At 37.4% G+C, this 576,716-nt stretch overlaps 27 protein-coding genes and 4 long non-coding RNA genes across 86 annotated transcripts in view; 18 read left to right on the forward strand and 13 right to left on the reverse strand.

Moving 5' to 3' along the window:
- Window positions 1-1,662: 1,662 nt before the first annotated feature.
- Window positions 1,663-8,195, reverse strand: LOC144189209 (adenylate kinase 7-like). Its single transcript, XM_077710742.1, has 18 exons — window positions 7,795-8,195; window positions 7,579-7,716; window positions 7,045-7,159; window positions 6,876-6,970; window positions 6,705-6,818; window positions 6,536-6,619; window positions 6,372-6,460; window positions 6,216-6,306; window positions 6,040-6,117; window positions 5,560-5,709; window positions 5,334-5,462; window positions 5,052-5,148; window positions 4,798-4,926; window positions 4,640-4,702; window positions 4,373-4,570; window positions 3,277-3,494; window positions 3,011-3,169; window positions 1,663-2,931 (listed from the first exon to the last, which is right to left on the reverse strand). The coding sequence occupies exons 1-18, from the start codon at window positions 7,867-7,869 to the stop codon at window positions 2,896-2,898; spliced, it is 2,058 nt and encodes a 685-aa protein (XP_077566868.1). The 5' UTR covers window positions 7,870-8,195; the 3' UTR covers window positions 1,663-2,895.
- A 3,175-nt stretch (window positions 8,196-11,370) lies between these two features.
- Window positions 11,371-14,176, forward strand: actc1a (actin alpha cardiac muscle 1a). Its single transcript, XM_077710745.1, has 8 exons — window positions 11,371-11,512; window positions 12,138-12,291; window positions 12,402-12,530; window positions 12,611-12,806; window positions 12,901-13,062; window positions 13,268-13,459; window positions 13,630-13,811; window positions 13,909-14,176. The coding sequence occupies exons 2-8, from the start codon at window positions 12,163-12,165 to the stop codon at window positions 14,050-14,052; spliced, it is 1,134 nt and encodes a 377-aa protein (XP_077566871.1). The 5' UTR covers window positions 11,371-11,512; window positions 12,138-12,162; the 3' UTR covers window positions 14,053-14,176.
- Window positions 14,177-14,736: 560 nt separating this feature from the next.
- On the forward strand, window positions 14,737-16,612 carry LOC144189225 (inactive Rho GTPase-activating protein 11B-like). 2 transcript variants are annotated; one of them, XM_077710744.1, is made up of 7 exons: window positions 14,737-14,990; window positions 15,063-15,159; window positions 15,267-15,523; window positions 15,727-15,878; window positions 15,953-16,042; window positions 16,142-16,286; window positions 16,356-16,612. In XM_077710744.1, exons 1-6 carry the CDS (start codon window positions 14,803-14,805, stop codon window positions 16,264-16,266), a joined length of 909 nt encoding a protein of 302 aa, XP_077566870.1. In that variant the 5' UTR covers window positions 14,737-14,802; the 3' UTR covers window positions 16,267-16,286; window positions 16,356-16,612. The 2 variants fall into 2 exon arrangements, with proteins under 2 accessions (XP_077566870.1, XP_077566869.1); XM_077710743.1 differs by having other exon boundaries at window positions 14,738-14,990; window positions 16,125-16,286.
- Window positions 16,613-17,561: 949 nt separating this feature from the next.
- Window positions 17,562-19,298, forward strand: scg5 (secretogranin V). Its single transcript, XM_077710746.1, has 5 exons — window positions 17,562-17,788; window positions 17,982-18,131; window positions 18,247-18,359; window positions 18,507-18,560; window positions 18,734-19,298. The coding sequence occupies exons 1-5, from the start codon at window positions 17,566-17,568 to the stop codon at window positions 18,851-18,853; spliced, it is 660 nt and encodes a 219-aa protein (XP_077566872.1). The 5' UTR covers window positions 17,562-17,565; the 3' UTR covers window positions 18,854-19,298.
- A 111-nt stretch (window positions 19,299-19,409) lies between these two features.
- Window positions 19,410-21,035, forward strand: grem1a (gremlin 1a, DAN family BMP antagonist). Its single transcript, XM_077710658.1, has 2 exons — window positions 19,410-19,473; window positions 19,556-21,035. The coding sequence occupies exon 2, from the start codon at window positions 19,561-19,563 to the stop codon at window positions 20,092-20,094; it is 534 nt and encodes a 177-aa protein (XP_077566784.1). The 5' UTR covers window positions 19,410-19,473; window positions 19,556-19,560; the 3' UTR covers window positions 20,095-21,035.
- fmn1 (formin 1) lies at window positions 20,586-29,555 on the reverse strand. The gene is made up of 17 exons (XM_077710659.1): window positions 27,765-29,555; window positions 27,290-27,395; window positions 26,485-26,574; window positions 25,772-26,435; window positions 25,393-25,531; window positions 25,234-25,321; window positions 25,061-25,122; window positions 24,894-24,985; window positions 24,685-24,814; window positions 24,361-24,507; window positions 24,191-24,250; window positions 23,970-24,090; window positions 21,674-21,766; window positions 21,319-21,370; window positions 21,099-21,248; window positions 20,931-21,012; window positions 20,586-20,852 (listed from the first exon to the last, which is right to left on the reverse strand). Exons 1-17 carry the CDS (start codon window positions 29,040-29,042, stop codon window positions 20,781-20,783), a joined length of 3,426 nt encoding a protein of 1,141 aa, XP_077566785.1. The 5' UTR covers window positions 29,043-29,555; the 3' UTR covers window positions 20,586-20,780.
- A 6,234-nt stretch (window positions 29,556-35,789) lies between these two features.
- On the forward strand, window positions 35,790-93,568 carry ryr3 (ryanodine receptor 3). Of its 4 annotated transcripts, none has more exons than XM_077710653.1 (106): window positions 35,790-35,942; window positions 40,705-40,824; window positions 43,069-43,173; window positions 47,551-47,625; window positions 47,878-47,956; window positions 48,182-48,294; window positions 49,768-49,867; window positions 50,217-50,310; window positions 51,235-51,309; window positions 52,077-52,233; window positions 53,160-53,324; window positions 54,281-54,402; window positions 54,518-54,698; window positions 55,812-55,947; window positions 57,351-57,446; window positions 57,551-57,669; window positions 57,977-58,110; window positions 58,673-58,914; window positions 59,402-59,594; window positions 59,763-59,979; window positions 60,221-60,325; window positions 60,428-60,531; window positions 60,964-61,047; window positions 61,164-61,323; window positions 61,431-61,575; window positions 61,991-62,196; window positions 62,537-62,711; window positions 63,015-63,223; window positions 63,376-63,539; window positions 63,693-63,741; window positions 64,058-64,218; window positions 64,399-64,561; window positions 64,801-64,887; window positions 65,078-65,304; window positions 65,707-65,919; window positions 65,992-66,583; window positions 66,720-66,920; window positions 67,429-67,531; window positions 67,706-67,840; window positions 68,266-68,539; window positions 68,624-68,738; window positions 68,832-68,964; window positions 69,324-69,427; window positions 70,002-70,137; window positions 70,356-70,539; window positions 71,067-71,169; window positions 71,253-71,373; window positions 71,779-71,948; window positions 72,199-72,419; window positions 72,815-72,905; window positions 72,983-73,123; window positions 73,423-73,586; window positions 73,795-73,873; window positions 73,946-74,035; window positions 74,098-74,241; window positions 74,393-74,455; window positions 74,576-74,651; window positions 74,736-74,859; window positions 74,969-75,084; window positions 75,159-75,226; window positions 75,512-75,633; window positions 75,759-75,808; window positions 75,973-76,033; window positions 76,120-76,358; window positions 76,471-76,552; window positions 76,996-77,126; window positions 77,235-77,353; window positions 77,429-77,627; window positions 77,722-77,816; window positions 77,928-78,073; window positions 78,204-78,291; window positions 78,380-78,472; window positions 78,656-78,823; window positions 78,913-78,972; window positions 79,042-79,176; window positions 79,539-79,651; window positions 81,019-81,397; window positions 82,492-82,604; window positions 82,665-82,716; window positions 82,802-82,864; window positions 83,071-83,170; window positions 83,248-83,327; window positions 83,422-83,498; window positions 83,596-83,669; window positions 83,996-84,010; window positions 84,472-84,552; window positions 84,640-84,728; window positions 84,825-84,953; window positions 85,043-85,147; window positions 85,479-85,560; window positions 85,648-86,930; window positions 86,995-87,047; window positions 87,122-87,290; window positions 87,523-87,609; window positions 87,777-87,968; window positions 88,254-88,384; window positions 88,532-88,574; window positions 88,775-88,902; window positions 89,177-89,237; window positions 89,386-89,532; window positions 89,729-89,863; window positions 90,167-90,323; window positions 90,431-90,495; window positions 91,100-91,200; window positions 91,285-91,336; window positions 92,657-93,568. In XM_077710653.1, exons 1-106 carry the CDS (start codon window positions 35,793-35,795, stop codon window positions 92,750-92,752), a joined length of 14,913 nt encoding a protein of 4,970 aa, XP_077566779.1. In that variant the 5' UTR covers window positions 35,790-35,792; the 3' UTR covers window positions 92,753-93,568. The 4 variants fall into 4 exon arrangements, with proteins under 4 accessions (XP_077566779.1, XP_077566782.1, XP_077566783.1 ...); XM_077710656.1 differs by having other exon boundaries at window positions 81,019-81,115; XM_077710657.1 differs by lacking the exons at window positions 81,019-81,397; window positions 83,996-84,010 and adding an exon at window positions 79,893-79,992.
- Window positions 93,569-93,812: 244 nt separating this feature from the next.
- LOC144208606 (uncharacterized) lies at window positions 93,813-97,054 on the forward strand. The gene is made up of 7 exons (XM_077734544.1): window positions 93,813-93,816; window positions 93,965-94,120; window positions 94,308-94,393; window positions 95,825-95,879; window positions 96,474-96,579; window positions 96,656-96,810; window positions 96,887-97,054. The coding sequence occupies exons 1-5, from the start codon at window positions 93,813-93,815 to the stop codon at window positions 96,512-96,514; spliced, it is 342 nt and encodes a 113-aa protein (XP_077590670.1). The 3' UTR covers window positions 96,515-96,579; window positions 96,656-96,810; window positions 96,887-97,054.
- Window positions 97,055-97,953: 899 nt separating this feature from the next.
- Window positions 97,954-99,964, reverse strand: LOC144188714 (uncharacterized). The gene is made up of 2 exons (XR_013324946.1): window positions 99,610-99,964; window positions 97,954-98,040 (listed from the first exon to the last, which is right to left on the reverse strand). It is a non-coding gene; the product is annotated as an uncharacterized LOC144188714 (long non-coding RNA).
- Window positions 99,965-100,341: 377 nt separating this feature from the next.
- aven (apoptosis, caspase activation inhibitor) lies at window positions 100,342-116,824 on the reverse strand. Of its 2 annotated transcripts, XM_077710421.1 has the most exons (7): window positions 116,571-116,824; window positions 114,425-114,593; window positions 102,351-102,421; window positions 101,938-102,033; window positions 101,205-101,502; window positions 100,685-100,839; window positions 100,342-100,538 (listed from the first exon to the last, which is right to left on the reverse strand). In XM_077710421.1, the coding sequence occupies exons 1-6, from the start codon at window positions 116,754-116,756 to the stop codon at window positions 100,715-100,717; spliced, it is 945 nt and encodes a 314-aa protein (XP_077566547.1). In that variant the 5' UTR covers window positions 116,757-116,824; the 3' UTR covers window positions 100,342-100,538; window positions 100,685-100,714. The 2 variants fall into 2 exon arrangements, with proteins under 2 accessions (XP_077566547.1, XP_077566546.1); XM_077710420.1 differs by having other exon boundaries at window positions 100,342-100,839.
- On the forward strand, window positions 108,814-120,089 carry chrm5b (cholinergic receptor, muscarinic 5b). 2 transcript variants are annotated; one of them, XM_077710419.1, is made up of 2 exons: window positions 108,814-108,971; window positions 117,290-120,089. In XM_077710419.1, exon 2 carries the CDS (start codon window positions 117,305-117,307, stop codon window positions 118,853-118,855), a length of 1,551 nt encoding a protein of 516 aa, XP_077566545.1. In that variant the 5' UTR covers window positions 108,814-108,971; window positions 117,290-117,304; the 3' UTR covers window positions 118,856-120,089. The 2 variants fall into 2 exon arrangements, with proteins under 2 accessions (XP_077566545.1, XP_077566544.1); XM_077710418.1 differs by lacking the exon at window positions 108,814-108,971 and adding an exon at window positions 109,374-109,544.
- Window positions 119,296-122,803, reverse strand: emc7b (ER membrane protein complex subunit 7b). The gene is made up of 5 exons (XM_077710422.1): window positions 122,465-122,803; window positions 121,796-121,915; window positions 121,581-121,719; window positions 121,351-121,431; window positions 119,296-120,978 (listed from the first exon to the last, which is right to left on the reverse strand). Exons 1-5 carry the CDS (start codon window positions 122,695-122,697, stop codon window positions 120,829-120,831), a joined length of 723 nt encoding a protein of 240 aa, XP_077566548.1. The 5' UTR covers window positions 122,698-122,803; the 3' UTR covers window positions 119,296-120,828.
- Window positions 122,804-123,009: 206 nt separating this feature from the next.
- On the reverse strand, window positions 123,010-159,315 carry katnbl1 (katanin p80 subunit B-like 1). 3 transcript variants are annotated; one of them, XM_077709972.1, is made up of 11 exons: window positions 159,122-159,315; window positions 156,417-156,481; window positions 126,317-126,436; window positions 126,136-126,173; window positions 125,717-125,996; window positions 125,523-125,638; window positions 125,380-125,430; window positions 124,953-125,042; window positions 124,684-124,785; window positions 124,245-124,338; window positions 123,010-123,574 (listed from the first exon to the last, which is right to left on the reverse strand). In XM_077709972.1, exons 3-11 carry the CDS (start codon window positions 126,323-126,325, stop codon window positions 123,542-123,544), a joined length of 813 nt encoding a protein of 270 aa, XP_077566098.1. In that variant the 5' UTR covers window positions 126,326-126,436; window positions 156,417-156,481; window positions 159,122-159,315; the 3' UTR covers window positions 123,010-123,541. The 3 variants fall into 3 exon arrangements, with proteins under 3 accessions (XP_077566098.1, XP_077566089.1, XP_077566108.1); XM_077709963.1 differs by lacking the exons at window positions 156,417-156,481; window positions 159,122-159,315 and adding an exon at window positions 126,928-127,084; XM_077709982.1 differs by lacking the exons at window positions 156,417-156,481; window positions 159,122-159,315 and adding an exon at window positions 126,652-126,838.
- A 616-nt stretch (window positions 159,316-159,931) lies between these two features.
- Window positions 159,932-168,879, forward strand: thbs1b (thrombospondin 1b). The gene is made up of 23 exons (XM_077744908.1): window positions 159,932-160,090; window positions 160,175-160,256; window positions 160,352-160,911; window positions 161,366-161,441; window positions 161,629-161,706; window positions 161,818-161,927; window positions 162,040-162,165; window positions 162,806-162,902; window positions 163,908-164,081; window positions 164,200-164,376; window positions 164,466-164,639; window positions 164,712-164,839; window positions 164,927-165,079; window positions 165,148-165,366; window positions 165,442-165,549; window positions 165,895-166,054; window positions 166,134-166,252; window positions 166,806-167,040; window positions 167,106-167,333; window positions 167,419-167,690; window positions 167,797-167,894; window positions 167,975-168,114; window positions 168,208-168,879. Exons 2-23 carry the CDS (start codon window positions 160,193-160,195, stop codon window positions 168,213-168,215), a joined length of 3,504 nt encoding a protein of 1,167 aa, XP_077601034.1. The 5' UTR covers window positions 159,932-160,090; window positions 160,175-160,192; the 3' UTR covers window positions 168,216-168,879.
- On the reverse strand, window positions 161,270-171,776 carry LOC144215778 (uncharacterized). Its single transcript, XR_013330501.1, has 5 exons — window positions 171,705-171,776; window positions 167,956-168,022; window positions 167,782-167,886; window positions 164,668-164,772; window positions 161,270-162,033 (listed from the first exon to the last, which is right to left on the reverse strand). It is a non-coding gene; the product is annotated as an uncharacterized LOC144215778 (long non-coding RNA).
- Window positions 171,777-190,450: 18,674 nt separating this feature from the next.
- gpr176 (G protein-coupled receptor 176) lies at window positions 190,451-194,906 on the reverse strand. Its single transcript, XM_077710229.1, has 3 exons — window positions 194,443-194,906; window positions 192,906-193,158; window positions 190,451-192,282 (listed from the first exon to the last, which is right to left on the reverse strand). The coding sequence occupies exons 1-3, from the start codon at window positions 194,759-194,761 to the stop codon at window positions 191,067-191,069; spliced, it is 1,788 nt and encodes a 595-aa protein (XP_077566355.1). The 5' UTR covers window positions 194,762-194,906; the 3' UTR covers window positions 190,451-191,066.
- Window positions 194,907-195,208: 302 nt separating this feature from the next.
- acot20 (acyl-CoA thioesterase 20) lies at window positions 195,209-198,588 on the reverse strand. 2 transcript variants are annotated; one of them, XM_077709462.1, is made up of 4 exons: window positions 198,504-198,588; window positions 197,665-198,192; window positions 197,057-197,259; window positions 195,209-196,580 (listed from the first exon to the last, which is right to left on the reverse strand). In XM_077709462.1, the coding sequence occupies exons 2-4, from the start codon at window positions 198,113-198,115 to the stop codon at window positions 195,993-195,995; spliced, it is 1,242 nt and encodes a 413-aa protein (XP_077565588.1). In that variant the 5' UTR covers window positions 198,116-198,192; window positions 198,504-198,588; the 3' UTR covers window positions 195,209-195,992. The 2 variants fall into 2 exon arrangements, with proteins under 2 accessions (XP_077565588.1, XP_077565597.1); XM_077709471.1 differs by having other exon boundaries at window positions 198,391-198,529.
- Window positions 198,589-199,333: 745 nt separating this feature from the next.
- susd6 (sushi domain containing 6) lies at window positions 199,334-222,170 on the forward strand. The gene is made up of 7 exons (XM_077709487.1): window positions 199,334-199,585; window positions 204,350-204,520; window positions 216,534-216,728; window positions 217,485-217,679; window positions 217,758-217,896; window positions 218,691-219,142; window positions 220,080-222,170. The coding sequence occupies exons 2-7, from the start codon at window positions 204,391-204,393 to the stop codon at window positions 220,103-220,105; spliced, it is 1,137 nt and encodes a 378-aa protein (XP_077565613.1). The 5' UTR covers window positions 199,334-199,585; window positions 204,350-204,390; the 3' UTR covers window positions 220,106-222,170.
- A 483-nt stretch (window positions 222,171-222,653) lies between these two features.
- srsf5b (serine and arginine rich splicing factor 5b) lies at window positions 222,654-226,839 on the forward strand. 3 transcript variants are annotated; one of them, XM_077709138.1, is made up of 8 exons: window positions 222,654-222,732; window positions 222,980-223,125; window positions 223,406-223,476; window positions 223,598-223,723; window positions 223,801-223,873; window positions 224,929-225,002; window positions 225,094-225,201; window positions 225,323-226,839. In XM_077709138.1, the coding sequence occupies exons 1-8, from the start codon at window positions 222,654-222,656 to the stop codon at window positions 225,828-225,830; spliced, it is 1,185 nt and encodes a 394-aa protein (XP_077565264.1). In that variant the 3' UTR covers window positions 225,831-226,839. The 3 variants fall into 3 exon arrangements, with proteins under 3 accessions (XP_077565264.1, XP_077565273.1, XP_077565281.1); XM_077709147.1 differs by having other exon boundaries at window positions 223,804-223,873; XM_077709155.1 differs by having other exon boundaries at window positions 222,723-222,799.
- slc10a1 (solute carrier family 10 member 1) lies at window positions 226,582-231,352 on the reverse strand. Its single transcript, XM_077709164.1, has 8 exons — window positions 231,315-231,352; window positions 229,964-230,184; window positions 229,795-229,881; window positions 229,295-229,407; window positions 228,624-228,828; window positions 228,218-228,396; window positions 227,855-228,054; window positions 226,582-227,168 (listed from the first exon to the last, which is right to left on the reverse strand). The coding sequence occupies exons 2-8, from the start codon at window positions 230,156-230,158 to the stop codon at window positions 227,107-227,109; spliced, it is 1,041 nt and encodes a 346-aa protein (XP_077565290.1). The 5' UTR covers window positions 230,159-230,184; window positions 231,315-231,352; the 3' UTR covers window positions 226,582-227,106.
- On the forward strand, window positions 227,781-233,719 carry LOC144180982 (uncharacterized). The gene is made up of 3 exons (XR_013324582.1): window positions 227,781-228,064; window positions 228,229-228,412; window positions 233,281-233,719. It is a non-coding gene; the product is annotated as an uncharacterized LOC144180982 (long non-coding RNA).
- Window positions 233,720-234,381: 662 nt separating this feature from the next.
- On the forward strand, window positions 234,382-240,572 carry max (myc associated factor X). 12 transcript variants are annotated; one of them, XM_077740698.1, is made up of 6 exons: window positions 234,383-234,524; window positions 234,599-234,671; window positions 234,956-234,982; window positions 237,297-237,437; window positions 238,535-238,673; window positions 238,852-240,572. In XM_077740698.1, the coding sequence occupies exons 2-6, from the start codon at window positions 234,636-234,638 to the stop codon at window positions 239,037-239,039; spliced, it is 531 nt and encodes a 176-aa protein (XP_077596824.1). In that variant the 5' UTR covers window positions 234,383-234,524; window positions 234,599-234,635; the 3' UTR covers window positions 239,040-240,572. The 12 variants fall into 12 exon arrangements, with proteins under 12 accessions (XP_077596859.1, XP_077596824.1, XP_077596868.1 ...); XM_077740707.1 differs by having other exon boundaries at window positions 234,458-234,520; XM_077740733.1 differs by lacking the exon at window positions 234,956-234,982 and having other exon boundaries at window positions 234,382-234,524.
- Window positions 240,573-240,625: 53 nt separating this feature from the next.
- Window positions 240,626-245,455, reverse strand: fntb (farnesyltransferase, CAAX box, subunit beta). Its single transcript, XM_077740662.1, has 12 exons — window positions 245,255-245,455; window positions 245,062-245,126; window positions 243,602-243,674; window positions 243,338-243,429; window positions 242,748-242,894; window positions 242,592-242,675; window positions 242,235-242,321; window positions 242,048-242,177; window positions 241,830-241,962; window positions 241,658-241,769; window positions 241,463-241,577; window positions 240,626-240,857 (listed from the first exon to the last, which is right to left on the reverse strand). The coding sequence occupies exons 1-12, from the start codon at window positions 245,351-245,353 to the stop codon at window positions 240,744-240,746; spliced, it is 1,251 nt and encodes a 416-aa protein (XP_077596788.1). The 5' UTR covers window positions 245,354-245,455; the 3' UTR covers window positions 240,626-240,743.
- A 380-nt stretch (window positions 245,456-245,835) lies between these two features.
- rab15 (RAB15, member RAS oncogene family) lies at window positions 245,836-251,805 on the forward strand. The gene is made up of 7 exons (XM_077740675.1): window positions 245,836-246,175; window positions 248,078-248,138; window positions 248,414-248,474; window positions 248,865-248,942; window positions 249,092-249,181; window positions 249,534-249,599; window positions 249,778-251,805. The coding sequence occupies exons 1-7, from the start codon at window positions 246,052-246,054 to the stop codon at window positions 249,937-249,939; spliced, it is 642 nt and encodes a 213-aa protein (XP_077596801.1). The 5' UTR covers window positions 245,836-246,051; the 3' UTR covers window positions 249,940-251,805.
- A 7,018-nt stretch (window positions 251,806-258,823) lies between these two features.
- sipa1l1 (signal-induced proliferation-associated 1 like 1) lies at window positions 258,824-296,076 on the forward strand. The gene is made up of 23 exons (XM_077744676.1): window positions 258,824-259,055; window positions 272,135-273,635; window positions 273,728-273,950; window positions 274,360-274,490; window positions 275,553-275,741; window positions 275,997-276,171; window positions 277,343-277,446; window positions 277,568-277,725; window positions 280,132-280,711; window positions 284,024-284,122; window positions 284,760-284,935; window positions 285,062-285,349; window positions 285,736-285,885; window positions 286,073-286,200; window positions 288,493-288,590; window positions 288,675-289,156; window positions 289,233-289,400; window positions 290,079-290,247; window positions 290,544-290,778; window positions 290,891-291,061; window positions 291,571-291,682; window positions 291,763-291,841; window positions 292,767-296,076. The coding sequence occupies exons 2-23, from the start codon at window positions 272,253-272,255 to the stop codon at window positions 292,908-292,910; spliced, it is 5,442 nt and encodes a 1,813-aa protein (XP_077600802.1). The 5' UTR covers window positions 258,824-259,055; window positions 272,135-272,252; the 3' UTR covers window positions 292,911-296,076.
- Window positions 296,077-299,861: 3,785 nt separating this feature from the next.
- Window positions 299,862-338,838, forward strand: rgs6 (regulator of G protein signaling 6). 2 transcript variants are annotated; one of them, XM_077710825.1, is made up of 18 exons: window positions 299,862-300,328; window positions 303,468-303,799; window positions 325,940-326,036; window positions 327,541-327,591; window positions 328,170-328,276; window positions 329,892-329,943; window positions 330,956-331,020; window positions 332,241-332,317; window positions 332,692-332,773; window positions 332,943-333,017; window positions 334,005-334,106; window positions 334,217-334,278; window positions 334,898-335,008; window positions 336,228-336,353; window positions 336,633-336,819; window positions 337,388-337,477; window positions 337,595-337,648; window positions 338,100-338,838. In XM_077710825.1, the coding sequence occupies exons 2-18, from the start codon at window positions 303,581-303,583 to the stop codon at window positions 338,148-338,150; spliced, it is 1,608 nt and encodes a 535-aa protein (XP_077566951.1). In that variant the 5' UTR covers window positions 299,862-300,328; window positions 303,468-303,580; the 3' UTR covers window positions 338,151-338,838. The 2 variants fall into 2 exon arrangements, with proteins under 2 accessions (XP_077566951.1, XP_077566952.1); XM_077710826.1 differs by lacking the exons at window positions 299,862-300,328; window positions 303,468-303,799 and adding an exon at window positions 322,866-323,031.
- Window positions 338,839-339,272: 434 nt separating this feature from the next.
- LOC144192238 (uncharacterized) lies at window positions 339,273-341,160 on the forward strand. Its single transcript, XR_013325081.1, has 2 exons — window positions 339,273-339,612; window positions 341,074-341,160. It is a non-coding gene; the product is annotated as an uncharacterized LOC144192238 (long non-coding RNA).
- A 1,011-nt stretch (window positions 341,161-342,171) lies between these two features.
- lama2 (laminin, alpha 2) lies at window positions 342,172-441,401 on the reverse strand. 4 transcript variants are annotated; one of them, XM_077709192.1, is made up of 80 exons: window positions 441,194-441,401; window positions 440,831-440,998; window positions 422,352-422,522; window positions 422,092-422,204; window positions 418,697-418,748; window positions 418,082-418,272; window positions 414,898-415,077; window positions 414,608-414,697; window positions 412,723-412,840; window positions 411,478-411,656; window positions 411,291-411,390; window positions 410,856-410,913; window positions 410,123-410,225; window positions 408,947-409,087; window positions 407,404-407,568; window positions 400,601-400,702; window positions 398,568-398,779; window positions 398,091-398,202; window positions 397,765-397,878; window positions 395,868-395,995; window positions 394,112-394,198; window positions 391,316-391,527; window positions 388,153-388,259; window positions 387,033-387,305; window positions 386,202-386,382; window positions 384,562-384,698; window positions 383,701-383,832; window positions 383,483-383,587; window positions 383,249-383,392; window positions 382,798-382,974; window positions 382,521-382,706; window positions 382,312-382,430; window positions 382,104-382,221; window positions 380,709-380,861; window positions 378,714-378,838; window positions 378,478-378,564; window positions 378,164-378,219; window positions 375,907-376,049; window positions 375,629-375,727; window positions 374,477-374,588; window positions 372,613-372,775; window positions 370,923-371,001; window positions 370,719-370,850; window positions 369,857-369,973; window positions 369,600-369,763; window positions 369,378-369,516; window positions 368,693-368,795; window positions 368,231-368,347; window positions 367,666-367,848; window positions 366,447-366,601; window positions 366,222-366,365; window positions 364,244-364,377; window positions 362,812-362,971; window positions 362,611-362,735; window positions 361,976-362,138; window positions 361,716-361,860; window positions 361,478-361,616; window positions 360,860-360,871; window positions 360,139-360,259; window positions 359,412-359,567; window positions 358,631-358,681; window positions 355,455-355,606; window positions 355,028-355,204; window positions 354,146-354,317; window positions 352,737-352,817; window positions 350,248-350,360; window positions 349,983-350,076; window positions 349,794-349,889; window positions 349,600-349,680; window positions 349,425-349,502; window positions 348,070-348,148; window positions 347,736-347,867; window positions 347,463-347,593; window positions 347,162-347,381; window positions 345,111-347,021; window positions 344,838-344,923; window positions 343,109-343,379; window positions 342,638-342,743; window positions 342,416-342,561; window positions 342,172-342,339 (listed from the first exon to the last, which is right to left on the reverse strand). In XM_077709192.1, the coding sequence occupies exons 2-75, from the start codon at window positions 440,895-440,897 to the stop codon at window positions 346,867-346,869; spliced, it is 9,612 nt and encodes a 3,203-aa protein (XP_077565318.1). In that variant the 5' UTR covers window positions 440,898-440,998; window positions 441,194-441,401; the 3' UTR covers window positions 342,172-342,339; window positions 342,416-342,561; window positions 342,638-342,743; window positions 343,109-343,379; window positions 344,838-344,923; window positions 345,111-346,866. The 4 variants fall into 4 exon arrangements, with proteins under 4 accessions (XP_077565318.1, XP_077565326.1, XP_077565308.1 ...); XM_077709200.1 differs by lacking the exon at window positions 387,033-387,305 and having other exon boundaries at window positions 378,026-378,219; XM_077709182.1 differs by lacking the exon at window positions 441,194-441,401 and having other exon boundaries at window positions 378,026-378,219; window positions 440,831-441,009.
- Window positions 441,402-464,409: 23,008 nt separating this feature from the next.
- Window positions 464,410-531,302, forward strand: ptprk (protein tyrosine phosphatase receptor type K). 19 transcript variants are annotated; one of them, XM_077737446.1, is made up of 42 exons: window positions 464,410-464,722; window positions 469,651-469,674; window positions 489,927-490,049; window positions 492,802-492,962; window positions 493,149-493,200; window positions 493,468-493,526; window positions 495,877-495,958; window positions 497,251-497,366; window positions 497,905-498,079; window positions 504,339-504,451; window positions 504,532-504,712; window positions 510,141-510,323; window positions 510,413-510,532; window positions 510,865-510,974; window positions 511,073-511,274; window positions 511,376-511,481; window positions 511,691-511,763; window positions 511,884-512,006; window positions 512,117-512,191; window positions 512,463-512,499; window positions 515,522-515,657; window positions 516,904-516,933; window positions 519,488-519,648; window positions 519,822-519,857; window positions 521,424-521,435; window positions 521,564-521,751; window positions 521,974-522,073; window positions 522,299-522,444; window positions 523,244-523,261; window positions 523,875-523,911; window positions 524,075-524,172; window positions 524,384-524,500; window positions 524,640-524,794; window positions 524,903-525,038; window positions 525,905-526,054; window positions 526,353-526,526; window positions 527,538-527,555; window positions 528,229-528,360; window positions 528,447-528,572; window positions 528,685-528,848; window positions 529,303-529,438; window positions 529,646-531,302. In XM_077737446.1, exons 1-42 carry the CDS (start codon window positions 464,650-464,652, stop codon window positions 529,697-529,699), a joined length of 4,512 nt encoding a protein of 1,503 aa, XP_077593572.1. In that variant the 5' UTR covers window positions 464,410-464,649; the 3' UTR covers window positions 529,700-531,302. The 19 variants fall into 19 exon arrangements, with proteins under 19 accessions (XP_077593572.1, XP_077593583.1, XP_077593623.1 ...); XM_077737457.1 differs by having other exon boundaries at window positions 524,903-525,026; XM_077737497.1 differs by having other exon boundaries at window positions 522,299-522,375.
- Window positions 531,303-531,705: 403 nt separating this feature from the next.
- dlgap2b (discs, large (Drosophila) homolog-associated protein 2b) overlaps window positions 531,706-576,716 on the reverse strand; it is a 52,775-nt gene continuing 7,764 nt past the window's right edge. For 2 of the 7 annotated variants that reach the window (XM_077712008.1, XM_077712012.1), the window contains 12 exons: window positions 563,077-564,227; window positions 561,990-562,204; window positions 560,789-560,945; window positions 558,901-559,120; window positions 551,731-551,775; window positions 548,530-548,586; window positions 544,901-545,259; window positions 543,770-543,855; window positions 543,252-543,658; window positions 542,850-542,941; window positions 538,227-538,379; window positions 531,706-537,715 (listed from right to left, as the gene is read on the reverse strand). In XM_077712008.1, coding sequence (XP_077568134.1) covers window positions 537,500-537,715; window positions 538,227-538,379; window positions 542,850-542,941; window positions 543,252-543,658; window positions 543,770-543,855; window positions 544,901-545,259; window positions 548,530-548,586; window positions 551,731-551,775; window positions 558,901-559,120; window positions 560,789-560,945; window positions 561,990-562,204; window positions 563,077-564,227 — 3,158 coding nt within the window. In that variant the 3' untranslated portion in view covers window positions 531,706-537,499. Of the gene's footprint in view, window positions 537,716-538,226; window positions 538,380-542,849; window positions 542,942-543,251; window positions 543,659-543,769; window positions 543,856-544,900; window positions 545,260-548,529; window positions 548,587-551,730; window positions 551,776-551,954; window positions 556,271-558,900; window positions 559,194-560,788; window positions 560,946-561,989; window positions 562,205-563,076; window positions 564,228-576,716 lie in introns of those variants that run through there. The other 5 variants (XM_077712010.1, XM_077712009.1, XM_077712011.1 and 2 more) reach the window with 5 other exon arrangements.
- The window catches only part of LOC144193252 (uncharacterized), a 42,343-nt gene continuing 4,549 nt past the window's right edge, over window positions 538,923-576,716 (forward strand). The window contains exons 1-7 of one of the 6 annotated variants that reach the window (XM_077712027.1): window positions 538,923-539,218; window positions 539,485-539,772; window positions 539,865-540,104; window positions 542,660-542,756; window positions 544,059-544,170; window positions 561,557-561,700; window positions 570,285-570,415. In XM_077712027.1, coding sequence (XP_077568153.1) covers window positions 539,026-539,218; window positions 539,485-539,772; window positions 539,865-540,104; window positions 542,660-542,756; window positions 544,059-544,167 — 927 coding nt within the window. In that variant the 5' untranslated portion in view covers window positions 538,923-539,025 and the 3' untranslated portion in view covers window positions 544,168-544,170; window positions 561,557-561,700; window positions 570,285-570,415. Of the gene's footprint in view, window positions 539,219-539,484; window positions 539,773-539,864; window positions 541,159-542,659; window positions 542,757-544,058; window positions 544,171-561,556; window positions 561,701-569,422; window positions 569,871-570,284; window positions 570,416-576,716 lie in introns of those variants that run through there. The other 5 variants (XM_077712028.1, XM_077712025.1, XM_077712029.1 and 2 more) reach the window with 5 other exon arrangements.

The raw sequence follows: 576,716 nt of genomic DNA on the forward strand, positions 1-576,716 counted from the left end.
TATTATGGGATGTTTTTAAAGTCGCTTCCTGAAACATGCAACCTCTAACAAACAACGTATTAGATTTAAACATGACTAAAACAATTAACCAAGTGACGTAATGTCTTGGGGGAATTAAAAATGATTTAATGGCTGTTCTGTTCTGTTTACAACTCCTCCAAAAATAATTCATTCCAAACTTATGTTACGAGCTATAACTTTTACCCCCCTTCCTTTTAAACAATATCTTGGCCTATGTATAGTCTAGTGCATCCAATTCTGCTTTTTCAGTCCAAACATTCCTTTTAAGGATTTGCCGGAATGCACTCTTTAATCTGCTGAAGTCAACAAAAGCTGGGTCCCATTGAACATTTGGAAATGATTCAGCTATTTGTATCTGTAACTCATTGAAGTGTCTGCTTTCATCTGGATGGATCTATTTCAGTATGCTTTGGGAGGATTCATGTAAATGTTTGCCAACCCCTTTGCACACTAGAGACTTGATAATAAAATTGTTAGTTTTGCGGTTCCGTTTAATGTTTTCAAAACCTCAGTGTTAACATATTCATCTTTATTAGCACCCTGATTTTCTGGTGAAGTCATTGAGGATCAAAAATAGCTCAAAGCGTTACATAGGCTCAATATTTATAATCGGAAGTGTCCATTTCTATTAATTATATGATAAAAATATCAGAAGAAAAGCAAAATATTGAAAATAGTTTATTGTTATCATCTCTTTTGTCATCTTATTAATAGCACAAGAAACATAGCGAAACATGACGAGTAAAATTAAGTTTTTCCGGCAAAATCGCTTTGCTTACTTTCTAATGAGATGATCATGATACAAGAATGCTAATGTGATGTATGAGAAAAATAGAAATACACACATTTGACTCAAAACATCTTGATTTTTTTCTCAATTTAAGGGTTACAGCACTCTTAGATTAGAAATATGTGTGCTTTTGCCGGTCAAATAACTTAAAAATACAAAAAAAAAAAAACGGTAATGCCATTACTGTCAATTGCTGTTATTCTAGTGTATATGTGTGGTATTTCTGAAATATCAAGCCTTGCATCCCACCATTATTATGTTGGCATTTTAGGCTCATTGCTATGAGGGAATTTTGTCACCCTTTAGGGCTGTATGTGCTCTTATATGGGGTGTGTAGGTGTGTGGTCTTCATTTAGGATTTTTCAACCACCAGCAGATGTTGAGATGACCACCGTGATGGTTGTTATTTTTATCGTGTGTCTGTGTGTGCATGTGTGTGCGTGTGTGTATGTGTGTTTGTATGAGTGAATGACCAGACCACTACAAAGAAGTACATAGGTAGTGTGGTTATTATTATTGGAAGTCTTACAAAACAAACCAACACATTAAAGACCACCACTAACTGTCTACAGAACCCATGGCACCACTGTCAATTATATTTCTTCCCAAGTTTGACCAAAATATAAATAAAGAGCCATTTTTCTTTCAAGGAGAGGAAGTTGGATCACTTTCTGTTTAAAAAAAAGGAATATTACAATGGTGTTTTGCTCAATAATGGTTAGGAAAACAGTAAATTTGGAACAGTAGGTTGCTATTTGATGAAATGTGGCAGTTAAGGAGCAAAAAATAACCAAATGGGGTCAAATTGTACTGTATGAAGCATTATGGATGTCAAAGTGCCATCTGATTGGATCATTTGATGCAAAATGAACTCTACAGAACGTAAGTGACATGATGGAACCCATGTTCTTTCCCCGCAATACTTAAACACTTTGCAGGACTCAAGCATCTGTAATGATGACTCAGATTTTCCAAACAGGATTGAAGGCCAGCAAAGCTTTGGCAGCCAACTAAATATTTGTCACTTCCAATCTAGAATATAAACGTATTCCTCTGGATGACAGAACAAAAAAAAAAGCCAGAGTTGAACAATATCCTGTCCATTAAGCCATAAAGTAGTAAAAGTTACAGAGGCCAAGAAAAGTATTAGTGAGGGTTGTTTGCTCAGAGGGTGAAATTTTGGGAAGCGTAGGCGTTTGGGGGAACATGGTGTCCTCTACCAAAAAATGAAATTATGTGTGAAAGGACTGTTTTCATTCTTTTGGAGAGGAAGTCTCATAATTAACATTAATCATTCAATTTTTTTGCAGAAGTGGGCCAATGCATGATCAAACAAAGCACATGTTCTTGGCATATTGTCCTTATTAAATTTAATTGTATTGCTTCAACTTGTTTTTGACTTTTAATTTTTCTTAAACCTCACAGGCCCGTCTTGGTGAATGTCTCATTTTATTTTGAAAAGGACTTCTACAGTGCACTTGTCATGGTGATGTTTCTGAATGGGATCACGACTCCATCTAGAGGTAATAGAAAGATTCTAACAGCAGTATCCACACTAAAACCAGTTCATGTTGGTTTTAAAATAAGTTCAATATGCCATCAAAGAAATTGTTATTGATCTATAGAATGCTTGAGAACATTATATGTATTATTTGACTTTCTTTAAGATGACAATTCTGTAAAACTCATCTTTGACATACTCATAAACACTTTTTCAGCATATATCATTTAAATAAAAAAAACATAACACTATTTCTATGCACATATATATTCATACAAGTCTTATTATGGACCACAATTCAAATTATGTTACCTTATATACAGTCTTTTAATAACTCTAAATGAATGAATGTTATTGGAAGATTTATACACTATAACACAATAACACATTTAGTATCTCATTGGTCCAGGCACTTCACTAAAGTAACAAATATAATATAATTTTTGAGTGTAAGGTGTAATTTGATGTTAAATGCACATTATTTTCCCTCTTTACATCAAATCATTACATCAATTATGCCTTGTATGTTATGTGTGTAGTACCACAATTATGAATATTGAAACAAACTTGGAAGATGGGATGTTCAATCAACCTTGTCCATCCGAAGAAGATACTCTGCCTGCCAAAAGTAAAAGTAAGAGTGTAAAATGTGTTTACAGACAGCTGATTGTCAGTAAAAGTCAAGGATGGGGTCATACCAAAAAGCTGACTGGGTCATTAGGTTTGATCTTTGAGCATTCTTGTAAGGCTTCAGTAAGTGCGGGCATGACATACTTCATTAAATAGTTTCTCAGTGGGAGAGCTTTAGCTTCCAGAAGCTCGTGTTCCTGCCTTTTCACCTCTGCCAAATTATTTTGCTGATAAAAAAAAGAAGAAAAAACACCAAATTACCCCTAAACAAGTTCATGTATAACACAAAATTATGAATGGAATGGAATGATGGGTGAATTATGGATAAATATACCCAAGCTTCATACTGTGCTGCCATCTCAGCAAGTGAGGCCTCTTTCCTACGTTTCTCTTCTGCCGCTTCTTCAGCCAGTTTTTGCTTCCTCTCCATTTCTCTCCTTCTGTCCTCCTCCTCTTGCTCCTCAGGACTGAGGCCATAGTTCTTAGGGCCACCAACCACCTCGATGATGTTGCTCACAATCTGTGTTAGTTCGGGGTCATCATCTTTGACCTCTGGGAATATGAATAAGAAACACCCATCAAAAAAAGATGCACACATTTCTATGGTGCCAAAGAGGAAACTCGCTTTATTCAAATGGAAATGTGCACTAGAAAAATACATTTTAAAGCCAAAGTGTGTGTGTTACGGCTGTCAGATTCGACACACTACGTAGGAGGGGGTGTGGTTTATTTTCCTCTACAGGTAGATGGAGCTGTGGCTCCACCCCTGTGACAAAGCCCTGCCCAGGCCAACACACCTGTGAGTACTTCCCCATCATCCCTGTGAGTACATTACTCCTTGTTATATTTAGTATTTATGTTGGCAAAGTGAAAGAATTTGGGTTGCATAGGGGGACTTGAGATAAGTTTAGACACCCTGGGGTATACATATAGTTTGTGCATTTAGACATGTAGTTATTCCCCTGTCTAGACTTTGATTACATCAGTTCTGACATGTTTGCAGTGGTAGTTGCGACTCCCTGGTATATCTTACCCCAGGGGGAGTCGTAACAAGAGTCCCCCTATGCATATAACAGTGTGCATTATGTTTATCAGTAAATTGTGAGTGCAGGTGATTAAATTTACTGAATTGATGGAACAGATTAAATTTGAAAATATTTCCCTATTCAGTCACTAGAGGGCTTCATACATACTGCATCAAGGTCAGGAAAGGTCAAACAATGCACAATCATTCTAGGCTATGTAACTAATCACGTTATTTAATTTGATTGAATATTTGGCCGTGTCGTACTCACTTTTATAACAAGTTATGATAGCTAAACTAAAGGTAAGATAGTAAGATAAACCTTACCAATACTTTCCCACTCATTATTTAGCTTGCACACTGTTAAAAAGTACTAAATTTCCCTGTGGAAAAACAAGAATTTTACCAAGATATGCTGGGTATATTTCCAGTTCATCAAAGTAGTCGAGTGAAGTTTCAGCAGCCCTGCTTAGTTGACGGAATCTGACCAGTCGAGGAACAAACTCATCCTGGGTTAAACCTCTTTTCTGGGCCTCAATTTGAGGTAGATCTTGTACTTTCTTAGTCAGGAACTCATCGGATGCATCCAGGGCAAAGACATATTCTGTAAGAATAAAATTAGTTGTATTATATGGTAGTAAATAAAATAAGATTGATAAGGCAAAAGGCTGACCAGGAGTAATCTTGTTGTAAGAAGGGGTCCCATCAGGCCAGTCAAGGTTGTCTGCATCGTCGGCTACAACAAATATTCATTGTAATATTTCAATCTATACAGTGGATACTAAAACGTTATTTCATTAGGGATCAATTGAATAAAAGGAAGAAATTTACCACTAAACATCTGGCGGGCTTGCTCAAATGTCTTTGGGAAACCATAAAAAACAAATCCTTGGTTTCGACAAGGTTTTGAATTCAGCTTTTCTGTCAATAGTTCTAAAAGAAGATCGTCCTCCAGTCGATCTAATTGCAAAAAAAATAATAATAATAATAATAATAACTGATGAGATGGTGAGGTACATTCAAAAATGGTTGAGGCACAGAAGGTAATATGATGTTTTGCCATTATTTCATATTGTGCATAAAACCTGCATTTCCTTCCATGCTTTCTTGAATAGTTTGCAGTTGATTCTGTGCAGTTTCCTGCTCGTTTACTTCAATGTCACTTCTAGTCATGGTATCTTTCTGTGAAGTATAAAAAGTAAGCAAAATAAAGTATTCTCTTGATTTTCATGGTTAATCCATTCCATGCTCACCCATATTATAATAGAATATTTCTAATGTACTTATAATTTGATAAAATGCATCTCTGAATTGCAGCAGATGTTAAAGTCCAAGCTGGTTGGTTAATGTTATAGAAAGCGACTGACCAGCTGAGCCATCTTTTCTTTTATAACTTCTCGGATATTGATGTGATGTATTCGGTAATGCTCGCAAAGCTGCTCTGCCACTTTGCTTTTACCCACTGCAGGTGGACCGGTGAGACAGATTCTTATTGGCTAAGAGAAAGGAGAGAAAAAAGGGCAGTTTGGGTTTAATTATGTTCAATTATACCAGTAGCAATTTTTGAAGCAACATACTCTATTACAGACGTACAAGTAGTTTTCTTGTTTGTCTGTATTCTTCCACGAGGCTCTCTATATTCTCAATCATGCCATTTTCTGCTGACCAGGTAAAATTAAAGGAGTCTTTCACGACAAAAGCATCCAGGCGAAGGTCAATGCTGAGATATTCCAACTCCTCAAGCTGTAATTTGGCATGTTTTGGAGTCAATACAATAACAAAACAACAACAAATATACATAAACCTATTCAACAGCAATCCAATTACCTTATTACTTAAGATATTAACCCATAGTTAATTATTTTTTAGGATGATTTTGTTGTTGGTAGTGATTTGTATTGTTAGAAAAGTCCACAATTTGAATTTGAGAGATACAATTGACTTGTTGACAAATTGTATACACTATACAACACTATATTTTCCTATGGAACTCACTGTTAGTGATGTATAATTCAATGGGTACATGTACCCAAACTACTGATGAACCTTACAAATAAATAACTCATATCATACCTTAAAAGCCTTCAGTCCAATAGCTTCATTCGCTGGTAATTGGCATACTTTTCCTGGCCCAAGCACATGACTTATGGCCTAAAATGTAAAGACGAGCATCATTGTTCCTGTTTAATATGACAAGTGTAGGATGAGCAAATGTTTTCAAAGATAAAAAGGCAGAAAACATTGTTTACCTTGACTATATCCTCCAGTTTGCTTTTGGATTCATCAATGGCAAGAATATATTTAGACTTGGGTTTGACTTCAATCAAATTTTGAATCACTCTGTGAAAAAAAATACTTTCAGTTAAGGGAACACAAACAGTATTAATATAAAATCTATGACTTACTTAGCCAAGTCAAGCACGTGGATGGTGGGGATGAAATTTGTGCCTTCTCCAAAAATGGGAACTTTTGAACACTCAGATAGCCAAGATACCTAATAATTTATAGAAATAGATGAAAATCAAACAATAACCGGACTGAATGTATATTAAATTGAGGTAAGACCTACCTTGAAAAAATAGTGAAAAAGATTCTCGCCCTTTCCATACTGTATGCCCGCAGCCAAAACATAACCTTTTAGTTTATTCTTTTTCTGAGAAACATATGACAGAACATCTACCATTATATTGCGTTATTTTATATAACCAAGGAACAGTTTTAGAGAAAAAACTCTTTACCCCAGTTCCAAGTTTAAGCACTTGCTTTTCCATGTTGTTATGATTTTTAAAGCTAGGATGAGGGCGTCTTTTTCGGAATTCCTCTTCCGTTATCAATGTTTCAGCCTCCTCCTGCTACAGAGGATCTTTAGTTTTGTCATGAGCACATTAAGGATCATTTCTCATGCTTACCGATTCTGGAGGTTTGGTCATTGCCCATGTCATCACTGTCGAGACTAAAATGAACGTTTTCTTTGACTTGAAGTTTTCCATTTCACCATGAAGGGCTATCAATGAGAGTGAAGAATACAGTTAAATTTGGATGATAATGTAATAATAAATACAAGAATCATATATTGACCTGTAATTGCCCAAGTTGCCTCATCAATTTCATCTGCTTTTGCATTTTCTGAGATATTGTACACCACTATGTCGCATTCCAGCAGGCGTGGAAGCAGCTCCTCTCTGTTTAATGACTGGAAAAGTCATTTTAATTATTAAAAAATATATAGTTATTCACATTGTTACATTAACATGTGTATACATATTTGAAACAGCTCTTTGTGTGATGTAGTTAAGTTCTATCTAACTGCAAAATAGCCACAATAATAAAGGATAATGTCAATCATACAAAAACCAATATTCCTACACATTGCAATGGCAGATTTATTATTACAGAGTGAGCATGAAATTAGATGATGTTGAATACTTGTATAGTCTGTGGAAACATTTTCAGTAATAGGGAAAAGGATGCAAATCTTAAGGAACAATGTAAAATTCTGCACAAATTAGTTAGATAAAAGTGGCATAATCATCATCAACAACAATAGGAAAAATTGTGTCTATCTATTGTACATCATTTATCTATTTTTTCCATATATTCTGTTTAACTTACCGTATACTGTTCATGCAAAAAGCTAATTTTGTCACTGGAGGCTGAGGACACCGTGCCAACCAACTGGAAAGCAGGTTCTTCTGATAGCATTTCTCCTTCATCCTCCTCTTCAACCCTTTCCCCACAAGTTGACAAATACTACCCATGTAGGTTAGAAAACTGCATTAATTCAATATAAGCATCCTATCAATCGTAAATTCTATGTTTATACTTTACCTCAGCTATGTGTTTGGAGGAATATTTGTCGACGTCGTTCACAAAAATACGCCTGGTACGCTTTCTGTCTCCCATTTTTAATAAACGACGAGGTTGGTAATGTGAATGAGGCTTTAGATTGCTATAAAAAATGCTAGGAATAGCATTTGGTAGAGGTGCCTAGATCTGGTTCGGAGTGTTTACAATGATCGCCTAGGCAACGGGAGAGCGGGTCATCACTAGGCAACGACAAACAAAGTTAAATTCTTCCACAGGCCTGGTGTCACACCTTAGACTGAAGTTAAATTTGAGAATATTGGGGAAACATTACATGCATATCTCATGATTATTGCTTTGATTTTATTTTTAGTCCAATTATGTCAGTGTTTCACTTGAAAGGTAAAACTCTATTGGCAATTAATATTGTTTTATATCAAGGTGTGTATGTATTGCCGGAAGTATTATTCAATATAAATTTTGTAATTCAAAGCCTAGATATTATAAAGTAACCTGATTAGAATAAATCATGATGTTAAGCTTATTTTAGATTCCTGCCCTTTTAATAAGAGTGCCTCATATAGTTTGTGTGAATGATGATGTCATGATGATGACTGAATTATTTTGACCCATAACACTGAAACATCATATACTTATAATAAAAACTAATGGATACACACTTATGAGCGACTCATGAGTTTAAAATAAACCTGATGAATCTGCATCTTATTGTTTATATAAAAAAAAACCTGCTGCTAAAATGAACTGCCAAAAAGAAGATAGAAATTGAAGAAAATAATGTGTTCATCTCAGTTTATCATGCTAATCCCAGATAGTGCACAAATGTGTGATTTATATGGTTTGTAAGTAGTCGGGATAATATCACAGCACTCACAAAATGCATTGAATTGAGCTGTTTTTATTCCATATTAAGACTGTGTAATGTATGTGAACTCTGTCTTATATCTACTGTACTTATGTTGTTTCTCTTTCTCGTTACAGCCTTATTTACTGTATATGCTATATGTGAACTCTGTCTTATATCTACTGTACTTATGTTGTTTCTCTTTCTCGTTACCGCCTTATTTATTTAGGTTTAACACCTCCCCTACTGTGATATTCATTAATACACACACCTGTGGGTGTCCTCTTAGTGCAGGACAATGGAGCAATGACATGGAAACTTCCAAAGCAGCTCATATATTTATAGAGCTGACATTATCTGACAAACTGCCGGCAAGCACTGTGCACAATGGCTGCACAGACATCAGCACTCAATAAAACACACTAACTGTTCAGAGATATACTGAGTAAAGAGCACTGCTTAAGTTATGCTTGGTTTGTGCTTACCATGTATAGTGAGACTCCACATGCACTCAATATTTTTTGGTGAGAAATTAATTAGGATTTTTTTTTTCTAGTTTTCAAAGACAGCTTGTAACTAAAGCAGCTGTTTACGAGCAGGTCTGCTTCACAGTACAGTGTTGCATGTTAACGCCGTAGACGATAATGCAGAATACCATCACTCACTGTCAACAGCTGCTGCTGAAATAGACCCCTCTGTCATTACAGCGTGTGTATGTCATTTATCATGACTTGTTGAATGCACACATCACCATTGGTTGACATGATGCACATAAAACTACTAGCTGAGTGTTTTTCCTTTTCATAGAGGTTTGAATACAGGGAATTATGATTGATTAGGATGGATTGAAATAATGTTTACTATCCTAACTACTACTAAGTCATGTAATGTAAACTGCTGTCAAGTAGGGGATAGTCCTGGCTGTTATAACAAAACAGTTGTTTCCAGCAGCTGCTGAAGTGCGTGTGTGTGTGTGCAGGCCGGGTGGAGATTTGTGTTGGGGGTCAGCTGTCGAGACAGACAAACGGTTTGCTTCCTACATTTCCATTTAAGGATGAAACGTGCCTCGAAAGCACTGCCCGTTTCAGCCCCATTTGCTTGATCCAGATAAAGACAGAGTGATAAAGAGAGACAAAAGTACTCGATTTAAATGAACTGGGTTAATTAGATTCCTTTCAAAAAAACATATCAGTGGGAACTGACCCAATTTTACTTTTTTAACAGATTAAAAATGAATAAAACAAGTGTGTATTGACCATCTATTCAGACCAGCAATCAAATGCCCTTTCTTTGGTTTTTACAGTAGAAAGTACACTAAACTTGTGTATATAGAGTACATACTGACATATGGAAAATAAGGCATGTCTTCTTATGAGCTTTGTATCCAATTTCTGAAAATATTTATTTTATTGTCATTACTGTAATGTATTATGTTTGTTCTTGGTCTCTGATTCATTTCTTGGTATCACAATGTTAAAGCATCAATGTACACAGCCATCTTTCACCGTCTGAATATTTTGGCAACTGCATCTGTAGGATAAAAAAAAAGTAGATATAGGATGACACTGAGTTTAGATTGGATAACATATAATCTGTGTGGAGGGGCCAAATCCAAGTCCTCTTAGTTTCACTAGGCAATCCTATAGCTTTTGTGGTGATGTCATTTCCATGAACAATGGACTGTTGCCATGTATTGTACTACATATTCCAATAATTTCTTCTTCTTTGGTGTATTTTAATCAAAACTTACAAACTGTCCATCAAAATCTCCAAGGAGATTTCAGTGAATTCCTTTTTTTTGAGTTTTTCTCTGACATACAGCACAAATTTTCCTAAAATCAATTGGGATCGGATGATTAAAACACATAAAATTCTCAGAATAGAAGAAAACAAGTAGGTTTATAGTGTCACTGCTGAAAGTATATTACGCACGTCTGCAAATGGATCAGTTGATGGTGCAAAAGGAATTTACATTCATATTACCCTCGCGGGCCAGCTATAGCCCGGTATGGCGACGGAACTTTACAAATATGGAGCCAGGGGGGTTTGGTGATCTCCCGACAGCCTGTCGCGGGGTATGCAGTCACCGGCACCTGTTACGCTCTATTTCCCTAAAAGGAGACACGCGAGCCAATCGGAGTGGAGTAGGGAGGCCTGCTGCACAGGACGACATCCCAGCAAATTTGTCAACTGTTGGAGGTCTAAGCTATCACCCAACCCCCTCCTTCTCCTCATCTCAGCTGTTTGAGTAGTGTTTGCCTCTTCCCTAGTCCTGAAATTTTACATACCATGACACAAGCGAATTCCCTTAGACAGCCTTTTTGACAATTATTCAGATTGGAGCTTATGTTATCATCACTACCTTCCTTCAACTACATCCATAGCAGCCTGAGACATAAATCCAATAATGCCGTTTTTATCAACATGCATTGGCATGCCTTCAATTGAAAAGGTTAAAAAAAAGAAACAAAATGATACCTAAAAAAGAGCCTAATAATACTGCCACACATGAAAGTGTTCCATTAATTGCAAAAGGTTGAAATACCATGTTAACCATGATGGGAAATTTGATAAATATCCCATTTTGTGATCGCACAACATTATTAAATTAATTTGTAACAATTGTTCTTCACTGAAAATGTAACTGGTTTTGGTATTGTGCCAATGTAAGGAAGCATCTCCCCATTTTGGTGGCGTCCTCAACATAAGATCCACTTAACTCCCTCATCTTTCAGAGCAGCACATATTTGGACTTCTATGAACTCCCAAGCCCGCCCACATGCCCCCTGATCCAAACTTGCCGGCACATATTTAAGGAAGCCTTTGCGTCCTCGTCCTTCGTCCCAGTGGAAACTCCAGTCTTGCATCGAACTCTCGGTGAGTCTGATTTTGTTTGCTGTATCTTTTTCTGAAGGGCTCTTTCAATACATAGAATTACACAGCATAGGTTTATCTTGGTAAAGCTTCACGTACAGGTCTTATGCTTTGAAAATGTTTGTTTTTTTCTCGGAGATGCTTTATAATCAACTTTAATTTAAAAAAAAAACTGAGATTGATAGTAATTCCTGAGATTGAGTGTTGATATTATTGAATTTGATAGTTTAACTTTGTATTTCCTATTGACAAACTTTACAGTTATCAAGCATTTTATTAATAGAAGTATGTTAAACCCAAAGGGCTAAATGGACAAGTGTGTTGGTTGACAGCAGCTGAGGAAATATCAAGGCTTTCTCTGCCACTTGTCAAAGGAACACACCACCTCAGCTGTTAAGTGGCTGTGGTTTAATGATGAGATACAGAGGGAAGCTTGTGGGGAACGACAAGGGTCCCATGGCTAAAAATAGATCAGCGAGCTTAGGATAAAAAGCCATGCCCCATTTTGGCAATACACAGAGAGAAGATGAATACAATTAAGGGTGTCAATATAATAATGCAGTGTTTGGCATCATGCTTTATAAAACAGTTCAATTAAAAGACTATTTTCCTCCCTTCTTTTTCACAGAAGGCCAACCAAAAAACAGACCAACATGTGTGACGACGATGAGACCACCGCCCTTGTGTGCGACAATGGCTCTGGCCTGGTCAAGGCTGGGTTTGCCGGTGATGATGCCCCCCGTGCTGTCTTCCCGTCCATTGTTGGACGCCCCCGTCACCAGGTTAGCAAACATATATTAATGTAAAATCAGTAATCATTCATACTGTATATTCGCAAAGTGCAATGTTAGTTATTAGAGATGTCCTAAGATTTGATTTTTTTCCTCCTCAGGGTGTGATGGTTGGTATGGGTCAGAAGGACAGCTATGTGGGTGATGAGGCTCAGAGCAAGAGGGGTATCCTCACTCTGAAGTACCCCATTGAGCATGGCATCATCACTAACTGGGATGACATGGAGAAGGTAAACAAAATTGTTGCTCTGCCTGATACTTGTCGCCACCATTCCAACTTAGTTGTGCTGACAAACTCTAAATTTGTCAGATCTGGCACCACACCTTCTACAACGAGCTCCGTGTAGCCCCAGAGGAGCACCCCACCCTGCTGACTGAAGCCCCCCTCAACCCTAAGGCCAACAGGGAGAAGATGACCCAGATCATGTTTGAGACCTTCAACGTCCCCGCCATGTATGTGGCCATCCAAGCCGTCTTGTCCTTGTACGCATCTGGTCGTACCACTGGTGAGTTTTCCTTATTTATTTTGAATTTATTGTGTTCATTTGATTCTTTAAATGTTGTTGATGATCTCACAAATGGTGTCTTTTGTATGAACAGGTATTGTGCTGGACTCTGGTGATGGTGTGACCCACAATGTGCCCATCTATGAGGGTTACGCTCTTCCCCACGCCATTATGCGTCTGGATCTGGCTGGTCGTGACTTGACCGACTACCTGATGAAGATTCTCACTGAGCGTGGCTACTCTTTTGTCACAACCGGTAAGGCAATTTCTGAGAAATAAATCATTGAATTATGAATTCATTTGGAATCTCTAATGTTGAACACAATTAGATCTTGAATGGCCATTAAAATGATGGCAAAACATAATTAAAACAGATAATCTATGGAAGATAAACCAAGTCATTTTTATAAATTCCAGTACTCTAATGTAAGACTAATTCTCTAATATCTTTCCCACCTTAGCTGAACGTGAAATTGTGCGTGACATCAAGGAGAAGCTTTGCTACGTCGCCCTGGACTTTGAGAATGAGATGGCCACCGCTGCCTCCTCCTCCTCTCTGGAGAAAAGCTACGAGTTGCCCGACGGTCAGGTCATCACTATCGGCAACGAGCGTTTCCGTTGCCCCGAGACCCTTTTCCAGCCTTCCTTCATCGGTAAGACTTAACAATTTGACAAATGCTTACCACTATCAGTTATTGCTTCCATGTTGACAAACAAACTGTTCTCAGAAAATAATACATTGTGTATGAAAATCTTCTTTTAAAAGTGAACATAATCCATCAACTACAGTAAACTAAATCTTTTATAATTTGCTCTTGCATAGGTATGGAGTCTGCTGGTATCCATGAAACTGCCTACAACAGCATCATGAAGTGCGATATTGATATCCGTAAGGATCTGTACGCCAACAATGTCCTGTCTGGTGGTACCACCATGTACCCTGGTATTGCTGACCGTATGCAGAAGGAAATCACAGCCCTGGCCCCCAGCACCATGAAGATTAAGGTAAACCACATTAACCAGCAAACACGAACAATATAATGATGACTTGGCTTATGTTTATCTCACTAAACCCTTTTTTTTTTTTTTTTTTTTACTTTAGATCATTGCACCCCCTGAGAGGAAATACTCCGTCTGGATCGGTGGCTCCATCCTGGCCTCTCTGTCCACCTTCCAGCAGATGTGGATCAGCAAGCAGGAGTACGATGAAGCAGGCCCTTCCATCGTTCACAGGAAGTGCTTCTAAATTTTCCAACCAGTGCCAAAACATACCATCAAACTGCAACTTTCCTTCCCCAATCTATATTTCTATTGTGCCTCATGCTGTATATACATGTAACGTTGTAATAAAAATAGCTGCTTTATCAATACTATGCAGTGATGAATGCTATACTTTACAATATACACCCACTCAAACTACAATGCTGTCCAGAATATTCACAAACACAATATTTTTACATTTTCTGTGTATATTTTTTTATTTTTTTACAGCTTGCAATCTCTAACAAGAGGCTAAAATATGTTGTCCATTAATTGATCAATACATTGCATGGTTCAATTCCATCTAGAATTTAAACAGTCCAATTTATTCTTTGTTCACATTTAAGATTAATTAAAACAAATGCACTTCATGTTGCATTCAATAGACTTGGTAAACAAGAAACTTTCCACTCTAAGGAATGATAGCAAATCTAATTGACAATCTCATTTAAAACCAAAAACAAATGGCGACCCCAATAAAGACTACCAAGAGTCAAATTATTTAAATAGTTTATTTCAAAATAAAATCAATATTATTTCACACAAGTTTTAATGGGTTTTCCAAGCAAATGTCTGATGTCCCAGCAAGATAAATGCAACAGTACATCTTTGACAGCTGCAGGTTATATAATAAATGATCATAATTAGACTAATTGCTTCATTAGTGTTTTTAAGCCAACAGTGTGTGAGCAGGAAGAGGAGTTTGGAACCATTTTTTTTTAAACACAGCCTCAGAATGATTTCAAACATGACGGTTACTGACAGTGAGCTGATCTGCTGTCACCTTCGAGTCCTCCATGGAATACATGTGAAAAGCATTGAGAGTAAAACTGAGAGAGCCTTTGTCCGGGGTACTAAGGTTTTTGGTGTTCCTTTGGAGAATTTATCAAGGACTTTCATTCCTGAATTTGGCCTGGTTCCTACGTAGGTTTAAAAAATGGATTGTATTAATTTAGAACAAAAGGTAAGTTATGCATCAAATATTTTGTCCTGCAGGGTTCTGGTGGACACTTGTTCGTTTCTTCTGGAGCGTGCTGGGACGGTTGGCCTGTTCCGCAAACCAGGTTCTTTACCTCGCATCAAGGCCCTCAGAGTATGTGTCATCTCACTTAAAAAAAATTTATATACATTATAGTACTGATTCAGTCATTTAAGCGAACTGAATTAGTCTTTATTGAACAATATATGTTGTTATTTCAGGCCAAGCTGAATCGGGGTGAGGCCAGTCTAGCCACAGCCTTTGCCTATGACGTGGCAACCCTCATCAAGCAGTTCTGCAGGGAGTTGCCAGAGCCTCTAATTCCTACTGAGCTCCATGCTGCTATACTGAAGGCCCAAACATTGGACACCCTGGAGGACAAAACCTCAGCCCTACAACTTCTGTCTTGTCTCCTACCTGCCAGAAATGCATCCTGTCTTCATTATTTGTTTGATTTCCTCTGCAAAGTCACTCAGAGGTTTGAAGAAACTTAATACTGCCATGTTGAAGATGTTCAAATAATCCAAAAGGCCTCAGCCCTTCTAGAATTTAAAGGAAACCCTATAATTGTGCTTTAAGGCTGCTTCTTTTGTGGTCAACAATACTGTTGTTTTTGACTGTTATTGAATAATTACTGCCAGCTCTTGCAGATAAGCGTGTGTGTTTATATACTACTTTCAGATGTGAAGAAAACTTGATGACCAGCTCCAATCTGGCGACAGTCTTTGCTCCATGTCTCCTACCTCCTCCAAACAAGGCAGAGCTGTCTGAAGGGCGCTTTGAGCTACGAATTCATGTCCTTCGCACTTTCATTGAAAAGCCACACTTGTTTGGTAACATAACCTCACCAAGGAACAATCTATTTTCAAACCGGTCAAATGTATAAAGTATTTTTTTGTTTTTGCAGGCGTGATTCCAAAGGCCATTATGGATAGCATGGACTTCCTAGTAAACTGCAATCTAGTGAAGGAAACTCAAAAGAGACACTGTTTAAAAGGTTGGTGTTAAGACTGATTGCTCACTATGATAATCACCACACACATACTTCACTTGCTCCATTTTGATTTGAATTTATATAGCTTTTTGGTCTGTGAAGAATGTACCTCGGTCAAAGGTCAAGCTGCCAGTCCATCGGCGAAGCCTGGAGTCCAATGTGCAAGAAAGACTAACACTCAGGAGAAGTGTGGGCCTGAATTCTTTCCCGAATATTCTCTTTTATAGGGCTTGTGTACCTGATGAAGGTATAGTTGAGGAAAAATTATGTCCATGATTTGTACAGAATTAAATTTTGAACTTTTTTTCTATTATAGACAAAATTTCAACACATGGAAAAGGACAGGATGTACCCTCAATGGTGATCCCTGGTTTCAGCAAACTGCAAATATCTTCCTGGAGTCGACGCATTTCTTTATAATCCATGTCTGTGGATCAGTGGCATTTTTTTTAAAGAAATTATTGTTTTTAATTGTATTTAACTTATTGGCAGACTTATTTATATTGTAGACAACTACTGTGTAGGACATGTAATGACCATCATGCAAAATAAAAGGGTTTTCCCACATTTTAATGTTGGACAATTTGTAAAATAATGCAGAAAAATATAAATAGTCATTTAAATATCAAGTAGCAGGCATCAAATACATTTTTTGCATTATAGAACATACTCTTCTCAAAATACTTAAATCATTTATATAGACCTACTAGTAAGACTAAAATATACAATGCCTGTGTTAAAGTACACACATTAGAACATTTAAATCTTCTATTGTGAGGCAAATAAGACCAGTGAATTTGCCATGGCTGAAATACGACACTTTTCTCTTCTGTCGTCATCACATCAGTGGTGTAGTCAAACACAGCTGGCTGCTGGTCTCCTAGCAACAGAGGCTGGGCAATTTGCTATGCATCATTGAGTGCCTACCGGAACACATGTCAAGCCCTTTTCAAAATTATAAAAACGTTCACAATGCCATGTTTGACTGATAGTGTCCCTAATATTACCTGCATTTTTCCACGGTTAATACAGATAAGGGATTAATGCCCTGTACTTAGTGTGTAAAACAACAATTCGTGGCTCTATGCTGCACAGTCAGTGTGTTGGTTTTATTTTGAAAGCAAGTAGTCTAATAACACAATACAGTTGTACCTTGACTTGCATCTTTTTCCACTCACCAGGTCTTTTATCACGTCGAGGTAAGAACAAAGACTAATTTCATCTATTTGAATTATTGCTGCTTGTAATTTGCAACATTTTCATTCAATCAACCACTATGTTAGATGAATAGAAAGGCAGATTGTGGCGTTCTCTTATACAGAGATGATGCTGGTTATTTATGGGCCTACTGGCTTGTTTACACGCAGATGGATTTGTTTGCGTTTAAAATTGTGAAGCTATACTATAAAGTCAAATAGCACTCCCCCTTACATGACATTTGTATTGAAAATTTAAACAAAAACGTATTTTTACCATGCCTTTGGCATCATCTTGTAGTCATGGTATATTTTGCTTTCCTGCAGGTGATGGAGATGATGTTGGGGATGCGGACGATGATACTTGGGCTCCTCTTGTGTGTCCAAGTAGGATGTACTCTGTCCCGCAGTACCCCCGGGGGCGACCAAGTGTCCGAGGCCGACATCCAGCGTCTCTTGCACGGCGTCATGGAGCAGCTGGGTATCGCTCGGCCTAGAGTGGAGTATCCCGCTCACCAGGCCACAAATATCGTTGGGCCTCAAAGTATCCAGGGTAATTATTTTTTTATGCTTGAGTATAACCAGTTGAGTCTTCAGTTTATTAATGTGACTAAAAAAGTAACGACATTTAACTCATTTGAGATTTTTTTTTTTTTAATATACCTGGTGCAAATGTTGGGAAACTGTATATTATTGGAGAGTAGTATTGCATATTATTAACCACACTGTGTTTTTTCAACCACTAGGTGGTGCCCATGAAGGGCTTCAGCATCTTGGTCCCTATGGAAACATTCCCAACATTGTGGCAGAGTTGGCAGGTGATAACCTTCCTAAAGATTTCAGTGATGATCACAGCTATCCAGATCCTCCAAACCCTTGTCCTCTAGGAAAGACTGGTAAGATTGCCTTTATTTTTTTACAGACTTGGGTAGTTATACTAACATAATTCTTTAGGTGAGAGCAAAGGACACTTGATGATGATATATTTTGTCTTACTCATCACATATATAGCAGAAAATGGTTGTTTGGAAAATGCTCCTGACACTGCCGACTTCAGCCGGGAGTTCCAAAAGCACAGACATCTTTATGGTTCTGGGAATGAGTACCCTGCTCTAATGAAATGGGTTAGTACCACTTTATTTACTCCATAATATTGCCTCAAAAACTTGCTTTTAATCATAATGTACTATATATGAACACACATTGGATGATATTGATGGATATTTTGTTTTTGTTAGAAGAATTCATTCATTTTTACAATCTCCTTTTAGAACAAGGAGCGTTTGTACCAAAAGCTGAAGGGAGGACCAAAGAGAAGAAAAAGGGTAAATTTATATTTCGGCTTATGGCTTTTTGTTATTTTTTTACTATTACATGAACTCTGTTGGACTCTTTGTAACATCTAACACAAATTGAATTTTGTTATGATTTATATGTATTTATATAATATTTTTTTTGTATTTTCTTTATTCATTTTAAATGTTTTTTTCTTCTGTAGAGTGTCAACCCCTACCTAATGGGCCAGAAGCTGGAAAATGTTGTCGCAAAGAAATCAGTCCCCGATTTCTATGAGGAAGAGGCATCAACTATCTCTGCAACCACTAAAGCAACAAACTAAACTGTTAAAAAATAGAACATTAATAATGCTTTCCCCCCTGTTTTATTGTATTTGGGTCTGTGGGACTCATTTTTACTGAAACAGGTCACATGACCCAAATACCCATGTTAATCCTGTTAAATTCAACACATTTTTTGTTTCCATGATTGATAAAAGGAGGATAATTGATTATTATTCTTAAAATGTTCCTTTAAAGGTAAGTGAAAGGTAATTCATTTTAATTGTTAGTGGATAAAAAGATTAAAATAGTGTCTGATATTTGATTCCTCCACTCTGTCTTTAAATGATATGTCATACATCACTAATCATCTTTTGTGGAAGACATTGAGCCTATTTATAGCATGTAATATAAATAAAATATTTGCTTCTGTTACATTATGAAATAAGTCCAGCAATCAATTGTTTAGTTTAACAAAAAATAAATAAAACATCTGCATTCACAAAAGTGGGAGTTGTTTTATTTTTTCCACATGGGATGGTGGAAGGGGCAGATTTGATCATTCTTGAGGGCGTGCTTATAAACAGTGCAAGAGAGATGAAAAACATTCAAAAAGCACCCGACCTCACATTGCTCACAACATCCACAGTACAACGACGCATATTCTCAAGATAAGCAACAGGTAATTTACCATTAAATGACTACAATGTATGCATTTGACCTTGTGTGTAATAGCAATGCATCTTTTTCTGTTTACCTTTCAGCATCCATGATGAGAAGCCCATCATTATTGACCTTCTCCACTGTTCTGTTTCTGCTCAGAACATCAAGAAGTTCACACACCTTGCAAAATGCTTTCCCACAACCCAACAAATCCAACCACGATGAACCGCAGCGGTGCCAGCCACCTCCAATCAGTGGATTCATTACCCGCGGAATGATGGCGGGACCTACAACTGAGGAAGTTCTGGAGTCCAGTCAGGAGGCATTGCACGTCACGGAGCGTCGATACCTGCGGTTGGATTGGTGTAAAACCCAACCACTCAAGCAGACTATCCACGAAGAAGGATGCCTGAGTCGAACCATCATCAATCACTTCTGCTACGGCCAGTGTAACTCTTTCCATATCCCGCGGCACATTTACCAGGATGGAAACGTATTCCAGTCCTGTTCGGCTTGTAAACCTAAAACTTTCAGCACAGTCATTTACACATTGTTCTGTCCTAGACAGACACCCCGTACTAGGAAAAAACGGGTTCAGCGCGTAAAGCAGTGCAGGTGCACTACAATAAGAATGGATTAGAGATGATGTAATTGCTAGGAAAGAACAACTATATTTTATTATCAATTTTAAGTAGATGGACTCAATCTGATGGGGTCTAACTGTGGAACAAACTCAAATTTTGACATTAAGAATCTAATTGGATGATTTTTACATTACTGGCAAAGTGAGAAAACATTTGGATGAATTTAAATTGTTTGTTTATGTAATTAAATATACAAAAAGGGTTTTAGATAACTACAATTTAAATACAATGTATATATGCATACTGTTTATATGTATATATTTATTATGACCAAATCTTGTAGTATAGTTTATATTAGCATAAGCACAATTGGGAGTAACATTAAGTAAAATGCCAGATAGTTATGTGTATCCTTTAAACTTAATTTCCTATTATTTAGAGTTGATGTCACACAAAAATATTTTGAATACAATAACCTGGGAAGTACTTCATTTTCAGATGTTTACAATTTTGACACACTTGGAAATAAAATATCACACAATTGTAACCAGTTATTTATTTATTTATTCATACATAAATATTTGCAAAGACTAATAGTTCTTGTAATAACAAAAACAAAGAAAAGAACTGGTTCAAGACCACCCATGACCCTGAATTAGAATAAGTAGTAGAAAAATGACAGATGAAGAATACATTGGTATTTTTTTTCTATCTAAACTTTCAGTTGAAGACCTTAGAGTTGTCAGTCTTCAAAGATGTGTTTATTTCCAATAATTTGAGTCTTGTTAGCTTCTTTCTGGCGCAGACGTTCTTTCTATTTGCAAAAATAAAAGAAATAAACACTTTCAGTGAAAAGAACCCATTCATATTGTATGTTATGTACCCCACTTACGAGACTATTAGAATTTATCTTTCTGGTCTCCACTTTCTTCTCGGCTGTGATCCTCTTTACTGACAGCTGGGCCTCTTTTAACCTATAAAAATAATAAAATGTCAAGATTCCCAGAGAAATATTGCGTGCACATCAAGTCTTTTCCAACTATAAAACGAGGTAGCATACTTTTCTTTAGTAAAGTTCCGATTCTCCCTCTTCCACCTGGTGTTAAAGTCTGCACAAAACTCAAACCACAGCATGAAGAAATGACTTGACGTCACCTCCTTCTCTCCGGCTTTTGGCTTCAATCCAAAGTATACACACAAGTCTTGGAAACTGAGAAAACAAAGATGAATAAATGTGACAATCTGATTTATTTTTAAAGGGAAAAGATTGTTTGTCAAACCTTTTTTGTGCTGTTATGAATTGAGAGGATGCTCCAATATGTTCTTTGCGCGCTATAGAGATAAACACATGATCAAGATCATTATTATCACAACAGAAAAGCATTTTAAAACATTTTCAGTTTAATTAGCAGTGGGCAAAACTAAATGTTTGTGATGTTAAAAGAACATAATAAGAGAACAGTATTTAAATACGAGTTATGTTATTAGAAAACACAGTTTAACAAGCTGTTTGTGGTCAGAGTGAAGTAAATAAAAGACTAAAACTATGAAAAAACTACTACTTATAGTCGGGAAAATATGAGAATCACTATTAACACCTTTGCCCACAAGTGCCTATAAAAACTGACAATTTACCAGTGATTAGAAACGCCTCCATTCGGTCTTTAAAAGGCTGTAGATGTTCCTCAGGTGAATTCAAGCAGACTTTCTGCACATTTTTTTCACATCCTATGATAACCAGAAAAGACATCACATGAGACGAAGGGACTGGAACTATAATTTTGCACAAGACTATGTGACCACATTGTCATAATTGATGTTATTTAGCTTTTTTTGGGGTTGAATTATTGGTTTAAGCATCAGAAATTTCAACACATGAAGAGGAAATGATGTGTACCTGGTCATAGCCAGCTTATCACCAAAACTACCGTTTTAAATTTGGCTTTTGATTCACATTGAGATGGCGACTGCTAACTCTAGTTTTTCTGTCCCTGCGTCCAATCAGTGGATCAGAGGAGCCAGTCTGCATGAGCCAGTCATAATAGAGGCTGCAACCCTGCACCCTGACGCTTGATCGACATCATCCAGATAAGATTACAAAAGAATACTGTTTTCAATCTAAATTTGTGTAAACTGTTGAAGCCAGTATCTTGGTCTTACATTATATGGTGAGGCTTTTGTTCCTTTTTCTGCCTTTTGTGTCTTAAGAGTTTGTTTACTTTCCACTGAGGGTTGAAATCCCTTGAGTAAAAAAAGACTTCAGTGGTCAAAATTATGTTTTGTTTGATGCTTGATGAGGTATTTGTTGCCTCATAACACTTAAACCTTTTACTGAACCAAGATGTATGGGTACATTTGAAATAATACTAATTTTATAATTAGTACTAATTTAGTGGTGAAGATTGACTGTCTTGCATTATTGACAGAGGTGAATGGACACATTGCATCTTGGGAAATTCCATGTTGTTTTGATTTTCAATATAAATGGCTGACATAGGTAGGTGAAGACAAATTCTATGCACTGTTTGCGTACTAATTGGGCAAAACAGTCTGCAAGATCTGATAAACATGGACACAGGAGATGATGTGTGTTGTGTGAGAGGGTTTTCTTCTAGCAATGTATATGATTGTGGTTGTTTGCAATTAATTGTACTGACAGTTGTTTCCCATATGTATCTTCCTGTTTTGTCATAGAATCTTTTCAATTATTTTTGGCTTAAAATGACAAGTAAGGGAAAATCTGACTCAAATGAATCCCTCTGGAGACTGTTTGTGTCAAATTGACCTAGTTATGTTCAAAATGTGCTCGTATCTGCAAATTCTTGACAAACAATTTATCCTGGACACTATATTTATGAGTGTTTATTATTTTTATGCCTCTGAAGTAGAATTGCTGGCGAATAAATGTTTTCATTGTTTACAAATCAAACTTGGTCAATTTTAGGAATTACAAACAATATCACAGATTGTGTGATTTGTTGTTTGCTTTTGAATACACATTTTATAATGAGTTATGTATTGTATTCAAAGTGCTACTTTAGTTAGGATGCCAAAACTGTTGCTAAAGAAAGAAACTAGGTTTATTGGATAGTAGGCTTCTATGTAGTTCTTAGGTTTTGATTTAATATCCTAATTTTGTCAATTTTGCTTGTTTTTTCATATTCTTGTGCAGGTTTTCTGTGATAGACTGCCAATCTTATTAGTTATAGTTACTAATTATTTTAGTCAACATCCCATTTCTTGCAAATTCAGCTTTAAATGATTAGTAATAGGAATTAAGCTGTTTTTTGAGTCAAATTCTCTGTGTTTACATCCCACTTCATGTTATGAAGTGAAAGTCTAATGTTGATTTGGAAAACTCAACAAGGATAACAGAAACAACTCTGTCTTAAATCCTTATAGAGCAAGTTTGAAACAAACTTAGAGAGTGAAGAGCAACAACAAAAGCAGTTCAAAGAGGAAATACAATGAGAGGTCACGATGGATGATCTAGATGTGACGTTTTTGGTTGATGGAGTGATACCACCAAGCTGTGTTGAGAGCTAAATAAAGCAATCTGTGGGGTACATCTCTGGGCCACACTGGAGCCCTGCCTGATACAGCCATGATGGTTACAGGCCTGTGTGAAGGCCCCGTGCAGAGATTGTCCAGATAAGCGGTCTAGAAAGTACATAAGTGGGAAACTACAGTCTACCTCTGCTGGCGACAGGACAGACCCTCAAAGGACGGGAAATCTGATGGCTCTAAGGATTAGAAGCTGGATCTAAAAGGCGCCAAGCCAGTATCAGTAGCAAAAGACTCCTACTTGTTGCATGGTTTTGGGATTTTGGAGAGGATTTTGGAGAGGTTTTCAAAATGAATGTATACCAAAATGACCAGCAATTGCTGTTTATACTTTAGGAAATATCAAATATCATGTGACATTAAATACCGGTGAGATCTTTTCCAAGCTTTTGGAGTTCTGCATTGAGGTCTTCAAAATTAAGTTGTGCTGCCAAGAAGACATCCTGAGGTTCAGGCAGGGGGAAAGTACTCTTATCTGTTCCGGCATTCTGACATATAAATAAATATGAGATTTAAAGTCAGGACAATAACACTTGGGCATGTGTTTATGAAAAAAAACATTGCTTTGAGGGCGATCATTTCTCGTACCTTGTCAACATTGTGAAGGTAATATGATACCATGTAGTCCACCAGGCTAATGCGATTGTCCTAAGGATAAAAATGGAGTCAGTCCTGGTTTTTGGTGGTTTCTTCACATCACTAACAGCTTATATGTTCAATTTGCACATGAATTAACTTGAACTACACAGGTTCATTACCCTGCTCTTGACATCTTTGAGCTTTGGAAGAATCTCGAGATTGAAACCATCAGCTTGGCCTCTGACCCGGTTGCCTCCATTCATGTGATTGCCCAAAGCCAAGATCAGTCCTAACACATCCTTCACACCATTTTGTTCCAACAGAGCCTTAACAACAACAAAAAAAAGAAAAAACACATGAGAACATTTTCTATGAAAACTGATGTTTGCTATGGTAAAATGTGATCAAATGGACGCAATAGTTTCACATGGATTCGCATACCATTCACACTATTATTCTCAATACTATGGGTATTCCTTGTATTTCACCATGTTTATTCCTACCTCACACACAGACGACATAATGTGAAGTTTGTGTTGAATGGACGCCATCCCATCATTGAATGCTGCCTTGAAAATGATGCAGCAAGCTCGCTCTGCAAATTCTGATATCTGTGAGAGCTCATACAGGAACCTGGATCACATAAAAATCCCAAATTGAAAACAATGACCGTAACAGTTGCCTTTAGGAATTATGGCTTGTTTATACTGACTGTTCAGGTTTGTCCAGGAGTTTTAATTCTTCTTCTTCTTTGGATTTTTCGTGATGTGTCTTGATCTTCTCCAGTTCTTCTGGCTGACCTCTCTGGGATATTGAGGTGTACATTTTAATGTAATTTTAATATATAAACGCTCATATGTAATTCTGTGGAATACATACATTTTCATACAGAGCCTCAATAGTTTCAAGGTCCACCACTGAGTTATCCACAGTCAGAATAGCTGGAGGAATTAAAACTAACAAAGATGAGCACTTCTGGGGTGTTATAGTTCAAAAACTCTGACTTAGATCCATATTTAAATGGATTTCAGATCAAAATAACACAAGCTGACCTTGTCGGATGTCCTTTATCTCCAGGTGGAGGCTTGACATAAGGATGCCCACAGCCTGAGAGCGCTTACTGTCCAACAGCTTAATGATCTAACATGCAAAATACATATGAATATGATTCATAATTAATATAAGAACATTCTAAATATTTTGGCTGTTACCTTTTTAGTTTTAGTTTTCTTATAATTCTCCACCAGTGGTTTTCTTTTGAGTCGAGTGGTGTTTTTGGCAAATAGATCCTCAAATTCGACTGTATTCATGATATTTGGTTCTTTCAAAATATTCCACACTGTGTTGTTTCTGAAAAAAGAGAAAAACAATATTTTTCTATATCATAAAGTTGTGTTTGTGTGTTTTTGGTTACTAGCTTTTCTTATTTAAGATTACACATGAAGTTGACGAAATGAATATGGAACCCAATGGGCTATTTTTTTTACTTTTTAGTATATTTAGGATTTCCTTTGTCTAGTTCCAATGGAATGGGTCACATTCTTTTTTTTTATTATACATTGCTGTTATGATAGACATTTTTCAACCTACTTGTTGTCTTCAATCTGAATTCTTGTCCAGTACAGAGGCTTCATGGGACAGGAAGGCTCCACCACAGGTTTTCTAGGATCTGCTAATAAAGTTGATGTTAAATGTGACGTAAATGGCGGAGGTGGAGGCGGTGGGGGACTGACGGCTGACATAAATGGAGCCGGTGGAGGGGGCGGAGGGGTTTTAAATGTTTGTTTGTCGGTCATTATTTGTGATGGACAGGGCAGAGGTGGAGGTGGTGGTGGGGCTTTGATTTGTTGTTTGTGGCTCAGTATTGGTGATGATGATGGAGGAGGAGGAGGGGCATTGACAGTATTGGTCGTGGTTTGGACCCCCTCAGATTGATACGTTGGGCCTTCCTCTCGACGACCTGCCAGGTTGATACTGATGGAAGCCAAGTCTAGTTTTTTAGGAGTAACTTTCTGTTGCAGAGTGGGGCTACAGTCTTTCCTGTGCCTGTCATCATCATTCTTGATGAAGGTCTCTCTGTCAGTCTGGATGCAGACGTTGCGGAATGCTTTGTGTGGAAATTTGTCATCCTGTGTGGACACTGCTGCGTCTCGGAGCTCGCCGCGTTTAAGATTGCCAAGTTTGGAGAGCTTAGACTGCAGTTCAGCCAGAGTGAGCTTTAGTTGTGACACAGTGGTTTCATTTTCTTCTAAAAATAAAAGGGAAAGATTTCAGACAATTTTAGAAAATTATAGGAATTCACCCAGATAACATTTCAATCTCAACACTGACCTGTAACTTCTCTACTTCTTCTTTGCATTCTCGTTTCAGCTGCAGAAGTGCAGCCTGATGCTCTAAATTAGAAAATTGATTTGAGATTGACACAAAATGGGTTTACTTGAAAAAAAAACCTATACAATTACAACAAGATGAGACCTTGGTGAATGACCTAAGGCTCTCTTTGTTCTAATAATTTTTACAGTATTTACACAGCAGTTGTACTGAGAATTTTAGACCACTTGGAGGCACTAGAACAAGGCATAAAACCCAACCTGGATGAGTAGAGGTATAAATAATAAATGTTATTTATATGGCATATATAGGAGTGTTTTAATAATCAAACAACTATTGTTATTAGGATATCCTGACTTCCATGTGTTCCAAGTTTATTTGCTGTGGACTAATGCTTGGTTGAGTGTGTTTACAATAAGGGAAGTGCTATATATGATTCCTAGTATTATCTATGATGGCAAACAGTGTGAGTGTGCTTTGGGATTGGAATTATATGAGGTTGTTTTACAATAAAATTTGTGGTCAAGCATTCAATGAGGTAGAATAAAGGAGAGAATTAATACTGTTAGTATTAATGGAAAATCAAACACTATCAAGTAAAAATGACTGTTTCTGACTGAGCTAAAATGGAATTAAATAATATTTTATTATATGTAGTCCAGTACAAAATGCATTTCATATAGAAAATGAAATATTATGAATTGAATGAATGGTTGATAAGTGTATAGATTCTAAAAATACTGGATTTTAACTAATAATAATTTGACTGCCAGATACCTGCTTCAGTGTACTTCAGCCCAACTTTTTCTTCTTTTTGTGGAGGCCAGACTGCTTGCAGACGTCCAGGAGTCCATTCTTCTTCTACTGGACTGGATGTCTCAGACTTAATGGCCCAGCACAAAAAATAAAGAACAAGATGTTTAACACCATAATAGATCAAACAAACATAGATTATAGCCACTGCCTTTTCCCCCTCATTGTCTCTTTGGTCTGAAGGACGAGTATAAACAACATACATTTAAAAATAAAACATTGTTTTTAATTAATAAAGACTCTCATTCATTATGAATATGAATAACACACTCTATACATGTGTCAGTATTCATTTAATTATTACATTGGTACAAATTGGTATATTTTGCTTTATTTTGTGGTAGTTTTTGCTAGTGTACTACACTCTTGTGTAATATCAACAAGGGTCATTGTATATAGATAATATAACAAATATTTGTAATAAGGATGTTTTTGATACTTTGCTGTCTGCAGTCTTGTTGGAATTTCTCTCAAAGAAAGCCCTCAGTGAATCTTTTTCTGTCCATGTCTTCTTCCTGGTTGCTTCTGGGTCCACATTCTCAGCTGGTTCCCTTTTTAAAGGCTTAGGTGTAAAAAAGGCTTTGAATGCATGAAAGGCTGCTTCTGCACTGGAAACAGGCGCTTTTGTGGACTGAAGTGACTCTGAGGTGTCCTCCTCAGATTTAAGGTGTTTTGTTTGTAGTTCTTGACATATTTCAGTCTTTTCAGTTTCTGTCACTTCTTTTGGAAGAAGTTCCAACCTATCTTCCCCATCCTCATTTCTTTTATTCGGGTTCAGTAACAGGGATATCTGATCCAGGAAGCTTCCCTGGGTTGTTGTCTTCATTTCTTCCGTAATTGGTTGAATTTGAGCCACTGTGTCATGCCCTGGTCGGACTGTGGTCTTTTTGAGCACCTGCAGACCAGTAAAGATGGTGGGTAGCTGCTTGTCCATTGGGGATACAGAGGATAAAGTCCTTCCGGAGATAGTGGATCCGGATGAAGGAACATTGTTTGCAGATGATGTGACAGCATGTCGACCGTCTGGGGATGGATTGTTTACCTCCATATTTTCCTCAAAATTAGTTTTTTCAGTCCGAGTCACAGTAATCAAGACCCGTTTAGTTTGGGGGACTTTTTTGATTGTTAAATCGTCACATTCCAAATAATCATAGGTGTTGTATTCCTCATTAGATTCCTTGGTTTCTGCATCTAAATGGTTTATCCTGCTGTCCTGGTTAAATCCTGCTTTAAAATCTTGCATCTGTGGATTGCAGTCACAGTCTGGATTTGTGCATTTTGTTTTTCGCAAACAATGTGCATGAGTCGTTGTCTTAGTCTGATTTTTATCCTCTAAGATTTTGTCCAGGCCAGATTGATTTATTTCAAACTGTTGTCCAACCGTAGAGAAGATATTTTCAGTCCTTGCAGCAGTTACTTGTTCAAAGTTTATTGTATCATCACCTTCCTCTGCAGTGCACGATGGAACTATTTTCTCCTCTGTTGAGTTATTTCCCGTCTCATTCTCCAGATCGTCGTTCAACGTTTCCTCTCTTCCGGCAAAAAGTACAACGCACGATAAAGAATTATTACTATCCGCCCGTGGAGTTGCTTTAAAAGTCATATCCGTCATTTGCTTCAGATTTTTTCTCAGATCAGCGTTCTGCTGTCTCACGAAGACATTGTGTTCATCTGGAATGGCCCTGAAAAATGTCAGGATGGGTGACTGCAGTTCCATTTTTAATAATTAATTAATAACATAGTCCAGAAGAGCAAGTCAACACAAAAAAAGCCAAAATTTGTCCTTCCTTCCAGAGGCTTGCAACTAAAATGTTGTCATCTGAAAAAAGCCATTTTCATACTCAATTCTTAATGAAAGGCAGCCAATTTCTTGAAATCCATTCAATGAACGCCCATGTTGAAGCAATGCATTCATTGTCTTAATCCTAAAGTAACAAATGTTCTTCACAAAACATTGCCAATAACAGCAAGACAAACCAATTCACTCTATTTCCTTTGTCCTTAAATGTGACCGGTTGATAGTCTTCCATGTGGTTCCCATTGGTTTGCTGTACTCCATCAACAACTCCAGTTGAGTCCTGTCATCAAAGCAGGCCTGCCTCACCTGCCAATGGCCATCTTCATGGAAAATGGCAACCTGGTACACTTGTCAAACCCAAAGTAGAATTAGCTACGTGGAATCAGGTGGAGGGAGACCACACCTAAAGCTCCAGGAGCCGAAACAGGACTGCCCTGGATCACTTGTTTGAACAATTGCTTCGGCTGAATGGCCAGGAGGTTTCACTGCTCCCACGCATGCGTTGTGCTGCGAGAATAAGATAATCTAGACCTTTCAGGGGCGCAAAACTCCTCCACTTTATGCAATGTTGAGGTTAATCTTCTTACACAGAATCCGATACATGTCGGTGGTCCTCAAACATTTTGACATTATCATCACCAGTCTTACATATAAAAATATTTCCTTATATCACAAAAAGGAGTATACTTAAATGGATTTAAGCCATCACACAACATGTCTTCCTCACAGCCTGTCATTGTCACTTTTCAGGTCCCACCCTTGTTTGCATACATTTGACGTTATAGCCAGCAGGTGAGCGGCAGATGCCATTATCAATGTTTTTCTTGCATAGACTTGTAATCATCTCTGATTGTGATCTCTATGACAGGAGCTCAGAGATATATCCTCATTGTTATAATATAATTTTATATTATAATATTGTAATATTTGTTTTATGTTAGGGCAAGTCAAGTTGAACACTGTAGCTTCCTGGATTGGTATTTTCATATTTGAGGCATGAATGCAGATAATCTCATAACAGCAGCAACAAACTATTGAAAATGCGTTTGGAAAATGAAGGAATTATTTCATAATGAATTTGTATTCTCATTTAATTGGTATTACAATACTTGCGCTTACTATGTTTTCCTGCTCAAGCTGTAAAAAGTACCTCAAGGTAGTAAAAATATTACTTTTTCCAAAATGTAATGAAAATCATCTTCTTACATACGCTGGTATACAAAAGTCCAGTTAAAAATAATCTCTTAACCCTAAAAAAAAACAATATAATTCCTAGTTTGTCTTAAATGCAATGTGGCTGCATTATACTTCCCTGTTATATAACCCCATGAAACACAAACATTCTTTGTTCCCATTTAAGGCTGTTTTCTGCATGTAAAGGGATTTAAGGCAATGGCATAATAAGAGAACAGCAGTAATGAGTGTTGGTTACTGTTAAGGCGATTCACTTTTAACAAGGAATTTCATTTAAAAGCTTTTGCGTGATGCAGTAATATTATTTAAATGCATTATTTATAAGGCATAGGTTCAGCACTGTATCATTAATACAACCAATGAAATCATAGTCATTAAAAATTGGTTTCAGCAGATTACAGAAACATTTTTTTCCATTTCACCTTGCCTGAAATCTTATGTTGCTTGAATGTTCTTTTAAATGCGTGTGACCTTCTGATCATTCACTCTGAACCAGATCACATGATAATTTCCCCTACTGAGTGAAGGATGATTTGTAATTACCATTGACAGGTCAAGCTCATTATACTACTCACCCTAAGCTCTGGGAACATGGGGGTGGGCGTCCTGCTGAAATCATCTTCAGGTGCGGTGATGCGCAGGAAGTCAATGAGCTTGGGTCGAGAGGGGTGAGAGAACCACCTGCAGAATGTCAGGGACTCCTCAATTTCCTGATGCCAGGCTTCCTCCTGTTTCTGCAACGCTTCAGATAGAGAAGACAAAATGAATCATATTGACAGAATTTCTTTGGGTTGTCTCTGTGTGAGATTAAAATGTAATTTTCTGTGATGAACAGAGTAATTAAAACATAGGTCCACGTTTTTTTCATGGGTGTGTAATTTAAAAAAGTAACTCAAAGCAGTATACAGTTATTTTGACCACAGAATTGTTATGGGTTTTCTAGTATAGTTAATATAAATGTTCAGTTATAAGGTATGTGTAGTCGGTGCATCTCAATGTGAACTACTTTGCTCAAGACAGTAAGACTGGAAACCTGTTAATATGTAGTATAATATATAAAATAGGTTTGAGGTAGGTTTAAAATACTGTGCCTTAAGTGATACTGTATTGCCCCCATGAGGCCATGACAGTAGCCCTTTAAAAATCATGAATTCACTGTCAGAAATTGCAAAGCTTTGCATCTTTGACAACACACGACTGATAAAGAGGATTACAAATTATATCAGATGGCACAAGTCAGACTTATTGATGTTAGATAAAACATTAGAGTATGTTTCATTTACATTTGTGGACCCCGACAACATACTAAGTTTCATTTTTATCATCTTGTAGCATCTGAAAATAATCTTAAAGCTCATGCAGTTTGGGAAGGAACATCCAAAAGCCATTATTAAGCTGTCAGTATCATACAATACTTTCTGCTTTTTAAATAGCATCCTAAAATAAATCATTTATTGCCAATATGGAACCGGATGCTATTCATTTTAGGGACGTCTTCAAATATTCATTTTGCAGGTAAGATAATTGTAAGTGACAGTGGCCTGACCTTGTTTTCTATACCACAAATGAGAGAGTCTATGTAAAAACAAAACAACCCTTTAAAAAAGTGTTTTTGACAAGGCCTGATCACACACAAGGATTTTTTTCCAACCTTTTTGGGTCAGGACCCCTTCGAGATCCCCTGAGTCACACAAAATATGTGTTGTTACCTGAGTTATCTTGATCTTCTTCATATTCACTGAAGCATCTGTGCATCTGTGTATCCTCTCGCCATCTGTGATTGGTCCAATCCAATATCTCCTTTTCAGTCCAGCTGTTGTTTTCTGAGTTTCCCCACATGTCTTGGTCACAGATGTCCTCTTTGAGATGATTACATCTAGATGCTAATAATGGAGATGTGATGGGAGATGTTGAAGGTCTATTGGGGATTCCTGCACTTCTTGATAAAAAACTTGAGATGGGCTGGTTACACAGTGTTGAAATTTGCTTATTATTTGATGGAATTCCTATAGACTCCCTTAATGATTCCGAAAAACTATCCTTTTGTTCGCTTTCCATCCTCAAGGCTCGTTGGAGACTCTTGCTAAGCTCCTCGCTCAAAAGACGGAACTCATCAATCACACGACACTTGTTGTATTCACAGTCTTTATCTTGGAAGTGATCATCTATATGTTCAGGTTTTAAATCGTATTTTGGGTCATTTCCTTTCAGCCAATCCGAACTTGTACGACTCACCCGACTGATGATGCCTTCTACTTCTTCAATCTTTCTCATTACATTTGCTGCAGTGGTTGACTGAGAGTATTTTCCAACTGGCTCGTTTTTTTGGGAACTGAGCTTTGAGTTTAATATACTTCTTTGAATGTCTTCACTATTTGGTTCCAAATCAAAAAGGGAACAAATGTTGTCATATTCAGAATAGTCTGAATCTGACGTGGACTCAGCAATATCTTCCTCACCGCATGAGAAAGAACACTTTCTGTCAGCATATAAATATTCCTGAGCAGAAAGCTTTGTCTTTCTTGAATTCTTTAAGTCCATTTGACCAGAATCATTTTCACAATCGAAAAATGTCATTTCTTGCCCCAAAGTGGAATCCATGTAAATGAAATGCCTCTCTTCTCCATGCACGTCCTCCTTTGTCGGATCGCTTATCATCCAAAGTGTAGGTTTCCTCTTCAAATTTGCAGTCTGTTCTTGAGACTTTAGAGTTTCCTTAGGATCACACAAAGAAACACCTGCTCTTTTCCTTGGAATCCCATCAGATTTTGCTAAACTATTTGCATTTGTCTTGATCTTTATGCCTTGTTGGTTCCCCATGTTGGAAAAGTCAAAAAACAGCTTACAGCCACACTAATTCCAAAGAGTCAGTGAGCCTGAATTTTTCTGCATAACTGAGTTTGGCTGTTTCTATTGTGAGTTCAAGGTGGTTGTATTGAAGTTCATTCGAAGGGGAAGCTGGACCCCTGCTGAGTGATGGGCGGACATTTCTAATCTTGCTGAAGGGAATGATAGTTCCTTGAATTCATATTTGTTGAGTTTATTTTAATAGTACTCCAGTATGACACCTATCACACACAAAAAGACACTATGAATATCTCTCACTTATTTTCAAGATGCATTTAGACATTTTCAAGGATTTGGGTGAGGAGTACATCCACAAAATGAAGGACTATGATATTAAGACATCTTTAAAGAAGTTCCCCCAGTTACAAGCTATTTAGGCTACAATATAATTTTGCCCCTAAAGAGTACAATAAAATGCTTCAGTCAAACCTTAAAAAATAAGTATTCTAAACACATAAATACATGTATAGGCATACCTGTATTTTAGACTGCGACCTGGTTCCCTTCTGAGTTACGATTAACTGTCCATTGACAAGATTTGTTTCTTTTCTGACTCACTGCTGCCAGGTGGCATTTGGACGGTTCCCATTGGTTCGGCATATGGAAATGGCTACTCCTAATCCTTTACAGATTGTCAGGTACTGAGGGACCCATAAACAAACAGACGGCATGGTGAGTAAAGATGAGCACAAATCTATCTAATCTGCTCAATTTAAACTCTGTCTGAAAAGTTACAAACCAAGCAAGTATTTCTAAAATTTCTTAAAAAGACCTATCCCTGGAATAATAAATATATGCAAATGTTTATATTTGAGCTAGCCTTCTAGTAACCCATTAAAATGATCATTTCCACTATTTAGGTCATCAGTCTGCTGAGTGCGTGCACCAGCCTAATTTGACCCACTGCCCAATCTGTCTCTGATGGATTAGACAAGTTAAAAGAAAATCAACAGCTGTTACTGTCACTGGAATCACCAAGGATAACATGAGCAGGTAATCTGGTCATTTCAAGGACTTATATAATAATTCAAAAAAAATGACAACATTTCTAATAGGTATTTTACAGTCCCAGCTTTCCAAATAAAAAAAAATTACTATTATTGGAGCTACCTGTCAGACCATAGAGGTCCAAACAAATAATATACAGGGAAAAAGAATTTAATAGTCAAGCATGTTGTTCCACTGAATGTTTATGATCTCATAAAGCATTGATTAGGAAAACATCACATGACCAAAGAATAAAGTTGAATGGTTATTAAATCATTTGCTACCATTGTTTCAAATTGACGTCCAATCCATTTTAGCAGGTCGGGCTAGGGGTGGAACATTTATCACATTAACAGTGAATCAGTTAACCTTTAACAAGTGCAAGAATGGAGAATGCATTCTTTATCTCCATTAGCATGTCATACAGCCGTTCAATTTTCAGCAAGTACTCCATCTATCTGCAACTTGAAATGGAGCACTCTCAGTTCTGCACTGCATCTCAATCATGATCTTCTTTTCTGTGTAATTCGGTGTGCCATTTTGTGAGTGAAGGGGTGTCAATGATTTTCCATCTGAATTCTACCAAAATATAACAATCTTCTGTAATAAGATAGGCAGCACGGTGCTACATATTTGTAAAAATAATTTACAACAATTATTCCAGCAGAAAGATAATTTTCAGGGATGCTTTTAATAAAGGGTATTTCACACTGCACTTGTTTTGGGAGGCAGATAAGATGTGTTCTTATTCAAGCTTCCTTTATTTGTTGTTGGTTGCTAAGCAACTAAGAAGGAAGAAGCAGCCGACATCATTGAATAAAAATTAGATCGTTCTTTTGATAAGACGATTTATAATCCAACAATATTACTACAAAAACATTATATTATATCGTCAAGATATTGGAGATGTATACATCCCAACTACATTTGATTTGAAATTTTAATTGGTGGCTTGAGTGCGGAATGTATCGGCCACACAATCTGGGGTAAAGGGTTCAAATCCAGGTCGGTGCACACGTGTGTTGAGTTTGCATCTTCTCATACGTGTTTTTTTTCCCCAGGTATCCCGGTTTGCTCCCACATTCCAAGAACGTGCATAGTAGGCTGATTGGACGATCTAAATTGCCCAAATGTGAGTGTAAATGGTTGTTTATCCCCTCAAATCCTGCGATTGGCTGGCCACCAATACCAGGGAGTCCTCCGCCATATGTAAACTGGGATAGGCTCCAGCACCCCCCATGACCCTTGTGAGTATTAAGCGCTTGAGAAAATGAATGAATTAAATTCTAACACCAATGTTTCAATAGTATATGGGAGTGATAATTGAAATGTCCTATGTCATGCATACCATACATAGAACTTTTTATTCCACTACTGTGACAATGCAAGATAATCAGGGTAAAAAAATGGGGCTATGCAAGGCTCTAGCTAATCAACAGGCATATGCATATTTGTTTGTAATTAGTTTAAGTGCAGATATTGACAATACACAATAGAATGATAGCATTTATGGTTATTGATGAGTCTTTCTTTGCCCAGCTGCTGGTCCGCACTGCTGATGCTGCTTCGGAGGAGGATGAGGAGGAGGAGGGCGGGATCTTCGCGGGAGGGAGAGTGGGTTTACCGGAAGGTCTTCCCTATATGGCTTTGGACCAGCTCCATGCTAATAACGTCTTGAGGAGCGCAGCGTCGCCTTTCTCGCCGGCAGTCGGTGGTGGCTTCCACTGTAGCTCCTTCATAGCCATGATCGAGGGTGGAGAAGGAGAGGATGAGATCCAGTTCCTACGAACTGTAAGTATGAACAATTCTTCGATCTTTGTAGAAAATAGAAAAGCATCCATCTCATCCTCAGGCGAAATCGCTCATTTCTGTGGGAATAGTTCTTGCTTTTGCTGCGGTGGTTTGCTGTAGTGCACAAGAATTGAATGTTTTTGGAAGTTTTATGGGTAGATTTAACGTCGATTTTTCCGATTGTTTGGATTCCACGTGAGGCATGCCGATGAGGTTTTGGTGTGCAGGTGCAAACAAGCGCAAGTTAATTTCCCCATCTTTGGACGGTTGAATTACATAAAATAACGTCTAACATCTAATTTAAACCATATTTACTTCATCGTTATTCATATATGTATATATAGACAAAGTGCTAACACTATCTTTGACTCATGGTGTGTATTGTTCATTGGCTCCTGAGTTGAAACAAGTTGCGCACATTTTGCGCACGCAAGTGGAGACTATTTTGGATGTTTGACGCAGATTGCTCACGGTGGATTGGCATCTTCACGAGTTATGTTTGTAAATGATATGTTGGGATTCTCCCCTCAAGAATTGCCACATGCAGTCTTGAGATTGTTTCTTTTCTTTTTTATGTTTTTGCATGAACAACAAGATGCTTCTGAAGTGCATTCTGTTGAACGATTTTCTGTTAAGAATATTGTCATAACAGAAACAAATCGACATATTAAGGGGAAACGTTTGAAAATACACTGCAATAAGAGACAAAACCAAAATAAATAGAAAACAAAACCAAAATAAATACAGTGCATCTCATGCATTTTAAGTTTATGTCATTTTCGGTGGTATTGTTTTGTTGAATTGGGCTATTTACCTACAAATTAGAATTTACATGCATTTATACTTTTATTTATTATATATGTGCATATACAGCACGCTAAATGTAAAGGATCTTAATAATTATAGCAAAAATGTTGCAGACAAGCAACATAGCTGAACTTCAAGGTATAAACATACACATTCAACTGTTATAATTTAACACATTGGTTTCTTCAAAAAGTGCAGAATTTAGTAAAAAGTTAAATCAATTTCCCTCATGCCCGGTTGTGATGGTGGCCCAGAAGACGTTTTCTTAGCATTTTGTTGTTTTTATGAGTTTCTGGCTAAGCATTTGGCAATTCTGGCACTTTGTCCCTTTTCTGTGTAAGAACCTTAATAATTGTGTTCTTATCCGCCATCATCTCATACAGGGAGAAAGCCACAGGTCTCTTAATATTAGTTGTCACCAAATGCGACCTCTGATGCCAGAAGCGGATAAAAGTTGGCAGTAACACTAATCTATCCTGCTGTATAAATCTTTCTCCATGTGCAATATGTACATACTGTACCTTCCTAGTACTGCCATAATTAATGACAGCTACAAGACATGTACAAGTGTGTGAATGTGTTCTCACTCCATAAAACCTATAAGTGAATATACATGTGTATGTGTGATAACGCTGAAGTTTTGCTTGCTAACTCGGTGCCAGGAGAACGACTCTTAACAGCTCCTAACAGTTGCGACGCCAGTGATGTGCTGACCCCTGTCAATCAGCTTCTACTGTCACATTGGCATCCGAGTCATCTGATGACAACAGCAATTTGAGAGGAATAGGCAAAGGGGGAGGATGTCGGGCAGATTCCTCCCCTTCAGTCTTGTTATCAAACCTCAGAGGTAAGAGAAACATGCAATCGCTGAGACACGTCAAAATATGTTAATGAAATGCAGTCAAGTCACATTTACTGATGATATCTGCAGCTGCAAATGGGTGTCAGACTATCTTGTACATGGGCTTATGAATTGGGACATCTATCATGCCCTGCATTAAGTGAAAAGGAATAAAATGGAGTTGTTTCTTGTAGCTTGTAGGTCCCACTGAGCTGAGTAATGAAAGTGTTTAATGGGCTTGTTAAGGATCTAAGGTTCTTCTGCATCAAACTCATTATTGAATGCCTTTAGGACCATGCTTTGTGCACCGGGGAACAGTAAATGACCTTCGCAACTTGTCAGGCAAAGTTGTAATCATGGGTTAGTTTTGCTGTCTCATCCTTCTATTTAAAATACCCACAATGTTTTCTATAGGGTTTAGGTTGAGGGAGTTTGCAGGTCAGTCAGTGTATAACTTAAACAACTCGATTATAATACAAGGGTTTCTTCATCCATTCAAATTTCCTACCTGTTACTGACAAAAATATGGAACATTTTCATGGTTGATATAGAATAATGTTATGTATTCTTAAATAGGATGCAATTCTTTAGATCACAGATGTATACGTTCTTACCTATTACGTTATCCCTGGGTTATTATAACAGTACAGTGAACTGGATCAAATGTGGATTTACAAGTTTGAATTTGATTTGAAACTCACTGAAATGGAAAGAGTCCACAGACTGTTCTCCTCTGTCATTTGTACTAAAGCGGGGCAATTCCGATGTCGTGCCTCTCATTTACACATGCTTGTGGGCGGTGTGAATTTCAGTTTTCGGGTGTGTTTTGGGGGAGCTCAATAGCTGAATCATAAGCCTCTTTTTCACAAACCCTGCAGTATTACTGCAACGGTGATCTTGCCCTTAGGCTCATCATTAATTAAAGTTTCCCTATGTCTGTAATAAATGTATGAGAGCAGTGCCAACTCATACCTATGTCCTATTTAGAGAGAAATTCTACTGTGTTACTCTCATTCCACCTTGTGTATTTCTTGCTTAACTTTCACCCTTTATAGTTTTGTGTCTGGTACTGAGAAATTGGTGCAATGTTCCCAGTGGGAAAATGTGGCGATGGATTTATTGATTAAAAAGCTTTTGACCTTAGCTGAAGATTGGGCTCTTTGGTAGGTATTGCTTTTAAACAAATGCCTGTTATTTTAGTGTCGGTGGTGTGTTGTGGAAGTGTTTTGTGTTGCTCTAAACTGGTTCTACAATCCCCACTGCTCAAATGCATCTGCAGCATGCCTAGCAGCGTATCATAGCTGATGATTTTTTAATTTTATTACTTTGGGGTGTGGAATTCGATAAATATAATCTGGTGGCAAACACAGTGGTACTATAATGCCGCAAAATCATCACTGCAGTAACTTACTTTCATATGGAAATGTATCAAAAATGATTATTCAGACTTGAAATACTGTTGCAACAACAGCTAAAAATGTGTTTTAATGTCCTAAAAAGATACCAGATTTTTTGACACACTTGTTTCTATATGCTGTGTTTGCGTCTGTCTGGATCAGCTGTGATTATGTCAGGATTTTGATTTTTGCATGATGGAGCAAAACATAATTCCACAGTAAAGTAGAAGATTAATAATCTCATTGATTGCATTTGATGTATTTATTATTCAATGGTACTGGAGCTGTCCTTACCAACCTGTATTTATCTTTTATTTACTTATATTACTTCTTTTAGTTTTAACTGCACCCGAGCATATTTATAGCTGTCTTAAAACTGAAATTTCAATTCATTAATCTCAAAAATTAAAAAACAAATATGTTGAGGACTTTAAGAACTAGTAAATATACATTAATCACTGAATGATTTAGACTGTAGCACGTTAATTGTGGAGACTGATTTATTTCTAAAGTTGTTTTGCATACAAATCAACTGCAGAAATCATGGCTTAGAAGATTAGGAGAATATCATTGCCAAATTACTGCATGTGTTTACTTTAAATGCCCATTAAAGTAATCACATTTTACATCTTTAACTGATCCATCTGATTGATGTACATATCTACACATTGGATGTATTAATTTCCTTTTTTTGTGTCAGATTCATTTACAGACAACAGAGAGCTTTCACTTCCATTCAAACACTGCTCTGACTTTCACACTCACTGCTTCTGTGATATAGCTACTATCAAGCAATATGCATGCAAACGAAGGCTGGGGAATTCCAATTAAATTCCAATTTGCTACTAGGAGAGCATATAAATGTATGCTATATCTGTTAAACACAGTGGTATTGAATAATACTTGGGGGTAAACCTGCTTATTTCCATTTTTTTATTAAATCTAGAGCTGTGATACGTGTGGATCACTATTGATTTTGTCCTGTGGTAGCAATGATGCTGTTTTTTGAGTGTATTCATTAAATGAGATTAGCAGGCGGAGATGCTGAGTTTGTGTATTTGCAGGAATATTTGCATAAATATATTTGACATATTTTAACACTAACTTTTAAGTGGACTTTGTTTACATGGTGTATGGAATTTGAATCACTATCAAGATGGATTAAATGTGCAACTCCACCATATTTTTGTATGTTTGTGCTGTACATTTTTTTTAAATCTTACATCGGCAGCAGCGTTGGATCAGTCGGTGGAGTTACAGTGGCAGTTTTACGCTACATTGGAGGTTCTCGGGTTTCGGGTTGGCCCTTGGATCCATCAGTGTCGCACATGCCCACACACAAACACACACCTGTTGCTGTCGGTTAACATGCATGGTGATTGACTGGTTGATTAGGAAGACTAGAGTTACGCACAAGTGTAAAATGTGTGGAACCACTAGTTGTGACATTAAAGAAGGCACCGATCAAAGTGTTGAAATGAATTGAGTGTTGCTGCAGAGGTCGAGCTGGCTGATGAGGAGAGGTCAAGTTCTTGCTTTGCACTTGGCAGCTTGATAGAGCTGCTACCTGACTCTTTGCTTAGCTCCAGGACCCTAAACATAGTCCTGATTCTGTTTTTTAGTGATCTAGCAGATGGCCACCTAGGTTCTGCAAAGATCAATTTGCTTTAAATTCACCATTTTCCTTTATTTTTAACTCTCTTTTGTCTTCCTGCAGGATGATGAGGTGGTTCTCCAGAGTGTGGCCACCATTCAAAAGGAGCATCGCAAGTTCTGCCTGGCCGCTGAAGGACTTGGAAACCGCTTATGTTATCTGGAACCAACCTCTGAAGCCAAGGTGAGGAATGAAATTTGGCAGTTTGAGAATTTTGTTGCCCGGTTCCATTTCGATTCTATCATGCTCAATATTTACATTCCCTAAAAGGCACAAGGAGCAAAGTATTTCATACTGTATCATCCAAGACTGTCATTGAAACCAATGCTATATCTTTTTGTGGAATGTGTACAGTATTTTCTCATGACTGTCATTGAAACCAATGCTATATCTTTTTGTGGAATGTGTACAGTATTTTCTGCACAGCCCTGCAAAAAATAAGCCAAAAACCAACACATGGCAATCTATATATACTAGTTCAAAAATCAAGATACTGGTTTTACATTTCTTTGCTTCTGCAATCCTTCCAAAAGATTGAAATATTTCTGTCACCAAGGAGCTTTATGGCATACTCACAGCTAATTAGTTAAGCAGAGCTCCCTCTTGGGAGGTTTCAAGTTAAAAGACATGGCACACATTAGTGGGTCGGGTTCAGATCTCAGATACAGCCCCTTTGGCTTGGCTCAGACACAAATGACAGTGCTTCATGGTTCATGTACTTGCTCGATTACTTGTCAGGGCAGCCACCCAAGACACATTTTGTTAAAAAAAGATACATGGTCAAGATATTTGTCTTAATTTGGTACATGCATTTTAATTGACAATAAGAAAACAACGGATAAAAACCTAAGAAGCAGTTAGCTATTTACTGTTTCAAAGGAATCACTCAACCAAAATTCTATTTTCTGGAACACCGGGTTGGCTGTAAGGCAAGTTTGCTGCCAGTCCAAGTCCTTAAATTCATTTTGAGAACGCGAGGCCATGCTTCAGTTCACCTACCTGGAGCTGTCGTTGAATAAAAGGGCAACACCTGCAGAGCTCCAGGCCATCTGTCAGCAACAACCCTTCCACTCACCTTGATACACGGGGACAATTCGATTCTCATGTGTCATACATGGATGAATGGTAAGACTTTTGATAAAAACTGGGTCGTCTGCAGTTACCAAATGAAAAATGGCCTCAATGACAGTTGCTGGTAAAATGCAGGCAATACCAGTTCACTTTCTTTAGGTTTTATTTGTATTTATGTTCCTGAGTAACATTTTATGATGTATAAGTGCATGCAGTGCACTTGGACTAGTACACAATAATGTGGCAAGTATCCATAGATATTATTTAAGTTGTGTATTTGAATAAAACACCTTACCTATATCGAAGTTCCACCTCACTGAACATGAACAAAAAGGCTCTTTAGAAGGTCGTGCTGAGCATCTCCTGCTCATAGACTCTACACACTGTCTATCAGACTGTGGACAAAATATGATAATTAGAATATTGAATGTGAATAACTCTGCAGCAGGTTATGAGTTATTTCCGTTACAAAGTCCTTGAACACTACAGTTGGAGCTGTGTCATGTCACTTTGTCAAAGCCTAGTTTTAACAGTAAGAAAGTGGAAGTATGATGATATATTAAACAATTTTTTGTACAAAGAAGAATACAGTAGACATAGGGAATCGATATTTCTGACATAATTGTAACATACTGAACACTACTTTGACTTGCTATCACTTTCATCACAAGTTGTAAGCACGATAGCACTCTGAATAATTGTGTGACAGTGTAATTAATGTATGTTGTTGCTTCCTATTTTTCATGTCTTGACAAGCACAAGATACGATACAGTGTCGTTGAGAAGCTTTTTACTAGAGTAAAATGATTTTTTTCCCTCAAAATACAGCTAGATATGGCAGAATTGATAACAACTGCAAGAAAAATACACAGTCAAAATTACCTTGTGGAAACATATTGCATCGAGATGATTAATTACGTATAGCAAATCTTGTTTATTGGTGTATTTAACAGAGCAATTCATAATACTCAACACCTTGTTGGCAATACACCAGCATGCCCATCAATTTATTTATGAAGTCCATTTCTTGCTTCACAGTTCTATTAATTACACCTTGGCCCTTGGTCTTATATCAATTCATTTAATAAATGATTTGGCCTCTGGTGCACATTTGTGTTCATTCATTTCATTTTGTCATGATAGATGACAAGTGATATTGGAAGAAATGGATTTATTTCAGGAAAAATTACAATTGAGGTTTCTTTTGCCTCATGGAATGAAGAGCTTAGTTTTTTTGTTTTTGCTCATAGAATCTTGTCTGCAGCATGTGGTGCCAGCTAATGTTCTTTTCTCTTTGTCTCCTCGACATCACCATGTCCCTCCCACTCTCCTTTCCCCGCATCTATCTATCTGCAGTATGTTCCTCCGGACCTCTGTATTTGTAACTTTGTACTGGAGCAGTCGTTGTCAGTGCGAGCCCTGCAGGAGATGCTGGCTAACACTGGACAGAGCAACGATGGGGTGAGTAGTACCTCAAGCATAAACACATTTTGACACATTTCATAACTTAGGATGACAGACCATAGTTTGGGTCATAGGGCAGTTAAAAACACACATTCCCCCCAGAAATTATTGGTGCTATAAGTAAATGTGAATAGTGGTTTATGAAATGCAGAAAAGTTTGAGAGGGTATCTGATGTAGGCCAATTGTGAATCTGGGATAAATTTCTGCTTGTTAGTAAAGCTTCATGTTTTTCAAGTAGGCAAACTTTTCTAAATGATTTAGTAAAACCATATTCTGATATATTTACAGCCCCACTTGGAAGATTTTCTTACAAAGTAAATAGTGATGAGAAAATATTTCTGTAGAATCATTTCAGGGCTGACTTGTTTTAATTGCAGATTACATCATAGTTATTTATTCATTGCTAAAGGTATAAAAATATCTATATCTTGTATTTAAAGTTAGTGTTTTCTTCCCGTATAGTACAATAAGAGAACAGATGGCTTATTTTTGCAATGGGGACAGCAGCAGTTATATTTAAAATAAAAGAAACCTCAGCAGCTTTAATCTCCGGAAAGTGCAAAATAAGTATTTTGTCTTCCTGATAGCAATTTGGTGGATGCAAGTGCAACACTGTTTAAGCAATGTGATTATAATGCAGGAAAACACACACCATGGGCTATTTCATTACTGCTTTTGCACCATCTGAAGAGCTCAGGAGAGGCTGCAGCTACAGCATGAGATGGCTATATTTCGTTTTTATTTCAAACAAATGCCAACGACATCTCTGCAAGGCTTTTGAGGGCCATATGAGAGAATGCATCATGAATGAAGCAGTTTTATTTTCTTTGAAAAGTGAATAATGGGAATCAACTCAATTATAACTCAATGTTGTCTGACATTTAATATTTGATGTTTTTACAACATATACAGACCAAGTGTATTCTTCCCTAGGTGGTGATCTAACAACAAGGAATGATATTTCAACCAAGACTAGTGAATATCATAAAACTTGGTAAAATATGTATTATTGATATCCAAAGAAAAAGCATATATTTGTAAATATTTTTGGTTTAATTATAAAGGTAATTTAGTCATTTTGCACCAATGATTTAAGAAATCAGAGCATGGTTATTACTCTTTTGAGGCTCAAGAGGATTTAAATCATAATTAGGTAAAGAATGTCTAAACGAGTTATTAATCTATTCTGGATAAATTATTGCAGCACACATTTCAAGGTATGCTGTCACTTCATTTTCTGGTCAGTGCACCAAAGACAAATCTGAAGTCAGTGATAATGAAAGGCTATTTTGGTTCAGAGGGGGAGTGGAAATTATAAGTGATTGCACCCCAGCACGGATAATCACAGCTTTGTATTTATACAAAGCAGAGTTGGCTGTTTTTTTTTTTCTTCTTGTCGGCTCCTGTCCAACTCTCTTGGCATGTTTATTAAGCAATCTATTGAGAAGGCCAGATAATTGGGAGCGAGATGGACTTCTATTAACGGTAAAGTCGTTACCTTGGTGATATTCTCTGGTTCATAAACCTGACACGTTCTCATTTCCAGTCTAGTCCAGTCAGCTCTGGCAACAACTTGTAGTGTGTATATTGGTAATATAAATGTGAATGCACATTTTACATTGAGGAATATCATCTGTTCTTTGGGGATAAAATCACCATACATGAACAATTTTTATTATTAGATTTCACGCAAGAGGCATTTTAAGGATACCAAGTTCCTGATAATAATCCTGAATTACGATAAACATTGCCAGAAAGCTACATAATTATATACCAACAATTAGTACAGTGGGCTTTTAGTGGTAGTAGTGAAGCATAATATATATGAAGTTGCTTATATTTTGACAAAACATTTATAAAAGTTCTCCTAGCAATTAAGTATTGTGATGCAAAATATGGAAATTCCATGACAACACTTTTTTAAAGATATTACTAGTGTTTATCTGACAATGACATGATCACATGATCAGTGACCATTTTTGCACAGGTGCCAAATTATCGTATTAACCTGCCCAGGTAGATCAAACACACTTGTCTTTAAGTAAGTATATAGAAATGCTGAAGTTAAACCTTGCATGTTGATTTGCCTTTGCACGATTGTTCCGAAATACACTCAAATTTGCTGTCCCAGGTGAATCTGGCTTCAACCGTATGTACGACACCCCTCATTATCTATTTTTGTCGACATGTATTGTTATTGGCCTCAGTAGCTGGATATCTGCTGACTGTTGCCAACTCTTCTTTTGGCAAGAGTACACTTAGTTGGCCGTGATACAAACTCTGGTAATGAGACTAATAAATCCCATCTCATACTCCTCTCCATAATTATGCTCCATTTGTCTTTATTGTTCAGGTTTGATTTGGATATTACCTAGACACCGTGTTTTGTTAGTATGTTATTAGAGTGGCAACCATGACAAATGGCTACGTCCATAAGCTTGTTTTTCCATCTGTGTACATGAGGGATATGCTGACAAACCGGTTAAAGGATGTGAACTGTTTTTTTATAAACACTGCAGTTTTGGCATGTGTGACATTTAGTTTATAACCATATGACAGGCACCTGTTTCAGCAAGCAGCATTACGGAATTGTTTTGGCTTATTTACCAAAAACTAAAGCACATTTGGTTTGTGCGTGGGCTCTGCTTGGGTTGTAAATTAGGCAACAGCGTAGCTTTCAGTTTTGAGTTACACACAGTCAGTCCAAGTACTATTAATTACTTTGTCATGGATGTCTTAGAACTGTGACTTACAGCACGGAGCAAATTTTCATTGTAGCTGCTGTAGACATCCCAAGTTTTGCTTAGGTCTTGGGGGGCCACATTTAGTACAAGAACTGTGTAATTAATTAATTAGAAGGTACTGAAGGCATCATACAAGTACTTTTCTATTCCCTACAATTCCAACTAAGCTTTTTGTTTAGCCATTTTTGCTCAATCATTCTCAATTAATTGTTACTATATTATCATGGTAAAATGTTGGTATGTAATTGTGGTGCTTTTTTTGTTGTTGAAAATGATGGATTGTACATTTGCATGAAGACACCATGCGTGAGAAACGTTCACACATATTTTAACAAAAGTTGAAACTCCTGTATCACACTTGACATTTAACCCTCTGGGAATTTATTTAGAAACAATTATTCTTTGAATATGCAACTGACTCCTCCACTCATCTTGTAAAGCACATGCAGAGTGCATCTAAATATCAAACTGTTTAGGATACAGTACACCAAATGGGTCACCTAAGTAAAGGTCACCATTCTTGGCAAGGATGTGTCAGTACAACAAGCTTGAAATACAGGGTATCTTGCTGTGCACAACAGCTTCTTTCACTCCAAGCTGTTACTGTATAACCTTCTAGTTTTTCTTCGATTCAACTCTCCTCTATGTGTTTGTCCATTTAAAAAAAAAAAATGTTGCAGTCTGATTGGGTCATTTTAGGATGCCAGACAACGCAGGGGTACTGCAAACAAAGGTCATAAATCATATTCAGTGCATGCTTTCGATAAGACAAAATTTTAAAAGTTGTTTAAAGGCTCTTTTTTTAATATTTCAAAGTCAGCCATGAAGGACAGTATTTATTGGAAAACTTCAAACAGTGAATATATTCAGGCTCACGTAGAGATAAGAAGACTGAAAATTAGTTAAAAAGTAGATGGTCCTATAATATATTCTCTTTCTTCCTCCTTGTGCCACTAGAGGTTGATTAAAAAGGTAAGCAGAAATGAAATTAATTAACCTCAATGTGCGGTGTCATATTGGGTTATATCATATAATTATTATTGTTATTTTTTTCATTCATTTTCTGAACTGCTTATCCTCACAAGGGAGGTGCTGGGGCCTATCCCAGCTGAATTGAGGTGGCCAGAGGTGGGGGACACCCTATAAGCCATACCTAGGGGCAATTTAGAGTGTCCAATCAGCCTACCATGCATGTTTTTGGAATGTGGGAGGAAACTGGAGTACCCGGAGAAAACCCACAAAGCCCTGACAGAACATGCAAACTCCACACAGGAGGACTGACCTGGATTTGAACCCAGGACCCCAGAACTGTGAGGCCGACGAGCTAACTACTCATCCGCCATGTTATTATTTTGCCAATGTAAATTTTGACTGTGAATTTTTTTACTTGAATAGTTTAGGATTTATTTGTTTTGTATGCGCTGGTTATTTATTTATTTTTTAGTTGTATATTTATGTTCTCAGTTTGCCTAACCTGCTTGCACTCAAAAAAAATAATTTGCTTCTCATACAGCTCTTCTTCAGCTTGAACCAGAAATTCACCAAGATTACCACCAAGATTGGGTGAAATTATTGGTTGAAAAAATAAGAGTTGGGATGTAATTCTGTATTTCTTTTCTTCCCCGGCAGGCTGGTCAGGGGGGAGGACATCGGACCCTCCTTTATGGTCATGCCATCCTCCTGCGCCACTCTTTCAGTGGCATGGTGAGTACTAATGGAAACTAATAGGCATATGGAACTTTTTTTTATGGGAACATTTCAATGAATTATTTAATTTTAATATTTCTATTGTGGTATTTTGCAATTGTCTACAAATTCTTTGTCAAGGAATTTTTTTTGTAATATACTATATTGTTTTTTTATAATATTGTATATAGTTTTTTTTGTAATATGACACGATGTATACTACATTCTCTCAAATACTGCATTTCATATTTCTCTTTAATTTTGTACTAGTACCTGACCTGTTTGAAGACTTCAAGATCATTGACTGACAAGTTGTCATTCGATGTCGGACTACAAGAAGATTCAATAGGTGCTATTATTTTATTCAGATCTTAGTCAGTTATTTTTTAGCTTAACAGCAGTATTGAGACAATATATCAACAGAATGGTTCTTCACATGATGGTTATATTTAATGCTCCCTAGAATAGAAAGTTACCCTAATGATATGTTGGCCAGCAGGGTGTCTCATTTATCAGCTGTCGTACATTCCAGCATCTCGTAGTTGCTAATATGGAAGATTGTTTGCATTAACAGGAGAAGCATGTTGGTGGACCATCCACCCTGCGTCCAAGCAGAGGTCAGAAGGAGAGAAGGTCCGGATCGGAGATGACCTTATTCTCGTCAGCGTGTCAACCGAACGATACTTGGTCAGTTGAATCTCCACAATCCTCTTCTTACCTCTTCTATCCATCCATATTCTGCACAGTGCTCATTCTTATTAGGACCACATAAACTGAAAAGTATCCCATTTGGTTACCTCACAATTTCGAGCAACATATTGACTAATATCGACTATATCGTGCATTTATATGCATTGCTCAGTATTGTGAAACGTGCAAAATCACCCTCCATCATTGTTTTAACTCTGACTGCATAAGTTGCTGTGCTGTTATTTTTCTAGTCTAAATATTCACTCTTACTACTTGCAATAGAATTGAACTAAATATTGATTTTCCCCTGCATGTCTAGAGGTTCTACTGCAGTTGTCTGCTTTGCTTCTCTGTCACTGTCCAACTTCACAAGCAAGGATGACAACAACTGTATAAGGGTGCTTAAAGCCTGTTTATCTGTAATAGAAATCTAATTTCATTTTAATGTTGTTGTCTTTTCTGCACGACTCTATATCCATTTACTCCATGGGTGAGAAAAATGGAATGAAAGGAAGACTTTTAAGAAAAAATGTTTAGAAGCTTAACAGAAGGAAAGCAAAATGGTGAGGTGGCAATGTGGCAAGCATCCAAAATTCAGCAGCGATGTATTGCTATAGCCATTTAGACAGGCAAATGTGATTTTAATGCAAGGCTGGCAAATGTCCAAGTTGCACATTGCCCCATGGGAAATCTCCACAAAAATTGGCTCAAGTTTTCTCTTCAAGGAATGGGCACTCTTGGAATTCACGCAACAGTAATTAGAGAGCCATTAGAGTTGTTGATGATGTGCTGCTGTTGCAGGTTATAAGGTTTCGTTATCTTAATAAAAATGTATATCTTTATGTCTTACATTTGAAGTGTATTCACTTGATGTTGGCTAAATAAGAAAACCTATTGAAGAACTTTGTTCCAAATAGGGGAAAAAAACATTTCTGTGAGATTTTAAATAAGATTTTAACCTTATATATACATATATGTATATATGTATGCTCTTGTGTATTCACATTTGTATTCCGTTTTAACATCAAATTCACATCAAAACCCAATTTTTTTAAATTCCAAGTTCAACCTTGCTCTTGGGGGACGATGTTGTAAAACAGAAGTCATTGTTCAGCATGTTCACGTTTTGTCAAGCATCCACAAACTTGTAAATCCTGCTCGTGGGGAGGCTGGAGTAAGTCCAAGCTCGTCTGCGGGATGGAGTTATTGTTAAGAATTATCTTAGCATTGCTACTCCAGGAAGTGCTGATGATGCACTGGTGCTTTTTATCCACCATCCAGCCATCCAAAGTTGTTTGACAGCACTTGTTGACAGATGAAGAGGTTGCCGTAATATTTTATTTGAATCCCAGCGCTGGGAATTCCACCTTTCTCTCTAGGCTAATTATTGCTTCCCTAATGCCAGTGTTATTATTTTACATTTATTTTGGACCTTTCTGTCTAAATTGCTATGGCTTTTTCTTATTTCAGCACCTCTCCATCTCCAATAGCAACATCCAGGTGGATGCATCCTTCATGCAAACCTTGTGGAATGTCCAGCCAACCTGCTCATCAAGCAACATGGCTGTAGGTTAGTGGACTGCATTTTCAACTACATACATTTTAAATTAGTATGTCCACTGGATTGACCATCTTGTGGAAATAGTGGCTTTTACTTATTTTTTTTTTTTAACTATTACACATCAGAAAAATGTCATTCTGGGTGAGTTTCAATTTAGGAAACATGCTTCTCTGTAGTGGGATGATATGATAACGGTTTTGTCTTTCCCTTTAATAGAAAACTTGCTTTTGATTTAATAAATTGTGTTCAGTTATTTGAGAGAAAATTGGATACTAAAGGATTATGAAATATTGTTAAAAGAATGTAAACTAACAGCCTTTTCAGTATCAGTCAATTCACATTCCACTTGTTCAATTAGGGTATTTGGTCGGTGGTCATGTGATGCGTCTCTGTCGTGGCCATGATGAGAGCTTGACCATCCCTGGAGCAGAAAGGAGTGAAGAGGAACAGAGGTATTGGGTCCATTTTTGTTAAGTCCCAAGATGTTTAAACACAAATGGATTTTTAACGCTGTTTTATAGCAGACTAATGAGAAACCTCTGACTAACCCAACTTGCTAAGTGGGCAATCGAAGAAGATGAATGGGGTCTTCTCTCTATGCAATGCGCTAGAGCTTTGCGACTGTCACTAGCAATGAAAATTACCAGAGGGTTAAACATAATGAATAATGTGGGTGATGCTTTTTTTTTAACTCGCATTCAAAAGCACAACTTATCTAAATCTTTCGCCAACAACACAGTCTTAAGAGTTTATCTTCAACTTAGAACTGCGGTCATGTCAGTCTGTATCCTCTTTCTTTTATCACACATGAATAACTTTCACATATATTGTCTTGTTTCGATACGTGCTTTGCCTGTAAAGCTCCCCACAGACCGATGGGGAAACTTGTTTTTCCTCTCTCTTGAGTGTTGCTTCATTCTTTTTTACTGCTCTGCACTTAGGTTGCACCGAGTTTTCTGTCACGCAGAGTGACGTTATCAATAGTCTGATCTGAGCTGTTCAAGGTTCAGATTGAGAACCATGGATATGAAACTACCACTTTGGTGGTTTTCAATCTGTCTCACAAAAATTGGGAGGACTTTAGGGTTCTGTTGTTGCTTTCTGCAAATTTATTTCAATCATGCATTTTTGTGTCGATCAAAGCATTGAAAAACAACACAGAAATAACAATACATATTCAGAATAGCCGTAAAGAGAACATAGAAATGTACATGGTATATTCAAATGCACACACAATATGGCTCTCGTCAAATTGCATTCAAAATATGTGGGATTTTCAGCACTGTATATAATGCTAGAGGTTAAAAAATGTCATGTTTTCTGATTAGATTGCACTGGATATGTTGTAATATTTGCAAAACATTGCATATTCTCAGGTTAGTCAACTACGAAGCAGGGAAGGGTGCATCAAAAGCCCGCTCTTTATGGAGACTGGAACCTCTGCGGATCAGGTGGGTTGAAGTTCTTAATGCAGGTCTGTTCTTTTCTCAGCTTGCAGTCAGTGTCACCAAAATGTATGCATGTACATTCAAATGAATGGGGCAATCAGGAGCCTCAATATATCCACATTCTAGCTTTTATTTCCCCCCACGTCTTCGTGCTATAGCAACTTGCTTCTTCTTACACGATCATGCATCCTTTTGATGGTATGTAAAAACTTATGCTCACTACACATAACGCCTTAGAAGCTCTAAAGAGTAGGAGTCAGCTTTCTTATTGTAAGCTTTGCTGCTAACTATCGTTTTTGGGGGGATGGTCAAGGTTTGGCTGCATCGTGTGGTGGGCCTAAAATAGTGCAAAGCCAGGAAGAATACCCAAAAATATTGAAAGTGTTGATATTTCAATTGGTTGTTGTCATGAATGACTATGCCTCCTTTTCCTCTGAGCTGTCAATACCAATTACTTCGCCTCCAGAAGACCTGATTGACATCTCTTTCAATCATCTCTGTTTTCATCCCATCTTAAAATGCCCACCCACGCAATTTTCCTTTAATCACACTGTGTGATACAACTCTGATAGGGTTGTCAGTCTGTGTTTTGTTGACATGCACCTTTTTTTCCATTTTTTTTCTGAAAAAACAAAGGATTTCAAGTGCCCAGCACTGCCTTGAGCTTTAGTGAAGTCATTAGCATGCTGCACGGCCACTGGGTGTAGTAAGATGTGGTTTTAGTGTTCATTTCGGAAAACATAAAAGCTAATGATGTGTGCTGTGTTCAGCTGGAGTGGAAGCCACATTCGCTGGGGTCAGGCCTTTCGACTACGCCACCTCTCCACTGGCCATTACCTAGCACTCACTGAGGACCGAGGACTGGTCCTGCGGGACCGGGAGATGTCAGACACCATGTCTACCTCGTTTTGCTTCAGGTCCTCCAAGGTCAAGTATCGGTCACACTTGCAAAATTTAGATGTGATGTCACTAAACCTCAAGAGTAGAAATGTTTAAGTGTTTCCTAAATCTCCTTGTCATCATTGCACCTACAGAGGTAGAACTGCTTATCACTCTAAGGTACTGCTTTTTAAAATTTTGACCTTTAAAAAAGGAGCATACCGGACACTCCACATTTTTAGTGGTTGGAAATATGCCGTTAAAACAACCTGAAGAAGCATTGCAAAATATTTTGAAGACTACTGAAAAAGCACTACCATAATGTCTTAAAATTTTGTTTACAATGCAAAAACCTGAATGGGATTACCCTCATTTTCCGATGATACATTTGCAACTAGTATTTTGAGATTATTTAGTTGATACATATACAAAATTATGGACCGATCTAACACTACCAGTGTACTAAATATCTTCTAGATATTTTATTAAAGTCCGTTCAGAAGAGCCTTTAATCTTATGAGTTCATGGATTACCCTACTTTTGTACATTTTACAATGGCTGAGCAGACAATACTTAAACTCATTTACTGATAATTGGCTGAGTTATTGCATTTTCCCTTTAGTCGGTCAACTCAAGATAAAGACACTTTCAAGTTTAAACAAAAATCAAGTGCTAGAAAGAATTGCTCTATATGCAAATAGGGTAATAGCATTTAATAGATGTTGATCTTTTTATTCCCAGACATTACTTCAGTCACCTAATTAGGCATTTTTATTTAACAACACTGTCCTCTCCTTGCTCCAAAGTCCAACTTTTAAAAACAAAAGTAAACCCTTCAGTGATATGAAGACATATTAATTTCTCATCATCACATATGCCAGGGGATCTTAGTAGATATATGCAAAAATGACAGTATCGTAGTCTGTTTAGAATTCTTCTTAATTTGTCATGATTTCTATTCCATATCAAAACAGGAAAAGAGCGACTCTGCTCCAAAACGAGACATTGATGGCATGGGTGTGGCAGAGATCAAATATGGCGATTCTGTCTGCTTCGTCATGCATGTGGCAACTGGTCTATGGTTGTCCTACCAAGCGCCAGATGCCAAATCATCTCGCCTTGGCCCCGTGAAAAGAAGGGTAAAATAATATCTTTGGCTTTACACTCCAAACTGAATTCTGACTTGACCCCCATTCTTCCCCACCAGACTTGTACCAGGTGTGAGACAGGATCTTAGTTAAAATGTTCAAAAAGGCTCCAAAGTATTTGAGAGTTTGTATGACTTGCATTGGGAATTCAAGGGGATTCCTGGGCACGCACCCAGTAACATCAAACCATGTTCTTTTGCCTGGCAGTCCCTAACGGCTTGACCCCACACCACGGAACATGGCATGGTCTGGCATGCTAGTTTAGGGTAACTACGATCAATTTACACCAACCTGACCCCTCTCCTTAATTTGAGTATTTGGTTACAGTGAGTCAAATATGAGCCCCGCTCATTAAAGTAGACATCCAGAAAATGCATACCCCCATGAAGGCCTTACAACTGTAAATGTCATCGTACTCTAATTATATGAGTGTATATACTATGGTATGTAAAAAGTAGGTATGGATTAGATTTGCCAATTTGTGAAAACATATGTATAATATGGCACTGATATACACTGCACAGAATTGGATTTTCTAAACAGGGTTCCAAGTACCAAGTTTACAAGCATCCCAAAAGCACAAACAATTGCCAGCTTTAGCGGTTTTACACAATAGTAGAAACATTGTTTCAGATGCACTTTTATTGAGAAAAGAAAACAGTAAATGGTAAGCCAATGTTTTTATCGCAAACGTATCAGTTTATTGTGCATTATTGTAGTACTTATTTTGTCCTAACATATTCATGATGATTGATGATTAATACAAACATTGAAAGTGAATGCAGTATCACTGCATTGAATAAAAGTGAAGACAATTCTGGTACATATTTTAGCAGGAAGCATGGTGTAGATTTATATGATTTATTTTGGCAGAGTCACATGCAATTAAATATCTTGACTTTTGAGTTTGATACTTTTTGGTCTCAATGCTTTATTTCTCAACTTAGGCTTGCTTGCATTCTGAGGGCCACATGGATGACGGCCTGACACTCCAGCGCTGCCAACATGAGGAGTCTCAAGCTGCCCGCAACATCCGCAACACAACTCTCCTCTTCACCAACTTCATCAAGTAATGACAAACAAGTAGGCTTTCTGGGAGTTTGAGCACCAACAGTAGACCCCTCGGTGCTCAAATGCACTAAAAAACACAGCAAAGTGGGATAATTTTGTCTGTATTTCTAAAGGACTTTAGACAGCACCGCCACGGGTGCGTCCATGGAGGTGGCCGGCTATGTAAAAGAGGTGCTACAGACATTGAATGACCTGATCGAATACTTTAAGCAACCTGACTCTGAGCTGGAGCATGAAAAGAAGCAATGTCTCTTGCGCTCTCTCATCAAACGCCAAGACCTCTTCAAAGATGAGGTAAGCTTTGGTGCTTAGCTCTATTATGCAATGCACCATTTATCATTAGTGCATTACTTTCTCTGGGTCGATATACAGTAGTTCACAGGTGTATTGAAATGAGGTTTATTATGACATTTACTGGTCAGTCAGCACCATGGACAGAGGTCATTTGAACAGATGTGGGCTCTGTCCATGGTGCTGACCAACCAGTAAAACAAGGGAGGCAATAATTTGGTCTATTTCCTTTGTAATGCTGATTAATGAATGTTGTTTAATGTCGGCTTTTCTCCAATGAACATAGTTTCAAACAACAATAAATTAACAAACCAATGGTGATAAACACAAGGCCTTCATGTTGTAGTAGCACCTCTGGTCAGTTTGTTGTGCTGTTTATTGAAGAATCTGCTTGAGTTTGAGTTAGATTTATTGGATAACTGGACTTTACAGATTAATGAACATATACATGTAAATATGTAAGATTATAGCCACAGGTTAATTCCCTTTTGTGAAATTAATTGCCTACCCCTGATTTAATATTAAACTTCTTTTTAAAGTATTTTGTTAGACCACAATATTTTGAAAGCGAGCAAATCCGTCGATGAAACGTCCAATCCCGATATTGGTACGATGATACATCACATCATTTGCGCTAAAGGTGAAAAATTAAATGGAAGAAAAGTTACGCTAGCAAAAGAAGTGCTGACTCAACTCATTCAGAACTTAATTATAAGTAATGGAAAAAAATGATGAAAACAGCAGTGAAAAAATTATCAGAAAAATAAATCAGTAAAAGTACATACTCATCAAAAGCCACTTAAGAAACTCAACAAAGTTTGTGCATTGTACAATTTAATATGTTAGATCACAGTGAATGTGTACTGTATGCTGATTAGGTTATGAGTGTTTTTTTATTCTAGGATTACAGTCTGCCCAAAGTGATTAGAAGTCACATAAATTTAATCACAACACAATGCTCCATAATGCTATAACCACATTTATTTATTTTTTGGCCGCAGTACAAAATCAGTGATCGGATTCCAAAATATGACACTAATTGGAGTGAAGTAAAATGTTATTCTCATTAAATCTAATACTGATTAATCATAGTGGTGCCTTTCCTTTTGTATCCAGGGCATGCTCACCCTCTTGTCAAAATGCATCGACCGCATGAACCTGGACAACAGCGCTGCCCACTTTGGGGAGATAGCAGGGGACGAGACAGGGGCAGCATGGAAGGACATCCTCAATCTCCTCTATGAGCTCCTGGGTAAGCGGACCCGAGTGATGGATCTCTGGGCATCATCAGCTGTCGACCCTGGCTAGACATGCATTATTCATCTTCCGGCGTGTTTCTCCTCCATCCTTTTGCTTTTAACTTTTCACACGCTTGCTGAGTGTTCTACTCTCTCCTTACTTCACCTCTTTGTCCTCACTCCCTGGACAGAATGTCTGCATTTGGGTCACTTTCCTCAGCAGACTGTTGCAAACAAACAAAAAGAAATTATAGCCACTGATAAAATACCAGCCATCACTGGTGCTGACATTTGCTTCCTCTCATGGGTTCTGTAATGAGTCATGAATGCTAACTGTGTAACCCTGAGAAGTTGCTCTCTTTGGAGAACTGTGTCTTAGTTAATTTGTTTTCTGTCATCAACAGATTCCTATACTTAGCTCTCCTTGACTGCCCTTGCATTCATCACCACAACCTCACGGTCTTATACTTGGACAAAAATAAACTATTATAATTCAGCAAACAGGCACACATTGAAGGGTATTTATTCCCACCCACTCGAAAAAAAAATCATTGTTAATGCAAATAGATAAATAGCTAAAACCTTATTTTAATATGATCTAAAATATCTGTAGTTATAGCTCCAGTATCTTTTTATTGCGAAAAAAAAGAGATGATGCCCATCCAAATTTGGTGCCATTTAATTATTTTTTTGAACACAATGTAGTAGTATTTGTTTTTCCCACTTCTTATAAAGTACCCCAAAACCATACTGATAGCATGGTTTAGTGGAATGCTGTTTACATTGCAAATTGATTTTTTAGATTGTTGTGTTGAGATTGCTGATTATACCTAATATGATAGAAAGTCATTTTAGTGTGGTAACGCATTGGTGGGATTTAGCTAGACAGTCCAGTTGTTCTTAATAACACTTTCAATCAGACATTATACCCTTGCACTGCTTCACAGCAATTCGATGTTTTCTTATTCCTCCCAAAGTGCTGTTAAACTATTTAGCAGACATTATCACTCAACCACCCTTGAATTGTAGTGAGGAGAAATTAGGTTTGTGAGAGGTCAGAGAGTTTCAATGTACTCTCTAAGGCAGATTTTTTTTTCTGTTCACTAGTAATTGGTCGCTGAAAGTCATTTGCCCCATTCTATAGCCGTTCTCATGTTAGGGTTTGAAGATTTTCTTTTTGATGCTACTGTTATTGACTTTCATTTAGATCAAAGCTTTAGAATGCACTGAGGTTTCTTTCTGAAGTCTGTTCCAAATTTAGTACATAAACATTGTCCTGTATTTCAAATACATCTGAGTTTGCAGTTCCATAAAATCACAGTGATGCATTATAGTCAAAGTATATAATTAGTTTGTTTGTCTTTTCGTTCAAATAGTATTCATTCATTCCTAATTCGATTAATTTTGTGTTCCTCAGCTGCACTCATTCGGGGTAACAGAAACAACTGCACCCAGTTTTCTCGGAATTTGGACTGGTTGGTCAGCAAACTGGAAAGACTTGAATCATCATCGGGTAACAAATTCTTTTCTATTGCCACTTTTTAGATTAATTTCTGACATAGGAACTGCTTGCATGTGGGCACACCTCTTTTTATGATGACATTTTGTACGTTTTAGGTATCCTAGAAGTTCTCCATTGTGTCTTGATTGAAAGTCCAGAGGCTCTCAACACAATCCAGAGAGGACACATCAAATCCATCATCTCTTTGCTGTACAAACATGGACGCAACCACAAGGTGTCAAATGACAGATTCTTATTATGCCCCCACATTTAATGAGAATACAAACTCATCCCTGCAAAATTCGACCGCAAATCCCACAACTAAGACTTTAATTCCTTATCCTTTCACTCGATGCCTTGTGCAATAACAAAGGAGCCAGTAAAAAACAATTTAGCCTCCAAGACAATTTATTTGTTACCGTATTGAACAATTCACATCCAATAGTTCAAGGACGGCTAGATCAGGATTAACTGCAATCTGTATTTTATATATGGACTCTCCATCTAAAATGCTGCAATAATTTTATTTTTTATTTTTTTAGATTCTGGATGTTTTATGTTCACTCTGTGTATGTAATGGTGTGGCTGTGAGAGCCAATCAAAATCTTATTTGTGACAACCTGCTTCCCAAAAGAGACCTGCTTCTTCAGACTGCCTTAGTAAACGATGTTCAGAGGTATGTGAAGAAATCTCTTCCATTTTTTTTACTTAAATCTGAGTTCCTGAACTTCTCCAAAATGCTTGGATCATGTTATATTCATATTAATGAACGTCTTTTGAACCCTTTAAAGCCCAAACCTCTAAATAATTGACGGTAAATTCAAATGGTTTAAACTCTTCAGCCTTAAAAAGTCCCTTGGAACAAGAGGACTATAGCATTTCAAATATAATTTGTCAGAAAGGTTGTCAGATTTTATCAGGGACAAAAAAAATATCAAAAAACTATTATCAAATCTAAATAAAATGGCCATATAGGGCTAAGATAAAATACCATCACTTTTCATTTCACATGCTCCACTCAAGTTTTTACATTAACAATATTATACAAATACAATACAAATTATAGTATCTTAATGTTTTAAAGAATAATAAGGCCAGACCTTCCTTTTTAATCCCAAACAAAAAACTATGTATGCATTGTAATGTCCCAATGCTGTTTTTTTACTTACAATGTATCTGATTTGTTTCACAATATGTTTTGCAAATGATGCCAGAATATGTCTTTTTTCTCCTTCTAGCATGAGGCCTAACATTTTCTTGGGTATGGCGGAAGGCTCTGCCCAACACAAGAAGTGGTATTTTGAGCTGGTGATCGATCAAGTGGACCACTTTGTAACAGGCGAATCCACCCACCTGAGGGTAGGATGGGCTAACACAAAAGGCTACGCCCCGTATCCTGGTGGAGGCGAGGGATGGGGAGGAAATGGCGTTGGCGATGATCTCTACTCATACAGTTTTGACGGTCTTCACCTCTGGTCAGGTGGGACTCTTTACGACCACTGGTTAATTGTACATATGGCAGATGCATGGAATTGTGGTTTGAAGTGAATTTCCCCAGAAAATGCAGTTGGAGAGTATATAGTATTCAGATGTTTCTGGGAGAAATATGAATATTTTGTAAAACCTACCATTATACTATTGCTGTAAAAGGGCCAGTCTACCTAACCTCTACAATACAACACATATGACCAACATAGTGGAAAAAACATTCAAATGAGCAAGCATCTAGTGCATTTCATTGCATTGCTTATTGAGCTTTCAATTGGTCAAAAAAAGCAATTCTTTTTAGTTGTCAAAGTTGCATCACTATTTTGTATCAAACCCCACAAAAGACACTTGAGAGCCCACCCCATCATCATATTTCTATTTCTTCCTCCCTGTTGCATTTGTTCCCAATCAGCATTCACAATGACCTTTCTGCTTCAACAACCACTTCTGTCTGTATGTGTCTATTTCCTGCCATTCAGGTCGCGTCCCACGAGCAGTAGCGTCTATTAACCAGCACTTGCTGATCTCTGATGACGTAGTGAGCTGTTGTCTCGACTTGGGCTCCCCCAGCATGTCGTTCAGGATCAACGGACAGCCCGTGCAAGGCATGTTTGAAGACTTCAACACGGACGGATTCTTCTTTCCCGTCATCAGCTTCTCTGCTGGTGTCAAGTATGTTTTGCTGGAATGATTTCAAAAGGCAAAGTTGATGTTAGCCTAAAGCCTTCTGATTCATTAGAGCCTCATGTCGTATACCACATGTGTTGAATGTTGTTTGCTAAAGTTGAGTTGAACCGTAAAACTGTGGCTTTCCTATTTTCTTGTCACTTCCCTTATCAGGGTTCGTTTCTTGCTGGGTGGTCGCCATGGAGATTTTAAATTCTTGCCCCCTGCTGGATACTCTCCATGCTATGAGGCATTGCTGCCAAAAGAGAAGATGTTTGTGGAGCCAGTGAAGGAATATAAGAGGGATCACGATGGGGTCCGGCACCTGTTGGGAACAACCCACTTTCTCTCTCAGGCCTCCTTCATTCCTACACCAGTTGACACGAGCCAGGTGGGAGACTCCAAGACCTTAATTTTCAGTTTAAATAATGTAAAATAATGTTTAATGTCTGTCCGGCCTCACTTGAAGATTATGACTAACATGGCAGTCTAATTTGCTAAGAGGTTGTGTGTTGGACGGAGGGAGAACAAGCTTGTGCTTGTTACTAAAAATCCAAAAGTTATGCATTAATAGAAATCTAGGAAAAATATAAGGAAATTATTTATTCTGACTGTTGTCTGTACCTGTTCAGATTAGTCTTCCACCACACATGGACAGCATTCGGGACAGGCTGGCAGAAAACATTCATGAACTGTGGGGGATGAACAAGATCGAGTTAGGATGGAGCTTTGGAAAGGTATACACTGAATACACAAGTATTTCTCTATTTCCTTTACTTAATGCAACTGAAAAATACATATTTGATGGCTAATACTCAATATTCATCTTTTTCTTTTAGGTTCGGGATGACAACAAGAGGCAGCATCCATGCCTAGTAGATTTCAGCAAATTGCCTGAAACAGAAAGGAACTACAACCTGCAAATGTCCAGTGAAACACTGAAGTAAGACTCCTTTCTATAAATACTATAAAGGCCACTCCTAAAATTAGGGTGTGAGAACATTTTGGTGAGAATAAAAATATCTCTGGTAAGGACCTATCTGCTGACTCAAATCCAAAATTGATATTGAAGTCAGTCCCAAGTGGATCTAAGCCAAGTACTGGCTCCTCTCCTCATTAAATCTTTACTTTAGTTCAATAATGTGACCTCGCCTTGACGTGGTCTCATAAATATTGGCTGGTACCGCCTACAGGTCGATCATACTATCCAAAACAATTTGCATCGTATCGTTTTATATGGAGATGGAGTGAATTGTGGCTAATACATTAAATAATATTGACAAATGCATTATTACTATGACTGTTGGTTTAATGGTATTCATTTTTTTATTCAATTTACTTTACTATGTTAGACTTAATGTCTTCTTGTCTTCAGGACCCTCATGGCTCTTGGCTGTCATGTTGCTCAGGTCAATATTCATGCAGAGGATGATCTGAAGAAAATCAAACTTCCCAAAGAGTAAGTTATTTTTAACTTTTCTGTGCTCAAAATTTTGATTATGAGGTAAAATGTTAAATGGATGGCCTAAAGTTTGAACTATACAATCATGTTTTTCAAATGTGTTTTGCTTCTAGCTATATGATGTCCAATGGATATAAACCTGCTCCTCTAGACCTTTCTGATGTGAAAATGACTGCAGGTCAGGAGGTTCTTGTTGATAAGCTTGCAGAAAATGCACATAATGTTTGGGCTAAAGACAGAATCAAGCAAGGCTGGACGTATGGAATCCAGCAGGTAGCAATCTGTTTTCTCCCCAATTATGTCTTCTTGTTATTGAGTAGATAATGACACAAGCTTTTCACTCTTCTACTGGACGAATAACCAATAATTGTTTGTTGCAGGACTTAAAGATAAGACGCAATCCTCGCCTGGTGCCATATGCTTTTCTTGATGAACGCACTAAGAAGTCTAACAGAGATAGTTTGAGGGAGGCCATCAGGACAATGGTTGGCTATGGATATGAAATCGACCCTTCAGACCAGGAGGGTGAGATACTTTAGCCTTAATGATAATTGCAATCAATTTTTGGCCTAGTGAAACAATACCCACATATACAAATGTACATACTTGTCTCTTTTTGGTGTTAGGAGACTGTCTTGGTAACATTCTAATATATCAATGCAAAAAAACCATTAACAATGGCAGAAAATAAAATTAAAAGTAAAATACTGATACAGAAAGATGTTTTATAACATGTTACATTATTCAATAGAGTATTTAATGAGCTTTGACATCCTAGAAAGTCAGCACATTCAGCCCTAGAGCAAATTGGTATTGATTTTTTTTTGCATCAATATTTGTGGGCATTATTTTTGTACTGATTATGGTAATACATTTTAAATCTTGACTGTTTTATGCGTATTCACAAAGCTAATGAAGTCCTTTAAATGTCTCTCTCCAGCTGTCCATGTAGCGGATAATCAGAGCATCGAGACTCTGCGTTTTTTCCGTGTGGAGCAAACGTATGCGGTAAAAACGGGAAAGTGGTACTTTGAGTTTGATGCCCTGACTGGAGGTGATATGATGGTTGGCTGGGCAAGACCTGGATGTAGACCTGAGGTGGAGTTGGGAACAGATGACCAGGCCTTCGTCTTTGATGGCTTTAGGGTACTAAACACATTATTATTTAATGTTTTTTTTTGGTCTATATGTCACACCTGAGTAAAAGTCACACTAACCAAAGAATAAACAAAGAAGAGGAAAAACAAAGAGCTGAAACAGGCTAAATAGGCATCTGTTATGTAACATTTTAGATAACTTATAGACTAAAACAAACAATGTCACTGGTTCTTGGTGGTCAGAGAGAAAAAAAAATACTATATAAGTTGCACTTGAGTATTATTCACAGGCCCAGCCAACCTATGAATAAAAGTGAGACCTATAGTCCGGAAAATACGGTACCCATTGTACACACACAATGACAGTAAACTTTGTTTCTTTTATCAAGGGTCGACGGTTACATGCGGGTAGCCGCTACTTTGGGCATCCCTGGAAAAAAGGAGACGTGGTGGGATGCATGATCAACATGGAGGACAAATCGATGATTTTTACTCTGAATGGCGAGCTCCTGATTACTAACAAAGGCTCAGAGCTTTGCTTCACCGACTTTGAGACAGAAGATGGTAAGGGCTCAACATTTGAACCAACTTTAGCCTGTGTGAATACATCATTTATCCATTGTGGATTCTTACTATAAAAAAAAGGTTAACCAAAGATTAGGTAAAAGTAGGTCAGTCAGCATTGTTTTTCAAGGAAGACTCCTCTCAGTTATTTGATTAATTCCTTTCTTGGTCATTAGATAATACATTTGAAAATGTGCAATAATAAGTAATGTAAGTATGATGGATGATAATCTAGATTTTCAATGGTTTCAAATGTATGCTTCTTTTAAGATTAGCTGATAAATGTATATTCTCTCTCCTTAGGTTTCATCCCAGTGTGTAGCGTAGGCATGTCTCAGGTTGGAGTCATGAATCTTGGGAAGGATGCCAACACCTTCAAGTACTACACTATGTGTGGTCTCCAGGAAGGTTTTGAGCCTTTTGCGGTCAATATGAATCGAGAGATCACTATGTGGTTTAGCAAACGCCTTCCTACTTTTGTCAATGTACCCAAGGATCACAGAGATATTGAGGTAAATGTATTGCCATTGTTATTTAACGAAAATAAAAAAGATAAAGGTTCTTGTTAGGTTACATATTTCAGAATACAGTAGCTACTGGGTATATGTTGGCAAAAAAGTATGTATTTGCTCAAATTGTGGTTCCTCATTTGGTCTGTCTTCAGGTGACTAGGATTGACGCGACAGTGGACAGTCCCCCCTGCCTAAAGGTCACCCACAAGACATGTGGCACACAGAACAGCAACAATGATATGATTTATTGCCGATTGAGCATGCCTGTGGAGTTCTTCTCTGCCGATACGCTCATTGAGGAATCATATAAACTCGGGTGAGATGTCTTTGCTAGATTTGAAGTGCAAAATTCCCCTTTTGAACTGAATCACTTATATTTCCCCTGGTAATATCAGATTGATAAATGTGATCACTCTGTTTTCATTTGCACTCATTTGCTCTTCTGGTTTAAATAATTTGTTCTCTGCAGTCATCCTCAAAAAGAAGATGGCGCTATGAACTACGAAAGCATCACAACGGTAAATCGAATACACTAATAAGTTGAAATTGAATTTTAAAATAATTGCTTATAGGTGATCAATATACTGTTATGGTAATATACTTTAGATATGTAAATACTTGTGTAAAATACTGGGAAACATGGGTGATTGGGAAAGAAAACCCTGATTCAGATTAAACTATAAAGAATTTTGCAATAGCACAATTTTAAGAGAACATTGCTTAGTCTTTAGTCAGATGTTCAATTGCCAATACTTTACAAATTCTGCATGGGTGTAAAAACTATGGGAAACAAATATAATTTATTTTTCTCTGTGGTATGTGTGTGTGTGACAGTATTACCACTCAGTGCGAGTGTTTGCTGGGCAAGATCCTGCGCTTGTGTGGGTGGGCTGGGTCACGCCAGACTATCATTACTATTCCAAGAACTTCAGCCTGAATAAGACAAGAACAGTTACGGTCACTCTTGGAGATGAGAGAGGCCGGGTCCATGAGAGGCAAGTAACCAGGTTAACATATATTGTGTCAAGGAATCATGACAACGAATTGGAGGGGAAAAATACAAATAAAGGGAAAGAAGATAGAAAAGGAGATCTATTCTTGTCTGTGTACATTCTAGAATAGCTACACCATGCAAGCGTGTGAAATTTCTAATCTATTCTTGCTATTGCCATCAGTGTCCAGAGAAGTAATTGCTACATGGTGTGTGGCGCGGAGGCAGTCGGACCGACATCATCCAATCGCTCCAATACTGATGTGGAGATTGGCTGTCTGACTGACCTAGCGACTGGCCTTATCACCTTCACTGCCAATGGCGAGGAGCTGTCTACCATTTATCAGGTAATTAATAGTCCACCACAGAAAAGTAAATAACTATATTTTTGGTAGTATATGGTATGTTGTGTCTTTATACATTTTGTCCATTCACTGCTCTGCATTGGATATAATATGTGTGTGCAGTGAGAAAGATCTATTGCCTATGTTGAATATACAAAGTATTTTAGTGGAGGCAATGTAAACCTATTGTAGTGAGCAAAAAAGTAAACTACTTTCTCTATGAATGCTTCTATAATTTCCAGGTGGAGCCCAATACCAAACTGTTCCCTGCTGTATTTGTACGGCCCACCAGCGTGAACCTCTTTCAGTTTGAATTTGTCAAGATTAAGGTTTGTAATTCATTGACACTTACTAAAAATAAGTAAATGTATATATGTTAAACCGTACTTATAGTATGGTCAGTAGAACGTACGCAATCAAAGCATTTATTGTAGGATTTATTTTTAATGATAGCTCACTGAGTCTTATGAAATGGGATCGACCAGAAGAAAAAAAATAGACTTCTCTATTTTATTCCAGGACGCCATGCCCATCTCCTCTGCTATATTTAAGAGTGAACACAGGAACCCTGTGCCTCAGTGCCCGCCACGACTAGATGTGCAGACTATTGTGGCAGTGATGTGGAGCCGCATGCCAAACACTTTCCTCAGTGTGGAGACCGCTCGAGTCAGCGAAAGGCACGGCTGGGTGGTCCAGTGCTTGGAACCGCTGCAGATGATGGCTGTGCATATACCTGAGGAAAATAGGTGAATACTAGTATTCATATCCTGTTATTGTACTTATAGTGTGGTGTTCACAAGTGAATCATGAAGTAGTACACAAACAGGTGACTGGTTTTATTGGTCAGTCAGCACCATGGACAGAGGTTACATCTCACAGGTGTGACTGCTGTCCATGGTGCTGACTGTCCAGTAAAACAATGCTTTATGATTAAACCTTTTTTTAAACCACAATTAAACTAAATTTGTCCAACTTTTATGATTAGTCCCTGGCATAAGGGACACGGATTGGCGTGTAAACTCTCAAGCACACTTTATTGTGGCAATACCCACTGGTTTATTATTATGGCAAGACAGTGACAGGTTTTCTGTTATGGTTCTGAGGCAACAGTTGTAGGAATGCTGCTTTATGCGCTTATCTTTTCCTAGGTGTTTGGACATCCTGGAATTATCAGAACATGAAGACTTGAAGAAGTTCCATTATCACACTCTCAAGTTATACTGTGCTCTCTGCGCCCTCGGTAACACTCGTGTAGCGCACGCGCTCTGCAGCCACTTGGACCAGTCGCAGCTCCTCTACACCATTGACAACCAGTATTTCTCTGGCATGCTCAGAGAAGGCTTCTACAATGTGCTCATAAGGTTTGTTAGCTCATGAGCCTATTGTGTCATCTCATCAGACAACAGCACTGATTCTTAAACTCTCGCTTCCAGCATCCATCTTGAGACGTCAAAGGAGGCTCGTCTTATGATGAACAACGAGTTTATCATTCCAGTGACAGATGAGACACGCTCAATCAAACTGTTCCCCGACGAGTCTAAAAAGCACTCGCTACCTGGCGTAAGCCTGAGTACAAGCCTGAAGCCACGGGTCAACTTCTCCCCCGCCTGTATTATCAGCACCAAGCGGCAGCAGTATCTCCACAGCCCACAGATCCCGCTAGGCATCCTAAAAGAGAAGGCCATTAGCATGCTCACTGAAGCAGTGCAGGGTGGCGGCATCCATATAAGAGATCCAGTGGGTGGGAGTGTGGAGTACCAGTTTGTCCCTATCCTCAAGCTGATTGGAACCCTGTTAATAATGGGTGTCTTAAATAGCGAGGAGGTGAGATTGATTCTCCTCCTCATTGATCCCGATGTCTTCGGGGAGGGGGAGCATGCCAAGGGGGACCAAGTGTCAGTTTCACGGGAGGATAGCAAGAATGAACTGAAGGTAATGGAGTCGGGAGAAGAGGAGGCAAAGGAGAGCAAGGCGGCAGTCCGGGGGCTTCTGGAGAAATCTTTGCCCGAGTCTGTCAAACGACAGGTGAGGAAATTCTTCACATAAATGTGCATGCATTGTCAAAATTAAGTTCTACACAATTAAATAGTAAAATATCTTGTTTTGGGTAGTGCTTAGTGCCATAGTAGTTTCTAAATGTTTTCCTTTTTTTTTTTTGCAGATGTGCGAGCTACTGCATTACTTTTGTGACTGCGAGCTAAAGCACCGCATTGAGTCCATTGTCTCCTTCTCTGACAACTTTGTTTCCAAGCTGCAGTACAATCAGAAGTTCCGCTACAATGAGCTCATGCTGGCGCTTAACATGTCTGCCGCCGTCACAGCCAAAAAGACGAAGGAGTTCCGCTCACCTCCTCAAGAGCAGGTAACATGACGTAAGAGTTTTTGAAGTGAACGGTGAGGTATGTTGAATTTTTCTGATGTAAGAAAATCTTGTATATGTCAGACTATATTAAATTTGATGAAATGACTGAGAATATTAAGCATTAGATGCATAGTGTAAACATGAAGCCAAGACATCATTTCTATTCCCAGAGAATGTCAGACTAAATTAAATTTGTTTGGTTGACTTAGATCAAATGATGGTGGAATTGTAAACAATAAATGCATAGTGTAAATAGGAAGTACAATTTTTTAATGAAAAATAATTTTATATATAAAAATATTATTATTCAAATGATTTATTTAAGATTAAGTTGAACATTGTTTTTAATGGATTAAATCAACTAAGCAGGTATGATGATGATGATCTAAATAAAAAAAGATACTATACTAACAGTAATATCAGCCACTTTGCATTTAAATTGTATTTTCTTTCAGTTATGATATTTTTTGACATTTTTTCTCTCTCTTTTTTTTCTTCTTGCCTTTAGATCAACATCCTGTTGAACTTCACCACAGGCGACGATTGCCCCTGCCCTGAGGACCTCCAAGAAGAACTCAATGGCTTCCATGAAGAACTGCAGCTGCACTGTGGTGAGTCCCGTGCTTCGACTTGTAACACCATATGTGATGTTACCAAACTGACTGATGAATAGGAAACATGCTTGCTTTAAAACCTAATGCTCTTTTAAAATCAAATACTCCACATTCTTTTCCCGATTCTGTTAAAATTAAGCCGAAATCACTGAAATCGCCTTCTACTTGCAGGAATTCCAGTGGAGGAGGATGAGGAAGAGCAGGATACATCAATTAAAGGCCGTCTCCTGGCCTTGCTATACAAGATCAAGGGTCCGCCTCAGAAGACCGAGGAAGAACCGGAAGAGAAAGAACAAGCTCCCCCGAGTGAGTCATTCTTGTGTTTTAATCTAAGTACTCTATTTAAGTAACCAATGTTTCTAGCAAATTTTAAAAAGATGTAGCTAGGCACTTCCATAATGCATTCCTCTGCTAAAAAATTACTATACCTATGTGCTGGGTTCTGAATAAAAGATGACTAATGGACATCTTGTGGATGACTGATATTAATTTTAATGCAGACTCGAGCATCTGCTGTGAATGATTGAAAGAGTCAAAAATAGAAAGGATAAAAAGATGACTCAGTGACTACTTTTACATGTTTTAAATTGGATTGTGATCATTGAGGTATTAATCATGATGTTCTGCTAGTAAGTGACTAATGTGACATCACCCAATTAGCATTATTTATGATTCACTCCTGATTGGCTTTTGGGTTCCATAAGAAGTTCTGTTCTTTTTCTTTTCCTCAGCCAATCTAAAGGAGCTTATTTCCCAGACTATTACTACCTGGGCTCAGGAGACCCACATGCAGGATCCCGAGCTGGTTCGGGTGATGTTTAGTCTGCTTAGGAGGCAGTACGATGGCATTGGGGAACTGCTGCGGGCCATGAAGAAGTCTTACACCATCAGTGCCGCATCTGTGCAGGATGCAATTAACCTGCTGGCCTCACTTGGTCAGATCCGGTCTCTGCTTTCAGTGCGCATGGGAATGGAGGAGGAAAAACTAATGATTGATGGACTTGGGTAGGATGTGTTTTCCTGACTTGATTGGCAGAGTGATGTGCGTAGGCATCTTGGTCTGACCTTCTAAAATCATTTTGTCTTTAGGGACATTATGAACAATAAGGTTTTCTACCAGCATCCAAACCTCATGCGAGTGTTGGGTATGCATGAGACCGTAATGCAAGTTATGGTCAACGTTTTGGGAGGAGACAAGTCACAGGTTGGTTACAGGAGCATTTGAAAATATACTTTTTTTGCCTCCCAGTTTGATCTCATCGCTCTAAAATTGTTAATTCTTCTTCTTCGTTTACAGGAAATTGCCTTCCCCAAAATGGTTGCAAGTTGTTGTCGCTTTTTGTGCTATTTCTGCCGCATTAGCCGTCAGAACCAGAAAGCCATGTTTGACCATCTAAGCTACTTGCTGGAGAATAGCAGCGTCGGTTTGGGTATGTAATGATGGAAGGATATTAAGTAAGTTAGAATTTTAGTTGGTCATTTGCTGGGTAAAAAAATGTAAAGAAACAGCACATATTTGTTTTATAATATCATATACCCTACTCCTTAGTGAATGGCCATTCGATAATAATAACAATTCATTTTAAAAGCTATTATCTTGAAGGATTGCCACTGATAAAAAGCATATAACATGCTGTGACTTTATTAAGGGTAACTAATGGGTCAGAGTAATGCTGGTATCTTTTGCTTCTTATCATTTAAAACTACAGTAACGGCAATGCTCTCAAGTTTTCCTCAATACATTAAACAGAGTGCTTATTTAGATTGTAAACTTTTCTTTTGCTTATAGCTTCTGAAGCAATGCGGGGCTCCACTCCACTGGATGTTGCTGCCTCATCAGTGATGGACAACAATGGCCTCGCTCTTGCCCTGGAGGAACCCGATCTTGAAAAGGTTAGCTTTTTGCTAAGATTAAAAACCAAGTAAATTAGAGCAGTGTTAAAAATGAGAACCGTCCACAAACACAGATCACATAAAGTTCTCTCAATTTTAATAGAAAGGGGATAGAAATACCATGTATATATTTCCTTACAACCTATACATTAACTATTTAATTAGGAGAAAAAAACATTTTATACAGTGCTCCTAAAAAGGCTTTAAAATGTCTCATAGAACAAAGTTTTGAAAATATATTGACTCTGACACAAGAAAATGCACACTGTTCTAATGTTCAGCCTTCTCCTGTCAGATTAGAATGAGCCATAGGAGGCGCCTTATGCATTACCATGTGATATAAATTCATAGTAAGCAAAAAGGGGCCCTGTGTTACCCGTGACTTCTCAAAGAAAAATTTAAAATGACTTTGTACTGTGAGACAATGCTTTGTCAGCAAATCCATCAACATATCTGTCAGTGACAGAGTACACTATTAAAGTATTGTAAAGTGAATCTGTGTGTTTGTGTGTGTGTGTGTGTGTGTGTGTGTGTGTGTGTGTGTGTGTGTGTGTGTGTGTGTGTGTGTGTGTAGGTTGTGACATACCTCGCTGGATGTGGTCTTCAGAGTTGTGCCATGCTGGTTGCCAAGGGTTACCCTGATCTGGGATGGAACCCTATTGAAGGAGAGCGTTACCTGTCCTTCTTGAGGTTTGCTGTCTTTTGCAATGGTGAGTGTATGACAAGTATTATTTAAGAAGGACATATTTGTTAACTTTCATAGAAAAGCTATGTACCATATATAGTATTTCAATTGTGGTGTGTCTCAACAATTATTAACACTTTGGACAATATTTAATTGTCATAATTGTGTGAAGATTAACAGATATTTGTACGCACGTTCACATTTTTTATTCACCTTTGATACTATTGTGGATTTTTGTGACAGGTGAGAGTGTAGAGGAAAACGCCAACGTGGTGGTGAAGCTGCTGATCCGACGTCCAGAGTGTTTTGGCCCTGCTTTGCGGGGTGAGGGAGGACAGGGATTGCTGGTAGCTATGAAAGAGGCCATCAAGATATCTGAGGATCCCGCCCTGGACCTGCCCAAACCCTTAGCTGCTATCTCGTCTGGGTGAGAATTCTCTTTCTAAATCAGCTATTATGCATCTGATTATGAGATGATGTTGCTTCTATAGTGACATAATGTATTGTCCATTAACATACATTTACTGATTAGTCAATAGTTGATTTTTGAGGATGACTAATAACATTTTATTCATGGACCACAACTACATAAGGTTAGCTCCTCTCTCCTATTTCATTCACAAGATCATTCATTTAAATTTTCTTTGACTTTTATTCTAGTCCGTTTTCACTCTTGGAGAATATGCAGCCATTGCAAATCTTTTCCCCTCTTTAAAATTGTATGATATTAAAACAACACTTTTTCCCCCCAGAATCCGTGAAGTTATGAAATTAGGATTACTGAAATGAAAATTTAAAAAAAAGATGTTAATAAACTCATGGAGGACTTCATTAGTTAGACAAAATTGAAATACCACACTCTATCATTTGTGACAGAATATAATTAAGGTACTGTAACTTGAGGATTTTTATTAGCCATGGAGAGTTAAGCTTCTGCATGTTTCTGTATTTCAGGTCTGGTGAGAAGGAAGAGGAAATAATCCACATGGGTAACGCCATCATGTCCTTCTACTCCGCCCTCATTGACCTACTGGGTCGTTGTGCACCCGAGATGCATGTGAGCCTAGAAATTTCCCACTTTAACTTATGAGATTCATGTGTGAAAATGACAATACCATATTGCTTATGTGTCTCTTACAGCTAATTAATGCGGGTAAAGGTGAAGCACTGCGTATTCGCGCCATTCTACGTTCCCTGGTTCCCACCACAGACTTGGTTGGTGTCATCAGCATACCTCTTACCAAGCCTACAGTCAATAAAGGTGATTTCATTGATTGCTTGAAGTCAGAACTGTGTATACAGATTGCAGTGGGTTGTGTTGTGGTTGTCCCTTGCCATTAAGGTTTTTGTTTGTTTGTTTTTGAACATTCTATAACACTACATTTTTATTGAACTTGGGCAACGGTGGTTAGCACATCTGCCTCACAGTTCCTTTTATTTAACGTTTACTTGAAGTAACTTTTTGTATTACGGTGCCTGCATCACTATGAGAAGTTAATATTGAGTTTACTGTCATTCTTTGTTTTCTCAAGTTTCTTTTAATGTTATTGTTCCAAAATCGTATTTTTTATATTGATAATTTGTAGTGTTTAGGTGTCTATATTTCATGTATGTTGTGTTTTCAGTTTATTTCAAGCAGTCTTGTAAGCATGTGTTAAACTTCCAGATGGCAAAGTGACTGAACCCGATATGTCAGCCTGTTTTTGTCCGGATCACAAGGCCCCCATGGTGCTCTTCCTAGACAGAGTGTACGGCATCGAGGACCAGAGCTTCCTCCTACAGCTGTTGGAGGTCGGCTTTCTACCTGACCTCAAGATGGCTGCCTCATTAGACACGGTAAACAACCACCCAAAAATATCTGTCGTAGTACTTGTGACAGCTGGTGTGCTCATATTGGGGCAACCAAAAATTGTCATTTAAATGAATGACAACACAATGAACAGAAGGTATATCTCACCTTCAAAGAAAATGTTTTGGTTATTACATTTATTTCATTAGATAAAGTTGAGTTGTAGTTTTGGGATGTTATCTGGTGACAGAAGTAGTTTATGTAGTTGATGATTATCCATTGTTGTCTGTTCTACAGGAGGTGCTGAGTACCACAGAGACAGCACTGGCTATGAACAGGTACATCAGTTCTGCTCTGCTGCCTTTACTGACCCGCTGCGCCACCTTATTTGCCAGCACGGAGCACTACACGCAGCTGATTGACAGCACGCTTCAAACCATCTATCGCCTCTCCAAAGGACGCTCGCTCACCAAAGCACAGCGAGATGTTATTCAGGAATGCTTGCTGACTATCTGCAAGTAGGTTTGCCAAACGTCTGTTATAACGTGTTGTTTAACCAATTTTACACATTTTCCAGACTAGAAATCACAGGTTTTTTTTATACTGAGGGTGCGATAGAAGTGGGAAATTATTCACACATTATTATATGATTTTACCTTATTTTTTTCAAAAGCCCTCTATAATAAAATGTATTGAACTGCGTTGCATCATCTTAAAATATTTGCAATTACTAAACAGGGTAATGACATTTTTTACCATTGACAACAAGGCTAAAAATAATAATAACTTAATTATTGTATCTATTTTGGAATGTAATTCTTTTAACTCTGTTGCCTACCATTACACAGTACATTTTCTGCGGCTTTTTGGTGGCATATTTATCTATGCCCATTTTAACTTGATTTATGCACAGGCATCTGCGTCCCTCCATGATGCAACAGCTGCTCAGACGTCTGGTGTTTGACGTTCCCTTGCTCACGGAATACTGCTACATACCTCTGCGTGTAAGATACTGCACCCATTATGGTTCAATGATAGGCCTGCTAGAAAAGTGATATTCATTTCTTTACTTAATCTATAGCTCCTGACCAACCACTATGAACAGAACTGGAAGTATTATTGCCTTCCATCTGGGTTAAACAGCTTTGGTACAGCTTCAGAGGAGGAGCTTCTCCTCACCAAGAAACTCTTCTGGGGAATTTTTGATTCCATCTCTCAAAAGGTACAACTACATGATTGCTAAACATGATTTTTCAGATTTGTACTCAAAACACTTATCTCGGTTGCTTCTATTTGGAGATTCCCCTCAAATTTATATCTTGGATAAATCAGAGCAAGTGATGTGAAAGCGCAATTAAGTGACAGTGAGCAGTGGTGCGAAAACATGTGAATCTTTAATAAGTCTGTGAATTGCCAAACATTTCCACTTCTTGCCCTTTATCACTGTCAGAACTTAATCTATCCATCCAGCTGCTATATATAAAAATCCTGTAGAAATATGGATATTTTTTCTTTTTGTAGAAATATGATGCTGACCTTTTCAAAATGGCTAATTCCTGCCTTTGTGCCATTGCTGGAGCCTTACCACCAGACTTTGTGGATGTCAGTTTAGGAGCTAAACTTGAGAACCAAGCATCCATTGATCCACAAGGGAACTTTGACCCTAAACCCATAAATACTGCCAAGTAAGTGCCTAATTGTCAATCAATGCTTTAGGGTTGCAAAGGTAAAAAATGATCCCTACTATCAAATTAATTCAAACCTATATGTGGTAAACACCAGAAAATGGTATTTGGTATCCATTCAGAATTTGCTTGGATGACAAATGTATATTATGCTGTAAATTAGTGAATTAAATGCCCATTACATTAAAATTTCTTCATGTCTTTGCAGCATTTCCCTACCTGAAAAACTTGAGTACATTGCTAACAAATACGCAGAGCATTCCCATGACAAATGGTCATCAGAGAAGGTTTGTCACACCCAAAACATGTTCACATTTAAGGGATTCTTTATCGGGTTGTACAACATGCTGTTCCTTTAGGTGTCAGCGGGGTGGAAACATGGAGACAGTATGGATGAACACTCCAAAAAGCATCCACTTTTAAAGGCTTACAAATCTCTAAGCGAGAAGGTAAGTGTTAAAAAAAATCCTAATAATTCATTTTAATGAATGCATCCTCTTCTTCGTTTTAGGAGAAAGAAACATACCGTTGGCCGGCGAGGGAGTCGTTGAAGAGCATGGTGGCAATGGACTGGAACATTGAGAGGACCAAGGAGGGAGAGGCTATATTCCAACAACTGGAGAATGAGAAACAACATAAAATCTCAGAGTCACTGGTAGGGTTGTGCTAATAAAATACTGTAAGGTATATTTTTTGACAGACTGTTGCTTTCTTATTGAGCAAGAGACAGTATCTTCTCATCATAAGGGGATAACTCATATGATTGAACGCGTTACACATGTTTGTTGTCCATTTTTGTGATGAAGGCGGACAATTTTAATCCTGCGCCATTGGACCTGCACAATTTCACATTGTCCAGAGAGCTGCAGGTGAGTTTTGGTTCTTGAAGTCTAGAACAATGCGTATATGCACTGGAAATGTAGTCACAAAATGACATGTACAGTATTGGAAAGTCTGGTTTGTCAAAGTGACTTATTTCTGACCTATAGGGCATGGTTGAGGTCATTGCAGAGAATTATCACAACATCTGGGCTAAGAAGAAGAAAAGTGAACTCCTGAGCAAAGGTTTCAGTAATAAGATTTTTCATTCTTATGTGACCGTATATTAAGAAATAGATGTCATTATTCTGATTTTGTTATTCTCCCCAGGAGGAGGGAGCCACCCTCTGTTGGTACCTTATGATACTCTGACTGCGAAAGAGAAGTATAGAGATAGAGAAAAGGCCCAAGAGCTCTTCAAGTTTCTACAGATCAGCGGGTATTCAATAACAAGGTACCTCTCAATTACAAATCCTACTTTGGTTGAGATAATTGTTTAGCCTGAAACCCCATTGTCTGGGTAACTGGATTAAGAAAAGTGTTGTTATTGGCTCATATCACAGAGCTCTGAAAGACATGGAGGAGGATTCTTTATCCATGGAGAAGCGTTTTGCCTACAAGTTTCTCAAGAGGTTGCTGGAATGTGTCGACTCAGCCCAGGAGTTTATTGCTCACCTTGGCAAGTTTATACCATCTTAATGCCACTTATAAGTTGTGATCTGAATTAAAAAAGGAATCTCACTGTCTTTCCAGAGGCAATGGCCACGAGTGGGAAAACTGACAAATCCCCTCATGACCAAGAAATCAAGTTCTTTGCAAAGGTTTGGATTTTGTGAAATTTTACAAATGAACGAAAACAGGAAAGTTCCCAGACAAATATACTTGTTGTATCCCCTCATAGTCATTCATATAAAACAGTCCAACATGGTCTTTTAGTACTATATTTACATGCTACATTCAAATGATTTACTGAAGATATTGACATCTAAAATGAAGACTTAACATGACCTGCAATCAAACATTCATCACAACTAGAAAGATAATAAATAAATGTGCACTTTTGATATATGGTTTTCAGTGCTTTACAGTACCATGTACTTTGTCAGGTGTTGCTCCCGCTGACGGATCAGACTTTTAAAAACCACTGCCTTTACTTCCTATCTACACCCAGCAAGAATCTCAGCAGTTGTGGGTATGCCTCCAACAAAGAGAAAGAAATGGTCACCAGGTACAGTGTTACATTTTTCCCATTTCTTCTCAAATTATTGTGCATGAAAATGTCGAATTTTCTTTCTTCATACTATGCATGTGTTCAGTTCAGCTCAGTTTTGCTTATCCTGTTTTTTTTCCCAGCCTTTTCTGTAAGCTGGCAGCTCTTGTCAGACATAGAATTTCACTCTTTGGTAAGGCTGTCCTCTTTCACCTTCTTTTTCTTGCCTCTTTTAGTTATAGTCGTCCAGAATAGGATTTTTGGATAATAGAAAAAGTAACCGTAATGGTGGAACTAGAAAATGCCTCACAAGCAAAAAAGATCCCATTGCAAATTGTTTTTTTTTCCCCTTGATAGGAAGTGACTCTTCAATGATGGTCAGCTGCCTTCATATTCTCACTCACTCACTGGATACCAGGCAATTATTATCCATAAATCCCTATTGTAACTTTAGACAGGTCCATTCAAAAGTGTTTAATAACTCTACCCACCTTTTCCTCTCAGAACAGTGATGAAGTCAGGAACCGAGCTGGTAAAAGCTGGGTTTCGAGCCTTCTTTGAGAATGCAGCGGAAGACTTGGAGAAGCTTCTGGAGATGCTCAAACTTGGGAAGTTCATGCAGTCGCGTGCCCAGATGAAGAGTGTCAGTCAGAGTATTTATTACGTGACTGTGGCACTTTTGCCCATCCTCACTGCTTTATTTGATCACATCAAAACTCACAAGTTTGGAGTCAACCTGCTTTGTAAGTTTCACTTTTAATCTCCAATATTTAAGTAACTTATATTTTGTCTCCATCTTGTGATATTACGCTCTTTTTATGTAAAAAACACAATGTAGATGTATTTGTGTTACAGTGGATGACGTTCAGCTATCCTGCTACCGGATATTGACGTGTTATTATTCTCTGGGAACAGGAAAGAACATCTTTGTGGAAAGGTAGATAGAACTCATGAGCAATATGGTTGTGACTTTGAATTTGGATATAGTATTTATTTATTTTTGCATTTGCAATACTGTATATGGGTCCAGAATGGTTTATGTGCTGTAACCTTCTTTTCAAATATGGTCAGGGATATTTTTTGTAAATCTGATTAAATGCATCACGTTAACCATAAAATCTATTGAAATAGAAAAATAACAAGAATAACCATGTTTTGGGGACAAAATAATATGGTTGTATAAGATTATTGATCAAGTTTACACGAATCAATAGTCGCTATTTAGATTAATATGAATATTTTTAAATCAAGTTCCACCATTAGTTTATTTTGGGTTATTTGTAGTAGTGATGACTGCATCTAACTTCTGTCCTTATAAAGGGACTGCATCATTGTTTAACATTTCGGATGTACAAACACTATGTTGATGCTGGCTTGCAGGCATTTGCCAGCGATTGGTGAGAGCCTGGCCACTTTAGTGGGTGCCATGCCTGTAGCATTCCTGGAACCTCATCTAAACACCCACAACCCACTGTCTGTTTTCAACACCAAGACGCCACGCGAGCGGGCCAGTTAGTCTCTTCTCCTTTTATACTGTGTTATTTTCCTATATACATATATTGATTAAACAATGCATCACAGAAACATCATACTTTTAAATGATAGTCTTATTTCTGCAGTCCTAAGTATGCCGGATACAGTGGAGGAAATGTGTCCAGAGATGCCTCGTCTTGATAAGCTGCTTAAGGATGTCAACGATGTCTCGGAGACCGGCGCACGCTACAATGAGATGCCTCAGGTGATATTTGAATCTTGGGCTGTTAAAATTGGCAGTTTGGTAACTCTATCATGCATTCCTGAATATCCCCTACAGGTGATTGAGGTGATTCTACCTATGCTGTGCAACTACTTGTCTTACTGGTGGGAAAAAGGTCCAGAAAATCCTCCCCTGAGCGGTGAGTGCTGCACCATGGTGACATCTGAGCACCTCAGCATCATTCTTGGGAACATTCTGAAGATCCTCAACAACAACTTGGGCATTGACGATGCTCCGTGGATGAAACGGATTGCAGGTGAGATATTTCAGACACAAAATGGAAGGTATAAACTCTTTGAAAATATGATGAAATGGTCAGAATCTATAAAAATGCTTTGTCCTTTGTCTAGTCTACTCTCAGCCTATTATCAGTAAAGCAGGAGCTGGTCTGCTGAGAACACACTTTTTACCAACACTGAATAAACTGAAGAAGAAGACAGTGAAGGTAGAAGCAAATTCAAGTAATGGCAATATTGGTTTTTGTTTTACTTTTGCTTCAGTGCTGCCATTTTTTTTTCATTAAGTGGGGAGTGTAGAGGTAAATCATGTGTTGTAGGTTGTTTCTGAAGAGGAGTTGTTGAAAGCGGACGGCAAAAGTGACAACCAGGAGGCGGAGCTTCTCATCTTGGATGAGTTTGCTGTGCTCTGCCGAGATCTCTACGCATTCTACCCGATGCTCATTCGCTATGTAGACATCAACAGGTACAGTTAAAGATGATTTTATTCAACTCTTACAGGTTGAGTACATCTTTCTCTTGATGTTTTACCTTGCATTATTGAGTCATTGTATCAGTGACATAATAGATGTAATTCCTCTTTTGGTCTGAACCAGGTCCAGATGGCTGAAAGAACCTGACTCAGACTCCACTGAGCTTTTCAGAATGGTGGCGGATATCTTCATTCTCTGGTGCAAATCACATGTAAGTTATGTGTTTAGTAAATTTGCATACATCTAGTACAAGTAAATCCTAACAAATGTGCTTTATATTCTTTCTTTTCCACCCTTAGAATTTCAAGCGTGAAGAGCAAAACTTTGTCGTGCAGAATGAGATCAATAATTTGGGTTTCCTTACTGGAGAAGGCAAGACAAAAATGTCTAAGGTAAAATTAAGTTCTGAAAAGTTAAGCAAATGGGTAACTTGGATTAGTCATGGATTTGATCTGGTTTTAATGGGGCAAAAGTAACTGGCTTTTAAATCTTAAATGATCAGACAGAAGCTTCCCTGGGAAAGAATAAAGAGCATACTAATGAATGACCTAACGAGATGCTTTTAATCACTCTAGTCTGGCGGTGATCAAGAGAGGAAACACAAACGTCGGCGAGGAGAGTACTACTCGATCCATACCTCTTTGATTGTGGCTGCTCTGAAGAAAATGCTGCCCATCGGCCTCAACATGTGCACACCAGGGGACCAGGAGCTCATTTCTTTAGCTAAAGTCCGCTACAGTCTGGTGCGACTTGTCTCTTAACATTTAATTCTTGCCCACTTTTGAACTTGTAGAGTTTTTAAATACTAAGCTTTATTTTGTTCTGGTCTCAGAAAGATACTGATGATGAAGTGAAGGACCACTTGCGTCACAACCTTCATCTGCAGGATAAGGTTGGCTCTATGATAGCTCATCATTAAATGGTCCACTTTCACAATCTCTCAATAACTATTTTCTCGTAGTCTGATGATCCAGCAGTCCAGTGGCAGTTGAACCTGTACAAAGACATCATGATGAAGAGTGCCCAGCCAGTAAACCCTGAGGACACAGTGGACCGGGTTCAGAGTATATCAGCAGCAGTTTTCCACCTGGAACAGGTTAAAAAAAATACAACTTGATATAAAGTTCTATATAATAGAATAAAATCAATACAGGGGCATTTTTTTTCTAGTAAAGATCCCTGGCACTGTCAACAGTATTTATTTATGTTTGGTCACAACAGTAGGTTAAAAAAATATTTGGTCAATTATATAAGTTGCCTTATTTATAGTGCAATGCATTTTTTTACATGCCAAGCACAATTAATCAGCAGTTAAATTTATAGTCCATCTTTGCTGTCAAAATTGGGCTTTGCCTTATTTATGAAGATGCACCTGAGTGTAAAAGTGTTAACTATGGTTTTAACACAAAAACAAGTACTTTTCAAGTACTAATGGGTGAATGTTTTTTTCCTGTTTAGGTGGAGCAGCCTTTAAGAAATAAGAAGTGCGTGTGGCATAAGCTGCTGTCCAAACAGCGTAAACGGGCTGTGGTGGCTTGCTTTCGAATGGCACCCCTTTACAATCTCCCTAGGTAAGAATACACCTTTTTTAACATAACAAAGAAATGTCAATCAATATCTATATTGACATTATGAAACAGATTTAAGTGGAGATGTTGTTTCTTCGCAGGCTAACTTAAAAATAAACATCAATCCCCAACTAGTGGTGGCGGATTGGAATTTGTGTGGCCACGTAAACCTTCATCTCCTCCCTAATGACATTATCTCCTCTGTGTTGTTTTCTTGCATAATACTACCTCATCCTTCCCTTAGATACAAAAATAATAATTACTTCCTGAATGGCTATCGGGAGGTTTGGCTGGAAAGGGCTTTCAAAGCCTACAGCTTTGACCGCTTGTTCTCGCTGCTGACGGTAAAGTGAAACTACGGGGCGAATGTTTCATCTTTCAATCCCCCCCTCGTCCTTTGCATCAACCCCCCCAGGCTGTTGACAGATGAACGCCAAGCAGCCATTTTTTTAGCACTGTTGATTCTGATTGGTCAACTTGAATGAATTAGAAAGTCCAAATTTGCAAATGCATCTTTAATTTCCTTGAACAAACCTAAGTTAAAGTAGAAATAGTAAAATGGAGGGGAACAGGATTAAGAGACATCTGTTAACATACGTTTTTCTGATAACTCTAGCCTAAAAAACTACATAACAGGCTGTCGGTGGTTATAGAGGACGGAAATCCATATATATTTATATCGCATTTGAGTGTTAAATACGTTTTTTATTATTTTTTTACTCCCCCTCTGTACATTTGTACAATCATGTTAAAACGATGTACTCAATGGTCACAAAATTATGCACACTTCCATCATCTAATGAGTTCCATTGCAAGTGTTGTATATGCAATTCTGCCTTTACAAACATAACCAAAATCTTAAGTCACTAATTCAATCTACTGACCTGGACGGGGTCAATCTTGTAGTGCAGATAGTATCAAAGTCTTTTCCTGCTCTTACCCCTCTTGTGCAATTAAATCGATTGCCACAATCTGAGCAGGCAGAGAATGTGATCGACTATAGAGCTTCTTCCTAATCTGTTATCTTTGTAAAGGTAGAATCATTCTTGTATTGGATCACATTAGTGACAGTGTTCCTAATGTTGTGTCTGATAAAGCTTTTCTCCATGAATTTTCTTTTTCAATCCAATATATAATTAGATGAGCTAGGCTCCAAAAGCCCCCCCAATTTCATCTTGATGTATTAAAGACACACGTGACCAGTCAGAAAAGCCAGTGGGTCCCACACCCCCCTGCCTGAGATGCACTATTTTGGAATTGCTCCCTGACATCACTCCTTCCTATCGCCTCCAAAACCACACCAGAACCCAACCCTAATGCCGCTTTACCTCCCTCCCCACCCATTCCTTCCATTCCTCCCCCCTCCCCAGGCATCGTGCTATCAACCTCTTCATCCCGGCCTATCAGAGAATATGGATAGAGGCAGAGGAGTACTCCTTTGAGGAAAAGCTAGTGCAGGATTTGGCAGTAAGTACTGGGCGGCCCGTGTCCCGTGTACCCCACATTGGCATCCTTCTGGCAGTCCTGCCCGCCGATTGCCTCTTTAGCTCTGTGCCAGTTGAGTCTTGGGAACGCACTTGGGTGGGGACCTCGCCCAAGGCATCCAGGGCACCCCGTTCTAGGTGCGCAAAACCCTTCAAACAGAGATCTGTTCGAGGGCAAAGACTGCATGATCGACTCAGGAGGCACGAGGCCAGCTCTGGCCCTCACAGCTCTAGAAAACCAGGCTATACCGGTCCGATAGCAGGGGTAAGGAGGGCCGCTCGTTAGACACCGTCGCTCCATTGTTGTAAGATCTGGATCCAACACATCAGTGGTTCTTTGGCTGTTCTGTGTAAGTCTGTGAAGGTGGTGATATCGTAGGTTCTGTGGCCGTGACGTCAGTGGCATGCTCGCACCGCCATTTAAAGATCATATTTCAAATGAAGCTCAGGGAAAATTGATGTAAAGGTAGTTGATAAAGACATAGTCAGCACTATGAAGGATTGCCTTCATTTGTTATTATGGTTTTGGAATTATTATTTTTAGAAATGCCAAAACCCATTTAGTTTTGATGTACAGTTCAATCTGGATACTCCACAACCCCATAATTTGTCAGAAAGTCATTCATGTCTTATTCTATAGGTCGCATCTGTCAAAATCCTGTATGTTTGCTGAACTATGCTCATAATTATTCGTTCCACCTGATCTCACAAAGTTGAAAAATGGCTAATTCATTAAATTCAATAGCAAGCACAGGCCTGAGTAGAATTTATGCAATCGATAAAATCACTACTACAATGATACAAAGACTGCAAGTATAAATGACAGATAGGGAGATCTATATGCATTTTATTTGTTTTTCCCCAAAGTTAATAATAACCACCACCTTACAGACTTAGAAAAAAAAACAAGAAAAAACATTTGGAAAAACAATTAAAGCAGAAATATTGCTGTAAAACTGTTGTTATAAAGTGAAAGCTAGGGATGGAGTTGTCATAAGGAAATTATACTGTTCAGGTGTCTTAACTTGAAGTTTTTTTTGGTATAAGCTGCTTTTCTACTTTGTTAATTATTTTAAATATTGGCGATTTATGACAGATTCATTTTTCATGTTCAAAATCACTTGATGGCTGTTCGCTGTAACATGCATGTGATTGTGAACCCTTCTTTACTCACCCTGAACTACCCACAATTCATCTAGACTTGACAATTTGCATTTGCATGAGTCATTCCCGTATTCAATTGTCCATTATTGAACACATCATTTAATCAAAGAGGTAATGGGGTAAAAAAAAAAAAAGATTAGTGTTGAGTGTAAATTATGTTAGAGCTAATCTTTCCACACTTGTTGGACTATGCAGAAAACTCCAATGAAAATAGTGGAGGAAGATGAAGAAGAGGTGGCTGAAGTCCAGCCGGACCCCCTACATCAACTCATTCTTCATTTTAGCCACAACGCTCTGACAGAAAGAAGGTGTGGCAGTAAAGTCTATGTTGGAATTTTGTTTTATTACCTGTACTTTTGTTTTTGCAGTCACTTAGAAGAAGATCCTTTGTATATCGCATATGCTGACATGATGGCAAAGGTCATTGTTTTTTCTTTGTTTTTCTATTTTTATTTAAAGTAAATGTAGATGAATAGACTTTGAATGTACACCTTTGTATTCTAAGAGCTGTGCAGAGGATGAAGAAGAAGAAGAAGAGGATGAAGAAGAAAAAGAGAAGACGTTTGAGGTCTGCATGCACAACTTAAACCACAGTCTAGTGGCAATTTAGTGTGTTGGGGAAAATGTAGGAATTATTCCATTTCACTTCATTATAAAAGCAAAGAAACAATATGTCTGTATACATTTAACACAATGTAGTATATATGGGAATTTTACTCATCTGAAATGTCCACCATTTATTACATTTTGCCAGTTATGTCTATGTGCCATCAGGAAAAAGAGATGGAAAAACAGAAGATCTTATATCAGCAGGCTAGGCTGCACGCTCGTGGTGCGGCTGAAATGGTGTTGCAGATGATTAGTGCCAGCAAAGGTAAAGAATGCTAAGCATTTGTAAAAAAAAAGACGTTTTTTCGCCAGTTTCCAAATCAGAATTTTAAATATCACCAGGGCATCTTGGCCCCATGGTGACTTGCACTCTGAAACTCGGCATTTCCATCTTAAATGGAGGCAATGTTCAAGTGCAGCAGGTGAGTTTGCATATGACTATATTCCCAGATGAATTTTATGAGTGGCATCCTATCCTATCCTTTTACTGGATTCCCTTTTGGCCTTTCCTTTTAGAAAATGCTGGATTATTTGAAAGAGAAAAGAGATGCAGGTTTTTTCAAAAGCCTCTCAGGACTGATGCAGTCATGCAGGTAGTATAGCTGTGTATTATGATTAATTCAGTGGAAAAGGTTAGACGGTATAAATTACTCTCTTGTGGTCATTATATAACTTGCGGATTTCTGATAGTGTTCTGGACTTGAATGCGTTTGAGAGGCAGAATAAGGCAGAAGGTCTCGGCATGGTCACGGAAGAAGGCTCAAGTGAGTCCCAATGGATTAGATTTTTAAGTTTTTCCAGTTTTTTAAATGTTTTTCTTTTGCATGAGTTGATGATCCATATAAGAGATACTCTTAAGTTTAATGCAATTGGTCTGAAACATTGAAATTAGGTTTAAAAAGACAAATATGCTCACTTATTCATTGACAGGTTATCCAGATTTACTAGTCTTAATTGCATGGCTATGTTTCTAATGTGTGTTCTTCATACTTTGTTTTAATTCACTGTCCTCCCCTTTACATATGTCTTCATGTATTGTCTCTTTCCTCTCATTCCAAAAAAAAAAAAAAAAAAAACACATCGATGGCAGTCCACACAGAGCGGGGTAAATAACTAATTAAACACATCTTTCATAAATTAATGTCCCATCATGCTTTGCCATTTCTGTTACTAACCTAATGCATGCTTATACTTTATTTCTGTCACCATTACTGTCAGGTTGTCATTTGCTATGATGAGTTTAATTGCATTTAACTAAGGATGATTTAAGTGTAAATAGTGTGAATATTGCTTTTTGACTTGGAGCGATTTCACTATCCATTTTAAGGAATGTATCTTTCTTTATTTATTGTTTTTTTTAATGCAATTTACATTACAGCATAGCTTCTTGGCTGGCTTTTTTGATTTGAATATGTTTTGTTTAAGTGTTACAGTGTGCCACTTTTTATTCATGTAAACAGATCGCTATGTATGCATTGCTTATCAGGAAAATATATATTAAATGATGTTCAGTTGTTTTTAACTACAGTATTTGCCATAAATCAACACTATGTGTTCTTTCAAAAGGTTCCAAAGTGTTACTGAATGACGAGTTTACAAAAGATCTCTTCCGATTTTTGCAACTTCTGTGTGAGGGTCACAATGGAGGTGAGTCGAATGTATCACAGTTTTGAACCTTTGCTCTTTATGTATTTATTTTTTAACGAATATATAATACATATTGCTTCTCATTAGAGTTCCAGAATTTCCTGAGAACACAAACTGGAAACACAACCACGGTCAACATTATTATCAGTACTGTTGACTACTTGCTCCGCCTTCAGGTAAGTTTAGAACACAAATGCAAAAATATCCAACATTGTAGCAAGTATTGCATTAGTTCATTTTCCTTCTAGCTGTAATATACTCTACCGTTTTAGGAATCAATCAGTGACTTTTACTGGTATTATTCTGGCAAAGACATCATTGATGAAACTGGCAAAGTTAACTTCTCCAAAGCCTTATCTGTGGCAAAGCAGATATTTAACTCGCTTACTGAATATATCCAGGTACTAAATTATGCATTCATGTAATATGCAATAAGTACACAATGCTTCTATGAATGAATTGTAGGTGACTTGTCATGTGTCTCTTGTAGGGTCCATGTATTGGGAACCAGCAGAGTCTTGCTCACAGCCGATTGTGGGATGCAGTTGTTGGTTTTTTGCATGTTTTTGCTAACATGCAGATGAAACTCTCCCAGGTACTCAACAGTAATTGGTTTGAACGTATTTTACGATATGTAGCTTCATAATATACTTTCTTGGCAACATTCTTCTGTTGTTGAAAAGTGTGTCAAAAAAACAGTCCAAATAATGACATCTTTCTTCTAACATCATCACCATGTTGGTCAATATAGAATAATAAAATAATGTATTTGGTTGAAATCCGGCTTTCCCTATATATATGCATATTTTATTATTCTTTGTGACACGAGCAATGACCAGAAACGTTATGTTTATTATTGTTGGATCTTGTAGCGTCATGTGCTTTTACTAAACTACTACTAAAACGGTTTTTGTATTTCCTTGTAGGATGCCAGTCAGATTGAACTGCTAAAAGAGCTGATGGATTTGCAGAAGGACATGATTGTCATGCTGCTATCTCTCCTAGAAGGTATTTGACTTATTATTATTATTATTTTATACTCAATTGTTCATTGGCATGTGCAGTCAATAAAAATGTACAATGTCATGGTCTCAGGCAATGTTGTCAACGGCATGATCGGAAAGCAGATGGTCGACACACTTGTGGAATCTTCTAACAACGTCGAGATGATCCTGAAATTCTTCGATATGTTCCTCAAGTTAAAGGACTTGACAACATCGGACAATTTCAAGGACTACGACTCCGAATGCAAGGGCATCATCTCAAAGAAAGACTTCCAGAAATCTATGGAAAGCCAAAAACAGTACAGCCAATCAGAGATCGAGTTCCTACTCTCTTGTGCCGAAACCGACGAGAACGACATGTTCAACTACAAGGAGTTCGTGGAGCGATTCCACGAGCCGGCCAAAGACATCGGCTTCAACGTAGCCGTGCTCCTGACGAACTTGTCCGAACACATGCCGCACGATAGCAGGCTGGCCAGCTTCTTGGATCTGGCCGAGAGCGTGCTGAGCTACTTCGAGCCGTACCTGGGACGCATCGAAATCAACGGCAGCGCCAAACGTATCGAGCGAGTCTATTTTGAGATCAGCGAGTCCAGTCGGGAACAGTGGGAGAAGCCGCAAGTCAAAGAGTCCAAACGCCAATTCATCTTTGACGTGGTCAACGAGGGAGGCGAGAGTGAGAAGATGGAGATGTTTGTCAATTTCTGCGAGGACACTATTTTTGAGATGCAGTTGGCTTCACAAATATCTGAACCGGATATTGTGGAACAGCTGGAGAAGGAGGAAGAAGAGGAGGTATTCAACATCCTTGATGAACTGGCTGAAGAAGAAGAGGGATCGTCGGAGTCGACCTCTGCTTTTTCTTCTGCGTGCCGCTCGACGAAGAAGAAGTTTCGCCACGTACGTCAAATCGTTTCTGTTAAAAACGTCCGTAGGAATCTCAGGAAACTTAAGAAACTCAGCATAAAGGAGATGATCACCTCCTCCTTTTTCTTTTTCTGGATGCTCTTCACCGGTTTCTTTAGAGGAATTCGTAACCTCATTTTTGGACTCTTCCACATCATCTGGTCTTCCATGTTTGGTGGAGGCTTGGTGGAAGGTGCAAAGAATATGAAAGTCACAGATATCCTAGGAAATATGCCTGATCCCACTCAGTTTGGCATACACCGAGATTCCATTGAAGGTGAGAAGTTAGAGACCACAGAGGCTTCAGGAGGATGCAACGTAACCATGGTTACGCCGCCAAATGTCGCTGAGGTTGACTCCATGTTGGAAATGCTAAACATGCCCAAAAGAGAAGGTGGAAAACTTGTGGAGCACGGATTAGGGGACGTCTCGGAACACAATGGTGATATCTTCACCTCAGAGCATAAGGTTTGTTGACATGAATTGAAGTATTTAGTCATTTTGGTGTAATGTTGATCAATATGTGATGCAGAAAGCTGCTGCCAAGGCTGACCAATCCCCTGAAAGTGAACCTGAGAAAGCAGAGTGAGTCTTTTAAATGTGAGACAAAGGGTGATGTACAAAATAGTGTTTGAACATGGCAGATTTTATGTGTATAGCACAGAGAACCAGGAGAAAGAGGACCAACCAAGGAAAGAAGAAGAAGAAGCAAAGGAAACAGCCACAGGGGAAAAGCCCAAAGCAAAATCAAGTCGACCCAAAGAAGCTTCTCCTGCCTTCATGAGCAATGTCTTTTCTACATTTGATGTCTATTTGACCAAAATGCTGGTGAGACTTTCAAAAATAATCCTCTCCTTTGATCATGACTCAAATTTTATAGTTTTTCATAGCCCTTTAAACCACTTGATCTTAAAAGTAGAATTAGTAGTTGTTCTTCTTTGTAAAATTAGAAAGTAAAGCAGTTAGAGTGTGTTAGTGTGTTTGAGTGAGTGTAAGACTACATACTGTTACATGCAAATGTTTTATATGTTCATGTTTCTATTTAACCATCTTTATACAGAATCATCTGGCTCGCAACTTCTACAATCTGCGTTTCCTGGCTTTGTTTGTTTGTTTCGCCATCAACTTTATTCTGCTATTCTACAAGGTAAACCCTTAAACAATGTTACTCAAGACACATATAACCCAATACAATTGTGATGGCATCGTACTGTCAGATTTTATACCATGATTATTATATTGACAATTGATACTGACAATGATTGGAGTATAATCAATAGACAAGCTTAATGCAAACCATATTTTAAAATGTAGGTCACTGCTGAGGACGATGGGGAGGAAGATGGTGAAAATAACTGGGAAGGTGATGACCAGGACACGCTCTTTGACATGGATGAATTTGTTCTTGAAGAGAGTTCTGGCTATATGTTGCCAACCCTGCGCTTCCTGGCCATATTCCATACCGTTATCTCACTGGTGTGTTTGGTGGGATACTACTGTCTGAAGGTGGGTGACTTCAAAATGGCTGAATTGGTTCAAGCACAACAAAAAGGCAGAATTCAAAGATGTCTTGCAACTAGTTTTAATTTTGGACGGAAATTATTCATAGATCTAAGTATTTCTCACATTTATTTATTTATATTTGTATGTATAAAAGTATATAACGCTGTTAGTTCAACATACAATTCCCGCATTTATGGTTGCAGCTATACAGAATTTGGACATTTGAAGTTTTAGTAAATGAAAACCTCAATTGTTTGTTTTTAGTAACCTGCATTGTTTAAACTTAAGGTTCCTTTGGTGGTGTTCAAGCGAGAGAAGGAGATAGCCAGGAAGCTGGAGTTTGACGGCCTTTACATCACCGAGCAACCGGCCGATGAAGATATCAAAGGCCAGTGGGATCGACTTGTCATCAACACTCCGTGAGTCAAAGCTTGTCTCTTCATGACTGCTTTTTACTTTAGTGTTGGTCTAATTTAAGGCTTGGCATCTATATAACCCTTTAACTGCTTAAAGCACATTTTGCAAACATTGAAAACATAACAAATGTATTTCATTTTCTATAATAGATCTTTCCCCAATAACTACTGGGACAAGTTCATCAAGCGCAAGGTGAGTGTAAACAAAGTCACTCTACCATTCATATAATTCTCACTTTCATCAATCCATATCATGGAGTGCTAGTTACCATGGCAATAAAGATGTTAGCAAGTTGTGGCTGTTCAACAGAAGTAGTTTTGACCCACACATGGACATGGCTTGTGTGTTTATGACACAATTGAGTGAACTGCTACATCTCCCTCTGTTTATAGGTGATAAACAAATACGGGGACTTGTATGGTGCCGAACGCATCGCCGAGCTCTTGGGCCTGGATAAGAGTGCACTGGACTTTGACCCCACGGTGGAGACAGTAGAGAAAGAAGCTTCTTTGGTCTCCTGGTAATAAGACCGATGCACTCTCAAAACATGATATTTTAAGTAATGACGACCTGAGTACAATTTTATGAAACTCAAGACTCTTCACTATGCAACTAGTAGTACTATATTGATTTTTTTGCATGGGGGATTTCTGTATAGTGGGATACACTCGGGTCAGAAAAATGCATTTATAGCTTCCTATATTTTAGAACTAGACTACATTATTTTTAAAAATATAGTGGGTAAATATCAAATAATTATTGGCTATCTAATGACTTTGTTATCCCGTGGACAGGCTCAGCTCCATTGACACTAAATACCACATTTGGAAATTGGGAGTGGTTTTGACTGACAATGTGAGTGGACGGTAAAACAAAAGCCTTTCTTTGTAAGATAGCTGTGCATTTATGTATTGAAGAAAAGTTTCAGTAACATAAAGAGATTAATTTCAATATATTATGTTTATAAAATATACTTTATACTAAAAAGACCTTTCTTTCACAGTCCTTCCTGTATCTCATCTGGTACACCATCATGTCCATTTTTGGACACTTCAACAATTTCTTCTTTGCTGCCCACTTGTTGGACATTGCCATGGGCTTCAAAACCCTCCGTACCATTCTATCCTCAGTCACACACAATGGCAAGCAGGTACGAATTATCACCAGCAGAGGGAACCAAAGCACAAGTTTAGCTGTTGAATATTGTTTTTTTTTATTACTAATCAGTTGTATTTATTTATTTTTGGTGCTATTAACCTCTAGTTTCAGCTTAATTTTTTTTCTTTTAATTTACCTTGACATAATAAATATTGAGAAACACAATTTTAATCCTTCTTTTTTCTTAGTTGGTGCTGACAGTGGGCCTCCTTGCAGTGGTTGTATATCTCTACACTGTGGTGGCCTTCAACTTTTTCCGAAGGTTCTACAATAAGAGCGAAGACGAAGATGAACCTGACATGAAGTGTGACGACATGATGACAGTATGCCGGAACACTCTTTTCAACCAAATTGCATTTGAATAATAATCAAAACGAATAAAAGAGGTAGCCTTGTGAAATTAAGCAACCTTGACCAAGGCCATATTTTAGGGGGGGAAAATGATAAATTTTCTTATGAATAGGAACGGCGTACTATTGAATGAATCCAATTATATTGGAGTAATGTTTCAGCCTTCAACTAAAGCTTCAAATTGAACAACGTGAAATAGTGCCAACAAAATTAGTTTCTGGCTGCCTTTGAATACTATTTAACAGACTGGATTTCTTGTCTATTCCTGTCTATAGTGCTATTTGTTCCACATGTATGTGGGTGTAAGAGCTGGAGGTGGGATAGGAGATGAGTTGGAGGACCCAGCTGGAGATCCATATGAGCTGTACCGCATTCTTTTTGACATCACCTTCTTCTTCTTTGTTATTGTCATCCTACTGGCCATCATTCAGGGTATACGAGAATTTCTTGCTCCTTGATGATCTGGTTTTAAGAATTAAACCTTTACTTAATTGGAGTGTGCAACTGGCTCACAGACTGACTTTTCTATCCTGCTGTAGGCTTGATCATTGATGCCTTTGGTGAGCTGAGAGACCAGCAGGAGCAAGTAAAGGAGGACATGGAGGTAGAAAATTCTTTATCTGGAGCAATGTCCAATGTAGCCAAAAAAAGCCAATCAGAATATTACAGTCAATGTCAAGCAATGTGAAAATGCCCCCCCAAAACAATGTAAGAGAAAATTACACTTTATACTGGAGACCTTCAAAATGTTGACCACGCATTGATGCAGTAATGATGAGTAATTTAAAATCACACCAGAGTGGGTAGAAGTTATACATTTTATTTCATCAAGACAAAAACAAGATGCAAAATAGTCATCTGAACATAACAAGGCCAAACAACACAACATAACAAGTTTAGCAAACTGTTTATCTCAGTCTAAATTGGCACTATTACATTATTTCAGAAGAAACACTTTTGGGCGACTATGCCAACTGACACACGGATATATCTAGAACAGTCCTCGTGTTTCTCGTTGTGAAATGTATATTCTACACATCCCACCAGTGTATAAGTATTAGGCCCAGCCATATGATGAAAAAAAACTTTCATTTTATAATCTGATGAGGAAAAAATGGTCATTGGTTTATGATAAGAACTTATAAAAGTTATAAATATACATCAATCTAAGGCAATTCCTTTTTGTCATTTTCCTTACTCTCTCCTAGACCAAATGTTTTATTTGTGGCATCGGAAACGACTACTTTGATCGGACCCCTCACGGCTTTGAAACTCATACCTTACAGGAACACAACCTTGCAAATTACCTGTGAGTGCCGCGAAGATAGCTTTAAAAAAAAGAAAAGAAAAGGGTCTGATCATCAACATTGTTAATTACACTTCCTCTTGGCAGGTTCTTCCTGATGTACCTAATTAACAAGGACGAGACGGAACACACAGGGCAGGTAAGTGATGAAAAACGACAATGAATATTTCATTTCAAATGAATGCAGACAAGACTAGAGGTCCTGCGGTATTCGAAATAAATGGCACACGACAAAAGAAAAAGATGAAGAAAGACATGGACGGATACATCCGATCCTTTTGTTGGTACTTTTCACTTATTTCAGCCCACTTGATGGGTTGCATAAGTGAAGCTTTGCAACAGCAGGAAACAAAGCGTGGGTTCACTTTTGACTTTTCTGCCATTACCTCGTTGACTGCCTCCTTGAAAGATGCACTATTTTGTCATTATATAGAAAATAGTATAGTTGCTGCAATAAAAAAACATGCAAAATGAGCAATATTTACGCTATTAGTCTTTCACATCAGAGCAGAATGTGATGCAGTTATGCTTTTGTGATTTGAATTAAGATATCATATTTTATTTGTCATTTTGAATCTCTCGTCTAATCTAATAGAATTTTAACGGGATGCTTTCAGTAACGACATGAGAGAGTATCGTTTTACTGAAATTGAAACCATTCTTGAATATTGAAGTGATGCTTTGCAATGTTCTTATTAGTCAAAGCAATAAAATGTGCAGCTAAAAACCTATAAAGGCAAATCATTTAATGGCAAAGGTCTAACTGTGGCTCATAAACATTTAAGGAGCAAAGTGTGAGATGCCTTTTAAGTTTATACAACCCATAAGTAGTAATTATGCCTTAACTGTTCCAATACTCCAAGAAAATTGAAAATGTTTCCTGTGTGCAATCTTTGAATCATGAGTATTACATCACACATGATTGCTTTACACTCGTAATTTACAGGCAACAATAAGTCTGTGTGGAATTAATCAGTCCAAAGGATACATACCTAAATTAAACCTGAAAAAAATTTAATTGTGGTCCATCCATAACAAGACTAGAAGTTTAAAGGCTGCTTTAATGTGATTCTTTAGCACAAATTGGATTATAATATTAAAAAGTATAAAATAAAGGTGGATTAACCAATGACATTGCTATTGGTCGACAAATAACAAAAATACTTGTCTTCCCCAAGAAAAAACTGAGATTTTGAGACCTCCATCTGGTCAGAAAAAGAACTAATTTTTTTAGCAGCAAATATAGGCAGAACAATATGATTTAAAATAAAATCATAAATAATAGACTAATCCTTTGGGGTTTTATTAAAGGACATGCACAATTATTCTATCCTTTGACACACATGTGTGACTTTGGATTCTTTTTTTTTTTTTTTTAGCAATTACTATTCTACATAGATGCAGAAGAAAATGTTGAAATTCATAACAACTGTCTGTTATAACGCCCATTTTCCTCCAGGAGTCTTATGTGTGGAAGTTGTACCAAGAAAGATGCTGGGATTTCTTCCCGACCGGAGATTGTTTCCGGAAGCAATATGAAGACCAGTTGGGCTAAAACCTTGTCTGGTGACTTTCTTCCATTTGGCACAGACTGTAAAAATTAACTTCACTATTCTTGGCTTGCAAAACTGCTGTTAAATGTAGCAACAACAAAAAAAGACTTTGAATTAATAGGGGGCATCCAAGTTGGTACTGATAAGCCATGATGCCTTTTATGCAACAAGTTTTCTCTCTTTTTTTTGCTCCCTCTCACATGAATGAATGCTCAACTGTGTTGGATATACATGATACACTAAGAATACTTACTTTTTATCACTATGGACACAGAAATGAAACCTCACATATGCCTTTTTAAAATCTGTTGTAAACTGACTTGTCACTTTATAATACATTTGAAACTCCCAAGTGCCTTTTGAGAAACTATGCAACAAAAAAGGCAATTATGACCCTTATGACACAGTGATCCCGCTTATGCGATTTTTGTGGCTATTGTTAAAAGAAAAAAAAAGGTTGTATAAAATCTAGAATTCTAGTTTTTGTTTTTATTTTCTTGCCTAGCTGCATTTGTTCCCACCACAGAAGAGCTGAAAAGACTGATGGCAAATCAACTGTTTATTTATGGAAATTGGCATTATGTGCAGACATGTATGTACTTGTTTGCCTTTGTTCAAATGAGTGGGCAGGAATGAATAAAGTTAACTGGGGCAATAAAACCTGAGTTGTCATGTTGGCAGCTAATCTCTTGGATTCAAAAATTCTGACACACAATATGTATCCAAGGTAAAAGTATTACCCCCAAAACAGGGAGCATTTTTTTTCAAACTTCAAAATCTTTTGTTACCATGACAACGCAGAGCGAGGGCACTGCATCTCCAGCAAACAAATGTTTAGATGACTAGAAGTAAAAAAAAAAAAAACACTAAAGTGCATGACATCACAATGTTCATAATGTGCATAATTGTATTTTAAAGGATTAAAGCCCATCCAAAGAGTATTTACAGCTCCCCACACTGACTAATGCACGTTATGATATAAAGTTATAAACTGTATTTTTTAAGTATGAAAGCCCAATCAACACGTATTTACAGCCCCGCCCCCGCCCCACCCACTGACTCATGCGTATTATTATGAAATCAATGTATTTTTTGTTCTTAAGTATTAAAGTCCACCCAAAAAAGCATTTACAGCATCCCCCTACACAAACACACTGACTAATGCACGTTATTATGAAAAGAATTTATGTTTTTTGTGTGTCTATTTTCAATAGGCGTGGCCGATGTCAGAGTTCAAATAGGCGACGTCAGACGCCAAGACGGTTTAGGTGCCGGAAGGCTGCACGGGCGTGCACTGCAGAGCTGCTCAGAACTGACGATTTCCCGAAGAAACTCTGACAGACTTCGCACAAGACGATGCAGCACATTCAGTATGTTGTCGTTTGGGGATTTCGAAGCCCCAGTTCTGGTCTTAAGAGCGATAAGAGCATGCATGATTCGTTGGCGTGATGTAGCCCCACGTGTGTGCAGACAGCAAAATGTTTGCAAACAAATCGGCTACATTGCGTTGGCGATCGCTCTTTGTTTTTAAACTAATCATTCCTTTGTGTGTTTCAGTCCTTCATCGAGCTCCGACTGCTGGGAAAGATCAAGAATGTGGCCAAAACGACCAGAAAGGAGCAGCTTGTCGACGCCATAACAAAGTGAATCATTTTTAATTAGTTCCGATTTTCACATCCGTTTATTATTTAAACACCATCGCTTAGAATTCAAGGTTTTGCGCAATTGGCTCGTTTTCCATCAAAACCTGTGGATAAGTCATCCACACAAATGCCATTAGTGGATGTGTAAAGAATATACAGTGATCCCTCGATCATCGCGGTTAATGGAGACCAGACATGGCTATGATAAAGGCAAAATTTAAAGTAAGGTCACCCCTATTTAATTTGAAAAAAAAAATACTATAGTGGCAAGTGAAGTAGCTCTCGCTTGTGAGTTTCAATGTGGATTTTCACATTTTTTCTGAATTTAAAAAAAAAAAAATCTTTCATGTAGTGGAATTGTGCACTAGCTCCTTAATTTCTTATAAAACCAAGGCTAAACAGTAATCTTGATTATCACGGTTAATGTAGACCAGACATGGTTGCGATTAAGGAAAAATCTTAAGTAGGGTCATCCCTATTGTATTTTATTTTTTAATTACTATAGTGGCAAGTGAAGGAGTAGCTTCTCACATTTTTCTGAATTTAAAAAAGTAATCTGCCAATTAAATAAATTCTATAATTTTAGCCCCTTAACTTTCTTAAAGACCTCAGGGTTAAACAGTAATCCCTCAATTATCGTGGTTAATGTAGACCAGACATGGCTGCTATAAAGGAAAAATTTAAAGTAGTGTCATCCCGATTGAATTTAATTAAAAAAGTACTATAATGACAAGTGAAGGAGTAGCTTCTATGTGACTTTTCACATTTTTCTGAATTTAAAAGTAATCTGCCATGTAGTGGCACTGTGCACTTAAATAAATTATATAATTTTTAGCCCCTTAACTTAAAGACCTCAGGGCTGTGATAAAGAAAAACTTAAAGTAGGGTCATCCCTATTGAATTTAAAAAAATATTACTAAGGTGGCAAGTGAAGTAGCTCTCACTTGTGTTTCAATGTGGCTTTTCAAGATTTTTCTGAATTTAAATAAATCTGCCATGTAGTGGAACCGCTAATATTTGATGGATTAAAACAATCATGTACTTTTACCCCATTAACTTTCCTAAAAACCTCTGGGCTTGGACCTTTTAGTTTTAAATGTGGTTTTGACAAAATATAAGTGAGGCATTTATTCAACCATAGTGCAGGGGCCATTTTTGACTCATTTTAATGTATGGTAAAATAACCTTTTTTCTTGGCATAAGAAGGGAAAAATGAAGCTTTTTAGGATATTTATTTTTTAAGAATGAATAGATTTGAATTGATTGACTGAAAAACTAAAGGCAAAGTAGTAGGCCCCAAATGTTTTATTTTTCAAGATAAAAGATTTCCCCAATTCTGGTAAAACCTTCCTTGACCATGGTGTAACATCCAGCACTGATCTATGCATTTTAAGATAAAAGTTAAGACCTTGCAAACTTTTTTTTTTCCAGAATTCCACCCAAGTCAAGATGGACCACACCACTCCTGACATTCCTGCCGATTCTGGTAAAATCTCACTTGAAAATGGTTGAGTTAAAAAACATTTGCAAGGTCTTGCCTTTTATTTTGGAAAAAATGTGTGGATTAATTCTGGTGTAACATCCAGCACTGATCTATGCATTTTTTTCAAGATAAAAGGTAAGACCTTGTGAATATATTTTTTACTAAACCATTTGCAAGTGAGGGTTACCTGAATTGGGAGAATTCCACCCAGTCAGGTAAAACCTCACATGCAAATATATTTGCAAGATCTTTCCTTTTATCTTGAAAAAAAAATGCATAGATTGGTGTTAGCTTAACACATGGCATGGATCTATGCATTTTTCAAAATAAAAGTTAAGACTTTGTACTTGACCCCTTGTTTCCAGACAAAACCTTGTGAAGTTAAGTTATTCCGTTTTATTTTGAAAAATGCATAGATTGGTCTAGTGCCAAGCTATGCATTTTTTCAAAATAAAAGACCTTACAAATGTTTTTATATTTTCCCAAACATTTGCAAGGTCTTACCTTTTATTTTGAAAAATGCATAGTGCCAAGCTATGCATTTTTTCAAAATAAAAGGTTGCAAATGTCTTTTAACCCTTTTTTTTTGTTTTCCAGAATTCCACAAGTGGACCTGGTTTCTGCATATGAACAGATAGCCTCAGACACCTTAATTTTTCTGTCCTGGATGGTGAACCAGTTTTGTGAATTTTCAAAATAAAAGGTAAGCCCTTCTCATTGGTTTTTTAACTAACTTTGTGCCTTAACCCCTTTTTCAATTTTCGAATCTTCTCCACCAGGGGGTGGAGAAGATTCGATTTTTTACGATGCTGGACCAACAACGGGAACCAATCTACAAACTTTTTCAAAATAAAAGCTGGAGCTTTTATTTTCTGGATTTCCTGCTGGTGACAGGAGGAACTACTTCATCTTTTCAAGATTTTCAAAATAAAAGGTGAGCCCTTCTCATTGTTTTTTGAACTAACTGTGTACTAACCCCCCTTTTTCAATTTTCGAATCTTTTCCACCAGGGGGTGGAGAAGATTCGATTTTTTACGATGCTGGACCATCGACGGGAACCAATCTACAAACTTTTTCAAAATAAAAGCTGGAGCTTTTATTTCCTGTTTTTCCTGCTGGTGACTGGAGGAATTACTTCATTTTGCTCAAGTTTTTCAAAATAAAAGCTTTTAAATGTATGCATGTGTTTTGTCTTTAAGAAAAGATGCAAGTCATAATCAAATTCAAATATTTTATTTACAAGTAAACATTTTAAATTTGGAAAAAACACTTAGAAAAAAATAAAAAAAGCAAACACTTAGAAAAATAAAAAACACAGTAAAAAAAAAAACTGGGGAAATAAACACTTAGTAAAAAAATTAACAAAAAAAAATGGGATAAACATTTAGTAAAAAAAATGGGATAAACACTTAGTAAAAAAATTAACAAAAAAAATGGGATAAACACTTAGTAAAAAAATTAACAAAAAAAAAATGGGATAAATACTTAGTAAAAAAATTAGCAAAAAAATTAGGCAAATTAAAAAAAAAAACTAGTGGAGTAAACACTTAGGCAAATATATCTGGGGGAATTAAGAGGCATAAAAATTGAAAACAAAAAAACTGGGGGAATTAACTGGCAAAAACATTTAGGCAAAATTATTTTAAGAAAAACACTTAGTAAAAAAAGGGGGGGAATAAACAGAGGCAAAAAAATTGAGAAGGGGGAAAAAACAGGCAAAAAAGGGGGAATAAATATGTAGAAAAAAACTGGAGAATGAACACTTAGGAAGAGCAAAGGGAATGAAAACATTTAGAAAATAAAATTTGAAATAAAGGCTTGGCCATTAGAAACTTGAAATTATTTATATACAATGGGGTCCATACACTTAGGGAAAAAAGTTGGGGGTATATATACTTGGAAAATGAAATTAGGAAAAAAGTTAGGGTAATAAACACTGAAAATAAAAGCTGCAGAAACAGAATTGTAAAAATTTGGAATATATACTTGGAATTCCTGCTCCAACATTAACAGAGATCCTTCTTACCTTAAAGATTTAGTCAAAAAGCAGTGGAAATGAATAGCCAGTTAAACATCATTATTATTTAGGTTTTTATTTAATTTGGATTTTCAGAAGTACAGAGACATCTTCAAGTGGGCAACTTGCATGGAAGATCCCTCGGGCCTGTGTGCAAAAAAAAGAGACAAAAGTTAGAATATTTAGAAACTGGAGATTCAACAGATGGGCTTAGTTTTTTTTCTTGATGCTTAAGGAAAACTTGATTTAACCAAGGTATTTAGAGGTTGCCAAATAATTACAGGATAGAGAAATCTTACAGGGAAATTTAATAAACAATCAAGATAAAGAATGAAAATACGTTAGTGAGTGCCAAGTATTTGGAGGTTGCCAAATAATTACAGGATAGAGAAATCTTACAAGAAATTTAATAAACCATCAAGATAAAGAATGAAAAAAGTTAGAGAGTGTTAAGTATTTGGAGGTTGCCAAATAATTACAGGATAGAGAAATATTACAAGAAATTTAATAAACCATCAGGATAAAGAATGAAAATAAGTTAGTGAGTGCTAAAGATTTGGAGGTTGCCAAATAATTACAAGATATAGAAATCTTTCAAGAAATTTAATAAACCATCAAGATAAAGAATGAAAATAAGTTAGTGAGTGCTAAGTATTTGGAACTTGCCAAATAATTACAGAATAGAGAAATCTTACAAGAAATTTAATTAAGATAAAGAATGAAAATAAGTTAGCGAGTGCTAAGTATTTGGAGGTTGCCAAATAATTACAGGAGAAATATTACAATAAATTTAATAATCAAGATAAAGAATGAAAATACATTAGTGAGTGCTAAGTATTTAGAAGTTGCCAAATAATTACAGGATAGAGAAACTTTACAATACATTTAATAAACAATCAAGATAAAGAATGAAAAGAAGTTAGTGAGTGCTAAGTATTTGGAGGTTGCCAAATAATTACAGGATGGAGAAATCCTACGTGAAATTTAACAATCAAGATAAAGAATGAAAATAAGTTAGTGAGTGTTAAGTATTTGGAACTTGCCAAATAATTACAGGATAGGGAAATCTTACAAGAAATTTAATGATCAAGATAAAGAATGAAAATAAGTTAGCGAGTGCTTAAGATTTGGAGGTTGCCAAATAATTACAGGATAGAGAAATTTTACAAGAAATTTAACAATCAAGATAAAGAATGAAAATAAGTTAGTGAATGTTAAGTGCTATTTTCCCTTCACCATAAAGGCGATTAAATATACAGACTGAGGTTAACAACTAGGAGAAAGTTGGCTTAACAGTTTTGAATGTGATCTTTTTTAAAAAAAAAAAAACAGAACAATTACAAATCGGAGAAGGGTGTTTGGTAGTCACAACGAAAACTATCATTACATACAAGACAACAGCAACCAAGTCGGTTTATGTATCGGCGTTGTTTGAATAAATGTAAAGTCTTGCTACACGACTCGATAATGGAGAGAAAACGGACAACATACTTTTAAAGTCAAATCGTGTCGCTAACACTAATGCAACTGCTAACTAGTAACATAGGGCACACAGCCGGTCTGGAAAAGAAGCTCAAACTTAAATTGTCGACGGTGTGTTAAACCTAGATTAAACGAAGACATTAGTTGGCGTTTTGGGCTCAAATTGATTGCATAAAAATCTCCCGATGGCGTGATAAAAAGGCATTTAAACCAGTAAAATGCTTTATTCCTTACCTCGTTGGCGTGCATGGCGGCCATCAGCGTGGGAAAGGTCTTCCGAAAGGAAAGATTACTGCGCATGCGCGTAATTATCTCAGCTGCGTCGAAAATGGGCGTAACCACATTGAAAGTGGAAAAGATGGTCCTCCAAACTCATTGGCTGTTTTAAAGATGACGTAGAAAAGACGTGAGTTTGGTGGTCCTGATGCTATAAAACAGTACATATTAGTAAACCAATTTCAAAGAATATTGAGTAACATTTGACTTATTATTTTACGTCAACTCACAATTACTCCAAGCCATCTGACTCCATTAAAAGTTTGAAATTTGACACGCAAAGAATATCTCATTGTATTGTATTCAGCAGTGGTATCAAAGTAGGGGGCGGGGGCCATATATGGCCCGCCGCATCATTTTGTGCGGCCCGAGAAAGTAAATCATGATTGTCGACTTTCTGTTTTCGGATCAAATTCAAATGAAGATTATAAATGTAGTATATAATACATCTGTATTTTTCCCTTTTTAAATAAAATGATTGGGAGTGTAGATGGTTGTTTTTCTATCTGTGTGCCCAAAGACTAACGGGCAACCAGTCAAGGGTGTAGTCTACCTTTTGCCCGACGACAGTTGGATGAGGCTCCAGCACCCCCGCAACCCTTTTGAGGATGGACTTATGGAAGATGGATGAATGAATATGGAAGCAGCGCAACCAGGGGAAGAACAATGAAAGGAAGCTGACAGACAATTTGGAATCATTTAATAAGTATTCAGAGAAAAAAATATATAATTCACATCAGTCTGTGATTCAGATATTTTTTAGGCCATCAGAGAAGGTCTTGCTGGCCCTGATGGTCCACCACTGAAGAAAACAATCTACACATTCACTCCAGGGCAGCTGGCAAATGACACTTTGGAGGGGCAAAATCACCACATTATCGGCAGTTCTGTAAAACATTTGTGTGATCCTGAAGCGAACTAGGAGTACACGCTTCAATACGTGTCAATGAAAACATAGCGGCTATTGGATTCAACATCTTGTAGGATGTACCCTGCAACCATCAGTGGTCTCCACCGTGTTTATTGTTTGTACCTCTGGTCATTGCCATTATCCACGTGGTGGTCAAGAGATCATGCTGTCCAACCAATCCTCCAGGTCCTCCTCAGTCATTTCCTTCTTGGTGGAAGCAAGCTCATTGGGTTCTTCTAGCTTGTCTTTTATGGGCACTTCTGTCGCTGAGTCAAACTCTGGATGTGAACAAAAAGAACTCAGGTAAAACTTTTTTTTGTCATGTAGTGGATGTTTAAAAAAAGTAGCAATCAGAATAATTGATAGTTGCTTAGCACAGAGTTCAAGTACTAAATTCTATGACTCAGAAACAAACAAAGATGATGCCACTAATTTGATCATGAAATTAAACCACAAGAGTATCAAAAGATAAACAGGAAAAACCTGAATTGTATAGCAAATTAACTTGTATCCAATGAACCGAGTTTGATAATATACTTTCCAATTAAAAACATTTAAGTCAACAGTAACTATAAATAGCTGCAAAAATGCAAAAGCACATCAGCATTGAGGCCTGATCACATTATACATAAACAGTGCTAACTTTTCAGCATGCCAGCGTCCTCCTGCTCCTCCTCATTGTTGACAGACTGGCCTCTTGAGAAAGGACGCAGTGGTTTCGCTAAAGTGAGCAGCTGGTCCAGCTCTTCATCCACGTCGTCCGCCGAGGGGCTTACGGCACTCGAGGGAGGCTGGAAGTCAGTGCTGGCGGCGCGGCTTAACGTCTTGGCGATATTAGGAGGGGTGCTGGGTACTTTGGAAGATTCTGACAGAGAGGTGAATGAGGGCATCTCTTGTTTGGGGACCACAGTCGTTAGGGGCAGGTTCACTGGCGTTGAAATCTACGTACAATTAGAAAAACAATAAGTCATAGCCTTCATATTTTCTCAAAATTACTTCTTTACATTTCAGATACATGTCCAGCGTGTGCATTCCACTGAGCTTGTTTACATAGAACAACAAATCAAGATGAATTAGTATATTGTTTTTGTTATTTGAGGCATTTTAAATGTTTTTGACACGGCAGTAGTACTTCTTAATCATTTAACCTTTACAATCCAGTGTGTTAGGAAGATCAGACTTCATCTGAGAGTAATCCCTCAGTCCAAATTATTTATTTCTATAGATTTTTTTGTCTACTCATAAAATGTTTACTATCAGAGTGAGTGTCTGTTGCCCAATGTCATTAATTCTGCACAATGTTTAATATTCTCAAGAGGAAGCAAATAATGATGTTGAATGCTCTTGTGTGCTGTATGTTTGTTTTTACATGCTACCTCAACTAGTTCAGCTTCCAAGTTGAGTCTCTGATGAACAGGCACTTGTTCAAGGCTCAGGGCCAATGCTGGGAGGTCCACAAACAGAGTCGACATCTTGAAGAAGAATAAAAAGTCAACTATATATCACAGTTTAGCCAAGAACATTTCAAATTGGAAAAAAAGTGATTCTAATTGAGTCACTGTTTTTGTCCATAATGTTGAAAAATCATGATAATTGCTTTCTCAATGTAATAATAAAATAATGTCTAAAAATGTTTTGTTACCAGTCCCAATTCTGTTAGAAAAGAAGGTCTGCATCACTGTAGCATGAAAATGGATGCAGATATTTTTAAAAAAGTGCAGTATGTACCATATGATGGAATTTAGCGAAATCAATGGCGCAAAACAACTTAAGCAACATATAGATTTACCTGACTAGATGGAAATGTTTCCTTGTCCCAGTCTCTCTCTTCGGAAAAGCGGAATTGAGTGAAGGAATCTCCTGAGAACAAGAGGAAAAAAAGCATTTGATTTCACAGTTGAGTCAAACATAGGTTAAAATGATTCACTCAAACTCTGCACCGTCAAACATCTTTGATTTCCTACTTCATTCACAATAATCTGTGTAGTTTATGCACCCTTTTGGACGGGATTTTGTAAACATGCAAGATTCTGTGACACCATTTCGATTCCAAAACAAACCCACCGAGGGCTCTCAGAAGCACTGAGGTGTTGTTGTCAATCATTTGGAAAAGTGCAGAAGCACGTTCATCCAACAGACCCAAATTGTTAACATCATTTTTTTTTTAGCACTAAGGGCAAATTATGTGCAAATGGGCAATGCCGCAAAGCGTCACCCATAAGGACTGTGAAACAAGAACAGGTGCTGACCGTCGGGGTCTGAAGGGCTCTTCAAAGCTCCTGTTTATAATTGCACTGATCTTCACACCCAAGCAGACTATGTATTTTGATGTTCAATAAACAGTTGCCAGGGAAAATGGGAAATATCAAGAGAACGAACCAATAGACATATAGGAAAATTCCAAGAGTTTTCATCCCAAACAAACCGGACAGTTATGACTGATCTGGGTCCAAGCCCAGAATGGATCAAGTTCAACTTTCAGTTTTTTTTGGGTGTATATTAGCATCAAGAAGCCTTGATAAAATTCTAATGAGGATTCTAAATGTATAGGGAATATTTCCTGTTTTTCCCCTTTTTGAATAAATAAATACACATTTGAATCCCCCTAAAAAAATCTTCAGTTTTCCACTTTAATGATTTAACATAATTAAAAAACAGATCTATTTCCTAAAATATATCTATTTATCTATATAATAAATGCTCACATTTTCATGTATTTTTACTTTTAAATTCGGAGTATGGCTCTCAAGGAATAATGTTTGAAAATATGAATCGTTTATGGCCCTCTTTGTCAAAAAGGTTCCCAACCTCTGCCCTAAGGCACATAAAAGGTATTAGCCCACCGAGTCCAAATACTTGCCGTGTATGTCGGTTCCCCAAAACAAATAAAATGACAAAAACACCATTCTTTGAACCGCGACCATGTTGTGTAAGTTCTCCTCTGAGATTTAACACAACAAAAATCGAACCCTATTGTTTTTTTGCCCCTCAGACATAAAAGCACTCATCAACTATTAACTATATCTAGACACGGCTCATGTTCCATAACGTCAACAGCCTGCAGGGAACGAAGACTGATAAATTGACCAATAAACATCAGCCCTAATCACCAAAGAAGCCTTGCTACACTGCATATGATGAAAAAAAGCCTGTTCTACAATTGTGTTCATTTCCAAAACTCACAAAAAGCAAGTTATAATAATCAGATTGTATGTGTTTTAGGCGAGGTTTTGTGGACCAATAAACGATCAAGTTTGTCAACCTGGGTCATCATAACAGAACCACTGTCTATAAATAAATAATATGTTTCTTTTATCAATATGTAATCAAAGGATGAAGCAGTTTTTCCTGATTTTTTTGCCAATTTTGTGGTGTTTCCATTCATGTTTATCAATACTGTATTCTTTTTAAATGTATATACAATTAAAACTTGGTGGATGGAAAGCCCACAAGTGGACACGAGTCACCCTGACAATCGCAGATGGAGGCTCAGCTGGAGAGCAGACAAGAAGGCAGTCGTCGGTCACAGCCTTCCCGGCGTGCCAAATATTGCATGCGTGCTGCTTTCATGTGTGGCTCTCGGGACCATCTGCAGTTGTCCTCGACTGATTTTCTGAACAGGGAGTGACGAGGTCAAAAAGGAGAGGCTGCGGGAGAGCTTTAGGGTTTTGGCAGAGAGAAAAAAAATGACCTGTGAAAAGAACCATTTTCAAGGTTACAAAGGCTGAAGGATGTCAGCTTTGCGTGACAGGGGGATGAAATCATTTTACAGCCATTGATTGGTGCACTGCAGGTTGAAAATTACAAAAAAAACTTAAGAGTCCAGATAAGAGCAAGAAAATAAACACTAGAGATACTTTGGAAAAGGCATAGTAGAACCATACAACATATTCTTGATGTAAAAAAAAATCTATATTTCATATTTCACAGCAGTTTTCCTACTTTTCTTGGAAACATTGGCCATTTTTTTATGTTTAACTGCCTTTTTCAAAGCAGAAAAATATTGTTTTTGGGGTGTCAAATTTTTAAATAATACTCTCTGCTAAGATGCACCTGATCAAAATGCCTAATATTTCTTTGATTCATTGTGAATTCATATAAATGTTTAATTTATAAAACATTTCCTCACAGTAGGTAGTTCATATTTTGTCACAATGACAGATGAATAGTCCAAGCAATAAAGTGGCACTGCATTTCCAATTTTAAGTGGTCACAAACATTTTTGGACAGTACGAACATTTTCTAACTGCACAAAGTGTAATAGGAAAAAAATATTTAAAAAAATAAGTAATTGCAGAGATACTCAAGGTTAGTCAGAAATATCAGCACTAAACCTTCCATGAAGGCAATCAAAACTCACCATCTCTTTTCTAAGACAGTCGATAAAGTGATTGAAACATAAGAATTGTCTCACTGAAATCCCATTAACGCCATTCATAGAGACACAGCATGCAAGTCTCCAAGGTAAAGGCACTCATTTCTCTTGTTTTTAGAATATTATGAAACAAATTTTAACTGGATTGAGTAACATGGCAAATGGGAAATCTGTGGCTGGATGAAAATCAAAAATAAAATAACTCAGCAACACTAAGCATTCATGTTTACTCTTCGATTCTTCAGCTTCACTATCTTTTCATCCCCAAATTTTGATCCACTTCCTCCTTTGTATTCTTTTTTCTTCAGCACAACCTCCCTCCTATGTTATCTAAGACTTTTGACATCCCAAAACTAATTCAAAGAAAAAATCAACTCAGGTAGGCATCGATATAGCCATGGCAACAAGAATCTTTTGTTAAAGTTAAACAAAAAAAAAAAAAACAATGGCCCAGAAGGAGCAAGTCAATGAAATCCAAGTCAAAAAGTTTGGAAAAAAGGAACTAGTACTACACTTTTGCTCAATCTTGATTAAAAATTGAACAATACTTATGTCTAACCAAAATTTGAACTGACTGCTTTTAAACAAAGTTTGAACCAAATTATCCCTTCCTTTCAATTTCATAGGAACATAAAACCAAACAAATGTTATGACCATCATGTCAAACGTCCAACATATTTCTCTAAATACAAGTAAAAACCTTGCTGTCATAGTACTTTTCACAGTACTCCCTGTCACACTTTTTTTAACTCAACCAATTAGACCAACAAGACATGTAGCAAAAAACCCTGTACACATTGATAAATCACTTCTTGTGCTAATTGCAATTAAAGTCTTGAGTAAACCAGGAAGGGAAATAAAGAGAGCTGAAGCTATTTACTTTTCATTGTTAATAGTGATTGTGTTTATGTCAGTCATATCTGAGGAACCTCAATTCACTTGAGGCTTCATTCTCATTAGGCATGTGTTTTATTAGTGTGTCGGCTTTTAGAGGAAGGGATGAAAGAATTCAGATGATCCCTGCAAGCCTAATTGAATGTTGCACCATGTGCTACTTTAGATTTTCTTTTTAACCTTTATTTACAAAACAAGCTTTACACAACATAATATAATATAAAATATGCACAGGTTTAAGGCGGAGAAAGTAAAAATAAAAAAAAAGAAGCTTTTCGCAAGGTTCTCTAGTTGGCTTGTCCAATCCAAAAAAAGAATTTAGGTGTAAATGTGCAGACAATTTATATTATATTTAGCTGACATGAGCCTGGCAAAAAGGGCTTGTGGTTGCCATTCCAATGTGTACACTGCCTTTCATTCAATGTCAGTTGGACTTGGTTTCTAATTTTCCAACACATTAATCATAAGTAAAGATAATAGTAGGGGGGAAATGGGGGTGGCACATACAGAAGAATGAAGTTGTGAATCATGACAATGGATATTTAAACTGGGAAAGAACATGCTTGTAAAAGGAAAGGGACAACAGATTATTAGTGTTTCATCTTACACTCAAAGTAAAAGGATAAGAACAATGCACCCACTGGCAGCTAAATAATGACTTGGTACTTTGCCTTCAATGTGCAACAAAGTACCACAAGGCCTAGATACAATTTTTTTAAAGCAAGGGCAATGAGACATCATATGAGAATGCTATTTTGTTTTAGGATGATTTGTAACAAATGAGGGCTTCATCATTAAAATCCTTAAGTAATGATACTCCCATAGACAATTATCCAACATTAAGAGGCAATATTCTAAAACCAAACTAACAAAAAAGATCTGATTGAATAACAACTGATTTAAAATTCACAAATGTATGACTACACTTCAATCACATCACTATAAATATGTAATTTTACCATAAAATGTACCCATTCTACTAATTAGTTCTGATTTTACACCTTACAATCACGCATAAAACCATAAAAAAATTACGGTTTCTAATAACCAGTACCATTAATTCAAACAAAAGATAATAATAAATATGAAACTAATACTAAATAATGATTTAAATGAAAAAATATGACAATGGTATTAGGATTTATGACTTACATAGTTGAATATTAACCATGCTTGACAATAATTTGTCTGCTGTAAAGAAAGTAAATGCCTCAAGTGTGTAATCTCCAGCTGTCAAATTAGCAGCAATGTTGCCTCACAATCAGAAACTCTACTCAATAAATCAATCGGGAGGCCACGTTTTACTGGCATCTCCACGAACTACCAAAGCACTCAATTGTGATTGCCGAGCACAGTGTATCATATTTGATGGTCACATTGATTTTTAGCAGGTGGAAAAAAGATCATTTCAAGCAGGTAGCAACAGGTAGGATTTCACAATTATCTCTAATTGAGGGAAAGGAATCCTATTGTTGAAGGACACATTTTCCTCTTTTGAATATGCACTATGAAAGAATTGGCTTGTAATTTAGAAAAATAAAATGCAAAAATACTGCTGTGACAAAAACTAAGTAAATATTGAACTTTTTCCAGTGAGATACTAAAACAGAGTTTTTTTTTTTTTTTTTACCTTAAATACCCAAATTATGTTCAAGGCTGGCTAAAAAACTTATTTCTTTTGATTTTTTTGTCTTTCTAAGTGTCAATAGCATTTTCCATTAAGATTATGACGAATTGCTTCTTGTGCATCTGTAACAAGAATGGCATTGTATCCCATAATGCTTCTGCATCTGGTACCCAAGGAAAGCACACCATATATACCATACTCCGTGAGCCAATCAGTGCTACTCTCTCCAAAACTACACTGGTAGCTTGTGTTAAATCAGTCTAGTTTCCGAATTAGAGTCAGTAATAAATAAACAGAAGGCTTGGACTTATTTTCAGATTAGCCCGTTGCCTCATAGTTATTGCAACAATTCAAAATCCACAAAAAGACATGTATATTTAAAGACGTTTGAGAGCAGCAAATAAGGAGCCACGTTAAAAGATGAGACAGCTATTAACACTGCTTCTAATTCTGGGCATGAATTTTTCACCTCAGCATGAGGACCCATTAACCAGACAGCAGGAGGTTATCTAACTGTGATGTGACTAAAAGAAGAAAAAAAGACAAAAAATGGGATGAAACTCTATCATAACACACATATTGAAAATATACACTTACCAGGCATTTACACGCTGTTTGCAATATAAAAAAGTCAGATTTGCACGATAATATCTAGATGATTTTTAGGTAAACAATTATAGAAACCTTTCAAATATTGGGAAAATAAGTTATTCCAAACTTATACCATCATATAATGTAATAATCTAGTAATCAAGTCCATCAGCGTAGATTAAATAACAAACTTAAGTATTCAAAATGTCCCCTAATGCAGTGTTTTCCAACCTGTTGCAGTACAATTTTTACATAAAAAAATTTCAAGGTGCACCACCGGTTCTTCTAATTTAAAACTATATCGCCTATATAAACAATCACAAGTCCTTCTCATCAAAGTTTGATCAACCGGAATCATATAAACCCCAAAAACTATTCCAAAATCTTCCAAAAGATGTTTACATTGACCTAAAAATCACCAAAAATGGACGTCTACACACGTCATATAATGTAATGTTCGTCCTATGTCAATATGAATCTCACAGGAGTTCGATTTTAATCTTGTTACATTAAGATTTATCTCTCGGAATATTAAAATTTAAGAATTCTTGCTGCACACCTGACCATCCATCGCTCATGGCACACCAGTGTGTTTGGGAAACAAATACCTAATGAACATAGGGTATACACATGTTTAAGCAAATTGTCAAACACCCACACTCACTCATCCTAAGACTCCTCCCCTATGTGCTACGCTCTACTCCTTCTACTCTCACCTTTTCCTCCATCCTCTTCCATGTTGCTCAGTACCCTGGTAAAGGATGAGTCTATGAGACACGTGGGCTTCGACTCCAATAGTAGAGAATCAGCAATTTTGAGTAGGGGACACGAGTGTTCGAAAATATGCTGGCATGTGACCAAATGCCATAGTGGCAACATTGAGGACTGACAATGGAGTAAAACTTTGGACAAAACTTTCCCAGGTAAGTAATTACCTATTTTACAAATATTTCTTGGTCTTCTCAAAAGAAAAAAGACATTGATATTTAGTCTTCATCGTTTGTTTCACATTACCAAAGACATTTAAATCATGTGTTTATGAGGAAAAGGTTTGACAGTATCGATGTGGACTGCAGAAAACAGCTGTTGCATCTTTTCCTAGAAATAGTGGACTATTCAGCATGTTATGGCACGATATTGAACCACCATAGCAACTGGTGAGCATGTGCAATGTCTAGTTGACCAACCGGTATTTCACAAGTGTGTTTTTCACCTCGTTGGAGAGACGAGCAGGGATGAACAAAGTCACCAAGAGAGAGCTGGAGGGAGAGGGGTGGGGGGGACTAATGCGCCAGTGAGGGAAGGTGTGAAGCAAATGCTCAGAGAGGGAATTAAAGCACTACAGCGGGAAAGGCAAAGAGCCATAGGGAGTCAGAAACTCTGCCAAGTGAGGGGGGAAAAAAGAACAAAACAAAAAAAAATCAGCAATATCAAAGAATTGGCCTGGCGCCCATTTAATGCTGGAGGATTGTATTCCGCCGACAAAGCCGCAAGCGGTGAGTATGTATTCTGTTTGAAGTGGGTATTATGACAGGAAATTAAACACATGAACACCTTCAACACATTTGACTGTCCGGTAAAAATGGATTAGCTATTCAAATATTCTATCATTGATATTATTAAATGAACAAGTGGTGTTGTAAAATGTAAAAAAAAAAATGGGATGAGTCTTATCAGCTGGTAGAGTGGTAAAGAATGTAACTCAAAGTCCTATATTTTGTATATTCTATTTAGAAATGGTAACTTCATTTTTAGAATTGCTATAGATTTGATCATTATTTTGAGGTAATACATGTGTAGCAGTGGAGTGTGTATCTATTTGGAGCGGAAGGTATAATACAAAGGATGGAGACAATTAGATTTGAAATATTTAAAAAATCCAAAGCTTTACAATTCACAGTGTGAATGTGGTAATATAGGCAGGTGTATTTAAGATAGAGCTGAATATTGTGTTTTCAAAGAAATTGTCAGGAAAAAGGATACATCTGGCTTTATGGGGTTAAAATATTTTGTCTTTGTTATCATAGTTTTATTGAAGGGATATTGCCTCTCAAATGTGTGGCCTAGACATCTAAAAAGATAGATATGGCTGCCACATGTAGGATATAGTTTGAGCTTTTTAGTAGATGTTCCTGCAGCTCCTTTGTGGGTGATGTCAGGTGCCTCTAACCCTTTCATTTGCATTATTCTTTCCAATTGCTGGTGGTTTTCTTTGCTGTGTTTAGATGAGAAATGTAATGTCTTGCAAAGATTGATTTTTTTGAAGAATTTGATCCATCATTTGCTGTTGATCTTCAGATCATTGTAAGTCGGGGATATATCACCAAAATGTTGACTGCAGGTGCTTTAGAATAGTTACAAAATTAATAGGAATCCTGAACACAATCACAAACCCACTTTTGAGAAGCTGCGCACACTGGTGCAACCACAACAAAGTATTATTTTGTAAATCATACATATCTGGACATTTGTGGATGATATATTCATTCGGGTCCTGATTATATGGCATAGAAAAACAGAATACTGAACAGTACACATTGCTGCACTTAGGTGAACTAGGTAATGTTAAAAGATAACCACTGTAGACTATTCCGTAGGATGATATTTGAAGTGTCTATCATCAACTCTGCTGTTTTTAGCATCACGCCTCCTTCTATTGGCTTCAGTATCATCAACAGAAGGAGCAAAAGTCACCAAACTAGCAACTACAATACCTTTTTTTCCACCAAAGGTGTGTCGATGGGGCATTACATCGTCAACCAATCAAGTATCTACAACAACAATGGAACATAAATTAAGGCTTAACTGGCGCTATTCATGTCAGTTAATGTCAGTTAGGAAATGTATCTATTTAGATGAATCACAGATACACTAATGAAATTTCCTTTAGTCTCATTATGATTGAGACTTGATAGGTGTCCATTAGAGGCCTCACTTAACTTCAGCTGCGGGGGAGTAGGATGGATCCTTGTGCTAATGTGTGTGGATAGATGACAACATTTGAATGTAAATAACTACCTTAGTCAATCCTCCGACTCATATAGGCATGAGACACTTCGAACAAGGGGATGGCAACTGTTGAATTTCCCATGGCAACGGCGCAATCAACCTCCAACAACGATAGGCCGGACACTTGATGAGGTTAAAAAAAAATATGCCTCTAGGTTATAAAACAGTTGACAGCATTAAGTCCTCTGAATAATGTGCTTAAAGCAATTCCTGCATGGCTACTTTGGTTCACGATTGCTTCTTTGGGCAACGGCAATTTTCCACACAAATCTATTTGAAAGACAAAGGTCTTGAAATATTTCAAGTACCAAAACCATCAATGTGGTTTCCTTGATAATAGCCTCAGGAAGCAATGAAAATGTTTTACGGCAGCCTTTTGCATTGAATTGGGTGAAAGCAGAGTTCACAAATCACAGTTCAATGACAAAAATATGTTGAGTTCTGGCTCAGAAAGTACCAATACTACTAGATTTTAGAAAATGTATCTATGGTGCATCAAAACATTAAGTCCAAAGGCCTTCAAATATTGTTTATAAAAACATTTCCAATTCTTACAAGGACCACAAAATAGAGAATGCCCACAGTAAAAGGCAATATTAAGTTTGTTTATTCACACTGAGTTCTTTAACAGTTCAAATTCACGTACTTAACTCTCAATTGAAGGAACGTAGAGTTCAAATATCATTCCAAACAAAAGCTGCAATACAAGGTTATATAAATACAGATTATATAACTCCCTTGAACATTTTAGGTTGACAGTTAGAAGCATATGTGAGGGCGAAAGCTTCTGAAGTGATTTGAAACTTTTAATTTCATTTTTTTTAAGTTATATCCATACCAATGTGTCTAATCTAATTGCTAGAGGCGTTACCTTAGTCCAGGACAGGTTCAACAAATTCCAGATCTTAATACGATTTTGGTTCCGAGAGTGCCACCACAACTTGACACATGGTGAACTGATTAGACCACCACTCAGAAAAGATTAATGTCAGAACCCGGCTAACCAAGCTTCTCTTCATTTTACCTTCCCCAGGGTCTAGTTTTTTTTAAAAAATCCCAAACTTGCTCTTGAGTATAGTAAAATACCCTTCAACATGAGTTATGATTAGCAAGACCAGTTGCATAGGGCTGTATGGTAGATCATTTTCAAACATTTAAATGTGTCATATAAACTGTTAAATAGCATGAATTCCGTGAGACTTTTGGGACTAAGCCATAATTTGACATATTAAATGTTAACACTAATATGTGAATTCATTGGAAGTTCATCTGGAGAGACAGGCGACCCGAGTTAAAACTACACTGATTTCAGTTGTATTCTGTTGATATCAGTGTTATGAACCAAATTTGTATTGGGGCGAGTTGTAAATTGTGTGCCTTTCATTGATTAGTCACAAGCCACAACTAAAAGTGAAAAAGAAATGAAACTATTTTTTGTATATCATCAATAACATTAATATTATAGACGTAAACTGGAAAAAAACATATTCTCAAGCAGCATTCCTGCAAATGTTCATCCTTTTAAAGGTGTATGAACAGTGACATTTTTGTATACATCTATTTACTGTAACAAAATACTTTAAATTTGTTTCCCCCACGTTCAACACCTCCACAACATTGTAGGTAAAGCACCTACAGTGCAATTAGATAGAAGGCAAAGGTTGCAAAATACTGGTCTGAGCCACCTGTAGCCTGGATGACAAAAAATCTAAACATGTAAAAACATAAGCGAGAACAGTCGCCTGATGCCTTGCACTGTGTGAAAAAAAAAAAAACCCAAAGCAATCTCTCCACCTTTTCTACAACTCAAATGCAAAACATGATGGGTCATCTGTGTTTTGTATTATTCAAAAGCTACAAAAGGACGTTTTGATGCTGCTCCTGATTTCTGGACTACCTTAATTGGCTAGAAAAACATTGCCTCCTACGCGCAATTAAGTATCCTCTAGAGAGCATTGGCCTCTTGTTGTGTAGAGTATGACGAATCTGACAATGTGGGCAAAATAAAACACATAGTGAACTGCACAAGCCGCATCATTGCAACGCTCCAAATGATACAAATAGAGCAAGACTTAAAAATGTACCAAAAAAAGCTCACACTTAATGCAAGCCATGGCTGAATTGCCTCCTCAGGGCTAATGGTAAAAGTCACTGACTCAGAAATGTCAATTGTCCAGGCCCTACCGAGAAACAAAAACAGTAATTCCGTTTGATATTACATTCACTCAACATATTAGATGTGACAACAACAAGTACCAGTTTGTTACATTTCCGTAGATGAAATTAACATGCATATACATGGGGTGAAATTTGATTTAAGTTCATCGATGGTATGCTTAGCAGTTGTCCTGAATTGATTGTTCAATAGGAAACTAACTTAAAAAGAAGAGGAAACGACACCGACCAGAAGCCAATTAAAATGCACACTTAACAGTAATCAAATTAGCAGCTTATACATGGCCATGCATGCATACATGTCCAAGGCTGTCTTACATCTAATACAGATCATTAAAGTAGGAACAATCACTTACCGTGGTTCATGCTTTTGTGTTAAATGTTTTAATTAACACAATGAGACTATGAGCATGATTTGGTTCATCAGTATTTGATTCACAATCAATTTAAGAATACAACCCTTGCTTATCTACAAAAGTGTAGGTCACAGCGACAATGCAACAAAAACAGACTGATGGCATCGCTATTAAAGGAAAGGAAAAATATTTCAGTGTAAATCCTACATGTCAATCTTATTCATTACCCAGATAACAAATAAAATTATCATAAGGCAGGGCCATATATATTATGAATATTCTCAGCTGTTTAGCCCAGAACACAAACTAAAAGGATTTGAATTGAAACACGATGTGTTTTAACAATACTTTAAATTTTGTTCTGAAATAGGGAAATCAGTGTGAGAATTGCAACTATTAAAAATGTCAATCCGTTTTTTCCATAATATATTTGTATCGCAATATTATTACCAGCATATATACTTCTGACCTTACAAAACTAACTGCTATGATTAAAACGAAGCAAACGATAAGTATGTTCTTTGTTATCTGGCAGTAGTGACTGTACGAGGCAATTAAAATGGTCTCTGAAGACAACAGGCATTTTCTTTCCACTAATTGGAATTACTGAGACAACCTCAGACAAGAGAAGTCAGACTTAGTGGAATATTTGACACAGAGTATTTCAATTTTTCTATCCAGAGAAGGAAAGTCTAACAAAAAAAAACTGAATAGTGAAACACACAACCCATAAATCTTTTCATCCGAATTTGAAATCATAGTTAAAATATTAATATGTATTTTGTGACTAACATTGCATTGGTTTAGATTGCAAAATAATACCAACCAAATCTCACCTGCAGAACCCAGGAGCACATTGTAATCAGTTCCTCTGATTGTGGGCATGTCCTCAGGGGTTTCCTGCTTCTCTGAGTCTTCATAACGGTCCCAATTCGACTGCAGTTTCCGCCTGGAGAAAATTCTATTTTGATTTTCTTCATGAAAGTCATCCTCGTCAACTTGCTTCTGATAGAAACAAAACATTCAAAAGTAAATTTAATACACCATATGCTCCAAAGTGCTTGATTTATTTTTTTCTTTTTTACACCCACTAGTGATGCCTAGTTAGAACACCCACCCAAAGTTTATCTGCATCAATAACAAAGAAATAAAATATCATTCACTACTAATTAGGTCTGTTGGCAACATGATTAAGTATTTAAAAGATCTTCCCAGATCAGCAGTGTCTCTCAAAATCCCAGATGGCTAGAGGGAGAATCACCAATTCCCCCAATGTTGAGCAGGAGGATAAAGTCTGTGACAAGGTAAAAGGCCTGTACTTTAAAATAAAAGGGAAAAAAAGGACCTTTCTCCCCGATTCCCAAAATTTGGAAGACTGGTGTAAGAAGAGGGGATTTTTTTTTTTACTTATCTATGTTATTATCTGAGTAAAATATTGAAATGTTCTAGTTCTACATCATTGCATTCAGTTTTGATCCACAAGTAAAAGCTTTGTGGTTAACTGAACACATTTAAACATAAAGTACATTTGTGAATATATGGAAATGAGATGATCATAACTTCAGTATTACAGTAGTAATTAGTTTTGTGACCATTTTTTATTTTGTTTTTTTAAATTAACAATGGTTGGACACTGCCCTCCTCTGGCCATAGAGCAGGAGGAGAGCGATTTGATTAGATCCATTGAACTTTACAATCAACATTGTGTTTTAAATAGTGTAAATATCACTCCTAATGCAATTGGTTCACTTGATCTAGGATGAAACCTAAAATGTAATATTCAGAAGATTTAGGACTGCAAGTATGATTAGCTGTGTTTAATAATTTTCATCCCTTTATTAAACTTTTTTTTTTAAATTCAAAACCAGTGCATTATTTCTAATGATTTTTTTCTTCCTGGTACAAAGAATTGATCATGTAGACCCCCACAAAATAATAATAATAATAATAATAATAACAGTAATAACAGAACACAAAGGGTTGTAAATAGATGCCACAAGAGGGGATTTTTATGATTGCAATCACAGAGCCCCTATATCACAAAGGATATTTCTATGATTGCAATCACTGGGCCCCTATTGTTTCTTTTCTGATTCTGGTGTTACAACAACAGGGGGACTCAGTCAACAGGGACAACCAGTTAAAATGAAGGCGTACTCCTCTAGTCTAGTGTCATTTCATAGCAAAGAACGCCTACGGTCGCTGTTCAAGTGCTGAATGATCAGATGTGTGCATGTTCCAAGTGTTTGGTTATTTAGCTTTAATCAAACTAGGTACACAAACTGACAAGGTCTGCTGTATTACAGTCATGCCACATAATAAATAACCATATGGTGATTTCATTTTAGGTGCACAGCAATTAAAATAAAGGGGAAAAATCTGAATTTTGTCTCAATGTGTGCCCTGTGACCCAAAAGAGGATAAATAAATAACGACACAGGATGGGTTTAATTTAACATTAAACCGCAGGATAGCACTAATTACAATGCAAGTTGTCAGAAATGTTATTTGCAACGGTTAGGAACTGCACTGTAGTTAATGAGAGGTCAAATAAAAGGTCATGCACTGATGCAGTCTAGCTATAGGCCAGTGGTTCTTAAACTTGTTGGAGTTGCTGAACAAACCAGTTTCATATGTGCATTCACCGACCCCCACCGATTTCCTCCCACATACCAAAAACATGCATGGTTGCCTGGTTGAACACTAAAATTGCTCTTAGGTATGAGTGTGAGCGTGCATAGTTGGCTGCTTTCTTGTGCCCTGTGATTGGCTGACCACCAAGGATGTCACCTGCATCCAGCAGGGACCTTGTGATGAAAAGAGGAGTTCAGATTTATTTTTGAATTTTGCAATTCAAAATTGTTGCAGATCTATTGTTAACCAAGTTGATATATGACTGGCCCTTGTAACAATGCAAGTGCATGGAAAATAAATTAAAAATCTGGATCAATAAACACTAAAACAACATAACAAGTTACTTACCCGGTGTTGGAATTCCGATGCACGTGCGTCTGGAAGACGACCACGGCCGTGGTCTTTTTTTACACGGCCGCGGTAGTGTCCTCCCCTACCTCGTCCTCTGTGATCACCACCAGACTTATCGCCGTCGTTTCCACCATGGCCACCTCGTTTCCAACCGCCTCTGCCTCTGACCTGCCTGCCTTCCATGACTTAGACCCCCTAAGACCACCGGACGGCTTTAAGCGCAGAACCAAAACATTGACTTCGGTGTTACATTAAAAAATATCCCTAGAAAACACATAGTTCAAATGTGGTTCTGGGTTTTATTTAAGGTAGTATTAATTCGCAATTATTTAACTAGGAATGTGAGGAATAGTTGGGAATTTATCATTTGATTAGTTACAGCAACAAATAAATTAAAATTTCGCATTTTTAAAATTAAATATTCATTCATCCTCACAAGGGTCGCAGGGGGGGCCGGAGCCTATCCCAGCTAACCATGGGCACACCATAGATCCTGCATATTTTTGGGATGTGGGATGAAACCACAACACCTGGGGAAAACTCACAAAGGCCCAGGGAGGACGTGCAAACTCCACAGGGAGACCGACCCGGGGTCAAACCCACGGACACAGAACTGTGAGGCCGATGTGCGAACCACTCGACCACCGGGCCGTTTTACAAAACATTGTTTATGTTTATCTTTATCTTTGTGCCTTGTCTTTTCCTTTGTTTTTCAGGACAATGTCTTCTCCATGAACAAGCTGGGCAAAGAGCAAACCATCATGGATGTCTATCTTCCAAACAGTAGTTTGGCCAACACAACATACATCACGTCTGCCCCACATAGCCTTTGGGAAGTTATCACCATAGCAACAGTCTCTGCCATTGTCAGCTTGATCACGATTGTCGGTAACATTTTAGTCATGGTATCCTTCAAAGTGAACAGTCAACTTAAAACAGTCAACAACTACTACCTGTTGAGTCTGGCTTTTGCTGACCTCATCATAGGAGTGCTCTCCATGAATCTGTACACTACTTATATTCTGGTGGGCTACTGGCCTTTGGGGAGTCTCGCATGTGATCTCTGGCTCGCCGTGGACTACGTAGCCAGCAACGCTTCAGTTATGAATTTACTTGTCATCAGCTTCGACAGATATTTCTCCATTACTAGGCCGCTGACTTACAGAGCCAAGAGGACTCCCAAGAGGGCAGCGCTTTTGATAGGTCTGGCATGGTTGGTATCGTTTGTCCTGTGGGCACCGCCAATTTTGTGCTGGAAGTACATCGTTGGAGAAGAAAAAGAATCCGAGGATCAATGCCAGATTCAGTTTTTAACAGAGCCAGTGATCACATTTGGGACAGCAATTGCCGCTTTCTATATTCCAGTCTCCGTCATGACAATTCTCTACTGTAGGATCTACAAAGAGACGCAGAGACGAACAAAAGATCTGGCAGAGTTGCAAGGACTCGCGAGTGAACATGTCTCAGAGGGAGCTAAACCTCAGAAAAATATTATTCGATCCTGCTTCCATTTCACAAAAGAGAAAAGAGAAAGGAATCAGGCCTCTTGGTCCTCCTCTAATCAAAGTAATGTTACAAAAACCACCATTAGGTCAGACGAAGTGTGGGTCAAAGCGGATCAAATCGCTTCTTTTAATAGCTACTCCTCATCTGAGGAGGAGCATCACATTTCCATCGAGACCCCGCAAGGATCTTTGCGAGATCATGGTCAAAATGATAAGAATGGCCAAGTAGCAGATTATTCGGAAGACCAGTATTTTTCAAGCCCCTCAAAAGAGAGCAGTAAAAAGTGCATTTCATATAAATTCACACCTAGCTCCAAAATTAAGAAAGGCAGCCCGACACAGAAATCACCTCGACCTCCTGAAGCCGAGCATAAAAACGCCTCACCATCCTCCTCCACTACATCCAAACCAATGGACCCAGGCCTAAAGAACCATCAGATCACCAAGAGAAAACGAATGGTTCTGGTAAAGGAGAAGAAGGCGGCCCAGACCCTCAGCGCCATTCTTCTGGCATTCATCCTCACGTGGACTCCTTACAACATCATGGTGCTGATTTCCACTTTCTGTGCCACGTGCATCCCGACGTCCTTATGGCACCTGGGCTACTGGCTATGTTACGTAAACAGCACCGTCAACCCCATGTGCTACGCCTTGTGCAACAAGACATTCCAGAAGACTTTCCGCATGCTTCTTCTCTGCCAGTGGAAGAGAAAAAGAGGTGAAGACAAGTTTTCCTGGTGTGGGCAGAACGCCAACATCAACAATAAAATGACTTAATGGTTAGTTAAGGGATTTTGCCACCTTTTTACAAGACATGGGCTGTAGCCTATCACGATAGACTGCATGGCGGTCTGGTTGACATTAATGTGGAATTTAGTGGGGACACTGACCCCAAACTCACCTCATTGGTCACTTGACAATGTCAACGAGTGCACTATGGATGCCTGTCAACAGGGACGCTGCAAAGGAATTTTGGGCACTAGGAAAAGAAACTGGGCCCTCTAGATCTTCCCTCACCCCTTCAGTATCATACTGTAATAGACGCTTATGTGGTTTTGGTGATATTTCAGATATACTGTAGTATGTTGGGTGGTCAGCATGCAGTGATGCATGCAATTTATTTTTTGAGGAGTGAAATATATGGTGACAAAACTACAACTATAAATATGAATTAAGATGTTCTAGTTATATTACAAAAAAGCACAGTAAGAATGAAATTGGAGCAAGTTTATTTTTATTTATAGTGAGGTATTGAGCTAGTTGTTTGTCACTGCGTGGCAACATATGCTTTTATTCAAACTTATGCTGATATTGTACATATTTGTGTATGAACTTCTGGAACTTGCATGTTGTTATATGTGAAATTCCATGTAAATATATATAATATTTACACGCAACACATGCACAAAGTAAATAAGTGACAAAATGTAAGCTTGAAATTTAAAAATGAATTATTTTATGAGTCAAAGTTTGTTGATGTGATCAGTATTGTTTCCTTTTATTTTTTTTAAATTAGTGATTGCATTGCATTTTGTTCAAAGGGCTAAACTCTTGTTCAGCGTTATTTTCAGTTATTTTACCTAAAGAATGTTAAAGGTTTTGCTTTAAATAGCTGTATTAAAATACAGAAAAATATTATAAAAGCCAGGTGTTAAACTCTTGCCTAGACAACTATTACTGGTAAAAGAAAAAAAAAGTGCAGTACAGTGTTTGTAACTCCTAGCTCGCAGTTTTTTTCTGATTAATTTTTGATGCTAAGACAAAAATATTTGCACTGCTATACCATTTGATACGGTAGAGTCAAACTATGTGCCTTCTGTTCTGCTCAAAGGTAGTAAAATGACCTTTTGTTATTGAATCTGTAGTAGGCCTAACTGTCTGCATAGTTCAGTGAGTCTATGTAACAATATAAAGCGTGAAATACAAAATGACAGTTATTTTTACCTGCTTTCACATGACCTCACTCTTGATATCTAAACCTATTAGCCAGCAAAAAATATTTTACAAGTAATGATTTGTCAAAAAAATCTAAAGTAAACATTGCGAAATGAGGGAGAAGAAAAAAAAATGACACTGCCAAAGTATTGAAATCCAATTTTTAAAATAAGGTGTAACAAAAAAAGCCAATGACTGTAGGTATACATTTTTCCAAGTTTACTAAATTGATAGCCACAACTACAGCAGTCATTGTGTGTAACTTAGATTGCACAACAGTGCAGAAATAACTTAGTATAACTTCAAGAAAGGAAAAGTATAGTTAGGATTTTAGGGGAAAATATCTTGACCACCACCAGTCTGTTTTCTTAAACACAAAAACTGCAAAACATTTAAAATTTTCATATAATGGTGTTATTTATTTATCCAAGCTTTTAAATAATATCTTAAAATCAGTCCTACCATTTATTCAAATACCCCTCATTCACAGTATTATTACTGAAAAAAAAATCTCTCAATATTTATAGAAACTGTATTTTAGGTAGTGGAATTAGCAGCAAAGCACACCAAAGGATTAGCACAGAAAAGTCTCATAAGGATTACAATCACATGCTGGCAGAAAGAAAAAAAACTGCTTTTAAGAGGATTTCTGATAGAACTTTCTGAACAAAACATGACTCTGTAGGCTCTAAATAGTTTGAATCTGTTCAGCAAGAGAACTGTACAATATGACCCGTGACAGTAGAAATAAGGAGTCACTTAAAATTCTGCATCCATGACTTGACGTGCTTTTTCAGGCAAATGAGGTACATGCATTACCTCCTCTTAACAGCTGGCCTGGTTCCTTTGCTGCTGCTACCTGCCTTGCTGGATGCCTTGGACCCGGAGAAGAGCTTGGTCATGAGCTCAGACACATCTGGGAGCTCAGGGTTGGGGTTAAGCATGTTCATGGATTGCTCCATTTCCTATAACGTAAAGCAGGAAAACTGATAATTACTTACTGTAAAAAAAAAGGCAAATCAGCAACATGTCATCAAACCAGGCTGTAAATTGAGTAGCTAAATTTTTGGTTCATTATTGACTGACTTTGAGGGGACAAATAGTCAAATCTCAGAGTTCTGTGCTCAGTTGGGGATGAACAATAAAATATTTTTTGTGTTCTAGTATAATTTGTTGAAGATCAAACTACAGTCAAAATAATTGCACATATAAGTGATATATTTGCTGCACAGTACAGAAGTCCCTATGGCTCACTGAGCATTATTGTTGCACATTAAATTTAATAAAAGCAGGACTATTACTAACAACCTACTGCTCCTTCCTTTCAACAGTCTTACCTTTCTCATTTCTGGATCATTAGTGTTGACCACTTTGGGGAGTAAAACAATGATAAGCAATGGCAGAACCATCATCATGACCTAAAAAAAGAAACATAAGAGATTTTAAATCCTGCACAACTTCAATTCTTGCTGTTAAAAAGCACAACATATAATGTAAAAAAAAAATAAAATGCATAAACAGGAGTGTGTAACAACACCTAATTGATAACTCTGATTTCATATGTTACCATTGGGTTCATTAGGAAATCAGTCCAGCCCCAGGTTTCCCTTTTCATGAAGTAGCTGTGAATTCCACTCGCCCGTACTTGGAGGGGATACGGCTGACGGATGACTTCTGAAGTCTTGATGTAGTTTACAAGGCGAGATCTGTTTAAAAAAATAATAACTTGAAGGCAGTACATTTTAAATTAATTTAAATAAGGGTTCAGTCGAACGCACTTACCTCATTTTCCCCTTGGATGTAATATCAACACGCACTGGCTCAAATCTGTATCCAGGGGTGACAATTTCGACAACATAGGAACCAGAGGGGACATCATTTACTGCAAAACTGCCATCAGTTCTGCAGGGGAGAAAAACGCAGACAAAAACCAGTTATTAACGTCTAACAACAGCATTTCTCATATTTATTTCAAAGCATTTTATGCAGTGCTGTCCTCAGAAGTGGGAGGCGCCAGAATACAAAAACACAACAATAAATGTAAAGGTAGCTTCGATCAGTATAAGATGACAAAAATAAACATTGGGTGTTTTTCTGCATTTATTCTCTTGATTTGCACCAACAGTATTTCTTAAATATCATGAAAACAATTAACAGAAAAAAACGACTCTGATCTTAGTTTATTATGATAGCATTAGCCATTATGACATTCTTCCTAGGCCTGACGTCGACTCTACATGTTTCAAATTATTATTAAGTCGTTTCCCAGGTATAACATATCCTAATCCACATACTATTTTGATATACGATGGTCAGGGTTGACAGGACTAGTTCAACAATATGATTTTGTGTGGAATTAGGAAAGGTAAAGTCCCTGTTAAATAGCTGGTATGCTAATGTTAGTCTGTTGGGTTTACTCGTTCGCAAGATGATGAAATGAACATTTCTTACCTCAGAAAACCCACGTAGTCTTCACCGTCTACGAGAACTCGTGCCGTGGAAACCCATTCTTGTGTTTTAACCCCCGGAACGATCGCCCTTCCCTCAATTTTAAACCGATCACCGGTATTTTGCGTCGATACACCTGCACCAGGCCCAGTTTCCATATCGGTGAAACATGACGCGAGGACAAGCACAGTCTGGACAAAAAGCCACAAGAGTGGCATTTTTTCAATTTTAGACATATTCTGATTTAATATGAAACAGTAACCACTTAAAGATGCAAGTGCGCTAATGTCGAATCCGAGGAAGACTGCACATCAGCAGGCGCAGCGAAAATGACGTTTTCAAATTAGAAACCTTTATTGCTAAACTTTAGAGGAGCAATATGCGAGACTTGTGGCCAAAATGGTACTGCAAATAGGATCAGAGTATTGAAGTGTACTACATAATAGAATATTTTGTACATTATACTGAATAACAAGTACCTAACACCAGTTCCTATAGCTCTCACGAACAACAAAGCCCATGATTATTTTATTCCAAAAACAAAAGAGAAAATAAGATTTTTTTTCTATAAAATTTATTTTAAAAGATTAAAAGAATAACTTGCCATGCCATCAAGTTCAAATGACAAACATGTAGGACACAAGATGCACACTCATAACTTAAGACTGACGTAACTTCAAGTTCCTGATTCCAAAGAACGCAGGTTTAAAACATCTTTCCAGCGGGCCATTCATGAATCCAAGTGCATTTGCAATCTGTGGTGCCAAGACGTGCAGTGACAGACAAGCTTGGCACTTCATAGAGCAATACATCACATCTGATCTCATGGAGGGCCTCATTTCCCACCCCCCTTTGAGACAGTCCACTTCAATGTGAAGCAGTCACTAGCTGTGCTTCTTCTGCAGAAATGTACTCCCAAGCCTGCTTAAGTGGGCACCAACAATAACACGTTTTTCTGAAGTGACAAGTTAACAAAACCATGGTCCAGTCCATACGTCGGATGTCATCATCCAGACAAAAACACAGCCGCAATATGGCAGTAGTGGTCACATCCTTGGAGTGCTACATGATGAATAACAGTCAGGGCAGCTGAAGGACATATGCTTCAATTGCCTGCAACATGGAGACAAAACAAGCATTACATCAGTGGTCAGATTTGAAATCATTGATGTGAAAGTAATCAACATGTATACTATAATCTCATAATATTGCAGATATTTTCAAAATTGTTTGACCAACACTGTGCAAGCATCTAAAAAATATATTTAATAAATGAAAATGCTGGACTTTTTTCTATCTCCAATATTAAACTTGCAAAAATGAGTTTTTCAATTTATTATTAATGTATTGGCTGCCCATGAAGGTGAACGGCATCCAATTATTTAAATTACATTTAAAAAAAATTAATTTCCGTGTGTTGTCAGCCCTTCCAGTTCAACTGGATTGGAACTCTACTACTGACAAACTCATTTAAAGTCACAACAGAAGGATGGAAACATCCCTATGAGTGGCTGTAACATTAGGGCTTATAGCAATTGGCAACCTAGGCACACACCCTGAAACAGGACATAGGTTGTTATGAATTTACTTTGGACAAAACAAACATTCAAACTGGCTCTAGCAATGTTTTATTCATGTTAAGAAAGCAATGAGCAGAGCAGGACACATTCACTAAGCTTGAATTTGAGCATCTAAATAAGATTAACAGCTTTGCTTAGTCTGATAAATGCCAGTTAACATTTTGGTCAACACTAAAGACAAAAACAACGATGACTTTCCTCACCTTTGCTAGATCTCCAGTAGAACCTGAAAGCAGACATAACCTGGACCCATCCTTCCACAAGTCCCTTAGATGTTGCTTCAAGACTATAATGTTCCTGTAGTGGGTAGGAAGAAAGAAAGAAAAATCACCAAAACGGGATGCATTGACTCTGGCCTTTATCCACCTACAAGCAACTTGCATTAAATAGCAGTGTCATAACATGCCAGTCTTATCTCACTTGTCCAGCTTTGACATCATGAGACAAGTACTAACAAGCTATACTATTAAAGGATCGTGCAATATCAGCATATTGTGACTGTTTTCCCCCACTTCATAGCATTTAGTTTTACTGTATCAGTATTCTTAGTTTATCAATAGCAGCATACAAAGGTGCTTGGAGATTAGTGTAAAATCTCCAATAATTTTCTGTGTGACGTCCGGATCAATATGCAGTTCCCACCTGGTGTCCAAACTGTCCCGCAGTTGTTTCTCTGTTTTTGAAAGGTCTGGCCACCATTTCCGGATGACAGCCTGAACCCAGTGTAAACCCACAATTATCTGTCTAATAAAAGGACAGAACACATAAATGTCAACAATGTATTTGATTTGAGAAGACGTACAAGAATTGTTGCAGGTGCTTTTTTTAACTTCTTTAACAGGAGATATCATATAAAATATACGTGTGGGAAAATTCATATTTTTGTTTGAAAGAGTCAAATCAATACTTACTCTTCGTAATTACTGGAAAGAACCACTTTTACTTGGGGTATGAGGTCAACACAGCATCCAAGTGAAAAATATGGTGCTTCCGTCTGGAGGCTGATAAAACACACAAACTTAAAACGAGCAAATAATAAAATAGAACAGAAAACTATTTAAATAGATATTATATTATTATTACTCAGCACTTTCAACCAAAATTGCATGCTGTTTCAAACCCTAAAATGCCATAATTGTTAATCATATTCTCATCAAATGTACACTGACTACAAATTTGAAAAAAGTACATGGATATTACATTGTGGCAGCAATCTGAGCAAGCTATTTTTATGACCACTGTAATTTTTAGGAGTTTCTTAGATTGTGCTCCATTTTGAAATGTATAATGTCACATGAGAATATTCTAATGAACTTCTGGTAAAGTCAACAGACTCACTTGTTTGTTATGACAGGTAACAGGTCAAGCAGCACTCCTTTGTCTTGAATTCTACATATCAAATGGTATTAATGACAGGTCAATAAATTTTAAATGCAACAATAACAAAATAGGCTATAAATAATAATAATAAAATATTATACACAATCAGATAAGCCACTAATTCAATGGGATTTCTTCGCCATAGTGTGAGGGCCACTTTAAGTCGTAGATTTCTTCCAAAGAGAATGTGAGTCACTGCTTCGTGATCCTTTGATAACTATGGAGTAACAAAATCGAAAGCCTGTTAATAAAGTACAACACGGTTTGGAGTTGAACCTTTAACAAGTATTCTAACCTCAGTAAAATCACTGTATTTAGAGCTGGGACCTGCCATCTGAGAGGCCTCGGAGACATTCACAGACAGCCTGCACTTATCTTTGTAGCAATTGCCCCTCACATCCGAGCATGTCACCTCGTTTTCTTTGTTGGCCATGCCGGGCTTACGGGCTTGGTCAACATTGAATGTTCTACACTGCAACTTCAAGGCCACCTCCTGGGCTAGAGAAGACTTCCTCTTGCAAATAGAGGACCTCTTTTCCTTGCCTGGACTGTGTACTTTGCAGTGCACCTGGTTTCTGGAAATAAGAGAAAACATAGAGGATGACTTCAAGTGAAGAATCAGAATTCAAGACTATGACAGTTCATTGTAAAAGTTAGGTGACTAAAAAGGGAAAAATTGAATGACACAGCTGTCGACATGGAGCAACGACTCACCTTTTCTTATCTAATTCGTCCTTATTTCTAATATCCACCTAAAACAGAAGGATAGGGGATGAGGGCCACTATTGCTATGCATCTACCGCAACAATAGCACAGCACTATAGTCACCAGGAATATCTCAACAATCTCACTATTTACACAATAAGGCATTGCTACTAGAATGCACACAACATACCTGCTTCATGGTCTTTGAAAGATGCAGGTGAAGTCACAAAAGGCCATTGGGATTTTTCTTTTTGACCTTGGAGAATTGCCTTAGATAGACAAACATATCACGCCTCACAAATTAGATAGACTGTACAAAAGGGGGAAAACAAGGGAGGATGCGTCAGATATATAATTGTTGATCATCGGATGTGTTTTTCAAACAAATCAGGCTACAGTTAGAAGTATAAAGATTACAGCGAGAAAAAGTGCCCGACAAAAACAACATGACTAAAGCAAATAACATTGGTTTGCTGCTGGTGATATTAGCAGTAGCCTTACTAGCTTAACAAGTATCCTCCTTACAGTAGCATATTTTCCCCAACCGCGTTGACAACATCGTCGCAGTAGTGGATTTTTATAACGTATCATTCGCAACACTCCAATTCGCAACATTCTTCAACTCGAATGTCCATTTGCTAACTTACAGCTGTTAGCATTGAGCCAAACCAACAAACATGCATACAACTTAGCAATGTTGCTAAATGTGGTCAAACTAGCCGCTTAGCTTTGCTGCACAACTATCGCAAACAGCACTTTCGAGCCTAAAGCAAGATCCAAATACCGCAATTAAGCACTGACCAGGGCATTTTGTCAAATGACAAATATTTTCTCGAGATGCGCAAGTCCAAAACGTGAAAAACAGGTTACACTGAAGCAGAGCAACAATTCTTGAACGTTCGCTGTCGCTTCTGAAGTTTTTGAATCTTTCAAATGCATCAACCGCTAGTTGTGGGGATTCTGGGAATGAAACTGCCACGCAAATATAGAGTTTTAGCGACGTCTTGTGGACACATTTGGAAACTACAATTTTTGCAACCTGTTTGGATTTTAGTCAAATTAAAACTATCATGCACTTTAAAACAGGGGGGTGAGCAAACTTTTTGACAGAAAGAGCCATAAGAAAATCATATTTTCAAATGTTATTCCTTAAGAGCCATCGTTTAAAAGTAAAAATACATGAAAATGTGGTCCTTTTTAGTCATTTTACCACTTTTAAAGTAGAAAATGTCTGTCCATCCTTGTTCTGCACTTCCAACACTAGATGTCAGCTTTTGTCTATGCCAATGACATTTTCATATTGATCTTACTTTGTAAGGCTTTTCATTTCCGACGCTAGATGTCAGTCTTTGTCTATGCAAATGACATTTCTATGTATCTTAATGTACTACTCTTTCCAAAGTCTCCAAGATGACATTAATTGAATTTTCAATTCCTTTAATGACTTCCCATTGTCTGCAACAAAAACATAAAATCTAACATTGCACTATCTGACAAGGTTAAGGAATCTTTCTTTTCCAAGAGGTGGGTTCTTTAAAAATAAATGAATAAAATACATTAAGCAAAACAATGGGGAAAAATTAAACACTAATCTTTATTGAAACTCAAAATGGATTTGGGTTCATTTGCCAATTGAGACTGGAATATTCCCTTAAATCATTACAGCTTTAAAACATGCAGAATTAATTGTTAAGATATCTTTTTTGGTTCTAAATTCAATTATATCGAAGCAAATAAAATGGGGGTAGTTGCTGATCTCAAATGTCACATTACACAGTACTAAAGCACCTTCTTCTTTGGCATGCTTGATAGTTCTTATAACCACTATGACCTGTATGTACTTATCATTTCATAATACTACATTTCATTTTGACGAGCTCTCCTGCAGAGAATAACAAAATCATGAATACTTTCATCCATCACTATGACTATTTGAACTGAGGACATCAAACACATCTCTGGCCAGTATAAGCATTTTGGTATATGTTCCCTGCATGCATATTCACTAAATAATGATAAAGTACACCCACAACAGTCACTTTAGAATTATTTCCAGGAAGTAGGATGGAGAGAGAATCCCTTTACTGTAGTCAAATATTTTTGCTGTAAAGATTTATTATTTGAGTTTATGAGTTGAATGTATAACTTGGCTTTGGGTCTTTCTAAAAAAAAGTTCATTTGTTTTGGAATTTTCAAGAGATATAGCATGAAACACTAAAAAATAAGTTCATCATTTTTGTAAGATGAAAATTATACTATTTGATTTCATTGGTGACCATGTCAAAGTATTTTTGAACAAGTCACAAAATCTCACATTTCTGACGATGCTGCATCTCAAATGAACTCAATTAGGCATTTACTTTAAAATTGATGCAAGAAAATAACTCCAGTAAACAATCTACTGTTAATAAACTGACAAGATAGATTGCCCCAATAATTCTGTTTGAGAAAATCACTGTAAATATTTTTAAAACTCTCAATAAGAGCTTTGAACTTGTATTTTATTGCTTCACTTTTTGATTATCTAGTGACCACTATAAAGTACAAAGATAAAACTTTGTAATAAGCATCTATCTGCTCTGCGAACAAACACAATTTAGTTAACGGAAGTAAAAAAAAAAAAGAACAAAAGTCCAAACCACAAACTTCAGTTTGAACAACCACTCAAAATGCATTATGTTTGACTTTTGAGAAAACTCTGCACATTTATCAAACGAAGCCTTTACAGCTTGCAGCCATAACATCAAGGTTAACCAATCTGTCATTTTAACAACTTAATGGAGCAATTTCTGACCAATGTTTGGACTGCCAGTGTGTCACAACCCTCTGGGTGTGTATTATCCAATCATCTTACCACCTGCCTCTAACTGCCATAGCCAAACCAAAAATAACAACTGGTCTCCTGTCCGTTCACTCAACCTACAATTGTCAACGAGAAATAATTGGACAAACTTGAAAGTTCTAAGACTCAGGAAACACTTAACTAAAAATATCCTGCTAACAATTTTAAAGCAAAAGCAACAATAGAAGCTGCAAACAGCTGTGAGGAAGGGAGTAGACACACTTGTAAAAAAAAGTTTGTCTTTGCATCTGAGCGCACAAACGCTTTCCCATGCAGAACTAAACAACTTTGTCACTAGACCACATAGAAAAGTCTGGAACAGCTTTGCTTCCGCCTGCTTTCAGAGTGTGAATAACAAGAGAAGGATTTATGAAAGTGGGGGGGGGGCTTGACACTAAGCTGACAAGGTCACGAGCATCAGTGCAACATTCAGCCACTTGCCCAAATGTGACCTCTGCCTCAAAGTGGGATACAGCAAAAAGTAAAGTGGGAAGCAGATGTTAGGAAATAAATCATACACATTTTTGGGGGGGAGGACTAAGAATTTTGGGGATTGAATTGAAATCTTTAATCAGTCTTGAATTAAATTAACACAGTTTGGGAATGTGTGAAGAAACCAGGGTGCCTGGAGATAACCCATTACATGGGGTTGGGAAACTTTTTGACGAAGAGAGCCACAAACAATTCATATTTTCAAATATTATTCCTTGAGAGCCATATTCAGAATTTAAAAGTAAAAATACATGAAAATATGAGCATTTATTATTCATTTCACCACTTTGAAAGTACAAAAAAGTCAGAATTCTTTTGAGAACATTATTTCACGGTTGCTAGATGCATGCAGAAGACTCTAATGAAGAAAAAATATGATTTAAAAAGGCAGAGAGCCACATACAACCATCAAAAGAGCCACATATGGCTCCCGAGCCATAGGTTCGCTACCCCCTGACCTACTACATAGTCAAGGGCAGAACATTAAAGTTCTACAATGGGGACCTAAAGAAGTGAGGTAGACCAAAACTTCACTGTGGTAACCCTGGTACGACATAAAGTTCCTAATCAAATAAGGGGGACAAAACAAAACAAAATGTCAATGTTCTGTCTTATTATACATAACATTTCATTACATTTTCTGGTGACTTCCCAATAATGAGAAAACCTGTCATGAGAGAAATCCCTCTTCTTATTCCTAGCATTCAATAAGAAGGACGGATTTAGTTTCTTGCTCAAGGATATTTTTAAATGAAACAAGAACTTAAACCATCCTTCCTTTTTTGGGGTTTTACGTGTGAACAAAGGCATAGTTTGGTAGCATTTAGGTGTGGAAAAATAATTTTACCAACCATTCAACCCTATGAAGAAATATGTCACATTTGCCACAACGAAAACAGAGGAAATAGTTGTAAAATATTTTTAGGCTGGTATAAATGTGAGCATACTGTGTTTAAAATGATGCCATGCAAAAATCTCTACAATTATGGTCCAACATGAAGTGTAAATGTTATAATGCATCTTCAGGAATGTTGTCACAACCGTGTTTCTCGTTCCACACCGTTTTCTAAAGAGTCCAGACTGTCATGCTTCAGTCAGTCACTGCCTGGGCCATGTTTGGTAGAGATTAGTGGTAAAGTAAAGAATAATAAACATCCGACTTATTGTACCGGCAAAGTATATCACTGTGCAGTTCTTGACAAAACAGACCACCTAATTTGGAGGTTTGTCTGTATACAATGTGTGTGGGTCCTTGGTTCCCATGTCAGCCAAATAAACTCTTCCAGCATGCACATCATTAGACACACTACAGAAAGAAAATACATCATTTTTCTACATTGAAGAATTATTCAAACCAATATAAAAATGATTTTAATAACACACAATCCAACTGAGCAAAGGAGTAAAGTGAAAATGGCTTTAGTTCTTTCCATTTTTTAAATTTTTTGTATGGGTGAACGCACCCCAGCACCAACCATAACAAATCAAAAATATTATGATGAATATAAAACCCCTCATGTCCTGTAATTCCTTATATAACAGAGTCAACTCCAGTTGCAAAGAGCACACAGATACACCCAAAAGTTAACCGAGTTTAGTCTATCTGTGAAGCGACTAACCTCCAAAACGTTTGTTTCTCACCACCTTAATGTTTATAGTGTTTTCACTTCATGAAAACTGATTGTAGTTTTTATAACACTTGCACTACTTCTAAAAATAGAATCTCTATAATAAGTCAAAATTGACAGCACACACCTGACTCAAAATGTATTGTATAATAATAATAATAATATGGGAAATGCACATGAACCACATTTTACTGCACATAGATTTGAACAACATCATGCGTATTAACCAAGCCTAAATCTTTGCAAAAGATAAATATAGTCAGTTCTAACATTACTTGGCATGTTTGTCTGCACTCTTACTCCCCACACAGCAGGAATTACCTGCATTTCTGTTGGCCTAACTAGTCAGTAAGCCATTACCGCTGTTATTTTTGCAAGAATACCATGGGTCATGAGACTTAAACACTAGAAAATTCCTCCTCTCCAGACCCCCCTGTCTTCCTGTTTGGTTTCTTCCATTAAAGATGAGAATTAACCAGATATCTTAGCTTTGAGTGAAATAAATGAACAAAGTAATATTTTCTGAAGGCTAATAGTTCTAGACTGTATAATATTATATCATTGGTTCATTGCAAGCAATGTAGAAATTACAGAATATTAAATTTTCCCATTTTCTTCCAAGCGTTCTCTTCAAATTGCTCAAGAAAATGAATTATTGTCACACTATAACGTAAACAGAGGATTAAATTGCCCCATCTTAATATGCAGAATTCATAAAAAGTCATCCCAATAATAATGTTCCTGGGTTTAAACATGGCCATGCTGCTACTGAGCTACCAAAACCAAAGTGTTATCACTATGTTCATCAACGAGGCATGTTTCTCTTCAACTTATGGATGTATGTCTAGAAAATACACAATATAATGAGGCAGCTAGAATATTTCAGGGAATCGCATTACCCAGGTAAGAACCAAAGGAATGCAGCATTCACTGTACTTGTTATCAACTCATGACCAGAAGCTGATGAAAGGTCGACCTTTTGGATGATTAAATAGGATGTAATTGGAAACAGTGACGGTCTGGATTCCATTTTATGCTGGTTGTCTTGAATTGGTAGATTGGGTCAGGGGTTGGTGGTAGTTTAGTGAGGGGGCCAGACTTGGCAGCTGAAGATACACAGCATGGATACAAAAGCAAAAATTGTGCCTGATTTCTTCAGGACCACACATATTTTGTTTTTTTTTCAGTAATTATGGTACTCAGATTCACCAACAAAGATGCAATAATGGACCCAGTGAATCAAGAGGAGCCTGGAGGCAACAATAATATGAGGCTCAAAAAGCTAATAGGAGCAATTCATCCAAAAGATTTGAAAGTTTTGACAATTAGCCAGATTAAAAGTATCATAACATGTTGTAATCAAAGCCTGGTTCATTAAAATATGCATCTGACTGTATTTAATTAAAAACAAAACATATTTAATATTAGAGTCCTGTCAAAAGTGGTATCCAGTATACAGCAAACAACCCTGTTGGCATAGGAAAATGCTTAAAATGAAGAATGAAGAGTGTCCATGTAATCAAATGCTTTGAGTGGACCTTTGATTAACTTCATGTGCAACCATTGCTGATGCAGGTTCAACCTCCGATGAAAGGTAAACAGTGAATGTTGGCAAATATGCAAGATTTAGAGTTGAATCACGCAGAGACACTGTAGATTAGACTGGCAGACAGGCATAGATGAGAGGAGATATCTTGTGAAAAGGCCTCTTCAGTAGCACAGCCTCCTTCATGTACTCCTTATGGAGATCAGCCCATGTTTAACTGAGATGTAATGTGCCACCCTGGTTAAAAGTCAACCACAATGTTGCCCCCGGAGAAAATAGTAACAGATGTAATACTGTACAAGTGGAAAATATTTTTGCTATCGTTTTCTATTCCCCAACAACATAATTTCCACATGCTGTTACACTAGAAGAAACACAATAAATGCATGTTGAAACACAGAATAAATTAAGAAACACCGGTTAAATATTCACACAATTTCATAATTTAAAAGATGGTATAATTGTATAAAGGTATTTTCATTTATTCTAGTATAAAACCAAAGAAAACTTATTTGACTGAGACCTTAGGAAACCCCAGCTGGATTCTTCGAAAGATCAAATATGGTTCGAATCATTTTGTTCTTTGGCAAATAAGGTAAGAGAGCAGTGTAGAAAAAAAAGATCAATATGTGTGGGTGTTTATTTTCACATATGAAAAATAATCAGCAATGTGATTATAAGAAATGGGGATTTAGAAAGGTCAATGATAGTCTCTGTTTCCAGCAAGTTACTCCTGTTGCACAATGATTAAAAATCTGTCTGTCAATCAAAGAGACAGGAGCAAATTTGGCAGGTGGAAAAGATGTATCATTTTCAGAGGGACAAAAAAGGGAAAATATCTTAAAACTCTTGGCAGATGTGTTTAGTTCCTGTTTAAGTAATTTTCTCATTAAATGTTTCGTTTACAGATCCATATCCAGACATCTTGATGTGTAATGGTGCTTTTGAAATATTTTTTGATGGGAAACAGGCAACATGACAGTCTAAGATATGAACTGTGAAAATATATTCGATATTCATAACAATAATCCATAGCATTCCATATGAAGTATAGAAAAAGCTGTAAATAAATGATAAAAAGTATAAAAACACATAATATATCTATTGTGTGTGTTTCAAATGATACTGTGTGATGAAAAGATGCGAGACATTAAGGCATTATAGATGAGAAGGTGTTGGTTTATGAGGGTTTGTGTGATTCCACCAAGTAGACCTCATACAATGCCCCTCACTGTCTGCAAAAATTTCAGCCAGCTCGGATGGGCAACTCTCTCACATACCGAATAACCACCCACCTAACCATCAAATAGCTTCAGGACCACAGAAAAGGAAAGTGGGCACTTGGTTGGGCTTTGGAACATTTCTTTTTATATTCTCCAATATCAGAGAAAGGATGACCTTGTGGTCAAAAGCACATTACAAAGAATAGACAAGAAACATAATACAAAGAATACAGTATTATATAACTTATAAAGCTCAAGTTGCAGTAATCATATTCATTTTTATTAAATGGATATCTACAATTCAAAGTCTGATAGTATCTTATACTTTAACTAAGTTGTTTTAATGACTGAATTTGTACTTTTTCCTTTACTACAAATATGAGCATAAACTAGCATCAATAAATGAGTGACTCTTCTATTGTAATGACAATGTAGAATGTGATTATTGACAGTGAATAATTAACACAATACTTTCTGGTGCCATGTTAAATTTTATGTGTGAAATCAAGGTAGCATCCAAGAAACATAATTTTAGTGTCTTCATGAACCAATATGTCTGAGATATATAAATTTGCAGATAGGCTTTGTCTGAAATGGGATGAAGAAGAAATCCTGTGGCTAGACTGATCCAGAGATATTTACATATCAGTTGGTTTGAGACAAGCAGAACTCCAAAGGAGGGTCATAGAGAGCATCTGTTGGCCTCTTATGTAACTTAACGAGGCATTTTTTTTCGGGGGGTTGCCTCTGACAGAGCAGCGCTGTGCTCTGGGAAATTAAGAAATATTTCCCCATCATACTTTCCATTTACAAGTCTATGCATTTCTGACTGAATATCAAAAAGAAGAACAACCTAGGACTTAATTTACTATACAGCAAAGGTTTCCACATTCAAAACCAGTTATGCATTTAATTGCATGTAAACAGATGTGGAAGCGGATTTACTAACGGAAGGCAGTGACAATTGTATTTGCCAATTATGCAACATTTTCCAAGTATTTTAAAGCAGCTTGCATGCAGAGTGTAATACTTGGTGCATTTTGTTTGCAGGTATCTTCCCCCCAGCAAATCAATTCATTTGTAGAGCATAAAAAAATGAGGAAAGGCAAGAATTCACCAAATGATGCAATAAAAATACCATAGGAGGATATTCTATAGCTTGCAAACAAGTATGTAGGTTTTCTGAATATTGTCCAATGGAATGAAGAACAAGTGCTGTATGAGCACACACACACACACACACACACACACACACACACACACACACACACACACACACACACACACACGTGCACATTGTTTAGATTAATGATGAAAGACAGAGAAGGCAGGCCTTACACTCGGGTGTACTAAGCCACAGGACAACATAGTAGCAGGAAAAAGAAAACCCTAGTTGATCCTAAACACACAGACCCCCTAAGACTCAATCATTCTCAGTGTTCCTCTAAGTGACACCTCTCCATATAACATCCCATCGAGGGAGTCAGTTTATGCGGTACGTCACATGTGTGCTAAGCCTCTGGAACTCTGAAAACATACTTTCAAGGGCCTCTGAGAAATAACACACGAGGCAATTCATCTTGTGTTGGAGCTTTGTAAGCTTTAATAGTATAAAAAAAAAGTGAACAAATAAGAAAATGGGAATCAATATGTTGGATTGCACTCAATCAGGAGATATTATTTGAAAAATGTTCTTTAGGAAAATTAGGAAATGATATATATATATTCTGTGAAAAGTCAAAGGATCATAGAACAAAATTTAAATCGCTGCAAAAAGAAAATATTGTTGCTGTTTATTTATCTGTAACCGAATGGTTAGTACAATCCCCAGAACTAAACCCAAATGAGCTGTAGTGGCAGGAGGTCACCAAATTAACAACTAAATTGCCAGAGGAAAGTTTTGCAAAACTGTCATCACTGCAAAAATATTATTAATTTTTAAAAGTTTCAAATCATTTCTAACCTTATCAAATGTCATGACTCCAATTTCTAATATAATTTTGACTTTTCATGCACTATGATATTTAAAAAGAAAATCATTTTTCCAACTCTGGCATCAGGTTTATCCATTTTTATTTCAGACTTTATTATGTAACATAAAGAAACACCCAACCTTATGTCTGCCAAAGCAAATGTGAGTGGACCAAGCAGGTAAAATCTAATGGAATGTTAAAACTCCCTCCTAATTTTACACAGGAAAACACCTCTTCCAAGGATGGATTAGTGTGATTAAAACAGCTTGGTTTTACGCCAAATATGTACAAGAGGTACTGATGGTCACATGGATATTTAAGGAGGCCCTGCTAAGCAGTGAACCTCTCAATAGTTCTTTATATTGAAGTGTCTGTAGGAGGGTGAATGAAACCACGACACCCAAGAAAAGCATCACCCGCCATCCTAAAAAAATCAGAGAATAAACATTTCCAAGGGAGTTACATTTACAATTGAATGTAAACTCCCATGTATTTTTCTTCTATTCTCCACTTCATCTCTAATTCCAAGAATCTCATGCTCAATGCAAGCACTGTGTGCATAGATTTAATGGCCAAGGGGCTTGAAAATGGTGGTTTATTTTCAATCTTTGAGAAAACATTCCATTCATGAATGAAGGCAGATGGGATTTTTGTGGATGGTGTGATTACAACATCAAAACAAAGACTATGAATGTGTAGACGTGATTTGTCAAGGTATTGCATGGCGACACATCAATACACCAGGAAATGCCAATCGTGAGGGGTTTCATCCAAAAACAGGGTACCATGTGTTCGTCTGTCTGACATGAGGCCAACCTTGGTCTTGAGACGTGCCTCATAAAGTTGATAAACTCAGAGGAGTTCTTTACATTGGGTCTCCTGATACCTAAATAATGATATTGGCAGAGGGGAAAACAAGACCCAAACAGACACTTCTTTATAGTATGGACGTACACCTGCAGAAGAGCTAATGTCAAAGGAAGTTTCTTTATGAAACAGAGGTCAACATTACGCCACAATGGACCCAAGTTCCACCTCATTACTAATAAAAACAGTATGTGCCACAGGTGTGACCCTGTGAAATTCAAAGTTTAATGGGCGTATCACCCCGATGAGGATGTGGAAGTCGTAAATTAGATAATCACAGGAGATTCATGCTGCTAAAAGACACAGGTAGAACAGTAAAACACTCACATTTGGGAAACCAGCATATTTTTGTTGTTGTTAAAATGTAATATGGTTACCAATGTTAAGATAATGGACACAATTCTCAGTTTACATTTATATAAACCTACTATATTTTCTGGACTATATGAAACCTTTCGTTTATAGATCATTCATTCATGCATATCTTTTTGTGTGAATATAGACACGTGCAAATTGTAGTGCAGTGCATTTTATATGTTAAAATAATGGTGTCTGCATTTGAATGCAGTTTAAGGTCCGACGATTTCTGTAATTATTCCATTTAATTTATATTTGGACAAATGGTGTCTTTTTGCTACTAATGTGCATGAATGATTAGCTTGACTAAATAATGGTTACTACTATAATCATTTTGTGTGTTGAATCACCATTGATTTAAGTGGGGACATGCATACTTTTTAATACCTATCCCAAGTTTTAAATAAATTATGTTTAGGGAAAATTGATGTTGACCGTGCACTCTTAAATGTTTAACCAGGTTTAATATTTACGATTGTCTATCCAGGGGTGAATTGAGGTGAAAAAAATCTAAAAACATATTCAAATGTATTAAAAAATACCAGTAAACTGGTAGATGGAAGAAAACATTAGTTATAGTTTGCATCCTTAGTGAAAAGCACAATTTTTATAACTTTTAGATTCTTGCATAGCAGAATAAAGCAAATTTATAAAAGCAATAAAGCTGGCTGCCATAAGACTTTACAAAGATCATGGAGTAGTATTTCATGGAATCCAAGCCCTTCCTTGAACTACATTTTAGCCAAATAAATAGCAAATACACGTGGAGATCTTGTGTACTGAACATAGCCATGCACTTCCCAGGATACATCACCAGATCCAAGTTTCTTTTTTGCCAGGAAACATTTCACAGCAGTACAAACTGGTAAAGTAGCAGTGAATGAAACCTTCTGTCAAGGAAGGAAGCAAGAACCAGCACGAACCTGACACATGCATATGGAAATTTTGAATTTGCTCAGGAAGACCTCCCAATGGTTCATTGAACACCCAGCCTTTAGAGCGTGACAGAAAAAATCTAATATGAATTTGAAGGGGGATACGATAGAAATGTAATGGCGGTGGATTTGATTTAAAAAAAATTGAAGTTCAGAGATGAAGGTCTCAGTGCACACATCTCTAACTACCTTGGCATTGCGTGGCTGGAACTGATGTTGGAAATTGATGCCCAGTTGATGCAGTCCATGCCAAGGAAACCTTAATGTGAACACATGTTTAGTTTGGATAGGTGAGACAGAAAAGCTGCTCACTCAATACACTTGGGGGAAGGAAATAGCAAAAACATATCACTGGAAAAGAAGGAAGGCGTTAAGAGTGATTTATTAGGTGTGGAAATGGCTACTGTGAATGAAAAAAAAGGTTTTCTGGGTGAAATTTGAAAGAAATAGTTCAGTTTTTGTACAAAATACACTCTCCCTCTATCTCATTTTGCCCTCATTATATATTTGGCATGTTAGGCTGACTACCATGCCTGCCAATTTGTCCCAATTTCCCTTTCGGAATAATTTGGAGTACATCCCACTAGGATGCATTGGATGTATTGTTGGTTATCTACCAGAGCAGAGACAACTAATCAATGGTTTAGTTGGAAGATTTTCACATCCTTTCATTGCTCCTTTTGGTCTGCTGGACAAGTGACATGCAAAAAGAAAGGAGGGAAAAAAACTAAAAACAACAACAATAAGAAACTCTCAGAACTTTGATGAAACAAAGAACACTGAAGATGATAAATTAAAACCCACTATCACCACAACGGGTACTTTGTTGTTGATTTATTAAACAAAACACTCTAAATGCCATCAGAACTGATTTCACATAAGTCTTACTGAAATATAGGATCATGCATGTAAAGCAGGGGTCCCCAATCCCAGTTTTGAGGACCGGATTTGTTAGATATAAACATAAATATATATAAATTACCTCCATACTCACTATATTTAAGAGCTTGTGTATTATCAGTCCAACAGCACTGACTCATCAGACAATCTGTCAGACGGCTGCTACATGAATTAACATTGGAAAACACACTGGAAATATTTAATTCAACATCTGGAGTGGATGCATCATTTATTTATTGACGGTTATAATTGCTGTGGGAAGAAATGTCCTTAGACAACTTCACTTTTCTGATAAAATGTGATCCTTGTTTTTTCCGAGGAAACGTTTAATTTTTCCTATTATTGTTATGCAGGTTATGATGGAAAATCATCTTTTTTCCTATGAGAGGAAAACCTTACACTCCCAATTATTATATTATTGAAGTCTAGAGATGAAGAAATTAATATCTTTTTAAAAATTGACTGGCTATTTCATGTTTTAAATTAGTGTGCTTTAATTTATGGTCCTTAAAGGTAAAAAGCAACAATAAATTATTCCCATCTTTTCCTTCAAATGTCAGAGTTCAAATACTAAAGCCTATATTTTTATATTTTAGTTTATTTATTTAAAATGTCTAATTAACTACTACATTCCCATCTTTAAAAAACAATAAGAGCACTAGAAAAGGGCCCTCAATAGGTTTGAAACTCATCGCTACTACCGATTTTTCCACCCAAGTATGTCTAATGGGAAACTGGTGTTTGTTCAAAAAAGAGGCTCAAGAGTCCTGCCTGAGCAGATTCCAAAGGAAAGCCCAGACTTTACTATCAAAAGACAGCAATAGGTTGAAGAAAGAGCTATTAACCACTTTTCCATCAAGCAATATAGTTTAGTTCTTCTGATGAGGTTAATGTCGCACACATTAAACCCTGATCTGTATTGTATTACCACCAATGGCTTTGCATTTTATACTTGCGATATAATTTTTAGCCATTTTCTAGTAGGATTCAACTAGTGAGAAGTTGGGATGATGAAAGGTCTCAGTGTGTCCCAGAACTTTTACTGGTTAACCATGCTGATGATGAAGAGTGTACGTTGACTTGCTTTGATTTATTTTGCCAACCTTTCCCCTTAACATCCAGAAAACGCCTCACCTTGTCAAAATATTGTTTCACAGGGAAGCAAACACCGGGGGCTCTGTCAGTGACGAGGTATTGGCAGAGAGGAAAACGTGTCAGAGACGGGTCAGATGGGGCACACAAACTGCATAATGTATCCATTTAGGACCAAAAATACTTTTTGCGCTATGTGAGCTGTGGAGGGCAGAGGTCAAAAGGCATGAAATATGCTATCTAGGTTATCAGTTCTTCTTGTTTTTCTTGTCTGTCCAATAAAACAACTTGTATTGTTTTATTTGCTAAGTTAATTTTTACAAAAGAAGACATTTTTGACAGTTATCCTACAAGGAATTTGTTGCTCATGCCTTATATGACGCAATGCATTCCATTGTACTCAAAACAGCTCGTTTAATATAGTTTAATATTTGAATCATCGCTGGAGCAAAAACTTGGTGGGGGGGTCAACCTGCGATCGTGCATTTTCTCACGTTTGTTGAACATTACGCAGAGTTCAGGTGACTCACCTGTGAATGACGTAACATTCCAGACACCTCTTGATGATGATTTAGTAGATTCCTTACCCTTACAAAAACACTAAAATATTCAAACAATTTAAATGACTTTTTAAAAAAAAATTAACTACAACAAAATAATTTAAAAATGGGATCGATGCCACTCTCCGATCAGTTAGTTTGTTGACCTTATTAAACATTCTCTTCCATCACCAGCTTGAATTAAAAACTGATATCAGAATGTGATAAAACTTGTGTGCTCTGCTGTCCGAATACAGTACAACTAAATATCAAGAAGATCCCCCCGAGTATGCCAGTTAATTCAGTCTTTGTTTTAACCCTTCTCTGTCTTTTGCAATTAAATGGCCTCAACATGCCATTGTCTTCCAGACTTTTGGATTCTCCACACCTTGCAAAAGTGACAGTTTCACTATTACAACAAGGGGATATTGGCAAATGTTTGTGGTGCAAAATCTCAATTGCATTAGATTCCAATAAAATCCTTGAAGTACATGATGCCATATGGATGGTTACAAACCTCACAAGAAGGTTCACACCACCTATTAACTGTCTAGTCAGTGACATCATTCTGTCTGACAGTGAAGGCCATCACGAGATCAACTCGCTACACATTCCTGGAAATACTGCAAGCTACTGATTGTCTCAAACATACCATAATTACTGGTTCATAAAAAAATATACAAAAATTGGCTGTAAAATCTATTTTAACCTGTCCCTATTGCATGTATTTGTATTTATGAAGCATACAATAAAAAACAAAGTTTAACATTGTGGTAGCGTGTATGAGGAGTGGAGGTGGTTGACAAATTAATGATAGAAAACAAATTCAACAATGGCCGATGAGTAGGAATATTAGTAGCGATCCAGATGTTTAAACTACTCAATGAAAGTAAATACCTTAGTTTGTTCTCAATAGGTTACTTCATTTCTGGCTAGACATTGATATTGGATGAAAGTAGCCAAAGTTTTCCTGCTGTTTTGCTTCATTATTTCTTCATTTGTTTGTTTTTTTTTCATTGGAAAGACTGCTAGTATTCTCCTGGGAAAGCAAAGTTTGGATATCAACTCAAAGAATTTCCCAACATTGGGACGAATAAAGGCTTTTTCTGTCATTAATCACAATTAGACACTGCCAGGTGTACAAAATGTCCTGACAACCTTAGCTGAGTAAAATCATATTGGGAATAGCCAATGCCGTATGCGATTATCTGGCGATTAGTTAAGAATGTACCACATCTCTTTCGGTAAATTGTGTTCACAAAGACATTTTTTACTATGACTTAAGATGACAACAATGAAAGTGACCTAGCAAGAGGGGAAAACCTTACATGCTCTAAGTTTTCAGAGATATTATTAAACATTTGGTCTCTAGTTCATTGCTGAATTATATACAGTATAGAATAGTTAAAATAACCATTCAGTTAGTCTTTATGTCATAACTCTAAACTGATGAAACTGTAAAAGCAATGTGCACAACATGTGTCATGTTAAGAATTCCATGCAGGTCACGTTTAAAACTTGTATTGACTTAAATGAGGGGGTCCTCCTATACAGTCTTATCCTTCTTCATAAAGATAGAGCCTTGTTTTGTTCCTCCCTTTCCTCACCACTTTGATCTTGTGTGGAAAAGTGTTTTAGTAGCTGAACTCAAGACACCCACTAACATCCCACGGGTGTGGAAATCCTCTCTCCCAACTTCATCATGTGAGGAGAGGAAATTCCTTGGACAGTAAGTGGAGACATTTTTTGGAGTAGATACGCTTGAGACTGTCTTTGTTCCGTCTGTGTTTGACAGTCATTGACAATTTCAAGAACTCGTTTGTATGGACCTTTTCCATTTTTTTTTATCAGCCAGGGGCAGCCAAGTGCAGACAAGTGGAAACCACACAAAATTGAAGTCAACTTTAACCTGACCTCACGAAAGGCTTTTGCAAAAAGTAAACAATCTTTCACATTGTGACACAGTTGAGATGCAAGAAGATCAGGCCAAAAGGGCTGGAGCACAATTTGGGGAAACCCAAGGACACGCTGAGTGTAATGTTTCATGTACGTAGTTGCAGCGTAAACATGTGTTCAGTAGATATGTTTATACGATGAAAAACACACCATTGAGTTTAGCAGGCAAAACACAGACTTGGGGGTCTAAAAAACACATTTCAACATTGGAAAATTTGAGTGCATTATAGTAAGGATCCTCAAAAATAAATGTAGGAATGTATTTTTCATAACCCATAAACCTATTGAAATATAAACAAGAGACTGAGTAAGATGGAGAACTATAGAATGGACATTGAATTCTAAAAGTAGATTAATGCATCTTCCCCATATAAAAGTCACTGTTCCAAATTATTCCTTACTGTCATGCTGAAGCTGTATTTAGTCTTGTCATAGATGTGATAAGACCAAAATCCCAAATGACCTTTACCTTTTATTGCTGGTTCTAAGATTGTTCTACCTATTGAGCCAAAGTTTTTAGCCAACAAACTTCAGATACAAACGAGCGTTCACACTCTCGCTCCAGTTGTTTGTTTTACCACAGCAGCCAACTCTTGCTCCAAATGAAACACGCTGTAAAGTCCCAGACAGAAGCTGATCCGAGGCATCCATGTCTGGCTCAGGGAACTAAGTGTCATTTGACTTGAGAGTTGTTATTAAGAAAAGACAACCTATCCAGTGATGACGATAGAAAGAAACCTATGGGGAACACTGAAATTAAAGTCTAATGCGTTGGAACTATCAAGAGTAGATCATTTGTTCCAGTTCATGATCAGTGCCTTCAAAACTTTTAAATCTAGACAAAGTTACATAACTGTGTGCTTGGTAAGCCATTGCTATACGCATTAGAAATTAATGTAGCTTTCACTTCTCCTAGTTTTGTACCCTTGTTTAGTTAAAAAAAACATTTAAAAAATACTATATATACATATACATTATGGTGAACCCATATTTAGTTTTCTATTTAAACCTTCCAAGTTTGGTTGGCATGTTTTTAATAATCCCTTTTGTCCCTCCTAATCAAGACATTGGAAATGTCAGAAGGTTGCCAAACATATTTTTCTGATGAATGACAACCAAGACAGGGAACAGCTTAAACTTCCCAAAATTGTCGAGTGATGTGGCATCAATTTGGAATGACATGATGATATAACTATTAGACATATTTAAAGGGAAAACTCGTCTCGTGTTTTATTATAAGTGGATCTAATCCATAACCTGAGCTACAGTCGTCAGTGGGACATTTGAGTTTTTTGTTTACAACAAATGAAAGACAGGCCGTTTTCATTCATGTATTCTCTTTCACAACAGACCACTGATTGCCAATTAATCAGAGTTACAAAATAGTGCCAAAAAGTCTCACATGCAATGACTTGAAATGTCAAATGTACCGCCAAAGTCGCACGATTAGTTATTGGACCGAAATACATGGGAAAAAATACGCCTCTACAATCAGATAAAGATTCATGTGTAAAATTTCATAGGTTCATAGCTGGCTGGGATCAGCTACAGCACCCCATGACCCTCATGAAGATAAGTGAATAAATGAATGATGGATATTCTTACTACTTATACTGTTCATAATACCCCCACCAAAAATGTACACATTTAAATACACTATAAAGTAATATATTTACATACAAACAGCACCAATAACAAAATATTTATCCTTCCCAATACAAAGAGTGTTTTGAGTGCCTTCTTTCTCAACATGGGGTGAGGAATGCAGTTGTAAAGTTATTTTGGGTATTTCAAGCTTTGCCAGGTTTTTGTGGGGTCTGACATTGCATGGGAAAGCTGACGTAACAGTCAATATTGGAAGGCCCTCTTTTTAATGGCTGAGACTGGCCTTCCCTCAATGCACACTCATAAATAAGGTAAGACAAACATTTTATGTCAATCATTTCTTACACTCAGACAAATGTATTGTGTCCAGTACACAATTGTCACTTATTGCTTGGACCTGATGACGTCAATGTTGCTTTGTCTTTGACCCAAAGTTTGCGTAATCAAATAGTTTTTGGAGCAAGAGATTTTAAAATATTTCCTAATGAGCTACCAGGAGACAGTGGAGAATGTGAAACTCATTACGACAGCAAACTAACCCAATAAAGGCCATTATTAATGAGCTATCGTCAAATAATGACACATTGTAGAGTCACTTCTAGTAGTGTTATGACTGATGAACATCTCTATTGGTTGTCTTTATAATTTAACGCTTCACAAACTAGACTACTTCAATGAAAGGCAGCTGTGTTATAAATGTAGGCCAGTTGCAACTAAAGTATGAGGAGTTGTGAAAATTCACTGCTCTGTTGGCAAAAATGGCAGAATGCCCTATATGTACTGTAGCCTTGTAAACCCAAGAAAATGTGTCACATAGGTGCCATGACAGGGAAGATGAATAGGGATGGATGGACATATAAACGTTGCAAAAATGCCTGGCAACCAGGATAATAACTGCACTTTGTGGGATCTGCAATGAGGTCACATTAATTGTATTTTTATAGTCAGAAAATATTGATAATAGCTGTAGAGAATTGATTTAAATTTTTTTTTTCCAAACAAATTGACACAACATGAATTATTAGTGTGAATATTGCAATGAGGATTTTAAATTATGACAGTTTATTGTTACCAAGGCTTGTACAAGCACTTTAGACACCCGTAACATTAACAATTGTGGCTGGTCTGACTTAATTACATACCACTAGGTCGTCCTGGACATGGTAACAGATATTATTACATAAGGGAAACTGATATTCTGGCATCCTTGTCCTCTATTGGACCTCTTATTCAGTTCTGGCAATGTGTACAATGCAATGCTTATAATATAAAACCATTGCGTTTGATGAGGAAAAACTTGAGAGCCCTGACAATGTGCATGCCTTGATTGTTATCTGATTTTGAATCTTTGATGCAAAGTGTTTTATGGCATTTTTAAATCCCGAGGAACCAGCATATACTTAGTTACCATCTGAATAGTAGAACCAAGAGGGGCAACAAATTGTATTTAGAGTAAATCCATATTTTAAATATGATAATGAGGTTTGCCTGACAAACTCATGTTAGGGTATTGTGTTATCAAAATGTTAAGGGGCAGAATGCACCTGGTCATTATCAAAATGGATAGAATTTCTCAGCAGTGGATTTTGAGTTTGAATTTTGAAGGTTTCATCTTTATCTTAGTAGATAAGCTGGTTGTGATGTATTCATAGAACTATGGGTCTCACTGACTGCTTTTCAGTGAGCCTGTCAAGATATGTAATCAGAAACTGTGTGTGTGAGTGTGTGCTCAATGGTGTAGACATAGCGGATTGAATTTGTGAAGGGAATGTTGAAATACTATGTGTGAAAGCCATAATAATCCAACTGACCGGTGTCCAGAAATGCATAAACTGTATACTAAATACTCTTTCATCTATGTGTTGGAATTTGTGAAAAAAAAATCAAAAAAATGCTCCTGTGAGGCATTTAGATAATATTTGGTGTTCTCTATGTAAAAGCCGTGAAGAGACATTCAGTCATCTTTCTCTCTCTGAGTCAATGATGTTCCCTCAAGCATCTGCTCTTCATTCGCCAGAACCCAAAGCTCTCAGTGGGAGGTAAAATCACATTTTATAGGAGTCGGTCTCCAAGCAGTAGGCTTTACAGAGATATAACATTTAAAATGAGAGAGGACAGCAACATTTAGGGAAGCTTGGTAGATTTAGGAGCATCATTGATCTTAGTCCCACAGTCGATTGAAACAGTGCACACACAGCCTACAGGGTAAATACTACTTGAGCGTGTATAGTTGTCTGTCTCCTCGTCCCCTGCGATTGGCTCAACGCCAGTTCAGGATGTCCCCTATTCAGCGCACATAGTTAGCTGGGATAGGCTCCAGCACCCTCTGTAGTCCCTGTGAGAGGATAGGTGGTTCAGAAAATTTATGAATGATCATTTACAACTGCAAAAGGCTTAATTCATTTCAAAAGACTGTATGTAACTTGACTGATTGTTTAATTTGTATCTTCTTGAATGTTGACAAATGCAGTGCAACATTGAGAAAACGACAAATTAGAAAAGACTATGAAGGTCTGACCATCAGTAGCACCACAAAGCATGCACAGATGTAGGGAGTACATGCAGGCACGTGGAGAACAGACGTGCTACTGAGCCACACATAATGATCTCATTTTTCCACTTTGTTTTTGAGAGATTCCGAATTTAGTCGTCAATCTGTTGTAAATTTGAGGTTTTGATTCATCTTTTTTTATGAATACATCCAGTAAGACAGGTAAGGTGGAATCTATTCCAGCTGCATTTTGGACTGGTCAATATTAACAAGGGTCATGTAATTAGAAAAAAACTTGTCAAAGTGTGATTATAGTGATGGATTTTTTTTGTGTCTAGGTTATTATCCTAGATAGGGGTAAATAGATCAGAAGAAACCATGAAAATGGTTTTCTTAACTTTTTTCAAGCCTGATTTGTTTGTGGTGAATTTCTAATGGGAATATTTTTGAAGGCTTCTGTTCAAAACAAACAAAACAAAACAAAATACACGACAAATTGCCCTCAGACGGTGAATCTGAAGAATCTCTTTGGTGCTCTGCAAAAGATCCAAACCGCACTAGCACACGAACAACGTCCCTGTGGACAGGATATGTGGGACCTCATAGGAGCTCAATGAATCCACTGTGTTGCCAGACAAAATGTGCCGACATCTGGTTCATTTCAGAGGTGTGTCCTCGAAATTTTGGCCCTCTCCTCGTTATGTAATGTTCAAACAGTATAGATTACATAACAATTACCTTCAAATCTTCTTATCTTTTCTGGCCTGATACATTTGTTAATTGTATTTGTACATTGTCATCTACTTTGTTGTTGTTGTTTTTATTTGCTTTGAGGAACAGAAACAACAAAAATGATCAAATTAAGATCTGCAATACTTAATATCCATTGATATTTGTTACAATTTGTCCTAATTATAATTGTAGATGTGGTGTAGTGGAGCTATTTTAGCTGTCCTTGGGCATGATACAGAATGCATAGCAAACTGGTCAACAGTCCATTGAAGGACAAAGTCAAATAACAACAGTTCATTCTTCTTTTAGAGTTTTCCATTGATCTAACATGCACGTGCTTGGAATGTACTTAGGTAGAAGTACTTGGAAAAAACATGCAAGCACAGGGAGAACAAAATGTAACAAAACAACAACAACAAAAAACACGCCTACCACAAAACAATCTGATGTCATTAGAATTCATATTTTAGGGGATAACAAACAAGAAGAGGGAGTGTTTGCTGCTTTGATGAAGATTGCAATAAAAATTGTATAGTATTAATGGCTGTAAGAATGGCTATGATGAAAGGGCGCTTAAAAAGACATTTGCAAAGCAAAGTAAATTACTCACAACAACTTACACCAGACCCCTATGCTTGTGTAATGGCAGTTGTATTTCTTACAATGTTCTGCGTGGCTGAAGCTTAACTTGTATACCTTTGCTTCCGCATTGATCCCGGATAATCCCTGGAACTCGTGTTTCCGGCAAACAGAATTTGAGACTGGAAGTGCATTGTTAAGTAATCACTGATTTAATATGTAGAATACTGAATTATTACTATTAGTTTGTACTACCCTACCTTGATATTTCACAAAATAAAGTAAAATTCAGGGGAGGAATACACACTGAATTGTGAATGATTAAAATTGCAACAATGCAAAATAATAAGCCTGAGCAGCTGCCAAAATCTCATTGTATTCATGAAGCTTTTGTTAAGCAGTTCATTGTACTCTGACCCAAATTAACCCTTAGCGGCATTCTCTTAATTATTCTGTGGACTTCAGGATGGGGCGAGGTTGCAAGGGTCCCGCTCGATAACAGCCGGAACGCCAGAATCTGTTTTGGTTTAGATGGAATCACACTGGGAGTGCTGAAAAGCCCACATTCCATCCCATTTTGCTTGTGTGCAGCCTTCCGTCAGGCTGCTGTGATTTGTTCCCGGTCTACTTTTATTAGCCCTATCTGGCCTGCTGCTGACACTCAAGTATGCTACGTGCCTAATGTGTCTGAGCCCTGAAAGGCACATGTGATGGAAGTTACCTTCACACCTCCACATTATGAGGGCAGCTGAGGCAAATGCGTGTGGACATTACATAAGAGCACATTGGATTGAAACACTGTGGATTTTAAATAATGTGCACCTCTATTCCAGAGATGTGCTCTGAAATGAGGGATTATTTTTCCAATTAATGTTTTATTTCAGTTAAGATTTCCACCTGTGTGTGTATTAGAGCTCTCTTTTGTATCAAATTAATTCCTTATAAAAATCATTGCAATTCACTCATTCACTCAAAATTAATTTCTTTGATTTATTTAATAAAGGAAATTAACTCTCGCACTGCATGTTACCTATATGTATACATTTATATATATTTTTTATATTTGATTTTAATGATACGGAAATTACATATAGTTGTCATGATAAATATAAAACATAATAAATAACATGTACATATACATAGAATTGTCTATATATTATATATGTACATAGTCTCATCTATCTACAACATTAGTTCGTTTTTTTCCTGATTTCCAAAGACTATGAAAAAATATTAATCCTGGTTTATTGTTGATGCATTGTCTGGCATACACAACACTATAATTTAATGGTGTTATTTCCATCCATTGGCCCACATTCATGGCCTACTTGGAATCGCCTACTCATAGCATGTATCCATACATTTTTGGCAAGTTTACAAGTATGGCAAACACTCATTGGAGCATTTCACAGCTGATTGGTTGTTCCATACCAGCTCTTCTTCTAGCCGTCACAACAAACTTTTTTTCAATCAACTCACTGAATTCCCCTCCCGTTCTTCTCAAAGGGCCATTTTCATGACACAAATGCCCTTTTGTCTACCACGCTGTGCTTTCAGGAAGCGTCTATCCTACTTTCAGGGGGGGAAACTCAATAAAATTCTTTAAAGGGTTGATGTTTGCAATGGACTTGTACTTGGTTAAGGCCAATTATCACAATTATTTTCATGATAATAATCTTATTACAAAACGAATAGGATAACAAAAACATCACTGTTGTAGTATTTTAAATAGGTTTCAAAGAAGTCAAATAAATGTTGTCTGTAAAAACTGAGATTTTATGTGCGCCATTAAGCATCGGTTAAAGCTCTTACATAATTTAGTCGTCTTGGAATGGCAGGATGTTATAATTTAGATTGTCTATCATTAAGCTTAATGTGTTTCCTTAGCTTTCACGGATCGACAACAGTATTTCACTTTGAGAAAAATTCAAGATAGAATCTTTGAGTGTGGACATGGAAGTTGTCAAAACAATTGTTAATGACCACAAAGTCACAGACAGATAAAATAATATTGACAAGATCCTCTTACTTATAGTATCTTATTTTATACACAATTTAAATTGTGGCTTTTCAAACCTAATCACCTCATTACATATTTAAATCGATGTTCACCTATTTAGACAAGTATATATATGTATATTTTATGTACATATATGTATAGTGAGGAAAGCAACAAATTGTGTTAACACTTAATAAGTAATGGTAAATAGGTAATAGACAAGAGCAAAACAATGATTTGGTCAAATAAGAGCATTCAAGGAATGCAAAAATCGTTTTCTCTGTTGGCTCACATAATCTTGTAGTTGGATTACAGGGGAACAATGACTCTCTTTATTTCATTTAAACGGACACCGGCATGTTCTTTGGCTACCTCGGAGGACATCAACCATAAAAGCTGCTCTCTTATACTGTAATCTTTCTATCAAAATCCCTGAAAAACACAAGAACCGGCAAACCAGTGCGGCTCCCAGAAAGACTGTTTTAGAGGGATTTAAAAGTAGTATGCATGGTATCAGTATGTCTTTGTTAATTGATAACATGGCCTCCCACATCGACTAATTTTGGCCTCTTATGCAACAGTGCTTCTGTTGCCCACATTTGGTAAAAGTTCACTGCCTCCGTGATTTGTTTTGAACCCAATCAGCTGTGACAAAGGGGCTTTTTTTATACGTTTGTTATGCATGGAAATTCCATTGGCATACTAGACTAAGACGCTCAAATGCTCCAAAAGAGCCAAATAATCTTTATACGAGAGAGTAGACAGGAAATGACATTACAAATGTGCAAAAAGTTGAACCATGTCTATTTTCAATGTAATGTTAAAATATGGATGCAATGTCATAATTTCATGGCGACACATTGTTGTTGAAACATAATATGGGATGTCTTTCCAAGCTATGCTGCAGCAAACCTAATGTTACATCATAAAATATATAATAATGTACCTAAAGATCTCTAGTGTTGACAGAAACATGAATGTCTTGCTCCCCTCTCATCTTTCCCAAAAAAAGTGATAACCACAAACTATCTTTGTGTAGTATATTTTCCAATCTATTACTGTCAGTGTCCTTCCTCTTGTGCAATCATGGCATCAGTCACAATGTGTGTAATTACAGTGGCTGGAAGGGTAACATGGTGGTCATCGCTATTAACTTTCCAATCCCTGTTTTCACAGTTAGTTGAGTGTTCAATAGGTTTTTTTTTCACTGTCCAATGCATACTTGAATCCCTTTAATAATGCATACATCCATGAATGAATTGAAAGTGAAGCAGTGTCAACTTTAACATGTGTGAATGTGTTTAATCAAAGCATTTCTATATTACAAATCCCTCCCTTTTTTTATAATCCAAGGTCAAATGTGCTTTTGCACAAAACTTGAAGTGGGATCAAAAGCCCTGGTCACCACCAAAGGAGAACAAAAAATTCCAAAAGACTGCTTTAATAGATAAAAATTCATATTATTATTGGAGCCAGATTTAAAATTATTTTATAAACTCAAGCAGTTGAGCGTAGTTTTTATTGCTGATTCTATCAGGTCTATCTAACGACAAATATCAATGTTTCATTTAGTATATTTCTTATTTCATATCTTCCCTGCAGCCATCAATTCTTTTCAAACCCATAGCATTTCCTATAACTGAAATATGAAGAGTTTATTAAACAGTTTTGTCTTGCTTGTGGATGTCCATTTGGATATGAGATCAAGATTTAACATTCCATCCTTTGATGTCGGTGCGAGTTTACCCCCAAGAACATTATATAGAGAGGAAGGGAAAACAAGCATGCTATAATTATGGGAGAACTCATTTCTCCTGACTTCCTGTTATTCTGAACACATTGCAAATAGGCTGATGGCACGGTATCAGGCACATTAAGAATGTTTCCTCTCACTGGGTGCTTGCCATTTTTATATGCTTGAGAAACAGCCCCAGACACTCAATGCTAGATTAGAAAGAATGAATAAAGGCAAGAGGAATTAGAAGCAAATGACAGCGGGGAATACACAGTGAAAAGAAATTGGTACTCTGCTAGTCTGGACTGCAACTGATTGGTGTCTACTTTTTGAGCTGGGCCTTATAAATTTACCACAACGTTTGAGCATGCGGGTGTTCCAATGCTTTGAATCGGCCTTGTCGGGATGTGACTGAATGAAATAAGAAGCCAGTTCAAGTCTGGTTCATGAAAAGAGCAGGTTGGGAAGAACCCCTCCAAACAATGGAAGCCAAAATTTCATTTTCTGCAGCTGGAAAATTGTAATTGACCACCGAACTAGAAAATGACACATCTCACATAAAGTACAAGTGAAAAGTCAAAGGAAAGATATATCCAAATATTATATTTAACTCTGAAATTGATATGTTTGTACGTAACATTTCCCTAGGATCTGTGGTTCCCCAATGTTCCCTGGAGCGATGAGCAAAGCAGTGGTGGCACGCAAGCTGTAATTTTAATGCAAACATGGCTATAAAAGTGGGCTTATCCACCATTATTAGTGGTGAAAATTTGAAAGACTACAGAAGCCGCAGTTCTGGATGAATATCATATTAAATCAATGCAGTAGGAATTGTATTTGTCAAATTTGATCAGAGACGGCGAGACAGTTTGGGGGTAGTGGCTAATAATCCTACAACATTGTTAAAGTCTAAGGGAGAATGACTCAAAAGAAATAGGAGAAAAATAGCAACTACAACAATTCAGCCAAAACGTGTCCATGAAAACATGGTTGTGAGGAGCAATTACAGGTATTTTTTATGAAACTGTTTTAATGTGCAGTTTTGATAGTTGTATTTGATTTTCAAGCTTTAAAACTGTCTCCCGGTGTCCTGCGATTGGCTGTCCACCAATTAATGGTGTCTCCCTGCATATAGTTGGCTGGGATAGACTTCAGCACCCTCTGCAACCTTTGTGAGTGTAAGCAGTACGGAAAATGAATGAATGAATCTTTCTCATTACCGACTTTAGTGTAAATTGGTTAAAATAGCATGGCATCAATGAGCAATGTCACTTTTGTACAAAGGCTGCACAGTGTATCCTCATTGGTGGATATCAGACAAGCATACATTTATGCTTCACCAGCTAGAAAATACAACCTCAAAATATTAATTCAAGTAAAAGCGTCATTCCCATTAGAGAATTTTGTCATTTTAAAGACTGACACTTTTAAATGGCCCATAGCTATTCTTCTGCAGTGATGCTCATCGTTTGTCTCTGGTCTAACATCCCATAATGGAAACAATATGACAACAAACTACGGACTAGACTGCAAACCCAGACGCAGCATTTAAATAAAATAGGTGCAAAGCTGTTTTTTATTTCAAATCCTGCACAATTAACCGGGCAAAGCATGGTTCCCCGTGGATCTAAATTTTCAGTCACAAGGGCATGCAACGTGAGGACTGTGCTTGTGTGGGCAGAGTACTTGGAACATGCCTTTACAAAAGAAGCAGGAAATGAACATTTCGAACCAGTCAAAACAAGGCAAATATTTATTCACGGATACAGAAAATATTTGGACAAAATGAAGTACTTCAAGAATAACACTGGTTTGAAATAATTGTTTCTACCAAATTTCTAAAAACAGAAAGAGCCCCAATTATAAGAAAGGATAAAACAATAACTAAGAAAATCATTAATGAATAAAAACAACCTTTGCTCAAGGCTTCCAAAGATACCAATGATTATGTTTGTGTATCCATGCATGAATGAATACAGTTATTTAAAATATGTTTATCCATATAAGGCATTTGAGAACATAGTATTAAGATTTGGAATGCTGAGTTTAAAAAAAATGGCCATATTTTGAAATGGGAAAACAGTACAATTTAATTATAAATAGTACCAGGCCTATTTAAATAATGTTACCATAGATACAAATGAAAAAAAATGGGCAAACCAACACACATTGCCACAAAATAAGAATTTTCATGGAGAAAAAGGTACTGTAGTTCTACTGTCTACACCACTAGAGACTAAAACAATTCTTACAACAAGATGCTTCTTCTCCTGTTGCTATGCCAACATGGTCTCATAACAAGAGGCTTTACTTGCCCTCTGCTTCTGTTTCCTTCGTGGAATTACTGCTACAAAGTGCTAAAGGAGCTTGTGAGAGAACCAAAGAGTCCTGCTATGACTGCATGTGAGACAGCTTTGGGAATTATTCTCCTTCCTTATGGATAGCCAACACTTTCAAAGACAGACTTTGAAATAAGCCCATGGCATTCATTGCCAGGGTTTATTTCATAACAAAATGTGGACTCATATCCAAGGGAAAGTATATTGGCTCAGTCTGACCCAACAAAATTGGATGTGGGTTTAGTACACAGGTGTTTAACTCAAAAACAAGGGTCAGTTTAGTACTATTGATGTCCCAATCTGATACTCCAAATTGTACATCTGGCAGTCAACTTCGTGGATGAAAAAAAACAACTAAAATATTAAACTCATATTTGCATGCTTACAAATGACTCAGTAATATTGAACGTAAGTAATTTTGAGAATTTCATCCTTATTGGTGAAAGGAACTGCCTTAAATTGCATCCAAATGTATACATAAACATGTAAAATACAGTTCTGCGCACGATAAATGGGGGCCATGCTGTAAATATTTTGTGAAAATAAAATGCATTTCATAAAAAAATGTTTGATGTCCTGAAGATAATGTTAAGTTTATGCAAAATGCCAATAATGGTAAGCAGAACTGTATTAAAAAAATCATTAACTGTGTGATAAAGTTATATAAAACCAAGGTCTATATTACGATAATAACCATGTCTTTTCCCTAGCCTGAGGATCAACAAGCATTCTTTAGCCATGACCGTGACAGTCAATAAAGCTCCCAGGGGCCAAACTTTGCAGCAGACCCAAACAAACGATCGTGTTTCCTAATGTCGGAAATCCCTCATTTAACAAGGCAACTCCATGATGGGGGCTTTATCACACGTGTATCAAAACAGCCAAAGCACCTGCACAAGGTTGATTTTTTTTCTAATTCTGTCCATCTAGTAATGTGAACACATGGTTTATATTCAAATGAGCGAGTTCACGACATCACTGCACGGACAGGCCTTTTCCAGCATCATAGTTTCTCCTTGAGAAAGAAGATTGCGGTTTGTTTATTTTGACATCTCCACGGAAAAACATGAAAACGATGCAGATTAAAAAGGAGCGCAAATAGCGCACCGAGACAACATTTCAAGCTCTGCTCTTTCCAAATACGTCATCTTGCTCTAAGGTCAGGGACACTCAATGCTTTTCAGATATTTACTCAAGTCAATTCAGTCCAAGTTTTTGATTAAATCTTGTTTTTTTTTTTTATCCCCTTAACCACGTTAAAAGAACGGAAAGGAAAGTAAGAAGATACAAATATATGCCAAAGGAAAACACTGTATAAAGGTTGAGTGGAAAATGGTAAAAAATTCTAAAGTATTTGTTGTTAAAACATTAGAATTCTTGACAAGATGCCACAAAAAATGTACACCTTTGGCTCTGAAGGGGATGTTATCTACGGTGTGCTTTGATACAGATTGTGGATCAAGGTAAAATACTCCTCTGCTTTTGTGTCGTAAATCTTGTTTATATCCACACAAAAAAACACGACCCCTGTGACTCCCGCTTAAAAGATGCGTGGCAATAAAGCGCTTATCACACGATTCTATTCACAGTTCCCGCGACACTACACTCCCCGCCAAGAGACCATGAAAAAGGATTATTTTAGAGTTTATTTTCAGGAGATGAGATGAAATTGACTGAGCCTTCTTAAGGGTTCTGTTTGTCTGATGTTTGTGTCAAATGAAATATGTCGTTTCCTCAGTGGGGTTGTTGAGCTTTCACAGAAAGGTGATAGCACTAATCTTATCAGGAATGATTAAAAATGCACTAAAAAGAATGTGACCTATTATTCTTTCAAGAAAAATGAATGGATGTAAAAGAAAGTAAATGATGAATAACACAAAAGGCAAAGAAAGATGAAGAAACGTGCAAAAAAATGATGAAATTATTAAAAAAAAATAACACCACCGTGCCGATTTTTTGATTGGGAAACTATATCATGACCTTTTTGTAAATCCCCTGATTTCCAGTCAAACCACATGAAATTTTCATCAATTACCATGGGAAGCATCCAACAGAAATTGCCCTCATGGTTTGTCTCTTTTGGGTAGCATGGTGCCACATGTGGTTCCGACTTCTGCCAAGTAGGCAGACATTGCAGGCTTGAACCCTGACTCACAATCAATTGAGCATGTTTTTCATGTCGCTATCAACAAACATTTGTAAAATTAATACCATCTTTAAAATAAAAATAATCCAAAGACATCAATGAAGCCATGTAGCTGCTTTTCGGCAATTTTTCGTACTGAGTCTCCTTCTAAATCTAAATGATTAGGATTGCTTAATTAATTTCTCAATTGCATAAACGTGGAAAACTCAACCCAGAAAGTACAAGCTAGCCATGCTTTATTATGACATCGTGCAGTATTACTTCGAGCAATGAGGTTACTCCACAGGAGACTTGGTAAAAATAAATCAACTCACCTGATATCCTCCCAGTGGCCCATATATGCTTAAGCAGAAAGGATGATTGACAAGAGGATTTGGGCCTGAAACACAGTGATGTAGTTTTCCAGTCAATATAAAATTGTATGCCAAAAAACACTGTGGTAAACACAAACTAATTTATGCAAACAGAACATCTCCTGGATAGGACCTTTGAGGATAAGTACCATATTTTACAGACTATAAATCAAATATATTTGTTGGCTAGGCTTGTGACTTATATAGATGTTTTTCCCCACGCTGACACCCACAAGAAAGATGATCTTGGCAGGCTCTCCACAGACTGTAGTAGATTTATTAGGACTATAGTTGCATTAAATTGATTTTGAAGGTTTAACTATACCACATAATGTATCTCTATCTTTGAGCACAGTATGGTTGTTTGATTGGGGTTTTTAATAAGTTTAACCAAAGGTTTTATAATCCTTGACACAATACAATGGCGATTGTGTTCATATCAACATTGAAGTCCTTAGTTTGTGGTTATAACCTTGAAACAGGTCCCTATGTTATCCTCAAGTGTCCTGCATCGCACTGTTGCACAGCAACTCCATCAACACTACCATTAAGGCGACCCTGGTTTCTATCTATCAACTGGGACTCAAGTGGGAGATAGACTGGGAGACATTTATCATTCTGTTGATTACGTGTTTTTAAATAACCATTTTTTGTTGTTGTTTCTAGAATAAACAATAGTCAGAGACTGACTTTGTCAAGCAACCACAATGACAGAACATTGAAAGCATGAATGTTTAAAAAATCTAGTTATTATCAGAACCGAAAGCAAACAATTTCATTTCTTGAATTTGTGTTTTCTAAAGACAGGACAACCATATAATCCCACAAATTGAAAGTTATGAATAAACACTTATGACATTAAGATGATTTTAGTCAACAAGAATTCTTCAAAAAGACATCACCAACAAGGAATGTCCTCAACATATTTCCTATCAGTCTTTTGGCAAGATATGAGACTATGCGACCTCTACAATGAGTGACTAATGAGAGATAATCTGATATTTCTTGTGTCCTCCAGCTGACGAACATGTCAAAATGTATCAAACTAAAATTATTCCCGTAAAGAAAGACAGAATAAAAGCCAGAAAACAATGTTGTACTTTTTCAATTATAATGAAGACATTTGCCCCCATTAGTAATAGGCACAGATATTAGTATTAAAAAGTTTTCTGTATAAAATAAAGACTGCTAAGCGGAGCAGAGTCAATGGTGATGACATACCATGACTGCAAGGTCACAAATTTCAGACAATGAGCCCCTCCTTATAGCAAATGGTTGGAGGCACTATTGAAGCATCAGTTACTCGCTCATGCACTAAATAGTTGATGAAAGGTCCTCTCACACCCAACCTCCTAACCTGGAACCCATGAAAGGGTCAATGAAGCGTTTCTTAGACGTGCTATTAGTGTGACAGAATAATACTAAGGTCATCAGAAATGGCTTTTCTCAGAAAAAGACAGATTGATACCTAAAATATTAATCAGTCTAGTAAGTATTGCAGGATAGGCTAGTTAAACCTGATGGTTGGCAATAGCAGTAAGCGTGATTCTGCTTTTGCCAATTTGAACAAGATATAAGGAAAGAGGCTCCCTGGATATTTATGTATGCTGCAGAGGTATGCTGGGAATGTGTAGGTAGCAGGTGACCTTTTCTATATCTCCAAATAAGGTCAGCTGACAACTGTTTATGGCAGTTTGAGCCTAGGTCAGCGTTTGTGTTGGTTTATCCAGGCAATGTGTGCAGAGCTGTAAAAGGGATTGCTGCTGTTTGAAATTCCCAATAAATTATGTTCATAGTGAACAAAAAATAATGTTTTTTCTAAGTGCCAAACATATGTCTGTGTTTATAATTTATCGGGTCCATGATGGTTCCCTTTATTTGCAAGTGCAATGACGCATTTTGTGTTTTTTGGTCATTTATGTTAGTACCCTTAGTTTAACCTAGAGAGCTGATTCAAATGTGTATTTTTTCCATTTTACTGTAGCCATGCTTAAAGTTTTTAAACTTGATTGCCATTTGATGCAAAGCCAGTGACAATAAGGCATTGCTTTTAATGTTCCTTTGGCAAATGTTCTAATAAAGTCATGTCATCTTTGGTACTTGCAATGATGCATGGATTTCCACCAGTATATAGAGAATTTAACTGCTAATAAAATATAACACATTGACTTTATATGATAGCATTATGAAGAAAAAAATATTACTTCATAAGAAATCACTTCAGATCAATGTGATCAATTGACTTTTTCCCTATAAATTTTAATGGTGAATCACAAGTAATTATTTAGTTTTAGTCTGATTCAGGAAATGGGCAGTCTGTAAATGGAAAATCAAAATAGGTAAAATAAAATGGAATCAGAAATCTGGCTCTAGGCAGCCATTACTTAAGATAGTTTGGTTGACCATCATGTCTATTTCCTCCTCTTTCTCATGCGCTCTGGAATGTAAATGACATTGTTCATGAAAGCCCATAAAAAGAAGCTGGCAACCTAATAATAGGTTGATGATAGCCCAAGAATACATTCCAAGGGATATTTTGGAAGTTGCAGTTACTGCACTATTTGCATTTAAAAAGTAATTTTAGTTTCTTTTTCCATCATCACTTCTTTAAATGAATTACTACAATTCGGTACTGTATCATACTTATCAGCAAGCATCTTACTTACCATAATGGTGTTATTCTTGGAGAGGACACCTGCTAAAATTGATTAATTTCAGCAAACAATTATAAACTTATTGTTGCCTGTAGATTCTGAGTTAACCAGTAGAATGATCTGGTTAGGTCATGGTGCATTTTGTACTTGTTGCATTCATTTTTTTAAAAATAGGGTTCACATTCAGTCCCGATTAAACAAGAGACATGCAGGCACCAACAAAAGTTACCTGACTCTAACCCCATTGAGGTCTCTGGGTGGACCTTTTAGCCCTCCCCAACTTCTTCACCTTCATCCTTGCCAAGGTTTAGATTGCCTCAGGCTACTGTGCAGATGTCGACTCTTAGTGTTCAGAAATAGAACTGCATCATTCTGATGGCTTTCAACTGAACTAAAACCTGTTGGGCATCATTTTTTTTATGGATCACTCTTATATCAATTTCTGGCAAAGAAAAAAACATTCACATAAGGAATCTATAGGACAAATTAAATATAGTATTTAGTTTTGAAAGTATAGTTGAACTGCCATTGGGTTATACTGGGTTATAGACATTATAATAGTAAATTAAAAGAAACAGTTATATTTTGAGGGAGAATAACTATTACTCTCTCTCTTTTTCTTTCTCTCCCTCCCTCACCCTCCTTCTCTCTCTCCTCTCTCCCTCCCTACAACCTCCTTCTTTCTCTCTCCCCCCTATGGATGATAAACTCGACCCTTTTCTCCCAACCTCTGATTGGACGAGGCCACTTGTTGGGAATGGCATTAAACTATTTAAATAGAACTTTGTCACCCCTCAGTTTATAAGGGACTTTTTATTGCAACTGATCCCATCCAGGACGTTAAATGTATACATATTGATGGAAAAAGGAACTTTTGTCTTATTTTTAAAAAGGCAAATCAATTCCTAAGGATTATTCCTGGATTTGTATATTTTGCTGTATTTTTCTCATTTACTTTTGATTGACTACTTTTGTGAACAGGTAAGTTTAATAATGTTTTTTTAAACTATAAATGTAGTCATTGCTAAGCATTCTAAGTGAAATTAATTCATTTTTCTCTTCAAGGCAGTAAAGTTTACTACCATGAAGCTGACGGGTATATTTTTGTTATTGATGCTTTGGACCTGTGAGGGGGCCAGAATTGCAGGTGATCCAACTTGAACCCGCAGTTTTCGGTATTTTCTCTTTAAAAAAACAAAAGAAAAAAAAAGAATGAGTTCCATTTGTGATTCAACCCTACAGAAAGCGGCGAGGATAACAGCGTATATGACTTATTCGACCTGATCCAAGTGCCCAAGAAAAGTCACGGCGTAAACCAGGTGAAAGGAGATGACCCTTACAGCCCCGCCTACAAGATCCTCAACCCAGACCTGATCCCCCCGGTCCCCGAGCGTGCCCTCCGGGACTTGATCGACTCCATCCATGCTGAGAGGGGCTTCCTCTTGCTGCTCAACTTCAAGCAAGCCAAGCGCACCAGGGGTGGTCTTCTGACCGTGGAGAAAAAGGACGGTTCCGGCCCAGTGTTTGAGATCATCTCCAATGGAAAAGCCAACACTCTGGACATTGTTTTCTCCACTGAGAAGAAGCAGCACTTGGTCTCCATTGAAGATGCCGATCTGGCCACGGGATCTTGGAAGAATATCACGCTGTTCGTGCAGGAGGACCGGGCCCAGTTGTATGCTGGATGCGAGGAAGTCAACAACGCCGAGTTGGACGCGCCGATCCAGAGCATCCTGACTCAGGAGATGTCGGGCAATGCACAGCTCCGAATTGGCAAAGGAGCCGTCAAGGACAGGTTCATGGTAAGTGCGCCCCTTTAACTCCAAGATATTATGGTGACTATTACTTATTCAACATATTGACTACTTATTTATTCATCACGTCTTTATTGATTATTATTTTTATTGATTATTTCCGTTTGTTGCCGTTTCTGGTAGACTTCCCTTCTTATTTATTTTGTTGACTAATGATGTGACTACTTATTTGTTGATTATTTATTCATTTGGAGATTTCCTATATGTCTTACATGGTCACAAAAAGCTTTGAATTCCAAAAACATCTCAACTACAAATGAGGAAATTTTCTCCTGTGTTAATACAAACTTGCATTGAAAAGCAGACAAGTGATAATAGATAGATGCAACACTTTGTTATAATGACATCTTATGCAATAAACTGCAGAGTATGTATACTAAATAAACATCTATCGGAAGGCAGTCATGCGACATTTTAATGAAAAAAATGCATGTCTTTACAGGGTGTCCTTCAGAACGTGCGCTTTGTTTTTGGAACAAGTTTGGATGCAATCCTTCGCAACAAAGGCTGTCAGAAATGTAAGTAATTCATCAAGTATGTTTACCTTCCCCCTCCTTCTGTTTTATGGCTGTTTATATGCAATATTTGACTGCATAAAAACTATTCCCCAGGGTGGCATTTACTGTGGAGTGGGTTAGGGGTCTGAATATCACACACTTGTGTACTTACTGGATTTTATGTAATGTGTTTATGTTTCATCTCTAGCACCAGATACAACAATCATGGAGAATCTTAACGGTTCCTCAGCTATCAGGACAGAGTACACGGGTCATAAAACTAAAGGTGAACCATCCTCAGTACATATGTAGTTGACATTCCTTCTTTTTGCTCTATATGATTACACAAACCTAGAAATGAACATTGAAAACCTTTTTTTTTTTTGCAATGGTGAAGATCTACAGATGGTCTGTGGCTTCTCCTGCGAGGACCTTGTGAGCATGTTCAAGGAGCTCAGAGGTCTCGGTGTGGTGGTCAAAGAACTATCCATTGAGCTCCGAAAGCTGGTGAGCAAATTACACTTTGGCCTGTGTGTATATGTTTTTGAGTGTAACAGTACTTTTTGTTGCTCAAGCAATAATCAGCTATGTAAACCTCACACATGCCTTCTCCCTGCAGACAAACGAAAACAAGCTGATTAAGACTCGTATCGGGATCCACGGTGGCGTTTGCATCCACAATGGAATCGTACACAAGAACCGAGACGAGTGGACTGTTGATGACTGCACCGAGTGCACTTGTCAGGTGTGTCTCACTCTCAGACTTGATCTCGCGCCTTACCATTATCTTTGGACTGGTTTCTGCATGCACAAATCCAGATGGACACATAATGAACACTCGCAAATACAGCAGGTACACAAACAATTACCACAATTTAACTTGTGCTGTCAGTAATGATAAGGTGCACATGTTTGGTCGTGATAAGATGTCTGGCTTCAAGAGGTCAAGTTTAAGTGCTGCATTACGTGTAATTTAAAACACTTTGTGCTTAGTAAGCAGGCAGGCAGTAGGAACAGTCATTCAAATGATAAGGTAATCCTTGCTTTGCACTTTTAGGCTGTCTGGTATTGCATGTCAAGGTTACAGCCATTCCTTCTAGGTCATCCGTCTGAAACGGGCTTCCTCTTACAAGGGTTTTGGTAATATTCATTCGTTTTGCTGACACAGCTGATAAATTGATGCCAGCAGGGGTCTGCATTTTCAGACAAACATCTGGACTTTTCTTTATCACGCCAGGCTTGGTGAACTTTTTTGAATGGAAATGGTTGAAATTCATCCAAGTTATGTAACAAACCATCTTGACTGGAGATGGTTCAGTCAACTTCCGGTTTGGTTACTGCCCCGCTTACTTTTAAACATTATACTAACAAATGTTTTATTGCAGAACTCTGCAACAGTGTGCCGCAAGATCTCTTGTCCACTGATTCCCTGCGCCAATGCAACTGTACCTGATGGAGAGTGTTGCCCACGCTGTGGAACACGTAAGCATTTTACTTCATTTAACATTTTATTTGAATCGACTTTGTTATTAGAAAGTTGACTAAGTTTTACCACTTAAAAAGCATACAGCTTTAAATCAAATTGAAGGATTTAATATACACAGTACATATCTGAAGTCACAGCTCAGACTTCAACCAAAGTTAAAACCATTCTAAAGTTAATTTTTTTTTAAAAAATTAAGTTGACATGACTGTTTATCTTCGGACAGATTATTTCCTATATATTTTTTTTGTTTGACATTAGAAGCTTTACAGTACACTACAATTCCAGCCCTGCAAATGTGCCATACAGTTCTATAAATGTTGTGTACGCCAGAACGTGGAAGGAGCATTCATAGAGACACTGGTCCAGTCATTCCCTAAAAGGGATTTGGTGTAATTTCCCGTATAAAAGCCACAAATATTTCCTACATGTTAAGGTTTCTGTTTAAGAGAAAGTATGTTAATTTTAGAGATGACTTAACTGCATTTATGTTGGAATAAATAAAGGGCTACTTATGTGTTGGAAACATTGCTGCTTTGTTTTCAAAAGGCAAATTTGAATTCTTTAAACTGAGATGCCTGCAATTTGCCAAATTGGTCAAAGTGGGATAGAAAATTGTTTGACTCTGGTAATCCACAAAAAGCCAAGTGACATTTTAGTCATACCTGTACAGGCTTGGCTGCAACCCTTCACTAAAACCAAAATAAACAGCTGAGCTCACATTCATATGGACATTAGCCACTTGTTTAAGTCATTGCAAACTGTCAATCCTTTGCAAAAAAAAAAAAAAATCCTCTTTTAGGAAAACAAATGTTAATGGAATAGAACTCTGTATCATTAGGATAGGAGGCAAAATTATCCACCTCTGCCCATCCACAAGAGAAGACCCCAGGTCATTTAGGTTGGAGGGTGTTTGTGTGTGTAGTGGGGGGAGTGCTGCATTTCTCTAATAGCTCTTTCATTGTGTCTCCTTCCCATATTCTTGCCATCTCCCTCCTCCTCAGCGAGTGACTATGCAGAGGACGGCTGGTCGCCGTGGTCTGAATGGACCCATTGTTCCGTGTCATGTGGGCGTGGCATCCAGCAGCGTGGACGCTCTTGCGACCGCATCAATAACAACTGCGAGGGCACCTCTGTGCAGACCCGGGATTGTTATCTCCAAGAGTGCGACAAGCGCTGTATGTTCCCCCTAGTGAACCACTTTGATTGTCTTACCCAAAACAGTAATCAATTTCATCATAGGTGCCACTTTAGTGCATTCTTTTTTAAAAATATATATTTTTTTGAATAATTCAGTCAAGCAGGATGGCAGCTGGAGCCATTGGTCACCCTGGTCTTCATGTTCGGTTACCTGTGGAGCCGGTGTCATCACCCGAATCCGTCTTTGCAATTCCCCAACCCCCCAACTTGGAGGCAAAGACTGTGTGGGAGAGGGTCGGCAGACGGAAAAATGTCAAAAGTCTCCATGCCCCAGTAAGTTTTGGGTCCACTCGATTGCACTTGTGGGCCCTTAAGCCTATTTATAAAACAACAATAGCTATAATCATGTTTTTTTTCCCCAGTCAATGGAAACTGGGGACCCTGGTCACCGTGGGATACATGCACTGTTACATGTGGAGGCGGTGTTCATACTCGTAAACGTATGTGCAATGATCCTGCACCAAAATATAATGGTAAAGAGTGTGTTGGTGATGGCAAAGAAACACAGGTGTGCAACAACAAAACATGTCCTATTGGTAAGGAATATTTGGAAATACTTGATACCTTAAATGATGATCGAGACCTTGAACAATGGTCACTGTTTTCAGATGGCTGCCAATCAAATCCCTGTTTCGCCGGAGCCAAGTGTACTAGTTTTCCTGATGGTTCCTGGAAGTGTGGCAAATGCCCTGTTGGTTACACTGGCAATGGTATTAAGTGCAAAGATCTGGATGAGGTAAAAATGCCAATAAATAGCTCTCACCTAACTGCAATTCAATGCGAATCACATGATGGATGATTAATATTCTACTTCCTCTTATAGTGCAAAGAGGTCCCAGATGCTTGCTTTGAATTTAATGGTGTACACCGCTGTGAGAACACAAATCCTGGCTACAACTGCCTTCCTTGCCCACCTCGTTTTTCAGGACCTCAACCATTTGGTAAAGGTGTGGAACAGGCTGCTGCTACTAAACAGGTGCATACACAAAACCTCAAACCTGCCTTTTCAGAGGACACAAAAATGATTTTAGTCTTTTTTTTTAGGTGTGCTCACCTCGAAATCCTTGCCTGGATGGAAGCCATAACTGCAATAAGCACGCACGTTGCAACTACCTCGGGCCTTTCTCGGAACCCTTGTTCCGATGTGAGTGTAAACCAGGATATGCCGGTAATGGACATATCTGTGGAGAAGACACTGATCTGGATGGTTGGCCCAATGCTGACTTGGTTTGTGTAGAAAATGCCACCTACCACTGCAAAAAGGTTGGTATAATAAAGTTGCAACAGCATATTTAAAATAGTTTTGAAATAGATTGATGGTCTTTTCTATTAACCCAGGATAACTGCCCTAACCTCCCCAACTCTGGGCAAGAAGATTATGATCAGGACGGCATTGGAGATGCTTGTGACATTGATGATGACAATGATGGAATCCCAGATGACAGAGTAAGTCCCATGAGAATGTGCATGTGGAAATGACTGAGACTTTTAAGTTCTTCATTCAAGCAATACCCAACTAGTTGGATGAGTGAGCGGGGCTTGGCAGGGGGAAAGCAAATGTTTTCCCTGGCCAAAACCTCAAATTCTATCACCGAGGTTCAAGTCTGAAGGGATTCAACTGTGCAGAAATTCCAACGCTAGAAGTGGGATTTGACCTAAAAATAAAGCACCTTTTCATTCCATGAATCTCCTTCTTTCTAAATAGATCCACTCAGTCAGTCTGAAGACAGTTGACGAGGACATGCACCTGAAAACACACCCTTAACTTTCCTCTCCATATCACCCAAACAGGACAACTGTCCATTTATCTTCAACCCCAGGCAGTACGACTATGATCGCGATGACGTGGGCGATCGCTGTGACAACTGTCCTTATAATAGCAACCCCGATCAAACAGACACAGACAACAATGGAGAGGGAGATGCCTGCGCTGTGGACATAGACGGAGATGGTAAGTCCTTTACTCTTTAGGATAACTATTCATAACAAGACTTATTTTTCCAAAATAATGCTTTGTGTACATTTTCCAGGAATACTAAATGAAAAGGATAACTGCCCCTATGTGTACAATGTGGACCAGAAAGACAGCGATTTGGATGGGGTGGGAGACATGTGTGATAACTGCCCTTTGGAACATAATCCAGATCAGGTGTGTGAACACTCCACCCTTCTAATTTCCTTGCGGCTCATTCAGTAGCCACGATACGCATTCATGTTTTAGTCTTTTTCCATAGCTCAGCATGTCATTCTTCAAGCTTGTGTTTGGTTGAGAGAAAGATAGACAGTGACTCAGTCATTTACTCAAGTGTCAGTCTGAGTTTTAGATGCTGGGAGAAATCCCACGTAGAGCTTGCAGGCATAGTTGAATAGGCTTGGTTTGGGGATCAGGGTCTTTACAATGGGCCATTGACATTAGATGTGGAAAAAGGAGGCCCTCAGCTTAATTTCACTGAAGAATGGGCTTCAGCACTGGACAGCTCAATGCACCTGTGCCATGCTACACTGGAAAAGAGGAATGCAATGTCCAAGTTTGCTTGAAATGTGTCATTTTTTTAACCTAAAAGTCAAGTCCAGACATGTATGATAGTGCTGAAAGAAGTAAAACACTGCATTATCCCTAGAATCCATTTCAGTTTGTAATCCAATGCCCTTTCTTTCAAATTTGGCAGCAGATTCTTAATTTCTCGCTATTGCTATTACAGGTGGATTCAGATGATGACCGTGTAGGAGACAAATGTGACAGCAATCAGGATATTGATGAAGATGGACACCAGAATAACTTGGACAACTGCCCGTACATCCCTAATGCAAATCAGGCTGATCACGACAAGGACGGGAAAGGAGATGCATGTGACCACGATGACGACAATGACGGCATCCCAGATGACAAAGACAATTGCAGACTCGCACATAATCCGGACCAAATTGACTCTGATGGTAAGGACAATAGAATATTGAATTTTTTTGCATTCATCAACAAAATTCCAATTGTTTTTTGACAGGTGATGGTCGTGGAGATGCATGCAAAGATGACTTTGACCAAGATAATGTACCTGACATTTATGATGTGTGTCCCGAGAACTTTGACATTAGCGAGACAGACTTCCGAAAATTCCAAATGGTTCCTCTAGACCCGAAAGGAACTTCTCAGATTGATCCAAATTGGGTAGTCCGTCACCAGGGTAAAGAACTGGTTCAAACTGTCAACTGTGACCCTGGCATTGCTGTTGGTAAGTAAGAAAATACTAATATTAAAAAACTAGTCAAGGATATACAGTACAATGTTAGATCCTTCTCTCTCTCTCTCTTTCTTAGGATACCATGAGTTCAATTCCGTTGACTTTAGTGGGACCTTCTTCATCAACACCGAGAGGGATGATGACTATGCCGGCTTTGTGTTTGGATATCAGTCAAGTTCCAGGTTCTATGTGGTGATGTGGAAGCAGATCACTCAGACTTACTGGTCTAACAAACCCACAAAAGCCCAAGGCTACTCTGGTTTGTCAATCAAAGTGGTAAATTCCACAACTGGCCCGGGAGAACACCTCAGGAATGCATTGTGGCATACCGGGAATACTGCAGGACAGGTGCAGTGTAAACCTAATCCATGACCATCTATATAACTCCCCTATAGTGGGTTTACTATTATGATATTGACATTTTTCCTTTTATGGTTACCTTTTCATGCTTTAGGTCCGCACTCTTTGGCATGATCCCAAGAATGTTGGATGGAAAGATTACACTGCATACAGATGGCATCTAATCCACAGACCAAGAACAGGCCTTATCAGGTGGAGAAAAGAAACATTAACATTCATTTTTTCATGTTGAGTAAATTTGAGCATTGCTCACCAATGTTTGTTTGGCTTAGAGTTGTGATGTACGAAGGAAAGAAGATCATGGCAGATTCTGGTAGCATCTATGACAAAACATATGCAGGAGGCAGGTTAGGTCTTTTTGTCTTCTCCCAGGAAATGGTTTACTTCTCAGACCTCAAGTATGAGTGCAGAGGTAAGAATTCATGTCGGTAAAAACTATTGAACATTTCTAGAACTATCATATGTAACCAACAATTATTTTCTTTGTTTTTTTTTCCCCTCACAGATGTATAAATGCACAAAACTGGCAGTTCTGAGGAATGCACCTTTTAGTAGTATGAACATTTTTTTATTCTCTTTCAAAAGTCCAGGGACCGATTTCAACGCTTTCTTATGCAGTGCGTACACCCGTAGAGGCTGAAGGGTGGTGTGGGCGGCCTTGGGTAATGTGAAGCTGGTTTGGGCTGAGCACCAAACGGCTGAGTGCCGGCTGAGGATCAGAGAATCCCTTCTCCTCCACCCTTCCACAAGGGCGGGGAAAACTGGGCGAGAAAAAGGAAAATATTCCCTCCCTCCTCCTCGCCTTTGCCTGTAGGACACCAGCACCTTTCTGTCCCAGCTCTCCTTGCTTTCTTACTCTCTGAAAGACTTCATTCATCTCTGTGCGGGCAGGGCTCCCCATAGACAACTATGCACTTCCAAACGTTTTACATCCTCTTCTTAGCTTTGTCTCTTCAGCCTGTGTGCCTTTTTGAGATCACCTTCCACATTATATTACGCTCTAGGTAGATATTCCAAAGAAAAAGACTGAGTAAATATTCCATTTACGTTACCAGGTTGCACATTTTGAAAGATATATTTCTTAAGGACTCAAAGGATGATGGCAGCAATAACATTATAGGAATCTTCATTATTGAGGATGTATGACTGAAGTAAATTTACAAATCGAAATAAGGCGATGTTTTGTGTTCAAAAGGAGAAACTCTATTCAGAAGTCATTATAGTTCATTATGCAAAATGTATTGATTTTAGTGCAGAATTTGTAAAGAATTCTCAGGTAAAAATTAGCGCTTTTTAAAATCACCATAAACTACATTCCCTCTACCACACGGCACCCAAGGCTTATTATATTCATCTTTTGAGTTTTGAATTAGGTATTATGTAAATACATGTAATTTATTGAGTCTTGCCTACAATGTAGGCAGCAAAGAAATTTGGATACTTTGAAAAAGTATAAGTATAATCTGAGTTTTAAAAAATGATAACAAATTGAGGAGTCATCAGGTTTTAGAAACTGGATGTGTTTCCCTCATTAATTTCCCTACTTGCGACTCTATTTTGTTTTATTTCTGAGAACAGAACTTCATGGCACTTGTGTCCTTTTGGAAAAAAATGTTAAACGAAATAAATGATGTGCAAATATTACCTCATTACCGTCGATCAACAAAAACACATGCATTTAGTTTTCCATTGAAAGTACTAAAGTATTAGTGGAGCATGTGTTGTATAGATTAAAATACAACCAGTTTTGAAAACTACCACAGTGAGAATATGGGAGACTTTTTTTTGCTTTATCGTGTGTGTGTGTGTCCAATGCTGTTTTTAGCAGATAAATTATTTTTCCATTTTGTTTTTAGCAGTTTGTGAGAAGTCAATTTGAGTGACTGTGTGTGTAGATAAATGCTATTTAAATAATTTATCAGGATTTGTTGCCATACTAAAAGGCACGTCTCCATCTGTATAAACGGTTTGCACACTAATGTGAGGATGTTGTGTATTCTTTATCAATTTTTACTTTTGAAGAGGCCGGGGGGGGGGGGGGGGGGGGGATTTTGTGTAACAATATTATCATTATTTTTGTACAATTAGGTTTCCTTATCCGTATCAGGTTCTTTAGTTGTACAAATGCTAAAATGCTGTTCTTATTTTTAGTGATTTGTAACATATTTCAAGATAATAAATAGTTCAAAGTCTCATGATTGTGTGTGCTTTTTTGGGTGAGTGGCTAAAATGCAAGGCGATATTTTCACAGGTTTTACTATGGAGTGTATAGAACAAGTCAGAAATATGTCAAGGACTGAGAAACTTGATTAGACTATGGTTCAGATTTAACTCCCTTTTTTTAAACTAGTACTCACAATTCTATTACAAAAGTCCTTTTGAGTACTTTCCGAATTCAAAGTGAGGATTTTATATTTTTGTACACTGCTATTGTCTGGAAATGAGTCCATAGTATACAAGTATAGTATAGAATCCAAGTCACTCGGGATCTAAAAAAACATCTGGACTACTTCACTGAGACCTGGCTAGTGTTTGCTTTTAATTTGTAGTTATTTATGAAGTCACTATATTAAGTCATTTTGTAAGACCCAAAGAAAGTGGCACTATCGGGTCATTCTGGCCTAAAAGAGGTGATGATGGCTACATGAGGAATGTGACAAGCACTTCTGTTCTTTAACTTGAGCTACCAGGTGACCTGGTTAGACAAACTGATCTTGTGATTGATATCTGCTCCAAGGTCAAATTACTGTTAGTTCACTGTCACGGCCGATGTCAAAGAAAAGTCAAATACTTGTAGTACACTAATTTATCCTGGTTATCTTCCATCACTGCATTATATTGCTTTTGGCTCACCATAACTCTGACAATGGTGAAGTAAGTTAAAACTACACAAACTTTATTTCTCACTTATCATATCACTCCATTTATTCTGAGAACAAAAAGTACGGCCCAATCCAACAGAGCCGGAGTGGGTCAGTTTTTGTCTTTTAATGACCTTAAATTTTACTCTAATTCAGCCTTTGCGGATGTAAACAATTATAAAGTGGCAACACTAAGGCCAGACTTCTTAATAGCTGCAATAGTTCCCACACAGGTGTCTACAAACTACTGTGTGTTTACTTTTGCACGATTTAAGGCTTCGTGGGTAGATGAAAGAGCAAGTTCTCGAACTTTACTGCTTCGGCTAAACCTTTAAGGTCAAACAATCGGTTGCAGAAGCCTTTTTTTACTAGGAAATACTGAACATTTTTAAATAGTTAGTTTTTGTACCCCTTCTTTATGGATATCAACAAGTCTCAGATTTAGTTTACTAGAATACTGTAAAATTGCCACATATAAGTCATATAGTCAACATATAACTCCACACAATAAACCAAACTTGCAAACCACTGATGTGAATTTAACTCTGACTCTAAACTCAGTCCAGAATGAACAAAAACGTTCCTGCATTGAATTTTTTGAACAGCAGCAGCAGCAAACCTTTGGTCCACACACCCACACACTCTTTAAATAATGAAAGAACAAAACTGCAAGAGACCCACCCAATTACCGCTAAAGTTCTTTGATATTCCTATTAAAAAAAATAACACCTTTTTTCCTCAGTAATAAGGATATGAACTATCGGCCTTGAAGTGTTGGGACAAAGTGCCGATGAGTTGAACAGGAGATGTACAACGGTCTTATTTAGATCCTGTAATTCTCAAAGGAAGCGGATGGACTGTGCAGCCACTGAACTGACCTCAAACCTCAAAACTTGGTTTTATGAAAGGCCTCCCTGCCAGTTCCCTTCATCCGTCACCTGACACTTGTGCACCGAAGCTTGTGTATTCGCGTGAATTTGTGTGCACGCAGTGTTGTGTTAAAAGGAGGACCCCCCACCAAATACCACCACCTTTGCACATTAAGGGAAGGGGCTGCACGAGACCACCTGAACATACAGAATCCGAGACTAGAAAAATATATACCTGATAAAAATAAATCTGTAATGTATTTTTTCCTTACCTGGCTTTATGTATGGTAAAGCATGCGTCAACACCAAAACTGATGATCATGCATTGAAATTCCTAAGACTGGAAATAGCCATAGGCATCAAATTGTTTACCTCCAGCTATTCAGATTGAGCCGTCTGAGCTTCCAGATTTACACACAGCTGGGTCTCTTGTTGAAAGAGGTTTAAGGGCTGAAGAAGCCATATGTAAATGAGATCTAAAAACTGAGCCAGATATTTCGTAATACTGCAGTTTTAGGATTATATTGTGCATTTGTCTGCAGCGATAGTCATGTTGATCACAGAGCAGGAGTCTTAAAAATGTCTTGTTTTGTGTAATTTGTTAAGTGTAATATTGTTTGTTGAAAATCAATTTATAACACTTTAGTTGGAATTTAAAAAAAGATCAAAATAAATAAAAAAATAATGTGTATATATGTACATATATCTCTATATATATAATTCAAAAAATAATTTGCATGCAATCCATATGTGCTTTCTCTATATTGCTGCTTTTGTATTCCCATTGTTGTTATTAATGAAGCAATTACAGTTCTTCTTTAACGTGTGGGGACCCCTATGCCATAAGGAGTAGCAAACCAGACACAATCAAAGTGCTTTTAACTCAACTGGAAGCAGATGAGAGATGACTTAAAGACTGGAGGAAGAAGAAAAGGCTTTTCATTTCCTGCTGTGAGGACACCTCGCTTCTGTTCTGCATCCTCTGCTGATCCAGCAACCCCGCAAATCCATCTGCCCTTGGCTTGTCTTGGGATACATCAGCCCTGACTCAGCCAAGAAATTCTCTTTTCACTATATGCATCTGTAGTGGTTATGTCATCACGGAATCACTTATTCAAGTCAACTGGAACATGTTTTAATTAAAGCCATCTTTTCATGAGTAGTGACATAAACAAGGGTGCCTTGAATTACAAGTGCACCAAATATGAGTTTTTAAGGTGAAATCTTACAATTGAATTCTGAGATCCTATATTTTTAATGGAAACCATTTTGTCTGTATTACATGAGAGTTGAGGGCCCATTTCTACAATATTTGTTCATGAATGAGCTATTGAAAAACAGAAAACAGTTAACATGCCTAAATTGTGATTTTGACAAGGAATGAGGCTGCCAAGCAAGAGGAAGTCCTCATGTGTTGTCTACCACTCACTTGGCAACCCCCTCACTTTCCACACAGGGGTGCGAAATATTAGCAATAGCTATGCCAGACACAATTTCACACTTCTACTAAATTTCACCAAAGGCTGCATGTTGCATGTGACTGGAGACCAAGATGTATATACTCACCTGTGTTGTACAGTATTATTTTATGTCTGATACAAGTGGTGCTATATTTAACTTAAAATTTGTTACCGAGGTAGAAAAGGGTTAATTTAATTCTGCATTTACATGAAAATATGTTTGTTCCAACGAAAAAAAAAAGATGAAGATCTAGCCTGAGCCTTACTGGAGTGACTAATGTGGGTATTATATTCCGTGACAGCCAGGTTTCCATTCCCAAGTGCCAACGTCTTCCATAGTTTTGTGCCATGCAAGATTCAGCATGCAAGAATGTAGAAGAAGGTAAAAAAAAGTTCCCTGTAAATGTGCTTGGCTTGTGCACAGAAGCCCATCTGATAGGCACCATCACAATGGTGAAAACAGACCCGAGGGATTCTTTGTGGAGGCACACAGACAGACTGTCGTCATTCAACAGTTGCATATTTAGTGTGATTAACAGCTGATATGCACTAGTATGATAATGTCTTTCTATAACAACTAATTAAATGACTGCCTGTGAAATTGTTCTTTTGGGTCCGGTTACAACATTGTCTGCATTATAATATAGTGTTTGAATTTGAATCTCAACTCAGGCCCTCATGCATGTAATTTACATGTTACCTTCTCTGGTTACTCCATTTTACTTGCATATTCGGTTAAATGACGATTAGATATGTATTTGTAGAGTTAAATTCACTTTTATGGCAGCTTTTATGAAAAGAACAGAAAAATAGGCATCCTAGTTCTACTGTACTTACAGCCTTCATGAGAATGCTCATTCCTGCAACAAACCTTGACAGGGGCGATGAGAAACGTGAAGTGTTGGGTTCCCTCCGACCCATTTGCAATCCTTGATCTGATGCAGCCAGACAAAAGAAGCACAGAAACCAGAGCTTGCAGAGAAGAATAGAGTCCTTTCTCCATCTATGCCCACCGGCTGTTGTGCACCTTGGAGAAGCTCTCATCGCCGAGGGCAGATGGGATATCTTGATCATGGACACACATACACAGAGAGAAATTCAGGCTGGCTTCTCAGTGTCCCCTTCAACCTTAGAACGTGATGGATGAAGGAAGACTGGCAATTTTGTGTTCATTTGTGAATTCTCCCTGTGGCTGACTCTCATTGGACATCATGTTTGTGTATACCAATTTAAGAGAATGATAAATGCATGGTTGTACTTTCTTCGCACGTTGCAGGCTTCTGTAATGAAAGAAAATATATGTGGAACACGTATTGTTCATGAAGGTATTTAGAGTCTGGCATAGCTATGCCAGCCCCACAGTTGCCACTTGTTTAGGGTTCTTGCTGTCTTTACCTTAATTTCCTAGGGGAAAGCATGCTCATTTACATTACAGACAGGACACAAAATTAGTTATCTACTAATATAAACCATACTGGAATTAACAATCAAAAACATTGGGATTTGTCATGATATTTGAGACCTTACTGAACTCTTATTATCAGAAAAATGTGAGAACAGAATCCCATAACTGGATTGTTTAACAGCCAAGCGCACCCAGAGAAAACTCACTCACAATGCACGTGGAAGAACCTAGAAAGTCTACATAGGAAAGTGAAATTTGAGCTCAGAATGCTCCTATTGTTGTGTTTGATTAACTTATGCGGATGTCACTAAAAAGCAGAGTTATGGTGAGTCCATATCAATTCATCCCTCATTTGTTTGTCTTCTGCTGTTTTGCCTCACTTGCCCTTTGTTTACAAATTGTAGAGTTACTTCAAAAGGTATTTTTGAAATACATTCAGTTCACACTACATTCTCCAGTTTCAACGTCAAAGAGTGCCGAAGACGTGCATACTGAAGACTTTCACACAGCGCTAAAGTTTGTTTTCCTGCAGATTTCCTTGAGCTTATGATTACTGAACTAATTACGGACATTCCACGGATTATTTACAGACTCGGGCTCAAGACGTGTCCGTCTCTAAAAGAACAGTGGACTCCTTATATGAGGCTGCAGCTGCAACCCGGCACAAGTACATACAAAATACACATTGGTTCTATGTGATATTCTTTAGGCAAACATGTTAACAAGGTTTTTAAGGGGTGTAATATTTTTTCCATTTATTTCTGTATTTCTTATCCTAGTAGGAGGTGCTGGCGCAAATCCAAGCCAACTATTGGCAAGAGGCTGATTTGGTTGCCAGTCAATTGTAGGGAACAAAGAGCGGAACAAGCAAAAAAATTGTGTTCAAATAGCCTAACATGCATGTTTTTGGGGATGTGGGAGTAAACCGTAGTACCTGGAGAAAACCCACAAGAGTTTGAAGCCACTCCACCCAATTTTTGTGTTAAAAAAAGTATATATATTGTTCGGGAAATAGCACTTATGATATAGGACCCCATATGTTTTCCTCTGGTAGAATGTATTACCTTATTTTTTATTCAGCAGTTGGTGAAATCTAAATTGTGGTCCTGGTCATTAGGGAGAGCCATGATCCAAAAAGGAAAGGGCTTTTTTTACAGGCAACTGGTTTTGTATATCAAGCCTGGAAACAAATTTACAGACAAATTGAAGTGGCACATACTGCTTTTAAAACACCAATCTGAATAACTTCTACCACAAAAATGCAGCCAGATTTTTCTTTCCAAATGGGGACTAGTATCTCTTCCAATGGAAATGTTTCTCTTAATGGAACAGCCACAAAAAAAGGATCAAAACAGATGACACAAAAGCAATACTGAAGCAAATTGATTTGCGGGCTGTTCAAGTTTACCAGCATTGGATGAAGACATAATTACCAACACAAATACTTCAGCTTGGGAGATCTAACTGACTCTGGCAGAAAAATGCAACCAGTGAAATATTACCCAACTGAGCTCATCATAACAACTTATCATGCGGACAGACAGTTTCACTTGCAGATTAACACACAATTGTTGCACCCTCTTTTAAAAAAGCAAAAGTGGGGGGCAGAGGTTGTGTGTTCCAACTACAAGGGACTTAGACTACTCAACCTCCCTTGTAAATTCTATTCAGGGTTTTTATAAAGGGGACTCCCGTGTTTAATTTGACACAAAGTTACAGTATGAACTGCACAATGATGTCTAGGTTTCACTGCCACATTGTGCATATTCATCACCTTTAAAAATATTAAAAACCTTTTGTACATGTTATTTAAAACTGTTTGCTTTCTTTCCAACATCTTATTATCCACTTAAATTGGAACACATGCAAAAGAATTGGAATCTGACGGTCTTATAAGATGAAAAGTTTTACTGTGCCACATGGGAGTTTGGCATAACCCCAGTGTAGTGGTTTGTATTGTTGTTTATTCAAAGAACAACAGGAAATAATATAATTGAGGAGTATAGAGAGAAGTTATATTAAAAACCATGTCCTAGACAAACCAAAACTCATCAGAACAGTCTTCTATAGCAAACTAAGTCCTGTTTAGACCCATGAAGAAGCTAAATATTTAGACTACAGCTGGCCTGGGAATATCTTGGGATAACACCCGGAAGAGGTGGACAAAGTGACAAGGTAGGTGGGAGTCTGGGCTTTCTTCTTAAACTACAATTGCAAGACAGAAAAATCAATGGATGGACAATTATCAGGGTGACAGGCTGTGTTCAAATGACAGACGTGAGGCTGAGAAGTCCTGTGATGGGACAATCTTCTTTGGGGTCTTTCATCTATTGCATGGTTGAGTACATGTTTCAGCTGACAAAAAACAGTGACACCCAACTAATGAAAGAGAATGAGAGTTTTAAGCTTTGTGGGGATTAAATTGGAGTTCCAGGACATAATGTATGCAAATGTGTAGTATCATAAAATCATCATATTCAGCCCATAGCATCAATTATCCAATTTGTTTGTATTTTTAGGTCCTGAAGTAGACAACGTCTCCTTTGAGATACCTCTGGGACGATATTCTTCACATATAAATTGTCGGTTTTATCTATTCTTTAACCTTTGTAATTATATTTTTAAACCTTGAATATATTCTGCTTACTAAGCCGCCATGTAATTAAGTTATCTACATATACATCTACTTTTTAGGAAGCATGACAACCACAGAAAGGCATACATGGTTTGTCCTTTTTCCACAGTCTAGAATGCTTTTTTTTTGTCAATCACTCATTTAGTAACTATGTCAATATATTACTGTTAGAGGCTTTTTATTGAAATACTCTTAAACCTGTCTCTAGTTTAAAGAGTAATCCGGCACTGTGATCGTGGTGTTGCCTGTGATGGTCCTCGTGGGAATGATATTTTATATCTGTAGTTGGTATCGTGTGGCGTTTTAAGCGGACCATGATGAAGGCAGTGGGTGGTTTCGGTCAACCACAAATAAGCTTTCGATGGGTCGTAAGAGCTAAAAACAAAATAGCTGTGGGTCTGAACTGTGTGGTCCACGCCTGTTGGCATCTAGGATAGATTGGTAAAAAAGTCAAACTAGCTATTTTGCCCAAAACTTTTGTTTCTATTGGTAGGTAACTGCAAAAGCTGAGGAAACTTTCTTTTGAATATATGTTAGACAAGTACATTCAGTCTTTGGTACAGCTGATTAGGATGTTTACCAACTTGTATGCCATTTATTTTCTAAAATAAATTATGAAGATCATTCTCCAAAAGCAAAATCAGTAGGCTTGTAGGGAACTGTCTTATAGTCTAAAGAATAAAGTAAATAATTCGAAAAATATTTAATAATAACAGCTATATATATTGTGTCATCATTAGATTTAAAGTGGCAATTTCTCAGCACACTTGAACAGCACTAGAATATATTTGGTACTGGATATAGTTTGGGTCATTGTTTTAACACACATATGGTTCTGACATTCTTTGCTCAAGAATGAAAAAGACAAAGGATCAAAATTATTATCTTCCCATTTGTCCAATCCTCCCTCAGAGAGACAGAGAGACAGAGAGGGAGAGACAAAGACAGAGTTAGAGAAACAGCATATGTTTGCTTCTTCCTGCCAACTGTCTGGGAGTGCCTGGGGGAACTCCTCTCATTAGGCTTCTGGATGGCCTGCATGTAGTTAAAATCCAATATGGCGAGACCAGGTTTCCCAGGTGTGATGGGATCTGTTTGGACTAACATAGAAAACTGTGGCTTATGCCTAACGTTCAGAGTGTTGGTAGGTAGTGAATATGTGCAAAGAAAAGAATAGTGTGGAAGGTAGTGGTGAATTCTTACGATAACCATACATTTGGAACAAAAAAAATGTCTTCAAACCACTGATCTGTCCATCACGAGTTAAATGCCTTGAAGAATGTATTATTTTAAAGCCAACTTACTTCTAAACTTCTGCATATTTCCGGCTTTCAAATGCTTAATGAGCCTGAATTGAACCCACTGATCCTCAACAGGAGAGGAAGTGTTTTTTTTCCACAGAGAAATAATGCTCTTAATCTAATAACCCATTTGTTCTTTGGTACGTGAACCAAAAAGCATCAAATCATACTCCTCCTACATGTCAAATAAAATACCTGTAGTCTTCTTAAATGGTTCCCTTTCACAAACTAAGGTGTAAAAGAATGTTGACGAGCCCCTGTCAGAATGACACACAAAAGCAGGTTAGACTGTGAGAATTTAATGCAGATTAACTGCAAAATAAGCATAATTAGCTACTGTAACACCACCTATAAGAAGATTTGGTCACTGAAGGCCACAACACAGTCATTAATAAACAAAGGGTCATTTAAAGACATATTCAATCTCTAAACAAGGACTTTTTTGTCTTCTAATACCATAGATTGGCATAACACGTCATCTGGTATCCTTGACATCATCAATATTGATTTAATATTCACAGTTCAAAACATGAAAAATAGGTGATAAGAAGTCTGCTATCAATTTTGAGGTGCAACATTAAAATGTAGAAACAGAAAAATGTAGATTTTATCCTAATCTGGAATAGGAATTAACTGATTTAACAGATTGAGAGATTTTATCAGGGTCGCAACAACAATAAAATCTCTGGTATGTCTTTGCTCTCGTGACAAGAATTCTTATACAAGGACACAAACTCAATAATGTCAGCGTATGGAGAAATCAGGTCACTAATTGTCCTTTGTCGACTGAGAACATTCCTCATGTACCACCCTGGCAACTGGGACTTAGGGATGCACTAAGATTTTGTTTGACAGCCATGTCACCCAGTTTAGTACCCATTAGGGAGGGGCTGGCCACCTCCCATTGGGGGAGACTCCTTCAGCTGTGTTTGGGTGAGGGGCCAGAGCCAGACGTGATATCACACAAAACAATGTTGTCCATCCAGCGTTTCTAATGGCTATTCTGTAGACATCAAAACAAGGAAGCACATTTGATTAACGAGCTTGGCGTTTTTTTATCCACTTGGCGTAGCTGTTGACAGCTCAAAGACTGATTGAGTCCATCAATCTAAGCAAATAAATTCTCTTTTTGAACAATGGACTCTTTTTAAATCTGCAGATTACTTGCTGACAAAATTAGAAGCTTTAAAATTCAGATCAAATTTGTTTTGTGCTTTGTTACGGCCTTTTATTTGGTTTATAAGGTTTGAAATAATTAATTTTTCCCCCTTGATATGTTTACACATCAGCCTTATCATAGATAGTGAATTCTAATGTGAAAGTTAGGGGTTAATTAAATAATTATCTTTAATTTGTATACTGTAATGTGCTGCATTTCTAAACTAAACAAACAGTTTGAACTATTCTGTTTAAAGTAGAGCCTTAAGGAGCAAATGAAAGACATTACAAAATTAAAAAGAAACTTTTTACTATGTTTTATCAAACATCCACTCCCAATTCACAACACAGTTTATTTCCAAGCCCCATTAGCGTTTTCTCGACACACCCTGAGTGGAAACACTGGCCAAAAATCTAGTCTAAAGGCGTGCAAAAAAACCTGATGAAAAAAATGACTTACAATAATTACAGCTCCCTAGTATCCCCACCTGCTATTTTTAAAACCATTAGAGCCAGTATTCTACATTATTTGTTTTACTGGGCAATGTACCATTGAAAACATCCAGTCACTCATTTTAACTGCTGCACATCCAATATAAAATTGCCTTTAGAAATTGATATTAAAAAAAAATTACCCTAAAAAAAACTGGATTAACCACATATCCCCCTCCCTAGTACTTCATACTGACCACTATGCAGGTGTATCTACCAAAGTTTTCACTGTGTATGCAGCTGTGTTAAAACTTCTCATTTACCATCATCTCAGCAAAAATCTAACATGATCCTTCGTGTTCCTATAATTAGAGAGTTTGAAAAAGCTCTCAAAATAGACCAAGAGGCTGCTGACCCAAAATATCCCCCCTCCATCAATGTGTAGCTCTAATGTGACCAGTAGAGGGCTGTTTTATGTTGTCCTGCCACTGACTTATTCTTGTCCCTGGTCTACAAGCTTATGATGAACTCTCCCACTCCACAATTCTAAAGACATAGTACAAGAAACCGTGATTATAGTCTGTGGAGTGTTGTGTATATATATCTTCACTGAAAGGGAGGGGCTTTCTGATAACCACAGCTTCTATTCCTTGACGTCATTCGCCATTTCTTGACCTATAAGGTAAACTCTGTGCTGCATGTGGGCAAATCTCCAGCTAAAAGCAACATTACGGAGACATCCAGTCTCATTTCTTCAGTCTCTTAAGCGTCATTAATTTTAAAGGTCACCCACACCTATCCTTCCCCAACTGAATGTGACCTCTGTTGAGTTTGCAAGAGCTAGTAAATTTATACCTTGCACATACTATATGCATCGTGAGGTTACATGAATATTATAATTTGCTTGGGACAAAAAATGCAATATATTACTTTCATGTCATTTTGACCACCGTGACCATAGTTGCACACTAATTTTGTGAGCACAAATCCACCATGACATAGCACGACAGGGGACAAATTATGAGTGTGATCGCCAACAGTGGTTGAATTCTTAGGCTCTTGTTGACATGTTGTCAAGTAAAAAAAAAGATAAGCAATAGTGCAATGAGTGCCAGCAGACAAGGTCAATGTATATCAACATCAAATTTTCCAGTTGATCCAATGCATTTTAAAAACTTTTTGAAGAAATGCAAACATAAATACATTCCTATACATTTCTATTAGCTATATATTGGCCGGTTTTTATATTGGACACTATGCATAATAGAAAAATCAATTGGAATTGAAAAGCTTTTTGAAATCAATGCCAATTCAATTGGATCACTATCTCAGTCATTGGCAAACAATTAGTTAACAGTAATCCAAAACACAGTAATCCAAAACAGTAGTCGACCTCACGTGCGGAGGAAAGATTTCTGATGAGTTCAACTGCCAACACACTCTGAAGTGGAAGCCACATGCAGCTGAAGCTTAAATAAGCACGACAAGTAGCCCTGCACACTGTCTGCCACTTTCATTTGGACTTTACTTTACTGCCTACTTTTATTCTTACGACAACAAACAATCAATCTCATTTATTAACTTTCCTACCAATATTTTATTTTAATTAAGTCCTACTTGTGTTCTGTCATTCCTCAAAGTTTGATTTATCACAAATACATTGCCAAGTCTCCCATTGAGGTTACTTACGGTCACTAACAGTGTCTTGGATTATTTCTCTGTCTGTCTGACATTTGACCTGTTATTGGTTGGCCATTTTCCTTAAGACATTACACCACACATAGTTCACCTTTCACTTACAATGTCAGATGGAATATGGTTGTTATTGGCACCAAATATGAACCTGGCACTTGCACCAGCAACCAATGTAAAAATAAGGAAACAAAAGGACATTTCTTATTTGACCCCTGTTTAACGTAGATGCTCGTAAAGACAAAATGTTCCATATCTACAAGTGAAACAAGAACAGATACAGATGGTGGTGTTGTTCACTTCCTATTTCTATTTCAAGTCATGCAAGCCAACCATCCATTATAATTATCTGTCTCCATTAAATCATAACCTGCTTATATTCCTGATATGTCTCAAAACTGCCACATTTATGACAAGGCGCATAACCACACAGCTCAACATTTAATACCCAAACGCTTCCAAAGACCTGTGGTTATCCACATGTAAATTTATAACTTAACTTTATAACTCTTTTTTTCTTCAACTTCTCCACATTATGGAAATTCATTATCAATCACATCAACTGTGTACAATTTGGTGAAAGCTTTCCAAATAGTGGACAGCTCATATTTAGATATGGGAACATGTATGCAATTATACAGTATACTCTGATAAAAATTCCCAGTTGGGGTTTTAGTGTGCTTCTGACCATAATGTGGTCTTTTCCTGCTGATTAAACGTAGGTGCCTGACACTTTGATGGCGTGTGAGGTAACTTTGAGGAATGGTGAATAACAGGGCGTGCTGTCAAAATGTGGCAGAGAGGATGGAAGCCTGAGGGTTGCCTACTCTTCCATCGGATAAACCACAGCGGGATACTGGATTAAAGGCCAAGGGTTGGTGTGGGGATGAGCATCCTATTGGTCAGAGGCCAATCATATAGTGGCTGTGCATACACTGATGTCATCATTAATAGGAAATGCCATGGAGCGCATAAAAAACACATTTCCATGTATTTTTTATTCAAAATAGAAAAATGTTAATATTTGTATGCCTATATGAGTATTTTTTTGACTTCTTAAATGATTGACGGTGGGGCAGTAAATGTGTATGTAAATAATTAGAATATTCAAGCAAATGAATGCAAAATTGAAGTATAGTAGTCCCTCAATTTTCAAGCTTAATCCGTTCCATAATCACCTGTATTAAGTACATTTCCACAAAGTATGAATACCTCCCCTACACTCCTATTAAATGTAATTGATGTACTGTACATTATCCTTCCTAATGTATCCTACCAGTACTGTCTGAGGCCTACTGGTACTGTACATTTTTCTTTGTCTACTGGTAAATTATTTTAGGCTAATATTTACATGTTTTATCAAATGTTTTTGACATACTGTACATTCTACTTTCTAACATATCCTAGCAGTACCATTTGAGGCTTACCTGTACTGTACATCTTTTTGTAGGCCTACTGTTTTGCAGGCTACTATTTATTATTACTGTATTTAATATAGAAAATCCGCGATGCATGGACGCGAAAGTCAAACTGTGAAATGGGAAGGGAGCATTGGGCATTGTCCTGACACGTCTTGTTTGTTGTGTCCCCATGAAGATTTAGAACTACAGAGCTATCATTATACGGTCACCATTTAATGAGCCACTTCCAGGCTGTGGTCAGTGTTATACACTTATCAGATGACTGTGACTCTTCATAGCCACGGATAACAACATTCAAATATACACAAGCATGATTTATTTAAGAGTCAGTTTTTAGTAATTGGTAATTTCCTGAAAATACCACATAACCATGTGTATATTTGTACAGGGTTTTTTTTAAAGGGAGGGCAGATGTGTAGCCTAAAGGAGCAGCGACGTCTAGATGTAAACTAAGAGGATGCAATTGTCAGTTTTAGTGACAAATTTGTGAATTAGGAACTATGGACTGCATATTTGACTTTCTAAATTCATGTTATGCTAGTGTTAGTGGGTCTTGTTTAGTACCAAGTAAACAATGTACTATTTCTTAGTCAATTTGATGTTTTTGCTTGTATGACACCTGACGTTATGTTTGCCAAAAAGCTTTGAAAACAAAAATCCGCAGAGTGTAAAGGTCACATGCCACTCATGCAGCTAAGCCAAGACTTTTTCTTGACATCCTGCACGTGCCACGGAAAAAAAACAAACCGCATCCAATGTTACTTTGACTTGCACAAAAATGTGACATTCTCTTTCCAATGTTAATTAAAAGAAATGGAGCATTGATTAAATAGAGACATTGGGACATGAGCAAACCAACCAACCATTTGACATATTTGTCCTGTCTGGACAATGGAAGAAATACTTCACCAGACATTCTTTTTCAAAAGGAAACACCTGCACATTAGAGACCATTTGTACTTTAATGCGGATCTGTTTTACTGTCCACTGAAATTGTATTCTTTAGATTTTTATTTCCATCAAGTGACCAGAATAAAGTTACTTTGTCCTCATCCCAAAATTTTGCATTGAAAGTTAGTTGAACTCTTTAAAGGACACCACTGTGTCAATATGAGAGATTTTTTTTCTATTTGTTGCCTGCAATTGGCTGGTCAGCCAGTTGAGGTCAGCTGAGGTTGGGTTCAGCACCCCCAAAAGAATAGCTAATTAACCAGAACCAAAGTGAAAGATTTTGAGTCTACTTTGTTTGTTTTTTTGTTTTTTTGCAGGTTCCTTCACAAAAATATAGCAAACAAATGCATGGTCAGGGGATATTGCACTTGCCAAAATGAATTCCGGTTTATGTATGAAATTGCTATGCATGATATGAAAAGGAGTCACTTAAAATGGCAACCCGCAGAGAAACCATAACTATTTACAGACATCTAATTTTCATCTTGGCTTAAGTTGACCTTATTGTTCTAGGTGGTACCTGACCTATCACTTAAATATATTTTAGGGGGTGCACATCGGGTTCCAGTTTGAGATGTCAACTTTAAATCAATATTTTTTACTACTTGATTTTGATAGACTAGCCAAAACAGGGTACACAAAATGTTAAACTAGCAGAATTGAGATTTACCACAGTAATTTATTTAAGTAAATATATGTTACAATAGATATTGGCAACACAAGTCATCCGTCCAAAGTTGGTTAGATTTGATTCCCAGTTAGCCATCCAAGTGGAAGTAAATGTAACAGAATTGAGCTGAGTGCAGACATTGCAGTCTAAGAAAAACAAGTAAAAATAGTTTTTGGAGTGCAAAAGGTTGCCATTTACTTTTTTTGTAAAGACACAAAATGACAACACATTTTCTTGGCTCTTTTTCTTTTAAAGATGTTTTTAAAGTGCTTATTTTAATATGCTATTATTTTAATCAGCTACTCTATGCATTTACAATGATAATAAAAACATTCTATGCAATTTAATTCAATACAATTTATTTTAATTCAATTCAAATCAATTTAAAGAATGAGTTCCAACTGTGTTAAGCCATACGCCTGAAAGGACGAGGTCATCAGTGCTTAGCTAATTAGTGACAATAAAACTGACAAAAAAATCCATTTAAAAATGTATGCATTTTTTTTCTTCAAATGTATGAACATAATAATTTACAGAATTTACAGTTTCCACAATGCATTTGCATTTTCTCCTAGTTGAAACAAACATTATGAAATTCATACCTTGAAGTTCCTTCTGCTCTTCTTCTTGTTGACTCTTAGTAGTCCTTGACCTTATTCCTCCAAGTTTTCAAGAAAACATCTTTCCAACTCCATTTGATAGAAAAAATAAATAATTGCGTGACCTTGAATATACACATGGAAACAGTTTTTGGCAATATGGAGTATTTTCCTTGCAACATAATGCTAAACAGGACTCGTTGCATTTTGTATCTGCGTAGCACAGTTGCACAAAACAGTCTTTGTTGCCTTTACAGGCCTCAACGTCATGGTTAGGGTCCAGACCCTTTCTGCACAGCTACCACAAGAATTTTGGGGTGATCTCAACAGTAAATATGGCCATAACATGAACCTGTGTTGTATTTTCACGTATTTGACAGGAGTTAAAGCAATTATCATCTATTTAAGACAAAGTCTCAAATGAGGATCTGCAGGTAGTCAAGGCCTTTGAACTGGCAGGTTCCTATGCATGGCACTGCAGGCTTCTGCTTCATCACTAACCCGTCTGCCCATACTAAATTTTTCCATCTGTACCTCAGTGCCACTAATTAGGACAGGAAGTCCTTGCCAGTTAATGAGGGAACCACATTCCCATTGGACTGCACGTTTGGAAGATTGCGTGGACACACCCACGCAAACATTATTAACCTTTTGACTTAAAGTGACCATCAGTTGACAAACTGGAAACTGTATTTTTAGCTGAACTCTGCATGGAAATATTATGAATATAAAATATGTGCTTCATTATTCGGGATGATTTTGAGGATCAATTCCAAACCAACACTCACTTGTCCATTATAACGAAATAAGTTGCCACAAATGTCTCAAAGTGGCTGGAAAAATATGTCTTTTCATCCTTCTTACATATAAAAGTCTTTTTTTGCATTATTTTTCTCTCTCTATAAGAACATTGACATTTTATTTCACCTTTGTGGTCCACCTGAGACATCTTCCAGCTATTGTCCTCATTAAGTATTGATCGTGGGTGTGTTAAGACATTGGACTCCTGCAGAGCCAATTATATGTACATATCAACCAACCATTTACATTCATTCTATTATATTTAAAACATATATGTAATATGCATGTGGAAGCCATGAAACGTCTCTGTCCGTGTACATAGAGTAATGCAAATTTGTAATTTCCTTACTTTGTGTGTATGTATGTGATGTTTCATGTATATAAGTTGTAACTGCTATGCAGAATGTAATGCTATGGTAATCTATCTTTGGATGTTTGACCCCACCCAACCCCCCAAACAAAGTCAATTTGTCACCCAGGAGGTGTTTCTGACATGATGGTGAGACTGTCTATATAACTTGTTGCAAAAGTTTGCTTGTCTTCTTTTCTTTTTGTATCGAAATGTTTGATTCCCATTGCTTTCTTTACTTATATTCGTAAATATCCTAACTTCTGGTATTACCACTACATTCTTTAGGTCTTTTGGATGCTTCTGCACACCTCCATCATCCTACTAAAGCTCGCATTCCACAAATATCAGTCATTTACAAATTAGACTGACATTTTGATGATTTTGATGTCATCATGTAGCCATGAAAACATGCTCATCTAATGTTTTAGTTTATTCATTCTCATTTCAATGCATCAATATAACTATCTTCTTTACAGCAACTGTATGCAGTTATATTATGCAATGTTAAGATAATGCATTATCATGTTCTGCAGATGTTGCTGCTGTTAAATATGATGTATCACTGCCCTCTACTGGACAAAAATGTGATCTGTTTTTGCCTGTATATATATACCGTTCAGTTGGCTACATTATAACAATATATAATACCTATCCCGCATGACTTTTACTGAGTATGGGATGGGTAATAATTTTTGTTGATGTTGTTCATATAAGTAAGATAATAACATAGCAAGACAATGTTGGGAAGAAACACATTTTCTTTACAAATAATTACAAGAGAACAAGAATGATTGGTTAACAGTTGCACCACATCCCTCTATTATTATTGTTTATGTCAGCTTCAATATGATTGATGCTGTCTGTGTCTTGCATTTCAAATAAACACGGCCTGTACATCTGGTAAACAAAATATCCACCCTTCATTTGTTTTAATTCAGTTACTCAATTGCTCTAACAGAATTTTCTAAGAAACACTTCTGTTCTCATATGGCATGCATTATTGTGGAATAAATTGTTTTTTTCCATATTTTTTATGATGGAAGAAGACTCTCAGCAGTCACTAAAGTGATGAATGTGCATGAGGAAGAGAGAGAAGAGGAACAATCAGCTCTCTTCAGGTTAATGGTGACTACAGAGCATCCCCACGGCAACACCTCGACAGTTTCTGAGAACATAGCGGCGGTTACATCTTTACTATCAAATCATTGTAGGGAACAGCGGGGCAATTATAGGATTGCACAGAGAACATTCACTTTGCCACTTGAGAGTTAATATTGGTAGCTGGACCTCTCCGTGGTGCTGAATTCATAAAGATGTTCATCTTTCGACAATCAATAATTCTTAAAGTCAGGTGCATCCAACCTTTGTTTTAAATGTATACTATTGGCTGTGTTAGTAGTTATTTTTCTTCTTAATTGCACTTTAAAGCCCCTCAATCAATGGAAGCATTTGTAGAATGTAGAATGCAGCCAAATAAATACACAAAATCACAAACACGTTAATTATAAACTAAGGTGATGTCCACACTTAACAAAATACAGTAAAATTGGATTGTTGTGGTCGTTACAATCCACTGATGTGTGTTAAAGAAACATCTGTACATTATTTGTTGATAAAACTACAGAAAACTGGAATATCATTAATTATCAATGATGTAATTTTTCTTCACTCATTCTTAAAACCACTTGTACAACAATTGCAGCTATATATGATCCAAAGTACAGACTAAATTATGAAAAAAGTATGGAAAAGTACACTAGGGTGCACTTTTGTTAACATTGTACTGTGTACTGCCATGTGTAGACTTTGTTGAGTATAAATGTTATTAATATTTCTCAATTCAAAATGCTGGTATAATATTCATTTCATGTTTGCGTAGGCTAAAACCTGTTTCAAAGATTTGTTTTGTTTTATAAGTGCACAGTAAGCATCCTGTTGCTGCCTGTTGCTAAGAAACCAGGCTAATTAACTCGCTCATTGCTTTAGTTATTATGAGTAATGATTGGGGTGGAGGAGAAATCAAGTTTGAAAGAAAACTCATTCATTCATTGTCCTTCATGGAAGTCATTGTGAGACTTATATTTGAAGGTTCATTCATCTTCTGTGTTTCTTGTCCTCCCTCATGACGGTGGCAGGGGTACTGGAGCCTCTCCCAGTTAAAATTAATCAAAATTTATTTCAACTATTAAATTTAAATAAAGCTGATCAAAACCACCCAAAATAAATCATTATTTTATAAGTCAAACCAGGTTTTTTGAAACTTTCTTGTAAACTACCTACTCTGTATATTATCCCCCCAAAAATGGTATAACTACTTCTATTGAATTTGAGGGATTATGCTTTTTGTTAAACTAACAATACAATACTTTTGTATTACAATGCTCTTTTTTTCTGGCGAAAAGAAAACAGGCCACAAAATAGTAACTGACCTTTAACCATGTCGTTATTCAACATCTTTTGACCTGATTTAGTTTCCAAAGCAACACATAACAGAAGGCCAACAACATGATTAATTAACTAGTTCAAGATATTTTGCACATTACATGACATTAGCGCCATAGCAACAGGTTGTTACCAGATCAATGTTCCTGTGTGAAAGGTACAAATTGACCTAAAAGTGAGTTTGCAGGAAGATGGCATCGATTGAATCTTCTCCACAGCACTAGATCACCAAGGTGGCAAATTATATTCTCATTATAATGCAGCTGAACCATAAACATGGCACAGCTCTACTTACCTTTTATGTCTGATATGACAACACTTCGTTCTCGTCCATTAGCGGCACCTTATCCTCCTTGAATATCATTATATGTTAAAAAGTTACTGTAGTGTTGCCATTATGCAAGTTAGCACATTCTGTTCATGTTTTTTTCGCTTAAGTGATTAATAATATCCCATATTTAAGCAAGGAAAATACTTATTATTGCAATACAATAGGCTGAGTTCATAAAATGAATGATGTAACAGAAACCTGGGACAAATCTGATCATTTTTTTGCCCTCTTATTTTGAAAGCCAAACAAATGCCAGATTATATAAACCAAATACTAATTGCGACAAATCCTACTCGGATTGCATAAAAGCAAAGCTAATCTTTGGCGAGGATTGCTGCAGTCATACCCTATACATTCATCAAGTGCTTGTTCTTATTGCAAAGATTACATAAAACGGCGCTCTTCTATAACAGCTCTCACATGCATAAAACATTCAACAATCAAGGTTCATATATATGTATTCATATATACATATTGCACACACTTACACTTATCAAGTTTATATTGTGCACTACAGTCAACCTGCAGTATAAATATATATTTTAGCTAGTTAATACAGGATGCTGTCAGAAATAAGGCCACAAGAGGATTTCCTCTAATCACATAAGTGTCTGCAATTTACTGTCTCAGGTCCCAAGTTGTAAGCATGGTGTGAATTGAATTTTCATTTGTTCCAACAAAATGAAACACTCACAAAGTTATTATCTTTTTAAAATGCATTTAACATTATAAATATTAAACATGCAATCTATCTCCCCTAATTATTCTCATAACTACAACTCAGTATTGTCCCTTATCATATGACTTAATGGGCTTAATGGGACTCTGCTACTGTCTCAGTATTATTTTGATATTATTTGATATTTTTAATATAGTTTATCTTGAAATCTTGGTGGAAAAAAGACCTTCAAATTTAGACATTTACTTCAAGAGCTGCAATGATTGCAGCTGCTCCTGACTGACATTGACACAAATTCATTCCTTATCTTCTTGTTAATGGCACCAATGGCCATTGTTCACTCAGGCATGTGTGAATGCACAGTGTGATACGATAACAGTGTCGAGCAGGGATGAGATGTGATGTGCAGATTCAGGTTCTTTGTAGCCTTAGCTGAGAGGTAGGGTGGTTCAGCTTGATAAATATTTGCTTCTGAGGTCTGTTTAGCTCAGCCACTATCTTTAGTCTGAGGAACTGGAGGACGCATATTGTTTATTATGCTTCTTTTAGAAGACAGGTGATAGTGGCAAATATTGAATATCTCCTGGTTTTGATATAGGTTTTTGGTTATGTGTGTTTGCAATTATTTATTATATATTTTCTTTATATTTTTGAAAGCTCGATGCAAATCAATGACATCCATTAGACTATTCACAAATAAAACACATCAGTTGACATGTTTTTTTTATCATAATCTGTGTTTGCATAAAGTACAGTTAATCCACAGACATTTTGAATACAAATGGGTATCACAACTACTACATAAAAAGTATTAAACAGCAAAATAAATGTGCAATCATTGCACATTGTAAGAACAGCATCTTTTGCAAAATATTTTGAAATTTTGAAATATTTACAGACAACTGCGATTGGCTGGCCACCAATTCACAGGGGTCCTCTGCCTAGTGCTCATCTCTGCCACCCTTGTGAGGATAAGCAGTTTGGAAAATAAAGGAATGAATGAATGAATTTACACTCTAAATATAACCCTCATATCACAGTAACAGAATTATTGATTTGGCTTAGTTCTGTTATTAATCAGAGCATAAAAATAGTTGGAACATTGCCATTTTCTATATGTTGTGTAAGAAAATAAGAACAGGCTTGGCCAGTTCATTGTGCAACCAATTTAGGGATATTCAACTTGTGGCTAAAATTTCCAGGCCAACCTAAAATTGCTTTAACTTTTATCATTATTAGGTATTACATCACTTTAATTCACTCACAAGATGAGTATGAACTTTTCGGAAAAACATAGTATGTACTTCATGTGTCCACAGCAGAGATAGTGCTGACCTTGTTGTTCCTGCTTATTCGCCGGTCAGGCTTTGGCTTGGCTATCTTGGTTTGAATCAGCTCCTCAGGTGTGTTACCCAATGGTGGAAGCAGCCTTTTCTTGCTATTCCTTGTCTCAGGTAACCACTGAGGAGGCAGCTCAAATGGTCCAAACCCAAACTGGGTGTGGTCTTCCGATTCTTGAAGCGTAGCCGGCGCCACCTGTGACGATGAAGTGTAAGCACATGCGTGGGTCGGAGATGCATGCGGCGTTGTCATTGATGGCAAGCCTTCCTTCATGTGCCCACTTCCATGTCTTTGCAACAGATTATTTTTGGTAATACCATGCGCCCGGAGGCCTCTTAGCCGTGACCCGTTGTTGTGGTCATCTTTTAAAACCTCCAATCCGTGAGGAGGGATTTCATTTGCTACATTATCATCTTCCTCATCTGAGGCTTGAAATATCTGCTGTTGGCCGATGTTGAACATTTCCAGAAGTTGACTTCCAGAGTGACCTGCTCTCTCCAATCCCATTGGTTCTCCTATCACAGCATCCCCGCCCAGAGATGCAAGACCCCCAGTGCTGACTATATTTCGTCGACTATAGCGTCTGTGTATCCTAGACAAGAGTTCTGAGCAACTGTGACGCATTGAGCGATTAACAGTCAAGAATAAAAGTGGGTTGGTTAGCAGGGAAAACTTTGGGAGCCATAAGGCTGTGAAGTACAGTGATGCAGGTAGCTCTTTAGTGTCCACCAAAAGTGTGCGATAAACCACTAGGGCACCATAAGGGGCGCTGCAGGCAGAGAACGCCAACACAACGGCGAGGAGGCTGGCATGTAGCTCAGCCTCACGTCGTGACACATACGGAATGGAGATGCTGTTCTGTGGCGTCCGTAAGGCCGCGATGATCACTTTCTTCTTCTGGCTGGCACTGAGTGCTCTGCGGATGAGCAGCATGAAGAAGAAGACCAATGCCAGAGGGAAAATGACCGTGGTGATGTTGTAGATCAACACGTACAGGGTATGCCACAAGGAGTGGGCGTGGTCTTCCGAGCAGATCGCCGCCACGTATACATCGGTGACGTTGGTAACAGCAAAGACAGGGAGACTCACTACGACTGCATGGACCCAAATGTAGATGACCAGATCTCTGGATCTTGAATCTGAGATCTTTTTCTCAAGTGGGTATAAAACTGAATAGTATCTGGAGAAAGAATAGAATTCAATATGGCATGTTCAATGATACTCATCCAGGTCAATTTACTCATATAACAAATCAGGTTTTCCAGAAATGCCTATATGCCATTGCAACCACAAAAAAAACATACTACCTACATATACGTATGAATCTAACAGTTTTCTTTTAAAGTAACTATACAATTTAGTCATTTTTCTACAATAGTGTGCATATAATTGTTCACACTCATGGAAAACTTGGCTTGGATTCATGTTGCAAGTACAATAGCCCAATTAGGACATAATGCCAATGTTTGTTTGGCATTGGTGTAGCACATATCCAATATGGCTGAGTGTACATAGTGCAAAGCAAGCCAAGCATCAGAACTGAGCCAAAAAGTTTTTAAAAAAAAAACACCAACTACATAACAAACCATTTGCTTCTGCTGAGTCCGACCTTCCATTGATTTTAAAGAGGCTACCTCCCATTATAATGATATAAACTCTTCTATTTTCAGCATAGAAGCTCAAATTCTGAACCCCCTAAAAAAAGTGACCCTCCTACATAGCTTGCAAGGTCCACACTCAAAATCTCAGCTCTACAATATAAATGTCGTAAGCAAATGTTTCACGATTCCAACATGAACTGACCTGTCGAGTGCAATGGCACTGAAATTGAGCACAATAACCGAGCAGAACAGTTTGTGGAGGAACTTCATGGTCTTGCAGAGCAGTAGAGTACGAAGCCACCAGCAGCAGTGCGGGCTTGAACCCAGAGCCACGTCGAATGGAACACATGCCAATCCGGCGCAGATACCAGTGCAAGCCATGTTTTTGATGAAGCGGTTGGTTACAGATTTGAAGACATTTGTGGAGCTGGTGCACCACAACATGGTGGCATTCCCTGTTGGTAACAATAAAGAGCTTTAAATTCACTTCAGAAAATTCCCAGTGAGCAAACATCTCAAGTGGAATTTCATTGGAATGAGCTGCTAAATGTTTAGAATATTTTTAGGGCTTTAAGTGAGGAATATTTAACCATTTTGCCATTTCTTAACCATTTGTTCATCTATATATCTCATGGCCTGTTGTGAACAAGTGTACAATTCTCTCGAGCTCTGTGCTAATTGCAAGTGTCAGCACCCTAACAAGCACCACTTTACGTTGTTAACACAATAATATTGAGCAGGTTTAGTCTTTATCATGATCACTCACTCAGATTAGAACTGACCTTTCCTAATTAATGGCAAACATTGTGAAGTGACAAGAGGTATTCAACATCAGCACAGATATGGTTACTCTTTTGACTCATAGCCAAGGTACAAAAAGTTTTGTCACTACCTCGATATAATTCCAGACTCCTTCAAGTCCAACTCAAGCAATGTGTGAGATTATCTCACAAGGCACTTTATATATTGGTAGGAATGTTCAAAAAGAGGTCGATGTCACTATATTGAATGTAATGGACAATTACAATGAATACAAGAAAATACAATTGAGTTAATTTTGAAAGATTGTCTTTCCCATAAACCTGGCCAGGAGCAAAATGTCAGGAAAACAGCACATACAGCTTCAACAATAATTACATGGCGTGAACTATAAAAATAGATGCTGCCATGTAGTTAACACCTGGATTAGTTCTAGTGTAGTAGCACAATGCTTAGTATTCCAGTTTTTAATTTCATCATTTATAAATGGCATTGCAAAAGTAGTCACAGTTGTTTTAAAAGAATTCCAGGTGCCCGCTTGGCTAAATTTCACCATTTGCCCAAAAAAACATATAAAAATGCTCAATCTATCATACTATATTACAGAATAGAGTGGTGAATATTCATAATTTTCAGAATTAATGTCATAAATTACTTCACACTATCTCACAACATAATTCATTTAAAATACCCATCATTAATCCATGTATTTTCAACACTCCCTCATCCTTAGGATGAAGAAAACCTCATTCTAACCCCCTCCTCAAACTGCAAGCAATTTGTGAATATTTCCCTCCCTCCAAATATAAAAAAATAAACTTCTATTCATTCCAAGAAATGATAATTACCTGCAATACCTCCAAAATACATGTTTTTAACAAAATATGTATTGCATTAGTAAATGACTGCAATGATTATTCCCCAATATGTTATTGTTTACATCATATCAATGAAGATATCCAGAACCCATTTGGACTTACCAAGTAGCGACCCTAAGAGGATGAGAATCTGGACCACAGTGGTAAAATCGCGGTATGTTTGCTCCCGGATAAACCTGTCCCGATCATCCAGTGTAGTGCCTTCAGGGGGTGGACGGCTTCCCCACCAGATTGGCGGACTGGAAGAGTTGAAGACACTTATCCAGATATGTGCAGCTGTCATGTTGGCTCCGCCATCCCCAACCATTGCAACCCAGTTTCCACTATCCATACCAAGACCCGTTTTTATGTTTTTTTCTCCTTCTATCAACCCTGGCGCCTCTTCAATCGTTGTAAGTTGAAACGATGGCTCAGCATGCATCGAACCAAAAGCGTGTTTCCATAAGAGGACATGATTTATATAATTTAAGACATCTATATTAGACAAAAATCAGTTTTCAGCATCCAAGTGCACAGGAGTGCACGTCTGGATCCGATGCGTCCATTTCGCAGATGCAGAGGCTGCCTCTGCCTTTCTTTTCTTTTTTTTGTGGCTGTCAAAATCCTGCTGCACCGTAAGAGGTCGCCCATTGGTCGATGGTGGAAATCCCACAAAGAATGAATATTTCACAATGTGACACGCGCTTCTGCGATAGTGGAAATTGAGTGAGTGCTCCTTCACTAAAAAGGATAATGTCAATTTCATTCTGGGACTACTGCCTTTAAAATATCAGCTCTTTTGAAACACAGAAGGATATCAAATAAAAAGAATACATGCATGCTTTGAATGTTATATTTTCTTTAATGCAGCTTTTTAAAAATGCAGGCATTGAGCAATGTGCTTTAGAACAAAACATGGCAAAATAATCAAATACTTTTACTAAATGGAAAATATTTGAATGACAAAAATACTATATTATCTGCAGGAAAAATTCAATTGCCTTACCAGTCATTAAAGATAAACAGTATAATGGGATATAAATCATTTCTCACAGTATTATTGCACACATAATATGAAAAGGATCTTTAGATGGTTTGAAAATCCTAATTCGGTTCTGATTTTAAGGTCTCAAACTCAGGTGAGTTGAAGACTGAAGGCACACTGTGGAGTGTTTCACATTGCTATCAAGAAAAAAACAATTTAAAAGTCAGTCACATGTACAATAAATGGATTATTTATTTATTTGGGGTAAGTAAAATTACCCCAAATCACTGCAGATTTGTACTATACAACAATCTCATCAATTTGTATAGCGCTTGTGTTCTGGTACTGTATATTAGAATATTGGCTCATACAGAGTTAACTTGACTTGTTGACCGCAGAACGAAATACTGTTAGCTTGTTCCGTTTGTTCTGTCACAGCAGCTTGTGACATTCCTCTTTGATTTGCACAAATGACTGAAATAGTACACACATGCAATCACAAAAACAGTTAACATGATGAATGTTATTCCTGGTTTGATGTCATTAAACAGGTCAAAAAGTCAACAGTTTTATCCTACAACCACTTGCAATGTTATGTGGAGTGTTTTCCATTTCGTTCTGATATTATAATGTTCCACTGATCCCATTTTATGTAAAACATGATGGTTGGATCACGAGTTTCTTGCTATCAGTTGTTTACATTGTTCAAGTGTTTATTAAAGAACCGTTGGATACGTTCCCACAAATCCACCTGAGCTTCCGAATGGGCTTTTGGCTCCCCACCAAACATCACCGCTCTTCCCACAGCAGCATGGAAGGAAGAAGGACAAAATGGCATGTGAGGAACTTCCAAAAAGTGTCCGGCTTTAGGATAACAAACCACTTCATATGATTCCTTGCCATGACTTTTCAAAATACTAGCAGCTTGCTCTGCAAAAAAAGCACTTCTCCAATTACGGTCGTCTTCTGCTACAGCAAAAAGGAAATGGCAATTGGCTCGCTCTATTGGAATTAATGATGCTCGATTTTTTTTCACAGTTGGATCTGCTGTAACATCACGGATGTCAATAAGCCAAGATTTTCGGATTTTTACTTTCCAATACACTGGTGGGAGTGGGGGAAACACAATGTCTTTGTAATGTAATGGTATCACAGTATTTCCACTGCAACCATTAATGCAGACAGTTGCTGCAATCCCTGAGAAAAAAGACGCCATTGACAAAGCCAAAGCACCACTATGAGACATTGATATAACACCTATCCCGGGACCTCGAACCTGCAAAAACAAAACAGAAGCATTACACAATGCATAAGTATTAAGTCAATGAATCAAATTTCCATACATAGTATCTACACAATGGGGAATAGGAAACCAGACATTTGAAATTAAATAATTGTGCTTTTTAATGAGCACTTTGTTGACAACGACAAGCAGATAACACTGTAAAAAAATTTAAAATTGCAGGACTTGATATTTCAAGTCAACCTGTTTTAGACTTATTGTTAGAAAACAGTTATTATTTCTATAACAATTTACTGACAAAAACTAACAATTGAGTTGTGGTTACTCAAGTATCTTTAGTTATCACAACTTTATGAAAGTTATTTTTCATTTTTTACAGTGTAATATCTGTCCAACATATACAGCAGTTGCTGTTTTAAATTAATAAACAGGAGTTGAACCATGACACTCCCATTTTAAAGCACAGTTTCTTATATATTTCATAATTATTCCATTTGAATTGAACTAACCTCTGGGTGTTTTTGTAGAAAATTAACAGCCTCTTCAAAATATTCCAAATCCAGGTTTTTAGGATTTTTGGGTAAATCTTGGTAAGCATAATAAGCCAATGCCAGCACAACAAAACCTTTGTTTGCTAAGAGGCTGGCTCGCTGTTCATTGAGGCCTCCACCTAAAATATATAAATCTATAATTCCAGGGAACGGCCCCTTCCCTAGGACAGAAAACAAAGAGAACAAAATAGTTCAAATTTGAAGGAATTATGTCTGACTACAGAGTAAGTAGCTAGGAACACTAAATAGAAAGATTCTAACTAATCCTTAACACTAAAGCTGTAGTTTAAGTAGATCTTTCATTTCAAATCCATTGTGGTGATGTTTGCAGCTAAAAAAGTTGAAACTTGAATCAATGTCTTAAATTTAATGAATATTAGTAACAAAAATAAGCAGTAGAATGAAAGTAGGGGGAAAAATACCATCTTATAAGACCAAATGTTACAGCACTTGTCTTCTACATCACAAAAAGGCATTAAACCAGATATGTGGACTTTTTACATCCAATCAAATGGAATTTAAATGACTTCTTTCAACTGAGGGAGTGTGCAAATAAATAAACAAACCTGGTGGTATGAAGAGGACTCCTCGTACACGGCCTTCTTTAACAGGAATTCTCCTCATGCCTTCAGTCATGTATTCTCTTTCATTGGTTTCACTTGCTAACATCTCACCAGTGACTCCATTGTGGACTGCAATCTCCACTAAAGTTGGGCTTAACACGTTCTTTTTAACTATTCTTTTATGTGGAGTGTCTGGAACCATGGACCACCATAGTCCCATGGGCTCCACTCCAGTGTAACTTCCTGACAGTGATGGAGCAGAACTCACATCTACTAGGCCTTTTTCATCAGCTTTGTATTGGGCAGAAGCTTTGAAAACCACACCTTTGTCATCAACCAATCTGGTTCTTAATTCTACTGGTTTGTGGGGAGCGAGACCTTCAACTTTAAGTTGGACAAGTTTGTCAAAGAGACAGCGGACACTGGGGAGAATTTTGAGTCGGATCTGAGCCATTTCAGTCCCTAGGCAGATTATTTACTCACACAAATGGTCTCAACGTTGCTTTTGTGGGCGTTGCTTTCATTGTGAATCTGTCAAAACAATAAACATGACGTAAGAAAACGTGTTCATGAAGATTTTACAAGGTCAATTGAATCATTTCATGCTTTTTCATTTTGATCAAATGTTCTTTGTCAAAATTAGTTGAAAGGGGAAAATAAGATGATATAGCAAGTATATAAATGTTAGAAGTGCGTATTCAGCCTGTATTAATTTGGTAAGGAACCTACCTTTACAGGGTCAAATCCGCTATTATTATTATTAAAATTTATGGGTTAGAGTTGGGATTGGAGTTAAAACCACACCCGATGCCCCGGCTAAAAAAAACGGACTTTAAACGTACCTTAAAATAAAATTTTGGTGTTTGTTTGGGAAAATAAAAGCATCACGAAGGAGGGTACCGGACGGAATCATTTCACATAGACCGGAAGAGCGTAAAAAGCCAAAACAATTCTTTTTTTTTAAATAGATGTTTATTAAAACCTTTGTCCCATCTACATTCTTCTAAATGAGTAGGGTAAATGTTTGAGATTTTCCAAACCACATAGTATTTTATTTTTCTGTGGCAAAAACGATTACAATATTTGAAAAGTTATGAATGGCAATGGTACGCACCCGAAAGTAAAAAAAAGAGCATTTTTCTTCTGTAGACTTTGACAAAAACGCCACATGATACTTGCCAAACACCTACATTTGATGACTGTAGACAAAAAGATAGTTAAATTCTTATTTTGAAAACAAGAAGTCGGTGAAACACATTGTTTATTGTTGTTGTGATCCTTTATGTCCACAGGAGGGCAGCATTGTACACAATATCAATATTTCCTCCTATGGGCCACGTTTATTTTAACACCACACTTAATACATCAAAATCAAAATGCTTTGGTTCGTTTGAACGATGAAAAATAACCCAGTGTTCAGCTCATCTATACATTGGAATCCATTCTCAATTTCCAAATGTGTTTTATCAAAACCACGTTCTGAATTTGTCGTGGGTTTGTTCATGAAAACTATTACAGACGATGCTATTCATATCAGTTTAAGTGGTATAACAAGAAAGATGCCATTCCTTTGTGTTACTCAGAATTTCTCTTTGTGTCGGTTTTACTTTGAAGTGTTCTGCTTTTATTTTGAAGTGAACCTGTGATGACTTGACATATTTAGGATCCGCCCTTTTCACGGAGTAGTCATGGAAACCGCGCGAGAGCAAGGCAGCTGGTCGAGTTCTCATACTGCGAGTGTTTCCGCTCACCTAAAATAAAAAAAAACTGTCGAGACGAGGACAAGGAAACAACATCGCCGGGAAAATACCACGACCTTTGTTGAAAATATTGCCTCTTACTCTATCGTGTGTTCTTTTACGTCGTGGTTAATGCGTCGAATGTGAACAAGAGAGGAGGACTCGCCACTGGTAACCTTTTGTCGGTAAGTCTCTTTTTATTTGACAAGCTAAGCGTAGAAACCAGCCGATTTTGCTGTATTTTTGTTGTTTTTGTTGCTTAACCATAAACGATGATCAAATCCCGTATTTGGAATAGAACTAAAATGAATATTCATGCTCACGATTGAGTAATAAGTTTCTCTTTTATAAACTTGTTGTTGATTAAGCCTGACAAGAACGAAAAATCCGTCTTTCAGAACAATGACATATCCTTAATTGCCTTTATTTTGCTTATGAATAAATAACACTGTCGTTAATGTACTGTATTTATACATAATTAATATATACAATTCTTAAAATGATCATCAGCAAGTCCCGAGTGTTTTTTTTTCAATGTATTGGTACGTTTTGATCACGTGACTAGTGTTATTTACAGTACAGAAACCCATTACATATGTCCGTAATGAATGATCTGATGTATAATTGTAACACTGACGTTTTTTTCTGAATCGCGTGCACGTGTTTTGTTTTGTTTTCTACATGGATGACACTTACACGAGCACACGTATGCGTGCGTGTGCTGGCTGCTCTTCTCTGCAAGCCGTCACGTTCTTTGTTTAAATATCACGCAGTACATTTGCACGTGTCCTCGCGTGTGACTGACTGTGCAGCTGGAAGACGGCTGGACATTTCCCAAAATTGCTTCTGATGTCTTCTAATGTTGACTTTGGTGGGGTTGATCATATATTTTCCCCGCAACACTGTCTGATTCCCACCCTCGCTTTTGTTCCAATAATACATCTAAGTCGTTTCCTCTTTCTGGAAGGGACAGGAACGACTCAGATTTACCGGATTTAAGGATAGAAATTATTACTGACAACCTAAGAAAGGGGAGAAAGCACTTAAGGGGCGCACCAGGTTAAGAGGAAATGTTTGAAGGCAGAGGTTTCTGAGATGATGAGATATTGCTTGATTTATTCTTATCTAGTGCAGTGGAAACCTTCATTGAATGCAATCCAGTGCAGTTGATTGGATTTTGAATCATTTTTAGTGTCTCTTGTGATTATCTACTCAAAATCAAAGATTACTTTTTTTGCAGTAGTCAGACACAAATTCAATAAAATTCTGTCTCAACCATACTGATGATTCCAAGATATTAGAAATGCATATTTTTTCTTTTCGGAGTAAAGAGAAAAAACTTTTATAAGGGTGTTTTTCTTTATACATGTGTCATCACACAGTGAGCAATACATACTTTCAAGTAGGCACAAAAATATGAAATCATGGAATTAGGAAGAATGACACTGGGAGAAAAATAAGATAAATAATTGGATTTATTTCAAGCTGTTTTGCAGGGTGGTGTAAGGTTACCGAATAATTGAATGTTGTTATTGAATTTAAACAACACAATGTAAATTTGACAATGTCAAGAGGGCAAAAGCTTTCTTTCACTTGATTAATACAATTTATATTTTATAAAGTATAGATTTTTTAAATATGTATTCAAATTATCCCACGAACAGTGTAGTATACACTTCAGCATAATGATAGTAAAATAAAATGGACAAAACGTCCCATCCTAAAAATGCTGCAGTCAGTCACGTTATCACTTCTGTTCTCTCTGACCTTGTCGATCAATGAAAAGGGACATTCGCTTTCTGGGTTAGATCACTTCTGATTTGATCTGGCTTTTGTGACTTTTTTTTTTCCTCAAATGAAATTCCAGCATCCATTCCATTTTGGGCCGGGCTAACAACCACTGCAACTTGCTTTTTACTCTGCCCCCACCCAAGACGCACCTTACCGACCATAGTGAGGGATGCATTCAAAATAATTAGAAATTGCAGTCTTCTGCAAAGAGATGAGGACATAAAATCACAAAGGAAATACACAACTGAATTTGAAAATGAATAATTTTGATGAATTATTATCCCTATTTGCTCATATAAGGGAAATTACATTAATGTTAGCCCCTTAAAGTGACACCCACAAGTACTAGTCAATGTTTATATTAGACAAGAGGGAATACCAGACACCATAGTGCTTATTACCATGTACTAGGGACTAGTTTGTCCAATATAGCGCTTCATCATAGTGCTCCCTCCACAGCTGCAGTAGCACTGAGGCCTATTGGGTAGAAATATCCTCTCGGCTGTTTCTCTGACACAATGAGTTCTTTCTGCCCATGGACATACGCCTGGACTGCTGCTTTCCTTGGGCCACTTGCATTCACGGAGCTGCAGGCTGCTGAAAAGCCGCAGTGGCAGGCTGCTGGATGGATGCTTTTCAACCTGGTGTCTGAAGTGGACAGTTACTAAAACCTGTATGAACTTTAAGGATGAAAGGTCAAACTAAGTATTAACTCATAATGTGTTAATTATGTGCCAAATATTTATTCTTTTGAAAATGTAACAGTTTGTGTTTAAGTTAAATATTCATCTCATTTTCCAAACTGCTTTATCCTCACTAGGGTCACGGAGGGTGCTGGAGCTTATCCCAGCTGACTTCAGGCCAGACCCTGAATTGGTGGCCAGCCAATCACAGGGCACAAGGAAATAATCAACCACTCACACATGCAAACTCCACATAGTTGGACCGACCTGGATTTGAATCTAGGAACACCCGCTGTGAGGCTGACCCACTAACCACTCATCCACCGTTCCGCCCAAATACAATATTCTTACCTCATATTTCAATCTATATTTAAAAATTCATTTGGCTTCCCTGAAACATAGTTGACTGTGATAGGCTCCAGCAACCCTTGTGAGGATAAGCGGAACGGAAAATGAGTAAATGAAAGTAGTAGTATTTGTCCTGTGTAGCTGATTTGTTTTTATTTTGTGATGCAGCTGTGTACCCACAATGGCAACGCAACTTTAACGACAGCTTCAATGGCTAAAAAGGTGTTATTTATATACTCCCACCAGGCTTGATTATTACCATGGTGTTACAGGATGCGGCATGTGAACAGATTAGACTAGAGTTAGTGGACATGTCTTTGTTTAGGATGTGTGTTGTTAACATCCTCTAACATTCTCAATATTTTCAGACGTGATGTGTGACCATTTTCTCTTTTCATTGCTCAACAGAGAGTAATGTGTTAATTGACTAAAAGCAATGCTGGTCTCTTTTATTTAGTTCTAATTTTTTAATGTAAACCTAATCCTAGCTTTACTTCAAGATGATATATTTTAGCATGATGCAGTAGGCTAAATTCAGGTTCCATATGTCTGTTAGTAAACTTGTAAATTTTAACACCTAATTGTGTAGTTGAGGATTCCTCTAAAGCACTTATGTGAAAACAATTAACATGATTGTGCTTAAATTTTCACTTTTTCCACATACATGCCAGCCGCTCAATATAGAGCCTTTCCCAACTGACATCCAGAAAAAGTCAGACTTGCACCCTCAACCGTTATAAGATCCAGCATCTTCATTTTATTTTTACATTCTAACAATGGTTGGTGTATATTTTAGTGTGGTGTAGGGCGTGAGAATGGCTTGATATTGGAGAGAAACATGTTCAATGAGTGAAAGCTGAGAACCCTGACCGACTTGACTGATCTTTTGGTGTCTCAACACAATTTTTTGTTCTCCATCTCACTTAATATTATCCTACACATTGAAAAAAAAATTTGCCACAGGCTCCCTTATCTCTCTTTGTGATTTTCCAATTTTAAAAAAATGGATTTTGAATCTCTTGACACACAGAAACAAATATGGTATAAAAGCCCGGGATTCAATGGTTTTCATGGGTCTTTTATTTTTGGGTATTTTTCATCCCTTTTGTGTTTGTTATGAAATCTGGTTTGCGACATGCTTTCCCACTGAGCTGCACCACATGCAGGATAACTGTCGCCATAAAAAATCTCAGGAACATAAGGAAGATGGTTGGTGGGCAGGTCCCTGATTTGTTTATGTCTACTATTTACCTGATACTGTTTATGGCATTTATTTAGCTTTCAAATTCCTTTTAAATTCAGTCGTGTGAGATGGTGAGATTGATTTACAGAAGCACTCTGGTTTTGGAATTATTTGGAGCACAAATCCATAGAAAAGAATTGCATTGCATAAACTAGATGTTCGTTGGCACCCGTGATAATGTTCCGGATTTTTCCTTTCTAAATTATTTGTTGCATTGATCCATTTCTATTAAATACCAAATTGAAAAAGGTTTTGACGAGTCATGGAAAGTTTGGGCACTTGTGTTGTTTGTCAGTTTAACACTTGTTATTGGAACACACCTTTTGTTTGATAAGTTCATTGAGCCTTGACCTATTTAAAAATGTAATCCATTTATATAGGGTATATATAAGTTTACCATTTGAAAGTGTATATTTTTTTAAGAGTGGCCTTATGGGAGTCTCAAAACAACGCTCAAATGACCTGAAAAAAAAAAGATTAATTTCTTCATCACCATGGTTCAGAGCAGGGGTGTCCAAACTCTTCCTGAAAGAACCAAATTAGGTTTAGGTTTCAATATAACTGATGAAGATGACACACTTTCACCAAAAGGGTGTTTTACATCAGTTGATGACGGTTATGTGCTTCCTCTTTCTGCAGAAAACACTCATTGTTTAAACTACATTTGTCATATTGGTGTGACCAAAAACCTGCACCCAGATGGTATGACTGGTTTGGAAAAAGCTAGCTTTATAGAGTACAATCTTGAATACTATCATCCTTTTCATAACACTGGATTTGACCACCCGAAATTCTTTCACCGTCCCTTGTCTGTTCGTTGCAGGTTACGTAATGTAATACTCAATGGTAATCCATGTCCCTCCCTCTCTTTCTCTCTGGAACAGGTTAAGCCGTAGAGGACTCTTGCCAGTTGTTGGAGGAAAAGATGTGCAATGGAATGGTAGCGTTACATACGAGAGCCCCTTCTTCCTTCTCCTCTTCCATTCTAGCCCAGAGGCTGGTCTTACCCACTCTTCTCATCCTCTGCACTCTGCTCCAACATGGCGGCGCATCAGGTAAGACATGCTCGCAAAAGATTCATACTCTGTCATTGTACTCTAGTACATTTATATGGAAAATACTACCATTTCAACATTGCTTGAAAGATTTGTTGAATTCATGTGTCATTCATTTTGCAGGAAAGTCAACTTAAATCATCTTGTGTCGCTCAGGTTGCAGTACTGCTAAGTCCACGGTTCTGTTCATTGCCTTAATGAATAACCAAGGTTCCCCCGGGGATCAAGTGAAACAGAAAGATAATCTTGTCTGCTGCGGTTATGTTGCTGTCATAAGTTGATAATCAGATGTGACAGTTCTTATCCTCTGAGAGCTTTTAGTAGCTCAAGCAAGCTTTCATTTTTTTGCCTGCACCAAACCTTCCTATCAAGCTTGACTTTCCTCAAAAAGCTGTCCCTTTTTCAGGTCTTAATTGTACTCTGTTTTTTAATTTTTTTATTTTATCAAGAACTTGAAGACCATGTCATACAAACAGTGAGTTGTTGACATTGCATAGTTGGAAACATTTGCTTGGGCCAGTTTCCCGTTCACTTCAGCTCTCTGATGTCCCTCCTACACACACAAGCACACGCCATCTGCAAACACATGCACGCACACACAAAGCCAGCTCGTGAAATGGGCCAGATGTCCTTGCTGCCGGCCGGGTTCAGGGTGTCTACATGTATGTGTTCATTTAAATTGGGTTGGGGATGTAGCGTGTATGTATGTGTGTGTGAGGGGGATGGTTGAAAGTGTTCGGTTTACTTTCTTAAATGCCCTGAGTAAATAAATGTGTCTTTGGGTGTATAGTTGTGCAAGCAACACAATAGAAAAAGAAGGAGGTGAGACCACTAATCCCAAGTGTGCTATGTCTATTATGTAACACATGATTCGTGTTGAGCCCACAGCGCTGCTCTGACGATCACGTTTAGGGTCCAATACACTGTTAAGCTAGTCTGGCTAAATGTATCCTTAAATCCGCAGGTCACATGCTCTGCATGTGTGCGCATTGTTAGTGTGTGTCTGTGCTCAGCTGTTTGTCGTGGATCTTTTTGCACACCAAAGCTTAATGAACTGGGATTTGTCAATTGGTCTAAAATCAACCTTCATCTAAATCAAATGGTCTTTTTTAATCAAGTATTAATGGATTAAGGCGGCGAAACCTCTTTCTGCTATATAATTTAAAGGCCTAGTAATGTTGTTAAATGGATGGAGTTCCAAGTGAACGTGAACAATCTTAATGTTGTTTTGTATTATAGGTCTCCATGACAGTATATACATGCTTCACATAGGGAATATTTTGACAGGTTTCACAGATGGAGATTGCTCGAGACATTTTCATGAATATTTAATTCCATCACTGCTGGCGAGCGTGTTCCAGCCTCTTACAAATAACAAAGTGTGGTGTGAATTGAAATAAAAATGTAGACTAAACTGTATTATCACGCACTTGCATAAAAAGGCTGTCTTTTAGACAAGTTGAGCATGCAATACTGCTTCCAGCTGTATCAATTTGACGGTTCAGATCTAAAGTTCTTCTTCTTATCTTAGATTTTGTTTTCGCCAGACAGGAAATTGAAGATTCATAAGGCCTATAAGTGTTATTTCCCTTGGAAACAACCCTTCAAAAATTGCAAAATCCCAAAGTATGTATGTATCGTCACCCAAGTGAGGCGCTCATAAGTAATACATTTTGTAACGCTTTTTACACATAACCTCAAAACAGACAATGTTTTGTGCGTAATATTATGAGAGGTTCAAAAGCCTGAACAAGAAACTGAGTGGGGCAGTTTATGTATGATACCAGCATGTCATTTTTTTATAGATTTTAAAGTCGAGCGCATGTGTTCAGTCTTGTCTTGTACAAATATGTCACAAGCGAGATGTTAATGAAAACAATAATGTAGGAGCATTTCATTTTTCAACTGCTTCCAAGAAAAGTGAAGAGTGTACATAGCAGACAAAGTCTTTATTCACATACCATGTACAGCCGTTGTCTTTGTTATTGGGAACAAAGATCATTTTTATCATGTTTCAGCGTGCCAGATTATTGTACTGTGCATATAATTCCAAAGGTGAACAGTCTGACAACGAAAATGGATTTATAAAACTAATGTCATGCAGTCAGCCTTTGGGGTTTGTAACAGAGGAAGCGATGTAGACAATGAGTCAGAGCTAGAGGAATAAGAACTGAACTTGTGGAATCGAGGGTTCTTTTTACATGACCGCAAGCAAGCCTTGTTTTCTGCGATTACAAAATTATGTGTTAGGAGTCTCAGATTATTTTCTCAAGGCTAGTTAAGTAGATAAACAATACCATCAATGTAGCTGAAAGTCTACCACAAAAAAAGTCCGGGTCTAAATGGACTTAATATTTATATGTGAGAGCAGGAAATGGCTGTCCTTAGGCCAGAGCAAAATAATTTCGTCATAGGTCAAAGGAATACTGGCTCACAGTTTTCTGTTTTTCCAAAGAACTTGTTTATTAATTCTTTTGAGGCAAGATACTGCTTAAATTAGAAGCAAGATGAACCCAAAGAAGGGAGTTTGTTTCCCCCCGAATGTTGAATTTATGATAGAAACCCTTGACAAGTACCTCTTCTGTTTTTATAACAATTTCCAAAGACTCCTCATTTCTTCATCCACAGAGGAAAATATCTCAATGAGCCATACTGTACTTCTTTATTTAGCCAGGTTTTGAAATTCAGTACATCTCAAGCAGTATTATGAATGAATATACACTTACTGCTAAGTACCAGTGTGGTCCCTTGCTCACTCACGACTTGCGCCCGTACTGAAGTCTGTTTTTACAAACGGTAATGCCCAGGGACAATGCTCTCTGAACGATTGACTATGGAGGATTATTTCCTCAAGTCCTGTTAGCCTGGCAGTTTGTAGGCATGCAGGCGGCGTAAGGCAATATGTCGACTACTGGCCCCCGCTCTGAAATGTGAGAACAAAGAGGGCTTTGAGGGGGGTGTTGGAAGCCACAGGCCAAACCACTGCAAGCTGTAGTTCCACTCGATCAACAGCTTGCAATTACCACCGCAGCGAACATAGTGCTGCCCTTTCCCCCCCAAGATGTCTTTCTTCTTTTTCATTTCAACTCTTATCCAGGTGAAACTATGGACAATTTAGGACTGTCCGGTTTAGTCTTTTAGCCTCTCCATATCCTAGTGTGTTTATCGCTTTAGCCATCATTCTCTGTTCTCACATGTTGTCATTTAACATCTTTGCCACCCAATTGTGCCCTAAAGGGACAACAGAATACTCCATGGCGGCAGTGTGGTGAGACATTTCATTATAACAGTTGAGCAGACATTTCAATTACTGGTTTGGGATTATAAATGGGCAGATAGTATTTTGTTTTTGTCCATGGACACTTTTATTACTGTTAAGATGGCTTTTATTTTCATCTCATATTGATGTCCCTGAAATAATTTTGTTTTCACAGTTAGAAAACTACAGGAGCTTATTTAGTTAGTTTTACAGTTACCAAGTACATTTGTTTCAGAGAAACAATGTGCCATTGAAGCACTATGCTTGATAATAATTTCCAATTGGCGTCATCTAACGGATCAGCCTGCTGAGTAGAAGACATCCCTGACTAATGAGCTGCTATATATATCTTGCAGCCTCTCGCTCGCTTCTTGCCTGCCTTTGGTGCAGTTTTTTATTGCCAGATTTTACCTAGACATTCTATTTCTCTTATGTAATTATTATTATTTTTTATTTTAGTGTTTGTTTACCTATAAATCTCTCTAATAGGTTTCCTTTTTCAATTTCTGTATTTAGACCTCCATTTTATTGGGTACTTCACAACCCGCTGTGGTCTTACCACTGGCATAGCAAAGATATTAAGTTTTATCTCTACATTAGCAATTTGTTCATATAATTTATTAGGTTATCTCAGCATCAAATGCGGTTGAGGTCTACAATCTGAAAGACCTTGGGTAAATACCTCAAATGATGCATACAGCTCTGCTTCTCTACGGGGTATTTAAAAGTACAGTCACTTAGAACTGCACTTTTTCCAGTAATTTGCCTTGCTAAGCTCTCTAATCGACATCAGTACTCTCTACAACATTATGCATCGATTAATCTTTCTATTAGTTATAGTCTTACCTCAGCATTTTGCACACTTAGCATTTAAACTTTCCCTCATGGAGTTTTGCTTTCCAAGATACATGGGGCATAGTAGTCACAGGACAGACAGTACATTGAGGAAACTTCTCTTTTGACGGATTGATTATGAGGCAAAGGGAAGGGCTGGCCTCTACTTGCGCTATCTTGCTGCATTTCTGTTGATTGCTGTCATGTGGTATGCAGACGGTTCTCTTGAACTTGCTGCTCTGCAACACAGTTTACCAGCCAATGCTTGTTTTCTGTTTTGGGTGTGTGTACTCAAATTAATCCGATTTCATATGAAACCATATATTAAGTACTTGTGATGCTTTACTCTGATCATACGGTTTTGTAGATGACTTGGCAGTGTTTTTTTTTCTGACTCGAGTCTAACATTAGCATGTTGACAGACCACATCTGATACATGATGTATTTTTATGTCTAGTTTTTGGTGTGTTTGTCCTAATCAACACTACATATTTCCTGAATACGTCTTTATTTTTGAGCTGTCAGCTCACATGTCTCATTTTGTAATCTTTTTTGTGAAGTGTTGTCCAAACTTTCCTCACTGTTTTCTAGTTTGTTTTTAAGATGTCTGCTCCTACATCTCATTGTGTTGTCTATTTCATGAACTGTTGTCTTTGTCTTCAACATTGCCATCTGGATCCCTTTTTATCAAGAAGAGCGATTTTTTTTTATTTTTTATACATGCACCAAGTAGCCATGCTTTTAATCAAGCAAAGCACGCTTTGAATTGGTAAACCGCATCCCCAATCATTCATTTGATTAACATTAACATTAGGGTCCAATGCGAAGTTTCCGTTAGTGCTCTGTTACTGCCAGAAAGTGCAAATTAAAGTTGACTTCATCCCACAACAGCTCAGGGAAAAAGTAATCCTCGTTGAATTAACCAGCAGTAATAGAGTTATTATAGGTGGGTTTATAACTATGGCTGCTTTCACACCTGTGGTCTTTTTATATTGTTCAAGTTCAAAATGTAGATGGTTAGAGTTGTCTTGTTTTTTTTTTTTTTGTTTGGAGTTGTTTTGTTTTCAATGTAACAAAATCTCAAAGTTCAACCAAAACCATAGCCACCTTAATTATTTTATTATAAACTAAACCGTTCATAATATTTCTAAATGTCAGAGATTTGTAGAGGCAAAAAGGCAGCTTCAATGTTTTGACAGTTTTCGGTAATATTTTTCTACATACTAAAAGCGTTCTATAGTCGAAAGCTGCCTTGGGGCAGTGTGTGTGTTTGTGTGTGATTGTGTGAGAGTGGAAGTATTGAATGCGAAGCGCATATTGAACCGCTGCCCCAGCAGGAATAACAACAATAGAACATCATAAGCATGTGTGGTGACTTTTTGGTGACTTCTATTTTTGTGTTTAGTATATACTTGATTTGTGAAAGGTTTAGGGTTCAAATTCTATTGACAATCCAAATTGTGCAGGAAGAATAATGTCCAACTTTCCTGATTTTAAAATAATAAGGTCCTTTCTGGTTTATAATATTCACATCACAGCATTCTACATTCAGGAAGCCTTTGTTCCACAATGTAAACTTCTTTAGATTAATGCTATTTTTTTAACCCTCTTAGAAGTTGAACAACAATTGTGTTGCGTACTGCTTCAGTTCTGTTTTCACATTGTCAAAGCGCTTTCAATTCTGTTGTTTTGATACCCATTTGGACTTTGTAACTGTGTTCACATGTGTACAATTGAATCGATCCTAAGGTTTTTATTTTTTTCTTCCTGATACAAATGTTCAAAATATTACTGCTGTGATGACAGCCTTTATTTTGCTATCATATTTAGTTTTTCCACAGAGGGCTGCTTTATTTTTATTTTTGTGTAGCCTGACTACAAACTCCTGCGTCACTTGGTTACTAAGTACATCACTCATATTCCTCATCAAGCATTCTGCCATGAAATGGTACGAAAGACCAATGTGTTGGAAGTAGTGTTTATTTTTTTTCCACTGTTAGATGGAGAAAATTGTGATGCCATCAAACGTTATCTCTCAGCAATAATAATTTTCTTTAGTGTTACTGTTTTACTAAGCATCTTCTTCATAGACCACTCATCTTTACATTGCTTTTTTTGTTTAAGTTATAAGGCATTGATTGAATTGGTTGTCAAAGTCGAGGTGTCTTTCAAAACAATCTTAATTGTAGAGGTGTGGTGTGTTTCAGTTCTGGTGGTTGAATGCAGATAGTTTTTATAAACAAGAATATTAAATTAAGATGGAGTTGTTGCAGCATTTGTGGTGTGAATACTAAATACAGAATGTATTCCATTTGTTACAAGCACTTGCTGTTGCTGCTATCTGTTTGGCCTCTTGTCAGCAGTTGCTTTTTCAAAGGCGAACAATTAGTCAGCACTGCCAATCCTAAAGTCATGCCCTTATGCATTGTGGGGTGCATTCATTGTTGTAAATGATTTCTCCCTCTTAGGAGCAGCATATTTATGTGCTGTTTATTACTCTGTAAATTTATGGGGAATTAAAGAGCTTTACAGTGACTCATCCATGTACTAAAACTGAATATACTCTACTCTCTTGGTTTTAGTCAACAAATTAAATATATTAATTTGGGGAAGGGGTGAAGGAATTAAGGGTTACTCTTTGCAGATGTTAATTTTTAATTGGATGGTCAAGTTGCCAGATTTGGATAATCACACTGGCTTTCACCTTCAGCAAATGTCCTCAACCCTTGGTCGGCTGGCAGTCTGCCTTTTGAAATGTGATCAACTCACAGTTGTCACAGTTAGCTGACAGTCTGGGAGGGGCAAATGTGGTGTGCCTCAACATATGCACATGTGCGAAAAAAGGGGGGTCCCCTACACTCTCTTTTGTTTCCCCCCCCCTGTAAGCTGAGAGGAAAGAAAGAATGTCTTCCCCCAGCTGTCCTCTGTGCTGAGGATGATAGAAGAGCACAGGGGGACTCACTGTTCATTCGTCTTTATCCCATCTGTTTCTCAGGTCAGTGTGTATTAGTGTTGCATCGGATAGTGAGGTCACACAATAGTGCCCTCCTCCCTTGTCCGGCCGGCACTCAACCGCTTTGCCCTCGCATGCATATCCAACTCTTCAAATGCAAAAAAACTGTCTATTGTTCTTTTGGGAGGAACGCTGCACCCCAACGCTTTGTGGTCAGGAACAATGGAATGTAATTGCAGCACACGTGGCCTGCTTAAATGCATTGCAACGCCACAGGGTGGATGGTGGGGGATGTGGCTCTCTCTTGAGTGACTTCCTTCTCCTTGGGTGGATGTATTGTATGTGCTTGCATCATCTACAAGGAGGGAACTTGTTTCTTGAAAAAACGCAGCTGTTTAAGTAGACTATTGTCTGCTTTATAGAGGTGACCGTAAATATAAAGGGACACTGTTTAATGATTCTGTTTGATTATTACATAGCACGAAACTGGGTGTGAAATGGCATTTGGCACTTGGGATGGTCCTTATACAGTATCATTTCATCATGATACTCCTCCCTCCCTTTGTCATCCATTGTGATACTGTAAAAAGATCAACATTGTTTTTCTCACCTTTGCTTCTCCTCTTGCGATGCAGCTGTTTTTTGCCGTGTTTTGTCTAACGACCCATGCTCAGTGTAAATAAAATATACCGTATCTATTGTAAATGTGAAGCATTTCCAAGTTAATATGCAAAAACAAAAGACAAAAATCCTTAACTAGGTCACATTGTAAATAGAAAAGAAGTTCAATCTTATTGATAGATTGGTATTTTTTTAATTACACTACTTGTTTACAGTTGCTATATATAATGCTCCATTTTATGAGTCTGTTGTTGTTGTTTACGGTCCAAATTGTTGGCATTTCCCCATTTTGTGAATATCGAGTTCCTTTTATACATTAACTTTATCTTAGAGTTAAAAAATTTTATTGACAAGTAAAGCAAATATATGTTTATCCATACAGCATTTGTAATTGCAAGATTTTGGTTAGCAAACCATTGGATTAGGAAAGAGGATAAACTGGGAAACCTGAGTGTAAGACAAAAATACCCATGCAAAACATGGAGGAAATGTCATCACAAACAAATACAGCTTTAGCAAGAGGCCATCACAAAAACATATTTACAACACAAAGACGAAGAGAGCATCATCATCATCATTTGGGTTTTAATCTTAATCCATCCCATATAAAAAATACCACTAATTCACAACAGCCACATTTAAGGACTATTCTTCAATAGAACAGCTGTGTACATCCCAATCTTAGATCATGATTACATCAGTATCTGATCTCCTTTAGACCTCCTCACCACTTGTAATAAAGGATAATTAAACTTTAAATTAAGACCATTTTAAAGCCTCCTTCCAAATGTCTTTTCATCCATTCCCCCTTTGAACTCTGCGTAGGTCAGTGCTATTGGTAGCAGATGGGGAAAGGGAGATATTCGCAGACAGGCACTTCTGAATAAGTCGAGGGATTTTGACACCCCTCCCTTCCCACGTATGTCCCCTCCGATAGCCTTAGGCACAGAGGATGTTAGGCTTAGGAATCATCCTCATGAGCGTTATGGGTCTGGTGGGTCTTTGTCTTCATAATGCGGTTACCCAAACCATTTGGCCATTTTTAATGTGTTTTTCCAAGCCATTTGGCCATTAAACTCACTGGTCAGATGTCATCGTTTACCCGAATGAATGTGTTCACAAGTACCATTTCAGTTCGACAACATGCAGCGATCATTCATTTTCTGATCGCTTATCCTGTTGAGTTTTATAAGAGGGGCTGCATCCTGCCCTACTTAACTCCACCTTAGAATTCATGTGAACTACATAGCTGCCAATGGTCAGTGACTTTCATTTTTTGTGTGTACTTCAGTCATTTAAAAAAAAATCAACATTTCTCACTAATACATTTTCATGTTTGTTTAGCTGAGACCAAAAATGTAGGAGAACACTTTATGTTGAACTCTGAGTCATTCATTCCCTTACTCAATGGAACAAACCAGGGTGGGGTGAACTGGTGTTGCATAGTGTTTTTCCTCCCGTCTTTAAATTTCCTTTTCCTTAGATGGAAGAAATAGAGACTTGTAATTGTAATGTATTTAAACCAATTTCAGTGTTGCTTCAATAGTTCGACCCATGGTGTAGTAACATACATTGTCGTCACGAGACTTTATCTATACTTCCCTATCACTGCTCTGAACAAATATAGGTGAAGAGTCCCTTGCAAGCTTTTTATCTGGATGACTCATTGTAAATTAAAAGCAGCTACTTTTTGATAGAAAAGAGAATTGAATTCTAAGAATCATGCAAACACACTGCATTACATGGTAGAAATCCAAAGCAAATCAAAAAGGTTTACATAAAGATGCGTCATCATCTTATTTGATTTGAAGTTGTTGTTTTTACTAGATTTTTTTTACATATTTTGAGAGGTGCTCTGCAAACGAAGGGGATCAATGTACTGTATATACATTTCCCTAACACAAAACACACCAGCCATTCGAAATTCAACACCAGTCACGTCTCAGAATCAATATTTTCAAAATCATTTTATTGCAAATTTGTTCCAAAAGTCCAACTGTTGAAAATACTGCAGTAAAATTCAAGAGCATTCTATTTTTAGATTACATTCCCAGGTGCATGTAATCATTTATATTAAGCAGTGTATGCAGGAAATTACCATCTGCACTCTAGTGTAACAATTCACTTGAAATGTATTCATTTTTATGAATTCATGTGATGTGGTCTCTTGGGCTAAATTGCCATGCATTATAATGACATTTGCTCCCTGGAGCCACTGTATGAACAGCCCAAGCTTTTCCTGGCGTGAGAATGGAAGTTTGGCTGACTGGGCTTTTTAAAGGACCACTAGTTTCAAAATGGATCCACATTTTCCTGGCTTCAGGGTTTGTTTCAACTGCACCCACTAACCTCAGTGAAATGATCTCTGTGCCTGACGCAAAGCCCTGGGGAGTTAGCATTCTACTCTTCTAATGCAGGATGTTCACTCTATTGTAGATTTCTTTATCTACTCGTCTGGAAAAAAAAGCCCATACAATATTTACAAGTCTTACAAGTGCATAGAGTTTGGTTGTTATCAAATAATTGAATACTGAAATACATTCGTGTGTTTTTGTTGTTGTTTTTCAACTAGCAGTATATTAACATATAGAACAGACATTGTTTGGAATACTTCAGTGTTTTTGTTTGGAAGCAACAGCCCCCGAGGGTCTTTAGTGCCCCCTCTAGATTCACAGCCAGGGGTCATCAATTCATCGCCTTCCCTCATCCCATTAGCACTCTCTTGTCTTCAGTGAGCGTTTAAACATTACAGCCTCCAATTAGCCAGGCCAAAGTGGCAAAGACTTGAATGAGAACCATTTTTAACCCACAGATCTTGACATGCAAGTTATCAAGTGGTGTTTTAGAAATATATTGTATAATATAATTTTCTAGGATAGTTTTCACAGTAAATGTGTTAACTGATTTTATCTACTTGTTTGGTACCAGTCATTTGTTCTTTTTGGCATACAAAGCAAAAAGTAAAAAAAATATCCATCAAGTGCACATTCATATGACCAAGTACTCACAGAATAAAGCATCTAACTGAGTTTAGAGTCGATCGTTAGACAACATTAACTATATTTTTCACCAACCAATCCCTGAAAGTTGTTAAATCTGGCCCGGTATACTTCATCTTTCTTGATTTTTTATTTTTTATTTTATCACTACCAACTGCCAAATCAATCGAAACCCTTACCTAATCCAAAAATTAAAACCATTGAGACCAAGTTCTATTTTTAAACTGGGCTCCAGCCAAGAATGCAGAACACAAACATATACACAGCAGTTTTAGAAGAGTAACAATGAAAGTAAAGTCATCCTGCTGTCATGTCGCTTACACAGGTGCTTGGATATCAAGTCGGACCTGCTCGACTGAGCAGCAGATTTGCAGCCCAGTGTGGTTGTGATCATTGGCAGGCACACCTACCGTCTCAGAGTCGCCATAACCCATAAAAGATATTATCTCGTGCTACAGTGGAACAAATGCAGTTTAATGCTCTATTAATCAAGTGCAACTATGTCTAATATGGTGATCCTTGTCACATGTAAATCCACTCAAGCCACTTGAGGTCGCATTGGCACACAGCAGGGTGGACTACACCACACCTGCCATTTTGATACAGTGCCTCTCCATTCGTAGTCATCAAATGCAGCCTGAATTCAAGAAATAATTCCCTGGAGCTGTAATTATCTCTTCCACCTGTCACCTTGAAAAAAATGTTGACCCATCAGCAGGAGCCTACAGAGACCATTAGTATAGTGAAGTACTCTACATTCAGATTCAAGGTCGAATCCTTAGTCTCTTTGGCACACCTAATTACTTGAAATGGAACAAGGAAGAACAACTTGTTTGTACTTGGTTTTGGTTTCACAAACTGGGTGATAATAGAGTGCTGATTTGTATGTATTGTTTACAAATTCCAACCCAATCTGAAATGAAAGGTGAAGGCTATTTACTCAGTTGCTCTCATTTTGAGTTGCTGCTACGCTTTGAATGTGTTTTCCACAAATCTGAAAAATAATTTGATGGCAATGGACATTTTTTGTTTGGACCATAATCTAGGCCAAAAATCCGGGTTAAAAAGACACATGTACATCTATACAACATCTTTCAAAACCTAGTATGTGCTTATTTAAAACAAAATTTTCTGTAAGCAGGGTCATCATCCTAAAGGTCTACTTCCAGTATTCTTGCCACACTATTTATGAGTATTGGTGCAGCTGTCTTATTTAAAATTAAGTACATTCATCAAGGAAATGCTTATTATCATGTTTCTACCAATCTAACAGTACAAGTAATTGTTATTCAATATAATATTTTTGGTTTTATCTAATTCTTATTTTCTATTTTTGTTTTGGTGTAGGTTGTGCGCAGCCACTTGCAGTACAGAATGGAAACCTGCTGAACCAGACTGAGGCTAACAGGGACTTCTTTCCTGTGGGTGCTATTCTGACTTATGCCTGTGAGTCAGAATTCATTGCAGATGGACCGACCAGCATCACTTGTGAAAATTCTGGATCCTGGTCCAGTCAACCTCCTAACTGCATCAGAAGCAATGGTGAGGAGTCAGAAAAGCTTGCTGTTGTTGTTAGAAAATTCCATATGGGAAGTTTTTAACTCCTGGCAGTCTATCGGCTGCCAAACCTTTTTTTATAGGACTAATTTAGGGACTTTCCAATTTTGTCAATCTGTTTTGCATAACAGACTGCCAACACCCATGCATATTAAAATATAGTGATAAGCACTTCTAATTGTACAGAATCAGTTGGAGTCAAAAACCTTTTTCAATGGCCTGTGAGCAATGACAATCTTAGTTTTGTAGTCAATAAATGACCGGCAATATTGTATTGCAGCAATCTAGCTGAGGTCCCCGAGAGTGTGGAAATATTTTGATACAGATGATAACGGTTGCATAGGCACTTGAAAATTATGCAAGTCTTTTATTAAATATAACAAAAGCACAGATACTACGACCACCTATCTGAAAGCACCTGCCACCAGCTCATTCCAAAACAACATCTTTCTGTAACATTGAAAAAATATATTGTGTTGGTTTGGATGAAAAAATTAAGACAAGCGGTGGAAGACAACCAATTCATAACTGGTGGGAAAAATCCAATGATGTCATTCCTGTTACTGTAACTGTTTATGGACAAACTAGAAAGAAAAACAAATCTGTAAACCTTGAGGAACAATCTCAAAACATATTTTTAGTGTTGAGCATTCCAACATTAACAGGGGTACTGAAAAAAAAACTTCAATTCCTGCCAAGTGCATAATTCTAAAACTGAATATTCACTCTCTGTCTCCACAGTGTGTTTACCTCCAACTGAACCCGAGAATGGTGGCTACCGGTGTCACCCACCTGGCTGCCGCAGCCTCACCCATAAGACTGTCATTGAATACTTTTGCGATGAAGGCTACACTCTGAAAACAGAATACAAGTTCCTCACATGTGAGAATGGCGAGTGGGTTACTCCAATGCAGATCAGCTGTCGACTTACCCAAGGTTTGTTACCTGGACTAGCTTTTCATCTTCAATTCAGTATTGTGGGACATTTCCTCTCAATTCCCTTTCATGTTACAGATAATGAGCCAAGCTCTCCACTCGGCATCCCAGCTCTCTCTATTGTGGCATCTACCGCCAGCTCGGTGGCGCTCATTCTGCTTTTAGTTGTATTGTTTGTGCTTGTGCAGCCCAAACTCAAGTCGTTCCATCATAACAGGTAAGTTAAAAAAGAGGATTTTTGGGGGGTATAGCAGGGGTTTCCCTTTTTCATCACTCCAGATTAATAGTGTTGCTAGTATTTGGAAAACTATTACTGTCTTGATTCATTCTGGTCCTTTGTAAGCAGGCAGAGGAGTAGCGCATATACTAGCACTGATTTGCACGTTATGCCCATGAGAAAACAACTCATCATTAAGTGTGAAACATTGTTTCACACGCATAATAAGCACTGTACTGAAGCTATTAACATATTTAAGAAAAAAAACCTGGTAAAAATGCATTCCAACTTACAGTACTTGCCTTAATATACACAACTGTACTGTACCTCAGTGTATCTCTGACTCATATTTGACGAGGTTAGATCATTCCTCTTTTAATGGATGCCCTCATCTCAAAACTGCAAAGTTTGAAATGTATACTGACTGACAGGACTCGTTGTAAAGCCCCTCCATTTGACCCCATTATGAGACAGCAGCTGTTTGTGCATAGACAATGTTTTGCAATCTACAAATAGGCGACGTTAAAGTAAAAGGTCACATTTTGTCTGACCATAATGATTAAAGTTGACAGTAACTAAATCCAGTGCTCTTTAGCACACTTGTTCATGTTGGACAGCTTTAGCCCCTCCTGCAAAATAAAGGGATTGTACAGTCAAGGCTAATCACCTCCACCCACTTTTGTGGTATGCAACACACATGACTACACTGCACCTTTCCACCTGACCCTGCTTTTGTAATGTTTTGTCTGGCTTGCTTTTCTGCCTGTTTCACTCTTTGTCTTCCTGCCCATCAGGAGGGAGCAAGGAGTCTCGGGCCAATCTGGTTCAGTTATGGTTGAAGGGGTCCAGGTTGCGCTCCCCTCGTATGAAGAGGCCGTCTATGGAAATGCGTCAGGCCCCAGTCCTCCATCACCACCTTCTCCAGCCCCTCCGGAGACCAGAGTCCCAATTGTTCTCTCTGAAGGTCTCCCTCAGGGAGCCACTGGAGGTCAAGATCCAAGTGCAAGCCACCACCACAGAGACTTTGACTTCTGTTTGCCATCCACCTCATCCTCATTTCCCTCCCACCATCATGCAGAAACAGTGCTTGTTCATCCGGGGCCATCTACGTCCTCCTCTTCATCATCGTGGGCTCGAGAGCACCCAGGGGGTGCTTGTGCAGCCCCTTTACCCCTCCGTAGAGACTCTGAGAGCAGCGACCAGCACAGTTTGCTCTCTGTGACCTCTGCAGATGACTTTTCTGATGGTAAGATGATCTGGTCAAAGCAAGCACAATGTTATTTTATACATATATTAGTCAACACATTTTTGCTTTAGTGAGAAGGAACACACACAAAGCTTAATTTTTATCAATTAATAATGACAACCTTTCTCTAAAAATACAACTGCCTTAAATATTTATGAGTACAAAATCAACTGCAAGTGCAGATTTCCACCTAGTTTTGGAAAGGGAAACTTTGCTTCAGTTTGCTTTTCTACATCGGAACAATAGCCATTATGGTCGTGTTTTATTACAATAATATATATTCCCCTTAACACAAGTGGACTTAGCTATTTATGCTGTTTTAACATAGTGAGATACTATTTTCAGTAAGCAAGGATTCTGAGCATCCCTAATCAAAATAAAAAAAGGACATAACCCACATTCAGTCAAGCAGATTTTCAGTCACAAGGTTACATACCATGAAATTACATGTATAAGCATAGATTTATCTAACCCAGTGGTTGTGGTTTAGATTTGATTAGAGCTATATTATACACCTCAATCTAGGGTTTGCTGCAGTACTGCATTTTGTTGTTGCTGTCGGTCTCCTCCCAAACAAAAATTCTCATTCTCAGCATCATGACGCATGTTGTTCAGCATTGTAGTTATTTACCAGCACCTGTCAATACACTTTGATTTTCGAATGCTTCAGTTGCAAACTAAACGCCTAAAATCAGGACTAATAGAGCTGAGCTAAGTATGATAGAATATAATAGTGTAACAGAAATACATTATTGCAGGTCACTCAATCTTATCCAAGTCACTGCTGTTGTGTCCTTTACATCCTTTTTGGCACAACCTCTGATCAGCCACACAAAAAAATGAAGCTCAAGATATACTGGCACTTGATAATATTTGAGATGTTTTGTTCCTGAAGGGATCTAGCTCATTTCCAATGTTTCATTCTGTCTCCCTGCAGATATTCCCTTGCTAAAGGAAGCATGAACCCTGCCATCGTGCTAGCCAGTCGTCTCCTGTCCCTCTCTGCTGACCAGGACCTGGTATGGCTGTCAACCCTACTTCCCCAAACAACCCCTTACAGGCCAGCAGAGACAGGACTAGAACTATGTCCCACGTAACCCCTTCAGCCATCTCTTTAGACAAACAACAAAGCCATCGACCATGACATACTGCACAACAAGCAGTGATGAAACGCCAGAGGAACCAAGTCAAGAGTAGACAAAGTGGCGCCACTTCATTTAAAATCCCTTATAACCTTTGTACACGATTGAAACGCACAGTCAAGACTGTGTGCTACAGGCAATTTATTACCACGCACTCAGCTTCCTGGTTGCACTCTGTATCGCTCTTTTTTTTTGTCTTTATAAACACACATTTATCCCTCTGAGAACAGTATAGCAATTAATGGATTTAAAAACAGAACATTGAGGAGTTTACTTTTGGCCCTTATGGTGTTCTGAATTGTCTTCCCATTGTATTGGAAGAGTTGAGTGACAGTTGGGTTGGTTTTGTGGCCCTTTTTGTGAATGCTGCATGTTGTTTTTAGTGATGGCTGTCACTGCGTCGTGCCCGCTCTGAATTAAGCATGAAGCCTCCTCTGTGTACGTCTCTCTCTCTCTGTCTTGCTCGATGTCTGTAACCAGGCAACATCCAGTATATGGCTGTACGTGATCAGTTGGGAAGAGTTCAAAGCAGAGTGAAGAGTTGCTTCGAGAACCTGGAAGAGAGAGATTTCTTCCTCTTGGTGTGCATGAGTAGGAATAATTGTAGTTTGGGTTTCATTGGATTCAAAGCGGAGACGAGATCTCGATTCATTTTTGCAGCTCAATAAAGAGCTGACCATCAGGCAGATTGGGCATGACTAAACTTAAAATGTAGCTCAATTGAAATGCTCCTCCCTGCTGTATTTTTTTTTTGACGTGTGGCTGAGTTGTTTTGTTTGCTTTTGTGTATGAAGCAGGAGAGAGGACGTCCTGTCCATTAAAGTGCACCTCTTAATAGCCATTTCCTGATCCGCCCTTCAAATTCGAGGCAGCATCTGCATCATTCTATTATGTGACCAATGTTAATTGAAAACATTAAAAACAAATGCAGTACAGCAAAGAAAAAAATCGGTACACAAGTCTATATCATTCGTCACTATTTATGATGACTGGCATCTCCAGAGAGAAATGGCTTTGCACCCATTGTCACACTGAACTAAAAAGACCACATTTGTGTATTGTTGACAAAACTGCAACTGGTTGCAGTGGAACACAAATTGGAATAATTGTTGTTTTGTATACCGCATCCCAAAGCACGTAAAATCAAGTAATCTACAGCCAAGACATACTTAAGGATAACAGTTTGTCATCTTCTGTCTTACTGTCATTAGGTGTTTTTTGTGGTTGAGCTGTCCACCATGAACACAGCATGACTCCAAAAAAATCAAACCCTATGTGATTGGTCTGATTATTTTATTATTGTTATTTTGGGGGGGATCTTTATTATTGCAAACAGAATGTTGCCTTAGACTTGTACATTATTTTCATGTAATATCTTTAGCCTCCACATCCAGTGGTTGCTTTTTCGCAATTGCAACGTTTTCTGTTTTCCCAAAGGCCTTACTCTATTATTTTCTATTCTATGCATACAATTGTCTTTGTTTATTTGTCAAGAAAATTATCCCCTTCTGTCCTTCTCTTGCTTTTCAGCTACTGTGATGACACTGATTTTCATGCGCCAATGTTTCCTATTTGCTTTACTTTTCTGTAATACCTGGCGTAAAATATTATGGGGTTATAGTTTCAGACAAAAAACAAACAACAACAAAAAGAAAGAAAAGTAACTCATGTTGTGTTTGGAGACACTGTTGTACAGTGTGTCCTCTCTGAAAATAGGTTACAATAGGCTAAACATTTTCATTCTTGGTTTGGATGCTTTCCACCTCTGATCTTCCTCTGTATACATGGCAGTGGGTGTGACAATATTAATTTAATATTTGTATAAAGTTTAATTTAATTTACAGTGTGTACATAACTTTCTAATTAAAGCTTTCTTTGAATGTCAATAGTGTGTAGTATCACATTTATTGAATCAGGTGTGTATCTTATATTTATTTAATCATATATGACTGGTGGTATTACATCTTTGTACTTAAATTTATTTGTTATGTTTGATCTAAGGTCAAGATGCTTGAATACTTTTGTAAGTAGGTTCTGTGTTTATACTACATACATGTACTATATTGTGGGGGAAGGACATCTCGTGGTGTTTAAGTGTAACAATTTTCAAACATGTTGGTTTTCAGAAACCTCACGGATGCAGTAGATTAACTACATATTGAATTATAGCCACATTAATGTTTTGTTTATGAGCTAACCTATTTGAAAGAATTTTGCTAAATTAAGAATATGTTGGGGCATATCCTCGACGTTCAATGTAAAACAACGCGGTGGAGTTTACTGTTTTAAGATGGCCGCTGGTTACTAACGCCGCCGAATGGGACAATTCTCATATCTAGCTCTAAATGTGTGATATCTATGAGGGAACAATGTTGATACGTGTTCCTTCGTCCCTTTTCGGCCTTTTCCGGGTTCTTCCGTGTCACGTGAACAGCGTATACTGTGGAGGTAACCATTTTGTATTTTTCTCCCGTGTTTGGCGGCTCGAAAAGAAGCTTGACGGTCCTATTACAAAGTACATCTAAACTGTATATACCTAATATTAATGGTTTATTATGAGATGCTGCGAAAATGAACTGCCTAGCTGCTGCTTATTCCCGCGTTTCGTCGATTGTTTAAACATGCTAGCGCTTGAAAGCGCCGTGTTGCGTGTAGCATTTGATACTAAAGTGATTATGTCCATTTTTCTCAATAGAAAGGGTGATTATTTTCAAGATGAGTGGTGGTCGTGTATTTATTGGACGGCTCAACCCCTCGGCTACGGAGAAGGATGTGGAAAGATTCTTCAAAGGATACGGCCGCATCCGTGACATCGACCTGAAAAGAGGCTTTGGCTTTGTGGTCAGTGCCATTTTATTTAACCCTTTATTCTGTTTCTATTTATGTATTATTGTATTATTAAGGAAGGAATTTCTCACAGGAGGTCAAGTAAATTAAAAAAAATGCTTAATTCATTCTTCCTTTGTTTGTTCACACGAGGGTCGCGAAGGGTGCTGGAGCCCATCCCAGCCAGCCAAGGGCACCACCCCCAAATTCCTAGTCATTTAGAAGTGCACACTGATGTGTTTTGTGTCAATGAAATGTACTCTGTTCAGAATTACATGTTTTTTATTTTCTGCAGGATTTTGAAGACGCCAGAGATGCGGAAGATGCCGTGTATGATCTTGATGGCAAAGAACTGTGTAATGAAAGGTGAGTAGCTTCTGCTATCATTAATATTGGGTCACGACGATGCATATTCCTATGATGGGATTGGATGATTGAGATTTTGGATCGAGATTGGCAGTTTGTCTTTAATTGTTGATGATTTCAGAGTTACAATAGAGCACGCTCGTGTACGTCTACGCGGCAACCGAGGAGGAGGAAGAGGAGGAGTCGGCGGCGGTGAAGGAAGCCGCTTTAATGATCGGTACGGTCGAGGCATGCAGAACAATCGGAGGTATCCCATTTTCCATCCTCCACCTTTGTGTTATAAACCCATGACAGCAATTCCCTGATGTTTTTATAACATTTCAGTAGAAACCCTCCTCCGATGCGTACTGAGAACCGGCTGATTGTGGAGAACTTGTCCTCCCGTGTCAGCTGGCAGGTCAGTAAAGCCACAAGTTTTGAATTCAAAGCAAGCAATGCTATATGAACAACATCCTATGGCCTCTAATAATAATTCTTATAAATGTAAAATGTCTAGTATACTGTAATTTTGCCTAAATTTGTTAATACAATGAATTGAGTGGCATTTTTATGTTAAGGATTTATTTTAGTGTCAAAAAAAACAAAATTGATCTATTCCTGTGTTCCAATTTTAACCAATTCTTCACCCCTTTATTTGCCAGCCTGACTGTTGTGTCATGTGGAAGAGCTCGCTTATGGTGGAGTTAACCCCTTCTGGGTCCTTCTGTCTGGGTTGAGCCAATCTGTCCCACTCCTACTAGTTGAAGCCTGCTGGTCATGTGAACTTTCACTCCTCACTGGGGGGAAGCGCTGGTGGTCCCTTCGCTCGCGAAGCCCTCTGTCCAAGGCAGTGGGTGGCGAGGGAGAGCAAACAGAGGGTTGGCAGAGAGAGAGCGAGTCGATGGCCGCGTTGCTCGATGGTTCGTTAAATTGAGAGACTTCGATTGATCGATATGCCCCATCCCCTCCCTACTCCCCGGTGCCAGTGGATGTAATCATCTGTTACCCAAAAGGTTTCGCTCTCAGGTAGTAGTTTCCTCTCTTCCACCCTGTTCACTCTCTTTGCCGTGGCGGGATGCCGAGGCATGGGCGGTCCCGGTGCGGAGCTCTGATAAAACAGGGCTCGTTGTGCCAAATTCTGCCCCAGTGACACCACCGTAGTCTGTTTTGTATTAATTGATGCAGACGGTGTCTATGTCTGTAGTTCTATTTAGATGGTGGCCCAGGAATCTCAAAACTTCAATAAATTGGCAGATGCAAAAAAAAAAAATAGCAAAGGGGTGCTTTCCCATCCTAAAACAGCTCGTGTTGAAGATACGACTAGGTTTGAGGTTCTTGGGTCCCTTTGTATAGCTTTCGTAGTTGCAATTTTAGCTTCTCCTTTTTTTACCAAATCAATCCTGTCTCGTGTTTTGACTTTCTGTCCCGAGTCTCTCTCCCGCGTTTATCACTTTATTACTACTGCGTGTTTAGGACCTGAAAGATTTCATGAGGCAAGCTGGAGAGGTGACATTTGCAGATGCACACCGGCCTAAACTCAATGAAGGGTAAGTTGTTGTTGCCTTGGATTTTTTATTTTTTCCTGGGGAAAAAGTGAATTGGTATGAAATAACACAAAGTCTCTCCTAATTTTTATAGCGTGGTTGAGTTTGCCTCCAACAAGGACATGCAAAATGCTCTTGAAAAACTTTCTGGGAAGGAAATCAATGGCAGGAAAATAAAGCTTGTTAAGGCAGGCCAGAGGAGGTGAGTTAGCATGAATATTATTTACATTAACTAATTTGCTGCTCTTTCTATGGGCATGCCAATTTAGTTACTCTCTAACTGACCTAGTATGATGACTTGTCATTGTTATTCCCTTCTCAAGGTCCAAAAGTCGTTCCCGCTCAAGGAGTTCATCTCGATCCCGCTCCCGTTCACGCTCTAGGTCCCGCGGTCGCTCTTCCTCTGGAAGTCGCCGGCGATCCGGCAGTCCTCGCCGATCTGGCAGTCACGGGCGATCTGGAAGTCCTCGGCGATCCGGCAGTCTCCGCCGATCCCGAAGTCCTCGCCGATCCCGAAGTCCCCGCCGATCCGGAAGTCCCCGCCGATCCGGAAGTCCCCGCCGATCCGGAAGTCCCCGGCGATCCGGAAGTCCCCGCCGATCCGGAAGCCCCCGGCGATCTGGCAGTCCAGGGCGTTCTGGCCCCGGGGCCAAAAGCCGCAGTCGCTCCCATAGCCGCTCCCCCATCGGCGACAAATTCTCCCCTAACACCAAATCAGTGGAGCCAAACAAACGCGCCACATCTACTACACCTCCTCCGGTTTCTCCGCTTGAGAAAGAGCCTCGTTCCCGCTCACGATCCCGTTCTCATTCCACTGAAAGCCAGCATTAAGTCAACACTTGAATGCATTGGGAGAGGTTCGTAAAAGCTTAGCACTCATTCTTAGGAAAATATCAAGATTGGGCAGAAAGGAACCTTGTTTTTTTTTTCTTCCCCGTAGTGATTAAGGGTTTTATTTTAATAGGAAAGGAAGGCCACTTATCTGTGATTCATTACTCGACTTCCTGATCCGGGCGGCCCGGCGGCTGAGTGGTTAGCACGTCAGCCTCACAGTGGAGGCCCTGGGGTCAAATCCAGGTCGGTCCACCTGTGTGGAGTTTGCATGTTCTCCCCGGGCCTGAGTGGGTTTTCTCCGGGTACTCTGGTTTCCTCCCACGTTCCAAAGACATGCATGGTAGGCTGATTGGACACTCTAAATTGCCCCTAGGTATGAGTGCGCATGAATGGTTGTTTGTCTACTTGTGCCCTGCGATTGGCTGGCCACCAAATCAGGGTGTCCCCCGCCTCTGGCCTAAAGTCAGCTGGGATAGGCTCCAGCACCCCCCATGACCCTAGTAAGAATAAAGCAGTTAAAGAAAATTAGAGACTTCCTGATTTATGATGTCTTCCCCACTGCCATAATCCATTGAAAACTCGTAGTATTTTAATAATATTACCCCGTTTCAGTTGATAGTTTTTTTTTCATAATGCAATGAACAACGTTTATCACTTTGCATGCCTCATTTCTCTACCTAGAGAGGTCTGTCATTAGAACAAATCGATGTGCAAGTGTGTTGTTAGGAATGCCTGATGACTATTTCAATCATGAGGTTACATGTTCTTCATGTTGAGCCTTGCTTGGTGAACTAAAAACGGCTCCTTAGATTGTTATTTCTCATTTTATGCAGTTAAAAAAGAAACTTGTTTGTGTGAGTGTGTATGTATACATGTAATTTGACACAAAAAAATGTGGTTAAGAAAAATACAACCTTTTGTTCACGTGGGTTTTACTTTTAGTTAAAAAAACGGACAATTGCATGGAGGACATAATGTACCTATTAAAGCAATTTTAACAAAGTTACTCAAGTTCTCATTATATGACTCAAACCACCCACCTAATACAATTTTCTATTCTATTAGGAAAAGAGCTGACTACACACTGGACAGGTCGACAGTCCATCATAGGGCCTGTATAGAAGAAGACAACTATTCACGATGGGGAGTTAACACTGTGAACTGAACCCAGACTTTCTGCGCAGAGGTTGTCAACTCAGCAGTCAATAAATGTGATATTTGAAATACAGCAGAAGAGCTTTAAGGCTTCTATATACAGTCCAGCCGGTTTTTATCATACACCTCCTTCGCAAAGTGCTTTTAGTCCTGGTTCACTTTCAGCAGGCAGGTACATATCTGTTAAGCAAATAGCAGATGAGTGAATCATGAATTGTTCAAATGTGGATCATGAAATATCAATCTGTAATCCTATTTAATTTAAGGCAGGGAAAAGATAGATGTTTTTTATACTGCTAGTCTTGTGATTTTTGTGGACTCATACATACATCAATCCATTTTCTATAGGTTCTGGTTTATGCCTGCAATTTAACTTAAGAAAAATCCTTTGGGGGTACAATAGAAAACCTGACTATTTTTATTTGGAGAAAACATGTATTACACTTTGGTGAGGACAAAATTAAGCAACAGCATGCATAAGGCCTTGCGTGTTTGTGTGAGGAATAACTATAATTTTACAATGTTGTTTCCATAGAAAATATACATTATTGGAAACTTTAAATAGTTCCAAGAATAATTAAAAATAATACTGCGATGATTGAGTAAATATTGCATATACTACTTTTTCTGTGAACTCAGTTAAGTCCTGCTTAACCTGCCGTCAGATGTACTTGAAAAATATTGCTATATTCTCTATGGGTAACAATACAATTACTATAAAATAATGTTCACACTTATTATATGTACCATATATGATACATCAAGCGATATAAGATCCTACATTATATCAAAATGGCATTTCAACTGATTAATTTTCAATGTTGGTGATCCAGTCTCATTTTATTATGAAATAACCCCCTTTTTACCTTTCTTTTTCCTTGTGAGCCTCTGGTGGCACCTGTAGACCATGATGAGCGCCATGGCCTCTAACAGCTGAAAGGAAATGTACACCATCGGGAAGAGGAAAAGTGGGCCGATCACATCCGGTGGAAAGGCCAACTTTAGGATGGTGGAGCACAACTGAATGTTCTGGCAGCCTGTTTCCATAGAGACAGTCCTCCGCTCCCTGAGTCAAGGTACAGTAAAATACATCAAAAGTCATGGGTGTACAATACAGTGTGGTGGTGGTGCATTAGGGAAAACCTGGCAAAATTGTTAGTAACCACTCATAAAGTGTTATTAATATTCCAGTTCAATTCATGTAAACGTATATACTATGTCCCACTTACGCTTGGCTGAGTCTGAAGATGGCCGAGATGAAATATCCAAAGGTGAACCCAATAAAGGGCATGAAAGCGCCAGTGGCCAAAAGAGGAGGAGACATAATAGCCAAGATGGCCCTGCCGATCGCAATGGTGGCAAGGATGGCGATCACCACGGAGGAAATTGACATGATGGTCAAACCTGCCTGAGAGCAAACATAGGTAAATACTTTTCATTCATCATCCGTACTGTGCATTCTCGCAAGGTTTGCAGGGTTGGCTGCTGCCTATCCCAGCCGATTTTGAGCGAAAGCCAGACTACACCCTAGACAACTGTTTTTTTGTGGAAGGGACAGGCTCCAGCAACCCCTGTGACACTTGTATGGATAAGTGGTATAGGAAAGGAATAGAGTAATAGATTTAGACCACTGACCTTGGTGATAATCTTGGAATAGTGAGGCCTGTAGTGGTTGATGAGGATACCGATGCCGCAGGGAACGAGAATCATAACGAGTGACACAGTGATGTCAAGATAGGGCACAGCACTTTGCAGGTCGCCAAATCCCTGGCAGTAAATGTAGAGCAGCAGGGGCATCATTCCCAGAGCCACCAAGGTGGAACAGGATGTCATCACAATGCTGTTAAAAGGGGAACAACTTAGTTAGGAACACATTATATTCCCATTGCATCCTAACCCCTTTTAATACTGTCTTACATCAACACTGCAAAGAGTTTAACAACAGCAATTCTATTTGTAAAGATCTATTTATCCCTTTTTTATCACATCAATCCCACTGCTGTGAAAAAAATGAGGGGGAAAATCATTCCACACAGATCTGATTAAGCAGGAATGCACACACAACAGGCAGCACACTTAATTCTTGATAAAAGAGGACCCAATCGGGTTGAATGGCCCACAGGGGCTTGCCGTGTTGTGATAAATATTACACTTATCATTGCTTTATGATCAGGCAGGTCAGTCAACTCTAATCACGACAGGAAAGAAATGTATGTACTAGTTGACAGCACCAGGAGGTTATTGAACTGCACAATAACATATTTTCAATGATCATCAGTTATGTGTGTGTGTGTGTGTGTGTTTACCTAAGGTTCATGTCACCATTTATTGCTAAAGCCAAAATGTTAGAGAGAGTCCCCCCAGGGCAGCAGCCGCATATTAGGACCACCACAGCTGCCATGTCAGTCAGCTGGAAGCCCTAGAAGCAGCGGAGATAGTAATAATACTGTACAGTATCCATTATTGCGAAAGGCTGTACATGGACAGTAGTTGTATGCGAAATATGTTTTTAATCAAATAGAAATAACATTTACTTCACTACTTCACTGTGAATGGCTGGCCACCAATTCCAGTGTCACCCATAGTTTGCTGGGATAGGCTCCAGCACCCCCTGCAATCCTTGTGAGGATAATGAATGTATAAATTGACTACCTTATCTATAGTTTTAGATGTACTTTTGCTTAATGTGAAGATATATCAATCCATTTGTTATATGTTACTAATACAATATAATGTCTGGTTCTATTATCTTATCAGTGTAATACAGTTATTTTTGCACCAATCTAATGTGACTATATAAACCAACCTTGGCAAAACAAAAGGCTGTAAGCGGCATGACACAATATTGGGCCACCACTGCAATCACCACTCCTTTAGGTTTCACTATGTGATCCTGAAAGATAAATATAAACACAATAATTAATACTAAACGATCAGTTTTACTCAAATGAAAGAAGGCTGTTGCATGGAGTCACCTTGATTTTAGACACCTCCATAGTGCATCCCAATGAAACCATGGTTATGAATAAGACGATAACCATGAGGATGTTAATTGTTTTGTCCACCACTGGTGATAAAAAGGGCTTGAATAGGACAGTGGTGCTGTTTGCGGAGACCATGCTGTCATTGTGCATTGGATTGGGATCAAACAGGTCCATGATTTGATCCATATTCTGGTCCCCAAAAGGGTCATAAACTATAGAAATAGGCACAAGAAGCAACAATTTAGACCTGATTAAAATGTCTCACTCATCATTAAATGTGTGCTGGAATGGGAGAATGATATGATGATGAATTTTACAGCTGAATTAATTATGAACAGCCCCTAATGAATGGATTGACCTTCCTCGTAGTAAACAAGTCAAGATATAATACATACATGAAAATGTAAAACAGAACATAAGAAGAGCTTTAAAAATAAAATAAAATTACTATTTATTTTTGGGAAGAATTTGTCCATTAATGAGTTGGGATAATTTGATTAAATACAATTTGAATCTTTTTTTGTCACATTATTGATCATGCAGATTAGAATGCCATTAGCACTACTGAATATTATAACTAAACGCAATAATCTTAGAATAGCAAAGATCACTTCAACAAAAAGTGACAAACAATACACTATATTTTCATCCAAAACTTGCATAAAAAAACATCACAGATTAGAAATGTCACAATGGCATTGATAAGATGCACTATCCATCAGCTCAGTAATCAGTGTCCACCAGTTCATAGTACACATTATATTGTGCAGGAGACCTTTACCCTAATATTCATTGTGAACAGTTTGTTCCTCTGCAAATATTTCCCAAAGTTAATTTAAGTCACATTTTTTCATAAAATTCATAATTTCACATGCACATGAGTAACTTTTAGTATTTTTTTTAATCACTCGGAAAGAAAGAACCCCCTGCTTCATTTCTATGCTTTTGCAAAGTCAAATGACAAACATTTGTGCAGTCAAATACAGTAGAGGTGAAAAATACAATATTTCTCATTTTTCCCACCTTTATAGCTCACTTCATCTCCATCACTGGCAAGGGAATCCTACCTGTATTTAAACTACTGTACTGTGCACACAGATCTGACAGTTATCCACTTAACACAAGAGGAAAAAACACTTAACAGGTGTAAAATCTCGAAAGTGTGTCTCGCCATCACATTCTGTCATGTGCCTTGTTGTTAAAGTACCATTTACACACACACATGCACCATTTTCCAACATTACAATCTGCGCAAAGTGACAGAAAAAGTCCCAAGTGAACTGTGCAGAAACATTTGCACCAAAACAGACGGATTGAAGTACCTCACACATCTTTTGTTTACCTGTCAAAGCATGTGGCCTTCCTCACTTCTTCACTGCTTGCCAAATGTGATCTTTTTCCATGTCTGATGACTGCCTTTTATGCTCTCCCATGATGACAAGTGCATGTTGTGGTTGTGCACAGGTGCCATCTAGTGAAAGTTTTACTTTTTTCACACATAGCATCATTGGAAACACAAAATTTACATAATACTTTGGACCCAATTTTGTGAAAATGTATTTTTTTGCTTGCTTCTTTGTAAAAAGTAAAACTGGACCAAATTTCAGACTCACTGAAAGATGGGAATCTGCATTTGATTGTGCATTCAAGCCTCATTTTAGTACGAATGAATTACATTTAAATAAACATTTCACAATTAGGCTCCTTGCAAATTGCAAATTTAATCGGAATTAATTTCTGCTCTTGATGCATGGAAACAGTACCCCAACAGATGGTGCTGTTTTTCTTTTCTTTCTGCCTTTATTTTTAAGTAATTTTCTTTATGATGAAGAACATAGATTAATTGATTAATGTAATACTTGACAATATATAGTTGTATTTATTTATTTATTTATTCATCCAAATTAGTTTACTCTAAATTTCTTTTTTTACCTGTGACAATACGTGTTGTGTTTTTCTTATTGTCCTTAAATGGGAAATCTAACCATCCATTAGTTTTCTCTAAACACTTTTGTCATGGAAACAGCCTTGTGGGCACATAAATGGTGCAGTTAACCTTAAACTCTGCCTGACAACAACAATCTGCCACACAAATCAGAAGAATTCTGTTGATCCATGTTGCTGCATCCATTATACAATGAAACATTTATTTCAAGTTTGAGGATGAATCATGAATGATTTGTACTATATTTAACGTCGGTCTTCGGAAAAGAAAAGTGGAACAAAATACTTCAGCCAGTAAATGAGAGAACAGTAGTTTTCCTAGTATATAGGCAGCAAATGGCCCAACCTTCTTATTTCCATATAAATCCACCACATTTTGGATGTAGTACAAACGATGATATATATAATAATGAAATTAGCATAAAAATATTAATTATTTTTTAGGGGTCAGTTTTAATTGAGTATGATGACCATGATGCTGCCTACAAATCATTGGCAGGCAGCATACAACAGTAGTCCATGCCAAGAACAAACGCTGCATGCGACGGCAACACTCGGCAGACTGTTACTCTCATACTAATGCCAAGGTTGCTGATCAGTTTCATGTGCTGCCTGTAAAAGGAATTTACAGTGCAAAATGAAGCGCTCATGAAACACCAAGTCATTGCAAGAGAAGGGGAAACTTGAGTATGACTTGTAAAATTCACTGCTATTGAAACTGTTTCTAATTGGGTTGCTGGGTTTTTATGCCGTTACATTGAAATTGAATGCTGCAATATACAGAATATGTAGCAATATATAGAATTTATGCACAGAAATGCTGTTATAAAAGAAGGAATCTTTCTATTTTAATAAAAAATACCTTTTTCTGAGCTACACGATTTGATCATGTGTATATAAAGTTGTATAACAATGTAGCTCAAAAGGGGAGAAGAGTAAATAAAAGTAAATAAAATAAAATGTCTAAAATATTATACAAAGCACCCACACTTCAGAAAATGCAGTATATCATATACAGCTATTTATTAACTGAGAGAATTAGCCTTAATCTAAAGGGTCATGTGATCCTTTGTTTTTATTAAGCCTACCCTGACAACAACAGACAACAAAAACACATCATCGTTAAAGCATATCCAGTGTTGTCTAGTACATGGTACGGGGCAAAAGGAGGGCATTTTGTTGTTAAACAGGCCAAGCCCTGTAAAAACATGGGGGATGGGTGGCGAACTGATCACTAGTCTTTCTTTTGAGTGCTATAATTAAATTGCCTGCATCACATGTCCATTTGCACATGCACATTTTTGAACTTATTTATTTTCCTCAAGCAGCTCCAGACATGACTAATCAATGTTCATTCTTGACAGGCAACCTGCAGGCCAGGCAGGTCATGACCTTGTGGGACTTAATTGTCCCGAGGGACCATTCGAGGCCAAGGGGAGAGATTAGCGAGAAGGGTGTGGTGGAGAGGTTTGTTTGTGAGTCGAGTGCTTGTGATCATTAGTTACTCTTGAAAGTGGTGATTTAAAGGCACATAAATGTGATTGCTGTCAACAATGGTGGCTTTGCTTCCATGGAATTGTGACCTCATTGTGTTGGGAACCTTTATATTAAATAGGAATGACCTTGTTTGCCTATGATGCTGCAGGACCTTTATTAAATAAGTGCATGCAAGGTTAACATGTAGAAATTGTACAGGTTGAGGGGAAGCATTGGGTGTCGCCCACAGCTGTGGCCTCTCGACCTGCTGAGGGGAGAAGATGAAGCCTTTTTTATTTATTTATTTTTTTAAAAATCCATGCAAACTAATCCACAATGTAAGCTCCTTATCTATATAGCTCAATTTTGGAAGTCGCCAGTTACGTCAAAACAGGGCACAAAGCAACAATGTTTGTGCTCTCGTTTACTGAGTGGTAATTGAACTAGTACTATTATTATTAGTATTTTTGCAATAAATCAGGCAGATTATCCTATAGATCACCAGTGACGTATTTACTGTATTGCAAGTAGTATGTGCAGCGAAGGCAACGTGTTTAAATCACCATATTGTATTCTAATGCTAAGTTTAAAAATATTTTTGGAGGGAAAGAACATAACTAAAAAAAGAAAAAATAAATAAAAAACAATACGTGGCAGTCACACATCTGTTTTGTAATTCTCCAGTGTTTTTCTATTCCACGTGTCTGCTTTGGCACTATTTTGCCCCGTGACATAGAACTACAGTAAATCCAACTGAAAAAACTACATTTACTATCAATCCAACGGCCAATCAGGGCGTTGTAAAAGTTCTCGCATGTTTTACTCCTGATGGGAAATGTAGTATAAAATAAAAGATTTGGCCCAGTCCAGCTAACATTAACGAATAGTAAACTCAAAAGAGCAAATAAAAAATGTTTATATAACAATTCATAGTTTGAATATACGTGGTGAAGCTTGCCTGTTATGAGATATGATAGAATATCCTGCAACTTGTCAAGCAAAAAGGACACCATTTCCCAGATGGCACTTGGAATTGGCGCACGCGCCTTGCGCAGCGGTTACTTGGTGTGTGGATCGTAGTCACGTGGAGACAGGAGTCCACCTCGGTTCTGTCCAAACAGAACGTGTGTGAGTGAGTAGCTACTACTAGCTGACTGTCTATAGGAGCGCCGCTGGGCTGCTAAACCGATCCATGTTGTTTTTCAGCCACGCGTCCCTTTAATCTTGACCATTTGAGCGAAGAATGAGTGATAACGATGATATCGAAGTCGATAGTGACGTGAGTATGACCACTTTTCAACGCCTTTTACTGATTTGATTTCGCTTTTTGTCGATTTTTTTGGTAGCCGAAGTAGCTGCTCAGCTAGCGTTAGCTACCCGATAAGCTGCCTCGTCGTGCTTCTCTGATAAGTATTTAGACGTGTGGTTATAAAACCAAACCATTCTGATGATCTGCTCAAAAGTTAGATGAGTATTTTGACAAAATTTAAGCAGCTTCGGTGAACGGATACGCTACTAAAGAATTATGGCTACAATTGTACTTTTTGTTCTGTTTTTTTGCAGGAAGACTCGCCGAGATATCACAATGTGGTGCGTAATGCTTTGGGGAGAAATTTTCCTTTATTATAATGATCATACTGTGCTGCATTTGCATTTTTTGTTTGTTTTATGATTACAATCAGTCGTTAGTTGTGCGTAGGTGGACCTCAGAATCGAATGTGAAAGCATTGAGTCATATGATCCCGCTAGATATGACATTTTTGGAGGGCAATAGTTGCATGGTGGGAACTACTTTATGCATTAGGCAGGGTATCCCCATATCCTGCGTGTACACGGTAACACGACGTCTATATTTAGACCAAAAGCATTACCAAGCTGCACACCCTTTTGTCATCAGTTATTGTTTTACGCGCAGTGTAGATGGTTATGGCTTTGCCCAGTTCGAAGAAGGATTCCGCGTTTGCACATTTAGGTCACCCCAACAGAAGGATCTTATTTGACATGCTGCTGCATCCATGACGCTAAGATAAGAGATGCTGCTGCATGCATCCATCTGGAGGGGAAAGCCTTCGTGTCAGGAAGGGCTGCAGTGGGATGTTTTCCTGTGTTGCTGCCTGTGATTAGAGTCTGTCTTCAATACGTCCCACCAAAGGGGCTGGCAGGCTGGAATGGATGACGTTATAGTTAACTGCACGGCATAGTGCGTCGAAAACAACACACACACACACCCTGCACGGCGCACCATACCTCAATTCTAATGGCATGGTGATGAAAGCTTGGCATTTATGCCTGCTGGTGGACTAGTCTACAATTCTTCATGTAAACATTATGCAATTCCTTTTTATTGAACTTGGAGGAGGAAAATGACCAAGTATGCTAATGCATGGGATTAATCAATTGGACTTTGAACTCGGTCATTCGTCTCCAACAAGACTCGGTCGGATATCTTAATTTAGATTGGCGCCAGGTTTTAAACCTTTACATAGATAGTTGTGTATTCACTGAGAAGTTGACTCTTCTCTTGTCCTCCTAATGTTCGTTAAATATAGGAAAATTCCATACTATTGAACACTGTAGCCAAATTGTTCGTTTACGAGAAAATACACATAACTCTCAGCCGAGTAATGCCCACAAGTATCCACATTTCAATATACGTTATGTAAAAAGATTAGCTATTTTAAAATTCTCTTAGCAGTGAGTGACAACTAATCCTTAACCTGGCCTAATGTTACATTCAAAGTTTCTGTCAAGTCAGAATTATCACCAAAGATATGAATTCAAATCCTTCTAACACTTCAAAATGAGCACAAAAGCACAAATGACTACTACAATAAGTTCTTAGTTGGAACACGAACAATTGACTGTCAGCTGCTCTGTCCACAAACAATCACTTTGTACAGCCTTATTGTTTAAATAAAACAGTAGAACCTGGTGCCAAATATAAAAAATAAAAAACATAATAACAACAGAATAAAATATGAAGCATTTCTGTAATACAGCACAAGACCATGATTATACTAGAATGCATTACTCCCGGAAAATGTATTTTTTATATAGCCTATTAGAGTTTTATATCACAAAATACATTTAACACAAAGGGGGCAGAAATGCATGGACACTGTTAAGCTACTCTGTCCCCTATAGCTACAATTTAAACTGCTCTTTGCTTTTAAAGCCATATTCATACACTATTTTGAATTGGTGTTTTTACTTTTTGTGCACTTGATGTTAAGGGGTTTGTATGGCTACCACATCCACATCATCTGGACGTAGATCATAGTACCTTCATGCAGCACTGTGGTCAAGTGATTAGCATGATGGATTCACATTTCTGATGTGTTCCCTCCATGCTTGTAAGTGTTCTGTGGGTCTTCCCTAAAACATGCATGCAAGGTTAATTGTCTTGCCCAGTAGTGTGAACGTCAGTGTAAATGTTTTTCTCTGTGTACCCTGAAATTAGTTAGCCGTGACCCAATCCTGGGTGAATCCTGCCTCCAGGATAGGAACAGCTGGGATAGGCTCCAGCTCAACATCACTCAAATAAGGATCAACGATACAGAAAATCAAGCAACACATGGGAGTGTTTCCCAACTTAAGTAAATTGCTTTTCAAATGTTTGTGTTTTCAATATTAATAAATCATCCGAAAAATATTGAGCTTTTTCTCATTAATAATAAATCAGCCTCAGCTTGTTATTCCCCCATCTGGCTCTGCGGCAATTTTCCATGTGGGTGCTAATATAAAATAATCAGAGAAAAAGAAAAAAAACACCCACTCTTAAAAAGTACAATGCTGTTGCCTAAAGGCCGAGTAGCACTCGGCAGCAGGCGGGTTTGCGCCGTGCTGTCTTCTACCCACGCTGCTGCGCTGCCGGGCTGAAGGCCTTGTGACTCTCTCGTTGCAGGCAGACAAACGGGCACACCACAATGCGCTCGAGCGCAAACGTAGAGATCACATCAAAGACAGCTTTCACAGCCTCCGTGACTCTGTGCCTGCCTTGCAGGGAGAAAAGGTTGGTAACAGTACTGGTGCCCACCACAACAGTGTAAGAGAAACCTTTTTTTTCCCTTCATTTATGTTTGTTCAATGTCACTTAAATTATGGGACGCACGGTAACAATTGAATGGTGTAGAGAGAGAGTTATATGTGGGTTTGAGTGGCGAGCAGATGCATGTCGAACTGCTTGGACAAGTGTCAGGAAGTTATTACGAGGAAATGTCGCTGCCGTCTTCCTGTTTTGACATCCCTAACATGGAGAACGTTGCTAGAGCGTCCCTCCCCTAGAAACCGGTTGGGTGGGTGGGTGTATAGTTAAGGCACGGATGGTGCAGTGGGAGTCGTGTTTGCTGTGGGAGCTGCCTTGCATGTCTCTGTAGTCAGACCCACAGCTGATGTGCTGAATATTAACCTAAGTCCATGTCTGCGAGGAGTTTATTGACAAAAAACTGTGAAAGAAAAATCTGTATCCATCAATACACATGATGTAGTGTGTATAAAATGTAATTCTCCATTCAAAGACTGAAAAACTACTGAAGATGCATCACCTGTTCAGATCAACAATAGTAGTTGTAATATGAGGCAAGTAAGGCAATCATAAAAGCATAGTGATAAAAACAATGTGGACATCACATCATGGTGATAAAATAAATATATCCTCGTAGGTGTGGACTTGGGTTTATGAATGTGTTGTATGATGGTGACAACTATATGCATAGCTGGGTTTTATACTATGTATCGTATGCAATTCATGTGACCCGATTCTGTAACACTTACTTTCATCCAAAAAAAAGTCAACCCCTAATTAAGCTGCTAAGAGGTGCATAGCTGAAATCTTTGTCACAATGAACAAAAAAATGTTAATTGTAGTTTTCAGGTATAGTATATGCATCTTTTCTGGGGTTCTAGTCTGTAAAATATGGTATTGGAGATGGGTCACATCAATGGCTATTGAATTTGCAGTGTAAGCCCAGCCTTAATCATGTGTTGCAATGCAAATTCTTCATTCAATGTCATCTTGAAATTCAGGAGTAAAACAATAATTAATGATTACTTTAGTCTTGTTCTGATTATTATTTGGTGTATTTAATGTGATCATTTTTTTGCACACACATCACTTGTCTCTTTTGCATGTGTCACTAACAGCAGTCTACCAAACAGGCGTCTAGAGCTCAAATCCTAGACAAAGCCACAGAGTACATCCAATACATGAGACGAAAAAATCACACGCACCAGCAGGACATTGATGACCTGAAGAGACAAAATGCACTGCTGGAGCAGCAAGGTAAAAATTCACATTTATGTTCCTCTCTGTCTCCACCTCTGCAACTTTCATTTCTTTTTGTAACAGTGAATAGTTGAAAGTTATTATTAAATACTGTTAACCACAGCTTTAAAAAAAATTGAACTGATAATCGAACCCATTTGTTCAAAACGTACTGATTGGTGTTTTTGTCACGTAGTGCGTGCTCTGGAGAAGGTGAAGGGCTCTACCCAACTCCAAACCAACTACTCATCGTCCGACAGCAGCCTCTACACCAACCCAAAAGGCAGCGCCGTGTCAGCGTTCGACGGCGGTTCCGACTCCAGCTCTGAGTCTGAACCCGAGGAGCCTCCCAACCGCAAGAAGCTCCGCGTGGAGGCCAGCTAGGAAGCGCCTCACGTTCCAAAAAGCAGGTGAAAGGGCCACACATGGCCTCACTGGAAAGGCGAGAGAGAAAGAGAGGAAGCCTTTAAACGCTCTTGAAGCTCTTTGACCTTTCCACCTGACGCCCGACACACACCTACTGTTCTCGCCCCCCTCCTCACCGGGTGGGCTCGCGCTGGAGAGTCGTGACACCCTCAAAACTTCTCACGACCGTCAACACAATATTCTCCTGAACAAGGAGGGGGAGGCCAGCAGGGTGGAATCTCCTCAAAATAACCTCTCCTCCCTTAATATTTTCTTCCTGCAAAAATCCAAAAACCTAAAAAAAAAGGCAGCTTGGCTACTTGAGAACTTTGTAAGGTTTCCCTTGCTCGCGTTTGCGTACGAGCGGCAGGTGCACACCAAACGTACTCCCTATACAGTGGACCCCTGCTATTAGCAGACTATAACAATTATTTTGAAGATTTTAATTGTCTGAATAGTTAAAAGCAGAAATAGGAACACCAGGAGTTAAAATGATGATGCTGGTGATCCGTCAACTTTTCTCACAACCTAGTGTACTGTTATCTTTTTTAAAAATTTGCCTATATTGTAATGTATACTGTATGTGGCTTTTAAAGTACCGTGATTTTAAGACTCGCCTAGCCCTCACACTAGAGAAATTTGCCAGTGTTTTTTATGTTAGGTTAAAAAACAAAATGTCTTATCATGTCAAAGTGCTAGCATGCAGGGGTCCATTGTATTTGATTTTAAACTAGATCTTGCACCTAGATGAATTGTTTTGGGAAAAATGGTCTTTTTGAACAAACACAAATTGTAGATTTGTAATTTTTTTTTTTCACTTCAGAATGTGAAGACCCTCCGAGGAGAAATGTTTAGTGACACCAAGCTCAGGCCCACTGGATTGCAGATTTTTATTCTGCTGCGACACACTTGTTAATATAAGATTGAAGATAAGTTCATATGTTGAATTTGATGTTTGGAATGAATTTAAATATTCCTAAACTTGTATTGTATTTTGTCCTTTAGCCTGAAATAGTGAATGACTTTAGGTGGTGGAACACATTAGGCAGCTTGTTTGATAGACAAAAGAAAAAAAACATTATAGTTATGATTGGATGTTTTCAATCTCAAATGTATGTTATGCATTTTGTAGTCATCTCACAGGGCACCAAGTTATCACTTCAAGTGGAACGTTCCAAAAGTAGTAGTTCCTGTTGTGTTTTGCAGTACAAGGAAGCCAATGAATCTCCCCCTATTGATGTGTTGTGCTTTACAAACTCCCAAATTCATAATGCTGAATATTGCCCAAGGAAACAAAAAAAAATGGAAGCGCATTTGAGTGTCTAGAAACGTGTGTCTGTACATCATTTCCATTTTCTTTCCATTCAGGAGAATATGATTAGTGTACCGGGTCTTTGTCCGATTCCATTCCATGGAAATTACAAGTATGTTGTACATACTGCCAACAATTGTCTTGCAAGTTGAGGCCTACCTTTAATATGAGACTATAAAATAAACTATTTTATCCTTTAATGCGCTTTTATTTTTTCAGGTGAAAATAGGGAAGGAAAACTCAGAGAAGCTGATGCAATACAAAGATTTAATAACCTCAGCCTTGCTGAAACATTTCATTTCAGAGTGGCCTGAAGCATTTTTGCTTTTTGCTGCTCCTAGTGTTCCCCCCCTCCAGTGAGAGACTTAAAACTAGGATTGATGGTCCCTCGAGGATTTTCTTTCTGGAACGGGCAGCTGGTGAAAGTGCTGCAAGGCTTGAGCCACCTTCTCTGGACAGATGTTGTAAACGGGATGTGTGGGAGCCTACAAAGAGGAACAAACATGGATGGGTTTTTACTAGAAAGTAGCAAGCGGAAAAAAAAAAAACCTGTCAATAGGTATTTTTGGAAATTGCCCAAATGCGAAAACAGGCAACTTGTTGTAACAATTCCAAAGAAATTTGTCACACTGTTGAATCAACAAACTAGTTTTTGTTATGGGCAATGTCTGTGTCACCAGTCTAAGGTAAAAGTGACATAACAGGAAACTGAAAATGTCAAATCGACACCACAGCTGGTGCCATTCACATTCTTAAGTGAAACCACACGTACTATCCTGCCCCCCCATTTCAATTACTTCACTTCTCCACTACAGCCAACGCCTCACATCTGTCGCAGTCACACTTAACATGTGTTTGCCCTTTAACTTGGAGGAAATGGCTCATTTTGACCCAACAGTCTACCAAATTTGAATTCTTGTTGTGTATGACATAGTCATAATGTTTTCCACTACAAATTGATAACAGTAACTGCTACCAATTATTTCAAAACAAACTACAATTATGTAAGGGTAAGGACCTCAATAAAGAAAAGCATATAATTTCAGATTGTAATATTTTTGAGGGAAAAAAAGACATCGTGCCCCCTCACCAATTTATTCTGCTCCTTGCCGAGGACACTTTCATGATGGCTTTCACTGTTCCCGAAATGCTGTGCTATAGAAAGGCCACTCAGGCAGTAACACGTGTGGTAAAAGTCTCTGGATCTGGATAAGGAAAAAGATTCAAAACACTTGAGGATGATATTTGTTGTTGTTTTGTTTTGTGTGTTTTTTGTCATACTGACTTGCCAGGCTTGTCTAGCAGACCACCAGTTGGATTCTGACAGCAAAGAAGGATGTACTCTTGCAAAGCTTGCTGCTCAAACATCCACCTTTCTCGACTCAGCTCCGACTCCCCTGTGCAAAAATGGGTTAGCGCCGATACTACAACGAGCATTTATCATTGTGGTTGGTTACCTTCTTTAAAAAATGCCCGATGGAGAAGAGGCAGGAGTCCCGCCTGCCAGTAGGAGTAGCAGCCATCCACTAGTTTGTTGCAACGGCCCTGGAAACCTCCTTCGAAACGCATCTGTCTGCTGACCACCCACCTCTGCCAACCACAAGGATGCAGTATGAGGGTAAGAAAACTGCATTTTCCCACTTTTTTTTGCAATTATTTGCACCATGTTGCTTACCAGTAAAGCTTTAAGATCCAGCATGTGTTCTTTCCCCAGAATGACCAGCGCGGCAGTGCCACAAAACGTGTAGCCACCATGGGCCTCAAGACCGGGCACGCCACTCAGGCCACCCTCCCAGTTCTGGCAACTACACAAAACCACACATTAGAGCAAGCATAAAATTAGCTGACAGCATTTAACTGACCTGAGGATCCAGTTCGTGGTGTCCTCAAAGAGTTTGGGTGTGATAATGTTGGTGAGCGATGCTACAGAGGCTGCACAGTATGCGCTTCTGTGGAGGTAAGTGCATATACAGTCAAATGTGCACATATTGCTGATTCAATTTTGCAAAAATCACTTCTTTTTTTAAAATGTTAACAAATATTCATGATTCTCATACAGAGGTCATGAGTTACTTGGTTATTTAACAGGTTCACTATTTTGTACATGCTATGTTGTAGTATTTTCATGATTTTTCTTTGGTTTCTTGCAGGTTATGACTTGCACTTTTCAGAAAAAGTCTCAGGGCCAACATCCTGATCCCATTTATCTGGCCTCTCACCTGACGTCCACCTCCCCTCCCACGTGCATCACAAAGGAGCCATTAGGCTGCTTCACTGACCATAGGAAATCTAATAACTTCTCCCTGGAAAAAGAAGAATAAAATCAACCTAGGTAACCATAGTGTGACTTCCAAGTATTATTACACACAGTGTACCTGTCGATTATGTTGTAAGCTTCCTCTGTGCCGATAATGCAGAGGGCGTTGACGGCAGCGTAGGTTGGAGCCAGGTGGGCTTGCTGCGAAGGTCCGCCGCCAAAACCCCCCGTTGGGCTCTGACATCGGGCCAGGAACTGACACACACTGCATTGGCAGTAAGTAGTCAATTATTTTTTTTCCCCACCTTTGATAATGTAATGTTTGCCTCATTGTTTGAGGGCAGTTACACTTGCGGTTAGAATGGATTTTCACGGAAACGTGTAATTAACTAAAATACGTTCCCTTAACATTTTTCCCCCAAACTTCAAACACTGTTTTGAGTGTGCAAATTTCTGAATATCCTTTATATACTTCGACATGGCACCCAATTACACAAAGAAGCTGGAAGCCAATTTATTTGGATGGAAAAGTAAGCTTTAGCAGCCTCTCCCAGGCTCTGATCTGAACACAATGGGAGATCACAGAAGTTGGAAAATAAGTGCTTGGCAAATGCTTACTTTCACATAAAGATTTTAGAGTATGTAAACAGTATTTATTATTATTTTTTACCTTACTAAATTGAAACGAGCACATGACATGTGACTTACTCTGAGGCCATGTTGTCAGGAACAGGCTCTTCAAGTAACTCTAGACTGTGAAGAATCCAGAAGCAAAGCCAAGGTCTGCTTGCGTCCAGACACTAAACACACACACAAGATTATGTAGCGATAACTATAGATGAGAGGTTAAAAGATCCAATTAAAATGCACTAAAACAGGTGACCTCATTGGCCAATTTATTGTTTTGAATAGGGCAGCATTTTTAATGATTGGTATGTTGCTTTATGTGTGTACATGTGTTTGACTTTGTACCTCATAAGAGTCTGATAAGTGCCGTAAGCCCTTCTTGAGATATTGGAAGTGTTGTTCCCGGAGCAAGGTTGGTCTGTGGAGCAAATACAAGACAAATATCAGTTTAAAATATAGTACAAAACTACAGTGTGTGCTTAGGTATGGAAATAAGATCAACGTAAAACTGAATGAGGTTTTTATGTGATGTCATTTTAATTATTGTTGACATGCTTGAGTCTACAATGTAGTTAATTGAATATTTGGCTACATTTACAATTACAAGTCCCATTTTACTTTGTCACTGCAGAGCAATTTTAGGAGGAATTTGAACCCAATACACATTTATATTATTGTATTGGAAGTGTGTATGTTTAATGATCCAAACCTAGTTTACAAACATTGAATTCATCTTATTTAAACAGCCTCACAATTGGAAAACCTTCTGAAATGAAAAAAATAAACCAATGTTCTCTTCAGTTTGTGCTGGTAGTTTGATGCAGTTGTCATAGAAATAAGATGTGTCAGCCTGTTAAGAGGCGGCCGCGAATAGCAGAAGAACACGTGGGCCGATTGACACGCCATTAAAACCATCATAGACAGTAATAGTGTGCTTAGTAATGTATCATAATCACTGTAAATCAGTCATTACTGCATGAGTCAAAATAGGCCTCCTCATCGACACTATTTGTGCTTATTTCACAGTTATGCAATTATGAGGCAGAAAACATGTAAAAATTAGTAATAAGGATTGTCATATTTTGTAACATTGTCTTTATTAATTACAAAACACCGTAAAACCTCACCTAAATGTATTTATCCGGCGGTGCCAATCAAATGCAGTATTGTATATGCAACAGTTAATCTAAAATAATTAAATGAAGGTTTTACTGCTAAAGCAGTAGATCTTACAATTACTAATTGGGTGGTTTTATGTGTGAAAAAAAATATTCGCTGGGCGGAAGCGTCACATCCTGAGGGAGACTAGTTGGTTGTCATAGTAACGCACAAGGAGAAGCTTCTCAGATCTGTTAGTATGCTTTTGTTGACTTCTTATATCCCTTGTCCTTTACTTTATGTGTCCTAAAATATTTCTGGATTCACTAATCAAGGCTTATTACAAAATGAAATTGTAGCATTATTGGCTAACCTACCTATACCTACCTATATTTAATACAAGAGTTTTTAAATTGCCTTTTATATTGATGCAGGATCATATGGATTGCAAATTTGCAATTGAGCGTTTATCATTTATTGTCGAGCGTTCATCTCAAGTTGCAATGACTCAGTTTGACCGGCAAGTGGCAGTAGTGCCACTCGTTGCCTGTATACATTGTCTGCAATGACATAACGAAGAAGTGCGGCTTTCTTAGGCGTCACAGTCATTTGCCAAATATAACGGGTACTCTGTCACTGCGGGGGCGTGTTAAATGTTTTAAATTAAACAGCTTTAGCGGGTATATCGTGATGAAACCAATACTTACAGCGGTATGGTGTGGACTTGCTTGTAAACATTGATCACTTCTTCAATGCTCCGTTCAACCCTTTTCTGTTCCCAAAAATGAAAGTCACATTTAGTAGTTTTCAATAACAGCGTTATAACAATCCGATCGTGGAGATCTGAATAATAGATGATGTATTTATAGCTTTAACACGCAAATGTTTACCATCGCTTACCTGCTCCCGGGATGTCACGGTTTCCAACCCATCTTCCGCGAACAATTCAGCGGAGTGACATTTCCGAAAACACCGGAGAGGATTCTGTACACCGTCCATCCTAATAAATACAAACTCGCAATAGGGTTGTTATGACAGATCTCCTAACACTTTGGCTCCAGTCTGTTCACTTCCTGTTTAATTTGGAGCGTGCGGAAGTTACGTTTCTTTGTAACTACGGTGTGTTTGGCGCGCCAAAATAACGACCTGTATTTGTGAATCAAAACTCCTTCAATGTACCGCGAAATCAAAATGCGATAAATTATACTGCATTTGATGTAGTTTCCGTCATGTCATGTCATTTCTTGTTTTGTCTAATAACACCTATTAAATGTCTTGTACCATAGTAACATAATCAATAACTAAACCTTGGGGTTAAAACAACCATAATCCTTCCAACACAACGTAACTGTACTGCTTTAAAAACACCTTTTCCCTTACAAAATGAAAAAGAAAACATGACTTTAATAAACATAGGAGACCCAGCATGTGCACATCTTAAATTGTGAAAAGCAGTAACCGGAATCGCAAACTGTTGTTTATTAAACTTGACAGTGATTCACCGCACCCACTAGAGGAGGCAGGGCAGAAGAACCGAGCATCCTTGTTTTGTCTCTGTCAGTCTTAAAAAAAAGACACAAATTCTGACGTTGCCAATTGAAGCAAACATGGCCCGTGAGAGGGGAGGGAACCATTCGTCCCTGAGTTAACCGACTGTCACCTTTTTATTTCCCCCTCCCTCTCTTTCATTCAAAACCATGGCTAAGCAGTATGATGTGCTCTTCCGACTCCTGCTTCTCGGAGACTCTGGGGTTGGAAAAACATGTTTGCTTTGTCGATTTACCGACAATGAATTTCACCCATCCCACATTTCAACAATAGGTAAGCGCCACTGTCCATATATTTTGAAAATCTAGATATTCTAAGGTAACAACCAAGCAGATTTAGCAGGCTGCCTTTGTCCCAATGCACATTTAAATGCAATACAGATGACTGCTTGTGCTGCAAATTATTATGGCTGATTTTATTTCAATTATAATTTCTCTGCATGCACCAGCATTTAAAAAAATATGGCAAATTGTGGGTTCTCAGGGTACTATAAATTACCCATCTGTATGAGTATGAGCGTGAATGTTTTTGTGTGTGTTCTTGTGCTCTGTGATTGGCTGGCAACCAATTCAGGTGAATTGGGTGTCCCCCTGTTTATATTGAAAGGACTAAATGAAATGTGCAGGCAAGGTCATGATAATGAAGTATGTCAATTAAGTAGGCAGATTCTGCTTGAACTTAATTAGCAACATCGCACATTAAAAATAGATAAAAGGTTGGCTGGTTGAACACTATATTGTCCTTAGGTATGAGTGAGTGTGCAAGTTATTGGCTGTTTGTCTCATGCCATGCATTTTCTGGCTATCAATTCAGGTTGTCCACTGCCCAAAGTTGACTGGGATAGGCTCCAGCACCCCCGTGACCCTTTTGAGCATACAAAGCGAGACAGAAAATTAATTAATAACTTATTATTATCATTGCAACACCCATTTCACACTGTTTTTTTTTCAAATTGGTGACAATCAGGTGAAAGTATTGCATCATGATTATTTTAATGCAATAATTCTCAAGTTCATTATGAATAATAGATGCTTCCCTATGATATAAAGTTGCAGTTTCCAGAAGAAATGATAATGTTACAGCTGAAGAGACGTTTTTCTATAGGATTTTGTTCATTCCTTCATTCGTCTTTGCTTCTATTGGACCATCTGCAGCCATGTCCTCTCACACCCTGACAAATGTCACCACCTCATCTATGTTGAATGCTAGAACACGCTCACTTCATTTGTCAAGTCACTTTGGGATTTGTTCCCCTTCGTTTATTCAAGGCGCTCACACAGCTGATTGTGAAGCGCTGCCATGTTCCATTAAATGCAGTCTGCTGTATTGTTGTGTTCACATTGTTACAATAGAGTACATAAACTGCAGAAAATTTTACTTTTTTTCACATTTGGGAAAGGCACAGCTACTAAAGGGAGGCTTTAATTAAATGCATTTTTCAAAGAAAGTAAAGTTTCGGAATATTAAGTAAAGTAAATTTAGCCTAAACACTATAAAGTTAGTTCTATGAGTAGTCCACACTATGCTTTATTCCTGCAGTGTATTCATTTAGTGAGATACAATGAGACTTTTTCTCTCTGGCCTTAATCCTCTTTGGTAAAAATGGGAATCAATTGGAGTCAATACCTTTTTTTTCCTCCCATAGTGAGATGTTGGGTCACTTGGGTAGGAGTCTGTTTAACATAGATGAGCTGTTAATTGACTTCATGGGGAATACTATGGACTCTGAAAGTGGTGTGGCTTTACCTTTGATTGACTTCAGTGGCATTAGTCCCTGGAGGCATTGAGGCTGGGAACAAAAAAAGGATGGATTTATATTTAATAACTAGAAGGAAGATAAGGAAAACTGGCCATCTTTGTGCTAAGATTTCCCTTACTGATTCTCAGATTTAAAATATTGAATTAAGATTTTTTTAATTTCATGTTTAAGCGTAATAAGTTGTTGTCTAAGCACCAACTGATGTAAACAAAACCTATTTTTCACAAATACATGCTGCAAGCTGCAGTACTATTTACTAATATAGCAGAAATGTCTTTAACGGATCTCTATATTTTGCAATAAAATCTGCTATATGGCAAGGATTTATGTTTATTTTGCAGAATGTATATGTATTCTTGCTGTTATCCAAGTTTTCAAACACTGTTTTTACATACCAAACTTTTTATTTCCTACAGGGATCGACTTCAAAATGAAGACATTGCTAATAGATGGTATCAAAGTGCGTATTCAGATATGGTAAGTATTGATAATGTGTGTTACAGGGTAGTTTTTTTTAACTAATGATTATAGGTGTGTATTGTAGATCTCATAATATAGTGGTTGATGACTATTTTTGATTAAACAAATCACTCTAGTTCACTTTTACATCCCTAAATTATTCAGACACACACTATAGAGATGGATTGAGTTGTTAAGTACTGCTGTATATTCCATCCTCTTCATATAATGCCAATATTGTTGTCCTTATTTCATTTAGTGAATCTGCATGAATATTTGTTTTTTTTTCCTAGGGACACTGCAGGCCAGGAACGCTACCAGACCATCACTAAACAGTACTACAGGCGAGCGCAGGTAGTAATTATAAGTCGTTTGTTTACATGTGCCACATGACCCTGATGAGGACAAGCTTAATAGAGAGTGGGTGGGATGAATAGTAATGGCCACTGTTATCTATTGGATGCATCTTTGTTTTCTATTCAAGGCCTTATTATTAGAAGATGGTTTTCGGGGGAAAAAAGTCTTGATGTTAATCTTGACAACGAGAACAGACTGTTACGCCTTCAGGCTGTAGAAACCATCCAATCTGCTTGAATTGAATTTTCTATTTACTGGAAATGGATAATGAAATTTGAAAGATCGTATTACTTTTAATGCCTCCTCCGGCCATTGATAAGCAATTTACAATGATCTACGCTCAGTGGCGTCTTAATTAAAATCTTTCAATCTCATATTATTCCCCAGGGGATTTTTCTGGTCTACGACATCACAAGTGAGCGCTCCTTCCAACACATTATGAAATGGGCCAGTGATGTGGACGAAGTAAGTGAGTCCCTGTTGGAACTTTCAATTCTATTATGTCATTTTTAATGAAATCGCTGCTAGCAAAGTATTTCATTTCTTATTCCCTGGTAGCTATTTACTATTTAGTAAGTCAAACTCCTCTAATTTATCAATCATCTCATTGCTAGTACGCTCCAAAACGGGTCCAAAAGATCCTGGTCGGGAACAAGTCGGATGAAGTGGACAAGAGGCAGGTGCCCACAGAGCAAGGACTCCAGGTGTGCCTCTAACCCTTATATATTCATTCATTCTTTTATTTTCTGAACTGCTTTATCCTCATTAGGCTCACAGGGGGTGCTGGACCCTATCCCAGCTGACTCTGGGCAAGAGGCAGGGGATACCCTGAATCAGGGTCCAGCCAATCACAGGGCACAACAGTGAACAGTTTGATTTCAGTTAGAAAAGTCAAATTCACCTTGTAGAAGTCAGTAGCAATTTTAGGTTTATCCTAAATTTTCCCCTGAAAGCCAAATATTACTAATATTTCATGAATAGTATTACATCCTTTACGTCAGTTTTGAATGTGTGAGAGAAATTAACTAGGTTGTATTTATTATTGTTATCTTCCAGCTGGCAAGAGCTTATGGAATGGATTTTTTTGAGACAAGTGCCTTCACCAACCATAACATAACAGAGGTGAGACCCTTTTCAAGAGCAAAAATGCAGAACCTTTGGTTCGTTTTGGCATGAAATGTATTACGACTATCATCATTGGAATTTTTAAGGTGACACTAAAAGAAAACCAGTGGTGTGTATAGCCTTGGTTTCATAGCAAGTTAATAATTCTCGGCCTCTTTTTGTGTTATTCCTCAAGACTTTTACACGGCTGGCCGAGCAGGTGCTGGCAGCGAACAAGAAAGACCTGGATCTTTTGCGAATGTCTGTGACTGACGAATTAAACCTGGCTGCTCTGGAGGAAGAAGAGGGACTGTGTGATGGCGGTTCTGCTGACCAAGGGAAAGGCTGCTGGTGTTAAAATACACAACCCAATCAGTTGAACTATTTCCATTGGATGCACACAAGTCTCTGCTCATCAGTCACCATGGGAGAAATCATATGATAAGCCGTTTGAGCATTTTTTTGTTGCATTTCTTGATCTCCAGCTTCAGGTTAGTGTAAAAATCGACGTCGACCAGGATGCAAAAGTAGAATGACTCTGTCCAAGTAAATCTTTTGAATTATCATTATTATTAAAGTGCATATTTTGACCTTTTAGTGTACATTTTAACCTCACTGCTGATACTATCAAGCTCTAGTTGACATGTCATTCAATGGTAGCCTCCTTATTAAGATACTATATAGATAACTGCTCTGACAACTTTTTTGTGAAGCTGTTTGAGCATTTAATTGATTTATTTAGTTCCAAGTTTAAAGGAGGCTTGAACACATAATTAACTAGTTGAATTATTTTGGCATTGTAAATCAATTAATCATAATTGGTGAAACGAGAGGACTAGTAGCATATCCCACTAATACTGCTAGTCAGTAATACTATTCGACTAACGGATTTCTAGCACAATGATTTTTATGTAAAAATCATATTTTGGAAACTGCTTATAATGTTACATTGCTGGTTTTACAAAATCCAGTACACTTAAGTACAATATTGTTGCACTTAATCATTTGCAACTATTTTTCCCAAACATTTATTTAGCTAGAAACCACATTTAATCTAAATTCAATAAATTTTTTTGATTGAATCATTAAGTTTTTAAGCTTCTTGTTCATGTTACATTAACAAGTATTAAACAGTAAGATGTTGCAGTAAGGTAAGTAGAGTAATAAGTGCTTCAAAATGAACCATGAGATTAAAAATGAAATAGAATCAATGCAAAATAGATCAAGAGTGTGGGAAAGACCATGTTTGTACAAATGTGTTTGAAGATGTTATACAAAATATGCATGTACTGTTGTTGCCCTTCTAATAGGCTTAGGTTATTTTATAATCAAGGAGAAAAATGCTCAAATGGCTATTCCAGAGCAAAATTACAATTGGAATTACAATTGCCCTTCACCAATCTCCAATACTTTTCACTGAGTAAGTATATTATTACGTTTTCAGCTTTTTCATGCAGTGGGTGTAATTGTAGGAAGATACCCTAAAAGGGTGCTATATATAATGCAAGTGCACACTAGGGAGATATTCAGGGATGGTTTTATTTAGTTGTTGGTTAAATTTGTTGGCAGTTTGTGATCCAGCACCAGGTCATTTAAAAAATTGTGTTTCTTTATGGCCAAACAGTATGTTTTATTTTATAGTGCGAAATGTGTTGTATAATGCTGATGTTTCCCTTTAAAATTAATATGCGTATTATTTAAATCTAGCAGCACAATAGAGTCTCAGTATGAGATTTTTACAGAGCCCACATTTAAAAAAAAATAATAATAAAGTCGTCCTAGAGCCGAGTAAATTGTTTTTGCATGCAGATTTGATTTGGTTGTAACTTCAGTGAAGTTAAAAGACAGATGGATGTAAATTCAAACTCGTATGATTCATTCAGCCAGAGATGCAAAGTGAACATCCACTTTGTGCGCATCCGTTTCATATTCTTATTTCATAATTGCTACCCGTTGACAGAAAATGACAGCATGAGTGTGTGTGTGTGCGTGCATGTGTACCGACCGGTAAGTGTGGGGTGTTGAATGAGGTTCTGGATTGTAAATTCTGGAATTATAATGCAAATGTTGGAGGGGAAAAAAAGAGAAGAATTTCTTCTGTCTTTACACTGAATTTACTAGCATTTGTGGAAATACTGTATAATACATTGTACAATCAAAGTGCAGCATATTATTCTTGGAAAAATGTTGTCAGATGTTTATGAGTAAATACTTAAAGATTTAAGACTGCATTCATGGGTGTTTTTTTTTACCAGTGGAGACTATTTATTTTGATAAAATTGCCATCATTTCATATAACATTATAAATAGCTTGTCTTAAGTGTACTTTAAAATTGTGGTGCTCTTTTCTCAATCTCAACACCCTTTTACACTTTTCTAGTGACTCCCATTGGAGCACTTAAAAACATTTTAGATATCTTTTAGTGCCTATTGACTCAATGTACAGCACCTATAATACTATATTGATCTTTTTTCACCGTTATGACACCCCAGTGAGTCCTATTCAACCACGAGTAATATTTCTGACCTTTTGTTACTCCCTTTCACGTACATCGTACTATTTGCACCCATTATAGCACTTAAAAAAATTTCATTTAATTTTGTTGCTTGATGGAATTAAGTGAAGCCCTTAATTGTCAGTACTGATTTCCCCCCTGGATTGTGATACACCTGTTACACATATATTGTGTACTTTTTTCCCATTTTTTTTTTAGAAACTACACAAAAAGCTATATTTTTCCCATATCAACTGTTTATTCACTGGTTTGCATGCATCTAGCATTTTTGGCCTGTAGATGGCAGAAAAAGCACAAACATTCCTTCATTTCCCATCACCATTGATTTCCAACATAAATTCATGCTTTTAGATGCACAACCATCCATCCACATTGTCTTTTTTTTTTTTTTTTTGCATTTCACCCTCCAGTTTAAGAAGCTATTTCAAGCATTCACTGGAACTGATGGTCCTAAAGCTGTAACTGGTTGACAGGGAAAGAGGGGAAAAACCTGCAAAGCTTTTTGTTCATCGCCTCATCTGAGTTGTTCATATTGTCAACTCATTAAAGCGCCTGGGGTGACATTAACATCCTCATGAATATGCATGTGGTACTGATATGACAGCTCGTTATCTCGCACCAAGGCTGATTGACACACACACATATACACTGACACATATCACCCACGCATGTCCACACAACTGCTTGGAAGGTAATGGAGTACATCGAGTAGACTATTTAATACTCCTTGATACAGCCACTGTCCCCCAAGCCTCATTCACATTGATTTGACAGCTTTAGTACATAAGATGACAACATGTTGGATGGATGCACGGCGCTTAGGGATTTAAGATTTCCAAATGTTTAGAAGAAATATATCTGTAAAAACACTTGGGAGAGAATGTCTCAATAAGTGAATGCATAATTCAATAGATGACACATGACATGGATGGTTAGGGGTCTCCAGTATAGTTCTTGCAGGCACTTTTTGGCTCAGTAGGACTACATGCATGGCTCTAGGCTTGTTCTGAAAATAGTTCACCAGTGAGGGGTCAGTGCATTTGTTTTTAGAGGAATATTATATTGCTGTTCTTCTCTTAGGGGAGGATACTAACTAAACTTGTTACTAAACTTGTATTCTGTAGTGACAGCATCATTGTGGATGGATGGGAATCATCATCATCATCACCCTTTGTCAAAAATCCATTCATCCTAAACTGGTCGCCAGTCAGCCTTAAAGCACACAGAAATACAGATGACCATTCGCATTCAAGATCAGACCGGCACAAACGGGAATCGAGCCCACACCAAAGTCAGGCAAGTGAACCACTACACCATCAGGTTGCTGTTGAAAATGATAAGACACAATTTAAACATTAGTGCTTCTAATTGAGTATTAGAGTTGATTTGAATTGAATTTGGAAATTCGATTATATGTTATTTCAGCAATTTTACTATTCCAGATGTATGTTTTAGGGAGAAAAGCTCATAGTTGGATACAGTATATTTATTTATTTTTGCGACAGGACAATCACCTAAAGGCATTTATTGTGTATTTTATATTATTTTGACACAAATAAGTCAGTTTATTTTTGTGCTGGTAACACTATCACCACAGTATTTTGCCATTGAATTTGAAATGTAAAAAATATATATATATCTTGATGGCTATATAACAATGTGCAATCAAGTGAGCAAAAATGCAAATCTCATTTTCATGCAGAGAAGTAATTCGAGTCCACAGACTCAATTTCCCAGAGGAGAAAAAAAAACTACAGGCAAGCAAGAACATGCTACTAATCCGTAAACACCGGACGCTCACTTTTAATTAGCGGATGGTACTTCCTGCCAACCAATCCAGACGCAATAACCAGCCTTAGAATGCTGGCGCTTAATGGCATCATGGGAGGAAGTACTGTAGACTGTATATATCACAATTTGAAATCGAGTAGTGTGGGTGTACAGGCGGAACAGCCACTCAAAGCTTTTGACCATCTTTTCTTCCCACATATAAGGATGTACAAACTGAACTGAGTATATATATATGTAGGTATATATATTTATATTACATAGAAATTGAAAAGATAAAAAAGGATTTAAAGAAAAAAGTCCAACAGGATTAGTTTAATCCTTCTAAACAGATATTATGCCTTTTAAAATAGGAGATTTTGACCATTAATATAAACAGGTTCCTATTTCAGACCAAGCTCTTTTATAGATAGACAACTCATTGCTTTAATAATATTTCTAATCATTATCATTCGCATTACCCCCCTGTCATAAGTCATAAAATTAATTTACGACTTTAAAAAAAATTCCACTTGCTCTCAATGGCTAAATTTGAAATAAACTCACTGCATGCACTCAACAAAATTTACCACATTAAGCAGCAGTTGCCAAAGGAGGAGCAATTCATTAAAAAAGAGCCTTCAAGCATTATAATGCCTCCCCCGATTCAATTTCGATGTTAAAATAACCACAATACTGAAAAATATCGACCTACATGTTGTCTTTTCAGCTCAGATTGGGCACAAATGGCTCAGCAACAAAATGTAAATGGAGAATATAACAATAGTAAGTCATATATTCTTTATCTTCTGCATGAAACTACTATTAAATGTGCTGCTCTGGTGAGATGAGGAAAATCTTATGGTGGTCTGAATCTTATTAAAGATGGTGGAATATGGTTAGCAACTCTAAGACTTCACAGTCTGGCGTTTTGTAATAATATACATGTATACACTTTTTACTGTTTATTGAGGGACCTGGCAACTATTTTGTCTCCCCAACTTTAAAATCATCACCACTTTTCCCTCCGGATTTACTCACATGTTGTTCATGTCGATGAAATCATTTAATATCATCACAAGAAGCAGAGAAATCCATTCTATCCCTCAAATAAAGCATCCATTTGAATAAGTTATTTTCTGCCTACCCCCTACCCAAAAAAAAAACCCCAATCTGCTTTTGGTGGTGAATCACTGCACTCAGCAACTTGTCTTTGAGATCAAGCTCTAATCTTCCCGCCTTCTCCTCAATCGCATTAGAGTGACTGAGTGTGCAAGTGTTCTTTCACTTGAATGCGGAATGTACTGTGATGGTGTTGGTGGTGACGGGGTTGGCAGTGCTGCTAGTGGGGGTCTAAGACAGTGACTGATGCTCCTTTATATGAGCTGTCCGTTCAGGTGCAGGCAGGCCATGCAAGCTCATGCACATCCTCGGACTAAACAACTCAAAAGAGATGACGTTTCTCAACATCTGTTGCACGCTACCGTCTTATTTTCCAAACCCGGCTCCATGAAATCCTGTCAGAGCGTGTACGTCAGCCTCCACTAACCTCCCCCACTTCATGTGAGTTTGGAAATCCACAACCTAACACCTGGAATGACTCTTCATGACAATATGCACTATTTCTAGTGAGAAAATTCACCATGTGGTCACATTTTAGGGGCAATAGAGGAGGAGTGGGAGCATGTCTACACGTATTTGTGTGTGAAAGTGTGTGTTGTCTGGGGCCTTATATATGTAAGCTTGAATAGTGTCCAACTGTTAGGCCTTTTTTCCCCTCTCTGCAGGGGGTTGTGATGTCATCCTCCCACCTCTGTTTTGTGCTTTCACACTAGAGTGAGTCACATTGCTTCAGTTTTCAGCTCATGTATGTGTGTGTGTGTGCACCATATGAGAAATGCTTTGAATTCTGTACATGCTTCCACCTCTTTCTCAACGTATCATGCAGAGGCGCCTCTGTATGTCTATGCTAAGAAAGGCTTAGTTTGGATGCATTTTGACAGCAACTAAGTTGTTTTGACACCCCCATTTGGCATGTACACCTCAAGAGAAGCTCTCCGCTCCAAGTAGGTAAAATAGTATTAGAGGAAGTCATAATTAATACATAGCTTTGGCTTGTAATGGACCTTACACAAAGCTGTCTTGAATCCACTTGAGGCCAGTTCCCATTTTCTCTTGTCCAATGGTATTTTGTGTTTTGGCCTTCCATTAATTTCCTAGAGCACATTTTTATTAGATTCTATTAATTTTTACATCATTCAGCCACAAAACTCAGGCTTGCAATCAGTCACAATTCACCAAATAAGCAAAAGTGTTCTGTCTCTGATTTCCTATTTTCTATTCCAAGTAAAGAATTAATGAACCTCAAGCAAACGAGCATTACTGCGATGCCTCCTTTAACAGATGTGTTTTATGAATTGAACAGCGTTCATTAAGAAACTAAGTAGTAAACTCATAATCATACTACTCAAGTAAGGCCATAAAATAATCATCAAACTACAACAACAATAAAGCAGAAAAAAAGCTAATCCTACTCGCTGTACTGGCAACATATTCAGAGTTCTGGAATAATGCCACACACTAGTTTTTAAACACCGACATTTTGAATGACCGAGAGGCCTTTTTTTTCCCCCCTAGAAAATGTTGGATGAATTTCGAACAGTGGTTTGCAGCACTGGAAAGAAAATATGGACTTACTAAGATAAGACATCTGTTTCATGTCCAAATGCATTATATGTGACTTTTAATTCCCTGCAGGCAGCAGCTGAAAACAGTCCAAATAGATAATGAATTGAGAATTTGTATTTTAATTGTCTCTGCCTAGAAGGCAATTGCATGGGATTAAAAATACACAAGATCTAACATGTAATCTTTCCCTTGTCTTACACTTGGCTAACATTTAGTTTATTGGAAAGCAGCCTGTAATATCAGTCAAGGTTTAGAGTTCTTTTAAATTGTATTTATTTCAATGAGTGTCACATAATGCATTCAAACAACTCTATTTTATTGGAATATATGCTTAGAATATCATAAAAATGGTTTGAATATTCCTCCTCATGCTGGTCTTCTTTCTTAATTGACAGAAACTGATTGGTGACCAATCCCGAGGGTACCCTTTGCGTTAGATCAGCTCTAATAGGAAAAATAGTTACTTGAGAAAAGCATTAATGGAAGAAAAGAAAATATGTAGTACTTTGATATATAACAGCTTCCATTCTTCTGGGAAACATTCCTTGCAAGTTCTTCTATGCTTAACTCATCCAAGTCTGCTATGCTGTGTTTCTTTTGTGCGCTTTTGCCTTAACTGCTGTTAATTTGGAAGCAAAGATATTCGCCAAATGTCTTTCAGAATGATTCCATGGTTGATGTTTAGTATAAATTTGTAGCTTTTTTTGGATGAATAATGTCCCTTGTCTGAGAGTTTAATGGTTATCCTTTTTATATATGAAAAAAATCCACAATTACTTTTATTGTCCTTCCCCCAATGTCTGCCAATCGACTATCCTCGCAATAACAATGCGGCAGGATTGTAATTACGCACACTCCTAATGAGACACGTTTGTTTCTCCACTCCACAAAAACAAGCACATCCAATTCTGTCTATTTCTAGAGCACCAAGAGTGTCTGGATTACGCCTCTCGGCAAAGTGGTGAAAAGAGGCGACGTATGTGAAAACAACTTGTCGCCTTTCTTCATGTCAATCTCCATTAGTGTTGGAGTGCCGCTTGAGTGGAACGCTGTGAATGGGCTCTATTCTTTTAGTTCCCCCACTTCTAGGGGGAATATAGATAGGAATTCCACTACTCTGCTTCTCTGGGTTTTTGCGGTCGTGTACTTTCGAGGTGGTCACCCCAAATCTGTGATGGTTTCATAAACACGTCTTTCAGAACAAGGCAATATCAAAAGCTTTGAAAAACCTCAAGTTTAACGGTGTCATGCCAAAGTAAAGATAAGATAATCATTTATTGGACACACTGGGGAAACTAATCAATGAGGTCAACCGCCAAGCTTGAAAAATAACACTTTTGCTTAGGTTTCTTTGAACTTTTTAAGCCACTAGTGCAGCTAAACTAAGTTGTAAATTCAGAAAATGTCAGAAAAACCCTAATCTGAACCAGAATAGAAACTATGAACTATTATATGGCAAACATTCCAACCACCTTTTCAGTATTCAGTTATTTCTTTGCTTTTACTTTAATTTTAGATGTTTTTTTCCCAAGATTATGTTATTTGTTTAATTTTTGATTTCTATATACACCATGTGTCTGTACATGACTTTAATCATACAAGTTGTTTAACTTTGCCCAATATGATTCTGATAGAAGTATTGTACTCTGCTAATTGGGCCATTCTTTATGCAAAATTAAGCTACACTTACTGCAGGGTTTTGTCTGTGGTCTGTAATCATTAAACAAAATTCCACATCACATACATATGGCTTTAAACAAATACATAAACAATTGATGTGAAAAGATTGTTTTATTTACTCTGCAGTAAAAGAAAATACTCCTCACTTTGTATCACACAGTACTATTAGTTTCTTTGATGCATTCCTATTTGTTTGTACACTGTATATACAATAAAGTTACCTATCATCACATGGAGAACAAAGTGTTTGCTTTACACTTTGAAGATTTCAACCTCAGGAATTATTATAATAATACTATAGTTTGATAACTTCCTCAAGGTAAGGCCTCACATGTAAAGGAGAAAAAAAACATATTTCATAGGCAGTATAAAACTCCTTGACGGTGTTCTTAAAGTTTATTATACTGTAATTGCTCTACTCTTCAATTGTTTGACAAGAATTGTGTTGCCAAGGCAACACGCTTTGTCTCCGGCGCAGTTCTCCCTGATCTCGCGATACTGCAGTGCATACATTCCATGTTTGTTCTCGTGAGAGTTCGCGTGTGGCCTGGGAGGAGAGTGACCTCATCAGTGGCGATGGGCGGAGCGAATCGCAGCAACTTTGGATGAACTTCTGTTTTGAACCAACCATAGGCGGCAGGCGCACTGCACGGCACGAAGCGGACTCTTCGCGGACTTTATTTTTATAATCATTCAACATACATATTTAAAGTACATTTTTTTCAATTTCAGCAACTGAGTGACCAAGCTTTGAATTTGATCCTTTACCACACTGCGATCGAAGGGAAAAAAGTGTCAACCAGAAGGTGCTGTGAATGAAACGGTGAGTAAACGCACGCTTATTTATAATCATTAAAATCAAGGCGTTTTTACGATCGGATTTTATTTTTATTGTCTTGGATGTTTAAGATCTTCTCTGCGTACTGTTTGTTTTATACATTTGCACTTTTTCGCCACTAAACTGATCGTAAAAAAGTTAGGATCGCCGTAAAAACAACGCAAGCTGATTATAATAGGTGATTGATTTGTGCGTAATACCAACGACATGCAATTCATCATTAACCTGCGTCGTAAACACCATCGCTTTACTGTTCATCGCCTAATAATGTGATTGTTTTTTTTTTTTAAGCGAAAAGCTAAATCTACGTTTCCCTGTTGAGAAGTAGGAAAGATTTGTGAAGAGTGCCCATCCGATTGTTCTGTTTTGTAAAGAATATCGGGATGCTTGCCGCAGCCACTCCCCCGCTTTCCTGTGTATGTCCATCCTTTCCCCCGAGACGCTGCATCTGCTGCTGAGATGATTTATTCACATTTAAAAGAGGCTTTTGTATCATTTGATCTTTTTTTCCCTGTGTGCAAGGTTATAATCTTATGTTGGTTTGACCATTTAGATGTTTATTTCTAGGTATGACAAGAGAGTTGATAAAAAAAGTGCTGAGCAATGCTGATGATTGTTGGTGTGTTTAAAGCACAATGATGCTCAGTAAATATTTCATCCATCAAAATGGTGGTCGACTGTGGAGGCTTTTTTCCCCCTATCTTTGCATGGTGACACTTGCTCAATTCATTTGACGTAGGTCAGTGCTGATCTGTGGATCAATGCAATTTTACTTATATATTTATTGTTCTATGCATTTGTAAATTGAAAGCCCCACTTCTGATATGTCAGTTGCCATCACAAGTAATAATTCCAAAGTCCCAAATCTCATCTCATTTTCTGAACCGCGTTATCCTCACTAGGGCCGCGGGGGGTGCTGGAGCCTATCCCAGTTGATGCCAGAGATGGGGGACACCCTGAATTGGTGGCCAGCCAATCGCAGGGCACGAGGAGACCGACAACCCTTCATGCTAATTCTCATGCATACCTAATGGCAATTTAAAGTGTCCAATCAGCCTACCATGCATGTCTTTGGAATGTGGGAGGAAACCGGAGTACCCGGAGAAAAGCCACACAGCCCTGGGAAGAACATGCAAACTCCACACAGGTGGACCGACCTGGATTTGAACCCAGGGCTCCCACAGTGAGGCCGATGCGGTAACCACTCATCTGCCGGGCCGCCCCAGAGTCCTAAATAAATCATGAAATACAGTTTCATGGGCAACATTTTGCATTCTAGAAGAACAGCCACATGCCATGCCACCCGGTTAAAAATTGTTCTTTATTTACCAGAGGAAAAAAAAAACTATCAAAACTGGTCTGGTGCTGTTTTTCTGGTATGGAAACCAGCATATGTTGGATATTTTAGTGTGTAGTTGCCTTCCATATATTTAATATATTTCTACTATGTCTCTGAATTCTTTCCTGCTGCGTTATGGCTGTTGCTTCTCCTTGCCTCACTCCACCCCCCGCAATTCCTTTCAATCGTCAAACAGCAACTTTCCTCATTTTGTTTCCTTCCTGTTGGGAAGGCATGCCAGGAAAATGACTTTGTCATCATTCCTGTCTTCTTGGCTCACCATATCTCTACTAACACTCGCACTTCTGTTCTGTCTTTTCTTATTTGTTAATTTTTTTGGCAGTTGTTTATATAACTTCCTTTAAACTTATCAATTGTGGGTTCCACCTGTTTAAGGAATGTTCTGCTCCTTTGAGAAATACTAAGTTAACCGGTAAGATTGTTTGGTCATCATGGTTGGGAGAATAATAAACAATTTCCTATGATCAAGGAATTGTTTCTTTGCAACATCTTTGTAGTTTTCCTTTTTTTTTAATAAGTTATTATTATGAAAGGGCGGCGGCTGAATGGTTGGCATGTCGGATTCACAGTTTTGGGGTCCTGGGTTCAAATCAAGGTGGGTCCACCTGCATGGAGTTTTCGTGTTCTCTATGGGCTTGTGTGGGTTTCCTGTGGGTACTACAGTTTCCTCCCACATTCCAAAGACATACATCATGGTAGGCAATAGGTGCATTTATTTTCTTTACTTTCATCAACCCATTGGCAACGTTATTGGTGATGTCTCACTGACTTGACAGTAGCTTTTTTTTTAAAAAATACTGCTTTTCCAAAAGACATTGACATTTAGATGAAGCAACATAAAACAAGCTTATAAAAAATGCACATGTTACCAGTCTTTGATGCTCGCTTAAATGAGGTCTGCTACAGTGCGGTGACATTACACGTACTAATTTTGAATGACCTCTGATTTTTTTCACTAGTTTTTAGGTTTGCTTAGCCAGTTGGAAAGCCCCTTTTTTTTGTAAAACTGGCTCACATTTGAGATGTATTTGATTGATCAGCAAATGTATAAAAAAGAGGTAATACAGAGTTAGCGTTGCTATTCAGTGCCTAAATTAACAGGAGAAACATGATGCACAGATGGAGAATCCTGAGAACAGGCAAGTCACACTTAGATTCATTAGAACAATGCTCTAATCTGCCCAGAAATGTGTAGAAAGAACAAATAACACCAGATAAATATGGAATGCACTTTAGTTGTATCTAAAAACTAGTAATGAAGTATTTTACAATCATGATCACTGATTGAGAAGAATTCGAGTTTAATTTTTGGTGACTATTTGTGTTATTTATTTACAGTAACTGATCAAAAATGGTAGCAATAGTGAAGCAAGCCATTTTTTCATAATCAGTTGACTGTAAAACTAACATAAATTTGGAATATATGAAATACAACAAATCATGATCATTTTTTTGGATACTATTTGAATAGCCTTGCTAAAAAACCCTTGTCTAGTAAGTTGTAAGAGAGTCAACTCCCGGCATCCAACATTTATGGAAGTGTTACTGAAATTCCCACCAACTGCTTTGCCATCTGTTTCCCAAATCCAGGCACAACTCTGAAATATCTTTCTTGTTGTTTCTTTTATGTTGTTAAGTTGGATGTTTGCATTGGAAAAACACTTGTTTGACACAAACTGTCAACAACAGTCTCTTTGTAGTTGTATGTATGGCTAAACATTTACATGCCCATGCCAAACATCAAATAGCCTTCCTTGTCCCGGGCAATAAACATATACAGATATATATTTTTAATAACACGATTAAGAAAATTGCTTTTTTTGTTTTTCTGGTAGTTTCCAATTTTTGTTTTTATATTTCAACTCATAGTTTAATTATTGTCTGTAGTTCCTTGGGAATTCAGTGGCTTGCAGTGAGAAAGACACAAATGTGTTTTGATATATATTAAAGGCTGCCAAATTAGCTGAATTATATTTGGTCTTTCTGGCCTTGCAGTTGAATATACAATCTGACATAAAGACAAAGATGATTAGGGTAAGATTGAACACTTTGCTGTGTTCTCTACCACTTCTGACAATGCAATGTTATGGAGTTTTTGTTGTTGTTGTAATTAGGTATGTGAAATGTCAAAACATGTTAAATCCTTTTGCACAGTTGTTGCTCAAGGTTACATCTGGAGGTTTTATTTCATTTATTTGTTTTTAAAAAAAATCCAAGTGTCTAATTATTGTTCATAAGTGAGCCGGAATGCAAATCTATACCACTAAGAAATAGGTCACAAAGCCACTGTCTTCAACATCTGCCTTGCAGGTGGTTATAGCGGAAACCAAAACAGGAAAGTGCTGTGCCATTACACGTAGTGCTCTTTGCAACATGATGTTGCCTTTAGTCAAATGGAGGTAGGGGTATGAAATACAGGTGATAGCCCTCCAAGGCTGATGTTCTTAAAGTTTATGCCTCCCAGTTACTGCAAAAGCCAGATGTTTTACTGAAGGAGCATTCGTAAATGTATTTATATGTGCTTTTAGTTGAGCCATGGGAATACAATGATATGCCTAGTGAACATGGACAATAGCGATGACATCAGAGTTCAACTCCCTGAGAAGAACAATCAAATTAGTGCCCTTGTGAACTCCGCTGTCTTTTCCGTGTGTTGCAATATTTGGGGGTGTATTTAACCTCCTTTTTTTTTAAAAGTACAGTGGAATGCAACAATAGCACATTTGAGACTTTATTTGTTATTGAGTGGTTTGTCTGGATCTAATAGTAATGTTAGTTATTTGAATAATAGATTACCCTGGAAATTAAGTATATATATATACTGTGTGGCATTAATTCATTGACCATTATTTGTATTTTGTTACTATACACCATGAAACATTTGTTTGGTTTATTTGAGTTGCCACACTGCTAAATTTGTTTTCTTTATTTCAAGATATTTTAATACATATGTTAGATGTTGGGGTACATATAGGAAATTACTCCAAAAAAATTGAGGCAGAAAATGTGGAACAAATATGACTGGGGTATTCCATGAAAAAAAGTATTTTCAAGACTATGATTTAAGGGTGTAAACTATCTGACCCATTGATCTCAGCAGTATTCCCACAGTTTCATGGTATTGCTTATTCTAGCTCTCCAGATGTGAAGTAGTGGCTCAATCAGTGGTTTTATTGATATAAGACATGGGAGGTTAACCAAGCTACTGCTTTCATTTGGATTCAACTGTGACTTAGAAATACTGTTTCGTACTATAGTCCTTCCTCCCTCTTACAACAAACTGCCCTAAAGTAATGGGGTCTTCAAAAAAAGGGCAATTTTTAAAACTCCGCTCCACTCCACTTCTCCTGGCATTCTATTTTTCTGTCTAGTGTACTGTTTAGGCTGTAGTTTTATATATATAGGTAAAATAGTCTTCCATCCCTATTATTCAAGAGTATGACCTTTCTAATTGAACTTTTTCTTCAGTGTGTAAGAAAGTAAAGGGTTAGTGCTCCAACCACATTTGCTTTCAGATTCATTGAACAAATGTTGCCAGGCAACAAGTGGAGACCTACTTTGGGTGAGTACTGCATGGTAACAAAATTTGTTTCAAATAAGTAATACCCTGAAGAGATGAATGTCATCATTTGATCAAATCACACCTTTAAGGAGATGACACTATTTTAAGCCAGATATAGACACTAGAGTGGCAATACTTAATTCCAGTAATAAGGCCAATAAAGTATTGTTATACTCTAACCATGTTAAGAAGTACTCTATACTGTTCAGTGACCCCAGCTTTAAACTTTTGATGTTGAATCTGCCATAATATTGTTCAGGTTGCGTCAGGAGCATAGAGATGTCTTCTAGCAATGCACCTCTGCCTGTAAATAGCCAATGGTGCACGAGTGGGAGGCAAAGTGGTAGGAGGGGTGGTGCGAACAGTGCCTGCGGAGGTGGCGCTGTGTTATGTAATCTTGGATGGACCCAGCTGTGCTGTGTTGTTTAGCCTATTTAGTGAAACGTTGTATGTCAAGTGAACAAATGACTTCACCTGTGCTTGTCAGGGGTCTAAGATGCAACTATAGTATATTGAAGTTATCCACCAATGAAATGTCACTTTTAAATGCAACATAGATACAAATAAGCATGGTAAATAAATAGATTTTGTACCTTTCTGGATGGTAATAATACAAAAAAGCAGGTGAAACAATAGGCAGCCCACATTTAAGTGGTCATTGTCAAATACAGCCAATGTTCTGCTAGGCAAAAAGATGTTCTCAGCATTCTAATGAAAAGCGCAACCACCCACCATCAAAATTCTCTCAAATATAAAAAAGGCTGAAATGAGTCCACAATGGGTCAACACATACATCAAACACTAACATGACAAAGTTGAGTATAACACTAATTAAATAAAAATTCTTTGCAGAGCTTGTGTAGCCTGCCAATTTAAAAGTGCAATCTTTTTATTCTCCAGCAACACACGTCTCTCTCTTCTAGCCTTGTTGCCATGACAGCACAGTCAATGCTGGTTTATAATCACGAGACCTTAGACTAAAAGTAGACTGATTTTGAATTGTGCCAGTAAATACTATTTTTAGTCATATTTTAACCCATTAGGGTTGACTCTTGAAATATAGCAGATATTTATTCAAGACATTGCAGAAAATTCTGTGACGTAATATAGAAAATCAATCATTGTTAGAAGTGTTTGGATCATCCAGGCCCCAAATTAGTACTTGCGCGGAAAGTCCCTGGATGCCCATAGTCAACCAATGTCTTGACCCTTTTATTCAGTGAGTTGTGGGTCTAAGGCCACTGCTCAGAAAGCTTAGCAGTGGACCTATTATTTAAAGGGCTTTCTCTGTTCCCCTTTGAGACATGCAAAGCCTCACATCTGTCAAAGTGTCACAGAGCTGTCTGCTGCCCTATCCCCCCAACATTCTTACAGCAGTGATTATTAAGGAAAACCTTGCTCACAGTTTCTCACGACCATCAAACATACTTCTCAGTATGAGTTCATGTCTTCTTTGTGTTGACTTGGCCTGCAGTGTTAATTGTGAATTTTAAGGATAGGACATTTGAAAATAAATAATCATACATTTAATAGTTAAAATGTCAATTTTATGTAAACTGAATTCCTGTTAAGTAGGCACTCAATATTTCAACATTTTTGGGAAAGTGGAAATTTGGGAAGTAGTCAAACCTCAACATTTTATGGTGACAATAACCCGTTTTAAAATGATTACTCAAAATAGCAAGTGACTTTGGATAAAAACTAGTTTAAATACGCTAGACTTCAGTTAAGTACTTTAAACTATGTATATATGTATATGTATATATGTATCTCTTTCCCTCTCTCTCTATATAGATATGTTCATTAATCAGTATTGGTCTATACTATGACTTTAAATTTACTACTTGCATCGTATAACTAGTGAATAAATGAAAGTTGGCACCATATGTGCGCATTATCACTGTTTTTTTGAATTATTTTTTTAGCTTTGAGATAGAGCTCTTGTAGCACTAAATTATATTATAATTATCAAGCATTTGCCACACTGTTCCCAAAAGGCGTCACACATTCCTACTCACATTAACTCTAGGAAGATAACATTGTCACCACTTCACAAGACTGTTGAGAAATAGTCACACTCTATATGGTGTCCAACACTGATCTTTATCCAACACTAAGGTTCCTTTTAGTCACTAACACAACGGTAAAAAATGCCTTATATTGAGGAAACCTTATGGAAAAAAAGGCTGTTAAACTATATGCATTTGTATGACTGTATTTACATTTTGTGAAGTGACTGGACTAGGTGGCAAGTGCTGTCCTGCTAAATCTCTAAATAATTATACTTGTTAGCTGACGAGAAAGAAATTGTTCCTCTACTTTTTTGCGTGCAGCCAAACATCTGGACACTATCTATTTTATGATCAGACACTTGAGCCTGAGTCTGAATTCAGGCTTCTCCAGCATGATTTGTATTGTCAAGATGTCTAATAGAATCCCACCCAAAAAATACCCATCTTTTGAAACGCTTTTGCTCCACAGGGTCATGAGTGTGCAAGTATACACCTTGAACTTATTGCCAGCAAATTGGAGGGTGCAAATAACCAAACTATGCATGAACAGGGAAAATTTGAAGACTCCATAATATGCATTACCACTAATTAAAGAACAGGAATGTGTAAATGTCCATTCACACATTGGTTTAGTCATCAAAACATTCTAATGACATTTGAATACATATGGAGACAAAGGCTGCCATTGAGTCCCAGAAATTGGGACTTGTTTTTCAAGTTAGTTATGGACATCTTGTTCACTTCCATGTGGGAGGTATTCTCACATTATTTGGATCACACAAATACTGCATACTGTTGTGCTTAAATGTTTTATGCTTATTGTTGCAAATCTTCAATGCATTCATGTTAGGAACAAACACATGGTTTGTATTCCAACACTTTAGGTTAAGTTTGACTGGGCTATCCAATTTAAGTAGACAGGCTTTGGAACAGTTACATTGGCATTAAAGCTGATTTTTGCATTGATTTTCATAACCTCGGATGCAATTTTATCAGAATTGCATGTTATGTTAATGGTGCCAGAACCTATTTATTTCAGATTCATTGATATTCCTCATATATACAACATGTTATCATTCTTCAACTTAAATATTTTTTTGATTTTAACTAACCTAGTTGTTTTTTATAGTAGTCCAGCATGTGTGTGTGTTTGTGTATTTTCAGAGGAGCAGTGTGTCTGGACTGAGTCTGCTTAGTTTTGAAGGTTTCCCCATGAATGGCATGAATTGCCCATTAGAAAGCCTCATTAGGCCTGATGCCAGCATACAGAAACAGCCAATGGTTAGTTAAGATTGGACTTTTTCAGCCTGGTTGATTCACAAACAATGGCGGTGTAGACTGCATCAGGTAAGAAAGATATGCAGGTGTTGGAAAAGATAACTGAGCTTGGCTCTTCTTCTTGGACAAGCTCCTGTGGCTGCAGCCTCCTGTGATCAATATAGATTACTTCCCAAAAGATAAAGTGTCTGTGCCACGTACAAAGTTGCAGGCATTTTGTTTTGAGTTACAGTGCTGATACTATTTCTGTCATAAAACCAGCAATGAAACTCAAAGCACAACAATAGCCTCGCCTTTTACTTTATGTATTTTTAGGTGGCATCACTTTTGCAAATTCTCTTGCACTCTATAGTATATAAAAAAACTATGATTCATAGAGCATATAAGTCAAACAGGTTATCAAATGTTTAGGAATGAAACACATTTTACAATTTTCACTGTGGCTTAGTAATGAATATTAGGATTTTTATAGATAGCCTTTTTTCTTCCCTGTATATTGTAAACTGAGGTTGAGATTTTCTCTCTCTCTTGCATTTAAATTTAACACTTATTAATGTGATTCTGCTAAAAAGGGGGCTGTCTGTTCTTATCTAGAAAAAACAGCCTGTTTGTAGAAAAAAAACCCTAAAAGATGATTGTGATTTAAAAATCGGAGCTCTCTAAATGAAGACATCCATGACTATATTAACCTTGCCCCAAATGAGCTGGAACTTCATTAATATTATTCAAGGAGGTTGTGTGATGTTTTGGATACTTATAGCTGAAGGAGTACTGTGTCTCTCTCTCGCTCTCTCTCTGTCAAGTGTTGTGGTCCCCCAAGTAATTTTGGCATGTCCTTGGAAGAAGTCTCTGACTAGTGCTAAGATGCATTTGCGTGCAGTAAGACTGCTTGCAGGGCTTTTATCATTATGACTTTGCTTCTTCTTCTTCTGCCTGGGTTTCAGTGTCTGCGCTGTAAGGAGAAATGGATGTTTAAAAGGACTTAAGGGTAGTTGACTTGATGGACTCACTACTCGCCTCTTACATCCATGTCTCACTCATCTCCTCCCACATGCTCTCACATTGAGCGAGGAATCAATCTGACTCTCCCCCATTATCTCCCTTTCTCTCTAACTGCTGCTCCCTCTCTGCCACCTCATTCTGGCCCATTCGTTATCAATCGAATACTCTCCCCTGTAGGCATAAACGAGCGTGTGCCTCTCTAGTTCTGCTGCAATCATACCAGATCCCAGTCGAGTGTTCAATGGCACATCTTTTTTTTTTTTTTTTTTTACCCACTGTTTTTAAACCTATGATGGGGCAAAGAATAGGCAACATTTAAAATACTGGTAATTCTCTTGCCTTATGCTGGATTTGATAGTGAAATTAATGTTTTTGCCAACTTGTACAGGATTAATGATCACAATCCTGCAAACTCAACTTTTCGCTTTTCATCTTGGAACTTTTTATCTTCAATAAATGACTTGACGTTCAGATTAACAAATTCATGAGTCTTCTCGCCGCAGGATTTTGTATATCTTTTTTCCTATTTAATTTCATTTATTACATTCTATACTCAGAAGACATATTTCTTGTGAATAGGGCATCTGAAAAGTGTTCCCATCATGACTCCATCCCAATAAACATTTACAAGGCATGATTAATATACAGCTTTTAAAAGGGTTAACCAAATATCATCAAATTTCCCCTATAGCTTTTTCTTGCAATCTTCCAAAACATGTAGAATCAATCTTTAGGGAATAGTGTGGTATAAAATAGTAGTATTTTTACTTTAATGTCAAATTTTAGGTACTTATTGAAGAATGTGACAATGTATTTTTCAAATATTCACATTTTCAGTCTTTAAAACCTGTTGTTCATTTTCACTTATAGAACAACTAGTCCTGAGGCTCTTGTACTTTTTAAACATGCAGAGGAACAAGAAGTAATTTATGCTATGTGAGAAGGCCACTAAATTTACCTATTTACACCACAGGGCAGCAACTTTTGCTAACTCAGTCAATATATGACAATGGTCCAACTTTAATACTGAGGGTGACAGCCTCGCCCATTCCATGTTCAACTTGCCACTTCCTGAAGTAAAATCAGGAAGTCTCTGAGATGTTTCCTGTTGGTATGTGGGCTAACTTTGTTTCTTTTTTTAATCTGTTCTACCTGAGCAAGCCCACAAAAGGGACATTTAAATCCACAGTAGGTACACTGTATAGCTGTTAGATTTTTAACAGTAGTTTGTAGTACATCCGCTTTGTAGACAATCTTATTTATCCCACAACTAGTCATCTGATTTGATCACTTTGAGTACACATGTACTCTACAGCAAACTGTGCACTACTTCTAGTCCTCCACACTCCTCTTCCCTCTGCAGTGCTGTTCCAACTCTGATTCCCACGCAGAATGTGCCAGTTTGGAAATCAGCGCCGTGCTTCTGACGTGATAATCCAACTGAAAATAAATAATTCACCTGCTATTCTTTCTGGGCCTCATTTTCTAATTATTATTAGAGTAGACTTCACAAAATTCCATCCTCACTAGTGTCTGTACTATGTAAATGAATGAGTTTATGATTGCTATTTTCATTCTCTTTTAAAACTCTTTAATCAATCATGAATGCATATTTTTCCTTCCATTTTTGGACATCATCTTCTTCCCACATTGCCTTATTATCCATTTTTCTCAAGTCCCTCTCTCCTCATGGTTCCTATCTCATGTTCTGTGCTCAGCATCTCCCTATCTCAATGTTAATTACACCAAAGCTCCTTTTCTCTATTATATTCACCACTCGGTACTGCTATTTCTGTCATCCTCTGTACCATGCCTGATTTAGCTGTTAGCAGTAAGGGTCTGTATTGGCTGTTGAAATGAGGAGAGGTGTGAGCGTAGGGGGGGTGCACATACTGGATCCCTATGCAACAACAAACGGCTCTTAAGCGTCACCTGATTGGCTTAGATTAGAGGGCTCTTTGGTAGCTGTGTGGAGGAGGCTCTTGTAGAGGGTCCAGCTTCATTATTGCAAAAAAGAGCACCACTAACTGATGAATATGTCTGCCTTTATATATTTGATCAGTTTGAACGATATTCTTCTGATTGGAACTTGATTCAGGATTTTGTCATATGCATATGGTTTTAAAACTGTTAACCTATACAATTAAATTAAAGGATAATATATAGTTAAGGGATTTTCTAAATTAAATTCATTAAGATATATTAGCAACCTATTTATTATGTGACATGTTTGCTAAAGTTGTTTTTATCATCATAGAAATTCCAATTTAGTGGCACAGTTTAACAGATGGTTTACCAGACCTGCCTTTTTAATTAAATCAAATAGTCTAATGTCAAGCCAAAACAAATAAAGCTAAATGGATAGTGTTCCATGTTAATTATTTACCTAACCACAAGCCGTTATATACATTTTTTTTATTGCACAATATCAATAGATATAGATCTGTGTGAGTTTGGATAATTACTTTTTCCCCCCGATAAAGTGGTAGATGAGATGATTTTGTGTCAGGATTCTAACAGTACACCAATTGAATTTCAACTTAACACGTTACCTATTCATTCTGCTACAAGGAAGTTTGGATGAATTTCTTCTTTGTCTAAATGCCAATGCTACTTTAAAAAAAAAAAAACCCTGAAACATGGGAAGACGCATCTAACCAATACTTAAGCAATTTCACAGATCACAGGAAAGACAGCAGCTGCCTCCAAAAGGCCGTTCTTTATATTTCACTCACCCAAATAGACCAAACCCCACGTCACACATCTAAGCACTGCAGGAAACAGTTGAAAAAGAAAATGACACATTTATCTTTCCACACAATTGCACTTTCACTTTGAAAAGCTCTAAACTGAAACTCTCTGACTTATAATCGTCTGCTATTCATTTTTCTAAGAGACTACTGTTTGATTTATTTTCCACCATCCTTATCGCCTTCTACATACTTTTTCTGCACTTAGACAAGCTGAGATGAACCAATGTGAGATTTTTAGCTGGTTGTAGCGTTAAAAAAAGACAACTCATTGTTTTCATTTATATTATCTCCAGTTCTAAACTGCGTATCAAATAATTTGGCTTCCCATCTCAGGCTCCAGCACCATACGTTCAATGACACTTGGCAGAGATAAGGTAGTCCTTACCATTGAGGTTATCACAAACAGCTTCAAACATAGTTTTATTACAAATCCCTGCTCAAATGCAACCTTTTGAAAAAGTCTATAACAGATAAGTAAGAGGTGAGCTTGTGACTGGTGATAGAATTATTGAGATTTAATAGAGCTGTTACTTCAAATGTTCATTCAGTCAAAATTTTCAAGGTGCTTTTTGCCTTCTCAGTCTTTTTTGTGTTATACACACTTTGATTTGGCGTCTGTGACTGGTGCCGTGTATCTTAAGTCCATCTGTAGCAATGTTTGTTGACAATTGGTTAGTGGATTTATGCCTGACACTTGTGAGCAAATGTTTTGTGTGGAATGTTTTAATGTTTTGCCATTTCTTTTTTTATTTATACCTACGTACATCATTTAATTGTTCAGTGGTTTAAAGTTCTACTTCATTTATTGCAGAATTTAGTGTAATCAGTATTTGAAAAATGAACCATCTTTAATCTGTGTTTTTAATGGAGGTGGGCAAAGTATTTTCATTAAACAACAGTTAGAAATCTGCACAGTTAGAAAGCTGCACTTTATGAATCAGTGTTTATTTTAATAACACAAACAGTAATGTGAATGTGAATTTCAATGTGAGATCTTCCACCCAGATCACATAAATACATTTCATTTGTTTCTGAATTGAGTGCCTAAATCCCTTCTAAAATAAACTAAAGCAAATGTGTCTCTTCTTTATTTTCAGAACGTAATGCAGGTCTCCGAGGCTCATCACTCCATTCTGTGGACATTATGTTAAGCCCCATCTAAATACAGTGGCATCCCAGCCCCCTACGACACATCCTCTAAACCAGAACATCATAATGACCAGTCTCAAGCGTTCCCAGACAGAGCGCTCTGTTGGGGGCTCAGTGCCAGCTACTGATGAGTTCTATACTCGCCGTTTGCGTCTACCCAATGGAGGGGCACCACCGCCTCGTAGTGAGAGTGCACATATTTCTTCTTCTTCCACTACCGGCACTAACCCTGGAGTCCCTAAGATGGGAGTCCGGGCTCGAGTGGCGGACTGGCCCCCTAGAAAAGATGGTGGAGGAGGTGTATGGCATATCACAGTAGAAACTGATTCACCCAGCTCCACCACCACTAGTTCCTCTGGATCAGGAAGTGGAGATCGAGAAAGACTTGTGGGAAGTGGCAGTATCAGTGGCAGTGGAGGAGGGGTAGTCTCAGCTGTCACCGCCCACAGCAATTTGTCAGCCAAGCTAGGCCATCTAATCAGCCCTCAGGACTCGTCTATGCTTCGCAATATCCAGAACACACTGAAAAACAAAATGCAGATAAAGGGAAAAGATAACCGTTTTTTGTCACCCGATGGCTATCTCGGATCACCCCGTAAGGGTATGAGACGTATCCGACAGCGGAGTAACAGTGATATAACAATAAGTGAATTAGATGTGGATGGTAATGAGGGCTGGTCTTTCTCCGGGTGGACACCAATGCATCGAGAATATGGCAGCACTTCATCCATAGATAAACACGGCGTCTCCGGGGAGAGTTTTTTCGACATGCTCAAAGGATACCAGTCTTCCGAGGCGCCAGATCAACGAAGTCCTGCACCAGAAAGGTTGACTGAGCTGCTAACTGTTGCACCTGTGCAACAGGCCGCCTTGGATTTGCCCGATGGGTCCTTGGGACCACCCAGAGGTAGTCCCGCTAGTCGTCTTAAAGAAAGAGAGAAGCATTTGAAAAGAAGGTCAAAGTCTGAGACAGGTGGAGAATCAATATTCCGCAAGCTGCGCAGTGTGAAGGTAGAAGGTGATACTTCTAGAGCTGGTTCAGATGCTGAGGATGGAGGAAAAGGGGATGAGAGTTTACCCCCTTCCAAACCATGGATGTGTCAAAAAGGCTTTGCCCATTTTGATATTAATTCTTTACTCTTTGACCTCAATGAGGTCATCCAAACCCGCCAGTCAGGAGCTAAACGCAAGAATACCACTACTGGTGCGTCAGCTGCTGCTGCAGCCTCTGCTTCGGTGTCTTCATCCCTCTCTTCAAGTCAAAGTGTTGTGTATGGATCGCCTTGTGGCTCACAAGAGGAACTTAGCAAAGAAGGGATTGGAGGTCATGGGACCAACCCGGCCTTGGACCCGGGGGACGATAAGAGCAATGACCTTGTGCTCAACTGCCCATGTTTTAGGAATGAAATTGGTGGAGAGGGAGAGAGAAACATTGCTCCAGCTAAACAAGTAAGTTTGATGTAAACTTGTATTGATTTGAGAGATTTGTGGCATTATGAACCGTGTGGGCTTAACTTTTCTTTGCTTTGACACCAATGTAGCAGGGAAGCATTGGCAGTGGTGCAAGCTCAAGCAATTCAAACAGCAGTCCAGAAGAAGGACCACTAGAGGCGACCCTCACAAGTCATTTTACCAATGCTGGAGTTGCAGTCTTGGAGGCCACAAAAGATGGCTCTAGTCAACATGCTGACCGCTCCAAGAGATATATCGTGGAGCATGTAGACCTTGGAGCCTATTACTATCGGAAGTACTTTTACCTCCGAGGTAAGTAAAATGGAATAGAGTTCTTTTTAGGCTGCAATTTGGGTTGAATGGCTCAGTTGAGTGCAGTTGTCATGCAAGAGAAAACAGAATTTTCTGGTAATGAGCACACTGTGCAATTTTATATTAATTACATGCTGTTTTGTAGATTCTGATACAATTTAGTTAATTTGTTGTCCACACAACTAATATCAAAGTAAAGCACAAACAGTCACTAATCATTTGCCCAAAAGGGGTTGCAGTGTTGCAGTATGTATAATAGTGTATAGTTTTAGAATAGGTAGTAGTTCTTCATTTTGATATTTAAATGACTTCTTTTGTATGTGTTTTAACCCTTATTGTTATTCTCATGGTTCCATTTACTAGTGATATAAACATTTAAAAATAACTTCTTGTATATGTTCTTCTTTAGAACATTGGAACTACCTTGGGGTGGATGAGAATTTAGGCCCGGTTGCAGTGAGTCTCAGGAGGGAGAAGCTGGAGGAACACAAGGATCATGGACAGCAATACAATTACAGAGTCATTTTCAGAACCAGTGAGGTAAATAGAGAGCAACCATTTCCACTTTTTGTGTTCAATTACTGAGCTGTTAAATGCCTTCATTAACCTTATTTTTTGGTTTAAAACTCATTACCACATGCAACATCTATGGCAAATCTTTACAGCTGTAGTTAGAGAACCAGGAGTCTCCAGACGTTGCTTAAAACCCTAAAATATTTTTTGTATTACCTGATGCATCCTCAATAGGCGCTATGAGTCTGTTTGGTTCGCAGCAATATATAAGAGTAATACTCTCTCACAATGGGTGCTCGGATGATGTCCGAAATTCCCTGGATGAACACCCACCTGCTGTCTTTCTCAGTCTTCATCTTTGAAGAACTGAGCTGTGTCATTTCACAGCTAAATAAGATAAAAATAGTGCTAAAGGTATTTGTGTAGAAAAAGAAAAGAGCGCGGCTTTCATTTTGAAACCCCGCTCTGACTAATAGCCCCAGAGTCTCCAGGGATGACGCAAGAGCCATGCGTGCACGTTTTTCTTCCATTTTCTTCTCTCTTGTCGCTTCCTTTTTCTCCTCTCTAATTGCTATTTTCAGTGCTGGGAGCTGGGTAGGTATGCTTATAGTTGTCTGCGTGGGAGTGAGTGAGATGCATGAGTGTTGAAGAGAGGGGTCTTGTGTCTGTTGAGGTGAAGTATTGTCATCTCTTCAGTTTGAGTGCTTCTCCTCTATAGGAGCTCCTGCAGAAAAAAAGTTAAAATGGACAAAAGAGCACATTCAAAATGTATTAATTTCTTTTTTCTGCAGTGTGTTTAGGTTTTGCTAAACATTTTTTTTTTATCCAGCTAGCAAAATATTTATTTAGTAGTAATTAGAACAGAATTAGTCTTGTAGTGCCTCAGACAATAATTGATGTCCCATCACTATTTTCATTATTTTGATATGAATTAAAATGAGTGTTTTACTACTAGATGTCCAATCCTTTTGAACTAGATTGGTAGCAAATTGAAATAAGCCAATGAGTAAGAGGCACTGAAAACAAACAATGTGATCGTTGTAATAATAGCTTGTCTTACTGAACTTTTCTTTGTTTTGTTTTGTCCAGTTGAATACACTTCGTGGTTCTATCATAGAAGATGCTGTTCCTTCCACATCGAAACATGGTTTAGCGAGAGGCCTGCCCCTCAAAGAGGTGTTGGAGTATGTTGTCCCTGAGCTGAATATTCACTGCCTGCGCCTGGCACTCAATACGCCCAAGGTCACTGAGCAACTGATGAAGCTTGACGAGCAGGGAGTAAGGGGACAATACTACTACTTTTCCATTCACTTTGCCACAACGCAAAGAAAAAGAAAATATATAATCAGTATCTTGCCATATATTTCCAAACAGAATGTGCTTCAAATATTCATTTTTACCTCTTAAAACCACACACATAAACACATTAATAATGATTCACTGAAAATGTCATGGCAAACGGTTTAAGTTTTCTCCTAAATGCCACCACGATCACGACAGTAAAAGATGTGTATTGTGTTCTTTCTGTCACAGCTGAGTTTCCAGCGTAAAGTGGGAGTGATGTACTGCAAGTCAGGCCAGAGTGGAGAAGAAGAGATGTACAACAACGAATCAGCTGGTCCAGCACTGGAGGAGTTTCTTCATCTTCTCGGGGAGAGGGTTCGACTCAAAGGCTTTTCCAAGTACCGGGCTCAGCTGGATGCCAAAAGTACGTATACCCATAGTGCAAAATGTAAAAAGACTTTCTTTGAGTAAATTTGAAGTTGTTATAATAGGTTTTAAGACTTTTCACCATTTAATCGATTGAGAAAGTCTCTAAATCTAAGACTAGGGGTTTTTGAATTAATATTTTAGTAATCAATTAAAAAATTATAGACCATCCACACTTGCTTTGTCAACAATCCAAAGTTATCAACGATTTTTACTTTTGTCTTTAGCCTGAGTACTATAATATTATTTAGTGTGTAGACGATGATCCTAACATCTTAAAAATGGAAACAATATAAAAGGCGTTGATAAACGTGTGGATTTTAGAGTGTGAGAATACTTAGAGTCATTATAATAATCTCTTCTTGGAGAGCATTTGTATTCTAAAAATAAGTATGCCATCAATAATTGGTGTTGTTCATGCCACACATAGCAGGCCCTGGATGAATAAATGATTCTGTCAGTGGATGCAGAATGAATTTCAAAGATACAACTTCAAGGACCGCTCTCTTCCTACCATAATATTCCTGTGACCCATAACTCCGTTTTTTAATTAAGGATTTTCTCCCTTTGTCTATATATAAAATGGCACAATTTTGCTAATGATGTTTTCCCCCCAATGTAATTCCTTGAAAGATATTTCCTGACATGATTGGTATACTTTGTAAATGCTGTAACAGCAAAGCAATGAAAAACTACAGTTGAGATCAAAAACTCAGATTAATTTCAATGTCCTCTTTAATAAGAGGGTTTCTAGTTTAAGAGACACTTCTGAAATAACAAATTTACTCAAATAATTGTTGAAAATGTTAATACATATTGTTATTAATATTTGATAATGTTCATTTATGTTAATGTACTTCCCTAAACACATACACAATTGAATATAGCCATTAAGTCAGGATATCTTCCTACTCTTTAATTCCCTTAACAGAACATCAAAACATGATGGAGGTTATTAGTAGCATTTATTGGCAACATAACATCAATTTCAAAATTCATTTTCATCATTATTGCTTTTATTATAACGATAAATTGCTTCCAAGAAAATGCAATTTCACTAACTAGAAAAAGTTTTTTTCTTTAAATTGAACTACTCCAGTAATAGCTTATACTTGTTTGATTTAATGGAAAATGATAGGCAATGTCACAGTCAATTGTGTTTCTTTCAGCTGACTCAACTGGCACTCACTCCTTATATACTACACACAAAGATTATGAGATCATGTTCCACGTGTCAACAATGCTCCCATATACACCCAACAATAAACAGCAAGTAAGTACAACTATAGGGTTTGCAAGGGTGATCAATAAAATTGCCCCATATATTAAATCATTTTTCATTCTCATGTCAATCATTCTTCTATCCAACTCTTGTTCTTCTTGAATATTTCCAGCTGCTGAGGAAGCGCCACATTGGGAATGATATCGTCACCATTGTATTCCAGGAACCTGGGGCGCTTCCCTTCACCCCAAAAAATATTCGTTCACACTTCCAACATGTCTTTGTGGTGGTCCGGGTACACAATCCTTGTTCTGACAATACATCTTACAGGTAAGCTCTAAAACGACTTAATTACTTGGGCTTAATGAATAATGTGTGTCAATCTGATTGAAAATGACTGCAAATGGTAATTTAGGTGGTTTAACTTTAGTCATGATTTGTTCCCATTATTTCTCTCAGGAGTTTCTAACTCATTTCATCACAACAAGTCTGTAAATCCTCACAACTTATTTGCGCACCCATTGACATGAAATATGAATTATAATGTGTCAGCCTAGAGTAATATTTTAAGACAATGAAAATCCTGCCCTTTTCTGTTTCCTGTTTATTAGGAACTTGAAGGGCATTTTATTCCCTAGTTATTCCTTTTTAATGTCTTATCTGTTTTATCCCATAGTCCTTCTTTTAATGGGCGTTTTAATTGCTCTCTGAGCACATTGTGTTTGGTCCTAATTGTACCCCATGGGGCTACTTAGTTACTTAGCAACAATATACGCATGAGTGCAGAGGTTACAATAAATTAGAGAATGCTGAATGAATCCTGCAAAAAAAAAGACAGTTACAGTTTCTAAAGTTCATCTTTGGGGTGATAAAATATTTATTTTTTGTTTGTTTACGACATAAGTGCACATGTCCTTTTTTTATTCTACTGTAGAGATGTTAGCTTTCTACTGCAAAGGCCATTGACGTGTTCTTTTCTTTTTGCACTGGCTCGGTAGGCAGCAGATTGTGGGTCTTGAGTGTGCAGCTGCCCACACGCTACAAATGCATAAAACCGAAAATCACAGAAACCACAGGAGTTTGAACGCTTTTGATCTGGTTCTGGCCAGCCTCCCTCCTGGGTGACCTCGCAAGCGTAGCAATTTGTGCTGTTGCATTCTTCTCCTCTCCTCTCCTCTCCTCTCCTCTCCTCTCTCCTCTCCTCTACGACTGTCACTCTTCAAGTTAATGCTCATGCTCGCCTCTCTTCTCATTACTGCCACCACGCCACTCGTTCCCTCCCCTTCAATGTCTGGCATGAGTCACAGGTCTTTGCTTGACCGACTCACCGGTGGATGAATACAAGTGCTTTTTAGTGCTCCAGTTTCAAGTATTGAGTTATTGTTGTAATGATGAAAAGGAATAATCATCAAGGCCACAGTTTGGAATTTAATGTCTGCACAGCTGGCACGCAAACAAGCTACTTTGGCAGTCCCACTTCAATAAGTGTCTGTTGTGATTCATTTATCATATGGGTTTTATTCAAATGTGGGACCCAGACTTTATCCCAGGGTCTGTTTCTATACTTTTTGAAATATTCGGGCTAAACATTCCAGCTCCTAATTCACTATCTGCTGCCTACACAAGTTCCTGCTTACCTCCATAGAAAGAAAGAAAAGGTCGGAAGGGAGTTTGTTTGTATAATTGAAATGTTACCGTTTGGAGAACCGTGTCTCTGGGGTTTATTTAGAAACATGTGGGTGACTTTATTTGCTATAGTTAGTCATTTGACAGTGATTTATGATGTCAACATGTGTGCCGACTAATGCCAGCAGGGGAAGTATGCGTGGGGTGATTGCTTTAGAATTCTACCTGTGTCACATAACAATTATTTTCAGTGAACAACTGCATTAGGACAAAAAAAGTGTGGAAGAGGTGATGTTTGTTGATTAGAAAGACTATTGAAAAACTAAGTTGTTTGCTCAAATGTACTTCATTCATGTCTATTTTTGTACAGTATTTTTCAGACTCCAAATTACACCCGATTATAAATTGCACTATGAATGAACAAGCTTATTTTCATTCATAAGGCATAGCTGGTTATAAGATAAAATAATGTGCCGGTGTATTGCATTTTTCATTGGATCTTTATCTTTTGACCATGTAATTATTGTTTTGTTTAGTTGTTGATCTAAAAAAAGGCACTGTTGTTTTATTTTTTTATAAACCAAAGTGCTGTTTCCCATTCTACATATTCTCTAACTACTGGTTGCACATATGGAAGTGCCTCCTCCATTCATTCTTCTCCCTTTCCTCCCAAGTACTTCTCAGAGTTCCTGACATACCAAACAAGAAAAACATCCTGAGACGCCCTCTAACAAAGAGGGTTCATGGCGAGCTGTTAAAAAGTCTTTTTAACAAAACATTTTTTATTACACAGTGCAAATTTAGATGTGTAATGACACCACAATTGGACAAACAGGGTAATGTTGTTACATGGGATGCATAGTTTGGTCAACAACAAACAAATAACAACTTTTTTTTAACCCAACTCATGAATTAATTAGAATTACACCCATATTTTGCATTGTCATGGGAAAAGAAGATAATTACAGTGTCTAAAAAGTCAGAAGAACGATGTTGAATGGTCAGAATATACAAAGTTTAGCTGGAAATTAAATGATTTGTGCATATATCAAACAAGAACTTGATATAGGTATAATGTTCTATCTTCCTTTCTCTAACCCTTTCCCACAGTGTGTCAGTCACCCGCTCTAAAGACATGCCTTCATTTGGACCCCCTATCCCAGAAGGGGTGACTTTTCCAAAGTCCTCAGTGTTCCGGGACTTCCTCTTAGCCAAGGTCATCAATGCAGAAAACGCTGCTCACAAGTCTCACAAGTTCCGTGCCATGGCCACCCGGACACGGCAGGAGTACCTACGTGACCTAGCTGAGCGGCACACCACCAGCACCCCTATTGACCCATCTGGAAAGTTCCCATTTATTTCACTAGCCCACAAAAAGAAGGAAAAGAGTCGTCCATATTCGGGAGCTGAGATACGAAGCCTTGGGGCGATTGCCTGGCTTGTCCATGCGGAAGATGCCGGGACTGGAGGAGAGATAGATACCCTTCTGGCCATCTCTAATGATTTCCTCTTACTTTTGGACCATGAGGCTAAAGCCGTGGTGTTCAATTGTGCCACCAAAGATGTCATTGGTTGGGCCCTGAGCAGTCCAGCATCTTTACGGATTTTCTACGAGAGAGGAGAAAGTGTGTCACTAAGGAGTATCAGTAACAACACTGAGGATTTCAAAGAGGTCATCAAACGTCTAGAGGTGAGAATTTGTTTTTATAATATTGCAAAATTCTATAAACTACTCCCTGGTTTTTGCTGTTCATGGATAAAAGCAAACAATGTGTTCCTGCACATATTTGATGAAAACAACTCAACATCTATTGTGTGGGATGCATGTGTTACATGCTTGTCTTCTCTTGCTGTCATGCTGATGTTGCCTCAATGGCAACAAAACGAACACTTATACTCACAAATCTATCAACCTCTCTGGAGGATAAATGCCAAATGACAGAAGGTAACGGCTACGATCTCATTTTAAAACCAAGGAACTGATTCCTTTATATTCACAAGAAAAATATGAATTCCTTAAGCTGAGGAAACATACACAACCCCTAATTTTAGTTGACAGTGTGAAAAAATATAGGAATGCCTTCATTCTTTTGGATGCTGATAGAAGAATCTGGTCTAGTTTAATTTAATGTGTGTATAAATTAGATTAAAATCACTATGCAATACTATAAAATGACTATAAAATATATCAAATTGAAACAATAAAGGAGAAGTTAACTGGCATACTACCAACATGCAAGATTGTAAATGAATATATTGCCATAAATGTATTTATAAAACTATAATTTTCTCAATTTAAGGTTCATCATAACCATTTCTAGATATACTAGTTATACTACTAGTTTGTCCTTTGCATTTCCACTTTTAACTGCAATGTAACCCATACATTGCCCCCCACAACCACCACTACACAGTCGCCCTTTTAAATATTCAACCATGTTCCAAGAAGATGGTACACAAAAAGCACTAAGCCTCTCTAGTATCCTATTTATATTGCTGGAGCAGCTATCACCACATCAAGCACACCTCATGGTGCAAGCACAAGCCAGGTCAAGGTTGACTAGTCTAAAAAGTACAATATTTTCCTAAACTGAACAGTACGCCCTAACGGAAGACTCTTTTAAAGGGTTTGGGTGGACCTATGATGCCTGTAGGTTGCAAGTTAGCCAGTATAGTGCCTGTGCACACAGCCTTTGGCTTGTAGTGTGCAGGGAACACACTTGTTTTCAAATTATAAGCAACCACTTCTGCAAATATGTGGTAAATAGCCTCGTGCGACTTATTTGTGCATGTTTCCAGGCTATTCTGCAAAAAATACTCGCCATTTTTAATCAAGAAATGTTATCCAATCCATAGTTTTTACTTGTTATTCCAATAATAACATTGGATTTCACCTGACAAACATTCATGCATGGCTAGTGATTCAATGGCTTCCATTCATTTTATTTCCCCTACAACTATTTTTGCTATTTTGCAAGAAGTACACATTTTTGTTGTCCTCAGAGCACTTTGGTCATCTTGTGTGTCGCTGTTCAATTGAGAGAGTTTTAGAAACACCTCTGGACAACATGCTACTAATGACTCGTACACCTACACATAGAGAGAGAGAAGCCTAGTGCTTCAAAAGCTGTTGCCATAGAAACTGGCCGGGGGAAAGTGTTGTCTTGTATAATTTCCTGTGCTTTAGAAGGCATTAATTTCCCTATCATCTTACTACCCACACACTTGGACGTTTATAATGCTTTTATGTCTTATTTCATGAATGTGATATTCACCTTTTTGTCATTTAGGGACTTCTCTTTGTTCAATTGTTTGACAGAGTAACAGCCGACAATATGTATTAGCTATTATAAGATGAACAAAAGTTTGCCTTGTCCACTATTATTTGAAATGATGGAATTATTGTTGTGCTATGTCTGGATCCAGTATAGATTATTCATCTGTTAGAATTTCAGGTAGTTGTGCTGTCTTAATTAACCCATATTTGTCCAGCTAAGGGAAGTTGTTTTTAAAAATGCATGATAATATTAACCAGCAACTATCATTGAAAAACATCAATATTTGCATTAAGTCCAACTAGTGAATTTGTGTAATGAGGCTATGTGTAACTATTGATATTTAAAACGGAATGGGTGTGAAGACCGAAATGGATTCTGGCAATGGATTTTCTTGCATGCAAGCGCCAGAGTGGAGGGCGGTCAAAAAGTCAGACAAAACAAAACAAATAACATCGAACTTGCAACGTAGTCCCAGTATTGAGGCGTGTGATTAGATAAAGTGAAAAGTTATTTAAGCGCACAATGTGATAAAGGAAAGTTAGTGCCTTGGCAACATATAAACAATATTATTTTGAGTTTTAGGGAGGAAATCGAGGATGATGATTAATTAAAGTTCTGCCTTATTAGTGTAACTATGTTAGAAGCTACGATATAACAGTGGGAATTGTTCAAATTTCTCTTACTTAGAGAGAAATTAAGAAAGAATACAGTTTTAAATATACAGTTACCACCGCCATTCTTTCAATGGTAAGTTTTTGCCTCCCAATCAGGTTAATTTTCATCAATTTCAAACTTATTGGAGAACAGAACCGTTTTTTTTGCAGTGTAGTTGTATTTTTTGAGAGACTGGCTGGCATGTGTGCCTCATCTTTCAATTTATTGGGATTAAACTACTCAGGATTTGTTCAAAAATCAAATCCACTAAATCCCTTGCTGTGTGTTTTTTAAAAAAGTGCTTTATTGTTGTTTATGCGAGGTAATCTCTACACTTGACCCAACGGAAAGGCAACATAAGTGTGTTGATATTTACCAAGCAAGTGAAGATTAAATTGAACCACAAGACAGTTTTTGCTTTAAGTGTTGATGAATTCATACAAGGTTAGGGGGGCATTGTGGGTATTTGAAGAAGCGCACAACTACTTTCCATCTTATCCTCACGTTGCTTAAATCCCAGATGTTTCACAAACAACATCAAAGTGTTTTCTCTCTGATGCCTGCTTAGTTCATGGCCACTGTTATTTGTCGATTATTACCCCGGAATTATAATTTCCTTTATTGATGGACTTCGTTAGAAACTCAGATGCAATTAGTCATATAGAATAACAATATAACAATATAATTTTACTTGCAGTGGAGGAAATGGATATTATTGTGAGAAACGTGCAACTAAATCCTTTATTCCAAATCAAATTACAGTACTGTGAAATCCTCATCAATGCAAATAGCAGTGCAATAACAGAATATTGTTCATAAGCTATTATGTTGTGTACATTTGCAGAATCTGACACTTTTGTTAAAAACCGTGCAAACAATTTGCACATTTAACAGTCATTTCTATTGTTTAACAGTTTAATGACCTGAAGGGAAATAGCATGATATTACATTTACTTAACCCACATGCAAGTTTTCTCCATTATTTGGCTGTTTTTTCACTTTTGACTCTTTTGCTCAATTATCTGCATATTTAACATGGATTCTTTTTTTTTCACCTTCTTCACAACCAGTTCCTGACAAAAGGCTGCGAGACGTCTGAAATGACTCTGCGTCGAAATGGCCTTGGACAACTTGGTTTCCATGTGAACTACGAAGGGATCGTTGCTGAGGTATCTTGAATCACAAAAAAAAAACGTTCTGTGCAAGTCTTTTAAAACATAATTATTTAAACTGTGCAAATCGGCAGCATATTGTTTGACCCATAAACAGTCAGAATTTTACTAAATTGCCATGACAGCAGTGAAAGGTTTTGGAAAGATGACAAAATGCATACCAAACGTGGTAGATCATTACAAAACGTTTAAGGTGCAGCCACTTTACCGAATTGTGTCAAACCTTATTATGTACAGTCCCGGTTTGTACAGTTAACCCCATTTTACTACGATCCACTAGCTTTATTCCAAAGCCGTAGCTAAGTTCAAAATCTGGCCACTTTGTACGGCAATCACGGCTTGTCACATTTGTCTAAACATGCATCCGATCTTTAACTGAACTCAAAGAAATCCGTGAGCTACTTTCCATATGTCAGCTCACTTTTTGTTTACTCTTGCACATGTTTGGTTTTTGTCATATTGAGCTCATTAATGATGAACTCATCTTATATATCTATCTCATTGATCTAACATGTTTTCTACTTTGCAGCACTTAGCCTAAGCATTTGATAATTGTTAATAGATTTTTACCATTTTGTTTTTTGAAGAGAAATTCAAGGTAGGATGATAATGAAACATTTCCTTTTAATTAAAGGTGGAGCCATATGGATATGCATGGCAGGCAGGACTACGCCAGGGAAGTCGCTTAGTCGAAATCTGCAAAGTTGCGGTCGCTACACTGACTCATGAGCAAATGATTGACTTGTTGCGCACATCTGTGACTGTGCGGGTTTCTATCATCCCACCACACGACGATGCCACACCTCGCAGGTATGTGTGAAAAAAGTTTTCATTACAGGGTAAATGCCATAGGCAACTTGTTTGGAAGTAATACCCATTACATTCAGTAGTCAAGAGTCAGTCAAAAGTTTGGGCCTTTCCGCCCTCCTTTTGCAGGGGCTGCTCCGAGCTCTATCGCATGCCAATGGCCGACTACAAGAGCAGCAGTAACGATAGCGGCTCCTTTGAATACAAGTTCCCCTTTCGTAGCAACAACAACAAGTGGCAGAGGACATCTAGTAGCCCCCAGCAGTCATTGACTGCTTCACCACAACCCCATACGCCCAACAGGGCCATCAGCCTGGGGAGTTCAGTGGGGAAGACCTTGTCAGCTGAGAGGTTGGAGAGAGGGGCAGGAATTCCACGTAGTGTGAGCAGTGATGGCCGCCCCCTGGACACTAAAAGGTATGATGTAATTATTATTATTTTTATTAGACAAACCTTCACATGCATATTCATGCACAAATAAGTAGTGTAGGCAGAATTCCATTTCTTCATCAATTCTTTAGAATAAGATTAACATTGTGAAGGAAATGGTGATATCAGTATGACAGCATGTATCATTAATATAAATATAAATCATTGTTCATGACGCAATGCATATAAATCATATACATTTTACAGCACATACCCTGACAGAAGATTTTTTTTTGTTACTTTTCCTTGAGTTAGTATTCATAGCACATTCTGAGACACACTTGGCAAAGTACCATCCATTTGGGAGCATTTCCAATCAGAAATGTTTTCTTTGAATACAGACTGTGTGTATTTACGTGTCTTAAATTTCTCAGGATATCGCCAGGAAGTGAAAGCTACAGCCTGGCCTCCTCTCTGGCATTGGGTCGCTCTCCACACAATCGCAGCTCCCCCAGCAACCTGTCATGTTCCAGCGACGCCTCCGGCAGCTCAGCTCACTGGAGACAGAAGTCAATGCCTGAGCAGTAAGCAAGATAAAAGACCTTGCCTGTCTTTTCATGGCCATGTTTGAGGGTGGTTTTCTATACGTAACCAAAAATATCCAGTAAAAAGCAGCACATGATTAACTATTTGTGACACGTGAATGAAACTTTTCAGTTATTATCCAAACTATACATATGATAACTGTGTTTGTGGGTTTTTATTTGCCAGGTTTGCAGGGAGCCGCCACTCTCCAATGCCCACTGAGAGACAGGTTGTTGGAGAAGGCGGGTCAAGTGGAAAATCTAACCAAAACTGGTCCCGAATGGATGAAGGAATGGGTGAACGAGGCTCAACAGGTGATTTTGTAATCTTTAACGTTTTTAACCGGTAAAGGGGACACATGCACCTAATTCGTAGTCAAATGGCTCTTGATTCTAATATTACTAGTAACTGAAAACTACATTTCTTTATGAAGACCTCTGGATGTCTTATAAAGTTCTCATCTCCCATTTGCCAGCTGTCTACCGATGAGGTAATTTGGCTAAACAATATCATAACATCTAAAATATTTTATTTTGTAATACATGTCGCCCCTGCAACTGCAATTTAACCATGTTTATTACTGGGGAAAATATTTTCCTAAATTTAAGCAACCAGTGTAATCATATCAACATGGGAAAAGACCATTGACAGTATGGAAACCAAAATAAGCACATTGAATGTCACTTTTTTTTTAATCAGATTTGATCAAATAGTCTCTTTATTTTCAGTTCAAAACTCAATATTCATGTATTAGTAGTCAGTGTTTACAATCTGATGTTTTTTGTGCACATAGGTATGCTTGTATGTTTGCATATGTGCACAGGAATGCAAGGGAACTCGACACTATTGATATTGTCAGTACAGTACTTTTATCACTGGCGATAACAGCTCGATATGTGGAGTGTGTGCTTACTTACGCTTCATTGCTATAAAACAGGAAAACTTTTCTCCCAGTTATGCTTTGAGTGAGCTTTAAATTGCAAGAAAAAAACGTCATAAATTCTCTGCAGTCTCGGTAAGATAACGAGGAAAGCAGACAATGGAAAGAATGTGAGGAAAAAAGAAATGGCAAAAATTTTGATTACTTGTCTTTCATAAGATTTACTTATGAAGAGCAAAAAAAGAGGTGGACTTTTTTCATCTTATTGTCTTTACAGTTGACTGACTTCATTTGACATTCTTCCGCTCTCTTTGTCAAGAGATCTTCTCATTTTACCGCCACCATTTTTGTTTGTCTCCATTCATCTTTTTTCCTCCTGCTTTTGTACATCTGCTTCCATTTACTTGCAAGAGCTTTCCCAATGCATGATTTTTGATAGTGTGCTTTTCTTCCTTCCTTCTGTCCCCTCTGGTCAATGGCAGCGATTGAAACCAAGACCTTTTTTCCCACCACTTTCTCATTCTCTGCTGGACCTTTAAATGCAGTGCTGTTTATCACCACACATTTGTGTTTTCAACCCGAGTCTGACCCCCTTTAATCACCTAGAAAAAAAGCCACCATCTTTTTATTTTGTGGTTTGTTTCAGGCTCTTGTCTGTATTTTTTGGGCTGTGTGAAATAGTTCAGACTGGTAAGGTTCATACTAGGTTAGCCAAGAGTCCAGGTCCAGCTCAGGCTGTGGGTTTAGAATTGTACACTTCCTAAGGACTATGTTTAAATCTTGCGCCAAAAGTCACTAGCCACCATCCACGAGGATGTGGCGTGACATTACAAAAATAGCACAAGTCCCGTAAAGGACAAAAAGGTGATGTAGTTACCCATTAAACCACGAAGCTGAACTCTTAAAATTAACGTTTTGCTGATGACCTGGATAAAAATGTTATTGTATCCTATCCTTAATCTGTAACAATGAAGAAAAGCCTTCTAACTAAAGGTTATGCTATTTATTGAGTAACCATCATGTTATATAAGACCATTAAAACATTGACGTCATGATATGTCATTGTAGTAATTTTAAAGAAGCTATGGATGTTTTGTCATTTTATAAAGGGCTTTTTACAATATTTGGACATAGTTTAGCTATAGTGAGCTTTTATTATTATTGTAAATCAGCAGAAACGCATGTGCCAGCCAATTCTAATAAGTATCTAAACCCCCGTGGGCAGCACCATGGAAAGAACAGTTCACTGTAATGCTAATAAAGAAAACAGGCTATTCACATTTGTAAAATTATCCCATTAGATCTTGCAATAACTCCCTTTGTGGTCCGTTTTGATTTGCCGTGGTCCTGATTGGCCTCTTCTGGAGGTCATATTGCATAAGCTTTGGACAATTACACAACAGCCCATGGTTACACTGTATTCCGGCTTCAACACATACACATGCACACACACACATATAAACACACTCAGATTCATTCACACAGCACAGATTGGCCAGAACAGGCACAGCAGGCACAATCAGGGACACATTTTCTTGTGATGTACGTTGAGTTAGTTAGATGTCAACTGATTGGTGATTTTTCTCCATAAAAACAGTCGTTTGGTCAAGTTAAAAAGCACCCACCAGCCAATCTAAATGAACCTATATTAAAGTCCTATGATTATACTTCAGGTCCTTTCCAACAACTGTCTTTGATTTTTGTTTAATTTCTTTATTTATTGCAGAGGCACCAGTTTCTAAGACTAGTCAAGCCTATTCAGGAGGACCTCGCATTCAAAGACAGGAGCAGGTCATCCATCTGTCCCCCAAAAAAGGCAGTCAGGTAAGGTTAATATGACTTGTTTATAATATGATGCATCTTGTATTCTGATGCTCTATTCTCTCTCTTTTTCCATTTTTCTAACAGTCAGACGGTCCTTACTCCGGTCACTCCAGCAGCAACACTCTTTCAAGCACAGCTTCCAGTGGGGGCCACAGTGACAGTGATAAATGGTACGAAATGGGGGCCGGTGGAGGCTCCAGCGGCGACCAAGGTGAACCGGAGCCCAATGGCTTAGGAGGCGGCGGCTACCTTCAGGGCGCCTCGGCCGACAGCGGCATCGACACCAGTTCGTACGGCGCCTCGCACCACAACCACCCACACTCTCACCACGGCAGCACCACCTCCCTACTCGCTCCCAGTGGAGGTCGAGAAAGCAGGGACCGCTCACCTTGGCATAGCCCTACCGAGGGCGGACGCAGAATGTTGGAAAGGTCACCTGCTGCGGCAGAATCTCCAATTCCTCCAGTAGAAAGGAGTCTCGATAGCACTGGTAGGACACCACCTACTCATCTGCTTGTGAGAGACAGTAGCACCTTTAGTTTGAGTGATGGAGGATCCCACTCAAGGTTGGTTCATTACATAGCAAATGTGTTTACAAATGTGATCCATGTGTTTATTATTATTATTGTTGTTTTACACTAGACATGGTTCCCCAAGGGAAGAGTCCTCAACAACCACCTCCCCATCATCCTCGGTGTCACCAGGACCAAAGAGCTTTTACCCTCGTCAGGGAGCTCAGTCCAAGTATCTGATAGGATGGAGGAAACCTGGTTCAACCATCAATTCTGTTGATTTTGGAGACACACGAAAGTAAGAAAAAGCATGATCACTGACAGACATTAGGGTTAATGATGTTAGGGTGCAGACCTTTTCAAAGCATTTTAATTAAAATGCCAGCTCCAGATATATTTTATTTATATTCTGATTTTAATATTCTAAGCTGGAATCAAAATCTTCTTAGTTAGAGGGGTGAGAATTTAACACCTTGCCAACTTTTTGCCCATTATAAAAATAATGATGAATGTCGGGTTCAGTATGTTTCTCAAAGCTACTTTGATGGGGTTTTTGAAACTTTTTTTTCCAATCAACCCAACCAAGGGCAATTTTCATCTATTTTCTTTGCAAATACTCCAAAATTGGTGACTGTTGACATTTAGTGATGCCAGCGAGGACAGCTTTTAAAATACTTTCAATTGTATTTGCAATTCAGGTTCTTCCTCAATTTGGTGTGTTAGATTACAGTATATTTTTAATGGCTCATGACTTGCAGTAACTCTATACTTGGCTAGTAGAATTTTCATGTTCATTTGAGCAGCAGCTGCAATTTTACTGTTTGTCCAGCCCTAACGTTCCTTTAGTGCGGCTTGATTCCCCCCTTGTGGTCTTTGAGAAAAATACAACCTAAATCCCACCACTAATGAACTGACCCAGTCTATCTGGATTTGCTTTATGTCTTTGCTAATAATTTTGTATTTTATATGAATTCAGGAAATCCCCAGGGGAGAGTGGCTTGGAGGGCATTCCAACACCAGCAGCCAGGCCTTCTTTAAGGGACTTGCACTCTCCACAACCACATTCCAAGACTACAATTGAAGAAGATGTGAAGAGACACCCTGCAAAGGATAGCCCACTACCAACCCGCAGATACAAAGAAAAGGTACTGGAAGTTGTATTTATGAATGAGATATTCTCTACTGCAATTGCAATTATGAATTGAGAGATACATGCATCTTTCATATTTTATGTTTATTTTAGTGTGTGTGTGTGTGTCTGGTGGGTGTTTATTTGAGTGACACACAAGTATTGAATCTGTCGTTACCATGGCAATGCCAGTGATAATCTCCTCTTTTTATTTAGACGCAATTATACCTTAATACTAATTACCCCAGAGGTCATATTTTTACATTCTGTACTTTTCTACGTTATATAGAATATGAATATTTCTCTCAACAGCCTGCCCAAAAATCCCCCCCAAGTCAGCCCCTAAGCCGCCGGCGCTCACTCCATCGCACTCTATCCGACGAAAGCATCTACCGTGCCCAGCGCCTCCCTTCTTTGACTGATTCAATGATGGAAGCAGCACTCGGCGCAGATGTTCTTTTCAGCTGCTCCACTCTGCCACGTTCACCTACCACACGTGGCGTACCGCTTCGGCGGCCCTCCTATAAGCTGGGAGTCAAACTTCATGGTAACAGAATATATGGTTGATGTGTAAATAAAGCCGAGAATACAGAATCTCAATACACGATTTGACACTCGGCAATAAAAATACTCCATCCACGTCATCTTTCTGTTTATAGGTGACCTCTCTGCATCTGATACATCATTGGTGGATCTGGTGGAGCGTCATCGTGGACCTCTACCTCAAGAGCTGATGCCCCTTCCATCCGGTGAGAGGGACAGCCCACTTGACTGGACACACCTTGTGGATGTGGCCAACACCTTTGACAATGAAAGGACCACACATTATGGTACAGTTGCTTATAGTTGTTTTCTGTAATGATTAGGAATGTCTTAAAGTCCAAAATTAGTGTGAAGTTGTGCCATCCAAAGGGAATCAATATATGAAGAAAATCCATCAAATGTTTGATTCCGATTCACTAAAATGAAAACCATATTGTTAAAATTAGCTTTGTATGTTCATATGCAACCTTCCCTTATTTGTGAATAACCAAATTGTTATATTGAATTGTTGAATACCGTTTTTCCACATTTAAAAATCTCAATTATACTTTGGCAGACTTAGATTTATGACTAAAATGAATGTCATTGTGCTAGTGATGTCTGCTACAATAGATTTTATTCCTTTTAAACTCTTATGGGATTTATTACTTTGAGAACAAGAACAACAGTAAGTCTGTTTAGTTAATCAGTGGAATAACATTTTCCCAAAAGTATTAGATGGTTTTAGATCTTACTCTATCCATTCAATCCTGGCAAAATGAAGACAATAATCATCTGTATGTATCTGACTTTTTAGTCCAGAGAAGTTACGTGTTTGGAGATTCAAACCACAGAAACAGTGGTGCCTCCAGTCCTCAGCAGAGCCACATCGAGCTCCAGCCTGCACCCATCTCCCGCCCTGCATCGAGGTAATGCATGCTTTTCATTCCTGGCAGGCATAATTGACAAGTTCAATCTTTAATGAATCAAACTTGTATATTGTACACAGTGAGGGTCACATTGGACTGGAGAGAAAGGTGACCAAATTAGAGGCTATGGTGAAGATGCTCCAAGAGGACCTGAAGAAGGTAGGAAGAACACACTCAATACAAAATTGTACTGCTAACATTCCATTTATCATCACTAGGGATTTATTGAATCTTACTAAGCTTTTTTGCACAGTTGGTAATAAGGCATGGTATACGCTCACAATTTTTTAATATTATCTGATTTATCATTGTTCAGAGATATTTGATAATGACAAATGATTGAAAATGGGTTCATCTATTTGTGATTATATGAGGGTAACCTAGTTTGAGGCACAATATTTTTCATGTGAATGAGCCTTTGAAATTTAAAGTCACAGTTTACACCAAGTGAGTATTCACAACTATGTCACTATAAAGCCTTTTTTAAATAGCTAACCTGCTTTATATGCCATTGTATTTATCTTCCCTGGATAACATTAGGTAGACCTATACAATCGATATACTAGTGTATATTACATAATATGTAATGGGGGGTGGTGGTCTTGTAATAGTGCCTCATAATATAGATTTGAGTTATTTACACTTAACATGAGAGTGCGTAATCAGAAACTCACATTAACACAAAATATGAACATGAAGAATGTGTTTTTGGAACTACCACTTTATTTCCGCGTTCATTGTGTGCAATTTGTTACGATGGATTGCCAAAGAATCATTCACTTGTAGGGTAGTTTATTGCAGTGAAGTTTTACCACAATTCTCTTGTTGTGAAAACTTTCCTGACAAATTGTCACCACTTTATTTTATGGCCTAGTAATATTTATTGCTCCCCATCAACATAATCACCACTGTTATGTTCTCTCATTTTTTATTTTTTATTTAAATGAAGCAGCTACTCATTTCTCTTGGTCTCAATGACATTACCAACAACAAATTCATCTGCAATACAAAGTGCCAAAAGATATTACTTTAAAAGAAAAGAGTTGACCATGATATACTTATTGAACTGTTTAAAACAACACAGGAACGTGACGAGAAGGTGCGACTTCAGGCTCAAATCAAGAGGTTGTGGGAGGACAACCAAAGGCTTCAAGAAGAGTCTCAAACCTCTGCTGCCAAGCTCAAAAAGTTCACTGAATGGGTCTTCAACACCATTGACATGAATTAATTCTCTCTTGAGACCCCTTGATTCTCCCAGAGAAAAATCCCACTCTGTCACAGATTGGTTGTAAACAATAACCACTCATCTTTGTTGTGACCATTACCCCAACTCCTCTAAAAAAAAACTGTATATATGAAGTGAATCCAAAACCTGGAGGGAAAAAAACTGCTTCCACCAGTGATTAGTGATCATAAGCCATTTTCTGACTCTCTTGGATCTCATAGTGGATGTGGTCTTAGCTGAGGTTTTCAACTGACTTGAGGTGGAGAATGTAACAATTCTTGACATCCCAACTACTTGCTGTCTATGGCACACTTATTATTGAGCTCCTTCGCCAAACAACGGGGAGCCCATTTCATTTTTTTTCTCCCCTCTACAAAGACAATAGAAGCTGTATTTTGTTTTGAATGCTCCAACGGGCTTTTTGATTTTTCAACCGACAATGCAGCTGTGAAGGAAAACTTTTTAGTTTTTTTTTTTTTTGGGGAATGTCGTTGTTGTCTCCTCTGGGAAACGGATAACAACATAAACCAGCCCCCCCCATCTCCTAAGGAATAAAGTTAAAAGCCATTGGCAGCAGTGCCACGCCATACCTTGAGAATTTTTATTTATTTTATCCAGTGTGCTTTGTCTTTAAAGCAATAGGGAGAAGACACGAGACAATTCTCTGGAAAGATTTTTAAAAGATTCTCATGAACACAATACTGCTGCATACGAGCCTCTTTAAAGCAGTGGATTTTCTCATGTGATGAAGACAAGGAAGACTTTGCAAGTATCTGGAATAGTGGTAATTTTTTTTTTTTTTGTTTATTATACCGAGAAGGGAGGGTGACATTGAAGGGGTTTATTTATTTCCTTGTATTATAATTCCATATGAAGAAGTTTCTGTCTTCATACAGTACAACTAACATCAGTGTTTAGTTTGGCAAAGGGAACAAAAAAAACAGAGTAACAATATAATTCAATGGCTTTCTTATTCCTGGCTAAAGCCTAATTATCTGCATTTTAATTATGTATTATGTTGTGTTTTGTGGTGCTCAAGCCTGCTGTCGTGTTGCTTTCAACGCCCTCTCGTGATTACTAGTGCAACTCTCATGGTTATTCGACGTGCTGCCAGTTTGTACAGTTAGTTTTTTTTTCTTTCTTTCCTCTTTAGAATATTCACCGGGTGAGCTGCGTAAAAAAAAAAAAACCTAGTGGCGCATAGGAAGCCAGCTTAGATTGACAATCAAAGGTTAATATTTGGGTTAAAGGAGCTGACTTTTTGTTCACTTATATATAGATATATAAATACTTTCCCTCAGGTGTGTGAACGTGTTAAACAAGAAAAATGATCTATCTTTGGATACCATGAAATAACAACTGTGCAGTGTGTGTGAGTGAATGCTTGCATCATTGAGTGAATGTACATCAGTCTATCCAGCTGTGCCTACAATCACTTCGGGTCATTTTTTCCTCGCAGGGTGAATAGGGATGAACGTGCCTTTTTGAAAGAGCATCTGGGCAACATATGAAAGTGAAAGGCTCCACTTAATAGTAGCTGAATAATAAGTTCACTTCAAAAAATTTGGAACAATTGTATTGCATGTCACATTATATAAGTTAGTCAGGATAATGACAAACATAATATACTACTTTCACAATTTGTAAAATAAACTGAGACAATTCATTTTAGTGATATAACGTACAAAATGTACACATTTACAATTTGCAGTGGATGTTTTTCTAGGGACAAAAACATCACTGTCTTCAAAATCTAAACTTTACATATTAATGATAAATCTTCCGTCCATTTCTTAAACATTCAAAATTGTTTGTATATTTGTGCAAGACAAGCTACTTTAAATTCACCAAAATATTTTCCTCCACTTGACCCATAATATATATTCAAATGACCTTTTTTTTTTTAGTAATTCTGATCATAACTTGAGCACTAAATTCTTTGGACATTGAATTTAGCCATGCAATGTTTTGATTTGAACAAAATATCAGTGTTGAAAGAAAACTGTCAATCCTTTTTTCTCCACATTTAACAAAACACATTGGCAACAAAATTATAATTGAAAATTAATACATAAAATACAGGTGTAACTTCATTAAAATGTGATGTTTGGTTTAGTAATATATTATTTAGAATCATTAAATGCAGTGGAGTACTTAAAAGACTAATCCCAACCTAATTTATATATTAAGAATTCTTGTAATTATGTAATAATCTTAGTTTCTCATAATCTAAATAAAATGCACCTGTATATTTAGCTCAGTCTGACTTGTAGAGATGAGTAAATTAGAAATAGATGTGGTTCTGTTTTAAGAATCCATATTTAAATCCGAAATCTGAATTGCTTGTCTGTCCAGTTGCATTTAAGATTGCAGCATATTAAGACTTGCTGAAAATGTCCAATACTGTGAAAAAAAGACAAATTATTCACAGACGCCCCATACTTAGACCCTTAAATGATAACCATTGTTTAAAGGGGACAAGGTAACAACCCATAAACCCATGTTTGATTTGATTTATAGTGCTTGACTTTATGTTTTATGAAATATGAAAGGCTGAGTGATTATTGTTTTGCTTGCAGCCATTGATCCACTTCATAAAGTGTGTGTGTTTGTGTGTGTGTGTGCGTATGTGTGGAGGGGTGAAGGGTGTGAGTAATTTGCTCAGATGTGCCATTTTGTAAAGAACATTTGCACATATTTTTGTCAAATAGATGGAGTTTACATATTTTGGTAAAGAGTGGAGGAACGACCCATCCATTTTGTGCAATCTTTGTTAATTAGACGTGCTCTGCTGCTCGTTAGTTTTGTTATTGCAGTTTCTGGCCAACAGATGGAGGTGCTCGACTTTTCTTATAAAAGGAGAAAAAAAAAGATAGATATATATATACATATATACATACCAGTAAGTTTCTTTCCCTAAGTTACCTATGACTGATTGGATGATCAGGCTTGAAGTCCATTTATTCTGTATTGATACTCGTTTCCAGCATCGTCATGGATTGCAGTAAGAGACTTTTTCAAGAGTCATAATGTGATGTATTATGCAGGACAGTAGAATTTACAGAAAACAAAATGCTGTTTAAATCCTGTGTCTATGGTCTATGTAAAGTATAGTTATGGAAAAAACAGACATTTGCAGTGATCACAGTATTAAAGTTTCTGAAAGGACTACATTTATCATGTCATTCATTTACTGTATGTATTAACAAACTTATTTTTGAACTTTGTAGTTATTAATTTCGACTGAGAGTTGTCTACAGATGCTTGTCTCTGGAGTGAAAGGGGGCCTTCTTCAATCTACAAGACCTGCAGCTTTTTCCAGCTACAACACAACTGGTTGGATATCGCAAATTTGAGGTGCCTTTATATATTAGAGTATGAAGTTTTTCTTATTTTTTGGCACACAAATGTGTTCAAGTTGGTTATAAATTTTAGACACATGTCATAGTAGGGTTGTTAACTGAAAAATGAATCGCCCCAATGCCAAGAATATTATTATTTGTTTTAAATATAACAAATTACTTAAAAATTCCAATGAACTTGGGATGGTGCATGAAATACCGTACTGTACTACTTAAAAAAACTATTTGCAAATCCTGTTCAACCCATTGAATTCATTGCACATTCATTAATTCTTAAAACGGAAACATAATTATTTTGTTTTTTTGCAGCCCACTGAATTTTATGGCCATGTTCATTAGAAACGTGTGCCGTGATCTGGAATAAAATATTTATTCCCAAAGCCTCCATTCATAAGCAGGAATGGGGCCAGCCAGATTCATCAATTTGTCAACAACTGTGTTTGCAAAAAGATTAAAACCTTGTTAATCCATTTAAAAACAATCATTTTCAACAAAACTAAAAGACATGTTTACATCATATGCCATTCCCCGATGAATAGCTCCATATAACAAACAAGCTGGATAACCAACATTGACTTCCAGCTACTCAAAACCTTGGCCATCAATGTGTAACAGGTTTTGACAGATTTCCACACACAGTTCAAAATCCGGTAAGTACCTATTATTATTCCCATGGCGTCAGAAATTTGCACATCTGTGAACACACTATTTCAGGCTGAAGGGTACTTAAAAGTTTTTTGGGAGAAATGTATGCCACACTCCAGGGAATTTCTTTTTCAAGGACATACCTACTTATAACCAAGCCACATTTTGTAGTAAAATGATGTGGATTTGCAGCAAAAAAAGAAGTTCTAGAGTAGTTTTGCACCAATCTTTTCTAGATTTCTTATGTGAAAGGGTGTCTTTGTGAACTACAGAAATGATTTGATTGCAGTGTCGTTACTGCACTTTCTCCTTGGTGTTCTTCATGCGTCATTAGCGTTAATGGTGAGTAGTATAAAATGTATCATTTATAACACAGAACTTGAAAAATGTGGGAAGCAATCAACAGTGGCACTTTCATCTTGTCACACCAAAGAGTGAATGTTTTATTCACGTTTGTATAATGTATATTTCTTCATCTTCTGAGGTTATCTGTTTTGGACTCATACTTGAGTATGGCAGGTTTTTGTTTGTAAATCTGGGCCATAGAAAATGAATGGTATGAGACCCCCCCTGTCAATTTCCTTTTCAAATTTTGTGTTCTGCAATATGTTCAGTATGCTTGTCATATTTTCCTGTGTGCTGTCAGTCAACTTGTGCTAATTAAATTCTATCCCGTTCAAAGCAATAGCTTGGAAGGTGCTTACAAAAGAGAAGAGGTGTAACAGCGGAGGCGGTCATGGATTAGTCATCTCTGGTACAGGTGGACAACGCGGAGGCTGAATCACTTCAAGGATTTTCTACAGAAAAACTGAAGGTTTGTGTACATTGAAAGGTTTCACTTGAGTTATTTTAGACTTGTTTGACATTGAACTCTGTTTACATGTACAGTTGAAAGCCTTATCTTGTCATAGAATACACAGTGGGAATGATCAAACTTTAAAAAAGCTCAGGACTTTTTTCCCCCTTCGGTGATATTGATTTACCCGTCTTCCGAACTGGTGGCGCGCAATCAAAATTGCCTTTTCACACTCAATCAAAGTGCAGGCTTTTCTGTCCGTCCTGTGATTGAATGGCAACTTGTCCAGACGGCAGTGATGAGCTCCTAGCCTGGTAGAAAATGAACTGCCAGAAACCTTAGAGAATTTATACTCATTTTAATCACAGACTTAATCACAGTAGAGAAATATTACTCAACTACTTATTATTTCCAACATGTCTTAAGTGTTAAGAGAGGATAACTGCATTCCCAAAACAAACAAAAAAATCAACAATATGGCTTAAAATAACATTTGAATTCGAGAATTAATTTAAATTATATAAAGATAGTACCACTAGGAAGCAATAAGAAAAAAATACATCAAGTATGACGTAAGTAGGTCCACTGTTTGTTGATGAAATTGTGCTTCTGGCCCTAATGGATGGAGGGCACTAACTCTAACTCATGCTCCTCCTACTTCAGTTAAATATTTATACGTGTTAGGGTTGTACGGGCCACACACAAACATTGTGTGTCAACTAGGATCAAATGTGGGACGACGCTCACCTATAACCACTTTCCAACGTGCACCCACATCTCTTGGGATGTCCACTTCCTGTTTACCCTTGCTCAATAATGCAGTTGGCCTGGAGAAGAGGCTCTCGTTTCCATCCATGATGTGTCAGTGCGTGCGTTAGGTTGGAGTGGTCCATTAGTATGAAACGACAGTTCACCGCTAAGTGTCTGTATTGATTTGTCAGATACGTTTGCTTCCCACTTGCACACTATAAAAATGAGATAAAAAGAACAACACGTTGGAGTGTGACGTCCTTCTGAGGAATTTGGGACAAATCAGGGTAGAATGCGGCATGTAGGATCACATCTAAGCATAGCCATGAGGGCCCATTTTCACTCTTTAGTTGGTGAAGTTGCATCACGCACTTTGATGTAGATCATTGCTCAGCCAAAAAGCCGCCACCGGCTGAGAGCTTAGCCCCTCAGCTCTGCTGTCTCCATCTGTTAAAACCGCTGTTGGGAAGGGGGTGGGGGGTGAGCAAAGGAAGTGAGGAGACTGGAAAGGGCGCCGGGAGCTTGCTTGAAAAGCATAGTAGAGGACCGCAAGTGTGAAAAGGGAGAGGGATGTTGCTTGAGTCAGTCGTGGGGATGGGGAAACTTTTCTAATTGGACAAATGGGTGAAGTAGCAGAGATGACCAGTGGTAAAAAAAATTGAAAAATTAATGCCTTCATTTTATTTTAATAAGAAGTTAAGAAGGATTTTAAAAGCATACACGTTTGGATATATATTGTTTTAAGTATAGGGTGACCCACCCCTAAAATAAATAGAAACCATTCAGGATTAAATCTACAGTATCCCATCTAAAATTTTGTTTGTACACCCACACTATATCAAGAGAGTACCTGCATAGTGTTATTGTTCTTTAATTTTCTTTGTGATATTTATCTTTCCCTTTCTTTCTCCCTTCTGGCTTTTCTCATTTGCTCCCTTTCTCTCTTTCATGCAGTATATATTTTTTATTTCACACACACACAGACCTCACTCACACTCACCTTCATCTGCTCTTGTAAAAGTCTCTCTCACATACAGACATTCTCCTTCTCCCCTCCATCTGCACACAACTTTCCCTCACACACACTCCCAAACAGAACACACAATAACATTTCTAATCCTCCTTTAACGCCCACTTTTCTTTCTCTCTCTCTCTCTCTCTCTCTCTCTCTCTCTCTCTCTCTCTCTCTCTCTCTCTCTCTCTCTCTCTCTCTCTCTCTCTCTCTCTCTCTCTCTCTCTCTCTCTCTCTCTCTCTCTCTCTCTCTGTCTTGTTCCCACACTCATACACACATTCTTCCTCTCATGCAAAGAATGGGTCTCACATTCCCACAGCGTTACTCTCTCACACAATCTCTCAGGCACTCTCTCACTCAAGCTGTCCATCTAAATCTCAATCTCAGACACAAACACGCCCTCATAGCCTTACATTTTCTATCCTCTCTCTCTCCTCTCCTCTCACAGATGCCCTCATACAAACAATATGTCTCCCATTCACACTCAATCGGCTTTCTCTGTCGCTCATTTCTCTCTCACGCACACATAACTCCACCCCCTTTCACATAAACTCTCATTTAAACACTTTCATACAGTCTGCCTATATAAATCACTCTCACACACGTTCACTTTTTCCCTGTCTATCACACAGATAAAATCACACACAGCATTTTTATCCCTCCTCTCACTCTCTCCCTCTCTCTATCCCTCTCTCTCTTTTGCTCTCTCCCTTTTCGATGGTTTTAGATTCTCCCGCTCACTCCCTCTCTCGCTCTCCATCAGTGCATCCGTGCGTTCGGAGGAGCTGCGAATGCAGTTATATGAACTGCATGAGATCAAGAAGACAAAGATAAGAAGTGGAAGAGACCTTTAAGGTAAGAAGTTCATTTCCTATCACAAGTCTTTTTATTTTTACTCCTCAAGGTATTAATAGTTGGATTTTTGTATATGTAGGCAACACGTAGGTACCAGTTGTGTAGTGTTGCATGGTTCTAAAGCTCCCCTTTTACACCTACTGTACATGTGTGTGTTATTTGTAAGAGGGGACTTGATACCTGTATGTCTGTGTTTACCACAGTAAAATAAGTTAAGCACTTACTTGTGTGACAATATGTTATGTTATATCTTTCAACTGCCCTTCATAAATATGACAGAGGACACACCAGCATCACAAAGTGCTTGAATGCAGTATTAGTTTTGTTGAGTTCTCAAATTTGTCTGGCGTGTAAGATAGTGACCGGCATTTCTCTGCTGCTCAAATAAGGTGTGCACCAAAAAAAAAACATCTTACAAACCTGAGTTTTTCCCCAATGCTGGAATAATCACACTTTGCTATAACAAAGAATTGTAACAGCAGCCATGAATTACAAAATTTCAAAACTGGTGGGAATTGTAGTGAGAAGACTCCCTCAACTATAAATGTCTACACTGGATAATCTCAGTGAGCGTTTGTCCTATAATTGCCTTAAAATCTGGCAGTTTCATGTTGTGTTTATAGGCCAGAAAAACCCTAGTCTGCAGCAATCAAGTACTATTTATGAAGATGTCCTCAGAGAATTAAGAGACCGCCTGACATGCTGAGAATAGAACATATGATAAACACTGCCAGGGATGATTTATTTAATCTTTGCACAAGCCAAAATGTGGGCAAACTTGTGTTTGCATGTAAAAAGATGGATAATCTTAAAAATGAGCATGTCAAAACACACAATGATCATACTATTGTACAATAACAATATCAATCCTTACAAATGCAATTTACCTAAATATTACTCTAAAATCACACTCACATATTTCTGGATAAACATGTTATTTGGGCGTTTGTTCCCTCAGACTATCTGGCGACCAGTTGATAGTCCACCTTTAGCCTGAAATCCACCGGAATGTGCTTCAGCACCCCATGACAGTGAACAGCGACAGCAGTGTTGAAATTGAAGGTGTGAATTAAAGATAGGAAAGTTTAACCAGCATCCCAGGAAGAGATTGTATGACCCTAGGGTTTCCAAAAGTAATATAAGTGTGCAGTGATATAAGAATGATGAGACAGTTGAGTTGCTGGTGACCTCAATTTTGGGCAGACATGAACAACTTTCTTGAGTCTGAGTAGTGTAGTTGGCCTTGGAGTCGGGTTTTTTCCGTTAAACATAAAAAAGACAACAATGTGTTAACTTGTAGTTTAAAACGAGGAGTTGGTGATACTATTATTTTTTTGAATGGGAAGGAAATGAGAGATTTTATGAAGATGTAACATAGTAGCATTGCAGTAGTAGTAAAGAATAGTTTGTCCCTTTTTTATTGTCTGGTTTGAAGCGGCATTTCATAATAGAACATCTGTGAGTTTTAGTGCTCTGAAAGTAGTATTATACACAAACAGGAATTAACAATCCAATGGCAACACCCAGAAATTAATTATGATGCAGTAAACAAAATGCTCCCTACACACATTTGTGATTCTCCATTCACCTTATGATAATTATATTGACTTATTGAATTCTGTAGTGTGCATTTTGGTGTGAATAATTTCTCCCCACGTTGCAGCTGCTTGGATATAATAATTCAATGTGGAAGGTCTATCGGAAAAAAGAAAATAAAAAAACATGCAGGCACCTCGCCAGCATTGACGAGCTGTCATCACAGCGGCTGGTGAGGATTGAGAAGGTTTTTCCCCCAAAAACTTTCATCTCAATGCGTTCAGAAATTACGATGGAACTGTAACTTAAAAAAATACTTTAATGAGCTATAAGTCAGCACACAAAGAAAGACATGTGACATTGCTTTATATGGACTGAGTGCCAAATGGAAACCAGAACGGGAGAGAGTGTCCCAATAGTTTGCACATGAGTACCAGAGGATTAGTTTTATGTCATCTGGTTCTTTAAGTCAATACTCCAGCCTTAGAAATGTTTGCCTATTTCTGGAAGGATACACACTTGCCACAATTGTAGGTTTATTATGCACGATTCAAAGTGAAAACCTTACTTAAATGAACCTAAAGATAGGCTATTGCGCCACATTTCAATAAAAAGAGTTAGTGTCTTATCTGAAAGGAATTTCAAACAAAAAATTAAGCCTAAATGTACATTTGTCCATCTCAGTGAAGAAACATCCCTTTTAATCTCGCATCTCACCACATGATAATCACTCACAATAATACCTTAAAGACAAATGAGAATTTGGAGTTGAGGAAAGTAGCAATTCTCCCCATCTAAGTAGTGTGAATTCCAAATTGCGTGCCTTAGGTATCACATTTTGTTTTAAGCGTACTACTCCTTACTTTTTTCCCATTAATTTTGTGAGTACAATGGTGCACCTCTCAGAATCAATGTGGACTAAGAAGTTAGATATAGATTTACTATACACAAACAAAATGTGGGAAGTTAAATCTCCTTGTATCTTACTGGATCAATATCTCTAATAGAGAATCTTGGAATTGTGTTAGATACTGCTTGTTATTTCTAAGTAGTACAAATGAATGACCGAGTAGTTGAAAAAAAGAACTGAAGTTTAAAAGTGATGTCATATTTCATGTTAATTGTCATGTTATTGTTTAATTTTATGTCATTTTAATGATTATATGTCTAAAGTGGTTTTGTGATAAGAGTAAAAGACTTGATTTAGGTAGAGGAAACCAGACAAAAAGTTCAGAGTACTGTCAAACATTAAAAAAAAAGAGAAATTGAAGAGAAAGTTACAACCTGCTTTGAGCAAGGTTGAATTTGAGCATGACAGGAAAAAGCAATTTAGCCTGTTTGTTTTCTTCTTTTTCCCCTGAATTTCTCTCATAGCTAAAACAACCAGCTATACTGAGGGGAAATAAAACTTTTTGGTGTTAAAAATCCCTCTATTTGTGAACTTATTATTACAACAACTTTTGGAATAAAAAATCCAATAGCTATAAAAACTTCAATCCAACATAAAACATGGGTTGATCATTTTTTTCTCCCCCTGGCCTGTAAATGCCATCTACATAAAAATAGAGCGTTGTGTGATTTATCCATTTTGCTCTTCCTTCAGCACAAGCTCAATCCTGATGGAGGAACATTAAGGACAAGGACAAGCGTGTGTTTGTGTGTGACACTTTTAAAGAAGACAGGATAACTTAAAGAGAGTTCAGGGGGAGTGAGGATATGGCTGAGGCACCAATACAACAACAACAAGATACAAAAGAAGAAGAACAAGAAAGTGATGAGCAATTGAGCTCCTCTGGATCTACGGAAACTGATGAGGATGTGGAAGACTCTAAAGATGACGTTCAGATGCCTCCAACCCGACCATTACTGTCTATGAGGTCCATGAGCATCGTGGATCCCGATGATGATTCCCCCAACATGATTGTCTACAGAAAAGTAAGACAATTTACACTGTTTGTTGTTTTTATTTATTGTTGGAGTGCTCAAGGCACACAGTTGGAATAAGTCTGATCAAGTGTTTCATGTGCGGTTCATATACAAAACATGAGGAAAGGTTGCCAAACACTCATAGAATAGAAACGTTAGGGTACTATAGCAATGCTTTGGATGCAAGTGAGCGCACATTTTTGAATCATTGAAACATTTTTATCTTATTTATCTCCACACATTTTCATCCATATAAACAGAAAATGAAATGATATGGAACTCTAAACACTATTTTTTGAAAATATGTTATTCAACAATGTGTGAGATGGTGTTTCCATGTGTAGTAGGTGATATGGTAATGATAAATTATCTTGGTTTGCCCTGAAAAATTCATCTTCATGGATGGACCTTTTGGTTGGTGCTTTCAGTGCACAATTGACATATTGTTGCAATAAAGTTAGATTATAGACCAAACCAACAACGGTATCGCTCCGTGGCTATCTGATGGATGTCCATGGTGCTGCTGTTATCAGCTTCCTGTGGGAAATATCTGTTGGTTGCAGCAGCTCTGCGTTCTGCTGGCTTGGTTTGCTTGCTTTGCCAAGTGAGGTTTGACCCTGATAAGAGTTGCCTAGGATAACTATAGTGAGGCTGAGGACTGAATCCATTGGTTAGTTTGGTTTTGTACACAAACTTATGCTTATTTGGGTCACAACAGGAGATTTCCTGTTTTAATGTGATTTCTTATTGGTAATTTATGATAAGGTATCCCATTTTTAACATCATAATTTGCACTTTTGACCTGATAAGTTTTACATTTTAACCTTATAATTTAAACGCATATTCCTGTCACATTTAGACGTTTCACGCTCAGAACAAGCTACACATTTTTTATCTTAAATTTACCAAACAATCAACAGTCTCAGCATAAAAGTCACGTTCACTTCATGTTTTAACACATGACGTTATAGTACATGTTTGTGTGTGTGTGTATATTTAACCTGAGTGTCCCCCAATATTTTCTGAGCTGCTAATCTTAATTAAGGTCCTGGGGGTGCTGCAGCCGAACCAACAACCCAGCCAACTAGACTGTGTACAACCTGAACTGGTTGCCAACCTATCGTAGGGACCACCATGCACACTCACACCCCTACCCATGAGCAATTTTGAGTGTTCAGTCAGCCTACTATGCATGTTTTGGTAAATGGATAGAAACTGGAGTACCTGGAGAAGCCATGTCATGTAGTGAACATTAAGACCTCCATACAGAAAGGGATTGAATCCTTGATCTCAGAACTGTGAGGCATATGTGCTAACCACTTGACTGCCTAGCACTACCTTAGGCCTAAATTCCCTAGGTGAGCATCCTGCATGCATAGGAGGGAGCAACAAGATGAGATGACTCCATTCTACAGGCAATCTTGCCACCTCCTAAAGTACTGCAGTCGGTGTATGTCTGGGAGGGGGGGGTTGTCGTGACTGAATGCCAAAATGGACGTGACCGTCCGCAAACGGCGTCACGCTAAATGAACCGTGACGCATACCATGTTTGCATGCGGCCCTCATACCGGCTAGAAAATAACACGGCTAATGTAATGACCCTATGTCTCACTGCTTCCCCAGCAGGCAGCAATTGAAGACATTTATTTATTTATTTATAGCAACATAAAGCATTGTAAGGCAAAAAAAAAGATTAGAGAGTGATGGTTGGAGGGCATCACCACAATTTAAATCATATTTTCGTCAAAAGTAGCCTTCGGAAAATAAAAGAAAAATGACCTTAAGCAAGCGTAATCTGCTGCAAACTTTTCAATCAAAATGCATAGTCGCTGAGTGCATTGTTGAATAATTCACGCGTTGAAGTCTTCTATTATATTGAATGGAGAGCCTGCAATGGAGGGAACAACTATAGAGACATGTTGACATAAAAAGGCAAACAAAGCAGGCAGCAGGAAAAATGATTTTTACATTGACAAATGTTTTTTTGCTTCAGAAATTCTCCTTCTTTTGTGTGTTGGAGTTGTGCTGACTGCACAAAAAGAGGATTTTTGTCTTTTTATGAATGATGCAGTTCATATTTTGGAGTACGACTGCAGATAAGAATTCACATATATTATTCTGGATTATTTATTTTAACTTCTTATCCTCCAGTGGCTATCTCTCTAAGCTTTTATTAGATCTGGTACTATTATATCAGAAACGTGCATTTGAGGTTCAGTGAAGAGTAGCTTGTAAGAGGGTATGTTAAAATATTTTTTGACCGAGTTGATCTTCATTATTCATTCGACCGTAGATAATGGTATCGGACAATGGGAAATCAGTTCCTTTTCATGAGAAGATGCCACTATAACGACCAGTGTGCTATTGTCACCTTTGATTAATGACTTGGTGCTAAATCAAGATGGCGATGGGAATAGGGGCTTCTTTTTTAACAAAATGACAAAAAGACTGCAGATTTGCAGCTTGAAAGTGGAAGAAATGGAGTGAAAGAAGGGGATTTTAAACTGAATAAACCTGAAAGAGTGCATCTTAGAATTTGCTGTCACTCCTCTCTCATGTCTTGGTGAGCGTGATCAGCAAGCGTCATTGGAATGAAGGTTATTTCAGGTAATGGTGGTGGTAAAAAAGCGAAGCATTAGATTGTGTGGGACAATAAACATTATGGTTGTCGTTTATTGCTTTCACAAAGCTAGTTGTTTTCAGTGGGAACATCACTCAGCGGGATAACATAACATTTTAAACAATTTCCACAATACTTAGTGGAGGAGTGAGCCTCATGATAAGAATAGGAGGAAGGAGGCAGCTTTCTTGAGTTTTTATGTTTAAATCTTATTAATAAGAATAATTTGGCTTTCATATAGTTCATGATAGAATTTTCAAACATGGTTTTGCCATCTTTGCATACATCTTTGATGACATTTTAGAGTTGGCGGTTGAGGGCACTCCCAATTTCATAAGGAAATTATTCAACTGTAGCGACTTATAACTGGAATATTCACTTTTTTCCCATCAGTTGTATTTGGCTCCAGTTTAAATGTAACTCAAAGGCGGCACATGCAACAAAAAAAAGGAATGGAGATTTATAATAGCAAAACAAAAAGATGTCATTGCCCTTAACCAACAACTAATGTGAAGCCATTATAATGAAACAAGAGGAAAGCACTTACACAGCAAAAATTCTAATGTGTGGTTTGGAAAGGGCCAAGAGAAAGCGGCGCCCCAGCCTCTTCTCAGCAGTTCAACTTTAAACGATAACGGACCTGCTGATTCCCAACATTTGCTTCTGGGCATAAGCTTGCCAGACTATGAAAAATGCATGGCATGAACCACCATCCCATTATCTCGCCAGATGACTCATCAATCATCTACGAATGGGAGTCGGTAGAAAATGATGTAAATGGTGCTCCCAATTTACTCCCTACAAATCTTTTGGAAACAAACTAACAAGCTCTGCTTTTAATTGAAGCAAGACCACCCCCCCAACTCTTTCACCTCTGCTTCCCAAACGAACGCAGTGACATTTAGAGGGTGACGTTCTAAAGTTAAAAGGTTAAACTGGGGCCGATCATAAGAGCTGATAGTCGAGAATAATTAGAACAAGAAGTGATGGCGCTCACCCACGGGGAGTCATTCATCTCAACCGACTGCTTCTTTCTCCTAGCTTGCCTTTCCCTAGATGCGTCTCATCCTATTTTTATTCTCTCCCCCCCCCCCCCCCCCCCATCTAACTTGCACCCACCTGCATGCCTTGCTTATTGAAATGCAGGACTCTGTGGGTGGGTTTTTTGTTCCCATACATATTGTTTGTCTGTGTCACACTGACAATCATTTTCTATCACAGTTTGATGATAATTGTATATTTTGGAAATGAAAACAATGCATTTGCCTTATTGCTGTCTTTTTGTTTGGATGGTAAAGACTTGAGTTTAATGATAACCTGGATGAGACCCCTCCCGCCCTTGCGTAGTATACTGACAATAGCAGCTGTTTATACAGATGCCTGCGCCCTCAAGTCAGGGAGGGTGCTTTAGAACGCGGATTGAAAAGGCGCATTGTGGTTCGTGTTCAATTCTGCGCCGGCTTTACACTTGTGAATACATGCACAATGTGCACATGCCGTTTTTGTGTCAACAATGCTTGAACGCTACCTCAACAACACTCAGCAGGGAACAAGGCAGTTTTATTCCCAAGTTTTTATATAAAATATAGAGGTGAGGCAGATTTTTAAGTTAGAAGATCATACCAAAGATCTCACTAGTTTTGAAATGTAGTTAGTTTTTTTAATTATTTATTCTGTTTGTAATGAATATAAGATTTTCTTTTTGAACTTAACTAAGGAAAAATGTTACATTTTGATGAGAGTTCAGTAGTGACCAGCGAATACAAGAACTAAATTAAATATTCAGTTTTTACATAAGTTGCATAGTTATGATGAGTTATTTTAAATGAACTTCAAAGATCAGGATTTGATTCCCATAAGGGATAATTTCATTTAGTTTGCTTCAGCTCTTTAACTTTAAAGGATTATAGATTCATTATAACGAGAGATTTGGCGGCATTATTAATATTATAATGTCATTTTCATCTATCAGCATTACACTTGACTGTTACTTTGATGACTACCGTAAATGCACTTTAATGCAAAATGCCACCCTCTAATAATACATTGTATTATGTACTGTACTTGTAGTTGTCATTGCATAAATAGTATCAGTTGTTATTTGCAATAAGTCGTTTAATGACTTTTAGAATGGACTTGGCAGAGTAGAAATTTCTCACCCCATGATGACTTTTGTCTATAGCTTTCATCCTTTGAGTTGAGGCCATAAAATGGAAGTCATGTCCCCTCACTGCAGCCCACAGGATATTTATTAGCCAATTTCACACTGCCCGGATATTTATCGCTGAACAAAAAAACATGAATCACTTGCCGCTGAGCCTCTATTGTGCTTTTCCTAGCTTGACTATTATTTTTTGATGGAACATAACCAACATTTAAACTCATCTCTGAAGGCATAGATACTATTGTAACTGATCATAAAATTCCAACACTAACCGTTGGAAATAGCCGCTCATGTTTTATTTTAATTTTTTTTAAGCACCCACAAATACAAATAGTTGTTGACTTTGTAGTATAGGGAAATTCTGTGTAATTCTCCAAAGAATGTCACCAATTTGGTTATTTTAGAACCCCTTATTAGGTTGTATTTGTGTCTTGGAGATGAAGAGTTGTTGTTGTTGATGTTTTTTGTTGTTCTCATCCATATATCTAGGCTTTGTCTCATTAACATATCCAAGAAGAACGTTTTAAGACATAAAAATAGCATCGTGCTTGGATAGAAGTCAATGACTTTATGGCATTTTTGTAAAGAGTTTAACTCAATCCTTGCAGTAAACTCATTTTAGGTTTGACGTATATTGTAAGTTATTCTTTTTTTTTTTTTTATCTCTGTGGCTGTTAAAACTGGAAACTGACCAAACATAACTTGAGCAAAGTAATTACAAATGACAATATAAAATTGTCAGTAGTGTATGGAAGAAAACTTACCCAGTACTTTGTCATTGTCCATGTTAAATTAAGACTTTCCGTATCTAAAATTGGAATATGGAAGAAGATTGACACTTCTTGTACTCCTCTTATAACCTTGAACTGATTTTCCAGTCACTCTTTATCACTAGGCAGACATTTTTATGTCATCCTAATCCTCAGTTTATTTTGACATTTCTGGAAAATAATGAAATTCCCTTCAGATGAGTAAGTTAAAGTCACTTGTGAGAGTCGTGATGAGGAAGACCAGCTGCTTGCAGATATCTGAGGAGAACTCTCATCACGACAGCAGGTAGAAGCAGCGGGCTAATCGAATAGAGGCAGGGGGGAGAGGTTAATTGGGGGGTTTAAATTGCAAATTTCAAGATGAAAGGATTATTACCCACATCACAAGTTTCAGATTCGGTTTAATTCACTGCTTAGATTCACACCATGTCCCACCATTAATTTACTGTGGGTAGACAAAAATATCATATCATTTTTCAAATCATTAATGCATATTTTCCCATCATAAACCAAGGGATCTTTTCTGGGCCATCATAAATTAGCCTTTTAAAGTCCTCCCTATTAGAATTTGTTGTTTTTCAGTAATGTTTTTGATTCCAAATTATTATATGGTTACCAATAGTACAATGTGTTAACTAGAGAAAGATAAATGCATAGAAAAATCCATTTGAATGAGCTCTAAACTTATGTATCAGTTTATTCAAATATACAGGCACCAGAGCCTAAATGGAAACCAGTCACATTTGAATGACTCTAATGTAAATCACTTTCTGGGTTCTCTACTCCCTTCTTTGCTCATCTTTCTCATCCAGTAGGCAACCAGTTGGCTTTATTGATGCGTTCAGGGTGTTTTTTTATGGGATAAAGTCTAAACACTGACAGCAGATGTCAAAAAAAAGCCGCATGGCCTTGATTCTATGTCAACATGTCCAGTTCTGCTTGTTCATACAAAATAAAGGTGAGGTGACTGCAAATGCAAAAGAAAGATCAGGTGGGAATTTGCTTGGGGAGAAATACAGTATATCAATCTATAAAAGAAGTATTGTGTTGGTTATTTAATGAAGTGGAAGTGAGATACTAGAGGAAATGATTTATATGTAGGAATTTAGAGTTCTTTACTGTTAGCATTGATGCATGTACAGTTCAATGGTTGAATTTGGCTATAACAAATGTCTCCCTTGAGGGGGGATGTACTTGGAATTATCAGAGTAGGAAATGTTCAGATAAATTGGAAGTTGTTTGGAGATCTGTGGGCTAATTGTACATGGACATAAGGGAAGTTTATGGTATTTCTGAAAGGGTAGAGTTTTTTTCTTATTTTTTTTGTGTGTAACACGTGTGAAATCATGTTATTTGGTAATGAAGTTGTCACTATTTCTTTTAATGTTTCACAACGAGTAAATTCAGTTCGCAAAGATTTGGCAGTTTTAGTTGTGTGAGAAAATGTTATATATAAAATACACTATAATGCTTTGTTTTTTTTAATTGCAAACAGACTATAGTAGTTAAAATAGAGAACTTTATGGACTCATGTTGTGATGGTCAGTAATAGTGTAATTGTGTAGATATTTTTTTCATCATTTTCTGTTTCCAAATAATGTGTAAATTTAAGTTATCACCCTGCCATGTGTTTGTGCCATGCGTGCTTCACGCGTGTTTACTGTAATTTTGAGATGCAGATGGTGCCTCAAACACGCAGCCAGCAATAATAATCACAGTCAAACAAAGTAGGCCGGCCGGGGCGAACAGTTTGTGGTTCATCCAGGTTTTGTGATGCCGTAATTCTTTGTTGTGAACACAACGGCCTTGTCCAAAAGAGCAAACTGCTTAATTCCAATTAATCCCACGGATAATCATTGTCTAAAAAGGAATTAGCATATTGTTTTGTAAGGTATAACAATAACAGTGACGTTGTCTGGGGGTTCTAATGAGATGTGGTGAAAATATTGGCCGCCATTACAAAAGAGTGCTGCTGAAAAACAACAAGCCTTGCATGGGTTTAAAACTTGAAAGGGATTGGGAGGACGTACAAAGCTCTCATCTTGGTTTTAATATTTAGTGAGATACTTGACCTCATCTGTAAATAAGTTCACCTGGAGCCTTTCATAGTGAGTTCTAGCCCTGTAGTCTAACACCTGTTCAGTTTATTAGAAAAATATCAGACAATGAATGCCGTTTCTATCATCAATTTTGTGATGTATCCATAGTTCCGCATATAAATATAGAAATTCAAATTGAAACACTTCAATTTATTGCTGAAGGATTTTCTTTGTCCTCTTTTCTCTGTCTCAGCTCCATTTTTGTTGTTTCAAAGTTGAATAAGAAGTCAAAGTGCCGCAATATGACACTGTAAGGGAAAGCTAATAATTCTGGATGTGAGATATTCGCTGAACTTGACTTAATTCAGCACCCGCTTTCTTATTTCCCCCTGCTAAGGCGGCAGTTTGGGGAAGGCAGTGGAAAAAGATTGACTGCGCATTTGTTGTGAGTCATGCAAATATGAGATCTGACTTGCTGTCATGAATGTTAATCAAAGATTAGACTTCAGGGGAGGTTAGGTGATACATACATTAAAGGGGGCTTGGATCTTTGCTCCACTAAAGCTTAGTAACGTATGTCAATATCTAAAGATGAAAACGAGAATTTTTTTCCTGTACTAGGACATAAACCATTGACACACTCTTTAAAATTGAACACAAACTGATTTACATTTGGCCAAATAATATACATCTTTTTTTTCTATAGCCCAAATGCTGAAAATAGCTCAAAACTACGCATTTAAACCAATTTTCTTTTGTAATGTAATCAAGATACGGCTAAATTAGGCAAAGTAGAGACGACAGGCTTTTCAAGGATTTCTTCTGTGAGCCACAATTTAATGCAAATATTAAATGGAAAGTTGTTTTTTCTAATGTAGGCAAAGGCAGATGCTAAGGTTAAGACATTTTAAAACCCCACAGCCACCATAGTCAAAGGTCAATATTAATGTAAAACAGATGCAATATTAGTGTGTTGCCAGAATGTCATGTTTGGCTCAAAGCAGTGTGGAATGAGTAGTTAAATGTTACAGTTGTAAGTTATGTTAATACATTGGATTGTAATAATTTAGCAAAATATTGTCCAGGTAGAATTATAAAGATACTGTTTTGGGTTTTTTCTTTTTTTTATTGCTTATATATGTTTTGTTATGATCACCAATCTATGAAAGATAAAACATAATTTAGAAGGTACTAATATGGATCTTAATATATGTCACTCTGATTGGTTGCTCTGACATTTCTATGAAAGGTCTCTCTTTCCTCTCCAATGATGGCGGATAAACTCTGTATGATATAAACATCATTAGGTTATCATTCATCTACTGTGGTGGGATTTCAGTTCTTGTGTACTATTGTTGTCTTATGGGTGGTACAAATGTGAATAGGGGAACACGTGGGGATGAAAACATATTTTGATGAATAATTCCTTAATTTAATGCTGCAGATATTTTTTAATTTCATTATCTAATACGATTCTTTCACAAAAGTGAGTTAATCTCATTTATCATCAGTAATATCTCATTTTATTTGACTGAAAATCATAAAAAGCCATTGATTTAATTTGTATCTTTACATTACTCCAGCACAAGACAAAGTACTTTAGCTTTTAAAATTAAAAGAAGACTTATTACGTTAGGGATTCAAGATGGAGAAAAAACAACGCTGATCAAATTTTGGTCTTGTGACTCCATTAGGGAGACACTTTAACATCTTAAGAGACTAGAGAGCTCTGATGTTTTTAGCACTTAACGCTCTCATTTGATCCATGCGTGCCCAGAAAGAGAGTTAATATTTCATAGGGATGCACGTAGTTGTACAGGCAGACAATTTCTTTATGAAACTGAGTGATCAATATCTATCAGGGAAAGGCAGTAAACATGTGTTGTAACATTATCATCAAAACAAGTGTAGGCTACGCATTATTTTGTCAATTATTTCTGTTGAAAACCATTGGTAGTCATCAACTTTGACTCTCCTTGTGGTTATATTATAATAATTTATTCATTTTTCTATTCCGCTCATCCTTATGATGGTCGTGGGGGGTGCTGAAGTCTATCCCAGGTAATTTTGGGCAGTAGGTGGAAGACAACTTGAGTTGTTTCGCTAGCAAATACATTTAGATTTGAATGCATGTTGTTTTTTTTAAGATATTCATCATCCCTAATCAGTTGGAAATGAATTTGTCTAACTTGTGGAAGAATTTAGTGAAGGGAGATAGTTTTTTAAAGTTTTTTATTCAGTCTGTAACAATACGCCACTGGTCAGCATGGTAATTAGATACTTGGTTCACGAGGTCATTTGCAAGAATTCGGTGTCCACCCTAAGAAACTTACTTATCTGACACAGACACACAATGTTCCATAAAGTTCATCCAAAATTTGTGAGCAGCTGAACTGAAAAACTTATAGGCGGATGAGAAGAACACAGTCAGAAAAAAAAACATACTTTTCTAAGGCCAATGGTTTATTTTCAAGGCAATGCCTCCTCTCTTTGCAGCGGAATACCTGTTTTTTTAACAATGTGTCCCTTGCTCCTGGACATGTTCTGATGCTGCCACTGCAACCAATGCCTTCAAAGCTGTTTAATGCTTCTGCAGATATTTTTTTTAGCTCAAATAACAGTGGCTTTGTTCATTTAAAGTATCATATTCATTTAACATATTTATGTTAGGCGGCATATGCTTCTATAACAAATATTGACGTCTCAATTGTGTTAACAACCTCCAGGCAACAAAGCCACAGTGGCATATATTGAGGCAAGAACTGCAGGTCTAAAAATAGAAGCTGAAAAACCTTTGAGATGAAACGTCTTCAGCAAACAAGGACAGTGCAGTTTCCTTGATTTAACTTTTGCAAATGATCAGGAACTGAATAAAGAATTAACATAGCTGTAATTGGTCAATTTTGCTTATGGGGAACTGTAGTAGAACAAATATTGAAATAGATAGTTTTAAATATAGTTTGCTGAAAACTTCTGTTTGTGTAAACAACTAACAGGACATTAATATGCAGGGGTGTCCTCATTATGTCTCCGCACATAATTAAGCCTCTTGAGACTCTTTCATCATGTATCTGTTGCTTGAATTTTTAATTGAGGCAAAAACATTTATGACGTGGCAGAGTGAAAGTTAAAAATAATAATGTTAACCGTAACCAAAGGAAATGATGGGCTGTTGGTGAAACAAAAAGAAAGCTATTCTTTATTTTACGCTGTAATAAGATGAAGTCATGCTCATAATATATGTCTTGAAATCTAATTTCTTGCCAATCTGTGCAATTTAGAGTGAGGCAGCCATTGGGATTGTTTTTGAAATCAGTGCAAAATAGAGTGATAAAACAAATGTGTTTGACAAAAGAGTAGTGTTGATGTATACCACAATCCCCTACTACCACTACCACTACTACTGCTACTATTACCACTACCACTACTACTGCTACTATTACCACTACCACTACTACTGCTACTATTACCACTACCACTACTACTGCCACTATTACCACTACCACTACTACTGCTACTAATACCACTACCACTACTACTGCTACTATTACCACTACCACTACTACTGCTACTATTACCACTACCACTACTACTGCTACTATTACCACTACCACTACTACTATGACCACTACTATTACCACTACCTAATACTGCATTTTATTATCTGGTACGCTTTATATATGAAACAAATTTTAAGATAGGCCATTAGACTAGTATAGGCTTTAGAATCTCATTCACCTTATAGTGAGGAAATTATGGTATAGTATTTTAGATTTTTCACAATTGTCAAGGTTGCCATCATGTAAGGATAAATCATCAAATCCAAACACACACCATGTTGCTTCATTAGGGCAGCTTTCAGAAAGTTTTAAGGTTCACCACAAGAAAATATTGGTCGGTTCAACCTTGCTTGGCTGCTTTCAGTTCACGTTCTCACTCAATATACTAAGATGAATCACTTCATTCCAAGTGATGCATCCAGCAGAAATGCATTAGAGGAGGTTTATTTGCAAGACAAATCTCACTTCACTAGTCCTTTATCTGGCTTGAAATCATATTCAGTAACTCGAGTGGGTGTTCAAAACCAACCCTGTACACTTACTATGAGATGGTAAAATAGCAATGAGTCATGAAATAGGACTGAAACCTTCAAAAATATGCACTATAAAAAATACTCACAAAATTTTTCCATATCTTTTATCTCAACCCAAACTAATGTAATATTTTTTATGAATATTTCTTTCAACATTTTCAGTAATGTTTGTTTAATCAGTGATAAAGACAACAGTAATTACAACAACAAAGACATGATGTACGCCAATGGAATTTTAAAAAAATCAGCACAGGAGCCGCTATTGTAATTTTGTGATTTAATTAGCCCCATTTTTAGCTGATTGACTTTTCTATTGAACATTTTCAGATTTGCTTATTCTGCTGCTTGCCACTTTTTTGCATCTGTTTTATATAATCAAGATGCTGCAAGGACACAAATTAAGTCAATCATTGCTTAAAAATGAAAATCTCGCCTGCCTACTTGTATGAATATAAAGAACCAGTTTACTATAGTCAATAATATGCTGTTGATATTATCCAATGATTAAAACAGAATCGTAACGCTGTTTCCAATACCTTTTTGGTCAATTCCACTAAGATATAAAACATACGAATACCTCAAATTTAGATAAAACTTGGCACAAATGTACTTTTACAGATTTGTCGTCTATTGTTCTTAACCAAATTTGAGCCATTTGCAGACTCATGCCTTGATAAATTCTCTTTAAAAGGAAGAAAGGAAAAAAAAGACCTCTTTGAACACATCTGACAACATGTCACCAGCTACCCTTTTTGTGCTAAATTTCACTTTCACTGTGGCTTTTTTTTTATTGAGCATATTTCCTATGATGTATCGGCTGTCTTCCTCTGACACAATTCAAGTAATTGTCAGGTTTTAGCGTTTTTATCTGAAGAGAAAAAACAGAAAACCTTTCTGGCATCACGCTGTCTGTTGGTTAGAATGCTGGCGGTCTTCAAAAGTGCCTCTTAAAAGCTTTAAAGTTTGACACCCGAACACGCGCACATATTCACTGAACTAAATTAGAAAGGATGCAAAGTGATGAATCTTTTTTTTATGTTTATCAATTCAAATCAGTACAGTATTATTGGCTAAATTAAGGACATTTTGGATACAGCTATTATGTATTGGGAGAATTTCAGGTTCTATTTTGGAGGGCTATTTAGAACATTTCTTTTTAAATTCTGTTTGTTTGACATTTTAAGTACATTTTATTAATGTATGCTGATTAGTTGAGTGAGTCATACATTTTGACAAGTGGCCTGTAAAGTGAGCAATGAGGGGTTGCCATGGCAACACCAGATGCTTTAAAGTTGACAAAGTTGGGATGAGTAAAGACTAGTAGATTGCAGGAGTTGGTTGGCATGGCAACTGCAGATGTTTAACATCTTAAAAGTTACTGGCCATTACTCCAACTGTTTAATTGCTTCCTGAGTGTATATATATACCGATGTTATGTTGCTAATCACTTCCGGCAAGCCAATCCCAGCTCCCTCCTGTCTAATTGCGTCTTTTTCTACTGGGGTCAAAGTCATCCAATTAACCTACACAAACCAACAGTAACGTGCATGGCTTGAGGATGCACACTTGACTGAGTTTCACATCGATTGTGACATTTACTTACTAATTAAACTGTCTGTTAGGTGAGCACTGAGTTGGTGCCTGATTTTGTCTTCACCTTGGAGTCTTGTTTAAGGTGAAAAAATGAAAATACTCTGTCATTTTACACGTAGAAAACAAATTGGCCACTTAAATCTATCTTAGAGTTATTCCACCTGAAATAATGCATCAGAGAACACCCACTCATAGTTTTTTTAAAGCCTTTTCTGTCACTGTTTTGGACACATCATTGCAACATAGCAATTTTCTATTGTTCTTTTTTTTTGCAAGCACAAACCATTTCTTCTATACTTCTATCAAAATTGCTTTAAAATACTAGCGAGGGAAAGTATCTAGGGTCTAAGGGATAACATGTATGTCCTCTCTACAAGACTAAAAAATACATGCTTTCTTACGCCCAGGCTTTTTCTTCATGTATCTTTGCATGCAAGTGTAAATAATTCATGTTGAGACTGGATAAGTCAAAGTCTCCTTTTTCCATCAGAACTCCTCAATATTGCATTCCCATCTTCACTTACATTTGGAAAAAAAGCCTCTTTTTAGCTAATGTAAGAGACAGCGTTTGTCTTTTTCTACACTTCATTTCTCACATCTTATTTATAAGTCTGGAAACTTCTTTTTTTTTAAATCCTACATTATCAATCTTTCACTTCTTGGGGCCACAGCCACGACGAAAGAAATAATAATTTAAAAATAACCCTCCTTACACAGGAACAAATAGATATGTGCATAATCAATATTGTCATGATTGAAGGTGTGCTCATCTCCCATCCAGCAGTCTTATGGGACTAAAATTCCAGAGTTTGCCTCTTAATGGTTAGCCGCTATCTCTCTTCACGCCGCACTGAAAAGAAATGACTTCCCAAAGTGAACGTTTTCCTTGACTGCTTCAGCCGGATTCATGAATTGGACCTCGTCTTCTACATTAGGAATTCACTGTGATTGCTAGTCTCATCAAGAGTGACACTTTTTCTTTATTTGATGTGCAACAAATGGAGGGAGCATGCCCGTGTAAGCCCAACTCATTTGAATAACAGCTGCTTTAGTCATCAAAATGTCAAGGGACTTTTTAACTTTCATTTTATGTATCACACCAATCACTCAGTTCAAAAGAGAGTTTAATACCTTTCTAAAATGCAACATGAGCAGTCAATGTGATATTTTCAGAGGCTGAAGTAAGCATGAGTCTTTTTGATAATTTTTTAAAAAGATTTTGCACATTATGTTGGAAATCTACATTGGCAAAATCCCAGAGGAAAATGTTCTCTTCTATAAAATGTAAAATATTTCCACTTTAAAAGTGGTGAAATTACTAAAAAAAATTGAAAAGGCACTCGTTTACATTTTGACTTTTAAATTCGTAGTAAATTCACAAGAAATAACATTGGAAAATATGAATTGGTTGTGGCTCTTTTCGTCAAAAACTCATGTATTAATTTGCCACATTACTATTTACTCATTTTTATATAAAACTGAATTATCAGGGCATTCCCAGCATTCATTTCAGATGCAATAAGCTTGAGTCTTTTCTGCTCTCACTTCTTTTCAGTGAACAATTTCAACTGTAACTATCAGCACAGCCTGAATTTAACTCCCATGGTCACATTGTTACTTCACCAGTTATTTAATCATAACTCGATAATGAATGGCTGGGGTTTTCTGCAGTGTCAACGCTCTCTCAATAGCAGCCGTTTGATGCCTTTCAACTTTCAAATGTCCACTCATGCCCGAGAGTCTCTCCTCTCACCAATTTGCAGAGTGACTATGACATCCACTGCAGCTTGTTTTCACCCTCATCCTTTGCCAAAGTGGGCACTTGTATGAGCTGCTGCTGTATGGTCGTTGGTTTAAAAGTCCTGGCAGCGCTACAATCGCTACAAAGGCAAAACCAACAACCTCTCCAGGGTCCGTCGAGGTGGTAAAAAAAAAAAAAAAAGTATGGCTTTTAGATGGTGCTTCAATAAATAGGCTTGTCCTGGAGCTTGGTAGATAAAGAGAGCTGGAGGACCAATGTCTGGCCTCTCCATCTATCAGGTAGAAGTTCCCTGGGGATCGTTAGTGCAATCGATGGCGAGGTAAATATATGAGGTCTCTCCTGCCATGTTGCTGTTGTTCTACTTTGAATACAAGAACCAAATAATTAGATTGACTCTTAGTTCTTTTGTTTCACTTCTGGAAAGATTGAGCTTTCTATTACTTTGGATTACCTCGTATGTTCAGCTTCTATCTATAGAGAAATAGGAGGTGAAAATGGAAATGTCTACCTTGGGGTATTTCTCCACGGAACTGCTTTCAAATGTATTGCAGTATTTCATACCTGTTTATCTAAGCAAATGCGCTGTGGTACAAATAGGTACTATTAGACTGCAGGATAGGTGGCCATATGAATGAGGCCTGAAAACCGCTAAACCAGCCATTCCTTTCCATTCACATTGACTTATTTTTTCAGAATATTATTGTCCCTCAAGTGTCGGTCACTTTTCTAACTGCATGGGTTTCAACCCAATCAAATTCCTTAGAAATTCACGTCAAATTCAAGTCCTAAAGCTTGCATGTAGTGAGTAATTATATTAGATGAGATGAATTAAAACTAATAGAAATGGTAATGTTACATCTTCAAAGCAATGGAAACGGGGATTATTCTTAGAAATTTGCCTCATTGCTGATGTATTAACCTTTAAATTTCCATCGATATCATGCTTTGCACTCTTTTATTAATACTAAGATTCAAGAGTCAATTTTAAACAGTCTTTTTGAAAGACACATCATTTTTAAGAATTTGAAAGCTGTGGGAAATATTCATGAGAACTTATTTTTACTTCTCCAAAAGTCAATACATTCTAATTTTCCGATAAATACAGCCATTTTTAAATATAGAACATAATACCTTAATGAATCGATCCATTAACAATTCCCTCTTTATCCACGGGCTTTCACATATGAGCAACTCAAAGGTCATACAGTAAACAAACACATCAATTCTTTTTAGCACGCCTTGCTCCGCTTAAATCTGAGAGGCTTGAAGTGGAATCAATCCTCTTTGTCAGGTATTGCAGTTGTGTTACACCAAGGTAGAACTCTAAATGGAACTCTCACAGCTCCACTTTAATTGGACCTTAGAGGATGAAACGCTTTGTTTGGTTGCACACTATTGATGAATCTGACACATGAACCTTTATATATTTTCATGCTAAGAATGTTAATTTGTAAATCTGTCAACATACATGGGTAATAGTCCAACAGTTTTAAATATGCAAAATAATTGCAGATGTGATTGCTAGATGTTGTCTCATTTAGTTTCAACCTAAGTTTAAACCATAATTCATAAGATTTTATATTTATTAAATTAATAATAAATTAATAATAAAACTAGACAGATGCTGCTACACAAACTCAAATCATGTTTTTGTTCCTGTTTCGTTCACAATGTCTTAAATGTAGTGTATAAACCACTGATAATGATTTGAAATCATCATTTTTGTCCTTAGTTTGAACAGATGTGACCGCTGTCCATGGTGCTGATTTACCAGTAAAACAATGATATAGGGAAGCAATAATTCGGTCTATTTCCTATGTAATGCTTATTAAGGAATGTTTTTTAATGCCGGCTTTTCTCCAATTAACATATTTTCCTTGTGATAAACACATGGCCTTCATGGTGTAGTAGCATTTTGGTCAGTTTGTTGTGCTTTCCATTGAAGAATCTGCCAGTATTGAATGGGCAAAATTCCACAGAAAATAGCAAGAAAGACTTGGCTTGCTTGAACAGACATTGAGTTTATAAATATATATATGTATATATATTTTTTTTCTTGCTTCTTTAAATAAGTCAGTGGCAAATGCAAGCTTGTAGTTTTTTTTCTTCAAATTTAATAGTGTTTAGAACTGTGTAAATCATAGTGGGCCTCAGGGCTGAAACACCCACCCCCCATTTTTTTTAATCATCCTTGTGGTATTACAAGACACGTGAATCTCTTATAATGAGAAAAGAAAGATTTAGAAGCTTTAGGTAGCTTTAGAAATGTCCAAAAATCCTAACATCCATGACTTTATATAATATGATTCAACAAACTACTACTACTTCTGAAATTTGTACTGGCCATACTGTCATCTAAATACAAAATATTAAGCTACCATACATTCAAACCACGTATTTTATGATTTAAACTTATTCAAAAGTAGTAGCCCACTGCCTAAATATGAAAATATAGATCCGGGTACCCTAAGAAACACCGCAAGAATGATATATTTATAAGTATGAGTTAGTTCTCGTATAAACACTGGCCATGGAATGGATTATTTTAACACTTGGCATCCAAATTCCAATCAAGGGCAGGTTGACCAATGTCATAAAACACATTATTGTATTTGTACCTAAAGCAGATGAGCAGAAAAGCTGAACAAGAAACCTTGATGTCATATTAGTTGGGCTAATGATCATAAATGAAGATGGAAAGATTCATCTCGGTCTTCGTTTCATTAAACAAACACGCTTTCAAATTCGGATTTGATTTCACGCTAATGACACACTTTGCTGTAGGCAGAACGAATGGTTCGACTCCATCCGGTGAACGTGGATAGCGCAATAATCAGCCTCCCGCCGTGATGATTACTCAAATTCTGTCAGGTATGGATGTCTTTGAGACGCGAGGTCAGCAGTGTTATGATGCCCCTCGCTGCTGGGAGCAATGAAATCTTGTCTCAAACAATTATTTTCCAGAGTATGTTTGCCCTCAATTCATATTCTAGTTCTGCTCCGAGCCAGACAGCAATCCACACATTTCTATCAACTCTATGACCCATTTTTAATATAAAGTCATATTTATTTCATTGAAATCTTGTCCAGACATGCAAATGGAACACTTGATCACAGATTTTTATTTGATAAACCAGTAATTGGCTGCCGTAGTGGAGGAATTATTTCAATGGGAGAGAGTAAGGCATTTTTTGGCTGCATGACATTAATTGTGGAATGATGGATGGAAAAGGCCATTGAGAAAAAATATATGCTATATACCCTTTTTGAGTAGTAAAATGCTGATGCCAAAAGGCAATTCATTTTGTTCAAACTCCAAAGTTTTTTGACTTATCACCATTTAATTGCGCCAAGAAAAACCAGAAATTACTGATCCATTAACCTTTTGAACATTGTTAAAAGAAATAAATACATTATTTGGAAAGAGCACATATCTTAAAATGGATAAACACAAGTGTTGTATTTTAAGTGTTTGTGAGCCCACTCATTTTATAATGAGTTAGTGTGAATGGTTGTATAGAAAGATTTTTTTAAAGCATATTTACGTTGGAGACATCAATTTAGTAAATTGTGACTGCTATCATCAATTTCTCTGGGACTATCTCGCCTTGCTTGTCAGGCAGCAATGCACCAGCAGTCAAGTGTGCAGAAGCCATCCTGTTGTCATTAGACTTCCATTAACAGTCACATCCTCCTGCTGCCTGACGCACTGGCCTGAAACCAGTAAGACCCAACGTCATTGTAACTGTCAGCCCGCCCGGCCTTGTATATGACCTTCGTATATAAACCTGGATTTGTTGCAGGAAGACCATTCGCTATCTCAAATGTGAATCATTCCCCCCACTTTGGATGAATGGCAATTCATTTGTGTTTGAGACGATGTCATAGTGTTACTGTGAGAACACGCTTGTACGCAGAAATCTTCAGTTTACTCATTAAAGTGCTTTGACCTTTGAAGGTTGGCATAGCAATGATCTTTACCCATGCTTCGGAAATGCCATTCATGAGTTCAATATTGTACAGATAGCCGTGTACAGTATATAAAGCTTTGTAAACGTTAGTTCCTGAGGGAAGATTATACTTTATTTCTTTATTTTGATTTTAGGGTGATGATTTAAAGAAAAAAAAGCTTGTTAGTTCAAATTTGATGCAAGAAATTTACTTGGTGGACAGGGAAGATTTTTTCTAGGTCAGCATAAGGTAATATGAGTTAGAGCAGAGTACTACTTTGTCATATCTATTCATCTTTTGTGACTCTGGGTAATAATTAGAACATAATGTTCTGGTAAGAAAGTGCATTTGTCAGCTGGTTGATTAAGAAAAAAAGCAGCATATTCACAGTGATCTTTCAAGAATGCCTTCTTTGAGTCATCTTTACAAGCACAATCAGGTGTTTCTTCCTAAACCAACAACTTTTCTTCATGACATCACTGCACATTTTTTTTATTATTTGTTCCGTATTCATATTGGTGATTATGATTTTTAAATCAATTATTCAATTCAAATGGTGTTGCACTGAGTAAAATAGAGTCAAATACAAAAGTTTTCAAGAAGCTTTGATGGATTTAAGGCATGAATATGAGGACTTTCAAATCAGCAGTCCCTTGAAACTACATAGAGTTGATACTTCTTATGCATTGGATGGATTGATGCAGGTGGCCTCAAGTTTGCTTTACAATGTTACCCATGCATATCTGAGCAGGCAAATCTGCCCTGAGGGGCCGCCTTGACATTTTCTCTCAGCAGGCGGTCTACAGTACTTTCTACCAAAGCCACAGTGGTCTTGTCAGTCACTACGATCAAAAGAACAGCAATGACTGACTAACTGGCCTTGTTTGAGGATAAGGGCTGATTCTTGTTGTTTATTATTACAAATCTAGGCTTTCTGTCCAGTGCATGATTATTTCTTGGTGGGATATTGTGACACCCCCCATTGGGTTCTTAAGTACAGCTTAGTGCCTACTTTGTTTAATAGAAACACATAGAGAGCCATATTACTCAATTATATAACTCTGAGTTGAGTCCATAATGTGTTTCTCTATCTGAATAAGTGACAAAAATTCAATATACAAGTACAGGATATGCATTTATACATCAACTTCTAAATTGTGAGTTCTTCATGGTATCCTTTTTGGAGGATTGTGCCATTTGGACAGTTTTAAGTCAGAGCTGAGTTGTTTCTGTTTGTTTGTCTGTTTTTATTCCAGGGTTGTTCCATTTTTATACATAGATTGCCTTAAAAATGTTGTAATCTCATGTTATGATAGAAAAAATATTGAGATTTTTATATTTTCATTCATATGATTCAAAGTAGTATAACTATTATCTCTCCCTTTTTGAAAAGTTGTTCTTTTTAGCTCCTCTAACATGCAGATTCATCAACCTGAGTGTCATTTTTAAAGGGAAGAGAGGAAATTAAAGGAAACTATTACCTCACCCAATGCAGGCAAAGATTTTAAAGCTGTTTATCCCTCATTTTCTTTCCAGTATATCACCTGTAAATGGTTAGTAATAACTGAATCTTGGCCCAAATTGCAAAACTTTCCAAAACTTCAAAAGTTCTTTGACCATTTGCCCATCATCTTGACTTTGTAATTAAGATGTGATTGCCACTTAAGACACCGAAGTGCTTGCAATGTTGCTTTTGCAATCAGTCAAGTCTCTGCACTTGACTGTGTGGGATTCTAAGTAGGTGATGCAAATAGAGCAGCTATAGAAGAAACTTCAAATAAGTAAAAGTCCCCTTAATCTACTTACACGCCAAACTTCTCCCCCCCAAAAAATGAGCTCTGCTTTGCATGGATCTAAAGCTAAGTGTCCAATTTGAAAACCTTCAAACCTTTACAGCCCTTTCCAATTTCCTACTTGACCTGATGATAACAACCTGCAGAAATAGCTTCACAAAGGTTGAAAAAGCCTGAAAAGTATCCATGCGAGAAGGGCAATATGACCTGCTGATGAAAAACTAAAGCTATATGAAGTTAACAACTTAAGAGTTGAGGTCAAGGTGCATGTAGAGAATATTTCTTGGTCTTCTGAAGAATTTCAAGTCAGGCTGCCAAGGGCAATATTAGTTTTTCTTATTGTGTTTTGGTTTCTATCAAGAAGTGTTCGACATAAGTGTAGTATATATACTACATCTGAGAAGTGATTTATCATAACACAAAGCTAGTTTTACCTTCTGGCTCGTGATAGAAGAGCAATTAGTTGTTAATTATGGCTTGTATTAATAGAAAAAGGTATAATGTGGTAATGAAAACAGGAAATTTGCTCATTTTTCTGTTAGCAGTATTTAATAATGGTAATAAAAGCATGTAACTGAGTTTTCATGCTTTGTTCACGCAATATTATTTTATTAACTCCTCTGTTGGGTGTCGTATATATATATATATTTTTTTTTTTTACCCTAAATTCTACAAACTTAGTTATACATTTAGAATTGGTATTATTTGAAAATGATCATTGGAGTGGAAAGCATAGAGTTCTCTGTATTTCGGCCAGCTACCTCGGAATGCCATCAAGTCTTGTTAGAATCGTGTCATGACGATGGGGTTGTTCAGTAGCCAATGGCAAGGAGCCAGAATATATTCTTTTAACAAGGATGACAGCAATCTGATGGCTGGATTGCGATAAACAGAAGGCTTGTCATTCGGAATTTCCACATGGGCTACCAACATCTGTGCTGGATGTTAACACCCATGAATTTTCCTTCTGCTACTGTTTTGAGTCGCATAAGTTTCTTTTACTCTTGAACATTTATGCTGAACGCTTACTCATATATTTCTAAATGTGTGGTTAAAAGGGTCTGAAAATGAAAGCAATTAAACCAGGTTTTTTTGCAGTACATTAGCCTTTATATGAATTATTGAATGTATCATGATTTTGTATTTCTGCAGAAAATACTCACTTAATGAGATCCTTCTGTTCTTTAAAAAAAATGATGAGAGGAAACATATGCTTGGAAGTATTTTATCGTTTTGTTGAAGTCTCCGTCACAAACAACTTCACACAAAAGGTTCAGGAAAATAAGGCAGTGTAGTATGCAGCAAAAATATGGAATTGTTAATCTTTATTTAATTTTTCTTTGTTTTTTGCTTGTTGTTTGAAGATTGAAGACATTGTGACTCTCATCCAGGATGAAACAGAAGGGGTTCCCATCAGGACAGTCAAAAGCTTCATGACCAAAATCCCTAGTGTTGTCACAGGTAAGTTTCTTAATGAGACTTAATAGAGTAAACATATTTATGTGAACACTTTCAGTTTTTTTTTCCATTCAAATGTGTCACTAGCTTCTCAAAGGAAAACCTGTTTTCCAAACAACTTAATTTTATAATAATAATAGGCCAGTACAGATACGTGTAAATAGCTGGCGGTGAAGTGGGAGGGAAACTTATGATTAAATGTTGGCAATAGAAAACCTGCGAGTGACAATGACATGAGTAATGCTGTCCTCCTGCTGTCAAGGTGCCCCTAAGCAAGGCAATCAACCCCTTACTGATTTGCTGGAACTGTTACTGTTGATGTGTGTGTGTCTGTTGTCGCTTCACACTGTACTGTGTACAGTTTATAAAGATTCATTTCCCAATTTGCTTGGAGACGTTATAGTTGTTCCTCCCATTTGGTTAAGTCTAAGGTGTTTTCCTGCATTTCCCATGATTTGCTAAACAAGTTTATTTCATTTTTTGTTATCTTCATGTCCTCTTTAAATAATTTTCATTCTTTTTAGTGAAAGGGTTTAATGCTTTTATGTTTTTTTAATTTATATTTATTGATGCATATAGCCCATTCAAGACACTTCTGTAAATCATTGCTTAAACACATTCAGAGCCCGTCTTTCCAGTTTGAATGATAAGATGCTTATTGCCAAAATGTATTATTATTATTTTTCAAAACTCCAAAAGGTAAAAACTTCTGTTTTATTCATTTTAATTTGTATTAGCACTGTGTTAATCTATAAATGTATTTATACTTATAAAATCTAACATGAAAAATTCATTAATAATCATTCAAAATGTCTACCAATTGCTCTATGACATGCTGGCCCATAGTTGACTTAGGATAGGCTCCAGCACCCCATGCGACCTTTGTGAGGATAATTGATCCAGAAAATGAAATTAAGTTTTACAAATTACCAGTTAATAATCACCAACCTTATTTAGGCTTAAGTGTTTTTTTTATTATACATTCATATAGAAAAAAAAGTTACTACTTTCTAATAGCTGTCCACTGCAGTGACTACTTTATCTGAAATACTACCCTCTTTGACACGTAGCAAACAAATGGCACGAACAAACATTGGCACTATCATTCCTCTTTTTGTTGGACTACTTGCACATATGGAAAACGCATTACCTTCTAAGAAGATCTCATCAATAAGGAAGCATTTACTGCTGTCATGAATAGAGGTGCACAATTGTTTCCCGATGCATGCCTAGAGCAATGAAAGTCATAAATGATAGATAATATAACAGCAGCTCCCTTGGGAACAGAAGGAGAGCTACTGGAGGAGAAATAGACATAAGAAATGGATTTATAGCACGTCAGTGAAATGTGAACGAAACTCCACTGCTAAGAAGTCCACCCATAAAGCAATAGGACAATTATTTTATTGCTTTCCTTAATCTATATCTTGTTAGATTCTTCATATAATAACATGTTTTCTGGAGATTATTTTTAAAGTTGTATCTTTTTTTGTGTAATCTAATACAGGTACTGACATTGTTCAATGGATGATGAAGAACCTGACAATTGATGACCCAGGTATATTTTCCCAGTATCTTTAACCCTGATGACTAAGATGAATGGCCATTTGCTCATTTTCATTTAATTCTGTACCTATCAAATTAATAAAATGATGTACACCATATCATACAATAACTCTATTGAGTGTTCAACCAAGCTGAAACCAATTGCAGCTGTATATCTTGTCGGTATTTTGACCAGAAGGGCACCATTTCCCTTTAGTGATAGGCTGTAAGTGCTTTCTCATGTTACCTAAATGAAAATATGGTTTGGCAGTATGTAACTAAAAATAGTCTCGATCAAACCCTCAGGCATGATGGTGGGAGAACTGCTTTTTTTTCTGTGGAAGCCCACGGACCGGTCAATGAGTCACAGCATGCATACACCCGGACAGCTAAAGGCTATAGTGTTTTGCTAGATGTTTTCTTCTCCTAGTCACAAAAGTTTATTCATGGATACATTTGTTTGTGCCATTCAACAACTTGAGTTATTCTTACCCGGATTTTATTTCACAGCCCTGTTGAGTACATTAATGTAAAATATATTGAGGCTCATGTTGTAAGAACCCTATGTGTGTTCTTCTATTTCTTCCTCAGCTGAAGCCATGCACATCGGAAGCCTTATTGCAGCACAGGGCTATTTTTTCCCCATCTCAGACCATGTTCTTTCCCTCAAGGATGATGGTACCTTCTATCGTTTTCAGGTGAGCAGCATCAAAACATTCCAAAATATGCAATGTTTGGGTTCTCGGCATTGAAGTGAATACATAGCTTTTTAATAGAATTCCTCAGCTGTGTGGTTTCTGTTTGAAAACAGTTACTGGACCGGTTTGTCTATTGAACAAACACAATATGGTTTACCTGAATAATGATGATTAATGGTGACTCCACTTTATTATTTCAACAAAATGTATGTATCCAAACATATTTTTACATTTAATTACCATTTAAATATTTTTTTTATTTTATTTTCCAGTTTACCATTTTCAGTACTTAAATGTAATGTATCAAACATGGAGTTAACTTTTAAGATTAACGTCACTGACAGAACTAAAAACCCATCTCATACTAGGTGATGAAATCCCCTGCCCACCATTTCCAGCACCCTCACATCTATGTTAGGATTCAGTGACCTTATTAAAAATGAATGGTGATCTGATGAAATATTCATCAAGCGTACAAGGAAAGCTGGTTTGGGTTAGAGTTGACTTAGTTGGTTGCAGCCAGAGAAAAAAATGCACTGGTAGAGGAGTAAACCAGTCACACAAAAGGCAAAATCAAGATATATAAATCCTTACATTTCACTCATCTTTCATAATCTACAAATTTGACAGATGTATTGGCGTCAAACATTAATTACGCCACAGCATTTTATCGTGAAGGCTCTAATTAAAAAAAAAAAAAGAGAGAGAAACAATGTTGCTCAGCAGGAAAGGCAGCACAAAGGGAGATTGTAAGGATCTTTGTGTAGAATCGGCTTGTTTGATTTTGATTCGCTGTAAAGGGCCCAATCGCCACCGGAGTTGGAAAAGCAATCTAATTAAAGCAGACAATGGAGAACAATTCTGTTCTTTGACCTTGCCTTCCATGCTTCAAAGTAAGGTACAAGAAAGAAAACGTGGCGCTTGCCAATGCATCAGAAGCATAAACATTATTATTTCATTTTATGTGTACAGGAAAGTACCGGTAAGGAAAATACCATTTTAATTGATGTCAAATCGTCAAGAGGAGCTGGTGCCAAATGTCAAAACAAAACATTGGAAAGCTGGTTATTCTCTGACAGCCAGCTTTTCCCCCTCCTATTTCGCCATTGTGTATACTGCACCTTCCACTGCTTCTCATTTTATTGTGCTGCTCCAATGTTCTCTCGCCTTTGCAAATCCCCGGGATGCCTCTTTACACAGGAAGATTTGGAGTCAGCTATTTTGAATCGCTTCAATTTAGATAAGGAAAATATTTTGATCACACCCATTCCGCTCAGAAAGTAGCACAAAGCATTTCCAGCCAATGTTCAACTGTGCCCCAAAGCTATGACTTTAAATTTTGACATAAGTTTGGACAATGGATTTATTTTATTTTTTTAAGCCTGGGATTCAGATATGCTTAACATCCCCACCCAAAAAAATGTCATATCTTGTATATTGGCTAAGTAAATGTTTTCCCCCACAGCCTAAGTCCTTAATGAGATGGAAAATATTCCACATAGTGATATAATGTAGAAATATTCATGAGTTTGGTGTCTTAAAAACAAAGTCTTCCAGAATTTGGAGCCTACTTGTGTGATTAAAATATTGTTTTTGTTCTGTGTTTTTTCCATAGGCACCATATTTCTGGCCGTCTAATTGTTGGGAGCCCGAGAACACAGACTATGGTAATATCTAGGAAAGTTTTAACGTGTTCAAAGAGTCTAATTTGCATGTTTTTGGTTTGTGGGAGAGAATGTGGAAAAATGTACCGTTAATTTCAGACGACTTTGTACTCTTTAAAAACAAAATTTAGGATAACATTACATGAAAACTTCTAGTCTATACAGTATGTGAACAAATACAGGTTTCATGTAAAAATTGGTAAGATGAGGCTTATACTTAGGTATGCCTTCTAGAAATTCTAAAAATTATGATACTTCTAATGTGAAATTGACAATCTCGATTGTCAGTTTTTGTCCACTCAAGTCGTCTTTTTGTCCTCATTTGAGTGAATATACACACAATCCTGAATAAAATTCCAGAATACTCTCTAACTAAATAACATGGCATCTTCAAAAGTTAGTGTCCTACATATTTTGAGCAAACTTAACAAAAAGAACTCCCATGTGGCACATCCAACTATTCCAGCCTTTAAAATCACTCATACTTCCATTCCTTAAAGAGGACAGAAAAAAAAAACCTTAACAAAAAAGTCTCACCAGCACCGACATCAAAACTTAAAAAGAAGTGGGCAGATGCAGTGCATTGCACACCATCAGAGATAATCTGGAATAAGCGGAGACAGGAAGAAGCAGAGCGTGTCACAACGTAAAATAACAAATGAAAGCGCGCATGAGTTGTTCAGGAAATGATCATGTTTAAATGATGGCGCTCCAAGGCCTCCTTGGCAGTCAGAACGTCGCCATATATCAGGATTTACAGGCAAAAACACACAAATAACAGCCCAGCGCAACACGTCAACAGGATTAGTCAGTGATTTCACTTGGTGTCCTTCAACTTGATGGAAGAAGTGTGAAGGGCCTACTGAGTGGTTCAACTCCACGTGATAATCCCAAAGCAACAGAGAGGAGAAGATGAATAGGAGGAATGGGATGGTATTAGATGCACGGATGACTGAATGGACTATAAAAAAAATGAAAGCTCATTCATTGTTGCAATCCTGTCTGTTCCCTGCAGCCATCTATTTGTGCAAGCGGACCATGCAAAATAAAACCAGGCTGGAACTGGCGGATTATGAAGCGGTGGGTGCCAACTATATCTCATAACCTATTATTTATTGATTCTGGTGTCTATCTCTGGCGACAAATACCCCCTCAAAGGTCGCCAGCACTCCATGTATGCGACCATGACATACTTACATTTCATGTCACTGCTCAGTTTAACTTTGAAATGGTCATGAGGTTCACATCTAGTGGCTGAACCACATTAAAGTGGAATTTAAGATTTTATTGGTGTCAGGTTCATTAATAATTACCTTCGTCCGTAATTATCAATAACTGCAGGAAGACATCTTATTCAATTATTGACATTTAATTAAATAGAAATGGATACAACAGATAGCCTCCGAAGGGGAGAGTCAGCAAGTGTCACCTTACAACTTCCGAACGTCTCCTCGAATAGACGTTTTCGTCCCATTCTTATGGTCACAAGTTACAGAGTTGTTGATCATTCCATCACGTATGAGTAAAAACAACATCTGGGACTACAATAACAATCTAATAACAAAAACAGGGACTAGACCTAACAACATTTAGATTAGAGTAATTATACAACCTCCTTGACCTAAGAATCATATAATATAATCATAATCATATAATCGTTACATACAGAAAAACCCGAAGTGTACGGTTACATAACGATAACAATATTCTTGTTATTGTCCGAATAGCCCTGTCCTCGTCACCAAGGGCCCACCAAATCTCAAGGACCCAGATTGGGTGGATTGTTTGTATAACCATCCTGGAACAGGCTGTCTAGGTTAAAGATGACTTGGTGTGACCTCAAGACTTTTGAAAAACAGAAAGAGAATGATTTATGGAAAGATGCAGGATTGTTGGGTAGTCACTATTATTTGGTCCATTTTTTGCTTTAAGACATTTTTTTGCAGTTTTATGTCATGCAAGTGGAAGTTAGCCACTGTAAATGTTAAACCCAAACTTTTTTTTGGGTTAATGAGTAGAGACATTTATTAACATGGTGATAAAATGTCTGACTTTTTGGAGTGGGATTTTCTTGACTTTACGTACCTCATTGTGTATCCTACTTTGTTTCTCAGGTTATTATTTATTTCACAGCTTCTGTTGAGGCTCCGAATTTTGTCTCCAAATGCCAAAAAAAAAGCACAAAAATGTGTTCGTAATGGTTACTGAGTTGTGCCATAACTTACGTTTCTAGCAATCAATTATTCAGTCAACCTATCGTCACATGCCTTTTATTTAAAAATGCCTATTTTGTCCAACAGGAGAACCTTGCCAGGCTCCAGAGAGCCTTTGCAAGGAAGTGGGAGTTCATCTACATGCAGGCTGAGGCCCAGGTCAAGTAAGTGGGTTCTGTTACTATGGCAACAAGGCAAACTAAAACAAATGGTATGACATCATTTATGAAGACAGCATACAAAGATGTGAACTTCATTTGCTTGGATTTAATATTCTTTTGAAAACATTGCTGTACAACTCATTGATTTAACAAAATATAATAATTTAAAAAAAAAATCAGTCATCACAAGTACAGAAAGCGGTGCAATAATTGTTAGATAAGCAAATCTTGTCTTCCACTTATCAGAATTGGGGCATATTCTTAAGTGAAGAGACTTCCTACCTAACCTTCACAACTTCACAAGTTCCTCATCTAGTGCTGATAGGAGGACGGCTTTGAGTTTTATTTCCCACCTTGACTGATCTCTTCCTCCACAGGATTGACAGGAAAAAAGATAAAACCGAGAGGAAGATCCTTGACAGTCAGGAGAGAGCCTTTTGGGATGTCCACCGGCCCGTGGTAAGCCTCTGCATACACATGGGGGATTGCTCCTGACACACACCTTATCTCACAACTCGTCCTTTGAGACACTCTCTTCCTCTCCACCTCGCTTTTTTTTTATCTCTCTACGTGACATGAGGGAAGTTGGCCAGGGTTGACCAGCAAGGTTGTGTTTTCTTTATGGCAGCCTGGATGTGTGAATACCACAGAGATGGACATCAGGAAGTGTCGACGTATGAAGAACCCTCATCGGGTTAAAAAGGTACACATTTACACTATGTCTTTGTTTGTCTAACTATACTTTTGACACACACAACATAATAATAGCTTTGAGATTCATATTTCAGACCCTATTAATGAGTAAAATCAAGATTAAGATTCCATTCTTGCATGTCAATGGCAATAAATGTCCAATCTTACAGTGGCTGGAAATTAATGATTTAAAAAAGTACATTTTGTTAAGATTTCTTGGGTTATCTTTATTACGTGTTTTTATCTCTCACACATACTAGTGTAGTCTCATATACTGACAATTACAGTGTGTCTAATTAAATAGGAATTCAGTTTGATCTAATGAAAAGATTTAAATACCACATTGAGGTTTACAGCCTTAAAAATCACTGTTAAATTACTCAGTGGAAATTTAAATTCAGATGCAGTAACTTCCAAATAAGTCATAAGTTTCACACACATTCATTAATGAGGGAGAACGTTAACGTGATCATTCATTTTATTAACTTGGAGTGATTATATAGAATTGGTTGTGTATTGGGAGTGCTTTCCAATAGTTGTCCATTCTCCATTGATTTAGCCCTTTGAAAATGATGTAAATACATTGAAATCTCAATATGTTAACACTACAAAATTTGCAGCATTGTTCTTCTAATTAGAAGCCAGCCGGAATGTCTGACTTGTCAGACAAAATGTCAGCGTGCCATGTGGATTCTCAATTTAACTAGTTTTCACACTTGCATTACAGTGACAATTTTCATGTGCGACATGGTGTTTAATTTGCCTTTATCATCCATATTCATTTATTCAAATAAGAATTATTTCCCTGCTTTATAATTAAAACTGTTGAAATAATTGTCCTGTCAAAGAATGATATCATCAGTGTTCTTATCATATCTTATTTTTCCAGGCACCATTGTTATAATGTAAACATTTCTCCCCAAAATACAAAGTGATTCATTCATATATTGGAATATGTACTTGAAGTTGTGTCTAATTGCTTTTCTCCCTTGTCTAGTCAGTGTATGGTTTAGCCGAGGAGGGCACACAGTCACGCAGTCCAATCCATACTCCTTCCCACCATTCCAGAAAAGGAACTAAGGAAGATGTAGAGAAGGAGGTAATGGTTTAAAGTTGTTTTATTAGCTGAACACAACGTGAAATTGTGAAACAATGGTCAAAATAACATTAATTTATGCCCTCTGGTATTCCCTTTCTTTTAATATCCAGATTTTATTCCTGAATGCCCAGCTAGACCGACACTGTATGAAAATGTCCAAAGTTGCTGAAAGGTAAAAAGACATTTTATTGCACATTAATGTCAAGTACTTGATTTCCAATAACTATTTAAATAGCATAACTGATATTGGCCAATGTTTATGGCTCCTTGAGGCTTCAGCATGAAAACAGATGGATGTAGGAACTTTCAAAGTATAGTGCTTAGCATTTCTTCCGATTTAGTCTTCGTTTTTGACATGTATAAGTGTCCATATTGCGGCTTTGTATACTCAGCTGCAAACCCTCACTCTTCAAATCAGTGGGTATAGTCATTACCGTCTTGCAGTGCAGAAAAACTGTCATTACTGGTAGCCAAATGGTTCAGTGCTGCAACCGCCCCTCCTTGACCGTTTAACCTGTTCACATGGATCGCTGCAGTAAGTTAATTGGTGCTTCACAGAGCACAAGTTTGGCGCTTTAACCCGTGAAACGACTTGCCATACAATATCAGTCATGAGGATTAACGGAGAGTTTTATTGATTTGGAAGATTTCTCTTCCCCCTTCAGTAACTAACAACTCTATCACCATTAAAAAAAGTAGTATAGGAATTGTTTGGATAGATAACATGGTTATATATAAAAGAATGTAAATGATACAAACACACTCCTGAATAACAAGTATGTGTTTTTCAGTTTGATAAGCTACACTGAGCAGTACTTGGAGTACGATCCATTGGTAATGCCACAGGAACCTGCTAACCCGTGGACGAGTGACGACCAATCTTATTGGGATTTGGAAGCCAGGTACACTCTTAAAGCAAACGTGTGGTATTAGTGTAACTCTTGAAGAAAAACATTCATGATATTTGAATACAACTACATATTGTACACTATTTGAAAGGTTAGTTTAAAAGGGGGATACCTTTTTGAGTTAAAAAAAAAACCTACATACACTACTTCTATACATACTAAATTACATATTAAACCTCTACACATGTTTAACAATTAATGTTAATATTAATCTCGGAAAGGTGATTTATAAAAATTTAAAAACGTGATTGCAAACCTGTTTTTTGCTGTTATTTTTAGAAGACCTCTGTAACACACGTGCGCTCATGCAATACAAATACATCTTCATTTTCTGTCACTGAGCTGGACTAAAAAAAGAAGGCATTCTTTAAATAAATAATCGAGTGGCTTTTCCTGGTGAAAAAGTGTCAGTGAGATGCAATAAAAGAAGCTCAGTGCAGCAGATGTAACAGCTCCATAAAGCTCTATTTACAGGTAATTACTTTGAGTAATGGGCTCTTTTCTCAAGCACTAAAGAAAATTCAACCGTCACTTTGATGAATCAATCTTAATCAAATCAGAGAGCATTGCTTATGTGACACAGATAATAAAAGACAATATCAAAGTATTGATGGCTAATAAATGGGGTTTGGGGTCCAATTGAAATGACCAATGAAATATCTGCACTATAAGGCACACCTCCTAATGAGAGATTGTGTTATTCATCCACTAGTAAGAAAAAAAAAGTATTTTACTTGCATCTTATAGTACAGAAAATACAGTAATGGACTCAAATATAGCTTGAGCAGATTGCATGGCAATATTAGAAGTTGTAACTTAAAATAATGTATTCAAAATGCTTTATTTGGAAAAAAATATTGAGGGACTATATATAACTCATCACCTGGGGTCAATTTTAGAAGCAGTTCAAATAAATACTGAAAGAAAATATATGCAAACAATCAAAACTATGTACTGAACTGTAGAGCTTTGTTAGTCTATCAACCATTTTAGTTTTCCTATTTTTTCTACTAATACTAAGGTAACCCCGCCAAACATAAGTCTCCAAATGTGTCAGTTTGATGTTGTCATTTGTGCACTTGGTAGTGAAGCTTTAAATCGCATTATACTTAATTCAATTCAATTTAAAACCTCACTGACACATCAGCTTGTTAGGTATCATATACTATGTAGTTTTATATCTAAATTTCACTCAAAAATTCCTTCCACAAAGCAAGGAGCCCGGTCAGCAGAGAGTAAAGAAGTGGGGGTTCTCCTTGGAGGCAGCATTGAAGGACCCAGCTGGACGCGATCTCTTTCTCAAGTTCCTGGAGTCTGAGTTTAGCTCTGAGAATTTGCGGTAAATATGCAACATGCATATTCTTGCTTGCCTAAATTTTTCATACTTGTACACTAAAAATAGTATGCGTGACATCCATGTATTCTCTTCGAATATTTACCACATCAGAACAAGTCTCAGAGTAAAATTGTGAATAATCAGAGCCATTAATGGTGACCTATAAATAATAGTGGCATGAAATAGTTATGACTTTTTGTGTTATTTAAAAAAAAGTACATCTCTTGTTCATCCTACTATTTTATCAGTAACTGAACAATCCTTATTTGTATTATTGTGCAGGTTCTGGTTGGCCGTGCAGGACCTGAAGCGAATTCCACAGCAGGAAGTCGCTCAGAGAGCCCAAGAAATCTGGGCCGAGTTCCTGGCTGAAGGGGCTCCAAGTTCCATTAATTTGGACTCCCATAGTTATGAACGTACAAGCCACAACCTCAAAGATCCCGGGCGCTACAGCTATGAAGATGCACAGGTGCGAGAACCACAACCATAACAATGCCCATTTCATGTAATCATATTCAGTAGTGGCTAGGGTGTTCATTTAGAGATGAAATTATAGTCAAAATCCATTTCAGCATTTAATTTAGTATGTCTAACAGTCCACAGAAAGTTCCTTGTACTCTCTCTTCACCAAGAAAACAAGTTTACACACTATTATAATAACTATCATTTAAATTCGAAACAATTATTTGATATTAGGATATGACTGTCAAATAAGATGACATTATAGTGTATTTATATTGTGTGACTATACATACAGTACATATCTGTACAATAGCGCCTTCAAGTGGCACAAATTGCTCATGGCCAGTAGTAAAATGAGTTATGCATTTCAATCCCAATCCCAAATGCAAAGGCAGACAAATCAAATCATTGTGAGAAAAAAATGAATATGACACTCGTTATCACTGCAGGGAAATGATTAGTGTACAAAAAAGAATGTACAGTAGCATATAGAAAGCGTAGCATATAGAAAGCGAAATTAATTGCCATCAACTACCCTTAATGTCAGTGTTCCCACTTAACTTGTCCCTTTTTAGGATCACATCTACAAGCTGATGAAAAGTGACAGCTACACTCGCTTCCTGCGTTCCAATGTTTACCAGGACCTGCTTAACTCAAGAAAGAAGGTATGTCTTCTAATAGATACCTCAGACAACAAGATGACCTGATGCAAATTGCCTATGCTGCTGTGACATGTGACCTTTAGCAGTGATTTTCATCCTCACATTGAACAATTTCCACAGCTGGAGACTGAGCAGGGTCGACGGACCTCACTGGAGAAGTTCACTCGCAGTGTGGTGAGTTTTAGTTTAATGCAACTTTGGTAATAATAGAAAGAGAAAAACTTGTTTTCAGTGACTATAGTGGCACTTTTTTTTTGAATCTCAAAATCTTGTGTTAAAGCAAATGAAACATTATATTGCAATTCGCCCATTGTTTCACATTAGCTTTTTCATGCGTACCTACAATTTTCATAACCACTACAACGTATTAATTTCTAATTGCTTTGATAGATACACATACAAACAAGTTGCCTCCACAGTTTATTTTATTTCTCCAAGGAGAAAGCTGCTATTTTCTCCTCTAGTGTGGCTAAACGATGAGCTTTCCTATAAACAACTTGAGCCATTGTACAATATGGAATTAGTATTGGCCTTGCTTGTGGCATGAATATGAAAGTAGATATTCACAGTTCTGTGTACACATTTCTAAATATTGTTTTTGTGAAATTAAATACTGTCTTCCCAGGGTAAGTCACTGACTGGAAAGCGCCTGACGGGCCTCATGCAGTCGTCCTAAAGAGGTCTGGTTTAAAACGTGGATGAGCTCTACTCAATAGAGTTGCAGTAAGAAGTACGCGGTGATATGCTGGACTGGACCGCCATTGCGCTTTGTCACTCTCTCCAGATGAGTTAAAGAAACAAAAAAACAAAAACAAAAAAACAAAAAAAAACAAGGCCAACAGCATGCAATAAATCTCTGGAGGTGACTCCGGGAGCACACAGAGTGACGTGCAAAAGACTAAAATCATAATAACAATAAGAGGTAAGAGGGTATTTTGTCTTGTTTGGCATCGAGCTTACAAAGCTGCCTTTTTACTTTTAACTGATGTAAAGAGAATAAATGTTGGCTCACCATTTCACGAGAATAATGCTTGGGTTAGACCTTCTATGGACATGACCAAGCGTCCGTTACCACGGTAATGATGGATAGAGGTGATTGTAAGGGGACATTTTTGTGGTGACTTCCCACTCAAAGTGGATTCATTGGAACATTGCATAAACGGTGATGGTAAAATGAGGAAAAAATACAGTGTAAGCTCTTTTATGGTGATTGCTTTGCAAAACCAAGCTGCAATGCTAAAGTTCACTTGTGCTTTGATATTTTCCAATGTATGAAAATCTTCCAAACATTCCACATCATGCAGACGCAGCTTCAAATATAGTGGATGACTCCCCCAATATGATAATAAAAGAGGAATGCACAAGAGGATGACTTGGCCTTTTATTGTGGACACTGTACATGGCCATTTTTGCAAGGAAAAAGCCTCACTATACATGGTCATCATAAATATTCATGGACAAAATATAATTAACATCACTCTGTGTTTCAGGTACTATTTTAGACCAACAGTAGGATTAAAAGAACTAGATAAAACTGAAAAAAATTCATATATTTATTTTTACATTTTCCAAAATGTATTTGAACTAAAAACACAAAAAGAGAAAAATGGATTGAAAATTGCAATTATTGATTTAAAAGGGGAAACATGGGATATATAATATACTACATTTATAATCTTCCTTTGAATTTGATCCGAAAACAAAAGGTCGACAATCATTTATTTTCTCGGGCCGCACAAAATGATGCGGCGGGCCATATATGGCCCCCGCCCCCTACCTTGATACCACTGCTGAATACAATACAATGAGATATTCTTTGCGTGTCAAATTTTAAACTTTTAATGGAGTCTGATGGCTTGGAGTAATTGTGAGTTGACGTAAAATAATAAGTCAAATGTTACTCAATATTCTTTGAAATTGGTTTACTAATATGTACTGTTTTATAGCATCAGGACCACCAAACTCACGTCTTTCTACGTCATCTTCAAAACAGCCAATGAGTTTGGAGGACCATCTTTTCCACTTTCAATGTGGTTACGCCCATTTTCGACGCAGCTGAGATAATTACGCGCATGCGCAGTAATCTTTCCTTTCGGAAGATCTTTCCCACGCTGATGGCCGCCATGCACGCCAACGAGGTAAGGAATAAAGCATTTTACTGGCTTAAATGCCTTTTTATCACGCCATCGGGAGATTTTTATGCAATCGATTTGAGCCCAAAACGCCAACTAATGTCTTCGTTTAATCTAGGTTTAACACACCGTCGACAATTTAAGTTTGAGCTTCTTTTCCAGACCGGCTGTGTGCCCTATGTTACTAGTTAGCAGTTGCATTAGTGTTAGCGTCACGATTTGACTTTAAAAGTATGTTGTCCGTTTTCTCTCCATTATCGAGTCGTGTAGCAAGACTTTACATTTATTCAAACAACGCCGATACATAAACCGACTTGGTTGCTGTTGTCTTGTATGTAATGATAGTTTTCGTTGTGACTACCAAACACCTTCTCCGATTTGTAATTGTTCTGTTTTTTTTTTTTTTTAAAGATCACATTCAAAACTGTTAAGCCAACTTTCTCCTAGTTGTTAACCTCAGTCTGTATATTTAATCGCCTTTATGGTGAAGGGAAAATAGCACTTAACATTCACTAACTTATTTTCATTCTTTATCTTGATTGTTAAATTTCTTGTAAAATTTCTCTATCCTGTAATTATTTGGCAACCTCCAAATCTTAAGCACTCGCTAACTTATTTTCATTCTTTATCTTGACCATTAAATTTCTTGTAAGATTTCCCTATCCTGTAATTATTTGGCAAGTTCCAAATACTTAACACTCACTAACTTATTTTCATTCTTTATCTTGATTGTTAAATTTCACGTAGGATTTCTCCATCCTGTAATTATTTGGCAACCTCCAAATACTTAGCACTCACTAACTTCTTTTCTTTATCTTGATTGTTTATTAAATGTATTGTAAAGTTTCTCTATCCTGTAATTATTTGGCAGCTTCTAAATACTTAGCACTCACTAATGTATTTTCATTCTTTATCTTGATTATTAAATTTATTGTAATATTTCTCCTGTAATTATTTGGCAACCTCCAAATACTTAGCACTCGCTAACTTATTTTCCTTCTTTATCTTAATTTAATTTCTTGTAAGATTTCTCTATTCTGTAATTATTTGGCAAGTTCCAAATACTTAGCACTCACTAACTTATTTTCATTCTTTATCTTGATGGTTTATTAAATTTCTTGAAAGATTTCTATATCTTGTAATTATTTGGCAACCTCCAAATCTTTAGCACTCACTAACTTATTTTCATTCTTTATCCTGATGGTTTATTAAATTTCTTGTAATATTTCTCTATCCTGTAATTATTTGGCAACCTCCAAATACTTACTCACTAACGTATTTTCATTCTTTATCTTGATTGTTTATTAAATTTCCCTGTAAGATTTCTCTATCCTGTAATTATTTGGCAACCTCTAAATACCTTGGTTAAATCAAGTTTTCCTTAAGCATCAAGAAAAAAACTAAGCCTATCTGTTGAATCTCCAGTTTCTAAATATTCTAACTTTTGTCTCTTTTTTTTGCACACAGGCCCGAGGGATCTTCCATGCAAGTTGCCCACTTGAAGATGTCTCTGTACTTCTGAAAATCCAAATTAAATAAAAACCTAAATAATAATGATGTTTAACTGGCTATTCATTTCCACTGCTTTTTGACTAAATCTTTAAGGTAAGAAGGATCTCTGTTAATGTTGGAGCAGGAATTCCAAATTTTTACAATTCTGTTTCCGCAGCTTTTATTTTCAGTTCATCACCCTAACTTTTTTCCTAATTTCATTTTCCAAGTATATATACCCCCAACTTTTTTCCCTAAGTGTATGGACCTCATTGTATATACATAATTTCAAGTTTCTAATGGCCAAGCCTTTATTTCAAATTTTATTTTCTAAATGTTTTCATTCCCTTTGCTCTTCCTAAGTGTTCATTCTCCAGTTTTTTTCTACATATTTATTCCCCCTTTTTTGCCCCTTCTCAATTTTTTTGCCTCTTTTTCCCCCCTTTTTTTTACTGTGTTTTTCTTAAAATAATTTTGCCTAAATGTTTTTGCCAGTTAATTCCCCATTTTTTTGTTTTCAATTTTTATGCCTCTTAATTCCCCCAGATATATTTGCCTAAGTGTTTACTCCACCAGTTTTTTTTTAAAAATTTGCCTAATTTTTTTCCCTATTAGTTTCCTATTTTTTTAGTTAATTTTTTTACTAAGTGTTTATCCCATTTTTTGTGTTAATTTTTTTACTAAGTGTTTATCCCATTTTTTGTGTTAATTTTTTACTAAGTGTTTATCCCATTTTTTTGTGTTAATTTTTTTACTAAGTGTTTATCCCATTTTTTTGTGTTAATTTTTTACTAAGTGTTTATCCCCTTTTTTTTTAATAAGTGTTTATCCCCTTTTTTTTACTAAGTGTTTATCCCATTTTTTTTTGTTAATTTTTTTACTAAGTGTTTATCCCATTTTTTACTAAGTGTTTATTTCCCCAGTTTTTTTTTTTACTAAGTGTTTTTATTTTTCTAAGTGTTTGCTTTTTTTATTTTTTTCTAAGTGTTTTTTCCAAATTTAAAATGTTTACTTGTAAATAAAATATTTTAACTTTGATGACTTGTATCTTTTGTTAAAGACAAAACACATGCATAAATTTAAAAGCTTTTATTTTGAAAAACTTGAGCAAAATGAAGTAATTCCTCCAGTCACCAGCAGGAAAGACAGGAAATAAAAGCTCCAGCTTTTATTTTGAAAAAGTTTGTAGATTGGTTCCCGTTGTTGGTCCAGCATCGTAAAAAATCGAATCTTCTCCACCCCCTGGTGGAAAAGATTCGAAAATTGAAAAAGGGGGGTTAGTACACAATTAGTTCAAAAAACAATGAGAAGGGCTCACCTTTTATTTTGAAAAGATGAAGTAGTTCCTCCTGTCACCAGCAGGAAAGACAGGAAATAAAAGCTCCAGCTTTTATTTTGAAAAAGTTTGTAGATTGGTTCCCGTTGTTGGTCCAGCATCGTAAAAAATCGAATCTTCTCCACCCCCTGGTGGAGAAGATTCGAAAATTGAAAAAGGGGTTAAGGCACAAAGTTAGTTAAAAAACCAATGAGAAGGGCTTACCTTTTATTTTGAAAAATCACAAAACTGGTTCACCATCCAGGACAGAAAAATTAAGGTGTCTGAGGCTATCTGTTCATATGCAGAAATCAGGTCCCCTTGTGGAATTCTGGAAAACAAAAAAAAGGGTTAAAAGACTTTTGAAAAAATGCATAGCTTGGCACTATGCATTTTTCAAAATAAAAGGTAAGACCTTGCAAATGTTTGGGAAAATATAAAAACATTTGTAAGGTCTTTTATTTTGAAAAAATGCATAGCTTGGCACTAGACCAATCTATGCATTTTTCAAAATAAAACGGAATAACTTAACTTCACAAGGTTTTGTCTGGAAACAAGGAGTCAAGTACAAAGTCTTAACTTTTATTTTGAAAAATGCATAGATCCATGCCATGTGTTAAGCTAACACCAATCTATGCATTTTTTTTCAAAATAAAAGGAAAGATCTTGCAAATATATTTGCATGTGAGGTTTTACCTGACTGGGTGGAATTCTCCCAATTCAGGTAAATCCTCACTTGCAAATGGTTTAGTAAAAAATATATTCACAAGGTCTTACCTTTTATCTTGAAAAAAAAAATGCATAGATCAGTGCTGGATGTTACACCAGAATTAATCCACACATTTTTTCCAAAATAAAAGGCAAGACCTTGCAAATGTTTTTTAACTCAACCATTTTCAAGTGAGATTTTACCAGAATCGGCAGGAATGTCAGGAGTGGTGTGGTCCATCTTGACTTGGGTGGAATTCTGGAAAAAAAAAAGTTTGCAAGGTCTCAACTTTTATCTTAAAATGCATAGATCAGTGCTGGATGTTACACCATAATCAATCTTTGCAAATGGTCAAGGAAGGTTTTACCAGAATTGGGGAAATCTTTTATCTTGAAAAATAAAAATAAAACATTTGGGGCCTACTACTTTACCTTTAGTTTTTCAGTCAATCAATTCAAATCTATTCATTCTTAAAAAAAAATATCCTAAAAAGCTTCATTTTCCCCTTCTTATGCCAAGAAAAAAGGTTATTTTACCATACATTAAAATGAGTCAAAAATGGCCCCTGCACTACGGTTGAATAAATGCCTCAGTTATATTTTGTCAAAACCACATTTAAAACTAAAAGGTCCAAGCCCAGAGGTTTTTAGGAAAGTTAATGGGGTAAAAGTACATGATTGTTTTAATCCATCAAATATTAGCGGTTCCACTACATGGCAGATTTATTTAAATTCAGAAAAATCTTGAAAAGCCACATTGAAACACAAGCGAGAGCTACTTCACTTGCCACTATAGTATTATTTTTTTAAATTCAATAAGGATGACCCTACTTTAAGTTTTTCTTTATCACAGCCCTGAGGTCTTTAAGAAAGTTAAGGGGCTAAAAATTATATAATTTATTTAAGTGCACAGTGCCACTACATGGCAGATTACTTTTAAATTCAGAAAAATGTGAAAAGTCACATAGAAGCTACTCCTTCACTTGTCATTATAGTACTTTTTTAATTAAATTCAATCGGGATGACACTACTTTAAATTTTTCCTTTATAGCAGCCATGTCTGGTCTACATTAACCACGATAATTGAGGGATTACTGTTTAACCCTGAGGTCTTTAAGAAAGTTAAGGGGCTAAAATTATAGAATTTATTTAATTGGCAGATTACTTTTTTAAATTCAGAAAAATGTGAGAAGCTACTCCTTCACTTGCCACTATAGTAATTAAAAAATAAATTAAATACAATAGGGATGACCCTACTTAAGATTTTTCCTTAATCGCAACCATGTCTGGTCTACATTAACCGTAATAATCAAGATTACTGTTTAGCCTTGGTTTTATAAGAAATTAAGGAGCTAGTGCACAATTCCACTACATGAAAGATTTTTTTTTTTTAATTCAGAAAAAATGTGAAAATCCACATTGAAACTCACAAGCGAGAGCTACTTCACTTGCCACTATAGTATTATTTTTTCAAATTAAATAGGGGTGACCTTACTTTAAATTTTGCCTTTATCATAGCCATGTCTGGTCTCCATTAACCGCGATGATCGAGGGATTACTGTATATTCTTTACACATCCACTAATGGCATTTATGTGGATGACTTATCCACAGGTTTTGATAGAAAACGAGCCAATTGCGCAAAACCTTGAATTCTAAGCGATGGTGTTTAAATAATAAACGGATGTGAAAATCGGAACTATTTAAAAATGATTCACTTTGTTATGGCGTCGACAAGCTGCTCCTTTCTGGTCGTTCTGGCCACATTCTTGATCTTTCCCAGCAGTCGGAGCTCGATGAAGGACTGAAACACACAAAGGAATGATTAGTTTAAAAACAAAGAGCGATCGCCAACGCAATGTAGCCGATTTGTTTGCAAACATTTTGCTGTCTGCACACACGTGGGGCTACATCACGCCAACGAATCATGCATGCTCTTATCGCTCTTAAGACCAGAACTGGGGCTTCGAAATCCCCAAACGACAACATACTGAATGTGCTGCATCGTCTTGTGCGAAGTCTGTCAGAGTTTCTTCGGGAAATCGTCAGTTCTGAGCAGCTCTGCAGTGCACGCCGTGCAGCCTTTCGGCTCGCAAGACTATTTTGGCGTCTGACGTCGCCTATTTGAACTCTGACATCGGCCACGCCTATTGAAAATAGACACACAAAAAACATAAATTCTTTTCATAATAACGTGCATTAGTCAGTGTGTTTGTGTAGGGGGATGCTGTAAATGCTTTTTTGGGTGGACTTTAATACTTAAGAACAAAAAATGCATTGATTTCATAATAATACGCATGAGTCAGTGGGTGGGGCTGTAAATACGCTGCAAATTTGAAGCGTAAGTGCACACGGAATTGTACTGATGAAAACTTAAAATACTTCAGTATTGCCTAATCTCTTATTTGATACTTTGCAAGGAGAATGTGTTATTTTAAAACTATGGAGAATCATGTTTATTCTGCAAGCAGGGGGAAATTTGTTGCCTTTCCACTACCCCCATCTACTGGAAATTAGTCAAATTGCACTCAAAGATTGAAAATGTACCATATTCAGAATTGAGAGATTTTCATGGAACATTTCATACAAATCAACACCCTTATGATAACATATACTTTCGTATTTAGGGGCAATTGATTATTTTGTCCCTTGCATCGTACTATCTTGTTGTGTTTGTTGTAAATGTATCAAATGTGGTTCTTTGATTAAAAGCTTTGGGCTCACTTATGGGGAGAAATGTATATATATTAAAAAAATATCCTCACAAATGCATGTTTAACAAAAAGATGCAAAAATATATCTCTGATTTTTGTCTCACTGTCTCCTCACTTACCTTCAGTCAGCCAGTAGGAGGCAGATCACTGCCCAACATATTTTATGTAACCTCACCCTTAAGCCTATTTTTCCATCCTTTTTTGAGACCTGAAGCGTCTGCCAGAGGGCGGCAGCTGGAACAGGTCGTGAGGAGTGGAGCCAGATCAATGCTGTGTTCGCATAAATCCAGGATTATTTATTTAGTTTTTGTGGTGTTCAGTGTGAGATTATTCACTGAGTACCACAATGACAGTTTGTTGACCTCATCTCTGTAGGCCGACTCATCCCCTCCTGAGATGAGTCCGACCACAGTGGTGGCATCAGCAAATTTGATGATGGAGTTAGACTGGTGAGTTGGTTTACAGTCATATGTGTACAGGGAGTACAGAAGAGGACTCAGTACACAGTCTTGTGGGGACCAAGTCTAACAGTTTGTGGGCATCCTCACGTCATTCCAATGGTCCTCCAGGTGGCTCAGTGCTGTGAATATTAATGTAAAGCAAAGGAAGGGATGTTAAATGACAGAAGAAAATAAGTGACATAGGAAAAAGTGTGAGAATAACATATAAAATAAAGACAGAAATAACATGAGAACAAAGAGGAAAATTATATTGGGTAGATTTGAGTTTATTTTTTACAATGCCATATACTATATTACTATTTTCAGAATGTAAGTAAATCACAGTTTGCTACAAATGATCATGACGGAGTTTTAGTATGTGATTTTTGCTTAACAGTCGCCAGTTAAATTATTACATTTGAACCAATTAGTTGCTTTAGTTGTACTTTGGAAAAATACATTATATTTCATTTTGGTAAGAAGCCATTCCGTATTTATTGAGTGCACAAAAGTCAGACAGAACTCAAGCGGTTTGTAAGCCAGAACCCAAAAACCAGAGTAGGAAATGGAAAAAGCAATGTGGGTTGTGTGTTTTACGCAGTGGGACATGAGAGTGGTTGAACTCCTTTGACTTCCAGAGCCTTGTTGAATTGCACCTCCATTGTTTTGGAGGATTTGGTGATCTTCAGGTTCCTCATGCAACCTCTGAAGGATGTTCGGCTGGACAGGGCTGCCTGACGAACACCATCTAGACAACATGTGGATGGAGTCTCAATACGGGATATTTTCAACATGCAGTCAGTCCACTTATTGATAAATAAAGTCTTCATAAGAACAAGGATGCTATAACTGACTGTACTATTAAGTCTGCATGTATGAGTTTCATACCTGGGTAACCTCCTACGTAGATGGGATCATTTGTGTCGCATGTGTTGGAGCGTGCGTTGGGACTCTGGGCGTTGCTCTGCTTGCCGTCCACCAGCAGCTCAACCTTGTGGCGAGCCTTGTTGGCGACAACTGCGTGCCACTGGCCGTCACAGAAGCCATTGGCGTCGGGAACGTGCATTGCAGTGATGCGTCCGGCGCCGTTGTCGACGTGGAAGAGGAGCTACAAGAGGGACAGGAATGGGTTTGGTAGCTTCACATCATTGTACTTAGGTCCTTTTAATACTGGATTTTTTCATCTTACTTGGCCTTGAACAATCTCCAGACCAAGCCCATCGTTGCCCTGGTTACTGATGGCCAAAAGGACGCCATTTATTCTGCTGGTTCGGAACTCAAATGCGATGGAGACGTCGAGTCCTACTCTGTAGTTTGACACTAAAAATGAAGAGAATGGTGGGTAAGGTTGAGAAACTAAATTAAGAAACCATTAAAGAACTTTGCGTGGCTATTTTTACTAAAATCTTATATATATCCCCCTGTGGATAAGGAAAATAAATGTTGCTGAATGTCATCTTACCTGCTTTCAAGAAGCCTGTTCCGTCAAAATAAGTTCCTGCTTCAGTGGCAGTAAAGCATTTTCCGACCATGTGACTGGACATTGGCGTCGCCATGTCAAGGTTAAAGTCTTCAGTAAGTGCCTCGGCACGACCTTGGAGAAGATTGGGATAAAATTATGAAGGAAAAGAGTGCTAATAAATGTTTGGAACTCTTTCTGATCATGCCGACAGAATTATAAAAACACATCAGAAAGGATTCCAGCTTTATTTAATCTAAATTTGTGCATGGATAAGTTAAAAATGCAGTATGAACACATTTTAGAAGCTATTCAGTTAAAAAAAAAACATTGTTACCTGTGCCGGAAGCTTTTGTGCTAACAGGACCTCCCACCATCTTTAAGCGGCGGATGCAACCGTTGATGCTCTGAAGAATCTAGGAGCAGACAGGAGGGACGTCAGTAGGTTTTGAGAAAAGGGACGGCTTAGCAATAGATAGACAGTTAAAGGGCTAATTGCAAATGGTCATCCTTTTCTTATTATGAAACAAGCTTTACTATACATGTTTTTAAGGGAAAAAACCTTACCATATACATAGTAATTCTTATGAACAAATAAAGCCTTACTATAGATGCAAAAGCCCAAGTGTCCAAATGCAGGTCAAAGCAGGATTTGAACCCAGACACTCCAGAGTAAAGACAATGCACTAACCACTTAGGCCACATGTCTCCAATAGACACAGTGTACATTATAAATCTCACTGCTTCTCACATGCTAAGCGAATACTTGAGCTAATTGCCCTTTGCAACATAAGAGTTTACAGCACATGATATTCCAGATTGGGATTTGAACCCAGGACACCAAGGTTCTGAAGCAGATGCACTAACTGCTGAGCTAATTCTCCATGATTACACTAAGGCTTACAGCACCAGATATGACCTCGCAGGGGACACCAATAAATGAAGATCTTATACAGAAAACAGTATGAGTACAATTTCATTTTTTGGTGGAGTGACTGGGATTTGAACCTTGGTTGCCATTATATGAAGCTGATGCACTAACTATTGAGCTAATTTTCCATAGTGGCTTTCAAACTAACAGCACCAGGTATTACCTTGCGAGGGACACCAACAAATATTGTACTTATGCAGAAAACTGTTTAAGTAGAACCTCATTTCTGAGTGGACCGACCAGGATTTGAACCCAGGACACGAGGGCTGGGAGGCCAACACATTATCTACTGAGCCAATTCCTCTTGACAGCATAAGAACGTACTTACTTACTAGAACTGATATTTTGAGTAGCACCTATAATTTTGGCAATTTAGTTCGGCCCACAAATAGTATAAGGTCTACATTTCTTCCGTGAAGGAAAACCTTACTATACTTTCATTCTTTCATTCATTTTCTGAACCACTTTATCCTGACTTGTCCAAACTATTCCACAAAGGGACACAGTGGCTATGGGTTTTCATTCCAACCCATCAAGAGGACACATTTTTACCAATCAGGTATCCTACAAGTGCAATCAGTGGATTGCAGTCAGGTGCTTCTTGTTTTCTGCAGAAATCTCATTGGCTAAAAACTTTCTGTGCAGGATCAGTTGGGTTAAAAACCCGAATCCACGATGGCTTCCCGAGGACCGGCAAGGACAGATCTTCTGCATTTCTCATAAATAATTGTTCTTCAACAATTAATTCTACATTGCATTACCGGTCCAATCCTCTTGCTGATGTAGTTTTGTGGAAGACCACCAACATACAGCTTGCCCACCACATCTAACAGGTCAGCCTTAAAAACAAAACACAAATGCATGTTTTTGTAACAAAATGGACTGATTTTGCACTTAGCAGAAGACTTTTTTTTTTATTTAAAACAAGTTTCAAACCTTTTTGGGGCTGATCATCTGTTTACTGAAGCGTCCATCGACCACCAGGTGGGCCCTCTGTTTAATACGAGCCACACGAATCTAAAAATAGACAAATAAAATCAATTAAAAAGACAGCCAGCCTGGTGGGAAAGAAATGAGCACACCTGCAATAATGATATATGTCTATAATAATAATAATATGTCTGTCCTACCTTATGCCAATTGCCATCGTTAATGGAGAAGGGGACGCATCCAGATGTGTTGCCATGACCGAGGTCATAACCCAAGCACACCTGTCCGTCCTTGATCTGCACCACAAGAGATGGAAATATTACAAAAGCTCATAGTTAATCATGTTATTTGCTCAAACAAGGTGGCATAAAAGCAGTGTTCCACCATACCTGAATGGCGACAAAGTCTGCATGGTTGATTCTGGCCATGTAAAGAACCAATCCGGATTCTTCCTGTGTTCTCAATTCAAATTCCAATATCAACCTTAAACAGGCACACATACACACTGAGTTTGAGCAATTTCCAAAACTACTTTTTGTTAAGTCTACCGAGATTAATATTTGTTTTGGTCCACCTACTATGACTCTAAATGTACTACAAATTGTGTTGCAATATCTACTTGAATCATTATTCCTCCACATTCTGAAAATGTACCTTTCTCTCACTTTAGCATCATCAAATGCAAAGCTCATATGGCTGTTCCTGCTCAGTCCAAATTGGTAGGCCTTCTCCAGGGCTACAGGGGATACAGCTGAGGGGCATAAATCCTGGCATTTGGAACAAAAAAAAAAGTCAGAAAAACATGCAACAATAGAAATTGCAATCACTTGGTCAATCAATCCAACAGTGGATAAAGTTTTATTATATATTGAGTAAAAATGCAACAGTCCCTATCAGTAGTATTTCCCTTCTGAGCAAAACAGTTTGTAATTCACAATATGGTCAGAAGATGTCAGTATTACAACACGAGTAAAGTTTGCCAGTGTTTGTCAAAATTCATGTTTCATGCTTTCTTGTCTTGCTTTTCTTTGAAGCATATCTTGAGTTTGCTTTCATTAATCTTTTGAGTCATTACCCGATGACACCTTCCAAGTGTCATCAATCTCAGGGGCTTTAGATTCTTAATCAATCATTTGGACTATTCTGTGCCTTTTTGTATTCTACTGTCATGTGTGTTACAAATCAGACTGCAGTTGCTAAATCCATAATGATAAAAAAGTCTGATGTGAGTTTTTGTGGTTAATTATTAGGGCCATCAAATTATTCATCATACTAGGAAAAATATCTTGCATCACCTCTTATTATCATGTGAGCATTTTTCTGTGCAAAAGGATATTTAAAAAGATATTTTTTTTGATGAAAATCAATCCTAAATTCACATATTGAGTCAAATATACTCAAGAATTTGAACTTTATAGATGATTGAATATAAAAAAACACTTTCCCTCAACCCTAAATAAACCCACACAACAGAAAGTGCCTCCTTCCAACCCCCTCTCCATCTCTAAACTTCCCCTGCACTTTCTTCTCTGACCATTAGAGCCCTCTAACTTCTTATTTCTCAGCCTACTAAATCAGTCTCAACCATGTACGCACGTATCCCCAGGTATTGTTGAAGTACTTCATGAGCAAGAATTTGAATAAATAAGCCACAGGCTACATGTTCTCTTCCTTTCTTCATTTCCAAGTTGATTTTAATCTCACCCTGAAATCACAACTAAACTAAATCTACTCAAAAGCAAACTGTATATTCTCAGAGGCCAAAAATGCACAAAGGCATCCAACAAAAGGAGTCTCCAGTTCCCCTAACTATCATCAACACTCTCAAAAACCAATTCTCTCCTCCCCTCTGACTACCTTCATACATGTGAGACAAAAGTTAGAGCCACCATTTGAGTGTGTGTGCTTCTTTGTGTGTGTATCTTAATCTCCTCTGCTTTCCTGTTCTCTTTCAAGTGAAGACATTCCCCGCACGGCGACCTTGCTTTGTTACTGCCGACACTCACCTCTTATCATGCTCTGTCTTCATATCCGCTCCTGCTCAACCTCTGCCTTTCTTCTCTTTCTCCGCCTCACCCAGCTCCCAACCAACAAAAGAGCCTCTCTCATTCTCTCTCCTCCTCATTTTTTGCCGTCACTCCCTCTCCTGTGGCTTTCCATTAAGCCAACACAAAAAAAAGAGCAAGCCTCTGTGTTCCGACCAAGTCCTTTCCTCCTCATCTTCAATGGCCCAGGCCCGCATCTTCTTCTTCTTATCCTCTTTTATCCTCTTCTTCTTCCCTCCCTTTCTCTCATCTCTTCAGTGGCTTTCCATCAGGCTAACAATGGAGAGATGGTTTTCCATTCAGAGCAGCTCGTCTTTTCATAGAGGTCATGCCGATAGAATTTGAAGTCATTAAGTCACAATTTTGTATAAGTGCATGTGTGTGTGTGCGTGTGTAAGTGTGTCACCATGCAGGTTTCCTCCAGACAAGAGACTTATTATAAGGTCAAAATGAGCCACTCTCACAACCGCCTGGAGTTATTATCTTTAGCCCAAATGTTTCATTACTCCAGAGATGAGCACTCCAAGACTTTGCCATGTTGCTCATAGTGTAAGTGAGCACTCATTACATGCCTTAATGCTGTTTTAACCTCTTTGCAAACTTGGTTCTGCAACAGTGGAAAGCATGTGAGATGATTCCATGACCGTTAATTGCCTTTACAGTATTAATATATATTAATCTATATCATTTATATACCTAGACATAATTTTCATGGTGAGATTAACCGGATTCGTATGGTCACACACTCAAAAAGTCATAGAGGCACACACATTGTTCATTTTGTGTACATGATAAAAGTGCCATGTAATGTCAATTTAACTAAAATATTTTGTACTCCTGCATGGTTGAAGTCCCCCAAAACACATTGAGCTTTTTCATTTACACTCAGAATTAACTCATTGTATGGGTATTTTAAATTAAACTTTTTCCTAAATATTTGTCCCTCTAACTTAACTGAAAAATGCAATAAATAAATAAAATCGTAAAACCAATCTCAACCAACATTACTGCACTCCCATATCTCATGCAGCTAAACTGGGTGTCCATTTCTATTGGGAAACATTTTAAGTGTGCTCAAGTGTGCAAGTGTGCGTATACCGTGTCAGCAGTGGGCGAGACTTCAGCAAAAGTAGGTGCAACAGAAGTTGTGGCAGCAGCTGCAACAATTGCTGTAGGCTCCTGTCATTCATCAGGGGGCGGGAAGAATGGGATTAATTGTACAGCCATGAAGCACAAGTTGCCACTCTAATCAACAGCAGCATTTGCCATGCAATGATAAAATGCAATTAAGCGTCAGCCCCATTGAGGCAATCATTTCTGCAAAAAGAAACAATAAATGAACGTTGCCTTTTGTGTTCATTTTTCCCCCCCAAATGTATTGCACTCTTGCATGATGATACACGGCCAATAATAGAAACGGGGACGAAGAGCAACAGTCAAAAGCAGAAAGCGGCAAAATGCAAAAAACGAAGCAAAAGCATTATGTGTCATGACACATTTGACCAAAGCTCTGACACCAGTGCTTGTATATTGTTGACTAACAAGCTGTATTGAAAGGTCACTTTTGACTTTGTCTCTACCTCTAAATGAGTATAAATCCTGTGAAATTAGTGCTTAAAGCACCAGCCCTGGCAACCATCCAGAATTCATAGACCTTATGCTTATAAATGTATATAAAAAACATTAAAAAGTGAAATATATGTGGCCTTGAATCTCTTAGAATGTATAATGCTAAACCATTATTACTGTTTTTCTAAATTTGCAATCATTTTCTTTCTTTTTTGAATTGAAATATAAATAAAAACATTGAAAATGTATATGTAATTAAAAAAATAAATAATGAAACTGATGTTTGTTGCAGTCCTCTTGAAACAAATTATTGTTATACGTATTTCTGTGAACTAGCTCAAGGTTCCAACCAGTAATGTATCGGCATGCCAAGGTAGTGGGTACAAGACAAACTACTGACTGTCTATCTGCCTCTTAACATTGCAGGCAGGCACGGCTGTGACTCCTGCAGGCCCATAAAACATAGCTGGCATGCACAGTTAGCTTGCACATCAGTGTGACTTCACAGCCCACCGCCGGCTGCTAGAGAGGCGTTTAGTGGCTCAAGGCTAACGGGACAATAAAGAACAGTTAATGGGCTGTGCAAGTGTGGGGTGATGGAGAGCTAAGCTAACACAGCAAGGCCGTGGCTGCATTACATCCCTTGAAAATCAGCCAGTGACTGAGAGGCCATGTGTTTGCCTTAGTTATGACACTATCTCTGGCCATCCACTGAGGAGATCCATATTTTATTATGGGCATTGTTTTACAACTAAAATGACATTTTTGAGTGCATAGTGTGAGTAAAAAATCTTGCAGACTAGGACGAGAAGATAACTGATCATAAATACGATATGGGAGCTATGATGGATGAATAGGCAATATTGTTCCTTCGTAAAATATTAATGATGAGAAATGGGAATTGCTATGCAAAATGTGTCTTTAGTTTTGATACTCACAGTAGGAACCTCAGGAGATGATGTATTGAGAGCAAGAGTGGGTACTTTGGTTGCATGGACTTCTTTTTCAGTCACTTTTGTTGGATGAGGAAGAGGAAGAAGCGGTAAAACGCTGGGACACTGGCCAATTTCAGCATTTTCAAAGGACACTGACTGGGAGAAGTCTGACAGTCTGCAAGAGAGAGACAACAAGTATGTTATTTTTCTAAAGAAGAACAAGTTATAATGACACCAACCTGTTAAAATAATGTAAGTCTTGAAGAGAAAAGATGTAAGTTAATAACAAAATAAAACATTAAGATGTCATTAACCGATTAAAGCAAACAACACCTTTTAAATAACAGCCTAATATTCACATTACTGATTTACTATTCTTTTGCTCATGTGCCTTCAATGATTTGGATTAAAAACTATCTTCCTCAGACCACAATCCTTCAAAATGTCAAGTACACCTACATGTCTGTTACCCATGCAAAATCGATAAATCTAGGGGTGTTCAATTGTAATGTACATGAAATACACAGTGTGGAAGACAAGCGTGGGAGAAGACAGCATCACATGAGGAGTTGGGTTAACAGGGGTGAAGTGAGGTGAGAGCTGGACAGTCAGGTACAATGAAATTCATGAATATGGTTATGCAGGGAGACAGATCTATTACTGCCTACTGGGCAAAAAGAGACAAAGCCTGCATTGTCCTCGTCATAATGAAGGCTGTCCTGCTAAAATTTCACGCTCAGGGGTTAAGGTGAACATTTTAGGACTAACGAAGTGAAGTGATGAGATCAAATGAGTGTCGGTGGATGGAAGGGATGTGATATTAAAAAATACAACTACTTCAATTGTTCAAATGATTACGTTTCCATGGCTTTTGGGTGTACTTACACAGAGTTGACCATAAGGTTCCATATACATCCTTGGAATGGGACATTGGCCCTATTAGATGTTTGCTCCACTTCAGCAGGAATACCACCAAGGAACACACGCTGCAATATGATTGGCTGATCATTGGGCAATGGCGACTCTCTCTTTGCTTCCTCATCTACTTGAACTGCAAAAGATCTATTGGAGATATAAAAATTAAACATTAAAATGAGATATGACAGAGGAAATGAAGACAGTGATATATTAGTATTATGTAAAGTCATTGATTGTGTAATGAATAAATCAGCTAACTTCCATAGAAGTACTGTGGATTCAGTGTGAATATTTGTCACGCCACTTCACTGCTCAGCTAACATTTGCATTTTACATCACAGTGAGGGAAAAACAGGGTAACAGATGGAGACATACTACATGCTCACTGACTAACCTGCCAGGTAATCTTTCGATGCGCAGCGAGTGTTCTCTTCCATCACTCAAGATGCCTTGCTCGGGCCGTCTAATGACACGGCGCAGACTGTGGCTGCCCGTATATACCAACACCTCTAGAGTGCCTTTGTTCAGCATCACTGAGAAGAAGGGCTAAGGGAGAGAGTGGAGAATGAACTTCATTAGGCCACAATATATAATACGCATTCAATGCACTGGAGACTACCAGATAGTAATGAAGATGAAATGTATCCATTTCCACAACAGCACAACACTAAACAGCCAATTTGTTGAAGATTGCTTATAGCCATTTCCCATGAATAATAATTTTACAGGACAACCTTTGCATTTGTTCAGGTTCACTTCCATTTATTAATTACTTTATGGAGGGTTATTACAATTGTACGCGTCTGAAATTTAAAAAAAACAATACCGTATCGTCTGGACTCTAGGTCGCCCTTTTTTTTTTTTAATAGTGTGGCTATCTAGGCCTGCGATGAATACTTGATTACAATTTGTTATTTTTCTATCTAACCACTGACAGACTGTTATATTGTTTTTTTATTGATAATGTATATTAACGGAAGCCTGTATATTAAATTGAATTGAATGCTGTTATTGCCATTATACAAGTATATTTAGATTTAGCCAGTTGTTCTCTTAAAAAAATGCCGCATAGACTTCCATATTATATATACTTATATATTTTTTTTTTCCTGGCTTCCTACAGCAGCTCCTCCATGCAAAATAAATTATGCGACAAGGTTAAAGACTTCAACATACTGAAGTTTTGTTGATTTAAAATGTCATATGATAGTATCAAGGTATGTCAGAAAGAGACCGTAGACAGATTTTACCCAGGATATATCTGAAAAGATGAACTTTCTGATATGCGAAGTACACCTGACCAAATAAAGTGGACCAAATGGGAAAATAAACCAGAGCTGGAAGTATGTTCAACCTTTGTGGAGGAGCAAATACGAGAAGAATGATTGCAAACATGTGTGGACAAAGTTGGCAGGTTGGAGAGCGAGAAAGTTCAAGAGCAGAGAAAAGCTGCAAAAGGGGAAAGTGGAGTTGATTGTGGCTCTACCAAGAGAAATCGGGGAGGTGGAGAAAGCAGGGAGGAAAGGATAACAAGAGATGAGAGGAACGCTGAGGAGAGGATAATCGGGGGACGAGATGAGAGGGCAGAGAGCAGAACAGCGAGAGAAAGAGAGAGAGAGAAGATGAAGGGAGGAGAGAAAGAGACAGACAGAAAGGTGTTAGAGAGCAACGGTGCAAGGTCAGCCTCATTTGAATTTTAATTCACTGTGTGCCACAGGGCGAAGTGAGAGACAATTTACCACTTGAAAATGGAATTTCAATTTGAGGTCGGGGGACAAATTGAACCGAGATGTAGCTACAACATGGCACAGGCTTGTGCTGCCTGCACACACACACACACACACACACACATGCACACACACACATAAATAGAGAGCATCACTTGTCACATTCAGACAAAAGACTCTCACTCTTACCACACATGATCTGTCTTGTACATTTGCACAGTGAGTGGAGGACACATGTACACACAAGCATGAAATCAAACACTGACATGCTTGAGGTAACCTGCACACTAACCACATTTGCAGGAAAGATTTCAACACTCAGTGCTGTCTTTCACATTTGACACCTTCTAAAAAAGCTTCTGAATTCAACTTAACTTTATGTATGGGGCACTTTAAATAACAAGTGGGGTTGTTATAAAGTACACCCTCGTCTCTTTTGGTTAGAGCTAAGTAGAAAGCTCCTTTTGACCATGGATGGTTATTGAAAAATACAAGAGATATCCATTGAGAAGTAAGTATTCCTGTAGCTTGTTTTATTCATTGAGAAATCAGGTAGGATAATGCACAGCAGACTTTTGTATAGTCATGTGTGCATCATATGTTTTTCTTCATCTATGTTGTTAGTCAATTCAAAAACAATAGGAGTAGTACTATGTTTTTGATTTAATCAATCAATCCATCCATCAAAATTCTATTAGGTATTCGTTTTAGGGTTGAAAAATAGAGAAAAAAACCTAAATGTTTTCTGATTCCGCTCCAAAAAGTACATAAAATAGCTGTTAGACCTAAAACAATAACAATGAAGAGTCACTATGATTGTCTAGAAAGATCACATACCCTCTTTGTCTTGTTTATAGCTTTTTTGTTTTACAATATGCATTTATCCCAACTGTCTTTGTAACGTTCCTTTGTTATTGTTGCTCGTTATTTTTTTGCTTTCTTACCAAACTTCATACATTATTTTCTTTTCCAAAGACATCACAACCTTGCAAAGCTTTCCTTTGACCTCTAAATACCCTCCATCTTCCCTTTCTTGTTGTCTCTCTTCTGCTCTGTCCCACTTTTACACGCCCATTAGTCAGGGCCAAGTTGAGTTGATGGTGTTCTTAACCTCGCTTAACCTTATCTGAGCGTGCACCCGCACATGCAAGCGCACACTCACACACTGTTTCTTCCAGAACTACACACTAAAAACTTTACATCAGCTAAAGTACATATTAACCTACAATTTTCACAGATGTGCTCAGTGGCATTGTTAGATTACCTTTAAAAATACATACAAACACAAATATGACGTACAAATCCAGCATAATCGTTATTTACTGCATAAATTATGATACTACTATCGATGAAAAATATCTGTGTCCTGTTAAAAAGCGGAATTTATAATACCCCAAACATCATTATCCCTTTATCAATGTCTCATAAAACACTTTTTAGGTGCATCGTAACACCTCAGAAGCAATTATGAATATAGAATTTGTGTTGACACCAATCAAAAAATTCACAGTGGAGATAAAATGGTGATGGTTTGGTGCACAATCACTTGTGCGAATACAGTATAATGAGCACTGTCGACAGCCCAGTGAAACCTCATTAGGCAATGAAATTGCAACAAGGGTGAAGTCATACACTCAGCTTAATAGCCAGTGGTTTGTGTTTACACACGCACGCACATGTGCACGTGTATGCGATTATTGGCATCCGTGTCCAACTCATGTTTCAGAAAAATGGTCCATTTGCCCACAAATGCAAATTTCATTAAAACGCACTCATGAATTCACTTAGGGAAAATGTGTGTATGTTTGGTTGAATACATGCGTGTAGTGTGTAATAAACTCACCTCGCCTGATTGTCTGCGTTTCCTCTTAGAGATGACATTTCTGTTACGGACCTGTCATGGATTGCATTGTTTAGTTTTCTAAATATACCTTAACATGAAAAAAAAATAGTATTAGTATGGCATAAGACTGGCAGCATATAGTTTTACTAGTAATTCAATCTTTCATATATACGCTTTCAATCAGCATGATAAACGAATTAACTGCAGTGTCAGTAGTAGTAGTAGTAGTAGTAGTAGTAGTAGTAGTAGTAGTAGTAGTAGTAGTAGTAGTAGTAGTGGTGGTGGTAGTAGTAGTAGTGGTGGTGGTAGTAGTAGTAGTGGTGGTAGTAGTAGTAGTAGTAGTAGTAGTAGTGGTGGTAGTAGTAGTAGTAGTGGTGGTAGTAGTAGTAGTAGTAGTGGTGGTAGTAGTAGTAGTAGTGGTGGTAGTAGTAGTAGTAGTGGTGGTAGTAGTAGTAGTAGCAGTGGTGGTGGTGGTAGTAGTAGTAGTGGTGGTGGTAGTAGTAGTAGTAGTGGTGGTAGTAGTAGTAGTAGTAGTAGTATAGTACATTAAAAAATATCAGCTCAGTTCAATCCTTGGGGAAATTACTTCATTAACTTTATATATTTATAAGGTATGTTAGTCCGACGAAATGTCTGTTATAGCAATATTTCCAGCATCAATATTTGTGTCATACATTATTTTGCAAATATCCAGGATTGAAAAAATATATATCCATACCATACCTACACTTACAATCCATATATAAATACATCAATAAAAATATAAATACATTTTGCTTACCTGTTGGTCAATAGGCAGTGGCCCACCCACTGCTAAGAGCAGAGTGCCAGTATCCACCATGGTACTGAATGACAGACTGATTTCACTCCCGACCGCAAAGGTTAGACCACTGAGCTCCACGTATCCTGGTTTGGTAAAACTCACTGTGTACAGGTTCTATGAAATAATGTAATACACATTAGAAAAATGTTTCACTTTAAGTATGATTGCAAAACTTGCCAACCTTCGAAATATATGCAGTAAGGAGGGTGCCAACCGTTTATATATACACAAGCGTAGGCTTTTCAACTCTTTTGTGCATTAACAACAGCTGCCTGAGTGTATAAATAAATTCTATTAGTGAATAGAAACCCCAATGAATACTTTAAATGACTTTGAGTAACTCCACTATAGTCAGGGTAGTGTACAGTATTTGTGCCACCAGGAAATAATAATAAATAACATCGAAGCAATAGAATTTACTGAACAACATAGTGCTGACTTATTCTGATATCAAATGTTAGGATCTGAATGTGAGTTGACACAGCCTGAGGTGTAATGTGGCTTTTTTAAACATGTAAACAGAGTTGAAAAAAGTCATAAAATGTTATTTGAAAAATATAGCATACACACATGTTCTTTATCCATCACTTCCCGTAAAAAAACACATTATTGTTACATTACACATGGTAACAGCTACCAAATACATCTTAAATAGTGTGGTTAAATAAGAGGTGAGATGTCTTACCTCAACATTACATCCTTTTGTAACCCCGGTGTAATCGGAACTACTGAGGAGATTATATGGAGTCCGAGATACTTCAATCTCACGAAGGCAGCCAACATAGCGCTTCAGTGTAATCTCTGGCCTAAAAAAAGACATTACAATGATCAGGATTTCCAATATCTTAAAAGTCCAAAGTAATAGAATCATGTCTCCATTAGTATTGGAGCATGAAACGCTTCACAGTGGATGATCAACTTTGAAATGATATCAGAGTGAGCATAATCAGAATATGCCATTTGTCCTTGTTATTAAAAATGGGGAATGATTAGGCCTCTTTATGTATTTGCTTTGGATTTAAGTCCAGTTCATGTTGATGGCAACATATTTTAACAATCTAATGTACTTTTCATTGTATCATATGGCATATTTTATTGCAAATACAATTTTCCAATTGCATTTGCAGTTTGTTGTCACAGAGAACTAGAAATCCATTCAAAAATATATTTGAATTATCATGATGCCAAATATATAAGAACAAATGTCACTTCCAGGTGTATAAAGGGCAGGAAAAGTGATTTCCAACTGCTGTGTGGAAGAGAAAGAGCCATTTATGGACTAATAAACACACATGCACGCACAAATTGTGGCCTAAATGGCACTTTAGCATCAGTGCGGCCAGCGTCATGCAGAGAGCAATTTACAGTTACAATTGCTGTAAAAGGCAAATTAGTATTCTTTTTACCTGGATTTCATGCTGGTAAGAAAACACACAATATTAGCACATTAGCAAACATATTTCACAGTAAACAAATAGATGTAGTTTTGTTGTATTATTGTATAATTAACAGAGTTAAAGGGGTTATTCAGTCAAGATATTTTACTTCATTCAGGCTCAATAAACATACATTTGGGTTACAGTATTTTACTATTATTATTATTTATTTTCTGTATTCTCAAAGCTTCAGATGCTTCTGCTTACAAAAGTATGCTCAAATACAAATTCAATCTGCAAACCTTGAAATAAAAGAGGATAAATATAAATCTTCAACTCCCTACCTCATAAATGGAATTTATTGCCCAATTCTGCTAGACCTTTTATGATATTTAACTTGTAATAAACTTTAAAGATGAATTTTCATATAGTGCCCTGTAGTTAAAGTACACCAAACCTTTAAATAAATGAAAGCATCTTTATGCTTCTATGAGGTAAAACTAGGATAAAATATAAAATCAGTCTTTGTCAATCAACCCTGAAGTTTAGATTGATTACTATCATTAGAAACAATATAAACATATCTTAATATGTCTTCTACTACAACCACTTCATTCAGGCCTTAATATACTAACAGCATGGAATTACCTGTAGTTTCCAATGGTTGGCAGACCTCCAAAATAAATGCTCTGCTTCTCCTTGAGGTTCAGCCCAGTGGCTGTCCCTAAAGATGTGGCCGCGATCTTCTCTTCAGCACCAGTGTCAATGTCCACGATAGTAACTGTGGCTATAAAAAAATAATCCACAAAGCTTTAAAGACCAACAGAAGCAAAACAGCAGGCACGTGCCGTTTTAGGAACAGTAAAATGTGACTTATGTGACTTACCTTGCTTCTTGTTGCGAGACATGGTGAGGGATTTCCAGTGTCCATCGTTTTGACGGTGTGCTGATATGGCATTTCCGACTCCTGATCCTAAATCCAAGTTTATCTTCACCTTGCCCCCAGCTAACTCCAAAGACATAAAGTCCTTCTAAAAAGTGAACAAAGTTGGAGAAAAGAAGCATTGAGGGACAGTAATTGCGTAAAATTACAGGATACAACAACATGATTGTATTATGTTGTATTGTCGTATTCAGCTTTAATACCATATCTTCAGTTGCCATATACATAAGCAATGCATCCGATGCAAATGTCCGGAACTTGAATGTAACACTGGAAATATTTGGGTTCCATCTTGTGGGTCGTCCCACTGCGGCGTAGCCTTCTCCGTCCAGCTGGACAGTTCCTTCGCCATTTGATGCCTGAGGGCTGACAAATTGATAAAGAAAGGATGGGGAAAAAACATGAACTCCTGTTAAATAGCAGAAGGAATAACTTTTTCTAAATGAAATCCTGTTAAATAGAAGAAGGAATTTACGAAATGATATGTTTTTTTGTGACAGGTTTTATCAATTAGGTTTATTTATAGTTTTGCAAGAAAGCAAATTATAGTGTCTTGTATATGAAATATGAGTATAATATATGAACAAACACATAACACTTTGTATGATTGGTCCAAACTTTTGTGTTCAATTAAATTTCCATCCGCTTATATCCATATATTTAAAAATGTTGTAAAATTTAGGCAGTGCAACTCATAGACGTGCGCTTTATAGGCCGGAAATTACAGTAAACACATATTTTACTCTGTAGTATCAAGGCCATACTGTAATTTCTACTACTATACAACTCCTATTAACACAGTAGAATAATGTTTCTAGTCATGTGTGTGCTTTCATACCTTACAACACATCCTTTACAGTCTCCTTGCCTATCCCTATAGTTCCAAAGTCCAACTGGTTTTCCATCCAGGAAGGTTTCTCCCATGCAGCCAGTGAATGTCGTTGTCCTCACAGCATCTGCTTTCTAAAAGAAAAACAACAATGTCAATAAATATACAAGTTTACAGCCCTTCTAAACCAAAAAAAGAATTGAACTTTACTTTAATTGTGCCGAGGATCCCGCCAACAAACAAATAAGCGTTCGAGTCCACGTCCAGGATGGTGTAAGACACAGGCGAGTTTGCACTGTTTGGGATTGGAACCATGCCGGCCCTAGGCCCTTCAAGCGGGTACACTAATATGGTACCGTTCAATCCGTTACTGTGGGAGCAGACAGACAGAAATTAGGAGGTAATTTTATTTGCCAGTGCATATTTCCTGGAGGACATTTACGACTGCGCGTGTTCTGTCAAAAGAAATCAAGCTTTATGAACTGGCAAAGTAAAATGATGAATGAGGGAAAGTGATTGCGGAGACAGCTTTGCAACAGGCGGGACCTTTGAGACGTACATTGAAATTGATCTGCCACCTTGAATTTGTTGTTTCATCCTGCCCAACAGTTGGGGAACGTAAAGTCAAAGTCCCCACACACCACTATCTCCTTCTTTACTGAGGGAATGTGCAAGAGAAAGATGGCACTCTATGTTATGTAAGAGCCAGAAGCAGACAAAACTAATGCTAGATTTCCCCAAGTGAAACAATGTGGTTTAGCCAATTGCATTTGAAATAAAAAAGGTTGCCTCCTGGTCTTGAGTTTTTATTTACTTTCTATTTCAGGTAGTTGACTGGGTCATTAGACATAAGAAATAACCAAAAGGGGAAATATTATGTTCTAAAGATAATAGTGGACTAAAAACTGGATTTTCAGGAAACACCTTCATTATGATATACAGCACAGGTGTCAAAGTGGCGGCCAGGGGGCCATATCTGGGCCGCCGCATCATTTTGTGCAGCCCGAGAAAGTAAATCATGAATGCCGACTTTCTGTTTTAGGATCAAATTAAAATTATAGATATAGATGTATATGGGTTTTCAATATTTTTCTGTGTTTTTAGCTCAAAAATCTTTTTGTAAAATCTAAAAATATATTAAAAAAAGCTAAAATAAACATTGTTTTAGATCTATAAAGAACAGAATATTCAGGCCTTTTAAGAAGAAGAAAATTCAGAAATTCAAAATATATCAGTTTGCATGCTTGGGCCTTGCTGTTGCCTTTATAAACTTTATAAAATATGAGTATTTCTGAACTTTTGCAATCTTTAGATACAATATATACATATGTCTTTCATTTGATGCCTAAAAGCGGGATTTAATGATTCCGTATTTCTACATCTGTCACAATATGGTAACCTGAGAATTAATTGGGTGGTGCTGTCTCTTGATGTTTGCTATGATATGTTGTTTGGCCGGGTCAAATCCAATTTGCTTATTCACAGTAGCTTATTCACACATATGCTGCTTTTCAAAAGAGTAATGAGTGTTTTTCTATGTACTGTTGTTATAAATATATTGTCAGCATCAAAGGAAAAAAGGATCTGGTTATAACAGTATTTGCCTATTATACATAAAGCAGATAGGATTCGCAACTCTTACCGATAAGCTTCAATTCTGTGCCAGTTCCCATCATTGATGGTGAGATGAGGATATTCTACCCGTCCCACACCTGAACCCACATCCCAGAGGAAGTACACCTTGCCTTTCCTCATCTCCAAAGCCAGGAAATCAACCTGAAACATAGATTGACAAGCAAGCCATTATTTTCCATTTGTGTGGACATCACATTTTTGATTGTCAAAGACTACAATGTTAAATTTTGGACTACAAGGGCCTGCCGTCCACTTATGATTTGGATATTAATTTCTCAATAACTACAAAAGATAATTATTTGTTTTTACACTTATTAGGTCCCGATTCGCCTAAATATAAAAGAGAAAGTAAAAATGTATGCCTTGGAGGTGTCTGGGTTTTAGGGGATTAAGTTTGGAATATTTTTGAGAAGGTAGGTAGGTGGTAGGGGTATAAATAACAGTTGAAGAAATTATTATACAATATTATAGATTTTTTTGGGGGGGTACACTCATGATGATTGCCAATATAGGTTGACTGGAAATTTCAGGTTCTGTTAATGTTGTTATTTTTTATTAAGTTAAAAGGTGACACTTGGAGATTGCATTATTAACAAAAAGTATGACATATGTATTTATTTTTCATCAAGGAAATGTATCTGAGTTATCAAGTGAAATTCAAAATAACAGGAATACAGTATTTAAACTTCCCGAGTTGACTGAAATGCCTAGACTGAGTCAGTGAAGGAGCAAGAATGTTAAATCCAAAGATTCTTTAAGCGGATTTTCTCTGTTTTGTAGTTTGATTAATTTTGTTTTTATTATGGATGAGCCGTGAAAAAAAAAATTAAAAAAAATAAGAGGCTTTGGAGCATACAGCCTCATCTACAGTAAAACGCCACTGAAGAATAACGCTTACACTCAGCATTATTATTCATATAGCATTATGCACGGTTAGAGATTATTAGGGAGTCAAATTTGAAGACGCAGACTCCCATTTACACACGCCCTCTTATCTCTGTCGTCCCCCCAAGAGCAACGGCCATTATTCATTAGTGCAGATCACAGGGCTGCACCGTTGCTATTCATCCAGCATTACACACTATTAGTGCATGTGTACACGCAGTGTGTCTATTCATGCGGAATGTTTCACTTAGGGTGAATTTTAGTGAAGCATACACACAAACAACTTGTAAACAGTGCTCAAATCAGCCCAGTCAAATGTAGCAAAGGCGTTGATTTCTCAGGGGAAATCAACTTAAAGAGCGGATAGCAACCAAAAGCTGTTAATTGTCAAGAATTGTTTGTCCAAAGTTAAATTTAAGGATGCGTACACTTATAAGCACATTTTGGCATCAAAACAAAACATAATCACAATATCCTAATCAAGGCTAGGAACCACAATGATCCAATTTTCTACATGATAACATTCATTCACTCATTCTCTGAATTACTTTTTGTTACAAGGATCACCAGGGTGCTAAAGCTTAACTCACAGGTGTCAAAGTGTCGGCCCAGGGGGCCAAATCTGGCCCGCCGTATCATTTTGTGTGGCCCGGGAAAGTAAATCATGAGTGCCGACTTTCTGTTTTAGGATCAAATTCAAATAATAGATATACATGTATATTAAATTTCCTGATTTTCCCCCTTTTAAATTAGCAATTGTAATTTTTAATCCATTTTTTCTGTGTTTTTAGTTCAAAAATCATTTTGTAAAATCTAAAAATATATATAAAAAAAGCTAAAATAACCATTGTTCTAGATCTATAAAAAACTGAATATTCAGGGCTTTTAATCCAGTTCTTTAAGTCCATTTATAAAGAAAATATCTAAATATTATATCTAAAATGGTCCGGCCCACTTGAAATCAAATTGACGTTAAAGCGGTCTAAGAACCACCCCAAGTCTGACACTCTTGCTAAGGGAATAGTATAAATACCTCGAATACATAATATTTTGGTCGTGTTATGATATGCTTTGATGGACAATGATTTCTTACTACTCACATATTTAGCAGAACCGAGGTAGAAGAGCAGATTATCTGGCGTAGTGGTTTTAACGTGAAGAATGATGGTGTTATACCTGCCCTTCCTGATATCGGGGCGATAGCTTCGGAGACAGTCGCCACCTGACGCCACTGACACTTTGATCTAAAAAGAGATAGCCCAAGGTCAAAAATATCAACAGAAAGCATTGAGTGTTTTCATAAAAGGTTCTCCCGTGTTCCTTACAGAGTTGGCCTGTTTCCTGGCTTGGTTTATCAGTTCCTTTATCTGTGAGATATTTCGCCTCAAGTTGTCCTCCAGCTTTTTGATAGGTTTCAGTTTCTCCAACAGCCTATCAGTTTCGTCCTCTAAATCCTTGACTTTGGCACCAGCTGCGTGGACTGAGTGAAGAGACAATGTAGTTTTTGACACTCAATGATCGACATCATCATATAGGCTTAAAGAACTTAAACAGTGAGAGAGGATGTGCACGGCGTGGAGAGGGGGGTGGGGGGGTGTCATTTTGAAAGCAGCTGAATCACTCGGTCATTGATTTAACACAGAGGACGACAAGAAGATAAATAAAGAGCAAGAGAGGTGGAAGGACAGAAAGAGAAAGAGGCAATCAATTAGTGTAGCTCAGCTCGGCATTCAAAGAGAAGCTTGTCTATACTATTTATTTAAATAGACACTGTAGAAAGCCAGACTGAATTGAGTTCCATGCTTTGCAGAGTGCATACACGAAAGCCCATGCTGGAGCAGAGCTCAGGCATTTTTCTTATTATGAGTGGCAATTGTGACTTAAAAGCTTCAAAATAAGCTTCTACAAAGAATAGATGGTGCTCCAATACACTGGTTTCGAATCAAATGAATATAAATTGGGCCAATTTAAAATAATGTTATAGAAAGCCTGCAGATAGCAGACATGTCGAATGGTATTGTGGCACCATTGATTGTTGATGTTAAAGTAAAATGAACATACATACTTATAGCTGTGGGAATAAAAGACAAAGAGACAACATTTTTTGATTAGGTTAATGGACTCATAATTTAACATATATAGTCATGTTGTAAAAATGATCTTTTAACAGGAAAATGTGTTTTAACATGCATTATGTTGCAAGAGAAATATACTTGTGAATTCCTTTTCTAGGTGCATTTTTTGCCATAATATTAAAATCCTACGCCAAACTATTGTTTTAACAAAGTAATGCATAACGACAGAAGATATATAACTTTACCATGAACCTTATCTTTCTGATTGATATTTTTTTCTAGTTAAAACTCACAGATACTTTTGGTAAATTGTAATCCAAAAACCTGAGCAACTAGAAACTGAATGCATTTTAGCTTTATCATTTTTGCTAAAATAAAATCAATTCTTTCATTTCCTAGTCTAAATTTAATGAAAGTCAATACCAATTGATTACATGTAAAGCAAGACAAAGGATAAAACTATATTTACTGTTTTTTTCTGGGTCCTGGATCATCTGATTGGCTGTGCTGACTTTATCAGCCAGCTGGCTGAAGTTCCTTTGTATGTCGTTGACCTGAAGGTTCAAAGCCGCGAGGCGTTCAAGAACATCGATGGCTGTCACGTTGGCCTCTGCGGCCATGATCTTTGTTGCCGCCAGCTTGGCTGCAGTATCTAACAGATGACAAAAATCGAGATTTCTGTTCAAGACTGGTAAAAAGACATCAAGACAATCCATGTCCTATATTTGAAATGATTGTGTTGTAGATAAACATGTCTAGTCCCGGAAGAGCAACAATATCTGCTCTAGTTTTTCCAAAGAAAAGTCAACTCTCAAAGTGATTTAAACTTTAAAAAAAAAAGGTCACACTGTGCATATGGAGTTTAGATGTGTTCCAGTAGTTTTATCTGATTGTTAATCCATCTTTGTGGATCATATCAGCTGGGCAACCTCTATACCTGTGTCAAATTGAGTTTAGAAGAGCAGCTGAGCTCCATTCATGCATTTATTGATTCCTCACTCTCTTTCTCGCTCAGACGCAGTGTGTAGTCATACCATTGGGGATAGCGTTGAGAGTTGTCATGGTTCCGTTGACAGATTTCAGCAAGTCTTTGGTTCGGTCTCTTGCAGATTTAACTCTACCCTTCAGCCCAGACACAGTCGCAGCATTGTCTACAGTACAAAAAACACACAGAAAAGGCAGCTTAACATAAAAGAAAAGTCAGCATAACATAACATAAAAGAAAAGGCAGCATAACATAAACGAGTCACTATAATATTTCCTGTTCATGTAAATCTTAATGCGTGTAAAACATTTAAAAAACCTGTTTTCATCTTTTACACTAAGGGTATAATAAAAAGGATACGTTTTTTTCTATTGAAAAAAATGAAGTGCTTATTTTTAACTAACAGAACTGGTGACTGACGAGGGTTGTAGTATTTCAAGGATATTCTCTATTTGGAGGGAATGGCTTTTTTGTTCAATACTGCCAAGTTGCATATAGACACACAGATTACCTTTGACATCATTATAAAGTTGATTAGCCTGGTTAAGCAGCTTGAGACTCTTGTGAAGGGCACCTTCAGCCTCCTCCTTGACAGGGATCTCGGAGCCTAAAGCCTATACACACACACACACACATAAGGGCAGGTAAAATTGAAAAAAATCAGTGACAAAGAACACTTCAGGATTTAGGAGCTACTCTAATGAAATGGTTTTCATGGCACATACAAAAGGTGAAATCATTTGCATATCACTGTTCCGCTGTCAGATTGATCACTTTGCATTGCTCAATGAAGCTTTTCAAATGACATTATCACCTCTTCATACTATTTAACTTGTCATATTTCAACTTTTATTTCCCCTTTTCGTCAAGCCTGATTTTTGGTGATGGACAATGAACATGTAAGAAAAAACAGGAGCGAGAATTTGAATCAATGAAAGGCCAGGTTAACCAAAATGAGACTAAATTTATCAAATTAAAAGTTGGCAACAAACAAAAACAACCAAATAACAAAGCAAAACCTTACTTTTGTTGGTCCTTGTTCAAATTGGGAAGTTTTAAGCATTTATAACTTGAATATGTTGAATACAATTCTAACATGTTCATTCCTCACAATGAATAGATTCATAAAATATTGTATTTCATTTTTCGAAACTAGAAAATATTTCAATATTAAATGTTACATCATTACTCCTTACCATTGCCAGTGCCTCCGATGCCCTCTGTTTGGCCGTCTTAGCCTCTTTCTCTGCCTCGTCAACATTCTTTTTGATGTTTGTGTATGCTTTGAAGGCAGCCGTTGCATTAAAAGAGAGATTTTTTGCTTCAGCCAAGATTCTGCAAGACGAGAACAAATACTGTGATATCAACATTTCTACTTTTAAACATTCCATTTTGCATTCTGACTCCTAGTTCGTTACCCATCCAAAATTGCAGCAGATTCATTAAGCTGTTGAGCATGATCCTCAGCAGCCCGCACACGATGAGCCAGGCCGCCGCCACTTAAACCGTCAGTCAGGTGTCGGACTTTGTCGTCCAACTGTTCATGAAGAGGGCCGAGATCTTTTCTCATCTCTTCGGCGTCCTACAAGCATGACACAATACTCAAAAGTCACACCAAGTACAACATGACTCTACAAAAGGGTAAGACAATGTTATATAAAAACTTTTGTCGTACCTCTAGGTCTTTATTGATGTTATCTGAGAGTTGGTTGGCGTCATTCAGAAGGGTTTCTCCTTCCTCCAGGACTTTTTGGGCTTCTTGTTTCACCCCGAGAACTGCTGCATGCTTCCTCTGTAAGGCATCAATTGGATATATTTTACCTTATCCAAATCACGTGAAAATGTATAAAGTTTAAACTGAAATCATGGCGATCACGTCGCAAAATCAGACATGTTTGATTCCTAAATTGTGGAAAAAGGTCCCTAAAAATGTTAAAGTTATCCTCAATACTATGCAAGGGTTGTCCTACACACAGTTGGACAACAACATGTCACAAAATAAATGAATAATACTAATGAGTTTAATATTTAAGACCATTTTTTGCAACTGAGAAAAACTTTATAAATTCACACCCTGTATATTATGTTCAATGGAGGCTTAATATTTCATTGATGATGAAATCTTTGAGTCATAATAAAAACAACCAAGGGAGGTAGTAGTTACAATAGCAATTAAAACATGTTGAAATATAAAATTGTAGGGAAAAAAAGCATAAAAACACTAACATATTTTAGAAAAAAAGAAAGTACACAGACTCTTAATTTAGTACCCTTGGCACTAATAATGTAGACAGCTCCCTCAGCAGTCTTTTTCGTAGGTGGAAAATTAATTACACAACTTTAATTAACTATATTACTGGAACATTTCTATTTGGCTTTACACAGATAAAACAAAAGACCACTTGTGGAATAACTAACACTATTGTGAGAGACCACATGAGATAAAACAATATAAACTAACATGTAATTGCTAAACCTCCACCCACCGCTTCACGTTATTTATTCATTCAAAATATCCAACTTGAATAAAAGTGTACCTCCAAGAAAGTGAGATTGGCTTGGTTGTGTCCAGCCAACAGTCCAGCCGCTCTGGTCTTCTCACGAGCTGAATAAAGAAGCTGTTGGGCTTCCTGAAGTTTACCTTCATGGTCAGACATCTTGTCTTTAATCTAGGACAGTAAATTCATCAATTTAAATCAGGATTGGTTAAACATAAAATTGATAAATTGTGACAAAAGTACCTCTGCTTTAAGGTCTTCTGTGGCCTGATGAGGAATACCAAATAACCTCTTTACTTTTTGGAACAACTCCTCAGCAAGACTGGAAGGAAATTATAAGTATAATTAGTTTTAAAATAAGCATTACTTGTAAGTAAATGATTTAATCAACGTTTCAGATTGCATTAATAGACTGATACAAAAATAGGAAGGAAACAAGATCATTATCGCAATGGTCTGAATTTATGATTATATTTTTCAAAGTGTATATGAATGGATCATAAATTAGATAGTTTAATGACTATATGGAAGGCTTAATTACCTTTTTAACAAATCAATGATGTTTGGGCATGATCCAATGATAAGCAGCTTTTATTATTATTTTTGTAGAGAATTCAATGCATGTTGTAAAATGTGTGCAAATATTTATAAAACGCTACCAAATATTCATGAGTTTTGGGAACATTGTAACCTTTGAAAAGTAGTTTTATGGACATTTGTATATTTATCACAGCGGCTCTGAATGCATGATTAACATTAACTGAGAGACAAAGAATTCAGCTTTCCCCAGTTGACGCCACTCAAAGGATTTGGCAGTTAAAGGAGGCACATGCAAGGTACAAATTATTGGACTTGGTAGAACATTAATGAAGTCTACGGGGGGACAGTGAGATGAAAACAAGATTAAAAATAAATATGTACTGTGATCATAGTAAGTAACTCTTTCCTGCATTTCATAGTGACTTGATACACTTGATGAAAGGCATTTGCAGCTAAATTTTCCGGCATTTTGCGGATATGTACGTGTTTTATTGTCTATTTTGCTTGAACTCTGTACATAGGGTTCCATTCTCAAAGACAGTGACAAGGGCAATTTATCTTTGGGCTTATTTTCCAAAAGCACTATCTCCCAATACAGTGTCCATCTCCTAGTCTTTCCTCCGTTCCCTCTATTCTCGTATCTCAGCATCGTTATGTCTGCGACTCCCCCTGCAGCCATAGTTTTAATTAACTTATCGACCTCGTCAACATTTAATGCGCTAAAGAGATAAAGTGAGAGAGGAAGACGGGTTGAGAAAGAGAGTAGATTACGGATCGAAAATAGCAGAAAGGCTTCATCAGCAAAAAGTTGTGTCGTTTTCCAGTGTGTAGCACTTCTCCAATTGTTCATATGGATAATGAGCAGACACAGAGTCAAGCCCAAATTTTATGTCATTCATTGCTTTTATAATGATAGTAAATTAAAGCAATAAGAAGCAGTCATTATAATAATGTCCCTGGAATTAATAGCCTTAAAGTAGTTGTTATGGGACACTGGCTACCGCTTGTTATAAGGATAATCATATGTTTTAATTGCTATGGCAACCACAGATCACCTAGATTATCATTTGTCAATAATAAAGTCAGGTAATCTATTTTTTTATCATACTCCCAAACCTACAATTAGGTTAGATTTAATTTTGTGTTTTAACAATAGCAATAGATTGCAAAAGCTACTTTGTAGGAATCTCAAAGTAAGCAAGGGTATCTTGTTCCTGTTCCAATTCTATGATTTATAGGGTGATTGCTCAAATTTTGCATAATAAAATACATTTGGGAAAATAATTTGGTGGAGAATTATGTATAAAAGTCTAATTTGATGTAGAAAAAAAGGGTTTCTCAAAATATACTAAATGAATGTATGTTGTGTGTTCATATGTGGGTGTATTCTTACTCCAATTCTTCCTCAGCAATAACTCGCTTCCCTCCCAGATGTCGTTTCCTCATCTCGGCTAACATGGCCTGAATTTCCTCCTTCATCTCCTTTACACTTTTTTCTGGCGCTCCGTCTTTGCGCGACAGCATACGGTTCAAATCATCAGCTTTGGACTGGAGGTCTGGACACAAAAATAAACCCCAAAGATATTGCAGATTGCATGGTATATATTCAATCCACATTAGAAACCTAAGAGCATGAAGAATGTGAATACTATCTTTATGCTGTAATGTATTTTCCAGACTATAATTCACACTTTTTTTGTGATACTCAAGTGCGACTTATGTTTTTTTAAGGTTATATATAGCTGGAATAACTGCTACGTTAACAGATGGCTATCTTTTTCCCCTTTACTATTATTACTTTAACATAAACAAAATTGCCCTCCCAAAAGTGTGATTACACCCCAGAGCAATTTTTTCCCCTTTCTGCATTATCCATTATTTGGCTGGTGAGACTTATACTCAGATGTGACTTATAAGCCGACAAATACGGTAGTAATCATGCCATTTTAAGAAAATCCAGTGTATTATTCAATTAATTTGTTAAGTAAAATACTATAAAACAAAGACATTGGTGACACAAAGTGGACAATGCAGTCCTAACATTTTATCGACACTCAGGATCAGTTTCAATATCAATCCAAGCATTGGCATATCAGACTATTTACATTTCTCCGTTGGAATAAAAGCTTATGAAATCCAAAGCTAATCAGTAATAAACTGTGGCAAATCCACTAAACAAGAATTGATTTGATGCATGAAAAAAATGTCGGTATGTTAACAAGGTTTACATCAGGTTTCCCTTTGGAAAAGAATGACTTATCCATTACATAATGCATGTTTTCACCAAAGTTGATCTGATTAAATCAAGTTGAAACTTGACACTGGTAGATGTGTGAAAGTTTGGGAGGGGGGGGGGGGAATATGTTTTGTGAAATGCAAAAACATGATGTGATTACAACTCAGACAGCGTCACAGCTATCAAAATAATGAACAGCTGTAGTACATGTGTGCTTCTGAGTCTGCATGTCACAGCCATCTAATTACATGTTGAGATTTAAAAGCCAATTAAACACTTAAAACGTGAATGGAATCATATTACGGCATCCAATAAACACACATACATATACACTCAGAGAGTTTGAATAGTATTTCCTTGCCTCATTATATCTCAAAGTGTGAGCATGAAGTTGTATTATTTGTGTACTTATACATCACTGTTTATGTACTTTGCTTTTGACTCTGTATATGTGTGTGTTTGATAGCCACTAATTATTTGTCTAATTGCTACTCTCAATCATCCACTGAGAATCTACACATACTTCAGACAAAGATTCACGCAGAGCCATAATCACACAGTGATCAGGCAAAGGGCCAGTGAGCTTGCAGATGCAAAAAAAGCCATAGCTTCATCACTTTCTTTGCACCCCAAACAAAATAATATTGTAGTCAATTAAGCAGTAATCCAATTCTCAATCAGGTTTAAATATCAAAAGTACTATTTAGCAGGGTGATGAAAAAATGGCGTGCAATACGAAAACTTCTACAATGGCTACTGAGTGTAACAAAAGTAGTTGTCTTATAGAATTGTATCCATTTATTCTTGACAATTTTGAACTAGAAAGCCCTTCCAGTTAGTGTATTTTGCTTTATTTTCCAATCTGTTGAACACAGCTGTTCTACTGCGTCTTATAGGACGGTGTGGGTATACCTAATGAGTGGTAGAACATATCGCAATATGTACTAAGAGCGAGAAATGCAGTCAACAGAAGACTCAAACAGAATGACGTAAGCAAGGTAGTAGTGTTCATCTGTCCTACCTTGAGTTCCCAACAGTGTGTCCCTAATGAACTTCTCCAGAACCTCAGCACGCTTGTGGATTCTGTCAGAATCGTATTCCACTTGTTCTCCATCTGCAGATACCTTAGTTGCCTACACACAAGCACGTACAAACACATAAAAAGCAAACATGTTGAATAAATGAACAGGTTATTGACTTTTCACGTCAAATGCACAATGACACCAGGGCTTTTAATATTTTAGTTGAACAGTTTTTTTTTTCCAACTGACTTTTGTGATGATTGACAATATCCACTACACATGAAACATGAATTATGGTGAGGAAAACACAAGGTCATGCACTGAGATACACAATAACAGAAAGGGAATAAATCATTGATGAGTGTAGTCACAATTATACACACTATAATCAGAGTAGTAATGTAATAATTGATATTTAAAAGAGCCTTTCATGTAAATAACTAATCAGAGGGCTGACTGCCTGGTTGTCTAAAAGTCACTAAAATGTGTTGCTCAATTGCATACAATTATATATTTAAACATATTTGGTATTCTGGCCACTTGTTTTTACTACGCTGACACGTTGGTATTTAATAAATCCTTTGTAAATTAAAGAAAAACATCTGTAAAAGTCGTGGAACATAATTACGGAAACTTTAAATACACAGTTTCTGGGTATGATGACAAAGCATGTCCAATTATTATTATTATTATTATTATTATTATTATTATTATTATTATTATTATTATTATTATTAGCAGTAGTAGTAGTAGTATTATGATGTAGCCAATTTGGTCATTAAAAAAATCATCTAAAATTATGACTTCTAGTATTTGCACGTGTGTAGTGAAGCCTAATTGTGTCACTACTTAGATGGCTATGGCTACACTATTCTCATGTCTACCAACACGCTGAGATGGTTGTTTTCATGCTGAGCCTCAGCCTGTCGTACAAGCACTCAGACTTGTTTCGTGAAATGTTTCTCACACTTACTTCAAGTAAGTGTCTTAAACTATGATCTCAGTCTGTGCCAAAGCCTATTTTTCATGAGCCCATGATGAGTAAATAAAGACAAAAAGGATGGAGAGAAAGATAAGAAGCAAAAGGAAGGTAAACCAGTTGACAAAGCAAGACTGAAGTCTGGCCAAATATAAAACAAATCACTGTGTACCCTGCTATGTAGTTGGTCCATTTCAACAACCAGTGATCCCAGGTTAGAGTCAGCCAGCTGCAGTAATCTCTCCGGAGCTTTCTGAGGTGACAGCATGTGCTAGAGGAGAAATGAAGAGTAAGTCATTTGAAATAGGCAAAATAGACAGATGATGTTTGGAAAATTTTGAATTCAAGCTCAGGCTTTTTATCCTTGAGTTTCAAGAAATAAGAGTGCATATGGATGCAGATAAAAACTAACTTGGTGATGTTGATGGAATATTAAGTACACAAATTTACCTTGAGTTCTTGGGTCCTGTTCTCGAAACGGTAGAGGGTCTTATAAGGTGGCGGCAGTGGTGTGGTCAGTGTGATTTCGGTTATGATGCGGTATAAGCGGTCCATATCGCTTATCAGCAAACCTGAGCACTCATCGTCACATGCTGTAGACACATAAAATAATTGAGATTCAAGTCTTAGTCGAGGTTCTATGAAAGATAGTATTAAATATCATCAAAAAGATCAGGAAGATGCAAAAATTTTAACAAAACAAATGCATGGAGAAAAAAACTAAGAGAGAATAAACTCTAAATACTCTAGTATGGTGATAATATTATCAGAAAAACTCAAATGAAATCATTGATAATAAGCAGAGTATTGTAGTATGTAGTATACAGTTTAGAGAAACTATTTTTAATATTAATATATTAAATATCAGGGGGAAAACATGTATAAGTTATCATCAATGTGTATGTATTGCTTATCTACGCTTAAAAGTACCTTTGTTTTTACTGTTTTCTTTTTAAGCCCTAGAGTTTATTTTTCATTGTTTCTTTGTCTGACACTCTATCTTAATCTTTAGAGACTTTCCACGGGAATATCAATTGCACACCTCCGTAAGTATGAGTGCACATCGAGCAGGGGTCACAAGCACACCTGTTATGAGCGCAGACCGCCAGGCTGAGAATGTACACTCTGTAAATTATGCATCAGGGGACTTATTGAAAAAAAAACACAGTGCACTTTGCGTGCATGTGTGTAATGTTGATCTTGTTTTTTTTTCCTTTTCTTTCTACAGCCAGAGGCTGATTTATTGCTAGAATTAAAATTTCTGACAGGGGAAATTTAAGATAAATTAAGCAGAAACAGTTTCTACTCTATCAATCTCTGACAGAACCGGAGCGGTCGCCAAGACACAAACACACACACGCACGTGCAGACTAAAAAAAATCTAAAAATGATTAACATTACAGCAACCAATGGCTTATTTAATGAGATGCGTTTCAAAATCCCTTTGAATTGCAAAGGCGGAGTATTTAAATTTTAACAAAAGGCATCCACATTAGCACACTCAACACAAAAAAAGCCACTTTCCAATTATCAAATCAGTTAATAAATAATTCCATGCAATATTGAATAATTTAGTAACAACTACAAGCACTGTAAAGATACATAAGCCTATATGTAGTTATTTGTCTTTCCTGTTCCACCTAAAAGATTCAACTGTACTGAATGAAAAGGTAAAGTAAAACTACAAATAAATAAAGAAATAAAAAAAGTCAATCTTGTTGAAAAGTCAAACAGTTTTAAACTTATCATGGCTTCATTATTCCGAGCCGCTAAGGGGAGGTCTTTGCTTTCAAAGGGCGAATGAAACCACATCTGATTGCCTCAGACCCATCAGGACTTGTTATTATGGTCTGGGGGACGACAGGGCAGCCGGTTTGGGGTCAAGCAGCAACAGCACAATTTCACAGCTAATGGGCGAACACACGCTTGGCACCTGAAAGTGTCGAACAATCACCTCTGCCACATTCGGCGGCAATTTCTTATCAGGTTCTGTCTTACAAATGTCTTTCTCTCCAATCCCTGGTGCACACACACCTACTTTAAGACGTGCTAATGGAACCAAATTGGAACTATTATGATCGTAGCAAGTTTAAATGAGCTGAAAATGACATTGAAATTATTGCTAAATGGCTGGAATTTCAATTCTGACGAAGGCCATGACTTTTTCTCTCGGGGTAGTCGGGTGAAAGCTGCTCATTTGTAGCTCGGGAAAATAATTGTGAAAAACGCAACATCAGGTGAATGTGCTCAGTGGTTTGCGCCAATAGAGAGAATATTGTAGGGAAAAGAAAAAAAAAACAGGCGGGGGAGGACGCCTGTGGGTATACCGTGTTGCAATTTGGGATTTTGTGTTGGTTTCTGCAGTTAAAAAGCAGCCAAAAATATTGTGATTTTTACTTTCCAATTCCTTGATTTCAACTTTATGTTGAGTAAAAATGTACATTTAAATCTATGTCTTTTTAAGAGTTATAAACATAGCCCAAATGATAAGAGTGACAAAAAATGCAGCAAAATGAACGATGATGAAAGTTATAACATTGTGTGTCAAATTGTGTGTATTAGTCCTTACAGATGATTCCAGATGGTCCACACACATGCCTTTCCATGCATTGATCACAAGATCTCCCAGACACTCCGACCACACACTGGCATTGGCCAGTGATCGGGTCGCATGGTCCAGGCAGCGACCCCCACAAGGAACACTTACATTCCTCGCATCGACCACCAGGCATCCGTGGGTTACCGTGGTAACCGGTGGAACACCTGGATGGGGAAACGGAAAGGTGGGAGGTTAAACGGTAAGGCATACATTTATATCCATGGAGAAAACAAATCCTAAAAAAAAAAGATTGCAACAAGTGTGGCTTTATTGTGGCTAAAATTTGTACATGTATGCATAATTCATTTATGGTTATTGGAGTTGCCACAGTAACATGTACATAATTAAAAATCCCATTCTCTGTAATTGCACCATTTTCAAAAAATGTCTCATAAATGTAATGTAGAAAATGTGTTTCTTACCTTTCACAGTATTTTCCCTCGTAGCCCTCCGGACAGGCCGTACAACGGTAGTCATCATAACCTTCTGAGATGCACAATGGACTAAAACTAGGAATAGAGAATTATTAAGAGCACAATATCAACATGGAATAACAGCAGAGTCAATTAAGAGTCAGGTCAAATGAGAGTCAGATGCATAATCTTCAACTATTTTAGTGTATTTTTAATGAATCCATATGTCAGAAGTCAACACTTACTTATTCTCAGGGTTTGGCAGGGGACAGGCACAAGGTTTGCAGTCATCGTGCAATCCCCGGACCACACCGTAAAATCCTGGAGCACAACTCTCACAGTGTTCTCCTTCTGTGTTGTCTTGGCAGTTCTTTACAATAAAAAAGACACTCAGAATGCAGGTGTGGACTCACTTTGAATAAAAAACAACAAAAATTCTTATGCAAAGTGACAGAATTCGGTAAGCTTTGTTAAGATAGTGTTTGGAATTTGCTCACAAACACACTGATGAGAATGTATTCTTTAATAAACCTATTGGAATTTCTATAACTTAATTATTTATTACTATGTCAATGCATGAGTCGATGCATTTCAGATCGTGAACTCATATTTGAGAAACTTACACTGACCATGCATGTTTCTTTCCACTGTAAAAGCAACTTCTGCGACAGTGAGAGTAAAAAACTCTTTCTTTTCAGAATATTTCAAGACCTCTTGTTTATTTTTTCCCTCCGTTCCAGACAGGAAATGTCATCCTGCATCCCACATCCCCCTCAAAAGTGTTGATGTAGCTTCTTTCCATCCACACATGATTACACCATTAAAATTTCACTTACTTTTTTTTCTGTCCCAACAGTCCCTGAATACCCACATACTTCCAATTATGTGAAAAATAATCATCCTACTACTATTTACGTGTGAATAGTGTCACCAAAATTTGCATTCTGTCATACATTCATATTATTTTTGTCATTAGATTTAGTAAGACGTAAGAAACATATTTAATAGACTCCCCTGTGGGGCCATGTCTTGCGCTGCTTAAAATGAGACCTTCAATCAACTGCAACAGGAAGCTGCAGTTGCATTAACTTCCTGTGTTCCTCGTTACTGCTAATTACACCAGGAACAAACTCGTTTAGCGTTTTCAATTTGGCTTGCTCCGTTAAAAAATCTTAATGATGCTGTTATAGAAGGCACAATGAAAATGAGCAAAGAGAACAGAAATGGCTTTGAGGCAGAATAGAGCTAGGAATAAACAAAGTTAACGGCAATGTGAAAGAGAATACCAAATGAACAAGAAGGAAAAGTGATTAGTAGGTGTTTTTTTCTTTATGTCATTTGAAAAAAAAACATTTGCCTGCGTGACAAAATTAAAATATGAGCAGAGAGATTATGTGCACAATTTCTTTTCCATCATACTAACTGCCTCTTATTTCCACAAACACTTGCTCTACTAAATTTACCATAGTTCTGCATAGAGTTGTGTTGTTAGTTATGTATTCAATTTGTATTTTTTTTTTTTAATATGGCCTTTAATACATATATTACCATTTTCGTCATATGCAGCTGGAGTTACCTGGACGTTTGGTTGACGGACTATTGGTCGACAAACAGTTCTTTTGAGAGCGAGAGATTACCTGGTTGATCGCTTTCAACAGTAAACTCTCTCTCATGATTATAATTTTGAGAGCAACCAAACGTCCGTTCGACGAAACGTCCGGGGACTAAGTGTCTGTCAACCAAACATCCAGTTACCGCAGCTGGGTATGATGACAATTAGGCTTTCGTTGAGTCAATCATGATGACAAAGTCTATTCACAAGTAAAAAAGAAGACATTCTATTGTTGTACTGTCTTATAGCAAGTCGTTATAATTCCAAATGGCGTCATGAGTATAATATAGTCTTTTTTTGTTAATGTAAATCATTTTTCTTCTTACGAACAACTGGAAAACTGATTGAGGTTGATAATCCACTTGAAAAGTGATATTTGTGCATTCAAGGCTCAATTGGCATGGACTGTGAAATTCAAATTCTCTCCACTTCAAGTACCCTTGGACTCCGATCAAGAGCGACAGAATGAAGTGAAATATGAATAAGCAGGGTCTTGTTAATTATAGCAAAGCTAATTAAACTTCTTTTCTCTGGTTCACTGTAATCTCTCTTCCAGAAGCTACCTGACATATGGCTATGTACTGTTTCTAGCTCAAGAGAGTATCTCTCTCACATACACACGAGTTACCTGGCATATGGATGTGTCAGGGTCACAGGTGGTTGAGTGGCCGCTGCACTGGCACTGAACACAGCTGCCCATGCCTACAGCAGCGGGGACTCTAGAGGCCGGAGCAGATGTGTGCGATCCGCTGCGAAGGCGGTAGAAACCTGCTGAACACTCCTGCATGGAAACACAGGGAGAGATAGAAAAGAGCATGAACCGAAAATATGAAGAAAAAAAATTGAAAAGGTACCTTGTCAAGTAATAGATCTCTTTTTGTATGACCATGTACTACAACTGTCATAATAAAATATGAATGATAATGGAAAGTGCACAGAGCGAAGACACCCTACTCATGGGCTCATAATTATCCCAAATTGCTATTTCTCAAGGCAACTGTTGACCTCGGTTTTCAGACCCACAGCCAATTAAGGGTTATTCCCTTCAGTGACTTTTGAACACACAAAAACACACGTAGACATGCATGCACACAGATATGCAAGGTAACTCTTCGTCCCTGTGTGCTCAGCAATAATTAATGAAGTCCCTTTAAAGAGCCATCTGCTCCCTCTACTTGCACTAAACGCCCGTTTAGAAACACTTTAATAATGACAGCAGCTACAAACAAGACTCCCATCTGTTGGCAAAACCCTCAACAAAACTTTTAAATTGAGCAACACTTTTATTATTTGCCTTCCAGTTGGAACCCTTCAGAATTCTTAGACAATAAAGAAAAAGCTCTTCATTCTGTAATCGGAAGCAATCCAAGTTTAGATTCGTAGTAGTGCAAATTGATGATTTTCACATCCATGCTGTGGTTTGCGTGTATCATAACTCCCACTTTATAAAATCCGCACTGAACTAAAAGTTGGCTTAGCCTTCAGTGCTCTCTGTGGCTTAAATGGAGAATCTTGACTTGGTTGAATTACTTTGACAAACATAACAATTGAATGGTGGGGCCTAATCCTGGTGAGGCAAGGCAAAACACAGGCAGCAATTTAAAGGTCAGTCAGCTTTTTAGAATCACACCTTAAAGTTTAGTTTTAAAACATCTCAATACTTGAGACTGGCATATTTTTTTCCCATTGGCCGAGTTTACTACATGCATTCAAATCAATTTTAAGGTTATTCCACTTTTTTTTCCTTCTTTTCTTTTGTTTTAAGACACTCGGAATGACTCCTTTTTGTCTATGAGTGTGCAAGATTTAGATCAAACCGTAACATTATCACACAAGGAGAAGGTGTGGACATAAATAGAGTCATTTGTCATAAACTGCAGAGTTCAAAGCAGGGGCAAAAAGTAGTGGCTCATTTTCGGAAAATTATGGGTGTTTCTTTGCCTTTTGAGCGCCCCCTAAACCGCCGTTTCGCCATAGAATACCACAGGGCAATTTCAAGACGATTATCTGGTTGTGGACGCACCTCACAGGACAATCCAGAGTATCCAATTGGACATTCACATTGTTCAATTTGGTAAGCTTTTTCACTCTCCTTGGTAGGTGTACCAGCTTCTGCTACGGTGAGACTTATCTCAGAAATACTGGAAGAGACACAAAGCATATGTTAACTCTTTACATATTTTCAAACTTTTATATATTTATTCTGAGGAGAATGTCAGCGTTCATTTTACCGGCTGTGTCTCATCTGGTTGCCATGTGATGCCTTGATGAGGATAAAGTCCACATAGAACAAGACGTCCATGAAATTCTGGCGTGTCATTGGCTGTCCATCTGCATGCTTCCACTCATGCTGTACATATATAGACAAAACATTGATTGTGAAGTTAAATCCAAGAATATATACAACAGTCAATGATATTTTCCTTATGCCTGAACACACCTCAGTCATGTCAATCTCATGCCGTGTGAGCTGACCAATCTGGAGTCCTGTTACATGGCGCCACATCACAATGTTGTGGTTAGCACCACCCTTGATAATGACCTGTGGCTCATATGAGGAGGACCCAGTTTCATCTCTGGCCTCATAGTATACAGCATACTTCAACTTGCCACCATATGCTGTGATCTAAATGGGAACGTGTTGAGTGTGGATGAAAAATCATATCAACATATAACTAGAAATTGATGAGGAAAAACATGACAGGCAAAATTCGTACCATGGAGCCTCGGAACTGCTGTGGTAGTTTCCAATAATAAGGCTCGGAAAGAACTTGAGTGACCAACTCAGAGTGTGCGAGGATTTCTGGATGTTGGAAAGTTACTCCTGTTGTAGTCTCAATAATGCTACTTTTATCTACAAGGGGAAGCACTGTCTGTTCTGGCTTCAGGGTTAACTATAGAATGCAAAGCAAAGTGTAAAAATGTAACAGCAATATTATGGCAAAATACAGCAAATATCATCATTACATCAGAAAATGCATGTAAAAGTAACTGTATCAAAACTGTATGAAGACCCCAGCAAACATATTAGAAATTGTAGTAAAACAACATTTAAAGGCACAATGGAGTTCAATTATTAACTCATCATGTAGTTTGCTCAAGTGAAGTGTGTCCATGTAATACACCCGTTTATAGTAACTTGTATGTTAATACACAATGTGTACTCACCCACATCCTAATGAGTCCCTGTGACTCGGTGCAGGAATTTGTCAGGCCATAACAATAGCATTTGCTGCAGCCCAGTGGATTTTGTAAGGATAAGCTAAATGAGTTAGGCTTACAATAATCACAGTGGTCACCCATCACATTTTCCTAAAAGTAAAGATAAAGAAGTATAGATTCATTGTTTTGTTTTCCATGTATCATTTCCTAAAACCAAACAATTTTAAAAAATATTTGTACCTTGCAGCTGCACTTGCCAGTTCGATCTGCACATGCACAAACGCCACGTTCCAGGTCACAAGTCTCGCTGTCCGATCCCAAAAGGTTACATTGACAACGGGTGCACTGCCAAGAACGTAATACATTTATTTCCATTACAATTGCTTTCCACTCATTAAAAAAAACTGTTATTTTTGCAGTAAAAAGGCCATGTAAATAGTTCACATGACATAATTTACCTGAGGAAAGTCTCTGAAGCCCAATTGACATTCATTACATTTCTCTCCACGGAAGGAGTCATGACAAAGACAACATCCTGTGTTGACATTGCACTGCTGGTTCACAGAGCCCACCACACTACAGCCACACTCCTGCACAAACATAGTAATCACATCTTTTATCAACTGTAACGGACAAAAACTAATCTTAACTACATGCTGGAAAGATGCTTGTCTCTTTCTTAATTGCTGTCACGGCTTTAAATAAGAAACACAAGAGAACTACATTATAGCTCACCTCTTTGACTTGCCTGTACGTATTGGTATTGGCAAACCATTTTTTATAGTATCGGATTTAGTCACAAGAATGATCCAATCCAGTAATAGTGTGTTTTTTTATATATACCATGTTTTCAAATTCACCAAATTCAACCACTAAACAAACATGTTTGGACAATTTCTCTTTAAAAAAAATAATGATGGTAACAGAATATCATGTAAACAGAGCATTTCTTGTAGAGGTACCACCTGGTCTCACTTTAATACAAAAAATAATAATTGTCATTTAATAGTTACCTTAATTTAGTTTTTGGAATGAAACATATCTTGAAAAATTCTGATCAAATCGGAAGTCAAAAAGTTAGCATGGGCACATCCCTTTGTTAAACTGCTTTGTTTAAATGTTTGAGGTTGTCATTTTAACTTTTGAGGGTAATGCTGGATGTAAAAAAATATATACAGAAAATAAATATATGTCTTCATAGTCCTTCACACAATATAAATTGGGAATGTTCTGTCCTGAATTCCAAGAATATTACTAGCCCCTGTGTGACTGAATTGTGGAAAATCAAATATATGCATTGTTTGTTATGGTCATGGTACCTTGCATCCAGTCATGATATCATGGCCCCAGTGATTGGGGGCGCAGCGGTCACACCTCTCTCCAATTGTGTTTGGAGGACAGATACACTGTCCTGTGTTGGCGTCACAATTGTTGCCCACATGGTCGCAGAGACATGCTGTGACATACAATAGAAGGCATATTATTGCCGTAAAAAGACACAATGCATCATTTACTTTTCTTGATTGTTTTAGGATAATGTGCATCTTTCAAAATCCATGCATTTTTTTAACTGACTTGTAGTTTTGGCTACTCATTTGAGAACTTTTAAACTGAAAAAAAACCTATAAGCTAATACTTAGAGCAAATTTGGCTGACCTATTTTGTTATAAATACTAACTACTATATTCTGGTATTCTGATTCATCAGATCGAATTGGCTACGGCAATAAATAAAGACTAACATCACATATTAGTCACCAAAACTTAAATATGAGCCATACCAAAAAAAAATCATAATCTTATAATTCTGTCATGATTATGACAGGGCTTGCTTTGTATGTTCTTGGCTGTCAATTTTGTTTGGCATCCTTGACATATTGCATAGAGAGATCTGAAGGGGGGGAACGCTATTCATAGTCGCCACTCTTAATCCTCATTTTAGGCAGCTCAAATAAAGTTTGCGACACCTGCTGCCTGCGGTGCAAAAACATTTGGAATGGATGATTCAAGCAAATGTAAACATTACCAATCATGAAAGCCTGAGGCTTTTAAATAGACATTGGAAAGCTTTAAGGTGGTACGCACATCACCATGGACACTGCCAACAGAATTCTAATAAGCTCATACGTATTTGTACAATTAGCTATTACATACAGCATGAGTCATAGATATGTTTTATATTTAAACTTCGAAGAATAATTAGGGCAAGATCTTGATAACACAATGTATCATGTTATTATCTCTTGCAGCCATTATTATAGTATGCATTGCATATAGGCATCCAAGTACAGGAACCCACATTATATCACAGTAATAATGGCAGTTAAGCATATTTTTGTTAAAAGAATAAAAGTACATGCATTATTGGCAAGAACCTGCTGTTTTATGAGTGGTAAAAGAAAAGGGACCTATTCAAATAGGAAAGCACACCAAAGGAATAATTGGCTACTATTAACGGAGAGGTCAGAATATATACATGACTAAAATATCGAATTGAAAAACTTTTATATTGTCTTTTTCGTAAGAATTCTGCTCACTGATCCGTTAATTTCTTTTTGGCACTGCAGAGTTATGGTAGGAATCAACCTTAATTATTTTCCTTTAGAAAACAAGGTGTGCTGAGGACATCTTTGAATATTTAAAAACAATATTTAGAGCTGAAGATAAATTATTCAGGACCAGTGTCAATGAACTGGAAAAAAAAACAATATAGTTGATTTTTTAATGTGTTTGCTAGTGCTAGAAATGATTAATAAATAAGAGCAACCTCCTCCACCATAAACATCTGTTGTTTACATTGTGTTAGCAATGTTAAAAAATACGTCCATTGCAGAATCTCAATTACTATACCATAATATAATCCACAATGTAAGAATTTTGTAATATTGAAGGCCTATAGCACCCCCAGTAAAAGTCAATTTAAAGATATATTTTCCCCCAATTAATCAAGGTTTACTTACGTGTGCAGCCTCCTTCTTGGAAGTTAAAGAATCCTCGTGAGCAGCGGTCACACTTGGGGCCAGTGACACCTGGCTGGCAGCGACACTGACCGTTTTCATCGCAGTCAAACGACTTGGAACCAAAAGAGTTACAGTGACAGGGCACACACTGTCCACCTGCGACGAGGCCGTATGTCTGAGCCTGGACACAAACACGATCAGACAAGGTGAGACGGGAGGGCAAGATTGCCTGACAATTTATAAAGTAGTAAAGTCCACTGCACGCCATATCTTGTTTTCAGAAAATGTCGGTTCTCTATCTCTATCATGATCAATTGAAATCCATTGTCTCTGAAGATATTACCTAAAATTATGGTAGTCACACCAACAAATGACTGCATTCCAAAAGCACACAAAAGGGCTTTACCCTCTGCAACATGCTCAATAAACCAATCAATTTGTCAATCGTTTTCAGCATCCAAACATCCTGTTGTGATACAAGTAACAGTCTTATAAAAATTGAGAGTTACCAGGTAACTAATTGACCCAAAATGATTACATTAGGTTTTCTCTATAAACCTTTTAGAGGTTTTTTTTTCATCATAAATAAAACGGTGGTAACACAACAACACAGATGCAATCCATCTGACTAATGTGTGTTCTGGTTAAAGTTCCCTACGCTGCCAGTCTAAAGGAAGCACTTCTCCACACAAAAAAAAAACATGCACATGCTGTCAAAAAAACTGTAAAAATATTATTAATCACAACTGGGCATACTGTATTATTCATGTCTAATATTCACATAGAAAGGCAACCATGCTTCACCACACTGTCATTTCCGTGCCATGTTACCCCAGCACTGGGCCAGTATGCCCCCCTAGGACAACCACCCGAGCGAGATGGCACGCCCAATCTCTGTTGTACGGCCTCTACGGGGACACGCTCTACTGGGCGCCGTGTCTCCCGTCTCTCGTAACCTTGGCGGCGCTGATCACAGCGTGTGCCAGCGAATCCCGGTCGGCAGATACAGCGGCCCTCAACGTCGCAGCGTTGAGAGACGGAGCCGAGGTGAGTGCAGCGACAGGCCACGCACTCGTGGCGATCGGCATCCCACCAGTAATTGGGCTGGACCAATCAAAACATAGATCACATGGGTATATGGGCGAGACACATATGACACCAAAAGAAAGTCACAAAAGCAAACCAAAAAATAAACAACACCTTATTTGTTATAAACATTCAATCATTTTCTGTTCCAACCCTGAATCGGTTGGCTGCCAATGGTATAAAATGAATCATGTTAAAATTAATTACATTTCTGAATTCTGAGAAGTTCAGTGATGAATATCAATGTCGTAATATCAAATATGTTTGGCAATTTAATTAAGTAGAAAATTGCCATCAATCTCTTGTATGGGCCTCATTTTTTTTCATATTTAGTTTTCATTTTCAGCCAAAAAAATTCATTTTGGTGCATTCCTAATCAAAATACTAGATCTTAGATAGATAGTATTTCTTAAGTTACAGGCACTTTATTAAAGATAACATACCTGCTAAACTTCAGCAACAAAAACTAAACAGGGTTAACATAAAAAAATATCTATTGTAGTTCACTTTTATCATTATTTTGCTTAATATTTTGAATTATTAAAACAAATGGAAACTAAATAAACAATTGGAGAGCATTATACATCAATGTAAAAGCATGTGCGCCTTCGAGGGGGCGTGCCTTAGTGGCCTAAACCAGTTACACACCCCGTTAATCTCTGTGTAAGCATCTTGTGATAAGATTTGACTCTTAATATTTCATTTGGGTTTTATAACACAAACTTGAACTTGAAAACGGATTTTGTTGTAAGTCAGTGTTCTACGGTAGTTGCAAAATATAAAAAAAATACAAGAGTGAGAAATCATCATTCTGATTACACACAAAATCGGACCCCACGGTTCATTAATGTGCCAAACCACTTACCATGCAATCATCACACTGTCGTCCCACCACATTTTCCTTGCACTGGCACCGCCCGCTTTCCTTATTGCAGATTTCCGAAACGGAGCCATTAACATGGCACCGACAAGCTGCAATAGAAGGATAAGAGGCATATTTTGCATCAATTATTTGGATTTCAAGAGTTCACCTCATGCTACTTTAAAGTGCTTAGGGTTGCATTCAGGATTAGCTGTTGACATCCCATTTATTATTCAGCTACACACAGCTCCACTCTTAACAAATTCAGTCTTTAGGCAAAGTCATTTTGTTTCTAAATTGAAAAATCAAGCGTGAATAGTTGTCCGTCTCCTTGTACCTTGCAATTGACTGGCCACCAATTCAGTGTGTCCCTCAATTTGAGCCCATTGTTGAGTGCGATAGACTCCAGCACCCTCCACAACCATTGTGAAGATAACTTAATTCAAAACTATGTCAAGGTCTATAACTCAATGCTGCTGCATACACTATAATGGGTGTCAATCTACTCCTTAACTGTATTTACACATTACTGTGCTGAAGTTGTAATAAGGAAACACACTTCAAAAACCCACGCACCAATCAACTTCTTACAAGTGCAATAAAAAGAAAAAAATGAACATCACAACTTCCATCTGGCAAACAGGGTTGTCATAGGTTTATACACACATATACACATCGGTATGCTTAAAAAAATAAAGAAACAGTCCATCTAAAGACTTTCCTGCCTCATATTGCTACACACGCTCATCTCCTGGTAGACGCAGAGCAGACGAAAGGACAGACCTGAGTGTGGGTTGAGAAAGTGAGAAAAAAAGGCAACAGCAGATGTCCACACACAGAGAGAAAGACATATCAACACACGGGTTGGAACACGCCGTTAGGGCTAGACAAATTAATGCAATGAGGCAGACTAGCACGTACGTATCCAGTACGTACACACCTACACATTCAAATATGCAAATGAATGGGGTATGTTAAGGAATACAAGTGTGTATGCTCATACCAATACTGTTTCACACACTGTTCCTCACCCAGTCTCTCGCCCCTCTGTTTCACCCTTTGGGGGGACCATCTGGACTCCATTCTGTCAGCCGCCACAATGTGAGGCTTGTTGGGGTCTAAAATGTGGGCTTTGGATTGTTTTCTTAATTTTTTGGGCCACACTGTCCTTTGATTGTGCAGATAACACTGTTTACATAGTATGGAAACAATTCCTATGTGTTTTTAATCAATCAATCATTTAATACCATAATTGAACTAATTTTAGACAACAAAATATTTGATTTAATGTTCTCTCTGAGTAATCTAGTTATATTACTCAAGTTTCGATAAAGCAACCGGTTTGCAGACTAATTCAAGCTAAAATCATGATTGCATTAAAACAAAAACTACACAAAATATCATAAAATGAGCCATCATTTAACCATGAACTCAGTTTTTTTAAATGTTTACCGGATATATGTTGACTTAGATCAGAAATCTGACCTCAAAAGAAACCAAAACTGGTCATTTTTAAATTCTAACACACCACAAATGGACTTCACCCAAACTCTGTGGCACCACTCAATACAATTCATTATGACTTGGAGCGATAAGGAGAGCCAGAGCGCTAGAAAGAGAGTTATTGTCTTTTAATAATTCCTACTGGTCTTTTGTCATTTGCACAAGATCAATAACAACCCTCCATCTCCCAGACATGAACAGCCAATCAGCAGTGAAGCAGTGCCATAGATCAGGCCAATTAATCAATAACCATTTAACTAGCTGGAGGGAAAACAGCTACAGAACAATGAACTATCAAACAGACATTAACAGTCGAAGTCACCCCGTCTAGGCGCCTTTGTGTTTGATCTGTTTGCTGATTGGCCAAGCTGTCCATCGCACTTTGTGGTCCGTCTTTCTTTTCCCCATCTACCCAAGGCAACAACAACAACACGGGTCTATATTTTCAACAGACAAGCAACATCTGCAGATGTGCATCTCCTTTTTACTCAGGTAGAGTTTGTGTACTCACTCATCACCACAGCTGGCTGCCACTTTGACATCACACCTCTACAGCTGTTTGGCAAAAGTCGGCCTCAGAACGCAACAACGCGTATAAGCAGCCAAAAAATCCAGATGGTGTACTGACTATTTCCACGGTATGATTAAAGACAACAGTTTCCAACAATTGACTTTTTCCAAAGAGGAAATATTACATGCCGTTATAACACCCCTGCTGACATGCAGAAGCTATTAAAAGTCAGTTTTTCCTCTAGAATACAATTAGCAGCTGAGAATTACATTTTTTTGTATCATTTATGTCCCAAAATACTGCCATAATATATGATAGGATGTTGGCAGGGTAGTTACCAGGTGATAATCAATAACGGCTGTAACAATAAATATTGGTTGAAAAAATAATCTCTTATAAAATGAAATTGTGAAGGGTTTACTTATGTTAAATGCCATTATTTGCCCCTAGAGTACAATTTGAAAAACAGTGTTTATAAATATATGTCTTAGGTTTTTTGAACAATTATTTTTCAACATTTAGAAACAATTGCTCACATGCTGGGTGACCACTTAAAGCAATTGCTTGTATTGACATTGGACCGTATTTATCTTCAAAATTACCCATAAAAAAGGAAAGTGTTTTTTTTTATTGACTAAACAAAATACTAGAGACTAAATAAAGACTAAACAAAAAATTCATATAAATATCCATATTAAAATGGGATACAATCATACATTGAAGTATGAACACTCTTTCTGGGTATCTTTCCTTACTTCCTTGCATTTTTTTAACATGAACAAAGGACTTGGATGTTACTAGTGCAGTAAAATTTAGTCCAATTTGTACCTGCAAATCACTGCAAGTTAAAATTTAGAATGCTTGTCAAAGTGTCTCTTAATAAAAAGGCTTCCGTTGAGTTTCCCACTATATTAGTTGATATTATTTCAAACCTGCATGAAAATGTTCGCATAATATATTTTTGGTTTTTCATCTCAAGTCAATCTATGTAAACTAAGTTCCCCAAACCATACAAATTTAAAATAAATGCACCTTTTTTGCTATATTTTTCTAGCCCTTTTTGACTAATTTTCCATAGCTATTACTTGTGGAATGAAGGAAATCATGTAAAAGCAATCCTATTTAGAAAGATAGTATCTTTTTAAAACTTACGTTGGCAATTCTTGGCAGTGACGGCCTCTCCAAAGAATCCGTCATCACAGCTGTCGCATGCCACGCCACTGTAACCATGTCGACAGAGCAGACACTGGCCCGTGATTGGATCACAGCTGTTTGGTCTAGACAGGTCCAGGTTACCGTGGCAATCACAAGGCTGGCAAGATCCTCCTGGGAGAGTGGGTTCTCCGTAATACCCATTGGAACACCTACCAGGGAGCATAAACGAAATAAAACTCAGTTCTAAAGTTGTAAATTGAAAAAAACTCAGTAACCAACATCAATCTTTTGATTATGAAACAAGAGTTTTGCAGGGTCTGTTTGCCTTCTTGAGTGATTCAAGGACAGGCAAGTGTGACAAGTGTCGATTGTCAGACTATTCCATTCATTTCAATTTTGACATCATTTCATCTGGTTCATAATTAAAACAACTCCAATAGCATAAACTGGCAGTTCTGCAGGAAAACATTGAGATGGAATAAGAAAGCATGGGTGAGTGATAGAAGGGGGAAAATGAGTGGAGGACAAGGGGAATGAGAAAGGTCTTCAGTTTTGAGAGAGAATTGAGTTGAGAGAGGAGGGAGAGGAAGAGGACAAAGAGTGGGAAAGAGTCAAGAGCATCCAGCTATTATTACCACTGACCCTCTATGGTACTCTATAGAGCTGGTTTATTAGGTTTTAGATGTGTGTGTGTGAGTACATGTGTGTGTGTGTGTGTGTTTGTGTGTTTGTGTGTGTGTGAGTGTGTGTGTGTGTGTGTTCACCCCAGTTCATACAATGAAATATGTTTGAAATAAAAAATAACAAATACATCTCAAATGGGTTGAATATATGATATCAAATGATGTAGTTTGTTACTTTCCTAAAATAAGATGTTTATTGGATAAAGTTTTAGCTAATGACTACCATGTATTGTAATTGTGGTGATTTTTTTTTGTCACATAGGGAACAAAAGCAAGAGGTTAGGTAAAGTGTAGTTTGGATTAGGGTGTATGCTTCAAAGGACTAAGTTTAATAGTTTTATAGTCAATTAAAGCATGCTGGTCTGTATTTTCAAGATTGGGGCTTTGGTAGAGTTAGAAATGATTCAAAATTGGATCGTGCTTCCGTCAAATCAAGTCTATTTGCAGTCGGTTGTAAAAACTCAGGTTTGTGCTGGCTTACTAATGGAGAAAATCGTCTAAGGAATTATGAAGCTTTTAAAGAAAATTCAGACACGTTGCAAAAAAAAAAAAAAAAACTATTTCATTTCTTATAAGACATGAATATTAATTTTGTATCTTATTCTTCAGCAGCAATTGTGTTGAATGTCTGGGGAAATAAATCATCAATGAATGTATTCAGGCTTTCAAAGAAGGTCCACCTTGGTGACATTCTCTATTTTGTGTGACATGCCCCATGTGAAAAACTTTGATTCACTCCAGTTTAGTATTCAGTTTGAAAATACCTGACCTGACCTTCTACAAGAGGTGATATGCTAGAATGGCCGCAAAGTCCTGAAGTAAAATAAAAACTGTCCTGTGGACTCTAATTGAAATCCTTATGGAATGTAGCTTCTAAAGGAATTTAGAAATATAAAACATTTTTAACTTCCATTTCCTAGACTGAGCAAAACATGTATTCATTCATTCATCTTCCATACCACACATCCTCATAAGTGACTGGTTGCCAGTTAGCCGTCAGGCACACAAAGACGACCATATGCACTCACAATCAAACTGCCATAAGTAGGAATCAAACCCACACCTACACGCACCAAAGTCAGCCAAGTAAACTTCTAGACCATCGGGCAGCTTCATTATAGATTTAAAGAATTCTATATCCTTCTTTTTATTTCAACTTTAAGTATTTTGCCCCTTGGAAAATATAATCCATCATGCCAAAGGGGGTGGGTTCATCTATATTTACCCGCCATGTGTCATTGAGCCACATCATAGCCTGCAGACAAGCATCCACATTGAGGAAGACTTTTAATAGAACTAAAAGTTCATGATTCAGAATGTCTGACACCTTATATATGGGCTAAAGACATACGTGTCCTAGAATTCAACTACCATGAGAATGGAAACTAATCACACTAGGTTGTAATATTAATACACATTGAAAAACGATTCACTTCTGTTGCCAGAATATTCACTTTGTTTCAGGTTGTCTTGCAAATAGAGGTTTAGACAATAAAGCTGACAAAGTACTGTCGGGAAGGCTTAGAAAAGCTGTCCAGTAAGGAGAAAGTTAGCTTGAAAGGGGGAGCATCTTAACAAGAGTGACAGAAGGCTTTAATAGGATAAGTAATGATTTTTGTCATTGATGGATAGCAATTAATTAAAGGCAAAAAATGTGAGGAAAAACCTTAAACATGACTTATAATGATCCCATATTCTATGCATAAACATTCACAGACCACAAGATTAGGTCGACGTTTAGGTTATAGGATGCAATATTAAAGCTGTATAAAGTAATTTACAATGTATTATGTAACTTTTAAGATAGAAAAAACAAGAATAAGTGGCTTGCTTGTCCAGTGCACATTTAATATTAGTCTGTATTAGTATTTTTGTGTAAAATTGTCAGCTATAGCAAAGAATGGAGAAAATAATCTGATGACTACTCTAACACGGCATGTAAAAAAAATGGGAAAAAAATCCATAGCTTCTTAAGTAAATATAATCCTGTCACTATTCATTTTTATGGATCTAAAATGTGAACTCATGCAGCTAGATAAGCAAACCAAACTATTAGAAACACTGCAATAAATTAATAATAAAAAGATAAATACAAAAGTTTGTGTGTTACCTGTCACATCTTGGTCCGTTGTAACCCGTCTGACACTTGTCACACAAAAGTTCTCCTTTCTCACTGAGTTGGCAGGTTGGGCTGAAACTGTTGTGATTGCCAGGACGATGAAGTTTTAGTTTTTTAAGTTGTTGAATGGAGAAATCATGACGTTGTCCCACAGCAGAGAGAGGGGCAGCAAGGATGGCAATGAGGAAGAGAGAACAGAAATGTGTTAAGGCCATTGTTTGTCTCCAGGTGCTCCCAAAACTACACACGCTTCTTAACCCACATTTACGTTCTCATATACACACACACACACTTTAACAAATAATGGTCCTCTGCTCAAAATGTACCCTAAATGAAGAGTGGGGGGATGGAGTGAGAGCAAGTGTCACCCTCCCACTTCTATAAACTATAGATAGTTCTGCTGGATCAGGTTCCGAGCACAGACAGGCTCATTAGCTGACTGTTTGAGCTGAGCTACCTCACGTATGCAACAGATATAAATAAATAAAAATAAAACTGAAGAAACACCACTCGTCAAAAGTTTTGACCAATCTTTTCTTTCAAAGGTTTGGGGTAGACATTTGTTTTATGGATGAGTTAAGTATAAATTTAGTGGTTTTATTGTGGTTTTAGTCTTGGAAAAATGCACGCAAGTTGTTTTGTAGGTAATTCACTATTTTAGAAGTCGTTAAAGGTCAATAAAATATTATACTGAATAATAAAATTCTCAAGGCAGAACATTGCACTTTTTTGATTAGGAGCCTTGTGATATTACGATATTAAATTGTAATATTTTTTTCCAAATGATGCAAAATAAATAAATAAAAATCACACTGATTAGGCATTTTTTAAACAAAAGAATGAGACCTTTTATGTGAGCACACAACAGATCAGTCAGTCTAGACTGTGAGGTAGGTTTTAGTGGACATAAAGCATAGAAATCGAGGGCTATTTTTAAGGGGGCATAGGCCTGGCACCACCATGCTATTATTACTGCAGGGGGGAAAGAGGGGGTGGTCTTGTCTTTAGCTTGGGAGAAGCAGTCTGGACAAGATTCCTTACTACTGCATCATGCAAATTCTCAGCTGTTGTCTTTGTGCACCAAGTGTGTACATTTCTGTGAGGGTGTGCATTTGTGTCTTAGCACTCTCATTTTTAAAAAAAAAAACATTGTCATTTGTGTTTTAATTTCTTCATTACTAGTTTTATTTGTTTTATTTAAAGGGTTTGATGCACAATGTGAGTCTTGACCACCTTATTCCGGCAGCATAATAACGTTATGGTCAAATAAATATGTTTATTAAAGGCAACCAAATTTGATATCTAAAGCAAACAGGATTCTAAAAAAATGTTTTTTGGGAAAGGTATTTTAGCAAATAGTTAGGTGGAATAGACTAAAGAATGAGTAAATAGGAATAATTCAGCAAGACACCTGTGATTATCAAATGACAGACTAAAAGCAGCACGCCAAAAGACCATCTTCTCTCAGCAGCTCATGGCGCCAGCTGTTTCAGATTTTGGGTGGATTTTAAAATGATTTCCCCCAATGTCGCTGGCATTTACACCAACTGCTCTGGTGATATTTGAGCTCTATCACTAGAAATTCTTTCTGTGATGCCTTTTAAAAAAGACAAAGCAATGGGAGTGAAGATGAGGATGGAGAGGTCAAAGACGGAATTGAGTGCCACGGGACCAAAAGGTCAGCAGGAATAGATTGTGTCTTTTGAAGACAATGTTTAGAATTAGCCCACATGTCTTGATAACTTACTTGTTACTAGGCATATTGAGAGGGCAGGCACAAGGCTGGCAATCTGTTGGTGACCCGAGGGTGGCGTCACCGTAGAAGCCAGGTTGGCACATATCACAATGGGGGCCTGTGGTCTGGTGGGAGCAGTCCTGAAGTAAACATACACATTAAGACAGATTAGTATTTCCAACCAAAGCAATGTTGTACATTTCAGACCTCTATTTTTAAAGGTTTTGTCCCGGAATTTCATATCCAGCAAAAAAAAAAAGCACTTTATATTTAAACGCCATTATTAATTCAGCTTAACAGGTGCCACTTCTAAGGAGTAAGACCTGAGTAATGAGATTCGCACACATGCAAAATGGGGCTCTTTATTCTTTTGATTAGTAAAGGGATTTTTTTTTTTAGAAATATATGTCTTTAATATATGTATAAAGAGTCTTTTCTATCATCCTTCCCGAGTAAAATGCTTAAATTTCGACTACTATAGCAGTCAATAGAAGGAAAAAAGTACTTGTAACTTGTAATTGATTGTAACTCCAATATTATTTTTCTGTAGGATAATACCAAAATAAACAACAGCTATTTTTTGAAAGTCACTGCAGTTTTTATGTCACCATTGCAATATAGTTCTTCTTTAAAATCTAATATACGTATCTTCACTGCTGACACAAGCACATGTTGTGTTCACCTGCAGAGCCACAAGAATATTCAGACACTCTGTTTTGGGCATCAATCGGTCTGCCAATCATTGTGGATGAATATGTAAAAGACTAACGCATGTGTGTGTATGTTTTTAAGTGATTAACTGTCAAGCTGTCTCGCAGCATGTACGAGGTGTATTTTTGAACGAGTCAAAAAGAAACCACCCACCAATCTGCCACAGTATGTGTTCTCGCCTGTTCACAACTAAGTTTACAACTTGCATTTTTTTTAGTCTGTATGTGCTAGCTGAAGTTAATGTAGACCATGTTATGGGTGTGTAGTATATGAAAATAGACATGTTTGAAACTACAATTCCCCGGTTGGCCTTTACAAGGTATCGGCAGTGTTGGTTTCTCCTTGTGGGACATCTTGAAAGTAGTTGTAAATGTTAAGAAGAGGTCATTTATGAATTTTTTCCAAGACTATCTGATGACTGGTGTGCTGTACTGTGAAGTATATTGCATGTTCTCAATTAATTGGTCTTGAATTAAGTTATTCCCTTGGCATTGTGCCTTGAAAAACAACATTTCTACTGATATTCACTTGCCAATGCATTTTTCTCTGTAATTAATTTCAGTGGGGGGAACAAATAAGGTCTTTTTAAATTAATAAATTGCATCACTAAGTGGTAGATCTATTTATTCTCGAGTTCTTCTGATGTTAATTTTAACATTTCATTGATTGAGTCAATACGCTGATGATTACCCCTAACTCGTCCACTGTATTCCAATGTTGTTTTTTAGAATCCAGTGCTAATCAGCTAGATGTGCTTTAGTACTTTATAATTGAGTGATATCCGTGTGCACTCAGACCTTGTGACAATTATTCATGTTAAAATCAATTAGATTCCTGCAGGCTGAAAAGCTGACCGATGAATATCAATGTCAATGTCTAAGCCACCTGATAGTATAGAGGTTGTTCATTCGCCTGACTTTGCTGCGGGCATGTGTGGGCTCGATTCCCACTGGCGGCGGTATGATTATGAATGCGAATGGTCATCTGTCTCTCTGTGTGCCCTTCAGCTGACTGGCGACCAGTCTAGGGTACAGTCTGCCTTTTGTCCGAAGTAGGCTGGTATGGGCTCCAGCTACCCCCGCTACCCTTATAGTGATGCATGGGTGAAGAATGAATGAATATTATTTGTTCATTGCAAGAGTTTAAAAAAAAACACGGGGTTTATATTTATTTTTAAAAGACTTGATAATTAACTTACCAAGCAGTGGCCTGTTATCTGGTCGCACTGTGCGGCATGCCCATGACATTGACACACTTCACACACACCATTGTACAGCTGCCCATCTACTCTTCGGAATCCAGAAACACAAGCCTAAAACATACAGACCAAAGTATTTCAATGTAGATGTGGCTAATATTGTAAATGTAATGATACATATATATTCTTTAATAAAATTGTAGAATTCTGAAAATAGCAAAAAAAATTTTTTGGAGTGTATATGAAACCCATAAATTTGACAGTAACTCTAACTCATATTGAGTTATCCATACTGTCTTTATAAAAATATTTTTAAAAGTTGTTACCTCACAGGACGTTCCGGCATATCCAGGTGGACATGAGCACATTTCAACATCTGATGCTGTTATCCCTCCTTTTGCAGAGGGATAACTTACTTGCATTGAGAATAAGTGGAGTCTGAAAACACACATTTAAGATTTTAGAATGAATCATTTATAAATACCAATTACAATCTATTTAAAATCTTAAAATTTTGTGGTCTAAGAATGTACTTTAAAAAATAGTCAGCACCATGGACAGAGGTCACACATGTTCAAACTGTACAAATGATCTCCGAAAGCCCTGATACTGCTACACAAACTCAAAGGACTTCACTAGAAAAGTTGCCAAGGAGTGCTATTGTGCAATGTGCATTCTCTGCAAACAATAAAACAGTAGGTTAAGTTTGTCCAATCCCAGCAATTCAAGCCACAGGTGTGACCTCTGTCCATGGTGCTGACTGACAAAAAAATCAGATCTACTGATTCAACTTGTTCCTGTACCTGTAAACAGCACTGGATTCTGTACTGTAAGAAGTTCTGACCATCACTCTGGTCATGTTGGCCAAAACTGTCAGGAAGTCCCTTCGACTGATTGGCTGAGCAGTCCCCGAAACCAGGAAGTTCTCAGGAAGAAGAGTGATGCGATTGGTGCTTGGTGAGGACGGGTACACGGGTCGACCGTACCGCCTGTCCATAATGGTGATTCCGCCACCCTACCGGAGAAAGAGATGTTATTTTGTGCTCCGGCATTCTGATTTACAAGTTGGTTTGTCTTTTAAGATCCACAAAAGATGTAAGCATAATTAGATTAAGAGCTGCAGGTTCTGTCAATATTTGCAAAGACACTCAATGAAAAGTGAATTGAGCCCAGCTCAGGTATTTGACGATCTCTTGTTGAGAACAGATCGATGGCATGTAGCGCTTAACGCAGAGTGACAAGCGCTGATGGAAAGGAAAGGGAGGAAGAACGCGACTCCACTATGCCAATAAGCCATTAAATAACAACTAATTGAGAGAGGAGATGGAAAGCAGAAGTTGTGCTGATGCAGACACATAAAGTGCTTACAATTGATGGGCCATGACAGGAAAGGAAATATAATACATATTTCGAATCAACCAAGGCAGAAAAAATATATCTAGGACTTTCATTCATAGCATTCTAATGGAACAGTAAAACCACAGACATTTTGAATACTGGATTTTTGGACTATTGAGTTGATCAACGTGAATGTTTATGTTGATATATAAGGTGGAGAGGGATCGTTAGTGTATCAATATACTACATTTAAAATGTGTTCTTCATATTTTAATATTGTATTATTAATTCATTATTTGTTCTTTTATTTATGCGTTTGCTGAGTGATGAATTTATGTTTTGAGCACTTTAGTGGAGCTAGCATGAAGCTCAAGTAATATATTACCGTATAGTATTTTACAGTGATGCTTAAACTAAATAGGTTTGAGGTCATTAAGCACAACCAGAATTCATACTCTATATAACCCGCACTCTAAAATAAATATCTATTCATTATAGTCTGCAAGGGGGTGCATAATTTTTCTCTCTTTGATTGGTATTTATTAAAACCTATTTGGTTCTATCTTGATTGCATTTAAATGACACAAACCAATCTGGTTAATAAGTTGGGTGGTGTTTTGGGTTGTTGCTTTTTTTGTAAGATATATCCATAAACAAAAATTAAAAAAACTAAAAAACTGAGAGACGATGTTCTATTCTTTCAACCAAGATGCACGGAATTCAAATGCTTCCATGCTTGTTGGTGGCTGTCAGATAAAGCATGTTGGGAAAGTTGATTGCCGAGAGACAGGCAGCAAAGACAATGACGGGGAGCAGCTTGACAGCGTGTAGGAGGTTCGGCATTGTCATCATTCCGAGCAGCTTTTTGTTGTCAACAAGGCAGACACTTGTCCTCCTCCCTTTTCTCCTCCTCCCAGTCTGTCACTCTCCCGGAAATGTTTTTTTAAAATAACATTAGCTGATTTGTACATATTTCTCTCTCTCTTTCTTCCTATGCTTACGTCTTGTATCCTCTTACCTCTTCTAGCTTTAATGATCCAATTAGGCTCTTTCATTTTAATAACCATATTTATTCTATTAAGTCTGTCTCCGCATCCTTTAGCATTTCATCTCTATGGTTTCCTTTCATCCATTTTATTTAGTGTAATCCTTCATAAATGTAATCAAAAGAAAAGAACGTCAGTAATTTTTTAATGTGTCACAGGGCCTAATGAAAACACAATGAAACGGAAAACCATTTACGCCTATAATATAGATGTATACGTATATAGTTTTTGCTCTTTAATGTGTATTCTTTGATACTGAGATGCGGATTATCTTCCAAAAATACAGTCATTTTATCTAGTTATTTGTTTTTGCTTGCAACATCTACCTGGCCAACCGCGGTACGTGAATGATTTTTTTTTTTCCACTTTAGCCACTATAATAACCCATTTACTTTTCAGCCATCTAAAAATAATCCACAATAAAAAAAAATAATAATAATAATATCACCTACTTCAAGAATAAGGTCTGGTTCTGAAGTAACGCGTATCATCTGGTCCTGATTATCCACTGTGTAAGACACAGTGTAGATCACACTCCCTCCATAGGCTGATAGCTGAAAAAAAAGTACAATTTATTTATTCATTCATAATGTATATTATTCATAATCTCCGACAAAAAAGGAGTACTGTAATAACACAGGTTTTCAAGCATTTTGTGCCATAAGCAATATGCTGAAACATCACTCTGCAAAACTTGGCAATGGACTTTCAATTATTGTGCATTGTGTGGGTGTGTCTGTTTATGGGATAAACCATTTAACAGGATTTGCTGATACTGCATATGTGTGGGTCTTAACCGTTAGTGCTCGTAACAGGCAAAGAATGTCTTTAAAAAAATTCTATCCGCAAAAACAAATATTTAATTACATGGTTTAATGGCTGATATTAAAAGGCAGAGAGAGAGACATGCTTTGAGGGATATTGTACACTGCTAGAGCATGAAAAGCACGAACCGCTTTGTTGCTGTTTGATAATTGGAATAGGTTTCCTTGAAAATAAGTCAAAGAGTTGTGAATTCATTCATTTACGTACGGTTTTGTAGACTCAAGCACAGGTGGATGGGATATTTGGTATTAATGACAAGGTAGGGTTGGTAATTCTGGCTACTCAAATTGGGTTGCCACATCTGAAAGTACTGACTTTGATTTACATTTTTCTCTTGTATAACACATCAGAAAAAATCAATTGAGTTTTTTTCCCCAATTTATTAAGCATGAATCTTTCAATTGGGATTGAAGTAATGAATGATAAAGGTATTGTCTTCCTATTTTAGAACATGTTTTAAGGAAAATGTTAGTTTCCTAATTGAAGTATTCTGTATGGCTATTGAATTAAAATAGATTGGTTGTTCAGCTACTTTCATTAAATTATTAGATTAGAACCCTATTTACTTTTTTTACATACATATATACATATACATACATATATACATATACATCCATATATACATATGCATACATATATACATATGAATACATATATACATATGAATACATATACACATATACATACATATATCTATACATGTCGGAAATATTACAACCCTACAATATAACTACGTATGCCACAACAACAAAAAATTCAAATGTTGAAAAAGCAGTCTAATAAAACTTAGTAATGGATGGTTTCTCATATAAAAGACTTGGGATACTGTTTAAATGTAATAAGGACCAAGAATGACAGGATGAAAGAGTTTCTGTCAACTCTACAGAATCAGCTTTACAGTAGATAGCACAACGCTGTGTCAGCATGATGGCAGAATTTATCCCTCTCTCCACAACCAGAACAGTCAAAGAGAGGATGGGATTGAAGTGCGGGCATAATACGACCATAAAAAAAAGACAAAAAGAGACAATGCTATGGAAGAGAGGAGCAAGAAAATGACCTGAAAGATGAGAGGGACAGTTGGAGTTATAGAAGTGGATTAAATGCTTTTATGAACCTCTTCTATCCTTTGCACTCTTTCTTAGACCTGGAGGAGGAATCACCCATTTCACAGCTGAATGAAACCCCCTCCCCACACACACATACACTGTACTGACCATTTTATTGACTAACAATTATTCTCTATCCAACCCCATTTGCTGATTTGGACCCTGGACGACAGTAAAAATCATAGTTGAAAGACATTACACTTAGCTTGAAGGGACTGCATCATCTTCCCCCCGATTAAGCAACAAGCCCCCCAGTCCCAATAGCCGATCTCATCAAACAAAGTAAGGCCTTAATAGTGGCAATGTGAAGGTAAAAGAACACGAGAAGACAGACTGGCTATTACTGTAAGAGTGCAAATGCTGACACGAGTAGTCAGAGTGTAATGTCACATATAAAAGGACCCACATAAAAAGTATTAAGTGGATAATATTCTTTATGAATGTGAAAACAGAGGAAATTACGGTTGTTATAAATTGTTACTGGCAGTACGGAAGTTGGCTCTTGTGAGGATAAGCAGAGCAGAAAATGAATGCATGGATATATATTAAACCAATGTATAGTTTATGAAATATTTCCATATATATTATTTTAAACAAATGTTGTATTTTGTCAAGGTTTACGTCTCCCCTAAGCATGTTGAGAAGAAAGTGTTAGACATCCAATGCTCCCAACGACTTCCATTTCAGACATAAATGTGAAAAGTAATTAAATCTTTTTGCCATGGCAGCCTAATGACCAATCTCTGCACTGGGGAGAGGGAATAAAAGAAAAGCCAATGTGGGAAGTAGAAAAAGTGCAAGAAATCCTGAAAGCATGGTAAGAGAGAGTGGAATTAGAGGGCACAGAAACAAAAGAAACAATAGTGGCACTGACACACTGGCAGCTACAAAAGGCATCAGTGAGATCCCCCCTTGAGAACCCACTAAGCCTGTTATTAACTCCTGGTGACCGAAATAAAGAGAAGGAAGGTATCATCCTTATGGTCAGAACCCCAATCAGAAAGTTCACGTGGCTGTCGTCACAAGGAAAACATGGCCTCTTGAAAAAAGTCTGTTTCTACACAAAATGAACTGACCTAACATGGAACTGTGAAGAAATATTATTCAATTTCATATTAACTGGCACTAAAAATATAGTGAGTGTTAGTGTCATCATTAACATGCACAACATATTAATTCAAATAAAATTGTACATTAGTTTTAAAAAGAAAACTATAGGAAAGATCAAGAGAGGTAAACATATTGGGTAAAAAGTATTTATAGTTTCTTCTGAGGACTGAGTTTTTGGTGTGCAATATTAGATATAAAAAAATTACATCACACACATTGCAGTTTTCCCATGGCCCTGCCACCAGATCACCCCATAAATGTAACAAGTGAGTTTTGAATAAGTTTATAAATGAAAGAAAAAGTGTTGACCTATTTTTATTACTGCCAACAGTTACTTATTTTAAGGTTTATATTTATTCATTCAATTATAACTATATTTACAACTCCCCTGCTCCTGACAGGAGACTGTTAAGGATGGTAAAATCAATATTACCACGTTGGCTTGGCAACAATATTAATAACATTAGACACAAAGTTAGTTCTATACTGGTTGATCAACTACAATTTAGAATAAAATGACACATATAAAGTGATTATATTAGCTTACACTTTATATTGGCTTACAATTATATGGAAACCGGAGTACCTGAAGGAAAACCCACACAAGCCCGAGAGAACCCACCAAACCACTCCATTCTTCACTTATTTTTCCATTTTCTGTCACTCTTTTACCAAGAAATGAGGAAGATTTCTGCTTTTGCGCCTTGATCAGGAATAGCAATGAATCTGTTAGTGAATCTTGGTAAGAGGTGGCTGCGAAATATTAGTCTACTTGACTGCTTTGACCAAAGAGTGATGAATCCACTGATAGCTTGGAAACTGTTTCGCCCTGAATTTTTATTTATGAGAGAATTGCGATTTACTGCTATTACTTCTTTCCACTCAATGATAAAAGTGAGAAATAGCTGTGATGGTAGCACAGGAATCTATGTTTCACACATTACAGCCTTTATAAGGAAAGCAGTCTATTAAAATATTCCAATACATCAAATTGACAGTGACTTCTAGGATTTGCATCCATTTTCTTTCTCTAATCCTGTTCAGAGTCATTGTTTACCTTCTCTCCCTATTCTAACTCACTTTGTGAGCCAATGAAGCAGTACACAAATCAATCCTAGGCGATACCAAATATGGGTCATCAAGTACTTTTCAAAGAGGATGCAGTATTGAGTGACACAAGTGCCACTTTAAATCACAACGATAAAAGAGTGTGAATGGAAAAAGTGTGAAGAAAATTCACCTCAGTAAAGCCTAAAAAAGACGAGGATATTTTTCTCAAATTCACACTTATTTGTACTGATCCATATTAATACTCTAAATATATCTTTTAAAATGTCATGAAAGCAGTAACTTAAGTTGGGAACTGATTATAAAAGATTTCAAAACCAAACTAAGAGGGTTAAATTACATAAAAACTATGTACTTGAGGAAGTGCATTTAAATACAAGTGCTGATGAAACTGATAATCATACCCATGTATATGAATACAGTACAAAATGTGTAATGGAGAGCAGAAAGGAACTACACTACACTACTCCTTAAATAAATATACACATAATGGCTTCATTAATTCATTGAGGGAAATTAAGTGCAGTTTTGAGAATTAAATGATAACTATTTTCATTGAAAGGATAAAAAAACAATGTGATCGTGTGCATCCCAGCAAAAAGAATGAGGTTGAATAAAATAAAACACAGAATTTGTATTATTTCAAATGGAATAGGGGAGAAAAAGATAAATGAAAGCCAATAAATCAAGCAGCAGATAAGCTGGAAAATAACCGTTGTCTGACATTTATAAATGCCAGAACTATTTTATCCAATCAAATGTGAGTATATCAGTTCACACCTACTGGTCATGCATTTGCTACCAACTGTGTTAGACATGACAATTGGAGAAACAAGCTTTAATGGCTTCTGGAAGTGAAGCTTGTTTGTTTTTCTGGGACTCAGACAAGAAAATGTGAAAAACAGTGGTGAATTGAACAGGTGCAGACTCTGTAAGGAGTTACTGCCTATTTCTTAGCTACATTTTATTTGCTTTGAATGTTTATATTGTGCTCTGACGTCACATTCCTCACAGGTTAAGGCTATACTTCAATGTCTACATTCAACCAAGGCTAGTTTGTCATTCCACATGTCACTTTCAATGACATGCTCTAAAGTGACAAAACTTAGTATGTTTTTTGGGTGTGTGCGCATGGGTGTGTATGTATACATGTCAATCACAGTGTATCTCTTTAGTAACTCAATCTTTGATTGAAGCAAATAATCACTTATTCATACAGTATACACAGAAAGTCGAGAGCACCATTTTTTTTGGTTTATGCATCAGTTCTGCTTCGCTGTCCCAGTGTGCTCAAAACACATCATTATATGACTGATGAGAGTCTGAGAATGATGTGTTAGTGTGTGTGTGTGTGTGTGTGTGTGTGTGTGTGTGTGTGTGTGTGTGTGCGCATGTGTGTGTCAGCTGGCCACAATATGAAGGAGAATATATTTTTATACTTGTCTGTACACATTTTAAAATTAAATGTTACTAAGCAAACATAAATAGCGCATCAGCCTCACTGTTCTGAAATGGTTCAATCCCATGTCAGATCCAACCTTCGTATGTGGAGTTTGCATGTAATGCATTGGGTTGCGTGGGTTTTCTACGGGTACTCTGGTTTTCTCCCTAGTCCCCAACACATGCACATTAGGCTGATTGAACACTCTTAATTGCCCTTAGCTAATGCCATGAGCATAAATGGATGGTGTCTCCTTCTGCCCTGCAATTGGCTGGCTATCAATTTAGGGTGTTAAACTTCCATAATTGAAAGTCCATAGTATTAGAAGCCAGGGTCTGTTCTTTTTAACAAAAATATTGGTGATGGGTTACAAAAAGAGTTTAAAAATACAAATCTTCAGCCTAGGTGCCAGTGAGTGTGTGAATAATAGTTTATAATGGAGTTCAACAGGCGAAACCCTATTTACTCTAAAAGAGACAGAGAGAAGATACAGGACGAGAGAAGCTGAGGGGACATCGAGAGGAATGATTAAGGAAGAGGAGTTGAGAAAATGGGTATCCTAAAGAGATAGAGTGAGTTACATGAGGGGGGCCACAAAGAGAGAAACAAGGATCGAGGGATGGTTGTGGGGGAAGAAAGGGAAAAAAAGTACAGACAAATAAATGAAATGACAAGCCGAGGCCTGCGGGCGGTGAAGTAATGAAATGCAGTAGCAGTCTCTTCCTCGAAGCCATGACACCCAGACAAACATCACAGGCAGTCTGCTGTGGAAGAACAACTTCACTTCACAAGCATGGACTCCAGCTATTTTCCAGCTCAAGTGTTAAAGCCTAATCACGGCTACAGTCACAAAAGAAAACGAGGCACGTGTCCAAATAGACGACATTAGTAGAAGAAGATCCAGAGAAGCGGTGCTGGGGGGGGGGGGGGGGGGGGGGGGGGGGTCTGTGCCAGCAGGAGATGTTCTCACAAGGCGGGGGGAGCTTCAGACAATTCATTTTTAGATCACAAGCACGTTTGTTCGGGGAGTTTATCCAAATAATGCAGCCATGGGCCAAATATTACGGGTTGACTTTTGGAATCTTTGATCATTTGAGGTGCGTGGAATAACCCGCAGACAGTGAGAAAAATTCACAAATATTTTCAATCATGGTACACATAGCAAATATATATTTTCAGTTCTGAATACACGCATGTGCCTGTCATGAATCTGATGATCAAATGTGTGTATTATTGATGCCATCCTCTTTATACACTTTGCACAATTATCTTTAAATTTCATGATCATTACTAAACTTTTATCAATAAAAATAAATCAGATATCAAGGAAAGTAGTAAAAATGTATCTAAATACTTATTAATGATTTTGGTGAACATTTAGCAATTCTGCTATAGTGTTTTTGTCAAAATTAAAAGAACAACCCCATTAGACACAAATTATATATTTGTAGGACTACAATACAAACAAAGTTTGACATATGCTAAAATATCAGGCCAATTTGGATGAATATTTAAGAGATTCAATTAATTAGTGCGCTTTGCTCTCTATTCTATTGTTTGTAGTTTTATCTACTTTAGTCCAAAAGTCATGCTTGAGCATATTACAGTTAAACTGCTGGCTTCATCTTACCATCTATCAACATGCTGTATATCATTGCAATATGAAGAAACACATTTACGACAATGTATGATTTTCTCTCACCTTGTTTCCCAGGTATAATTCAGGTGCGTTCCAGTAGTAAGCAGAACCAAGGTTTTCCACAACATCTGCATGATGGACACTTAGATATTGAGGTGTCTCTCTGTGGATAGGCCAAACTCTCCGTCCAGAATCTCCACTCAGGTACCAGCCTGTTAATGTAGTCTCCTGTGTAGCAGTCATTCAAATAATCAACTTTATTATGACATAATTGACTTTGGTAACTGGTTGACTATGAAAATAAGCATGCAGTGGAAAATCATTCAACTCTACCTAATTGGTGTAAAATGTATGACTTATTTATTATAAATAATCCATCAACTCCTATGAGCTATAGTGACAGGCAGAACAATTAATGACTCTTCCAATGGATGGCAGATGGTAAAAAATATGATCTTGTCTTTATACACAGAATAATAATGTTGTGTTCAATTACACAGGCACATGCATTAGTAAGTCACACTAGGTAAGAAAACATCTGTCTATATTTAGATGATATAATCATTCAGTATATTCAGTAATTCATCTAGAGGTACATGTACCTTTTTCCAAACATTTGCACAAAGCAAACTTAAATCATTTGTGAAGTTTTATCCACACTTAATTAAGCACAACAGATATTTATTACATACCTGAATGCATATTGTTATGAAGAAGCCTTAGAAACTTAGATACTGATGACATCTAATTACCTGTGGCAATCCAAAAGCATTTTAAAAAAGACTTTGGATTTTTTGGCCCTTACAAGTTCTGTATTGAACTAAACTGATGTACAAGTATAAAGGTTCTGCACACCTGTCACTTCACACTTCAAGTGTGTGTTTGTGTAAGAGTGAGAAACACAACTGTGGCAAAGAGTGTGAGAGACACACATCTTTCATGCAATTAACCTGACCTTGGCTTACCCTTTTGAACATGCACACATCAACACAACCATACACACAGACACTATCAGTGTCTAAATCAAAAGCTGTCATTCTGTCAACGTCCCCTTGTCCCCTCCCTCCACATGTCAATCAAAATGCTTTTTCCTCTTTTCACCTCGCTTCTCATCTTCTCTCTCATCTTCTCTTTGTCCAATTTCCTCTTTCCTCATTTTACACTCTCTCCTTCAACTCACTTCATCCAATATTACACTTTGAACATGGTAATTGAAAACTTAGACTACAGTCATCCGCTAACAGGGAAAATTTCAATCAAATGCTTTCATGTGCCGTGTCGTACCTTAACAGAGTTTTATTGGCCTTCCACTTCATTTTCCTAATGGGGTAACCTTCTGACTGAAAATATGCAATGATTCCAATGAAAAAAACTTGCAGAACTATTTAACCAATATATTCCCATAGTTTTTTCCCCCTCACTGTAATAATAACCTCACTTATCTAACTTAGCAGCTGTCTCTGTCAGCTCGTGGATTCTACAAAGACTGAGCAGCAGTTAAATACCCGCTGCGGATTCCTACGCCTTCTTCAGTTCGGAACAATGTTTGCTTGTGAAAGCCAGAAAGACAGATAATCCTAATCACAGTTAGTGTGTCATTTCTTACATTCTGATAAACCCACGTGGAGGCAGAGCACTGGCTTGCTACGCCCATGCAAGAGCATTTTTCGCAGCCGCGTGGATTGTCACGCTGCAAATTGTAGAAACCCAGTTTGCAGTGGCTACAATTCTCTCCTTCCACGTTTTCCTGTTGGATAAACAAGAAAGTCGAAAGTGAAACAATGTGACCTCAAAACTCGGGGAAAGAAGTCAGGAAAAACATGTATACGTATACATGAGTTATACTCATTTTGCATCAGCTCTGGGTGAATTCATGGTAATGAAATTATGACCCACAACAAATATTTGTACATGATTTTTACATTCCTAACACAAATATATTTATAACTGAGGTCACTGATGCGAAGCTTATGAATTCTATTTTCAAAATTGAAGAATGACAAGTGAGGGTAAGTCAAAATCTGACTTGTTGAAATAAAAAAATGAAGATAAGCAATTGCATGCATACCAGGTAAAAATGTGTTTACTGTTGAGATGTTTTTAAGTTAACTTCCGTCTATGTTCACAGGGCAGACTAAACATTTGTCATTCCTGACCTCTATGTGGCCATACAGGCCGCTGTTTTCCTTTTCTGGCTATCACAGGCCTTAAGTGACACGCATGCATAAAAGATCACCATCACTGTCGGATCAAAGTGGCTCAGTCGCATCAGAATCATGATAGCAAATAATGTCACCAGCAACCACAGTTCAAGAGGCTCCTTAGCTGGGTTCATCATCCAGTATGTTATTCAGATCATTGTAAAACAATCATGTCATTTGTTTCTGGGCAATGTAAACTGACATTATGATGTGATTTTTGTTCAGCCAGATTTGATCCTGGCAAAATCTAAGTAATGAAACCCTGTTCAGGAATTAAACCAGTGCCAATTATGCAGAAGGACCATTGGTTTACATTGTTTGCCACCCTGTATTGAAAACATTGCTTCATAATACATTTAGTAATAATTTTGAATTTACACAGGCTCACAGATTTTGACCCATTAAAGAAAACGACCTTTTTTCCAGTATTAAAGTTATTAACCGACCAAAATGACACCCTGCTTGCCTCCCATGAAAAGTTGCCGTTTTTATTGTGCTACAGTGTGTAATAGAAAAATGATAGACCATAATGAATGGTCTTCATCATTATTATCTGTCTGTGAGTGTGTGTTTTTATTGACCTTGCACATGCATGGTGAAGTACACGGGTCACTGTTGCTGCTTCCCTCGATGCTGCAGTTACATGGTTGACAGTCTGGATAGCCCATATAGCCAATTTCACACCTGAAGACAAATGGATTTAATAACACAAAATATGAAGTTGATTTAAAAAAAAAAAAAGCCAAAACCATAAGCAATAGATCACAGGGTCAATTCTCCTGGTAATGGCCTCCACTCAAGTAAAAAAAGATACAGGACACGTGTGGAACAAAAAGCTGACCTTGCCAAGCAGGTAAACATGCCTGCATGTGTACCATGCATCCCAGAGGAAACATTACACTTAATTAACTGCCGACAGAGGCTCGTCTGTTAAAAATTAGTTGACGAAGCTGCTTCCTTCAGTGGACTTAATTGTTGGCTGAATGCTCGACTGGAAAAAGATGACCTGATTTAAGGTGACAATAAATTTAAATAATTCCACCTATGAGCTGGTGTCATTGCGCGAATAAAAAAATTGCTTCAACAAGCAGTTACAAGGAACGAGCCTATAAAAAGACAATATAATTGGAGATAACTAAAATCAAATAGAGTGAGCTTCAAAGGTCGTCTCAAGTAGAGGATCTTGGTAAATCATTACAAGTTTTAATGAAAACTTTTAAGGCAATTTTCAAACACTAATTGGAACAGACAACAGCTGAAAGGTTCAGCTCACCTGTCACTGTCTGTGTGTCTGTATGGATGTGTATGTGTTACCTGTCACATTGTAGACCGCCAAAGCCTTCCTTGCAACGGCATGAACCTGGTGGCTGAGCTGTCAATCAAAGAAATACGTGTGAGTGTACGTGCACACACAAACACACGCAAGGACAAACACTTAAGAAAATACAAGTATGCCAGAGCATGCCATTTTTTCTCTCTTACAGGTATTGTAATCTCATTAAATAAAATTAATTATAATGAATTAGTTATTTACAATTAATTCATGAAATTAAATCTCAATATATTTAAATCTCATTATAGTACTTGTATAATGACAATAAAAGCATTCAATTCAAGCTTCATTTTAAAAATGTATCATATGAAAATGTTCATTTCTTGCAAGGCTATACAAACAATTGGATTTGGACAATTATTAATCATTACTTGAGAGCACAAAAATGTACAAGACACAGTAAAAAAATTGCATACTAGGTGTTGCCTTGCTTGAGTCCTCAATACAAGTTTGGTCATCAGAACCATGTGCGTCACATGAGCAAGGGATGCAAGGGTTGTCCTCCTCAGGATTTACCTTGAGAGGGCAAAAAAAGCAAGATTTACAATGAAGTCAACACTTGAGTTCCTACTTAATTCATGAATTCAATTTGAAGTAACCTACTCCTGCAGGTCTGTAGTAGCCAGGAACACAGCTCTGACAGTTGATGCCGTCCGTGTTGTCTTGGCATGAAATACACACTCCACCGCCTCGGTACTGCCCGTTGATATCCAGGCTGAGTGATAGGTTAGCAACAGTCTGATTAAAGTAGCATTCCTCAGCCTTTCCGTGGCAGTTACACTCTAAAAGTGAAGACAGAGGGGAGAGTAGGACATACAAACATCATTAGTTGACCCACAACTGAATTCCCAGTAAGATGAGTGACAATGGATTTGTATTACTATCAGCCAATGTAGATTTGATCCTCAGAATGGCAAGTGAACATTTTTTAGGTTTAACATATACATTATGTTAGAATGATTGGAGTATCAAATCTCCCTTTATTTCACTTTCATAATAAGCAATAGATTTCAGCTTAAAAAGGGACTATAGTTTTAAAACAAATTCCAGCTAGCTCTTTAAAGGGGCAAGGCTAATTTACACAAATGTGTCTTTCATTACTATATTGGTTATACTAGCATTGCAACACTGGAATTGTGGTAAAGAGTCAAAAGAGGGGAAAATGAAGACAACAAAAGGATATATCAAATACATTTCAAGTAAAAAGTGTGTCAAATGTCTTACAAAAAATGTGAATGATCAGCATGTAATTATCCACATTAAAAAAATAATCCATCGCCTAAGGATTTGACCTTCTATCCCTCACCAATAAACAGAGTGTAGTTGGTTTATATTATTAAAAGCAAGCATCATTGGCCTATGATTAGAAGTGTGCATGCATTCCAAATGAGGCCAACATCACTCATTGTTTGGTCACAAATCAGCCTGATGGAATATTATCAGGGAGGATGAATACCGCTGGTTTGATCTCAAAATCGATACAGAGCCATGCTCTGGGTTTGATCTTGTGGTTGGGGGTGTGGCTCAGTGAAGAAGCTGCCGGGCTTTGCAAACTATTACATCTGGCAACCACAATCTCCTGGACGTCAGTGTTCCCATGGGCTGCCATTCAAATCCTTGTCCACCCCCAGCTTTTGATCACTTCCAACAAGACTAGAAAGGTGGTGACACAATGCACTTGCCCCCTGCCATGTTGTTTTCTTTAATATTATTATCTGACAGTGTTTAACTTACACCCCTCTGATGATCACTGGATACCTTAATGCTGTTTTGTCAGAGGGATTAAGTGTGGGTGAGGTTGTGTCATGGAAGAAACAATAGAAGCATTCACATTATGGTTCAACTTACTCTCACAAACATGCCGAGTGACGAAGGTACCCGCCATCCAGGCTTGTTGATGGTACCCAGGACAACAATGATCGCAACTCTCTCCACATGTGTTGTGTTCACATTCACAGCTAAACTTCTGCATGAAAACATAAAACAAAAACATCATTCAATCAAACAATTAAATGTGGGTTATTTGCAAGAAGTTCAACTAGGGTACGCCTCTTCCAAACTAGTATTTTTTACTATATCGGAAAAGATACCCAAATCTTCTATACATTAAATTTATCCAGCCAAAGTCTAATCTAATATCTACCTTTATATCATTTAAAAATAAAGACTTTTAGTTCAATATTTGATAATCTGCTCCTTATTTTTGGTTATAAAGATGTCAACATAGTGTCTTTATTCCAAAGTAAACAGCTAATAAAACCGTGTTTCATGTGGCTGATCAAGAATCAACTAAATGTTCAAATAGATGGCTGCAAACTGTAATTACCAGAATTTGTAAGTGGCCTATCAAACAATCATGTATTCACAAGAGAGTGCAATAAAATGATCTTGTTTCCCTTTCCAAATGATCAGCTGGTAACAAATGGGTTCACTAGCACCGTTCTGAGGGAAAGGAAATGGCAACATGGCAACACAGTTGGAGCATAACACTCCACTGGAAGACATCTGCCAATTTAGAGGCTTAGTAATTCAATTTAGTACTTTCTGTAAATTGGTTGATGAAGAGAGACTGCCAGATTGAATGGAGTACAATAGTGCAATATGCGCCAAGTTGTTGCTTTTTTTTTTTTTTGGACCATGCAACACTCCCTCCTCCCACATCCACACTTTTATCTGTGGCAAAACACTACAGCTTTTGGCTTGGAGTGGCTTTTGTGCTGAACGTGTACCCCAGCAGATGTTCCGTACACAATCAACTACAAATCTGCTCACAGGTCTCTATCGTATCTGTCCTCTGAACATCTGGCCAGGACTTAACCTCAAGGATGAGTGGCTGTGTAGAAGATTTAAATTTGCATAATTCATTCATCTATATATAACTTTTTAAATAGAATCCCTGGATAATTGTTGAACATTATTTCTCCCTTCCCATAAGTAAAATAATAATAACATAGAATTTTGATTATAACACTAAAAAAAGCAATGGGACAATGGTAATATAATGAGTCATATAGCTGTTATTCCAACAGCAACGACTCCAACTCAAAGCAGGTTGGAAAATTAAAATATAATAAGATGATAAAACATTAGATATAGGTGAAATAGATTGATCACACAACTGTATTAGTTAGTGCAATACAAATAAGAATTATAATCCTACTTCAATTACCATAAAAGTATTGTAATATCTACAGTAGCTTCAGATAAGTTATGCATTGTGAAGAAAATTAATTCATTGCAATATATGTATAAATGAATCATAATTAATGATGGACCAATGCATAATAATTTCAATACGCATTAAAAAATGTGTCTCCTTTGAGACGGAGATATATATATATATATATGTGCTTTTCTAATAAGAGGCAGCGGTGGAAAGATCAGACAGGAGTTGGAACAAGAGTGAACTGACATGCTTTACACAAACGATACGACTTAAGCTCAGTGACATCATGAGCTTGAGTGAGAAACACAATTGCCACATTGAGGTAAGGCTCGTTTGAGCCTGAGGACACATACAGGACAAGAGGCCACAAATGGGTGAAGGAAAGCGCGAAAGATCAGGTGTCTGCTATCAAACACTCGACCATTTGAGCTGACGTGCCAGACAACACCTGTGTCCCCCTTAGGAAAAAGTTTGATATCAAGGCGGCACATAACAAGCTAAAAGCTTGAGGGTATTGGATTTCCTTCAACATGTTATCTTTAAATGTGATGGAGTTGAACAGTTTACCTTGGAAACAGTGTTTAGTGGGCAGGCTTTCGCGTGACCATAACAGATGCACATCCCTCCAACTGAAATATCCTTAATGGAGTAGTAATACTGTGGAGAAACAACATGAGATCATTTATAGTGATGTGATTACATTTTACCTTTAATAAAACAATAGGGGTTATGGGGGGATTACGACCTTAAGTGTGCAATAATGCTCCATTCATATTATATTTTCAAATTGCTATAAACAGGATCATTTGTAAAGGCCCATTGTTAAAACTTAAAGCAAATTGTGTCATGATCCTCACCCGTCTTGTCACAATGGGATCGATATCTTTGGGGTCATGCAACGTCAGTGTCATGAGGTCAGCATTTAGCGTTCTGATCCGTTGAAAGACCAATCTGATGTAGCGGGCTGAGGTAAAGTTCAGCAAGGTCGGGGAAGGGTCATCTGCACTGGGACGGCCATTGATTAAAGAAGTATGAATCTGTAAAAGAGAAAACAAGGAATAAATAGGGACATAGAACAACTGAAGATGATTTGAGTAAAACATTAAAGGTGAATTCAGTCTTTTTACAGTGACAGAGTGGGTCGGAGTTGAGAGGCCTCTTGGGTAATAGATTGATTGGGGGAAAAAGAAAGAGACAGGTGCATGAAAACACACTCACACATGTATCTACAGGAGCAGAAAAGTTCCAGCAAAGTTCTACCAAAAATCAGTCAAAAGGCAATAAAACCACTTGCAATATGATGAAATCCAGCTTTAAATATTATCAACCACACAGAATAATGTGATAATGTCAATTAAAATGCAGCTTTGTCACCTTTGTTAAGCCATTTTAATATAACTTTTGTTATGAATCTCAATAAATTATGTTTACATGACTTGTAGGTGGAAAAGGGTTGAGGGGGAAGAGTGAAAATACAAATAGAAGAGATAGAATGGGTGGAGAAGTATTGACTCACTCCAAAAATTTGAAGGGAGGAAACAGTTCCAAGCAAGTTGGATGGAGTGCTTGGTGACGAGTGTCAATTTTGATGAAAAGGTTTCTATTTGAATTAAGGGCTAAGTTTATAAAACAGTGCTGAGGCTCGTGTTGTTGTATGGATTCAAGGCAGAGGCACTGAAAAAAATCCAATCAGCAGAGCTGGAGGTGGAAGAAATTAAGATCTTGGGGTTTAGGAGAGGTTAGATTGGAAAAGATTAGAATTTAGCTCATTAGAAAAGTAACCAAGGTTTGGTGTTTTGGGGACAGAGTTAGAGAGAGCAGATTTAAAGGGTTTAGACACATCTAGTGGAGAAACGGTAAGTATATTGGATGAAGGGTGATAAGGATGGAGCAGCAAGGGAGTAGAGCCTGAGGAAAGATGGAGAGAAGAATTATAGATGTTGTCAGAAAAGCTATGAGGGCAGTTGATGTTAAGAGAGGAGGAAGAAGATGATTGGCTTGGGTGGAACAGGTTGACATACTGTGGTGACCCGGAACAAGCTGAAAGAAGAGGAGCTGCATGCAGAAGAGGCCATTGCATAAAATTGTAGTGTGTTGGGGTAAGGGTCATGTAGTGGGTCACAAAGTCAGGAAACACTGATGCTCTTGGTTTTCTATCAATATGTTAAAATAAAGTGGGTGAACACAGTGATGATTAAAGTAGGAGAAATCGTCAAACAAACTTTAAATCTATAGTATATTGAAAAATGTTATAATAAATTAAATAAATTACAAAGATTGACTGAAAAATTGTGTAGTGGCTACTTTTATGCACACGCCTTTTAAGTAGAATATTATATTTGCAATAACTTGGTTTTGCATGGCCTTGTAAACACCTATAACCCTTTAAAAAAAACTGAATATCACCTCTGTGTTACTCCTTTAGCAATCTGAATATCAGTCCATATATATAAATATACTATATACTAGTACAGCTAATGTTAAGGGACTATTGAGAGGGAAAATCCATTTGTATAGGATAGTATACATGTATAGGATGAGAAAGTATTGATGTCCAGTAAGAACCATGTCAACATGCAGTCACATAAGAGAGAGGATAAGAACTTCTCTCAGCCTGTCTCATTAATGTGGCCAAAAGCAACATTTGGCATCTGCCAAAAAAGTCATCAATTGTGCCAAAAGTGTGTGCGTGGCGAAAAGGGAAATACTCGATGAGTGCAAGCTGCACACTTGGAAGTAACGGAGGAGATAGTTGTGTAGGTGTGAATGTGTTATGAGTGACACCACATGTGTGCGTGCGCATGTGTGTTTATGTGTGTGAGACACATCGCCTCTGACTCATTATAGTTGCACTGTGATCAGACGGCGAGGGAGCTGTCAACCACAGGCGTGCATGCACACACTCGGCACATTCAGACTCCTACGTTACTTGGAGCTCTTGACATCTTTTCGCTCACACCCCCTCCAGTGCTCTCCCAAAGGACACACAAGCATACACACGCATCTCCAGGACAAACACACGAGAAAATACAGAAACATTCGCACTCGTGGGAAATGTACACACACACATCCAGACAGGCGACCACAATTACAGGCCTGTGTAGGAAGCGTAAATGTGTGTACACTATGTCCAGAGAAGAATTGAGTTCATTAATGTCAGTTAAAACCGCTATTCCACTTTTATACACACGTAAATGTAGCTAAACAATTCTTAGGAACTTTATAACCACCAGGGTTTGTACTTTTTTAAAATCCATGTAATGTCCTTTGTTGGCTTCCTCAGAAAAGCAGACATTTATACTTCATTCCATAAACAATATTCTTGGAAAATTACTTCAAATTGAAGCACTGTTCATTTGAAAACAGTGAAATATGTATTGAAAAATGTAGACAATACAAACATAATTGTTTTGATGATTAAGGTCAGGTAATTGTGTTTTGAGCATTTAAAATGGTCATCTTGCAAAGGAGAAAGCTCAATGCAACATTTACCTCCACAACAATAAATTTGTCAAATAGTCTAGGATGGCAAACTCCATTTAAGATAACTATTGATCTATAATTTTGTTTGTACACTGTACATGTGGCACAAGATAACAAAATATTGATGGGGTGGGAAAAAAAATCCACTGTCTGGTCTTAAAAGTCATAGAGGCTTTGAGGGCAAGAAAAAAAGATATAAAAAATATAATACAGCAACAGACTTAAGGTTTTTCCAGATAACTTATCTGTCTGTAACAATATTGTGGTGAGTTAGATTTTTACAATGATAGGGTCAGAATGGATGTAGCCACCGTTCAGTTTGCTTGTTTCACCATGTTTCCAAAAAGAAGTGCATATCAATCCGTTTTACAAATTGCAAAATACAGAAGAGAAACACAACCTGTGCAAAAGCTGCAAGTGAGAACTTTCATTCAGAAACACTATAGTTGATATCTAAGTTAATTATCTGAATTAACTTTTTGTTGGTGTGGCCTCATAGATAAACTTGATGACTTTAAAAGAATAATCAGATTGTCACAATAATAATAGAAATTTTACCTCGCCATTCTCTAAGGGGTGAATCTTGGAGTAAAATGATGTGCAGATAACTTCATCATCTTTGGTGTATGATGGAGGTCCTGTTCTTGGATTCATGTTGAACCTGGTCAGGCACTCTGTCTCGGTCAGGGCAAAATACTGCCATGGTTCGAATGTCTCGCCATCTATTGAACGCTCCAAGATCCAGTTACCTGCATAGAGAAATATTCTAGTGAAATATTGACAAAAGTATGACCTATACAATATCATCAGTGTGTATAATAATATTCTACTGCATTCTCAAACTATTGAATGTATATGCTGAACACTGATAACAATTCAATGTCAATAGCATGCCTCAAAATCATGTTTTATGTAAATCATTCTTAAATTAAATGTAACTGCTAGAATAAAAATATGTAGGTAGTGTGACTTTGATCAACTTTAGTCATATCTCAATTCCATCTATGTAACTTAAAGAACTAACGAATAGGGTTGTTGCTTTTTCTGCAATATTTGACTGTTGACTTGGTTCTCATGTATGTGGTTTACATTGTTTATTATAATTAAAGAGCTGTAGTTTACATGTTAAATTAAGAGACTGCTAAAGCAATGATAATGTGGTGGATTGCTTACCAGGACGGGGCGAGTTGGCAGCCTTAACAATCACATAGGCTATCTGGAAAACCTGATGAAATAGAGACAACCAAATAACAAGGATGTTTTAAACACAGATATTTGAATTTGGGTTACAAATGACTATTAATGATGTGGGCAGTGGTGTCACATTGCACAGGACATCCACTGTGTGTGTGTGTGTGGGGGGGGGGGTGGCAAGGGGGGTTATGATGTTGTGTTTGTGTCGACGTGAGAAAGAACAGAACATTTCAGAGTAAGCTGATAGCTGTTTCTCATAGCTCTAACAAAAGCGTGACTTTTACATGTATTCAAACCAAATGGAAGGCATACAGAGTGTGCTGTGTTTTGATCAGGCAATTCTAGAAAATGATACTATACTACAAATGAGTTTTTTTTCTTCTTTAAAGGCTCTGGCGCTAATTTGTCTAAACACCTGTGTAGATAAACACTAAATAAATGATCACCAATCCAAAGTACATAAAGTCATATGAGGATATGTTTGGTCTGAAAGAACCTAAATCCTGACCCTCAAACTCGAGCCAATCAAACACCTTTGGAGCAAACTAGAAGAGAGTGTGTCTGATAGCCAGGCCCTTTTTTCCAAAATTAATGACATGGGGCCTTAGAAATGTTCTACTAGATGAGAGGACATAAAAAAATGGCACAGAAATCAGAACATTTTGTACAAACTCTTCCTTAGTGGATAGATAGCTCCAAAAAGAAGATAAAATATTCCTCTGTTTTTAATACTGTTTCATATTAGCAATTTTAAGGTACTGCGTAAATGTTTTGCAGATGTTATATATGTAGTTAATAAAAGCTGACTGATTAATGCATACTCATTTACACACAATTCAATTTTCACTGATGAAATTGTTTTTTTTTGTCCATTGATGAAGGAATAGTCATCACTGACAATTAAAAATGTAAAAATGACAGGACAGCAATGAATAAATTGTCACAAAGTACTAAAATATTTGATAACAGCTCATCTATAAAAGGAACAAATTGCATATCCTTAATATGTAAGAGTGTTGAGTTAATTATGAGAATAAGGGCAGTCATATCCAATGACATAAATGAATTCTGGGATGTTAACATAAAAACACAGGAGAAGTTGACAGGTGCATATGCAAAGCCTAAAAATTTACTGTCACTTGAAATGTGTTAACATTTCACTGGACTAATAAAGACATTTTTGGCTCACGTCTTAATCGTGTGACACATCCAATTTTCCTCCTTGCCAAACCCACAAGGAAAAATAGCAGATATTTACTGGAGTAATCCTATTGCCCCATTTATACATGGAAAAAATGGAATCTTTTCAGTCTTGTGTAAAGGAGTGTGCAGAAACATAAAAACAAATACATCATTTAAATTGCTTATATTTCTATTTTGCACATCTATTTTAATAATGAAGATACCACAGAAAAGCAAGGTGGCGTCAAGGGATAGAAGCCTCTAGATAAAACAGATTACCAAGTGAAATATTCCGTGTGTGAATGTGCGTATACTTAATGAGGTCCAAAAAATGGATATGTCCCAACATAGCTGGTTTGGTAAGAATTTGGCCTGAAGCTTTGAAGTACAGTCTATTTCACAAAACAACAGATGCTGCAATGTCTCAACATTCTTGCTATGGCCTGAGCTGCTGTCAAATGTTGGATCCCACCCCAACACCCCCAAAAGTTTCATGAATTCCCCAATATCCTCGAGGTAAAAGGTACTGTACAACAACTGTATATTCCCCAAAAAGCTGTCCCTGAACTGCAATGTGTTGTTACAGTATCTGTCTTATTGCATCAATAGAGCTGCAGTCTTGAAAATTCTAAACAATTACTATATACACAATAGTTGTATTTTATTTAAAGCTTGGTACCATCAAAATGTAATAATAAAGCCAGTCAGCATGCATAAAAATCTGAATTGTAAAGGTCTCTTTTGTAAAGAAAAAGGCATGAAACTTAAAACAGGTGCTTGAAAATTACATGTTTGATTCACATTTCAGATTTGAAGAAATGCGGATATTACCAGTTTTTTGACTGACAACTGCTTTCAAGAGTGTGATGGGTTTGAAAGCTTCTCTTACTGCCTGACCGGTGAATCATTAGAGTGCATTCATCAAACCTGCCTGATGCATTTCCATAAAAGCTGCAATTTATCTGAATTGTAGATGGAAAGCCCTGGGACATATACTGTTAATTTCACAACCCAGATAGCACTGTATATTAATAATAATAATGTTAATGCCTGCAAAGAAGCCTTGTCACAAAGTACTTTAAACTAAGTTTTAAAAAAGCACAATTCAACCTTATTCTACTATGTATATGGTCCCAAATATAATTTGCTGTGTTAAAAAGACTTTACTAAGATATATATCAGGAAAACTACATGAATGAATTAATAAAACATTCATTTTAAACTTAAATAGATTTAGACAAATCCATTGAATTGGCTTTTTTCCCCCAAAGTTCAGAGAGCTCAATTGTGACTGTTCCTAAAAAACATTTAAAATGTTCCTTGTTGTTTGGGAATATGTGACGTGCCAAAATATGATGTTGAAGGTCAGCAATGACTCAGTAGGTGGTCGGCAAGATAGACTGTCTCCAAAAATTAAAAAGCTTTTGAAGAATCTATGCACAGCAAATGGAGCAAGATAATAATTGTCGTCAAGTGCCAAGCTTGCAGTCAACTGTTATAATCAATTCCAATCATTTTTCTGTGGCGCCCTATGGAAGCTTGAGAGAGAAGGGTTCGCTGCATGGGATGTGTCACCAACTAGGAGTGCTGTGACCTAATTTTAGAACCTGTGTCAACTTGCTTTTATATTATTATTATTTTTAAATATAACTTACAAGTGGGAACAGTTAAACAACAGAAAATGGGGGTTAAATGTATGAATGCCTAACACTAAATATTTTAAATATTCAAATCCCATCATCTTTATAATCTAATTATTCATAGGAATGATAAAAACGGTTACTTAATAAAAAAAATATATATATATTTTATATTTGATACATGATTTCATACATGAAATTGCTATACTACCTAAAATACATATTTTTGCGAGGGTTACTTGGAGTTTTAGGCCTCTTACATGAAGAAAGATAACCATTTTATTCTTTTTCTCCACCTTTTTTTATAACTCACCTCCATATCGCAAAATAGCAGTTAAACTAAGGTCTTTTAGTCTTTTGCCTCGGTAATTGTTATTCTCCTTTTTTAATTTTCAATTTTAAAAAAAACAGTATTAGTCAAAATTAATCCATTACAAAGACTCTGATTAATTAAATTATAATTTGAGTCTCCTTCTGAGTGTAAATACATAAATACAAACTACATATGTATCAATGGAGCATCATGAATGTGTATGGAAAATGGAATTCTACCTGTTTCAAGTCCAGTGTAATAGTCACATAATGGTATTCCATTCCATTCTTGATGGATGGACTTTGCCACCAACGGTTCGTCCCATCAATAGCATATTCAATAGGGTGACGCTCTGCAAAAAGAAATATCGCAGAAACCCTCCAATAATTACATCTAGACAATTCCAGACACAGCTATAGTGATTGATCGACTAATTCTAAAATTATGCACTACCATGAGTAAGTGCATATGTGAGTAAGTGAATAAATGTACAACTCACCAAATGGTTTCGTACTGTTCTGATCACAAATTCGACATTGGGGGTTTCTAACAGGCCGACCTGGTACATGTTCTACTAGTTTACAGAACATCTGTGGTTCAGATTGACCACACGTAGCATTGGTGGAAATATCAGCCATGGATGCCAGATTCAAAACAGCCGGGAATAACCCTGGGAACAAAAAAAAAAGAGAGATTTAATTGTACTGAATACAAAGAATGACAAAGGAAAGACCAATAAAATGTCACATCATAATAGCCACTGACTGTATAGTAGTAATTTTGTCCTATATGTGTGTAAGCGACATTAGTTCAGATGTTGTAAATATTAGTATGGATGTCCACTTCATAATGTCAGTAGGCTTTTGCCTGTAGAGAATAAACATAAGTGCCAACTTATAACAACCTTGACTGAGATGAGTGCTATTCGAAAGAGGGTGATTTGTTTATTTGATTCATTGACAAGCATAAATCTAATTAAAGTTCAGAAATATTCTCAACACAGAATCATACAAATGTAGTTTAGTCGTAAACAGGAGGAACATGTGAACAAGTAGTGGCATAAAAAAAAGTGGTGCATATCTATGCGTGTGTCCAGATGAGAACAGCTGTTGGAGCAGATGTCAACACTGTTGAACTGTGAAGAACGTTGGAGACATCCAAATGATCTCTAATAACATACTCACACAGTAAAGAACATTTGAGACATCCTTATTCTCACACACAAACCATTCGCAATCCAATGTTCACTGAAACCTAAACGCTACTGTTTGTGGGAAATATTAAATAATACTAGGAAATGGCCAGACCTTAAAATTGAAATTTCATATATATGAAGGCTCCAGGACACCAAGGATGAACCACTAGAGTGGTAATATTGACCTGAGTGGCACTTTGGCCTAATTCAGGGGGTCTCTATTGTTATATATAGATATATCTTTTTTTTTTTTTTACTGCACTGTTTTTTGCTCAGTTTAGGGTAACATTTGGCAATCAAATAAATGAAATAGTGAGGACATTTATATATTTTTGTATTGTTTTGGAATACTTTCTGTTGAAATTGTTCTATTTTTCTATCATGGGTGAAACGTTTTTTGTTTTTTTTGGTTCCTTTTCAAGTTGAATAGAAAAGATGAGAAAACATCAGAGATAGGGATTAGATTTCAGATCTAGTGAATGCCGTCCACACAATGACGTTTTGCCTTTGGGGTTCTTTACCAACCATTCTTTGGACCCAGCCTTAATAACCAAAGAAACCTCCCTGTGTGTGTCATTTTATTATCCCTCTGCACAATTAAAATGTGTGTAAAGAATTCTGTAATACTAGTGGGAATTCAGGTCTAATCTGTAAAATATGTATCATTAGCAGTTTCAACCTTAGACATCATAATGAAGGATCATTATGGAACACTGTCCAAATAACTTCTTACAAATCCTTCAGGCTAAAATTTTACACTAAAAACACTATTCCACATTACTAGTAGTTTCTTAAAGACAGTTTTCTTTTTGCTTGTGGCTAATAGAGAGTTCAAATGTTTTCATATTCTGCCACAAAAGCTTAATTTTAACATCTGATATCTAGCCAAAGGGCTACTTAGTGTCCATTTCAAAATAAAATACAAGCAAATAAATGTAACACTTCATAGAAAACTGTCATTCCTAACCATTGAGTGGTGGTGGCACATCAGCATGCCATTAGAGACCATTAGAAATGATCTATTTCCTGCAAATAATGCAAATCTGTAATCACCTAACCGTTTATAATGGGGGGAAGAACATTCAAATGCCATTTCCCAAAATGGCAGGAGCTACTTAATTACACCGTGTAACCGCTTTTACTCCCATTTTTTTTCTTTTGGTGTGGCATAAAATATAGATCTTACCGCCATTAGGTTGTAAAACTCTGAACTAGAAAATAGTGAGCTATACCACTTGATCAATATAGTCACTAAAACAAGACATTTGTAAGGGAGCTCAATCTTCATTAAAACTGAAAATGTCCCCAAGGTTTCTTTATTACACTGTGCAAGGAAACAGTGTTTGTTTTTTTCTGTCACAAGAGGAGATGAGTCTTCATATTCTGGGTATTCACTCCTTATGTGTGTGTGTGTGTGTGTTTGTGTGAATGTGTGATGGATGTGTTATTGTTGAGTTTTGGGGCTAGATGTAAGCATGATGGAATAAAAAGGAGGTTGAAAAGGACGGGATCATCTCTCTGTACACCTCCCTTTCCATCTCTCCCCCCTCCACCCTGAGCACTTCAGCATTACAGGCTGGGGAAAATATGAAAAGATTGATGAAGATGCCAAGATAGATGGAAGGATTCTCAGAGAACGATAGAGAGTTGTTTAAAAGGGTCAGGGCTGGAGAAGAATGAGGGATGAGAGTACTATAATCCTCTATACTCACACGTACAGTATATGGAGGGTGTGAATGTATCTACATATGTTATGGGAAAGAATAACCTTACAGGTGAAAACTTCTACAGAGCAAATGCAGGGGCGTTTTGAGTAAATTTACATTGACAAGGAACTAAGATCCATTCATATGAAATAGATTTGAATTGGTAGATCATTTAAAAACAATGTGCTCTTTGAAAATGTTATTTAACATTACTGAAAAGTTTAGTAAAATTTAAATATTGAGAAGTGAACAGATATTCAACTATAGGTTTTGTAACTCAATGGTTGAAACGCTATCTGTAAAACAGCCACTGAGGAAAATTAATTTCCTAAAGGAAACACAATCACCTCAAGATAGATAAACACAAAGAACACGACAATTCTATAAGAAATCAAATCAACTGAAAACTTGTGTGATTATTGTTTTCAGGAAATTAAAAACACAAAATGAATTTATGAGAGTAAAGATGTGTAAAGCACACAACTATTGCAGAGATGCACAAACATACAACATGAGCTCCTTGATCTCTGCATATCATAAGCTGATTTCTTGCATGCATTTCCAAACCTTGATATAACTCAGTGGAGTAATGCCAGAATGCAAATGTCCAAATCATTTGGACTGGTTCTAAAACAGATGGAAGAATATCCAGATGAATACCAACATCTGAAGGTTGAAAAGGGGGGAGATTTACATGAGATGCAGGAACTTCTTCTATCAGTCAAGGTTAAAACAACAAATATTTCTATAACCATGCAACTTTTGGTATGATTATGAAAATTTCCCCATGAGAATTCCCCATTCAATGTTTTGTCAGGAATGTTAAACACTTTAAGAATCAGAATTGTTTCATCGTTACTGCTTGGCAAAAATGTGCTTTTACCAGCCCTATACCAGATTCTAAATAACAGACATTGCATTTGATGATTTCCTAATGCATGTGTGAAAGTTTATCTTTTTGGAGAATCTAACCAGAGTTAATGATGTGCACCAGAGCAGACACCAAAAGAAAAACTTTTTAGTTATGTGGTTTGCCAAGAAACCACTGAATCTTGTTTCCATGGGGACATGCGTAATTCTTACTCAAAGTGTGTCTAATTGTCTATAATTGGTTGAAAATGATGGCTTTACATAGAGGAAATGAATGGATTATTAGATTTTACTCATCCTTAGCAATGGAATTCCAAAGTCCTTCCAAAAAAGGTGGAATAATTTTAAAAAAAAACTGATATTTGTGGCATCTCCTATCAGGACTCATTGCAGATAGCTAAACTGGATTTGAATTATGGTTTGTTATCATAATAATTGGCGTGATTTACTAAAATTAAGCACTATCAGAGCCTTTGATTCATATTCTAGTAAATTAGGGTTTGGGAATCTTGAATGTATCAACTTAAAGGTGGAGTAAATTACTTAGAAGTCTAAAAACATAAGGCTACTTTAATACAAGTTAAATCTTACTTTGAATTTGACAACAATGTACTATCACAGCTTCTATGTTCACGCTGAAGATCTAAAATGCTTTAGAGAATTTAGAAATATACGAGATAAAAAATAAATATGTTAATTGTTTGAATATAAATTGGGCCCCCATCTGGCAGATGTACATAAATTAGACTGAGAAAAAATAATGGTGACACAAATGATGAAATCAGATTGTGTCTGAAGCTTCCAAGCTGCTTTTGCAATACAAAACATCTAGATGCTTCGTTAAAACCCTGCAGCCAACTAAACACAGCAGGACTCATTAATACTGTGCATCATTCCTGCCTTTATATATATATATATATATATATATATATATACTTTTTTAGAACTAGCTTTTCATGTTTTATTCTTTAGATATAATAAGGGACAAATACAGTGTTAGAACATATGGTACAATCAGATTAGTGTCATGATCTGACACTCTGCAGAAAAAAGATAAAGGCCTCAATTAAAAAAGACATTTCACCCACTATTTTTCAATTAAACTGGTGGAAATCCATTACCAAGAACATGTATAATATTGCAATATATGAAAAATGCTGCTAAGAATTCCACCGGACAATAATAAGACCAATGTCACTGCTTTAATTTGTTGCACTATTGTTGCCATATTTCATGGTGGCAAGCACAAGCTATCTCAGTGCAACAAGAGTAGCGGTGTGAGTTTATTTATTGCAACACACTGTCAAAATAACGCACGGTGGCTCAGTTTGGGATAAAATCTGGGATTCACCAAGTTGAGGAGATAAAAACTTTGAAAACAACTGCAGTGGGTGTAGGGCAAGAACTATTTGGAATTGGTTCCTTAATACGTAAGACAATATATGATGTGTTTAGATTCACTGATTGTGAAATTACATGCAATAAAATGGGGGGGAGGTCGGTTTCACAGAGAATGCAGTTTAACTGAAGTAATTGAAAATGATGAAGTTGGAATTGATCAATAAATGTCAATGTAGATAGAATATGAGCATCTTAATCCCAAGAATGAAACTGGTACCCTAGTTTTTAGCACAATGTATACTGTAAGATCCTAACATAAAATAAGACGTGAGAAAAAAATTTATTCTTGCATAATATATTGCTCATCATTAGGTTTAAAATCAATGGACAAGTTTATCACACATTGGAATGGATAAGGCTTGATTTGAATTCTCACCATCCACTTTAAGGATGGACATTACTGCTATTCACCATCATTGTCAGCAAATATGCTTTAGGACTAAGAATTTACTCCTATTTTGCTATTTTGTTGTGAAATAGGAATGATATATTTTATCTAGTGTTTTCTTCACTGTCTTTCAATCTACATCTGGTGGTCAATATACTTTCTTCCTTACAGGGGTCTTTGGAGAAATAAAAACTAAGTCAACATCCTCCTCTCACTCAGACTTCCTGCCTCAGCATCCCGTCCAAGGCTCAAATTTAGCTTGAAAATGAAAACCTCGAGCAAACAGTCATCCTTCGTTGAAATACTGTCATGAATTATTTATTAAACAAACAAAAAAAAAGGCAGGGAGCACATGAGAAAGACAGGGGTAATGAATGTGGGCGGATCAGAAAGGTCAGGATGTTTCCCCAACCCACGTCCTTCTTTTTTTCCAATTAGACTTCATTCGACTGACTTAGATTTCCACCCCAGCATCTCTTCCCCTCCCCCTCGACCAAATGTGGCTATCATCTATCTGATTGCCACAGTAACAACATATAAACAGAAGGAGGAACAAAACAAATGATGAATGACTACTTAGAATCAAATATACAAGCACAAAGAAAAATGCCTCTTAGTTTCAGTCAATCCATTTTTATAGGCTTACAGCTTGATCTGATTCATCCTCAAATGGATTGTGGGTGATTTTTTCCTAATCCACATGCCAAACTGTGAGCATTGTAACTATAAGCATTACTTGTCATAGGAGTATAGAGTAGGGATGTCTTGATGCTTGATCCAATAAAAAAATCATCCAAAAAATGATGAAAAATGATATTTTTAGTATTGAAGTGAGCCCTGGTGGTGCTACCTCTTCAATAAATGCTCTGTTAACACGATTCTTTGTTACCATTATTATTTTCTAAAGAGAAATTGTTCCACTTAGCAGATATTTTTGGCTAGCGGTGGATATGCCGCAGTCGAAAAGCTCGAAAATACTCAAAAGAGACACTAGTACTGGATTGGTTCAGATCTTGTGACACAATCCGATACTGCCCGATAGTTTAAAAATAGTTGGGTGCCAATACTGTGTATCGATTAGGTAGATCACTAGTATAGACTAAAGTTAGTGAGTAAGATCAAAGCTATAATGCAATCAGTTTAAAGAATGTCATCGCCAATATCCTTCTCTAAAGGCATACAAGGTCATTCTCCCCACACATAGAATGAAATGGAAGCACAGAGGGGAATAAGCAAAAATGCAACAACAACAAAACTCAGATTGGAACTTCAGAACTGAGAGGGAGACAAGTTTAAATGACTGACAAGCTAAAAACAATTCTGCATAGTTTTTTTTTTTATATCAGGAGTGATTCACTGCATGGACACCATAAAAGAATATTAAAGATGATGAAAGATGATGAAATTCCATTTATATAATTTCATGAATGAGAATAAACATATGTTTGTCAGTCTCTTCTTCAGCCTGCAAATCCGTTCTCATCTTGTATGTTTGTGGGGGGACGGATTCTCGCAAATTATGACCTCTTCCAGACGGTCATAAAGTCAGACTAAACAGGAAAACCACCGATTTATAGACAGTTAAGACCCCCTCCCCTTTCACAGAAAGTCATGCATGGTGGTGGTGAAGGGTGATTGTTATAGCAATTTGATTCCTTGTAGTTTTTTCAACAATTAAATTCATGTTTCAGACAAGAAGGCTCACCCTAAAGCCACATTTGTCCGGCAGAGACATCAAAAAGTGGAAAATTATAACATGGACAGCCAGTCAATCAAACACCCCAATTCATCTAGCATTAAAAAGGTACCAAGTGAACGTGTAATGAAAAAAGTCCACTCTGATCTTTAAAAAAAAGAAAGAAATGAATGAGCAGAGAAAGAATCTGTATGTGCAATTACTCCTGGATAAGTGGTTGGAGTGATTTAAGCCAGTTCAGGACAGCATGTACTAAATCTATCAAGCCAAGTTACGACCGGTCCCCCTCTTGCACAACATTCACAAACACACACACACACACACACACACACACACACAACGTCGTACCTGATGAGGCAGTGATGAGGACATTGTTAAATCATCTCCAAGCACCTCTGAAATACACGTATGATTTAAGTCATTCATCTAGACTAGCCTTGCAATGCACTCACCAGAGGCATCATCCAAGGCTGCACACACACACAAACCAGTATATGAACACAAATAAACACACACATTTACACTGTCTGGAGGATATGGGGAACATGTTGGGCTTGGTAATGAAAACATGCCATTGAGCAGATTTACAGGATAGCAACTTAATCTCTGCCCCCAGCTAAGATTTGTTATGGGTGAAGAATCTAATCTTCTCATAGCTATAACCAATATAACCCAATATGGACAAACCATAATCAAGAATGGCAATATCCCTTTCTATCATTTGTTTTTACCCGAGCAATCACAGTCCTTAATAATGCTAAATACTTCAACATTGAGTGAAGAGTCTTCCTTAGTAAAACAGTCACTGTCCACTTATGGGGTGAAAGGTGCATGTATGTGGAAAAACTCATGTCTCTCATACTATAAATGTATATTCACCTTTCTATGCAAGGGTACTTGGAGCTCATAACATATCTGTTACCACAACAAAGTCGCATTGAGGGGCATTGTTTGCATATGTTAATTATATGATGAAAATCCCAGCTTGAGGTCTACGCAGTGAAATGTCACAAATGTTTTGAATGGTTATTGGAATTTTAAAGTAGCAAATTGGGCCATAAGATCTACTGGTATTCATCTAACAGCTGGGACCTGTCAAGTTTTCAGCGTATAAAAAAAAACCACCATGTCGAAAGTGTTGGTTGATAAGTGTTCATTTCTAAAAGATGTTCACAGGAGGTAAGTGGCTCTAGGATGGCTTTTGCCTTTACAATGACAGGGTTGCATTTCTGTTTTTGTAGATCGGTTAGTGTGTACATGGTCATACAAATTGGGTGAATTTAGTATTTGACAGGTCAGGAAATAACATCATTTTCAAGATGTGGCCAGTGGGGTCACTAGGGATGGTGGGTAATTGGAAATCCAGATGGACGTGCATGAATTTCAGCGAAAAAGGAGTTACCGAGGAAATGGAACTGAACAAACAGGGACAATGTTAATAATGGTCATTTCATCTTTTCAGATCTCATTTTAGTTTTAGTTTTCTTATTTTACTCTCATTTCTATCTTGAAAATAATCTCTTTTTGATTTATACATTGCAGTCCAATCTACCTTTCCTAAAATGAACTAAGCCTGAGATGGCAAATCTTTAGTCAAGTGCACCATTGAATCAAAAATTAAGTCCATAGGGGACAATATGTAAAGTATTTACATGGGGAACACTGAGTAATTGAAGGGGATATTGACTGCAACTGCACACAAACCTCACACCAGAAAGAAACACACTCACATATACTTATCGAAGCTTGTACGGCAATAAGTCTATGTTAGCACTTTTCCGGCTGCAACTGGACAAGCACAGAAATAACTTAAGCATCTTGCTGCCTGTTAACAGATGTCAGCCAACAATTTGTACATGAGATACAATCATTGCAGGCCAGAATGAATAAAAAAGACAGATGTCCATGTACTCCTCAAAAACAAGTTATTTACATCCGGTCTCATAGAAACATATTCACATGAAATCCAACACTGTTGAATTTGGTCGATGGAGTATTTCCCTGCCTTCCTCTTTCTGAAAGTGACCAAATTAAAGGAATCTTAATAAAACCCCAGTTTAATTAAAATGAATTTGGGAACAAGGGTCTTCCTTGAGGAAACAGTCACAGCTATTAGCCATAAATCAGCTAAAATTAGGCAGGGAATATGCAAGGATTTCAGTAATACTACATTTGAATTGATTCTTTTTAAATTCTGAAAACACTGCATTGCATTTGATCCAAGTTCCACCCTTCCCATGTGGAGTTTCCATGTTCTTCTTGTTCCTCTGTGGGTTTCTCCGGGCTGACTAATCATTCTAAACTGTCCCTAGTTGTGAATGTGTTCATGAATGGTGGTTTGTCTCCTTATGTCCTGCAATTGGCTGACAAACAGTTCAGGGTGTAACAACCCTTCAGCTCATACTAACAGTCAGAAAATACAATATGTGGCTATTTTCACAATAACAGACTTTCCGATTGATTTATGAGGCAAAACAATCAAGATAAATTAAGAAGATTTAATGACTCTTTGAAAGAAGGAGACTATACTGGATTATAGTTGCTGTGGCTATAGCAGAGCTGGTACTCTCCTTATTCCAAATGTACTCACCATTACCGTGACACATTTAAGAGAAGACTATTACACACAACAATCAGTTCAAGTGATTTCTGTGGTCAATGCTTTTAATGCAAGGCTCTCTCCCAGTATTAAAAGATGACTATTGATCAGGAGAGAGCTGAACCACAGGATGCTGACTCACTGATCTTGGCCACCACTGATGAGTACACCTCTGCTAATAGATGGTTTGAAGCCCGCGCTTACTGCTCTGGCAGATCAAATGTTCAAGCGATTGATCACACCAAGGAAGCAAGGAAGTCTTTCTCTATTGAACCTCTTTGTGAAGACTTATTTGATTTTTTTACCAACATGAAGTTGAAAAATAATAATTACACACCATGTTCCCATAGGTGTTCTACAAAGGAAAAACAAAGACATAGGGTATGCATCCACTAAAGTTTTGACAATAATATCCGCTACAACTGTTGCAGATTGTGTGTCTATCGGTGTGCGTATGTTCATGTACACGGAAGAGTGTGTTTCCGTGCACTCGTGTAGCGAAGCTCATAGCATTCATTACAGTGGCACTATGGACAAACTGCTCCCTGGATAGACATTGATTTTCACCCAATGGATCTCACTGTTAGCAAAGTCTAATAGCTTGGTAGGTAATGGGTACAGGTTATGAATGAGGCCCTATGGGCAAGAGAAAGAGGGGGAAAAAAGGAAAAATATAGAGTCAAGAGAAAGAAAAAGAATGGTGATGGAAGCCAAGCAAAAGACTTAACAGACAAGATCAGAAAGATGTTACATAGGAAACATAATCTGAGATTAAACCATATAAAGTGAGATGACAAATTTAACTTATTCACTGCTATTGAATCTATTTGAACAAGGATGGACGGACTGCCAGTGAAGGATCATTACATGCCTTCCAAGTCTAAATAAAAATTGACACACAAAACTACATCTTTAAAACCTATAACAATTTATATACCTCCAGTATAGTAAGAGAATTATGGAAAACAGAGAAGAAGCCTAAAGGAAGTCTGAAGCAACGATTGAATCAATTCTCCACAAAAGTAATAGTCAAACTAAAGAAGGGACCCTCGTTTTGCTCATTACTGAAACACTGATTTCTCCATGCCTCACCAGCTTGGACCAAGAGCTGGATACGGCTAAAAGACTTGCTGTCTCAGCGAGGAAACATGAACACACATGCGCACACACCAATAAACAGGGGGAGACTACTGGGGGGTTGGCACTTCAGCACTGCCAAAGCAAGTAGATGAAATCTCGATCCCAGATTACAACACAGTTTGTATTGTGAAGCCATTCAAAAACAACTTCAATCCGCGGAAGATGTCCGCAATATGAGAGATGCCTTCCATATAAATATAGTGTATAATAGTACAGCAAAGCTCAGAATACACTAGTATTATTGCTTTTACGATGAACAGTTATGATAACACACAGCCTAGACATGTCTACTGTGAAATAGTGATGAAATATTTGCATTAAAGCACATTACTTTAGACAAAATACACTGGCCAGAGAACACACTAATATTTTCATGAACTGCCTCCAGTTATGATTATCACGCACTTTCTCCATGACAGTATTTTATTAGCTTATGCAAGGTCCTGGTATGTATTTCCTTTCAAAGCCATATTCATCTTTGGCCAAGATCCTGTATTGGTGATAGAAGACCGAGTCCACTGTGGGAAAATTACCATCGAGGTTAATAAGTCTTTCCCGTCTAAAAGTGGGTTCCACCACAATTTTAACAAACCTCTCAACCACAAGAGCGAAAAGTTATCGTACAGGGATTATGCTGACATTAAGGTCACAGCAGCACTGTTTTAATACCTGTGTGCGAAGAACTTAATTTGAAGCCCTGAGTACCCCACCCAAGATATTTCCCAGAGGGCAAGATGTTATTTGCCCGGTCATCTCACTAAAGCTTCCACAAACCTACATAAGACAGAGCTTTTTTTCAAAATTTGTTCTTGGATCATTAATGTCTGATGGTTCCAAACAGGATGGCTTGTGTACAGCAACTTTGTTAAATTGTCTGTTTAGATGTGTCAATAAAAACACAACATATACTAAGGACTGCACAAATACATTTGGTTTAACATCATGTGATAAACTAATGCAAATAGACAAAAAAAAAATATCAAGCAACCTTTTCGCTGTGAGGAAAAGATAACCAAACTAACTAATATGAAAAGACCAAGATTGGATAGTGCAAGACAGGGTAGGGTTAGTATACAGGCAGTGCTAATGATGTTAAATTGTAAACCCATATGAAGAGTAATCACCAAGAAGAACTGGTGAGTTGACATTTTAACAGCTACTGTATTTTGTCATTGTTAGTCCCAGTACAAGCTGCTAAATCCTAATACTAATGTGTTTAATGGTGTTGCCAGTGTTCCAAGCATTTTATTTTTGCAGTGTACAGAAATGTTGCACAGGCAACAGTGAAAGCAAGTCCTTCACCAGCCATCTACAGGACCCTGTGGGGAAAATAATCTAGGTCGAGTTTGGAGTCCATCCATCCATTTCTCCCATTTATTCAAGGTCGGATGATGGGTGCAGCAGTTTAAGCAGAGAAGCCCAAACTTCCCTTTGCCCAGTCATTTCATCCAGAAGAATCCCAAGGCATTTTTGAGTTGAGAAGGTCTTCAAAGTATTCAGATCACGACTTTCCCTTTAGCAGTACCTCTTCCCCAATATACACAGTGTTGCTGGTGCACTACTTTCCCCTTCTGAGAGGCCGGATGGTGGACCCATTAAAAATCTATTCGGAGACCTCCCAAAGAATACTTCATCAGTCGACAACCAAGATTTACACTTAACTTCTGAAGACAATGCCAATGAGAGTCTACTTGATATTCATAGATTTTGCATAGCAACAAAAACACTAGAATTTTCTTCTTTTTGTTTTCTTGAGGCTTAATGTCTTCTAAAAAATACATTATAACATGAATAGAGAAAATAAGCAGCACCCTGAGCTTGTTGATTTGCTCAACCAGAGCAGTAGATTCCTAAAAAGAATATATATATCCTGAGAGACCACCCACCATTATTTGGGCCAAGATCAATGCTGTTCCAAATAAGATCAGCAAGAAGTTAAATATACAAATAACCCATTAATACTAAACCCTGTCTGAAACTGCTGTTACTAGCCTTTTTCCCATAGAAGTGTGATAATATATATATTGGTCATCATTGGCCCAGGGGCTTTTCTTTTAAGGTCAACTATCCAGATAACAATTAATAAAGAGATACATTACTATCCAGTCAAATACACATTGTGCTCTCAACAATAATGTGACATTGTGGAATATCCCTCAACCTTGCACAATCACAGTCCATCACCTTTATTCCCAGGTGCAGTCAGTCTATTACTGTAGTAGTGTAGCCGTGAATGTCACAAACATACAACAAAACCATGCACGGCCACATGCACAGATTGTCCCATTTTTTAATCTTTTGTCAAATATGAGCATTTGCTCTGCATTAGCCTCTCTGTGGCTTTGCCATGGAGCACAATAATGGAAATAGAAAACCTAATGTGGATTGCAAAATACAGACTTCACCTTCTCTCTGTATTTCATTTATATACACACAATATCAGTAAGAAAAGCCACAGAAATAATGAAAAATCTAAACATATACAGAAACGCTTCTCTGCCACCTTTGCAGCCATTATGGCAGTAATTTTCTATAGCTTGGTTGTTTGTATATATATATATACGCTCACACACAAACACACCCCATTCTAGACTCTTATTCTTTCTGATGCTTTATCAGCAGAATCACACAAACATTCAGCAAGAAAATAATGGCTTTTCTGTTTGCTGTCTCTCCCTGTGTGTGTGTGTGTATATGAGTGGGGGGTGCATTCGTTTCTACTGAGAAGCTGAACCGCAAAGTTTTGTGTGCCCTGCATAAAGATGTGCGAGCACAAGATAGATATCTGAATTCTTTGATAAGTTGATTCCTCCCACTAGATTCAGTTTTATGACTGCATGCATTTCATTGACTGAGTGAGTCTTGGGAAAAAATGGACATTTAAACTAAGACCACACAGCAGGTAAAACCTATGATAACATTAGATGTGTATCCATGGGGTTAAAGTTCTTGAGTGCGAGGGGTTAAAGATCAACCTAATATTGAAGGTCTTGACCAAAAAAAAAAAAAAAAAAAACACAGAAAGACACAGCAATCCAACAGATGCAACAACAAATCTTCCAAGGCATTTTCTGGAAATCTCTTTCCGTGATAACAAAACACAGAAAAGCATGCTGTGACCATGTGTTGAACAAGTATGTGTGGGAGAGTGCCAGTATATTCTAGCAACGACTACAACCAGCTGCTAAGAATTCATGCACATTTTCAAAAAAAAACAAGCAGCCATATTTCAAAATGACAAATTCAGAGAATATACTGTAAAAAGTGTATTCCCATCATATTTGGGGGAAAGTAAATATACATGGAAGATTCTGAGAAGGCATTTAAAAAAAAACACATCTTTTGAATGATTAAATGGCCTAATATCCTCCAATTCTTTCAAAACAGCTTGACAGAAAACAACAAAGTCTTAATCAAGATTTAAAAAATCTATAACCCAAAATGACTATTACAAATCCAGGAAAAAGAAACCATTATGGAAATCAGTGCCCATCTTTGAACTACCCAGATATCCTCACATTAGCTGTGAACATTTCTGAATTAAAACAAACCAGCAGAATCTCCACTAACTAAAAGTGAAGATGCTAAGCGACAAACAAAGTGAGTCCAAACTTAGATCTATGCAATGGCTGGAGAGCTGGTGAGCCATATTCTAACTCTAAGATTAAAGCAAAGCCACTGAGAAGGTGGAAAAAGAGATGAGTAGTCTACTAGAGGGAAGAGTGGCTCGTCAAGAAGACTAAAATGATGAAATAGTACATCACAAAAGTGCAGAAAGCTTTTCAAGGTGGACATGTGAAAATGGTATCCAAATCCATCAGTGAAACCTGTTTGATGTTTTTCTTTTACTAAAGTTATAGTCTATTTGAATTTCCCAAACTACATGCTATTTGTCACTACAAGGATGCACTAACAATGGGGATCCCGATACCAAAAACTGAATGGATAGAGAGGTACAAATGACAAAAAAAAAGAAATAGGCAAGATAAAAATGTGAAATTGTCAGCAGTGGATGAGGAGAAAGTGTCTGTGTGGGGGTGTGCATTTGCACGTGCATTTGGTAGGGAGGGGGGTCATTATTGACAACATGTGTTACCCCAGGAAGCTCCTTGGGAAAATATAAGCCTGTAGACAGATCAGATAGGCGGGGGTTGCAAAGGGAAAAAAAAGGCACAGGGGGTCTTAAACTCTTTGCAGCTGCAGGCCTGCATCTGTGCGTTAGTTAGTGGCCAAGGGTCAGTAAGCGTACTTCTATGTCAAGCCATCAGTGTCACTAGTCAAGAGGTGAAACAATCCAATCCCTTAAGGATAAGAACCAGAAGCCATCTTTTACTCAATTCGTCCTTTAAGCTGTGAAGTGAAATTAAGTAAACATTTGGAACGATAAAAATGTTGATTAATAAATAAATATAAACAGAAGGGTATGCACAAAACCAACCTAAAAAAGATTAGATTGAAACATTTTCTGTTCTTTACTAGTAGCAAGACTTGGAAGGCACCATTAAAAAGAGGTTCTCTGTACAAAGAGTAGCAAGAGGTTGAATTGTAAGGGGAAAAAAAGCTTAATACGCAGAACTGTAATGTCGATGCCAATACTATTTCCTCTTCTTTTGACACACCTCAACCTATAAAATAACAACAACAAGATGGAGAAAGGAAGATAGATACATTGTAGAAAGTGGAAAAGTCAAGAATGACATACACCGCATATAGCATTGGCTCATCTAATGAGTCAATTGTGACTTTTTCCCTTCCTTTATTTTCTTCTATTCTGCTATTCTTTCTTTTTTTCCTCCCTATATTGTAGAGCTCATGTGCGTGAGGCAGTGAGTGGAGTCACTTGCATTGGACCTATGTCCCATCTCATGGTATTTAGATGCAGGCAAACCAGAGAAAGGTACTGAATTATTGCCTTGCAAGTCACTATGGCCATTTTGTTATCTCATGCCCTTTTTCTAATCGCTAGTCTCAGATTGATGCATGTTTTGTCTTATTTAGAATTACTTGTAGCTGTTTTTGTTTTTGATCCTCTGCTTTTTTTTATTACTTAAAATGTGTGCAAAATCTGCCAATTTTGATGCCCACTGTTATTATTTTCTAATAGTCTCTCTTCCAAATGTACAGATAAATGTCCTATTTTGTAGTAAACATGACACCCAAATTACTAATTCATCAACCCATGTTCTATTTCTTCCTAGGCAGACAGAGTGGAGGTGGGCAGAGCGGCTATTGTGTGTCCCTTGAAGAATTAACTATTGATTTTCTCCTTAGCATTATCTGTGCAACTCTGACAACAAACCAACTGCAGAGGGGTGTGCACATGTATAATATAAAAAGAAAAGAAACAAAAAGACCTCAATTTGGTTCTGCAGAGGACATGCTGTTTTTGAAGGCAACCAGCGCAGCAGGCCCAATGGGAAAAAGCCAAATCAAATATTTACATGTTACTGTAGCATACACACAAACAATGGTACATTTTAACCAGTTTGTATTCTGTAAACAAATAACACAACCAGCATTGTTTGAGATAACCGCTAATATATACATGCATTCATTTCCTGCACCACTTATTTTTGTCAGGGAGGGTGAGAGCCTGTCCCAGTCATTTCTGCATAAAGGCAGGCTGCAAACTGGTTGTTACACAGTTGTAGGACATAAAGGTAGACAACCCTTCACAGTAACAATCACACCAAGTGGGAATCTAACTGCCTGCATCGAAGTCAGGCAAAAGAACCACTGAAACGTCAAATGGCCTATAGAAGAATGTGTAAAATAAAACACTCTACCAACTTTTTTTTACAACTTACTGAAATCGTAAGACGCACTTTTAACCAAGTGACATTGACTATCAAAATCACTGAAATGTAATACTTTTGCTGTATTTATCTTGGCTCTCCTACCTTGACAGTGAGCATACTGCATTTATTGAAATTAACGCGTTAATTTTGGAACCAATAGGAGTGCTAATCCACATTCTCACAGACATCATACATGCACACACCTGTTAGTAACTCTCCAATGACTACAGTATGTCTTTGGCACAATGTCATTCTTCATGATTCGTCATTCTGGTGTTACGATTCAGAGGTTGAAACTCCTCCTGAATATTTGAATCAATATCTATACACTATACAGACAGACCATAGAATAGTGTTAGTTATTTGAGACACAATTTGGAATGTTTTTTCGTTAATGTTAATAGTTCAGGCCTTGGCAGATCTGCACTCTATAAGATGCGGTTGACCAGAGAGGGGAGAATCATTTTGTTAACTTGAATATCTAAGTAAGAAATAAGAAACTGAAAAAAAAATGCCTACTACATTGACCTTGAGACTTTGAAGACATCTATACCAGGGGCCTTTGGGAATTGAGCAGTAGCCTGTGGCTATATTCTTACATATTTACATATATATGTTGATTGAGATTAATATGTATATGTTCATCAGTATGCACTGTCCCTTTATTAAATAAATCAAACTCAAACACTCGTGCCTATGGGACATTTATGGTGTTCTACCAGCCTACCATGCATGTTATGGGAGTGTGGGGAGAAACCAGAGTACTGGGAGAAAACCCACACAGACCCAGGGGAACATCCAAACTACACACAGGATGATTGACTTTGGATTCAAACCAGGAACCCAGAACTGTGAGGCCGATGTACAAATCAATCATCCGCCGGGCCACCGAATGACTAAATTTATTTTTTTAAACTAGACACAAACTTGTAACCCATTTAAAACTTCTCCAAATGACTGGCTAATAGTTCATTCTCAAAAATCTTTCTAACTTAAGCACAAATAACAGATTTTTCTTGCAGTTGAGAATGTGATTTAGCATTGACTTGGTTTGATTGATTCATTCATTTTCAAAGATCGTCCATTCTCTTAATTTGGCGGGTCATTCTTTCACTCCCTCTCCTTATTTTACCTTTCACTGTTATTTTTAAGCAAAAAAAAATAGCTTGCAAAAAGTTTGGCTGTCGAAGTTTTGACAAATTTCCCAATGGTACTTTCTATCAAACCCATCCAACTAAGCTTGGCTGCCTTCACATTAACAAAAGCGGCAGGGATTAACATGTTTTAGAACCATAACATTGAGATGGATCCATATTGATTTCTCCAATGGCATGGATGGAAGAAAAAGAACAACAACACATCCACATCAGATGCATAATGTTGTCTTTTGGGAGCTAAAAGACATTCAGCCCACCTGAGTTGAATTTGCATTACCGTAAACTGATAAACATATTAGTATTTGCTTTGAAATTAAATTGGCATTACCATTGCTAATGGTACTAAAAGGAACACAGATCCATTTACACAGTAACTCTAGATGTTTTGCTCTCAAGTAGATTAATCAGAATGAAATATTAATATTATTAAGATTACAATAAAAGACAAAAATACTCATCATTGCCTTATGATCATCAAAATTCAAATCATCGTTTCTCTGAATACCCAGAAACATTGATGGAGAACTATTTAGTGTCTTCAACCAGCCTACCTTGATTTGAAATGTTGGAGGAAACCAGAATACCCAGAGAAAACCCACACAAGCCCAGGGAGAACATGCATACTCAACACAGGAGGAAAGAAAAGGGGTAGAACCCAGGATCCCATACCTGTGAGGCCGACGCGCTAACCACTCACCTGCCGGGCCCTTCATATATTTATATCGTGTTGTTTTTGTTATTGTTGTTATTGTTTTACTTTCACTGAGAGATGTAAAAAGCATTTTGATGAGGACACATAGCAAATACATACAAAATTAAATAAACTAGAGCAGAGAAACTTCTATTCTATGCAGATTTTTTTTGCAATTGACAATTTTTTTTATTAAAAATAATAATAAAGGCCATTTGGCTGCTCGTCTGACGTGATCATAAATGGACTCCCCTCGTTAGGAGAGACGGACTAAGAGAACCGCGTTATTTTGGAAAGACAGACAGACAAGATGAGCGACAGACCCACAAACGCTCACCTCTTTGCTGCGTGTGTCCATATTCCCATAGCAACGCAACAAGGACCACCAGCCCAAGCCGCTTCATGTTTGTCCCGTTTGAGACTTTGGCAACACGGCGATCTGAAGTTGAAGCTAACTTTGTTCTTCTCCTCCTCTTCCCTTGTCTCTCCTCCTTCCTCTCCCGATCTAATGGGAAACTGAAAAAAACACGTGGAAACGTTGTCCCATCAAGAAGCCACAACTTTTGGTCATTGTAGACGACTGATTTAGGGCTCCTCCTGCTGCTCTTCAACACTCACCACATGCTTACGAAGTGTTAAAGATCACACGATGAGACCATAATGGCGATCGGGGTCACACAAAATGCAAAACTGTAGTTACCATTAGAGATCTGATGTTTATCTCACGGCGAGGAGCTCCTTGCAGTTGAATCTCAGTACGATCACCTTTTTTAGCCAATTTAACCTGTTGATTTTTTCATTTTCACCCTTAGATTTGTTAAAAAAAAAACATTGTTCCCAATTGTGTATTCTGCTAAATTGTCACCAACACGACTCTTTCTCAACATCCGCCCGTATAGATGCAGCTGTGAAACTCAAATCCGGCTGGTCATGTGATGCAGAAATGTTTGTATGGCTGTGCAGGATTTCTTTATTTCATTAAAAAAACTAAATAAAATACCTTCTATATATTCTCAATGATTATCAAGTAATGGGTAGATTTATCATGACCAGGAAAAAAAATTAAAACAGAAATAAATTCAACTTTTGCACCAAGCAGTGAAAAAGCAATAGGCATGCACCATATTTGATCTGCTGTAATTGTGTTTAAATATGACTGAACAATGCAGAGCCATGTATGTGAATAGTACTTATTAATCAAATAAAGTACAGACTGGATTGGATCCTTGTGCTGGTGTAATGAAAATAGCTTATTATGCTGTGAATTCTGAGGCGTGCTCAATTGCTGCTCTCAGTTTAAAGTGTTCTTCCGCTGAATGACTGTTGTGTGATGGAAATGTGTCTCTGGAAGAATGACATTAGTGGATCTGCACACAAATAAACACACACAGCAAATGGCTTCATAAAAACAGGTTTAATGACGAAACGTGTTTTTTTTAAAGGGCATTTTTTTATTTCTTGCATTTTGGACACTAAAGACGCACTTAAATGCCTCTCTTGTCCTGTGTTCGAATCTCAGGCCAAGGTTTTCTACTACTATTTCTTATAAAATTCCAAAAAGATTCATAATTGGGCTTATTTAAGATGTTTATTTGTCCCTACAACATCCAAAAGAGGACTATACTCGCCTCATGGGTCACAATATATATTGGGTTAACTACTATAATAACCACACTATATTAATTTACAGTAATTATGGATTTACTGTAAGCTGGAAGTCCCATAAATGGTGCACATTAAAAGTATGACTTTTTGTTGAAGGGCTGACAGATGACCTAAAATGTATATAAAAAAAAAAAAAGAACAACAGTTTTATCTGGCATTAAACAGAAATTATGAATATATCGTTCCTGGTTTATTGGTGCCAATATAACTCACAGTGAGCCAGCTTCATAAAGTTTTCATTGAAGGGCAAAATCCCTGCCAAAAAAAATGCATAATCTTTCTCAAGCTCTTAAAGCAGCCATCTTGGGGATAGAATGAAACTCATTTTGAATTCCAACTGCTTTTTAATGACTTAACAACACAACAGTTTGTCTAGTGCAGATAAGGTACATAGACCTGTGCTAATTAAATAAAGTCACCGTGATTGCATAGCATTTTATTGAATGGAATTGAAGGTCTTTATTGTCATTATAAAAGTATAATGAGATTTAAAGATTCACCATGAAGTGCACAAATAAATAATCAATAAATAAGCAATAAATAAATAAAGCAAAGGGTCTAAATCTGAACTAGGATGATTTTATATGGATAGAATTTACACTTTAACCAAGAATCACACTTAGAAACATCTGCCATATTAAAAAAAAACATAATTTGGCTGATGAACGAATTACATTGCACCCATTTTCAGTATATATACTTGTACATATAAATATATATAGTTTTATAAGTCTACACATCTTAAAATGACATGTTCGTGTAATGAGACAAATGTAATCAATCTTAAACCTGTCATGAATGAGGCCTAAAGTATCAATTCTACAACTTAAGTTATAAAACTGCTAGATAGTTGTTCATAACTCCTCTACCCTTCCTTAAAACTAAAGTTATTACTAAAAAAAATTAATGAGCACTAATGTGTTTACATCAAACATTGCCTTAGTCTTTCTCGCCAAAACGTTCTACCCTAGGCCATAACAAAATCTCTCAATCCTGAGTTGTTGTCTTTTTAATGTTTACCATTAGTAAACTGAAAAATACTACCTCCAGTTAATTAAAACGAAAAGCTGTCCGTGCCTACAAATTCCCATATGGAATGAAAATGACTTTATTTGTGCATGAAACAGATGCTCAAAATATTGCTCCCGAAACTGAAGGGCAGCAATAGAAATCATCCTCATGGGAAGTCCACAATGTATAACAGTTTGTATTTGGTAAACTAGAATGTAAAACACTAGTAGGACTGATCAACACTTTATGGATGAACAGATATGAAAGGCCTCACTGGCATGGAGTTAAAAAGACTCAGATCGGCATCGTCTTCACAACCTATGAGGGATTTTTGTTCCCCGCTCCCTAAGGCTTGCATTTATACGATCGGCTTTAGGTTGTGCGCCGAGTAGCCAATTAGGAATTAACTGGCAGGACCACAGAGAGAAAGTAAAAGTGACAGAGGGAGGGTGGAAGGAAGGAAGGAAGGGTGGGTGGGTGGATGATGGCAGCAGTGGCGATGGTGGGGGGTCATCGCATACTTGAGCATCACATTCCTCCCGAGCCGCTTTCATCCCGAGCGCTTCCGTTTTTCCACATCAAAGTAAAGCGTGAATGCGTGCATGTCAACTGTGTGATGTGTTTCCACAGCTCTCACTGCGAGGCAGCGCACCACCATGTTCCAACATCCAAAACACAGACGCTCCATCAAAGCAGATCCATGTCTACTCTGATCTCCCCCTTCTTCATGCTTTGGCCTCCCACGTCCAAAAAGGTCAGGCCTATCCTTCTCCAACCTTTTCTCCTTTTCGCCCCTTATCTTGCAATCCACTCTCTTGGCGGTTCACCTTCTAAAATGCCAAGCGGTTCCTTTTTTTCCTTGAGCTCTCTCAGCCTGACACCAAACATCTTCATCTACGCCTACTGGTGTATGGATAGATAAATTATATGATTTTGCATTGTCAGTATTGTTAAAAATTTGCTACTCGTGTTAGTTACTTGACTATTCTTCCTCCTGTGTCCATAAATAATGGAAAATCAGGTCTAACAATGCCTTTTTTTGCTAACTCAGACATAATAACAAGCACTGATGACTGAGTTTACACATTTTTTGTCATGGAATTGTATCAATGTATTCTTAATTGTTTGGGATTACAATTTTAGGGGACGTTTTTCTTCTTTCTGTCAATACAAGTGTCAGATTTATTTGATTTTCCTGTCAAATTTAAGCTTGTTTATACTGTCCTGTAAATTTAATCTGCCCGAGGACCTTGCCAAGCAAATGTAAAGTATATTCAGTATAAAACCGATTAAATAATCAGGTACTTTTTTCCTGTTGAGGCTAATTAGTTTGTCAAAGCAAAATGTGAAACAGCCAACTTCAACTTGACAAATTCATTACTAGCTATCTCCATGGACTAATATTATACATTATGTTCAATAATTAATCATCAGAGATTAAATACACAACACACTACTGATATAGTGATTATTTTGTTTCCCTACAGCATCAGAAACTGCATTTGCCTTTTTAAAAAACATATTTTATAAACATTACCACTTCAGCTTCTGAATGAGAATCTAAGTATCTTATTAAGCACTACTATTTTAATGATCCGTGTGGGGGTTGATGTACTTCTATTGAGGTTGTTTGCATTATGTTGTTTGAAAAAAAATGAATAGAAATATATGTATATATATATATAGATTTTTTAATATATCATTGACATTTTGTAACGCCTGTAGAGTCAACAGTAGTGACGATAGAGTGAAGTAAAGTAATTTGCGTATTAAAAATGAAATATAAACACAGAATTCATTAATAACACAAAGTAAAAGCACAGCACATGCTTTGAATATTCTTATGGATTAATATCTCACTACTGTGGAGCTTTCATTAATCAGGCTGTCAAAATGTCACGATCTAATTTTGAGAGGAAGATATATAAGTGTGTGTATTTGTTGTCCTTTGCTAAAAAAGAAAAGCTATTTCCTCCACATAAGATAATGTCACAGAGTTATGTTCAGCTGTATGAGATTGGTTCACAATTAATGTGTTTTATAATTTCAATGCGATTTTAATTGATGTAAAAACTAATTAAAAGCTCATTACTACCCTTAGAAATTGTGTAATTTCTACTTGCTTTGAAATCTGTGTATGAGGAAATATTGCATTTGTTCTGAAACTAATTTAGTTAACAAAAAGGTTCTAATTAAGCCACATTCATTTATTTCAATCCATCTGACTACACAATAACAGCATTTTATATGTTATTTGTACATCTCATCTCATTTTCTGAACTGCTTTATCCTCACTAGGGTTGCAGGGGGTGCTGGAGCCAGTCCCAGCTGTCTCCGGGTGAGAGGAGGGGGATACCCTGAATCAGTGGACAGCCAATCGCAGGATTTGTACATCTGTCAATCAATTTTATAATAGCTTTTGTCAACACTGACACAATTATGATTCATAAAACATTACAACACAACTATAGGAGTCCACAAGACATCAACATCACAACAACATCACATCCATTAAGACTTGGCCTTGGGTTCTTTTTTTTTCTGTCTTACGGGGAAAATCGTTTCTACCAATTTCGCAGAAAAGACGTTAACGGAAAGACCTTGTCTTTTGTGCTCAAATACTTTAATAGAATAAAAATCCATTTCCATCGGGCTTTGCAATGGAAACAATGAAAGGCCTTCTGAGAGTAATCAAATTCTTTTGCTTTCTAAAGATGTGTCAGGCGAACATTGCTGGAATTTTTAAAAAGATTATGCGCGATCACAAAAAAAAAAACACTAAAAGAATATGTCAAACATTTATTTATTTTTTAATCTACCTGCAATTCAGATCACATGGTGGAATATTGAATTTAATCTTCTTATTACCTCTGCTGCCAGTAGGTGAAAACTACAGATATAAAGGTTATTTACAACATTCTGTTTGCTTGCTTATTTGACTCGACCTCGACTCCATAACCCAAGTTAATTTGCAAGATGTTTTTAATATAAAAATAAAGAGATGATTAAACTTTGGGGTCATGAAGTAAAGGTGTGTTTGTCGGTAAGTTTGTTTTCAAGAAAGCCAATATAGAAATTATTATCAAACTTGGAGGCTATGTCTGTAATATGACACAGTTAATGAGGTCAAAGGTCACAGATGTCAGAAAAGAACAAATAATGGAATTATTTATATTTACAGAATATGTTTTTAATATGAAACAGAAGTTCTGATTACATTTTGGTGTGATAATATCTAAGATGTCAGACATGCAATTTTGTCATAACCTAATACACAACAAAGAAAGGAATTATCCAGATTTTCAAACTTGCCGCGTATGTTTAGATTATGAAATACATTGATACATAATGAGGTCTAAGCTCAAAGAGATCAGATGGACCATGAAAATAACTAACCAATCGAGCTGGCAAACCACACATTGGAAATCAGATGTGGTGCCGTCAATTTAACTGAAATCCCATGGTACCACTGAAGCAAACAGTAAACGGTAACAGAAGAATATATTGTTTGGTAAGTATGTATTTGGCACATTTTACATGTTAATTTATTTTGCACATCTCATGCTGGAAATGTAAAAGCAATCGTAGTACATTTGAAAGGGAAATAAACAAGCTTTCCATCTGTTTATCATTAGCAAGCCAGCCAATTGAGAAATACTGTCATGTGCAAAAAAGTACTTTTGCTTCATGTATAAATGATCTTAACATTATAATCGCCAAAGCACTTACAATGAAATTAACTATTTTGAAAGTGGCAATAGCAGAGGGCTGTTCCCATCTATGTTATTTATTAGGTTTATGTCCGCTTGTTATCTCTGCTGGATGTTGGGTTTCAAGAGAAAATGGTGCGTTTGAGCCTTTACTTTTTATATTAGGCATTCATCAACATTAGCCCAAAAAGCATTGTTAAATTGTTCAATGTTGAAAGTCTAAAAAAACAAAATAAAAACCTCAGTAACATTGAGTCACCTTTAGTCAATTTCAAAGCTGAAAGAAGCCTCATTAGTAATGTCCCCGTTTATCAGCACAGGGCTTTTACAGCCACAGGCATGGGACGCTTTCCAACACCAATTCAGCTGACGGAGGTGGAAAATTAAAAAACTGCGGCTTGCAAACGAAAGAAACGGAGCAAAAAAAAAATGGAGAGAGCTGAAATGATGAGAAGAAGGCAAGGAAAAGCAACAGTTGAAAAGGTGAAGAGGGAGACAAAGATAGTAGAGGGAGACGTAGCGTGCTAAGTGAATTAACTCCAGCGGATAAGAAGCTTTGTGCTGACTGCCAACTTCGTTAATCCCCCCCCATCCACACACACACATACACATCTGGCCCAGTCAGAAACAGCGCTCATGTATGAGCTGGGATGTGGGACTGCTCGAGGCCCCCTTATTCATGAAGCCTGCCTTCCTGCCTGCGTGGGTGTGCACTGTATATGTAACTATAGGCTTGTATTTACCTGTAGTCTATACATAATATATGCATGGCTCAAATACTGTAAATCCAATGATCCAATAATGATGGATAAACCATGACATCCAATAAAGGCCTTTTATGATAAATGGACACAACATCGGGTACACCTGCACGATGTATTCACCATAGAAAGTACTTGTCTTTAAAGTATTGGTCGTCAGCCAGTCCGAGATATATGAATAAATACATGCAAGCAATTTATTGCACTTATAAATACAGGTGATACTGAAATTTTGAGTCTTAATGAACTTAATGCTAGTATTTAAACTCAGAAGTGAGGCAGTTCAGTAACCATTTTATTTGAAGTACACTTTCTGCATATGAGAATTATTATGGTAGAGGTGTTATTCTTTATTATAGACATTATTTGATGATAGAATAATGCTGAAAAGAGTATTTTATAATGTGAAATAGTTTTCCTAAATAGAGAATAATTCTGTACATCTCAAGAAATGTATTATACTTAGTAACCAAAAACATATGTAGTCTTGTTGATTTTAATTCCAGTGTAAGGGATGTAAGTTGGCTGGTCCATGAGTATAACTTACTCCGGTGAGGTTGTCAGTTATAAATATTAACATCCCACTCGTCCCCCTCGTCTGTGCTTACTCATTCGTCAAGTTAACTCATCTGCAAAGTCATGCTTGGCAGGACATAGCTTTATCTAAGCGTACCTGTCCACAGCTCCAGCAATTTCCAGCCCTTTGCCTCTCCACCTACTCCTCATCATTCATAACTCCTTTGGCTGTAACCCACTTCGCTGTGACACTGCCAGATATTGCAATCAGCTCACCACGCAGCCTCCAGAGATTGATTCTCCATCCCAAACCATGTACTTTTAAAACAGGCTGATTTAAATACTTATAGGTTATTGGGCCCATCATCTTGTATATCGAAAGGAATTTTTTGGTTGTTACAACACCAGCATCCCAAATTTGAGCTGAGGCAACTCATCAAAACTGGCAAATCTGCAGCCAGTCAGCCCTACGTGGTTAAACAAATATAAACAGGAAAATTACAATTTTGAGTGGCATCATAATGAGAGCATTTTGATGATTAAAAGAATTACGCTTGGCTCACAGCTTAGCGCTACGACCTGAGGATAAGCAGATGTGGAGGACATCTCTTCATAGAAAGCCATCAGAACAATATGCGTCATTTCACTTATTGGTGCCATTTTAATCTAAAACAATATTTAATTTTGTTAATACAAACCTCGAGACGAGTCATAATATACATGAATGTGGTTAAACTTTTTCAAAATTATTAAATTTGTTAATTTTAAGATATCATTTGTGTTGAAAAAACTTTTAGTAGTTTGCAAAGAGTACTTAGTGTCAACATATTTTTAGTAAAAGGGTCTTGTGATTATATTACTCTTAACTCTATGGTCAAAACATAGCTGTTTTAAAATTTATACAAATACACATTTTGGTTTATTTTGTGAGTGCTATAAAAGGAAACAACATTGATTTGCTCCACCCCCCAAAAATTAAGTGTCATTACAAATAATGCGCAATGGATGAAAGGACAGGCATCTGGTATATGTATGAGTCAGATGTTTTTTATTCATTCACAATCAGCCTGTTAAAGCCTCAAAGGACCTTCATTTTCGGGACATTTCTGGTCTAGTCCATTGTGTTGCATGCAACAGCAGCTGTGGTGTGGTCAGACAGATGCTGATTATACTTAATAGCATCAAATCTAGATCATATGCAGAGCTGACACACATACATTACATGTACTCATACACAACAGCCTGGTATGAGTGTATTTTTGCGTGCATGTTATGTTTCAGTCATTAGATATATTACTCTTCTGCATCTGTTGTCCTAATCCAGTTCACTAACAAGAGCCCAGATCATCCTTTTTTTTTTGCATATCTGTGTATTCACTTTTACATGTCAATGCATACAGGATATTCTGTGGGAACTGTATTAGAATTAGTGATTCGCATTAAATTTGACTAGACTTTAGTGTAAAGTTGAATCGTTTTCAGGAGTGAAGATGAAAATTCTAACTTGACCTCTTAACATACACAAAGGAAACACTTGATGTAATTGTCAAACTAATGATTCAACTAAATGTTTTTTTAAACACTTAAAAGAGGCTATGAACTGGAATTGGCAGACCATATAGATAATGTGCTCATTCCATAGGAAAGTTGTGGGTCTATGATAATTTCCTGGAGAAATAGAAGCTTCCACAAGCAGGAGCAGTTACTGAGATAGATGGTCCAGTTGAGGGGGGAGAAAAGTACACCTCAGCACTTTTGGATTTTGTCTATTAGAGAGCTAATATTGTATGATCAAGTTGGAGGGCACATACTCACTTCCCAAACGCAAACAGGGTTCTGTCTATTATGTTGACTAATGAGCATAGTTTCCATTTATATAAAATGATCACTATTCCTCCTTAAATCACACACAATTGCTGTGTGTTGTCTCTCTACTAAACACAAACACCATCATCACAAATGGTCATGTATGGATGCTATTAATATGTTTCCTTTGTTAGATTAAAACAATTCCTTTTCATATTATTTGAACATGGAAAAAAATGTATAACTTACATATGTAAACACATACAAAACATAAAATCTATTATAATTTGCTGTGGCAGTATTGGAACTCTACTACTAACAATCTATCTAATACAGAATTCTTTTTATTTTCCCCATAATATATAATTTAGATTTACCCTGAAACCCTGTGCAGCATTGACCAATTACTTATTTACCTTCAAAATTATAACCAAAAAATGTCCAAACACAATAACAAATGACTTAATTGAATAATACAGCACACTGAATGCTCTATATTACTGATATTGTACATATTTCAGCCTAATTAAAGTTTAACATGATTTTAGTGCATCACTATAGCTATTCCACACAGTCTTAAGGCACAATAAAATGTCATATATGAATATTCATACAAATACCAAACATGGGGTTGTTTACAAGAGTCATTTTGAGCCAAGAGGTCACATATAAGCTCCCTCCAGATGTTTGAGACAGCTGATATTACCAGCTAAATCTGGTATAATTACATTTAGAAGAGCTGTTTTATTATTGTTATTATGAATCCTGTTAATGCACAATAGTTTCCTCCCAATATTTTCTAGACTGCTTTGAAAGTCTTTTTATTTTCTTTGTGAAAACCACAATGAATTCCATTAAAACTTTCATTTTAAAAAATTAATTGGGGCTTTTTATGGAAATTGACAGGTGGCATTTCTTTTATACACGGACAGAATGTTTTCCTGTTGTTTATTCTCAGATTGGATAAAGCCTGGACTGAAAACATGTTAATTAAACCAGCACATTTTCTTGTGAACTCAAGCTGAACAATTAATGTCTTTTTCCTCTTTATTGTTGTTTTTTTCCTTTGAGTTGCCTTAAAAGCGATCACATGAGTGAGCAAGATAGCACAGACGGGAGTGATGAAAAGAGGAATGGTGAGACAGTGTTGTTGAATATGAGTATAAAGAAGATTAATTATAGCAATACAGACAACACTTAATGCAAAAATGAGTTGGAACCGCAAAGAAAATTGGTTTTGTATGTGCAATTTTTGGGGGGGAGGTATGTCAGCTAAAAGCCCCTAAGTGGAAGCATATGACAGTTTTCAATGTAACCTCTATATTTACTTTAAATCAAATAGATTATATTTCACATAGATTTTATATGAATAGGAATAAGTTTAATGAAATAATAGAAGCATGACAGAATGTCATTTAAAGTTACACTTGATTGGTTTAACACCTCCGCCTTGGCAAAAATAACTATTATTTTGCTTTTGACAAGTCACTAAAGTGCACACTAAACCTATTTGTAAGTTTTTTTTTATGATGGGAATTTACCAAAAAAGATGCTAGATGTGAACACGTCTTTAAACTTTAAGCGCTATGTGACTCATAGTTCAAAGTTATTATTCCATACTGTTATAAGTTATAAAATTAAGACTCACAAGGCAACATTTGCTGAGTTTTAATGTGCCATATTAGTTTAAAGCATTTTCCACATGTCTGTTTTTTCTATAGCAAATAAATAAATAATCTCACCTTCATTCACTTCAACTGAGAAGTTTTGAGAATGATGATGAAATCCCATAATCACGTCTATTAAAGAACAGACCCACATTTTAAAGTGCAATTATGGCTGCAATTATTTGGGAATAACTACCACAATTATAAGACGTCATAGAAATTCATTTTTCGAATGACAATTCCCATAATAGGTACATAGCTATATAAACTAGTGTATTCGTGTATGAGAGACTAGAAACAAACAATAGGGAATGCAGTCTATTGGCTAATAATCAGTAATTAGTATGATGTGATGTGTTGAAGATTTATTCACTGAGTCTTTTATTGCCCATCTGGTGTGTGTATACACACAAACACACTTAACAGGCCTTTGTGTATTCTCAGCATGGAGTCTGAATAAAAGGTCAAGATTGTAAAAGTCAAAATCTGAGTCATTTATTTTCAATTTGTCCCATAATTTCTTAAATCAACCATTGAATGTCTTTACAAAAATTCTATTCCGTTCCGTATTATATTATATAGACACATGCATATAATAAAAAATCCTGGAATTCAAGTTCATATAAAATAAATGCAAGTGAGTTTGAACTATGCATGTCAACTTTTCACATAAAGAAAAGGAAGTGTTACATCATTAAGTGTTTAAAACACCACCACAAGTTGAATAAGCAAAACACACAGCAGGCGTATGTTTTTCTTTTTTTGACAGAGAACACATCTGTCAAGTCTGTGGTCAAGCATGCTGTGAGATGCCAAACACCTGAAAAAGCCCAAGATGATTGATCTGCTGTTTAGTGCGGGTTAGGGTGTCGCAGTTCTGGGTTCAAGGATTCAAGTTCTCACTGTGTGGGGTTTACATGTTTTGACCTGGGCTTGTGTGGGTTTTCTATGGGTATTTTGGTTTCCTTCCACATCCAAAAAACATGCATGATGGGCTATTTGAACACTCTAAATAGCCCCTAGGTAGTGTGAGTACCCTGTGCTCATACATGGGATAATATCCAGCAACCTCTACGACCATTATGAGGATATGATGTTTGGAAAATGAATGATTGACAAGATTATATACAAAATAAATCTAAAAACCACAAAAGGCCAACATTGTGTCAAACAAAGCTTGTAAGGACAAAATGATGACTTGCTGCAATATGAAGAAATTCCTTTTTTGTCTTTGTTTTGATTTTACATTCTTCTTAGTGGGGTTACGCATTGTGGAATGTTTTTTTTTTTAAATAACCCAGACATTAGTTGTCAGTAACATGAGGCTGGATCTGTATTTTACTGCTGTAATGTTGAGAAGCACACTTGTTTTAGCTTGATTCTTTCTGTGCTCTGTGTTATCTCTGCTATAGTGTTTTTTTAGTGAGTGACTGTGTTTTTTGTTTTTTTAACGGGAGTGGAGCAGAAGATTTGATTTGAACTTGTCTGGAACAATACAGTGGCTTTTGACATCAAAACTATATTATTAGCATAATACTTGACATTTCAAGTGGTGAAGAGCAAGCCTATCAAAACCTACTGTCTGATAACAAACTAGAATTAATGTTGGTGTGGGGAAAAAACTGTGTGTCTAGGGGTTGTATATTTATGAGAGTGGAAAAACTAAAAAGTCAGTCGTGTTCACGGGGTTGGATAGGAAAGAGGAGGAAAGGTGTCAGAAGAACTATAGTATTGTTTCGACATGTCGTTCTCCCTTACTTCCCTTATTAGCCAAGCAAAGGATGGAACAGGAAGGCAAGGGAAGGAAAAAAAACTATAAGAATGAGGTGGTCGTGGGTGCCGACACATTCATTTGTACTTTAAGGTCTCCTTATTATCACCTTTCAAGAGAAACACACTTTTCTTGCGACTTTCCTTTGTCTTGCTCCCACAGCACCAAGTTTTATACTCTCTTTCTTTCTAATCTCTGCTCTAATTGCATGCTTGATTAATTATAAGGTATCAGAAATAGTGAAAAGAGCAGATGGAATTCTAACTCACAGAAAATCAAGGAACCTTTGCACATATACTTGTTTTACTTTGGTTACAAGTGCTCTCATACAGGGATCAATCATTAAACATGTAATATGGTCTCCAAATCATTGTGACATGAAGAAAGTATTTAGTAAGAGGAAAGACAATTACATCCTACTGAAATTGGGGTTTAATATTATTTGGTAATAGAAAAAGAAGAGTGTTAGAAGCAAAAAAAATGTTTTCTTCCACAACTAATATTTTTGTTTTGACAGGTGCTCTCTGAAAAAAGTGAAAAACTGACTATGAATATCACATAGTTGTAAATTTCACAATAGGGTTCTTATAAGTAAAACTTCTTATAAGTATTCTTTGTGTTCCTAGGATCATATAGAAGGATTCTTACTAGAATGATAGGGGGCTTTAATACAACACTAGTGGAACTGAAGATATTCTTATGTTAATGTTATTATCACTATATGCAAAGATATCCTTATTCTATGAATCTTTTGAGGATGCTATAGCCACTACGACATCACTAAATACACCTTGAAAGTGTATATCACATATGTATTATGTTTTTTTAATCATCAATCACGACACTCATTGCAAAATTACTTTTATTGTAGTATTGTAGTCCAATTTCCTAGTATTTTCTTGGCTGGTTTTTAAATAGATTATAATAAGTGGAAAGACATGGCCTACTTAAGATGTGATGGGAATATATGAAGTCTCTACTGGGATCTATCTGTTTGTTTTGTCTCTTCATTTCAGCATGAGTGACCACAGAAATACAATGTACGTGTAATACAAAGAACAAACCTCCATTCCTCTACCCTCAAACTCCCTGCTCTAATACTTTAGGGGGTTTGATTCCTGTTCTAGAGTTCTCTTTTGAATTTCCTTTTATTGTAATGCAATGCTTGAATACATATTGACATATGCACGTTCACCTTTTGCTTAGGTTTATATGAACGTGTGTGTGTATATGTATGTGTGTAAAAGTGTACATGCATAAGTGATATGATATGATCAGACACCAATAAGAGCAAATCTTATTAACATCAAACTACTTCGGCGCTAATCACATTACAGAGCAAGCAGCAAGCCAATGGCGGCTCCTAATGCCATTAAGGCGAGCCGTGATTGGATTGGGATCTTATTTCGACTTCCTGAAGGCTGCCAGCATTTTAATCAAGCAAGCACGGACGCAGTGATGTCACGGACCGTTAGAATGGCAAGAGAGTGATGTCACAGATCATTAAGACCGTGAAGATGTTGCTGGGAATGAGTGCAGTGGACTGATTTGTTTCAGTCAATGTGCGGCAATGTAAATAGACATACTAAAGCTTCATGCAAAGATAATGTATTAGTTTAGAAAGATGTTGTGAGTGGCTGAGTGCTTGTAACATTAGAATGAGAAACTGAAGAGGACAATTAAACATACATAAGAGAAGAAGAGAATGCCAATGGAAACTGAATCATTTTAAGTGATTAAGGACAGCCTGCGACTCATCTGAATACTGAGTCGGAGAGCTTTTCCGTTCATTTTTCAACAAGAACATTGCAAGTAAATTAATTAGAATGACATTCAATCCTCTTCTTTCTCAGAATTGGTTGTTAATTGAGCTCAGTCATTGGGCAAAGTGAGAACTGAATAATCCTTGTGGCTGGTTTCATGGAGTTTGGAAGAAAATCTGACTCAACTTTGTCCTATTGTTAGTCTTGTTCTTTTTTCAGGACAATGGTTATAATACTATGTATTTTTTTCACCTTTTAGTATTTGTTTTCAATGTCTTTTTGTACTTTTTCCAATATTAAACCACTTATATTAGCACCTCCTACCTGGCCTCATTGTCTCCTTGACTTGGATGGTTTCTTCTTCTTCACCACATTGGTGAAATGGAACTTTGAAAAATCAGTCTTCTGTAGCCCCATCTTGTGAAGTCCATGAAATTAGATTTTTAGATGCCACACACCTGAGGAAAATCAACATTTGGTGACAGAAGGTTCAACAGAGGTGGTGTCAGGCTGTCAATCATTCTCAAGCTCTCGTTGCCACACTGACAGCAGGCTAACTGTCAAGCTTGGCTTTGTCATTTTGTGGAACCTGAGGAGTTTTACTAAACCTACCCCTGAAAAAGTTCACAGGAAAGATATGGAGGCTGATTACAGATATGGAGGCTGATTACAGTCAGCTTTGAAAACTTAAAACTTACTTATTGCCGTCTTTCCCATGTAACACAGGACTTCTATTAATGTCAATGGCAGAGAATAAGAGAAAAATAAAAAGGTAATCTCAATGTTAAAGAACAAAAAACCCTTCATAGCTTTACATACATTTACCACTGATAACAAATGGTTGGGCTTCTTTAAACAATATAATAATAGTCATTCCCAAAACAGCTGGCCTATCAAGAACACTTACTGCACCCTTGACATTAAGTCAAAACAAAGCATTCTGGACAGTTTGATCAATTTAACCTGGCCCAACCTGTTGGAGCTATTCCATTCATTCTTTGATTTTCAACCCAATCGTCTTAATTTAAAATGGTACGACGGCGTCGATCGGCGCTTGCTCCCTCTCGCCTCGCTCTCCGCCTGCAGATCGATGGTGAGGGCCAAAAGCTAATGACCCATCTCAGCAACCAATTCACTCAGCGCTGCCTCGCTCAGTACCTGTCCAAACCTGTGAGCAGCAAAGAAACGGGAGCGTCCTGCTCAGACTCGCAAACTGAGAGCAGATTATATCCATATTTGGCTTGTGTTTCTTACCAAGTAAGAACTGTCCTCGTTGTGTAACCCTCATATCATAAGGACAAATCCAGTGTGTTCAAATGGCGTTGACTACTTGAATTCCTTCTTTTAGTGACTACACACTTTATTCAATTTATCCACCCGACTGCATGTGTCAAAGTGGCAGCCCGGGGGCCAAATCTGGCCCACCCCATCATTTTGTGTGGCCCGAGAAAGTAAATTATGAGTGCCGACCTTCTGTTTTAGGCTCAAATTCAAATGATAGATATAGATGTATATTAAATCTCCTGATTCTCCCCCTTTTAAATCAATAATTGTAATTTTTTAATCATTTTTTTGTGTTTTTAGTTAAAAATCATTTTGTAAAATCTAAAAATACATATAAAAAAGGCTAGAGTAAACATTGTTTTATAACTATCAGAAACTGAATATTCGGGGCTTTTAATCCAGTCCTTTTAATGTATTTATAAAATAAAAAAAAATCTAAATATTCTATCTAAAGCGGCCCACGAACCAACCCGAGCCTGACACCCTTGCACTAGACAAACTAAACCTGAATGTTTATCTACCCTGAAATCGACCCTGGGCACGTTACATTAACTCCCTGCTAGTGTTACTGTTTAAATATGTTTGCAATGTTGTGATCACTTGACCTTATTCATTTTATTTTGAGTTTAAACCACCCATAATATACAGTTTTCACGCCATAACAGACACTGTTTTTTCTCCCCCAAAAATTCCTGCATATTTGCCTTCTGCTACAATGAGAACTACTAAATAAAAACAGCACTCTGGTGGACAAATAATATATTCCCCCAGCACACTGGTGATAAATGATCTATGCAGCACAATACTGTCATGCAACAATGATTATTTTGCGTCAAACTTTTACCGCCTTTCTATCTCTTGAACTTCCTGCCTCCTTATCCATCCATCCATCACTCCACTACCCTTTAGTTCAGCTTCAGTGCCTATCATATCTGAATTCATTTGTGCCCCAAGAGATGATCACGTGTGTTATTTTCATATGCGTGTGTGTGTGTTATTCTTCATGCATCATCAGCGCTAAATGATTATAAAGCATAGTTATTAAAAAACTGCCTTAATTACCACCCCTTTGGCAAAAAACAGTCTGATATGAATTTACCTCTCTTGCTCTCTACGGGAAAACACTCGGAAATTTATGGTGACACGCACACATCCCCTGGCAAGAGCAAACAGAAGCATAAGGCCATTTTTTATGTTCTTTCTGGCACACCATCAATGACAATTAATAACCCTTCTAACCCCAAAATTCAGGTTGTAGTGGATCATTGTGTCTTTAGGGGGAAAATTATGCTATGAAATTTGCAATGATTATTAATAAACTAAAGTAAAATTATCCTTTATTGCTTTAATAGAAAAGAAAATACTAATTCTAGTCGAAGAAATGGTGAGATTGGTCTCATTGGTGGGTTTGTTGTTTACAATTTTATGGAGCTGTCTTTAAAACTTCAAAGTAAAAGACGTTTTAAGTGATTTTGTTCATTGTAGATGGTCATTTCTTTAAAGTTCCTGAGATCCCAAGCTAGATTGTATGTATTCTTGGTCATTTAACTCATGTTTATCCACAATAGGTGATAAGATTGTGAGGGGAAGAAAAAAAAACTTGCTTCCCTGAAAGGCATTTGACCCAAGACAGCTGAGGTCAGGGGTGTACATGTTTTTCAGCACTCGCCCACCCTAGTTTTCAACCAATATTCTTCAGTCCTTCAGGGACTACACCGTAGTCTGTCGAAACCCAAATATTGATTTTGAATTACAGTGCGTCTGACCGAGTAGCTGAGATTTCTGAGTTCAAAGGCCAACTCAGTTCATATTTATTATCAAACCTCTGCCAAATCCAACTTTCTAAAAATCCAAGCCAGCATTTTAAAAGGTTAAAACTCTCCTGAAAAATGGAAAAATGTAACCCCAAACACAGCTAGTCGAAAGCAGGCATACTAGACAGGCATTAGATTGCAATGTGTTTTTCTTTATTACTGCTCTTGCATTAAATATTTAGCAATTAACCTAATAAAGTTGATTTTATAAAGTAGGAGGAAGGTACAATCTGAAAACAGAGAGCATTTGGAGACCATTTTTAATGCATAATGAGGACCTAATTTGAGGATTTAACCCAGTAGTTCTCAAATGGGAGGCAAACATGGTAACAAAGAAGACAGTGTGCAGCCTACTGCTAATTTAATAACAATTTACCCATTGAAAAGATATGTATTTATCAAATTTCAGGTTATTTTTGAGTCTACTAATTCATTAGAATCCTACCAATTAGAGCTGCAAAACCTGGCATGATAGCAGCTCAAATTCCAACTCCTGTTTGTCGTTCAACTTATATTTTCTGTCCCCAAAATATAGTTTATGTGATCAAGACGCGTCATAAGAACGATACATTGGCTTCAAATTATACACTTAGTTTGACTTTGGGAATTATTCATCCATTTTCATACGATTCGGCTAATTCATGTGGCAAATCAAGCACATCTTTTCACATTCAGCACTGGCCGCACGGCTTCTAAATCAGCATCCCTGTGTGCTTGAACCAACACTTGATGAGGGAGCGGCGTGACGCATGCTACATCTAACGCCTGCAGTTATAAAAACATCATTGCATTCATTGATCCATCGTCTGGAAGCACACGCTCGGATTCAGCAGAAAACGAGATGGATTAGAAAGCATGATGTAGCGCATCAAAGCAATCAACATTGCAACATCTTTAGTAGTAGACGATTGCTTTATCAAATAGTCACGCAATTGGCTTGATACGATATATGCCATCTTTTAGTTTGGTATGGAAAAACGCTTGAACGTTTGAGATATTTGATAACCAGCTTAAAGTTCTTGTTTTAGAGGGCTGGAATATATTGTTTGACATAAGTAGGCATACGTCAAAAGTTTCTATTTTGGCAAAATCTTCCATTGAAAGGGCTTGTGATTGATTGGAAAGTATTCAAGTATTCTTATATAGTAAAAGCTAGTTGTGATTGTAGTTTTAATCAAGTTCTATTGGTTTGAATTCCTCCTTTGGCTGCTGTATAACGCAATATAAGTTAGATGGATGAATGCTGAACTTGGGGAGTCTTCAATTTGGGATACCCATACTGTGTAAGAATATAATCTGCCTATAAAGGTGGTCTCCAAATGAAGTAATCTCTGAATTGATCCCTGCAGGAATTTAAATTTAAAGTAACTGCACATATTCTTTAACATATTTTAAAAGATTCCAAATACTATAAAATATGGCAGCTATTTTCCACTTGTTTTCTGGCTTTTGCAGGAATTATTTGCTTTTTTTTCCAACTATGTGGATATACTCTCCTTGGAAATATTTTGTGGAATTATTGAGTTATTTATGTGTTCAAATTTTGAGTACGTTAAACGTTTTGAAGGGAAATAAAACAGGGTTGTATGTCACAAAACTTACTCAGCAAACAAGACAATTTGGATGTCAATATTAACAGCTCCATGGAATCCAATAATTTAGGTGAAGTGTTCTGTTATAACCTCGCCCTTGAAATATAGCTAAGTATTCATTGTAAGCTTCACAATCTCAATAGAAGTAGCCAAGGCTAGATTTATTATTACAAATTAGTATCACCTAGACAGACTAGCACTTCTATTTGCTGCAACACAAGAGCAACGGTAGAATATTTATTCAGTAGACATGTTTGTCCTTGTTTATGACAACTGAAATATACATAAAAAATACATGATTATCTAATCCTTGGACTAAGTTTACCCCCTTGGCCATCTGATGTTGTTGTACAAGGGCAACTGAGTGGGCAAGCGATGTCCACGCACAACAACGATGATGATAAAAGCTGTAAAAAGCTGTTGAGAGTTCATTTTGTAACAGATGAGGCATTGTAGGAAGACTAAACGTATGCGTACACAGTTTTTGTTAGTACTAAAACAGGTATTTTTAAAAGCTGCATTGCTCATGGTGAATTTTTTTTAAGTTAGTTGCAAAAGCAGGCTACCCATAGTCAGTGTAAAGGTCAAAGGTCGAGGGTGGGACACCAATTCACAGGTGCAATGAGGGTAAACTCTCCCAGGGTTTCGTTCAGGATTTAGACTGCCACTTTGTGAAGCTGTTCTCAGTAACAAAAGTCACATTAAAATTGGTTGCAAATCATTAGTATTGGTCTGTTGTTAAAAAAAGCTAAAAAGTTTTCATACAACAATAACAACTACTGAAAGAAACTGAGCATTATTATTAATGTAAGTTAATGGCTCTAAATTGGACTGGTCCTATTTTCATGCTCAAAATAAACCAGTCTTGAGGAGTAAATGACAGATAACAGTTGGTTGCCCTTTCATCACAGACATGCAACACCAAAAGCACCAAATGTGCAGTTTTAGGGAAGTAGATGAGGATCCTTCAGCAGCAAAGCAACAAGCGAATCAGTGATAACACTCGGAAATAATACAAGAATACTTCTAAATGTCATCGTTCAGGAGTGACTAAAAAATATAGCACTACTTCTATTCTGCCCGAGGTAAACCCATAAACCATGTTTCATTTTGCCCTGGCTTATATTATCTTCTGGCGTCTCACTGTTTGTGATTATCAGCTCCAAAACAGACACAACACACATTCACTCACTCACTCCCACCATCCACCTGTCATAACCAGCTGGCACACACACCTGGCTCACCGGTATTGGCCAAAAGGGAGAGGGGGGGGGGGGGGGCAGGTTACCATAGCAACTATATGGTGCTGGACTGGCATTGGTAGGCATTGTCATGGCAACGGGAGAACAGACAAGTGGGCGTTGCCCCAAGCTTGAAGACCCAGCAAAGTGCATACAAATATTTAGTTTTTACTTCCAATCCAAAAGTTTATCTTTCAACATATTTCTATCATCCTTAATAGAATCGGCTCAAAGATGGTCACGAGAGTCATTAGTCATTTTTATGTCAGTCCTCTTGAAATTAATTGGTTATTTACTCTGAGACATTGTGAGGAATACAATAATAAGACAAGCTAAAATATTATGATGACTTATTTAGTATAGTATACTTGAATGAGCAACATGGAAGCTATATCCTAATGTAATGTCATTTTCAATAAACAACATGTTGTTATTGATCATGTTTTAGTGTTTTCTGTGCTGTACAGCCGTTTGCATGTTCCCCCCGGGCCTGCATGGGTTTCCTCCGGGTACTCCAGTTTCCTCCCACATTCCAAAAACATGCATGGTAGGCTGATTGGACACTCTAAAGTGCCCCTAGGTATGGGTTTGAGTGTGCATGGTTGTCCAACTGAAATCCGCTGGCCCGGAGAAGGCTGGGACTGGCTCCAGCACCCCTGGCGATCCTAGTGAGGATAAAGCGGTTAAGAAAATGACATGAGATGGGAGACAATGCTATTTTTATTTGTGTAGCGTCTGTTTCTTTATGTCTTGTCAGTGTGGTGCTATGTAAAGCAGCAGACACATGCACAGATTTGGTTAAAAAATTAAATAAATAAAAGTTTGGAGACATTCTTATACAACTGGATGGTGAAATATATCAAAACATTTGATTGGGAGTTTAGATATATGTGTAAATTGTGTGTGTGTGTGTGTGTCTGTTCATTATGTTTTGGAGAGAGAAATCAAATTACAAACTCTCGTTATGTATAATCTTCTTGCATTATTGTTACAAACAATCAGTTCCCCAAAAGTGTTTTTAATTAATTATACTGATTTGAATTCATTGATGGATTAATAGTAGATTCGCCTGACTTCAGCGCAGGCAGCATGAAATCCTCAGTAATTTAGGGTATTGTTCACTCTCATCCAAAAGTCAGTTGCAATTGCATTCTGCACTGAAATGACCCTGACCAGGATAAGCAATGTACCAAATAGATGAATAAATATGTGGCTTGTTCCATTTATTTGGGGGCAAGTTACATTTTTCATCCATACAGTTGTTCTATATAAATATATAAATTCAAGTATTTTTTTTAATTCTTTTTTTAGGTGAGAGACATTTTTTATCAAACTACTTCAGATTAAAAAAAATGTTTTTTTTACCGTTACATTTTTCATTAACATTCCAGTGAACATAGTACAAGCAGTAAAATAAATACACTTGTTGTTGTTCTTGTTTTTGCAAGTAAAACAAAAAAAAAAACAAGCAGGTAAGGTCATGTATAGGTCTGAAGACAATATGATTGCAAAAAAAATTAAAATGTAACACTTTTGATGCTTGTAATCTCTGATATATAACCTGGCTGTGGAAGCATGCATCAACTTTATGGACTGTGCTGAACATGACTGGTCCAGTTGTCTTACTTTTTTTTATCATAAGACTCTATCGTGAGATCAACCAACTTCCCAGAGACCATGCTACTTGCCCAAAGTTCTGATATTATTGCTATTATATGCAATATATTAGAAAAAAAATGATTAGCTGAGTTCAAGGCCAAAACTTGGAACAAAATTAAATACTATGCACATCGACATAGTACATACCACCCCTCATCCCACCAAACAATCAATTTTACTTCATCATTTCAACTTTGAAAGGTGTACATACCTGCTACAAAAGAAGCCGGTGCTGAGATATTGGTTTTACTTTGTACGAATGCATAGCATAGTTAAAAGTTGTTGGACGAGTTTACAAAATATGTGTCTGCAAGCAAACAATAAAAGCATGTTAAAAGATGAGTTGCAAAACTGGATTCTTTGAGTGAAATGAATAGCATACACAAGTACATATTTCATGCATGCGTTTTTTTTTATAGACTCCACCAATACCAGTTTGCATATCCAAGAACTGAGTGTGTTTCTAAAAGACTCAGCAAAGACAAACTGAAGTCTGCTCATATTTATTTCTAATATAAACACACTTCTGCATCGCTGTTCTGTTTAAATGCTGAGGCTTCAGAACTAGATCTAAACACTACTCGTCTTTCCCATTGAGACTGCAAATGAATTTGCTATGGGTTTATATATACAGAACTAGTATGTCTACTAATGGGTCTCTCCTCTATCTATGAAAAGTCGAACACAAGTAAAAGCCCCTTCCAATTATGAGTTGAGGCTGCAAAAATCTCCACTACAATATGACAGCAAAAAAAAAGCTCAGTAAATACACTAACCCTGGAATCGAAAACAAACACTGCAGTGTAGATAGAAGGTGCCAATGTGTGAAAAATTGAGAATGACTTTCACAGCCCAGACCTCCACGAAAGCAAAATACGTAAGTAAACATAAGAGGGAAATGGGATGTTTGGTGTATAGTAAATATATTTCACATATTTCCGCAAAAAAAGAGTATACTTCAGACAGAAAGTCGGCAAAACGTAACCAAATCCACTTCATGTAAAATATTTAAATGTAATGCCTCGCCTAATTGGTGAAAAAGCATTTATAAGGTAAAAACTATCCTCTTTCCCAACTTTTGTTGTTTTAAAGAATTCCCTGAAAACTCCCATGAATCCTAATCAAAATATACTAATAGTGGTTTCACATACATTCAGAATCATTAAAATAATGATGAAATAAGAAACAAACCCCACCACCTGTGTGGGGTTTCCGTATTCTCACCGGGCCTGCGTGGGTTTTCTCCGTGTGCTCGGGTTTCCTCCCACATTCCAAAAACATGCATAGTAGGCTGATTGGACAATCTAGAGTGTAAATGGTTGACCGTCAGCTGGCCACCAATTCAGGGTGTCCCTCACCTCTGACCCAAAGTCAGCTTGGAGAGTCTCTGGCACCCCAATACCCTTGTGAGGATAAAACAGTTTAGAAAACAACTAAATAAAAACTGTAGCCCTTGTTTGTTTTGGGATGCAAACATAAACTCAAATCAATGATGTATTGACAAAAAAATAGTTGTTTGGTTTACAAACTTTATAGTATGAAAGTGGAATGTTTGCCAAGTTTATTTATCAAGCACTTTTTGACAACGTGACGTCATAGAGCCGCGCGCGTGCACGAGGTTGCTCTCTCATCAGCACTCCGTCGCGCACGCGCCTCCTCACTCAAAGTGCGGCTTCCTAGTGAGTGAGCTTGTTGGGAGCCGAAAGCGAGAAAAGCCAAAGGAGATCATGGAGCGCTCGACTCGGCAACCCAGGCAGGAATAAGCACGATTACTCCTTTTTGGTAAAAATAAAAACCTTTTCAGAGACACTCGAAGACAGAGAAACTCACGAAAGAAGCAAAACTTTGTGTGGGGAAACTGTGTTTCAGACTCTCGCCCGGACCCCGTGCATAAACATGGATACACTTTTCTCTCTTTTGCTGGGACTCTTCCTGTCTTTTGGGAGCATCTACGGGCAGATATCGGCAGGTAAGACATAAAAGGATACTTATTTTTTGTCCGATATGTTTTAAATCGATGCGTTTGTCCCGAAACTCGTGTTTGTTAATTCTAGCGAGGTCCTGCCAGGTGAGTGTTTCAGGCGGAGCAGAAAAGTTGGCAACACCCGCCGTGTTTGGTCAAATGTCTCCAAAAATGATCAAAAATGTCACAATCGGACAACTTTTAAAGGTTCTTCTTCGCAAGTTTTAGCCGTTGGTGTGAGAGAAAAAGGTTAAATGTTTGCTCACGAAGAGAAATATCTCAACGGAGGGTGCGCTGGCGTTGTACATTATTTCAAATCGGGAGTCAGTTTTTCTTTTCGCTCGTGAATAAAACTTCATCAAATCAATCATTTCCTTTAATCATCGCGTTTTGTAATGAAATGTTGACCTTTGATGCTTTGATGTTGGTTGAGATATGTTTGTTTTTGAATAATTTGCATTTAGATCTCAAACTGTCAAATAATTACAACTTGTATTTTATTATAAGTGAGCACGCAGTGGTGTCCCAATACTTTTGAATTATAAATCTTCATCAAATTTCATTTTTTTAGATGTTTGTGTTTAAGCAATGTCGTGCGGTGATATTTATTGACATGAAGTGGGTTTAGATGAAAAAGATCAATATCAATAGACATACTAAAATTTCACTTCAATGTTGTGATGACAATTGAAAACATGTTTTGATTCATATTCATCACTTAAAACTTCATTCACAGTGATGGATGCAAATAAAATAGAAATCATCCTAAATTAATATCTAGCAGGTTTTTTTCTCCATTAACCCTAACATCAGCTTTTTACATTTCTTTTCTATAGGACCCAAGAGGAGAAAAAATAGTGACAAGTAATATATTGAACAGTACATGTCTTTTACGACCAAAAAAAAAAACAACGCACCACCGCTATGTGATGATACAATCTTTGTTTTCAAAATAAGGCATCACGTAGCTGATTTTTTCCACATTTCTCAGCACTTCCTACCTAGATAGAGTTTATGTGTTGTATGTATTTGAAAGATCTGACCTCCAATCTCACCTCACTAAAGCTTTATTATAGGTGATTCGCTTCATTTATGTGCTGGGCATGACCAGAAATTGTGCCAAAAAAAAGGAGGGAGGCAGTGGGGGTACAACAAAAAAAAAATCCCAGGCTCATTGTTGATTTGCATAAGAATTATACATTAATTACCAATTCTTGGGTGAGCTTTATTGCCTAGCCCCTCCCTCATCTCACCCACCCACCCTTCCATCCCCTAACTACTCCCCTGGCTCCCCTCCCTCAGGGCCATTTGGTCTGCAGGGCAACAAATGTGTGGAATTTCTTTGAGGCCTCCCCGGGAATGCGAGCACAGTTAATTTGCAAGTAAATACGAGATGCTGCTTTACATAGCCTAGAGGTGGGTCGTCGTAAATGTGGAAAAAAACAGTGCGAGAAAGAAATTTGTTTTTTTTCTAAATGGGAAAATGCAGTAAAACCTCAACTATCAAGGACAAAGTATTCCGTCATGTTTTTTTGAAGTTGGTCCAATTTCCAAAAGAATCTCCTTAGAAAATCCTAACAGTTTAAAATGATTATAGTCTTACAGACTATGAAATCTCAACAGATAATGTTTCGAGCTACACTTTTGCATATTATGTACAATAAAGTCAAAGTTAAGTAAGATTGCTTGACTTTTAGTAAAAAAATAGGGTGTTTGCATCTTCATGCTGGATTTATATAACTACATTTCTCATGTTCCAATGAGCAATGTCATTTCCTGGTCCATGGTTGCCATTATACATATCCTTAGTAAACAGATGTAAATGAGACTGGAGAATTGAACTATTTTTTCTGCATGACTGTACACAGTATATGACTCAAAGAACGCAACAGTTGCTTATTTGCTTTCAAACTTGGCTTGTTAGCTGATCTGAATGATGTCTTGCACTGATCATGATATATTTATTCTCTTGAGACTGTATCTATTTTTGCATCTAAAATGTATAAGAAGGGCGACATAAGAGAAGAGTGGTTAGCACAGTCTCCTCACAGTTCAAGCCCAGGTCGGTTCTGACTTTCCTGTCTGGAGTTTGCATGTTTTCCCCATGCTTGTGTGGGTTTTTTACAGGTACTCTAGGCTCCTCCCATATCCTAAACAATGGTAGGTTGAATATTGTCCCTAGGGATGAGTGTGAGCCCTGTGATTAGCTGGAAACCAATTGAGGAAACCACGACCATTGTGAGGATAAGCGGTACAGAAAATTAAAAAAAAAAAAAATAGAATAGGCAACTGTTGCAATTATTTTTTTGTGTTGATTGTAGGTCAGGGCAATGAATCAATTTTGGGGCTAATTTGGGTTTTTCATTACAAAAAAAATATTTTTCCTCCATACGTTTTATCTGGCAACCAGTTATTCAATAGATAATTCAAATATGAAGTTTGCCTTTCTTAGATAGTTCTCACTTTGTTTTTGGTGTCTGAAAATACAGATAGAAAAATTACTAAAGACAGAAGTTTTGCACATCATTTACATCACATTAATTCAACATTGAACTTTCTTTAACCTGTTTTCCTGCAATGCAAAAGTCCTCTTCATTTAAAGTCATTTGTCATTTGTTATGGCCTGATTGGGTCCAAAAAGAAGAAATGATAACAGTCACTGCTTCTGTCTTTCACCACTTGGAATGTATGATCATTCCATTGAAATGTAAAGCTGTGATTGGTCAAAACAGTGATTGACAGCAGAGACGTGTTGTGCATCTCCTTCAAACGCACTCAAGGACGAATTGCAGATCAGTCGAAAAGGAATTAACAGTGTCAAATTACTTCGGGATTGTTGATGTCCTTTCTGTAAATCACTCTCATTTAGTAGCCCTATCTTCTACTTTTCCCCATTTTATAATGTCCCAATGAAATTATGCCATATTAAATGATGGTGCTTAATGTGAACGGGGGCTCTCTCTGGCGTCTGCGCTTATCATCGCTGCTCTGCGGCAACCTCGTTTCGGCTTATCACCTCCATGCTCTGAGTAATAAATGTGGCCCAGCGTGTCTGCTTTGCTGCCTTTACAATGTCAATAAGTGACTGCATGTCAACGTGACAACTTCTCTAAATGCGCTGACCCGCATTGACGGCGTCTTTAATCTTAATGAAGTGCAATAATTGTGTCCCATTAGCTACCCTGGGCGAATCACATCAGAGCTGGTTTAATTATAATTGTAAATCTCGCGTTTTGATTCCGCGCATAAGAACAAAGTTGGTTTAATTATAATGACTTTACGGCACCGTTTGGAAGATGAAATGGAAATGTGTTTTTTTCTCGGAAAAAAAGACATGAGGAAGAGCTAAAGTGAAGAGGAGGGGGGAAAAAAACAACAACATGCAACCATTGGTTTTTGGCCGTGGGCATCTCGTCCACTCAAGAGACTGTGAAAACGGCAGGAGGGGTGCATTTGTGTGTTTTTGTGTCATGTCTTCTTTGTGTGTGTGCTGTCACTTAAAAAGATGCAGTGTGCTGATTTTATAAGCCCTGTGTAGTAAAATGATACAAAGAGAAGCATGTAAAAAACTTTGTTTCTCATTTAGATTCCATCGCAAATTCTTTTTCATGCTAGTGTGACCAAATCAAAGTAGGTTTTATTTATTTTCTTGTTAAAAATAATGTCTCAGTTTGCCGCTGCGCCAATCTTCCTTAATGTCTTCTCTTCAAATCAAACGCCTCTCTGCTCAAAGCACATCTCTTTCTATGGATTTCAATTTGGTTGCAGATTAGAAAAAAAAAGAGGGAAAAAAACTCTTAAAAGTACTGGCTCATTTCTTCAGTGGTTTGGGGGGGATGAGGTCTGCAGGCACCCACACGCGCGTGCGGAAAATGTAATTAATCTGCTCAGAGAATTCATTAGCTAATCCCTCATTAGACTTGTGTGCTTGAATGAATCGGAGGGTTTTGGATTGAAAGACATACCAGCTGCATATAGTGTGACCTTCTTGGTTCGTGCAAAAGATCATTTTCAGGTTTTTCAAGATAAGGGCCAACTACAACAGCTTGACCTTTTCACCATTAAAAGTTTGACATACTTGTAAAAATTGTAAATCTTAGAAATTCTGGCATAAATATTGGAATGCGTATAACAACTGTAATACTTTACGTAGTTTTTCCGATTGTTATAAGGGGTGTTCACCACTTCTCTTCAAGTTAACTATGAGGGTGTTTGGATATCTGACTCCATCAATGTCTAAGCATACGGAAAGTGCAAATGTTTTTGGACCAGATCCTACATCTAGCAAATATCCTATCCCTGAAGAAAGATGGTATTTGTCTAGGGTTATTTACCCAGTTAGGCGCAGGTCACAGCTGTCCAAACGTAGAAGAGTAAAACTCAGTTCTCCACCACATACACACATGCTCAGGGAAAGATTGAGTAATCAACACTTGGCTGATTAATTGCATGGCATACATACATATAAACACACACAGCTAGTTGGCCTAATTCTCACAAGAATTTTGTAGGGTTTTGTTTGAATAGTAAAGCGCAATTGGAACAAACAAAAGGGAAGTAAAGTTGTCATGGTAACATCACTACTATGCAGCAGGTGAGGCCTGGAAATGAATATTTTCAAGTTTAGCACAAGTTGAGGCAAAGGTTAAAAGGTGGTGTTGGGCCAGTCATCTGTTTGTTTAATTTTGTATGTGGTAACATGTGCTAGGGTCTTTTCACTTCCGTCAAATATTTATGGCCTACAGGCAGGTGTTTGATCATTTGTGTTTACTTTAAAGTGTTTTGTTTCCTTGCATATTTTGCCTCTATTTGATTTGGGAATAACTTTTTCAACATTGCGGATAATGTTGCTCTAAATACAATGAATGAAAGTTTTGTGTATGCATCTAATTTTGTCTTATTGTGTTTTTTTGTTGTTGCTTTCTCGGATTCAGCTCACATGGGACGCTCTGAAAAGGGTGAGTTTTAATTATCCAGCAAACTGCTGAGCTCCATCTCACCATTATTTTGTGGCCATCCTGATGTCGGTACTTTGTCATTCCATTTTTAAACTTATTCACTGCTAGTGATGGCTTTAGTAGTCAAAAAAACATCTCAATTGGCCGAAAAGGCTGTGAAGAAATTAAACTGTTATGTCATTATTAAGCATTACATTTAATTTAGATGCCAAAAAAATTCAGTGTGTTATGGAACATTTTTAAAATGGTAAAAGGATGTAGAAATGGTAAGTACTAAAATGCTACTACATATTCCTATGCATCAATCAGTGCTTCCTGGACCTATTTTTTTTGTACACTCCTTTGCAGGTACTTTGTTGATCTTATCTAGAAGGCTGTTTGTAAATCTATTTGTCATTTGTGTACACGAACGTTAATTCACTTGTCACTCAGTGAGCAGTCTGGCAGCACGGTGGCATATTTGAAGTCTCCAGGTGCTCTTCAGTTACCTTACGCTGGTTCTCGTTAAATTAGTTCAGTCATCACCCTCATACGCAGCTCTTTTGACCACCTTCACAATACAGTACTCGCGGATCATATGACCCAATTCGATTTTTCTTGTTTTTGGACAACTGTGAGGGCCAACAATGGCGCTAAGTTCTTGGCTCAATGGCTCTTGGGATAACCCACGTCCTTCCACTTGGTCTCACGCACTTCTCTCTTCTTCCCTCCAGCACTATCTTCCTCTTTCACAATTCCACTAGCTGCTTGGTGGGAGTTGGTTTTCATTGTGAAAAGTGTAAGCTTAGTAACATAAACCACAGAAACCTTGTTTGGGGAGACAGACATTGGGTGCTTTGGGTTCAGTTATCTTTTCTCACTTTCTTTCATGAATTGCCCTAAGACTTGATAACATTCTCAGCAGTTCATTTTGGGTTCAGTCACTAAAAAATACATATAAAAAGTGAAAAAAAAGAATTTCTCTTTGCTATTGTGCGTGTGGGTATGAGTCTTAGAATTGTAAAGTCCTCCTTTGTAAAACGCATTATTTAATACAAAAATAACCGAAACCTAATGGAAGAGCAGCGGTGCAGAAATACTGTCAGTTCACATTAAACAGTACAAGTTCTTTGGTAGCTCTTACATGTGTTCCAGCTAAAGTCAGTAGATATAGACTCAGCTTGGTCCCTGTAACAATAGATTTGTGAACACTTTCACCGCTCGTTTAGTGTCAGGGTTAAGTCTTCTGTATAACACGTTTTTAACTACTTTTTTTCTTTTAAATATGATTTTTTTGTAGCCAATAGATGCATTAATTTGCGTCCTTGCTTCAGTTCTTTTTGCCGTGTTCTTTTTGTTCTTGTAACATAGAGCTGTTATTTCTCTCTTAATTTTTTGTCAATACCCTGGAAAGTAATGAAATAAGCCTGAACATAACTGAATCATCAGAAAGTTAGTTTGGTCACAGTTAGAAAGCTCTAGTGATGCCTTGTGTGTTTGGCAAATATTTGATCATAATGAGTTCAAGACAAACTACTTCATCCTAAACGATTTGTAAATCTGATGATACACTTGGTTTAAGTGTAAACTCAGTGTGCAGTGACTGGGCTGACGATTATTATTGTAAAAAAGCTACATTTCTTGAAGATTTCAATAGGAATTTCTCCACAGTGTGCTTTTTTAAGGGCATGTGCAGTTTAAATGTTTATTTTTATCCGCTCAAAGAGCTGAATTAGACAAGGCGAGATAAGAAACTGACTTTAAAGTGGCAAGAAACATCAGCATTTGTTCACGAAGAAGATAAATCATCCATGACGTCAATTTATTTTACTTTCCAAGAATGTTTAGTGGACGTTGAGTAAATGCGACAGTGCTCTTCATTGAAAATGTAGTGCGTGACTGAGGCTCTTTAACAGCCTTCAGGTGGCCGCCAAAGGGCTCTTTTGTGCATCCCTGTATGTTGCTATGGGCATTGGCTCAAGTGGTCTCCATTAGTCCAGTTAGGAGGACATCTGTCATGAAACCAGCATCACATCCTTTTCCACACCAAAGTAGCCATAAGCAGCCTATATGCAGTACGTTAATGGTTGTCTGATTCCTGATCTTAGTCATGGGAAAATCCTAGGGGATGTTTTTCTTTAGACTCTGTCAGCCACCCACATTGCTACTGTCCTTTGCATTCATGTTCAATAAGTCTCATCTTTAAGCTGATTTGGTTTTGAAATAGCTGGAAAGCTTTCGAGATACGTAAACCCCTCTATCTCTGTGAATCAGGAGCTTACAAGCGGATGACCACTCCATTAAGATTATCATCTCAAACTGTACTTTTTATCTTAATATTTGCACATTCTTGTTCGTGTCTGTCAGCAGGGGCAAATATTTCATTGGTAGATCTTCCCAAGATAAATGTGGGTGACAAGTTTAAGATGCTTTTTAGACATTTCAGAACCTCTATCAACAAGAGAATGAAACACCATTCACATTTGACTAACAATTAAACGCTATGCTACACCTATTATTTGATGATTTTGCTTTCATTTAAAATAATTTCCAACGCTATCCTATATTCATAAAGAGTATTTTAAACCATCTATAACGTAGACAACTTTTTCCCCTCAACCTCATTCATCAAATTAAACAATAGCTTTTTGTAGGAATCAATATTCAAGGCACTATTCTCCAGCCATATTTCTTCCATGCTATTTCTCACTGACTCTTTAAATGCCCATGGGAAAGTCTAGCAAGTTCTGTTTGTCCGATAATATACTTGCTGATATTTGAATCCAGCAGTAAGTTCTCGCCACAAATTTAGATAAGGAAAACTGTGGTTACATTTTTAAATGTCTGCTACAGGACAAAGACCATAGCCAAGTTTAATATTGGACGTAATATTGAATATTCTTTTATCCGAGTCTTATTTTTTTTGGTATCTACAACAGTTACACCCTGACAAAAGAATCCACAGCACTGTAATTTTTCATCTAAGCTGACTCCACTGTGTCTGCTGGACTCTGCTCACCTCTCGAATACACAGGCAACTCCCAGATGTTAGGATCAGTCAGTCTCCTCCTTTAAGAATTTATTGCTTACTAACATCAACAACACAATGTGCCCTCCCCCACTTTTTGTGTATTCTTAGTATTAATTTGCCGCCCAGCACCCTCCTCTTTTCTTCAGTTTCTGTTTCCCCTCCCAACAAAAGCCAGGGTGGGATTTTGTGTTGTTAAATCCAGATGGAATGGTGTTGTATTACAGCGATAAAGTGCACAAATGATTTTAAAGGTGGAAATGGCAAAGTAGGTCATCATATCACCACGGGAATAGTGTGAAGATTAAGAAATCCCGAAAATCCCACTGGAAATAAATAAGAAAAGCATAACAGAACTTTTAGAAACATGTGAAACTAAATATAAACCTACGTTTTGTTTCGGAAAAGCCAAAAGGGAAATTTACCTCTATGTTAGGATAGAAAAAAAAGGTTGATTTCAAAACTAGAAAGTTAAAGAACATTTTCTTCTTTCTTTTTCTTCAGTTAAATCTTGCCAAGGTCTCTAAATTGCCTTTATCTCTTGGTTGCCATCTCGCAACTTTCTTTTGGAATGCTTTGGTTGGTCTTTATCCCTACCTCGGCTTTATTCTCTTGCACTCACGTACACATACACACCCCAACTTGTCTGTTGTTTTTATTCACTGCCTTATTGTATTAAGTGACTCACTTAACAGTCACAATGTCTGCAATCGCCCTAAAGTAAATTCAGTGTAAATGTGTGTGCAAACAAATGGAGTTGTCTTGTTGGGCTAACAGTTAGAGGATATTGCTATGTCTTCCTATGACATAGGATGTCTCTTGCATTTAATGTCATAAACAAACATGCGCACACATATACAACTACCTTAACCCAGCATTACCTGGTCTTGTAAAATTCCTGCCTCTGCTGAACTTGATTTTAACAAGGCTTTAGAATGGTGTTATACTTAGAGTTCACTTTAGTTTTTTGGTTTTTTTTTTTAAATCAAAACAAATTGTTCAGTGGTAAGCCTGGAATCACTCAAGACAAAAACACTTCAATAGCGACCTGGGGAATATTTCTCTATCTAGCGAGAAGTGTCTGTTAACATTAAGCACCTCTATTATAGAACCGCTGTTGAAGTCTACATTCTACTCTGAAGCCTCCACTCCAGATTGTAAACCAGGTCAAATACAGGAGTGTATTAATCAGTCTGATTGCCTGAATTACATTGGAAGATACTGTTGGTTGATGGGACTGTACATTTATAAATCTAATGTTTTATTAACAAATTATGCATGAATAAGTCTTTCACACTATTACACTACACGGAACTGTTTGGATGTCTGTTGCAAGATCTTCTCCTTTGCTTGTCACATTAGATTGAAACTGGTGGGCGTTTTATGCTTCCGTTTTTGGGATGCCTGCCGTTCTACAGTTGAGCAGGATGGATCTGCATAACGCAGAATCCAAATGTTATGCTGTGCGTATGTTTAACCACTTGATAGCAATAGTTGCGAGATCATTCCAGATCAAAAGACCATCAATATTTATTTCTTCTTGAAGTATGCTCCATTATACAAACAATGCAATTTTTTGTGTTTTTACAAACTTGCATTCTGCTCTTACGTGTCCTTGCAACTAAGAGGCTTAAAATGTGTTTAAATACTACCTCATTATTTTATTTTTATCAGTGAATATATTTCTGCGCCTGTTCTACACAAATGCCCTTTTTACATATTGTAGGTCCAACCAGCTTTGATTTAAACACGGCATGAGCCCCACATTTTTCACTTTTACTCTCAGACTATACACACACGAACACACACTTCAAAGGCACACATGGATTGCAAAATGTTAGGAGCCCCATGTGGTTTCGGTTAGCCACACTTTCCCCTTCACTGGCCCCAAACTAACCACTTGTACTTTACCTTGGTCAAGTACAAGTTGCTTACACGATACACTTCTATGTGTGTGTCCTTGTCTGGCCACATTATTGTGTGGGGAACAAGGTCATGGGCATGTGCATGCTTGCCACCAGTCTACAACAACCCAACAACAAATAAAACAACTATTATGTTAAATTGTTATCTAGAATTGTAATGAATATGAATGACCAAGTGCACTACTCTGGTTTTGAAAGAAGTGACATACATTGGCACTCCCAGTTTTTCCATGAAATGGGAGAATGTGATTCAGAAGATAGGTGGGCAGAAAAGAGTGTGTGGGAGAGGAAGCAATAGTTGCTTCAAGTGCGATAAAAAACTATATGAGAACCGAACAAAGTGACACAAACTTCCAGCTGCACTCTTTTATTCCGGAGTTGCTTCATATCTGCTGATAGCTATGCAGTACTGAGATTTAAAAAAAAATCTATATCAAAAAAGGAGGGAAAGGTTTGCATGATTGATAGGGCTCAGGCAGTCCCTGTCGTCCTACTTTTTGACTAAATACTTAGTCACACATATGGGAAACAGACCAGGAACTAGTGAGGTATGTGCAGTGACTCAGATCTCAGATCTCAAATCATTAGCCTACATTCATGAGGAGTCCAGAGAAATAGACTTTGACCCTTATTGCCGTAGGTGTGTTTACTTACTGAGCTAACTAGCTGGAAACATCCACCAAGAGTTCACAGGTTTCTACTGTGAGGTCACGTTGTTTGTGTTTCAAGGGTCTGTTTCTCTTTCACATTCTTTCACTTTTGGCAGAGTCAGTGAGATGAAGTGGAGGGTAAAATGACTACTTAGTCCTGCATAAGGCATTACTCACACATAGTTTAATGGTCTACTTAGTCAGTTTCTCTGGAATCGCAGGAAATAAATTGTGCTATTTAGAATTTGTCCAAATATTACATTCTATTTTGGGTGGAGACCTTTTTTGTGGACTGATTAAAGAGAAAACCAAGCTTCCTGTTCTGTATGACGAATACTGACACTAAATAGAGGAATAAAAATTCCTTTTGCACTTTTTTCATAGCATTTTGAGGTTATATTTGAGCTGTCACAGTCAAAACTAAATAAGCTGAGAGAAAGGCTGAGAAATATGTCTTTGGTTATTATACAGCAATATTGCAAACTCTCTAAATCTACTTGTCTGTCTCACATCTGACCTCTCGCTTCCTCTTCGTTCTGTCGCTCGTTACGCCGATCACTCAACTTCATGTCACTTGATTATTAAGCACAAGCACTCACGGTTTCGGTGAACATTGCTGCTAAATGTGGCGTGGAGTGGCACAGAGGCTCTCTAGTTATAAAAAAAGAGAAGAAAAATACATTATTATAATGTTGTTCAATGTTTAGTCAGCTGAACCGCATGCATTTGATGCTTTTTAGACGAGAGGGACTGTTATAGAGATGGAAAAGTCAGTCTTTTATTTTAATTTAGGCCAGCACAGCATGTGATCCATTTTCATGTCCGCCTATCTTCTGCATCCTCATCTGTCTTCATGCCTTTCATCATCATATCATCATGTCCAGCTACCTTCCATTTGGCCCTTCATTCTGTTCCTTGTCCCCTTTTAGAAAAAACAATCAAGCAATGATAGTGTTCAGCTCTATTTTGCTCTCATAATCTAAAATAGTATTTTTCATGTTTTTACTTCAGGTAGCGGGCAGAAAGAGAAAATATATATTTAAGGCCTAAGGAAAACAGAATGAAAGGCGTGTCTATGTGATACTTGCTCCCTGTTGACTTTGAGCTCTTGGTTCGTCATTGATTATGCATGCAGGGATTTTATTTAGCCTAAATGGCAGGCCAGTGTCAGATGGTCTTCTTTGACAGACTGCATGTGTGTGCGTATGTGTGGTGTACTTGCGTTTGCAGTAACTCTGGAATGAATCTTAATGGACATCATTAACCCTTGCCCTTTGTCTCATACACACGCATTTACAGAGAGGCTGTTGACCAAAACGACGTGGCCCGTAGAATACTCTGAAGTGAAGAGTGTGCACGCATTCATGTCTGTGTGTCTATCAAGTGGCATGTTTGATGGGGGCAGATTGACACAATTGCTTTTTGAAGGATCTACTCTGATTTAAAAAGGGCCTCAATGAAAAACAGGCATTTTTGGTAATGCTCCAAAGATCAACCACTCTTGCTGTGTGAATAGCTGCCATCCTTTCAATGAGTATAAAATCTGTTATTCTATAACAACAAAGAGTTGCAAGAGTTCTCTTCTAGTCAGTAAAAAACGATTGGCAAACACAATCTTTTCCATAAAGCTCATCAATCTCCATTTTGTTTTTAATGTGGAAACCTTTTCCCTGAAAGAAAAGGGGTAGATTGCTGATTTTCACTCAGATAGCAGGAGGTCTCATTCCTGGTCAATACCCCATGATCAATCATGTTTGATCCAAGCTCAGATAAAGAAAAGATAAAAAATGTGTGGGTTGTGTCGTGCCAGGAATGGCATGTGTTGCAAAAGCTGGTTCTAACAAATCATCCGAGTGACTTGCCATGGCCACGCCTGTTGAGATCAGCCAATTGTAAAAGCAGATTTCATTTATTAGTCTTTTTTAGTCTCATGAGATGTGCTGACATTATTCCTTGGGACGGACATCATAATCAATTGAGTGGTCAATTCTATGAAACTATAGTTTGCCTTTTAAAATCTTTTGACCAAATGGAGTTCACTACATCACTGGCCTAATGTGATTCTTAGCGGGGTTGAGGTTTGCACTCAGAAGTTTTTTGCCGTCTGTTCCACTTTATTCAATCTTTGTGAATTAAATTGTGGTTACAAGATGGCAATGGCTGGAATCAGTCATTTGTTTGTGTGCGTTACTGGGTGCACTCCCATCTGGTACAACCCCCTGTTAAACTCCTGCAGCACTACTGCGCATATGGAAGACACATACACATATACAGGTTACAGCCGGGAAAATCCCATCACCATTCCACCCATCCTCCTTCCTTTCACCTCCCTGCAGAGCCTCAGGAGTAGTCCAGGTGTCCATTCTCCTCCTCCCCCAACCCTCTTTGCTCTTTTTCCACACTTGTCTGCCTCCTCTCCGTCTGTCCAGTCCATGTTTGACATGCTTTTGGACCAGCGACAAATTCCTCACATGCGGCGTGGTAGTTGCTCAGGGCAGAATTGAATGAGGCACAGGAAACAACATGCAGAACTGACACAACGGTGCGACATAGTTTGGACACAGTTTGCTGTTCAAAGTTTTGCTACATTCTTTCGTCCTGAAAGTTTTGGCAAGAAAGTTTAAGAGGGGGAAAAAAATGCAGTATTTGAAAGTTAGATGGGATTTTGATGTTGAGGTCTGCAAAAGGTCAAGCAAAATTGGTTTATGCAGGTTGGCTTTTAAGTTGTTCAATAAATGTTTGAAGATAAGTGATGAATACTTACAAAAAACTAGATAGTTCTAAATTGTTGTGATTTAGAATTAGATTATTTGCATGTCAGTGTGTCCTTGCATCTGTCTTTCTTCACCTGCTTTATCAGTACTGAGTGCTGTCGCACAACATGACCCACCCAGTCAAGGATATAAAACATGAATACAATAGAAACATTGCAGAACAAAAATAGGTAAGAAGAAAAAAAAGAACCCCCAAAGAAAAGAAAATAGCTAGTTTTGTGCAGTTTCAGCTTCTTCTAACCCAGGAGTTCTGAATACAGCTTATTAAGCAGAGACTGTGCACTTGCATCCGTGTGTGACAGCGTGATTTATTGAAACACACCTTAGTGGAAGAACTGCAATGATGAGACCGAGAGTTTGAAGTAAGAGTTGTCTCACACACACACTCATGTAGAGCAGAGCCAAGCTTTTTATTGTATTACAGAGGCCAGCTTGTATCAGAGGGAATGCTGGAGCGCAAAGAAAGAATGCAGAGAGCCAGAGATGAATTCGTTGTGATTGCTTTGGTGGACTCAGTTATCAAACACAGCACCAATTTCTTTCTTATCCTCCTCCCCGCTCTATTATGCCCCCAGCATCTCTCTACTGCTATTCCTCTCTAGTGTCATTGCTCCTCCTTCATATATATATATATATCTATGCTTACCAATTACATTCAACAGATGACACAGACCGATAGATGGAGGGACACAAATGGAGAGTGAAGGATAAAGAGCTTAGAGAAGTATACAAAAAAAGAGGGAGAGAAAGTAAACCTGAAAGTGGGAAATGACACACTTTGGTAGGAATAAAGGGGAGAAATAGAATGTGACAGACAGATAGGAGAGAGAGATTGAATAGATAAATGAGATTTATCTATAATGAAATCAGCTTTAGTCTGCATGGCGGAATGTGCACCATTCAGCCTTTCTGCTGTTGCAGATTCACCCTTTTAATATTCTAAACATCAGTGTGTGTGTTTGATACATGAGATATGTGTTTAGTGGGGAGATGCTCACTCTACTTTAAATGCAAAGTTAACTTATTCCAGCAGAGACGTGAATCTTTTGATCATTATAAGCGCTAGTAGATGTATCATATACTGTATTTCGTCCCTTATAGAAGTAGCCTCTCATACTATTTACATGTTTACATTGTACAGTAGTTATTTACTACATCTCCATAGTTCAACAATTATTGGAACACTTACAGTTTTGTCTGTTAAGTCATTTAAAGCCAAAAAAATCAAACCAGTTGTTCCAGGAAAACTAAATCATGCGCCTGGGTTGTCCTTCAGACAAAATGTTACCTCCAGAACACTATAACTCTAAATTGTGTGGGTGAATATTGCCCAAAAAATTCAAGTAAGCTTTCGGTTCAAATGATGTGCAGAGTTATGTTCCATGTAAAATGGGCCAAGTCAGGAATGCACACTGTATGGACATTTACCCTCTCTCTGAGTCCACTCTCTCACAATCATATTGCCTCAGGCCAGCGCACAAGCATGCATCTTCACATCCACACTCAAATTGCCCACGGCAACGCATTCGGTCCAAGGAAGCTGCTTTTTGCTCCTCAAGTTGTTTTGAGGTTTTTTTTCCTTCTTTTTCTACGCCCTTGGCATACCATCGCAAACTCACATGTATTCAGAGATATGTGTAGACAGCCATGCACATATTAAATCTTGGCTGTAAAGACTTCTTCCAGTGGGCATGTCACCACACACAAACATATACAGGCCTTTTTACAGTTTGTTTTTTGTTCTGTATTATTCTAACAGAATTATATTATGGAGTAATGAGTTCACATTCTAATACTGTATTGGTGTGTTTTGGCAAACTTCATCTACATTACTTCAAGTTTCAAGGCAGAACATTAATATTGAATGCCGTTGTTTTCTTTAATATTCTGCTTTGATTTGGGTAAATAACAATCCATCTGTGCAGATTGAAAAAATGGTTATCAATGTTTCCTTGTGTCATCGTTTCCCAAGAGGGAAAGAGGAGTGGACATTTAAAGCAGGTGATCCCCGCCCCCTTGTCCTTCTCTCTCTGTCTCTGTGCCGCTCTAACTGGCTCTCCCGGCATACAACAAAGCGTCCTGTCCACTTGGATTACTTACATTAAAATGAGCAAGAAAAAGACTGTGCTCCCCATTTGCCTGAGTGTGCACTTCAGAGAAAGAAAGAATGACCTTCTTTTTTTCTATTTTAACTATCTCACCACCATTCTGTGACACACGTCAACAACCCAACAGAGAAGTGATTGTTAGGTTGTTGTTGCTCAGTCACTTGTGTCACAATCCACATTGGAACCAACCTCTTCTAATTGAATTACGTACGGACTGACAATGTTTACAGTAGGCTGTGAAAATGCTAAAGAATTAGGCTTGATGACTATAGAGTGAAATTCAAGGTGAATTATCAGGAGGTGAAGTGACGGGAATGTATTCATAGATGGGATTATGACAATACAACCAGTCTGTACTTGTTTTTCATTATCAAGGTCCACCAACAGTTCACGGAACAAACATAAACAGCGATAATTACTTGGCACATAATTCGCCTTGCAAGTGCCACAATGGACCGAGAGCTTGTGAACGAACATGTGAGCATGTCCAGGGAACAAAGAAAGATGGCAACTACGTCAGAGAGACCAACATAATGGGAAAGTTCTAAAGTACTGATGCTATAGAGGACACAATTTACTTGATTCCTGAATTGGATGTTTTCTGCATCCATAGACTGTGATTCAGATTCAGTTTCTATTCTCTGTTGGAACATGTTGTTTGCATGTTTTCTTTGTTTACTTCTAGTATCTTGTAATGTCTCATTAAAAACAAAATAGCTTCGATATGATGCTTTGAGTCCGTTATGAAGAATTTCAAATGAAAGTTTTTGGTTCAAACCGTGATGAAATAATCTCATTCCAGACAGATAAAGGCTAGAAGATATGATTTGGGTCAATTCAAGCTGCGGTCTGAACGTATTTTCAACCCTCAAATGGGAGCATTAAAGTAAATGAATAAATTAACTACTGTTTAATGTCAACAACAGCAACCAAGTTTTTATAGCAGCACCCAAGATTGTTGCTGCCAAGTGATGCCTGCCTTAGCTTCCATTAAAACTCGGTTGAAGACACTATCAGTTAGCATTTCTACCTAATCAATCTAATAAATTATGCCCATCCCTCATGCGTTCAGGGTATAATTAACAATTGCAAGAAGGGTTGGTAGGAAACTCTGTGCTCATCTATTACGTTAATTTCTTGTCAAGTCCTCACTTTTTACATCATAGGAAAAAAGGTCACGGTGATCCTGATAGTTCCACATTAAATTAAACAGGAAAGAACTTAAGGGAATGACAAACCACTATTTTGTAGCAGGTGTTCATGTTCAGTGTTTTTGCATCAAGGTGTTGGGGACATTGAGAATGGTGTGTATATGCTCCAGTGGTGCCCTCCTCTAGTTGTCCTACCTTAATGGTAAACTGTAAAGAAAGTCCTAGTCGAGTCAATGCCCGGAACCAGGACACAAGGACTGTTCAAGATCGTAGCTGCTCCACCATGAAGAAATATTTTCACTCTCTTGGGTGTCTCCTAAAAAAACCCCAAAACATACATTATATTTATCTATTAACATTTTGTTCATCGTAAGATGAATATTGAACCCATTTAATTCTGATAAGCCATTAGAGATATTACAAACAGAGAATCCATGACAAAAATACCATTTATATAGAGGCGCAACAAAACAATTTATGCATTACTGTCCGCAAATCCTTGGCGTGGCTTCTCTATCCATGGTCAGGAAAAGCATTTTATGCTTACAGAAGACAGTTTAGGCTGTCAGCTGATGTGCATGTGATGGTCATATCTGCGCAGTACTGAAAAAAAGTGATTAACCGAGCAAATAGCATCCTTGTCAACTCTTTCAGTGACTTTAATGATGATAGATGCCCAATCCCATGGCCTTTTTATCCCTGTATTGTGAATTTGAATGCCGTCCAATCCATTTGAACTGGGAGGGTTGACAGAAACTATTTACATATCCGGTTTCACTCCATCCCGTTTAAATAGATTGGATTGGTATAGCGCTGTCAACGGCAGCCAATTAGTTAACTGTGTGTTAGTGTGGTTTTTCTAGAGCACTTTTTTCTTCACTAGACACATTTAAAACAACATTGCAACCAGACAACCTTATCACCCTTATTAGGAATCTATGCTAATAAAATTCTAAGATGTTAATCGAATTAGGAAACGAACATTAACATTAGTATGAGTAACTGTAGGTAATGGAAGTGTGCTGGCATAATAAGAAAAGTTGAAATGTTTAATTTTCTTGTAGCTAATGGGATTTGGAAGCACCAATGTTTACCGCAACTGTATAGCGGTTTCAAGGCAGTTATATATGTTCCACTATGCTTGTATTTTAAGGAGCCAGTATACAGAAAACATGCATTAAACATTACATTTAAGTAAGGCCAGAATGTCAAACCTTATACTTAATTTTATCTCATACAAAATAAATATGTGTAGGTTTTGTGCACAGGGAATCAAAAACCTGCAACTTCCCACTTATTTCTAGGACCATTTAAGCCTCAAACTTGCGAATTGATTTGTTTATTTGGCTCAATGAAAGCAGACTCGGATAACATAAATAATTGAAGGGAAATGTGTAACAATAATGTCTGGGTGTGCACGTATGTGTGAGCCCGAGGCAGTGCACCGTAACCTGAGGTAGAAACCGGTTGAACTCATTTGAAAAGCTTTTGCATCGTTTCACAATGGGTCCACGCTCAAAGCCGCACCCGTGAAGCCACCTCAGCCCTATTACTTCATGGATTCATACTGGATGTTGATGCAGGGCTGTACCAAATTAAATTGATATATTTTGGCAATGGATATTCTCTTGTGAATAAGCACTGCAAAAATGCCTCTCATTTACCCCCACATTATCCTCCCAGCAGGGTACAAGTGCCAAATGACAAGTGATGATCTTGCTGCATTTACATCCAATACTAGTCACAAACGCGAATCCCAATAGCTTTTGGTCAATATTTTCTCATTATAAAATATAATAGCACCTGTCTTTGGGCCACTTATTGCTATCGTAAAGAGATGACATCTCCCAATACTCATTTGCCATAAATGCACACTTTTGGATGGAATGTGAAGTTCAGGGCTTTATACTACTGTACTGCATATCTTAGTAATACCCCCTTCTCTCTTGGTCTCTTTCACTTTGGTATCTTGTGCTCAAAGTGGTGTTTGACTCCATTTCCCTCGAAAAGAACATCCATATTCTTGCACTCTTGCATTATGTGCAATATGTGTTCTCCTGATCTGTTCAAATTTGTATCAGATTGGGTAGTTTTCACAATCCTGTTTCTAAAAAGGGCCCTGTTTGCAACATGTTAAACCAGTTGAGTCAACAATTTTAAGTTAGATCAAATTGTACTTAACACATGACTCAGTAATTTCAGCTCTATGTCTAAGGTGAAGTACTTCCGAATACTCATCAAAGCACAACATCAAATTGTATTGTCTAATAACTACAATGGTTACGGTTAAGCAGGAAAGTAAAGTAACCAGTTCAAGAAACAGGGTCTGTTCACTTGGGAAATCCAATTGAATTTTTATTTGTGGGCTGTCTTTAAAGCCTTCCATTGCCAAACCTGACTTTTGAAAAGAAATCATTGTATGTCTATCATAGCAGACCCCTGGTGAGATGGTTCTTGTCTGACCTGTTTATATCTTTGTTTTCCCTTGAGTATTTGTTTTTTATTTTGAGCTTCTGAGGTTTCCACCACAGTGTTGCATGCATGTTGTCTGTGCTAAGAGAAAAACTACAATTCCACTAGGACTGTAAATGCTATCGTTAGTTATCTTTTGTTGTGAGACAGAAGTGTCATTCTACACTTTTACTTCCGTGTTTTGGTTGCATGTTTATTTTTTTCTCAGTCTCACAGGTCCAAAAAGCATTGTAATTTTTGCTACAGAAATACTCTTAAGTGTATAATTTTATTTCTGTATTGTATTTGATTTTTTTTTACTGACTAACCCCATTCATCCATGCCCTTCACTCTGTCCTGCTGTCCAGTGTTAGTGCTGTTTCAGGTCATTTTTTGTGTGTTGTGTTGAGAACTGATTTTGGTGACGCATGCAGAACAACAGAAATGCTTCCATTGCTAAACCACAGGATGGGCTAAATCCTACCTGCTGTTTGTCCAGTAAATTGGTCAGCTTTTGGACTAACTTGTCCAACAGTTGGAGATGTCAGCTGGTCAAGTCAGTGTCTATCCAGACTGACTACTAAGTGATATTTTTTGGATTTAACTGATATTTTTTGTCCTGATAGTAGGATTCGTTCTGCACTCAGGTTTTTCCTAACTTACCTCTGCTTACCCCCCACATCCCATCATTTCCCCTCTGACTTCCAGTTATCCCAATTTACACTGTATTTCGATTTGAGTGTGTTCCTGTCTGTGTGGGCTGGCATTTGATGTGTGTTTGTTCTGCGCTTATCGCATCCACTCCAGACCTGCTTTTCAGTCCAAAACCTCAGCTCTGGCCCAATTGGCTTAAGAGACTGACTGCACTCTGTCTGCTTAGTGATTGGCTCATTCAAATCTTCTGCAATGGATAAAGCATCATAGTGTGGTATTTCTCTGGTAATCCACCGGTGAGCTGCGGCAAGGTTTCGTCTCCCACCGTAGAGAAGGATCAAGGGAATTGGTATCCTCTTTCTCATAGAGTAACCTGTAATTCTGTGTGTATGTGTTTGATGAGAAGTATTGAATACGTGAGTAAAAATGTGGGAAAATTCTGGTATACACTGGCAGCATAGATAAGGCTTCTTTCACCTGCACTGCAAACTCCACATAGGAAGCTTGGAACCTAGGATTGAAGCCTGGATCTAAGAACTGTGAGCCCAACGCAATAACCATTCCCTCAATGGTCCGCCCACGTCGAAGACAATTTATGCAAAATAGTTTTCTGGGTTTTTACCATTTAGCTTTAATTGGAAAAAGCTAACATTGGTCCTGAATTAGAGTCCACATTTTGAGGTCAAGTGTGTGGTAAAAGGAGGGGAGGGAAGCAGGCTCGCCAGACTTGTCGTTTGGGGATTTCAATACTAAATTACCAGCTGTGCGCTCAGTTTTGAGAGCGAGCTGAGTGCTGCCGAAGGGCTTAATCATTACCCCCCTCACTGCTCCGTTCGGAATCACACACATTGACATAGCTTCTGATCCCAGAGTTTTATAGGCTTGTCTCTTAAGTGATGCCGTCATCTACTCTCACTTTGCTGTGGTGGCAAATGTTTACCTTGTGATGCCTGACAGAACACTCCATCATGTCAGATTTCACAATGCCATCCCATTAGTATATATAGTAAAGCTGTTGAGTGTGCATTTTGAGATACAACACGGAAACCACAATGATTGTGGTCTACTAACCTTTAGTGGCAGTTGAGAAGAATGCCTTAACTTTTCTGAGATGGGAGTGAAATTTGACGCCGTCTGGACTTTAGTGTGAAGTCACCCATGGTTAGCAGGACACCGAGGGGGAGGGGTGCTAAAGGACTCCTTCACGCCAAGCGCTGAGAGAGGAGTAACATTCCCTGCTTGGGAGAGCCAATTATTTGAGGCTTTTGTGATTGACAAAAAACACTCCAATTATCAGCACCCAAGTGGGTTATGTACCTTATCTAGCCCAACAGTAAGATACTGAAGTAACTGAAATGTCAGCATAAAAAGAGAACAGAAGTGGAGATTTGTGATTCATAGGTACATACTGGAAAGTTGTATTGATAAATGTGAGGCTGCAAAATGAATCCCCACTGAGGTTGATTGTAAACTCAGTATACAAGGGGAAATACTATTTTATCATATAAACTAAGACTGAGATTCATTGTACGTAAGCACGCTGTTGTCTTTCACACAGTGTAACAATGTACCCATAAAGACAATCAAATCTATATTCCTTAGCCTATAATTTGAATTATTCGACACATTTATTTTCAGAACTGGAATCTTGTGTTACTAACAAATGGGCTATTGTGACATCAAGCAATGGCTCTTCTAAGCTTTGTAATCATTATTTTGATGACAGGTCATTAGTAAGTTCTTTTCTTCCCAGATGAAGGATTTGCCCGACATTCAATTCTTTAATTTATTAAACTTTTTTCTCTTTTAAATCAACCATTTCAAACTCTGAATGAGGGCTAATTTTGTCTTGGATGTTGAAATTGCTACATTGTATGAACAAGGTCACGCCTGTCCTCAATCAATGTCTCTCAATCTGTGAAACTTTTCATCGATGTAATGAAAATGGTCATAATAGGTCGTCCAAATTGCATGAATTCATGTTGGAATTTTTTTTTCCAAGAGGGGAGTAGGGCGAGGGGAAAGGAGAATAGTCGATGGCGGAAGGACGTAAATGAAAAACACACATTTGCTCTTTCACTTTCAACAGAAATTCTTGACTCAGCAGAAGACACACGTGTACGCTTATAAGCACACCCACCTCAGATTCAATTACTGCATTGTGGGATGAAGTAGAAATTTTTCAGCCTTCAGCATTTCCAATTAAAGTACAGCTCTGAGTGTGTTCATGTGTGTTTCAGTGCCAATCATGTGTATTTGCTGGGCTGACTTCGTGTGACCACATATACGGTTAACAGGCAATCTGTGTGTATGGGTGCTGACTTTGATGGCACTTTGCTGAGAGGGCCACTGAAGCGTGACTGGAGAGAGAGAGAAGATGGGTATATGTGTTAGTGGGAGTGTGTGTGGGGCCCTATGGTGTCACCTTATATGATTTCAGGTTAACTTTGACCTATTCTCCTGCGATTGGCTGGCCAGCAAATTCAGGCGCCCCCTGCCTGGTGGCTACAGTTGGCTGAGATAACCACTACAAGGGTTGCAGAGGGTGTTGGAGCCTATCCCAGCTGAATTCAGGCTCTCTGGATTAGTGACCAGCCAGTTGCAGGGCACAAGGAGACAGACAACCATTCACATTGCATCTTTTTGGAATGTGGGAGGAAACCAGAGTACCTGGAGAAAACCCACTCAAGCCTGCAGAGAACATGCAAACTCCACACAGGAGGACTGACCCCGAATCAGCCGGAAAAAAAACAAATTACTCTTTCTAAATTGTATAGTTCTGCTGGCTCTTGTGATGAACCAGTGTAATTATAAATGATTAACTTGTTTAAAATGCTTTGTTGGATTTTTACCATTGGGTAACTTTTATCAAGGAATATTTTTTGAACAAAAGCACTCGCTTTGACCGTTTGGCCTACAACAGTTGGAAGTAATTTCTAAATAAGTGCAAAATAATTTGAGTGACAAGGGACAAATGTCTCTCCAGCCATTGAACACTGCATCCAACCTTTGTCTGTGTATGTGCATGGATGTGTGTATATTGCCCCCTTTACCCTTGAGCCTTTATCAAATTTCCGTAATTATTATTTTATGCAAATGACTCACCATTATTTCATTAGCTAGGCAGCCAATCACAGAAGCTGATTAGAAAGTGATTAGCATGCAGTCATTTTCTCTCGCTCAGTGTCCTTGTGAATGGAGTAATGGCTAAGCGTATAATGACCCATCTGGATACAAGCTCTTTGCACTTTGAATATATAAAAAAAATATGAAACCATGCTTGCATGTTTTTAAATATAACTTGTATTCAAAATAAAATGCATTTCAAGCCATTTGTTTTGTAATTAGGGAAATTTATCTTTACCACTCAGTTTCATAGTTTAGTTTACCCTATTGGATGCCTAGCAGCATCAAGTGGCAGACAAGATTAATGTCGACATGGTAAATGTAATTGACCTGTCCTTGTAAAGTTTAAGATGCTGGAAATTTACCTAATCAAAACACACACCATCTGGTATTTTACTTTAGCCGGTGTTCCACTTTTAAGTGATTCAGAGCACACTATTACACCTTCTCATGTTGTATTACAACTCTTTGACATGAACTTTTCCCTTAACAGCAGTTTCACTGAATTACTAAGATGTACAACTTTTTTTAGCTACATGGGATAGGGAAATATACCTTTACAATATGGTATACTTCTCCATAGAAGGCAATAACGAAATATGTAGTTGTTCATAGTAGACATTTGTTTCATAAACACCTATTTAATCGAATTAAAGTTCAAAGTGTTTCAAAATACTCTGATGGAAAAGATGTTAGGATACAGGTAATGTAAAATAAATGAATTAACTTAAAAATTATCCATTGGCTCATATCTAATAACTGCCAACCCAAAATTTATACAAGCTTTATTACCAGGCAGCTCGTTACATTGAGTTTGCAGCATGACATACTGTTGTTGAATTTATCCAAGAAAACTACTAGACAGAAATATGTAAACCAACAAACATACAACAAAGGACAAAATGTCACATCATTCTGCACAGACCCCCATTCACTCTGCATTTTATTGTCAGCAGAATTCAGTTCCAAGATAAGTGTATGAGTTCAAAGCAGAAAAATGCGTGTTGTCAGTGGTGCACTACATGCCCTTTGCACCAAATAGGGCAGTCTGCGAGGTAACTCACTGTGACAAAGACTTAACAAAATTGAACGGAACTGGACTGAAATGCACAGAGTCGAGCTGGTTTTTACGAAGAACGCCAAAGGGAATGTGATCCTATGCGTCTCCGGGGCCGTGAGTCACAACCAGCAATACAGCCAGCAGCCAAAAACAGTCACTTTGTTTGACGTTAAAGTGTTTCTCCTGCAGCAGCGGCTGTCTCCTCTTTGTATCCTACTGGAGGTCCCACTCAGATCAGTGGGGGATCTCAAGTCCAGTCATTTTGCTCCCCGTCATGGCATTCTGTAGCTAGCTCCAGGCCATAGGTAGTTTACTACTAAGAGTTCTGAGATGTACATGACTGGAACTGTTGGTTCCTTATGATGGTGCATAGTAGTTTTGGAAATCAGAGTGTATATATGCCTGTTGCCTAGTTTAACATGCATCCATAATCATCCAAATCCTATTGAGAACATTGCCTTGCAGATGTTTTCAATTCGAACCAAAGTAAAAGTAATACACAAAGAAATTACCAAATTTCCCAGTGCATTGCATTGACTTACCTTCAGCTATCTTACATAGAAAAATAAATGAACACATTAAAAAAAACATTGTTTTAATCTTCTGTTGCTCTAAAGTTGATACTAACTTATTCAATTTTAATATTAAGGTCGCTTGGTTGTCTCAAAAGATGGCACCATTATTATTGTTTTAATTCTCTCCATTTTTAAAAAATAATTTGGATTAGTCTCTTACTGATTATCATGAAATACAGTCCACCGCTTATCTGATGTCGACACCCTATTTCATCTGGTGTGACCAATAAGTCAAGGGGAGTCATTTAATCTTTGGTAGCTGTAACAATTAGAGACTGGTATCAGATGGTACTTGGCCTTTCTTTGTAAAATGCCCCAGAGCTGTGTTACTAACGCAAACCATCCATGGCTGCGAGGTCAAGATGGCTGGTTTTAATCAGTGTGCCATTCCTATCAGCACATTGCCAGTACAAGCCATGTATGATCGTGAGCTGATTGGGTCTGCTGGCCACTGGGGACAGGCAGCGTCTATCTATATTAGAGTGACTTCCTTTGGGTGTGCCTGTAGTCGTCATCTTAGACGCGGGCTCAGATGATCTGCTGAAGGCTGCTTCTGATGGTTGAGTCAGGGGTGATTCTGTCTAACCTTGATGGTTGACTGATGACTGCACTCACTCTTGGCGCTTTATTCATCACATCATGCCCACTCATAACAGTGTTACAAAGAAAGAGATTGAAAGTTGTTTTACATAACAATTTCTACTAATTCAAGATTCAACATTTAAAATTCTGATTGATTCTTATCAACATTGTTTCTATTCCTTCTCACAGGAAGCTGTACGTTTGATGATGGCTTCTCCCGGTGTGATTACCAACAAGATCCATATGATGACTTTGACTGGACACACATCAACACCCAGGAAGTGCCCTACGTATCTCCTTACCTGCCCAAAGGTAAAACTTCATTGTATTTAATAATAAAGAGTACAAAATGTCATATTGTTGGTTATAATGTTGCTTTTTTTAATACAGAGTGCTTGTGTTAATAGAACACTTGCAAGTCATTATCAGCCACACACTCACTTTCTCCTTGGTAATCTGTTGTTTTTTAGCATGAAGATGATTAGGGGCAAATTAAAAAAAATCCCGCCTAAGGGCTGAGGGTCTAATTAAGAACAGAAGGTCATTAATCAAAAGATGGAACAGAGAAGATTGTCTACCGTGCAATGTTAAAAGAACAAAAATTATACTAAAAACACAATGTTTAGTAGTAGCTTTACATGCAAAATCATATTAATAAAGCCATACTCAACATTGTGAAACCCCAAACTAGTGACATTTAGATAAAGGCTGTAGTGTGTTACTTATAGTATAACGTTTAGCTTGCCAGGTAAATATTCGTGTACTTGGGCCTGTGTGAGTCACCGGACTAAAGCAGATACTCACGATCTTGTCAGCAAGCTTCTCTTCAAATCTATTTGGCTTCGCATCACATCTTCCTTTTTTCGTCATCTGTGGAGGAGGACAAAATAGGCTTAGAACTGCAATAGAGCTTATGATACAGCTACTGTCAGTCTAATATCTTTTGGGGAAAATGCCATAATTCTTAATGTATGCATTGCACATTACAACTGTTTGTGGGGCTTATTTTACGGCCAATACTGCTTGCTATTCTGGATCCAGTTTGAACAGATGCATGAAATGAAACTGAAACTTTTACTACCAGGAGGATATTATTGTTACTTTGAATAATAGTCTCTACTGTTGCTCCTATGATGTGACATATCTAGGTCTTAAGTCTGTCTCAGGGGTATTTTTATCCTGGTTACTTTGTGTCGTCATTTGATTAGAGTCCATTTCCCACATTGGCACTTCAAAGACAGCAGCCATCTGAGGAACTGGCAGATTTTCGGTGTTGCAATGTCCTTTCTTTTAGATTCATCCTGTCAAGCATTTTGTCATGGTTGTCTCACGATAACATATGTATTGTTACACAGCAGGGGCAAGGCTACTCTGCTATTAGATGCTATTTATCTTTAGAATTTTGGATCAAATGATGGAGGTTCATCCATGTATGGCACTCAGATCATTGGTTTTACACCAATTTTATGTAGTTGCTCCTAATGATGGCATATGTTATGTTTATTTTTATTTCTTCTATCTTCATTAAATTTGATTTTAGGGTATTTTTTAGCCTGCATACCTTACAGTTGTGCCCTGATATGTAAAATATTGATTTAATAATATTTAGTTTGACTAGTCAGTGATGTGTATATCAACTGAAATGTTATATCTTGCCAAGGCGTGTGTTGTGACATATCTGGGGTCGTAACGTAAGTCTGTGACTGATACATGTATTTTTAGCCTGCACACAGTCTTGGCACCTTCATTCCACCTCATGTCACTAAGTATCATTTTGATACCAGAAGGAGCAGGTTGCATGCTTAAGTGAGAGAGACAAAAAAATAGTGTTTCTCAGACTTCCCTTTTAGGTTTTTGTGGATACTGTCAGTCCACTCAGGAGGAAGTCATACTGTTTTTTTGCTCTTCACTTACACGTTTTTTTAAAAGACTTCTCAATAAGATAGACTGCTCTCAGTGTTCATGTGGATGAAGAAGAGAAGAAACGAGAAAAGGCAATGATTGGATAAAGAGCATGTGGGTGCTCAATGCAGATGGGTTTTGTGCTCCAATTGAAAATTTGCGACTGTTTGCCCTCCTATTCTTGTCGAGAACAATCTATTCTCACTGTAGATTAACTGAACAATGACAGATAATCACTACTGTCCTATTGCCAGTCGTAGCATTCATATTGTGCATATTCCAACTGGCAAATAGAATTAACTGGCAAGAATGTAGCATTGTGTTTACATAATTGGAGCAGAAAAAGTCAGTTTTGCATGCTATTGTGTGTGTGGTGAAGGCACCTATAGATATATATTTACTGTTAATTAAACCTATAAAATGTCCAAGTTTTCCAACAAATGTATGTATTTGCATAAACTGTATTTAGCATTTTTCTCATATATTGGCACATCCATGATATTTTCAAATGGGATATTTCGCCCAAGGATCACGTCATCGCATCTTTCACTGCAGCAACATCTGTTGAGCTCTAAGCTGATTATTAAATGATTTAGATCAGTTCTTGTTAATGCCACTGTATTTTTACAGTGAAATACATCAGGCTAAAGATGGGTGTGGCTTAATTTCTCCTATCCTACATATAAGATGCCCCATTGTCCTTTTCACAGTAAAAAACGATCCAAAAGCATCTTATTATTGCACTCAATTTTGGCACATTGTCTGAAAAGGAAAGTTTACAGATTTATTCACAGTCAGTTAACCAATTATTAGCGATATATACATGTCTATGCCCAATGAGCATCCTTGACAACACTACTTGAAAAGGCTTATTATTGCGTGCTTAGGCCAAATGAAATGAGGGAACGAAATGGATGTGTGCTGACAGCAATTGAAACTACTAACTCAATATCGCTTCAAAGTCTTAAATGGATGGTCAAGACTATAAATACTTTCAATTCAGGCTGGGTTTTACAGTAAGTCTTTAAAAGTGTAAGTAAAGGTCAAAGCTGAAGGGGTAAGTTCAAACAAACTTAACATAATGAGTACAAGGCTCTTATGAAGTATGGTGAAAGTGCAAGTTCATTCATCAAAACTTAATGCAGGATATCTCTTTGTCCAGGTTCCTACATGTTTGTGGACATGTCTCTGTATGAAGTTGGGGAGAAGGCAAGGTTCCAGCTCCCAGTGATGAAAGAGAATGACACTCACTGCATTGACTTTAACTATCAACTCATCAGTGCTGATGGTTCCAGTCCTGGTACACTTAATGTCTTAGTGAAGGTAATGCCTGTGTCAATTGCTTGTAATCATTCCTAGCAGTAATCATTCAAATCAGATTGTTTTTCACTGAACATCGTGTTTTGAGCTATTTGCAACATGGATAAAACAGTTAATCAATAGTTAGGTAAACACATTGCTAGTGGTATAACAATCAACAAATGTTTTTTTGTTCCATTTGATCTGCAGGTGAACAAGGGTCCCCTGGCCAATCCAATATGGAATGTAACAACACACACCGGTAAAACCTCAACCATTAGTGCTGGGTGATATGATGATACAGTATATCGAAGAGAGAAAAAAGACAATAGCAAATGTACTATTGTCAAAATTAATTTCCTATTGTATCTTACAGCACATTTGCCTTGATGCATTCAAAACAATTGGAAAATGATCCAGCATGGCAACATTCTCTATCGCCCAGCACTATCTAGCATCAATCCAAATCTCCTGTGATTTACTTTTCTTACAGCTAACTAAAAATTCATCTTTGTTTGTGTTTCTTTAGGTAAAGACTGGCTGAAAGCTGAACTGGCCGTCTCTACCTTTTGGCCTAACGAATACCAGGTGAACTACTTCCTCATTTATTCATTAACGGCTGTCTTTGCACATAGTTCACTCTTTCAGAGTGAGCATATCGGCATATCTTAATGGCTTTTACATGTTATTTTAATATACCCTTTTATTGCTGTCACATTAATGATGATCATTTGCATATGACTAAAATGACCATCATTGACCTTTCTCCCCCGCGACTGGTTGATAAACTGATTGATTAAGTTCACATACTTTCACTTCTTTAGTGGTCAGATGGACACAAACAACACACTGCCTCAAAAACAAACAGTACATGCTGTGAGGCAGGCTACTGATTTATTTGTGTTGACTGAGGCTCAGGAGGTGACGATCAGGCAAGAAACACATAGTGAGAAGCTATGGGGCAACAGCTTGCATGTACGTGCACATGCATTTGTGTAACCATGTGGGATATCACTGATTTGTTTTGTGTTTTTATTTATTTTTAGTAGTCAACCAGCTTATTTTTTTTACCTTTTAAGATCATATTAACAATAGTCTGAATAGTCCGCATTTCTAAATAGTTCTAGGCTGTTTCTGACTTGCATGTGGTAGATAAGTGTCAGTGTCGGGGCATACATACACGCTTCCTGATTAATATGCGTAGCCTGGGGACTCAATCTCAGTACTGTAAAGTGAAGGGTGGAAGAATCGTCCAAATGACCCATCTGGTGCCCGTGTAGCCCCCTCGGTGACTGTGAGAGGACAGGCCTGCCTGAAACCCGTGTCAACATGTTGTAATTGAACGTAATCAGTTCTTGTTTGCTGAGGGCTTATAGAGTTTTTTTTTTTTCATGGTATGAAACGGGTTCTTTGGTTTGAGGTTATGACGCCACCATTTCATGTTCAAACACGCTTCTGTTTAAGCTTGAATGATAATGAGCCTGAGCAGTGGGTGTAAATGCACCCCTAGTGCACTAGCAAAAAATTCTACATTAATCTTGATTTATGCTTTCAAACATCTTAAGTACTTTTGATACTTTTTAACATTTACCGATTAATGAATACATTACATGACTAATAACACGTTGAGCTCATCTCGATTTTCTGCGAAGGCATTCTTGACAAATCTCCATTCATAAATTGTTGTTGTTATTTAAAAAAAATATAAATCATACGTGGACCTTTAGATTTGTAAATATGTGACATCAGCATCTACTGACTTTTGTTACACTTAGTTGGTTTTGACATTTAATGAAATCTTCACTTTTATTATGCATTTGTGACTAGTTGTCTGATATTTGTGAGCAATGTGGGCAGAATGATTATCATAAATTAGCAGTCGAGGGTGAAACATGTCACGGGTAAACAGTTAATGGATGCCCTCGATCTTGACAAATTACAGCAACTGGTTCATACCCACTCATGTTTAGATAGCAACTGCCTCTCAGATTTTTTTTAGTGCAGTGCTCCTAAACAGCATTAGAAAAGATGGCATGACCATTAAAATGTATACTTATGGGGTAAATCTTAAACTTAGATGAAAAGTGATACAACACAGCAACATTTTTTTTACGTTTTAACAATTAGAAGTAGTCTATTTGGCACACGAGCAGGGCGTGGTTTGAGGGAAGTCACATGACACGCCTACAGCTTCAGCGTTATGTTTTAGGAATTTAGAACCATGTTGCTGTTACACGTGGGTAAAAAGAGAGGCAATTTCATATTTGTGGTGCACTAGAGACTATGTAATGTTCTAAGAATCAACATCTCAGCAGCCAAAGTGTGTGTTCACTTCAAGTTCGCTTTGGTTTTCCAGCTTGGCCAAATAAATGTAGATTGAGAAAAATAAACCACAAGAATGTGATGAAATGGTAAAAGGCAATAAAAGAGTGATGGGAGCGGAATGAGAAGCACATTTATATAGGCTGGCTTCATTTTGCAGACTTTTGAGTAGTTTTTATTTATTTATTTATTTTATCATTTAGCTGTCAGGCATTTTATGTTCACCAAAGAAGATTACTCTGGTCTAACTGGAAGAACTATTAATCTTGGTGGGCTGTTGGTCTGAATATATAAATCAAAACAGCAGACCACATAGTGTTATTTTATCTACACCCCAGTTTAGGGTTTCATCAACTTCATCCTGTTGCAAATCTACCTTGTTCTATTTCTTTGACATGTAAATATGGATCCAATGGAATATATTAACTAAAGTTGTCCTATCATTTTTAAACGTTGACAATGGTATAAACCCCACTGCATTTAGCTGCTCATATTTTCATCTAATACAAAAAGTATTGTACTCTATTCATTTTCATGCGGTATGTTTTAAAACTTAATGGCCTTTGTTATTTCCACTATATGGTAAAAGTGCAACACATTTCTTTTCTATCCACAGGTCATATTTGAAGCAGAGGTTTCGGACAGGAAGACCGGCTTCATCGTTATAGATGACATTCAGGTGCTCAGCTACCCATGCGGTGAGTCATTAGCATGGCAGCAATTAGTCGTAGTTCGCTGATTCAACGCTTATAGCTTCGGCTACTAATTAGACCAAACCGAGGATGGTTTCTGCCGCAGTTGAATGGACAGATAAGTGGAAATGAGTGGAAGGTGACTCAAAAAAGGGAGGGATGTGGCAAGGGGTGACAAGTTGTAGTCGGTAAACGAAAGAAATAGAACACAAGCGTGAAGACTGCGAGGTAGAGAAGAGAGAAACTCGAGTGGGGGGCTGGAGGGAGTGAAGCGGGAAATGAAATGGTATTAGGTCAATCATGGAGAGAAGCGATTCTGACCACTCAGCTCTCTTTCTCTTACTACAGACACACACACACCCCATACACACACACTCCCCACACACACACACACGAAGTGAACAGTAGCTGTCTTGTCCTGCACTGACAGGAAAGTGATGAGGGTCGCGCTGCTTTTTAAATTCATGTTACGTTCCAAAGCTCTTTTTCCTCTTCTTGTGTCTCCGCAATGCCAGAGGCCTCATCCTGAAACACTTGTGAGCGTGTGTGACTTCATCTAAATCCATAGACAGGCATCTGCAGGGTGCAACCAGTAGAAAACGACCAATTAAAATCCTGTTTTGGCATGTGTCTATTCGTAGTAATGACACATTTTTGCAAAGGCATGCCTTATAATGGATGGAATTGATTTGGAGTCACTTTAGTAAAATGTATCCCTAGTTGTCCCTGGGCTCTTTTTGAGGTTGTCAAATTTTGTCAGGAAAGTGACCTGGAAGTGGTGTGAATATTAAGAGAGTTGCAACTCTCAATACACAAACTTCCACAGTGGAAGCATTCATTCTCACAGCTGCATTTCGGGACACACACACACAGGTTTGTGTGTTGGTGCACGCATATGTGTGTGTGTGTGTTTTCAGCTGTTATCTATGATTGCAATCGCATCCCTAGAATAAAAATAGCCACACAGCCTCTTCATGGGTTCAAAAGGCTTATTCCATACCTTAGTGTGGCGCTTAAGTATTAGAAGCTGTGACATTGTGACAGTGATCTTACCAGCCACTGGCAATGTTGGGTTCCAGTTCTTTCTGACTCCTCTAAAATCTAATCGGGGTAATAGTGAACATATCGCTGCAGGTTACAAAATGTCCTAAAGTGCCTACATTGTTTGTACATGTTCTACTCCTGTCTGGAAACAGTGTGAATTCCGAGTAACGCAAACGTAGCCCGAACATAATAAAGTGTCCTGATCCCCCCCCCCCCCTTTTTTCTTATTTTCTACTGTTGTTGTTTTTCTTCAGATAAATCCCCTCATTTCCTGCGCCTTGGAGATGTTGAAGTGAACGCTGGGCAGAATGCCACTTTTCAGTGTATCGCAACTGGACGGGATACATCCAACAATAAGCTTTGGCTTCAGGTAAAGGCATGCCATGAACAATTGGTTTTGTTTTTTTTGTGAATTCCCTTTGCAGCACAAGGCTTGCGTAACATACTTTATTAATTTGATTGCTTAATATGTATTATGTAGAAGTGTTTTTCATCTATATATTCAATGGAATTTAGACCCTATCACTGCATTGCCACATTTGATAACTGAGGACTTATTTTTTCCTTGTATTTACGCTCTTATAACTGGAAAATAGATACTGCTACATTGTGGGTTAAAGGACAATGTGGCTTAATACATTTGAATGAATAAAAATAGTAGCTATTCAACACATATGAATGCACACGGAAATACACTATAAAAAATGTGTACTCAGAACACGGTTAATGAAATCGAAATTAGGTAAGAAGCTAACGCCATGGAGGTTAATAGTCATTGATTTCATTTCCAGTGTATTGTATTCATGACCTCCAAACCTTCTGTCACGGTGTTTGTCAAGAAGGCTGCAGCTTTGCTGCGAGACCTTGAGAGCAAGACTCTTTACCTTGTGTCCATCTCTCTTCTATAGCGGCGAAATGGAGAAGATATCCCTGTGTCTCACAGGAAGAATATCAACCATCGACGATTCTCTGCCTCATTCCATCTAGATGAAGTCACCAATCAGGATCAAGACCTGTACCGCTGCGTCACTCAGTCGGAGCGCGGCTCGGGAGTGTCCAACTTTGCCGGTCTTATCGTCAGAGGTGAGCTTTTGATAATAACTAATCTACAAGAGCTCATGATATGGTGGCAAATTATCAGTGATTAGAAAACAAATATAATCAAATAGATATTTTGGTAATTGTAAACTTTTTAACAGTTCGTTTTGAAACAAATTAAATTGGATAAATGACAAAATGTTAAATTGAATGATAATAATTGGCTTAATTGAGTTTTTCTGTAAAGATTAAAGAAAAATCCAATTTTTTAATTGTCTTTGGCCTCCTTTTTCAGCTTTGGCCAATAATTTTCATTTAACCACATCCATCTAATTCTAACCAGTACGACACCCAGATAAATTCAAGCAATTAAACTTTAGGGTAAACAGTCATTTTACCTTTCGTCAAAATAAATATACTAAACTTGGGGAAAGCAATCTAAAAATAAATGGTAAAACTGTTTGCAACCCAAGGTTGCAATCATTTTCAAGTCAAAATAATAGTATTTTTTAGTTGTTTATGCTTGCATGGAACATTATAGAATCATATATTATATCTTTGCCTCTATTGACTAACAGGGACGCTTTGGGTGCGCGTCTGCGGGGGAGTACACACATGCTTCATCTGTCATGTGCAGTTGACATGTGGTTAATAAGGTGTCACCGATGTGTGTTTGGAAAAAGATTCTTTATTCATTCACATTGAATAGCTCACATATTAAAATGATCTCGCAGGGAGGGCATAGAAACACAGGCTAAAGGCAAGCGACATTCAGGGGTGACAGAAAGGGCCATGGATAGAATAGAGGGGGGAAAAAATGTTAAATGTAAATAGTCGCCTCATTATCCAAAGAATACACCCCATATCAGAATGAGTGCTATGTCTGAATATGTAAACAGGGGAATAGTCTCATATTTATTATTCTACGTACAAGTCGGGAGATGTGGAAAAAAAAAACATGATGAACATGAATATTAACTAACTCAGATAAGAGCATTTTTCATGGTCCATCACGATGTTTGAATTTTTGAGGCAACAAGCAAGATTAGTATGCGCACTCAAAATGATTGAGAAACATTTAAGAAAGATTTTTTTATTAAAATATTCACTGGAGGTGATCTTATTTGGTTAATGATGAGAAATAACATAAGTAGGTGGGAGAGAGGTCATGTGCAATTAAAAAGTAATTATTTTAGTAAGTTTCTAATGTATTTGCATCAGTTTGAGTACAATATCCCAATCTTTGGCTCAGGACGTGAAATTATAGTCTTTTACTCAACAAAATACTCAATTTTTGTTGAGTATGGTCACTGTTAGTCCGATGTATTATGCTTATCTACAAACATTTAGCAAAACATGCATATTTCTTATATTTTGCATGAATAGTTTTCTTTTGTTTATCCCCTTAAAAGGGAAAGTGATACACAGCAGGCGCCTGCTTTCCAATTAAAGAATGCTATCCTTATAGATGTGACAATAATGATAAAAAAACATGCAGATTCTAATGTGTTACATTGCAGGTGCATTTTATGCTTGAAATCAAGCTGTGAATGGATGCATAAGCAAGCATATCTGAGGAGTATAAGCAACCACAAAAATGGGTATATATTAATCTCATCTGGATGTGTGAAAGGTATCACAAAAAATTATGGTAGCTTGCGGGAATGTTGAAGGGGAGCAACTTCATGTTTATTTATTAAAAAAAATAGACGTAAAAGCACAGGGCAATGAAAGTATTGGGGGAAAAAATCATTCCTCTTAAAATATATGCAATTTTAATATTTATGCGGATCATATATACTTTATATGGACAGAAGAACTAAGCTGCATTAACACTGCGTTTATGCTGGGTATTTTTCTTTTAATACTCATCCCGCATTTAAATATATATCCCTTTGTGAAATCTGCTGAGGGAGTTGGGGGCGAAATTAGGCTTTGTGAAATGAATCTATGTTAATCTGGCAAAACAGACGAAAAGAAAGCAGGTGCGCTTCCAGATATGACTTGTATACATTGAAAAATGTTCAGCAGTGGGACATCGATCTATCTTTCATTTCCAGTGTCTGCAAGTGGTCCGCTGGGTGACTGTGAGATTGCCTGCTAGGATGTACACACAGGCCCAGTCCACAGATATTTATGTAGATGACAGAGATGTTCTATTATCTGCACCCCCCCACCCCTGTTGGTGTGTGCGCGGCCCGGTGTCTATCAAGATCAGAGCCCAGAACACATTTTTACGGGCACAAATGCATGATGGGAGTTCTGACTTGGGATTCTCACGTCACCCCTGTGGAGATGCGTTTGTCTTTGGCAAGCAGGCAGAACAAAGATCTTTGTTAGCAAATCTTTTTATTGGCAGCTTTTCACGTCTATTCATTGAATTTAGCTCACAAATAGACTTGTAGTTAGTAGTTTTTTTTTGTTCCATTATATAGAATAGAAATATGCGGGAAACTAATCTTTTGCCTCATTAATAGTCGGCAAAAAGGTTAGGAAATGTTGCCATTTATGAGGAAATATATATATAAATATATATATATATATATATATATATATATATATATATATATATATATATATATATATATATATATATATATATATATATATATATATATATATATATATATATATATATATATATATATATATATATATATATATATATATATATATATATATATATATATATATATATATATATAATATACATGCACATACATACACACACACTGTACAATAATTGTTTATGTGTGTGTCAGTAGTTGTTTTGTCAGAGTGCAGCTCTAATAAAGCCTTGCCCTCTGGTTCCTACTGTGACAGGGCACATCATCATGACACACACATACTCACCACGGTGCCAACTTGCATTATACACAAGCCATGGCCTAAAAAGCTCCTCCAATATTACTGTCACATGCACACACGTACAGCTGTGCTAAACCTTTATTGGGCCACTTCTAAATGTTGTTTTTACTGTTTTGATCTCAAATGGGCTTACATTACTCATCCAAGTGGTAGTGACAGTTAGGGCTTCAGGTGGTTCGAGAGTGCATAGAGAACCTTTGCTTTCTCTGGTTGGTGATCGTCACTACTTTGCACACATCCTTTCTTGATTCTGAGGTCCAATGTCCTCCAGTGCATCCGGAATTATGTCAGCTACGCTTTGTAAAAACTAAACTTTATTGACAAGTGTACTGACGTAGAATGCCAGTGCCTACCAGGCTCAAGTTACCAATGCTTTGAGCTGTTTTTCCTTCTTTGCCAATTTGAGCTTTTTCCTTACTTTCTTTTATTTTAACCTCAGGTTTTGCTCTCTTGTGAAAGTGCTGAATACATTAATTTTAGTTGAGGTATTTTGCCCTGAAATGTTGCTTTCCTTCTATTTATTGATTCAGTTTACATTTTTTAATCCCTTTAATGTATTATTAATATTATTATTATTATCTTTTCATTATTGATAGATTTTTGCATTTTTTACAATGCTTTTTTTGGTCTTTTTCTACCTTGCTTACAATGATTTTTTGTAGTTTTTTTAAATGTGGGTTTAATATTCATTTTTTTTCTTATTGGCAAGCCTTAGACAGAGAAATTATAATACAACATTAGTTAAAGGCAAAATTGCTCTGCATAAGAATTTAATAAAATGTGATGAGGGAAATCACAGATTAAGAACGAAAAGAGGCCCAGAGGCATCAATCAAATCTAAAGGAAGAAAACTCTACTCAAAGTATTTATTTTGTGTCAGAGTCAACAAAAATCTGACATTTCACCAGTATTTGTTTACTATCATTTACATGCGACCCCAAAAACTGATTCTTGCATGATTAATAATACAAACAAATGTGACAACAAACCCAACTCATCACATCAACGCCATTGATGATTTGTTAAATTTTTAGGTCAGCTGTACAAATGTCAAATAATTGAAAAAGAAAGTCTAGAAATCAAAAACAAGAAGACGACGACTTCAGCACTCGGTTCTCTGGAGTCACACGACCCATATAAACATCTTACTGTTTTATTTTTATGTCTATTATTTATGGTTTAGATTAAAATCTAGTTAATTTTTTTCCCATTGACACACAAACTTACAGATTAAACTGTTTTAATGCATGGATCTTTTTTGCTTTCACTTCCCACTTTTTTCCCCCATGTTGGGTTTATTTGATGCTGTCTCAAGCTGGCACATTGCTGACGTCATTAGTTTACCCAACTAGTTTCAACCTTCATTATTTCAATTCAAGGCAGCATACTGTCAAACTACAGTGTTTCATGTGACACTAAAAAGATCTTCTTAGCCTGACAGCCGCACTCAAATACACATTCAAAAGAACTGTAACACAAACAAACAAACATTCATATGCACACGTAGAAAGAAGAGAGATGTGACGGTACTGCACTATGTTATTAAGAGAAGTGCTGCCACCATGAACCCAAACGCACTATGTAAATAAGATATTTCTATTATAGGGTTGCAGAACAATCAGATTTTTCTGTGGCTTCATAAAGACAGATAGAAGCTATTTGATTTACTGGATGTGTGATCTATCTGCATATGTATGTGTGCAAGAAGTAATAATAAATATTAGTATTTTTGGATCTTTAGTACTAATAAGGGCAGCCCGGTGAATGAGTGGTTGGTGTGTCGGTCTCACAGTTGTGACCTCAAGGGTTTGATCCCTTGTCCGGAGCTTCCAAAGGGGATTTTGCATATTCTCTCTGGGCTTATGTGGGTTTTCTCTGGGTATTCCAATTTCCTCTCACCAAAAACATACATCATAGACTAGTTGTGTGTGAGCGTGGATGGTTGTCCGTCTCATTGTGCTACCAATTCAGGGTGTGTCCCACCTGCTGCCCAAAATCAGCTGGGATAGCCTCCAGCACCCCCTTTGACCCTTGTGAGGATAAGCGATACAGAAAATGAATGAATGAATAGTACTAATAATGTTAACATAGCTATCATGTCGAGTACAATCCCTGACAACAGGATACTTTATTTAATCCTTTGTGTGTATTTAAATATATCTAATACTACACCCACAAAAATAAAAAAAAACATTAGAAAGACTATTTGAGATATTTACTCCTTGCCAGTCCAAAGCTGAGCATTATTACCTTTCTAAAGGCACATTACATTGGATGATGCATTTTTTTTGCTTTACCATCACTTAAAATAGGTAGAATAAATCTTTTTTTCATCATATTTCTAACAGCTACTTTTGTTCAAAGCACTCCCAATGCCTTCTACTGAAGGTAGACTGTCTTTTGATGAGCTGCATCTTCAAAAAGTTGTGCTTGCTTTAATATTATGATCATTATAATTCAATGCACTTGTACACCATGCCAAGCAAACGAAGCGATGCATAAAACATCACATCTACAAGCTGCCGTTTGAAAATAAATCCAAATTATGTTCGGTAATGCGATACAGCGCTTTATAAAATACAATGTAGCATGATATTACTACTATTAGGAGAGAATGAATCGAGGTATAGGCCTGAAATTAATCTCTAAAAAGCATGGAGATAGACGTCCAGGTCTCACAACACTTCAGTACATCCAATATCCATTTGAACGTGTACCATTATATCACTCTATGTTGAATCTCTTCTGAATTTTATAGTTTTTTCTCACCTTCGATTGGTTTTAATGAGAGGAAGGCATTGTTCCAATGGTTTCGCCAGGCTCGGGTGTTCAAAATGTTCATCCCCTCAAGCCTAAAGAAGTTTGAATCAGAAATGTCTAAGCAAATGTTTGACAAGGCAGTGAACCAAAAATCCTTCATTATTGTGAGATTAAGGTAATACGGGAGGGTGTATTAATATAATGTAGTACATTTCACAAGCTGACTAGGGCTGGGTGATTCTAAAAATTCAGATCAATTGCAAGCAGATGTTTTATATTTAATTGACCATGATAAAAACTAACTTGTTTGGCATGGTTCCTACAATATTAGCCCGAAAAACAGTCCGATATTGGTGGTTGGGCGATCTATTCTTTTATTTTATATCTTTGTGCAACCATGCAATGGGTGAATTGTATAAAATGCTCAGGAATAAAAGCACATTTTTAAACAATCATGGAAAAAGATTGCTTTTGGGGGTCTACATACTTTTTATCAAGGTTTTCTTTGTTTAAATTATGCTTCACTTTTTCAACACCTTTTTATCACTGTGACTACAGTATATTTCTAGACAATGCTGTTCCTTTTCTTGCCTTTTTTAGTGTGTTATCATTCCCATGTGAGTCCCTGAAGGTTTTTTTTCATGTTGATTCTATTCATTGTTTTTTTTGCCCCCAGAGCCTCCACACCCCATAGCCCCACCCCAGTTGCTTGGCGTTGGGCCTACCTACCTGCTGATTCAGCTCAATGCTAACTCCATATTTGGAGATGGTCCCATTATACTCAAAGAGGTGTGTACTAACTGTCATATATGTATACATAAAATCTCTTTTAGGATGATGTTTGATAACTGAATATAAATTTTCTGAAGGTGGAGTACCGTATGACGTCAGGCAGTTGGATTGAGACTCATGCCGTCAACTCCCCCAACTATAAATTATGGCATCTTGACCCCGACACTGAGTACGAGATCAGAGTCTTACTCACCCGACCAGGAGAGGGTGGAACAGGAAAAGCTGGACCGCCTCTCATTACAAGGACCAAATGTGCAGGTAGGAATTAACGAAAGATATGTTCATGTAAAGCAGGGGTGTTGGTTCGTGGGCCGTGTTAATGTCAACTTGATTACAGGTGGGCCGGACCATTTTAGATATAGTTTTTAGATTTTTGTTAAAATAATTGGATTAAAAGTACTAGATTAAAAGCCCTGCATATTCAGTTCTTTTTATAGATCTAAAACAATGCTTATTTTAGCTTTTTATATATATGTTTATATACTACTAAATTATTTTTTAACTAAAAAATGCTTTAAAATTACAATTATTGATTTAATATCTGAAAATTTAATATACATCCATACTCATTTTAATTTGATCCTAAAACAGAAAGTCGGCACTCATGATTTACTTTCCCGGGCCACACAAAATGATGGGGCGGGCCAGATTTGGTCCCCGGGCCGCAACTTTGACACTGTAAACTCTAAACAAGAAACTTATAAAAAAAACATTTAAAATCAAGCTTTATATGCGCTTCCCAAATCCAAAAACTGAAAAAATCAAGAATATTTTCTTCATTAGTCTCTGTTAAACTTGGTCCAGCTTTGTCATTCACTCCTTCACTCTCTTCCCCTTTCTTCATTTTGTATTATTCTCTCGGTGGATCAATAGACAGAGGGCACAAACTCTGTCTGACATTTGTAGAAATAAACGTGTGAAATAAAAACACAGCTGGCCTGGGGGAGCAGGACAGAGCGAGGGAGACTTAGAAGAAAAGCAATGAGAAACAGAATGAGGCGCCAATGATAGGAGATGATGAAAATACACAGGAGTGAAAGCACACACGCGCCAAGAGGGATGGGGGTGTGATGAAACTTGTGAAGGAAAATGAAAAAGAGATGAAAATTCATAACTGCAGGGCTTGACTGATGTCCGCCACCGATGCTTTTGCGAGCGCGCGTGTGCACGTGTGTTATTGCTTATGTTTAGTGAGAGTGAGGGACTTCTTCCAAGGAACTGTGGTGTATTGAATAGTTCTTCTTTGGGACGGCCTGAAAATTAATCTATTCCTCACTTAGGTTTGTGTGACTGATGGCTATTGTAATCGACACAAAGTCTGCATATCATTCTATCAGCACGGGACAGAGTAATAGATTTCACTTGAAATGAACCCCTTTGTCCTTTAAGTAGAAAAGATTTGTGTAGATTGTGGCGACACTTATAGCTGAGAGGGGCAGTATTTAACTGGATGACAGGGTCTTTGGTTCAAATATGGTTCTTACTTGCATGAATCTTCAAGTTTCGTTTTTTTTTTACCCTGTATTACATCTTTTAACCAAAATTAATCCCATGATAATCTGCAGATGTATTTTCACGACTATAAGGCGCACTTAAAAGTCTTACATTTTCTCCAAAATAGACAGGGCGACATATAATCCAGTGTGCTTTATATATGGACAAAAAATTTGAATGTGTCATTCATTGAGGCTGCGCCTTATAATGCGGTGCACCTTATAGTCGTGAAAATACAGTAATATTACTATTTTCTTGTAATTGCACCAAATGTATCGCATAGTTGGTTTTTATCCATATATGTACTATACTTATGAATTCCTCTTGTGTTAGAGACAGTTAGTGACAAACTATACCATGTTAAATTGCCCAATATTTTGATTTTCCATCACATGTGGTTCCATCCCCATCAATGAATGATTGATTGAAGTCGATTTAAAAAATATTTCTCAATCCACATGGTCATTAATGTTCTAGAATTATCATCACATGGCATTTAACATTTAGAAAGCCAACATGAAACTAAGCAGTGTATTCCAATTGCAAAACCGCATGCTCTCTGACTTACGGTAAATACTAAAATGATGTCACACCATTTTTTTTGTGCACATATAAACAAATGCACACAAACACACCTTGATGTGGATTTGTGCGTGTGTCTTCCGATCCACACGGAGCACTAGAAATGTTATTTAAATGGTAATGATGCCTTCGCCTTCTCTGTTTGGTTAAGTTTGTCTGATCCCACCACCTGTAGTTTACTGAATATTTAACACAAACCCTGAAAAGAAAATGCATGCAAAATACACACAGATCAAATACTATCCTATATAAAAAGCTGAATCCAATACCAATTATGTTAATACCATGCAGTCATCACAGATGTTGAGATGCTAGTAATTATTGTATCTTCTCTCCACTTTTTTTTTTTTTTGCTTCTTTTTATTTTTTTTGTCCTTTCTCTCCTTTGCCACTTTTCTCGATTTTCCCTCTGTGGTGATTTATTACTCTTGTCTGAAGAGTGAAAAATAATAGAGTCGGAGTGAAGAGTTTGTAGTTGATGAAGTAGCTTTTAATCCAAAAGGCTGAACCTCCAAAATGCCTCAGTGTGAAAATGTTTTTTTTTTTAAACACACAAGCACAAATACACTCTCATATTAGAAGGTATTGCCGTTCACATACACACACACAGGAAAACATACGGGGTGTCACAGTATTTTTTGCTATTGATGCACAAGCTCAGCATCACATGGATTAATGGAAAAAAAACGGAAGTGCAGTCTCATATCTCTGCACACGAACACGTACTATATGGCAACCACACAAAAGGAGGTCTTTTAATGAAAGGCCTTTTGGAAAAAGTTGGAGTTCAATTTTCACTTCAGCCACCAAATAGGCTTGCGACTGACTACAAGCCATTTTCTGCCAACGCGATTAAAACTGTCCAGATGCATAGTACGGTGCTCTTTTATCAGAAAATACAGGTAAGATCAACTAAGTGGTTTTGAGTGGATAAAAGAGCATTTTTTTTGGTACTTGGTTGTTTTTTGATCTTATAAGAGTCATTCTTCTATGTCTTGAACTCTTGTGGTTGTCCTAATTACATAAAATATAATTAACCTGCGTCAAAGCAGATGTTGCACAGAGCTTGTAAGTGAAAATTTGCATCTTTTAGGCCCACTGAAATGGAATGAATCACTTTTTGTTTCTTCCTCATGACAGTGGAAGGATTACCAAGAACTAATTGGACAGATTAACTTGGATTTGGCTGCATTTTAAGTCAACCTTCCGTACTCCCTCCCACTCTTATCCTCACACCCGGTTTTCTTCAAAAAACATTTTTATTCAAGAGGCCTCTGGCTGCATGCATCCTTTTTCCCTGTGGTTTATGTTGAGATTTATTTTCTACCCTTAGTTTACTTCCATTTCATTTAGTTTCATTCCACTGGCTTTGTTTTAGGTTGTTTAATACCAACCTCTGGGTTTGGCTGATATGACGCTGGTCGTCCTTAGTGTTATTGTTGGGTGTTTATTGGTATTGTTGTTGTTTTTCAAAGCTCCCGACTGTGGAGAACAAAGCCTTTTTAGTTCCAACATGAATCCAACCGTTTGTCTGTTTACCGGAGGAGGGGAAAAGGGACAAGGCAGCCTCTGTGGTTTTCCATTGGACCAGGTCCCGTATGACTTTGGCCCCCTTCCAGATGAGTTATCGTCTCTCTGCGTCCCTCCTCCTGTTGTCTTACTTTCCCCTCATCCCCCATTCCCATTTTGACGATCCCTTTATCTTTCCTTTGCTCCCTTTTGCCTCGGTTTAATTTTCTTTCTTAAATGACTTGGTTATTTTCTTCCTTTGAGTAAATATTCATGCATGAGCTTCATTATGTCTTGGAAAATAAGCAGCATTTTGGTTAGTAGGAACTCAACTTTGAGCGCTCTGATCTAAACTGTCGTTGCACACTAAACTACATCAATTTGGATGCAGGTTCAAATGAACTTTTGTACATGGGTTCACATTAGCTGAAGTGTGAACCCAACATGAACCAAGTAGAAACTCAAATTCAAATGAGAGCAAAATCATCATATGTCTCGAACTGCTGTGCTTCTTCCTGTGTGTGTGGGTGTGCAATTTTTAAAAGACAGTTTATTTTAGAAGCCTTTCATGACATCTAAGCTGTTAAAACTCACAAAATATGAGATAATGAATGTATCACATAAAACGAGTAGCATTTTTTCTTTGGAAACTTTGACCCAAAAATACATCACAAACAGTGCAATAAGGACCAAATGTCCACAGAATATGTTTTTATTCCATTTTATCTGTACCTAACTATAACAATGGAATGCACATTCATTTGGGATGCCAGTAGAGTGTAAATGGTTTGAGGGAACATAAAAGAAAAATCAAATAAATATAGACACTGAAAACAACAACCATTAACATCTACTGGGACATTGTTAGGGAACTTAATGAAGAAAAAAAAGAACAAAGGGAAGTTTTTATGTCTTGAATGAAATAAGCATCAGTGAACGCTGCATCAGTTGTTGTTTTTTTTGTTATTGATTTTGACAAAAGAAGCCTAGAGATGGAGGAGGAATGACAGACAGGCACGGGTACAAAGGAGAGTCAACTATTTAAGTGTCATCTATTCATAAACAGCTTTTTCACGTGTACCGGCAATGGTGTTTTCACAGTCTAAAATTACCTGCCTAGATGTATTCCTCCTTTTATGTCCATCTTTTTTTTATTATCTTTTTGTTTTCTCATGTCGTTATGTGTTTCTATTAGTGAGTCATTTAAATCTAAATGTCAAACTACAGTAGCCTTGTGTGTGTCTGAGAGAGAGGAGAGTCTTGCCCTTGACAATGCATTCTTATCAGTGGCACGGAGGGTTTGTATATAAGACATACAATTCAGAGGAGATTACACTGATTTACAATATTGTCACGGAGATTTTGCCAATACAAAGCAATAAACAATAGCAAGCCTAATCTAAGGTCAACCAAAGATTGGCCTAAAACTGAGAGACACACTTTGAGCAAGATTAACCAGGGTTATGGCTCCAGGCACACATACTAGCACATATTTATGGGAAATAACAGTGTGTCAAAGATGTGTCTTGTTTGTGTGTTGAGCGACGGACAGATAATGGCTTTTCAACAAAAGCGACAAGTTTTGTCCTTGTACTGTCTCCTCTAAAAATGGATGACATGAATTGAATGGATGGAGTAAAACGTTTTTTTTTCCAATTAACAGGAGCTTTGTTTTATGAAGCATTTAAAAGACATGGATTCACATTGGTTACAATCTGACAAAGAAAACACAAATGACATGTGATAATTTTCTTCAATCACAATGCACTTACCAATAGTATCTAAAGTACAAATGTTTTCCTAGTGTAATTTAATTAATGTCAGGAACTGTCAAAACGATGAATTGTCTTTTAACCCCTGCTGGAAAGCTGTCTTAAATAAAAATGTACTTGTAACTGGATGGCAGGTCCTCATAGGTTGATTGATAGACATTGTAGCTTTGCCTATAATAATGAAACACATGTTAGATTACTGCATTTGTACATACTGTGCAGCCCTAATCATAGCAACTAAAGTGACAAGCATAATATTGTAGACAGTGGCCTTTTTCCCCTGTTGTCATCTTTGTTTTTTGTTTCACTCAATGTACGTTTCTCAACAGAACCCATGCGGACTCCAAAGAGACTAAAGATCGCCGAGACCCGGTCCCGTCTGATAGCGGTGGATTGGGAATCATTGGGTTACAACATAACCCGCTGTCATACCTTTAATGTCACCATCTGCTACCACTATATGACTGCTAACAATCACAGCAAGGCTGACTGTCTGGACATGGACCCCAAAGGTACACAATCAACTTGACGCCTACTAGCTCAAAACAATATTGCTACCATTTTTCGCATGTTCTCATAGTTGACTTATCTTTTTTTGCAGCACCTCGCCATATTGTAGGAAATCTGCCACCTTACACCAACGTCAGTCTGAAGATGATATTGACCAATCCAGAAGGACGAAAGGAGAGTGATGAAACAATCATCCAAACTGATGAAGATGGTGAGATTGACATGTTTGTCTATAGAAATATTTGTAAAATAATATTATTATAAGTTCCTTAAAGACAGGCAATAATATATCCAGTTTTTTTTAATTAGCCCTTTTACAAAAATAGATGATCATTATAGACATCTAGTCACTAAATGTCAGAGGCTCTGCTCATGAATAACAAAGGGATAGATAAAACTTGGTAGTGTACCTACTTCACCATTTTACCTTTTGAATTTTGGTTCCTAAAAAGCCTACAAAAAGCATACAATTCTCAAAAGCCACTTTCAATTTCATACCAATTTAGTAGCACACTTTTTTTCTGTTTATCTTTGCCTTTACAGTTCCAGGCCCAGTTCCCACTCAGTCTGTGAGAGCCACACCATTTGAAGATAGAATTCTTCTTTACTGGAAAGAACCATCTGAGCCCAATGGAATAATCATACAATATGAGGTAGTTATCAGGAAATATATAACTAGATCTATTATAAAGATGTATAGTATATTTACAGCTCAATGGCACTCCATGTTTCCCTCTCTGCACCACCTCAGATTGGCTACAGCGGTCTGCGTTCTTTCGATCCATCGGTGCCCCTGCAGAGGCCTGGACTGATGGTGCCTCTACCCTCCAACACCACCCATCACCTCTTCTCACAGCTACACCCAGGGGTCACTTACCAGCTCTCTATTCGAGCATCCACCTCCAAGGGATTTGGTCCTGCAACCACTCTGAATGTGACTACTAATATCTCGGGTAGGTTTTACATTTATTGATCCATGTATAAGTTCTTTACCCTAAAACAGAAAGATACTAACTTTATATAACTGCCATGTAAATGTGCCATCTGCCTTTAGCTCCAACTATAGAAGAGTATGATGGATCAGAAGCCTTTTTAAATGAAACTGCAACAACCATTACTGTTCTGCTGAAACCTGCACAGGCTAAGGGAGCACCTATAAGGTAATAATGCATACCACAAAATATAAGCACGTGGTCCAATAAAAAATACATATTTAGATTTGCAAAGCAACTGTAAAGGTTTTTCAGGATTAGCAGTTGAAACAATGTAATGAATGAAGCTTTTCCATCAACCTTATTGTTTATCATAGGTAAACATCTACATACATACTGCAATGTATTCATTTTCATTTCATTTATTATGTTCCCAGTGCATACCAGATAGTAGTGGAGGAAGTAAATCCACGTAGAACCCGTCGCCAAGCTTCATCGGACTGTTTTGAGGTAAATAAAAACAACTACAACACTATAAGAATGTTTTTATTTGTTAAATGGTCAACATGATTGAGATATATCTTTGTATGTACAGTATATTGATGTTTTACTCCATATCCTCTCATCCAGGTTCCAGTTTCTTATCACAGTGCATCTACTGGTGGATCCCCCTATTATTATGCCGCACAACTGTCACCCAGCAATCTCCCTGAGCCCCTCCCATTCACAGTTGGAGACAACAAGACATACCAGGCATGTCTCATTCTGTTTACCCACATATTTATTTGGTGGGGTGGCCCACATTTTGGGAATGCCAAAGTGAAAAACTGTTGTATGACCGTCAATTGCTTTTTAATCCCTAGGGTTTTTGGAACCCTCCATTGGCTCCTAGGAAGAACTACAACATCTATCTTCAAGCTGTTAGCAGCACTGAGCGGGTAAACACTCATGCCACTATATTTTCCCATTGGTCTCCCATTCAGTATAAAGTGGCTTGCAAAGGTTTGACCTTCTGGGGTATTCCAAAACCATTCTACGCCTGTGTGTACTGATTTCTCATGTTAGAATTGACCTTCATTGCCACTTTTATAATGTCAAGCAGTTCTTTAGGTTCTCTAAACTCTAAAAATATGTAATTTCTTAATAAGTTGTTGTTTTTAGTACAATGACTCATTGCTTTATTTTTATACATATTTTTTTTACCTTTAGGAAACAAAAACCCAGTGTTTGAGGCTAGCTACCAAAGGTAAGACATATACTATATAATGACATTGTAACATTTTTAATACTCTTTGATTCATAACAAAATGAAATGAGTGCATTTAGATGTTTTTCTCTTACTCTTAAGGTTTTTTTTCTTTTTAATAACAGATTTTTGTCAAGTGTATTAACAAGTCATCATCCTCTTAGCCACTGGAGTGCTCCATAAGAGCAGAGATCCGCATCACGGGATATAATGCCAGAGAGAGAGAAATGTATTTGTGTCAGTGTGTATGGATGCATGTTCAGAGGATCAGCTTGAATGCCGTCTAAATGTGAGGTTGTTTATCCGGGGCCATATGTTTGACACCCTTAATACACTGGTTTTAAAAGGTGCTCTGGAAAATACACACAATAGATGTTTTTGAGGAAAGAGTAGAGTATAGTGTCTTGCATTTTTTGTTTTTGTTTTTTAAAGGCGTTATTTTATTTTATTTAAATGTCTAACTGGAAAGGTCAAGCTATCGCACACAGCAATTGTTATTGCAATTTAAAAAAAAAAGAATATTTTCAACCCCCAATGAACCAACAGACCTGGTTCTGCCCTGCTAGACCTTGAAGGATTGTTAAACTAGACTGTAAAAAAAGAACATTATTTCGAGTACAATCAAGCCTTAATGGCCGCAGAATGAATCATTAAAGCGGATTTAGTTTGGTGTTCCATAACGACCGAGGTATGGACCAAAAAGACAGATAAAAAAGTCACAAGGTTCCTTGTACAGTTGGTATTGTTCAGCTGTTGTCGGAATCCAGCTTTTTAATTTTTTTTAACAATAAATAACAGTTACTTGGATGTTAGGAAATGCTTCCATCTTGCAATTATATGAATTAGACTTGTTTTCAGTTCCGTAACTGTCTCAAGTGAGCAACCACCTACTGAACCTTATTACAGCCAGTTCAATAGCAAGTGTGACTTTTGTCACCATGTTGGCAATTGGACCTTTGCCTTTTGACTAGCTGGAATTCTTATTGTAGTCACAGACCCCATAGTAGTCTATATGGGGGTATATGTATCCCTACAACAGGGTTTTAAAGTGTTGTAGTACTGTGAATTAGATTGTTTTTGTGTGTTGTTAGTTGACAATATGATTGGGAAAATATATTTGTGGTTGTGTGTTAGAGGAATTCAGAGTGTGTGTTGGAGAGCAATCCATTAAAATCTTGAATTCTGTCCTCTCATATAGTTACAGACAGGAAAGTTCATGCAAGGAATACTGTTAGGCCCCAAGTGGGGGCTCAGTTCCATTTTGTATGGTGTCTTGTTTTTGTTCAAGTTAGGAGGACAATCACGGGAGTTCATGTTACCAATGTCTTCATATTGCAAGTGTTTACTGGTGGTTTTGTGTCTTAAATAGGCCATTTGTCCCTTTTCTTGTGTGGCCTGGTGAATTGGAAATAGGAGCAAAGTGACAGAATTGTAATTTTCATGTAGTGACAAGGGAGAAAGGCACACTAATGGTCATAGAGGTCAGACAACTGTCCCTTCCTTTCTCTCTTTGCCCGTCTGCAAGTGTACGCCCACTGAAGCGTGCATCCGGGAAGGAGAATTAAAGTGTTGGTGGTCCTATTAGGTCATCTTGGCTATTGTATATTGTCATCACTGCCTCAGGGACATTTTGCTCCGTGTGTACTGTATGTAGTATGTGCTAGTTTTAGTGTACTGACCTGGATAATATTTTATAGGAATTAAAAGCTACTGCCGGCGTTATGAGGTCATACGTGGGACCTTCTAAATTCTGTTTTTTATTGTTGTCTTTACTCTTGTCTCTATTAGTCGCACTATAACCTGCTGTGACCGGGTTACCTATGTTATCTATTTTAAGCATACTATAATGTTTATTTAATCCCACATTTTGGATAAAATTGCTAATATATGCTGTGTAATTAAAACAAAACATAAACGGCCTTCTAAAAATGCATGAAAGGAACTATTTTAAAGCAAATTGATACTGTAATTAAATGTTAATCTTGGTAAAAAAAAACATGGCAGTATGAAAAATGTATACTTATATTTTTGCATCCCCATTTAAGTATTAAAAAGAAAACAATTATTATATATTATAGATATAATTTGAAACTTTTTGATGTACACTTCCCCATATAATTTAGTAATACATACATTGACACTTTTTTTTAATCATTGAAACAATTTGTTTCACCATCAAGAAAGGTCACAGACCTTAATTTGAAAAATGATCTTTTATTCATGTCGCTATCTATTAATATTCCATAGTTATTTCTTTTCATCAGAATGTAGTTAACTGGAAAGTTTAGGCTATAGACTAACATAACATAGCATAAATGTTTATTTGATGGAATATACCATACTGTGAATGGGCCAGATATGCCTAAATCATCTGTAAATCCACAATTATTGTTTAATAAATCAAAATAAGTTACTATCTAGCTCCCAAACAATCAAAAGAACAGAAAAAACAAGGCATGTTGAAGTTTATTTTATCCAGTACAATTTATACTATAGTCAAATAATAACATTGCATAATGTTGTCGGGTCAGATTGAGCATTTTCTAGTGATCTCTGCATCAGAACAAAATTTATAGCCAAATAATATGCTTACAAACAAGGAAGCAGATGAAAGAACAAGCGATTATGTTTATCTTGTTGATATTTGGCATTGGAAGAGGATTAGAGTTCGACGGATACACCGCATGAAATCTAGTTTTGCGCTTGTCTTTATTTGGGATTATTTGGATTATTGTAATACACTTATGTTCTCACATTTCAGTACAATCTATTCTGGTGTTATGAGATCACTAAATAGAGATTAGAAGCATCAAAACCGCCTTATGCTTTTGTGATCAACAGGATAACAACAACGTAGTGTTTACTTTGTTTTTAAACCCATTTTCTGTGTTTTTTATTATTGTTTGCGGAAGAGTTATTTTTTTAAAGATACCTTTGAATGAATAACGGTTTCCATTAAAGCTATTATAAATATTTCAGAGTTGAATAAGAAGTTTTGACTGGTCTTGTTATTATGCTAAAGGTGCAACTGAGGAACCCGAAGTCATTCCTGACCCCGCCAAACAGACGGACCGTGTGGTGAAGATTGCCGGTATCAGCGCTGGTGTGCTCGTCTTCATCCTCCTGGTGCTTGTAGCCATCTTATTGGTCAAGAAAAGGTGAGTGACATCCCCAAAACATTCCCGTCGCTTCACCGTGCAAGTTTGCAGGTGAAAGAACGCACACAGGCAAAAATGTGCTTATGAATTCATTCTCTTGTGATGGTCTCAGCATTTGCTGTAGAAACACCATATTCCATTCATCCATCATGAATGTTGTTGATCTCCCTGTAGAAATCCTTTTATTTATTTTTTTAAAGGATATATTGTCTAAAAGTCGTAACTTCTGCCGAGTAGACAAAGGAAACAATAGCAAAAGTAAGAAAAAAAATCTAATATCAGTAAGCTGGTAAAAACATTAATATAAGCAGATGAGTCCATAATGAGTCACTCAAAAAATATTGTTCTTTAGGACGTGGTGTCGCTTTTGGTGTTGATTTGTATCAATGTAATTAATAGGGCACATATTCAATGCAATCATGTATACAACTAACTATATCACATGATCATACCAGGTTGTTTAAAGAATCTAATGTGATGAACAGGTTTTAATTTTTAAACCTATTGAAACATACTGACCATATTTATTTGTCATTAGTGTATGTGCCAGAGTGGTGTAGTACCTGAGTGCAGAGCGTCACCATGTGGCGATTGAACGCACATACACACAGTACATACAAATGGGGATATTTTTTCAATACAAATCCATTGTGAAGTCCACACTGACTTTGCAGGTCAGAGGCATGGCCCCATCCTTAACTGTTCCTTATCCAATGTCAGGGAACATATAGACTACTGATAACTGGAATATAATTCAGAGCATTCAAACATTTACAAATCTGTCAAACTTTATGGGGCGGATTCATTGCATTTTTCCTTGATTCATGTGAACGTTGATAAAATCTTGACACTTGTTTTTGGTAAACAATCTTTGGGGAGATCAATATCCATTGTCACCAAACCTGCCTTACAACTATGAGCAATACTGCATCTTTAAAATGGTGGGAGAAGATGGAAAAGCTATAACATCATATATTTCAGAGATTATAATAGTGGGGGGAATCTTATTGAGATTATTGTTGTGAGTCGCAGTTGAATTTATTTATTTTTTCATAGTTTGCTATAAGATTTGAACCTGACATTGAAAATATTGGGCTTTTGCGTTGAATTTTAGTTTTTTTTTGCATGACCCAAAGGTGCTTTCTTCTGTTTATGTTGTTGCTGGTTGGGACAGGACAGTATTGTCCTCATTTGCATATTCATGACCATTATGTCTCTTTGCTTTCTGATTGGCTCACAACCCCAGGAGGACCTACTATTCATACTCTTATTACCTGTAAGTAAACAAAGCCAGCCAACTATCAGCTGTGTCCAGCTGCTGATCTCTTACTGGGCTAATTAGTGGCTAGATGTTGTTATTTTTTTTAAAGATGCAGTATACTTTTTTCAAGACAAAACACACATTTCCAGCTCTTGACCAACCAACCAGCCAAAGCCATCCTCATTGACGCCCCACCAGGGTGGGGGACAATTCACCGCCACCTCAGTCATGCCAGCTTTTTCTGCATTCAAATAATTTTGCACACAGTATTTGGCTGCAATGAATGAATGAAAAAAATAGCATAGCATGCACAAAGCTATTGGAAATGTAATCCCAAAGGACTGAACTGAATGTGAATTGCCCTCAGCCCCGGTGTCCTCTACATGCTCCAAAGTGGCTCTGATGCAGACGTCTTGCTCAAGGGCTCAAGCTGTCCACAAAGCAGGCCAAAGTGGGGCCACACGGGCCTGAGCGTGTTTGAAATTTGAAAAAAGAATGCTGCACTTGTGACTTGTAGCTCTTTGTGTGCATGTAGTCATGTGACCATCCATCTGCCCATCAAGTCACAGGTATCATGGACACTTGCGCATATTTGTGGATCTCAACCACTGTGGGAGGCTTTTTGTGTTTTTTTTGCTACACTGGTGGTTTATCTGATTGACACGACTTGTTTCCTATGCTTCCGGCTGTTTCTCACTGGTTGGAGCCAGATGTTTGTTTCACCCATTTTAAATGACCTGATTTAGATAGAGTATTCAAATTAGGTGGAAAATCTCTATCTATCTGTAGGTCTTTTATTTTTATTTTTCTGTTACTTGGGCATTTTGTGTCACTTGGTTAGTGCGGTGGGTGTGGCTATATGGGTGTGTCTTGTGTGTCTGTGGCCTAAGCAGCGGTGTTGGTGTGTTTTGAGGGCAGAAAAAGGTAAAAAAAACTAAAAAAAAAAACTAATGAAAAGCAAAAGAAAGACTTATAAAACAGCATGCTTCCTGCCCACCTACAGGGAAGAGATCAGAGCTGTATAAGGGTATCAGTCTGACAACTAAGAATCTTTGTTTTCACAAAAACATTCAAAGAACTGATGCCTATGAATCATCAGAATATGAAAAATATTTTTTCTACGGTTACTCCATCAGTAAAAATGATGCAATAATTATTAAGTTTTTAGGAATTTAAGTTGTCTGAACTGATACGTAGCTATGGCTCTGGATATGGAACTTTCCTGCATGCTTTGTCATGCTCAAAGTCCTCTAAAGTCTCAATTTTACTTGTGTTTAATAGGCTGAAACTTCTGAGAAAACTACCTCGCTCGTATAGATATAATAACACTGTGGTTTTTCATCTGTGGGAAGCATTCTCTCATTGTAACTTTTTTTTTCTTCCTGTGCTTTCTCAAACACTTCTTTATTTCATTGTGTGGTGAAGAAAAATCGTAAGGTGTCTGGCTAAGATACATTGCTCCTGAGGTTTTCCTTTCATATTGCTTTGCTTTATATGGCCTTGCCTTAAACTAGATTCTCATGATCAATAGCGTGTTTGTAAATGGAATGTGTTCAAATGGCCACTGTCAGATAAAGAAATCTTTCACTTTATCTCAGCAATAAAGCTGGATTTTTCACTTAGGGCTTTTCTTTGGTTAACCTCGCGGTCAAAGGTTATTTCTTCTAGCCCATGTCCCTTTTGGTCCTGTAGCTGAGCCTTATGTACATGCTGGAATCCACTATTGAACATCTGCCATCCTTGCCTGTCTCTTTTCCTCTTTTTTTCTTCCTCTCCTCTTTTCTTCTCCTTTTCCTTTGCATCTTGAATCAGCTACCTGCAGTCCACAGCTTGGCTATTTACCTTTTACATTGTATTTCCTCAAATTGTGGCACCCAGAAAAATAGTTTGATGGACTTTTCTAAATTGGAAAATGCTACTCTAGAATAGACACAAGCTGTTATGATTTTAACACGAAAGATAACAGCTAATATAAATGCAAAATACGGTTGTTCAAAGTTTTGAAGAATTAGAAAATGTAGAAAATACAGAAGACACCACCCCTTAGGAACTATCATACCACAAACATGACACTCAAAATAGGTTGAAAAATAGCTACAAGAGTGTAGTAATGTTTAATTTTCTTTCAAATAACATAGCATAACAATGTGTCTTGTATTATATTTATGAATTTACCTGTGACAAAAATGATCATTCACTCATCTTACTCGTAAGAGTTGCGGGGGAAAGACAAACAACACCCTAGACTGGTCGCCAGGCAGCCTTAGAGACAGACGACCATTTCCACTCACAATCATACCACCACCAGCGGGAATCGAGCCCACATCTGTCCCCAACAAAGTTATTTGTGAAAAAACCCGTTAGAAAAAAACAAAAACAACTGTTTTCCTACCTATATTTGCAATTAATTCTATCATAATCCATCCCTAGCCACTGTGTGAGGAAATATACTTTATGTCATGCTCCCTTATTGGACAAAGTAAAGCAGTGGCCTGCAGGCCAGCTGGTGCCAATATCATCAGATGTGTTTGAATCTAACTTAACTCAATTGTCTTTTCACCCCCAATAGGAAGCTTGCTAAGAAGCGCAAGGACGCCATCGGAACAACCCGCCAGGAAATGACACATATGGTGAACGCCATGGACCGTAGCTACGCCGACCAGAGCACTCTACACGCAGAGGACCCCATGGCGGTGACCTTCATGGACTCACACAATCACAACAACAGATGTACGTTAATTCATTCTCATCTCAGTCATATGAGCAGCATTGATAATTAATGTAGTTATTTAAATGTTAGAATTCAAATGCCTGAGAGAATAAAACCTAATGCACATGCAGTGCTCATTTGCGTGAAGGGTGAAAAAACGCCAACATTTCCTCACATTGCTTCCTCCCCGCAGCGCCCAACGATCCGCTGGTCCCCACTGCTGTGTTAGGTGAGACCCCCCAATGGGTTGACTATGTGACATCACTTACCCCCAACAAATAGGCCATAGCAATCACCTGTCATCATCATCTTCAATGAGACCCTTGTCTTGTATGTTCATGTGCATCAATTCAGTCCTGACTTGAAATGAAAAGGAATTCTCATTTAAAAAACGCCTCCATCACATCTTGGAGTCTCTTGTTTGTCGTATCTCTTGTTTGTCGTACCTCCAGCATCTACCTCTGCATGGATGGTGACTTTAGCTTGATTAATAAGGCTTATCCAAGCCTAAGGAATAATAGAAAGCTACAATACGCTGCCATAGAAAGCACAGCAAAGTAAACATTGCCTGTTGGGAAAGATGTATAAATATGGCAAATCACAATATCATGTGTGAAAAGTTACTTCTTAACAAGCGAGCAGGCCATATTTACCGTGACTTCAATCATTCTCACGCTCCGGCAATGCTTTGTCTTTCCCACTGAGCATTGGGATAGTCGGCGTAATTACAAACACTCCTTGGAGATCTCATTAATTCCACTCTTGTGTCTAGTTTTGAGAGACATCTAATTCATATTGCTCTACACAATAACAGACTCCGATTCTTCAGAAAAGAAGAATTATTTTGTCTTTACCGGCCAGTAAGATTAACGTGCATCTGTGATATTTAATTCCCACCCATGAAAACGTTGGTTTTTCGCCAAAGACTAGATCCAATTGTCTACTGAGATGTTTTCACGCCTCGGGCTGGTTCGGAGTTGTCAGAGATGCACAATCAGTTGAAACATCTCCCTTAAGGACTCCAAAACCTCAACAAACAACCAAACTCTGTTGATCAACAGTGTTCCTTATCCTTTAATTCAGACTGAAAGATGTTGTTCCACTCTGTCCCGGCACATCACGTCACAGAATAGGAGGGAGTAGTAATAAAGTAGGGAATTAAAAGACGCTGTCAGGTCAGGTTTACCGTTAATTGGCAATAACAAAGCTCAACAGACATTAATGAGCTAACACGTGCTTGCAGCTAAGAAAAGCATTGGATAGATGGAATATACAGTGTCAGTTGATATGTAACTACGAAGACTAAACAGTCAAATGTGTGGCGACATAGAGTTTCGGCATTATCCCCTGCGTCAATCAACACAACCAGCCTCTATTGATCAAAAACATTGTGTGCTTTCCTCCATTTTAATTGAATATATTTTTTATTTATGATGTGCGATTCAATGCCAGTCAAAATCATCTTAATTTGGATGAACTTAAAAACATTCATTCATTCATTTTCTGAATCCCTTATTCTCACAATGGTCATGGGGTGCTGGAGCCTATTCCATCCAACATAGGGGATTATTTACATACACAGGGGTGATTTAATGTTCTAACACATTGTAAAAAAAAAACTAAAAAGCCTTTTTTGGGGATAAACTATTGACATTTCCCATTTGCCATTCCCCATCAATCTGGGAAAGCTTCATTCATTATGTGCGTCTCTTTATAAATCCTTACCCTGATAAATCCCACTCATTCCACTGTCTGACATTTTACTCTCTTTTTTTTCTGCTGCTTGGACATGTAGTTCCAATAACAGGTAAGTATCTAAATACAATTAAAAAAAATGGAAGCTATTGATATGATTTTTATCTTAACTAATAACATTTAATAAATTGAGGATCCCTCTGCCAGATTGAATTTGAAATGATTTCCTCTCCCGTCCAGACGAAAACCACAGTGCGTCGGCTGCAGAGAACAGCAGGCTCCTGGATGTCCCCCGCTATCATTGTGAGGGGACCGAATCTCCTTATCAGACTGGACAGCTTCACCCCGCCATTAGAGTGGCTGACCTCCTTCAACACATTAATTTGATGAAGACTTCCGACAGCTATGGCTTTAAGGAGGAGTATGAAGTAAGTCAGTAGGTGTAATTTGTGCTTTTGTGTACTATATGATGGAGTTAGGTTGAATTTGTGAAAAGATGCAAAATTAAATGTTTCTGCAAATGTTCATGAACAAAGTTGGATTTTGTTGGTTTGCAGTATAAACTAGCATGTCATAAACAATTGGTTTGTTTAGTTTTTGCATGCTTTACTTCTGAATCACATTTAACGTTTCCTTTTTTGCGTTTGTTGTTGGTGATACAGAGTTTTTTTGAAGGCCAATCAGCAACTTGGGATGTGGCAAAGAAGGATCAAAACCGCACCAAGAACCGTTACGGCAATATTATTGCATGTAAGTAATTCTATACATTTTTAAGGAGACCGCTTTTAAATTGAAAAGGCATAACTTTTTACATTTCCAGGAGAATTAAAAGGAAAAACACGGAAAGAGACAGACTCAATAGAAAGTGAAAACACCAGAGACTTATTGATGATGTTTTTTTGCCTCATCCATCTCACTCCTGTCTTTTTATCTTTCCCTTTACCTTCTATACTGCATTTCTGTCTCTTTCTTTAGATGATCATTCAAGGGTTATTCTCCAGCCCATTGAAGATGACCCTTCCTCTGACTACATCAACGCCAACTACATCGATGTAAGTGGAAACGCGCCGAATGCTACTATTGGCTCCCAACGAAACCAACGAAACCACACTCCCTCGCTCGTATGTCAGGCCTCTATACCTTTACTCACATCTCCAATTCATCCATTGCTCCATTTTCATTCATTCCATTACTTTTAATTAGCATCCATACATTTCGTCATTTGATTTTGTGTTGATGCATTTTGGCAGTTTGGAATGTTTTGGGGGGTTTTGCAATTACATTGAAATACTTCACTATTTGGCAATAATTTATTTAGATAACACCACATTTAAAAATTTAATAAATAGATATGTGGCAGTATGTTTGTTGGTGTAAGATCACATGGTGGCTATTAACTTTAAAGAGGAACCTGACTTTAAACAGACCATTTGAATGAAATGATCCCCCACATTATTCTATTATCAACGTTTTTTCCATTCATTTCTCCTTTTGATTCATCAAACTTTACCTTTTTCATTTGCATTATCATCTGCAGTCACCTTTCCATCAAGTCTTGCCTTTTTGGTTTTGTTTATTTGGTTTTAGTGGAATTTATTGTCATTAGTTTGCTTGCTGGTCATGACACACTGCAGTAGAACTAAAAGTATTACAGTGTACACTCAGAATACTATAAACGAACTAAAAAAGAGAGCATTTGGGGTAATTTTTCTTATATAATTTTCTATAGATTTGTCCTCTGAATAGTTTCATTGTAGCTTTTTTTTGTGCACGCATGCTTGTTTTTTTTTCTGCATGCACATGCCACATCAATGCAACTTTTCTGTTCCTGGTTGACGCTCACTGACATTATTGTACTCTTTCTTTCTTTCCTTCCTTCTTTGTTCCACTCGATCTTTCTGCCTGTGGCTTGGCCTGTAGATTTGGCTGTACAGGGATGTAAGTATCACTGTAGTATCTGTCATTCATGCGCTTTAAACTCAACACCCGTTTTACATCCATTAGTACACCAAGCCATCCTTAAATGCTCAAGGCCAGCCTTTGTTCACACTTTTTATGATCTCCCTGTGTGAGCGATTTCACCTCATCTCGCACTATGTATTTTTTTCTTTCTTTCGCTTTGCACTGCTGTCACTGTGCTTGTCTAATCTGTTTCTTTGACATATACTTAGTGTCATTGCCAAATGCACATGACAGTTGTAAAGGTGACACATTTCATCATCTCTTATGACTTTGGTTTTATGAAAGGTCACAAACTATGGGGAATTTGACATCAAAATTACTATATGTGGTGTTTTTAGAATGGTTTATATAAGAAAATTAACAGTCAAAATGTAGTTTTGTCAGTTTGAATATAAAATAGAAATTTGGATTGTATGAGTTATGTTTTTATCTTAAATTACATCACCCATCAAGTGTATGGTTGATATACAAAATCTAGGAGATGTGGTAAAGTACTGAGTTTTCTGTTTTATTAATTGCTGTCCAGATCATATATGATTCAAAATATTTTTCAATTATTGCATTATGTGACCCCTCTGTTTGTTTTTAGGGTTATCAGAGACCAAGCCACTACATTGCTACTCAAGGTGAGCCAAACAAATAATAATAACTCTTTTAGTGCAATTAACAATGAATTTCCAATCATATGCCAATTAGGTGGTTTAGATGTTTATCATTGAGTTAATAAATGGGAAAGCTAATTTTAAAAATGAGTAACAAACACATTTTTGTCACCTATTGTTTTTATAGGGCCTGTGCATGAGACTGTGTATGACTTCTGGAGGATGGTTTGGCAGGAACAGTCAGCCTGTATTGTCATGGTGACCAATCTAGTGGAGGTTGGAAGGGTATGTTGTTCTTTCTCTTCATAGTTCTGCCAAATATTGAGCTAAGGTCCATTACCTGTAGCCGAAATGGTAAAAAGTGGTTATGTAGAGTACTTTGAGCATAAATCACAGTAATCCTAGTTCAACTAATCATGATATTTTTTTATATAATATCTCCAGGGAAACACTCTCAGAAGAAAAAAAATATTGTTGTTTTTTTATTTTCCTCCAGGTGAAGTGCTATAAGTACTGGCCGGATGATGCAGAGGTTTACGGTGACTTTAAGGTGACTTTTGTCGAGGTGGAGCCGCTTGCTGAATATGTGGTCCGCACATTTACATTGGAAAGGGTAAACACATTATTGTATCTCATTTATACATTAGTCATATGATTTTTGCTGACTATGCTATTCAACATAGTTACACATTCAATTCTAAATGATGATTTTAACATGTGACCTTCTTTTATTCTAATTTCTTTCTCCTCAGCGTGGTTTCAATGAAGTCCGTGAAGTCAAGCAGTTCCACTTCACAGGCTGGCCTGATCACGGGGTCCCATATCACGCCACGGGACTACTTTCCTTCATCCGTCGGGTTAAAATCTCCAATCCACCATCAGCTGGGCCTATTGTGGTCCATTGCAGGTATACATTAACTGCACTCACTATCACGTGTACAGCCATGCATCAGTGATCCATTCACACTGAAAATTACTATTTATATTTATCTTTTTCTTTACTTTCTCCGTGCAGTGCTGGAGCAGGACGCACCGGCTGTTTCATCGTCATCGACATCATGTTAGACATGGCAGAGAGGGAAGGCGTCGTGGATATTTACAACTGCGTCAAAGCGCTACGGTCCAGGAGGATCAACATGGTACAGACTGAGGTGACTGCATTACCCATCATCCATCCGCATCAACATGCTAGGGCCAGACACGGTAAAACAACGACGCACTGTTGGAAACGTGATACGGTACAGCTTCAAGGGACGACAACCATAACATCTTTCATCTGTTTGTTGTTGTGTTGTTGAGTCTTTGCTGTTCACTCCAATGTCATGAATGTTAGAATTTGCAACTTATTTCATAAATAGGTATAAAATATTACCAGCATAATAAGAAAAACTCCTGAAGTAGTTTTGTTGCTTTCTTGAATTGGGTATCGGACTACCACTTTAAGATTCTATTTTAACTTTTTTAGTGTCTTTTAAAATGTATTGATTTTCTTATTAGTGGTAAGTATGTCTTAGTTCCTTATATATAAAATATAGACTATATAGTTTCGTCTCATTGATGCGCTTTAAATAAAAAAGTAGTGTTATTTTTTTATAAGCAACAACCCCAATTCTAATAAATTTGGAGAAGTTGTGTTAAGCATAAATAAAAACAGTTGATTTTAAATTGAGGTTACATTTTAAATCCATTCAAGTGTACTCTAAACTAATGGCGCGATTCATGCTTTTTAACAAATTTCTACTTCTCATTCTTTAACAATTGCAACAATAATAGTCTTAAAATCAAAGTTTTAAATGTACCTTTATTAATCAAAGCCTTTTAAATTACAAATATTATGAAAAATGTCAACTAAAATCTTCACTACTCACCACCACGAAACCACCCGCCACCCACCACCTCTCACTCACTGTTTGTTTGCTCACCTTCAACAAGTTGTTGATGTCACACCGATCACCGTTCTTAGATATTTATGTGCGTGGGTGCTGTCATAAAAACACTCTTCTTCTAAACTCCTCAGGAGCAATACATATTTATCCACGATGCCATATTAGAAGCATGTCTCTGTGGAGAAACAGCCATTCCTGTCTGTGAGTTCAAAGCAGCTTTCTATGAGCTCATCCGGATCGATTCCCAAACCAACTCGTCCCACTTGAAGGATGAGTTTCAGGTAAGTTTTTCATCTTCATTCAATAGATTAGCTTCCAAGTCATGTACAGAAAATATTCATGTAAATGAGCTCGGAAAAGTCTCATTTTACACATAATCAGACACCTCATTGAGCTCACTATTTGTAGACAACCAATTAAAAAGGCAATTTTCCACATTGTGCTTCTTTTTTAACAAAAATCGACGACTTCTGTCATCTATTTTCAACAGCATGATTTCATAAACTTGCTCATGCAAACATTTTGACTTCTGCAACCCATTAAACTCACACTGGTGCATTATCTTGATTTGTCCTCCAGACTTTAAACTCCGTGACTCCTCAGCCTCAGCCTGAAGACTGCAGCATTGCGTTGTTGCCTAGAAACCAGGATAAGAACCGTTTCATGGACGGTCTTCCTCCTGACAGATGCTTGCCCTTCCTCATCACCATAGATGGGGAAAGTAGCAACTACATTAATGCGGCTCTAATGGACGTAAGTTTACACAACTAAACATAATATGTTACATTGAAAACTGTGCCAAACATAACTTCTTGCCGCACTATTTTTTAAACTCTTTGAAAAAAAATAAGGGCGGAAAGTTGAATACTTTACACGTGTTGATAATAACACTAAAGGCACTACTGGTCAAACATTTTAGAACAGTCAACAGTGGGAATGTAAATAGATTTAAATCAGTGCAAAAAGCGAATGATGATCTTTTTCTAAAACCTTTGACCAGTAGAGTCCATACAAAATATGGATGCAAATGTTTATTCAGTTACTCACACACAAACACACACACACACAAAGTCTCCCCTCCCTGTTTGTGTGATGCTGTGTTTGTGATTTAAGCACACAAGAAAGCTAGAGACAAATCCAGGTTCTGATTAAAAGGAAATCAAGTGCCTTCTCTGCAGTACAAAAAAGAAACATCTTAAATAGTGGCCTTGACATGCTTTATGTCACGACTTAGTCAACCAAATTGTACTGTGGATGTATATTCTTATATGGGAGATTTTCCATTGTCAGTTTTAGTTTGGCTGCTTAGTTTTTGTTGCTGTTCGAGTTTCTGGAGATGACATAGTGTGTTGTGTTTTCATGAGAAATTTGAAGGATGTTAATGGAAAACAATCTGCTGTAATTAGGAAAGAACCCATCTTATTCAAATAAGCTGTTAATGACAAAATGCAGTGTTTTTGTTTAGCATTACGATTACAATAGCTCTACTACTTAAAGCTTGCATAGGCACAGAGCCAAGTCTACAGTATATGAAGTATAGTGATTTTTCCTTTACCATCCTGCTAATTTCTCATGATGAATACTTTAGTGTGACTGCTGAGATGAGAATTTTTAATGGTTGTACAGTAGTGCAATTTGCATGTTGAGTTAAACCTTTCAGGAGGGCTAATCATAGTCGGATTGTGATTAAATCAAATGGACTTCAGTGCAGTTTGTAAAATTCCATCCTAGTTAAACTTGCCTTTTGGCCTCTTTCTAACCAAGCTGTCAGAGGAGTTCCAGGTAAACGGGATTTCACTTCAAATCTTCCAATACTGGATTTGTTTCATGGCTTTGCTGTCTTTCCACCAGCCACCATGTTCAATGTTTTGCCTTTAACGCCCCGAGCTCACGTGCGGTTCCTTGTTTGTCATGTTTCCTTTCCCCAATCCCAAAAGCCATTGACACCTGTGCTATACATGTGGCTGTGTTCATTGAACTCTTTTGGACGTGACAGAATTTTAGGTGGAGCCCAGTTTGTAGTGCATGCTGCTCAACTCCTGCATGATCATGTGACCATGCATCTACCGTACTTTTCAGAGTAAAAGTCGCACCTGAATGTTAGTCACATCAGCCTATAAAGAAAAGTCACAAAGGAGAAATATATACTGTGCAAGTTGCACTGGACTATTGATTACATTGGGTTCAGAGAGCAAGAACATAGTACTAATAAGTAATCAATTGAAAAAAGTTACTCAATTCTAGAAGTAGAGGGCGTGGCATGTATAAGAAAAATACCATATAACAGGCTGGACTTGCTAAACTATATTGGAAATGTGAGACTTTGAAACACCGAAAAATACGGTTATACATAACTAGTTGATCCATCTTGCCGTGTGTGACTAAGACCGACAGAAAGCAATGTGTGCCAACTATCAAATGTTGAACTGGCTTCTTTTTTGTCATTGACTTTCAGAGCTACAGACAGCCTGCAGCCTTCATTGTCACTCAGCACCCTCTGCCCAACACGGTTAAAGATTTCTGGCGCCTTGTTTATGACTATGGGTGCACCAGTCTGGTGATGCTGAATGAGATTGACCTCGCGCAGGTATGTTATGACACAAAAACGATCTCTAGGCCATGTTTGTGTGTGTGTGTGTGTTCTTGAATTTATTAGGAACATTTTCTATGCAGGGCTGTCCACAGTACTGGCCAGAAGAAGGCATGTTGCGTTATGGGCCTGTCCAAGTAGAATGTATGTCCTGTTCAATGGACTGTGATGTGATTAGCAGGCTGTTCAGAGTCTGCAACCTTACCAGGGTGAGTCTTCACATACATCCTTATTTTGGCAGACTTATTTTTATACTTTATTAGTGTAATGTTGAGAAAGACTGAATGTGCGTATATGTCTAACCGTGGCTATTTGTGTTAGCCTCAGGAAGGCTACTTGATGGTCCGTCAGTTCCAATACTTGGGCTGGGTGGGCCACAGGGAGGTCCCAGCCTCCAAGAGGTCCTTCCTCAAGCTCATCCTGCAGGTGGACCAGTGGCAGCGTGAAGGAGAGGAGGGGGAGGGCAGAACTATTGTCCATTGCCTGTAAGTAAACACTTTGAGTTTTCCGTTATGTTTTGGATGGAGTTTTTTTTTTTTTGCTTAAAAGAGCCACCTAAAAGAATTTGATTGGGGAATAATATCAGTGTGAGCAACTTCCAAATACACAAGCATTGTAGTTTATTTAAAACCAGACCAGAGACTTTATTCTCAAATAAGCTACTTTGTACCTACTTTGCATTTTACTATAAGGCTTTTTCCTCTTTATTCAAAGAGGGAACTAAACTAAATACACAGTTCAAAGCTTGCGATGGTTTCCCCACTAGATGGAGCCTGTGTAATACATTTATGAAAAGGACAGTATTATTACATTGAATGAGTTCACCCAATTGAGGGAAGCAGAACATTTTTATTTTATGTTTATATCCACCATTATGTGATAGTTAAAAAACAGACCTATTTTTTAAAATGCATATGCATGTGTGTTTTTTTTGTTTAGAAATGGAGGTGGCCGTAGTGGCGTGTTCTGTGCCAGCAGCATTGTATGCGAAATGGCAAAAAGGCAGAGCGTGGTTGACGTCTTCCACGCCGTCAAAACGTTGAGGAACAGCAAACCCAACATGGTGGATGCTCCAGTGAGTCCAAACATTGATTACTTTTTATTTAAATCATTTGTCACCCTTTTAAATAACACCAAGGTAACTAGTATCTATTATAACATAGTGGTTCACTGCCATTTTTAACCCTGATGTGATGCTGTCATATTTGTGTTTTTAAGAGGATAACAATGACTAAATTGGAAATGGACATGAATAAGATTTAAGTATTGTCTGTGTCAATAGGAGCAGTACAGGTTCTGCTACGACCTGGCACTGGAGTTCATTGAGACCTCCTAAAGGTGCGGAAAAAGAAAAAAAATTGAAACACCATCCATCCTTTTGCCACCACCGCCCACCTCACCACACGGCGACCGCTCACTCCCAGCATCCTATAGCAGTTTCATCCGGATGGATTTCGAACAGCCGCTGTCAAGGAGATTTTAACGCTTCTTTATTATACAGCTCGAGTGCCAGTGAACCCCAAAAAATGAGGGGCCACAAGTCCACATAGTTTGGTCTTTCAACACACTATTATTGCCACCAGCTTCAGATGTTATTGATGTTCTTTTTCAACTCTTTTGAGTTCCACAGAATCCCATCTTGAACGCCAATTGGAGAGACTGACACAAAGAACGTTTACATGTTGAGTATTACTTGGCTTTTTACATTTGTCATGCCATGAAGAAAAAATGTGTAGTCAAATGAAACGTGATTTTTTGTTTTGGTTTTGTTTTAAATTTTGGTCTTCTTTTGTAAGTAGATTTACTTTTAATTGTCTTTTAGTGTCAAAGTGAAGACGTTGAGTTTAATTGTATTGTAATTCACAGGGCTGGGCCCAACACATTTTCAATTCATCACACTGAATGAGATCCTTTTTTAAAGAGGTAAAGATTCATTAGTCATTCGTTATGCATCCTGATTGGCTCCCTTGGCTTTGTTTAGTTGGTACACTTGGCAGCCTACTGACGTATTTTCTCTCGTATGCCGTCGCGGATGTTTTAATCATAAGCCAAAGACTTGTTGTAAATATGTGTATACGGTTGAAGCACATTGTTCGTATTTATTGTTCACTTGCGTTACTTAAAAAGAACAATCATTCTTCACTCCACTGCCACCATTAAAAGCAATGATGGAATAGACCTATAAGTGAGGGGAGAGTGTAAAAGCAAGCTGTATATTGGAGCAGTAGAAGTACGCTAGTTTTGTTTTTTTTGTGTTTTCCAAGAATTTACTCTGTAGTATTGTCTTGTTTTCATTTGAAATGAGTCTGTGATGTTACTGTGCTTTATTTTGATGCAAAAAAACAGCCCCGTCGTACTCAGTGCAGTATTTTTGGCTCATCATCCGAAACGGGAAGAGTTGTTTTCAGCATAAAAAAAAGCGACGCTTGTGCCTAATCTTTTTTTTTTTTTTGGAGGTATTGTTTCAAACGGCATCCTGGTCGGAGAACAGGTTTTCGTGTCGTCACAATTGTGACTTTTTTGCTGACTGATGTGTTTCTGGTTCATAAAGCTCCATTAGGACAAAAAAAAGTTTGTAAATAGACTTATGTGATGATGTTTGGCTAGCAAAAAAATGCATCCTGTAAATACAGTATGTTTAAAAAGGCTCTAATGTTGAGATTTAAAATGACCGGTGAAATGTTACGGCATCACTTTTGTTTCTACAAACAAATGTTTATTCTCCAATATTTTTGGCTCTTTTTTTTTTTTTAAGGATGTCGAGCAATAGTGAAACCGTGGATTAAGTGACTTGTCACTGAAGCAAAGAAAAAGTAGAAGTGGCCATGGTTAACAGTGAGTGCCGTTTGCTGCCAAGCCAGTCTGAATATCAAGTCAATATTCATAGTTATTGTCTGTAATGTTTGACTTCTTTGCTGTAATTAAAAAAAACATCACTACTAGGACTCTTATTTTGATGGACATGGAATATTTATCAGGTAATCTCGCGTTATGTGGTTAAATAATAATCTGAAACGCTCATGCGGAAGAAAAAAATGTATATGAGGGTACGTTATCATTAGTTTAGAATGTTTTTTTTTTCAATTTATTGCTCAACGTGTAGCCAGCATTTGTTGTCATGGAAACTATATCTATACTCACTATTGACTTCCCTTTGTCAAGGTTCCTACTGCTTAAGGCATGAAGATTTTTAAAGCCATTTGAAATTAAATTGAAGACCAACTCAACAGCAAACCAAAACAAAAACATGATGGCACCTCAACTAATTTAATCCAGCAAAAAAAATAGCAACCATTTCAAACTTTGGAATTCCTTTGAAAGAAGACGCAAGTATCTCACAACTGCTTTCTTCAAAAAGTTTAATTTGCATCTTTATTTACACATGGTGGATGGCAGTATTTTAAAGAGTCAAATTATACTTTTAAACAGAAAACAAAAAATAAATCATAACATGAAATGAATTGTTGAATCTAAACTTGCATTAAAAAAAATTCTAAAAGTCTCCAGGGGTAAAGCAACCTCAAAAAAAAGGAACATTTCATATTGAAAAGAATCTTATAAGCACTAACCAATCTCTAGAATGCTGTAATACTGACCAGCAATAAAACACTAAATAATACATTCATTTTCACTACCCTGCATGCTATTTGAAGAGCCTAGAAAATTATGTGGACAAAGAAACGTTTTTAAAACAACAAAAACATGGTCAAGCGCTTCAAATAATTCTATTCAAATTAGGCATATATTATATATATTTATATATGTATATTTTTTGTACAAATACAGAATATTTGGCATTTAAATTCATCCTCATATTTCTCAACAATTCAAAATAGAATGACAATAACCATCTTTAACGCCACCACGTTCCGAAACAGCCTTTTTTTTTAAATGATTATTATTTTTTTATTCAATTATTTTCTACCAATGTATACAACACGACACACTTCTCCACCAAAGGCAAACAACAGTGTGACTGCTCTCTCGCCTCATAAATCTATAATTGAAGAAAACATGTATTAAAAGCGGTGACATAACCATCCATATTGTGCTAAAAAAGCAGAGTGTGGGGTGAGTCACACTCCAAAATAAACGGAATCATCACCCATATATTAAGCATGTAAACTAAGCTTATTGCTTAAGGAGCAGATAAAGCAGTGTTTCGATGATCAAGTGATGCTTTTATGAGGAGAGAGAGCATAATATGAGAAGGACATCTTTGCAGTGCACAAAATAAGAATGAAAATAAGCTTGGTTTGAGCTCGACCAGTTGGGGCGGCGTCTAGCATTTTCGAGCATGTGTGTGTTTGTCTTGAAGAAAAAGATATACCGTTCATTCAGCACCAATTTGAATATCTCTGAGGTGTCGTTAATTGATGCACTTGGCACCCAAAACAAGATCCTAACCCCACACACACACATGCTGTACAGTACACACTTATACTAATGCTGCATAGTACTCAATCATGGCCTTCAAGGCCAGCTGCAGAGTTTGTGCCAATCCCCTTTTGAAACGCTGCGAGGTAAAAACACGAGCCTACGAGTTGCTCACACTCAATTATCGTTACAATAGAGACAGCTACTTGGAAAAACAACAACCATATTTTTCGGACTATAAGTCGCACCTGAGTATAAGTCGTACCAGCTGAAAAATGTACAATAAAAGGGAAAGCGTAACGTAAGTCGCATTTTTGGGGAATTTTAGTTGATAAAAGCCAAGATAAAGCACAGACATTTCATTTAAAATTAAGTAAATAATTAGATTATAGTCAATAGCAGGCTGAATGTGTTTTTTTTTTTTTTTTTGCAAAAGAAGTTTTGTAAAGTAATATTAATTTATGTGTAAGCCCTTTTCAACACAGGTAATTCTACAGGGTTGCCATGACGACTGTTGAGGGGATAAGATAAATGTTCACCCACCGCCATTGTTGAAATTAACAATCAGTGTGAAAATAACATGTTAAATGATATAATAATGTGTGAAAAATTTGTATAATAAGTATGAGTCAGAAAAAGTAAGTAAACTGCGATTTATAGTCCTGAAAATACGGTAGTATTACTCTAGCTTAATCATCTTATTGTTTCACCAGCAAATTTGTGTATATGCTTCCCTGTGGTCAAAGTGAACACATCAGTAGAAGCAGGTAAGTTGATTAAACCAAACAAATATCACATTTTAAATACTTTTAAATGTAGTTTTTATTCATCACAGTACTGTAGAATGCTATTCATTAGTTTAACAGGTTTAAATATGTTTTAATGGTGCTTTTAATAATTTCAATAATAACAGAGGATTTGAGATACAATTAGTTTGATTGAATTAACCTCAGAAGTACTGTTTATTTTATCCTGTATATTATTAGCTGATTTTTTAATGGTTACACCCAAAAAGACCACAAAAACACACATTTTATGGTGGAATAAGCATCATTGGTTGACAAGTTATTCTTCACATCCTTCAACTTTAACTCTTCTTCCCAAAACTAATCATCGAAAAGCAGAGCTCTGTTGCTTTCCCTCATTTGACCAGCAGTCTCTTAACACAATTCAACCGTATAGTAAAATAATGCACCCCCACTCCTCTAAAAGCAATGTGGGTGAGGTCTGACTCGGCCCAGGTTACAGCCCTTTGTAACACTCAAAAAAGAAGCAGCAGTAAAAGCAGTGTATCCACCACAGCCGCCCACATGCCCATCCACACTTTAAGGCACCTGAAGAATTGTCATGTACATAATTGCCAAAGCTCCCTCATAACAAATATATTTGGCTGTCATCTTGATTATGCACATGGTAACACAATTCTATATGTTTATATTCTATACTAATAGCCCCGCATGATTCCAGTTAGTGTAAATGTGTCTGCATGTACAAGTCACACATGCAGAAGTAATGCACAAAACCCTGTAAATTTTTCAACACAAAAGACTACACATACACACTTTCTTGAAGAAAAGTAGTTGCTATACAAGATCGGTATGTGATGCAATGTTATAGTTGTTATCAAATTTGACAAGAAATTCTCACCACTTGATTATCTACAATGGAGAGAGCTGAAATAAAACCTTTTTTTAAATGAGGTAATCAAAATAAATGGTACATTTTGCTCTTGAGCTTTAAATATTAACACATGGAGTAACAAGATGGTCATGAACAGACTATTTTTAACATTGGAAGTACTGTTTAAATATTAATTTAATGATTAATTTGGTAAAAGGTGGGAGGAATATGTGGCTGAACATATTCCATGCAATTATTAGATGGCTGTTTTAGGGCTTTGTGTTAACTGGAGGGAAAAATGAAATAAAATAAAGAGTTTTTTTAAGATCCAAGTGACACTTTTTTGTTGCTGTGGCAAGGGTTACATCTAAATAATATAAAATATATTTTTAATGCCCAGGTTTCATACAAATTAACATTTTTGCATGTTTTAGAGCACCTACATTCAGAAGTGTTGTGTTTAAGGCCAGTAGAATTTGACATTTGGCCAAAAAATGAATATAATCCAGAAATGTAGACTATATGGACAAAATTTGGTTCTAAATTGCAGAAGCCCTTGATGTCATTAGTCCTACTTTTGTGTTATATCTCACACATTTTAGATAATGTATGCTTCTAAACATATGAGAACAGTTAAGGGCATAGTTGGTACTTATCTGACCTACATTAGATTTGGAAGAATTTGAACGAGACACTTTTGTGTATTAAACTAAAGTTAGGTAGCGAAAACATGCCACCCTTAACAAACTTTCGACATACAATTTATAAAACTATACTTAGCTTGCAGAAGTCCACATGATTTGTTTCTATAATCCTCCTATTATTATGGACATAGACTAAAATATGGACTTGAATGTCTATTATAATATGAAGAACACAGTACAGTAAGTTTAGTTTGCTATAATGCCCAATGGCTCAGGTTAGGCAGGGAAAAATACATTTTCTGACTTGTATGTACTTAAATAGCATTAAAGGGGACAATATGCAAAATTGATGGTATACAAATAGTTGAGTCCTTGTAGTTTATGACTAAAAAATGAAGTGTGAAATTAAATATATTGTAACCATAAAGGGTTTTTCAAAAAGAATGTGCAAAAGTCATAATGCAACGTCCAAAACATAAACATAACATTGTTATGTTTCTTTTTCTTTTTGACATTGCATGATCATTTTGGTATTCTTTTTGAAATACCCTTTATTATACTTATTAGCCACTGTTGTCAATACACATGAATAAATCTACTCAACTTATACTACAACAATGATAGCAACATGGTTGGAGCACCAGCATATAAAAGTGAAGTGCAGTGTGGTCAGGTACACAAAATACTTGAATTAAAAGTGATTTTTTGCAATCTTAAATGCTTCTATCATGGTAAATCTGTATAAATGCCATTAAAGTTCACTTCAGTTCTATTTCTAATGACTGTTCCGCAGGTTCCAACAAACAATCTTGCCTATTTCATCTACTGGGTGACCATGATGAGCACAAATTTCCCCAATAAGAGCCATCGCATCATCCCTTAAAAGTGTAAGTGAATGTTTTCTGAATTTTCCCCACCACAAGGAGTGTTGAAAACAAGCATGTCAGATTTGAACGATTAAATAAAGCTTAATATACATGATTAAAACTTGATATAGACACAACTCAGTGCTCCATATGAATGATTACAAAACTAATCTTTAACGTTTAAGCTCAATTACCTCTGTTAATGTGCAAATTGGGGAAATGAGCCCTAGCCTTATGAAAGCAAGACAAATAAAAACAACTTCTAGATTAATTTAAATATCAACAAAGAATACCATACCTTTCAATATGGCATTTAAACATGACTTTCTTAATTACAACTTTCCATGCTAATCCTCTCCTAAAGTAAGATCATATAAATAAAAAAATAGACTTAACTCCAAAGATAGTAAACAATTTAAATAATTTTAAAATAGTTTGGTTTAGTTATTTAATAATGTATTGTATGTGCACATCTTTAATACTTTCCCCCCCTTGACTGATATATAACAGGTTAATGTATGGAGTGTCTCAAAAATATATCTCCAACGTTCTTTTAGTTTGTTTTTTTTTGCACAGAAGACTTATATCTGAGGGCGAGCACATTGCAAAGATGATCCTTCCTCGTCACAATGGAGCACACACACACTCACACACATCAGCGCAAAAACAATGGGCACCATATTGATAAATCTCTGGTTTAAAAAGTCCTTGAGTGTGTCTGTGTGTGTGCACGTAGGCCCGGATTAAGGACAACACTTGGAGAGTAAAAAGCAGCACCATTTACCATTAGTAACTGACCCTTGTTAAAGTGTCATTTGCGCTTGTTTTTTTGTGGACTAAATGACGTTTTTTCTGTGTGTTTCATTGGAGCAAAACGCAGAAGCATGCCCTAATCAGTCGATTACAAATGCTGTTAAATCAACCTACCATTCTGTGTTAATATTAAATGCAGTTTGGAAGTGTGTACTCATCACAATAGCCAAACAGATAAATCATGTTGATTGTTATGATAAAAAAAACAACCAAAAAAAAAAAACAACAACTGTCCTTTGCAATTCAACTGCAACATTATCACATGAGCTTCATAAACTACATTTCCCTTGGAAATACAAACATAAATGTCGTAAGGCGCAAAATGCTTTGTTCCGTACTCTCCTTCTCGGCGACTTCTTTAGTTTATAGACGAGCAGCAAACAAGAAATATCTGTTTCGTGAGAGAAATGGATGAAGGTGGAAATGGCAGTGTGTTTTTTTTCATATTGGATTCTGCAGTTATCATATTTTAAGGATTCCAACTATTCTGATGGACTCTTTCAGTGATCCAACTCTTGGTACTTACAATGGCGATCTATATAAAATTCAATGTTGATTTGGGGAAATAGCAGCTCTCCTACAATGCTCTTTATGAACTATTAGTAACTGATGGGGTAAAGTTTGTTTAAGCTTGCTCTAAGCACCACACCCCTGATAATTAGGAGTTTAACTGAGATGGAGGACACATTTTTAAATGGTTTTAAGTAACCGAGAGACCTCCTAAAGTGGATGATGGACGTTTAGATGTGATGCCAAGAGCTGGTGTTGGATGGGGATTTAAAAATGTGAGCAGAGAGGAGATAGAGGATGTGGACCTCAAAGCCTCGTCTGAGCTTCCGGGATGTAGATCTCGATGCTGTCGGCCCGCTCGGTGGCTGAGTTCTGTCGGAACGACGCCGCACGTTTGGCCGCCATTAGTCGTCTGCGGGCTTCTTGACGTTGGCGGTCTTGAAGGTCTAGGGATCGGTCCCGCACCATGCCGCCACGTCCTCTAGTGGGCCTCTTGGTAAGAAGAGGAAGCCACTTTCGATCCTTGGGAAGGAGAAGATGTGGTATCAGCTGATCAATTTATTACAGATGGCATCATTCTTTTTCTACAGTTTGGTAAAATCTGGATCACTAAATCTCAAATGTTGGTATTTTGTTAAGTTTTATGGTACGTACATATAGTTAAAAGTACTGCATACACCACAAATCCAAAATAATTTGAACCATTGAATCCTAATATGAGATTTAAAGCTTCAACATAAAATGCACAAATAAGTAGTCAGAATAAGAAGTCTGAGATTATTACTTATTGATATGCATCTGGCAGTGTAATGACATTTTATAGTGCAGTGACAGTACTTACCGTATTGGCCGAAATTTAAGACCACCTTTGAGTCTGGATTAACTCGAGTTGAGTATGGTGACAGCTAGGTCATCACCAATTGTTACCCAATACCTGACTTTGATCATTCATCACCATTACCATCACTAATAATTGCGCAATTCCACACATATTTTTATAAGAACTTTGCTGAATCTGAGGAGGCACTCATACCTTTTTCTCAGAAATGTCCATTAGCTGCCACTGGTTGCTCTTGATCTGCTGCAGCTCTTCAAATTTGGCAGTGACGTCTTCTATAGAAAGCTGCAAGAGGTCCCAGAATCCTGCCAGGTCCTGAGATGTTGGTCTGGGCATGGCACTGGGATCCTGTTTTTAGATTCAATGAAATACACAAACAATCACATGATCAGATGTATATTCACATTTTTTACAGGCTTCATTATCCATTAATCAGTGCCACCAAAAAATCTAATTATTGGTTAAACAGTGCTGAATCAATTGGAACAAAAACCTCCACCACGGGGGCCTTTGGGGAATAGTTTGGACACCCCCAACCAAGGTTGTCTTCTTAGCCCTTTATACTGAGCATACAGCTGATTTATAGTTTTGTTCAGAATTATTTAACATCATTGTCATGTTGCAGAAAATCTGAGAAGGTAGCAAAATCTGATAAGGGAGCAAAATCTGACAGGACCCCCATTCATCCAGAGGTGAGCCCCCACCCACCCCTTCCTCCCATGCTACTTTGTCCTGAAACCATAAGAAAAATACTACTGATATCTTGTAGAGATAAAAAAGACATATTTAAAGCTCAAACTGTATCAAAACCCCCCATCAAGTCTTGCAGTGGTATGTGATGAACATGCGCGTCTCCCAAATATGTATTGACGTATTGTGTGACGTTTACGGAAGCCAAGACAGTCGGGAATCTAGCAATTTTTTTTGCTTGAAAACGTCTGTCAACGCCACACAGCGTAAGTGTACAATATTTTTTTGACATTATCCTGCAGAAATGAGTAAAGTAGAAATGCTAAGAGCATTGCTGAATGCACGATTAAGTGCGGCTGTGGAAGAAATCGCTGTTGTTTTTGCAAGCACCATCGCAGAGTACGAGGAGGAACTTTGTCGTTCAAAACAGGAGAATGAGAGACAACGTCAACAGCTTAATTCCGTTTTTACTTCTAGAGATGATGCACGAAAATCAGGTATGATCACTGTTTCACATCCAAATCAAATTATAGAAACAAGTGACGCCCCTCTCCTTTGTCAAATAAGAAAAAACGTGAAAGGCAAGTCAAACCTGCTTTCCACAATTGGCAAGAGACATTGTAAAGGAAATCATGTTGAAAAACACTGTAGGGGGGCTTCATATCCTATTTTGAGACTGTGAAAATTGTCAGATTTTCTTATGGAAAGACTAACATGTTTCCAAGGCAAGTTTCTCTTCACAATATGTATTTATGTCTTGCAGATGTCCATAAAGTTCTCCCACTTGAACAGCAGGAATGGAACTCAATCGTGGAACCGAAGAAACACAAACCCACCAAAAATGAAGACGTAGAAGAAGAAGACGACCATGTTAAACAGTTGGGGTTGCCTTGTCCTATTGTCATCTTGAAAACCGAGTATGAAGGAAAGAAATGCAGCAGCTCAAGTCAACGCGTGACGAGAGACGCTGATGGGAAATCGCAAGAAGACAGCCGAATCCGTCCACGATCAAACCCTTGCTCTGCTGCCCCTGATGATGAACACCCGAAAGGTAATAAATCTACTTCCAACATTCCATCACCCTGTCAATATATGACTATATTCTGAATAAGGATCTGGAGCTTGTCATCTTGTGTTATGCAGTTAAACATCTTCCTCCAGAACAGCAAGATGACCGATCCACAACGTGCCTCACCTTGACCTCCCAACCACAAAGGGTAGAGTGTAGCTCACCCACTGTGTTGATCAAGCAAATCGATATCGAAAATGGGTGGACAGAAGAGGCGGATAAGTGGAACATTGGTTTCAACCCGGAAGAAAAAAACAACACTATTGACTGTCCTTTGACTGGTGTTTCGAGATCGCAGGTTGATCTCGATCAAGGTGAGTTGAACAAATGGACTCAACTTCCAAATCCACTTGAAACTTGTGATAAACTCTCAAAAGATGCTTTGGCATGTCGCCCCGACAGCACACACTGGAAATGTTCTGAGTGTGGTAAAACTTTTGGTGCCAAGAAGAATCTGAGAAGTCACATGATCATTCACTTGGCAGACAAATCTGACTCTTCAGTAATACCTTATCCAGGTTTTTTAACAGACGTAGGAGAGAAACCAGATTTATCATTTAGTGATCGTTCCAGATTGGTGAAGAGCAAGAACGCACTGATTTCTGAAAAACGCTTCAAGTGCTCAGTGTGCGGTCACAGATTTTCAATAAAGGGCAATTTGTTGACCCACATGCGAGTACACACTGGAGAGAAACCGTTTCCTTGCTCAATCTGCGGTATTCGATTTAGTCAAAAAATCAGTTTGGCGCATCACATTCGAACGCACACCGGGGAGAGACCGTACTCCTGTCCAGTGTGCAAAAAAAGTTTTTCTCATCCAACGGCACAGAAAAGGCACATAAAGATACACACTGGAGAAAAGTTTTTTTGTTCTGATTGTGGGCAAGCGTTTTCTCGAAAATATACTTTGACAAAACATACACAGATGAATAAATGCAGAGTTGCAAGGAAATAATTGTTGATGTAATAGAACCGGGGTGGCGAACTATGTTGACACAAAGAGCAATTTTTTTAAAAATTATGACCGTCAAAGAGCATGTGATGTCAGAACAGCATCAAAAAATACAAATCTAAATCAGGTTTTAAATACTATTTATTTGTTTTAAGAGTGAATAGAAATAAGGGAAAAGTCTAAACTAGGCAAAGGGCCACATTCATTTCGGCCAGGAGCCACATGAGGCTCGAGAGCAGCGTGTTCGCCACCCCTGTTCTAAAACGAATAGTTAACATTGTTCCTGTGTTTAATATATGCAGGTTATGATTTTCATATTGTGAGTTGATATAGCTTCATTTTTATATAGTTTTTTAAAATATACATGGCTGTACACTGAACCTGAATATTAAAATAAAATTAACACCGACTCGGAACTTTGATGTGACTATGTGATGACCAAAGCACAAAGTTATTTGCTCTAAAGAGGATGGGAAAATAATAATACACAGCCAGACCTTTTTAATTCAGATTAAATTAAATATCAGTGAACTTTAATCGTTTTTAACAGATGAAAAAAATGAAAAAGTTTAGGATTTCCTTATTCACAAAAGGTTAACTACACATCCATGACTGATGGTGGCGGTCGTGCCCTAGAATATATCACTGTTGTCTTTTTTAATGGTCATTAAAGATAGTTAAGCAAAATAAATGATGGAAACGTTCCCATTAGTATTATGAATTTGACGCGCAAGTGTTACGTCACAGATGCGTACCTGGAGAGCGACAATCATAATGATGCACATTTATATTGTCCTCCAAGTGCAAACAAAAGTAAGTTTTTCCCTCACCTATCCTTTTCTATTTTAATAGATCGTGTTTGTGCTCAGTTTCTGAATGACAACTAAAGCGTTCCCGTCAAGAAAAGTTATCATATGATGTGTAGATACGTCACTAGGGAATTTTGAATCATAATATGACATGACTAGCTTCGGGGGTTTGCAAACTGCGTGTATATTTAACAGGTTTATTATTAACGATGAGTATAACCTAAAATCTTATTTTGTGGAGACAGCTAATGTTATCGATTTAAGAGTCAATCAAGATCGGTTTGCTTTCGTGATTAAATGGAACGACGCCAATTACACTACATGTTGGGGGATAAAAAATGGAATAACCTTTGTTACTTGCAATACAAATTTTCGCGGAATTTAGAAATGGATTGCGAGCTGCTGATGCTGTTCAAAACAATCACACACAAAAACAGTAACACAAACAAACAAACAGATCTATATGTAAGCGTATGTATGCAATGCTTAGGACATGGATGGGAACCTTTTTGACAGAGAGCCAGAAATCATGTATTCATTCATTCATTTTCTGAACCACTTTTTCCTCACTAGAGTCACAGGGGGTGCTGGAGCCTATCCCAATCGGTGGCCAGCCGAGGGAGAAAACCATTCATGCTCACACTCATACTTAGAGTTTGTGGATTTGAACCCAGGACTCCAGAGCTGTGAAATAGTGCATATTTTTAAATGTTATTAGTACGAGCCATACTCAAAATGTAATATTGAAAATACATGAAAATGTGATTTTAAGTAAAAGTAAAGTACACTAAGTGTCAGAATTATTTTAACAATGTATCAGTGAGATTATACATGCACAAGGGATACTAATGAGGAAAAAAATAAGATTACAGTGACGCTAGAGGTACATACTGGCTTGCACGTTAGCCATATGCACCCATCAAAAGAGCCACAAATGGCACGCAAGCCATATGTTCCCTACCCCTGGTGTAAGGACATAAGGACAAAGCTGTAAGATGGAGTGGGAGCCCATTATTCAGACTCTGAGACCTAATTCTAGCTGCTGCCTATGTGCATTAATGGAAGGGCTCTAGTCCTTCTGATTGGAATTCCCATTTCGTTCTCACAGGGCTCGATGGCGGCAGAGGGAACGTTTCAATATTGATTGCTGCGGTCTATTGCTGGAGGACGAACACGATTGTCAAAGCTCAGGAGGAGAAAGAAAGGTACATCTACTCATAATGCGAGTCTTTTCAGACTGTCTGACACTGAGGTAGATTTTAAATGTGAATATGTGGTTGTTGTTGACCATCACTCACCAGATTTTGCTGACATAGCCAGTAAAACTGCTGGAACTTTTGGGACATTAGCAGCTGAGCGCTTCCCACAGCACTCCGAATTTTACCTAGAACTGGAAAAATTAGAAAGAGTCTAACAATAACATCAACAAAATAATATGGAGCTATATCTTTTGACTAAAATTGATTTACCATAGTGAAAATAACCAATACAGTCTCAGTTCATACATTTTCTCCTAATATATCATATTGCATCCACATAATTTACAGAATTCTTGATGGTGATCATTTAATGACTATTATTTTGGATACTTTAGATTTCATTAAGATTCCATGCCTTAGTATGACTTAAAAGTAATGCAGATTTAAATTGAACCATCATCCTGTAGTCATGCAAAACAGTAAAGAAAAAAGGATGCTTACTCTCCTCTGACAGATCATGCTCCTCAGCCTCCCTTTCCATCTCTTTACACCATTCCTCCATTCTTTTGGATTCATTATGAAGAAGTTGCATGAACCAGCCGCCATCCCTGCGAAGAGGAGACACTCGACCCGATTCACTGGCCTCTAGGCTGGGTTCAATCAACCAGGGTTCAGGCTGAGGGCTAGTAGGCCCGCTGGAGGGCCGATAGTCCTCCCTGTAGCTAAATAGCCCCTGTGTGCGCACTGTGCGGATGGCTCCATACTGGGTGGGGGTGCTTGGCTCGGAATGGCGACCAAAGGCGCCCCCAAACTGTAAACCCTTATCTTCCATGGAAGGGAAGCCCTCTAGCTCCATGTCGGCTTGCACTGCAGTGGTAACACTGTTGGAGCGTTTGATCCGCCCTCGCCTAAACGTGCAAAGGTTATTTGATTAGTATAGAATAGCATTGTATATGAATATGAATCCAGGACAAGGTAAATAGTCAGGAAATGTAACAAAAAGGGAATGGCAAGCATACCTTTTATTATCCTCCACTTGGATACCTATAGAGTGAAACTGAGGAAGACCTTTGCTTTCAGTCTCGGAGTCTGTCACAGTTTCCACCTGTTAAAGAGGTGACACAAATAGATTTTATAACCAGAATATGAATATGATCATGTGAATAACAATGTCTGAATCGACATTGTGAATGTAAATGTTTTATACATCTATACATTAATCTATACATTTGGATTTGCTGTGGTTTAGTACAATTTGTTTTGTCAAATCGAGTTCGTCTCTGACACTTTTTTTATTTTTATTCCTAGAACCTTCACTCGTGGGCCAAGAGGCACTTTTGTCTGCTGGCCTTCTCTCGACTTTTATTCTCTACTCGTCCCTGAATGCCTGCAAGACAACAATGACATTTCACCTTAGACAGTGAGTATGCTTTCTTTAAGTGATTGAATGTTTTCTTCAACTAGAAATATAAGCATCAACAGAACCCAATTGTTATAATAATTGTAAAATAGCAAATCTTGGTGCCTTTAAAGAAGCATTGTACTCCACGTCTCCGCAACATGTTAAAGTCATGACATGACCTTCCCAACGACACACCGGCTCCACAAACTGCCATTTAAAGCAAAGAGTATTCAAATAACATCCAGCCTATTAATGTGACACCGCACATCTGCAGAAGGACCTACTTAAGTAGCTTGGAAAAAAACTACAGCATGGCCTATTTCAATGCAAATAATTGTCCAAACCTGGTAGACTTGGATGCATGGTGATAATACAGTATGTAAAGAAAAATGTACAGTAATCCCTCGTATATCACAGTTAATGTAGACCAGACATGGCCGTGATAAACGAAAGTGTGTAGTAGGAAGCGGAAGACAGGTGAGTTTCAGTGTGGATTTTCACATTTCTATGAACTTTAAAAAAGATCTAATTAAAATTAATAATAATGATTCCCCAGAAAGAAATGCCCCATGTAGTGAAGCCAGGAAAGTTTAAGCCGCGATATTCGGGTGCCACTTGATGAAATGGTCTTTCAGTTTGGTTGTAATTGGTCTTTTAATCTACGTTTGACATAGTACATCTAACATCTTACTCATATAAGATTAAGAAGACTGTCATTGTAAGAGTCCACACGTTATAGTGTACATACCTGTATCCCGATAGAGGATCTTGGGGTTTTGAGGTACTCTTCCGCCTTGGATACCAACACGGCCTTGTCACATGTCTGGATGGAAGTGTGGCTGCCCAAAGACGAGTGCCTTTTGGGTGCCGCAGCCTCCATGGCCATCTTTACCGCTTTGGAGCTGTCCAGGCTGTCCATGGAGCTGTAGATAGGACGGCCGAGGCTGTCGGTGGCCCATAGGCCACCTCGCGGTTGCCTCCCTTCTTGGTAGGCATCTTGGGTGGACTCAGTGCTGCTCTGGGCTGTCACAGAGATAAGAGGCTTGGTGGTGGCGCGCGGGGGCACAGGAGGTGGAGTCTTCTTGTAACTAGGAGGATATGACACCGCTGGATAGCACAAGCAGGATGACAGGACGAGGACAAAGCAAAACAAGGGTAGAGAATGAATAAAACCAAAACTTAACAAAAAAATCCCACAAGCTAGAGCCAACCTTGGTTTGAAAAGCATGATGGAAGCTCAAGCATTTTGAGCAGGGTAATAAATCACTGACAAGATGCTGGTGTAAGTTGCAAAGCACCTGTGTATAAAGTGTGATTACCGGAGCAGTGAAATGAAGGTTAATAGCGGTGATTTGCTCCCTCAATTGCAAATAAATAGTTGAGACGTTTTCTTCCAGATGGAATTCATGATTTTTAGTCCAATAATGTGGGGACAGAAGACATTTTAGAAAATTCATTGGATCAGTGCTGTGAACAGTGGTATTAGAACACCAAAAACTACAGGTAGGTCAAAAGGAAGTGTAAAAAGATGATAGTTTACACCCCTGTGGAGACAAGAGTTCAGCCCATAAAGCCTTTAATAGTTTGCCCTAAACTTGCTTTCTACGATTGAGGTCAGAACTCCTAATCCTAGATTAAATCCTACCTGAACTTTTGAATAATTATGAGTTGGAAGATACTTTGTCTGTTTGAGACTGTCACTTATTCGTATACTGTCCAAAAAGAAAGATAAGGCATTGTATTGCCTCTGAAACACAAGCATCAATATTAACAAGTGTAGTCACAGAACTCAGCACACAGACTACTTGGCTCAGAGCTAATTAAATGCAAAGAAACCACAGGAATTCAGTTCGGACAAATCCCATCACAGACTTGACTTCCTTCCAACTTCAAGGGGCTACAGTGCTCCAAGAGACAGTGGGTGGATTCCAAAATGAAGCTTTGTGACTCAGGCAATACGAAATGCCACATTGTCTATTTATACATTTTCCAACCATCTGACTTCAACGCTGAACATGTTTCATGCAGACGTGCCCACCAACTGAACACTGAAAAAGAAATACTTCTTAAAATGATGGGGATACTGATAGAGTACACTAACTACCACATTTTTTCCAAACTAAAGCACCCCCCTTTTTATTGATTTAAATATATTCTCAACACTTTGATTATATTACTTTTATTCAATTTACAAACCCAAATCCAATGAAATTTGACCTTGTGTTAATCATCAATGAAAACCTGATGTAACGATTTGGAAATCATATTCAAGTTATATTTATTTCAAGTTTATTTAAATGAATCAGTCATGCTTTCAATGGCATTTACATTTCCTCACAAATTAAAGGTATGTTCTGTCTAATCTTAGTTTAAGTGCCAATAGAATCAATTTTTCAATAATATATATTGCCCAGTAAGTGCTCATCACGACACACATTCATCATTTAAACCCACAAATATAACAAATGCACATTAACTGCTGCATTTGAATAAGAAATAATCTCATTCATTGATTATATGATTCATAATCCAGTACACCTTTCAGTACAATAAATTCATGATATGAAATACTGACCATTAATGGCACCAAGCCATAGCATCTAGTACTTTTCCAACAAATCACAACAAGCTTCCATCCATAAAGACAGCGTTTCATTTGGTAAGAGCAGTTACCTGTGTGTCATCTTCCCACTCCCTCCCACTTTAAATCCATGAGTGGACCTATTTTTTCTCCCTCCAAAAGATCAATTTAAAAGTTATTTTATGTTGCATCTCCTTTTGGTGCATTAAGCTTGTCTCATAGAGAAGAAAAAAGATTACCCAAGCCAAGCTGTAATCATACAAAATGTAGACTAGACATACTGTAACATAAAAACTCAACATATTTGTCCAAAAGCATCAGAATTGCATAATAAAACTTTGTTAGCTAGTACACTCCCCAATATCGACTGCTTCATCCCCAACGGCCCTGTAATGAAGCAGATCATTAAGAAACTTAAAACTACAAGTCGTCCTAATTCCATCTGAAATATTGGTTCCGGCAGCCACCTGATTGTGTAGTGGTTCGTTTGACTTTGGTGCAGGCAAGCGTGGGATCGAGTCCATCTCAGTAGCAGTGTGATTGTGTGTGCAAATAGTTGTCTGTTTTTCTCTGTACCCTACGACTGACTGGCGACCAGTTTAGGGTTTAGTCTGCCTTTTTGGCTCAAAGTCAGCTGGGATCAGCTCCAGCAACCCTTTGCAAGAATGCGCAGTGGCGAATGATGAATGAATGAATGAAGATTGATTCCGGTAAGAGTCTTTCAGGCTGCCAGCTCCATCTGCCTGTGTTTGAATGTGATTGTTTACTGCGCAGTTTAGTCGACAGATAGAAGAGATTATGCTAGGTTTATATGACACACAGTATGTAACCGAAAGCCGTCACAGTTAAATGTGCCCATTTCTTCACTGAAATGTACTAAAAAGACGATTGGGGACCCTTTTCACAACAGCTATTTAGACACATCTTAATAAACTTTGTCTCGTTTGACCTGTTTCTGAGGTATCTCTCATCAGTCTACCACAGGTCAGACAAAGGGACGCCCTCCTGCAACTAACTCACCACCAAATAATAACTTTACTCTAGCTCCTGATTTAATTATCTCCTTCTCTACACTGACCCATTGCCATTTCAAGACTGCATGACTCAAAGCTTGTCTAAAAAGAAGCGACAATGTCATCCACATAGCGCATAAGCAGAGACAAAACAAAAGCTGCATAAGAACAACACAGTCTTAGATTTACACTCACCAGCCACTTTATTAGATAGAACTTACTAACACCCTCTTTTTTTTCTTCTGAATTGTCTTTATTTGTCCTTTGTGGCATGGATTCTACAAGATCCTAGAAACATTCCTCAATGGGATTGCGCCATATTGACAATAGCATCATGTACTTGCTGCTGATTTATCGGCTGTGTAACCACAATGGGAATCTTCCATTCCCTCACACACGCACAGCTATAAACCGCATCATAAGTTAAGAAACAACATGGGAATTACAGTAACTGCATTATGAACTCTTCATCTATCTCAATTCATAAATACATTCCTACATTCCCAGCAATACTGTTCCACTCCAGTCCCATAGTAGGCACACCCAAACATTAGCTTTTTTCTACAGACTATCTAAAGATGGGTAACTGTCCATATCACCCCAATGTAAGCAAACTGTAATAGAATTTCGATCAAGTCTTTTGAGCTTCTTTCACAGCACACATTTCGATAAAGATTTTTTTATGTGACATAATAAATCATAGGCACAGACACTGAAGGTACCCGCATATAAAAAAAATCACCTGGTTGCAGGAAAAGCTAAGAAATAGCGATTGACTGATACCTGGTGGTGGTTGAGCACGGTCCACACTGCATGAAGTAGGGAGACGAAACTGAATGCCTGCAAAAGCCAAGCAGAGCGACTTATTGAATGCTTGTCCAAGTGTAACACAGATAAAAATGCACACGTACTGGGACTACATTTACATACCAAACAGACTGAATTCTTATGCAAATATTTGTATTTTTTTCCATTGCAAAAATGCTGTTCTTACATCAGTCATGAAAGGAACACAGTTATTGTGGATTTACTGTACTAACTCATTTTACAGTGTTAAAGAGTTCAATTGGTGACCAGTCATGGATAATTTAAGAAGTAACACTTATATATAATAGCTACAGTTGTCCAGCTTTATCTGTGTTTCCTTTGCCACTTCCAATATCATCATACAATGGGCAACTTTTCGTTCAATTACACGACACCATACGTTTGTTAAATTAAAAATATACTCAAAATGTCTTAAACAAAATCTAAATGTTTGCCAAAATTTGTCGATCAGAATAAAAGCCATTTTGTTGCCCATGTATCATGATTTAAACACAATTCATTCTTCAGTTGTCATGCGTTATAAACAGACAGCAACTTGATATCATATTGCATGAAGTAATATAAAGTCAATTCAGAAATTAGAATTTCACATTCAATTTTTAATTATACCAACCATTGTTTTAAGAAGAAAAAACCCTGAAACATTTGGAGTATAATTCGACTACATGCTGGACTGCAGCATGGATCGTATTAATTCATCGTTATACTATAAAAACACAATGTCACTTACAGAGACTTGCGTTTGGTATTTAGTCTCATTTCAAATTTTCATCATCTGGATTTCAATTTTCAAATTGATCGTTGCAACGGTTCGAACAGTCACTCCCCGCCTTGCGACTCCGTCCACTCGTGCCAGACGCTGTCTTTGCCACAGTTGCCAAGTGGGACTGGCAGAGAGGCTGGTGAGAGGCCGCTCTGACGCAGATTAGGGCGGATTGGTGCTTAATGACGTGCAATGACTGACGAGCTGTGCATGAGCATGGGGGCTGGAGATGGAACAGAGTGATTGTGAAGAAACGTGCGTGTTTTGCTAAATGGGCCTCATTTCTTCTTCGCTGGTACAATTATTTATGTAAATTGAGATTAAGATAAATATTAGTTTTCTAAAGCCTCGAAACCATTCAAACTAATCCTTTAAATGCAACCCTTTAATCCCTGCCTCTTGCCAAACTACTTGCTATGCAATTCTTTTATATACAGAATGTGTTGACCGTGTGACAATCACAGTAGGGGGGGAAACAATTTTTATCAAAAACATGCATCAGTATCACCCTTGAAAACAGCTACTTCATCACAAAATGCCTTATGATATAGTGATGTTACACTGTACTGCCATGTTCACATACGTCCAACATTTTCAAAGATTTTGACTTTACTAAGCTGAGTTGAAACTTGGAAGTTATGAAGCTAAAACAGCATTATATTTTACAAAATTAGGTTTTTCATTAAGCTCAATAGTGATTTGTCCTTGCTCAGTGAATGGCTAAAAACTAGACCATAGTGCACTCTACCATTTAGTCAGTCAATATATATATATATATGTATAACATTGCATTGTACACAGTATCACTTAACATTGAAGTTAGTCATTATTGAGCTGCTGTAGAGATGGCATCCTCCAATGGCTTGCTTTCCTGTAATAATGTTGGATATCTATTCTGTGCATCTGCATGTCTTGGGCTATATTAGCCAATGCCAATCAAGCATCAGACTAGGTATGAAAATGGGTGAGCAGATGAAGCAATGTATGAATGATTTGACAGAGGACATCTAAAAACACCTAAAGGTGTGAATGTGTAGATTTCTTACATTTAAAATGGTAGGGTTTTTTAAAAATGTCAATATAGAATATATCTGCACAATAAAACAAGCATGTTGTTTGGTCGCCACATACATATATACATACAGTGGTGATGCCCCCATGAGTGCAAGGTGGTGCAACCTTACATATATGATATTTATCACAACAAACCAATACAAATCAGTCTCTATAGGGTGTGATCTGAATGACGTATAAGGCCTTACACTATGGTTCTGTTTTTTAGACTGTTGGCATTGCAAAATGTCAAATCTTTTCAAGCCATGAATAAAAACATATTGAAATATAGCAAACATACTTATATCTAAATATAATCTTAGCATAGCATCTTGAAAATGTGTCACTTTTGCATCACTTACTGAAGTGAACTCGGTGAAGTGTGATTCATTGCACTGGAATAGTATTGGTAGATTTTTTTATTGTTATCTCCAGTCTGTTTGGGGGAAAAACTATAACTTTGTTGGAGCCATTGGGGATGAAATACAAATATATAATGTCACGTCATATCCACATCATCATTAAAATATAATACGTGACATAGTAATTAATCAAATCTGATAAGATTGCAATGACTGTTTTTTTTTTTAATTCATTACTTAATTTAAATGTATTGTTATTATTATATCCACCTCTGAAATGAAACACATTGTAATATCTCAAAACTCTGAACAGAGTATTTTTAGGCACTGGTTCTACAGTATTTTCTTCTTTTGGATTGAGTTTAAAGTATCCAATGTTATTTTCATTCGACCTTAAAGGTTCCACTGCATTTTTGTGGTGTAACTACCACATTGATGATATTCACAGATTTAATAAGAGCATTGATTTGTGATGGTTTGTAGGACAGAGCTGATTATTTTTTCATAACCTGCCTTGCTGCATGCCAGTATATTTAAGAGACATAGATACAGTAATGCGCCAAAATTGATCTTGTGAAATAACAAAAGCAAGAGGGTGTATGTGTTTAAAGCAATAGAACTTAACAGACTTCAAATTTAAACAAAATAAAGAAATGGCAAATGGTAAAAACTAAAATATGGAATTAAAATAAAGATGATTTTAAATTGTTTTGCAGAATTGGATGAAACAATGCAAATTTGAATAGACTCTAACAATAATGTAATGAAGTACTAATCCTAACAGAATGACAACTAACCTATTGTTTTGTATTAAGTTCTGGTAACCAAAATCTCAACTGACTTCAATATGAAAACAATTCCAATACACTAGCGTGAGCATGACATCTTATACTTTTCTACCAAGTGAAAAATGTCAATGAGTCAGACAAAATGTATGAAACATATAAAAGAAAGAGAAATAATAAAACTGTTCCCTACCAGACCTACCGTACTCTCTACGCCCCCCAGCTAAGCTACGGGCGCCTAAAATGGGGAATAAAAGAAAAAGGAAATAATAACCAACCCCCAAAAAAGACAAGTTTCTTAATAAAAAATAATAATAAATGTGAGAAAATAGCTGTGAAGTATTTTTGATGTGGTTATGCAATATTTGTGTTGAATGTATTTGTAAAGCTATGATCCCCATTAAATTAACATCAACATAAACATGATAAGCATTTTTAATTCAATTTTATATCAATTCATGAAAAATACATAAGGCCAAGAAAAGTTGGAAAACACCACAGTAAGCAAACCCAATTGGAAAGCAAAAGTATTACACTTATCATTCAGTTACAAAATTTAAGCACAAGCTAACAAATGCAGGCTAAACAATTGTATTCCAAAAGGATGTTTTAGAACAGGAACAGAATCGGATTCACGAAACACTGCAAATCCCTGAAAATTGCATCATAACTGATGCAAAACAGAGAAGCACATTTGCCTGTAAAGAAATGCATTAGAATCAAAGGCATTATGAATAAATTGAGCTTTCCAGGTACATCTAGGATCCATTCATAAATTTAGGGAGTATGTAACTCATAGATTTTGCACAGTCATTTCAATAGATCTTTGGGTGATCAACCATTTTTTAACAAATGTACTGTGATGAATTAACAGCCAATTATTGATATAATTTGGTAAAAACACTAATGGTCAAATATCATTTTTCTTTTTATTTTTTTTTAATTCATTCAAAAAGTTTTTTTTAGACCATTGTATTCATTTTCCTTGCTACATTTCTTTATTCTTTAATGATCTAAACTATATTCTTTGGAAAAAAGGATGACATTAGGCTTTAACTTAATATAACTCAAATAGCTTTACTGAATTTTATACACACACAGTATATGTATACCCTTTTTCTTTTTTTAGAAAAATATGAATTTGCACAGCATATCAAATCAACAATAATCAAAAAACTACCGGTGTGAGTACATGATGCTACAACCAAAGAAAATCACAAGCAAAAATTCTGATTGTGGTAGGCGAAAACAAAGAGTGCATTTCTCACAACATCATTAGAAAAAAAATGTCGCCAAAAAGAATCCTATTTTGTCACGAGCAACTTTTCTAGAACTCACTCAAAAATATACCAAAGAACCAAGAATTTGCATAGAATGAATGAATACGGATTGAAGACATCATGATTGGCCAGCACCTTAAAAATCACCTTCCTTTCCCCCAGCAACGGAGAAAATATTGTTAAGAAATGCCTTTGCAAATCCCTCAAATATCTTTTTAAATATACTATAGATGTGTACATATATACTGTATATAAATGTTTAAGCAAGATACTTCACAGTCATGTGCCTTCAATTAAATATTTAAAAACCTGCTTTTTATTGACACCAAGATATAGAACTGAAGATCTTAACTATTGCACATGTGGGCTATCACAACAAAGAATTTGAACCATTTGCCTTCAACCATCCTTTACTTTACGTACATACTTTAGCTCACTCAGTTCCAAAATGTACCTCCTAGAGCAAAATATTACTCCAAGAGATAGGCATAACAGCCAATCGCTTGTTGAATAGATTATTATGAGTTATGTTGAATGTTTGAAATTGATGGGTGGATGAATGCACTACTGAACTCTAAACTGCAGAAGTGCTGTTGAGCCGTAGTTAGATGCCTGCAATGTCAGCTGTAGTAAGTTGAACTACATCAATGCATACCTCTGTTATGTCAATAATCCATTCAATACAAGAACTAGCGTATAACCCAAAATTGACTGCAACTCAACGTAAACTAGTAAATTTGCGGCTCTGTTCTGCTTGGCATTTTCTGTATTTGAAATACTTGTTCTAAAACTGTGTTCATATCGGCAAATTTTGAATCTTCCAGAATTAAATGGATAAGTAGCTAGTTTAGCAATATAAAAGTGAACTTTATTGGTGATTGGTCTTCTATTTTTGGTACAAACCATGTAATTGTTAAAACAATCGTTCTAAAGGGGAAAACAAATGAATAATGTGGATCATTCACACTTCCCTTATGGTCAATTTTATTACAGCCAATCCAAAACAAGGGTCAATTGACCCTTCTAAATTTCTCCAACTCATCTGTAGGTGTCAGACTACAAATTGTTTGTATTAAGCAAAAAATCTCTTGCAAAAATGACTAACAAATTGCTGCAACTATTGCTGTCAGGCTGCACAAAGACAGAAGAAACTCACGTTTCAGCACAGTAGTCCCATTTACTGCTTCACATTTACGTCAGGGCTGTGATACATCAGACGTCTTCTGGGTCCTGTGATAGTCAAGATATAAGTGCTTTAAAATGGCTGCTATCTGTGGCCCTCGTTCACAGGGTAACGGGATAATGGAGTGAATGAATGGCGAGAGGGAATGTTAGCGGCTAACAGGCGACTATTGTTTCATAAGCGATGTCATAACCACCTATTACGTTTAGTCAGGAGGCCAGCTAGACCTTCACTAGTGAGGCGGTGTTAGTACATTCACTGGTACCATACTGCTCCTGTGGGGACTTGTCGGCGAGGTAGAGCCCCTCAGCGGCTCTGATTGTCTACATTTGGGGACTGAGTTTTCAGCCGCAAGGGTTAAAATTGAGATCGTTTTACCACTTCCATTGGGAATTTGTACACTCATCCATCAAAACGAGAATGACACAGACTGTTGAGGCACCAAACCTTCAGTGACCATAGCTACCACCCAAGTAATGGATGTGAAAACAATAAATGGCCTTAGTTTGGAAAAGGTGCTGTGTTTGGTTTTGAACCAAATCGACTACTATTTACTAACCCATCTCATTGGTCATCCATCACAGTATTTTTTTAAACTGCAACCAGTACAACCAGTACAGTAAGAGTTTGAATATATTTGAATATATATCTATACACAATTGTACATTTATATACAAGATAAACACGAGTAGAACACAAATGGAGCTTTTGAAGCCATTACCATTCATACTAAATGATCATTTTGAAGTGCTGTTCTTTATTTTCCTCCATTGAGGCTGCAGTCTGTCATTCATTTTAAGGTTTAGAACCTTAAGCTACAACATTTTCGTTTTTTTTTTTAATTTAGTGTTAATTTGTCCATCCCAAACTGTATGTTTTCACTTCTTTTGTTGGACATATTCTATAAAATAAACCTAAGGCCATTGTGATAGAATGCTTTGATTGGAATAACTTAAACAATAACTTATTTAGTAATCATTTTGATGCATTCATTAGAAAACTAATAATTCAAATTTGAGGGTTTAAAAATGTTTCACAGTATACGCAGGTATTGAAGCTATTGTTTCTAAAAGGAGAAACTAGTGCTAAACGTGTGTTAAGATGCATGTGCAGAGACAAACCGGCTTGTTATTCCTCAAATTACTCCTAAAGTTTGAGTTTCATTTTCGTCAGTTGTTGCAATTCAGGACAACAGAGGAGAAAGGACACTGCTCTTGTTGGCACTTGTCGAACTAAAGATCAGCTACCATCTCACTCACATTCAAGTGTCACCTTCATCCAAAGGTGAAAACTTAAGGTGTCTTTCGGAGGCTGTTAAAAAAGTTTCTAACCTGTATGACAGTTAACAGACTGTGTCTGCAGAGTAAAGGGACTAACAACAGCCTCTTTATGTAAATCCACCACAGTTTACAATGGCTTCCTCACCTTGTTCTATACAATGACATATGGAAGTGATTAGAATGACATGGACATATACGACATGGGCCCACTGGTATACTTCCTGCACCAAAGTTCGAGACTGGCACTTCTGTGACCACCTGTGTTGCCACACATTTCTTGCGGCTTGGGGACCCTTTGCTTTTTGTTGATCTCCCATGGAAAGTCCTCTATTGGAAGTGGACTTGCTGGACTACCTGAACCCTCCGGTGTACTCTCGGGGGTTCCCTCTATTATCTCAATTCGTGGCGGGTTCATTAAATCCATGATGCTAAACGGAGCAGGTTCAGGTTGACACATGACTGACTTGTCCTGCGTATGGTGTCGAATGGACCAGCTGGATCCTGCTTGGATTCCGATAGAAACTCTGTCTTGCGTTTGCGTGGCGCCGTCACTGCATGGCTCCCGGCACAAAGTCCACATATTGTAGCACTGAGTGAAGTTGAAGAAATTGCTGTTGAATGTCTTCAACTCCCCACAGACATCTCGCCGTAGCTCGGCCAGCTCATAGCGCATGGCTGAGATTTCATCTTTCCACTGCATGTTGAAGGCAGCGACCATATTAGCAGACTCCTTGAAGGCCTGGATGGCTTGGGGGACAGATGGCTCAGTGTTGGCCATGGGCGAGGCATGGGGGACCCTGTAGGATGGGGGTGTTGCTGGGGGCACCGAGATTGCCGTTACAGTGGAGCTAGTACTGTGGTGACTGCGACCAGCCACCGTCTCTCTCTCCAGCCTCTCCAATTCTGCATAGGCAGAGGAGCTGGCACCATCATCATCCTCTATCATGTCGTCATTTAGAAAAGAGGTCGCATCCACAACATCATATCCCTCTGGAAGAAAAATTTGAATACGGAAACAGGAAAACGCAAGGTGAAAGGAACAGCTGGAGCGTGATTGATTGGGATTATCAACAAGAGCACACATACTATGTATATCTATGATAAACATACATATATGTGAGTTACCAGGCACATGCATATTGCAACTAATTCTTCTAAATTTGATGATACACATTGTTTGTTGTTTTTTCCTGTTTAAATCTTTTTATGCAGAACTCACATATTGTAGGCTTTTCATAATGTTTTACACTGCCTTCTCAGTCATGTCATTAACAAGAAGCTTCTTTTCATCTTTTCACTGCACAGAAAAGAGTGGAATCAAACACATCAATCATCACTAAATCAGTACCTGATTATTTAAGAATTGATTCATCAAAAATGTTTGAGAAACTTGTTTCGTGCCATTTATTGCAAATGAAAAGATGTTAGAGAGTGTTACATCCACAAACCACTGGACCAAGAAGCAGTTATGAACCCTATTGAACATATTCGGTCCAAGGTGACTAATTTGACCCCCCCCCCCCCCCCCATCCTTCCCCCAACTTAATGGGTGCACAAGGGAGAGCTGCAATCCCACAGTCAAAGACAGCTGACAGACTCAATGCCAATGGGTATGCTTTGCCACCCTCTGCTTTTTACAAGAAGCCACACTTTCATGGGAGGAAGAAAAAAAAGACGTTCACATATGAGACATCTGAGACAGTGGCGATTTCTATGCAAAATGAAAACATTCTGATTTTTGGGAATATTTACATTAAAAATATCGACGTGCACTCAAGACCGGCAATGCAAACAACTCACAAAAGACGACATTATATTTGCTGCCGTTATTTGGTCCAGCAGAGAATTGAGTTGAAACAGTTTTATGAGTCGTTTACTGGAAATAACAAAGTTATTCTACCAGTTCTTTGTAGGAGCTCTACTACTTAATTCACTGAGAAGGCAGTGCAAACACATATACATAGATATATGTATGCTTCAATATTAAAATACCTGCAACAATCATCATTGATGCCTCCAGTTGTTCTTTTCCCCTGGTTATCCTTCAAGAGATGAATGGTCAAATGGAGAGGGTTTTGCTGCTCATTTCCCCCTACAGAGCACCACATGGCATCCCCTCCACCCTCTCACTATCCTCACAGGGGATACGTTCATCCCATTCAAACTAGTTCTGTATGCTAGCGCGATTGAAGGAATCAATCTTCATCCAAACCAATACAGGTAGCATCCATTTCTAGGCCACTATTTCTTGGAAAGAGTGTAAGTAGTGCATCACAGGAGCGATAAACTTGGATGGGAGATATCTAAAGAGCACTCGGGGAGCCCTTTGTCTGTGTCCGCAAAGTGTTAGCTGTAAATTTGTAAAGAAATCCTCAAAAATAGCTTGTTTGGCCTGTTTCAAGTTCAGCAGATAAGACGGTGGGATTGGAGAACACTCATTCATCCTCAGTGCTTCGGTCACAGAGAAGATATCGTAGATGGAAACCAAAAACTGAAGTTGATATTTTGAAATCAAATACAAAAAAATCCAAATTGAAAATGAAAACAAACGCCAACAGTATTGGTTTCCATTTTTAAATGGACAGAAAAGTACAAAAAAAGCAGGGTAACATCAGAGAAATATACATTTTTAAATCAAAAATATGTTTCAATAGGGTTCATAGCTTTACTCTTTATGGCAAACACCAAATGCATTTTGTGAGGATGCTGTTGCAAAAGCTCTGCTTGCACAAAGAAACCAAAATCCAACTTCCATATTGCAAATACCGTGTCACATAAAACTGTGAAATCACAATTTAAAGAGCAACACAGCAATCGAACCAACCGGTAATGTAACCCCTTTTTGAGCTTTGTGTTTGCTCAGCTGCCTAAATCAAATTAGATCAACCAGTTGTCATGTGATATATATGTACATAACTCGTCATATTTGCTCTTTTGCAACACAACAAAGCAATACTTTTAATAGCCATAGGCAAATAAACTGCTTTACCTTGACTTTAATCAGTTCATTTGTGCAACCAGCATATGTAATCTCTAGTGTTTGTCGACTTACCTTAATGTGATTTTATGTTATGAGATTCTAGTTATGAGATTTCATTTTACATGAACAGATGGTAATGTGCAGGTGTGTCAGAGCAAGTGATGGGCAGGTAGTTTATTGCCTTGACACAATTGCTTTGGCCCACACCCTTATTCATTCCTCCCTAAGACTGACAACACATAGTGTATATACATAGAACACCACAGTTTTACATGCTCAGGGCCTTTTTTAAATCATGCCATGTAATCTTGTAGTGCCATGTTGTAATATTGTGTCGTAGTATTGGGTGTGTGTGTGTGGACGACCCTCCCTCCCCTCTGCTGGTTTTCATCTTTTCAAAAGCAAATATAACCGGTCTAGTGATGTATGAAGCGTGCAAACTGACATCCAAACAAATCCAGCTAGACAATCAGATGAATCACTCAGCTAAAACTTTCATAGAAAATCAGCTTGGCATCTCAGAAATTCAAGGCTTTCCCCCACTGTACATATGTAGGTATGTAAAGTTGGTGCTCATGTTATTGGATGCATGAGGTTATGTGGTCTAGGCCCTCTGTCATTTAGCGGGTTATTGTTTTACCTGTTGTGGATCTGAGAGTTGAAGTGACAGTGGAGGATGTCATTGAAGGCAAGCAGTCGTCATCTTGGGAATAACCAGCCTGTATTGCACGGAGGTAACTGTGGCTTCGAGTGCGGAACGAACCCGGCAGGTCCAAGGCCTCCATAGCCTGGGATTCTACTTCACTAAAAACGGACTCGCAAACTGACTCAAACTGGCCATTGATCTCAGTCTCACTCACCTGAGAGACAAAAACAGGAATAGCAGTCCTTAATTTTTCCTCTTCCTTTCTCTTTCTCACTTTGATTCTTGCCCTTTGCACAGCAAATATGAAGGAGTGTTAGCATAAAGACACGCCACTGACAATTCCCAACCAACTTAAAACTGAATGAATGTCAAAATTAAAGGAGACACCACCCATTGCAACTATACAGTACGATAAAAAGTATTTTAACTTTGTTTTGCTCAGCAGTTTTTATTTTCCGTACTATACCTCCTCCCTAGAGTATGTAGAAATTCTAATTAAAATACATTTCGACCCATCAAAAGTAATCTCGTCTCCAGTTTTTAGCTCTTGTAATTCCATCTGATACCGACAGTAATAATGCATTGCAACAGGTGACAGAATATTGGTAGCCTACAATTATAACACTGTTAGTGTAGTACATTGGTCAGTACTTATCCCTCTTTGATAATGTACAGACATATACTTGAATGTACGTTGCGTTTTTTGATTTTTTTAATTTTGGGCAAAAACACATTTTCCTCTTCTTACTTGTTCTCCATTAAAGGACTTGTGTCACAAATCATTTTACTGTAGCAATCACCGGGGTCCAAAGGAGCTCCAGAACAGACTCGCGCAACTGATAGCAGCATATGAAAAGAGAAATACCTGGAAATGTTGATGTTTGGTTAATTTTGATGCCTTGTCTCACAGCCCCTGTGCCTAGCCGCTAATCTTGTGAATTAAGTAGGAGTCTTCTGTTTCAAATGTTAGTAAATCAAGTCATTAATATGGATATATCAGCAGCCTCTTCAAAATGGACTTGGATGGGAAAACTTTTCTTAACTTAAACGTGTGTGTGTGTCCAAAAGCATTGGTTTATGTGTGTATTATATATGGATGTGATATGCACAGAGAAAATTGCAAAGACAGGTTTTGGTTTGAAACTCAAATACTATTATCAGTGTTTTAAATATCTCATTTTCCAGTAAATAGTTGGCTATCAATGTCTAAAATGTGTTGTTCAATCTAGTGCTTAATAGGGTTGCCAACTGTCCCTTTAAAAAGAGAAAATACGAAATCACGTTCATGTCATTGGTTGAGGTTGTCACATCATGGTTATCGATTGTCATGATCTTCATGACAGGCGACAACATAGGCTGTAGCAGATAATGGCTTATAATGACGCTTGAGTTAAAAGCCTGTTCAGAAGGATGATCAGTTGTTTTCTTGGTTAAGTGCATTTTATTTTTGTGATCTGTCTATTTTATTTTATAATTTGACATTACAATTGAACTCGTCTTTTGCAAAACTTATCACTGAGGGGACACTCATTTTATTATATTATTTTTCTTATGTCGATTTTATTTGTGAAACCTTTATCAATGAATAGACTATAAAAACACCTAGGTTGTAAAAAATAGAATATAATTTTTTAAATGGGAATTTTGTTTCTTGGCATTTTCTAATGATTTTTTTTGCACAAAATGTTTGCCTTTTTATATTTACCTGCATGAGTCCTATCAAGTCAGCCAGTTTTACTAATGAAGTGTCCCCTTTTTATTTTTTTTAAGGGAGTTGGCAACCCTTATCTATAACTAGCTTTAAAAGAACATGGAATAATGTGCTGAATGATATATTTGTATTGCTGTTTGGTTCCGGATAACATTTATGCTTGCCACTCACCTGGCTGACACAGCTAGCCTGACTGAGGGTGCTGACGGCGCGCATGTAACTTTGATTGCGAGAGCGGAAGGGCGGTGGATGAAAGGTTGTTGCAGGATCCAGCGTAACACTCGGGTGGGCCCGCATATCTCTCATGCTTTGCAAGCAGTAGCTTGGGCTGAATAAAGAATGAGCGGAAAGGACACATGAGAAGTCTAGTATTGACCTCAAACTGGATTATACTGTAACTCTGGTGGCAAGATAATTTTTTGCAAGCTAGATTCTAGGCGTTGTTGCTGTTTTTTTCCTCAAAAAGCCGTTAAAATTTGCAGGTGCACTTTTACAATTACCAAATACATCAAGAAAATATAAATTGCTGCTGATTCTCCCCCTCAACCATATGACATCAAAAGATCACCCCCAAATGACACCAAAGAAGTATGTTTGGACAAAAGTAGGAGTAATCAGACACCTGCTGTGACAACACAACCAAAAATAGAAATGAGTGGCTAAAAGATGGCAGATGTATGACGCCTCCCTGCCTTCTCACATTTTGGCTTTGTTTCACACTGCTTGGGAACAGCCACGATGAGCAACATGCTCGGAAAAAACATACACAGGAATAATGATGGGTAGGATGTGATTCTATAGAATATCATTGCTTATAGGTCAAGCATGTCCAAACTCAGGTGTAAAATAAGCCATCTATAGTCTGTCTAACAAGAAACTATGTCTCTAAACAGGGTTACAACATCTCCTTCTGACAACTATTTCCTTCTTTTTCAACAGGAAGGTGATCCAAAAGAGCTCCTTTGCCAGAAGATGAGTTAACAACTGGTTTTGGAGAGGGTTCGTTTCACCATCCACAACAACGATACCCTATTATTGGTACCCCACACATCTTCTCCTGGGAAAACATCACCAAAGCTTACAGTAAGAATTTTTTTTTAATTAAAAAAGTGACGTTTTAAAGTCTTGGAAAGAAACGCTCCAGTTTCCCCAAGTTTAGATTACCATGACTTGAATGAGTGAGAATTTCAACTATTGGGTTTAAATTCAGTTCCATATTATGACGGAAAACCATTTTCACTAAAACATTTTTCCACATAGCAAAATACTATAAACCTTTTGAAAAACTCACCCAAGTACTTGCCAAATTGAAAATAAAACAAGCATAATATAATGAAACAAATAGTCCGAAATTAAAATGGAGCAATCCTACCTATTGGAGTCAAAATGGGGTCTCTGCATGGCTGACTTGAGTACGAGGGCATCTGGTCGAATGCCTTTTTGCGGGGAGGTCTTTGGACTTTCAGAATCACCACTATCATCATCCACCTCTCCCATAGCTTTAACATAGCTACTGCTCCTCATTCGCCGACATGGGATTTCATCATCCTTTTCTCCGGGATAACCACTCCACTCATCTTGAGGTACCTGAAGGGCAGGAATGAGCCAATTTATTCACATATTAAACAGCAATAGTGCACTCATGTAAGGCACCTATCTGTGACAATGCTAGGTTTGGAGAACTAGCCATTTTTTGCAATGCAGTGAGGACCAATTAATAAAATGAGTGGGAAAACAATTTCAGACCTAAATTCAGATAACATTTAACTCATACACATCAGAGCCAGTCTGCATTATTGCCTAAATCCAGTAGTAATCATGCACGTTGCAGTACATTGAACATTAAATCAAGCACAAAACACAAGGCAAATGTTAGTTTTTCCTCAGGATATGAATCTTAATTTTTATAGATTAGCATTTTACATTACTTTTTTGATAGATATTTCATAATCCATTAATTGTTAACATAGTTAATAATTTAGAAGAAAAAATTACAAGATACTGATGTTAAACCATGAAAATAATGAAAACTAACACCTAAAAACTAAATATCTTACTGTAGAGTTTTTAAGCTAAAGTAAATTCAATTGCCATTGAGTATTCTTTACAAGTGTCAAAGTGAAACATTCAAAACTTAACTTTCAATTCATGAGGAGTCCAGTTTTTAAGGTTCTGAACATTAGATTTATGAGCATACAACACATTTATGATCACAACATAAATATGTTTTAGTATCCTTTTAATAACATCCAGCAAATTGACAATATCAATTTACTCAGTAATATAGCTGGTTGACTATTGCATTAAGATGAGTGGCTGATAAACCCTATTTTCTGGCATGTAAGACTTATTCACTTGACAAAGGTGTCTTAGTTGGGAAGAAAAGGAAGGACCTTTTAGTATGGTTATTTCCCACATTTTAAACATTGATGATGTTTGCATCATGCATTCCCACTAACCTGTAGATAGTGACAGGTCCGTGAAGGCTTTAGGTCTGTGTGCATCATGGTTTTCTCTAGGTTGAGTGATGATTTTCTATAGGCCTCCTTAGCCTGGCTGACTGTGAGTGTAGACCAGGAGCTCCGTTTCATAAATTTGCCTTCGGGCGCCATCCCCATATTGTCACAAGCTAAACACTTGACGTCGTTGTTACTCTTCGAGGCCTTGAGTGACAAGTCTACAAAGTGGTGTCCGTGCATGGAATCTGGGTAACAATGGCTGATATGTTCCCCATGGTGTCTTGACATTACACTGGGAGTACGATAGGTGCTGTCGCTATCCAGATTGTCATCAGAGCTCCACCAACCGCCAGACCGATGCTTGCGTTCCTTGCTCTTGCTTCTCTTGCTACCATGTTTGCTTGACTGATGACCATGATGATGGTAAGCCCCTGATCCTCCACTTCCTATAATGTCACCTTTTGTGCCATTCATTTTTGACGATCCCTCCAGGGAGTGAGACTTTGTAAAGAGCTTTTGGACTGAATGAACAAGGTGTCTGATGCGACCAGGACTCTCACTGCGTTGTTCAGCGGTGGCGGATGTGCGCTGGTATTGTAATGTGTGGAAGCCATCCCGGTGTAGTGGCATTTGCTTTTCAAACTGATCCAAAAGGTTGGCGGGGAGGCGATTGCTCTTGATGCCGGCATGGTGCGAGGAAGCTGCGGCTGCAGCTGCCGCAGCGGCGACTGCTGGTGAGGTTGCAGAGGCGGTGATGGCAACACAGTCATCCCGTGTGGCTGAATCATAGTACTGAGAGCTGTAATGCATGCGGGGAAAAGTGCTGCTAGAGATGTGGTCGGTCACGGCAATAGGAGGCATCACAACTGGGGACATCATGCAGTCGGAGTGGATGGAGCTCCGTGGTGAGTAGCGATGTTGGAAGTCCATAGGGCAGCTGTCTGTCGGGCTGAGCAGGTAGGAGGTGTGGCGGGATTCCGGGCCATGGTACTTGTGAATGTCATGCACGTGGGGGTCATACTCAAGGCCATGGGGTAAAGGGATCTGGTGTTGGGAGCGGCTGCCCGGTAAGCCCTTCATGTTCCTGGCTGGTGGGAGTCGTCTGGCTTCATTTAGCTTTCGAGACCGGGAGCAAGGTGTAAACTTTTGGTCTGTCTCAAAGAATATAAAAGAAAGAAAAGCACATGAGTTATGAGGTGAAGGAAAAAAAAGTCAGATAAGAAAGAGAGAAAGACCATTTCCCTTGTTCTAAACTCAGATCTATCAATTGGTTTCTCTTCAAAGTTTCTTTTGTGGCTTTCTTTTGTACCAAATGTCTGCTGAATAGCTAATATCTGATTAGAATCTAGCTGAAAAAGTATTCAAGCCAATATATATAAGATACATTCAAAATACTAACAAAACCCCATTGATGCTATATTCCTTCAGATGGACACAATATACCTAACCTGGATAATTTGAGTGATGTTTTTCTAGGATTAGGATTTCAAAAATAATAATAATTCATATTCCCCACCTCACTGTTTGTAATATCTTAAAAGGAGAAGGAGAAAATTTCAATTAAAAAACACCACCAAAAGTGGTAATATGGATAGTAAAGGCAAATGGGCTAATTTCACCTGCCTACCACGTTACCTGCACCAGGAGTTCATTAATTACTTCTCTCCTCTGCAACAGGAAAACCCCAGTGTAGAAGAGTGTACTCCATCTTACATAATGCTTGGGATCGCTGATCTCAACACACCATTTGAACAGAGCCAGAAATAAATTGCAGAGTTGTCATGGCAACTAGTGCTTAAAAAACTAGCTTCCATAACAGGATTTTCAAGGCTGTTTGGGGTAGATCCTAGCCATAGAGAAAAGGCTATGTATACATACAGCTATTATGTATTTCAGGTTATTTCTACTTTAGCAGAGGATGGTATGTTAGTCGATTTTATACAGTTCAGATGCAAAGACGATTACTTAAGTTAAATTAAATGTGATCTATGAGCAGCAGCTTGACAAAATAATCTTTCAGTGAGACTCATATGAGCTTAGGGTTCTTTCTGAGTAACTGCCTTTTTTATGTTCTTAGACAATCATATAAAGTACTGGTTGGTTTGCTATATTGGTAGTTTTCAGAACACTGGATCAGATTTTTGGGCACATCTTGTTAGTTGGCTGTTAAATGGTGATCACCAACTACTTATGTCTTATACCACCACTTTCCACTAAACTGATAGGAATAAAGTTACACAGACTGATAAGAAGTAGATTCTGACAATTTTAAATAATCTTGTGATTGAAAACACAAACCAGCCCAAGGAGGTCCAGGTCATTCAGTATTTGCAGCACAGTGGTTTGTGTTGCTATATGCCAGTGGATAGTAGTATAATTTGTATAATATTGTCTAGTAGTATAAAGTTTTCTGTGTGCGGAGGAGGTGACATAAAGGCAGAGAATGCTGGTAGGCTCAACAAATTGGTGCAAGACAAACTTATTGTGTCAAAGGGGTGAATTCATATGAATCCCCTGAAGGCTGTAGTAGAGGGGGGGGATACATTTCTGAATTTAGACAATACTGACCAGTCTTTGCAATAATCTGAGTTATAGCAAAGAATTGGTAGCCTCGGTTATGAATATGTGATCAATCACTATTGAGTCCTCTATTTTCTCAGATTTTTCATTTGCCAGAACAAATACATGCTGATGTTTGGATAAACTAAAGCAGGTATTTGTAGGACTGTCAATTCTAGAATTACACTGAGAGACAGCTGCAAATGTGAGCTTTCTCGCCTGCAGCTTACGCAACAGTTATTGTGGTATGAGCGCCACAGGCTATTCTCTCACTTCTTTAAATATGCTTTTGTCAGCACCTGATACAGCTTGTAACCCACTTTCATCTTGGGAAAGGTGTCACACACTAGAGGGAAATGGCATCAGGGCTAACGTGGCACAAAAAAAAACGAAAACAAAAAAAAGAGGGGAAAGCCCCGCTGCATGCTGTGTGCTATCAGACTGCGGCGGTAAAATCTTGGACTGCCGGCTTTTAAACGGAAGCTCAAGCTAAGCAGTGCTGCAACCGTCATCTCCTATCATGCATTTCCCAAGATGGTTACATAACCTGGCATAAATGAAGCCTTCCTCCTCCTCACCAATACACAAATGGCTAAATGCCACAGGGGGGCACGGAGCAACAGGCAGTCAAACTGTAGGGCATGAGTCAGTATAGTCAAAAATATTTTCCATATGATTGTTTTATAGTTTGATTTTTGTCAGGCATAATCTTTTCTTTATGTTTTTACCAACAAAGCTTCACACTAAATTATATTCTTTTAGTTTAATTGAACTTTATCATGCCCCATATGATTTTATCCTTCTTAGCCAAACTACTTAATACCATGACACAAACCCAATAAATGTTTAATTATTAGATACATGATTGACTATTATGTAATGAGAAGACTTTACTGTATTTTCTTACAATAAAGCACAATTGCAATGCGTTATTTCCCCCCCAAAATTCACAATGTGTCTCAGGTATAAATTGGAGTTGTGCTTAATGACCTCGAACTTATTTTCGCGAATCATAATTGTATTATACTACACCAGTAAAGTGCATAAGACAAATTAATCTCACCCAGAAATAAAACAATAAAACACTTAACATATTAAAAATGGAAGAATAATAGTCACACAGCTAATAGAACGTAGCGACAAATGCAGTACATTGATCCATTAATGTGCTTTTTAATCAGGTATGCCTAACTCATGTATAACTCATTCATGTGTGGTGGACCTTAAAACCATTGCACTTTATAGTCTGAAAAAAAGCAGTACAATCAGTTTGAGGTAGGAAGTTGACGGTGGTTTGAAATCTCAACAGCTTTTAGATGTTTCAATTTGCGCATCAGTGTTAGACCCTGCAACATCATATTCAAATGAATTGTGGTTATGCAGAAAAGGGTAAATTCACTGTTTCTTTTACGCCCACTACAACCCACCACTGTTCTTGTTGCAGAAGGCAGACATTGACTCCTGCTTCAATTATTCCTTACACTTTGGACACAGATTCTGCCCCATACCTATGCCCTTCAAAGGAAGCCAAATAAGGATCTTGTAATCCATCACTACTCCCTGTTCAGTAGGCTGTTAAGCCTCTTAAACTACCGTCATTCCACACAAAACCTTCAAAGTACGATTGGCAATTTGGCTTTAAATCTACCTTACAAATTGCCAGAAATGGGCATGTCACTTTACTGAAGACCTGTCCCAAAATAATGTCTAATAATTTAATTTACTATTGTTTTAGTCCTTTAATCCACAATTTTGCTTCCATCTCTTTGAGCCTTTCCCATCAGGGGTCTCCAGAGCAAAACTGTTAGTCCGCATGAATTGGCACACAAGTTTTTAGGCCAGTTCTCACTTTCTGACACAACCCACAAGTGCGAATCAAACTATAGCGGTACATTGGCAGCGAGTGGAGTATCTCAAATATCTTAATGTGTGTTGTTTTGCTCTCCCATACATCATTTTATTTACAAAGAGAAAATGATTAAAGACCTGTTTGCTTAGTTCAGGTTGGTATTGTAGGATGAGCTGACAGAAAAACTGGAAATGATGCTTGTACGTGCTTTTGAGCGAGTTCGTTTGTCAAGCCTCTGCACAATTTACCATGTACAGTAAAGATATTCATTTTTATGCTCCTCTGTTAACATAAATACATCTGAAGTGATACTTGTGATTGTGGAATTCTAGCTCCTTCAGGATGATTGTCTCAAAACCAGTAAATAAGGGTTCCAGTTATATAGAGTACTGTGTTTACATACTACTCACAAAAAGCTAGGGATATTTATCTTTCAAGTGAAATTTCAGTGTGAACCTAAATAACATTAATAGGTTGTTTTGCCTGATTGGATAGTTGCACCACACGTGCCAGTCGACAACTAGCCAAATACACTCTATCTACTTTCTATCAATGAACTGGTATTAAAACTCAGTATATGATATTTGGTGTTTAACATCCTTTATCTAATTTCATCTAAGCTAAACTCATTAAGCCATTATAATGATTGTAGCTGCTTGGATACCACTATTTTAAAACAGTGTCAGGGGGGCTACTTAGTAATCTCAATGATTTAATTACCTTCCATAGTCCGTATTCTTGTCAGCAAATTCTGACCTATGCATTTCGGAGCTATATCTTATTCCATCTAACGTCTGATATGCACTCATTTGTACACAAAACACGGAATGCCCTGTGAGTCAGGCCGTGTCTTTTGTAGAAAGATGTATTGATTGAATTCTGTCACGTTGGACAACCCAATTTATTTTAAATCTGACCAAAGGAAAAATGTTGACAATTACCGCCACTGTGCTCTCCATGTGTGCACATACACTAGCACCTGAGCCTGTCACTCTGGTAGCATTTGCTTCTATTAACCTCAATCATACTCTGCAGGAGATATCATTTGGAACAGACGACAATTTATGAATTCATAACTTTGATAATCATCATTAGCCATTGAACTTTTGGCCTGAAAGTACAGCCTATGGGATGTTATATCAATTCATCCTTACATGTGTATAGGTTCCAGAGAGATTGCAGTGCTTTGCATGGTTTTTTTTGGCAGATTTAAAATGTGTTTTAGCCTTTTTTGTGAGTGCCAATATGTTTTGTCGGTTCTTCAAGGTTTTCCATGTGGAGACATTTAGAACTAGACTGTTCCCCCAATAGGACTGTACTAGTGTCATGTACTTTATTGTATTTCTTTCATTGTCTGGAACTGAAAGGATGGTTAGAGGGAGTCTGTGTCAAAGCAGGCTTTTGATGCTTTCTAAGAACACATTTTGAGGGCATTCATTGATAAAATGTTACCTTGCAAATAATTTTATTCAGTGTTGCTCAAAGAATGCTATTTTTTGCATGAATGTATATTTTTAAGAACACTTTTTATTTATTGTCCGAAATACAAACAAGTCAGTAGGGTAGGTAATTCCATGCTCAAACATCATCCTGTAACCTCATTTCATCATTTCAAATTAACAAAAATCGTTACATGTGAACAACAGTTTTATAGTTATTTCTCTGGAAATTTTCACTTAGCGAACTGTGACAAAAATATAAAGGAATTTCTATTCTTCCTTTACTATGCACATCTTTCTACCGGACTTGAGTTCTATATACAATAAATAAAATTGTGTTCTGAAAAATATACATTCATGCAAATAATAGTATTCTTATTTACAACAAGTGAGGTGTAGCCAGCCCAGAGTACTATTTGAATTGTTGATAAGCAATGTCATAGAGAGCTGTGACACATACATATGTCACTAATATATCCATTGTATCCTAATCTGAAAGAACACTGGAGAACCTCCCCGAGCCCTCTGTTGGCACATGGAGAAGACAGGCTACTAATGAAGGTTAAAAAACGGACATGGGGATAATTACACTTACAGAAAGATCAGCAGCTGTTCTGAATCCATTATCATGTTATTAGGCCTGCATGCACATTTTCCTCATGACAAGTATCATGTGGTTGCCCCTATGTCAACCTGGGATGAAATGGTTTAGCCTGCATTGATTAAATAGGGTTAAGACTGTCCAAAAAAATGAGTGTAAAGCAAATGCAATGATTATGAAATTAGATCCACTTTAATCTCCTTCAGATAACACAAAAATGATTATGTTGGTGTTTTCTTGTAATGCAAAAAAACTGTGGTTGCTGCTATCTCTGTAATCGTCCAACAGTGTGTGTACTCAGGGGGACATTTTCCCCAAGATTTTACACAGCCCCACATAACACACAACATGCTGGGAGGGCTGGTAATAATGGCTAATGAATGGCTAATTGAATGGCTTTCTACTCCATTTTAGTCTATTGCATGGTCTCTAGTTTTATTGTTATATTAAGTGACTTCTGATTGCAGCAATTACATGGCCCACAGTGTGTTCAACTCTTATAAAATGGACTTTGCAGAAGATTCAAAAACTATAACATTGGTACAGTTGTTTTATTTAAAAGGGGAAAAACATTGTCTTGCATATAACTAAAGAATTATTCACTACCATTGTATTTTGTTCCTGTTAATCCTCATAATTACAAGCTTTTTTTGTTTGTTTGTTTATTTGTTTTGGAGTTTTTTTGCCAATGTGCCCATTATGCCATTTCTAAAAAATGAATGCCAGGGTACCCTTCATTAAAAAATATTTTGGTTGCCAGGCAACACCGGATGTCAGAAGCAGACGGAAAGGTAGAGCAGCTGCGTCATTTGTACTTTTTTTCTCAAGTGGGAGAGAAAACTGACGTGACAGAAAATTGAAGTCCTCGTAGATTTGGAGGATGTCAACAACAGTGATACTGATGTGTTTGTTGATAGATTATCTTCAGCTCACTCAAACTAAACCTTGTTTAGCTACAGTGTTCACCTAGATGTTTTAAAGAAAGGACATATAAATGATAACAAGCTAAATGCCCTCAAAAGACTAATTTTGGGTCTTAAAATACAAGTTCCTTTATTTTATTGGAAATTTTCTTGAAGCAAAATTAATTGGAGCTCCAATTAGTTTCGATGTTAAAAAAACATATTGAAAAAGATCACAAAAGGATGTTAATCCACCAGTAGTCACAGAATATATAGAATACATGCGTAACAATGGAATCTCAAAACTGTAAAGACATTTTAGACAGAAATGTGCTATCGAGTGTCAGGAAGTTCAGTCCCTTTTTATGATTCTTGCATGATGATTAAGACCCATAAAAGAGCTAAAAACACCCATGAATGGCTAGCAAATAAACACTGGCTTATTATGCAGAAATTTTCCTTTTATGGTAGATTTCTATTGTTAGTAAACCTCTTTTTCATGCATAAAATTACCTGACACTAACTAGCAAGGTTACACATAAATGCGGTGTACTGCGGTGTAAAAAAATAATACTAAAAAAAAACAACATTGGCGACAAATATCATCCAACTGTTGGTTAAGCTTTGCACATTACTCTAGCAATTTTTTTTTGACTCTGCTAATAGCACAGCCAAAATAAATCTTGTGTCTCATATTCTGCAGTGTCAAAATTTCCTTCAGGCACATGAGTTGTGACTGCGAAATAAATCAAAACATTCACCAGACAACAAATACGCCTGTGCTGTTCACTCATGTATATGTGAATACAAACCATATAATTCAGTCATTTCTGAGGTGACATTCAGCTCTCCCATGACGCAATTTGCATATTTTGCCAGGCAAACTGAAGCAGTCCATGCCCTTCTCTCCCTGCTAATTCCCTTGTCTTTGCTGGCTTTTAAACTGATCGACCATGACTAACTGGCCACCACTGCAGCACAACTATGATCCAGAGAAACTGACAAAGCACTTTTATTATTCATATATTTAGTGGGGTGATTTATTACCCATTGGAGTGTCATTTATATAAAATACAATATGATAGCGTGGAAGTTCCTCGAGGAAAATATTATCCAACACTGTAAAATCTGATAAGTAACCAGAACTAATTCACAATTGATATTAAATGTAGGCTGCCTGATGGTGTATTGGTTTACTTGCCTGACTTCATTGTGGGGAGGTATGGGTTCAATTCCCATTTGTGGTACTGACTGATATATAGTCTGCCTTTCACTTAAAGAGGCTCCTGCAATCTTTACAAGGATGCATAGTACAAGAAGATGAATGAATATTAAATGTAAAAAAAAAACCATTGCACTTTTATAGTAAGGCTGCAGCAACTAATCTAAAAAAATCTATATTTTTTTTTCCCTTCTGAATTTGATTACCGATTTTTTTTGGCAAGTGTACTCCATGTTAGTAGTGCAATATAACTAATGGGAGTGTCCAGTGCATCTTGGCTAAAATATAAAGTGATATGTTTGTTGTTTAGTTTGTATTTTCAAAAATTAACTAGTCATTGACACAAATTATGTCAGCACTTTCCTTTACAGAAAAAAAATGCAGTGTTGAAAATGCAGGATGAACAGGGCCGTTTTGATGCGAAAAAGACCTTTAAAATTAAATCTTCTTTTATTTTTAGGCTTATAATGTGCCAGTTCAGGTTCTCCTGGCCAAAGAGATTTCGAAAATATCCCAAGTCTGCATTGTTACACAAAGTGCTGTGGACACTCAGGGGATTAAGCCATTGGCTATGCCTTTTACAAAAAAGCTTAGATCCTGATCTCTGGGCTAATGAAGCCAAGATGACTTGAATTGCCTTATTTAGCAGTGCAAAAAATCATGATGATAGCTTAATCTCAGCACTTGATTTGAAGAGCCATCACTGTTCCTCCCAAACTCAGGGACAGCTGGCTGCAAGTGTCCGTGTCATCCAGACGGCACCATTTAGCTTGAACTCTTCCCAAGTTCACAGATCAAAGTCTAAAAGAGACCTGGCAGAACATGGCACAAAAAAGGGTCTGTCACACTACACATGTAGCCCCGGATGATGACAGATTTTGGGAACATTGTACAACCAAATATCTTTGTAACGCTTAACCTTTGTGTCACAAGACAAGGTTTAAAGACATCCAATTCAATGCTGTAGTCCTAATTGATCGCAGTGCATATTCAATTCGACTTGCATGACTGAACCAGAAATGGAAATACAATTAAACTTCTTAGAAAAAAACATGCTTAGTCAACATTTTACTCCACACATACATACTGCAAAATTGAATCAATATTGGCTGGGTTAGCCTCATAATTCATGAAGCCCATAAAAAAACGCAATTGTAATAATGGAATTAGGTTTTAGGGACTAAATATTCAACTATTAAAAAAATACACATAGTCGGGCAGTACTTCTCAATTAATATTGTGTACGCCATTGAAAAATCATTTAGCAGATTAATTCAAACAAGGTGACAGAGACAATGCGACCCGACTGGAGTGTTTTCTTTGCCTTCTCGCTGTTTCCAGGCAACAGCCAACCACGGTGCTTATTATGTCAGTCGGAAAACTGGACCTCCCTTTTTTTTATTAATTCCCAAACAACAAGGTCGCACATGTAATAAGGCCTGTGGGCCATAATCGTATTGTTAGGGGTTCAATCTGAGACGGGTATGTAAGGTTGATTCTTCTGTTGATTGTTCAGTTTTGCAAACATTCTCATTTTGAAAACCATGCATTTATTTTGACAGACACACTGTGGAAACTGAAATTGGTAGTTATTGTGTAACAGGAGTATGTAGTTGTGAAGAAGGGAAAAAAAACTACAGTTTCTAGAGTAAGGATGTCGTATTGAATAGTGTTTTCTGGCCTGGCATCCTGACTTTGTGACCATTGCTTTGGATGATTCTAATGAATGATTTTCTGAAGTAGTTAGTGATTCTGCACATGTTTGAGTGGTGTACACTGCATGTCGAAGTAGTCAATTTGAATTTAATGCTGGTCATTTTTTTGTTGCATGTCAACATAATGATTTCAAGCATATTGAAATCATATCAATCACACATCACTTCATCCGCTGCCAATTATATCCTTTACAGTGTGATGTTATACTCGATGTATGAAAAAGGGAAGTTAGCTGCAAGCTGTACTACAACTGAAATCCAATGTGTTCATCAGCAGGGTATAGTTGACTTTGGTCAGATCACATTTGAATTGTGCCAAAGTACATTTGGCCTTTGTTTAATGTATAGGATTAAATCATTGTTTGAGCCTGTTAGTTTAAATGACACCAACTAAATTCTAATGTGTTGGATTAACAAAATAAAAAGGTGTTTATATGAAAACACTTGTGTTGAGGGGTTGTTTAGGGGTGGGATTAAACAGATGCATAGTGGTCATCATCTTGGGACTACTTATTGAATATACATAGGTATAACATTGACTGAGTTTGAGTGAAAACAAACAGAACGTCTTTAAAACAATTAGATAAACCGCATTTTTTAAAGGTATGTTAACACCTTTCATTGGCAGTTGTTCCTAGTCAAATATTGAAGTAATTTCGATATAATTGAAAATGGGATATGCATATTGCAATTTAAATTGGGCATTGCTTATTTACATATGAACAAAAAATGTATGAATATTTACTCTAGCCATTAAGGACATTTAAAGACCTGTTTTAGTCTTGTTGCTTCAGCTATATAAAATTAATAAATAAAACAAAAACGTGACAGACCAAACTGTATTTTAGCACTTTAATATTAGCGCTCTGAATTCCCCATGTGGACACATAGCACCTGGCAGGTGCCTCTGCCCAGTGTGAGTCAGAGCACTTTGACTATTAACACACAGCAAGTAGCATGGCACTGAAAAGAGGCCAAAGCCATCTGGTAATGTCAACCTTTATAACCACACACACATTGCAACTCCAGAAAAAGACAGGGAGAAAAAACCCTGTACAGACTAAATCATGACTAGCCGCTGAGGGAAGACACTCATTTTCACCTAATAGGGAAAGCACAAAGTATCAATAGGACAACACACAATATTTTCATGTGTAGTGTTTGTAGTACAGAAGTGATACAAGTAGTGATTCTTTTTACCAAGTCGACTCTCCATTAACAAAAATAAATGAATCCACCCTAAGTTGATAAAATGGCACAGGTTTGTACGTGAACATTAGACAGGATTCATTCATTTTCCGTAATATTTATCCCCACAAGCGTGCAAGGGTGCTGGAGCTTAACCCAGCCAACTATGAGCAGTAGGCAGGGAACACCCTGAATTGGCTGTAAGCACAAATATTCAAACACATTCATAGGGACTATTTAGAGTCTTCAATCAGCCTATCTATCATGCATGTTTTTGGGATGTAGGAGGAGTCCAGATTACCTGGAGAAAACCCACCCAAGCTCAGAACTGTGAAGCAGACATACTAACAACTCAACCACCTCATAGATGGGACTTTCCATTTTAATTATAATCAATACTTCTGATTGGATCTGAACACCCTTTCATAATACTAAACATATACAGTACATATAAAAATGTGTTAATGAATAGCAAATGTATTGCAACCAAGTAAAATTACAGATTAAACTAAATTAAATTAAGGAACAATTCATCAAGAGAAAATCTCCATATATAATAACCATCCCCTGCCATTTGAAATTATAATATTTGACACTTTATCCAGCACTTTCAGCATCCGTTATATCAAGGGTTTTTTCGTGAGTGTGACCTTCACCCACCCACACACTCTCCTGATGGTACTTTTACCTCTAGCTTTAACTCACGATGTACAACACGGACAAACACATGGTATAAACGGTACATTAACCTTTATGCTTTGTCAATGACAACGATTCTCTCATCATTTAGTCTTTAAAACAGATACAGTGCGCATTTACAGATATGCAGTGACAACACAAAGTCGTGAAGCAAACAATGAAACACATGCATGTGAAAATATGCTGCTCTTTAAACGCACCGTTATAATCTCCCACTCATACACACATTGGCCTAGATCCCTCTAATCAAGCGGCACTGTTTGGTGGAATGTACAGCAGAAGCAGGATTGGGGGGGGGGTGCTTTTCTGGTGGGGTGCTACAGCTCCATGAGCATCTCCATGGAAACAGGCTTGAGAGCAGCATTTCCCGCTCAGCATACTGTCAAAGACTGAAGATGAATCTAGTCCTCATTAGGAAAGCCAAAGCATAACACCGCATAGCAGGAGGGGGATTCTATTATTAATTGCAACATTTTTGGGGTTTTACATAAACGTGCATATACACACTTAAGAAAAAGGGGTTTCCCTGGTCCCCTAAAAAATATGTTGGAAATACCCAAGTTTTACATTTTCAAGCACATACGATTTGTAGGTGGCCCTATAATATTCGGAGAAAATATCTCTTAATGTCAAAGAGATTTTGTACATCAGTTGGCATTCAGCTTGACGTTAACATCTCAATTTTAGACCTCATTAGAACCACCTTCAGATACTCGCCTCATATCTATGCTGTTAGAGACTTTTTCTTTGGCTTGTTGCAACATTTTGGTAAAAAAAGAAAAGAAAAGTGCAAGAGAAATCTTACTTCAAGTACCATGTACTTACAATATTTGCAGTCGGTGGAGAAACATTGCAGTTGTCCACGTGTAGCTTGCCAGTTACAATTTTTATTTACGCCAGGCAATTCGTAAGCAAGCATCCACATTTTTAAGTCCTCGATACTTCACTGAAACCCAGAGAGTTATTTTTGTGGACAAAGATTTATGGTCGCAGGGGCTGAAGCCTAAAATAATTGTTTCCCATACTTTAATTTGTTCACCCATGACATGTTTTACCTCTTTAAAAAAAAAACAGCTCTGTTCTTTTGATTTTATGTGAACTAAATTTGTATTCTACAAGTTTGTGAGTGAGCCAGCATGTCTGTCTCTGTTGGCCGTTTGATAGAACTAGAGGTGTCATGCAGGAAAGCCCCTTTATTGGCAGATGTTTAGTGACAATGACAGAGATGCCTTGTGCCAACAAATGAAATGGTGCAGTGAGAAATTCAACATTGAGCCAGAGAGCTGCAGTTGACGCTCAGCTGTGGCTGATACTTTCAAGTTATAGCTTCTCTTTTACTGCATTTAAATTTAGAATATTATATACATGGGTCGGCGGGGTATAGAAAATGTTGATACGTGTTCTTAGCACATAGCCAATCATATCGATCATATGCTATGCTTCAAATGTGAAGCGGACTACTCTTA

This window comes from Stigmatopora nigra, chromosome 2 (assembly GCF_051989575.1).
Source record: "Stigmatopora nigra isolate UIUO_SnigA chromosome 2, RoL_Snig_1.1, whole genome shotgun sequence".
Lineage (NCBI taxonomy): Eukaryota > Metazoa > Chordata > Actinopteri > Syngnathiformes > Syngnathidae > Stigmatopora > Stigmatopora nigra.

Bases quoted from the DNA above. Each gene is read 5' to 3' on its own strand.
- LOC144189209 (XM_077710742.1), bottom strand. From the start codon at position 7,869: ATGGGAGACAGAAAGCGTACCAGGCGTATTTTTGTGAACGACGTCGAC. The intron at 7,160-7,578 runs GTAAGTTAAACA...TGACTTTTCCAG, and splicing joins TTTTGCATGAACAGTATACG to TCATTAAACAGAGAGGAGCT. The intron at 6,971-7,044 runs GTCAATATATGA...TCTCATTGATAG, and splicing joins GGCAACTTGGGCAATTACAG to CCCTTCATGGTGAAATGGAA.
- actc1a (XM_077710745.1), top strand. From the start codon at position 12,163: ATGTGTGACGACGATGAGACCACCGCCCTTGTGTGCGACAATGGCTCT. The intron at 12,292-12,401 runs GTTAGCAAACAT...TTTCCTCCTCAG, and splicing joins TTGGACGCCCCCGTCACCAG to GGTGTGATGGTTGGTATGGG. The intron at 12,807-12,900 runs GTGAGTTTTCCT...TTGTATGAACAG, and splicing joins CGCATCTGGTCGTACCACTG to GTATTGTGCTGGACTCTGGT.
- LOC144189225 (XM_077710743.1), top strand. From the start codon at position 14,803: ATGATTTCAAACATGACGGTTACTGACAGTGAGCTGATCTGCTGTCAC. The intron at 15,524-15,726 runs GTTTGAAGAAAC...TACTACTTTCAG, and splicing joins CTCTGCAAAGTCACTCAGAG to ATGTGAAGAAAACTTGATGA. The intron at 16,287-16,355 runs GTATAGTTGAGG...TTTCTATTATAG, and splicing joins GGCTTGTGTACCTGATGAAG to ACAAAATTTCAACACATGGA.
- scg5 (XM_077710746.1), top strand. From the start codon at position 17,566: ATGGAGATGATGTTGGGGATGCGGACGATGATACTTGGGCTCCTCTTG. The intron at 17,789-17,981 runs GTAATTATTTTT...TTCAACCACTAG, and splicing joins TGGGCCTCAAAGTATCCAGG to GTGGTGCCCATGAAGGGCTT. The intron at 18,360-18,506 runs GTTAGTACCACT...ATCTCCTTTTAG, and splicing joins ACCCTGCTCTAATGAAATGG to AACAAGGAGCGTTTGTACCA.
- grem1a (XM_077710658.1), top strand. From the start codon at position 19,561: ATGATGAGAAGCCCATCATTATTGACCTTCTCCACTGTTCTGTTTCTG.
- fmn1 (XM_077710659.1), bottom strand. From the start codon at position 29,042: ATGGAACTGCAGTCACCCATCCTGACATTTTTCAGGGCCATTCCAGAT. The intron at 25,123-25,233 runs GTCAGCTTGTGT...TAATTCCTCCAG, and splicing joins GATAAAGGACATCCGACAAG to CTATTCTGACTGTGGATAAC. The intron at 24,091-24,190 runs GTACGAGAAATG...TTTATATGTCAG, and splicing joins ACCTTCACAATGTTGACAAG to AATGCCGGAACAGATAAGAG.
- ryr3 (XM_077710653.1), top strand. From the start codon at position 35,793: ATGGCTTTGGACCAGCTCCATGCTAATAACGTCTTGAGGAGCGCAGCG. The intron at 76,359-76,470 runs GTAAGTTTCACT...TTTGTGTTACAG, and splicing joins GTTTGGAGTCAACCTGCTTT to TGGATGACGTTCAGCTATCC. The intron at 78,973-79,041 runs GTTGGCTCTATG...ATTTTCTCGTAG, and splicing joins ACCTTCATCTGCAGGATAAG to TCTGATGATCCAGCAGTCCA.
- LOC144208606 (XM_077734544.1), top strand. The intron at 94,121-94,307 runs GTATGTTGTCGT...TGTGTGTTTCAG, and splicing joins AAGACGATGCAGCACATTCA to TCCTTCATCGAGCTCCGACT. The intron at 95,880-96,473 runs GTAAAATCTCAC...TTTGTTTTCCAG, and splicing joins TGACATTCCTGCCGATTCTG to AATTCCACAAGTGGACCTGG.
- chrm5b (XM_077710418.1), top strand. From the start codon at position 109,506: ATGCTGGAGGATTGTATTCCGCCGACAAAGCCGCAAGCG. The intron at 109,545-117,289 runs GTGAGTATGTAT...TTTGTTTTTCAG, and splicing joins CGCCGACAAAGCCGCAAGCG to GACAATGTCTTCTCCATGAA.
- aven (XM_077710421.1), bottom strand. From the start codon at position 116,756: ATGGAAGGCAGGCAGGTCAGAGGCAGAGGCGGTTGGAAACGAGGTGGC. The intron at 114,594-116,570 runs GTAAGTAACTTG...TGTTTCTATCAG, and splicing joins CATCGGAATTCCAACACCGG to AAGCAAGTTGACGAGGATGA. The intron at 100,840-101,204 runs GTTAGCACTGTT...GTTCACATCCAG, and splicing joins GGACGCTGGCATGCTGAAAA to AGTTTGACTCAGCGACAGAA.
- emc7b (XM_077710422.1), bottom strand. From the start codon at position 122,697: ATGTCTAAAATTGAAAAAATGCCACTCTTGTGGCTTTTTGTCCAGACT. The intron at 121,432-121,580 runs GTAACATATGAA...TTCTTTTTTTAG, and splicing joins ATTTCCTAATGAACCCAATG to GTCATGATGATGGTTCTGCC. The intron at 120,979-121,350 runs GTAAGACTGTTG...TTTACGTTATAG, and splicing joins ATGATCCAGAAATGAGAAAG to GAAATGGAGCAATCCATGAA.
- katnbl1 (XM_077709972.1), bottom strand. The intron at 125,997-126,135 runs GTGAGTCGTTGC...TCTTATTTCCAG, and splicing joins GACGAATTAGATAAGAAAAG to AAACCAGGTGCACTGCAAAG. The intron at 123,575-124,244 runs GTGAGGAAAGTC...TCCATGTTGCAG, and splicing joins CTACTGGAGATCTAGCAAAG to GCAATTGAAGCATATGTCCT.
- thbs1b (XM_077744908.1), top strand. From the start codon at position 160,193: ATGAAGCTGACGGGTATATTTTTGTTATTGATGCTTTGGACCTGTGAG. The intron at 164,840-164,926 runs GTAAAAATGCCA...TTCCTCTTATAG, and splicing joins AGTGCAAAGATCTGGATGAG to TGCAAAGAGGTCCCAGATGC. The intron at 167,895-167,974 runs GTGGAGAAAAGA...TGTTTGGCTTAG, and splicing joins CCAAGAACAGGCCTTATCAG to AGTTGTGATGTACGAAGGAA.
- gpr176 (XM_077710229.1), bottom strand. From the start codon at position 194,761: ATGCATGCTGAGCCATCGTTTCAACTTACAACGATTGAAGAGGCGCCA. The intron at 193,159-194,442 runs GTAAGTCCAAAT...TGTTACCAACAG, and splicing joins CCTCTTAGGGTCGCTACTTG to GGAATGCCACCATGTTGTGG. The intron at 192,283-192,905 runs GTCAGTTCATGT...TTCTTTCTCCAG, and splicing joins AGTGCCATTGCACTCGACAG to ATACTATTCAGTTTTATACC.
- acot20 (XM_077709462.1), bottom strand. From the start codon at position 198,115: ATGGCTCAGATCCGACTCAAAATTCTCCCCAGTGTCCGCTGTCTCTTT. The intron at 197,260-197,664 runs GTTTGTTTATTT...TTTCTGTCCTAG, and splicing joins AGTCCTCTTCATACCACCAG to GGAAGGGGCCGTTCCCTGGA. The intron at 196,581-197,056 runs GTTAGTTCAATT...TTGTTTTTGCAG, and splicing joins TTCTACAAAAACACCCAGAG to GTTCGAGGTCCCGGGATAGG.
- susd6 (XM_077709487.1), top strand. From the start codon at position 204,391: ATGTGCAATGGAATGGTAGCGTTACATACGAGAGCCCCTTCTTCCTTC. The intron at 216,729-217,484 runs GTGAGGAGTCAG...CTGTCTCCACAG, and splicing joins TAACTGCATCAGAAGCAATG to TGTGTTTACCTCCAACTGAA. The intron at 217,897-218,690 runs GTAAGTTAAAAA...CCTGCCCATCAG, and splicing joins AAGTCGTTCCATCATAACAG to GAGGGAGCAAGGAGTCTCGG.
- srsf5b (XM_077709138.1), top strand. From the start codon at position 222,654: ATGTTGATACGTGTTCCTTCGTCCCTTTTCGGCCTTTTCCGGGTTCTT. The intron at 223,477-223,597 runs GTGAGTAGCTTC...TGATGATTTCAG, and splicing joins AAAGAACTGTGTAATGAAAG to AGTTACAATAGAGCACGCTC. The intron at 225,202-225,322 runs GTGAGTTAGCAT...TCCCTTCTCAAG, and splicing joins GTTAAGGCAGGCCAGAGGAG to GTCCAAAAGTCGTTCCCGCT.
- slc10a1 (XM_077709164.1), bottom strand. From the start codon at position 230,158: ATGGATCAAATCATGGACCTGTTTGATCCCAATCCAATGCACAATGAC. The intron at 229,882-229,963 runs GTGACTCCATGC...TTTATCTTTCAG, and splicing joins TGGAGGTGTCTAAAATCAAG to GATCACATAGTGAAACCTAA. The intron at 229,408-229,794 runs GTTGGTTTATAT...CGCTGCTTCTAG, and splicing joins CAGCCTTTTGTTTTGCCAAG to GGCTTCCAGCTGACTGACAT.
- max (XM_077740698.1), top strand. From the start codon at position 234,636: ATGAGTGATAACGATGATATCGAAGTCGATAGTGAC. The intron at 237,438-238,534 runs GTAAGAGAAACC...TGTCACTAACAG, and splicing joins CTGGTGCCCACCACAACAGT to CAGTCTACCAAACAGGCGTC. The intron at 238,674-238,851 runs GTAAAAATTCAC...TTTGTCACGTAG, and splicing joins TGCACTGCTGGAGCAGCAAG to TGCGTGCTCTGGAGAAGGTG.
- fntb (XM_077740662.1), bottom strand. From the start codon at position 245,353: ATGGACGGTGTACAGAATCCTCTCCGGTGTTTTCGGAAATGTCACTCC. The intron at 241,963-242,047 runs GTAAGCAACATG...TGTGGTTGGCAG, and splicing joins TGGATCTTAAAGCTTTACTG to AGGTGGGTGGTCAGCAGACA. The intron at 241,578-241,657 runs GTCAGTATGACA...TTCCTTATCCAG, and splicing joins CTGCTAGACAAGCCTGGCAA to ATCCAGAGACTTTTACCACA.
- rab15 (XM_077740675.1), top strand. From the start codon at position 246,052: ATGGCTAAGCAGTATGATGTGCTCTTCCGACTCCTGCTTCTCGGAGAC. The intron at 248,139-248,413 runs GTAAGTATTGAT...TTTTTTTCCTAG, and splicing joins AAAGTGCGTATTCAGATATG to GGACACTGCAGGCCAGGAAC. The intron at 248,475-248,864 runs GTAGTAATTATA...ATTATTCCCCAG, and splicing joins AGTACTACAGGCGAGCGCAG to GGGATTTTTCTGGTCTACGA.
- sipa1l1 (XM_077744676.1), top strand. From the start codon at position 272,253: ATGACCAGTCTCAAGCGTTCCCAGACAGAGCGCTCTGTTGGGGGCTCA. The intron at 286,201-288,492 runs GTGATTTTGTAA...TATTTATTGCAG, and splicing joins GGGTGAACGAGGCTCAACAG to AGGCACCAGTTTCTAAGACT. The intron at 289,401-290,078 runs GTAAGAAAAAGC...ATATGAATTCAG, and splicing joins GATTTTGGAGACACACGAAA to GAAATCCCCAGGGGAGAGTG.
- rgs6 (XM_077710825.1), top strand. From the start codon at position 303,581: ATGGCTGAGGCACCAATACAACAACAACAAGATACAAAAGAAGAAGAA. The intron at 327,592-328,169 runs GTATATTTTCCC...TTTCTTCCTCAG, and splicing joins CCTGACAATTGATGACCCAG to CTGAAGCCATGCACATCGGA. The intron at 333,018-334,004 runs GTACACATTTAC...TCCCTTGTCTAG, and splicing joins ACCCTCATCGGGTTAAAAAG to TCAGTGTATGGTTTAGCCGA.
- lama2 (XM_077709182.1), bottom strand. From the start codon at position 440,897: ATGAAGCGGCTTGGGCTGGTGGTCCTTGTTGCGTTGCTATGGGAATAT. The intron at 358,682-359,411 runs GTAAGCAAAATG...AATCCATGACAG, and splicing joins CACTGCCTATTGACCAACAG to GTCCGTAACAGAAATGTCAT. The intron at 347,022-347,161 runs GTATGAAACTCA...CATGTTGTCTAG, and splicing joins CTACGTAGGAGGTTACCCAG to ATGGTGTTCGTCAGGCAGCC.
- ptprk (XM_077737446.1), top strand. From the start codon at position 464,650: ATGGATACACTTTTCTCTCTTTTGCTGGGACTCTTCCTGTCTTTTGGG. The intron at 464,723-469,650 runs GTAAGACATAAA...TCTCGGATTCAG, and splicing joins CTACGGGCAGATATCGGCAG to CTCACATGGGACGCTCTGAA. The intron at 510,975-511,072 runs GTAGTTATCAGG...GCACCACCTCAG, and splicing joins GAATAATCATACAATATGAG to ATTGGCTACAGCGGTCTGCG.